Here is a 576,716-nt window from a genome sequence, read left to right as displayed (position 1 = left end):
TTCAATAATATAAGTTAATTATAATAGATACTAATGTTACAGGGTAGGGAGAGGGGCAGCCCAGACCCCGCAAACCTGCCTACTCTAAATGGGTTCTGCCATCCGCTGTATCAACGCAAAACATATGAGACTTTAATGGGAAGGAACTTTAATACAATTAGGAAACAATACAGGAATAGGCAAAGAATCTAGTTTCTAAATCAAGCACCCAAAGTAACCCGTCCCCTCGTGGGTAAAAACTCCATCCAAATGGGATTGGCCCAGAGCAAGGCCCCAAAGCCTGCCACAAGCCTAAAGCGTCTTAGAGTGGGGACCCACAGAAAAGGGTCAAAAACAACAAGTTTGGAGGGAAAAGAGCAAAATCAAAATCAAGACAAAAACTGCCATTGTTACCTCCCCACCGGTCTCTCACCCACATCTGTGTCAACCAGTCCACGACCAAAAGGCAAGCGCAGTTTCTTCATGTGTCTCTTGTCTCCATGTGCCTCCTCCAGGGCTCCTTCTTGCTCTCCATTCTGCTTCCTTCCTTCCTCTGTCCCTTCTGCAGCTTCTCTCTCTGCTCAGCTTCACCCTCCTTTTGGGTGGGGCAGGAAACCTGGAACCTCCCTCTTTCCTGGGGTCCACCCTGTTACATTAAGAAATTTGTTCCTGAGTTTAACTAAAATGATTCTACCTAAGTCTTCGAGGGCAGGCTGGTCAATCTCAATTCATTGTCAGAGTTGTTCTAGGTGATTGATTTGCCCTAGATGGCAGATTCTGAACCAACCCAAGTACATGCAGCCATATTGGATTTCTGACCAACTAGAAAGGTCAAATCAGAGCCTTAAGGAGAAAATCACTGGCTTTCCAAGATAGACTGATGGTTTGTGGGCTTTCAGGATGGGGGAATCAGGGAGTATGATTGATGTCAAGGCTACAGATTGGCTTCATCCTGCTTTTGGCTATTCAGACAGTGCCCTAATTAAATGCCATATGAGACTAATCGAATGAAGCCTCCATCAGTCAAATAATCAGAGTGGCGAAGAGAGTCATATAGCCACATGACAATTTGTGTTCTGCTGGAAGCATATAGGGATGGATTATTAGAAAAGGTAAGTCTGTTGTGGCCCTGATTATCCGTGTACACTCTTGCCAGACCACAAGGTTTTTCTCACTCCTGAGACAAAGTAGTTTCCGTAGTTTTATAGACATCTTAAGTGGTTAAGGTAACTATTGAGTAACTGCTGGCTCTCAGGGTAAAAGAAACTAACTTGTTCACTGCTTGCTCAAAAAGTCTGGGCCCTTGGTCAAGAGTTTCTCCTTGCAAAGAAACCCACTCTGCAGGTATCTCTTCCCTGTGGGACTAGGGGGCAAGAGGAATGGACACAAATATGTTGGACACACATATGAACATACTGCTTGCTGTGCTGGGAGCAATAAAATATGTACTTTGTCTCTGACCCAGGAGTTCCAGTCTTCAGACAGCATCCAGGAAACAATCATAAGACAAGTTATTCATTTGCAAGTAGCAAAACAAATTTCAAATGTTTACACTTCATGACCATATAATGCCAAAGTATAGTTATCAACGAGAAATTTGTCCTTCAACTATGAACCCACAGAAATTTTATATCCCATTCAGGGTTAATCCTAGATTCTTCCTAATCATAAGGGGAAAATGCAAAAATTCCTAAGAACTGCATATTAGCTTTGTGTTTTCGGAGGCACACATCCCATCAAATGGGTGATCAGTGCTAAGGTTAATACCCAAAGTGGAGGTGTGAATCAGAAGCACTTGAATAGAATCACAAATTATCAAAGATTCACTATCTCTTTCATATGAACTGCACAGAGAATGTTGCTAATCCAGAGCAGATACTACTCTGCAGCTGTGGAGGTTAGGTTATGCAAACTGACCTTTTATTACCTTCCTTTTCTCTTTTCTGACAGACCTTGTTTTCTTTCCTCCAGTTGCACTTAGATAGAACTGAATATGACCTTTTTTTTTTTTCTTTTTTTTTTCTCTTTTATTTTCCTCCCCTTCTATATGACCTTTTTTTTTAACCTAACCTTTTTTTTAAACCCAAATTTTCCATTATTTTGCCCATAGAGATTACCATACTTCCTTTATATAACAAGAACTTCCACCTGTGTGTGCTCCATCCTGGAAGAAAGTGACAAGAACCAGGACACTTCTCAGGCATCTGTCTTTATACTTACTCCTTGTTATTCAGCCTGCAATCCCCTCCCCAATTCTTTCTCTTTAATAGGCAACAAAATGGAGGGTTATTTAATGTCGACTTGATCATACAGCTTGGTCAATATATTTGGAGCAGATTCCCATGAACTTCCCTCAAATTCGGAAAGTTGATTGAAAAGATTCTCTTCTTTTTCAGGAAGCTATGTCTCTCTCAGCAGCCTATTCTCACCAATAAAAACTGTCAAGAAATGCTCCAGAGGGCCTCCCCGGTGGCGCAGCGGTTAGAGCGCTGGGTTGCGAAGCTGCCCGCGATCTCTGCGGTGCCGGTTCAATCCCCGGCTGCTCCCCAGCCACCGAAGGAGGATCCCACATGGCGCGCAGACCTCTCCTGCCGCCCGCTGCTCCCCTCAGCAGTGTACTTTGGTCCTTCTGCCTGCTCTGCACCCCGCTCTGGCTCTGGTGAATTCTCTCACCCTCCCGCGCTTCTGACTGTACCCAGTGCATGTATAAACAAACAAACAAACAAACAAATAAATAACATGCCTCTATTAAAAAAAAAAAAAAAAAAAAAAAGAAATGCTCCAGAGAGAGTCATTTTCCCCTTCTTCCAAAGCTGTTCACAAACATCTTTTAATAGGTTGTCTGGAACAAAACTATTCAGTACTTTCACACTCAAGATGTTCAAAATCCCTTGTAAAGTTGACTCCCAATAGAAACCTATAATTTCTTAGTAGAAACTGCTAGAAGCATTAACTTCTAATTCATATTTTGCACAAATTAGGATGGTATCCAACTGCATATTAAAAAAAAAATCCTGACTGCAGTAGTTTAAATAAATGAGCTATTTTATTTTCCTGCATGTAACCACAAGTCAAGAGATAGGCAGTCTAGGATGGGAGCAGGTGTAAATGAAACCATCAAGTTTCCAGGTCTCCATCCTCCTGTTCTACCATCGTTATCATTTGAGTTTCTACCTAGTAGTTCCCACATGCACACTCCACACACCACCTGTTCTGGTGCTTGGTGGAGAGGAGCAATTTTCAGACTTGAAGGGAAAAGTCTAAACAATTGAAATAGGAAAGAGGAAGTATTAAAAAAACACATGTAGAGTGATTAGGATACACTAGGTATTTTCTCTGACATAGTGTGGGTGTAGAATTTACTAGAAAATTTGTGCAAATAGAGGTAATAGATCAAAGTACTACTCTTTTTCAGGGTCATAGGCAAAGCATTAATCAAGTAACCAGCTCATAAGGGTGATTTGAAAAGTTTAATAGAACTGAGTTGTTTAGTACATATATTATGATTCAAAAATACGTTTTAAAAGAAAATGGGTATTTTTAACTTTTATTACACAAATGCATGGTTCAAATAGCACTATGATCTTTCATTGTTTGGTGCTACTGTTCAGATTTATGAGTTACAGCTTCTAGTACTGTGTGAAAATAGGCACCACGGATTCACGGATATCAGAATTCAGTTTGAGACTGTTTTAATTTGTGAAAACATGTCAGTGTTAGACACTGATTTTCTCTACTTCTGTAGTACATTGTGCAATTGCTACTTAGAATTTAACACCAAGTGGGGCCTCTCTTGTGGTTCAAGGGGTTAAGAAGCAACCTATGAAGCTGTCCGCAGCCATTGCAGCACAGGTTTGATCCCCGGCCACAGGGCGAGGGTCCCACATGGCTCGATAGACCTCTCCTGTCTGGCCCGCTGCTCCCCTCAGCAGTGTACCTCGGTCCTTCTGCCTGTTCTGCTCCCCCCTCTGGCTCTGGTGAATTCTCTCATCCTCCCATGCTTCTGACTGTACCCAGTGCTTGTATAAATAAATAAATAAATAAATCTTAAAAAAAAAAAGAAAAATAAGCACATAGACAGTGTAGAAGTTAAAGAAAAAGAGTTTATAAATAAAGATAATTTTCAATTATATATACAATGAATTAAACATGCTCTCAATTTGTTTTCTCCTACTATGTATTATCTAAACATCCCATTTTTTTCTATGGTAAAGAGGTTTGCTAGAAATGAATATGAAAATGGTAAATGAGGTTTGGAGCTTCTTAATAGTTTTCAATAATTGATTCTACGTTTAACTCTGATGACCTAAAGTTCATTATAGTTATTTAGGAACATAATTTTTATAGCCTCTCATCACTGGTGAAAAGTGCTTGTTTCTTTTTCTTTCCTTTTTTTTTTTTTAAATTGAGGTAATATTGTTTTACAATATTGTTTTACAATATTGTTTATGTTTTAGGAATACAGGTCCAAACCTCTTCAACTGTCTGTTACAACACAGCAATAACCCTTTACCACAGTCCTCCAATGCCAGTGTCTAAGGCTAAAAGATTTTGCTTCTATTGGTTTAAAATCAAAATACATGTTTAGGCTTTTCTCACAAGTTAGGTGCTATGAATGCAAAGAATATAAATTATTACTATTGTAATCCTTTATATTCATGTAGTTCTTCATTGCTTAAAAATTATTCCATATTAATTTTTCTATTTGAACTGTTCAATAGTCATATGAGGAGTTACTCTCCAAGGAATACTACCCTCTTTTACAAATAAGGCAATTCATGCAAAAAAAAAAAAAAAATTCAGTGACTTGCCCCAAGTCATAGAAACTAGAGATACAATTGCATGCAAGTCAGTCAGACATGGTTCCTGCTCTCAGGAAACACTTCTAATGAGAATGTTCAGAGAAGTTGTCGGCAACTGTAACATGGTAAATTGTGTGAGAAGGGTACAAGTCAACCACCGTGAGAGGTGGAGGAAACAGAGGAGGGTAAAGTCTAGGAAGTATTCCTAAAGGAAATGAAGTCTCATTTCAGACTTCACAGTGCTGACTCTGAGAACATTAGCTTCTACTAAACTAACTTATTTTGTTCTCAGAATCTATCAAGTTGATTTTGAACTTGATAGAACAAATCTTTGAAGTCGATGTCATGTAATTAACTTTACCTCTAAGCCAATGTTACATGTTCTTTTTTCAACTACATTAGTTACCCTGGGTTTGTGGAGAGGGATTACTTTTTCAAAGTAATCTTGGGGGTGAGGTTAAGGAAAGTATCAATAGCTGCTTCAAGCATGAACACCTTGGGGTTTTTTAATTCAAACAGCAAAATAAAGAGGCTATTTTGGTAGTGGCTCCAGCTTCAATAGGCCACCCCACCCCCTTTTTTGATGGGACTGTGGGAGAGACTATACATTGGGGGAAGGGGCTTTAAATGATATAGTTGGGATGAAAGTACAACGTCCCAGGCTGTCAGTCTTTCACCCCTCAAATGTAAGGTAGCTGGTTTAGAGTAGGTGCTTGATAAATGTTGAGGTGTTTAGCAAGTGACACAGGTATTTATTTCCAACTTCCATGAGTTTTTAAAGTTTCTCTTAGTTTACGGATCCAATTTTCCAGTGTCTCGTCAGCCAGCAGCAGCGTAATGGAGCAGCTAGAGAGTATGATTTAGGAAACTGAATTCACACCCCAGATCATCAACTGTTGAGAGGACCAAGTTTTTTAATTTGCGCCCATTTATCAAGAAGGAATAGAAACAATTCTTACATCCGGCTGTTGGGAGTCTCAAAGGAGTTATTACAAATAGGTATCAATGAACCCTATTACAAGTAAAAATGACTGGAATCGAGCTTTACAGTCCAACGTGTTCCACAAACGTTCATTCAAACCCAGGCGGTCTGTTTTACAACAATGTTGGTTAATAGGTCCGCCCAGCGGGTACGGAGGGGGGGCTTAAAGAATGAATAAACGCTAAAACCGAAGCAACCCGACAGAGGGGTAGGTGTGCTGCAGACTGATGGGTTCGTGCGAGCCGGATGGGGTTCAAGACCGGCATCTCCCCAGCCCGCGGCACGCGGTCGGGCTTGGGCGGGAGCTTCGCGACAGTGGGGGAGGGGAGCAGCGTAGGACAAGGCGGAGGGGGTCTAGGCGGCCAAGGCTACGGTTGGCGAGGCACCTCCTGCGCATGCTCGGGGTAGGTGCAACCATTATGCCAGGATTCGAAGGGGGAAACGTCCCCCTGAGTCCACGGTCCCTCAATTTAACTACGGAACGAAAGCTCACCCTGTTTGAGAACCACACGAATTCTTTAGTGATCTTCATTACAACCTGTCGGCCACCAAGATACTTCCTGCTCCGGGAAGTGAAGAGCGCTCTTTCTCGCACCGTACACCTTCCCCCCCCCGTGAGGCCAGAGTGGAAGCGCCCCACCTCCCCCCGGCCTCCGGAGGTGGTTTGGCTGCCCCCTCCCCCTCCCCAGTGTCGCGAGTTGGCGCCGCTGCCACCCCCCGCTCCGCGCTCTCGGCCCCTCGGCCGGGCGGTACCGAGCCTTCCCGGCGCCCCCTCCTGTCCTCCCTCCGGCCGGCTCTTCCCCGCGGGACTGCCAGCCGCACCTTCGCCCCAGCCCTTCTCTCCCCGTGCCGAGCCGCGGCGGCAGCTTCAGCAGGAGGAGGAGCCGCAGCCGGGAGGCGGCGGTGGCCGGGGAGCCCATGGCGTACAGTCAGGGAGGCGGCAAGAAGAAAGTCTGCTACTACTACGACGGTGAGGGCCGGGCGGGCGGGCGGGCCGGGCGCGGGGCTCCGCGGCGGCGGGCGCGAGTGGGCGCCGGGGCTGAGGGGTGGGAAGTAGGAGGGACCGACGTTTGGCGGCGTCTTAACCCGTTCCCGACCCGACGCCGTCAGGGAGCGACCCTCCGCCGCGGCCGCCCCTGCGACGGGCCCCCGGGGGCGCCCCGCTGTCCCTCCTGTCCCCCTCTCGCGGTGCGGTCCGCCGCCCCGAAGGTGGCCGCCTCTGGGACGGCGCCGGCCTACCCTGGCTTCCTACCAGCGGCGAGGGGGACGGCCCCCTCTGGGGGTTCTCTCGCCCGCCACTCGTAGGAGCTGAGATTTGGGGGGGCCCCCTCCCGGGTGCCCCGCATCGGACCCCTTCCCCCCCCCACGGGTCAAAATATCTACCCCGGCCCGGGCTGCACACAAAGCCCGGCGGCCGCGGAAGCTCCGCCCCTCCGGCTCCCTGCCCGCCCCCTCCCTCCCCCTGCGACTCTGCCGGCCGGGGCGGCTTCCCTCGCCTCCGCCGCCGCCAGCCTCACCTCGGACCCCCCGGCCTCGGCGGGTGCTGGAGGGGCGGCCGCTGGGGGCTGCCGCGGCCGGCGGGGTGCGCGTGCTCGCCGCGGTTCTGCGTGGGCTCCATCCCGCCCCTTTGTTCGTTGGCTGGGTTCTCGGGGCGCCACTGGCTCAGGATTCAAATGAAAAAGCTTCACTTCCTCCCTAAAAATGAGGGTTTTCCAGTTTGAGGTGCAGCCTTTGCGGGAATTGAGGCGGCGGTGGCGAAGTGCGGAGCTGTTAGTGCCCGGGCTGTGCCTCTGACTCGATGGGTCCTGGCTTGCCTCGGAGCGGTGGTTACCACCCACTTCTTTGTTGCTCTTTGTTCGGTCAGGAAATACACCCTGCTTTGGAGGTTTAGGGGAGAGTGTTAGGCATCTTGCTTGCGAAGGTGGTTTCTAGGTGCTGGAGTGCTAGCTAGTGTAGGAAAACTTTGGAGGAGTGGTGCAGAGGGGCTCAATGAACTTGCGCTGATGGAACAGTGAATTCAGATACTTCATCTTGGAGATTTAATTAGCAGTTTGAGCAGTAACATTAAATCGCTGCATCCTGGTTTCCTGTGCCAGTCTAAATTAACTAGGTTAGAAACCTGCTTTGCAGATTTCACAACGACGTTAACTTGGTAGTTTCTAGCAGAGTACTCCCCTCCCCGCATACGGAATTTTAACTTGTAACCAAGACTCAATGTATCTGAAAGTCCTCTCTGATTTGTTTGAAGCAATCCAAATTTTGGAAATTGTTCCTTCCAATCGGTATATTATAAATCAGAAAATCTTAGAAGTGGAAAGGCCTTAGAGGACTAGGTCAGAATATATCTAACTTTAATTTGAAAATGGCCATACCATGTCTTTTCAGTTAGCAAGGATAAATCGTTTAATGCCTGTTTATATAAAATAACTGTCATTTGTGAAAAATCTAATTATCTTAGAGAAAAAATTTAAATTGTTTGATAGCAGTACTAAGTCCTAGTTTTTCCGATTTTTTTGAGGGGACCACATACGTGTCATACTGGAGATCAGAGTTACCATTTTTAAAGTTTATTCTTAAGATTCATGCACATTTTGGGTCACAGCAAACCCTTACCCCTCACTCCTTGATAAAATTGGAAATTAAATAACTGTTAGTTTTTTGAGCTAAACTTTTTAAGATTTAGAGATTTGTTCTTGTCAGGGTTTGGGATAAAGGAGAAAGGTTTTTCAAAGGCTGGGGAAACTGGTGCTGAAGCTCTATTGCAGCTGTTAGTTGACAATGGTAGGCTCTGATGAATTAAGCAGTTTGTGACTTGTCACCAGATTGAACTCTGTAGATCCAAAAGGTACACTTAAGTAGCAGTTTTATGAACAGCTATTTGTTCCTGGGCTCATTTACGATGAGCCTGTGTTGCGGGAATGGGAGCAAGCATTGTGTTCCAAGAGCAGGAAGCAGGTTTGATAGAGTGGAAAAGTGGAATTGTTCAAATGTCATGGTTGTGACTTAATACTTTTTTGTAGGCCATTCACTACTTTACCTGATAGCCAACAACAGGTACATAATTGAATGTTGGAAATCTCTGGTTAGGTTATCTGTATTTTGTTTATTACTCTTTTAGAGTAGAATTTTTATTTACTGACATGGGAATATTCTTTGGGTTTGGGGGTGGGTAATAAAATACTTCGCAGAAATTTTTTCAATTGGGTTAGTATTGAACTAATAATAATATATGATAGTATGCTGAGCTCTGTATAATTAATTCCAAAAGCTTGGTTCCATTATCCCCAAAAACCCTATTTTGTAAACTTACAAAGGAGGCAATAGTATTTTTTTCTTTGTGAAAAAAAAGGTTGCAACTAAAGCAGCTTTTGCATCAAAGAATTTCATACATGGATTGGATTGGGAGTTGGTATTATCAATAGTAATAGAGCCTGAATGATCTGCCCACCTAAATTAAATTAACTGATCTTGTTAAGGGATGTAGAAGGAAGAAGGATAAAGAGTCAAGTAGGAAGTATTTATAACCATAAGAATATGCTAACTTTTAGGTTTATTGGAGCCATTAGGCAAAATCTGAGCCTCTTGGGCGTAACACAGAGAGACTGTCTCCTAAATGGAAAGGATTTCTAAAAGACATAGGTATTTCTCTAAAAGACATGGGTATTTCTCTGTGTATCTGTGTATACTTTACAGTCTATTATCACACCCTTTAGATCACTGGAATGCTGGTAACAAGTGAGTCTTCAAGACACTATTGGATGAGGTATCCTTAATCCTTTGAGGGAAAGTCAAAGTTCTTTTTACTGTACCTATTGACTAATGCTTCAAAGTTTTCAACTTGTTCCTAAATCTTGTTAATTTTGTGTATATTCTGCAAGATTATCAATAAACAATAAAAATGATTTAGCTAGTCACTGAGCTCCCTTCTGCCTTTAAAATATCATTTCTGTACTTCGGTGTAATTAGCAAACCAGGCTATTGGATCTGTTTACAATACACACATTTTTTATGCTTTATCTAGAAAGATTTTAGTTACATCTTTATCTCCACCATTTAAACAAAGGGCTTTAAAAATGTTGACATTTAATGATTAACACCATGTATTTTTATGGATATAAATAACATTTTTCCGAATTCTTATAGTCACTCTTGAGTTACAGATGGGTAGGATAAGTGGCATTTTGTCTATTTTACAGATGAAATAGATTTGTATCCCTTTTTTGACTCAGTCTAGCACTTAACCTTTTCCACATTGATTCTATAGTTTTAATGTCTAAGGCGATGACAACACCTGGTCCTTAAAAGAGGTTCTCCCCCCTCACCCCTTTGGTGACAAAAGAGTGGAACTATTTCCTTTGTTACAGAGAAAAGGTAGTAGTAATTATTTCTTTTAATAAGAACTTTAAATGATTTTGTTGACAAATCCTTAAAGGAAACAATTTGAATGGGGGAAAGGGACTTAATTTCCTAGCGAGTGATGATACCATTAGCACATGGATGAGACTAGGTTTAAAGGTTTGTGTATAAGGATGTTTATACTGATTAATAAGTGTTAATCCTCTATTTCAGTAGCAGCTGGCTAATTCTTATTTAAGAAGGCAGCTTTGGATTCAAAAACATCAAATGGGCTTTAAGTCCCTAGTGTGTGCCAGATAGGTGGGAGAGTATTTAGGTCCTCAGAAGGAAATACAAGACTTAGACTAGCGAGGTTTATTTGTAAAGTAATCAAACAAGGAAGGGTCTGAAGGAAGAGAATGGACCAGCCTTAAAAATAGTTTTCCTGGGCCTCCCCAGTGGCGCAGCGGTTGAGAGCTGGGTTGCGAAACTGCCAGCAGCCTCTGCAGCGCCGGTTCAATCCCCGGCTGCTCCCCGGCCACCAGAGGAGGGTCCCACATGGCGCGCAGACCTCTCCTGCCGCCCTCTGCTCCCCTCAGCAGTGTGCTTCATCATTCTGCCTGCTCTGCTCCCCGCTCTGGCTCTGGTGAATTCTCTCACCCTCCCGCGCTTCTGACTGTACCCAGTGCTTGTATAAATAAATTAAATAGATAAGTAAATAAAAATAAAAAATAAATCTGAAAAAAAAAAAGTAGTTTTCCTACTAAAGGCATTGTAACCTGCAAAAGCCAGGTATTAGAAAGGACTAGGTATACTTAACAAAAAAAGACATGGATGGAAGACAAGGGAACTGTGGGGTGCCAGGCCAGATAATAGAGGGCCATACCATACAAAGCTTTGTGGCAATAGATTTGGGCTCTTCAAGGAGTGGAAATCCATTGATGGTTTTTAAGTAAAACTCTGGTAAGTGGAAGAAATGGAGGTTAAAAAGTGGTAGCATGTAAGACTGAAAGCAAGAATAAAATTTTTATTAGTCCACATAAAATGAAATAGTTGTGGCTGATAGAAATGGGCACACTTAAGAAAAGTTTGGGGAATGAAACCAGTAGAATTCATTGATGGGTTGGAAATGAAATTGGTACTGGGTGATGGCTACAGAATAAAGGATGAATTCTAAATTTCTGGATTGAGCAGTCAGATAAAAAACATTGCTGAGAGTAGAGGGCAGCATTCTTTCCTCATTGACTTATCCAAGACCTCATACAGTGCCTGCACATGGTAGGTTTTTCTCTTTGTTAAATTTGAAGAGCAAGTGAACTTATGAGGCTCAAAGGTTGTTTGAAGAATGATTATGGCGTAGAAGTAAAATCCAGGAAACTGCTGTTATGGAAGCCGAGAATCATCGTGTTTTATCAAGGATGGCTATTGGGTATTGGGTTGGTATTTATGATTCACTTATTGTGAATATTCACACGTTTTTTTTGTTTTGTTTTGTTTTTGCTGCAGAAATAGTATTGTTTGATAAAATACTGCTCCAGACTACAGGATATCACATATATATAAATGGTTGATGTAATATGTTACATTTATAGAATGTGAAATACCTCTAGTCACAAGAACTTTGGATAAACGATTGTAGACCTTAGTAGGCAATTATATTCTGAAAAGCTTCTTGACATCAATTTCTAAAATTTTGTAGATTACTTAATTCTTTTTGGTAATTTCTTCACATTGACATCGTTTGTTATATTCAAATAACTACTTTGAGGGCCTCCCTGGTGGTGCAGGGGTTAGTTTCAGCGCTATCAAGCTATCACTAGCCACTGCAGCATGTCATGACTTCAAACCCGACAAGGGAACTAACCCACAAGGCACAGCAGACTTATCCTGTCTCACCTGCTGCTCCCCTCAGCAGTGTATTTCAGTAGATCTGCCTGTTCTGCTCTCCACTCTGTCTCTGGTGAATTCTCTGTCTGGCCTACACCACAGATTTTATATGCATAAATAAAAATCTTTAAGAACAAAACAAGTAACTACCTTGAGCTGACTTTTCTGATGCTTACTTCATTGTTAAAAGCATTTTTAGGGCCTCCCTGGTGGCACAGCGGTTGAGCGCTGGGTTGCGAAGCTGCCCGCGACCTCTGGGGTGCCTGTTCGATCCCCGGCTGCTCCCAGGCCACTGGAGGAGGGTCCCACGTGGCGCGCAGACCTCTCCTGCCGCCCGCTGCTCCCCTCAGCAGTGTACTTCGGTCCTTCTGCCTGCTCTGCTCCCCGCTCTGGCTCTGGTGAATTCTCTCACCCTCCCGCGCTTCTGACTGTACCCAGTGCATGTATAAACAAAATAAATGAACAAGTAAATAAATAAATAAATAAAAACATGCCTCTAAAAAAAATTTAAAAAAAAAAAGCATTTTTAAGCATTTTTTAAAAAGATTTATTTATTTATTTATTTATTTATACAAGCACTGGGTACAGTCAGAAGCGCGGGAGGGTGAGAGAATTCACCAGAGCCAGAGTGGGGAACGGAACAGGCAGACTGACGAAACACTCTGCTGAGGGGAGTAGCAGGCACGGCAGGAGAGGTCTGCACGCCATATGGGACCCTCTGGAGGCTAGGGATCGAACTGGCGCTGCAGAGGCTGCAGGCAGCCCAGCGCTCAACTGCTGCGCCACCGGGGAGGCCCCATTTTAAGCATTTTGATGAAAACCAGAGTAATAATTTAGAATGCCCAAATCATATTACTGCCCATTTAAGTAAGGTGAATTAATAAATCCATATTCTTAAAACCAAGAAAAGACAGGCATTCTGTCTTTATTAAAGAATGGGTGATTACAAAGCAGCCATCTAAAGAATTTTGACAAGGGATTAAGCAGGGAAAAGTTGAAGATGTTTTTATACATTTTGGAAGAATTCTTGATAAACCTAATTAGCAATTTACCTGTAGATTGACTCCCTTTGTGGACATGAGTCATTTGGGTTGCATTCATATTCTTGGTGGACTGGACTCTTTAGTTAGAAATTATTTGTAAACTGTATATATTCATATGAAACTTGACTGCCTAATGGGTTAAAATACTGGTTACTTAGATGGATAAGATAGGTGTTTTTATGTTTTGTATATCATATTAACAATGATGTCTTGTCAGCCCCCTTTGCCGTTTCCTTCTGTGGCTGTAAGTGCCATTGCTCTCCCAGTAGCTTTTACTTAAGAATATTGTCTGACTTCCCCTGCCCGAATTTGAATTTGGCAATTAGCTGACTTGTTTGCATTTTGTTCTTTTTCACTGTTATAAAATAGGAATAATGAGAAGACTATATCATAGGGTTGAGAAGATTAATAGGTAATACGTGAGAAGTTCTTATAATAGTGCCTCCTGGTAAGCCCTCAATAAACACTAGCTAGCTACGAGACTTATTTATTTTTAATAATCTTTGCTGAGAAATGACAACTGAACTCTCTTTTGTAGTGGGGTCTTCCCCATTATTAAGTTATTGGTGACTTTCTCTTGGGTACTTAGTATGTCCATAACTAGAGTATTGGATATAATAGATGGTAGAGACATTTCGTCTTGGCAATTCTTATACAGAGGCAGATAGAAGCTATATGGAGATTAATTTATTATTATTATTTCATGATGTCCTTTGATAGTGATAACATAGAAATAATGTTCCTTATGTAAACTTGGGTACATGATGCTTTGTCAGGGCTTTCGGTATCTAAGAAATACTGAGACCTCGCTGCGGAACTGTATGTTCTACCACCATTTAGGGAGAACTTTATGGCAGGTGGTTTATATCCCCATAACCTGTTTGTATTGTCTGAGAAAGGTGGTTTTTCCATTGAGTGATCTTGTGTATGTGAACAGTTTTGCAGAAGAAAGCTTATATTGAAAACAATGAGTTAAGGAATTCAGACATGAGATACCAACAAAACCAAATAGAAGTGGTAGTAGTATAGTAGAAGACAGGAATGTTACAAAATTGAACATTGATCCTAGATTATGATTGAGTATGTGTAAGAGAGACATAGAAGTTTTTGAGTTCTCAGTTTCCATTAAATAAGTATGTATTTAAGCAGAATTTTTAAATATTTGATATTGAAGGGTGGGTACATGACACTCTTTTACCCTATCTTGTATTATATAAACCCATGTTGAAATGATTGCCTTCAAGCCAGAAGGATTAGCTTACTGTCTTTAAAGATTTGGAAAACGCTTGTTTTAAAGTTTAGAATAGTACTATAAGTAATTTCTAATATAATAAAGACTTACAAAAAGTGTCCATTACATTGTATTAGAGAAGCAGTATATATATTTAAGAGACTTATTTAATATCACTTTCTATTATAGATACACTGGAGCATTACCTACTTAAATTATTGAAATTTTGGTAGATGAAGATCTATGATTTGGATGCTATGTGTTTGTTTAAAAATAAATCTTAGGTATACTTTCTAAGATGATCGGGTATAAGGTGTTAATGAAAAAATAGGAATAGTGAGACAAAATGACCTTCTTACCTTGAAAAATGGAATCATCGGTGTGTAAAATTGCATAGTGTGTTGATTTCCTAATGTCGGAAGTTGCAAAACGAAATCCGTATTTTAAATATTGTTTAGGTAAATGTCTTCTAATGGTGAAACCCATAAATAAATTTAGATAATAAATGAAGATCCTCTTGTCTGTTGTTCACTTTGTCTCTTTTCTACTTTAGGTGATATTGGAAATTATTATTATGGACAAGGTCATCCCATGAAACCGCATAGAATCCGCATGACTCATAACTTGCTGCTAAATTATGGCTTATATAGAAAAATGGAAATATATGTAAGTATACCTTTTGGTAAATATTCAGCATTGATTTTTTTTTAATTAATTTTTTTTAAGATTTATTTATTTATTTATACAAGCACTGGGTACACGGGAGGGTGAGAGAATTCACCAGAGCCAGAGTGGAGAGCAGAACAGGCAGAGTGACGAAATACACTGCTGAGGGGAGCAGTGGACGGCACAAGAGGTCTGTGCACCATGTGGGACCCTCACCTGGTGGCTGGGTTTCAAACCGCGCTGCAGAGGCTGCGGGCAGCTTCGCAACCCAGCGCTCAACCGCTGCGCCCTGTGGAGGCCCTGATTTTTTTTTTTTTAAAACTACTACTTTGAAACTTTTTTTATTCTACTTGGAGGGCATTAAGCAGATGAAAATATCTGGAAGAAAATGGGAGTGTCTTGTTTTGTAGCTTCTTTAACTCTTCAGTCATTTTAAAAAGTTCCCCCTGTAACAGGTATTCACATTTTACTCTAGGTGAGCAAACTAAATATTTTTGTTACAATAATTGTTGACATGTCACTGCTGCTGAAGAGTTGACCTGGGACTGTTACTGAGGATTTATGTAGAAAACAATATAGATACATGGAATACTGGTAGTGGTTAGAGTATAAATAAGATACAACATAAACATACTGTATACAACTGCCTTAAATGTTTCTGTAGATAAAGATGGGAGTATATACAAACAAATACAAGATACAGTAACTCCCACCCATCAGGGGTACTAGAAAGATTTGAAGCAATCAACAATGTTTGGCAATATATACCAGTCATTTTCTCACAAATAAATACAGACAATTAGAGATGTTGGGTAAGACTTTCAGTCAGGAAGGCTGGAATAAGTATTTCATAAGTGAAATGGAGCTTTTTGAAGCAAAAATGGTTAAGGGTGGCAAAAGAAGAGGAAGAGATTATGGACAAAGACTTATGTGAATAACTGGTAGGTCACTGATGAATTCTCTGGAGGGTAGAGCTGAAGATTTATGTTGGAAAATGAGAGAAGAGTTTTAGAACGTGTGTTTGACTTTATGAAAGTATTTCCAATAAAATCAGTGTGTGAAATTGTAGTGTGTTGATTTTCTAATGTAGAAAGTTGCAAAATGAAATCATTAAGATTTTAAATCTTGTTTAGGTAAATGTCTTCTAATGGTGAAACCCATAAATAAATTTGGATAATTCATGAAGATTAATTATCTAGTTTGTTTTAAAAGCTTGTCTGCCTGATGCCTTTTTTTTTTTTTTTTTTTTAAATGGAGGCATGTTTTTATTTATTTATTTGTTTGTTTGTTTTGTTTATACATGCACTGGGTACAGTCAGAAGCGCGGGAGGGTGAGAGAATTCACCAGAGCCAGAGTGGGGAGCAGAGCAGGCAGAAGGACCGAAGGACAATGCTGAGGGGAGCAGCGGGCGGCAGGAGAGGTCTGCGCGCCATGTGGGACCCTCCTCTGGTGGCCGGGGAGCAGCCGGGGATCGAACCGGCGCTGCAGAGGCTGCGGGCAGCTTCGCAACCCAGTGCTCAACCGCTGCGCCACCAGGGAGGCCCTGTCTGATGCTTTTAAAGGAATGGAATTAACTTTGGACTTTGCCATTAATAGCTATTTCCTAAAACACATAAATTTGGATTAGTTTGGAAATTTACCTATTTTGTTCCTGCAAACCTAGTTCTTTTGAGAAAACTGTTTATGGTAAATTGTATGCTTTGTATTTGATTACTCTGATATAATTGGTTGTAATTCCACAATTCTGACATTTATTTTTCTTTACAGAGGCCCCATAAAGCCACTGCTGAAGAAATGACAAAATACCACAGTGATGAATACATCAAATTTCTGCGTTCAATAAGACCAGATAACATGTCTGAGTATAGTAAGCAGATGCAGAGATGTACGTTTATATATTAAATATATATATAGGTTTGATAAGTATAAATTTGTATTTTTAGAAGCATATGATTAGGGTTATCCAAATCTAGTATTCCTTATATAAAATAATACTTTAATTATTTATTGATTTAGAAATTCAGTGTAACAGTACTAAAGCTACTTAAAAAAAAAAATCCTTCCTGGAGGCTATTGGTCTGCCAAAGAGAGGCTATTGGTCTGCCATTGTTTTGGTCCCATGTTAACTTTGGAATAAATGAAGATTGGCAGGGATACCTCACTCCCTGCTTTAGAAAAAAATGATTATTCTTTGATCTTAGCTTAGTGTACTTTCCTCTTGTATTTGTGTATTTTAGTTAATCTGGACTATAATAGATATAATCTATTCTCCTTTTTTGTTGTGATTACTGAAGGTTTTGATTCTCTTCTACATAGTGTTCTCGTTTATAGATAAAAAGTATTTTATTAGAGATTGGTTGAATACAAAATGTCATCCTAAGATGATTGGAACACAGTGTCTTTTGCAGCTTAATACTGGAGTTTATATCTGTGTTCTTATTGGAGTTCAGTGATGATCTTTAAAAAGGACAGTTTCAGTGATAATAAATACAGTTGCTAGGCTTCTCATATTCATAGAACTTTACATGTGTTTCTATCATAGTTTATCACATTTGATATAATAAAATGCAGTAATATAGATAGGCTAAATATTACCCAGTTTCTTTTGTTGGGGAAAATCAAGCTTAGACTAAGAAGACAAGGGTGGCCCTAGGGCAAATGAATTAACACAATTGTTTTAAAATTTACATAATCCTGAATTGTATTAAGATTTTTATCGTACCTGAGCAGGAGGAAACTAAAATTTAGTCTCCATAGTGCTAATAAATTAATAAGATTGTGAGAAGTTGTATAAATTAATGACCCTTATTTTGGAAGAGGGTATTAATATATGGGGTAGGGAGGGGCTGAGAACGGGTATAGACATGTATATCCCCTTCATTCTCTCAATACTGAGGAACGACATAAAAATTTATATGTTCAGTGATGTGTCATGTATCTGTGTACTGTAACTGCCTCTTCTGTCTGTATCTTAACTATTATACATCTAGTTAATTCTTACCATCTTTCAGGCTGCTGATTAAACATGGGCACAGACACAACTAGCTGTTGGTGTTTTAATTTCCTTTAAAATACATTTCAAAAGTATGGATGTTCTGTGTACCTTGAGGTTTTAAGTAAGTGAATCATAAAGCACTTGTAATTACTCAAATATTTTAGTCTTGACTAATTTATTTTTGTATGTTTGAGGAGAGATACCTAGGAAATTTTTTTATTTTTATTTTTTAAAGATTGATTTATTTATGCATACAAGAGCTGGGGTGGGGGGTGAGAGGATTCACCAGAGACAGAGTGGGGGGCAGAACAGGCAGGTCCACTGAAATACACTTCTGAGGGCAGCAGCGGGCAAGGCAGGAGAGGTCTGCTGCGCCGTGTGGGTTGCTCCATGGCAGGTCAGGGATCATGCTGCAGTGGCCGGTGACAGCTTGATAGCGCTGTCTTTAACCCCTGCACCACCAAGGAGGCCCCTATATAGGAAATTTAAAATCCATTTTAAAATAAAAGCAAATTCATTTTATTTTTTGTCAGCTATCAATGTTGATAGAGCAGAAATATCCCACAAATAATCCTGGTAAGATTTGATAGTTGTATTTCACATGTAACACTTTCTTAGATAAAATGATAAATTATAGGTTTAAGTTGCAAACTTTGTGTTGCTGCTATGAGGTGTATATTTTATGATTGTATCGGACCAAAAAATTATTTGTAGTAAATACGTTTTGTTAAGAAACTGCCTTTATTCACAGAATGGATTGAAATTAATGAAATCCATTTTCTGCAGTTAATGTTGGAGAGGATTGTCCAGTATTTGATGGACTCTTTGAGTTTTGTCAGCTCTCAACTGGTGGTTCAGTTGGTAAGTGTCATGACTGAGTCAAATTTAAACATTGATTTAAGCTTGATAGTATCTTTTGGATTATTTGTTCAAATAAAAATTTTAATGGTTGTGGATTTTGACAAAAAAAAGTAATCGCTTGTCTTATGATAATCATTCCAGTATTTTTTAAAAATTTATATTTTAGTTTGTTGTATTTTCACTTTTGCTCGCAGTATGTGTGTGCACACACAGACACACACACAGACACTCCTGGCTACCATTGTTACTGCCTCCATCAGATCACGACTATAGAAAAACATTTTTCTGGGGAGAAGCTACTGTTAATGACTTGGACAGTGTTCCTTTCCTTTAAATGATTTTAAATTATTGGCTACTGTATGGCATGCCCTTTCCTTTAGGACATTTGTTTGGTTTGACACATTTTTTATTTTAAAACATTTTAATAGTCTGCTATCTTTCTTAGCTGGGGCTGTGAAGTTAAACCGACAACAAACTGATATGGCTGTTAACTGGGCTGGAGGATTACATCATGCTAAGAAATCAGAAGCATCAGGATTCTGTTATGTTAATGATATTGTGCTTGCCATCCTTGAATTACTAAAGTAAGTTAATTTGTACTGATATTTTTGTTAATGAAAGGTATTTTAAAAATTTATTTTTATTTATTTATGCATACAAGAACTGGGGTATATGCCAGGGGTGTAGGGGTGAGAGGATTCACCACAGTGGGGGGCAGAACAGGCAAATACAATGAAGAACACTGCTACAGGGAGTAGTGGGTGAGAGAGGAGACATGGGAGTTTCAGACAATTTCAATTAATGAAAAATGGCATGAATCCTGAACGTTTTATGTTGTGATATTTTGTAAGTTTTACTTTTTAAAGGCAAAAAATTGAACTATTGAGACTTTTTTTTTTTTAACTATTTAATAAGTATAACTCCCTAGGTTCCACACAGAACGATGGCTTGTTAAAGTTACTGGAAGAGTTTTAAATATATCCTTGACTGCATTTTGAATCTAAAACAATTTAACTTAAGTGTTCGTAAATGATTTGGGATTACACTCAGAAACTTAAGTGTGTTCACAGCTTTATTTTTACTTTTGTGAATAAATTATGATTTTGCTATGATGAGATATTTCTGCTTTTTGTTTCCTAAGTTTACTGAATGTTGCTTTCATGTGAATTGCGACTATTCTTATGTATGCTTAGTCTGATGTCAGCTTTTATTTGAACACAAATGTTGGTTCGGTATATTAGAAACACAGTACTCTGCTACAAAATCCAGTAATATAATCTCCATTTCATTGTGCCTTAAAGGCATGACATTTGAAGTTCACTTTGTTCTTGTTTTTCTTTTGACATGGGTATGTACTGATAACAAGATGAAGATGTCAGTGGTGTGGTGATGTGACTCTTAAGATGTTCATTCCAGTTATAGCTGTGTCACTGCAATTTATAGTGTTCCAAGTAACACTAAACAGATGAGAATGTCATTTCTGTCAAAACTACTCACCTTTGCATTATGGAGCCTTAGAGGAAGAAAAAACAGACCAAACAAATGATGTTTCAATAGTACTTTATTGCACTGATATTTGAATTTTACATATTGCAACATTCTTACTTTGATTTCATTTTCAGCTACTTAAAAATTTGAAAATGATTCTTATCTCAAAGAATATAGAAAAAGAGGCCATTGGCCAAATTTGGAGTATGGATCATAGACTGTCAACTGAAGGTATACAAGAGGGATGTTTTACAGTAAAATCCTAAAGCATGGTGTAATCTTCAGTTGTATTAATATATAGAAATATGTAAAAGCATGAAGAATAGGACTGATTTCATACTAAATGAATTCTTATCTAGATTATGCGTAAAGGGAGGATGTAAAGACCTAAGGTTCAAGCTGTATCTTCAGATATTCTCTTAGACTGAAAGTAAAAGAAAAAAAGTGTGTGTGGGGGTGGGTGGGTGGGAGGGGGGGATTAAACTTGCAAAAGCTCAAAAATGGGTTTCCTGACTCTATTGCAGTTCTTCCATCTTAAAACCTTTACCAGAAAATTATGGCTTCATTTTCAGGTATCATCAGAGAGTCTTATATATTGATATTGATATCCATCATGGTGATGGTGTTGAAGAAGCATTTTATACAACAGATCGTGTAATGACTGTATCATTCCATAAATATGGAGAATACTTTCCTGGTACGGGAGACTTGAGGGTAAGTGAATAAATATTATGAGATTTACCCAGGATGCTAGTAATCTTGTACCTGAACTAGTAATTTTCCTGAATCATTTATTTGAAACTTTTATGCAGAATTGAGTCATTTTATATGCCATAACATCTGTTATAATTCACTTTTGCTGACTGTAATATAAAATTTAATGAGACCTTGAAGGGCATTCTTTTGCTCAGCTAAATAATATATTTACATGAACAAATATTTTTGAACATCCATGAAACAGTGAAACAATTTTCTTGATGTTCCGTTTGAATTTTCAAATCCACTTAATGATAACCTACACTGCTGTTAAATTAAGAATATTGGTGGAATAAAATAATTGACTAAAGGTATTTTTTAGCATTCCTATATTACCTATCTTTTATGTTTGATCTTATTTGATAGGTGTAATTTTAATCTCTTTTTCTTAGACTTTTGAAATTTGTCTATACCTTTGGGAGGTAGAGAGAAAATACCATAGCTTAAGCCTGTCTGCTTATTTTACCCAGGAGGGAAAAGTGCATTTATTTGCATTTTATTTGTTATCTTTTGCTTGTTGCTCTTGTAGTTTATGGACTTTAAAACACTGGTCAAATCCTTACTGTACAGACTTCATGAAAGGGGTTTTTTGTTTGTTTGTTTTGCTTCATTGGACTTTTTTGAACCAAACGACATGCATGTTGAAGTTTATTCAGATTATTTAAGTAGCCATTTTTAATTCAGCCTGGATTATGTGGAATGTTTCTCTTTCAAGATTAATCTATTTTACTAAAGTTATTTTTCAATTCTGTGGCATATTTTAGCAACCAAAAGTTCAGAATGGCCATATTCTTTAAATTCTTTAAATAAATGACTTTATTTAACCACTAGGTGGTACCCTTTCAGTAAGAATTGTAAGTAGGTAGGGAGTAAGTTGCTTGATTTATTTCCTTGTAAATTATGTTACCTTTGAAGTGGCAAAATTACGTTGTCATTTTTTTTTTTTTTTTTTTTTTTTTTTGTGGGACCCTCGCCCGCGGCCGGGGAACGAACCGGCGCTGCAGATGCTATAGGCAGCCTCGCAGCCCAGTGCTCAACTGCTGCGGCAGGGGAGGCCCATGTTTTCATTTCTTTACCAGTTAATTCCTTCAGTACCTTTCCCCACTTGGTTGTTTTTCTTCTAGTTAAGTGGTTTTCAAAGTCTGATCCTTAAAATAGTAGGATTTGTACTACTGGCCAGCCAGGAATTGTACTCGTGCTGCAGAGGCTGCGGGCTACTTTACAGCACGGCGCTCAACCTGCTGCGCCACCAGGGAGGCCCCTAATTTGACTTTTTTTTCTTTCTTTATTGTAACTTGGATCATAGTAACTATCAAAGAGTAAACTGAAGATGGATTTAAGCAAAGATCACTCAAGAGATAAAGGAAGAACTACTGCAAGGGTTAATAATCCTAAAGATTCATTTATAGTGATACATTATGATTTGAAATATGTAAGAATCAGCCCCCAGCCCCCAATTCTTCAGTGTTAAAGCACTGTTTTATAGAATTGTCTCTACTGTATTCTCTTCTGGGGATATGCATACATACATACATAATATAGATATACGTGTGTGTGCATATATATGTATTTAAGGTCTGTGTATGTAGCTGGAATCCGGGTTTCACTTTCTCTTTGTGTGGAACAACACAACAAACAGCAATTACATACAATTACAATAAGTAGAAACCAAATTTGTTTCAAACCCAACTAAAGAACAGATTGCAGTGCTTTGGTCTGTTACTGTTAAAAATTTAGGGAACTCTGAATATTTTACCACAAGTAAACTAACGAGTTATGAACTACAAGATAAATTCTACTTTATAAAGTTAATTGTTCTGCAGGATTCTTTGTCTCAGAGTATGTATTTTCTGTAGTTTTTCTTATAAAGATTTTTATATATTCTAGTCTTCATTTCTTGTGTTAATATAATATGTAACTTCATACTGCCTTTGTTAAATTTTTTTCCTCCCCAAAATAATTATTACAGAATAAGTGGAATTAATTCTTTGCAGTTTTATAAGCAACCCATAAATATTATTATATGCACTTATTCTGTATTCTTTCTCAGCCTGCAAGATAAACTCAACTGGATTGTTACAAGTCTTTTAACTTTCATTTTTTTTTTTTTTTAAGATTTATGTATTTATGTATACAAGAGCTGGGGTATAGGCCAGAGGTATGGAGTGGTGGTGAGAGGATTCACCAGAGAAAAGAGTGGGGAGCAGAACAGGCATATCTACTGAAATAATACTGCTGAGGGTAGCAGTGGGGTGAGACAGGAGACATCTGCTGCACCACATGGATAGCTCCCTGGCCGGGGATCAAACTCATGCTGCAGTGGCTGATGCTAGCTGAGACTTAAGCCCTTGCACCACCAGGGAGTCCCTCTTTTAACTTTAAAAAATATTTTTAAATATGTCAAACATTATTATGAAATATTCGCTAAGATCTTCTTAACTATTTTAGGATATTGGTGCAGGAAAAGGCAAATACTATGCTGTCAATTTTCCAATGAGAGATGGTATAGACGATGAATCATATGGGCAGATATTTAAGCCTGTAAGTATTATTTACAAAATCAAAATTGAATTAAAAAAAATTTTTTTAGAGACATTAACATTTGCTGTCTTCAACATAGATCATCTCAAAGGTGATGGAGATGTATCAACCTAGTGCTGTGGTGTTACAGTGTGGTGCAGACTCGCTATCTGGTGATAGACTTGGTTGCTTCAATCTGACAGTCAAAGGTAAGCAATGTAAATGTTGATCTTTCCCATAAAATGTTTCTTATTAAACCCTATGAACTTAGCATAAACATTTTCATTGTAATGTTTTTTTGCCTGCAGGCAAAAAACCAGAACCATGTGTTTTGTATTTTACAAGTGCAGTTAATCTTGTTACATTAAATTAGGGTTTTGTTTTTTTTTTTTTTTTTTTTGGCAAATATTTGTACGAATAGTTTTATAAAACTTATTGTAATCCCAAACAAGACGTTGTCAGTGTTTTTTGTAATTCTTTTAGTGTTTATTCTATATCCAAATGACATGCAGACTATGTTTATTTTAATTTTACTTTAGCCTTGCATATTAATTTCCCTGCTATGGAAGAAGAGGGATTTAGCCTTTTTTTTTTTTTTTTTTTTTTTGGGATTTAGCTTTCTTTGACCACTTTGCCCCCAATATAGGCACACCCTTCCAATAGCTCCCCATTTGCTCCTACTTGAATTTGTTGTTTATACCAGAAATTTTGTTGTGGTATTCATGGTGTACAAGTTATCCCACAACATTAAAGCACATTTTTCGCTTACCTGATTTTTTTATTAACGTAACTTAATTTTGCTAATTTTTCTCGTTTTTTTCTTGACTCATTGTCAGTGTATGTAGCTTTGTCTATTCAGATGCATCGAGTTTTCTATCTGTTTAACCTTGACAAACAGCCTTCTCTCCTGTTACTGTTTGGAAGTATCAGGAGGTAATAAAGCTGTTTCTTTGTTGTATTGACTCCCCTCTGGTTGTTTTGCCTCTATTGTCTTTTTAATTTTGTATCTCATTTTGGTGTGGTGTACATTGTCAAGGGAATTTCTGAGAAAAGGAATGCTCACAAAATAAATGTGATGAATTGTGAAATCACCATATGATGGAAGTCCAGACTAAAGTAAAATATCACCATTATGGCTTTAAGAATAAATTTAATATTTCATTATTAAGTTCTTATAATTTGTTAATATGTGGACCAGTAATGAGTATTTTGGATATTATACATGATTACTTTATGAACTTAAAGAAATAGGTTGGTGTTCTACTTTGAATTCTCTTAAGATGAGAAGAATTCTGAAACAGAACTTTTTTCAGAACATCTGTTGGCCTAAATAGAATTAGGTAATTAAATACAAAATATTAAGAGCTATTATAGTGTTATTGCTAATGTACCAGCCAACTTCAGAATTATGGCAAAATTGAGTAATTGCTTTATTAGATTGAACCATATAGAATTAATTGCTCCCTGTCTTAATAGGTCAATAATTGCCCAAAAAGCAGTAGCTTCATATTATTGAACTTATTATGTTGATAACAATCAAAATGGATATGATCTTCCAAACATGGTCCTATTTAATGTACTCTTAAAATATATATTTATATGTCACTTTTTCTGTCTTAACCTAGAAAGTTTTTAATGCTTTTGTACTTAAAAGCAATAGCTTTCATAATCATAAACTGCAGCATTTTTTGCTCTTAAGAAATGTGCTTTGTATTTCAGCTGCATAGTAGACTTTCAGTTTTATAAAGCATGAAGAATATATATATTTTTAAAAGATTTATTTATTTATGCATACAAGAACGGGGGTATAGGCTAGAGGTGCAGGGGGGGTAAGAGGATTCACCAGTGACAGAGTGGGGAATAGAACAGGCAGACTGACTGAAATACACTGCTGGGAGGAGTAGTGGGTGAGTCAGGAGAGGTCTGCTGCGCCATGTGGGTTGCTCCCTGGCCTGCCAGGGATCACACTCTGAACTCGTGCTGCAGAGGCTGCAGACAGCTATTCATAGGTTGTGTCTTAACCCCTTGTGCCACCAGGAAGGCCCCTGAAGAATATTTATAATTCCAAATATTAAACGACTCTAGACTTTGTCCTGGATTTCCCAGGTGTGCAAATGTTAGTTGCTTTTTCAGTTAAAATGTTGAGTTTTCTCATGTTCTGAATCTTTTTTTTTTTTTTTTTTAAGAGGCATGTGTTTTTATTTATTTATTCGTTTGTTTGTTTATACATGCACTGGGTACAGTCAGAAGTGCAGGAGGGTGAGAGAATTCACCAGAGCGGGGAGCAGAGCAGGTAGAAGGACCAAAGTACACTGCTGAGGGGAGCAGTGGGCGGCAGGGGAGGTCTGCGCACCATGTGGGACCCTCATCCGGTGGCTGGGGAGCAGCCGGGGATCGAACCGGCGCCTCAGAGGCTGCGGGCAGCTTCGCAACCCAGCGCTCAACCGCTGTGCCACCGGGGAGGCCCATGTTCTGAATCTTTTAAAAACTTCTTTAATACACATTTTTATCAGGTTTTTGATGAAGGAAAAGTAACATCTTTTTTTAGCCAGTTATTTTTACTTGGAAGTCTCTAAGTTAACATTTTGTTTATTTCATTTTTGAAAATAATCAGACGTATTTCATCTATTATAAGAAGCCCATGTTTTTGTTACAGAAGTAAGACCAATGGGGCTGTAAATCATAGGACTCTTGAAGAACACTAAATGAGAATGCTCACAATATACAATTACATGGGGAAAATCCCCCAATTATTAAACTTTGCAAAATTCACTCAGAATGAATTAGAAGGGAATACTGAAGAACTATCTTTGAATGATGGAGTTTTAGGTTGTTCTTTCTTTGTGCTCTTAATTTTTTCCAAATAATCTCCAGGTATGGATTTTTTATAATGGAAGGGTCAATTTATGTGATTATATACTCATCCATAATTTTCTCCATTTGTAGGGAAAAGTCATAACAAAAAAATAATTTGGATTGTGCCTGATTTCCCCCTCTGTGTAACCTCACATGAGCATACCATCTTTATTACATAACATCTTCATGTTAATAAAAATGTTATATTAATATTTTTATCTTTAATATAGTTGTATAATTGACTTTTCTATCAGAGACACTTACTGAAATGGCCAGTTACGTCTCATGTTTTTGAGAGGTGTTTGACAAAAAATTTAGACTGACTAGGAAGTCATGACATTTTTTAAATATTAAGAAAAGTTGGGTAATTGTATTATTAAAGAGTTTTTCAAACTGCTATAACGTGCCTGTAAATTTAGTTGTTCCTAACACTTTGTCTTAGGTCATGCTAAGTGTGTAGAAGTTGTGAAGACTTTCAATTTACCTTTGCTGATGCTTGGGGGAGGTGGATACACAATCCGCAATGTTGCTCGATGTTGGACGTATGAGACTGCAGTTGCCCTTGATTGTGAGATCCCGAATGGTAGGTGTTCTTATGATCTCTATATTGGATGAACTGTCAGTATATGGAAATAAATGATGGCTGAATGATTAGATTCCAGAACCTTATAAATAGAGTAGTCAGTTGATGAATTCATTTGTGTTTACTTTTAAACATTTTCTTTAGGAATATATTTCTTGTCTTAAATCTGGATTTTGTGCATGAATTTGTGTGAATGAACTTTTAATATGCAATTTTATTTCATTATTTTTAATAGAATTGCCATATAATGATTACTTTGAGTATTTTGGACCAGACTTCAAACTGCACATTAGTCCTTCAAATATGACAAACCAGAACACTCCAGAATATATGGAAAAGATAAAGTAAGACATCATTGAATTGATTTGATAAACATTTCATACCTATGAAATTTAGGAGCCTTTAGAGGTCATTTTTCACTTTATACATCAGATATTTTGTGTTTTTCAAACATTTCAAACCTTTAGATTGATTTCCTTAATTTTTTTTAAGATAATGGTAATATATGAGTTTCATGTATTCATGAATATTCCCTTTTTCTGTTGCTTAAAATGGATTTTTAAATTGCAAAGGGGCACTATAAATTTTGTACTTTGTTTCTTTACATGAAAGTAGGGAACATTATCTCCAGGGAGCATTTAAGATAGACATTGTAGTGCAAAGGCCTGGGTTTGTGTCCCCTCTTTTCCCATACCCTAGTTCTGTGACATCTGACAGGTTATTTTGCCTTTGTGCTTATAGTTCCTCGTCATTGAAATGGAGGATGAAAAAGTACCCACCTTGTAAATTTTGAAGATTAAATGGGTTAATAACCTATATAGTATCAGTGTTCAACAAATGTTATTTTAATTCATAGGTTAAGCTAGAAGAGATGAAATATTTTCCTTGTTTGTTATTACATTTAAGAAGAACATGAAAGAAAATTAGTTTTGTCTGACAACTTTGCTATGTAATTTAGACAGCGTCTGTTTGAAAACTTACGCATGTTACCTCATGCACCTGGGGTCCAAATGCAAGCTATTCCAGAAGATGCTGTTCATGAAGACAGTGGAGATGAAGATGGAGAAGATCCAGACAAGAGAATTTCTAGTAAGATAATGCCTTGATGCATATACTGTTATATTTTTCTGGCTTGTTAAAAGAACACTACAAATGTGAAGGTTTTAGTGAACCAAGAACAGCACTGGATCATTTCTCGTGAATACACTGTTATTCTTTTTTCGTTTTTTTAATCTTACTAGATTTACCTTCCTAATGTCTCAAAGTTTGATTGGAATGTCTTTAATTTCAATTTACATGACTCCCTGTATCATCAGATTTCCATACTTAAGTATATTTAAGAATAAATTGGGGAAATAATCCCATTTATCCAAAGTATAGTGAATGGGTAACATTAAACATTAAACATTACTGCCAAAAATATTTAAATTAAACTGGTTAGCAGTTTTACTATTATATGTCTATATAAACAGGTAGACAAGAGATTGACCTAGAACTCAGTTATGCAATTTCAGCCAACTTCAAAGTAATACACCCAAGGCCCCTGGGCCTGGGACAGGACTCTGACATGTCTCATGTGATTTTATAACCTATGATCCCACTTAATATAATTGCTAGATCTTTACCATAGTGGCATGCTGCAATTCTATAGACTTTCAGACTAACATATTTAGTATTATCAGTATTTGTCTATTCCCACTCTCATCTCTAAAATACAAAGTTATTTTAAGATAAAGACATTATCCCAACTCCTATTAGAAAAACACAATTTCTCACTAGGTTTATTTTTCCAAGGAGATCCCCAAATGTTTCCCATGTTTCTTTGTATTGTTTCTGCCTAAATTAAAGCTAAATCTTAAGTATTTAGTAAAGCATGCATTCATTTCTAACCTTAAAATCATTAAGCATCTGTTATTGTCTACATCATGTAGCCAGTTAATTCATTTGTGCGTGAATGCACTAACGGTTGTAAGACTTGTGACTATTTTTGTCAGACCTTCATTAACATCTTTATATCAATCAGTTCGAGCATCAGACAAACGGATAGCTTGTGATGAAGAATTCTCAGATTCTGAGGATGAAGGAGAAGGAGGGCGTAGAAATGTGGCTGATCATAAGAAAGGAGCGAAGAAAGCTAGAATTGAAGAAGACAAGAAGGAAACAGAGGACAAAAAAGCAGGTCAGATTTATCTTTTGGTAAATTTGTTTTAATTATAAGTTTGAAAAATGAGCAGTGTTGGAATTATCTTGATCTTGAAATCAAATATTGGAGAGAGATGGGTGTGCTAGGTAAATGACCCCCCCCCCATGTATGTAGTGCTTTGCTCCTAGTTTTTTTTTTATTTCTATCGCTAGATGCTAGTAACATTTGCTTTTATAACGTAGGAGATCTTACTGCCTTGTCTTTGTGACATAGATTTAGAGTAGTGACCTTTGCACTGTGGTATAAATTGTATAATGGGGGAAAAATGGTTATAAATCCGTATGTGGTTTGTAATCAGTGCTAAACGTTTAAGAAATTTTTAGCTACTTAAGGTTTATCTGATCAGAATAAATTATCTTTAGACTTATTTCCACCATTTTGAAAAAGCTTAGAAAATAGATTTTGTTTAAAAATTATTTGGTCAAATCTGATAAAAGATAGAAAGGGATTTGGTGGCTGTCTTAGGGAAGAGATAATACTTAAGGTATCTTAAAGTGCTATGTCAGCCTCTATTGAGAAAATACATGCTTTTAGGCTATTGCATTTACCACCAAAATCTTACTGTTGAGTTCCCCAGAGCATTTACCCATGCCTTGATCATTTTGCTTAACACATTGTATTGTACCACCACATTATGGCATTTTATGTAACTGTCTGCTAGACTGAGCTAGCTGCTCGCAGCTGGAGAACACAGTGTATTAAATACCTATATTCTCAGCACTTGGTGCATCCTCTTATGGATACTGGATATAAGCATGCAAGTAATAGAGATGAGCACAAATTTTGGTTGATCTGTTCATTTCGACCCTGTAGCATATAGAAAACTGATAGAAAGATAATGGTCCAGCATCCTTTTCCTCTATACTTTGAAGTTATGAGAGTTGGTTATCCTGTGTTCTTTTTGAGAAAATTAAGAATCAGCAGCATGTCTGAAACATCAAATTCTGTTCTTTTACTCATGTATTCACTCTCTGTAGGTTACCATTTGTAGATACCATTTTATAATTCTTAACTTCCAGTGTATTACAATGATAACTCCCATTTGCCCTTGTGTACTGATTGACATTCAGAAATTCCAGTTATGATGCAGGTTAAAAAGACTTCAGCTATTACTATAGGATTTTTCTATTTTTGTGTCCTTTCACTGTTGTTATTCTCGTCTGTCTTTTTTGGTGATGCCTTTTTTTTTTTTTTTTTTTAAAGACTTATTCATTTATTTATTTATTTATACATACATACATACATACATACAAGCACTGGGTACAGTCAGAAGCGCAGGAGGGTGAGAGAATTCACCAGAGCCAGAGCGGGGAACAGAACAGGCAGACTGATGAAGAAATACATTGCTGAGGAGAGCAGCGGGCATGGCAGGAGAGGCTGTGTTGCACCATGTGGGAACCTCACCCAGCAGCCGTGGATCGAGGCTGTGGGCAGCTTCGCAGCCCAGCACTCAACCGCTGCGCCACCAGGGGAGGCCCACCTGGTTTGTTTTTTTTTTTTTTTTTTTTTTTTAAAGATTTATTTATGCATACAAGAGCTGGAGTATAGGCGAGAGGTGTGGGGTGTGAGAAGATTCACCAGAGACAGAGTGGGGAACAGAACAGGCAGACTGAATTACATTGCTGAGGGGAGCAGCGGGCAAGTCAGGAGAGGTCTGCTGCGCCAAGTGGGTTTCTCCCTGGTGGCTGGGGATCGAGCTTGTGCTGCAGAGGCCGTGGATTGCTTCATAGTGCGGTGCTTAACCCCTTGCGCCACCAGGGAGGCCCTGGGCCATTCATTTTCTTTCTTCCTTATTGACCATGTTTTGGCACTTTGAGTTACTAGGTATACATATCCAAAATTAAGCCAGAAGTTCAAACAAATGTCCTGTGTGTTCATATTGTCAACATTTATATGTTTTAGAGGTCAGGTCAGTCCCCTATAGTGTATGTAGAATGCTCAGCAACAATATAATTCATTGTATCTTGCCTCTCAGCTTTGGTTAATTTGCTTATTTAAACAAAAATTTCAGCACATGTAGGCCAGTTTTTTATAGCAATTTAGAGTTTATAGTATTAATACTGTTCTGTTAGTTTTTATTAAAATGTAAAGTACTTGCAGTACTTTTAAGTACTTTTAGTACTTATAAAATGCAGGATAAAACTTAATGATACATAAGCAATAGGGTTTAGCCTCCGCTGTGTCTTTGGACTCCTTTGCTTCACTGTATTCTCCAGCCACTGTAGTCTTTCATTTCTTCCTTTCAAACTGCTTGTTCCTTATAGCTTCAAAGTCCTTTTAAATTTTCCCTTGTTAAAGATAACGGCATCTTGCCTTTCCACCTGAAAGCTATTCACTCATCAGAATGTTTCTCAAATGTTACTTCTTGTGGTAGTCTTTTTGGAGCTTCCCACACTGCTTTACTTACATCCATATTCTTCACCATGCTTATCCCAGTGCAATTCTGGTCCAACAGGAAGCAAAATTTCCAAAAGGAAGTTGTTGTCAACTCAGTGATACCTTGAACTTCTTGTCATTGAACACATAACACAAAACTCAACTTAGCTATTAAATTCATGAATAGATCATATATAAGATCTTTGAATAAGCACAGTATATTTTGATATATAATTCAATATATATTTTATATCTCAAGTTAGGTTTTAAGTAACTTCTCAATTTTTGTTTTTAGATGTTAAGGAAGAAGATAAATCCAAGGACAATAGTGGTGAAAAAACAGATACCAAAGGGTAAATCATATTCATTATCTAGAAATTTTTATATAGTGTAAAAATAAAAACACATTTACTTGGGGGGTGTGTTGGGAAGTACTAGACTGACTCTTAAGAGCATCAGTAAATATATGAGATCTCTTAATTTTAATCTTGATGAGTATATATGACAATGTGTCATTCCTAATCATTAGCTTGACTTAAAAAAATTGCAGACCAGTAATCAGTGTTGTAATTGAATATAAATCATTTTGCTTTCTGCATAATTTGAGATCTTTTTGCTATTACCTTTTTTATATGTGGACACTTAATGACCACTACCACAATTTTAAAGTAAAGGCACAATTGAGATGTCATTAACAGAAAACTTGTTGGTGTTTAGCTATACATATTTTTGTGCTAGCCTTTGTAGGATAATTTGGAGTAGATTAAAAAGTCACTTGAAAGATAAGTAGTCAGTGCTCAAAAAACTTACTCAGGGCATTATAAACTTACGTGTTTTTTGGCGTAAACCTATGGGACCTGATTGATAGGTCTGCCTTTAAACTGAAATTGAACCATTCTTAATAATTCATGTTGCTTCTTTTAACAGAGCCAAATCAGAACAGCTCAGCAACCCTTGAATTTGAGAGTCTCACCAATTTCAGAAACCATTTAAAAGTGAGAAAAATTGGGAAGAAAAATGTTTTCTTTTTTGAAGACTTCTGGCTTCATTTTATACTATGGCATGGACTGTATTTATTTTCAAAATGGCTCTTTTTGTTTTTGTTTACTTGGCAAGTTTTATTGTGAGTTTTCTAATTATGAAGCAAATTTTCTTTCTCCACCATGCTTTATGTGATAGTATTTAAAACTGATGTGAGTTATTATGTCAAAAAAAACTGATCTATTAAAGAAGTAATTGGCCTTTCTGAGCTGATTTTTCCATCTTTTGTAATTATCTTTATTAAAAAATTGTACTTGGCTTGTCTTTTGTCTGTTTATTCCCAAATGAAATTATTTTTGGGGGCTAATGATAGGACAGTTTCTGTAGAATTAAAATACACTAGTAGTCACTGGTTACAACTGGTTACACTGGTTACAACTTTAAAGATGTCCATTTATTGTTTCTTCAAGAATTAGTAATTTTAATAATTATTATTGTGGTAGGAATTTTACCATCTTTTCCTATACAGTTTTACCAGTCAATATCAGTGAAGGTTGACATCTCCTTTTAGTAATTTATCTCTAAAATTAGTAATGGGAGCTATGCTATTGAGATAGAGGGCTTATCAATTGAACTAAACCAGATTCCCAAAACTTGGAAATTCCAAATTGAAAAAGAAAACTAAAATTAAGATAAGGAAACTAACTTCCATACAAATTTATATGTGACTTTTTTGCCAACCCCAAAATATGAAGTAGACAAGGAATTGTATGGTGGTTTTGGCCAGAACTATCCCATATTTATATTAAACCCATCTAAAATAAAACTTATTTAGACAAAACCTTTTAACTGCATATATAATGGCATCTAGGTTTCCATTATTACACGCAGGTTTCCAAACCAAGGAACCACTGGGTATGCAGTTGACAATTATCTTTGCTTCCAGAGCATATATTCTAGTGGTAGAAAGCAAATGGGGTAATTTCTGTTTAGGTATAAAGAACAAAGACTCTAGGAAATTGTCCAAGTCAGATCATTTTTTCCAGGCCCTAGTTCTTTTGAGAGAGGGAAAAACGATGGAATGCTAGAAGATTGAAGCTGTTATGCACTATGCCACTTAAACTCCCTCCCTTTAGAAGTAACCACTATTCTGAAGTTTGTGGATATCTGTGTTTTTACTTTTGCTACATAGCTATCAGCATATAAATCTTTGTCATAAGGATTGAAGGACCCCAGTCCTTCATTACAGGTACAGCAAAATACTTTTAGTGTTGGTGAAACAAATGACAGAACATGTATACTGTAATTTAATTTTAACACTGTGATTTACTTTTTTAAAAAATATTTATGTACACAAGAGCTAGGGTACTGACCAGAGGTATGGGGGGGTGAGAGGATTCGCCAGAGACAGACAGAAACAACAGGCAGATTTAACTGAAATACACTGCTGAGTAGAGCAGCGGGCGAGATGGGAGAGGTCTTCTGCACCATGTGGGTCACCTCCCTGGCCAGGGATCGAACTCCCAGCTGCAGAGGCTGTGGATAGCTTCACAGTGATGTGCTTAATGTCTTGCGCTACCAGGGAGGCCCTGTGATTTACTCTTTTTGATTAGTTTACTGTGTGTAATGTTCCATTGTAAGGACGTAGTAGAAATCCATTTCAGTACTGTAGTGAGCCATCTTAAGTTTTGTTATTTACAAATAGAAGCCTTTGTGTAAAATTAAAGACATAATTACATAAGACAAGCAAGTTCAGGTGACTTGGGTACATTCATAGAAACCAGTAACAGCCAAACTGATCTGTTGGAAGAATGAGGACCCTAGTACAATAGCAGTAACAAAATTTTCTACAAATAAAAGCTATGACTAGTGTGTAATAACAAAGATCAATGTAACTGTCAAATACAGTTGGAAAATAATGGATAAAAAGTTGAAGTGGTATTGGGTTAATGGGTAGTCAAATGGGGAAAAGAAATTGTCTTCCACTAGAATTTAAATCTGAGGGAAAATGAAATGAGCTTTTTAGAAAGTAATTTGAAGAAGGCTGCTAAGTTCTACACCAACTAAAAAAGAAATTAATAGAAGTTTGTAGGCTAACAACTTGTAAGTTGAGGAAAATGACGGGGTGGAGGCAAGTACAGAATTGTGATACGTCGATTTGAAAAGCTGTAAGTTAGGCTGATTTGAAAAGCATGACAACTGGGAAAGACAAATTTTAAGATCTTAAATGCAAATTACAGGCCATGATACATTTTAAAAACCTTGTTTTTTAAACCAGCAATGTTAAATATTTTAACAATGTTAGCAAGAGCTTGAGAAAATGGTGTAGGGCATGTAAATATAACCTCAAGCTTAATTTAAAATTCATATCAGAATTACAGATGCAAGCAATGGGATTCAAAATTCCATGTTGAAATAATTAACATACATGTGGGAACTGACTTCCAAAAAACTGATGCAACTGTTTAAAATAAAACCTTAAAGTGATCTAAGTGTTCAAAAAAGAGGGCAGAGAAAGCTATACACTGCCGTAACAAATACGGAAATTGCCATGTATGTAAATATCTGCAGAGAAGAGCATCAAATGAAAACAAGATGGGTATGCATTTTACCTTTGTGTTAAAAGATAACTAGCAGAAATGGAACATTGGCTGTTTTCATGGGAAATCTATTAGACTATAAGTACACAAAGATTTTAAATACAAGGTGATAATTTTGGTTAAAGTAATAGGAATTTACATAGAACATCCTTTTCCTGGTCTCAAATTGCCTCTTTTTTTTTTTTTTTTTTCTAGAGGCATGTCTTATTTATTTATTTATTATTTGTTTGTTTGTTTGGTTTATACATGCACTGGGTACAGTCAGAAGCGCGGGAGGGTGAGAGAATTCACCAGAGCCAGAGCGGGGAGCAGAGCAGGCAGAAGGACCAAAGGACACTGCCGAGGGGAGCAGCGGGCGGCAGGAGAGGTCTGCGCGCCATGTGGGACCCTCCTCTGGTGGCCGGGGAGCAGCCGGGGATTGAACCGGCTGCAGAGGTTGCAGGCAGCTTCGCAACCCAGCGCTCAACCGCTGCGCCACCGGGGAGGCCCTCAAATTGCCTCTTGAGATGACTTGCAGATTCATGCATTTCAGTGTGTTAGAAGTTTTTATTTCTTCCTAGGAGAAGGAAGAATTCCTTGTGTCTAAAAGCCCCAATGCCAAAATAAGTCTTCTGGAAGAATCGTGTAAAGTAGCCATCATTTTTTAAAATAACACTTTATAATGAAGACTTCAGAAGGATTAAAAAGGCCCTTTAATTTTCTGAAGACATTGCTGTGTCATCCTTAAGTTTTTCATTTGCTGAATGGCTTATTCTAACCAGCCTACTTATTCTAATTGTCTACTATTAAAGTAGTAACTGATCTTTGCCCTTTTACCCAAGCTGCTGACATTCTGTCTAGATTTGAGTTCTTAGTTTGAAGTATAATTTACATGCATTTTTCTGGTTTCCACGGTGTCAGGAATACTGCAAATTTCTCTGATACCTAGGATTGATGACATATTGTGATACAGGCAACATGGGTTTCAAGGTTTTAAAAGCTTTGATTTATATGCTCTCACAAGTTTCAGTATTTTAGAGCCCCCTTTCCTGACATAATCTGCAAGTTACTTATGTCTCAGTGTCTTGGTTGCTTTTTTAACTTAAAATGAGAAAGATAATTCTTCATGGGGTTGTGAGGATTGAGTTGATGCATACTTAATGTTTAGTAACTGTTAGCTATTATTGTTTGTTTTTTAAAGATTTATTTATTTATTTATTTATACAAGCACTGGGTGCAGTCAGAAGCGCGGGAGGGTGAGAGGATTCAGCAGGACAGAGCGGGGAACAGAACAGGCAGAATGAAGAAATACACTGCTGAAGGGAGCGGCTGGCCAGACAGGAGAGGTCTGCGCACCATGTGGGACCCTTGCTGGCGTCCGGGGATCGAACCGGCGCTGCAGAGGCTTGGGGCAGCTTTGCAGCCCAGTGCTCAACCAATGCACCACCATGGGAAGCCCTAGCTATTATTGTTTTATTAAAAAGGGAGGTAGATGGGACCAAAATGGTGCAAGGACAAAGTCTTAAGTTTCAAGTGTTCTTCAACATCAAATGGGTTGCAATGGATGCATAATAATCTCAAACTGCAAGATCATATTGAATCAATCCTTTGCTGATCTTAGCAAGAAAACTAGCAGTATTTGGCAAACTTAGGAAAATCTTAATGTCCCTATAATTTCCTTCAGTATAATATGTCAATTAAAATGGTTGTGAATGGATTATGGAAAAATACAATAATATTGCTAACTGGCTCTTCACATGAAAAGCAATGTTAATATGAAATGCACAGGGGCCTCCCCGGTGGCGCAGTGGTTGAGCGCTGGGTTGCGAAGCTGCCTGCAGCCTCTGCGGCGCCAGCTCGATCCCCGGCTGCTCCCCAGCCACCGAAGGAGGATCCCACATAGCGCGCAGACCTCTCCTGCCGCCCGCTGCTCCCCTCAGCAGTGTACTTCGGTCCTTCTGCCTGCTCTGCTCCCTGCTCTGGCTCTGGTGAATTCTCTCACCCTCCTGCGCTTCTGACTGTACCCAGTGCATGTATAAACAAAACAAACAAACAAATAAAATAAATAAATAAAACATGCCTCTATTTAAAAAAAAAAAAAAATATATATATGAAATGCACAGGAGGAGAATCCTATACCTTCAAAATAAACAACGATGTAAACCTACATTACCTCAAAATTTCTTAAAAAGATCTATTAAACAATTATTTTAATGCTCAGGAGGATTATAACATTTCGAAGCTACTCAACAATTGTTGCATTTCCCCACTTCACCACAAGATGGCGAATGCTCCATAGTTAAAAATTTTTTTCTGGTAGTTTACTACAGTTGTCCATTTAAAAAGCAGAGTGACATAAATTAGCAGATACTTTTGAATGCAATATTGGATTCAATATAATTTGAATTAAACTAAAATGTGGTATACTAATTTGAATTTTTCTTTCAGTAGAATAATTCTAATACCAATTCCTGATCTTTACAGCAATAAAACAGTAGAGTGTATCTAGTAGTAAATTACTTGTGACTTTTCTAGTCAAAATTAGAAGGAAATAAATATTAGATACAGAATAATACTCTATCTTGGCTGGGGTTGGAATCATTTAATATACACAATAGTAAAGAAGGAGTTGAAATTTATTTCTATGAAATGTAGTTTAGTGAAGTTACTAAACAGAGTCATTGGACTCTTGTTTCACTTTTTTTTATATTCAATAGGGTAGGTTTATTATAAAAAGGGAAGGAAGTAAAGGATGCATGTGTTCAGACACAAGTGGGCAGAAAGAGCTGCCCCTGAAAGGAACAGGTTTGTTAAAAGAGACTCCTGCAGTCACAGGCGAGCAGCCTTGGGAGCAGAGCTGCCTCTGCTGCTTTGGAAAGCAAGGAGGTTGGTGAAGAGAAACACCTGCATAGTAACAGGCAGGAAGAAGAGCTGCTGCTTGTTTCACAATTTGGCTAGTGTATCAGTACGTAAACTATTTGATCTTTGAAAACATGATGCTTTACAGAATTGTGATTAGGATTAGTAATAAATTACTTTCTGTTGGTGTAAATAAATTATAAGGAAGAACACATTCCTTGATTAAATTCTGTTATTTGCTTTTCATTTCACAATTTAAGGTTTGCTCCTAAAGTTGAAGAAATATGTACAAATTAATTTTTCTAAATTAAAATTAATAGAATTCTGAATAGGAATTTTTTTTGCTAAACCTACCTTGTGACTGTGGTATGTATTTAGAAGTGAGATGAACAAAGTTATGATTAAATTCTAAGACTAATCTATTTTGGGACATGAATTTTTTGTTGTTCCTATTGATAAACCAGAAGCTTCCAGCTCCTCTAAATGTATCACCTAATTATTTCTTTTTTTGCTTCTTCAGAAATCAACATTTCAAGGGTGGCCTCCTGTCACATGGCATATACTTAACAGACTGATGTGCAGGTAAAACTTATTAAGTATAGCGAATTGGGCCTCCCCTAGTGGTACAGGCCGCACTGTGAAGCTGTCCGCGGCCTCTGCAGGGCCAGTTCGATCCCGGTCAACCTGCGAGGGTCCCACATGGCGTGGCAGACCTCTCCTGTCTCGCCTGCTGCTCCTCTCAGCAGTGTATTTCGTCTGTCTGCCTGTTCTGTTCCCAGCTCTGTGTCTGGTGAATCCTCTCACTCTCCCACACATCTGGCCTGTTCCCCTGTTCTTGTATAAATTAATAAATAAATAAATCTTAAAAAAAAAAAAAGTGTAGAGAGTTGAAAAATAAAGCATTAAAAATGCTTCTGTTTAACAATTACCAAAAAAGGATCCCTCTTCCCCCAATCAGCTATTCCCCAGAGGACACTACTATAGTCCATTGCACTTCTTTCCCTCTTTGTTCTGACCCTTCGCCTCTATCCTTCTCTCTCTGGACAATTCAGTTCTATAGTAAACTTTCAAGAGTTAGTTTTTAAGCTTGTTTTTATGTGACCTTTAGTTTTGGTTTCTCTGTATTCTACATATTAGTGATACCATCGGTATTTCTCTTTCTCCTTCTGACCTATTGCACTTAGCATTATTCCTTCCAGCTCCATCCACGTTGCTGCAAATGGCATGAGTTTATCTTTTCTGATTGCTGAGTAATATTCCGTTGTGTTTATACACCACACTTCTTGATCCACTAGTCTGTTTTTGAGTAGTCAGGTTGTTTCCATCATTTGGCTATTGTAAACAGCACTGCAATAAACATGGGAGTTTAAATCTTCTAAATTAGTATTTTTGAATTTTCCAGGTAGATGTCTAGGAGTGGAATTATTGGGTCATATAGCAGATCATTTTTAATCATTTGTGAGACCTCCATGAAGGCTGGATCAGTCTCCATTCCCACCAGCAATGTAGAATTCCTTTTTCTCCATATCCCAGCACTTCTTGTTTCTGGTCTTTTCATGTGGGTCATTCTCACTGGTATGAGATGCTGTCTCATTGTAGTTTCAATATGCCTTTCCCTGATAATAAGTGATAATGAAGATTTTTTTCATGCACCCGCTGGACATCTGAATGTCTTCTGCCCATTTTTGATTGAATTAGTTGTTTTCTTTTCATTGAGTTGTAAGAGTTCTTTGTAGATTTTCAGTGTCAGTCCCTTGTCAGATACATGGTGTGTAGATATTTTCTCCATTATGTAGGGTGTCTTCATTTTCATTATGGTTCCTTTCACTGTGCAGAAGGTTTTTAGTTAGATGTAGTCCATTTATTTGTGTTCTCATTTTCCTTGCTCTGGGACCAATCCCAGAGACAACACTGAAGCTTATGTCATGAATTGTTTTGCCTAAGTTTTCTTTTCTTTTTTTTTTTAAATGACAAGGGTGTCCTTACGAGCATCATCAGTGGGATAGTCTTTTTTTTTTTTTTTAATAGAGGCATGTTTTATTTATTTATTTATTTGTTTGTTTGTTTGTTTTGTTTTTGTTTATACAAGCACTGGGTACAGTCAGAAGCGCAGGAGGGTGAGAGAATTCACCAGAGCCAGAGCGGGGAGCAGAACAGGCAGAAGGACCGAAGTACACTGCTGAGGGGAGCAGCGGGCGGCAGGAGAGGTCTGCGCGCCATGTGGGACCCTCTCCGGTGGCCGGGAAGCAGCCGGGGATCGAACCGTTGCTGCAGAGGCCTCGGGCAGCTTCGCAACCCAGCGCTCAACTGCTGTGCCACTGGGGAGGCCCTAAGTTTTCTACTATGTATTTTATGATTCCATTTCTTACATTTTAGTCTTTTATCCATTTTGAATGGATTTTTGTGGATGGTGAGTAATAGTTGTCTAGTTTCACTCTTTTGCATGCAGTGGTTTTTCCAGCACCATGTATTGAAGAGGCTTTCCTTGTTCCAGTGTATGTTCTTGCCCCCTTTGTCATAGGGCAACTGCCCACTTAGGTGTGGGTTAATTTATAGGCTTTCAGTTCTATTCTATTGGCCTGTGTATCTATTTTTGCTCCAGTAGCAGACTGTTTTTTTTTTTTTTTTTTAAAGATTTATTTAATTTATTTATTTATACAAGCACTGGGTACAGTCAGAAGCGCGGGAGGGTGAGAGAATTCACCAGAGCCAGAGCGGGGAGCAGAGCAGGCAGAAGGACCGAAGTACACTGCTGAGGGGAGCAGCGGGCGGCAGGAGAGGTCTGCGCGCCATGCGGGACCCTCCTCCGGTGGCCGGGGTGCAGCCGGGGATCGAACCTGCGCTGCAGAGGCTGCGGGCAGCCTCACAACCCAGCGCTCAACCGCTGCGCCACCAGGGAGGCCCAGACTGTTTTAATTATTGTTATAGCTTTATAATGTAGCTTGAAGTCTGGAAGTATTATATTGCCATTCTTCCTCTTTTGTGTCCAGATTGCTTTGGCCACTAGGGATATTTTGGGATTCCATATGAATTTCAGTAGTATTTGTTCCAGTTCTTTGAAGAATGCCATTGATATTTTTTATGGGGATTGCATTGAATCTGTATATTGGTGCAATAATTTACAAAGAATCCATTTCAGAATTATGTGTGGCCTTCAGTTGCCTTGTGTCTGGAGTCCCATTTAGTCTGGAAAATTTCTTTAGCCTTTTTTTTTTTTAACTTTCATAACTTTGACACTTTGGAAGAGTACAGGCCACTTGTTTTGTAGGCTGTCTCTTAATTTGAGCCTGCCTGATATTTCCTCATGCTTAGAATGATGTTCTGTTGATAGGAACAGCACGGGAATGAATACTGATGTCCTCAGCACCCCCTATCAGTTCCTGATTACCCAAACCTGTGCTGAACAGGCCTGATGCGGGCCCCCCTGGTGGCGCAATAGGTTAAGATGCAACCTATGAAGCTATCCACAGCCACTGCAGTACAAGTTTGATCCCCAGCCAGGGAGCTACCCACATGGGGCAGCAGACCTCTCCTGTTTTGCCTGCTGCTCCCCTCAGCAGTGTATTTCAGTAGATCTGCCTGTTCTGCTCCCCACTCTGTTTCTGGTGAATCCTCTCACTCCCCACACCTCTGGCTTGTACCACAGTTCTTGTATGCATAAATAAATAAATCTTAAAAAAAAAACAGAACACGCCTGATGGAGGCCTATCCCTGGAACAATGGTAAACTTGGGTTGCTGACTTGCTCCTTGGAGAGACTCCAGCAGAGTTCTCAGGGATCACACTGCCCATTAATTGATCTGAATTTCAGATAGGAAAAGTTGAAAATCCACAAAAAGCACTAGATCAACCTGAAAAACATCGCTTCCATGGTCTGCTCTGCCCACACTAATTCCTTGGTATAGTCATAGTTCATAAAACAAGAAAAAGTTACCATGTTCCCTACCTACTAGATTAGGTATTGACATATTTCTGGAGTATCTTCATAAATTCTCAAATGGACAGGTGTGGTTGGTGATCCTCCAAAGACAGCAATCATATTCACATTTTTCTAACTGGAGTCTCCTGAGATGTGTCCTTTGGTTAATAAATTAGAGAAATATGTATCACTGAGTTAGATACCTTTTTAATCTTTGAAATTCTTCATCGTTTTCTGTTTTTGATCCATCGAAATGTGTCTATTTAAAATAATATGTTAATACTGAGATAGACATTAAGTATTTTAATAACTTTGTAGTTTAGTCTTTATAGGAATCACTTATGCTAATTTCACATCTGTTTTCTAAGTAAAGAAGGTGCGGTTAGAGAGACTGGGCACCTTGCTTGATATTGGTGAGCTTGTCAGTGACTGAGCTTTGATTTGAACCCAGCACTTTCTGACTCTGAAGTCCATGATTTTTCCAGTAGCATCTGCTGTCTTCTTTTAATTCTATTGCAATGACCCATTTCTTCTTCAATTCACCCTGGTCCACTCTGCTCAGTTAATTTTCTTCACTCACATCTATCTCAAAGTACAGGACTCCCAAAAATCTTCCATTAAATCTGTGGGGGAGGGGTATGAAGAGGGGTGGCTGCGCAAACTTCACTTGGGAAAAATTTGTTTGAACCCATTAAGATTTTCAAAGAAAAAGAAGATGATAAATTATCAGACGGCGAGACAGTTAAAACCTACAAGAGTACTTGAATATAAACCCTCAAGACAAAGAGGAGAGGTTTGGAGGAGCGAAGAGTCACTGATGCAGATATTGCTGCTTTTCCTGCTGTTCCCTCTACACACCAAGGGGGGATGGGTCTTCTCTGCTACAAAGAGACCAGGTCTGGGAAACCTACCAACAACCCACAATGGAAACTAGAAAAGGAAACTAATGTTATGATTAAGTGAATATTTGAAATTATTTCATTCCAAAGAAAAATATTCCAATTAAAGAGCCAAGCACTCAGTATTCACAAACAGAAAACAGATGCAACATTTGTTCAGTTTGAAACTGAGTTGTGAATAATTCTCCTGAAACTGAGTGTGGACATGTTTAAACAATATAATTCATAACAGAGCTCCAGAGGGGTTTCTAAGAGGAGACAAAGGAGTACTATACACACATTTAGCTATCCCTAGAGTATGGGTATGTACCAAATATAATAAATATATGTCTGCTATTTAGCTCTACAATTTCCACATGCTTTTTAAATGACTGCATTACTGATTACATAAGACACTAAAATCTTTTTTAGAAATATATATAGTGGTAATGCTTTTAGAATCAAAATATAAATGTAATTAACTAGTGGAAAATTTTTTTTTTCTGCTTCTAAAATTCAATGCGTTTCTGAAAAAATTTTGCTTCCTGATATGGAAAATGAACTCAGCCAAGAATTACTTTCTCGTAGAAAGGAAACATCAGTAGAGTTTTCTCTTCCTTTGATCCTCCTAGAAAAATGAGGCTTATCACTCTTCAGAAAACAAAATTCTTTGATAATTTCTTTCATTTTCTTTTGTATAAGTGTAAGGATGGTTTGGGAATGCAAAAATAGGATAGTGGTTTTAAAGAAATTGCTGTCAGGGTGGCAAAATTTTAACCCATCTTCCATCCAAGTGGACCAAAAGTTTTAGCTGGTTGATAAAGTGCTTCTACATGTTTCTAACTGGAAAGGTAGTGGTGGATATCAAATTGTGACATTTTATAGTTAATATTGCCCTCAGTATTTTTTGTATGTATCTTTGTTCTTTTTCTTTTTTCAAACAGATTAGATTTCTTATATTTTGTTTTGGTTTTTTGAAATGCACTGCTGAGGGGATCAGCAGGTGAGACAAAAGATGTCTGCTGCGCCATGTGGGTGTCTCCCTGGCTGGGGATGGAAATCATGTTCCAGTAGCTGCTGATAGCCTCATGGGTTGCATCTTAACCCCTTGCGCCACCAGGGAGGCCCTTCTTATATTTAGAGTGTGCTATTTTAACAATTCTCTCATTCAAATTAAAATGACATAGGATCTATTCAACAAACATATACCAAGTGTTTGCTTTGTACAAAACATTATTCTGTGCTGTTACAGACTTCCTGTTTGAATTAAACTTTTATATTGGTTCATTTATGTGCTAATTTTATTGAACAATTTTTAGAAGCAAATTTTTAATTTGATTTTTTAAATTCTAATTCTTCATTACCTTACTGTGCAATTGACTGTCCCTCTGTAGTTCTAATGAGTAAAAAGTGTGGGTTTACTGTGTTATGTCAATCCTATTAAAAATGTGGAACAAGATAAAATGTTGAGTAAAATTAGAAATATATAGAATAGTATGTGGTCTAAGATTGCTTCAATATAATTATCTGTGTAAACAGCTAAGATATCCTAATAGATAACATTGGCTCCAGTGAGGCCCTCCTCACTTTCCCTCCTCCATGTCCATATTCTGTCATGCCACTTCACAGTGCTCTCCCAAAGCAGGGATTGTTCACATTGCCTTCATTGTCTGTTTTGGGTTTCCTTGTAAATTGCTCTGGCCAATAGACACAATTGAATCCAACTCAGAAATCAGCCAAACATGATCTAAATAAGGTAGTCAGATGTCCAACAGGCTCATGGTTATAATAATAATGTTGTAGGGAACTATAGTTGGAGTACTTTGTTGCAAAACATTTGTTGCAAAAAATTTTATCAATTGTATTTTTTTTACTATATTCTTATTGATCGTTTTTTAGATTATACTTATTTTGCATAACATTTTCCCCACTAAAAAAAATAAATGCAAAAGTATTTCTTTATAAAATGCTTTGAGATCTAGAGTTGGAAACATAAACTTCATGTAGCGACTATTACTAAATCTTGTTAACTGCAAGATTTTAGTTTTTGCCAACTTTATGTAGATGACATAGTGTAATGTATTTGACCTGTGTAAAAGTCAGTGAATTGAAAGAAGGATGATAATAATAGCATAGTTGATGCTTTCCTTTTATTAAACATTAATTCAATCAGTATCTATTGAGTTACCTACAAAGTATGTGATACTGGCCTATATGCATGGTGGAAATAATACAATTTTTAAAGTTTAAGTACTAGCCTCATGGCAAAGAAAATGCAATACTAAATAAAAATATGTTCAAACATTAATTTTAAAATGTCTATTTCTTTAAAAAATGGAAAAGAAGCATAGTGGAGAAAATGTTAAGAATACAATAATTAAAAAAAGACAGAAAAAACTGGTATCCAGAATATTAAATGCTAGTATAGATAAATCAATAAGTAAAATGGTGGCCAGAAGATCTGAATGGGCACTTTATAAAAGAACTCAAATATATACAAGGTGTTTATTATTAAATCTTATTAGTAGTCAGTGAATTGCAATTACAGCCATATCATTAAATGCATTTTTAAAAAACACTTTACTGGTGTAATACTGATTTATAACATTAAATAGATTTCAGGTGTTCAGCCTTTTAAATCAACATCTTTAAATACTACATTGTAATCACAATTAGCATCTTAGTTTCCATCAATCACCATACAGGTGATCTCTTTTGCTCAATTTACCCACCCCTTTTTCCTCTTCTGGTAACCATTGTTTTGTTCTTATTGAACAAAAGTTTCAATTTATTACACAAATCTATGATTTGTGTAAAGAGAGGAAATATTACTTTTTAATGCTTTTCTATTCAATAAAAACTGATTCTTGTTTTTCTCCCTGATACAGTGATAACAATGTATTGAAATGATTGAAGTGTTCATATGAAAATGCTTGGTGAGTTGTCAGATGTTCTTAATTATAACAGATAAATTAGAACATCAAGTAAATTAGATTATCTTAGCTTTTATTACTAATGTTAGCAATCATGAGAGAATTCTACCACTGAACCACCCATGCACAGATGAAGCTAGAATATTGAAAGGAATATTCTTAATCTGTCACTAGATTCAAAAGAATTGTAGAATTTTTTTTCAGCTAATGAATCTGCTGAAAAGAGAGAGGGAGACTGTAGTTTCACTCTATGAGTGCACCTTAAAAAATAACTGGTTTTATGTTTGAAAGGGGGAAATGGAAAAATTTTTCTCCATTAGGATAAGGACCACATATTAATGTATTATTCATCTTTGTTCCCTGATGTGTTTCAGGGAGCGGTAGGGGCATAAATTATCATAAATGTTTCTTAGATAGAATTTTGTTGTGCCATGTTTTTAGTTATTTTAAGAAGTAGGACTTTCCCTTACGTCATCTGATGTGTTTTTCTCGGCATTTATCAAATTATATAATAAAAAAGATTGTCCTCAACATTCAAAGAAAAATCGAGCTATAATTAAAGTCCATCATGTGTCTGACTTTGGAAGCCCCAAACACATTCAACACTACTTAGGAAGATGACCAGTGTTGTAGGTTAGAAGGTTGAGTGCTCTATAGGAAATGTCAGCTAGGAAGACAGAAAGGTGGCCAAGTTCTTTACTACACTTTTCTTTCTTTTTTTCAAAAGATTTTATTTATTTATTTTTGCACAGAAGAACTGGGGTTAGGCCAGACTTGCGGGGAGAGGGGTTAGGATTCACCAGAGACAGAGTGGGGAGCAGAACAGACAGACTGACTGAAATATACTGCTAAGGGGAGCAGTGAGAGAAACAGGAAAGGTCTGCTGAGCCACATGGGTTAGCTCCCCGACCGGTGATCGAACTCGTGCCATTGTTGTGGGCCTTTGTGGTGGTAGTGCTGAGGCTTAACCCCCTAAGCCACCAGGGAGGCCCTTTACTACAACTTTTCAAAGCAAATGTAGATATAGACCTAAAGACAAGATTCAGATTCAAATCCAGCAAATATTTATTGAGCATCTACTATAGTTAGAGTGTAAGTATGGTCCTATAAATACCCAGCTTAGCCCTTCTAATAGCTACAGAGCATCTGTCTTGAATGAGAAGTGTTGAATGAGAACACTGAATAAAGAAATAATGCTAAATTAAAGAGAGTTCATGTTAATAAAAAATGGCATAAAGTACGCATGTTAGCAGGAATATTTAGAATTCTCCACTAAATGACCCTTTAACTCATAGGGATTTCACAACTATCTTCAAGGCAGAATGGACTGAATATTCAGATATCCACATATAGGTTCTAATTTATGCTTCTTACACTTTTGCTCAGGGGTGTTCACCTTTCAGGATCTGTAGGATTCACAGCACTAGCTGTATATATAAAACCATACTTACATGCATCATTTTATGAATAAATAGATTTTTCAAGGGTAATTTTGGCTATGCATGATTTTAATTTTCCTGTTCATGTTAGGTCCTACTTGCCTATATGATGCGTATAAAATGCAATTACATTGAGCAATAGTGCCAGGACCCGGGAGCTGCTTAAGATCATGAGGTCAGGCTCTAAGACTGGACAACCTTGTGGTGTGAAAGCTGCTCATCCTGCCACTGTCAAAGCTAGCTATATTATTTTCACCATAACTGGCTCCCAAAACCCTTGTAGTATTTAAACTTATGCTTGAGAGAAATGACTGACCGTTTTTAGTTTTAAAGATGATAGTATTTTTAGAATTGGGCTCATAGTTCCTTACATTGGTGTCAACTACTCCTCACTTTATCCTTGATCAGGGCTGTCATTTTCCTCCTCTAATTACAGCAGAGATAGCACCTTAATTAAATTCGCTGAATGTTAACTAGGTCTTCTGGAAAATGGGCGTATTAATCATTTACCCCTCTCCCTAAGTGCCAGACAACCTGAACTAATCCTCTCTTTGACTACAAGCCTATGCCCATACTGTCACTTTACTCATTAAGATGATTTAATATTGATTCAAATACTTAAATAAAATTCATGGGGATTCGATCAAGCGGTAAAGACCATTTTGGCCACTAGAGGGAGCTCATACTTTAAAAAAATGTTTGGAGCAACACTGCCACAGGAGAGAATAAAATTGAAAGGACGTTGCTCTGAAAAAAAAAATTTTTTGAAGACTTCTTACACTATTAACATTTCAGAGGGAAGGATAGCTGACAAAAATTGTTAATCAATATGAATGCATTATAACTGATTATACATGTTCAAAAAGTTAATCTCTGATTGCACATATTTAGCTACGGATTTAATTTACTACACCCCACCCCCACAGCACGAAGTATCTAGCAAAGGTACCTTTAAAAAAAAAAAAAAATTCATTCAAAAATTAAAATTATAGAATTATTAATCTTTTCTCCACTTATTCAAGGAATGGGAGAACTAGTGTCATGATTTGATCAATCAGTAAAATTTCACTGTTATGTCAACATCTGGAATGTCCTTCAAATCTACCCCCTTTTCTCCATTCTCATGGCCACTGGTCTTGTCCAAGGGTAGGCTGTTCTGTCCTTGACTGTCATCATAGTTTCTTTATTGATCTCCCCACCTTCACTGACTCCACTAGTGTCTCCCAAATGTAACTGAATTTATATATTGCTTTCAGGCTGATTTTCAGAAAATCTATTTTGATCACACACCTATCTGCTAAGAAACTAGAAGTTCCCTGTTTCTACAAAATGACAATTTGGCACTCAAGATCTAATTCAAGATTACCTTCTCTTCAGGCACACCAGCTCTGGGATAGAATCAATTTCCCCCTCTCTTTTCTGTGGGTTCAGGGTGCTTTTTTCTATATTGACCTTATTTTATGAAAGCTTGTGACCATGGCTTATATCATGTCTAAGACCAACTTCTTTAAAGGCATGAGTCCTTGCTCATAAACTGGAGACAAAAGCTTTGATTCAGCAAGTATATCTTGAAGTTCTGCCTAAGAAACAAGATTTAGGAGTTACTTTGAGGCAGAATTGACAGACTATGGCGTTCTGGTTATCTATTGATACAAAACAGGCCACCTCAAAAGTTAATGACATGAAATAACAATTTTAAGATTCAGAGCGTTGTGTAAACTCAGTTGGGTGGTTCTTGTTTGGGGTCTCAAATGTAACTGCAGTCAGATGTGTGACTGAGCTGTAGTCTTTTGAATGCTCAAACCAAGCAGGTCATCCAAGATGGTTTCTTCACTGACATGTCTGTTCCCCTAGGCAAGGCCTGCTGAAATCTCTGGCACTGGTCAACGATTTGCTCTCTTCCTGATAGCTCCTCCAGGTGACTGCTTGGACTTCTTCAAAACATGATGTTCTCAGGTAAGACTTCCTAACTGGTGGCTGAAAGTCAGCCACCCTAGACCAAGCATTTCAAAAGCCCCATTAGAGACAGCAAGGCTTATGAGCTAAACTTGGAAGTCACTGAGGATCACCTCCTCCACGGTGTCAGCCTGGATTCAGTGTGGGAGGGGACCACAATGGAGCACAATATCCAGAAGTGTGGTTTCTCAGGGGGCTAGATTTGAAACCCAGTGACCTCACCAGCTAACATTTTCAATGTAGAAAACATCTTTAGGGCATCTCTGGTGGCACAAGGGGTTAAGTCTCAGCACTATGAAGTTTTTGGCAACCAGGAAGTTAACCCACATGGCGCAGTAGACCTCTCCTGTCTGGCCCGCTGCTCCCCTCAGCAGTGTATTTCAGCCATTCCACCTGTTCTCTTCCCCACTATGTCTCTGGTGAATCCTTTCACTCCCCATACCTCTGGCCTATACCCCACTCCGGTATGCACAAATAAATAAAATAAATATTTTTTAAAAAAGAAAGCATCTTTATTTGAGGTATGGAAGCTGAAGATATCAAGAGGTGGGGTCTACGTTCCCTACCCTTAAACTAGGCAGGCTTTTCTGATTGTTAAGTTCGATAAAGTATAGCAGAAGTGACTATGTAACTTCCAAGGCAGGATCCCAAATGGCCATGATATGATATTGGGACTGGCCTGTTGGATCCCACGCTCTTGAAACCTCCCCTTTCTGTATAAAGAGTGTGACTTGCACAGGCCACCACACTTCCAGGAAATCCAAGCTAGTCCATGTGGGTTATTGACTATCCTGTCATTCATTTCTTGTCGTCATTTAGATGTGATGTGGAGGAGGGCAGGGTGGAAATTCCTAATCTCCCAGCTCTGGAGAGATGTCTAAATTTTCACATGCTTAACAGAGGACCAAGGAGATGCTGGCTCTGCTGAGTTTTGTAATCCTAAAGACCATTGAAAATGAAAACGGCTACTGAATTAAGACTTGGGTGTCAACATGTTGGATACAGAGTATCCATCAACTAACTTCAGGCCTCTGCCTTTTCCCATTCCTCCTTTAGGCCAAGTACTCAGTGCCCAGTTCTTTAGTTTGGCTTTTGAAGTTTTTCTTTCTTAAAAAAAAAAAAAAAAAACACCTAAGGAATTAAAGATTTGAGACAGGTCATTTAGGTAAGGCTAAGATGGCAAGGACAGAAGTGCCAAGGAGGTGCATTAATTCCTTTTGTCCTTCTGCCCTTCTAAATGTGTCTCCCTAGCACAGTAGAACATTCTTAGGGAAAACAACGTGCAGTGACCGCATTCCAAGAAAATCAGTATAGGGCCTCCCTGGTGGTGCAAGTTTATGAAACTACCCAGCAGCCACTGCAGCATGAGTTCAATCCCTGGCCAGGGAGCTACCCACATGGCACAGCAGACCTCTCCTGACTTGCCCGCTGCTCCCCTCAGCAGTGTATTTCAGTCAATCTACCTTTTCTGTTCCCCACTCTGTCTCTGGTGAATCCTCTCACCCCCACACCTCTGGCCTGTACCCCAGTTCTTGTATGCATAAATAAATAAATCTTTAAGAAAAAAAAGAAAGAAAATCAGTTTAATGACATCCAGTTGTCTTTGACAAGGAAAGACCAAGGACATTAAGAGACGGGACAGTTAGAGAAAAAGCACTAGCGCCACCAGTCCTTCTCAGACCTCCGCGTGGGAAGAAACAAAGTGCCTGGCAGGAGGGGCTGCGGGGAACCAGGGAGAGGGCTGGAGGCGCAGCCAGAGCACGGGCCTTGGGAAGAGGAAGCCTGGGCAGGGGGCTCCTGCTTCTCTTCTCCAACAACCTTCGGGTCCCTCTTCCTAAAGCAGGGCAGGCGAGGAAGTCCTTTTCCCCCGGGGGGTCGTGGGCGCACCCGAGCCAGCCGCAGAGCAGTGAAAGCAAGTTTTGCCCTTGCGCCTGGGTCTGGGAGGAAGCCCTTGGCCTCGGAAGTGATAGAGGTGGAGGGTACAAGAGACCTTGCCAAACCCATTCCCAGGCTTTCTGGCTCTCTAGGAACGAGAGAGAGAATGCCTTGGCGGGTTTCCTGCTATTCAGTCGGTGGAGCCAGGGCCCCGGCGAGGGCTCGCTCTGAGCAAACAAATGCACAAGCGTAAAGGAGCAGGAGGAGGAAACGCCAGCTAGGAAACTCCAAGGGGATCCGCCGCGAAGCTCACGGGCAAACCGCTTCTCACAGGAAGCAAGTTAAGCGCAAACAGGATCTGAGCGAGGTCATTTGTTTTGGGGAAGGGCGGGGAGGTGGGGGAGAGGCTGCGACGTGAATGTGCAGAAATGACGGAGCCGCCCCAGGCCCCCGGGCCGCAGCCTGCGGGGACGGAACGCGCCCTCCCTGCTCGCGGGCGCGCACAGCCCCTGCTGAATTACGTCAGCCAAGTTGAAAAATGAATATCCCTCCAAGTGCTAGATTCACTGCAAGAGTTACCTTCCTGGGGAGCTGCCTGGGGGAGGGGGCTGGTGAGTGTGGATTCCCGAGAGAGCTTTTGTGATCCGTGTCCGGAATGTTTTTGCAAATTCTTAAATGTGGTCGTTAAGTTTGCTTTTTATGAAAATGCCACTCTCTGAACAGATTGTACTGACTTGGAGTAACTTCTTTTTTTTTTTTTAAGATCTATTCACCTATGCATACAAGAACTGGGGTACAGGCCAGAGGCATGGGGACTGGGGGGTGAGAGGATCCACCAGAGACAAAATGGGGAACAGAACAGGCAGATTGATGAAATACACTGCTGAGGGCAAGTCAGGAGAGGTCTGCTGCGCCTTGTGGGCAGCTCCATGGCCGGGGATCGAACTCTTGCTACAGTGGCTGCAGATTGCCTCATAGGTTGCGTCTTAACCCCTTGCGCCACCAGGGAGGCCCGGAGTAACTTCTTTAGTACATTTCTCCTCTAGCAACTTTAACAGTCAACTTTCTGGGTGATGGTATTTGCACTGAACTTTCTTGAGGATTGTCTTTGCTCAACACCTGGCTTTTCTGAAGACAATTTTAGGAGCCTATGGTGTGAAAGAATTTCAGGGTAGGCTTAGCACCCGGTATGCAGTACCAAAAGGTGAGTGAGTTCAGGTATCAGAAAGAAAGGAAGAAATAGTGTGGATGAAGAATCTAAAAAGGTATACAGCTCACAGTCTTGCAAGAAATGGGTCTTCCTTTTGTTCACGTGTATAATTTCCCAGTTTCATGACAGAGAGTACCTTTCTTTTGGCTTAACTTATCCTGTTCATATTTTCCAGGACCTCAATTATGCAGAATTCTTTAACCAAAATGTGTTGAGGAGGGGGAGGGGGTTCAAATGCACAATAAAATAGCTTTTCCTAAGGACTTCTAAAGTGAGTCAGCTGCTTTCAGCATCTCTGGCACTTTATGCAATGTGGGCTATGACAAGCGACACCAGCTCATTTCAGAATAAGTGTCTCCTAAGTCTTCCAAGAAGGGACTGTATGAACCTCTTTATACGATAAAAATGGGGCTGGAATGGGGGAGCTAAGGAATGGGCAGCTGACCAGGTTACACAGATCGTTTTGTATCCCAAGGAATTTATAGGCTGCTTTGGGTCTAAATAGGATGCAACAAAATTTCTCTGCAGGCCCCCTGCACATTCCACAGAGAGGACCCTGACTTGGACCAGCCCCCCTTGACATTCTCCTTCACACTTTTTTCCCCACTTGATACTCTAACTTGAATTCCTTTTCTGGAAAGATCACCTGGCAAGGATTAGGGCTGGCTGTCACTGGGGAGTCACTAGACACAGCTGAATTCCTACACTGGTAGAAATCTTTTAAATGGAGTGTCTTGAAATGATTCATGGGGACTTTGGTGAACTATTTGTGGTAGAAGTCTTTGTAGCTTAGCTGTTGGTCAAGGTAGTGCTTTTATAAAAGTCGAAGTTATAATTTAAATTTAAGACATTTCTGGGCCTCCCCGGTGGCGCAGCGGTTGAGTGCTGGGTTGCAAAGCTGCCTGCAGCCTCTGCAGCGCCAGTTCAATCCCCGGCCACCGGGCGAGGGTCCCATATGGCGCGCAGACCTCTCCTGCCACCCGCGGCTCCCCTCAGCAGTGTACTTCATCAGTCTGCCTGCTCTGCTCTCCCCTCTGGCTCTGGTGAATTCTCTCACCCTCCCCTGCTTCTGACTGTATCCAGTGCTTGTATAAATAAATAAATAAATATAAAAAAAATTTAAGACATTTCTAAAAGAAATTTCCATTTCTAAAAATGGAAATTTTAAAAATCACCAAAAGCCCTGAATTGAGATTTCTACAAAGAAGATACATGAAAGATGCTCAACATCACTAGTCATTGGAAAAATGCAAATTAAAATCACAATTGATATTTACCTTATACCTGTTAGAATAGTCAACATCAAAAAGATAAGAGATAATTATTGGTAGGCATGTGGAGAAAAGGGAACTCTTGTGCACAGTTGATAGGATTGTAAATAGTTACAGCTATTATGGAAAACAGTATGGGGAAATCACAGAAAATTAAAACTGTAACTACCATATGACCCAACAACTCCACTTGTGGGATTATATCTAAAGGAAGTGAAAACACTAACTGAAAAAGCTACCTGCATCCTCATAGCAACTTCGTTGACAATTGCCAAGACATGGAACCAACCTAAATGTCCATTAATGGGTGAATGGATAAAGAAGTTGTGATTCATATCCATTTATCCATCTGTGCATACATAGGTTGTTTCCATGTCTTGGCAATGTAAATATATATAAGGTGAGATATTATCCCATGCTATTCTACTCCATTATAGGCAGTGTATATATAAATATATATAATGGACTATTATGTATAATGGAAAATATTCGATATATAGAATAGAATATTATTCAGCCATAAAGAAGGAAAAAAAACAAATAAATCCTGCCATTTATGACAACATGGATGGACCCTGAAGACATTATGCTAATTGAAAAAAGTCAGAGAAAGACAGTTACTGTATGGTTTCCCTTATATGTGGAATCTTAAAAATATAATCAAACTTATGGTTACACTGCTGACAGCTTCTATGATTGTCTCACTGTGAACCAACAATCAACTTGTAGGGACTCTCAGAAGGTTATACTTGTGAGCGTTGACGTCAAAGAATTTGAATTATCCCAACAAACTCATATTATTGTAGGAAAACCTAAGCACAGAGTTTTGTTATCAAAATCAATGAATTGTTTTAGAAGGCAAATGTTTTCCTGCTCTCTTATATCAAGTAGAAAATTAATATTAAAACTAAGATCCTCTGATGGCCTCCCCGGTGGCGTGGGGGGTTAAGCACAACCTATGAAGATGCCCGCAGCCTCTGCAGCACAAGTTCTATCCCCCATCCCACCCCCCCTCCCCAAGCCGGCCAGGGAGCTACCCACTGCAGCACGAGTTCGATCCCCCGGCCGGCCAGGGAGCAACACACATGGCACAGCAGACCTCTCCTGACTCGCCCGCTGCTCCCCTCAGCAGAGTACTTCAGTCAGTCTCTCTGTTCTGCTCCCCACTCTGTCTCTGGTGAATCCTCTCACCACCACCCCCACACCTCTGGCCTGTACTCCCGTTCTTGTATGCATAAATGAATGAATCTTTTTTTTTTAATAAATTTTATTTTTTTTAAAGATTTTTATTTATTTATACAAGCACTGGGTACAGTCAGAAGCGCGGGAGGGTGAGAGAATTCACCAGAGCTGGAGAGGACAACAGAACAGGCAGACTGACTGAAGCACACTGCTGAGGGGAGCAGCGGGTGGCAGGAGAGGTCTGCACGCCATGTGGGACCCTCGCCTGGCGGGGATTGAACCGTCACTGCAAAGGCTGCGGGCAGCTTCACAACCCAGCGCTCAACCGCTGCGCCACCGGGGTAGCCCCTAAATGAATGAATCTTAAAAAAAAAAAAAAAAGATCCTCTGTAGGTACCTTGCAGGATTCATATCTGAGAAGGGTTTTCACTCTTAATTCGAACTCTCCACAGTCCACCACTAATTCTCTTCCCTCTTCTTTCTGAAAGCTAAGTGACTCAGCTCAGTTTGGCTTTAAATTATAGATGCTATTGGCCTTTCTGTGAGGGGGATGTTTGAGCATGGACTCGACCTAAGCTTGCTTGGCTCACGGGACCTGATGTTTTTCCTGACTGAGGTGCCATGATTGAATTTATGTGTTTTTATGACTGCAGGCTTATTTCCTGGTTTTCCAGATTTAAAGAAACTATTTGAAATAATAAACTTTCTTCTCCTCTTGTGATTGAATCTATGGTGGTAATAAAAAAAAAATAAAGAACAGCTGTGTGGAGAGGCAAGCAAGACTCCATAACTTGTAGCCAACTTTGGATAATAACAAAGGCCTGAAATTCAAGAAAATAAAAATCTTCCTTGGAGCAAACATACTGGTCTAACCCTGACCCTTGCAGTATCCATGATGTTCTGGAATTGGGAAAGAGAAGTGATCCACAGAGTTTTAAGCCTGGAGACCCAAGAGCTGAGAGAAAAAGTTTGATAGAATTTCCTCTCCGCTACTTCATCTTATTAACTGATAAATCAGAACCCCACTTCTGCCCTCCTCTCTCTCCTTCCAAGTTGACCCTTCTGCCTTCTTCATGAAATAACTTTCTCAACGGCTAGCCTCCCCTCAGACCAAAAGCAGGAGGGCGCTGAACACTGATGTGAGAATAGTGTTCAGACTCCTTATCTTGCATAGGAAGATGTAATTGCATAAATACAAACATGTTTATTATTTGATCTGATACACTTCATTTGAGCTGTATCTGATAGTATGTCTTATTATTATAATGGTAACTGTGTCTTAAAAATAAGGTTCTAGAATGCTATTCTTGCCTGCATGTTTGATTCTGTGAAAGGTGTTTGAGAACTGAAAATCTGTCTCGTTTCCTTACTAAACTCACACTGGTTGTACATGATTTTCTGAAAATGAGCAAGGCAAATTTCTGATGTTCAGCAAAGGGTTCTTATTTACACAAGGACTGAGAAGATTGCTGAAATGTTTGTACTCTGAGAAAGCTTTATGTGAAAGATGAGTTATGAGAAATGTGTAATGAAGGAAAAGGACAGACAGGTGGAGGGGAGGTGGGGAGTGTGGGGACTTGGTGTGGGGTTGGGGGTGTCTGGAGGGGAGTAGAGGGCTTTGCACTGCAAGAATAGGTGTCAAGTGACAAGGGTGGGTGGAATTTACTTGCCTGAACAGAGGCATCTAATCTAGGTTGTTAGACAAAAGGGATGCCTTGGAAGTAACAGATGGTAATTAACCTTAAACTCATAAATTAGGAGCTCTAATTTAAAGCAGTAGAAAAAATGGCAACTTGGATCTGTTGAATGATTGAGTGGTGGCTGGTGGCTATTGTTTCTAAGTAAGGACTGATGTCATTTTTTTTTTTAAAGATTTATTTATTTATGCATAGAAGAACTGGGGTACAGGCCAGAAGTGTGGGCTAGGGGTGTGTGTGTGTGTGTGTGTGTGTGTGTGAGAGAGAGAGAGAGAGAGAGAGAGGATTCACCAGAGACAGAGTGGGGGACAGAACAGGCAGATTGACTGAAATACACTGCTGAGGGGAGCAGCTGGGAGTCGGGAGAGGTTCCTTGCACCATGTGTATAGCACCCTGGCTGGCTGGGGATGGAACTCCTGCTGCAGAGTCTGTGGATAGCTTCACAGTGCTGTGCTTAACCCCTTGTGCCACCAGGGAGGCCCAGGCCTGATGTCATTTTAAAAAGACAAGAGAGGGCCTCCATGATGGCCCAAGGGTTAAAGTCAGCACTATCGAGCAATCGCCAACCACTGCTGCAAGAATTTGATCAGCCAGGGAGCAACCCACATGCTCAGCAGACCTCTCTTGACTCGCCCACTGCTTCCCTCAGCAGTGTATTTCAGTCAGTCTGCCTGTTCTATTCCCCACTCTGTCTCTGGTGAATCCTCTCACCGCCCCCTATCCCCGTATCTCTGGCCTGTACCCCAGCTCTTGTATACATAAATAAATAAATCTGGTTTTTTTTTTTTTTTTTAAAGACAGGAGAAAGATCATTCTTAATCTCTATAAGAGAATCTAAGGGCTGGGGAGTTTGAGGAATCTGCAGTGAGGCTTACAGGGCCATGACTTGGTCAGGTCAGTAGCAAGGGGAGAGTTCAAAATATTGTGTGGGGAAAAGACTCATTATGAGCAAGCAACTCCAGGGTAAGAGAACAGGACCAGGAAATATTTTGGTTGAAAACCTAAGGTTACCAAGTTAGGAAAGTAATGTCACCCATGAAAATGGGAGGAAAGTAATGCTACCAGTGCAGCAAAAATGGTCGCTGGGTGTAAAATATGGCATGTAACAACTTCCTGAGAGGTGAGAGTTAGCGGGAAGTTGCTGTGCATAAAGCATTTTGTGGATGTCTAGAAACCACATCTAAGTTTTATATAGATTATATAAAAGACTTCTCGGAAGCACATTTATTTTGGTGTGTACCTGTTGATGGCAGTTTAATTCTCAATCATATCTTTTAGCAGCTGACAGTTTCTTCCAGAGAATCAATTCTTGGCCTGGGGAAGGCACACTTGGAGAATTGCAAGGACTGCAATATGAGGGGCAAAAAAAAATAGATGAAACTAGGAAAGCAGGAAGATACAAACAGAGGATGTATATAGCAAGTCAGGAGGTTTAGATTTTACTCAGTGAGAAATGGAGAATCATTAATACTTTTTCAAAGCCATGGAATGACATGGTCAAATGTACAAGTTAGAAAACCGAGCTGACAGCAGGAAGGACAATAGATGAAGAGGAGCCCCTGTTAGCACTTAGAAGGGAATTATTTAATGTAGGGCTAGAAATCACATTTGCTAGAAAATATTGGTTATGAAGATGCCAAATTTGAGACAACTAAATAACACCGGCTAAATTTCTATGATATTTAGAATTAACAATGCAAAATGGCATTACTGCACACTAAAATGCTGAGGGTTGAAAGACAATTAAGGGTTAATTTGCTCCGGTGATTGCAAAGAAGAAAGTGAAAAGAAGTATTTGAATGAACAGAAGCTTAAGGGCAGAAGGAATAAATTGTATTCTGGAAGACATAAGTTGTGGAAACTGCATATAATGGGGGTTCAGCCAACGAGGCTTGAAGAGTAGGATATGTACGTATGTACATAAAAGAGAGTTGGCTTACACAGCTGTGGGAGCTGGCTAACAAGCCCAAAGTCTCTAGGACAGGCAGACAGGAAAGGAAGGGAACAAGCCAGCTGGAAATTCATGAACATGAACTTGAGCTAAAGCTTGGAAAGTCTGAACTTAAGGGATGGTCTAGTCGCTTTTTAAAGAGATTCCATTTGGGCAAATCTGACCAAACAAAATGGTGTCTCTTTTGATTAACTCAAAATCAAAGGGATGCATGTGAGGCTTTATACATAATCTCTTCATAGCATCACTTAGGCTAGTATTTGAATAACTGAAGGATGGTATGTGTATGCTTTAGAATGGTCACTGTCTCCTTCCAGCTCTCATGAGAGAATCTTTCTAGTCCTCCTTATCCAGAAAAGGAATTCTAGGAATATGGTTCGAACCGGCCATGTTGACAGATCACAGAGTCCTCACACTGCCAATGTAATGTAATTTTTCAGTTACAGAACATAATTCTTATGACTTTGAAAGCTGGGAATGCAAATTATATTCCCTCTGATTTTAATTGTCCAGGGGCTTAACTTTCTGCATGCAATATTGTGGACTTTATTGTTATTAAGTGAGAATGTCTCTTTTCAGAAAGCATAAAAAATTTTTGCTATAATTTCTTTTGTATTAAATAATGTAGACATTGACTTTAGTAAAGTAGGTAAGCACTTATAATTCAAATAAGGATATTCTTATTATAGAACCAAACTTAAAATGAGGATACAACTTTTTCAAGGAAAAATTAAAAGACCTGTATTTTCTTCCGTGGCTTACCCACTGATTAGATTAACCATCTTAGCCAATTTGTTTGTCCCAAAACCTATATTTGAATTTTCTCATGAGTAATATGAGGTGACTGGCCAGATGTACTTCAAGTTCTTTCAAGATCTATAAGTATATTGGTAACATTTATTGCTTTAAAACGGCTTATTTGATACTACTAAACTACTTACATAGAAATCCACTCAGATGATCCAGTATCCCTTATTACATTAGCAATATTCTTGATTGCTTTTTTTATATCCATGACTTTCTAGATATTCATGTTTTATTATGGACCCATCACCTTCAAGTTAATCATTTTAGGGCAGTTTCAGAATGCTTCGGACTACACAGCATTGGAAATTTGAACTGCAGTGAATATCTACACCCAGACTAAGCTCATAGTCACTTTGCACTGTGTAACACCTCCAGAATAAGAAACACAGCGGCTGTGCCTAAATTTTAAACTAATGCATATCACAGGTTCGGTCACTGTTTCCCAGCCAGACTTGAAGAACATATACTCTGTTTATTGTAGTCAAGTTCTGGGCTGACCCTTTTCTGATTCACTTCAGGATTTCAGCAACACAAATTAGTCAGTGTTATTTCCCTAGAGAGAATGGAGTTGCATAGAAGGAACTTCATGTAAGCTTTTGGTTTACATGAATCAATGTCCTTTCTTCTAGGGGTCTGTCTAACCATGGGGTATGATTGTTATCACCCCCAGCACAGACTTTGGGGAAAACAATTTAAGGATCTGACTAGTCTGAAAAAACACTATATCAAATTGTCTTCCCTTTTGATGGAAAAGGACATGGACGAGACCAAAATGGTCTCTCCTGTCTTGCCTCCTGTTCCCCTTAGCAATGTATTTCAGCAGCTCTACCTGTTCTGCTCCCCACCTTGTCTCTGGTGAATCCTCTCAACCCCCACACCTCTGGCCTACACCCCAGTTCTTGTATGCATAAATAAATAAAAATAAATCTTTTAAAAAAAACCCAAAACTCTCTCTCCCAGAACCCACCTGCCTTTTAAGTTATAATGCATCATGGGGCCACTCAGCTCCACCCATTATTAAGTGGGATGGGGAGCATGGTAGTTCCCTCTTTCGTGGAGATGTCTCTTAATAATTCTCCTGCAGTGCCTTTTCTCCAGTCTGTGTATGATCTAGATAGAAATAAATATTTGAAATTTCTGTCTTGATGCTTCTGTGTCTTTATTTTTTTTTTTTAAAGATTTATTTATTTACTTATACAAGCACTGGGTACAGTCAGAAGCGCGGGAGGGTGAGAGAATTCACCAGAGCCAGAGCGGGGAGCAGAGCAGGCAGAAGGACTGAAGTACACTGCTGAGGGGAGCAGCGTGCGGCAGGAGAGGTCTGCGCGCCATGTGGGACCCTCCCTCGGTGGCCGGGGAGCAGCGGGGATTGAACCGGCGCTGCAGAGGCTGCGGGCAGCTTCGCAACCCAGCGCTCAACCGCTGCGCCACCGGGGAGGCCCTGTGTCTTTATTTTTATAGAAGGAAGTCATGGTTATTATTCCTTTCCAGATATCTCCAGTTAGACATGATATGGTTTGTTCAAAATTATGTTTGTCCAAAAATAAAAGAAGGAATAAATATTTTAATATAGGTGTAAATAAACAAAAAACCAGTAATGCTCTAATTTTCCCAATGTCAAAATTTGAGCATTAATAATCTCCTTTTGGCCTTTCGGAATTTGTTTGAAGCTTGTAAGAGGAGTTGTCTTTTAAATACATAGATGTAAATATTTACAGATGAAATAATATGTTATCTAGAGTTTTCTTCATAACAATGTAAAGAACAGAAACATACGAGGATATAGGTGAAATAGGATTAGACAGAAGTTGATAAATATGAAAGCTGTGTGATGGGTCTATGACATTCCCTATCTACTCTGCTTATATCATATATATTTGAAAACGTTCATAATAAAATACCCTTTAAACTTCCATTTATTATATAATATGTAGAATGTGACATCACTTTGTTGATTTCTTAGAATGGGAATAGGAATGACAGACAAATGTAATCTATGGGCTAAGAGCCCTTCCTGCCACAATAGTGCTTCAACCTTCTGAATAAACATGCCAATGTGAATTTTAAGAATCAAATCTATGGTTGTTATAACATTTTATGTGTGATAATATCGATGTTCTTTTAAAAAAAGTAAATAACTGAAAAAGTAGAGAGAGGAAGAAAAGAAAAACCTGTAACATCTCAGCTGTTTAACTAATTTGGGAAGAAAATAAACAAAAACGTTTTAAGAGCCAGCTCGAACATTTGGTGTCCATGAAGAAATGAAAACACTCCGTGAATTGAGATTGTAGATAGAAGGCAAACAATATCACTAACCTAATGGAAAATCAGGACTGTGAGTTGTCACCCTGCATGTTTTGTAAGTGCTCTCACTGGTGCACGCACAGACCATATGTTTAATAAAAGTATTATGTCAAGGGGTTCCATAAACACAGTATATGAAAACATGTGGCTTATGAGAGTTTCCATACAATGATGAATACCTGAATGGAAAGCATAAATAACAATCAATTTTCATGTTTTAGAACATCTGGACTCTGGTACTTTACATTAATTCAACAAACATTATTGCCTGTTTTCTGTGCTCCATATTCTATTTGGGGAACTGGAAAAACTAGAAACAAAACAAAGTTCCTGTCCTTTTGAAGCTTATATTCTAATGGAAAAATTCAGACAATAAACATAATAAAAGGTAGAGACATAAGTGTTCGGGAACAAAATAAATGAAGGTTAAGCAAAAGGGAATTTAGAGGTTGGGTGGTGGGAGAAGGATGTTGTCTTTTTAAAGGTAGACAGAAAAGAGTTTAGTAAAGAAGAGTCATAAGAGGAAGCAAGTCGTGTAGGGGGAAAGGATTCAGGGTACAGAAAGCAAGAGCAAATGCCCTGAGGTGGGGGCATGCCTGTATGCAAAAACAAGTGGACACCAGGGAATCTGGATGGGGATGGGGTGGGAGATGAGAGACTGTTGGATCATGGCATAGATGAGACGAAGTCTCTCCACCCTCCTGGGGGTCTCTGGAGCAAAGAAGGCCTATTAGGGTCATCCTGCATTGGTCAAAAATGTTGAAGCCTGCACAAAAATGACACAAAAATGTGTCACTGCCTCAGTCCCTGCTGAGCCACTGGGGAAAGACTATGAGCTCACTGGAAAGCTGCAGTGCATGCTGATGAAGGGGCGGTGGGGCCTTCAGTGCAGCCCATCCTCCACATCTGAGCAGTGAGGTCTTTCTCGAAGAGGGATCTGAGCAGCACACATACATTCAGATGCATACTTTCATCTCAGTAAATGAAACATCCACGCTAACACAAGTATCTCCAAACTCGATTCACCTTGGAACTTTGCTCCTGTTTGTGCTAGGTTTGCCTTAGGCTAGGATGTCTGCAAAGGACTAGATCAGCTGGTTGGCTTTTCTATTCAGTGTTCCTCTCTTCCCCTTTAATGAATTTAGCCAAGGGGGAGAAGAGATTAGAGGAAAGAAGTCTCCATCCTTGTGGAGTTGGGACCCCATGGACCTTGAAATATTTGGCTGTCTCTGAGGTAAGGTCGGAACTGGGGAGGAGAGTGAGGCACTTGCTTTAGAAGCATAATGCAGGGCCTCCCTGATGGCGCAAGGGGTTAGGCACCGCACTATGAAGCAATCTGCAGCCTCTGCAGCACAGTTCTATCCCCTGCCAGCCAGGGAACAACCCACGTGGCGCAGCAGACCTCTCCTGCCTCGCCCACTGCTCCCCTCAGCAGTGTGTTTCAGTAGATCTGTTTGTTCTGTTCCCCACTGTCTCTGGCGAATGCTGTCACCCCCTGCATCTCTGGCCTGCACCCCAGCTCTTGCATGCATAAATAAATAAATCTTAAAAACAATTCTAATAATTAAAAAAAGAAGCACAATGCAAAGGGGCACCAAAAATCTCAGTAACAATGAGTAACAGTGTAATATCCAGAAAGGGGCGATTCCAGGTTTTCCGCCCCACCCAAGGAAGGGTGGGGCTGAGCAGTGAGGTGAAGCAAGAAAAGAGATTAGGGAAAGGACTTGGGAAGAAAAGAAGGGAAAAAGGAAGGTTGTAAAGAAGACTGGAGGAGGCACAGGGAACAGAGAGACAGCTGAGGAAGAAGCCATGCTTGCTTCTCGTCCTTGGACATGTGCCAGGAACTTGGAGACATGGGAAGAAACTTGAAAGAGACAGAGACGTGGGTGAGAGACCTGAGGGGAGGCTGACAATGGCAGCCTTTATCTTGACTTGGATTTTGATTTTGCTCTTTTCCTTCCAGACTCTCTGGTCCCTTCTGCTCCTTTCCGATGGGTTCCCACTAGAAGGTGCCTTAGGCTTGTGGCAGGCTTTCGGGCCCCAGCAGCCCAGCTTTGGGCCAACGCTCTTTGGTGGGGGGAGGGAATGGGTAGCTTTGGGTGTTTTCATTGGAAATTATTTTAGCGATATTCTCTCTTGACTATCTATCGCACACTAATTCTATTAACGTACTTTTCTATTGAAAGTCTTATTCAGGGGGGCCTCCCCGGTGGCACAGTGGTTGAGCACTGGGTTGCGAAGCTGCCCGCAGCCTCTGCGGCGCCGGTTCGATCCCCAGCTGCTCCCCGGCCACTGGAGGAGGGTCCCACTTGGTGCGCGCAGACCTCTCCTGCCGCCCGCTGCTCCCCTCAGCAGTGTACTTCGGTCCTTCTGCCTGCTCTGCTCCCCGCTCTGGCTCTGGTGAATTCTCTCACCCTCCCGCGCTTCTGACTGTACCCAGTGCCTGTATAAATAAATAAATATATATTTAAAAAAAAAAATAAAGTCTTATGCAGGGACCTCCCTGGTGGCTCAGGGGTTAGGTTCAGCACTATCACGGACATGGCCTGAGTTCCATCCCCAGCCAGGGAGCTACCCACATGATGCAGCAGACCTCATGATGCAGCAGACCTCTACTCTCTTGCCTGCTGCTCCCCTCAGCAGTGTATTTCAGGAGATCTTCCTATTCTGTTCCCCACTCTGTCTCTGGTGAATCCTCTCACCCCCTGCACCTCTGGTCTACACCCTATTTCTTGTATGCATAAGTAAAAATAAATCTTTAAAAAAAAAAAGAGAAAGTCTTATGCACTTAGATTATGTTTTGCCTTTATGTGATGGATGGCAGAACCCATATAGAGTAGGCAGGTTTGGGGGTCTTGGGGTACCTCACCCTACCCACTAACAATACTAGTTTGATGGAATATTTTCTTAGAATACTTATGTGTAAAGTGTGGGAAACTTAGAAATTGGTGAAACTGGTAAAGGTTAATGGGAATTGGCTGTACTATTACAATTTCCAGTTGGTGTAAGATTATTTTTTTAAAATTTTAAAAAGTTTTAAGATAAATCTAAAGGGATTAAAAATGTGTCCTTTACAAATTGAATATTAATATTTAAAATAATCAGAAGTTCACAGCCAAATAAAACAAAGCGAAGCAGGTGAGGCAGCCTGGCTGGCTGAAGTACCCTCTTCCAACACTGTCCATCCTCACCCTGTCCCCTTGCTGCCTGAGCTCTTCCGCTTGCTTTGATTCGCCCTTGTCTAAAGGTGATCTTCCTGGCAGGACTCCAGCTTGGAACGGGTGCTGCTCAACACCTCCCTTGCCCTTCCACCTTCTTTAGTGTTGGCCTATTTCTCCCCAGTGTTATATTCTGCTCTGCCAGGGAGGGCACACAACAAGGTTAGCCCCACCTGACCCATAAAGACATGCCAGTCACTCACACACCAGCTTCAGTTGGGGCGCTTGGCCTCCATAACAGACTGTCCCCTCCGTAGGCTGGTGCATACTGTGTGCTCCCTTCTGGCGGTCAGAACTGGCCTCCTTAGGCACCACACTCTTTCTCAAGGGTAAGGAAGGTGACTTTTGCTGCCAAAGCAGGAATCAAATTCTTGGAATAAAGATATATGCCATACAGAAGATTTTTAGGGCAGTGAAAGTACTCTGGAGGCCATAATAGCGGACACGTGCCTTTACTCATCTGTCCAAACCCATCGAATGTATGCTACCAAAAATGAACCCTAAGATAAACTCTGAACTGTGAGTGATAATGATTTATCAGTGCAAGCATAGATTGGGACAATGTACCATTCTGGTGAGGATGTTGTTAATGTTGGTGAGGGGGGGATGCATGTTTGGGGGTAGGCGGGGTGTGGGGAAATTCTATACTTTCTTGATTTTGCTGTGAACCTAAAACTGCTTTAAAAATGTTTTTATTTTTTTTTTATTTTTTTTTTTTTTTATAGAGGCATGCTTTATTTATTTATTTATTTGTTTGTTTGTTTTGTTTATACATGCACTGGGTACAGTCAGAAGCGCGGGAGGGTGAGAGAATTCACCAGAGCCAGAGCGGGGAGCAGAGCAGGCAGAAGGACCGAAGTACACTGCTGAGGGGAGCAGCGGGTGGCAGGAGAGGTCTGCGCGCCATGTGGGACCCTCCTCCAGTGGCCGGGGAGCAGCCGGGGATCGAACCGGCGCCACAGAGGCTGCGGGCAGCTTCGCAACCCAGTGCTCAACCGCTGCGCCACCGGGGAGGCCCTAAAAATGTTTTTAAATGGAGAAAATTAAGAGGAAAAAAGTGCCATAGAAATAGAAAAACAGTCAATTCATAGCAATGAGGTGCCAAAGAGACATAAAGGACAAAAAAGAAAGCAATTAAACTTGCAGAAATGCCATTATTCTCCATCGTCACTTAGAAACATTTTCTGATCTGAGGTCTAGCTTTCACACTGACTCTATACCCAATCCTCCCTGTAATCCTCTCTAACACTCTGTTCTATCTTTTTATTAATTAACATTAATTTATTACTAATGTTTTTATCTTCACTTTATCCCTCACTTTGAAATTCAGGTGGGGAGAAAGAAAAAGAAAAATACCGGATGGTCTCACTCATAGCAGGAATCTAGAAAACTTAAATAAGGGACCAGGATAAAGAATAACTATAAGAAAGAAAATATTAAAATCAACAAATAACTATGAACAAGAGACACTCTATGGGGGGTGAGGGGCGGGGAAAGGAGGGCTTGGGGTAAAAATAAGGGGGTTGTAATTGTATGGGGAATATAAAAATAAAATTTAAATTAAAAAATAAATAAATAAAGTTATAGGAATTGAAAAAAAAAAAGAAATTCAGGTGGGGACACCCTCCTTACTTTGCCAATTCCCAACTTAGGGCTCCCTACCTCAGCCATATGGACATCACCACCTCAATCATTTAATAGCCAGACCTCCAAGTCCAAACTTCCCCTTTGCCATTGCTACCAGTTCCTTTTTGCCTTGTCCCTCTGCCCAAAGCCCCCACCCCAACACACACACACACACACACACACACACACACAGTGCAGGGAGAGATTTGGCCCCCAACTCCCCTGATAAAATTGAAGTCACACTTCAGTTCTCTCCACATCAAAATAAGTGTCCTCACCCATTTCCTTTTCTTCCTGTTTTAAAGATAAAAGTGTATCTAAGTCTTCTCATCACCCATTTTATTCCCCTATAATTTTACCACAATATGGCTCCCGGTATTTATACTCTCTAGCCACTCCTTTCATTGGGTCTAAGTATATTAAACATTCTTCTTTCCTTCCACACAGAAATAGCATTCCTGTAACCACACTGTCCCCTCCAGCATCTGCTCTATTCCTCTTGTTTCCACCAAACTTGCTGAGTTCACTTCCTTCCACTCACTCCCGCCTTTCAAACCAGTCTCCACCTCTGGGCCGCAGCTTTCTGTCCTGACAGCTGGCTGAATTCTCTGTGTATATTCAGTGACTTCTCGCCTTCCTGTATCCAAAAGTTTTACACTGATCTCCTTTATTATCTTTCATCATCTTTCTTAATTATTTCATCTTTCCTAAGGCTTCTACTAGTAACACTATTTGTATAATTGCTTAATTATATCCCCATCCAAAAATTCTCTTCACAGGATATAGGCATGCCTAACAAATAAAAAATGCAAATATGTATAAATTCCCTGAAGTGAGGACAGACACAGATGGTCCCAGATAGCAGGTGTGATTAAGGCCCTCAGGGTGACAAAGGTGTGCAGGGATCCCGACCCCTTTCCCTTCCCCATCTTGACTTCCTCCTGCCTCAGATTCCCTGTGAATCCTCTTAGGTTATATTCTCACATTCTTTCCTCATCAAGATGGTCCTTTTCTCCATTCTGTGACTTTCACCCATGATTCTGTGTTTAGAAACAGTTTCAGATGCCTCTTGTGCAACATCCCGGATCTTCTTGGTCTTCTTATTCCAGTCCCTATTACAACACCCAGTGCCACACAGACTTGGACTAACTTCAGGGAGGTGCAGTGAAACCTGGTGCCACCACCTGAGAACTGCCAATACTGTGCTAAGACAATTTGGGAGTGACAAGGCAGTGCCCCGTGGAGAGGGTCATCACCCAGAGGATGGGAGCAGGTAGACAAATGTTCTCCTGTTTCTTCCCCTGCATGGACAACCGTGAACCTCTTTTAGCAGACTTCTGAGAAAGTCCTTCTAGGATTGAGCATCAGTATTCCACAATGGTGGCCGATTGGTAAGAATCAATTTGTGTTGATTCCCACCCTACTCATGGTCATTGCTCCTGTTCTTCATTCTTACTACCTAAAATCATATTCCAAAGTCAATTGTTGTATATGCATAATAGTATAAAGCAATGCCTCTTAAAACGGCATCATTTCAATTCTGCATGCTGCCTCCATTCAATGTGAATACAAATCTCTTGAAGAAAATGTTTTTTACTTGCTTGTAAAGCACTTTAAAGTTTACAAGTTCTCTGCACTGGCAAGAGGCAGCTCTCCTGCACTCCTGTGACTATGCAGGTGTTTCTTTTCACAAGCTTTTTCCCTTTGCAAGGCAGCAGTGGCAGCTCTCCTGCCTGCCTGTGACTATGCAGGTGCCTTTTTCTTTCTCCTTTTCCTAGCAAACCTGTCCTTTTAAAGGGTAAAATAAATAAATAAAAGTAAAGTTTACAAAGTCTTTTAGGTGCTCTAATTATTACATTCCACCCAGGGAAGCAATCAAGCGGGCACAGTTCCTTACTTGCTGTAGGGTAAGTAAAGAATCAGGTTTTTCTGCCCTCCCGCCAATGGGATTGGTGGTGGATCCTTGTGGTCCTGAATTCATGCTTGATGGTGGGAACCTGGAGTGGGGTTTGGGCTAGCGAAAGTGGGTACACCTGGGCTGAGAGACTGAGCTTATAAGGTTGGCCAACAGAAACAGAACCATGAGAGGAGCAGAGAACAAGAAGCGAGAGAACGCCAGAGAGCCCAGAAAGAGTGAAGACTTGCTGGGAGGCTGGCAGGCTGGAGGTTCCCAGCCCCCTGGCACGCCTTGCCAGCTGTGTACCTGGTAAATCCCAATAAAAGCCTGAAGCCACTGAGGGCTCCAGGACTCCTCCTTTACCCCATCTGCTCGAATCATAGAGAACCTGCTCCGTGCCCTTCCTGCTAACTGAGGAGATGAGTTTTGGAATACTTAATGGAGAGGACTGGCTTAAACTCTGACCTGGTACTTCCTACCTGTGGGACTTTGGGCAACAAACTCAGTCTTTCTAAACCACACTTTCTACCTTAAATTCAAGATACTGAATGTAAGTAAAAACACATATCTTGAAAAGTATTGGTCATTTACTCATGCATCCATTCAACTAATACTGATTATGTGTGAGGCTTGAACCTGTATTGGAGATACAGCAGTGAAAAAAACAGCAATACTGGTCCCAGGGAGACAGACACTATCATAAGATGAGATTTTATAGTAATTATAAGTGCTATTGAAAAAAATAATAGTGGGAGAATAGAGTTGGACTTGGGTGGTGAGCTTAATGTATATCTACATAGGTTAATTTACAATGATTCACACCTAAACTTATTTAACATGATGCAACGTTAATTCAATATAATAGGTTTTTTAAGTTTTAATAATCCAGGAAAAGAAAGGAAAAATGGGGATAGAGGAGAGAATGTTAGGAGGGCAATTTTAAGTAGATTAATAAAGGAAGGATGTGTTATTAAAGAAGAGATTAGTAAATACTAGTTACAATTATTACAGTTGTAACTACTCTTTTACATTTTTGCATTCACATCTTATGTTTGTAAGTCTTTGTGAATAAACTAATGACTAACAGAAGATAATCAGAGACATTCACAACGGCCATGCCCATCTGACTTCTTCGCAAATAATTTAATGTGCTAGAATTATTCTGTGGCCCCTTATTATTAAGCACTTATTTTATATATGCATCTGGTGTAAACATTATAAAATATTATAGTTAAAACCTAAATTTGTCAAAATAAATGCAAAAAGTAGATCTACCCCTTTAAAAATCTGCAGGGTGGAATGCTTCTGCAAGGTTTGCATTTCCTTGACCTGACAAAGTCTCTGCTCTTGTTCTGAAGCTCCCTTTCAAGCAGTTGTCAAATCTGGAGAAATCAGGCTGTTTTTAGGGTCATGACATGGGAAAAGACATTTTATTCTCATAAAAAAAAAAAGTCTTTATCCGGTTCCCTTTAATTATAATAACCCTACTTAGTTCTTTTATTTCTTCCCTTTTAATTTTTTTTCTTTTTCCTTTTCAGTTTTTCTTTACCCTCTTCTCTCACATGTCTCCTTTTCTCCCTCTTTTTCTTTCTTGTTTTATCCCTTTCTCACTGCAAGCTATATAAAGACTAAGAAGTACTTTTGCCATCAAGAGAACATCCCAGACTATGTAGAATATAGGAAGTGCCCCAAGTCTAGGTAGCCCAGAGTCCCAAGTCACCTAGAGCCTTGCCCACATCTCTAATAACAGAGGAGAAAAGGTACCATGTGCCAACGGCCAGGTCCCAAGTAACTCTATCTCTCAAAGTCTCAGTTCCCTCAATAGAACATAACTATACTTTCCAGCTAAACCTTGTTTGCTAAATTAAAAATCATAAATGAAAAGTGCTTGGCCCCCTGACATTGCAACACAGCAACTACTGAGGGATGTAAATGAATCACCGGTTAACTCACTTCATCTTCAAATATATAAATAACTTTTTAACAAGAGTGCTTGTCACACTGTAGGCACAATAGGAGAGTTATTACCTCACTTGGCTCCATTCTCAGCAGGTTTTTCATTGGACCTGAACTTATTTTCTGTCCTTCCTGATAGGTCTGTTCTCTAAGAGGAATTTTATTTTTCTCATTTTCTTTGGGTTATGGAAGCATCAGGTCCTTCTTTCTGAGTCTAAAGCCCCTTGCTTCTGCCTGGGCACGTGCCCGCTGAACATTGTTTTTCACAGCTAGATGTTGGCAGTGCCAGAGCTGGAACCTGGCTCCCTGACTCTGGGTGAGGGGCCCTTCCCTCACTGCACCAGATGGTCTCTGAGGGCTGGCATGTGATTTTCATTTAATTGAAATTCTTGTAGAAGATCATTGACAATAGCATTAGCAGTAACCAGCTCTTTTAATTGTTTGGATAATCCTGGTCCGCTTTATGTAGATATTGTCTTGCTCCCAGGCAGCTGTGAGTGTGTGAACTCATCAGGCATGTGGACACTGCCCAAATAGTAATCAACACGGAAACCTTATAGAATTACCAACAGATTACTGCTTCTCTCTGCCAGTACTTTCAATGCCAGCCAGCCTCTCTCAGTTTTTTCGTTTCGTTTTGTTTTCTTTTATTTCTACTGAAATAGCTTGCAATTTAGGGTAAGCCTTTGTGGATTGTGAATGAAAACATAAGGTCACACCCAACTAATGAGCTTTGACAAATCAGAAGTCTCATACATGGAATGTTCGCAAGAAGGAACAGCAACCTAAAAAACTAAGAAGCACCCTTTACCTCTTTTCCCTTACTTTAATAATCCAGGATAAATTTAATAAAACTCTGTCTTACTGCTGTCATCATGTTCCATGTTGTAAGAAACGCCAAAGAAGTGTCACTTCTGCTCTTCAAGGGCAAATGAAGAAGGTTGGATAACAGTGATCTTGAATGAGTCATTTACCAGGACAGATAGAAAAACATAAAGCTGAATGTTGCTGTTCATGAAGGCTTCTATCTATTTTCAAGTCCAAAGGATATGAGTAATGTAACATCTGTGTTAGATGCACTTTTCCTAAATGTGAAAGTAAACATATCAGTCTTACCGCCGTTTGCTGCTACACACTTTCTATTTTCCCCTGTCAGGAGCCCCTCAGTGACATATCTACCTTTGATTTGATAGATTTGCTAAAGAAATTCTGCTGTGAGGCCACCTAAACCATAATCCCATAAAATTAAAATGATGGACTGAAAAGGTATTGAGAGCACTGCTGAGGGTGATGGCAGCTGGCAAATCCCTCCAACTTCACACTGCCAGAGTGTTCCCAGCCTGTGCTTCTTCCATGAAATCCATCTTCCTTCCTAGGGGACTGCTAGATTTTTGAAATAGGTTTAACACCATTGCTATTCAGACAGCTATAGTTTTCTCTAGTCTGTTCTAAGTCTTTCCTTTGGATGCATTTTTAAATAGTTTCCTAAAAAATTTCAGTCTCCCATAAAACATGAATTTTTAAAGATTTAGATTAGATGTGTGTTATTGTTATTCATTTTCATCAAACAATGTATCCTGTGTGTTATGTGGATTTATATTTAGTAGGTCAGATTTATTTCAACTTTACGGAGTTTGGAAAGAGCCTTAGAAACCAATATGAATCCAAACCTCTCAGGAAGCCTGGAGCCAGTCTCATTACCTTTATTTTCTCATCTGTCACCAGGGCATCATATATGGCCACACAGGTTCTGCATGGCACAACTTCAAGAAGCATCACTGTGACTGAGCAACAAGGCAACTTACCTGTAACAACTAATCTGTAAGGTTGTGGTGTATGTGTGTGTGTGTGGGGACATGACACGATCTTCAAATTTCCTTTGAGCTAAAATGTAATCATTATGCAATGTGGTACTCCAGTGTCTCTAAATTTCCCCCACATTTCCTTCTTAAATTACCATTTTTCTACCAAATTTTTAAACATATGTTCTGGACTAAACTTGGTTTAAAAATCGGTTTTAGCTTGTGTGAAATCGTAACTGTGAAAAATGTTTAATGATTCAAAATGTTACAACCCTACAACAATCAAAACCCTATAAATCAGTTAGCGTGATATAGAGATCATGACACAATATTTAAAATGAGATTGCTAACAGATTATTAAATGTCAAATACTATTGATTTCCATTGTTATTCAAATGGAATGTTTATGGGGCTTATGCTTTACCAAAAACAGTGTTCTGGATTCAAACTTCCTGAAGATCATTGGTCTTGGAACCTGACTGAAAGAGCTCAGTTACTGAATTGCTAACAAGAGACCATCGATGAAATGATTCTCCGTGTAAAGTGGTCTTAATAGTGTTAGAATTCAGCTCTTTTCTGTAGATAGTAGCATATTTATGTCAAATCACTACTTCATATCCAATCAAAAGAACAGAGGTAAGCTTTCAAGTTTATTAATGTCATGTTGACTGGCATCGAGTAGTTTTTCCTTTGTTTGCAATTTCCGCTCAACCCTATCTGATAGTGCAATGTACTGGGAAGTCTACAAACTCAAAACATAACCTTTCCCACTATAAATTAAGCCCATTTCTTTATTGGTATAAACAAAATGTTTAATTATTACTCTCTTCTTTCACAATCCCGACACAAAACTCAAGACTCTTTTGTCTTTGTATTATTTTCCACTTCTAGAGAATTCTAGAACATTACTTTAAAATTGGCTCAACTAGAATCTTTACCTAACTTAAAAACCAGATCGAATATTGCTGTAATGCCTCAGGCACTGTTTATAATACTGTGTTTTACATATATCATTACCTCATTTAATCCCCACAACAACCCTAAGAGGTAGTTCTGTTATTCTCATTTTACAGGTGAGGCAGAAAGAGATTAGGTGAATAGCCCAAAGTCACACAATTAGAATAGCAGGGCAGAATCCATGACCACTGCTTTGCACTTTTTATCAGTGGGTTGAGTTTACCTGTTTGGTAGCTAAATATCTAGACTCTGATGGTGCACATATGTGTAAATTGCCTTTAGAATACTCCTCTGGTAAGTAATTTTTTTTTTAAAGATTTATTTATTTATGTATGCGAGAGCTGGGGTACAGGCCAGAGATATGGGGGGGTGGGGGGTGGTAAGAGGATTCACCAGAGACAGCAGGGAACAGAACAGGCAGACTGAAATACACTGCTGAGGAGAGCAGCGGGAGAGACAGGAGAGGTCTGCTTTGCCATGTGGGTTGCTCTCTGGCCAGTCTGGGATCAAACTCATGCTGCAGAGGCTGCAAATTGCTTCATGGTGCAGTGCTTAACCCCTTGTGCCATCAGAGAGGCCCTGGTCAGTAATATGTTTGCAAGTCTAAAAGCAAGCTTGCTAATGGAACTTTCTTACTCAATCAGAGAAAGAAATTATGCTCCAGATATGCTAGCTCCGAGTCATCTCATCACTTTGTCTGGCTCTGTTTTTGTTTGCTTTGTAATTGATAGCTTTAATGTTCAACTACTTTTTCATGTGGAATACACTGAATTTCACTTAAACTATCAGGTAGTACCTATGTAGCATTTTAAAATCAACTAAAATATGGAAATTATATTGAACACCAGAGAAAACTTTAGATTAGAATTGTAATTGAAAAGTAAAATTACAATTGATACAATAACAAAAATAAAAATGATGTATTATTCTGAAGTTTCATAAAGGATTTTAGGAATAATTTTCTACATGCCATACTGACCTTAACCACTACCTCGTAAAATGTGTATTTTCAGACAATTCATGCAAAGCAAATAGAAACAAAAACAAACTGTGATTATAGTTTGAAGGATAAAATCATATTTTCAATATATCTAAAGTTTAGTGCTAAATCCTTGGTCTTTGAATTAAGGTACAGTGCTTACTGGTGACATCTTCTTGTCACTGGCAAACTTCACTCGGCTCTTTTCTACCCCATCTCTTGAGTGGATTTCCACTCAAGTATCAGATGTTGTCGTAAAGCCTACTAAAAATAAAGGCTTTTATCACAGCTAGTCTTTTCTCAAGACAAATAGTATTCAGGGTGAAAAGAAAGTTCCTAACTAAATTATGCTGCTTAGAAAACTGAAATGGATTAAAAAAAAAAAACAACACTTAAAAATCATCAGCACGCTGCCATATAATCAGGCACTGGGCTAATTCAACAATAGCAGGAAGTCAAATAGGCTGACCTTTCCCAAGTTGTTTTAAAACTGACATGTGAGTGGGTGTTACTGGTGTAGATTTGTTGCAGCTTCTATTTTCCTAAGCAATTTGGAATCTGAGCAGGGAAGTATCCTATTCTTTAAACCAGGAGTACACCTAGGAATACACCATATTTCTTGGGATAGAGGCAAGGGATTAGTCTAGCTGGGGTCCATCTCTCCCAGAGATACAAGTAAAATCATCAACCAGTAACTTAAACAAGAAACGTCTTTTAATCTCTTGCTATTTGACTGGCACTGCCCTAAACATTGGTAGAACTTGAGGTGAACAATGGTGCAAAAAAAGATTGGCATGCCATGGGTTAATAAATGGTCTCTCCTCTCAAGAAGTTTACAGTTCAACTAAAATTGTTGCATTTGAAAGAATTTTTTTTTTGCATCATCATCTGTCATTGTTAAAGTTATTTCTGTAGTGTCTACAAAATCTGTGCTACCCGAGTGTTCTCACATGGTACGAAACAGCATATACCAAATACCAAAATACATGGTACCAGAATAATTTTCATATAAATACATTAACATATTATCCAAAATATGGGTCATAGTGTAAGTTGGGTGTGTAAAATATGGTCACTAGAACCATGCCCTGTAGTGGAAGTACACATCCAATTTACACTCCAGTCAGAAAGTAAGACCCCAAATAAAACAGTGGCAATGCATTTCTAACAACCAATATTAGAAGTCATTCCTTGATTGGTCATTCCTTGGATTTGTCTCTTCATTCAGAATTGTTCCATGTCTGAAATATTCAGTTTCAACCAATAATCAAATTGTCTTCTATTTGTCTAATTCCACCACCCTTACTTCCATTACCACCTCTTCCTCATAAACACTGTGGACTCCCCACTGTCCATCTCTTCTGGGTTCCCTTCCAGAACTCCATGGCCTATGGCTCTAACACCTCTCATACCAATCTCCTTCCACATTGGTTTTCCTCCTCCCGCACTTGTACATTCTCAGTAAAGTTTAGCTCATTTTCTGCATTTTTGTTATTTTTCAGATATGTGTTTCTATAATCTGAGTTTGGAGGGAAAAATGACATCACTGCATTGTAACCGCCTATACTTTTTTACCTAGCTAGTCCACCTGTTTTTGCCTTTCTTATTCATTTCCTGTAGAACAGCTGCCAAAATTTTCATTCTTTTTAAGTGTCCCTTTTTATCCTCAAAAACTCATTTAAAGGATGACCTTGCTTCCTCTTTCACATAAAAAATAGAAGCCATCAGGCTTGACCCCTCTCAAATTCTTTTTACTACAATCTGCCAATACCTGCAACTATCTTTTCAATCTTTAAGCCCTGGTTTAAAAGCAATTTCTTTATATGTCTACCCTGGATCGTTGTCCCCTGATGTAGGTAGTCAGCCCTCTGAGATCTAATCACATTATGATTAAATACAATCACTATCAAGATGATAGATTGGAGGGTGACAGATTTCAAATTTCCTGGTCTCTATATATCTTGATTTTTAGTTCAGGACATGTGACTTGTAATGCTTTTCATGTTGGTAAGTTTTATAGTTTAACTTCTTATAGGTGATAAATTCATACTGCACAAAATTCAAAATGTGCAAAGAGAGATCAGTGAACATTGGATCACTCTTGGACCTAGCTACCCAGTTACTTACGTATTCTCTAAAGATATTTTGGCACATGTAAACACCCATACTTTTTGTGTACATAGATACTACGATAAGTACAGTCATATACCCATCATTTAGCATGAAAGCAGAAATTATTTCCAATCAGGAGGGCTCCTTGGTGGCCTAGGGGTTAAGTCTCAGTGCTGTCACCACTATGGCCTGAGTTCCATCCCTGGCCAGGTTGCTAATCCACATATGGTGCAGCAGACCTCCCCTGTTTCATCTACTGTTCCCCTTAGCAGTATATTTTGGTAGGTCTGCCTGTTCTGCTCCCCGCTCTGTCTCTGATGAATCCTCTCACCCTTGCACCTCTGGCCTACATCCCAGTTCTTCTATGCATAAATAAATCTTTAAAAGAAAAAGAAATTGTTTCAAATAAGTATATAAAGTATGACCTTTCTGTTTCACAGATTGATCTATTAGTAGGTTAAAAATGGTCACAAATTTTTAGTCACTCTTCTACTTAGGAGATAGAATTGATTTCCTTCTCCTGGTATTTTGGCCCGGTCTTGTAAATTATTTTGCTCAATAGAATGAAATAGAAGTGATTCTGGATGACTTCCAAGGCTGGCCCTTAAGAGACCTACAGTTTTATGTCCCGGGAATACTCCCTCTTGGAAGCTAGCCATCATGCTGGAAGAAGCCCAAGCCATGAGCAGAGGCACATGGAGGAGAGGTAATGCTAATACACTCCACTCAACAACTCCACCTGCCTTCCCATCCAACAGCCAACACCAGCTGCCAACCACATGAGCCAGCCACTTCGGACATCCCACCTGGCTGGGCCTTCAGATGACTGCAACTCCAGACAGCATCATATGTTACAGAAGATCCCCATAGAACTGTGAGTGAAAATGTTAATAATTATTATTCTTTCAAGTCACTTTCTCTGTGGTGTTTTGTAAATAACAACAAATAACAAAAATCTCACAATAGTCCATTACATGTGTATACCTGAATATATTTAACCCAACTTCTATTTGTGGACATTCAAGTTGTTTCTACTTTTTTTTTTATTAATAGCAACAATGCTGCAATGAATAATCACAATTACATATATATCTAATATATATTTTGCATGTGTGGATATATCTTGGGATGAGTTCCTAAAAGTAGAATTAATTGTTAATAGAATTGCTGGATATGAATATACATTTTTGATAGACAATACAAAATTATAATTCACTAATTTACACTTATCCAAATAATAGATGAAAGTCACCATTTTTCCACATCCTCATTAACACTGTGTGTGCTTTGAAGGTCCTCAAATCAGACTACCCCAAGATTCTTATAATTGGTCTCCTCAAGATGCTCTTCTCTGGCCTGCAGAGCATTTTGAGGTAAGAACAATGAAATCCCTTGAGGCTGAGAGCAAACTTGTCCTTGCTTAAATCCTTCATTCACCCTTCCTTCATCAAAGAATGATCATGTCCTAAGCTTTTTCCCTTGTCCTAATCAGAGAAATAATCACTCCACCCCCTTTCATGCCTAAAAGAATGTAGTTTGGGTCGTCATCCAATTGTAGGTTTATCAGGAACATATCCTGCCTGAGAATCTCATCTTTACTCTGCATAGTGAAGATGTGGCAACTCTTTCTAGTGGGTCATGTAAAATGCTTTCCCTCCCTCTTCCCTCAACCCTCATAGTCAGTTTTCCTAAATTCAGGATAAATATCCCCAATCCTTTCCTCCTACTAATTTTTCTGAAGTTAATTTGCAAGTGGGGAAATACCCCCCTGCTTTCTAACAGTTCTCAAACTTTTTGATTTTTGCTAATCTAATAAGTAAAAATTATACAATTTCAATTTGTAGTTCTAACTTTATAAATGAAGTTGAGCTTATTTTGATATATTTAAGAGTCATTTGTATTTCCTCTTAAGTAAATGGTCAATATTGTTTGCTTAGATTCTATTAAGATGTTGGGTTTTTAAATAAGTTTGGAAAAACTCTTCAGGGAATTTATTAAAAAATTGTAAATATTTTTCTCAGTTTGCTGTTTTCCTTTTGAGTTTTCTTAGAGTGATTTTAACATGAATAACTTTTTTCATGTGTTCACATTGATGAGAGGGATGTAGTCCCCATTCTGATAGAAATTCTGCCTTTGGGCTTCTTTTTCATGTTTTGATTTTAATTGGTGTTCTCTAAGATATGGGTCCTTTTTTTTTAAAGAAGGCTTTTTGTTGTATTTTATGATCTAGTTACAAGTCTTGCTTATTCCACTAGTATTTCTCAAATCAGGAAACCAGTCTCCCTACTGGCTGTATTATGAAACCTGGCACAAAAGCTCCTATATAAAACTTTGAATAAATATTGACAACCATTGAAAACCCTGTAGTACTGCACTGAGTTCCACAGATAAACTTACTCTTTCTGACATCATCTGGGAGGAATTTGTTGAGAAAGAACAAAGAAGCTACATTTTGAATAAGCATATGAAACACTAAGACTTAAGACTCAGTGATACAGGAATACTTTAGTTACATACACTTTCTACAAGGTATGACTTTTCTTTCCTCTATGCTAATTAATTAAGTTCACACCACAAATGCCAAGCTCTTATTTATCACCTTAGACACAGAGACATCTATTAGATGTCTGGAATGCTGCTCGGTGGCTAAGTTCTTGAACCTCATTTAACCTCTATCCCAATAATTAATTTTAATTGTTTTTCACTCTGGTTACATGATCTCCCCACTCCTTGGTAGCTATATAATTTTGTAAAGAACCTAATTAAGAAAAGAAAAACAAGCTTGATATGAATCACTTAGAAAACGGATGTGGAATGCATTTTAAACATTCCATACGCAAATACATAATATATTCAAAACAAAGGAAATGTGTTGCTTTCATTGCTTGTTTTGGGTGCTGCCTCTTGTAAAAAGATTTCAATCTAAAGTGGAACTGGAGGATTTCATGTATGTTCCCTCAGAAGAAAGGAACTTAAGAACTAAGACTGAATTTCTGTGAATACCTCATTAGAAGATACAGATACTTATCTCCTGATTAATTTCTATTAAGAACTTCTCCCCATCTTCATGTCAATGAACGTATTGGCTGGACTCTGCTGGGCTTTCTTCCTTATGCTCCTTGTCCATGTGCAAATTAACATGTAGAAACCCACTTAAAAGAGGGTGGGAAGTTAGTAGAGAGTGCCTACACACCACAAGCAGCAAACTACAGAATGCAACCGGCTTCGCATCTCCTGCTGGAAAATGTTCCTTCCTGGAGCCCAGTGGAAGGAGACATCTTCACCTAGCAGCACCTCCAAAGAGATGCCTTTGATTAGGTGAAGTTCACATGTGTCTCCATGGGCCTGCATTTCCAAAGTGCCGCCTTCTTGTTGTTTCCAACTAAATCCATTTTGCCGGGGGGATAACTGATCGCTTGTGTTTGAGGTCCACCCCATAAATACAACGTCTCCCAATTCTCAGTGTATTCTTCTGTAGCTTGCTACAACATGTGTTTTTCAAATTGTAATTCTTCTACTAAACTGAATTTCTGATCATTTGAGCTTGCTTCAGTTTACTTCTATATCTAGGTTGCTTTTTTTATTCTCCCAAAGAATGTCAATGCCTTAAACTCTATTCTTCAATAGACAGACACTGCCTGCTCCTATAAAGCACCGTCATATTTACTTAATAATCAAAACTCATTACCATCTGTTCACCTTTCCAACTCTAGTATTCCAAGTGGCTAACATTTTTAATGGTTCTTTGTCGTATCTCTGATATGGAAATAATTGTATGCATGCACATGTGCAACTGAAATAATTGTTTCTTTCCATTTTCGTGTGCTTTAGTCAGAAGAGGAAATGTGTTAGGAATGAAGGTAGAATGAGAAACTTGATTGCTATTGCTTAAGATGAACTGTGATTGAGTGGAGGCCAAAAGGATGACATATGGTAGTTCTTTCTTTCCAAGTCCTACTCTCTAGTCTTGAAAAAAAATAATGACTGATATTTTCATTTAATTCTCCTTAAATGAATCAGGTACCTCTTTCCCATGTAATTTTATTGATGCATTGCCTTTCCCTTATAATCTCAAAAGGTTATAATGAAAATATTCTCCTGAGAGTATTACTAGGTATAATTCATTAAGTTAAATTTTCTCTGTTTTTCATTAACTATTTTTTTATGCCAGATATATACATCTCACATGGTGTTTGAACATACAAGAAAGATATTTTTACCATGTCTTGAATACAGTTTTTCAATATGCTATCCTCACAGTAGATTATATTTATTCAGAAAATATGAAGCCATTTATTTGAAATTATCTCTTGTAAAGTTTGTTAATAGACAATGATTTTATGTGTAGTGTTGTAATTCTCTTTGTGTCTATGCCCCAGACAACTTTTTTATTTTTATTTTTAAATTTATTTTTATTTTTTAAAGATTTATTTATTTATATAAGAACCGTGGTACAGGCCAGATGTGCGGGAGGGTGAGAGGATTTACCAGAGACAGAGCAGGGAACAGAACAGGCAGACTGACAAAAAACACTGCTGAGGGGAGCAGTGGGCAAGACAGGAGATGTCTGCTATGCCATGTGGGATTCTCATGGGCCGGCAGGGATCAAACTCGTGCTGCAGAGGCTGTAGACAGCTTTACAGTGTGGCGCTCAAGCACCTGCGCCACCAGGGAGGCCCCAGACAACTTTTTTAAAAATGGAATTCTTATAATGGTAAAGCTCTGCATTCCCGATATGGTAATATAGGAAGATAACATTAGTAGAAAGGCTTTACTGAATTGATTATGCATTGATGATTTTGGAATCTTGATAATTTATATGGCTAAAATATATCACTAAATGATAGAATATTCTAAAATAACCAATAAACCAGCAATGTTATCTAACATATGAACTTGATCATGTGTATTTGTATCAAAATTACACCTATTTATAACATATCAGGATATCACAACTTTAGGTTATTTAAAGAATGTTGCTTGATAAAAAAACAATGAAAACAGGGCCTCCCCGGTGGCACAGTGGTTGAGCGCTGGCGTGCTAAGCTGCCCACGGCCTCTGTGGCGCCGGTTCGATCCCCGGCTGCTCCCCGGCCACCGGAGGAGGGTCCCACATGGCACGCAGACCTCTCCTGCCGCCCGCTGCTCCCCTCAGCAGTGTACCTCGGCCCTTCTGCCTGCTCTGCTCCCCGCTCTGGCTCTGGTGAATTCTCTCACCCTCCCACGCTTCTGACTATACCCAGTGCATATATAAACAAAACAAAACAAACAAATAAATAAAAACAAACAAACAAAAAACAATGAAAACAGAAGAGTTGAAGGAAATTCTGATATTAACTTTTACCCCCTCCCCCTAACACTGCCCTTGTAATCCACAGGAAATAGTTCGTTTATGTCCTCAATTTGAAGTCTTTCAATCAGGAATATTGCATATCCAGTATAAAATCATAATGATTTAAAGATGGTGAAAATTTTGTTTTGACAGTTCTCTCACTGATATCCATGTCCTTTTTTTCCTATAGAATCTGGATGGCTTCTGTGATTATTTTGACCAGTGCAGAAGTGAGCTGTGCCAATTCCTGAGACCAGGCTCTAAGAGACTGGCAGCTTCCATTTCCTGTTTCTTGGGACTCTTTCTGGAAGGCTCTGGGAACCATCAGCTGCCACATAAGAAGTCTGATTATCCTAACACAGCCATATGTGCACAGGGTACCTGCTAGGTCTCTGCTATTCCAATCACTCCAGCCAAGGCATCAGTACCAATGATGAAGGAATCATCTTGGAACTTCTAGCCCCGACACGAAGAAAAACAAAGACCACAGACATATAACCCCAGTATTGCTATCCCAACAACCCACAGCTATTCAAGCAACCCCAGCTGGGGCTATAAACATCATGTATCAAAGACTGCTGTCCCTACTGTAACTTCTCAAAGCTCTGACCCACACAATCCTGAGCATCACAGATGTGGTCATTATCTTGATTTTGGTGATGGTTCACAGGTATATATTTTTGTGTGCTTATGAAATTGTGCCCTTTAAATATATACAGTTAATTGTATGTCAATTCTATCAATAAAGCTGTTCTCAAAGAGGAAATGTTTCAAGATTATCACTTTTATACCACTGAGTTTTCAGATGGTTTGTAATTTGACAATAGATAATCTGAACATGCACTTCTATATTTTGTTTATTAAAATAAAAATATTAAAATATAAACTTAAAAATTGGAGGGATACACCAAGTATTGATTTTTATAATATCTGATTTCATCTATTTTTTATATTTCATCTGTTTTCATCTAATATCCATGGAACCAATACTATAAGGTAATTAAATGCATTTGGCTTAAAAAAAGCATTGCGGATTGTTATTAGTAGTATTGTTTTATTTTTAACTTTAGTGATGTTTTTCCTCCCACAAAGGATTCTAGGCATGTAGTATATTCACTCTTATGTTCCTAGGTCTCAGTCCATTTCAAGAACATATTAGGTGTTCAACAATTATTGCTAAACAAAGAATAAATGAAGTATGGAATAGATTCTTAACTATAAACTTGTTCTTTATTTTAATAACTTTTTCTTGGGTATCTTAATGAAGCAAATGAGGATGGTGACAAGATTGAAAATTCTAGAAAATAGAGAGCACACATTCATATTTATGGCTGGTTTTATAATATATAAAAATGTACATATGATATATATGTTTATATCACATATTTATGTATAACATATACATATTTACACAAACTATATAAATATGTATTTTATACATCATATAATATATATAATATATAACTATATATTATATTTTTATATATTAAGCATATTAATATAAATCTAAAACTACATATATATAAAATGAGGCATATATATTATCAAGTTGTTCTTCGCCTACTAAGCATTAATAAAATGAAATATTTGTGTTCTGTGTAAGAATGCTGAAAATTGTAAATTTTCTCAGGAGATATGAGTAACAACTTTTGCTATAGTTTAGAAAAGAAACTAGAATTTTTTTTGGCTTAAATAAATGCGTGATTGGTGTTCTCATAAATTTCACTTCTATCCACATGAACTTTTTTATTTAGAAGCTATGTAAAACAACTAATAAAAAATTAAATTTTTATTTTAAAAATTACAAAATTCTTAGCAATACTTTATGATTCTAAAATATCAGGAAACACATGTAATCTAATCCTTGAATTTAATAGATAATACATCAGAAGTCAGAGGAAAATGAATTGTCAAGATAATTCATTTTTATAGTTAATATCTTATACTATGACCTGAACAAGTCCATAAGTAAAAAATAATTTCCAAGTGTCCTCAAATCTATTCAAATATTATGTATTTTAGCTTATTGCCTCATGCATGACTTGCCAATTTTTCAAAAACACTAAAAGTAAGTAGCTCTAGTTGGTAGTTTGCTTAGAAAATGATGTTATCTTGTGGTCATTTAAATTCAGCTTTCTCAAAACTTCTTTGAAAAAGTTGTCAGTCTTGCCATTAGGAGCGTCTGGGTTCTACATCAATATAAATTCTTTTAATTGCCAATTTTATTGGCCCACACTCCATGATGGAAATTTTAGTATTTTCCTAGGAAAACTAGTAATGACAGTTGATCAACTTGATCTCCTTATCATATTGCAGCACCAGGTGCCAGCAGGACTGTCTCCATGATAGGTGATTGGTGAGACTCCTCATGCTCATAAGTTTACAGACATTTCTTCTTGTTGCAAGGAGTAAGATGTTGTGGTGGGATTGATTTTGATAATATTAAATATGATTATACACCAGTAGTTAGAGGGTAAACCAAAAAATTGCAATGCCTACCATTTCTTTAAAATTGTATAAATAGAAGCTTTCTTGGCATGACACCCCAACTCAAGTTTAGGTGTGTGCCAACATGGACACATATAAATTCATTTCATTTGAGTAAATACTGAATTCCATTTATCTTTCAGCACATGTCCAAGTAGCATCTTAATAAAATTAAAACTGATTTCCTTTATTGAATTCTATAACTTCTGTAACTGTGTCATTACTAATTTTCAAAAGAAAATCAACTGTGAGTTAACTTGAACATCATTATATTGCTTACATCAAAATTATTACATTAAAATCTATGTATGGGCTTCCCTGGTGGCGCAGCGGTTGAGCGCTGGGTTGCGAAGCTGCCCGCAGCCTCTGCAGCGCCGGTTCGATCCCCGGTTGCTCCCCGGTCACCGGAGGAGGGTCCCACATGGCGCGCAGACCTCTCCTGCTGCCCGCTGCTCCCCTCAGCAGTGTACTTTGGTCCTTCTGCCTGCTCTACTCCCCGCTCTGACTCTGGTGAATTCTCTCACCCTTCCCCGCTTCTGACTATACCCAGTGCTTGTATAAATAAATAAATAAATAAATCTTTAAAAAAAAAAAAAAACTATGTATAATGATAGTAAACAGCAACAAATACAGTCTTTGGTCACCATTGGAGAATATTAGAAAATCAATTAGTTATTCTGTGAATCAGTAAATAAAGGGAAAAATTTCATACATTTATTCCTTTTTTTCATTAAAAAATATACTTCAGGACAACCAAAGGGCTCGTGAGGGAAAGTTTCTTTTCAAAGTACTACCTGAATAAGCAAATGAAAAATTTGAATAAACCCATTTGGCAAGCCTAAATTAATTAATAGATTTAAGCAAAGGTCAATGGCTTCATACATGACAAAAAGAGAAGCAACCAGACAGTATTACCTGGTGACAGAAATATATACCATCACTTATGATAAAGTTCTTTGACCTCAATCAAGTCTCTAGATCTACTGATTAATTCACAGAAAATTCAAGAAATACAGAAAAGACAAAAGATGTATTTAATGACAGCATGAGGTGTAATCAGCAAAATTCATACTGTAAAACTCTGGGACAAACAACTCAAGTTTCTCACAAATTGCAAGGAAAAAATTGAGGTGGATATGTTCAGACATAACATTATATAGCATTTTTTATCTTTTATTTATGTATTTTAAGATTTATTTTTTATTTATGCATACAAGAACTGGGGTGTAGGCCAGAGGTACAGGGGTTGGGGGTGAGAGGATTCACCAGAGATGGAGTGGGGAGCAGAACAGGCAGATCTACTGAAATACACTGCTGAGGGGAGCAGTGGGCAAGACAGAAGAGGTCTGCTGCACCATGTGGGTAGCTCCCTGGCTGGGGATGGAACTCAGGCTCTGGTGGTGATAGCGCTGAGTCTTAACTCCTACACCACCAAGGAGGCCCTACATATTATTTTTAGACAATATATTTGTACTATTTGTATTCTAGAGGTTTTTCCTATCTACTCATCAATGAAGAATTAAGTAATTTACTTTTCTAATTGTTTACCCTTTCTCTTTTCTAAGATAGAAAAAACAAGATTCTCAAGCTACAAAGTTGTCTCATTTACCTAAGGTATGAGAAAAGTAAGTATGTAAAATTCTAGATTCTCATTCTGAAGATACTTACATTCTTAAGTATAGATAATTTTTTTCCATTCCTACTCTGGAGTCCCGTATTAGTTTGCTATGCTGCCATAAAAATATACCACAGACTGTGGCTTAAACAACAGAAACTTTTTTCCCCCTCCTCTGTGTTCTGGAAGTTAGAAGTTCAAAATCAAGGTGCTGACAGGTAGGGTGTTTTCTGAGGTTTCTCTTCCTTGACTGCAGATGGTCACCTTCTTGTTTGTGTCCTCACAGTATCTTTTCTCTTTATATGCAGGTATTCATGGTGTCTTTCAATGATTCCATTTTTTTTCTCATGTAAGGACACCAGTCACATTGCATTAGAGCTCACTCTAACGACCTTATTTGAACTTCAGTCACCTCTGTAATGATCCAAATAGTCAACATTCTAAGGTTAGGACTGGGGTTAGGTCTTCAACATATGAGCATTGGTGGTATATAAACTAGCCCCAGACAAAGCCATTGAGAATCTCACGCTCACTGTGCTTATTAATAACGTCAATGTCATATTAACTGTTTAAAATGGTTTGAAATTTTGAAAAGAGCTTCAATGTTGGTTTCAAAGCTAAACTTTTGAAGCTTGTGTAATTAATTACACAAGTTACATTTTGCAAATAGTCTGTAGAACAACATTCCTAATCAGTCCTTGACTCTCAGGCTTTAATTCTCTAGACTCTTCAAAGTGGTAGCCACATGTAACTGGTGAACGCTTGAAATGTGGGTATTTCAAACTGAGATGTTATACGTATAAAATACACTGGATTTTATTTTACACTGGATTTTAAAGGCTTAATAAGAAAAAAATTTAAAATGTTACAAAAGTTAATTCATCTGTTCCTTCTTACTTAATAAAATATGGTCACTAAAAACAATTTGTAGATTTCCTTGGATGGTGCTTCCTTGGATGGTGCTTCCAAAATGCAGGTATGTACCACTTGACCTACATTTGCCATGAGGACTTTCTTAGACTTCTAATTTATAACTCTCTACAAGTGTGCTCGCTTCGGCAGCACATATACTAAAATATATAACTCTCTACAAGAATCCCTTGCCTTCCATTCCCCTTTTTTGTTCACCTAACAATCTAGTACAGAATTCTAGTACTATAATAAATAGCTCTTAATGCACATTTTAAACGTAAAGACCAATTACCCACTTGTTAGAAAGAACCTGTAATGCTAAATTGCTATATTCACTGAAATCCTCAGTAGTCCCACAGGTTTTACTTTTCCCCTGAAAAGAGAGCAGCAGCAGTAACAGCAACTGATAAATTTTCTCTCATTTTCCAAGAACTAGTAATACTAGAAGTCTTCTGCTTTAATTTTATCAAAACACTAGAACTTGGTTTTATCAGAATTTTAAAAAATTTTGTAATAATTCTTTTCTATACTTGTACCTGATTACTCATGTCAGGGGTAGATTTTTTTTGTTTAAAAAATTGATTTCGAGCCATTGAAAGGAAGAACTCTAGACAGGAATATTTCAGATTCAGTAATTTATCTGAACTAAGATATGCCTATCATTCATACCTTTTAAATGTACTTATTTCCATTTTTAAGGAGAACTTGAACTCCCTAGCAGTGAGTGGGTCAATTACATTATTGCAAAAATTAAAAAAAAAAAAAATCTGTATGTTGCTACATCCTGCTTTAAGCACTTTTGTATAGTTGAGAAGCAGAGAGAAAAAAATTGCTCCGCTTGTTCAGTGAACGATTAAAGGAAAAAATACAAGCTAATAATCCTGTTACTTAACCAGTTTTTAAGGTGGTTTTTTTTTTTTTTTAGAGTTTTTCAAGCTGACTTGAGCTATGCTAAACTACGCCCCTCTCCCAGCTGCTATTCTAAGATCTACCTAAAATATAGGAGAGTAATAAGCATCCTTCTCCCAAGCTATAACTGCAAAATTTTATGAAGTTTATATTCATGAGGGAAAAATATAAATGAATTGTTTCTCAAATATCAAGTTCTATCATGAAATTTTTAATTGACTTGTGAGCATAACTCATTTTCAATGGATAATTTTATAACCTAAGTATAAGATCACGCATACCTTCTAAATCCCTTAAACTGAGTAATACTTACCTTAATGGTGTAAAGGCTTAAAATTAAATTTGTAAAAAATCCTATTTTAGCAAGCTTGATTATATCAACTGGTAAAACTTTATTTTACAAGCAATAGGAATTGGATCAAATGATTATTATAATCCAGAGGAAGTATTTTATAACCATAGCAAATGCCATTATACATACTGCCAATACAGATTTAATAGACAATACTGAACTGTACAAGAGTTATTTATTTTTCCTTAATCTCAAAGCTATTTTTAGTAATACAAAAAGCCATATTAACATTTTTCCATTAGAAAACAATGCGATGTACAAAACTTTGGATGAAAAGATAAATGTCAAACTTCATTAAATCACTTGGTGGAAAGTCCACCACTCCGTCAATACCACCCAAAGTGTTTTAAGCAATGATTAAAATCAAAATAATGCATCTTAATAAATTCCAGCTGTTAAAAAGAACAAATCTAGCAATATCGTTGGATACACAGTATTTGACTATGCAGGAGTTACTTTTTAATTTTTTTTTTTTTTTTTTTGAGTCCAACCACATACCAGGGGCTATACTTGGCCAAGGAAATAAATGAGGAAAAGTTGGTAAGGTGGGAAAGACCCCTTATTAGAGTAGTGCTTTGGTTACCAGATTTTATCTTTAACATACAAACATCCTCCATGATCAAGAAACCTCAGCTGAAAAGGACACACTCTTCCAAGTGTTATTTGAGTTTATTAGTGAGGAGGGTGTTTGGTAAGAAGTCATGAACTATTATTTGTGATCCACTATTCCTATTAAAAGCACAATTGAAAAGCTAATTTGTTATTTTTTTGAGTTAAGATTTGGCATTCAGTTGTTACAAACATGGTCCACTGATTTATTGGGAACCCTACCGAGCAGAGCACACTGCTACAAAACAACAAAGCAGGTATGCATAAACAATTTTTCTTTGCATTCAATGAAGTAATGGTATTATGATACATAAGTTATCTTAAAATTCAATTCAGTTTAGGGTCCAGTGGAGAGAATAAAAAAAATCCAGTTATGAGGTGATAAAAAAGCAAAGGAAGTAAACTAGTAAGGATTATTACTATATAAGGAAGTAGTATTGTCTATCCTCTGAGTAACAAGATGCTAAAAAGCACTACTTTCACTTAAAAGAAAAACTGCTTACAACTATTGAATTGAGACAAACATTAAAGGCCCATAAACTGACAATGTCATCCATTTATCACCATTACTTCTTTAACATGTCTGTTTTAGTAAGGGGTAATACATAGCCTAAACAGTAATTTGGAAATTAGCCAAAGACTAAGCAATTACAATGGCAGGTAATACACCATCAATTTTTGCAACACATTTGGTCACTTTTCATGACCCATCTGCAGCTTAAATAGACTCTAGGTATAAATTTAAGTTCTGGACCTGCATGAGGAAAAAAAAAATACTTTTATGAAATTTTCCGTAAGACATTTAAATAGTCTTTGGGCAACACCACTTTTGCATTAAGCCATTTATTCTGACATGTGATATAACTACAACAAAAATAATTGCTCAATTTGTAAATGAAAACTAAATGCGATAAATGGTAACAGATTTGACATGGAATGTTGTAAAATTTTCCTGTATGTAATCTGACACTGCTGATTATGAATTTCAGACTTTGAAAACTCCAGATTAAAAACCACAAGAAAATTTACACTGGATGGCATGCAAGATCTTCCTCAAAATTGACCTAAGACTTACAAGTCTCAGTATTATCAGAACATAAAGAAACACAACAAATTTGTACATTTTATTCACATTTATTTTTCGCTTTTAGTGTGCTCACAGAAAATTAGAACACCTTAAGCAGGAGTTTAATAGCAATTTTTGTAAGCAAAGTTACATTCCATCTCTAAGTCAAATTGGTCAAAGCTTCTCCAGTATTTACAAAACATGATAGACAAGATGCTACACAAAACCATTGCATCTGAAGATTTTTTTCCTTTATTCTCAAAGACGACTGGAAAAGAAAGCATTGTCTGCTGTAATCAAAAACATACCACAGTATAAACAGTAACCATTCCACTTATCACAGCTTGGTTGAGTTTAAAATTTGTGTTTAAAAGGTCCAAGATGACTGCAGTTTTACAAAAATGGGCAGGGTGGAAAGTTGCAAACTTCATGTGCTTCTGGATATCAAGATTTGTTTTTTTTATACAATAGTCACAGTTAAAAACACCCTGCTGGTAATACATAATTATACTTTATTAAGGTCATAAACCAGCAATAAACAATAAAGCCTATACAACTTGTAGTTCTACTTAATCACTGACTGGTACAGCTAACATGAGATAAGTGAAAAGTTCCTATGGTTTAAATGAACTCCTAAGACTATGATCTTTTTTAAAATCTGGGTATTGGTGTTTTTTTTCTCTTTCCTTCTTAGTCAAGACTTGTAGTGTTGTAAACCTGCCTCACAAAATACATCGTAATAACTTTTTTTTTTTTTTTAAAAAAAAGACTAAGCCTTTACACCATTTCTAGTGGTACATTATCTTGGCAATGTTATGCACCACTTAAATTTCCCCATCGTGGCCCCTATCACTTCATCTGCTATCCCTTTTTGACCCACCCATCTCCTTCATATATGGGCATGTCCATAGATTGACAAAGAAAGTTTACATTTTTGAATAAAGATGCAAAGTATGCAAAAAACATTAATACTGATGCAAAAAATAAAAATAAGAGAAACAAGGCAGAGGAAGGTGTTTAAGCTCTCCTCAACCTGTTGGAATGGTGGTAACAGAATGATCTGAGATGGGATCTGTGGGAGGGGGGGAAAAACAGAATTTGCTGCTTAAAAAAAAGGAAAATAAAAAAGACATCTTTAAAATCAATCCCTGGTTGTAGACAAGTTCTCCAAAACCAGTACCTGGCACCACTCCAACAAACAAACGGGGGGGAGAAAAGTTCTTCGATTATCTCAAAAACTCTTGCCCTTTTACTCTGCCACCTCCGCTGGGGGGGCCTCTGGACTGCACTCGGGCTGGGCCTCCTGTGAGGGGGCTGCGTTGGCTGACGAGGCTGAAGCCGCCTCCTCCGCGGGGGCGGCCTCCTGCTCCGGGGGCGCGCCGGGCCCGGCGGCTGAGGGCGCCTCGCAGGCGGCGGCACTGGCCCCGGCCTCCTCAGCCTTCTCCTCGGCCTTGGTGGGCTCCTCGGCGGCCTTGGCCTCGTCGCTGCTGGGCGGCTTCTCGGGCGCGACGGCTGCCTCCTCGGGCTTGGCCTCCTGCGGGTCGCCACCCGCTGCCCCCTCCTCGCCCGCGGCGGCCTCCTCGCCCGGCGCTGCCGCCTGCTCCCCGGAGGCCGCGCCCGCCTCAGAGGCGGCCGCGGCTGCGCCCCCAGCGGCCTCGTCCTTGCCGCCTTCGGTGGAGGCGCCCGCTGCGCCCTCGGCCTCACCGCCCTCTCCGGCCTCCTTCTTGTTCTTCTTGAAGGAGAAGCCGCTCAGCTTGAAAGACTTCTTGAAGGAAAAGCGCTTCTTTTTTTTTTTCGGGGTCTCGTTGCTGGGCGAGGGCGTGGCCCCGTCCTCGGCCTTGGGCGAAGACGTCGAGGAGGCGGCCGACGCGGCCTCCCCCTCCGCGGCCGTGGGCGAGCCGGGCTCGGCGGCCTCGCCCTCCGCGGGGGTCTCCTTCTCCGCGGCGCTGGCCGCGGCCTCGGGGGCGGCGGCGGCCGGCTCTTCTTTTTCGGGGGCAGCGGTCGACGCCGCCCCGCTCCCGGGGGCCGCGGGCTCCTCCTTGTCGGCGGCCGGGGCGCTGCCGTTGGCCTGCAGCTCCTCCTTGGCGCCCGGCTCGGCGGCCGCGGGAGAGGCGTCGCCGTTTACCTTCACGTGGCCGTTTTCCTGCGGGACACAGAAAACGGAGCGTCACTGAAGCGGCCCGGACGCCGCCACCCCGCCCCCGCCTCGGGGTCGCCGTCGGGGGCGGGCCTCTCGCCCTCCACCCGGGGGTGCAGGAGGCGGGGCCGAAGCCCAAGCTAGAGCGCCGCGAAGAAACGGGGGCCGGGCCGTTTGGGGCGCCCCAGTCACAGCGGTACCTCGACCGCTCCACAGATGCTCTCGGCTCAGCTTTTAAAAGGGCGGAGACCGAAACACCGAGAGCAAAGGATAAACCATTCCCGCCTGCGCCTTTGGGAAAACGCAAGCGTGTGGCACGGGCGACACCAAACGCCCTTTGCAAGAGGGCGGCACAGGGCCAGCCAGGGCCGGTGGTCGGCACCGCGTCGCGCAGGCCCCTTTCCCCCTAGCCCCTAAAACCCTCTTCCAAACAACCGCAACTCCCAGGGGATCCCAGCGCTCGCGCCCCGAGCGCCCGCCCTGAGAGCGCAAAGGCCTCGCGCGCGCCTCGGGCCGGGGGTCAGCAGGGGGCGCTGCTCCTCCACCGCGCGGAGCTGGGCGCGGGCGGGCGCGGAGGGGCGGGGCCGCCGGGCCACCCCGCCCTGCCCTAGCCAGGCCCTGCCCGCCGGCCGTGGCGCCCCCGAGCCTGGATCGCGCAGCGCAGAGTCCGCAAACAAAGCTCCGGCGGCTTCCCGGCATCCAGGTTGGGGTAAAACCAACAAGGCCGGGGGAAACCCAGTATTTCTGCTTCTGCTCCCACGCCCACCTCTGCCTGAGATTCGGTGAAGCCGGGGCGCGCCCCGGCGGCGCATTTTGCATTTTTAACGGGTGCAAAGCCTCTTGGTACAGCTCGTCTTCCCCATTAGGTTAGAGCCGGCGAAGCACAGCACCACCTCTGCCTCTAGGAAAAGAGGCGTGGTGGGTGCTCCGGGCTGGCGACCTCTCGCACCCACCCAAGGCCGCCCTCTCGCGCCCGCCCCACCACAGCCAGCGCCTGGGTCGCGGCGGCGTCCGGGCGGCCCCCGCAGGAGTGGGGGCGCCGCGCACCCTCACAGTCCGGACGGAAAGGCGCTAACTGCCTCGGTGCCATCTGGACGGGTTCTTCAAGGACCCAGTCTTCCCACCCACCCCAGGGATACTATTTAAAAGTAGATGGGTGTGTAAGTGCACAAGACAGCTATGCCTAAGGATCCGGAGCTGTGGGCAAGCCCCGTGGAAGGGCGCTGAAACCCTCCTGCCCAGCTGCAGCCAGCCAGCACCTCTCCAAGCACCCACGCCGCCTCGGCATACAAAAAGACAGCCCTTCCCTCGCCTTTCTCCACCGCCATGCCCATCGCGCCCCCCCATCCCCTCTCCCTAACCACACGCACAATCACACCAGTCTAGAAACCGTGAAGGCAGCCCCGTCTCCACGACCAACACAAGAGCCACCCCCCAAACACCTTTGTGCCCCCCCAGACACAAATGCATCCTGGCCGGGAGTAGGGGTGGGGGGTTGCACCCATCCAGTCACGTTCTGCCAAGCTCCAAACACGCCATTTTAGACCATTTATCATTTCTTTTCCCCCGTCTATACACAAGAATTCGCCAGGATCCTCCGGAACCACTCTTTTTTGGGGGTGAGGGTGGGGGGAGGCCACCCCCACCCCACCCCCGCGAGAAATTGACAATTTAGGGCATTACTTTTCCATTCAACTTTCAGATCGGAACCCGGCCGCGCTCCGCCACTCCGCCGTGTGCTCCTCGGGCGCGACCCGAAGCCTGGGGAGGCGAGGAGACCGGAGGAGGACACCCCGGGAACGACCAGAACCACAGGTAGCATTTACCTGCCCATTCGCTTTGGAAGGCGACGAGGCCACAGCCGCCTCCCCGGGCCTCTCCGCGGCGGCTTCTCCCTTCGCAGCGGTCTTGGAGAACTGGGCACCCATGCTGGCTCCTTCAACAAAGAAACTCAACAGATCCGCGGGGGGAACAAAGAGCCTCGGGTCGGTGTCGCGACGGGGCGAGCAGCAGCAGCAGCAGCAGCAGCAGCGGCGCCGGCGGCTGCACACACACCGGAGGGCGGGGGTGTGGGGGCGGCGGAGAGGACGGAACAGAGCCGATTAAATACACTCCGGAGAAAAAAATTTCGGTCGAAGAGATCAAAAAGCAGCAGCGCAGGCGGGAGGGAAAAAAAGGGTTGGAAAAGTCGAGCACGAAAAAAGGACCCCAAGTGTAGATTTTTTTTTTTTTTCGAAAAAGAAGTAATAAAAAAATCCCAGATTTGTAGCCGCACTGTAGACAAGAGGAAAATGGAGAAATCTCCCTGGTTGCTAATAAGATGCGGGGTCCAACGCCCAAGTGCACAGATGAATGGGCTCGCGGGCGCTGACGCGGCCCCCGCGCGCGCCGGCCAATCCGCGCGCCGCACTCGGGGCCCGGGGCGGGGCCTGCGCGCGCGGCGAACAATGGAGCCGCGCTCTGCAAGCGGTTTGAAAATCAGCCCCGCACGGAGAATTAATGCCTTCCCGATCAATAAATCCATTAAAAAATACATGCCTCTCGCCTCCCTCCGCTTGCAAATAATAATGCATCACGCGATTGGCTTGCTTTGTTTGTAATTAATTAACGCGGGAGGGGGCGACCCGTGCATGGGGGCGGAGAAAGCGTTAACTTGACTCGCTGGGGCTGGCGTCTGTCTGGACCCGTGTGTGTCTCTCCCCACTCGCTCCCCTCCCCCATGTCCCCGTGTGTGTGTGTGTGTGTGTGTGTGTGTGTGTGTGAAAGACAATGGTTGGGAATTGTGTCCTGCATGTTTTCCTTCTCCGTGTTCCATGTTGGTTTCACAGATACTGCACAGGGTTTTGTTTTGGGGTGTGTGTGTGTGTTTTAACGGTTGCAAATGTTAAATCGCCTCAAATTGAAAGGTATTTAAACCAGGAAGATCGAATTTCATCCAACGCGATCGTGAGTTGGAATTAGGTCTGTAGGCCAGATGTGGAAAATGCAAAGGCGGCAAGCAGCCCTAGCCACACTCCCTTTTCTAGCCCACACTGGCATGAAATAAAATATTTTGAGATTAGCCTGCGGCGCTCAACAGCCCCCGCCCCCCCTCCCCCAGCACTATTCCCAATTCCCAATTGGTGCTTTTTTTGCCCCCCACAATATAAAGTGAGGACCTTTTACAAAAAGGTCGAGACGGCTCGCATTTTATCATTGTGTGAAATGACAGTTTTCCTCTACGGAGAAATGAAACAGGGCTTGGAGTGTTCGAATCCATATTTGCAGTTGGGATGCAGAGCGCCACAATATGGATCCGCTTTCAGGCTGCTGCCGGGATCGGACGCTCTCTGAACGGGTGGGAGATGCACGCATTCGAGTGTGCTCCTGCAAGGGAGGCAGGCAGGCAGCGCCGAGGAAATGCTCAACAACCGGACTGACGCTTACAGCTCTGAGGAGAAATTGTTTGCATGTTGAGAGATAGCAAGAAGGTCCTTGAACGCTCCAAGTGTAACTTGGGTTAGAGAAAAGGCTTCGCTAAGGGGGTCGGGCCTCCGCCACCAGCCACTGTATCCCTTGCCATCCAAGCACCGGACGCTATTTGTGTTTGAAAGACAAGGCACTGATTAAAGCAACTAGGGGACAAAATTTAAAGATGCAGCCTAGTAAACATTCGCCTACACCTACATTTCTCCTTGCAAAGTTCTGACTCTTGTCCAAATCAGACCACCTTTTCTGGTTTACATGCAGTGATCCTGAAATGAATAATCTCTCGCTTATGGAGGTGAGAAGCAGTCGAGGGAAACGTTCATTTCTCCTGGCACTGGCTCTAAATTCTGTTTTATTTTCTGCTCATTGTAGGGACATGGGCCACCCTCTGAGTGAGAAAGATGGTTGCTTCAAGCCAATAACTCTTTGTTCAAGTATTGCTTTGAAAATCAAGTTGCACATCATTACGCGCAGCGTCGTCTTTCCACCGTCCACTTCTTCGAGGACCATCACTCAGTCACGAAGTCAATATTCCCCAGAGCGGATGGAAAGACGTTTCCGCAGAAGTTTATTTTGCCAAAAGCATGATCACCCTTGGGGGGAGCCGGATGGCCTGGCCCACGACCCCGGCCGCCGCGGTGGACAGAATCCCTTGCATTCGCGGAGCTCCAACTTCAACAGCCAGCTGGGCTCCTCCAACACCGTCGTCCAGGCGATTCCAGCTCATTGAAGGCTGTTAATTCCCCCCACCCTCAACGTGAACATGCCCCTTCCTCTGCAGCCCTCTCCCGGTTTTAATTTGGGATGACTGCTAGCTCGCTTTCGGATTTTCTCGCAGACGCGTCCTTAGCCTTCCATTTGGGGGTTGCTTTTATTGCTCCTTTGTTACCAGCCTGCCGTGTAGCTTTCCCCCCTTTTCTTTCTCGAATGCCTATTTGCCTGGTATCGGCTGGTATCCCTGGCAACGGCCAGGGAGGACTCGAGCCCCGGGCGGGGGCAGGGGAGAGGGGCGGAGCCGGCGGGGGGGCGGGCAGGGCGGCGGCGAGGCGAGCGGGCCCGGCGAGAGGCTGCGAGGCCCACGGCCCAGCGCAGGGCCCGGCGAGGGGCGGGGTCCGGGCGGGGCGTGGAGGGAGGGGATCCCCAGCGTCGGGGGCGCGAGGGAACCAATCAAGTCCTGCGGCACCGACGGGGCTGGAAAACAAGTGTAAACACTGGGATTACTCCCCACCGGCGGGCCTTAATTTACGGAGAAAAGATGATTTCCTTCCAACATGAAGGCGCGTTTCTAGCGTGGTTTGGAAGGCTGGCAGGTCCCAGGACCCGGCAGGGAAGGTGCTTTGCTTGCTCGGCGCTGCCGGGAGGCGCAGAGCGCAGCTCCAGCATCTCCTCAAGCTTTCCCAACGTTGTAGCAGCTTAGAGAGACCCCGGGGTAGGAGAGGGAGGGAGGTGAAGTCGGGTGAGAACAGGGTCTGGGGAATGGAGAGAGGTCGTCCTGCCTCTGAAACTACATTAATGGCAGGGAAGGCACGCTAACGACACTGCAAACAGTAAGCAATTGTGCAATGTAAGTATATAGTTCCTTAGCAGGTTAGTATTCTCATACCCAGCCCTGAAGGTTTCAAATCAAGAGCTAAATATAGAAGTGATTCTATAAATATGACTAAAGAACCCAAGAGGCCAGGGTGAAAATGTATAACTGGTAACCAACTCACCAATAGGAAACAGGTGTTTTTTTTTTTTTTTTTTTAATTTGTACTCTTCATGTTCTAGGGGATTTCAAAGAGGACCATAATCTGTATATGGCTTTATCTAGAGAATGAATGATTAATTTAGGTTACCTCAAAGTTATTTTTCCTTCAAATGCTAGCATTGGAACGAATTTTTAGAAATCTTTTCACAGATTCTGGAGGGTCTGTTGTGTGCCAGACTCTGAAAAGTGACATACTACAGCCATATTAAAAGTAGGGCCAGGGAAACACTACAGAAAAGGTCTCTTTACTGGCCCTCTCTAAGCTGGATTTCACCTTGGATTGGGCCACATGACCAACATCCAAGAAGCCAACAAGAGTGAGAATATCCTGTTTGAAAGAACTGAGTAAGAGGAACTTTTACCTACTTTTCCTTGTGACCATTTCACCTGACCTTTTTACCTATGACTCTTGTATCTGACAATTACCTCATCCTTCAGTGCCTCATTCTTTTTTTCTTTGTAACTCCCTGCCCCCCTACACACACACACACACACACACACACACACACACACACAGGCACACCCTCTTTGTCGCTCCTCAAGAGGTTTGGGTTTCTTTGTCTCTCCTCAAGAGGTTTGGGTTTCTAACTTGGCCCTGTGCTGTCCGGCTTGCAATTCTCTACTATTCCCAAATAAATCCATTTGGCTTATCACTAACCTTACTGTTCTCTTATTAAAGGTTAACAAGACATACTGATCTAGGCTTTGTTTTCACATCAGTGACAAGGCCGAGGCATTCCCTTATCTCATGGAGTACATCATCTAGTTAAAGTGAACTGGATCATCTAGTTTCATTGCCTTACTTACCAGATAAAGATATGGGCCCAGGGAAGTTGTCACATTTTGCCAGATGGTAGAACCAGGAATGGGGCTCACCCCCTTAATGATTCAAGTTCTGCCTTCTTCCACTACAGCGTGGTACTGACTAACCTTCCCTTGACAGCAGAGGGTCACTGGGTAGGTCATTCGTTCATTCCTAAAGTATTTATTCAGCACCTGCTAAATACTAGGAAGAGGGCTAGCCGTTAGCTGACACCAGGTTAAACACAGACATGGTCTTTTCTCTGATGCAGCTCCTACTGCCTATTATTAGCTCTTAAAAATCTTTTTCAGTAAAAAGAAAGAAAACAAGATTAACTGTATATTTAAAAAACTATAATATGTGATTACCAGAACGAGCAAGGGAAATGGGTAAATCAGGTAAAAGAGATCGAATGTATGGTGAAAGACAGAATTAGCATAAGGCAGAATATACAGATATTGATTTATAAAGATGTACACGTTTAACCTCTATAATGTATAAGCCAAAGTTACTTCAATGGAAGTTTTAAAAGAAACAATAATAAAAATGATGAGAAGCACTTTTTTGATTCCAAATTAAATATGGCCTTTTAAAAAAAATCTGAAAGCATTCATTCAACATTCTTTCAAAAAATATGAGATCCTGGGCCTCCCCGGTGGCACAGCGGTTGAGCGCTGGGTTGTGAAGCTGCCCGCAGCCTCTGCAGCGCCGGTTCGATCCCCAGCTACCGGAGGAGGGTCCCACATGGCGCGCAGACCTCTCCTGACGCCCGCTGCTCCCCTCAGCAGTGTACTTCGGTCCTTGTGCCTGCTCTGCTCCCTGCTCTGGCTCTGGTGAATTCTCTCACCCTCCCGCACTTCTGACTGTACCCAGTGCTTGTATAAATAAATAAATAAATCTTTAAAAAAAAAAAAAAATATGAGATCCTACTTGGTTTATGGTGCTCCATTCTTCATCTTAGATTTTATATGATCTAAACTGTAATTCCACAGAAATTGATTAGTTTGGAATATACTGGGGAAAACCCAGACGGAGCTTTTCGTTCATTCAGCAGATATTTATTGAATTCCTCCTCTCATGTGCTAGACATTTGGAACATGTCGAAAAGAAACAAGAGAAAAAGACAAGAAATCTTTATGGAGTTTACATTCTAGAGTGGGAAGTAAAATAAAAATTAAATATAAATAAGCAAATTGTATGGATATTAGAAGTCTGTGGGGGAGGGCAGGGGAGTAGAGCAAAATAAGGGAGATAGGAATGCAGGATTTAAATTTTTTATAGGTCAGGAAAGGTCTTATTGAGAAGATAAATTTTGAGCAGACTTGAAGAGGTGAGGGAGTTGATAATGAGAATAAACCACTTAAATGCTTCTAACCTAGCAAGAGACAGAGAAATCAGATATGAACAAAAAGATACGTAGTCGTTGTAATTACATATCATGAATTTCAAATAGATATGTATTGTAAATTGCCTTATGTGCTCTGAACGGAAATATAGGGTGCTATAAGAGAGTCTAATTCCGTTAGTTAAAAGGGCTTTTTGAAGGACTGTCATTTAAGTGGAGTAGGAGTAGACCAGGTAAAGAGTTGGAGAGTTGTGTTCAGAGGAAGGAAATAGCAAAGCCTCCCAAGGAGAGTTGAGATCAACATGTGTTTGGAAGGAAGTCTGAGAGATTAATTTTGACATATATGAGGTGTCTTGAAGATATCCTAGTGGAAAAGTTAAATATGCAGATGTGAGAGTCTGGAGCTCAAAGACTGGTTTGGAATGTAAATAGATTCATGCTCATTCCAAAGGTAGTGTTTTCAAAAACGAAGTCTTAAGAATATGCAAGAGACAAAAATGTTCAGTGTCACATCTTTTTTTTTTTTTTTAAAGAGCAAGCTTTATTTATTTATTAATATTTATTTATACACACAAGCACTGGGTACTGTCAGAAGCGCGGGAGGTTGAGAGAATTCACAGAGCCAGAGTGGGGAGCAGAGCAGGCAGAGTGACGAAGTACACTGCTGAGGGGAGCAGTGGGCAGCAGGAGAGGTCTGCAAGCCATGTGGGACCCTCCTCTGGTGGCCGGGGAGCAGCCGGGGATCGAACTGGCGCTGCAGAGGCTGCGGGCAGCTTCGCATCCCTGCGCTCAACCGCTGCGCCGCCAGGGAGGCCCCAGTGTCACATCTTGAGTACCTTTTGGTTTAAGAGGTTGGGCAGGTATTTGCCAATTATATCTCAATAAAGCTGAAAAATGTTAATACAAATAAATAGATAAATAACTAACTAGGGAATAAAAATGGTTGAGTAGAAAGGGATCCTAGTCAGCAGAGAAGATTGAGAAAGAACCTTTGCAGACTAGACAGAAAATGAGGTGAGTGTGGTATTGGGAAAATAAATGAAAATAGTATTTCAAGGAGGGGTGGTTATTTTTACCACATGCCTTTGAGAAGTCAAAAAAATAAAGTCTCAAAAGTTTCCATTGGATGTTACAGGGTACAATATTCTGGATACAGAATACAGAAGTCACCCCAGAATATACAAGTTACCTGTACAGGCTCCAGGGCAGTATTGTTAAGAATGGAATCCACATTTAGTGTGTTGAATAAATGGGAACCGAAGAAAATAAATAATAGTATAAATAGTTTCTTTATGAAAGTTGACTTGGTTAAAGATGTAGAGACAGTGCAGTAGCTGGAAAGGGATGGTGTTTTGTTCAGGCTTGTGTTGTTTTGGGTGGGACATATTAAAGTTGACTGCTCTGGAAAATTAATCCAATAGAAAAGAAAATGTTGCAGATATTAGAGAGAAAAGGCATAAAGCAGGTTAAGAGGATGAAATTATAGGACATAAGCTGGGAAATTTGCTTTTGAAGAGATAAATGGACACTCATTATAACAGGAGGAAGTGGGCGACTACAGATTTGCTGGTGGAAAAATGAGAAAATTCCCTTCTGATGGTTCCTATTTGCCCTTAAACTCGTCAGCTGATTGAGGAAGAGAAGGAAGTGTTGGAGTTTGATTATATTACAGAAGGTGTAGAATAATGACTAGGAGGGATAGGATTGAGACTTTGGCTCATGGGAAAAATTTAGAGCAATAATGAGTGTCCATTTGTGGTTGAGAAGTCCCAAAGATGCTGGGTCAGCATATCAGTTTCTCTCCTATGAGCTTTTAACTGATTACAATCTTCCTTAAAATTGCTAGATACTCATTCTCCTAATCTATACCTAATTGGATTACACCTCTGAATGGTCAATTCAGGCCTTGACCTTACCTCATCCTTTTCTGGGGCACAAAAATGTGAGTACTGTTTAGGGCAGAGTAAAACCACTTGGAATGGAGGTAAAACAGGACATTATAGATTAGGGAGAGGATGTTATAGTTGGGACGGAAGTCCAGACTAAGGTGTACCTGGAGGTGAGATCAGAGATAAGACACTGACATTCACAGTACTATTGTGAGAAGACTGTAAGGCTTACATGGAAGGAGGTGGATCATAACTGAAAATGTGGAGGTGATGGCAATGGGGACATACTTCTATTAAGGCTCTAGATGGAATTTGGTTTACATTTTGGTTGTAGATGTAAATACTTTGCAGCTTTAAAATTTAAAGCACTTTTGCATATTTTATTTTATTTCATACCCAGAGTAAATTCAGTCATCAATTAAGTTAATTTTCAGTTACAACATAAATTTAAGTAATTTGCTTAAAGTCCAAATGATAGCTGCTCAGACTAGCCAGTATCTTGTGGTCTGCTGGGACAGGGAAAACTTTCTCTCTTTCCCATCCTGCTGTCCCTGCTCTTATGTGGCATATGTCTTGCTTCTATTGCACTTTGCTATAATGACAATGTATAGTTATGGCACATTTCTAATTGATTTTGATTTTTGTTCTCGTTGCTTAACATACTGCTTCCATGCTGATGACATTAAATTAGAAGTTTCTGTTCTAAATGCTAACCCAAATTCCAGATCTGTTGTTTCTGCTCCCTCTTGGGCATCGTTGCATGTGCTTTTCTCATCACTCCCTCCAACTCAGGTTATTTTCCAATTCAAACCAGCATCACCTTCTGAAATAATTTCTTTAACTTTATTGGAGACATGTTTGACTAATTCCTTTCCCTCATTTTCCAGGCTAAGTATAGAACTAGGGCTAAGATCTCTTTAAGGTTCAGTGTGGCAAAATTTTGCTACTATTTAGAATGAAAAGCTAAAACAGCTATAGCAACGCTAACTAATGAACTAAAACAAAGTCTGAAGCTTTTGCCCATTTGGTCAGCCCATAAACCTAAACCTCTCTTTCCACCTCTTCCACCTTTCTTTTACATCATGGACACATGTCCCCTTATGTTACCTTTCTCTCCTTTAAAATACCACTGATTAGGGCCTCCCCGGTGGCTCTGCAGTGCTGGTTCTATCCCCGGATGCCGGGCGAGGGTCCCACATGGCGTGCAGACCTCTCCTGCCGCCCACTGCTCCCCTCAGCAGTGTACCTCGTCAGTCTGCCTGTTCTGCTCTCCCCTCTGGCTCTGGTGAATTCTCTCACCCTCCTGCGCTTCTGACTGTACCCAGTGCTTGTATAAATAAATAAATAAATAAATAAATCTTAAAAAAAAAAAAGAAATAAAATGCCACTGATTAGACTTTACCAAATATAAAAATAACTGAGCAGCAAGGAGAGGTCTGAGATTCTCACTGTATGATTTATTACATCTCAGAGCACTCCATGCATCATCCTTGTCATGTTGTGTTATTTTCTTTTTCCTTTTAAACATCTTTGGTCTTTTCTCCCTTCCCAGTGCTAAAACTGAAATCAAGGTTCTTGATGTTTTCTGTCTGAATTACCTAGGTAGTCTCTCTCCTTTCCAGGGCATTCTGTGCCACAAACATCTTCCTGGAAACTTCCGTGGTCACAAATTGACTTTCAGCTGCCTGACATCCAAGATTCCTAATAATCTGTCCTCATACTCTATTGGCAGAAGACTAGTTTGGATAATTTATTAAAACCTACCCTATATAATTGTTTGTCTCCTGGCACAAAAAAAAGGGGGGGGGAGTTTAGCATATATAGTATAGTGCCCTTTAAATGTACTTTATAGAGAGAAGATATTGAAGAACTTCTTCAAGATATTCCATAACTGAAAGCAAATTAAGAAGCTAATTCTCTATCAGCTTCTCTTCTTCAGGGGTAAAAAAAGGGAATATGTACCAGATTTCCCTTTTGCCTGAGGGGAGAACCCCGACTTTGAACTTCTCTTGTCATTTTTCAGTCTGTATGTTTGTCTGACTTAACCATAAGAGGCAAAATGTCCCTCTTGAACAGAAAGAAGAGAAAACAGCAGTTTGTAAATAATAGGCATTTCCTTTTTTTTTTTTTTTTTTTTTTTTATTTATTTGTTTGCTGGTTTGTTTGTTTGTTTGTTTGTTTTTTTTTTGTTTTTTTATACATGCACTGGGTACAGTCAGAAGCGCGGGAGGGTGAGAGAATTCACCAGAGCCAGAGCGGGGAGCAGAGCATGCAGAAGGACCGAAGTACACTGCTGAGGGGAGCAGCGGGCGGCAGGAGAGGTCTGCACGCCATGTGGGACCCTCCTCCGGTGGCCGGGGAGCAGCCGGGGATCGAACCGGCGCCGCAGAGGCCGCGGGCAGCTTCGCAACCCAGCGCTCAACCGCTGCGCCACCGGGGAGGCCCAATAGGCATTTCCTTTTGATTATGTAAACAAGACCATTTTTTCTTCTTGACCAAAATATTTTTTTCATTTTTCTCAACATTTTATTTTTTCACACTGTCACTTAATTTCCCTGGCTGGATCTGCTGTTATTGCTTTTTCCCCACTGTAATTTACATGTCCGAAGTACTTTTAGTGAATTTAAACTTTTCAGTGTTCATTCATTGACTAAAACAGGTCATAATTTCCCTTACTTTTGTTTTATATTCTCTTCACTTGGTAGCAAGAAACATCTGCAACTTTTGAATTTATAAAATCCATGTTACTATAGTTCAGTGTTTGGAGAGTCTCAAAACAAGGAAACATCATCACTAATATTTTGAAAATAATTGAGTTTCATTTCATTTTATTTTTATTAAGATAATCAAAATATTCATTCCAACTAATGGGAGAAAATGGTAAAAAATTATTTGACACTTTATAGGCAAACTTCTTATGTTGTTTTGTCCATGTCTTTTCATTTAAAGATTTTTAAGTATTTAAAATTATCATTAATGAGTCATTAATGCTACTCATGATATATATTAAAATGTGGCTTATGTCATTGTATAAATATATATAATATATAAATGCACACTAAATTACTTTACAGATACTATATTGTTTATGTTATATTACATATCACAAATGTAATAATTACAGTGTTTATGTATAGACAGGGTAAAATATGAAATCAAGAACATTGATTTCCATTGTTATTATATCAGAACGCATGGAAATAATCAACTGTCCTTTGAAAGGATCACTTTATCTAAACACCCATCAGAATACTGTCAATCTTCAAATCAGCTTGGGAACATTTCTCTTTAGGATGGCCTATAATGTACATTATGATGGTGATATTTATTGCTATAAATTACATTATCCTCTTTGATCACTTTAATGATACTGACACCCTCCGAATATGTTAAACGTTTCAATATTCGATAAGCTTTCAAATATAATTTCGTTTACTATGCTTTTGTCAGTTTCTAGAATTACTGCTTGTCTATGGAGAATCAACTATGTGGGGGAGAAGCAACTGTGGTATAGTGGGACCGTATTTTTTGAAGACCCAGGTTCAATTTCAAATGCAAACACTTGGTAGCTATTTGGTGACCTTTCACGGAATCTCTGTGTCAGTGTGAATAAGAGTTCCTATCTTAGCATTGTTAAGATGAGGCATTGCTGCTATTGTTGCTTTAAGGTGTGCTTTGTAAGAAGTTTTCTGTTGGGGTTTGAATGAATCTAGGCAGGATATTTGTTCAATGTTCTGAGCTAGCATAGCCCAGGAACCCAAAGCTAGTAGGTTCTAGATTTCCTTTTCCTCTTGTAATAAGGGTCATTTGGTGAAAACTTCAGAATAGATTTGCAAGGGAAAGGGAAATAAGCAAAACATACAATAGCTGAATTGTCATTAAGTACTTATTTGTGAAATAATACAAGGCAAGAAATGCAAACCATTTTTTGACTTCTTCCTTAAGGCAGATTCCTGAAGAAATTCTGAGAGAAGCTGAGTAAAAGCTACAGAAGGCCCTAGAAGGCCTACAGTAGAAGTGGTAATTCCAAATGAGTACTTGTCTTCCAGCAAGTCAGCAGCTCTCAAGAGGGAGGTGGGATTACATTTCTTAATTAATCTCAATTTCAATTAACGTTTAAACTTTTACATGATTAAGCAGATACTATATTCTCACATTTTGCTTTTCTTATTACCATCTTTTCTTAATCTTTGCTTTTCTCAAATACCCTGCAAACCAGAGCTGTTTAATTTATGTAGGCATTTTGCCCTACTCCATTGGACATCTCATCTGAGGTTTAGTTGGGGGAACCAGCAGAGACATGTCAGGGTAAACAGCAATTTGAAAAATTTGCATTAGATTTTTAAAAATCCCATCCTTCTTTTAGAAAGTCCAGATAGAGTAATGAGCTTTCTTTAGGTTCTTTTCCTTTTTTCTTGAGTGCTAATTAAAAATCTGTTAGCAGCAATCTATTCATTTATTTATGCTCTGAATTTCTTTGGGCAATATTTTTTATCCATATGCAAATTTTATTTTTGCAATTTTTTTCTTTTTCCTCCAACTTTGAAAAAAATAATTAAAAAGATAATTATCACAATGATTATCATCGTCTTCATAATGACAAGATGTGAAACATATGAATCCACCATGAGGGAGGACTGGCTGGCATAGCAATTAAGAGCTGTGGAATCAAATAACTTTACCTTTGGGTCCAGGTTCTGTGAGTTAAGTATTAGAATCATGTTAGTGATGGAAAAGTTACCAAGACCTGAAAAGGTAAAGGATTTACTTAAATCACATTGCAAAATAGTAGCAAAAACTGAGCCTAAATGCCTAGGTACTGAAAGTGACTTTCCCTTACAGCGCAAGAACCTTAGACTTTTGTAAATTATTAAGCATCAGATTTTTATAAATGATTAGGCATCTCACTTAGCAGAGCTACCAATGTCACGTGATTCATGGTTACTGCCTAGTTCTTAAAAGGTTAAAATGTCGCAAATTTGATTCACATTCAAAATGAGTAATACTTATATTGATGAATTTAATGATTCCATTTTAATCTATTATTACTTTAAGGATTTCACATAAGTGAAACTTCAATCATCTTAAATATTAATTTCAAATTTCACCTACAAAATGAAGCTAGAAAGCACCTTCTCATAGATTGAAGCCATAATTATAATTAAGATAGAATTTGTCTTTTATTTAGTAAGGTTATAAGACAGAGTTGTTTGATCTCTGTCAAGACTTCACAAAATGATGGTAGTTTCAGCAGTTATCAGTACACGGTGATGCTATCATCAAGTACTTTGATGCCAGGATAAATCCTCAAGTTTCAATAAATAGATATAGAACTAAAGTTACTTATCAACACTTAAATCTAGGGCAGTACATGAAGAAATTCTGGCTTAGTGATACAGCTGAGCAATTTCTACAGGTGGATAAAATTAGGAGGGAGCCCAGTGTGTGCGTCCCTTTAAGGTAAGTGGTATGTGTGCTAATTACACGTCCTAGAGAGAACCCTGTATCACTCTTCCCCATTTTTAAGCACAAACCTCAAATAAAAGCCAGTCAGACCAGATCAAATGTAACAAAAAAATTGAAATGTGTAGTACAGTAAGCCCACTAAAACATTGATCTAATTAAAACAAGTTTAAAAAAAGTCAAACAGATTTAGTAAATGATAAAACATGATTTTTCCTACATATCAAAGCTTTAGAAAAAGCCCTGATTGAAAGGATCAACGATGGCGGCCAGCTGATGAGGTAGATAACGAAATGAAATAAAGGCATAGTTTGTCTGGACTCAAGAGGTATCTGAATCTCCAGCACTTGTGGAGATGGTCATCAAGTGCTGAGAAGGTCTCTGTGCCTTGTGGAAGTAGTGAGTGAGTATGAAGATGCTGCTTTTAGGAGCTGCTCCTCCCTAGTGATGAGGCTGTAATAAGCCCTCCTTGACATCTGTTGGTATCCAGAAATCAAAATGGCATTTCCCACAAGTGAACAGTGGGACTTGGATAAATCTTGGATCCAAGACTTTATGTCACTATTCACAGCAGTTTCACAGAATTTCTTTGACTCTTACTTTTGGTATCTGGCTCTTTTCTGGTAAAATGGACCTTAGGAAGACCTGGTGTAGAAGGTGATTTAAGACATTGAATGTCATTCGTATTCTTTATTTTTTCTGTCCTCCATACATATATAATTAACATTTTTTAACAAAATGTTTCCATTTTAAAAATGAAAAAGTTTAAAATTAGTACATGGACACATTAATATTTCTACTATTTGTCCTTTGTTCTTCTTACTGCATACGCAGAACCCCCAAGCTCAGACAAGTCTCCTTCTCTTTTTTTGTAGTAAAGAAGCCAGCCACACCTGGAATGAGAGCAGTTGGGATCTGGCACCCAGACAGGAGCTGGAAGTAGCTCTCTCAGGATACCAGCATCCCAGCTTTTCACTGAGGAATTGAATATTCTTTGGCTGACCCATATCTTCTCGCTGAAGAACATTTGGAATGGAGTTTGGCATCGTAACGTGCCTGGTTGGTGATTTTGTTTCTTTCTTAGCCAAAAAGAAGCAAGGGGCTCATCAAATCAAATATGAACCTTCAGTTCCACTTTGAAAATCATGGTGGTTGATACAAGAATCATGTAAGTCTTTGATGTTCTGTGGCATATAAAGCACATTATAATTTGGTTCTTAACTGAAATGTGAGTTTTCTTTTGAGTTGTTTGGTGTCCTGGGCACAGAGTCACCAGGCTTCCATAACCAGCATCCTGGGTATTTTTGTATTAATATTATATATTATGTTTCATTTTTCTTTCCCTTATGTTTTATCTTTAATTTGAATAATTAAGCCAAGAGGACAAAAATTTAGTCTTAAGTAAAATAAATTCAAGTTACACAAAAATTAACTGAGAATGAAAAATTTCATTACCCTCATATTATGTTTTTATACCCAGTAAAATAATTGAATATAAGTTCACCCCAAACCTGAATCTTCTTTAAATGTTTCCAATTAATAGAAATGACATTCAATTAACATAATTTTTTGAGAGATTCTGAGTTTAATAGTGTGTAAAATATTGCTGTTAGATTCTGTAGTGATGGCAATAGAAACTGAAAGGGAGAGACTTTCTTATTCAAACAGATTTGTGTGTAATTAAAGTGGATCATTTCTTAATGAGAGGCAGCTATTGATCTCCATACCCTGCCCAATCCTTGATCATTGGTCTTACTAAGATATTGACTTCTTATTAACTCATGGAAAATAGGATAGTGTGGTGTTCATAATCTACTTTTAAATTTGAATTGCCATTGGTAAAGTTCATGCAATGCAACATTAGCAATGTGTGATCAACAACTAAAATAAGTTATTAGTATTTTTTACTTTTGTGGGATTAAGAAACTTTAGGTTAAATGAGAGCATATGTGTTAAGAACTGCCCTCTCTTCTAATTGTTCTATGATCTGTTATTGCTTTTGTGTTTTTAGTAGGCTTGAAGTGATTTGGAGAAACTTGTGTGAGTTTTCTTCCAGGAACAGTCCCCTCCATGCCATGAATCAGTAACATTTTTAAGGAAAGGGATAGGTATTTTAGATTAATTTCCTAGGCTGCTGTAATAAAATACACAAAACAACAGAAATTTATTTGGAGAATCTGAGAGAGAAATCGTCCCATGATTCATTTCTGGTTTCTGGCTGTTGCTGGCAATCTTTGGTGTTCCTTTCTAGTTGATGCCTCAGTCCTGTCTCATCCTTATCTTCATACCATTCCTTCCTTCTCTGTATCTCTGTTTCCTCTTCTTTTCTTACAGGGATATCAATCATTAGATTTAGGGTCCACCCTCATCTTAACGTCACCTACAAAGACCTCATCTTCACCTACAAGGATCCTACTTCCTGGTTCTTGGTGGATATGAACTTTGGGGAGATATTATTCAACGCATTACAGTGCACCGTATGTTCACTGTTGCAATTACTCAAAAGCAGCCATAGTCCAAAAGCAGCCATAGACAATATATAAATGACATAGCCATAGTCCAAAAGCAGCCATAGACAATATATAAATGCATTGGCTGTGCTCCAATAAATTTTATTTATGGACACTGAAGTTAGAATCTTTCACATATTATAAAACATTACTCTTCTTTAGATTTTTATCTAATAATTTAAAAGACTATATTAAATTTGTGAGCCATGCAAAACCAAGAGGTGGGTACCGGATAGTCAGATATAACCCACAAAACATTGTTTGCCAACATCTGATAGTGCTTGTGGGCAGACTACGATAACCAGGGTGATTTTTCTTCCTTACGATTTAAACAAAGAGCCAAAATCTGAGAAAGCTTGTTTGTGATTTGCATTAAGCAATTTTTGTTGGATTAACTCATGTTTCAACGGAGAAGAAATCAGACTGATCGGTAATGATGTCTGTTTGGCAGCATAATTTCTGGTGTGCTTGCCAAAATTTTGGTAAGGCTTTTGCTGTCAAGATCAAGAGGTGCAGGCTTAAATGAAGAACATGACCTGGAGTCCTTGTGTTCAAGGATTAGAACATTTCCCTCATAGGCTCATAGTATTATTCTCTGTGCCAAATATTTGAGTATACTTTTTAGGTGATTTTAAATTAAAGGCATTTTGTGACTCAATACTAAATGGCATTCTGGTGAGATATTGTCAATCCCTGGATACTTATTCAAGCCAGATATTAGATAATAAATATTCAGCACATCTGAACATACTTTATCTTTTAGTGCTAAGAGTTTCTAACTCATTGGGGACAAAATTCTGATTTATCATGAATATTGTTTCTAATGAGATTCATGTAATATTAGTGTTATAAAGTTATTGTTAAAGACAGTGATTGTATTTTTTTAAATTATACAACCAATACATGATCATTGTAGCATATTTAAATAATGCCAGAATTAGAAGGATAAAGAGTCTGGGATGATGCTGTTATTTATTTTTGTCCCCCATATAATTGTAAAAGCAAATGAAAAAGCACACTGAACAGGTATTTTACATGCTTTAAAGAGATTTTGGGACAAGGTTCATGAACATAAATTCTGATGAGTTCTAACTGTGCACTAAACATAGTAAGCTGATAATAAGGTATGAAAAAGTCATTTCTGGACATTAAGGAATATATCTTTTGTTTTGATTTTGTTTCCAATGAGCAGAGAATCAGCCAGTATAAGTAGCAATTTACATATGTATAAAGTAAATTCCTGTTATTCAAAACTCACTGTGCCTTGGGTTTGGAAGTGCATCTTTTCTCTCTACTGCAGACTCAGATAACCACCTTCTTCAGTGGTATCAACATTAGAATGGAGTTTCACCAGCAATAACATATGTTATTATTAGAGGCTTTATCTGACTGAGAATTGAGAAAATCCTGTGAGTCTCAGTTTGATTTAGGGAAGAGTTGATTGCCAGGCTCTCGAGTGGATTTCAGTAATGACTGGTGTGGTTTATGCACTTTGCAGCCCAGAGTGGGATGACTGAATTATGACCATCCTTAGAAGACATGGGACTCTTGTACACAAAAGTGGGTCACTAATCTTCCACTTGTACACAGGAGTGGGTAGATAATCTTAACACTTATGATATACCTAAAAGATGCCAACATACTCTATTACTAGCGTCTTAGGGAATAATTTTGACTTTGGCACCAGAGAGACCTGGGCATGAATCCTAAGTTTATCATTATCTATGGGGCCTTAGTTTACTTAAAGTAAGTTTTGGTGTCCTTATCTGAAAAATGAGAATAAATAGTAACAATTTTGTACCGGTATTGAAAAGAGTGTTATTAATGTATGTGCGAAGCACTGAGCCAGGGTCTCAGTTTTAGGAGAAGCTCAATATTTTTTTCAGTTGCCGCTTTTGAGAGAGCTTTAGATGAATTAATCCAACTCTTATTTAACAGAAGAAATTGGATTCAGGCTTATTGCTATTAGGTTACTAAGGTAGCTGGTGGCAGACTAGGCAGGATAAAATTTTGACATGCTGATCCTCATTCCTTCTGTTCTTTTCTTTTTTTTTTTTTTTTTTTTTTTTTTAAGATTTATTTATTTATTTGTTTGTTTGTTTGTTTATTTATTTATTTATACAAGCACTGGGTACAGTCAGAAGCGTGGGAGGGTGAGAGAATTCACCAGAGCCAGAGCAGGGAGCAGAGCAGGCACAAGGACCGAAGTACACTGCTGAGGGGAGCAGCGGGCGGCAGGAGAGGTCTGCGCGCCATGTGGGACCCTCCTCCAGTGGCCGGGGAGCAGCCTGGGATCGAACCGGTGCTGCAGAGGCTGCGGGCAGCTTCGCAACCCAGCGCTCAACCGCTGCGCCACCGGGGAGGACCTCTTTTCTTTTTTTTTTAAAGATTTATTTATTTATTTATACAAGCACTGGGTACAGTCAGAAGTGCGGGAGGGTGAGAGAATTCACCAGAGCCAGAGCGGGGAGCAGAGCAGGCAGAAGGACCGAAGTACACTGCTGAGGGGAGCAGCGGGCGGCAGGAGAGGTCTGCGCGCCATGCGGGACCCTCCTCCAGTGGCCGGGGAGCAGCCGGGGATCGAACCAGCGCTGCAGTGGCTGCGGGCAGCTTCACAGCCCAGCGCTCAACTGCTGCGCCACCGGGGAGGCCCCATTCCTTCTTTTCAGTCATTCATTCTTCACTCAGTATTTATTCACTGTTTGCTGTGTACCCATTACCTTCCAAGTACTATGCTAAACCATGAGAATATAGAGGAGAATAAAATATAGCTCCCTTAAGAAACTTATACTCCCATGGAAAATGTGCATAAATTGATCAATTATTGTTTCTATATTGAAATCACTTTACTCTAAAAAAATGGTTGAACTGGTTATGGGCAATCAGTAGGATTCACAGTGACATGGTATTTGAGGCTGGACTTAAGGTATCTGATAAAGATTTTAAGGTAATTAAGCATGTGTATGTGTGTGGGGGTATGGGTTTTGGGGGGGACAGTCATTGGAGGGTGGCATTTTAGGTAGATCAACTAGTCTGTGCAAGAGCTAAGGAAATGTTAAGAAGGTGACACATGCAAGGGTATTTGGATGGTTTGATGCGGCTTAGGTAGTGGAAGAGGTGAAACCACAAGAAGCCATACAAAAAGATCTGAAGTAGCGCATGATTTTTTCTCTTGAAATGCCGTCATGGGTAGTGTGGTAGCTAGAGTATTAAAGAGAGTTAAATGTGCATGAGGAGAAAAATGAGTTTTTTTGCGAACTGATTTGGGAAACTGCCTACATTTATAGTACTATTTTAGGATTAAAATATAGCTCAACTTCAAAATAACAGGACCGAAATAACCATTTGGAGCCCAAACTGTAGAAAGAAATTCTGTATATGGTTGACTTACACATAGTAAGCATTGAGTAAATAGTGATTAAATATTTTTATACAGTGGTCCCCTTATCTAGGGTTACCTTTGATAAAAAACCTTAGGGAAACACAATAATTTATATAATTCTGTCATAATAATTTATATAATTCCATAGAGTATAATACTTTTTGGTCCTATATTGTAATTATGGGTCTCTGGTTATTAATTTAGCATTATATTCTGATTAGCATTACTTGGTTCATTTTCTTTTGATTTAATTCCGATTAGTTTGATTTTGAATATTGTTAATTGGGCAAGAGCAATAGTTCATATTGCCATAATTATATATACTTATTAATTGTATCTTATTTCCACATCTACTTGAAATTATGTCTTATGTGTTCACTGCTTTACTAACCTTATGTATGTTCTATGTGAATAAATATTTCATGGTTTTTATTATAGAGATTTATAGAAGTTCTTTTCTGATATGTAAGTATTTCAAAAATCTTGCCATGTGCTCTTCTTAGTGTAATATAATGTTATTACCTTTAGAAAACAATATGTTTTTAGTCTATTACTCTAGGTATAATATTCTAACATCACCATAATTGCCTATTCCTTCATATTTTGTTGATTCAGTGATTTGTTATTATTAATTTTTGTGGGGTTATCAATAGGGCATGATTATTGTGTTAAGTTTATTTAGAAAATCTTATTATATTCTTTACAGTATATGACTCAGAATCATGAAACCAGCAATTTCAGAACCAACAATTTGGAAATAAAAAAAAATTTGATACACTACAGGTTGCTGCTCAGAACTTTGCTGTACTAGGGGCAAAGGGAACGGATGGTGGTTGAGGAGGGCAGAGAAAAATACCGATTCGCATGTTTAGAGCAGCTCTGATAAAATTTCTGCTTTTACAAGATTTTAAAAAAGAGTCTAAAATGGCTACCTTTTTTTAAAAAAAAGATTTATTTTTATTTATGCATACAAGAACTGGGGTGTAGGCCAGAAGTGTAGGGGGTGAGAGGATTCACCAGAAACAGAGTGCGGAGCAGAACAGGCAGATCCAATGAAATACACTGCTGAGGGGTGCAGCAGGTAAGACGGGAGAGGTCTGCTGTGCCATGTGGGTCAGCTCCCTGGCAGAGGATCCAACTCAGGCTGCAGTGAGTGGCAATAGCTTGATAGTGCCCAGACTTCTCCCCTTGTGCCACCAGGGAGGCTCTAAAATGGCTTTCTTTTAAAAACTCAACCAAAATGCTATTTCCTTCCAGCCTCATCTTTAAGAATTGTCTTACAGGATTTGCTTGGTCTCTTTGTTCCAGATAGAATGATACTGAGGCACAAATACAGCATTTTGGGGCCTCCCCAGTGTGCAGTGGCTGAGCGCTGGGTTGCAAAGCTTCCTGCAGCCTCTGCAGCGCCGGTTCAATCCCTAGCCACCGGGTGAGGGTCCCACATGGCGCGCAGACCTCTCCCGCCGCCCGCTGCTCCCCTCAGCAGTGTACTTCGTCAGTCTGCCTGTTCTGCTCTCTGCTCTGGCTCTGGCGAATTCTCTCACCCTCCCGCACTTCTGACTGTACCCAGTGCTTGTATAAGTAAATAAATAAAACTTTAAAAAAAAAAAACCAAATACAGCATTTTGAAGTCTTAGAGGCCTTGTGAACGGAGTAGCTTATTTCCTGAACAAGTCACTGAAGAGATGTTTCTGGAAATTTCTGTAGCTATGGCAACTGCATTGGTCCAATGTATCAGTGTTAGCTATACAATAAGCCATTCTGAAACTTAGAAGGTTCAAAGAAAACATGTATCATGGCTCATGTTTCTGTGAATAGATTTGGTTGAAGTTGGAGGGTTGAGGAGTGCTGTACCCATCATGACTCGGACCTCGTCTGGGTGGCTCAGGTGACTGAGCTGTCAAGGGTCTTACTCCATGTAGCATCATCCAGCAGGCTAGTCTGGGCTTATTCACAAGGTCCTAGTAGCACCGGAGGGCAAGTCCCAAAGTGCAAGTCTTTTTTGAGTGTTTGCTTGTGTCCTGTTTTCTAATGTCCTGTTGGATAAAACAGACCATACAGCAAAACCCAGATTCAAGGGTAAACATTCAAACTCTACTTTTTGGTGAGAGAAGGAACAAAGAAGCTTGCAGACTGGGCTTAGAGACATTTAGGGTCCTTTTGAAATTGATCCTTCCCAGTCCCTGTGGAAATTATTCTATATATTCAACAAGAGGTTATAGAGTGAGCTCAGTTATAAATGGCTTCCAAAAATACCAGAATTACTTATAATGTTTTCTACAACTGCTCAGGAACCAGGAACTCATTCTAGCAGTGAAATTTTTGTGATTAACCTCTAGTTCCCATCACTGGATCTCATCCCAAGAAAGAATGGAGGGTTGGCAGAACCTCCTTAGGGGTATATTCAGGAGGCAGTTGACATTCCTCTCTGACCATTCCCTTTCACTCTACCCAGTGCTTAGACCCCTCCTCACCCTTGGTCTTGATTCTTTCAGTGTGTCCTAATTATATTCATGGCCTCAACTTGTAGGCTTGAGGTAATCTTTATGGCCAATTTATGGGCTATTTTCAGAGAAATTTCCTAGTGTTTTACAAGGACTTTATTTGCCTTCATGAGACCTCATCAATGTATTCATTACAAAGAATTATATCAGTTTGCTTTTCTATCCTTTCCTTTCCTTCATGCTGCCGCCTCTACAGGAAATTACATTGCAGCAGAGGCTTCATGCAGAGAAAAGATGTCTCCTTATTCAGTGGAAGCAATTTCTGACTTATGTGTTACTTCCACTGTCATAACATTCTCAGGCATGAACTTCACTCTCTTGATTAATATTTATAACCTCTTCTTTAGGCAACTGTAATGTCAGTGTCTGTGGGGGTGGGAAGCTTAATATGTGGCAGGCAAGAGAGTTGATACAGTCTAATACATGAAGAGACTGTGGTGGTGGAAAGGTCCTGCTGTCAAAGGAAGACCTGGCTACTCCAGCTATGTCTACTTGGAACCAGTTTGACCCACTGGACTTGGGGCAGGAGATCCCCACCCCTTGTTGCCGAGTCTACTTGTCACTGGTTTGCTTTGTGACTTGGAGCAAATCCCTGATGTTTGATAGTTTTATTTCTCCAACTATAACATGAATAGGGTGACTACTACATGGGGTTTGTTATAAATAAAACAAAGTACAGGTCTGTGGAGCTATCTTTAATATATTTTCCTGTTCTCAGAAGAGTTAAAAAAACAAGATGTTTTCCTCCCCACAAAAAGAGATTTCCAGGAAAAGACAGGGTCTGTGCCCATCACTCTGTTGACTCTTGGCTACCGCCCACCTCTAGCATGACACAGCAGTGTCAATGTCAATCCCTCTAGTAGATCATGACACAAGATCATGTGTCAAGGTTGAATGTTCATTTGGGTTGAGAATGGCTCATGGGTCATTTGTTTAAACTTTTCTAATCTTTGTTATTAAGTCAAATCGCCTTGTACTCTGTGTCCATTTTCATTCATTCACGGTTATTTATTCAATCAAAGCACATTTTGGGGAGATTTTTAGTATGTCTAAGACACCACAGAAACTGCATAAACTGCATAAATTTTAGGGTTCAAGTTTAGTGCTGCCTTGTCTATGAATATTTTTTTCCTGCTATTGGAATACTTATATGCTGATGTATATTAATGTTATTTGTGTACATGTCTATTTTCTATACTATAATTCTTATTTACCATCAATTACCAAAACTACTTAGTGGTTCCCTTGTAATTTAAAGATACTCAATAAATATATAATAGAAGACAGACAAAAATAACAGCAGAAGAAGGCAATATGTGATTTTATGGGTTGCACATATAGTAAAGACTGTGAGAATCAAGAGAAGATGAATTACTGATCAGGAAAAGTCACTTGGAAGTGTCAGGATGATAAGGGGAAGATGTGAAAAAGCCATTCCAGGTAGAGGAAAAGCATTAGCAACTAGCACAGGTGGAAAAAAAACCGTATCTTTGGAGAGTGAGGGGCAAACAGCCACAAAAGGATGTTGGAAATGCCAAGCTAAAGCAATTAGGTTCATTAAAAAGCAAAGACTAGGGCCTCCCCTGTGGCGTAGCGGGTGAGCGCTGGGTTGCAAAGCTGCCCGCAGCCTCTGCAGCGCCGGTTCGATCCCCGGCTGCTCCCCGGCCACCAGAGGAGGGTCCCACATGGCGCGCAGACCTCTCCTGCTGCCCGCTGCTCCCCTCAGCAGTGTACTTCGGTCCTTCTGCCTTCTCTGCTCCCCGCTCTGGCTCTGGTGAATTCTCTCACCCTCCTGCGCTTCTGACTGTACCCAGTGCATGTATAAAAACAAACAAACAAACAAATAAATAAATTAAAAAAAAAAAAAGCAAAGACTAGGGGCCTCCCTGGTGGCGCAAGGGGTTAAGCACCGCACTATGAAGCAATCCACAGCCTCTGTAGCAGTTCGATCCTGGGTCAGCCAGGGAGAAACCCTCATCGTGCAGCAGACCTCTCCTGTCTCACCCGCTGTGCCCCTCAGCAGTGTATTTCAGTCAATCTGCCTGTTCTGTTCCCCACTCTGTCTCTGGTGGATCCTCACCCCCCCTCATCTCTGGCCTGTACCCCAGCTCTTATATGCATAAACAAATAAATCTTTAAAAAGAAAAAGCAAAGACTAGCTACTCAAAAAATTTTGAGTGAGTCACAGGATCAGATATTTGAGGAAGATTTTTCAGGTAATGATAAGCAAGGTAATAAAATAGTCTGGAGGCAAGGGAAATTAGAAGAATTAGTTACTAGTGCAAAGTTTGTGGGCACCTTGGTGTAGACATAAAGGCATGAAGAGTTAGTTTTGAAGATTGTGATGCAAAGAACAATAAAATGATGTGATGTAGTTTGAGAATAAGAAAAAGGATGGGATAAAAAAACTGAGTCCATGTCCTTGGATTTGGATGACTTTGAAAATAGTGACATTGTAAAAATAGGACTATCAGTTTTGGAGGGAAAATGATGCATTCAGCTTTAGACATTTCAATTTGAGAATGCAATGGAATAAATGGGTGCAGATGAAGCAGGTGTTAAACAATTTGTTAGAAGTTCAGAAGTTTAGGAAGGAGGTCAATGTTGGAAAGTCCAGGTAAAATAGAAATGTTTTACACTTGCTTTTGTTGTAAGTTCCTTGATGGGCAGGACCAAGTCTTACTTGTTTTGTTCTCTGTCATTGTTTACACGGTATCTGGCATATAGTAGGTATTTTGTGAATTATTTTTTTGGAAAACTACTGAGAATCATAAGCAGCTCTATGTTACCTGTGCCAGTGATTGAAGTACAAAGCAAACACTTAGATGTGAAATTCACAGACATGTGAAATATTTAGATAACAGTCTTTTCTCTCCTGGGAAAGATTTTATTAGAACAAGATACCAAATTAAAATTTATATTTTATTTCCATCTCCTGATGAGGAGTTGAAAAGCTTTAATTAAGCCTGTTACAGATAAGGTGTCTCAGTTAATTGGGATTTTGTATTTGCTGACTTCTCCAGTCCTTCAAAATTCTAACAAATCTCTGTTTCCTTAAGTTGGGTGGGAAAAACAAAAAACCAGATGAAGTTGCTAATCCTTGAAATATTGAGAGTGTACATTACACCAAATACTTCTCTCCTCTCTCCTCATGTGTCCGTAAATTAATCCTGCACTGAGAAACGATGGCTGAATCTTGTGAAAGAGACTTTTGGTCCAACTTCTGTAGCTTCTTAATCTGCTCCTCCCCTCCCTGCCTGGGAGAGCTCAAGCAATGCGTCTTTCCAAGTGTGGAGGGAAAAAGTCAGCTCCCCTCAGCCCCGCCAGTTTGCGGAGGCGCTGGACCCATGCCTGGTTGCTCCTGGAGAATTGTGCAGCCGCCAGTGCAGCTGCGCTCCTAGTTACACGGTGACCAAGAAAAGTCCCTTTCTGTGCACTGATTTTTTAGCCCATAGACTTTGAGGCACCAGGATGTTGTAGGGATTTGGTAGGCACTTTGCCCTATAAATATGACCTCCCCAAAGCTGCCCCCTCCTCCACCTCTAGCCTAGCCCACAGTTTACACTGTAACACAGCAGGGAGACTGCACAGCTAAAGCTTTTCTTTTTTCAAGAGAGAGACACTCACTCCTGCCAAGGTGCCAAGAGGGAGGAGGGTAGAAAGATAGCAAAGGGGCTTCTTGAACTTTTCCTCAGTGGCTGGAGGAGGCCTGGTGGAGCTGCAGAGCTTGTAGTAGGAGACAAGAGGCATGCTGCTTCCCAGCTGTGTGATACTTTCCCAGTTACTCTACCTTGCTGCGCCTCCATATCCTCTTTGCAAAGGAGGGGCTCTAATTAAACAATCTCTCAATTCTCTTTGCTCTCCTAAAAATATATATATATTCATTTCATGGAATGAAAGGATAAACACTACAAGCTAGGCTTGTCATAATCCTGCTGGCTTACTAGGCAATATCAAGTTCACTGATACACACTCCTTCAATCTTTCTAAAGTACTTTGGGAAGAGTAAAGAAAACTGAGGATGAAACTGATTATGACATTTCTAGTAAGTTCAGGAACTGACAACCTTGAACTAGAGTTCATCAAATGACAAGGACCTGAGTTTTGAGGACATAACTTCTAGATTGATCTTGTGATTTATGCTGGCTTTGAATAAGCAGGAGCTGCCAGCCTGAAGGACTTGGAGACAGCATGGAGAGAAACTGGCTTTTGAGTAAATGGTTCCATCTAGCTGTGCTCCTAGCTATCAGGGGTGTGCTGTCAGTTACCACTGTGAGTGAGAAGTGGAGACCTTGTAGATACTTGGCAAGGGTTGGCATCTATATGGTGATATGCGTTGTTTGTGCTGAAATCCCATAATACCCTCAGGCAGTTTAATTCTGTGGTGGAACCAACTTGAATAATTAAACAAAGCAAAGATTTGACAACACTGTACTTGTGGTACAACACAGCTGTGATTCCATGAGCTCAGCGGGGAGAAGGAGTTGGGGGCATCTGTCATAGCAAAAGCATGCTTTGTAACAAATAACAACTTAGCAGACATCCAAAGTGCTGCAGAACAGAGGTTATAAAGAGTATGGGCTGCCAGGAGTGAATGGGTCATAGTGTCTGTCTGGGGGTGTTGAAAGGGTCATGGGCATCTAATGAAGTGAAACTCCATGCCAGGGATGGGTTGCCACATGCTAGTTTCCTTCTATAAGCATTTTTGCTAACTGGCTACTAAGTAAACAGCTGGGGGATGGGAAGAAAAGATGACTCTAACAGCTAAAAATCTGCTGCCTTTTTTGCATGTCTGTGCTAACCCTAAGATTGAAAAAGACTAAAGACTCTGATAGATATAACAGAAGTTAGCATATTTAAAAGGATTTCTCCCTGCTGTTCTTTTTTATTGGGTAAAGGTTTAAAACAATAAAAGATTCTCAAGAAGTAACTAATTTTATGATCCTAAACTCTGAGATCTCTTGAGCAAGAGGATTCTCTTTTATTTAATCCTGAATGTGTCGGCTCTTTGTGTTCCAGCATGGTACAGGGGATGCTTTCCAATTACTGTTTCCTCCCTGGTCACATTCAGTCCGGCAGAAGCCATTTGTATAGCGAGCATGATCTGCTCAGCAAGGGAGAGCCAGGCATGTTAAGCATGGGAATAATTCCACTGCTCTGTATTTCTGTGGAGCAGAAACTACCTTGGATCTTAATAGTAAATGCCTATGAGCTGCAGGATTCAGCTATGTAAATAGATCAACATGTGATTCTAAAAAGCAGAAATGTACTATGTGAGTTGCCTGCTTTGACTTCGGAAATCTCCAAGAAAACAGATATCATGTTTTTTTTGTGATTTTAACTTAACAGTAATTATTGTTTTTTTCTCAAAAAAAAAAAAAATCAGTGTCAGTGTTCCATTTTTTCTCATTTTTAATATGACAATGTATGTAACTTAAGATCACTATTAACTTCTGAAACTTGACATATTTCAGATTTTATGGAAGATGTGTGAAAACAAAATATTCATTTTTTAAAAAGCTTTTTAAAATCTTACTTTCACCCTGGAGTGTTTAGACCTTGATTTTTTTTTTTCCCCCTCTGTCCATTTATTTTTCCCTCCTTGGATCTGGACCTCTCTTTTGGAGACTTGCCCTGTCTTGTCAACTGAATCAGGTTCTGCTGTGATCACACCTCTTCATGATGTACAGTTTTTTCTCCATACAGTGTCTTCCTCTGGTTTAATAACCATGGTGCCATCACTATCTGCCATCATCTGGTTCCTCTGACTTCTGTTGTTTCTGCTGCTCAGTAACTACCTGATGGGTCAGTCAATATAGCCCAAGTCATTTTCTGCGGGAAGTTCTTTTCTTCATTCAGTTTCTACTGGCAGCTTCCCTGCTGAAGTCACTGCTGTGTTCTCACTTGGTGGGTTCTATTACCTTGGCATTTCTCTGCCCCTGACAGCTCATTCTCCCATTCTTAGTTACCTCTTGTGTATATTTTTACTTGGTCTTCTTGTCTGAAATTTCTCAAACTTGACCATTAAGCAATACCTCAGAACAAACATTACTTTCTGGTGTTTTTGCAACCTACTTTACTACAAATTCCTTCATTAGTTTTTTTTTTTTTTTAAAGATTTATTTATTTATGCATACAAGAGCTGGGGTAAGGCCAGAGATGGAGGGGGTAAGAGGATTCACCAGAGACAGAGCAGGGAACAGAACAGGCAGATGGACCGAAGTACACTGCTCGGGGGAGCAGTGGGCGAGACAGGAAAGGTCTGCTGCGCCATATGGGTAGCTGCCTGGCTGGCTGGGGATCGAACTCTTGCTGCAGAGGCTGCAGATTGCTTCACAGTGCTGTGCTTAACCCCTTACGCCACTAGGGAGGTCCCATTAGTTTTCTTCTTTTCATCTTTAGATGTACCTTTAACTTATCCATATGTATATTTTAGGGGAAATCTCCCAGGTACCCATTACTTAAGTTTCTTCATTGTGGGTGACTATTCCTTTTCCAGAAAGTCTTGGCCATGGTCACTTTCCTCTCAGAAGCTTATTTCCAAATGTGCTTAATATCTTTTCCCCTGTTCTGGAATATATACCTTCCTCTTTATTTGGCCAAACCTATTCCCCTGTGGCCAGTGTTCAGAACATAAGAGCTGGGACTAGATTGCCTCTGAGTAGCTGACTGATATTGTGAGAGATACTTAAACTCTCTGAGTCTCCATTTCTTCATCTAGAACATGGGAATGATAATGCTAGACCTTATATAATAATGCTGTTGTGCATCACTTATAATCAGGGAAATGCAAATCAAAACTACCATGAGATACCATCTTACACCAGTGAGAATGGCACATGTTAAAAAAACTAGCAACAACAAATGTTGGCGAGGATGTGGAGAAAAAGGAACTCTCCTGCACTGCTGGTGGGAGTGCAAACTGGTCCAACCACTATGGAGAGCTGTGTGGAGATTTCTGGACCTACTAAACATAGAGCTTCCATATGATCCAGCAATTCCACTCCTAGGTATTTACCCAAAGGACACAGAAACATCAATTCCAAAGAGCACCTGCACCCCTATGTTTATAGCGGCACTGTTTACTATAGCTAAGCTTTGGAAACAACCCAAATGCCCAAAAATAGATGACTGGATCAAGAAGATGTGGTACATATGCACCATGGAATATTACTCAGCATTCAAAAAAGATAAACACATGCCATTTGCAGCAACATGGATGGTGCTGGAAGGGATCATGCTCAGTGAAATAAGCCAGAAAGAAAAAGAAAAATACCAGATGGTCTCACTCATAGCAGGAATCTAGAAAACTTAAATAAGGGACCAGGAAAATGAATAACTATAAGAAAGTGAAAATCAAAATTAACAAACAACTATGAACCAGAGACACTTTATGGGGGGTAGGGGGCGGGGAGGGGAGGGATTGGGGTCAAAATAAGGGGTTGCAATTGTATGGGGAATATAAAAATAAAATTTATTTAAAAAATAAAATAAAATAAAATAAAATGTTTGTAATTTCCTTCCAAAAAAAAAAAATAATGCTGTTGTGAAGATTGAATGACTCAGTATGCATAAAGTGCTTAGACTGGGTTGAAAGTGAGCAGTAATTGAGTGTTAGCTCTTGTTCACGCATAGTCACGATTTCACTGACCTTTACAGTATAAGATCCTGTCCCTTTTAATTTCTCTGAGGATCTAACACAAGACATTACATATTTGTTGAAATAATCTAGACAGCGTTGGAAGAGAAATGAATCCATGGATGTGGAACTTCACTCTTAAGTTTCCTAGGAACAGAACAAGGCACTGTCCCTTGTATGTCTAATACGGTGACCTTGGCCCTATAAGAGGAACTGACGTGACAAATGCTTAGTAATATTTATTGAATAGATTAATGAATGATGTGAATTGTTAAAGTTCTCAAAGTTTAACTTAGGCTATTTGAATCACAACGAAATAATATAATTTCTTTTCCAATTTATATATATATATAATATTTATTTATTTATGCATACAAGAACGGGGGTACAGGCAAGAGTTGCAGAGGATGAGAGGATTCACCAGAGACAGAGCAGGGAACAGAACAGGCAGACTGACTGAAATACACTGCTGAGGGGAGCAGCAGGCGAGTCAGGAGAGGTCTGCTGCGCCATGTGGGTTGCTCCCTGGCTGGGTATCAAACTCGTATTGTAGTGCTGTGGATAGCTTCATAGGTTGCATCTTAACCCCTTGAACTACCAGGGAGGCCCTCCGATTTATATTTTTTGATGTAAAGTAGGTTTACATCTTTGAATCTACTCCCAGGATTATAAGTTCAAACCTCTACAATTGTATACTTTTACATACTGCCCACCACCAGTGCCAGACAATCTTCAACCATGTTCCATTGGGCCCTTTCCACCCCCCACTCTACCTTGCCACCCTCCTGTTCTGGTTGCCTAAGTTTTGCAGTCAGATGTTAAGAATATTTTTGCTTTAAAAAGATAAACACATGCAATTTGCAGCAACATGGATGGCACTGAAAGGGATCATGCTCAGCGAAATAAGCCAAAAAGAAAAAGAAAAATACCGGATGGTCTCACTCATAGCAGGAATCTAGAAAACTTAAATAAGGGACCAGGAAAATGAATATAAGAAAGTGAAAATCAAAATCAACAAAAAACTATGAACCAGAGACACTTTTTGGGGGGTGGGGGGCGGGAGGGGAAGGATTGGGGTCAGAATGGGGCGTTTGCAATTGTATGGGGGAATATAAAAATAAAATTTAATATTTAAAAAAAAAAAAAAAAAGTTATAAAAAAAAAAAAAGAATATTTTTGCTTTGATGTTGACTGACACTCTGTTATGTTTCTCTATATTCCACTAATAATTGAGACCATTGTCTATCTTTCTCCTTTTGACTTATTTTACTTAACATTATCCTTTCCAGTTCTGTTCATGTTATTAAAAATGGCAGAAATTCATTCTTTTTTATAGCAGAGTAGCATTCCTCTGTGAGTGTGTATAGTACATTTTTCTGATTCATTCCTCTGTCCTTGGGCACTTAGGCTATTTCTATAACTTAACTGTTGTTAATGGGCAAATAGGCTGCAATGATCGTAGGAATACATATATTCCTTCAAACTAATATTTTTGCATTCTTTGGGTAGATACTGAGGAGTGGAATTATTAGAACATACGGTAGATCCTTTTTCAGTATCATGAGGAACCTCCATACTGTTTTCCACAGTGCTGGAGCAGTCTCCATTCTCACCAAGATCGTTTGGAGGGCCTCCCCTGGTGGCGAAGGTCGTTGAGTGCCGCGCTACAAAGCTGTCCACAGCCTCTGCAGCGCCAGTTCAATCCCCGCCGGCCAGCGAGGGTCTCACATGGTACGGCAGACCTCTCTTGTCTCGCCCGCTGCCCCCCTCAGCAGTGTATTTCCTCAGTCTGCCTGTTCTGATCCCTGCTCTGTCTTTGGTGAATCCTCTCACCCTCACACGAATCTGGCCTGTACCCCAATTCTTATATAAATAAATAAAAATAAATCTTAAAAAAAAAAAGAGCGTATGGAGGTTCCTTCCTACATCCTTGCAGAAACTTGATTAAAAATATTTTTTTAATTAGTAAAACTATATAATGTATATTTGCATACAAAGTATGTATACATGCAAAGTATACATATCTGATAAGTATATATATATTTTAAAAATATAAAAATATATATACTTTTTTTTTTTTTTTTTTATAGAGGCATGCTTTATTTATTTGTTTGCTGGTTTGTTTGTTTGTTTTGTTTATACATGCACTGGGTACAGTCAGAAGCGCGGGAGGGCGAGAGAATTCACCAGAGCCAGAGCGGGGAGCAGAGCAGGCAGAAGGACCGAAGCACACTGCTGAGGGGAGCAGCGGGCGGCAGGAGAGGTCTGCGCGCCATGTGGGACCCTCCTCTGGTGGCCGGGGAGCAGCCGGGGATCGAACCGGCGCCGCAGAGGCCGCGCGCAGCTTCGCAACCCAGCGCTCAACCGCTGCGCCACCGGGGAGGCCCAAAAATATATATACTTTTGAAGATTAAAAAAATACATAATTCCATAACCAAAAAGATACATTTGAGGGGTGTGTGTGTGTGTGTGTGTATTAGATATTTTTCTGTACACGTATATGTAGTCTTTTTTAAAATAAAAATTAGATTATACCATACCTAATATTTTATGAACTCTACCGTATTGTTTATTTAAAACTTTAATAAGAACTAGAATTGTATTTTATAATTTATACACCAAAACTTGGTTAAAAGGCCATTGATTTGGTGGTGGGAGAACTATGGTGACCACACCTGAGGGGAGAAATCCTATACTGTCAAAATATTAATGAGGATATAAAATAATGGTTCTTTATTTTAAAAAGTAAATAAAAAGCCATCAGGTTATTATAGTATTTTTTCTTTTTCTGAGACATCTACTCTTTTGGTTCTACTTCTTTGTTACTACAGGGTTTACTTTAAAATATTACAACTTAAGGGCCTCCCCGGTGGTGCACCGGTTGAGCGCTGGGTTGCAAAGCTGCCCGCGGCCTCTGCGGCCCCGGTTCGATCCCCGGCTGCTCCCTGGCCGCCGGAGGAGGGTCCCACATGGCGCGCAGACCTCTCCTGCCGCCCGCTGCTCCCCTCAGCAGTGTACTTTGGTCCTTCTGCCTGCTCTGCTCCCCGCTCTGGCTCTGGTGAATTCTCTCACCCTCCCGCGCTTCTGACTATACGCAGTGCATGTATAAACAAAACAAACAAACAAATAAATAAATAAAAAACATGCCTCTATTAAAAAAATTTTTTTTTTAAATATTACAACTTAAAATGTGTTTTCTCCAAGAGGGGGAGAGTAATTTAGAGTAAAGCATATTAGCATTCCACAAAATATATCGAAAAATTTTGCCATACTCTACTACTCTCATTTTATTTTTAAATTGATTTTTGCTTTATTTTACAAGAATTTATACTGAAATCTTCCCGTTGACTTAAAAACAAACACTGAAATTAAAGATTTCATTAGAAGCAGAAATGTGATGCACTTTGGTAGGTATGTTCAAGAAGATCAATCACATTTTTTTTCCTAGTCAGCAACTATGCAGTTCGACTGTTTTGGGGGGGCCTCAACCATTCACTCTCTCCTTTAATAGGTGTCAAAAGAGAGTAAGGACACTTGTTTCTTCCAAATTCTGTTTAGTTGACAGAGAACTCTCAGTTTTAAAGATCAGTCTAATGTCAAAACAACTGAGTAAAAGAGCACAACAATTGACCGAAAAATGAGGATGAGAAGCCATCCATTTAAATTGTAAATGGGATAAAAGGAATAGAAAATATGTTCAATCACAAAAATATTTTGGGGCTCATTGATTAAATCCTGTGGCGGTGACTCCTTCACTGAGCACACACCTTTGCCCAGCATAGGGCCTTCTGGGAGAGCCCTGCACCTGCTCTGTGAACCAGGAAGTCTCCGGCTGTCAGTAAGCTCTCTTGCTTCCACAAATATTTGCAATCCACCACCCTCATCTTCCCACTGCCATAGAAAAGAAAAGCAAGGGGAAAAACAAGTTAAATAGAAACATGAATTTCAGTTTCTATTTTATGAGATATTATGGGTAAGTATATTAAAGGGTTTTTTTGTTTCTTTTTTTCCTAAAGCAGCAAGATTTTTGACTTAAGTCTCTGAAACAATAGAGTAAGTTAATGTTTAACAAATTTTCAGAGTATAAGAAATATATTTCAGCTAGAACTTATGAGTGAAATTTATACAAGAATCCAATTTATTTTACAAGTTTAGCTAAACTTTGAGTATGAGAATAAGGGGATAGGAGGAGGGGAGTAAGTAATAATAATGACATATTAAGGGTTATTGGAGAAATTTAATTATATTGGTGATAAATAATATTGTTTAATAAAATGGCAAAGATAACTAATCCTGCAGAAGTGGACAATTTCTGTAGGCTCCCTACACTAAACTACATCTTTAAACAAAAAATTACTCTCTATGTATATTAACACATACACATACCAGTCTGAGTGCTTAGTGAGAGTTTTGAATAAGTGTGCTATGTTTTCTTGGTTCACACGTTAATATCATGTTCACATAAGCAATATTTCATTATTCTAAAGGTTCTGTAAAAAGAGTTTTTAGATAAAGTTAATCTGTTGCTATTAGTGTTCTAATAATGTCTCTGTAGCTACTGGTAGAAAAGTCCATTTTTATGACACTAAATTTTGTTTGCTTAGAGCTTGTCTTCTAAATGTATAATGTCTAACTAAAGAAAATCCCAATCTGAAAGAATAGTGAGGTTTCAGCTGATCAATTTCCTTTCTCTCTTTAAATTTGCCTTTGGCTTCTGTGATGGGAACAGATTGGAATGACCGCTAAACTATTTACTTTGTAAAGATACTGCTTTTCCAACAGACTTTTCATATATCAGAAAGTCCTTGGGAATCAAGCCTTATCTCTCTCTCTTTTTCTTTTCTTCCCACCCTCCAGTCCCTTGTTTGGTAAAACTTGTAAATTGTTTCATTGACCTTGAACATTATGTTCCAATTCTTTTAAGAAAGGCAGGGGGACAAAATAGTATTGCATTACAAAAGAAAAAGAATGCCTATTAGTGTTCAAGATAATAGTACTTCTCAGGCTTTCAATTTGGGAGTGCACAGATAACTAGAATACTGAAGTTAGATGGTAAGACTTAATGAAAACATCAAAATTGTTTGCTTTAACTATATAACAAAAGAGATGTAAGTGATCTTAGTTCAGTGCTAAACCTGACTTATGTAACCTGTCTTTCTGTTTGGAAACTTAGAGTCTTCTCTTTTTTCTTGGTATTCTAGTATTTTCAAACCCTTTATCCTTTGGTGCTACTTTCTTTGATATTTTCTCAACTTTATCTTTCACCCTTTCTCTTATTTTGCTTTGGTTTCTTACACATTTAAACATTTCTAGAGCTTCTTCCCATTCTCTGAATGTTGTCTTCCTGCCCTCCCTCCTTCTCTTTCTTTTTCTTTCCGTTTTTCTTCCCTCTGTAGTTTTCTTTTTAAAAAATATATTTGTTTGTTCTGCATCCTGCATTTCCCTCTATGTGCTTTTTTATTTTGACTTTATTGGAGGTTTTAACCAAATGTCTAAGGATCCTGCATGTTCATTCATATTGTGAGCAAGACACTAAAAATTTAAATGGAAGCTCTATAACATGGGGACATAGGTTTCATGATTATGATTTTTGCTTGAGGATTCTGGTAAGTCCTCTACAACAAGTTTGCGGAAATTTCATTTCATTATTATTATGCTAAGAGGTGTTAAAAAAAGAGGAAGGGATTTTGTGTTTCAATAAATACTTTCTTGACAGCTATTGAAATCATATACATTTTACCCTTAAATCTGTTAATGTGTTTGCTAGTAGTAGACTTTGCTGGTAGCAATATTTCAGAATGCCTTTGTGTCTTATCTGAGGAGAAGTTCAAATTTTCTGCTTTTTAAAAGGGGAAATTTTGGGGCTGGAAGTTTGACAATTTTGTTCACGGTGCCTATGTTTGGGGCTGGTGTTATGTTTTCGTTGCTCTATGCCTTGCAGAAATGAAGACTTTCCTTTTTGTAATAAGGATTGATCAGGAAAGACTATATATTTGAAGGTATTAACTAAAGTTTGTTGTTATTGTTTATTTTTTGTGTTTAATATGATTTTTGCTTAATAAATTAAGGATTTAAATCTCATTATCAGGACATCTAAGGCAGTTTAGTTAGCATATTTTACAAATAAGAAAGGGTGTTTACAAAATGTTTTTTCAGTGAACCCCTCAGAAGTAGTGGTTTAGCTACTTTCCTTACCACAGCATAGTTTTCCTCCTACTCTTTATTGTCACATGCTATCAAAAGACCAAGACTTTTTTTTCCTCCTGCAGTGTCTTGCTCTTCTACGTACTTCCCCAAAGAAAAAGGAAGAATTAGAGTCCTGTTCTGATTATTAACATTAGCTGTGAAAAAGTGTCTGAATTGCCTGGTATGCTAAAGGATATTTATCTGTGATTCTTCTAAGCATTAAGAAATTTTACACAGAAGCCTCAGGAATTGTTGGTAGATTGAAAAAATGAGAGGTAGCTTAAAGGCATAATGGAAGAACCTAAACCTGAGAATCCAAGCAGAAGGTTTTAGGTTCTTCTGTCACTAACAACTACGAAATAAGGAGACTGGACTTCACTTTTCTTTATGGTCTCTAACATTCTTGTGTATTCAAAGCGTTATCAACTCTAGAAAATATTCCACAAATGGGAATATATACTTCAGTTTAAATATGGGCTTCATTAATATTATAACCTCATAATTATTTTAAAATTCATGCAATATTTTATGATTTAATGTTTCATTTTTCTTGTTACATTAAAAATATATATATATATGAAATAGAAAGCTTCCTGGAGAACCCTAAAATATCCTCATAGCAGATGAAATAGTGGCTCCCTAAGATGGTCAGATCCCCAAAACCTGTTAATGTTTTACATTACATGGCAAAAGAATTTTGCAGGTGTGATTAAATGCAAGATCTTAAGATGGGATCCTTATCTTGGATTATCCAGATGTGCTCATTCTAATCACAAGGGTTCTTATGTGAGGAACGAGGTCATAGAAAAATTCAGGATGATGTTATATGAGGGAAGAACCTGCCAGTTCTGGCTTTGAAAGTGGAAGAAGGAGGCCATCAGTTAAGGAATACTGGCAGCCTCCAGGTGCTGGAAAGTCAAGGAAGTGGATTCTCCCCTGGAACCTCCAGACGGAACACAGTTCTGTTGAAAACTTAAATTTAGCTCCTTGAGACACATTTAGATTTTCAACCTTCAGAACTATAAGATAGTATATTTGTTTTGTTTTAAGTCACTAAGTTTGTGATAGTTTGGTACAACATCAATAAGAAACTAACAATCCTCACCTTTGGTTGAGTACTTTAATCTTTTATGTCTATGCATTTTGTTCATATAGTGACAAACACTGTTTGCCTTAATAACTACAAATTATGTCATATTGAATTATTTGTATTAGCTATAATATAGAATGATTAGAAAATTGATTAATTATGCTTCTGCATAGCATTATATTCTTAAATTTAATTTTTCTCTGGGACTATGCTTTATGCATGGACATCTCTCCAGATCCAACATTCTATGAAGTCCAAGAATATGATCTAATAAAGTCTAACATCTCTTTTTTTAAGAGAAAGAAATTGTGACCTACTAAGAGCAAACCCACGAGTTTCCCTATAATCTACCACGTGTTGCTTATAACATAAGGATTAAGATTGAGGACTTATGCTTCCTAGTTCCCACCATACCATACTCTTTCCAACTGAAAGTGTTAGGACATGAAAATATTTAATGAATCTGACTTCTTAGTGTGAAATATGAAGGAATGTGAAATTCAAAGATGCCTTGTTTAATTCAACTAATTCTCACTTGAGAAGCTGTGTGTAACACGGCTAGTTTTGATCTAGATTGTCAAATATGCAAATTTCATTTCTAGTATTTTTCACCCAAGTGACCCTCTACAGGTACCTTAACCTTCCGTTGCCTTCATTTCCTGGTTTGCAAAATGGAAATGGTGATATCACTGAACTCATAAAGTGTGGGAAATTTAAATACCATAAAACTCCTAGACAAAGTTCTGGAGTATATTCAGCACCAAAAATCATGGACAATTACTATTATTCACAGTAGCCTGTATAATAAAGGTAGACTTTCAGTTGAACAGAAACCACTAATGTTAAAAATATTAACATTATTAACATTTGTTACTGCTTGGTTATTAGCTACCTCCTATGCTAATATGAGTGCTTAATCCTAAAAATGGGTACACATGGTCAGATAAATTGTATACAGACAAAAAATCTTGCAATCTTCCATGCCATTAGATATTCTGTGGGCACTCAGCACAAGACTATCATGAGCACTCCTGCTAATTAAAGTCACATTATTATCAAAGAACTGTACAATGACTGCTTCTATACTGTTGCTTCTGCAAGCCGCATCCTTCAAGGACAGAGTAGCTGATATATGTTTCGTTTCCCTCATAATGCTGAGCTTGGGTATCTGATAGACTTGCTTAGGCTGGCAAACTTTTGAGCAGAAGTGCTAGATTTGTATGCATCTTCTCGAATGGAACAGTGCTAAGCTAAAGTGAGCTAGGAGAGAAAAAGGAAGTGAAAAAGTGGAACGGAAAGACATAGGTAGCTAGGGGAAGAAAAAAGAGGAAGAAGCAAAGGAGACCAGAAAGGACATGAAAGATTATGAAGACACTCAACTGTTGAAAAGAGTTGAAGATGAATAAGGAGAATGGGAGACCATGCAGCCATCGTAGTTCCTAGGAAGAGTATTTGAGCCCTAAACCCGAGTTTATCAAATGTCAATGTCTATCAATTTCCTCTGGAGGATGTGTTAGTCACATGTTAATCATTCACAGAAACCCCTAGCCAAGAAGTCAGAGTGGAGCCCGATAATGCAAATTCTAGCAAGTTTATATGTGATGCTGGTGGTGCTGGTCTGAGGAAATTTTGAGAACATGTGGGCTAAATTATATTTGCCCAAAATAAATATAACTATTCTCAGTTTCTTTTTATTGAGCTGTATTTTACATATAGTAAGTTGCACTTTATGTTCTTGATTTTCTAACATTAGCAGTTCCCCCCAGGTTGTTGTGCTAGATCTATATGTAGATTAAAGGTCTGGCTGTTCCCATATACTGTTTCTGTCAAGTATACAAAGAGATATTTTTGAATAAAGTCCTAGTGCCTGATACTATCTTCTGTTAGAATGATATAATGAACTTCAGTTATTTTTTTAGCTTTTCAAAGACAAAAGTTTCTGTAGCCTGGAATCTAAAGTCAAAAACTGCCATTTCATTTGGAATATTCCCAGTCTCTTCTAAGCATTAGCCCACTTGCTGTCTCTTATTTATTATCTCATTTGAAAGGAGGAAGATTTGGTGAGTTATACTGAATTTGTTCTCCGTCTTTGAATTAACAATTTATTGTATTTATACACCAAGTAATCTGAAATGCTGGACAAGGAAGCAATTGAGATGGAAATCCTTCAACAATGCTTCTCAACTTTAATGTGTGCTAGAACCCCTATGGAACCTGTTAAAATGAAGATTCTAATTTAGTGAGTAGGGTGTGGGGTTCAAAATTCTGTATTTGTAACAAGCTCCCAGATATAAGTTGCACTGCAGGTAACATTGATGCTTCCAGTCCGTGGATTTCATTTTTGTAGGAAGGCCCTGTTTGGTGTTGATTGGTGGGTCTCAAACTTCAATGAGCAGCAGAATCAATGGAGGGCTTGTAAGAACACAGATTGTTGCCTCTATCCCAGAGTGTATGATTCAGTAGGAGTGGAGCCTGACAGTTTGCATTTCCAAATTCTCAGGTGTTGGGGAAAGTGCAGGGAGCACACTTTGACAACTACTGATCCATTGGCCAACCCACCCCTTTCATTTGGCTGATTGACTTGACAGCAATGTATACTGCTAGTTGACAAGTTACCCCCAAATGTCCTTGACAAAGTCATCATTATTCTTTAGGTGACAAACCCAATGTATTCCTCTCAGTCCTCACATTACTTGGCTTTCAGTGGTTTCTGGCAGTTGTTGCTCCCTTCTTGATATCCTCTTCTCTCTTGGTACTGTAGTAGAAATTTTTTTTTGCTTGCTTCTTACTTCTCTAACTCAGTCTATTTTATCTCACTTATATCTTGGACTCCTTTGTAAAATTTTCCTTTTTCCATTCCTGTGCTTTAACCTTGCAATTGTGCCTTAGTTGAGTCTCTCATCAACTACCACCTAGACCACATCAGTCCTTTTCCACAAGCTATCTCTGTCTTAGGTCTTCTGTTTCAGAGCCTCACTTCCCACCTCTGCCAGAGTGATCTTTCTAAATCACAAGAGTGATCATGCTCTCATTCTGCTTAAAACCCCCAGAAGTGGTTTCCCATTCATTCTGGGATGCATTCCAAACTCTAGCTTGGCTAATGTGACTCTCTATAATCTGGCCCTTATCTTCTCTTTTCTACTTTGAATTCTGACCAGACATACTTAAAAACATCCGATTCCCATAGAGGTTACATCATTTCTTGTCTCCATACCTCTTTATGTTCCTTTCTCTTTGAAGAATTCCCTCATTTTTTCTTTCAACCCATTTAGCCAGCAAACATTTTTCAACTTTCAAATGTCCTTCAGCTCTGAACCCTTTTGTGAGCATCCCAGGAAGCAATGATCACTTTCTTCTTGTACCCTCACATTATGATGATATCTGGAATACTTTATTTGTGATTCTTCGTTTACATGATTGATTCTCTTGACTGGATTATAAAGATCTTGAGAATATTTTTTCCCCTTTACTTTGGTGTCCCTTGTGCATTGTTCAGTGCCTGATATTATTGTTTGTTTTTTGAGTAAATGAATGAATAACAGAGGTTGAGGAAACAAATGATAAAGGTGAGGTGACTGTGTTAGTTTCTTGTTATTGCCACACATTTGGTGATTTAGAGCAACAGAAATTTCTCTCCCTACAGCCCTGGAGTTGAGAAGCCTAAAACCAAGATGTTGGCAGGGTCATGCACATGCTGGCGGCTCTGGGAGAGATTCCTACTTTTCCTTTCCCAGACACTGCAGGTTCCAGTTGTTCCTTGGCTTGTGGCTGCATCACTCCAATCTCTGTCTCTACTGCCCTTCTGTTCTGTATAAAGACATTTGTAACACAAAGGGTTCACACCTGGATAACTTAGGATATTCTCATTTTGAGATACCTAATTACATATGCAAAAACCCTTCCTGCAAGTAAGACCACATTCACAGGTTCTGGTTGTTATATCTTGTTGGTGGCCATCATTCAACCCACCTCAGTGACTATGAGAAAAATGAAAGTGGTATCTATAAGTGGAAATAAGAAGGAGGCAGAAATTCCTCCTTCTTCCTCTAGATCTCATAACAAGAAGAGAAAAGGCAGACAAGTACTCTATGCTCCAGGTCTCTTCAAAAATGTTAGTTTCTCTGACAAAAAATTAGTTCCTGTGTGTGTGGGGGGGGGTGGGGAAGGGGGGAGGGCATGGGTCAAGGACTAAGAATATTCTCTTTCCTGCCTACATTATGCCCAATCCTTCTTGAGCTTAAACATACACATCTCATCTAATGATCTGTAAAAAGCAATACTTTCTGAGCTCTTATCTGCCATCTCGACCACATCAGTTCTCTTCTACTGAGTCTCTCTGCCTGGGTCTTGCTTCTCCTAGCTACCCGTCCCACCTTGACCAGAGTGATCTTTCTAAAACACCAGAGTGATCATGTTCTCACTCTACTTAAAACCCTTAAGTGGCTTCCCATTCATCCTGGGATGCATTCCAAACTCTAACTTGGCTAATGTGGTTCTCTATAATTTGATCCTTATCTATCCTTTCTCTCTTTTGATTTTTTTTCTTTGTTTCACTTTTTCATATAGTTACCTTGCCTTCTTCACCAATTAGGCATTTAACAAATACATTTGGGTGAAAGTATTAATTTATATTGTGTCAGAACAAATAGAGAAGTAGGGTTGTAATAAGTAATTATGGAAACCGTGGGGACAGGAGACTGGGCAAAGGCATGGGAAAGCTGTTCCAGACTCTAGCCCAACCACTCATTCCATCGTTTTCACATGATCCCCCAACACCGAAGCCAGGGTTTCCAGAGTGTACAGCTTTCATTTCCATTAGTGACTGACTTAACAACCACCAAGATCAAACTTTTCCCTCTGACTTTATAATTGAAGTTTGAAGTCTTTCTCATCTAGTCTCCAGCTATGAGAGAACTCAGGAGAATTGGGGAAAATGTACAAGTACAGGATGAAGAATCTATAGAGTTACATTTCCTTTTATTTTTCCTCAAGACAGGAGAACAGCACAGGATACTGTAATTTGTCAACCCCCCAAACAAAACAAAACAGGTCTGTTGTTAATACAGACAAATGGTCACAGCTGCAGAAAAGTTTCCACTTGAAATCTTTGAGTCCTAAATAGTCATTTTGCACTTTTGTGATCTCTTTTCCAGTATTCATTTTCCCTTAGTATTTATTCATGTTAACTATTTGTTTCTTGTTGCAAACTCCTTTCTGTTAGATATAGGTCCAACAGTGTTACTTTCCACAGTGTACTTTCCTAATATTCTACTCAGTTTACCCATCCGTATGTGTGATTTCAGTCAGCACAATAGCTTCAGCAGTGAAAGTAAATGTTTTGCTTTCATACTCTAGTAGAGCTGCTGTTAGCCTCCTCTCTCTAGAGAGAACTGCTTTAGACCTCTCATTCTCAACATTTGAGAGTTATAGTGCACCCCTGTCCCTGCCCCCCAAGATGCTGCTAACTGTTGTGCTGCAAATTAATGCAATGAAGCCTGAAAGTCAGGTTGTCACACAGCTCATATATAGGCCAGGTGTGTTGAAACTTTTCCAAATGTTTGACTATGTTTTGGTTAAGTTGGGTTTTCTAAATTGGCTTGATTTGCTGTAAAAGTTAGAAAGCCAGGTTGAGAAAACTGGTATTTGATCATTTACGGATCAAACTTTAACCTCAAAATGAAACTCAGGGAATCTAAAACCAATGCAAAACAGAAAAAGAAAGTTTTAAGTGACATTCCTGTTATTGAAACTGATGAGTTATACATTTTTACTGTTGATTCTTAGCCCATCTTCCTCTTTTGACAGTATGTATTTATCTCTTCAGGCATAATACCATGTTACAGTAAAACTGCCTTCATTTTGACTGCATCTGTGATATTTAGATACACAGCGGTTGATGTTTACTTTTGCACTTACAATAAAGAGTTTCTAAAGAATAGTGCACAAGATTCTGAGATACATGTTTAATCCATGCAAGAGTAAAGGAATCTCTAGGTCTTTGGAAAAAAAATTACCAGTACAGAAATAATTTCAACATAAATAATTACAAAATTGAAATGACACAGTATGCATACATGAAAGAGGTATCCAAAGGTTTCTACATTGCAAATGTTACGAACTTTCAGAATATTCACTGTAAATCAAAATAATAAAAGAACTTAAATATATGCTCATTTTATAGTACTTTTTACAATGTGTCCATTTATTCAGGTGTACTATTATTTGAATTCATAATATATTACTGCATTTGTGTATGTACAGTCACACACATAATTTTTTAAAGTTACATTTATATGTATCGTAAACTCTAATTTTATAGATTTTTTATAATTAAAGGAAAAGAGAAAAATAAATAAAAAAATTAAATGCTTTATGTAACTTTAGATTATAAACTGTTCTAGGTTCATTTTCACAATTAAGGAAATGTAGAAAAATCTAAAGAAGACAAAAGTTGTACTCCTGCTACTTAATAATAATTGCTAACATTTCTAACATTACTTTTTACCTGTATGTTATCTTTTCAAATAATGAATGAACATCAGCTAAAGTGCTAAGTCAATTGAATGGATTTAGCAATGCTACTAAACCACCTGAATATCCACATGGAAGAGAACAAATGAACATGGATCCAAAGCTCATCACACACTGAGAAAATTAATTTGAGCTAGATCATAGACATAAACTTAAAACCAGAAACATAAAGCTTCAAGAAAAATAAGAAGAGAGGACTTTACTGCTCTTGAAGTAAGCAAAGACTATGTAGAAATAACACAAAAGTATTAACCTTAAGAGAAAAAAAAAGCTGTTAAATTAGATTGCACAAAAATTTTCTGCTCAAGGCAAATTGAAGATATGAGACAAGATTCTGCACAACCTTCCCACAGCAGAGTGGGGGAGGGTGTCAAAACAGAAGAGGGAAGAGCTTAAGGGGGTGTGGTGATGGTTCACAGTGAGGTGGTGATGGGAGATTTAGGGGGATTACACTTGGGAGAAATCAGACATTGTACAAAAATGAATGATCTAAGAAAATAAATAAATAAATAAATATTCACACATTGATAACACTCAAAAAAATTTTTTCCCTTGCTTGTTAGAAGGCACCATTCAGAAATTATTAGACAAATCATAAACTGAAAAAAAAATTTTCAGCGTATCTCTATGACAAAAGCCTTGTATCTAGGGTATAAAAAGAGCCTCTAAAAATCAATAATAAAAGGATAACCCAATTTAAAATGAATATGTTTGCTATATTATATGGCTTCATAAAAGTTAATCTAAAATGGCTTAAAACAATAAACATTATCTCATTCTTTCTGAGGATCAGAAATTCAGAGCAAATTAGGTGATTGTTTCGGTTTAGTGTCACTCTTGAGACTTCAGTTAAGAAATCAGCTGGGGTTGCAGTCAGCTGAAAGTATGACTGGAGCTGGAGGATTTTCTTCCAAGGTGACTCATATGGCTGTTGGCAGGAGGCCTCAGTCCTTGCCACATGGGTTTGTACGTAAGCTACTTGAATGTCCTCATGATATGGCAGCTGTCTGCTCTGAGTGAGCAATCTAAGAGAGGAAGTCACAGTGTCTTTATGTTCTGATTGAGACATCCACACCATCTTCTACTAATCTATTTATAGTATTAGAAGCAAGTCAATAAGTACAGCCCAGATCAAAGGAAAAGGAAACTAGGCTCCAATTTTTGAATAATTTATGGGCATAGTTTAAAAACTACCACAGGCACTTTACTATAAAATATATGCATGAATGGGCAAAAAATATAAGAACAAAAGTGGTCAGTTTTATTAGTCATTATATTTAAGTCACTAAAAAATACTATTTCAACCCTCTAGGCTGGTTAAAATGAAAAAGATTGACAGCACTAAATGTTGGAGAAGATGTGGAGCAACTGGAACGCTCATACATTACTGTTCAGAATAAAAATAGTACTTGCACTTCGATGAATTACTTAATGGTGTCTTATAAAATTAAATTTACATTCATTCTACTACTGTTAATTTCACAAGAAAAGTGAAAACATGTTCACAAAAACCATTGAATATGATTTATTATATTAGCTTTATTCATTTACACTTAAACTGGAAACAGTTTAATATATAACCCAATGTCTATTAACTGAGAGAAGGAAAAATAAACTTATATATGTAAAATAGTATATGTAATCACATATATCTGAACAATAGATAAGAATGAGTTACGTTTAATGTAAGTGAATTTCAAAATTTGATGATCCAATATAATTAATAAGCAAAAGTAGTAGGCACAAAAGAGGAAATATTGTATGATTCCATTCCTATGAAGTCTGAGAACAGGAAAAACTAATATAAGAGATAGAAATAAGAAAGTTGTTGTCCAGTGATAACAGGGGAAGATAATCAGTTGGAAAAAGGCAAAAGGGAATTCTGTAGGGATAATAAAAATGTTCTATTCAATTTTTTTGGTTTGGTTTCCAAAAATCATAAAACTGAATATCTAAGATCTGTGCACTTTGTTGAGTGTTAATTAAAATTTAAAGTTCATATATATATATATATATATATATATATATATATATATTTACTTATTAGTATTGCTATTTTTAAACAATAGGATGACTACCCAAAGATTATTGAGACAATTTTGAAAGGAATTCAAGAAATCCCATGCATGTATATATTGGATTCTTATACCTTCAAGCAAAATCAGTGTTTCCAAATTCCCTTATATATTTGAAAACACTCTGATTTATTCAGAAAATTCTAGAAAGTGAAATTGGGAGATTCAAGTGGTTGGAGGGGAAGTCTTTGAATTAATAGACAAATTAAGAGGAAAAGTGTTTATTATGCATGCATGCAGGAGCATGTTGTAATGAGTAAATCTCTGAGCCACCAGGAGTAAGGTTTTAAATGGCAACTAAATGGGATGGGGAAGGGAGTGCTAAGACTTTAGTGGGAAAGTAAGGATGGTTCTCATAGGACTATTCACACAATTCCTTGGGAAGTCCTGCTGCCAAGTCAGCCTCCTCCCTTACAAACCTCTCCCTGGGAGAGAGTAGTTAATGGCAGCTGAGTTCTCAGAAAGGCTTGCTTTATTCATCAAAACAAAGTTTAGAGAAGTATTATTTTTTCTGTAGCTGCTTTATATATACGTTCTCAGTTTAAAGTAGTTATATGTCATTCTGGTGGGGTTAGTTCCTTCATTTTCCTGCTTGAAACTTGATAAATTTCATAGTCCAGGAGCTTTGCCAATTACTGTGGAAAGAAGACTTGGGTTAGACGTTGGGGGGTAAGAGATCTGGACAAGGAAACTACACCACTTATTAGAACAAGGAAGAATGAACAGAAAACAAATCTAAACATGTGGTCCTATTTTCCATTGGACCAGTCTCCCTGAGAATAAGCCAGTCCAATTAAATTGTGCTCACTTATTTGATATTGAATGTTGACCTGTTGTTTTAAATAGTTCAGATGAAACAGTAATTCTGATGTATTCATTTGGAAGTGGTGGTGTTCCCAATGATTGCACAGATTCCTTATTGGGTAGCTGGTATAACCAGGTCACAGATATTGGAGGATAGAGGCTAAATTGCTAACTCATTGGTGTGTTTCCAACGTCTGTAAAGTGGCAGTCAGTACTTGTTCTGTTTCTCTGGAAATGTTTAGAACTGCTGCTTCTCGAACTTGAAGAAAGAAACCTTTCAGAATTGGTCTTGAGATACATGGCTAGGTTGTCTGTGATGTCTTCTTGGCTGAGTCTATGTGGTGTTATTTTATGTAGGAGGAGTCTAGGCTTATATTTTGGTTAGCATTTGAAGTAGAATACCTGGTGAGGAGAGGTGCCAGGTATCTAAATCCACATCACCTTGCCCATTTAGGTAGGAATCATTTATATATCTTATTGTCACATAAAGAAAAAGAAGAGTTATAGAAGAGTTATTCATGGACAAGGTCAGAATGGAAACTTTGTTCCACTGGTTTGGAATCTCGTGTCCATCTTGACCTTTGTCATTAGTTATGTTAACATTGGCACATTTATTTCCTAAGTTTCTCTGTCAAGTTATATGAGCAGGTTGTGAAATATTTGGTAAGGAAGACTGTGAATTTGACTTTGGCAGATATAGAGATAGGTGACATTACCTGACAGGTCATTCCAGAATTTTGGTCTACCCATTTGTAATCATGGGTAGATGAACCACTGGGATCGCTGAGTTGTTCCACATCCCATTTGTGTGGTCTGAAAACCAGGAATATTGTCCAGTGACCAGATAAACATTTGTATCATAGCAATCAGTCTTGAGCTCATTGATAACATCGATAGAAGTTTGAAGCTGTCACCTGTGAAATCAAACCAGAGTGTTTGATTACAGTATTGTGTTGGTGTGTTACCTAGGAAGGGCCCAGTGCTAATTTTACTTTTCATGCAATGAGGAAAATGTCCCCTCAAATATTTTCAACTTAGTAAAGGGTAGACCTTGAACTTTCATGGAGGTTTCCCAGTGTCAAATCACTCTACCATAGGGGGAGATACAGTGTTTTTCATGTAATCATTATCCAGAATGGGTATACCAGGTATTTGCCTTGGCAGGAACAAAAACTGGTTCAGGTCCTGCTGTTATCTAGATGTTGGCATAAGCAGGAATCAGATTGATTAGTTAAGATGTCCAGGATTTGGAAGACTGGTGTGAGTGAGTATTAAGTTGTACCAGAATTGTTGAAAAAGCAGAAAATGTTAGTTGAAGCAAGAAAACTTGAAAGGGACCCCATGGTGGAGTAACAGAGGAAGAACAGATTAAGATAAGCAATCACCAGCCAATCTTTCCATAAATGAAAGGGGGAGTGTTTAGTTTAAATTTTCAGGTCAGAGACTTTTTCAGGTAAGCAAGGGGAGAATTTTGAAGGAAAGATAAATTAAGATGAATTCTTTTTTTTTTTTTTTTTTTTTTAAATATTAAATTTTATTTTTATATTCCCCCATACAATTGCAAATGCCCCATTCTGACCCCAATCCTTCCCCTCCCGCCCCCCACCCCCCAAAAAGTGTCTCTGGTTCATAGTTTTTTGTTGATTTTGATTTTCACTTTACTTTCTTATATTCATTTTCCTGGTCCCTTATTTAAGTTTTCTAGATTCCTGCTATGAGTGAGACCATCCGGTATTTTTCTTTTTCTTTTTGGCTTATTTCGCTGAGCATGATCCCTTCCAGTGCCATCCATGTTGCTGCAAATTGCATGTGTTTATCTTTTTTGAATGCTGAGTAATATTCCATGGTATATATGTACCACATCTTCTTGATCCAGTCATCTATTTTTGGGCATTTGGGTTGTTTCCAAAGCTTAGCTATTGTAAACAGTGCTGCTATAAACATAGGAGTGCAGGTGCTCTTTGGAATTGATGTTTCTGTGTCCTTTGGGTAAATACCTAGGAGTGGAATTGCTGGATCATATGGAAGCTCTATGTTTAGTAGGTCCAGAAATCTCCACACAGCTCTCCATAGTGGTTGGACCAGTTTGCACTCCCACCAACAGTGCACAAGAGTTCCTTTTTCTCCACATCCTCGCCAACATTTGTTGTTGCTAGTTTTTTTAATATGTGCCATTCTCACTGGTGTGAGATGGTATCTCATGGTAGTTTTGATTTGCATTTCCCTGATTACAAGTGATGTTGAACATTTTTTCATATATCTGTTGGCCATTTGCATTTCCTCTTCAGAGAAGTTTCTTTTTAGCTCTTCTGCCCATTTTTTGACTGGATTATTTTCTTTGTTGTTGCTGAGTCTCATCAGCTCTTTGCAGATTTTTGTGATCAGTCCTTTATCATTAGTGTTGGGTGCAAAAATGTTCTCCCAGTTGGTGGGGTTTCTCTTTGTTTTTGTTATTGTCTCTTTTGCTGTGCAGAAGCTCTTTAATTTGATGTAGTCCCAGCTGTTTATCTTTGTCTTCACTATCACTGCTTTGGGTGATGTGTCTGTAAAGATGTCTTTGATGTGCAAATCCCGTAGTGTTTCGCCTATATTTCCTTCTATGTATTTTATGGTTTCAGGTCTTATGTCTAGTTCTTTAATCCATTTTGAGTTGATTTTTGTGTATGGTGTGAGGTAGTGGTCAAGCTTCATTCTTTTGCATGTAGCGACCCAGTTTTCCCAGCACCATTTATTGAACAAACTTTCTTTGCTCCAATGCATAGTCTTTGCTCCTTTGTCAAAGATTAGTTGACCATAAATCTGTGGGTTTATTTCTGGATTTTCTATTCGATTCCATTGGTCTGTATGTCTGTTCTTGTTCCAATACCATGCAGTTTTGATGATTATGGCTTTGTAGTATAGTTTGAAGTCTGGGAGTGTGATGCCTCCATTTCCTTCTTTTTTTTTCAGTAGAGCTTTGGCTATTTGGGGTTTTTGGTGATTCCATATGAATTTCATCAATAATTGTTCTATATCTTTGAAGAATGCCATTGAGATTTTGATTGGAATAGCATTGAATCTGTATATTGCTTTTGGTAGGATGGCCATTTTAATAATGTTTATTCTTCCAATCCATGAGCAGGGGATGTCTTTCCATTTCTTTGTGTCTTCTTCTATTTCTTTTAACAGTGTTTTATAGTTTTCTTTGTATAGGTCCTTTACCTCTTTTGTTAGATTTATTCCCAAATATTTGATTTTTTTTGTTTCGATAATAAAAGGGGTGGTTTTTTTGATTTCTTCTTCTTCAGATTTATTGTTTGTGTATAGGAAGGCTACTGACTTTTGCGTGTTGATTTTGTATCCTGCCACTTTACTGAATTGATTGATGAGTTGAATTAGTTTTTCTGTGGAGATAAGATGAATTCTTGATCCAAGAACTTGGATAAAACTGTTTACTCTGTGGTATTGTCTGCTTCTGGAACCTGAGTAGGTTCTGGAAATCTTCAATTTGAAGTTACTTATAGGGATGATCTTCTCTTCTAATTGTGCTGGAGGTGACCATTTAGATCTAGCATGTTGTGTTGCATGTGAGTCCAGGAGGACTTTTATTATGATGACATGTAGATGGTTAGTCTTACTTCCAAAGGCCTCTCCAGTGAGGTTGCAATTGCATGCTTTCTTCTAAACCTTTGATATATACTCCATCTCCTGTGTTTAGAAATCAGGCCCCTGCAGTACTGCAGATGTTGTAAACCCCTGAGCTCCAAGATTGATCGGATGAGTCTTAGCTCCAAACCCACCACAAAGTATTTGCAGCTGTGTCCATCGATTTCCGTAGGACAAAGAGATCTGTGATCTGCAGAGGTGGAGACTAGGCAAATATACCAGGACAAAAAAGGCACTTGTATATCATCCTGATTAGATCTTCTGTAGGGGGACATATTGCTTTTCTGCCCAGCTTCTTTTTTTTTTTTAAGATTAACTCCCCTTTTCCTGGTAAAGGTCTTTTCCCATATCAGCTATGTACCTTTCTCTCATCCCATAATTTGTTCCTTGACAATTTTTGAATTGGATTTGGGAAAAGAGATTCAGTCCTTTTCTGAAGGAGAAAGTGTGATGTAAAATTTGGGAGGTACTGGCAGGGGAGATTGGGTGACCAGATTTCCTCTCCTGGGCTCAGTGCTCTTCCAATACTGCAAGGTGCAACTTCAGTGCTCTTGTCACTACCGGTCTGAGATGCTCCTACTTAAAGTAAGATGGAGAATTGGGATTGAGCAGACAATTACATGGCTCTGAACACTGATTTTAGAAACAAGAAAGCAGGCATAATTGGGTTTAGCTCAGTTCAACTTTTATTTGTCTGTGTGCAACAGTGGAATATGCCGGTGGAAAAGCTTGAGAGTCACATCTGTGTCTTAAAGGATCTAGTCTAGTAGGAGAGAGGTGCATGCAGTCAAATACTGCAAATATATAGTAGTCTTACAGCATATCAATATGATGAACACTCAGCAGTGGTTAAAATGATAGCCTGTATGTACATTTGTAAAATACTATGCAGCTACTAAAATCATATCACTGAAGATTATTTTCAAATAGCAGGAAGTATTATTATAAGGTCATTATACATACATACATATATATGTAAATACATGTGTACTTTGCACATATATATAATACATACACATACAGAGTAAATGTATATATATTCTGAAAATCATAAAATATAAATAATGGGAAAATCCTAATTTTACTATTTGAAAGTATAGATAGAAAAGAGCAAAGGAAATACTGTTAAATGAAGAATATGTGGTGGGCTATAAATGATTTTGTTTCTTTTATGATTTTCATAATTTTCAGTGTTTTTCAGATAGGGACTAATTTGGTTGACATCGGTACTCAAAATATTTCAGTGTTTCATATATTATTGTTACCGTAAGGCTTATTTTATGCAGTGTATTAATTTTCTAAAATACTAGAGCATGGACTGCATAAACACAGAAATTGACTTCTCACAGTTCTGGAAGCTGAAAGCCCAAGATCTAGGTGTCAGCACATTTGATTTCTCTAACATGTTTCTCCTTGGCTTGCAGGTGACCACCTTCTTGTTAGCGCACATGGCTTTTTCTCTGTGTGCACACACTCCAGCTCTCTCTCTTCTGGAAAAGACAGCAGTTCTCTTTGGTTAGGATCTCATGTTTATGAACTGGTTTAAGTTTAATTAACTCCATAAAAGCCTTATCCACAAATATAGTCACATTGAGGATTAGAAGTTCAACCAATGAATTTGGGGGGGACACAATTCAGTGTATAACATACAGCATATAAAATGAGCTTTAACTAAAAGCCCGATTCAGGATAAAACAATAATAATGCTGATTATTTGTGTTTGGTAATTTTTTGTGATATCTTTGCAGATTTGAAATTCAGTGTCTAGCCTCTAAATGTTACTGTCTCCATTTCACACATTTGGTATCCAAATATCTACTTAATTATTGTCATTTTATTATGTGAGTATGGATGATATTATTTTTGAAAATTATCTGCACTATAAAGTCTGAATTTTTTTTAAATTGCAAAGTATTAATCTCCTTTCTAAAGTGAAGTCAGGTATACCCTCTTAGAAATCACTTTATTTATATTATAATGAATGAAATTTTATGTTCAGGCTTGTATTCAGTTCTAAATATAAGAAGAATTAAAAAGCTTTGTATGCTGAGTCTATCAATATAGACTGAGTTTCCCCAAGATAAATGTGTCTATACATAAATGTGAAAATCCATATATGTGTAAATACATGGATGGATATGCATATTTTTCTCTGCTTTAAAAAATAATATATATAAATTCACTGTTGAGATTTTAGAAAGGACAGAAAGCACAAAGGGAGAAAGCACACCTATCATTCCAATATCCGGAGATAGCTAGTGTTAGTGTTTTACTGTGCATTTGTGACTTGTCTCCAAGATGGCATCCAGTGCTCCTCATTTCTTGACATTGATTCGTGCCCTCGGTTGTTCCTTCCTTACAGAATCAGGGTCATCTATGTGAGCATTGACAGAATTTGAAAATGACTGTGTGATTACTGAGGCTATGTTGTTAAAGGAATGATACCTTCTGTTCTGGTCTTGGATTAGTGCCTCTGAGGGAATCTAGAAACTGTATTATGATGATATTTAAGCATCCTTGGAAAGGTCCACTGGAAGAGGAATTGACACCTCACACCAACAGCCAAAATCAACTTGCCAGCTATGTGAACAAGCTGACTTGGAAATTGGTCCTCTAGCCCTGGTCACACCTGCAGCTCACTAGAATCCAACTAACATCTGATTACAACCGTATGAGACAATCTAAGTAAGAACTGCCAAGCTGTTACTCCCAGATTCCTGACTTATAAAACCATGAGAGATAATACATCATTATTATTGTTTTAGCCACTAAGTTTTGGGGTAATTTTTTATATAGTAGGTAAATCATAGAACATTCTTCCAGCTTTCCTATTTATTTTTTCACTCAACAAATGTTTTTGAATACACTTTTAAACCTTGATACCAGTCAAGGTTGAGCCAGAGAAACAGAACCAGAAGAGAATATTTGTGTGTTCTCTGTGTGTGTGTATGTTTGTTACAAGCAACTGACCTGTGCCGTTGTGGGGGTTCACTAAGCAGCTTGAAGTCCAAGTGACAGGTGGTCAGGAAGGAAAGTGCAGAAGCTAGATAGATTCCCACCAGCACAGGCTGAAATTTATCCACAGCAGCCATCACTGAGGAACAGCAAGAGTGAAGGGAAAACAACTGCACACTCAGCTACCTGTTTTGAAGTCTTTGAGTGCAAGGGAGGCCTACACTTTCTTTTAAAGACCTTGCAACTGATTAAGCCAGACCCACCAAAGATATTCTCTCTTTGGATTAATTTTATGTCAGCCGATTTGGGACTTTAATTACATTTGTGACAACTCTTTGTAGCAGCAGCTAGGTTAGTGTTTGATAGAAAAACTGGGAGAAGGTGTGCATTCCACAAAGTGCCTACTACCTCTCTTCTCTTCTCCAAAGGCCGACCCTCTCTGAAAACATAATAGAAAAGGATTTCTGGAGACTGTTCTTACTCCAGCCATATCATACTTGGTATGCTCTAGACTCAGTTCTAGGTCCTTTGGATAAATTAATAAATACAAAGACAAGGCCTCTGTCCTGGGAGAGCTCATTATTTCCATGGGGAAATAAGAAATTAACAGAAAAGAAATCACCCTCACAACAAACATTTCAACAAATAGGCAAGATGAGAAGTTACTGTCTAGCCATTTGAAGAACATAGAAGAACCTCCAAAATTAGGGAGTAGCAAGACTCTAAGAGAACACAGTATAAATGGAGCATTATGTATGAATAAGAGGGGGAGCTCAATAGAGGTAATACAGGGTCAGGACTTTCATTGAGAACAATCTGAGAAACCACTAAGGGTTTACAGTGGAGAAGTGATCTGACCTACATTCTGAAAGGAGCATAAGCTGAAGCAAGGAGGCCAGTTTGGAGGACATTGCTGGCATCCAGCTCAGAGTTGATGGTGTCTTGGAAGTGACGACAGTAATGAGTGAGAACTGATGTGATTTTGAACATATGCTGAAGAGGAAGCCAAAAAGATATGCTGATGGTTTGAATTTTGTGTGTTAGAGAAGGAGAAGAATCAAGGATGACTTCATTTAGAGTTTCTGAAGCTCAGAAATTTTGACTGTATTTTATAGTCAAGCAGGCTTTATTTATATTTATTTTTTTTTATAGAGGCATGTTTTATTTATTTATTTGTTTGTTTCTTTGTTTGTTTTGTTTATACATGCACTGGGTACAGTCAGAAGTGCGGGAGGGTGAGAGAATTCACCAGAGCCAGAGCGGGGAGCAGAGCAGGCAGAAGAACCGAAGTACACTGCTGAGGGGAGCAGCGGGCGGCAGGAGAGGTCTGCGCACCAAGTGGGACCCTCCTCCTGTGGCCGGGGAGCAGCCGGGGATCGAACTGGAGCTGCAGAGGCTGCGGGCAGCTTCGCAAGCCAATGCTCAACCGCTGTGCCACTGGGGAGGCCCACCGCTGCGCCACCGGGGAGGCCCTCAAGCAGGTTTTAAATGGTCAGTACATTGTGAAGCCAGAAATCTTCTTTCCTGAAACTTTCTTACCTCAAATGCTAATTAGTCAAGTTTCTCCAGAGAAACAGAGACAATCTCTCTCTCTCTCTCTCTCTCTCTCTCTCTCTCTCTTTCTCTATCACTCATCTATCTATTGATTACAAGGAAGGAGCTCTTGTAATTACAGTTGCTGAGAAATCTCACAATTTGCAGTCTACAAGAAGGAGACCCAGGAAAGCCAGTGGGGTAAGCTAGTCTGAGTTTGAAGATGAGGTAATATGTCCAGATCAAGGAGAAAAGGAATAAATCCTTCCTCTGCTTTTCATTCTGTTCAGACCCTCATTAGATTGGATGATGCCCACCCACATTGGAAGCTTCATCTTCTTTGCTGAGTCAGCTGACTGAAATGCTAATCTCATGCAGAAACTACCCTCGTGGGTAGTTTTAGCTGGGCACTTTGTGGCCAGTCAGGTTGACACAGAACATTAATCAACACAGCTAGTTCCCTGGTGTTAGCACCCATCTGTTACCGGTTACCATGCTATTTTTCTACTCATTTTGTTTAATTCAGATTTCCTTAACATGAGGCATGCATGTACTATTATGCTATATATCAGTTCTGCATCTTGGGGCTAGGTATTGCCACTTCTAAAATGAATTTCAGCAATTAAGAGCATAACATATTTAGAAATTACTAGAGCCAGTACTTGAAATTCTAAAAATAGATAATAAATAAATAATTCAAAATAAGCATTTTATGGAATTTGGACTAATCAGCGTTTTTCTCAAATTAATTATATATGTAGTCATGATCAAATAATCATATGCTTTTATTTATTTTACTACTGTCAGTGCTAATTTACTCAACAAGGAAAATCTTAAGTACCTGGAAAAATATCCTCTGTCTGATTTTGTAACATTTATAACAAAGGAAATTTAGCCAAGCATCCTATTCAAGATTTAGTGCAAATGACAGGTTTGGCAGAAAGAAGAATATGATGTACAGATTGAAGAACAGAAAAAGTGAGTAGACTTTTTTAAAACATTTAAAATAGATCTCTAATTTTATAGAGAAAGCTGGTGAAAATATTGTGTTCAAAATAGAGCTATCGCTAGAAATGGATTTATGTGGTCTGTATTAATATTTAATATATCAATAGTTTATAAGCTTTATGTACTTTGTTAATCTATTTTCACAGATGAGCTCAGTGTATAAATTGTACTTATTGGCAGTAAACAGGGCTTATTTAAAACTAAACAAACATATTATTGATTTTAGGAAATACCTAGTGTTTTCTTCCCCACAAATGATTACTTTTGTAAAGATTCTGTAAGGATTCTTTCTTATAAGCTAGATTCCAATTGCAAATATTAAGAAAGTATGCGTGGAGTCAGGGGTCATCTGCCTAAGGAAGATCGTTTGCTTCCAGTGACTAATTCAACATCACTTCTTTGCGTCTAGTTTCCCTATGAAATGGCTTGCAATGGTTAATTGGTAAAGGACCTCTTTATTCTAAAACAATTACCTTTGACATTTCCTTAAAAATAAGGTATGGGGATATTTGAGATATGCTAGTATACGAATTTAAGGAAATATGAATCGGAAAGCTATAAATGAACACAAACCAAAGATATACACACTTTCAACAAAGAAATTCTCATACAGAGCCAGGTACAATGAGAATCTCAGCACGGTATGTGCATGTGCTAAACTTTTTTGGTTTCACATTGCTGCAAATGGCATGATTTTATCTTTTTTGATTGCTGAATAATATTCCATTGTGTATATACGGAGCTAGAAGGAATTAGGCTCTGAAATAAGCCAGAAGGAAAAAGAAAAAATCAGATGGTTTCACTTATAGCAGGAATATAGGGGAACCAAATAAGACACCAGTGTAAAAAAATAACAGTACAAAACACAACAAAGCAAAAACACAATTATAAATCAGAGACATACTGCAGGGGCGGGGGAGGGAGAGGGATCAGAGGGAGGGAGGGAGGAGCACAGGGGACTGAGGTGATGGTGCACGGGTGCATTGGTGAAGGAAACTCTATGGGGACTACACCTGAGGAGGTGGGGGGAAGCAAATATTGTTTAAAAATGAACAATGATGTAAAAAAATTAAAAAATTAATAAAAAATAAAAAATAAACTTTTTTGGTTTCAATCCGCTTTTCTATGCTGTTGTTCCAGTCCTAACACAATGAGTTTTCAAGCAATAATGTTTTCCCTAAGGAAAAAATTAAATGCCAGTGTTTGTCTGTGTAGGAAGTATGTAGGCAGGACTCAATTTTCAGGAAAATCTTGTCTATAAAGACAAATCTCTATAAGAGAGATTTTCCAGCTACCCCTTGAATTACTTTCCTGAAACCAATGAAATGCTATGAAAATGGAATTGTTACAATGACTGTGTTGGCAGAAGTGACCTGTGGCTGCTTCCTCTTTTACAGGAGTTGAGAGCAAATTGGAGAGGAAAGAGAGAGGCGGTATATACAGTGTCACTGGGGAGACAGTGGACCCAAAGCTGCTTTTTTTTTTTTAAATAGAGGCATGCTTTATTTATTTATTTTACTTGTTTGTTTATACATGCACTGGGTACAGTCAGAAGCACGGGAGGGTGAGAGAATTCACCAGAGCCAGAGCGGGGTGCAGAGCAGGCAGAGGGACCGAAGTACACTGCTGAGGGGAGCAGCGGGCGGCAGGAGAGGTCTGCGCGCCATGTGGGACCCTCCTCCGGTGGCCGGGGAGCAGCCGGGGATCGAACCGGCGCCGCAGAGGTCACGGGCAGCTTCGCAACCCAGCGCTCAACCGCTGCGCCACCGGGGAGGCCCCAAAGCTGCTTTTGAAAATGGTCTGATTAACCAGTTCTCCATAAGTGTCATAGATTGTTGACACCTGGTGTGGGTTGAGTTTCGTCCCATTCAAATTCATATGTGGAAGGCCTAACCTTCAGTGCTTCAGGGTATGGCTTTATGTGTAACTAAAAGTCTTTACAGTCTTTAAAAAGAGATCAGTAGGGTGGACATTAATCCAATGTGACTAGTGTTCTTTCATAAAGAGGAAACTTGGAGACAGACATACATGTCAGGAGAATGCCATGTGAACATGAGCCATGTGAACATGAAGAGGGCCATATGAAGTTAAGGAGAAGGGTCTGGAACAGATCCTTCCCTCAAAGTCCCCAGAAAGAACAAATTCTGCTCACATTTTGATTTTGGGTGTCTGCCTCCAGAAATGTGAAACAATAAATTTATGTTCTTTAAGTCACCCAGTTTGTGATACCTTGTTCAGCAGTCCTAACAAATTAATTCAACATCTAATTAAAATAAGTTTAAAGAATATGTAAGCAGTAATGATTTTGATTGTATTTGAGTCATCCCACAGGGTAAAGTGGAATTTTGTTTATTTGTTTGAAATGGAATTGGAATTTTTTGTGGTCTTATTTGTAATCAAATATAATTTTTAACTGAAAAGCAATTTTACTTATGTATATATGCACATACATATATCCATTGTAAAATAGTTAATCTATATAAAATAAAAATTTTTCTTTACTCCTCTTCCCATAGTTTTAATGATCTTCCCAGTGTTCAGTTGTTTGAAACCTGGCACTGTATTTTTACCATGTTGGATTCTTAATTTGTACTGTAAAAATTTGAGTAGGATTTCAATCAGGAGTTTCACTAAACATCACACTTAGAGTTCATGCTGTATCACTATGTTATCAGTGACAGCTTACCTCAATATGTGGATAGGCTATAAAATAGGCATGCTATTTAGTATACTACCAGCTATGGGGGAATTTTCTGAAAATTCATTATCAAGTGTGTCTTCCTAGTTTTGTTTACTATTTAGGATATTTTTTATAGATAAGAAAAGAACAACAACTGCATCTTATTAAAGCTTTTTTCTAGGAACCAATAACAAATTACCTGCCTTCTATGAAATTTGAGCCACATTTGGAGCAGAGTGACAACTCTTTTTACAAAGAATTCTGGATTAGGATCTCAGCTATAAAGATCTCTTAATAGACTAAATAAACTTTAGAAAATTCACACAAGAAAGTTCATAGCTTTATCAAAGACAGGTCCCCTTTAATCTTATTTTTTAAAATTGAGATAACATTGATTTACAACATTGTATATGATTTCCCTTCACTCCTGTGTAGTCATAGTAAGTATATACACACATTCCTCAAATTACATCCCTATAAACCCACTGGAAATTGAAAATATTGTAAGTCGAAAATGCATTCAATACACTTAGCCTATGGAACATTACAACACTGCCTAGGCAGCCTTAAATATGCTCTGGACATTTATGTCAGCCTACAATTGGGAAAAATCATTTAACACAAAGTCTGTTTTATAATAAAGTGTTGGATATCTCAGACACAGATGGGCGTTTTGTAAACAAGATGGGATGTGAAAACCCAAAAACACAATAGCCAAAACAAACAAACACAACCCACTGGCAACAGCGTGCACACAGTAGAATAGGGGTGTTTGTCTTAGCAATGGTGGGACAACTGGGAGCTGCGGCTCCCGGCTGCCACCCAGCATCACGGGGCAATCGTCCCACATATTTCTAGCCTGGGGAAAGGTCAGAATTCAAAATTCAACATTTGATGTACAATTTCTACTGAATGTGTATTGCTTTCACACATTGTAGAGTATAAAAAAAAATCACTAGTTGAACCATTGTGAATTGGGGGCCTTCTGTAGTTAGAACTTTTGTTCTTTGCTTTTAAAAAATCATTTTTAATTGTGATAACATAGATTTACATACTTTATATGATTTAGAGGTATAGGTGCACCCCTCTTAAGGTGTAGGCTACCAACCATGCCTTTTCACCATTACTGGTGAAAGCACCAGTAATTCTCCACCAGATCCCACTGAGTCCTCCTCCTTTCTTCTTCCTTCCCCATCTCCCATTCTGGTAGGTTCAGTTCTGCAGTCAGATTTCTAGGTTTCATTTTGGCTTAGTTTTGTCCCTTCATTTGTTTTATTTCTTTATATTCTACATATGGGTGAAATCATCTGGTTTTTGTCTTTCTCTTTCTGACTTCCAACAACTTTTTTTTTAAAATAAATTTTATTTTTGTATTCCCCATACAATTACAACCCCCTTATTTTGACCCCAATTCCTCCTTTCCCCGCCCCCCAACCCCCATAGAGTGTCTCTGGTTCATAGTTTTTTGTCCAACAACTTTTCTTGATGTAGTTCTTAAGTCCAAAGTAGAGTAAGACATGGGCCTCCCGGTTGCACAGTGGGTTGAGCGCAGCACTGTGAAGCTGTTTGCAGCTTCTTCAGCACATGTTCGATTCCCAGCTGGCCAGGGAGAAGCCCATATGGCCAGGCAGACCTCTCCTGACTCACTCACTGTTCCCCTCAGCAGTGTATTTCAGTCAGTCTGCCTATTCTGTTCCCCCCTCTGTATCTGGTGAATTCCCTCACCCTCCTGCATCTCTGGCCTGTACCCCAGTTCTTGTATAAAAAATTAAATAAATCTTTAAAAAAACAAACAAATAAATCTTAAAAAAAAAACAACAAAGCCGAGTAAGACATAAAAAGGAGGCAACATTTGACTTATGCACACTGACAAGAGTAAGGAGTGAAATTTATCTCTCAGTGACTAGAATGGATCCAAAGCTATAAAATGCTATATAGTTAGTTGAAAATAGTTGCCTAGAGTCATTTAGTAACAGGGAAAACTGTCCTTTAAATCTTGAAGTCAGTCTTATTTAGGGTACTAGTAATAACTGCTGCTCAAAAGTGTCTGAGTCATTTTTGAAAAAAGGTTGATCATGATCGATATACTTTAAGTAGAAAATTGTGCAAAAGATTTAAGGTTGACTTCACCTAAAATTGTTCAACTATGAAATGGATTTTTGCACTTACAGAGGGAAAGATTTAATTATCTGAAAAATTTTGCTCTCTAGATTGTTGAGATTTTGTTAGTATCCCAATTTAAAAAACACCTCATTTGGTAAAATGTCTGCATTCATGATTGTACCTTCATTTATTGAACCTTAGTAAGGTTATGTACTTAGTCCATTGATTGAAAATAAATTATGATACAATTTGTAAATGTAGTACTCTTATTTATGTAGGCAGATTAAAACTTAAGTGTATTAGCGTACTATTAGCACGCAGAAGTTCCTAAAATGAATGAATTTCACTAACACAGGAGAGCTCTTGTTTTTGGAGCTCTCCAAATAAGTGACAAACAAGAGACCATAAAACAGAATGGTATATTTTCAGCAATTCTACAGATATATTTTCCTTTGCATCCTATCAGTTAGTACATTGTTATTCAAATTATATTCAAATAATCCACTAATGCTGGTTTAGGATTGAAAAGCAAAGACTGAGAACAGATGCAGATTTCAGTATTATAATTAAATGAAGACAATATTTATCATATTGAACAAAGACATTGTTTAGTAAAATTGACACTAAGTTGTGAACAATGGGCTTCTGCTTGCATACCATTTGGTGATTCCTAGATAACATGTCTGGGTGTGAAGTAGCTGCCAGGTGCTAACAAAGGAGAACAACTTATTTATAACCACCTTGTAGGCAGAGGTCTTTCAGAGGTCAAAGACACCATCTTTCCTTCCTGAGGAGCAATTGCTTTCCACATATGCTCTACAAATACCAAGCACAGGGAACCTGGTTTTTAATTACAAGTAAAATATCATTCCAAAATTGCATAATTTGTGGTTGCCTTTTGCAATGCAATGAACATAAGGAAATCTGACATTAAATGTTTGATGTGTTGCCATGACATTTTCTGAAATTTTATTTTATGCTGCTTTTAAGCTGCAAAATATGTTAAATTTGAATTCCTTGGGGGTAATAGAGTGATGCAGAATTAAAGAACTTCACTCTGATGTTGTAATGCCTATACTCACAGATTGTACAGTTGAGATCTTAGAAAAATAAAAGCAATACTGAATAGAGACATACTGGGGTCTTTATTCTCTCCTTACAGTAGTTATAGTTTTTCTGGATATAGAGGCCATTTAGTCAGGGAGGGATGTCTCTAGCATTCCCTTTGAGTATAGGGTAAGATAATAGAGTGGAGGGGAATGCAGTGGCAGTCAGTGCCCATCACATTTGAATGTGCAGGCCACTGAAATGGAGAGAGAGCGTCACAGACCTGTGTAGTGTGCTCCTGCCTGCACGTTACAGGGTTGCTGGAAGGAGCAGTAGCAGGACCGATATTACTCTGGTTCTCATTGTTCCGGAAAGTGTTTTCTTGAGTTTAGACAGTTTGCTCACAGGGTTCAACATTACTGCAAATGATGGCACCATCCCCCAAAACTGGAAGATAATGAACATTATTTTACCCCATTTTTAAACTTGCATTTCCTGCACTAGGAACTCCTTTTGTTGCTTTCTCCATTCATCTCACTGACAGTTTGAAGAAGGAAGAACCCCAAATCTTAAACCTGGAAGGGACTTGAAGAGGTTATCTATTCTGTCATCATAAGAGCAAAGAGCCATTATGTGTAGAATTTTTTGTCTCATGATAGTGTAATGGGGGAAAAGAAATTCTCAATGGTGAAAATAAAACATTTTGACCTGTTAAGTTATATATTCTCTTAAAGTACCTACTGAGTAGCATGAAAAAAAAAAAAAAAAAAAACTTGGATGGATCAAATATAACTCAAATACTTTGTTAGTTCTGAATAGTTTATTTTCATATCAAAATAAATATTGTCAGGAATGCTGAGGATAAAAATCATCCCAAGGGTGGTTCACAGCCCTGCCCGATCAATTCTTTCCCATTTTCCTGAATATTAGCTCTTTTCACTAAGTCACATTTAATAAGAGCTGAATATTCTGGGGTTGAAATTGAAAATTTTAGGAGACTGCATAATCCTTGTTGTCTTTGTTTCAGATATCAAAATACAGAAATGGGATCTGTTTTACCAAAGGAAAAATATAGCCTTCAATAGAGAGTAAATATATATCTTTGCAATCATGATTGAAAATATTCCTTTCAGTAAAGGATTGGTGGCTTAATATTCTTTGAAAGGCTAAATGTAGCATTAGATAAACACAATAACTTTTACTTAATGTACACTGATGTAATTTTTTCAATAATGATAATTTATTGTGCCAGGGTACTGAAAAAATTAAGTAGAGAATCTCATTTTTTAGAAATAAAACAAAGCAAAACAAAACCTATCTAAGGAGAAAGACCAAATTGGGAAAGACCACATATCAGCTCAAATGGAGTGAAAATGACAGACATGGCAGATTTTGGTATTCTTAGTATATGGGAATTATGAGCCAAATTTATTTCCTATTGTTTATAGTAGATTGACATTACAAAAAAAGCCTATAATCTTGGTAATTTTTAGTTCTTTATTCATGATTTTTTGGTACATATTCCAAAATTTATTTTTATATATAAGGAAAAGATTGACACAATTGGAGAACAAATCAAATAATTTTATTGGCATGATTTCAGAGCATATATGATTTTCTACACCATGCACAATGTTTTGCAATTTATCAGCAGTAATAAGGCAGAATATAGAAAGTGGTATAAGAAAGGTAAATAGATAATATTGGAAGTCAATGAAGAGTATGCAACTACTAAATAGAGTTCTATTTCTTATAAGCTATCTGTCAACTTTTACTTATTTTTATTTTGTACTTTATTTGTACTTTATCTTGTACTTATTTTTATTTTGTACTGTGCTTAGCAGAATGTGTTGCAGATAGCAATTACTTAATAAATATTTGTTGACCTAAGTCAAAACTGCCTTCCTGCCAACCTAAAAATACAATTTTGAATTTTCTTAGGGTCAGGAGCTAAGTCATCTGCTTGTTGATCTCCATCTATTCCACAATGCTATAACTTATTCTACAGTAGAGAGACTGAGTTCATTTTAGAGCTTTGCAAAGAACTTTAAAAATTTTTATACAATAGTTGACATAATTTATTCAGATTTTGCTATGTATCAGACACAAAAAGGTCACTGTGCTAAGACTTTTATAATTACGGTCTCATTTTTGTCTTATACTAGTTTTGTGAAATAGGTTATAGTGCTACCTTCACTGAGTCCTAGATTCATTAAGTAATTGGCTGAATGCTACTCGTTTCATTTATGGCAAAGCAAAGTCTTGAATGTATACACTTAACTGATAGTTCTATTGTACCTATTCAATGCCCAAAGCAAGTAAATAGGTAAGAAGAATTAAGTTCTAAAGTACTTAGTGCATGGCTGAACAATCAGGTCATTTTGATTCTTTGATACTTTTTTCCTAATTCAATATTATAAATCTAGTAATGCATCTAACACTAGGTATGTGGAAGTTTTGTGTAAGCATTAAGCCAGCTTCTAGATAGAACCTTTTGGAAATGTGATACTTTAAGTCAAATTTTAGTCCAAGGATTATGTTTCATTCATATCAAGTGCTGTTATTTACAAAGAATTTTCATATATATTGTCTCATTGGAGTCTTATAATCATTGACTTCATAGGCTCTCTATTATCTGACTTTACTGCAAAGGATTTGGATTTGAGAAAGTTTAGGTAATCTCCATCAAGCCACACAGCAAGTAAATATATGAGTTATTTTTGTTATACTATTCTGATTCTAGAATATCTCAATAAATATTCATATCTCAACACATCTGTGCATTCAAAAGTATGATTCTCTAAATTTCTAGAAATATTGTTTACAATATATTAATAACAACAATAATATCTTTACCATTTTGACATTGTTTGAGCACATGAATTATTATCTAAACTAGGGCCTTTTGAGAATGATAGATGCCAAACTAATTGGGAAGCTGGAAAAACAGCATAAATCGTTACTAGCCCAGACAAACTGGAATGTGTGATGCCCCAATTTAAACAACACCTATCTTGTGCTAGCTACTATTCTAAATCCTTTACATGAATTAACTCAGTTAATTTTCATGCCTTATAAGGCAGGGACTACACTCCCTCTTCAGATGAGCATTTTTTGATGTGCCCCAGATCATACAGCATTTGTGGATTTTTTTTCAGTCCTCTGTGCTCTGCTGATCTCTTTGCTTGCCTAATATAGGGGAAAGGAGGGCAAAGGCCAAGAAGATAAGGACCTGGTAAAGGTTATCAGAATTTAGTGGTTGGAAGAGATAGCTAGCTGTTTTCTAATGCTAACACCAGTTGGGTGACTAGACATTTGTAGGAAGCAATGGCAATTAATTGAGGAAATGTAGATCTTGCTGGCTGCCCTTTTTTTTTTTTATTGCATATTTAGACATTTAGGTGTACATGATACTCTTGGAGAATTATTTGAAGAGCAGTGAACAATTAACTAGAGGAGCCTTTAGCATATGGCTTTGTATGTGTCCAAATGATAAGAGTAATTCATGTGCTTAACTTATGTGAAAGTGGTAAAGCTGCTATTATAATTATTAATAAATTGTAAACATTGTTTCTATGTATAAGAAAGTATAAATCATTCCAAATTTAGGAATTTGGGGTAGGTGGGTAAAACATCATAGTATGATAAATCCCACTTCTGAGGTTAACCAAGAAGTGAAGTTGAAAGATCAATCCATTAATCAGAATTAATTCATTAACAATTTTTGAATCCAACCTGGGATAGAGCCCACTTTTACACTGTAGATTGATCAGTTTTGTTCTGCCTCTGCTAAGGGTACAGTGGGTTATGAAGTCCTGAACTATTTCTCTAAGTGTGCTTATTTTCTTTCTCTGCTTTAGGCCCCTTGTTTTTTGAAAAAAGCTTTTGGCATTTCATTTGTCAGGCTGCATATAAAAGCAAAGATTGGAGATCCACCAGTGAAAAGAAATATTTCAACAAACAATGCCTGCTACTTTCAATCAGATTACTTTACAAACAAGTGGATGCTTTCTCTATTGTACAAATGACCTCATCAAGGAAAGTAGATTAAGCTCTGGCCCATTCTGCTCAGTCGTTTTCCAGCACTTACAATCAAAAGCCTGTTCTGAGCCAACTCCTCCCTTAAAAAAAACAAGGACAACTCTAAGTAACATTAATTTCACTATTTTTAAAAATGGGCAAATATTCATACCTCAAATAGTTAATTGTAAATAATGTTTTCCTTTTTTTTGCTTAAAAGAATGTATATTGAAGAAAATGCTGCTTTATAATTTATATATACCTCTTTTTAGAGAAAATCTTGTGACACTGTAATTTCCTTAAAAATTAGTCAATTGAAGAAAGGATTTCTATAAAATCTTATATTCAAATCTGATGCTATTGAAATGTTGTTAAGTATATAACTATATAAAATTCAGAATATTAACCAAAAATGAAATGCTGATTCTTTATACCAAATTAGTAGGTATTTGATATATTTTCAATATATGAAGTGGAAATCATTTTGATTTTGTCTGTGTTTGGAAATAATAGCCTCTTACAACCAGTAAGTCCTAATGTATTCTAGGAGGTTCCCAAAGTAAGAGAGAATTTTTTTCTTTAGGATTGATTTTTTTTTAGGTAGATATTTCCTTTAGGCTGGATGATCTGTAGATCAGAGCTACCTCATTAATCTCTACTGCCAATTAATCTACCTGATTAATATGAACTCTATGGGTGAAGAATCTAGTCTTAAAATAGATTAGTGAGTTTTAAAATCAGTCAAACAAACAACAACCCAGTTAAAGATGGGCAGGAGATATGGGTAGATGCTTTTCTGGAGAAGATATGTATATGACTTGGAGATATTTGAAAAGTTCTTCATTATTATTCCTTATTGGGGAAATGAAAATCAAGACTATGGTGGGATGGGCCTCCCCTGGTGGTGCAGGTGGTTGAGCGCCTCACTGTGAGGCTGTCCGCAGCCTTTGCAACATTGGTTTGATCCTGGCCAGCAGGCGAGGGTCCCACATGGCGTGGCAGACCTCTCCTGTCTCGTCCACTGCTCCCCTCAGCAGTGTATTTCATCAGTCTGCCTGTTTTGTTTCCCACTCTGTCTCTGGTGAATCCTCTCACCCTCCTGCACATCTGGCCTGTACCCTGGTTCTTGTATAAATAAATAAATAAATCTTAAAAAAAAAAAAAGACTATGGTGGGATGTCATCTCATGCTTGTGAGAATGGTTTATAGCAAAAAGACTGCTAAAAACATGTGGAAAGGAGGAACCCTTATTCACTATTGGGAATTATACTTTTGGGCAGCCTTTTTGGAAAGTGTGTGAACCTTCCCCAAGAACCACTTCTTTAGGAAGTGGCTCATTGTGTGAACCACAATGTTTGTTGCAGTATTAGTTGCAGTGGTTATGTAGGGGTCATTGGTGGATGAGCAAAAGGGGAGATAGGCTGTGTATTTACAATGGAATATTATTCAGTTGTAGAAAAGATGAAAAATTTGCCATTTGCAGCAAAATGGAAGGGGCTTGAAGGTTTATGAGAAGCAAAATTTGTCTGGGAGATAAAGACATACATTGGGTGATTTCATTTATGTACAATAAAGAAACTAAGTGGATAAATTGGGGGAAAATGAAGTAAAAATGAATCAGTGGATATTGGAAATAAGTTCACAAGAGTTGAAGAGGTGGGGAATGGGAGCAAGTGCAGAGGGAGTATAATGGTTGGTGGTGAGTGTATCTTTATTTGTTTTCTTTTAAGACATATGCATTTTCCCCATAATAAAAAAATAAAAGGAAATAAAGTAAAAGTTGTAAATATGACTATAATTTTCTAAAATTACCTTCCTTGGTGAAAACTTGTTACTGTGGAAATCCAAGAAAAGTAGCATTCAGTATCCCAGAAATTTGAAAGCAAGTATTGCTATTAAAAATAATTTTTGAGATAATTTAAAAATTATTTAATAAAGAAAGATCATTACCTGTCATTTCCAAGTCCCTTAAATAATCAGTTAAGTGAAAAAGTAACTGAAGATGCTGACTGCTGAGAATCTTGTTCTGATAATGAGGAAACTAGATTTGGAAATTCAAAATGATCTCAAGCTATTTGGGGCAAAGGTGGCAATGGGAATATGTAGAATATGAAAATATAGCATATAGTTCCTGTAAGATATTTGGTCAATAAATCTCAACACTTAAATGTCAGTCCCGACCCAGAAGAAATATCCAATGAAGCATGCCAAGGTAATTTATCGTTGAGAAGTATCATCAGGTCACACACAGTTCAGAAGGAAATTGGTGGAAAGCTACTAAGTTCGTTTTAGCAAGGATTCCAAAGAGATTTAATTAAAATGAATTCTGGTCTGTCTGGTCAACACTGATAACTTGTGAAAAGGAAAAGCTATCCATCCTGTTATTATTCAATGTTGAAGATCTGAAAAAAGAACATGTACACATGAGGGCATAGATGTTTATTTTGGGCATAATATGCTTGAGCTAACTGTAGAATTACACATAAAGTGGCATATTTAATTGAGCATTTTACATCTTCAGTGTATTTAAATTAAACATAGATGCCTGCAGTAAGATAGTCCCCAAATGTGGGAACCAGGTCAAGAGAAGTTCACATATTCCTTGATTTAATATAGCAAAAATCCACTTGAAATGGTTGAGAATATTCATGGGGAGGGAAACCCACCTTGCTGGTAAATAGAAAGCATTTCCCAAATTTTATTTGGAGAATAGGTGTGTTCTCAAAGAATTTAGGACTGGAATGCGATAATGTGGAGAAACTGACTCTCAATGGTGCTATAATCTGTCTGCCCAAGATAAGGATGATTAGAAGCAGAGTTGCTTGGAATCCAGACCTACCTCCTAGTTTCTCTTGATAGTGAACAGGATAACTGTCCCTACATGAAACAATTGATTTCTTTGGACCAAATTTATTCTGAAGAAAATTCTATATGACTACCCTTTTAGTTGAATTTTCCTTAGGAATCTTTCCAACTTTTTTGTTCCATCTAAATAATATTCCAACCTAAATGGGAAGGGAATCTTAGGATACAGTATAAAATCTATTTTTTTGGATTATTTAGTGTTAAATAAATTGATTGTATAAACCATTTTGGCAATTAATTTCTTAAGAGTTTGGTAAATGTGAGTCAATGATGATAGAAATAACTTCAATCTATTGCTATTTATCTTCAATAGGTTATAGTACTGAATTATGTTAAGTAAAGATTCTTTGCAAGAATTATGTTACAATGCAGGAACATTGGTCATTTGTTTAGTGTTTCTAGATAGTCTTACTAATAGAGGATTACGTGCAGTTTTTTTTTTAAATGTATTTAAACATATAAAAACTATGTGGGGAGAGGGGAGAGAAATCAATTGCAGGAATCCTTCTTGGAAACAAGATGAGAGTCACTGTTGTCTGAACACGTGATTGTTAATGATAAAAGTCTATTCACAGCTAATCAGTTGGCTTTCACTGATGCAAACAATGCAGGTTCTTATACTACAAATGAGTTAAAGATGTCAAATGACTTACAATTGTGTTTTATTATCAGTCAGTAGTTTCACCCTTTTCTAGATTATTTTGCAAAATATGTCATTTAAAGGACTGGAGGCATACTGCTCCAGGCTGAACTCCCTCAATATTTTCTTCTTATGGATCACTTAACACCATGACAGAGGAAATGTATCTTGCACCACAATTTTTTTTTTTTCTTTTTTTTTTTTAAAAAAAAGATTTATTTATTTATGCAAGCATTGGGTACAGTCAGAAGCGTGGGAGAGTGAGAGAATTCACTAGAGCCAGAGCGGGGAGCAGAGCAGGCAGAAGGACAGAGGTACACTGCTGAGGGGAGCAGCTGGCGGCAGGAGAGGTCTGCGCGCCATGTGGGACCCTCCCCTGGGGGCCGGGGATCGAACGGCGCTGCAGAGGCTGCGGGCAGCTTCCCAACCCAGCGCTCAACCGCTGCGCCACCGGGGAGGCCCGCACCACAATTTATTTTAAAGCACTATCTAGCACAAGTGGTTTTCCAACTTATTTTTTTATAGCTCTTTTCTTCCTTAAACATTTGCTTCCATCAGTATACAAAATAGCTTTTTAAAAAAAGTTTCCTAACAATATATTTGTGTGTAAGATCAAATTTATAGCATTTACTTCCTATAAAGTTCATCATGTTAACAGATTATTCCTATGAATATCAGCACTCAAAATTAAGAGATATGAAAGAAAGTTGTAGGATTATATCAGTTTTGTCATCTAATTTATTTCTGTTTTTTTATTTGAAAAATAAAATTAATTCAAGAAACGTTATAGTTCATTCTGCTAGGAATCAGTGTCCTTACTTAGAATTTTAGCTATGCACACAGAAGCTATCTTTCATTGAAAGAAAAAAATTCAGAGCTGCCTTATAATGACACATTTATAGTAAATTCATATATCTATATAGAGATGGTGAGAGAAAGTAGCTCAAGTTAATGTAGTGATGGCCTCCTATTTGCTATAGAACATATTGTAATGTAATATAGATTTTCTTTTTACATAATTCACATATGTTGTTGAACATATTTTTTAATTTATTATTTGTTTGATAGTATCATTTTACAATGAAATTTTTTTAATAAATTTTATTTTTATATTTCCCATACAATTGCAACCCCCTTATTTTGACCCCAATCCCTCCCCTACCCCCCATAGAGTGTCATAGTGTTCATAGTTGTTTGCTGATTTTGATTTTCACTTTCTTACAGTTATTCATGTTCCTGGTCCCTTATTTAAGTTTTCTAGATTCCTGCTATGAGTGAGACCATCCTGTACTTTTCTTTTTCTTTCTGGCTTATTTCACTGAGCATGATCCCTTCCAGCGCCATCCATGTTGCTGCAAATGGCATGTGTTTATCTTTTTTGAATGCTGAGTAATATTCCATGGTGCATATGTACCACATCTTCTTGATCCAGTCATCTATTTTTGGGCATTTGGGTTGTTTCCAAAGCTTAGCTATTGTAAACAGTGCTGCTATAAACATAGGGGTGCAGGTGTTCTTTGGAATTGATGTTTCTGTGTCCTTTGGGTAAATACCTAGGAGTGGAATCGCTGGATCATATGGAAGCTCTATGTTTAGTAGGTCCAGAAATCTCCACACAGCTCTCCATAGTGGTTGGACCAGTTTGCACTCCCACCAGCAGTGCAGGAGAGTTCCTTTTTCTCCACATCCTCGCCAACATTTGTTGTTGCTAGTTTTTTTAATATGTGCCATTCTCACTGGTGTAAGATGGTATCTCATGGTAGTTTTGATTTGCATTTCCCTGATTACAAGTGATGTTGAACATTTTTTCATATGTCTGTTGGCCATTTGCATTTCCTCTTCAGAGAAGTTTCTTTTTAGCTCTTCTGCCCATTTACAATGAAATTTGAACCAAATATTTATGAAACACTTGAATTGGCTCCCAGAAATTCTGGGAAAGAAAGTTTGAAAACCATGACTTTACTTTCTTTTTATTTTTTTATTTCTTCAAATGCCAATGATATCCATGAATCAAAACTGCAAAGCATTTGATCAGAAGTTCTTGATAGTTTTCATAGAATCTGATACATATGAAAATGATTCTTAACATTTTTTTTAAATCATGATTTAAAACCCTTATATATAGCCCATTGGGAAGGAGCCTCCTGGCACCCACACTTTCTTTATTTTTATTTTTTATTTTAATGTTTCTTTAATGACTTTTTAAAAATTAGTTCAGCCTTACAGAAAAGTTGCAAGAACTTAGAACAGCTCAAAGTACTTTTATAGCTCACATAGACATAATTCCTAAAATTCCCGTATGTATATCCCCCAAAACTTGCTTCTAAATCCCAAACAACCCTTTAAATCAGGAAATTTGATGTAATCCTACCTTCCAATCCACAGAGTCCATTAAAAAGTCGATAGCTATCCTAATAGTGTTTTTTCCTTTTATGGGCCGGAATCACACATTGCACTTATTTCTACCACTCTTTAGTAATCTTTAAGCTGGAGTATTTCCTTAGTCTTTCCTTTTGATTCATGACTTTGACAGATAAAAGAATATGGACATTTAATTTGGTAGGATGTCCATTAATGTGGGCCCTGTAAAATGGAAGCACTAGAAGTGTGGTTAATTGAGCTATTATATAAAAAGTGATTGATTCATGGTACATGGTTAATAATATGAAATATTATTGTTTTTCAGTGACATTTCAGTTGGATTTCAGTTACCCTTCCTCATTGTCTCCTGAAGATGTAGACAGACCTTTTCCAGCAACTTCTCTTACTCTTTGAGCTTAAGTTCTCTCACCTCTACAGTGCTTTAGAAATAACTGAGTTTGTCTCACAGACTAGTCTAGGGAAGGACAATATAGAACCTCTAACATACACAATAGTGTCAGGCACATAGTACATGTTTAATAAATGCTTCACAAATGAATGCCTTTATTCTTTTCAATTGATTTTTATTGAGGTAACATTGGTTTACAATACTGTATATGATCAGAAGTATAGAATCACACCTCTTGAGATGTATGTTATTACATCACACCCACCACCAGGGCATTCATAGAACACCTTTATTCTTAGAAGACAGAGTCCCAAGACCTTGAGGTAGGATAATCATATGTCTCAATTTATTGGGACATTCTCCATTTATGGCTGCTATAATATTATAATTATTAATAGCATTACATCTTATTCTCCAAAGTTTCCTGTTTGAATATTAAATTATGGTCCATCTACTCAAAGAACTCTTTAGAATATCAATAATTTTGATAGACTACTCTCAATATTGTGACATTCTCTGTCATTATAACCGGTGTGTTTATGGGTCACTCTGGAGTCTGGGAAACTCACCTCTCACCAACGTGGTGAAGGAAACATCCCTATGACATTCCAATGAGCCAGACTGTAGGGCTGAATCACTGACAGCATTTCCCAAAAGTGAGTTAAGAAACTATTTTCCATTAACTCAAAGGGTGTGGGGCTGTCACTGGTCCATAGTGACTAGAAAGGTAACCTTTGGTCAGTGTTGACTTATGTTGAAAATGTAACTTATGCCCAATCTAGAACTCCATTTCCTATTGTTGTCCAGGGGTCTTTGGTTATTGCCCCGAACATATTTTTCAATACCTATTGAAGTGCTCTTGGGCTGTGCTACTGAATTTGAAATGGAGCAAATTTGGCTCAGGGAAGTAAAATGCAGTGGAGTAAATTGCAATAAGTTAATGCTCTGATGTTCACTCTTACCTGGAAAAACAGGTTTAGAAGATATGGGAAATCAGGTCATAAGATCATTCAAGAAAAGAGGTTGAAAGAATGAGTCATCCCCTTGAATAGTCCTGCCAACCCCATTTTTGAAAGTGAGCAGATACCTTTTGCATTTTGGTTGTTCTTCCTCATTTTTCAAAGCTCTATCCAAGAAACTTTTCTGGGTTGCCACAGACACTACATCACCTCTCCTTAACCTCTGCTTCTCCCAACTTCTGAACTCTCTTTTATTTTAAAATTTTAATTATCGGGCCTCCCTGGTGGCGCAGCGGTTGAGCACTGGGTTGCGAAGCTGCCCGCAGCTTCGCAGTGCCAGTTCAATCCCCGGCTCCTCCCCGGCCACCGGAGGAGGGTCCCGCATGGCGCGCAGACCTCTCCTGCCGCCCGCTGCTCCCCTCAGCAGTGTACTTCGGTCCTTCTGCCTGCTCTGCTCCCCGCTCTGGCTCTGGTGAATTCTCTCACCCTCCTGCACTTCTGACTGTACCCAGTGCTTGTATAAATAAATAAATAAACAAATCTTTAAAAAAAAATTTAATTATCTGGCAATTTTTCTATAATGACAATAACTTTTCATACAGCTCTGGTGTGTGTCAAGCACTGTGATGAGTGCTTTGTAATAAGCATGTTACCTACATTGTGTGGGTAAGGAAAGCCAGATAATGGTGTGTGTTATTTATGCTATTTGCATTATCATCCTTCCCCACCTGACCTGTAAGTCTCTGGAATTACTGCAAAAAGTTCTTAGCTTTCCCCACATATAGTAGGAATTCAAAGGAGCAGATGTTAATGACTGATATTACTGTCTTTTTATTCCATGAAGGTAGGATTTTAAACATAAATATGTAAAGTGCTATAGAGGCTATGTTTAAAGCCATGGGTACCTCATATAAAGTCAGGGAAATTAAGTGTGAAGAGAAGGAATAATAAATATGTGGGATTGCCATTTTGAGAGCCCATTGATGTTGCTTGTGAAACACAGGAAGCTTTGCTCAGCATTTGTTTAAAAGAGGAGGAAAATGTTTAAAAAGTTGGGCACATTGTGACTATTTGAATATTCTCTCCTTGATTTCCTGCATTACATCTTTGAAAGTGTCCTGATTTTTATATGTATTCCAGTGCTGAGTGGTATTTCCTGTTTCAGTCTAAAAAATGGAATTTCACTCTTAATGGGAAGCATCAGTATCAGCTTCAGCTGCAGAGGCAGAGATACTGATATGGTGGCTAATATATGGAAACACATTTGAATTCTGATCTTAAAATAAGTCCAGATTGAATAAGTGTATAAATGTGTATGAAATAAGTATGAGTACCTTCTAATACATTTGTCTGATTTTTATAGTCAAGAAAGTTTTCTCTTAAGTCTTTTAACTCTTCCCTTGAAAACCTGGCCGAATATCATTTTGTGTTTTTAGGCTCATATACCCAAATTGTCAAGTATTAGGTGTAAAGGGGCCATCTGAGGTAGAATCATGAAAATTACAGGTGGAAAATTAGGTCATTTTCTCTCTCCTTTTCTAATATAGGCTGTTTTCTTATAGAATACTCTCAAATATTTTTTCCATCTTGGTTTAGGATTATATGAGTGATGGGGCCATTATTGGTTCCCCTTGGAGATTATCCACAGAATAATGGGCCTTGGGCAGCTATATTTTTTTCCCTAATTTTCAACCTAAAATTTCTTTCGCTCAATTTCACTCCATTACCCTTTGGACCACCTGTATAGTTCTTCACAGTGAGATGCAAGATATTATATTTAATGGGAAATGGAACCTCCTGCCAATGTCCATTAAACAAAAAAGAGCCAGTGGAATCTTAGGTTGATCATAGCTAAGGAAGATTATTCTGAAGAGAGAATTCTTAGCTCTTCATTGCCCAGTAATTATCAACTTTACCTGTATTTTACATCCAATTGAATAATCATTTTTTTTCCCTAAGAAATTGAGGAAATTCTGGTTTCCTATGGAATAAGGTGTGTGTGTGTGTGAGTGTGTGTTGCTTGGAATAAATAAAAATATATTGAAAGTTTCCGCTATGCTTTGGTCCTGTATTTTTTTTTCTTCATTTTGAGCTTGTTATCTCTTTCATCCTTTCCTACCACTGGGATAGCAAGAACAACAGGAAGTTTTCCACATATACCTTTCCACACAGCATACTCAAAACAATTATCGGGAACTGGGTTCACGTACATTGGATGTGTATCTGCCTTCTTTACTTATTGTGGATTTATTGAAATGGAATAAGGAGTCATTATGATAGTGGGCATTTCTTAATCACAGCACAGGATTAGAAAATGTTTAAAACCATCTTTTTAAGTAGAAGTAAAAAACATCAGGCATAAATATCAGGTCTCCCATTTGAGGGAAAGTGAATGAATAAGTGACCTGAAAAAAATTGGTTCTGGATTGTCCATAGTTCACTCCCCAGAAAGTCAGATTTGTATCAATATGTTCAGTTTGACTGCATCGTCTAGCCATTACCTGGGCCTTTTAGATATGCCATCCCCCACAGCCACTGACCTCAAGCCTTGCTCTGTTCTGTATTCATTTCTGGATGCCCAGGGTAGAGTCCAGTGGCAGGCAGACTTCAGGTGCTTTGTTGGATAATTGAGTAATGAATCATGCACAATTTAGAAAACACCAGCTTAAGAACAGTCATGTTCTTAGTATATCTGACACACAGTGTTGTTTTTAACACCTCCAGATGCAAAATGTGTTTCAGTATAATTGTGATATGAATAATGATAATAGAAACATTGGTGATAAAATTGCATTGTTTTTAATATGCACAATCATGCAAGTAAAGAAATTAAAAATAAAATGTTACAGAGCAAAAATACTGTATATATGTAAGTGTGTGTTTATACTCTGTTCCATTACTTCCAGAGGCAGAATCGAAGTAGTTCAAGTTTTCTTTCTTTGTCCTCACAAACATTGTTTAGAATCTGTTGTTTTAAATATATGCAGTTAGAGTCCTGGGGCTTAGAGACATTAACTGCCCTCCAGAAAGGCTCAAAAGATTCCCAACCATTATGAACACTGTAGCTGAGTCTCTGGGTGAACAAATGGAGAGTTCTTTGACTTAACTTCCATGTGGAATACAATGTTTGTTAAAGAACAATATAGTCTTTATGTATGTGAAGATTACATATGTATTTTAAAACTTTACCATAACCACAGCAATTGTTTAGAACTTGGATCAAGAAAAAGACATTTGGGTGGGAGGAGTATTTTATCATTGACATTGTTTAGAATTGACAGAGCATGGAGAAAATAAAAATCAATGTGCCTTTGAATTTATTGTTAATTTTAGTTTATTATTATTTAAAAGCTCTTCTTCTTCTTATTTTAAAGTCTTGAAAGTCTCTACAATGATGAATTGCTTGCACCTGGAGCAGACCACTCCCAAGATCCTGTCCTAGGTGTGTCACTGTGGAAGGGATTTGTTTTGCTTTGAACTTAAGTTTAGACAAAAGAAATGTTAAAGATACCAAGTTATCCATACAGGTGGACTTCCATGGCTTGCAAGTGTTCAATAAATATTTTTTTGATGCCTAACTGCAAAGGAGAGTGGGGGATGGGTGAAATCCCACAGAAAGGGCTTGGGCACATAGCCATATTAGGCTCTGAGGCAGAAGATCTGGGGCATCAGCACTTTAGAAGGGGAAGTGGACAGTAGACCAAAGATCTGATGTCGTGTTCTGTTGCTGATTTTCTTGGGCTGGTGATGGGAAGAGCAGAACCAAATCAGATTTTCTAGGCTTAACTTCCCATCTCATTCTTCTAATTTCTACCTTTGACCAGGGTTAACCTAGCATGTTTTCCCCATTCTGTTGCCCAGTTCCTGAGACCATCCCTCCTATTCTTCCTTCTGTATCTTATCTGCTTCTGTCAGGCAATTCCATAGTGCAACTGTGTGAATTAATGAAACAGTGAAGTACATCTCAGGGTCACCAGGAATATTGTACCCCAAATGCATGGTGCAAGGGGGGAGTACTTTGCATTAAATTCTTTCTGAACACTTTTTGAACACTTGCTTTCCAGTCAGAGCAATGGCAACCAGGAAGTACACTGCATCCAGATGGATCTTAGCCATGCTGGTTTAGCTTCACCCTGTACAAGAAAAATCTCATATACGAGCTTGTTCTGTAATCTGTTAAATCTTAGATCATCTATCTGTTATTCATTTATTAAAACTAACATTTCAACATGCATATTAGGATGGTTATTAATGAAAAGAACATGTGTGGGTATGGATGTGGAGAACTTGGAACCCTTGTGCACCAGTGAATGTAAGTTAACACAGCCACTATGGAAAACACTATGGTAGTTCCTCAAAAAAATTAAAAACCATATGACTAGCAGTTCCATTCCTGAGCATATACCCAAAAAGATTAAAAGCAGGGTCATGAGGAGATATTTGCATAATTATAGTCAAAGCAGCATTATTCATAATATCCAAGAAGTGGAAGCAACCAGGTATCCATCAGTGGATGGACAAAAGGATAAATGATACGTTTTATATATGGACAATGAATATTATGTAGCCTTAAAAAGGAAAGAAATTCTGACATGTGCTATTATAACATGGATAAGCCTCGAAGATAGGACACCAAGCTACTAAAAGAGGAAGTGGACAGTAGGCCAAAGATGTTGTGTTCTGCCACTTGACAAAACGCAAATATGCAATTTCATTTATACAAGGTACCTAAAGTAGTCACATTCATAGAGACAGAAGGTTGCTGGGGACTAGAGGAAAGGTGAAATTGGAGTTGTTTAATGGGGTTGTAGAATTTAAATTTGGGAAGATATAATCATTCTGGAGATGAAGGGTGGTGATGGTTGTACAACAATGTGAATGTATTTAATACCATGGACATTAAAAATGGTTAAAACAAGTCTGTTGCATATCCATGTGAATATACTGAACACTACGGAATGGTACGTTTAAAAATGGTTAAGATGATAAATCTAATGTTTTGTATCTTTTTAAAGATTTATTTATTTATACATACAAGAACTGGGGTACGGGCCAGAGGTGCAGGGGGTGAGAGGATTCACCAGAGACAGTGGGGAACAGAACAGGCAGACTGACTGAAATACACTGCTGAGGGGAGCAGTGGGCGAGACAGGAGAGGTCTGTTGCGCCAAGTGGGTCGCCTCCCTGGCCAGCCGGGGATTGAACTCTTGCTGCAGTGACCGGGGTAGTTTCATAGTGCTGCATATTAACCCCTTGCGCCACCAGGGAGGCTCCTAATGCTTTGTATTTTTTACCACAATAATAAAATAATCTGACAATAGTTATGCACCTTAATCTCAGAAAACTGCATGTGTGGGGACTCCCTGGTGGTGCAGGGGTTAAAGACAGTGCTATCAAGCTATCGTCAGTCACTCTAGCTTGAGTCCGATCCCTGGCTGGCCAGAAAACTACCCACATAGTGCAGCAGACCTCTTCTGACTCACCCGCTGCTCTCCTTAGCAGTGTATTTCAGTCAGTCTGCCTGTTCTGTTCCCCACTCTGTCTCTGGTGAATCCTCTCACCCCCCACACCTCTGGCTTACAACCCAGTTCTTGTATGCATAAATAAATAAATCTTTTAAAAAAGAAAACTACATGTTTGTATCTTACTATAATAAAAGATAATTGAAAAAATAAATTTCAAGTTTATTACATAACACTCTTCACATGGACCAGCATATGTTGGGGGAATTAGAATATGGTGGCTTGGACCATGTAATCTTGCTCATGCCAGGCAATGTTTGAAATAATGTTTGGTAGTAATTGAGGTTCCAGTGAGATATATTTCACCTTATCCTTTCCAGGTCAAAGAGAGCTGTAGATGAATTAAAAAAAAAAAAAAAAAAGGTCAACACTAATTAGATGGTACATTTTGAGATCAAGAGTTGGTATCTGTAACTTGTTTAATGGATCTGAATGTTCATTGTAGCTTCTGTTACATCTTAGTTGAGGTCACTCAGTAAAATGACTTTTGGGTAAAACTGTATCAGTGGCTCAGCAAAATTAGATGTTATGTGAATTAAAAGCAAAGTTTTAAAGAACAGAAATCTTCAGAAGTTGTAATCCTAGATCCATCTTTTGACATTTAGGTTACCAGGCCAGAGGTGGCCTGGTTATTAGTAACAGAAAGCTATGATTACCATGGAGACTATTTGGCAATAAGAAATAGTAATAATGAAGCTTTGATTTAAGTCTTTCTTCCCTAAGGCTCACATGTACAATCATTTCTTTTCACAATATATGGAGAAAGTAGGTAGGAATGGGTATTATTATCTCCACTTTATAGAAGGTGAAACTGAGGCACAGGGGAATAATTTGAGTTTGAGGCAGTGACTCATTGGCACCTCTAGTTCCCTGATCTCCGATCTCCTGGCTATGAATAACTTGCCCTCTATTCTGTTGATTCTGCTCAAAGGGTCACCCCAAATATCAGAACAATGTGACAGCTAATTCCCCACTTAAGTTTTTGTACAGAAATGCCACACAAGGAGATTTGTACTTCTAGGACCCCCACAGGTGAGAGAGTAGGTGGGAGATGGTGGTGTAACTTCAGGGACCCTGGTGAACTGCAGGATCCTTGACAGTCGTATTTCATTGTTTCTAACTTCATTTGAGCAGGAAAAAAAAAAAAAGTAAGAAAATTGGAATTTGAATGAGCTCCATTTTCTTGGCTTAGGAGTCACAAGCCCTAGTTAAGTGCTGCCCTGAATCAGTGTATCCTCTGTGCTCGGGCAGAGACCACCCCCTGACCCAGGGATGCGGTTTCGCAACATGCAGACAGGGTTTTCAGAAGTCCTTGGCTGAAGCAGCTAAATATGACTGAGACAACACAATCCCATAGACAAAGGTCAGACCTATTTTAATCTCTGAGGGAGTCTATTACTCTGGGACAAGGCTCTTCTTGTCTGATTTCCTGCTATTTTCAGTGATTCACAAGTCTAACTCTCTTTCATCTGGGAATGCAGAGCCACATCCCCTTTCAGATTTGTTTGTGAGTTAAAATAGTTCCCATCCTCAATCTTCTTGGAGTGTCTTCTACAGTCGTAGAATTCCTCAGGCTGTGAACCTCCAGGATCCCTGGGAGGGAGCTTCAGGGCGGGCTTGGAATGCAGGCCCCTGGAGAGGAACTGGGTTGCAGTGGGAAGCAGGGCTGCTGCTGGCTCTGACGGGTCCCCTGAGTCTCTGAGCCACAGGTCAGGGAGAGGGCTGTCTTCTCCAAGCGTGCCTTGTCCTGGTGTTTGGTCCACATCCCATCACCTTAGTATACAATGGGGTCAGAATGAAAGTGGCATCCGTGGTTTCCTGATAACACTGACCTCGTATTTAGTAGTTACTGTTCCAATTGGCTGGATTGCCCTCATATTTATGGGCTCTTTCTCCAAAGGGAAGCCTTCATTATAAAAGCCTGCTTATCCAGTTTTTATTTATCCTGTGGTTTTTGAGTTTGCTAATTCTCTCTCTTTTTTCTTACAACTTCATCTACTGTGGCGACCTCTCAGATCACTGTTTCTTACTTTGTATCTTAGTTTGGTGTGGACAGAAGAGTTTGAGAAATGTCATCTCAGCGATGCTTCAGGGAATCTTCTTAGAGGTAGAATGATGATGAGTTACCATTTATTGGCTCTGGACTCCTTGCCAGGCGCTATGCAAATGTTTTATGCATCTTATCTAATTTAATCCACATATGAAGACTATGAGGTCATTTAGAGGAGACAAAAGCAAGATTTAGGGAAGTTTGGTAATTTTCCCCAAGTCACAAAATTTGTTTATACATGGAATTAAGATCCCATCTAAGATCTTCATGCTGCTCTACCCAATGCAACAATTTTGCTGAAACTTTGAAAATAAATGTTGGATGTTTCCCAATGTCATGGTTGTCGTGGATAGCACGACAATAAATATTTTCCAAATTTCTTTTTCTCTCTTTTTCTTTTAAGCAAAGTCCCCTGAAGTCAGTGAGAAACTCTGGTAAGTTGCCCTTTCCATTTGTTTATAAAAGGAAATGTGAACTTCATGACTGTACCACATTCTTGCCACTTTCCTCTATCAAAGGGGGAAAAGCCACAAAAAGCTCCAATGTAGTTTTCATATCAAAAGGTCGAAAACCAAAGATCTTTAGCATGCTTTGAGGAAAGAGTGGGAAGAGAGCATTTATTTAAAAATACCAGGCGTTGCAAAAGTAAATAAACAAAAAAGTTAATAAATAAGAGGAATTTTGAGATGGGAGGGAGGAAGGAATTCACATTTTGTTTCCAAATTCTGATCCAAAGCTACTGCCTCCCCGAGTCATAGTCCAGAAGACTGAAGGCCTTTGGATCTGCTTGTGTCAACACTTCGCTCTCAAAGTAACGAATTGATCATGACCCTTCCCTCTTGTCTCTGAAGGTCAAGCCTAGGCCTGATTGCGCTATTTTTACTCTGGGTTATGTCTACACCCCAGAGTAAGGTGAAGAGTAAAGTCAACTATTCAAAATTATTCAATTTAATTATTTTGTGAAAGTGTTTGGAAACTGAATTTATTGACACAAATTCTTATGTTTTTTTGGTATAAAGTGACTTTGTGTTTAGGCCATTTCCATTGTTAGTAACGTCTCCAGATTTGTTGGTTACTAGACTTCTCTCTGTTCTTGTAGAAGTGGTAACTTCATGATCCCAGGGAGAGAAGGGCTGAGGTGTGAGGTTTGATTTTTGGCCGCTGTCGGTGCAGAGGAAGTGTGCAGGTAGGGGGTTCTCGACACCAGCTGTACCTGAAACTCAGTGAGGGAGCTTTTAAAAGCAGACCAGTGGCCCTGGTCCCACCTTAGGCCAATGAAATTAGGATCTCTAGGGATAGAGAGTAGAACAGGATATTTTCAAAAAGTACCCTCGTGATTTGAGAGCATCCACAGTTGGGAATCATTGGAATCGTCATACAACTGGTGGGAAATATAAAAATCCTTCAGCTCAGTGGCCTAAATAGTGTATGGACATTTGACTTAAAAGAATACGGAAAAGAGAAAAGGAAAAATGAAGTAGGATTATCTTCTTGACTTTTTTTTCATTAGCAATGTGGTCTCATATCAGTGTAAAAATAAAATATACCTACAGGTCTCAATGCTAGTTATGAAAGCAAATTCTAAAATTCAAATGTTCCTTCAGAAAGATGAAAAAGAAAACATCTCTATGATCTGATAAGTACTTTTTTTTTTTTTTTAAGATTTATTTATACATATAAGCACTGGGTACAGTCAGAAGCGCGGGAGGGTGAGAGAATTCACCAGAGCCAGAGCGGGGAGCAGAGCAGGCAGAAGGACCGAAGTACACTGCTGAGGGGAGCAGCGGGCGGCAGGAGAGGTCTACGTGCCATGTGGGACCCTCCTCGGGTGGCCGGGGAGCAGCCGGGGATCGAACCGGCGCTGCAGAGGCCGCGGGCAGCTTTGCAACCCAGCGCTCAACTGCTGCGCCACCGGGGAGGCCCCTGATAAATAGTTCTGAATAGAGAAGAACAACATTGACTGAAAAATCTTTTTAAAACTACTCAGGAATCACTTTTACAAAGTTCATTGGTTTTATGCTTTGCTCTGCTTACTTGTACATGCACAATTATTGAATATATCTGTTTGATGACTTAAAGGAGTGGTTGTTAAATTTTATCAAGTATCCAAGTCATCCAGAAGACTTGGTGAAATTGTTGGATTGGCCTGGGGCAGCTAAGCTTTGCACCCCTCTGGCTCTCTAGGAGGCCAGCGGGCCTCCTGCATTGGGAAACAACTACTGTGAGGGGTCAAACTTTGCCCCTGACATCCTCTGCTGGGAACGGGTAGAGCTGGGAGGCCTTTCTTGGGAATCTTTAATAAGGAGCGATACACATGGGCTCACCCTCTTTTTTTCACTGGAGCTGCTGTGGAAGGCAGCCACCCTACTGGTCTAGTCAGGCAGTGGGCTTTCACCCGCCTTTCCCCAGTGTGGGGGAGCCCCTGACACAATGGCAGCAGGCCTGTGCTGCACCCTGACAGTTCCTGTAGCTGCAGTCCCACCTTGTACCATTGATCTGTTACTCTCCCCTGCTAGGTCACCCTCTCCCTCTGCCCTGTTGGTTAGAATAAAAAACATGTTTTTCTTCTTTTGTTGAACCAAATGCCCTTTGTTTGTACTTGTGGTGATGGGTGGCAGGACTCAGAACTGGTCAGAGAGACTCTGAACTAGTGACAGTTTTGAAGCCCCTTTGCCTGGTAACAAAATCCAGGTTGCTGGGGCCTATTCCCAGAGTTTCTTCCTAGGTGGGTCTGGGGTGGAATCCAGTAATTTGCATTTCTAAGAAGTTCCCAGGTGCTGCTGATCCTGGGACTAAGATAGAACTTGAACATCTCTCCCAAAAGAGCTCATTATAAGTGTGTGAAGAACAAATGTGAATATTTAATTTAACATTATTATATCTCATTCCAAAACAGATTTGAAAAATTCTCTAAAAGTACACACAGAAAGTCAAATTTTTAAGTTAAAAAAGTAAGGAAGTTTAGGTGAAAACTCAAGCCATCTATAGTAACTGATTACTTAAGAAGTAAAATAGGGGCCTCCCCGGTGATGCAGCGGTTGAGCGCTGGGTTGCGAAGCTGCCCGTAGCCTCTGCAGCACCGGTTCAAGCCAGAAAGAAAAAGAAAAATACCGGATGGTCTCACTCATAGCAGGAATCTAGAAAACTTAAATAAAGGACCAGGAAAATGAATAACTATAAGAAAGTGAAAATCAAAATCAACAAACAACTATGAACAAGAAACACTCTATGGGGGGAGGGGGGTGGGGAGGGGAGGGATTGGGGTCAAAATAAGGGGATCACAATTGAATGGGGAATATAAAAATAAAAAAAAATATACAAAATAAAAAAAGTAAAATAAAGAAAAGAAATGCATTTCATTATTGATTGAAATATACATTTGAGCGTATCACTGTTATGTAGCAAATCATATTTTTCAGCTTTTTCTTACTTCTGAGTTGCTTTGAAACTCAAAAAAATATAGTACTTGGTTGTCGTGAAATGAAATAAAATTAGAAAACTGCCTGGCCAGTGCAAGGATATCCGTCAATCATGTCCGATTATGTTTTCTCCTTCCTTATGTACATAGACTGTTTTTAAACAGAATGTAGTAAACTGGAATGAGTGGTGACATGCCTGGCTTATTTAATAAAGCTATGTATAGTAGATAAGTAAGCTGAAAAAATATTTATTTGGAGACTTGAAATTTAGATTTATTATCTACATGGGAACACAAAGTCAAAAGCAGGAGGCAATCTAAACAAATGGAGCTAGTCGGGTGGAGACTGTGTCCCTGCCCTGGCACCCCATTTAATGGGGGCATTCATGGTCCTGTGCTGTCAGGTAGTTGATATATTGAGAAAAGTCAGGACTTGGATGTTTATACAAAATATCATGAATCTTAAGTGTTGACAACAAATTCAATTTAAAAAATAATACTTCATGGGTTTAACAAAACATTTGGGAAGCAGATTTGGCCTTGCTAGCTTGAAAACGCCAGTCTTCAGGGATTCACTTTACCTGGTTAAATACCAACTCCTTTTTGTACTTTGGGCAGGTCTCTCTCTACCCAGGCAGCTAATCAGAGCAGAATCAATTTATTGACTCTTATTGGCATGATATCTTTACCCATTGGTTCTCTAAGTGTGTTCTGACATCATATTTGTACCAGCTGGGATCTTGCTAAAAATGCAGATTGAGCTTGTGTACCTGAAATAGGTAAATTTCAGATGGCCATATCCAGCCCTACTGAATCAGAAACTCTGGGAATGGAGCCAGAGTTCTGTTTTTACAAGCTCCTCCTTGTGATTCTGACACCCACTAAGAGTTTGAGGGCCTCTATTTACTTGAAGAGAAATTAAGGCAGCCTCATTAAACCAGAAGGCATATGTTGGGTTGGTAATAAGGTGAACTCCTTACCAGCATCCCAGAGTCAGAGCTCTCTGGTTATGTGGCATTCCATCTGGTGCTGGGTATCATTACCCTGTTAATAGATACTTTGACATGTCTCTTTAAAAAAGATCTAATTCCAGAGTAGGGCAGAGTCTCAGTTGAGAAGCTAAAGAATGACTTTCAGCTTGGGGATTGGTGTCAATGGCCATTAACTCATCTTGCCAACTTCTCCAACTATTGTGCTCTGCGTCTTCTGAAAAAAACATTTATTTCTTCTCTCAACTGAGTTTACCTATTTTGCAAAGAAGCCCTTGCCTATTTTTGGAGAATCAGTGAAAAATGAGTATAAATATAAACCCATGCAACTATTCTTCTAATGGAGAAATAACTTCAAGTATACAAATGAAAGTCAATTATGTGTCTATAGAAGGACAGATTCTGAATGGAAAAGAATTTAGATTTAAATCAGTATATCTGCCAATATCCATATTGCAGCAACAAACACCAACATTTCAAGTGAACATGCCATTTCTTTCTTTTATTTGATATCTTGTATTAGTATAGAGTGGTGTAGGAAGCTCGGTGGGCACTAAGAAGTCTTAGTTTGTTGTCCCACATCTGTTGCTGTCCATCTGTATGCCTTCAACTGGTCATTTGTGACTTCCTTTCTCAGTTTGTAAAATGGAGGACTTGCATTAAATGATCTCTGGGAGCCTTTTAGCTCTGAAAACAGTCTATAATATTAAAGGCTTACTGTCATGTGGGTTATGAGTCTTAGCTGAAGATTCTTTAGTTGTTTGGCTATCTGTGGATTGTGTATTAACATGCATTCCATTTAAATCACATGTTATGAGCTCATTTACTTGAACTTTTATAGTAATACTTAAGCATTTATATATTGCTTTTCATCTTCAAAGCACTTAACATACTTATGAATCCTTTCAGCAACACTTTGAGGTAGCTAAGTATTATTAAAACAAAGAGAAAGAGGGAGAGGGTGAGAAAGAAAAAGAGAGATTTTAAGTCATTTAGTGATTTGCCTCTGGCTAAAGGAACAGATTATACCAGGGCATCAAAATAAAAAATTAAAATCAAATTTGAAAATTAAAGGGAAGACACACACACACACACACACACACACACACAGAGAGAGAGAGAGAGAGAGAGACCAGGTCCAGAATAATTACAAATGATTGTTTCATAGTAAGCCTCTAAACCTCGATATCAAGTCTTCCTTCCTCTAAACTTTCCTAAGTGTTTAGAATCCTCCTAGCACTACTCTAGAATTTCTTCTAATCTTTATGGGATGAAGGCATTTTGAGGTTATCTACTCTTTGGAGAGCAGAGGTCACTTCTTGCACAAGTACAAGGCTTAGTTTGTAAAAGAAGTATGCCGTTGGTGATGGTGTGATGGTTTACTATTTTGAGTCAATCTAACCCAAATCGGGAACAAATATACAGAGTAAGAAAGTGAAGGTTTCTATTACAAGAAAGCAGCCAATCTGTGGAGCGTGAGCTTTTTCGGCTGTAGCTTGCAGGCTCATTGTCTCTAGTTTTTCTGTAGCTTACCAGAGAGCAATACCTTTTAAAATAATGCCAAACACATGTTGAACTTTGGTAACCTTTACTCTTTAATGAAAATGTAACTCTGAACAGGGTGTATAATCAGAGACCAAATAATGACGCTATTGCTTAAAAAGTTAAAGTTTAGTTTGAGGATTCATAAAACTGACTGACACTGAAAGAGCAGTGTGGAAGGAGAGACTGTGGAGAAGGGTGGTAGGAGGACAGGCGAAGGGGGGAGGGGACGGAGCATGAATCTCTAGAGGAGACTTGGGTAACTGGAGAAGAGTTACACCCAGTGTCCAGACATGTTCAAAGATAGGAAGATTTGTACTGAGCAATGAATGTCAAAAGTCCCTGTATGAATAATTCTCTTTTATGAAATTAGATCACTTTTAGCATAATGTTATACATATTGCTTAAAAAATTAGTTTGATTAGATATTTTTTATTACCTGCATTAATCCAAGAAGTAAATAGCCAATTCATTTATTACCATTTTAGAGGTCCTTCATGGTCATAGAAAATGTGAAATGGCTGCTTAAGTTTTCTTTGTATTTAAGATTATATGTTCTGATTTTAAACAAAAAATGAAAAACGTTACCTGAAGCTAGCTCATCAATATTTAATGATTGCTTATGAAAATGCAGTTTTGCCTAACCATGTTTTTAAGTTGGAAGTCTCCTGGCAAATATTTTTGATTCTCTGTCCTGGGACTTGTTAAAACTACCTCGCTCACAGTGTTGTAAAAACAGGCATCTTGCTCAGAAAATACTTTTCTGTTTTTATATTTATTGGCTCACCGAATTTTATTTTCCAAAAGTACTAAAATGCACTATCAGCTGAAAGACATAGAGGAGGTTGCTGACAGTGACCACTGTCCCTTCACTGCTGAGATGCTTCTGGTGCGGCTTATCCCTGAGACCCAGTAGGCCTCCATGCTGGCATTCATCTTGGGTTCTGAAATTTGATGATATCTGTTGACACAGGATTCATAGGGCTTTGATGTGATTAACTCTCTCATGCTAATCTATTCATGAGAGACTTGTTCATAGAGACTTAGTAATTTGTAGTGTGAAACAGAGTGAAATCATTTTTAAAATTGGAGTGCTCTAGAAATTTCCTGGTACTCAAGACATCCTTGGTCACTAATCAAAAATTTTTCAAGGAGAACAAGCTGGCAAATCTTAAGGGCTGTTTTGTCCAGGTATTGGGACAGCCAGAGAAATTGTCTTGTCTTTATTAGTGATTGGAAGTCACTGCAGCCCTAAGTAGGTCTTTCTTTCTTACACAATGCTGAAGGAATGCTTGTAAATTTTGGTTTTGCAGTTCTTGTTTTTCTTGACATTGCAAGTAGTCATGTGGAAGAGATTTCCCTGTGCTCTGCAGATCTGCTCTTTAATACTTTTCTACATTCTGCTTTCTATTTTGATGAACTGTTTATGTATCTGATTTACTGTATTAAATTTAAGCTCTTTTAGGCAGGAATCATATTGTTAATTTCTGTATCTCTTTGTGCCTATAATTTTGCCTTGGGTATTACAGAGATAAATATGTATGCTCTGTATTTATTGCCTTTATTAATTTATTCAATTAACAATTATTTCTGTGTCCTCTTTTTTTTTCCTGTTTCAAACAATAGTAGTTTCTGTGAGGTACCTGGATAGTCATTCTTACTAGAAAGAAATCCCTATCCCTAGTGCTTAAAATATTTATATCATGTATCCATAATAATTTTGAAAGAAATATTGTATTGTCCTCTTTCACTTTAGTCATCAAGTGTGAAGCCATATGGCTGGAAATAGACTAACCAATATGGCTTTTCCAAAAAAGAAGAAATGCAAAATGCCATTATTTCTTCAGACACTGTAAGAAATGTATCAGAATACCAAAATATAAATTTTATATCTCAAAATTCTTCTCACCTACTTACTCTTAAAATGATGCCAGAAAGTTGTGTTCGGCACCCATATATTTAAAAGTGTTAGAACATGCTTTATTGGGATTTTGCTTAGCAATATAAGCAGTATTGTGAGATGTAATATCGATTTAGCCCACACTATTTCTCTAGAGTTTTTAAAAGGAAAAGGAATAAAAATGTTTAAGTTTCTACTTATGTTAATGTCAAGTAGATCTGAAAACTAACCAAACTATCCTGCTTTCCTATTTTTTAACTTGACTATGATTTAAATTTTCTTTTCTTTTTGTACTAAAATGTCTTGAATAGGAAATACAGTTCCATGATTCAAAAACTGAAAGGTGTAAAAGGATTCAGAAATAGGTATCCTATCCTTATCCTTTGTCTACATACCCCCACATCCCTATCATTTCATCAAAGAATACTCCTTAGAATTTTTTCAAAATTATACATAAAAAGTTTTCTCATTTTCTTTTTTAGCCAGAGTATTTGGTTTGTTATATGCCATAATTAATATTCTTCTATTCCTATACATTTAAGTTTTTAATGTTTTGCTGTTATAAAGAATGATTTAAAAATACATTTGTATAAATGTCATTTTGCAATTGGTCAGTTAAATCTTCAAAAATAGAACTACTCTAACAATTTCTGGGTGCAATTATTAATTTGATAATATTGACAAATTGTTGTCATAGGAGTTGTTCAAATTCTTATTCCTAATAGCAGAATAGCTGTTTCCCCAGAGGTATATTTTCAAATCTTTGAATTTTTGCCAATATCCTAGATGAAAAATAATATCTGGGTGTAATTTACCTTTTCTTTAATATTTATTTTTTTATTTATGCATACAAGAACTGGGGTGTAGGCCGGAGGTATCGGGGGGTAAGAGAATTCACTGGATACAGAGTATGGAACAGAACATGTGGAATAACTGAAATACACTGCTGAGGGGAGCAGTGGGAGAGACAGGAGAGGATGGCTGCACCATGTGGGTTAGCTCCTTGGTCAGGGATTGAACTCATGCTGCAGTGGCTGCTGATATCTTGATAGCACTGACTTTAGCCCCTACTCCATCGGGGAGGCCTAATTTTACTTTTTTAACTCTCTGAAGATGACTGTAGTAATGTCTATTCATATGTTTCAGAGTTATTTATATTTCCACTTTTGAGTTGTCATTCTTTATATTATTGATTTTCAGGTGCTCTTTATATATTAACAAAGTTTGTAATTTAAAACTTAAGTTTAACATATATTTTGGCAGTTTGTTGTATATTTCTTGATTGTGTGTATGTTTATGCATTTTTTTTTTTTTATAGAGGCATGTTTTTATTTATTTATTTATTATATTTGTTTGTTTGTTTTGTTTATACATGCACTGGGTACAGTCAGAAGCGCGGGAGGGTGAGAGAATTCACCAGAGCCAGAGCGGGGAGCAGAGCAGGCAGAAGGACCGAAGCACACTGCTGAGGGGAGCAGCGGGTGGCAGGAGAGGTCTGCGCACCATGTGGGATCCTCTTCCGGGGCCGGGGAGCAGCCGGGGATCGAACCGGCGCCACGGAGGCTGTGGGCAGCTTCGCAACCCAGCGCTCAACCGCTGCGCCACCGGGGAGGCCCCTGTTTATGCATATTTTTCAGAAAGTTTTTTTAAATGTTGAATTCAAATTATGAATTGAGTCATATTTAGAAAAGTCTTCTGTACTTCAAAGTTAAAAAGAACTCTATATTATTCTATTTTATTTTCTCCTAAATTGTCTGTGGTTTCAAGTTAACATCTCTGATCCCTTTGGAATTTATCTTATGTATTATATCAGATAAAGATTGGTAAATTATCTTTTGACATAGTCAGGAAAACAGATAAAATCTTATAGTTGGAAACTCGACTTTTGAATTAACAAAGAGGATTAACTCCTTACAAGGCAAACTTAATTAATCACCACTTAGTATAACTTAGCATGTACTGAGTGCCTTTAAAGGTTTATAGCACTAGACTCAATAACTATTTTGTTGGAGTTCCATGTGCAAATTTTTGATAGTCTAGTATGATGACAATATCAAGAACCACCACAAAATGAAACAATGCAAATACTGAGCTGGATATAGAAAAATCCATGCTTTATAGTTGAAATGGGATATAAAGTTCAAAAGGAAGATAAGCTCAGTAAATAGAAGGTTCTAATTTTAACTGGCAGGATGTGGGGTAAATAAAGTATCAGGTTTTTCTGCCCTCCTACCATTAGGATTGATGATGGATCCTTGTGGTCCTTAATGCATGCCTGATGGCGGGCACCTGGAATAGGGTGTGGGCATATGTAGATGGGATTCACCTGGGCTAAGACTGGTCTTACAAGGGTGGTGTCATGGAGATGCCAGCAGGAGAGAGCAGAACCACCAGAGCATCAGAGATCACCAGAGAACGCCGGAGAGCCCAGAAAGAGTGAAGACTTACGGGGGCTGGGAGGCCTGCCAGCCTCCCGGCCCCCCAGTACCCCTGCCTGCTGTGTACCTGGTAAATCCCAATAAAAGCCTGCAAAAGCCACCACGGGCTCCAGGACTCTCCTCCTTCACCCATCTGCTGGAATCATAGAGATCCTGCTCCGTGGCCATCCTGCCACCTACACAGGACTTACTGAGAACATCAATTTTGACAGTACTTCTGCAGGGAAATGTCTACAAGAGCAAGTGAAAACAGGAGTATGAACTGGTAGTAGAATGAGTTTTTTGAACTCCTGGACAGATTTTCACTGAAGAGGATACAAAACAGGTGTGAGATGTTGACAGAATTTGCCATCACTTTTAAAAGCTTACTTAAGGAGACTTAAGTGTGAAAGAACACATGTGCTCCCAAGATAAGACTTACAATGGAGCTATCGCTAGAATCCTGTCTCATTCCAGATAATAGGCACTTGAAGATGACCAGGCCAACAAGAGTAGAAGACAAAGGGAAAACCTTACTAAACCTAACTCCACACCACATCAGCAACGATGGCTACCGGTTAGTATGGTTAGTAATGATCCCAATAAATCAAAGAGTTTTGTGGATTATTAGTAGCTTGTTTGTTGCTCTCAGTATATAAGGAAAGATTAACTAGACAAAGCAGTAGGAATGGAGATAGTTGTTTTTGGGCATGTTCTAAATATCTCACTAATATATACTCTGTAGCTGTTTGCCTTGGTCATTGATGGAACTGTGAAATATGGAGAAAATACTGGGCTGGATGTCAAAAGGACTGAGATGCCATTTTGGTCTGCCATTTAGTCACTGAGTATGTAAACTTAAGCAAATAACTTTGACTTTTTAGTTTTGTGTTCTAAATTATTCAACTTTGCTCTCGTAATGGACAAGTACAAAATCTCAGTGACTTACAACAATTTTGTTTTTCATGCTCTTCACATGTGAGTAGATGGATCAGATGTATGTCAGCTTCAAATGTCCTCTTTGTTCTAGGCTGAAGGCGTTATCCCCTCCAGGACAAATTAGCTTGTGGTAGAGAGGAAAAAATAGGGAGCTAGAGAAACCACCTAACTATCAAAGCTTCTGCTTGGCTGTGGCATATGCAATGTGCCCCTCACATGCTGATGGACAAAGCACGTGGCAAGCCCAGTGCATATGGAAGTACATACTCCTGTTGTAAGAGGCACTGCCTCTTCCATGGCAATGCGTGGAATTCATTAATCCTTTCATAAGAAAGGGAAGTGAATATTTAATAACAGTGATGCAATCTATCCCAAGTTAATAATAATTTCATCATGGCTTTCTGAATATGCAACACAATACTCTCTGATCTTCAACAATTAAAAGGGAGGATTTAAATATTCTTTTGTTCTGAGGTTCTGTGATTCTGGGAAATAGTCATTTCTTTTGTTAGAAAGTGATGGGAAGAAAGGCAGGCTGCTTTGGCCTATGATTGCCTGCAGGCAGGGCTCTATCTCTAGACTCTGTCTCTGTTCCTCTGAGTACCTAGGATTGATGAATGGCAAATATAATTGGTTATCATTACTAGGATTTTGCCTGGTGGTGAATGATGAAGTTTGGATTAAAACCTAAACTTCATATGTTCTCAGCACCAATGTTCTTTTTTGTTTAGGTCTGAATTTCCCAAATTCAATTTGGTGATATAGCATTTGAAAAAGTTTAACATAGTGATGGGACAGCAACTGGAGCTTATTAGAAATAGATTTGGATTAACAGAAATCACAACAGGAACTCATGAAAAAAGTCATTGCCCTTGGAAATGATCAACACTTGTTTTGTGTACAAATATGCAGTTGACATTTGGTAATATTACAAATATATGCTGAAATTATTAGATACTTAATATAAACTAGCAATCACAACAAAAGACAGTGTGGCACCAGTTGCTGTGTTGGTGTAGCTGAGGTAGCAATGGCAGACCTGAAATCACATGGTCTGTGTTATATCGTCCTGAGCATGACTACCTACCTGGCATTTGTGCCATGCTCTTATAAAGGAAAATCATCACAAAACCTGAATACAACTATACCTATGTGTTTGATATTCTTTCATATTTGTTCTAGAGTAATTTGAAAGTAACTACTGCTAATGCTAGCAGATTTTTTTTTTTTTTTGCTCTGTAGAACCACCACTAATATCTCACATCACCACCAGGGTTTAGCTTTGTTGACAGCTCAACTGAGGCATAATAAAAAAGTAAGACCTGTTTTAAATAACATCAATTCAAACTGTTCCTTACCAAGCTGAAAGTAGAACAGTTTTTAGGGTCAAGACTTTTAGAGTGAAGACACAGAAGCAAAGAAAGGAAAATACTTGAATGACTATAGCTTAAGGAGTTGCCTTATTGGGAAAGCCTAGTTAGTGTTTGTGTTTGATTATCTCATAGGTTTTACTTTCTTAACGTTGAGTTATTTGAAATGTTGAGGTAGTTTATGTTGAGACAACTTGAAAATCACTAGTCTAAAGTATTTTTTAAAAAAGTTTTTATTGGAGTAACACTGCATTATATTAAGCAAGTTTCAGATATGCATCATTGAAAATCAGCATGTTTACATACTACATTAAGTTCACAACTACAAGTCTAATTCCATCTTTCACCATGTAATTGTTTCTTTTATATGAATTAATCAACCAACAACAGGTAGATTAAAATAATAATTGATTAAAACCTTAAACCAGTGATTTTTGAAACCTGTGTGTCTAGTCCTGTGTACAGGATTGGAAGAGTAAAAAGAATCACCCAGAATCCAGTACAATTTACTATTCTTGTATTTGGCACATTCTGCAGAATATATTTATGTTTATCTCTGTCTTCCACTCTGAAATTGGTAAGGGGACCGTGATTCCTTGCACCTAGTTGGTGCCCAATAGAAGTTGATATGACCTGAATTGAATTCTGCTCACCACAAAAGGGAGTACAATCTGGTTGGTTAAAAAAGATTTGTGTACTTAAGACATTCAAAGAGATGCTTTTAACAAAGTACTCACATGGGAGGGGTAATAGGCATTTATTGTGTTAATGACTAAATGATGCTTTAGGGAAACTTATCCGTAGAGAATAGAACCTACTTAAAGTCACGAAGAGAAAGAAAGTCAATTTCAGATAGGCAAAACAGTAATGCTAACACTTTTATGAGATTTATACCAATTCACCTAATTTTGTATCTTTAATTCCACACAAAGATACTTTTATGCTCAGAAGAAAGCACTTGACCTTCACCAACAATTGGATTTTTCTAGTGGGTCTCTATTTTTCAAATCTCATACTAAGGTGAAGTGATGGCCCCTCTTCATTTTCATCTGGTATTATCATTTTGTGTCTTCTCCTCCCACATTAACTAGAGCTAGATACAAAATAGATGACACATCATATAAACAATGGAATATTGACAAAAGTGGGAGCAGCCCCTTTTGTGCTTATGGTGGCTGGAATAAGATTCACTGAAAAACCATTACACCAGTTCTGGACCTAATGCTGTTGTGCTTTTCACCAATTATCAAATAAGTATTTCTCATCATTGGCCTGTGTGGATAAGCCTGGAAAGAACTGAGTCTCTGTGAATCCTAGCTCTGTACCTCTATCTGATGAACAGGCTTTGGGGGATATGGAATGAACTGTAAGTTATCATTTTCCATTTCTTCTTAGGAGATAAATTTTAAGTTAACTTTAGAGCTCACAGCTAGGAGTCTCACAATATGTAGCTAGAATCAAAAGTCCAACACATTTATCCTTTTTTTTAAGTTAGCATTGCTTAGTTTAGAAATCTACACTTAATCCTGAGTAATATAGACTTACCCTCTAACCCCAATGAAGTAAAAAATTTGACTATTGTGACTCCCCCAAACTTATGAATAGCTTGCTGTTGACCAGAAGCCTGTTACAGACATATCTCTATGAAAGGGGAGGAGCATTAAGTGGGTGTCATTTTCCCCACTAATGCTTACATATAGTTGCTTTGAATTATAAGTCCCAGTAAGTCCCAGTATAACATAAATGAGACTTTCTGAATCGGGGCAGCTGGGAAAGAGCAAGATGGATGTATAAAAGGAAATGCAACAGAGTGGGGGAGGAGACATGTGAGGAGAGACATGCAGAGACACATGGAAGAGATATTTGGGAGAGGAGGGTGGGTGAGAGACATGTGGGGAGGCTTCTGGTTCTTGGCAGAGATGATGACAATCATTATCTCGACTTCATGGTGGATTATGTGATATATTTTGAATTTCAAAATATATTCTGTTACAGCTCTCTGGGACCTACCTAATCCCTTTCTTATGGTTACTTGCCAAGTGGTGACTTAAATGTGTGGCAAACTTTTAGGCATGTACATATGTGGCATGTGTACACACATATGTGCATACATGTGCATATTTACACACTTATGTATATATATTATATGCATGGCTATATATGGCATATATGTATGTAAATCTAGACACAATTTTGGGTCAAAATGATAAGAATTGTTTCCTTCCTTTTATTCAAATCATGGGGTTTATACGTCATATTTGAGAACAATTTAAAGAATGACTAGCCTGAGACCTACATTTTGTTTGACATTATTCTAAAAGTTGATTGGATTTTAGAATTCTTACAAGAATTGAGCAGTTGGTTGCCTGAAGGCAGGTAGATGACCTCTCAAAATGTTCTCTTTTTCTCTGATATGACATGACACTCAGAGAAGGGAAATGTTGTTCACAGGAGATATAGTTGCATAAGTATGACTTTTTTTTTTAAGATTTATTTATGCATACAAGAACGGGGGTACAGGCCAGAGGTGGGGGGGCAGTGAGAAGATTCACCAGAGACAGAGTGGGGAACAGAACAGGCACATTGACTGAAATACACTGCTGAGGGGAGCAGCGGGCGAGTCAGGAGAGGTCTGCTGTGCCCATGTGGGTAGCTCTCTGGCCGGGGATCTACCGCAGCTGCAGTGGCTGCGGTTAGCTTCATAGGTTGCATCTTAACCTCTTGTGCTACCAGGGAGGTCCCGCATAGTATGACCTTTTAATAACAGCTTTATTCAGCTGTAATTTAGATACTTGAAATCCACGTCTTATTAAGTATACAATTCAGTGAATTTCAGCATATTTACAGTGTTGCACAGTCATTATCACTATGTAATTTAAAAGAAATCCCATGACTATAAGTGGTTGCTCTCCATTCTTCCTCAGTCCCATCCCTGGTAATCACTTAATCAACTTTCTCTGGAGCAGCTATGGGTTGTGTGAACACTGGCATAGACACTGGATTAATTGCATACACACATACAAACACGTTCAATCTCTCAATCTACATATCTGCAGACATACATACATGTGCACACATACATATATGTATATTTGTATGTCTGTATAAAGACTTAGTGTAAGAGACACTCAGATTGCAAAAACAGAAATGCACTTAGGTGCTCATATGTCTTCAGATGTTAGAAATTTATTATAGAAGTTAAGTATGGCAGTTTCAATGATAGATGTTTTATAAAGAAACAAAACAAAGGGTCAATCAAAACCTATCCAATAACACACACTAGAAATTTTTCTGTAAAATTAAGGCTACCAAAGAGGTAGGGGGAGGGTGGAGAGAAAAGTGTAGAGGGGGGTCCAATGGACTATCGTGTAGGACTATGGTTATCTTGGTAATAGGTATGATGTAGAGAGATGCATCTGAATTAGTGTGATTTTATACCTCTCAATATATACAGCGTTGTAAACCAATTGTTACCTCAATAAAACAAGAAAATAATGAATTAAAAAAAAAGTTAAGTATGGAAGTAAGAAAGGATAGAAAATCATCTTTGTAGATCACATAGAGAACTAAAAGTCATTGGAAAGCATGTGTGAGTAGTTAAGTTGTGGACATAATATTCCAATTTGTGTATTTTCCAACACCACCAAGCAGTTCTCAGACAAAGGCCAAGTGTCCTATAATTGAAACTAAATTCTGACACTATCAGCCTAAAGAGAGTATCAGATTCCAAAGAGTAAGGACTCAGTCATGCAAGCTGTTCCATTCTCCTCTACTTTGAATGCCAATTGCAGGTCCAGATGTCACCTGTGCTTCTGATCAATTGACTAGGAATTAGAGGTTCCAGTGATCCATCCCTTGGGTTCAATTTCTTTGCTAGGGCAACTTAAGAGAACTCACAGAGACATTTTCTTACTATGTAACTGGCTTATTATAAAAGGATAAATCAGGAACAGGCAGACATAAGAGATACATAAGGCAAGTTATGAGGGAAGGGACACTGAACGACCATGCACTCTCTGGGTGTTCCACTCGCTTAGAAAATTCATATCATTACCAACTTGGGACTTCTCGAATCCCCATTCATTTTGGTTTTTATAGAGGCTTCATTACATAGGTTGATTGAATCATTGGTAATTGGTAACTGAACTCAATCTCCAACCTCTGTCTCCTTCCTGAAGGGGGAGAATGGGTACTGAAATTTTCCACCCTTCAGTTTCATGGTTGACTCCACTGACTACCTGTCTCCAACATTAAGTGCTTTAATAAGTCACCTCATTAGCATAAACTCAGGTGTGGTTAAAATTTTGCTGTGAAAATCAAGACAGCTTTATTGTTTTCATCTCTTAGGAAATTCTAAGGGTTTTAGTTCTGTGCCAGAAAAGGGGATGAAGACCAAATACGTATTTCTTATTATAAAATCAATATCACATTCATGGAACCAGCCCATCTGACTTTGAATCTTTGGCAACTCAGACAACAGCTTTGCTCCTGTGTTTTCCCATTTTAAAAATGGGAACGATAACAGAACTTACATCATAGTATTGATGGGAAGGTTAGATGAAAGGACACACGTAGGGAAGTAGAGAACAGGAAACAATGTCTGACCCGGAATAAGTGCTATTTACTGAAGATCGAATATAACTATTGACTTAATTATCTGGTTGTAGGGGCAGGAAGGGCACAGAGCAGAAACTCTATGGTCCTATGCAGACGGGAAAAGGAGAGTCCCAGAGCCCTCAGTGGCTTTTTCAGGCTTTTGTTGAGTTTACCAGGTACACAGCAGGCAGGGGTGCCTGGGGGCCCTGGGGCTGGCAGGCTTCCCAGCCCCCGGTGAATCTTCACTCTTCCTCTTTGCTTCTCTTTCTCTCTCATTCTCTTCTGCTTGTTTCTTCCACCACTGCTACTGTCTCTCTGTCTCTCTCTCTGTCTCTGTCTCTGTCTCTCTATCTGTCTCTGTCTCTCTCTCTTTCTCTCATACACTGCCTTACCCTACACTGGTCTTTATTTTTTTTTTTTAGACTAACTGGTTGTGGGCTGACTCTATTAGTGGTTTATGTGTTTGAGTGACTCAACATAATCTCAATGAGCCAAAGTTTCTTTCTACTCCACTCTCATGCCTCATCGTTCCTGTTTTATTGCATTTTCTGTAGTTTTTTGGATTTCTTCATAACTCCACCAACCAACTGTTACATTCTATAACTGGTGACAGAAAATCTGATAGACTGACAAGTCCTAACAGAATGGAGTGACTGTACTGAGTACAATAACAACCCTGGTTCTGAATCTACCTATTGTAGGAGGGCATAGTGTAGGAGCCAGGCATCCTACACAGAATATAGGGAAGGGGCAAGGGAAGATAATTGCAATATTCAGTGAGAAAAGTACAATACAAATTTACACAGCATAATTAAATGATGGAAGAAAGTAAAATATGTAACTTTTAAAGAATGTCATATTTTGATTTAGATATGAGTTGATGCTGCCTTTCTAAGCTCTTGTGTTATATAACCAAATTATTTCTAATGTCAGATAATACTTTAAACATTGAACTTTATATTTTACTAAGTCTAAATAAAAGCATTCTTTAAAATGTGGCCATTTCTCTGTCTATAAACTCTGTACAAGAAAAACAGAGAGTGGCAGTAATTACTTAGATACTTTAGATTGGGCATTTTGTCATTGAGAAATGAAAATGCAGTTGAGATCAGGTTTCTTGTGTTGTCCAGGTCTCCTAACAGATACAATGATATAGTCTTCACCATATTTATTTTCATGAGCACACAGATCATATAAAGTCCTTGGTTCACCCTGCTTGTTCTGAACATGCTGACTCTTCAAAATAGAATGAAAAAAATCTATCTACTTGGAGAAATCGATGACATATGGCTCTCAGTTTATTTTCCAGCTGTTTTCTGTTAACCTTGACTCTGAGAATTTTTCCCCCAAATAGTTTATATATCAAGGCAGGATGCAGGTCAGTGGGGGTTTGCACTTTGGATGTGAGGATATTGAAGAACAGAGCCTGAAAAGAGAACAGATTATATTAGCAAATTATAGATGGTGATTGTGCACAATTTTCGATTCTCACTATTCCATAGCTTTCCTTCTCTCTTTTTCCCTTTTGCCTTTATCTCACTCTCACATGCACTCTATCTTGCCCCCACCTGAATGACTTGTGTTTCTGAAGTAATTTGAAACCTCTATGGGCAAGACCAGCACCCCTGTTAAAGTCACAGGATTATGGAAACAATTAATTAAAAACAGCAGGCTCTTACCTGATGTCTTCAGGATGACTTTTAATTATGCTAAATGCCCTATTTGTCCTAATGAGGATATTCTGTAAACCTGCACATGGCTTTCCCGCACTGCCCTTGCAGACGAATCCTGGGTCCAGCAGGATTGCTGCTGCCTGGCAGACCAAATCCCCTCTCTGTGACAAAGCCTGCCATTGTGTCCACCATGCGGCCCCACTGATCCTTCCCAAAGGGCCTCTGAGAACATGTGCACACTTATTTCCATTCCCTGATGTGCTGGGCACAATGATAGCCAGAGAGCCATGGTAACTTGCCTGGACTCAACACTGTCTAGTGTTCTCTGAAAGCCATATCTGGCAGCTGGACTCGTGTGTGTGTGTGTGTTTGTGTGTGTGGTTGTTGAGCACAATCTCTGGTGTTTTTGTTGGAGAATGAGGGAAGAATAAAGAACTTGAAGTGACAAGGTGTCAGTGTCCTCCTGACTCAGCTGTTGAGGGGCCTAATCCCAGCCCACAACTGGATGTCCAAGGGATTGAAGGCGAACGTTCCTCCTGGCTAATTTCCAACTGTTTTCGAATGCACTTGAGAAAGTTTCATGTGATTTTTTTTTCATGTAGCACCTGCTCTGACAATCCCAAAGCAACTTTTTTCTCCTCCATTATGCTGTACATCTGTTATTTTGCTGACATGGAAGCTAGCATAACAATTAGATTCATTATTTGCCCAATAAATTGATTCCAGCTAAGCTTGAAAGACCTCAGTGTATTCTTAGAGCATTTATCCAGTGAGAGAACAAATTTAAAAATCTTGCCTATAAAGGCTTTTTTGGGGTTAGACCAGTGACATGTCATTCATATAAGCTTGTTTCATTTAAGGTGGTGATGAGATGAAATTAGAAGCCTGAATGATGGGTAAGACAATGAGAGGTGGCTGGGAGTCACTTTACTTTTTCTTAAACAAAAGCAATTTGGGGAAGGTACTTAAAAAAATCCTAAATTTTCTCTCTGCAGAACAATTTTATCAAATGGAGACCTTGATGGTATGACAGTTGCTTTCTCCCCCTCCCCTTCTCAATAACGAATATAGAAATAGACTCTTCTCTAGAGTTAATTTTTTCTTAAAAGAAAAGTCTACTTAACTGTATTTGAGTAGGGTGGGAATGGGTAAGGAAGGAAGGCAATTTGAAAACATTCTTTCATTTTGAAACACACATCTTGGTTCTGCCCTAGACATTGTCTTTGTGTGAACCTGTGATGTTTCACCAAACAGAACATCTGAGAGAAAGAGAGCAAATAAAATGGTTAAAGGGGTGCAGTGGCTACAGATGCCCCCCCACCCCCAGTGATGCTGATAGTAGAGAGGAAGAAAGTTCTTATTTTTGAAGAAAGTTCATGTTTGTGTATACCAAGACAGGTCAACTTGTATAGTGCAGACTGTATCTAAACTGGAAATGACTCTTGTTTTAAAAATTTATTTCAAAACTTGGTCAAAAAACTGGTGAAATTATTTTTCATCGGAGAAATGTTGTTATATTTAAATTCTATAAAATATAAGTGAGTTCCTGTTATGTACAAAGAATTATGGTAATGGATGCAGAAGAGAATGATGAATAGTTACCTCTTCCAAGGTGTTTATAAGCCAATTGCAAAAAAAATAGGTAGTGAAGAATAGGGCCATACCTTAAACCTCTGTTGCAAAATAAGCCAAGTCCATACAATTAACATATTGATATTTTCAAAAGTATCTGAGGCTTCAAAATGTAAAAAATGTACTAGTAGACCAAGAGTTAGATATTTCACTGGAGATGTGTTTGTGTGTTTCCTGAAAGAGAGGATAAGATTCCATCTTATGGAAGGGATTTGTACCCCAATTAATAGGGTGCGTTATCTTTTCCATCTAATCCACAAAGTTCTAATATATAATTATAATTTTAATAAACTAGTTAGAATTTATTTGTGTGTATGTATAAATTGTGACTTGATTGCTATCATAAATATTGCTTCTTTGTGAAATAATTTATCAGATCATCAGATGGGAGCTGGGGTGGGGGAGGGTATTAAAAGGAATGGTTTACTTTCTAAGTGAAAATCAAAATCAACAAAAAACTATGAACCAGAGACACTTTTGGGGGGGTGGGTGGCGGGAGGGGAGGGATTGGGGTCAGAATGAGGGGGTTGCAATTGTATGGGGAATATAAAAATAAATTTATTATTTAAAAAAAACAACAAGGGGTGTGGGAATTGTATGGGGATTATAACCTAGATGAAAATGCATACACTGTGCAAAAATGAAAACTGATGTAAAAAATATATAAAATAAAATAATTTAAAAAAATAAATAAAAGGAATGGTTTACTTTCTAGTATTACTGGAAGATTTCTGGTGTGCTTTGTGAATTATAGATATGAATATTTAAAAATTTGAGATGTAAGAATTATTTACAAAACTTTGAAATATTTATTTCATGCGTTCTTTCAATGAATATCCCTTGAGCACCTGTGATATAGATATATAGGCACAGGAGATAAAAGAAAGAACAAAGTGAAGTCCTTACTATGTTGGAGCTTAAGTTCTGATGGTAAGAAATGATAAATGAATGAAGAAGTAAATGTATGGTGTGTCAGATATTGATAAGATCTATGGGAAAATTAGGTAGGTAAGGGTATTTTGTATAGGAGATCAAAGTACATATGGTATCCTAACAGATACTTGAAGAATGGGAAGAAAGAAGTTCTGCAGAGCTAGAACATTCCAACCAACAGGAAGAGGAAGGCTTGAACAAAGGATCGATCCTGTGTGAGTGTGTGTGTGTGTTTGTGTGTGTGCACTCTCATTTGCTAGTATGTTTGTTTATGTGCCTCTGTGTTCTCTGAAAGATGGATGGCCTTGTTTCATGAAGTCATAATGCCATGTAGTTATCAGTTAAATTCCTGTCCCTAGGACATAGCAGAGCTTCTTGACTGCCATTCCAATGTTGAGACATCAGAATAATTATGATAAATAAAAGCTATCATGCATTCCTAAAGCATATGGGTAAATAGTTCCTCTGAAGGAAATGACTCTTGAAGCTCTATAACTATAATCACTACTTATACAAATTATTTGTGACTAAGAAAACTTTTTTTTTTTTGGCCATGGGATAATTAATGCAATGTAATTGTTAGCTTTAAAACTTGTAATCATTAGTTTGAGAAGGGAATGCAGGATCTAGGAAAGTGGCTGGAGTGAGTGGAAAGGAAATATCTAAATGGGAAAAGATGTTCAGAGAGGGAAGTGAAAGAACACAAAAGGCAACTTTGCCCAACTTTGCTAGATCAATGCTACCCCAGACAAGTGCATTCCCCCCCCCCCAGGGAATGCTGTGATTTGTCCATAGACAACTCCCTCCCAGTAGAGAAGACAGGGTAGCTGAGTAGGAGGGAGCTTTGAGCTAAGCTTATTTCTTACATATTCTGTTACAGATACAGCTTCATGACAGGGAAGGAGCATTGGCTGGGACCATTTCCTCTGCCACCATATACATGCAGTCACTCTAGACTGCAGCACTCGACAGGCCATGAGCCATACTTCCTGAAGGAGAAGAAGCAAAGTAGATATATACAGGTAGACTAAAGGTGCTTGGAAGGAAGGCACACAGCAGGAGATGTATGGAGGGGAGACATGTAGAGACACTTGGAGGCGACAAATGGGTGAGACATACATGGGAAGGCTGTTTCTGGCCCTTTGCAGAGATAATAGCAACCATTATCTTGACTTCATGGTGGATTATATGGCATATATTGAATTTTGAGTTTCTTCTGTCCTAGCTTTCTAGTGGTTCCTTGACATAAAGTACCTAGACTTGTGGCAAGCTTTGGGACCCCAGTGGCCCCACTGCAGACTAAGCTTGTTTGGACGGGCACAAGGAGTTAGTTAATTTTTAGAGTTTGCTAAAAATTATCTTTTCTCTATCTATGCACATCATTTCCATTAAAATCCTTTAAAAATCTTTCATACTAAGAGTGTTTCATTTGCCTTTGTGCATGTGGATGGCTGAACTCCCTTTCAGAGTGTAGACTCCTTAACAGTTTGGGGTTCCTGGGTGCCCCTCAGCTGCACACTAGCTATTCCACCAAGTAGATAGTCACTGAGTTATGAACATCATTTTAGAACAGAAATGTTACAGTGAAGCTTATGAGTCTTTTAATAGGTAATCAAACTGCTTGAAGAAGGGGAGTAAACATTTATAAACATCTATACAAGGGGCTTTCTATATGTTATCTCAATGAATCATTTCTCTTTTTTAATTCTTTTTTTATTTTTTTTACATCATTGTTCATTTTTAAACAATATTTGCTTCCCCCCCACTCAGGTGTAGTCTCCATAGAGTTTCCTTACCCAATGCACTCATGCACCATCACCTCAGTCCCCTGCTCTCCTTCTTCCCTCCCTCCCTCCCTCTGATCCCTCTCCTACAGTATCTCTCTGTGGGAGACATACTCCCCTGCAGTATGTCTCTGATTTATAATTGTCTGTTTTTGCTTTATTGCGTTTTGTACTGTTATTTTTTTTTACACTGATGTCATATTTGGTTCCCCTATAGTCCTGTGATAAGTGAAACCATCCAAATTTTTCTTTTTCCTTCTAGTTTATTTCACTGAGCATAATTCCTTCTAGCTCCATCCACGTTGCTGCGAATGGCAAGAGTTTATCTTTTTTTGATTGCTGAATAATATTCCATTGTGTATAAATATACCACATCTTTTTGATCCAGTCATCTGTTTTTGGGCATTTGGGTTGTTTCCGGTTTTACCTATTGTAAATAGTGCTGCAATAAACATAGAGGTGCAGGTGGTCTTTTGAATCAATGTGTTTGTGTCCTTTGGGTAGATCCCTAGGAGTGGAATTGCCAGGTCATATGGTAGCTCCATTTTTAGTAGACTGAGGAACATCCAGACAGCTTTCCATAGTGGTTGGACCAGTTTGCACTCCCACCAGCATTGTAGGAGAGTTCCTTTTCACCACATCCTCGCCAACATTTGTTGTTGTTTGTTTTTTTGATATGTGCCATTCTTACTGGTGTAAGGTGGTATCTCAATGTGGTTTTTTGATTTGCATTTCCCTGATTATAAGGGATGTTGAAAATTTTTTCATATGCCTGTTGGCCATTTGCATTTCCTCTTTGGAGAAATGTCTTTTAAGTTCTTCTGCCCATTTCTTGACTGTGTTGTTTATTTAGTTTTTGTTGAGTTGTGTGAGTTTGATCCGTCCCTTATCAGTTGAATGGAGTGCAAAGATTTTTTCCCAATCAGTGGGGTGTCTCTCTGTATTGGTTAATGTCTCTTCTGCTGTACAGAAGCTTTTCAATTTGATGTAATCCCAGGTATTTATCTTTGCTTTCACTATCACTGCTTTGGGTGATGAGTCTTTAAAGACATTATTGCGATGTATGTCTTGTAGTGTTTTACTTGTATTTTCTTCTATATATTTTTTATGGTTTCAGGTCTTATGTCCAGTTCTTTTATCCATTTTGAGTTGATTTTTGTGCACAGTGAGAGGTAGTGGCCTAGTTTCAATTTTTTGCACGTGGTGGTCCAGTTTTCCCAGCACCATTCATTGAACCAACTGTCCATGTTCCATTGCATGTTCTTTGCTCCTTTGTCAAAGATCAGTTGTCCATATAAGTGTGGTTTTATTTCTGGGCTTTCTGTTTGGTTCCATTGGTCTGTGTGTCTGTTTTTGTTCCAATACCAAACTGTTTTAATTATTATGGCTTTGTAGTATAGCTTGCAGTTTGGAAGTGTGATACCTCCTTTCTCCTTTGTTTTCATCAGTAGGGCTTTGGCTATTAGTGGTTTTTTGTGGTTCCATATGAATTTCATCAGTATTTGTTCTATTTCTTTGAAGAATGTCATTGAGATTTTTATTGGAATAGCATTGAATCTGTATATTGCTTTTGGCAGGATGGGCATTTTAATAATGTTAATTCTTCTAATCCATGAGCAGGGGATGTCTTTCCATTTCTTTGTGTCTTCTTCTCTTTCTTTTAACAGTGTTTTATAATTTTCCTTTGTATAGGTCTTTTACTTCTTTTGTTAGGTTTATTCCCAAGTATTTGATTTTATTTTGTTTCAATTATAAAAGGGATGGTTTTCTTGATTTCTTCTTCTTCAGATTGATTGTGTATAGGAAGGCTACTGATTTTTGTATGTTGATTTTGTATCCTGCTACTTTACTGAAATGGTTGATTATTTCAAGTAGTTTTTCTATGTCAACTAATCATTTCTTATTGATATTCTTAAAAATATTTTTACTTTCTATGATGAGAATGAATACATGCTCATTGTAACAAAAAGTTATATATGTTTTGGTGGTGGGTGTGGTGCACTAACACATATCTGAAGAGGTGTGAACCTGGCTCCCTAATTCATGTACAGTGCAGAAAATCAATGTCATCTCAATGAAAAACTTACAGAAAAAATATTATATGTGAACCCAATTTACAGATGGGATCACTCAGATTCAGGGAAGTTGAGCTATGTGGTATATATTAGGGATTGGATTTGAAGCAAGGGGCTATTTCCTTATTGTCAGAGCCTCAAGAATAGAATGACTTAGATCAACTATATATACTTTAAAGTGCAGGGAAAGAAGGATGTGCAATGAGTCACTTTTGTAGAATGGGGCAAAGGGCCACAGGAGAATGGAATACCATTGCCACCTAATAAATGTGCTAATGGTCAGGTCAGATGTTTCAAGCTCCTTTGTGTGTGTGTCCAGATAACAATTCTTGCTTCCTCTATGGATGCAAGGAGATAATAGAAAAGGACCTTTCAAACTGTAAAGTAGAATTGCTGTAGTGGTTGGTACAGATGAGGTGTCACAATGTGCCCCCTGACATCCTCTGGACACCAGCCAAGCAGGAGGGGAGGATGTCTGCACTCCGCCCATGAGTGGGAGGGCCTTGGAAGAGTGAGCAATCTTTTTGGGATCTTTTAGTAGGGACTCACTCTTTTTTCTGTTGAAGCTGCTGTGCAAGGCAGCTGTCTTTTCAGGGCTAGGCAGCAGGCCTTTGCCACCACCTCCCCAGGGTGAGGGGCAGGAGAACCCCAGTCTCAGCAGTGGTAGAGTTCTGCAGCTCCCTGCAGGCTCCTGTAACTGTCACTCCCCTTGTACCATCCATTGGTAACTGGACCTTCTCCTTCTCCCTCTACCTTATTGATTAGAATAAATTGTTTTTTTTTTTTTTTTTTTTTTCTCTGCACCAAAGGCCCTTTTGTTTGCATTTGTGGTGGTGGGGCCAGATACGGAATGGGTGAGAGACTTCTGACCCAGTGATAGATTTTTAGAACCTTTGCTTGGTAACAGTACATGTTAATACTGCTAATAACATATAATGTAAGAGTGAAGAGCAAAAAGTAGAGACTTCAGACAGCTATTGAGTAGCAAGTCATTGATTTTTTAGGGAGAGGGAGAAAGAAAATACATCCCCTCAAAGAGAGTGGTATAGCAAAGGAAGTTGGGAGTTGCCTAGCATAGGCACGTCCAATTTCTTTTTTTTTTTTTTTTTTTTTAGAATAAATAGAAAATAATTTATTTTTATTCATTCAAATTTATTTATTTATTTATTTTTTTTAAATATTAAATTTTATTTTTATATTCCCCCATACAATTGCAAACGCCCCATTCTGACCCCAATCCTTCCCCTCCCGCCCCCCACCCCCCAAAAAGTGTCTCTGGTTCATAGTTTTTTGTTGATTTTGATTTTCACTTTCTTATATTCATTTTCCTGGTCCCTTATTTAAGTTTTCTAGATTCCTGCTATGAGTGAGACCATCCGGTATTTTTCTTTTTCTTTTTGGCTTATTTCGCTGAGCATGATCCCTTCCAGTGCCATCCATGTTGCTGCAAATTGCATGTGTTTATCTTTTTTGAATGCTGAGTAATATTCCATGGTATATATGTACCACATCTTCTTGATCCAGTCATCTATTTTTGGGCATTTGGGTTGTTTCCAAAGCTTAGCTATTGTAAACAGTGCTGCTATAAACATAGGGGTGCAGGTGTTCTTTGGAATTGATGTTTCTGTGTCCTTTGGGTAAATACCTAGGAGTGGAATTGCTGGATCATATGGAAGCTCTATGTTTAGTAGGTCCAGAAATCTCCACACAGCTCTCCATAGTGGTTGGACCAGTTTGCACTCCCACCAACAGTGCACAAGAGTTCCTTTTTCTCCACATCCTCGCCAACATTTGTTGTTGCTAGTTTTTTTAATATATGCCATTCTCACTGGTGTGAGATGGTATCTCATGGTAGTTTTGATTTGCATTTCCCTGATTACAAGTGATGTTGAACATTTTTTCATATGTCTGTTGGCCATTTGCATTTCCTCTTCAGAGAAGTTTCTTTTTAGCTCTTCTGCCCATTTTTTGACTGGATTATTTTCTTTGTTGTTGCTGAGTCTCATCAGCTCTTTGCAGATTTTTGTGATCAGTCCTTTATCATTAGTGTTGGGTGCAAAAATGTTCTCCCAGTTGGTGGGGTTTCTCTTTGTTTTTGTTATTGTCTCTTTTGCTGTGCAGAAGCTCTTTAATTTGATGTAGTCCCAGCTGTTTATCTTTGTCTTCACTATCACTGCTTTGGGTGATGTGTCTGTAAAGATGTCTTTGATGTGCAAATCCCGTAGTGTTTCGCCTATATTTCCTTCTATGTATTTTATGGTTTCAGGTCTTATGTCTAGTTCTTTAATCCATTTTGAGTTGATTTTTGTGTATGGTGTGAGGTAGTGGTCAAGCTTCATTCTTTTGCATGTAGCGACCCAGTTTTCCCAGCACCATTTATTGAACAAACTTTCTTTGCTCCAATGCATAGTCTTTGCTCCTTTGTCAAAGATTAGTTGACCATAAATCTGTGGGTTTATTTCTGGATTTTCTATTCGATTCCATTGGTCTGTATGTCTGTTCTTGTTCCAATACCATGCAGTTTTGATGATTATGGCTTTGTAGTATAGTTTGAAGTCTGGGAGTGTGATGCCTCCATTTCCTTCTTTTTTTTTCAGTAGAGCTTTGGCTATTCGGGGTTTTTGGTGATTCCATATGAATTTCATCAATAATTGTTCTATTTCATTGAAGAATGCCATTGAGATTTTGATTGGAATAGCATTGAATCTGTATATTGCTTTTGGTAGGATGGCCATTTTAATAATGTTTATTCTTCCAATCCATGAGCAGGGGATGTCTTTCCATTTCTTTGTGTCTTCTTCTATTTCTTTTAACAGTGTTTTATAGTTTTCTTTGTATAGGTCCTTTACCTCTTTTGTTAGATTTATTCCCAAATATTTGATTTTTTTTGTTTCGATAATAAAAGGGGTGGTTTTTTTTATTTCTTCTTCTTCAGATTTATTGTTTGTGTATAGGAAGGCTACTGACTTTTGCGTGTTGATTTTGTATCCTGCCACTTTACTGAATTGATTGATGAGTTGAATTAGTTTTTCTGTGGAGATTTTGGGGTTCTCTATGTATATTATCATATCATCTGCAAATAGTGATAGTTTGACTTCTTCTTTTCCTATTTGGATTCCTTGGATGTCTTTCTCTTGTCTTATTGCTCTGGCTAGGACTTCCAGTATTATATTGAAAAGCAGTGGTGAGAGTGGACATCCTTGTCTTGTTCCAGATCTTAATGGAATTGCTTTCAGCTTTTCACCATTGAGAATGATACTGGCTGTTGGCTTGTCATAGATGGCCTTTATGATGTTGAGGTATGTTCCTTGTATCCCAAGAATTTCAAGGGCTTTTATCATGAATGGGTGTTGCACTTTGTCGAAAGCTTTCTCAGCATCTATTGATATTATCATATGGTTTTTATATTTCTTTTTGTTGATGTGTTGGATAACGTTGATTGATTTTCGGATGTTAAACCATCCTTGGGCACGTCCAATTTCTTGATTGTTTATTCTTCAATTTGTTCACGAGCTTTTCACTGAGTGCTTCTCCAGTCAGACGTTAAGTTGGCATTGGTGGTACCAAAATAAAAAACCATGATCCCTGATGATCTGGAATTAAAAAGCCAGCCCTCTAACGAGGGAGGGCTTTTGAGCCACTGTGTGAGAAGTTCCTATGAGAAGCAGGGTCTGGGTCTGTCTGGTGAAAGTCCAGTAAAATCTAAATCACTGGCCCTACCACAGCTCACAAAAGTGAGTTCATGCAAATTGATCACATGGAGAAATCTAGTAAACTTTTGAAAAGAAACAGGTGATCCCATTAAAAAACACGCACTCAATATCATGCAGAATATGTAAACAGAACTTCCAAAGGAGTACAATGGGAAGTAATTATTTTTGCTTTCCTTAAAGATTTCACCAGAGTTTCTTTGAAAATGGCACTGTCTCAATGTTCTTAAACATATGTTCATACATGACAAATGACTTGATTTGGAGCCAGATGGAAAGAGCCCCAACGAGGTGTTAGGATTCACTGCTAAATGATCATTAATCAGCCAAGAGGATAAAACATTTCTGGAAAGACAATTTAAACCAACGGGGCAATGGCAGTACAATGTCTGAAAATAAAACATTTAAAGTTTCAGTTAGTTGTTCTTTACTGAAAATAAGTATTTGTTGAATAGGATACCCATGGATGTGAGGATACATTTATAGCAAAGTGGAAGAATTTTGAAAAAATGTAATTACAGTTTCTTCTACTTTCAAATATGCGAACTCTATAGAATTCTCCATGTATTTAATAATCTCTCAAATATTACAGCAGATATTTCTGATCCATGGAATTTAAAATTTTTCCTTCTATTTTAAGCTAGTTTTCCTGTTTCCTGTGTCACTCCTTTATTTGTGAAAAAACAGATCAGAAAACCTGTCACTGGTCAAGTAGAAAGACACTCAAAAGGAAGAAAAGCTTTGGTCTTGTTCCAGCTTTACCATTATCCAGCTATTTTGAAAAATTACTTATGCAACTTTTCCTCTTAATGGGACTTTGTATTTTATAATGATCAACCACAGTTCTTAAATTCTATTAGTTCACTGTTTCAGATGCTATTTTTAAATGATGGTGGATTGCTCAATTGCTTATATCCAAGTATAGAATCCTTGCCTTTCCAGTGGGTTCCTCAGGAAATTCAAATTGTAATGGACAAATACTAACAGAGGTGGGGTTTTAGAGTTTTTACTCTCTCTGGCATTTTGCCTGATTTCTTAGCTTCTCTCTGACTTCTTAGAAGCTGTGTTTATTTTTCTTGCTGCCTTAGAACACGTATCATGAACTCCTCCATTATCTCATGGAAAAAAATGTATCAAGCACTTGTATGATTTTCATCACCTTTCCGATGACTCTAGAACATTTGACCACATTTTCCAGACAACAGAGCTCTTCAAGTCTCCAAACCTCTGTGCTCGTCCCTTTTCTAGTTATTCTCTACAACCTTCTCCATTCTTTAAAACCAATCTGAAATATCACTTCCTCTGCAAAGCCTGATGGAGAACTTCCACCTTTGCATTCATGACATTGCACTGTAATTGTTTGTTTACACATCTGTTTCCTCAACTAGATTCAGAGCTCCCTGAGGTCGGAAATCTTGTTCAACATTGCAGCTTCCTGTTGGCTGTGGGGAAGTCCAGAGCCAGAGAGGTGGCCCACCCTAAGCAAGTATGTGACCCTTCAGGGAAGGAGTTTTCCGGTCTCTACATTTGCTTCTTTTTCTTCCTCCCTTGGCTTTATCTAGCTTATCTAGTTCTAATTCCTGTTATCTGGCAGCATTGTTTACAGCTTTGTTAGACATCTGAAAAAAAAAAAAATCTTAAGCAACTTGGAGAGTTTAAGAAGGAAAATATTCATTCCTTTGGCTAAAGACAGCACAGGTACCTAGAAGATACCAAGAACAAAATAAATCTGTGTTTAATGAATGACAGAGTAACAGAAATGTTTGAATGTTACTATGGACTGGGCACTGTTCTATGAATTTGAATGTATTGACTTTATTTAGTTTTCAAATGTTTAGATATGAATATTACCTTCAGTGTATCTATAAGAAGACTTGTAAGAGGAGACGCGGTCAAACTGAGACTTAGAACGCTTAAGTAATCAGCACAGGTTAAACAGTTTGAAAGTGGCAGAGTCAGTATTTAAACAAAGATAAGACAGGAAGAAACTAATTCATTTCCCAGTTGAATCATTTCTAGGATTTCATAGATGAAAGTTATTCATGTAATGACATGGATTAGGGGCAATTTTGGCTTCAGATACAAGTTGGTATGTGGAATGCCTTTCCTTGAATTTATAAATCTGTATTTTACAGGAATTTGTTTAGGAAACTATCACCCAAGTTCTGCTGGGTCCCACATATTTTCAGAAATTGACTTCAGAGTTCTGTGACCACACTATACATAGAATGTGGATCTGTCTCCCTTGTTATATGTGCCCATAGCAGTATCCAGTATCTTAAACCCTTGAATAATGAAAAAAAAAATGAAATTCCCTAATCCTTATTTTAGTATGGGCTGTGCACCATAAAAGATGTTCCTCCAATGATTTCTTAATTCACTGAGTCTTTTTAAGGATGCTGGCTTCAGGTCCCAGGGTAAAGTCAGCCTTGCTGTGGAGGAAAGCCAAGAAGAAAATTTTCTTCTTTCTTGCCTTCTGGATCGGCTTCCTTGAGTAGTTCTTGCTTTTCATCTCTCTTTTTTTCCATTTCTGAATTTGCACTCCTATTTCAAGTTATCATCACTTAACAGACCTGTGCCTCAGTTTTCTGCTCTGTAAAATGATAATAATGGTAACTACATTGAAGAGAAAAACTGGGAGTACAAGGTACCATGGGAGGGGTGCAGGGAGTGGAGGAGGACAAAGGAAGTCATAGGATGAATGGAGGCACTGGTAGGGAAACTTGAAAGATAAATATGAGTTAACCAAGTGATGGTTGGGTAAGTTGGGATATTTCAAGTAAAGATCATGACTTAAAGTAAACAAACACCATCTGATTTCAAAATCCATATATTCCAAATAGCAAATGGAAAAAGTGACTTCTGTTCTGATGCAGGCAGACTCACCAGGTCAGGGACTGCTGAAGTACACCTAGGGAGGGGGAAGACAGGCTGGCCATCCAGCCCATTCTCAGCTAACAAGGAGATTGTTGCCTCTACTGCATAGACATTCTGAATGTGCTACTGGTACATGATTACATTATGCAAAGTTGAGTCATTCTGTAGGTATTTTCTATGATGATCATAGATTCTAATCTATATTTGTATATCTAATACTGTACTCAAACAAGAATGGTTGACTGTTATAGGGCAGCCCCAATACAAAACAGGGTGCCTGACTGTGCGTCCTCACCTGCACGCTTAAAAGGACTTATCAAAACTCTACTGCAGGCACACACAAAAGGTTAATAAAAGGTTTATTGACAAGGGAAGGGCAAATGAGGAAATGTACAACTCAGGGAGAAAAGTGGGAGACAAAGTTTTAAATGCGTCATACCCGATCCGCCCATCTGGAATCCCAAATGGCACTTTGACTGCTGGCTGCAAGCCAGGAGCCCTGAAGCCAGGAGGTGAGCGAGAAAGCGAGCCTTCCAAGGCCCACGTGTTTTTACACCCAACTTGGCTGCTTAACTCCACCCTCAGGTCCCAGCCACTTTCCCTTTGGTGGTGACGGGATTTGTCTTTTCCAATGTCTGGATGGCTTTGGTCTGGAGTGGGGGTGCAGTCCACAAAGCCTGCATGGAATTAGCTCAGGACATCCTTTCCCCCTAACAACTCCACCACCCCATATAAAAAAGCAGAATGATCTCAGTCACCCTTAGGTAGGGCAATATTGGCTAATTGTTACTATACTGGGGAGACTTTCCTTGCTGTCAAATTGCAGTCATAGATTTAGAAATGATCTTAAGAGTCTTAGAATCCCTTTCTTGGTTTCTCAGCCATTACAGACAGAGGAGATTAAAGCCTAGGTAGTGAGTACTTAAATGATGGTGCGTTTCTAGTTCCAGTTCATCATTTGCCATTAGTTGACCAGTTCACCATGGGTGAATTGCTTAACCTTTCAAACACTAAGGTGGTGCTTTCTGAGTGCAGCAAATTTTACAAACTTAATCTTCCCTAATTTGTTAAGAGTGAAGTACGTAGACACATACTTTACAAATGGCTTTTCTATTTCTCTAGTGAGAAGAATGTTTTAAAAGATCATCTTCAGGTCAAGAAGTTTGAGTTTAAAGACAAGGTCTACTACGTCATTCATCTCAGTGACGTATCCCAGGAATGGAGAACTGTAACTGGAAAGAACAGTTAGATGGTGATGGCCTCAGGCAATGACATTGCACTGTAGTTTCATTTGAGATGGATGGAGAAGTCCATCTGACCAAAATTACTTGGCTATAGCCAACACCCAGAAATTCATTCCTTTTAGTTAATAAACTAAACTTTTCAAATAGAAGCATCTGTGGAAATGTTAACTCACTGTAGTTCTATCAACTCCTCACATCTTAATCACATCATCTTGAATGTAGATAATGAGAACAAACTGAGGAAAGGACAAGCTGCTCTGAGTGAGGAGTTGATACAAACTCTTCCCCAAAGCATGCCAAAAGGATACACTTATTGTTCTAAGGAAGAGAAAGCAAGGTTTAAGGGTGAAAGAATATTGGAAAACAATGGCAAAATCAAGGTATTTCACTATTTTTAAAAGATAAATGTAGGGTTATTGAACTAGGCAAGAAGAAACACCTTATAATTTCATTTTAATTTTTATTTCCCCTTTGCTTCCTCCCACTATCCTCCTTAAGTTCATATTTTCTTTTTTTTTTAAAGATTTATTTATTTATTCACAGAAGCACTGGGTACAGTCAGAAGCACGGGAGGGTGAGAGAATTCACCAGAGAGGGGAGCAGAACAGGCAGACTGACGAAATACACTGCTGAGGGGAGCAGCTGGCAGGGCAGGAGAGGCCTGCGCACCATGTGGGACTCTCTCCGGCAGCCTGGGATTGAACCGGTGCTGCAGAGGCTACGGGCAGCTTCGCAGCCCAGTGCTCAACCGCTGTGCCACTGGGGAGGCCCAAGTTCGTATTTTCTAAGTAAAGTTTCTAAGTGCCAAATGATCAAAGTGCTTTGGGTGAAAACATGTATAGAGAAAGTTTTGAGTTCTATCTACTCAGAATAAAGAAAATTTTACCTATTGTGAATAGAGATATAGTATAAATATTATACAAGATACCCATTTAAAGTATACTTCATGCTATATTATGTTAATTTTTAAAAACTGTGGTCCTATGTATGTGCATATATATATTATATAAAATTGACATTTTAAGTGTACATTTAATGCAGGGTTTTAAACTCATTTTATAAGGAAAACTCCATGGTTTACCTCTTGCTCATAAATATAAACCTGAAAAGAAAATAAATATATGGGAATATAACAAATCAATTGAAAAGACCTGCTGAAAATGAACTCTTCTGTAAAAGACCAGCAAAGTCATTAACTGTTCTTAAGAAACTCCATTAGTACCCAGGAACTCTGTGGTTCCCAGGGGCCTTAGAGATCTCAGACTCTCTCAGCACCACTTTCCCAGAAATACCTATCCTGGGTTGTTAGTACAAAGAGATAAGGTGATGGTTTCTCAGAGGTTTCCCTCAGGCACATTGCCTAGCAAAGTTGACTGTGAAGCATGTGTCCTCTTAGAGGTAAGAGTGGAGATAAGGAGCCAGCGCAGGAAGGACCTAATCTGAGCTAGAAGCCCATTGTGGGATGGTGGGGGCAAACATGTGTTGGGAGGGGAGAGAAAGCAATATTCCTTCCAGAGACCTGGAGTTTAAAGAAGGTGACCTGGTCAAGGTTTGAGAGAGAGCTGCATGTTTAAAATTATAGCATGAAAATGACACTGCAATTATTTAAAAATAATTATAAATATTATATTATTAATTAAAAATTATAATTTAAAATAATTACAAATAATTTCAAATAAAGGGCTGTTGTTTCCAGCCTCCAAAGACACCCCTGTCCCTTTCCACTACCTGAACTGCTTCTCCAGACTCCCCAGCTTTTTCTGCACTGGCCCGTCTATGACGAGACCTGGCCCTTTTTTCCCTTTCTCTCATAGGTGGCCTTGTTCTTGACTTCATTTATTTGCTGGGGTAGAGCTGTTTGCTTCGTTCACTTTCATGTCACCAGTGTCTGGATTCCCCTGGTGGGATCATAGACTTTTCAATAGGTGGCTCCTCTGGCCTTATCTTGCCTCCTCCCTGTTCTGGCGTGGTGCCATGTCCGTAATACCTGTGTTCTTCCTGACTGGCAGCTTACATCAGAGTCACCTGGTGAGTTTCTTCAAAATATTTGTACCCGGTCCACATCACAGGAACTCTGGCTTATTGGAATCTTAAGGCAGCTCTCTGGGCGCTTCTGATGTGTGTGAACCCAGCAAAGAGCTGTTCTGTTACCTGCTTCTGTTACTCAAATTGCTGATGGCCACTGGCAACTATTACCAGAGGCATCCATGGTTAAGATTTACAGTAGTATAATTCTGAAGTTTTGGGCTGAAAATAATAATAGCTAACAATTCCTGAGTACTTTCTTTTTCTATTATTGGTATTGGTATTGCAGGTGTTGTCTGAAATGTTTAACATGTCATCTCCTGTAAATCCCACAACAAACCTTAGAGGAAGGCGCCCTTATTATCTCCTTTCTACAGCAAAGGAAGTTGAAGTTTGGAAATATCCAGTAACTTACTGGCCCAATGTCATGTATTATAGTTGGTAAGTGGCAGAACTAGCCCTCCTGGCTAGGTCCAGCCCTCCTCCTGAGTAAGGAAATGGGCCTGGGAGGACAGATCCCAACTGAGATCATTAGCATGAGCACCAGCTTGGCATGGCCCATAATATCTCAAGTGTATCAGGAAGGTTCTTAGCCACGCCGGCCCTGATATGTTAACCTGTACCTGCAGTGGCTTTCAATCCAGGGAGGGAGGAAGGGTGAGAGGAAAACAGAAAGGCGGGGGTACAGGGGTAGGGAGTAAGGAGAGAGAGAATGAACTATACTACAAGGTAGATTGCAACAAGTGCTGTAATATAGCTGGTTAGGAGAAATTTTTAGATTAAATTTCTGAGGATGAGTTTTTGTCCTGATAAGCTGCTAAAACAGATGTACAAAAGGATACATACTATGAAAGTCTTTTTATTTTAAAAATAAGTTTGTTTTGTAAGGTCTGATAGGTCATACTGTGTAATAGCACTGTATTGAGGGCTTCAGGTTCCAGGAGGTTTCAGGAAACAGTGCTTACCTCATACCCTATAGCAAACAACTGAGTCCTCCCAGTGCTATTGTAATTAGTCTGTTTACTCAGAACACTTGAAGAGGAGTTGACATGGCTTCTAACTAAAGCCTTATTCACTTAAGGGCTGTGTGCCTCTCTAAGAGAGATGTCAATCACTGCTTTGCAGATTGTATCAGCTGCTTGCAAAATGGCCATCAGCTGTCTATAAACACACACCACGAATCACATACCTCAAGAAGTTTGAGATATTTGCAAAAGCAAACCTGCGAAATGACGAATGGGCCTGAAAGCATTATAGCCTCTGGTTCCTTCACATTTCATAGCAGCAAAGTACGTGATGCTCAAGAAAAATATTAACCACCTTTCTAAATTTTCCCTTTTTTTGGCGTTTTTTTTTTTTTCCCTACATTTAAAAAGTGCTGATGCCTAATACTATTCCAAACTGTTACTAGTGAAAATACTTTAAAATTATTTTTGCTACCAAAAGCGAGAAAAATTATTCTGGTTATGTTATTTAATCATGGATTTAGCAGTTGGGGTGGAAAAGAAATAATTCGGGATCTGTATTAAGTGTTCACCTACCAGCGACAGGGGAGTAGAAAATCAACATCAGTGTTTTTCAAAGTATGGACCTCACACTATCAGGTTCAAAATCTCCTTAAACAAAGAAACAAAACTCCAGTGGAGACCACCTGGAAACAAGTCTGAGAGTGAGTGACTATCTCCATTTCTAGTCAGTTTCCCATGAGTCAGTAGTGTTTGTAGATTTTTCTGTTCTTTTCTGACTGTACATCTGTAATTCTGGGCAGCCACAGTTTTCCCCAGTGACTGTGTTACCACAGAGAGGGTTCCTGTGTATCATGCACCCCACTGGGCTTCTGCTAAGTCTATGGTTCCTTTCTTGGAATAACACTTGAAAATACATATATAAAACACTGGATTACTTGGATTACCAAGGAAAGGAATTATATTGAAATGCAGGTATCAAGGAAAAAGATGTAATATACTAATGCCTGCTTTATTAAAGGAATATATAATATATATGATATATCATGTATGTTAAATGAATATATAATATATTAATATATAATGTATAGTAATTACTATTAGTAGATATAAGTTACCAAAATTTCAAAGCCTTGATGAGCATGAATAAAATTTTGATCTCTAACAATTGATATATCTATGATTCTAGTAATGCTTTCTTTTTCTATTATTGGTATTGCTATTACCACTGGTTTATTGCCTACATTTAGAATAGAGGGAAATCTAAATGTTTGTTTAGCGAAAAGAAAGATAAGATCTTTTTTCTCATCTAAGTTCATGGACTTTCTGAATTCTAACCCATTTTATGTATTTCCTGAACTCAACCTCCAGGTTAAGGTGCTCCTTCTGGAAAGAGGGAGATAGTAATAACATGAAAACTGTTGCTTTTTCAGCTCCTGTATGTCATTCATAAAAATAAAATACTTTTGATAAACTAGAGAAAAGGAATCTACTGACTATAACATGTAGCAGGGCAGATGACACATAAAGATGTTATTCTTTTTTTTTTTTTTAAATATTTATTTATGCATACAAGAACTGGGGCACAGGCCAGAGATGTGGAGGGTGAGAGAATTCACCAGAGACAGTGGGGAACAGAACAGGCAGAGCAACTGAAATACACTTCTGAGGTGAGCAGTAAGGAGACAGGAGAGGTCTGCTGCACCATGTGGGTAGCTCCCTGGCTGGGGATCGAACTTGTGCTGCAGTGGCTGCGGATAGCTTCATAGGTTGCGTCTTAACCCCTTGCGCCACCAGGGAGGCCCAAAGATGTTATTCTTATTTTCATTGAAATTGTGTTGGATGCTTCAATTCTTAGGGACCACTTAATTGCCTACCTTAGAGACTAAGTGAAGTGACAAATAAAGGGAGAAGGTTCAGAATGTCTTCTGGTTTGATGTGGAGTTTGTAGCTGCAGGAGCCAGTAGGTTGTGACAGACCTTTGCTCCATTTGTGTGCTCCCCCCACCCCCCGCCCTTGGTGTGGGGCTGGCAGGTGGCTGCCTTCTACAGCAGTTCTCACAAAAATGAGTGAGCTCACATGACTTGCTCCCTTTTAGAAGCTTCTGCCAAAATGGAAGCTCTGTGTCATCCCTTCCCAGCAGCCCCCTTGCTCAGGATGTCAGGCACTGTGCCCAGTGTCCCCACAGGATGCTGAGGGGTGTTCATCCCTAGCTGTATTGGACTGTAGTAGCTGCTGAGCTAGGAGGCAGGCCTTCAGGGTCCACTCCTGCAATGCCTGAGCTAGAACCAAGAATTAGAGAAGGTGATCTTCATATTTAGTGGTTATGTCAGTGTGCCAAGTTTGCTGTAACAATATACCACAGTTGTGGGGAGTGGACATTCAAAATCCAGGCAGGCTACGTTCCCTCCTTGGGAATGAGGGAGAATCTGCCCCAGGCCTCTTTTCTTGGTTGGTATGTGGTCTTCTTCATTTTATGTATATCTGTCTCTGTGTTTGAACTTATTTTTATGAGGACACCAGTCAAAATAGATTAGGGCCCACCCAGTGGCCCTGCTTTAACCTGCTGCCTCTGTGAAGATCCTGTCTCCATTTAATATCACATTCCAGGGAACTGGGGGTGAGGACTCAATAGATAAGTTTTGGAGGAGCCGTGGTGATAACACTGGTGATTGTTCAGATCTTTATCTTAGTGATCTTAGATATTAGATAAGCCCCCAGATCTCCTGTAGGTATAAACAGTAATTCTGAGGCTTTCCTGTAAGGAAGAGTTAAGTCAGGGCCCTGGTCCTGTCCCTGATGTGCTGAGGGGGCCAGGCTGTCCTTAGCAGCTCTCCATAGCCGGCAGAGGAGACCTGCTGGGAGACTCACATTCCTCACTCAGTAGGGAAGAGGCCAGAAGAATAAGACTTCCTCCTTTGGGAAATTTCGGTGGCCTGGAGTGAGGCGGGCCACACCATTGCCAAAGGCAAACAATCTTCCCTGTGACAAAGCCAAGTCTAGCTGAAGTCAGACGCTGTGGCAGGAGAGTCAGAAAGCAAACTAAACTAATGAGCCATTTTCCCTGCCCTGGAGAGGGTCAGGGTCCAGTCCCACCTACCTCTGCCCTTTCAGCTCCACCTTAAACACACAGAACCAAGTAACTCTTCCCTTGAGCAAAGCCTGGTCCAGGAGACACCGCCAGCTTTCACATGCTTACCCTGGATTTTAGCAGTAAATCACGGGTGTTCTCAGTATGTTATTTACTCTACAGGCCTTTATCTGTGTTTAGAAACCATCTACTTGGTTTTCCTGCCAATTTCAGTGTGGGATAATTGAAATGTAAAATAAAAAGAAAGAAGCCAAGTGCCAAATCTGAAATTCTCATCTATAAAACAAAAAAAAAAAAAGAGGAAAAACAGCAGAATTTCTAAACTGAAATACTTTCTGTCTGATGTAGAAGAATCCTAAGATAGTTTTAAAAACAAAGTGCAAGGGAGGAAGTACCTTAATTACCAAGGAATTTTGTATAGTTGGTAGACTCTAACTGTATAAAATCTTATGGTAACTTTGATTTCATAATGCTTGTTTATTTATTGCATTACATTAGAAACACGCTATGAAATATGGAAATTAATAAACATATAACTTAAATTACAATGAAGAGCAGTTTTAAATCTATTTGAACTGTGACTTTTCAATTCCAAATTTTTACATTAAAGTTTATCTAAAACTCCATCAAACAGGCCATTTCCCCCCTCAAATAAGTCCATACCACTTTTCTCCATTACGTTCTTCTTGAACTTCTTTTTCTAAATTGAGTCGGTGATTTTGTTCTCAACCAGCTTCTGCACTGTCTGGGATCCAGCTTGATCTACTATTTCATTTCTTAGTTTTTACCCTTGTGTTGACACTAGGATTTTTTTACATTTTTTTTTTTTTCTTCATGCCTTGTTGTTATATTACTCATAGAAAGGGCACCTGAAATGTACACTTCCAGTAGTCCTTTTTTGAACATCATTCCAATTACTCTCTTCCAATAATATTCCATGACTTTGGTTTGCTTGTTGGATTCTCTAGTTTCTATACCCAGACTGGGAATTCCTGAGGGTGGGGATCTTGTCATTTTGTGTTTTATAATGTATTATAGACCCTTTTTATCGAACTCTGTTTATTCATAATATGTGAGCTTGGTATAATTATAATATGAGTCTGTGAATGACTATATCATGTAGAGAATTATAACATTCTGCAGCTAGGTTAGGTTGTGTATTGATAGCCAGAGGTAGGGAAGTAAATTAAGCAAAGGGAAAGTTGGAAATAAATTTATTAAAAGAGCACAGGAACCCAAACCTCTTGCATTGTGGCTCTTAGTGCCAAAGAGAAGTTGCGGAGCAATTCTTAAGCCCTAAAGAAGTCTTGTCCTTTAAGAGGTATGTGAAAAGACTAAATGTTCCCAGCAAGAAAGCCCCTGGCTGCTCATTGGAGCTTGTTGGAAACTGGAAAAGAAAAACAATTCTTGGATAGAAAAGTCAATGAATGTTTGAAAACCATGGTGGCAATACACTGCCTTGCTTGGAAACTAATCTGAACCTGTGACCCAAATGAACTTCATTTCTGTCTAAATTGTTCTGAATTTAATTACCATTTCTCTAAGACCTTGGAAAGTAACCAGCTAGAAAGAAATTTGGAGAAACTCCTTTAGTGCTAGGTCACTTTTTTTCACTTTCTCATGTACTTCATTTATTAAATCAACTGAACAGCTAGCCTCAATTTCCCTATTTAGTACCTGGGGACCAATATTTATAAATATTAAAAGATGCTGTCTCCATTCTTTATTCAACACATAAAACAAGACACATGAATAGAAAATTCTCAGAAAATTGTAAGAATACAGAATTAAGAAATTTTAAAAAATAATGTTTATGAAAATAAAGAGTCTTCCCCATGAGGTTGCCTATGGGGACTGCAACTTTTGGGGAATCACTGTCTGATTACTGCCTCTGGTCTCCTTCTAAGTCATCACCTGGGAGCCTTGGTGTGGAGCGTGGATCTCTACCAAATCCCCATTGCACGATGGAGCAAGTATAGCAGAATTGTTCAGACACTGTGGCTGGGACGCCAGGGCAATGTTATGCAGCATGTCATTTGGCTATGTATGATCTCCTGAATCTCATACTCTCATTAACTCTCAAGCTCACAAGGAATTTAAGGAACATCACCTGGGTAGATTCAGCAACAGAGGAGTTTTAGTGACCTATGGCAGGCAATGTGGACTCGATGAGAGAAAAGTTGGCAGCTTTTGATGAGATGCAAGCATAGTCTCTTTCTTTCTGAAGGAACAAACACATATAAGAGGACATCAAGGTGACAAAATAAAGGACTTGAACTTTCCATTTTTCCTGGCACGCTTTCTGAGGTGACAGGGTTGGATGAGAGTCACTAAGCAGGTCTGGCAAGTCTCCATGAAGCTAGGCCCTTAGGGAGTTTTAAGTCACTTTTTAAGGTAGCCTAAAATTAAAATAATGTGTAGTGTTATGGAGGGAATGCTTGTATCCCTCTGAGATTAATATGTTGAAAACCAAGTCCCCAATATGATGGTATTAGGGGCTGGAGCTTTGGTAGGGAATTAGATCACAAGGGTGGAACCCTCTTGAATGGATTTAGTGTCCTTTTTTTTTTTTAAATAAATTTTATTTTTATATTCCCCATACAATTGCAACCCCCTTATTTTGACCCCAATCCCTCCCCTCCCCACCCCCCACCCCCTATAGAGGGTCTCTGGTTCATAGTTGTTGATTTTGATTTTCACTTTCTTATAGTTATTCATTTTCCTGGTCCCTTATTTAAGTTTTCTAGATTCCTGCTATGAGTGAGACCATCCGGTATTTTTCTTTTTCTTTCTGGCTTATTTTGCTGAGCATGATCCCTTCCAGCTCCATCCATGTTGCTGCAAATGACATGTGTTTATCTTTTTTGAATGCTGAGTAATATTCCATGGTGCATATGTACCACATCTTCTTGATCCAGTCATCTATTTTTGGGCATTTGGGTTGTTTCCAAAGCTTAGCCATTGTAAACAGTGCTGCTATAAACATAGGGGTGCAGGTGCTCTTTGGAATTGATGTTTCTGTGTCCTTTGGGTAAATACCTAGGAGTGGAATTGCTGGATCATATGGAAGCTCTATGTTTAGTAGGTCCAGAAATCTCCACACAGCTCTCCATAGTGGTTGGACCAGTTTGCACTCCCACCAACAGTGCAGGAGAGTTCCTTTTTCTCCACAACCTTGCCAACATTTGTTGTTGCTAGTTTTTTTAATATGTGCCATTCTCACTGGTGTAAGATGGTATCTCATGGTAGTTTTGATTTGCATTTCCCTGATTACAAGTGATGTTGAACATTTTTTCATATGCCTGTTGGCCATTTGCATTTCCTCTTCAGAGAAGTTTCTTTTTAGCTCTTCTGCCCTTGAATGGATTTAGTGTCCTTTTAAGAAGAGAGCTTGTTTCCTCTCTTTGTTCTTTGCCATATGAGGCTACCTTTGAGATGAGAGCCATCAACAAGCCAGGAATATCGCACTTACCAAATTCTGGATCTGCTACATTTTGCTCTTGAACTTCCCAATCCTGAGGACAGTGAGCAATAAAGTTTTGTTGTTTAAAGCCTCATGGTCTATGTTATTTTTGCTACAGCAGCTTGAACTGACTTGGACATAAGGTTTTCCCAGAACCTTGTGGGAGAATGTTATTATACTTTTGTGTTTTTTCAAGAGAGGAAGAAAAACTACCTTAATATCATTGAGGACAAAATGAGCATGAGTTAGTACTAAAGTTGGAATAAAGAATAAAACCAAGGAAACCCTGATTTAAAATCTGTCATGCTTATTGTCTTTGTATGACCCTTTTTACCTTTCAAAAAGGTCCTATGTTAAGCCACCAGGAAAGTTACACTCTGAAAACCTTACAATGGATTAGTAGTTTTGTTACTGTTTCTGAGTTAATGATATATATGCACTACAGAGTTCACACCTTCTCTCTATATTATATATAAACTATCACACCAAGAATGCCAGAAAAATGTATTATAAAATGAGTTGCAAGACTCAGTTATTATTACTTTATGGTATTTTTTTATGTCCTTGAAGTGAATTCTAAACAATTATAGTTTAAAATTCTCACAACTATTAAAATTGAGATTAAAGCCATTGACATTAGGTGAATAAACAGAATTATTAAAATTAGAGATATTTCAAAACATTACTGAGAGCAATTTTAAGATAAAACTGTTAGTTTCTATAGCTCTTAATTTCTGAACAAAATGTTTTAAATTTTTTTACAATTATATTCTTCATAATTTTAGGAGGCCTCAGTGGATGGGATTGTTATTTGTAAATCTATTTGAAATTTATGTGATTAAAGATAAGCCTTTTTGTATTTTTTTACTTAAAACTGTGCCTTCATAGATGTTTTTTAAAAACTAAAAGGGATACTCTTTATCACACAACTTTCTTATTTTCTTTGTATGAGTCAGGTTTTATATTGGGCAGAGTTTAGCAAAAGGCAAAAGATTATGTGATTTGAAGAGAAACCACAGTATTATATTGGGCAGAGTTTAGGAAACAAAGCTCGAGCATTTAAATAACACATAAGTTGCAGGAGTTAAATGCTGAAGGCATACTTATTTGCAGAATTGTTTGCTGTGAACTAAATGTATAAGCAGATGTTTTTGTGTGTAAATACAGATATATTTATGCACACAATTGAAATTATGTTATTCCTTTTATAATTATCATTTCTTTCTGATTCTCTCCATACTTGTGTTCTGGACATGATCATAAATTTGTCCTCCCTGGGATTCCATGGAGTATATAGCATGTAAGATTTGAGAAGGAAGAATTTTGGCCCTTCATTTAAGGATGGATGCTTGGGATAAATCCATTGTGTGTGATATATTTGGAATTCCTTATATGCACAAAACCAGTAAACTACCCACATTAATATCAGCACCTTCTTCAGGGGCCATAGTGCTGTCAATCTTTGTTTCTTAGGCATAGTCTCGTAGGAAGCCTTTCCTGACAAGGTTCACCCCTTGGAAAGAGCTCCTTTTTCATCTCCTCAGTGTTTATAAATAGTCTCAAGTTGGATTTTATTTTTCTACATAGTCATTTTTCCATTTTCACAATGTGATTTTGTCTCCACTACCTTTCCCAAATTGTTACAAGCCATCAACATTCTTGTCACCACATCCAATAAACACTTGTCAGTCAGTTTCCTGTCTGTTCACAAGTCACCAGTGTTGTTGATGATTCACTCAACTCCCCCAACTCCTGTATTAGCATTCAGTGTTTGTTTACCTCTTAAGCCCATGGGTAATCACTTTCCTCAAGCCTGCCATGTTGGGTTGCCTCTCAACCTGCTCTGCTCTCAAACCCTGCTGTTTAGCTTAGTGATAGGACCCACACACCCTTGATGATCTTGCCTGAGAGATAAGGCAGTTAGGCACAACTGACTCTAAAACTTGTCTTTGCTACTTGGTGAAAATTAGAGCTAAATTTCTAAGTTTCTTCATCTGAAGTTAAGGTAATAATAAATCATTGGGTTATTATTAGGGTTAAATGGGGTCATGAGGTACAACTAGAATAATAGCTGGTACATAGAAAGCATTTATAAGAGTTAGGTTCTTCTTAATTTTTTCTTAACTGCCTTAGCCAGAAATTTGAATTCATCCTGGACTCTTCTCTATCATCAAACCAAGACATAACCATTCACTAAATGCTATTGACTTAATCTAAAAGTTTCTAAAATTCATTATCTCCATTTATTCTAATGGCTTCATCATTTATTGATTAAATCATCACAACAGTCTCCCTGATCTATTTAAACCGACTTCTATGATACAGCTAAAATAAAGTTTTAAAAATGCAAATCTAATCTTTACAGGGACAAAATTAAGTCCTTCAGGGGCTTCCTGCAGAGTTCACAATCCTCTCTGTGGTATGTTGGGTGGAGTGCCAGTCTCTCCGCTATCCCTGCACAGTTAGCTTCTGGTACTGCTCACCACAAATCTCAGCTGGATTTTTTTGCATCTCTTACTTTCTCTACCCTCTATTTGACATCCTCACTCTGTAGATTCCTCTTTCTAGTTTCCTCCTCTGATTCATCTGGTTAACCATGAGGCTTTCTTCAAAGTCCACTCAGGCTTGATCTACTCTGCCAAATCACCCTGGTGAGGCAGCCTCGTTTAAGTGTTCTTTCTTCCTGTGTGTTTCCCAGCACCAGTGCAGTAACAAGGGGGCTATAGCAAGGATTATATCTTATTTTTTTTCCTTATTGATTTAATATACAGCTTCCCCACTAGACTGAAATTTGTTTGGAAAGATGTTATATTTTCTAGATATAATATATGTCTTATGCATACTGTGTCTCAATATGTGATGCTGAATGAATGGAATTGAGTAATTCATTGGAATGAGATGAATGTTGAGTAAATGAGTAAATGGATGGATAGATTAATGAGTGACCTGAAGGTTTTAGAATGGGTCAGACAGTCAGGCATTAAGATCTTTTCGCAGCTTGGGGGGTGGGGGTCAAAAAAAATCTTTTCACAGCTTGTATTTAATAATGTGCCTCCTCTATTCTATTTACCTTAATTTTGTTTTCTTTTCCTAGATTAAAGACCCAATCTCTGATTCCCTTTAGAAACCCATACATGTGTCTATATGTACACTTAATTGTATGTTTCTGGCATATGATTGAAATAAATTAATACAGTGTCACTCCTCAATAGAGTCTATGGTCTAGACTTGTTAGTAACTTCTAGGACCATGGCCTGATCTGATTTGTCAACTATGTTTTATAGCTATTATTATGAACCCTATTTAAAGATGCAGAAATCTGCTTAGAGAGGTAAAGAGATTTGCTCAAGCTTATTCACTTAAGCAGTGACTGAACTAAAATTCAATTTCCAAATGCCATGTTATTCTACACCCATTCTGAGAGAGGAAAATAAATTAGAAAAATAATCACATTGTAGCCATTTTAAATTTTTATTCATGTAACTGCTGGATCTAAATTAATTATAGCCTAATTTTTTCATCCTTTACTGATACATGCAATTATCATTAGGCATTTTAAACTAATATTATTTCTTTTAATAATGGCAAATCTAGGGCCTCTCCGGTGGCGCAGCGGTTGAGCGCTGGTTGCGAAGCTGCCCACAGCCTCTGCAGTGCCAGTTCGATCCCTGGCTGCTCCCTGGCCACCGGAGGAGGGTCCCACATGGCACGCAGACCTCTCCTGTCGCCCGCTGCTCCCCTCAGCAGTGTACTTCAGTCTGCCTGCTCTGTTGCCCGCTCTGGCTCTGGTGAATTCTCTCACCCTCCCGTGCTTCTGACTGTACCCAGTACTTGTTATAAATAAATAAATAAAAATCTTAAAAAAAAATGGCAAATCTATATGAATCACTTCCTTTTTGCATATGATTATGAAAAAAAAAAGAAAAGAAATAGATTACAAAGTTTTATTTATATTTTGTTGGTTTATAGACTATTTCCCATGATTATCCACAATAATAAGTGAAGTGTTTACTACTATTTCTGAAAAAGTTGTGTTTAAGAACTGTGAGTGGCAATAGAAGAAAAGCACAAATATATTGAGATAAAATTGTTTCACCTCAGTTGATGTTGGGGCTTAGTTGATAGACCAATCATTTCTTTTCCCTTCTTTCTCTACTCTCTCCTCCCGTCCCTCCTGTTCTTCCTTTTTTTAAAGTTTTGTTTCAAATCCCCTTTTCTACCGTATTGAAGGGAGGCTTCTAGGTGAAGGCCTTGTTTGGGTTGGGAATGACCTCACCAGGACAAGTTCCCACCTTCTCTCTCATGTCCTTTGTGTACTCTAGACAAAAAAAAGAAAAAAGAAATAAACCCCAACAAACCCAAAACCAGATGGAGAACAACATTTTTAGCCAAAGAATACAGTGTAGTTGGAAATACTTGCTTTATGTAGCCACAACCTATTTATTATTGTTCTAGATAATAGATGCTAAACACTACAGAATGGAAGATGTAAACCTTCAAACATATTAGGTTTTGTTTTTTTTATCATCATACTATGTTATGCTGAGATCTATACAAGGACAACCCCCTTCTCTGCTTTGTAAATTTCTGTTTATCATTAAACTCTTAACTCCTTTGGGAAATGCTTTCTGATCCATCTCTGCAAAGGGAGTTATCCCATCTTTTTAGCAGCACACTTTGGGTGTAGCTCAGAGGTAACCCCCACCTTGAGAAACAGCTCTCACTTTGCACATCTGTCTTCTCCACTAGAATGTTAACTCCTTGGGAGCAATAGACTGGTATTTTTTACAACCAGATGCTCAGAGCTTAGCTCAAGGTGAGCTTGGCACACAGTAGTCAAATGTTTGTTGAATAAATTAGTCTGAGATGATGTAATATTTGTAGCCATTGAATCAGAGGATAATATCCTAAAGCAAATCAATTAGGTAATGTTATGAAAAATGACCAAGTTACTTTGTATTTACCCAAAATATATTGAAAGCAGTTGTTTTAAAGCCCAGACAAACATTTTGATTGAAATGTGTTAGCTCTTTCCAGCAAGTTGGAGGTATTAAATGGCATAATGTCTACGAAAGTGACCTTTGAAATCAATACGCCTGGGTTGAAATTCTAGTTTGGGTGATTACTAGATTTGTAATATTGAGCCTCTTTTGCCTAAGTGCTAGTATCTATAAAATGAGTACAATGATGCTTTCCTTACAGAGTTAACTAAAACATTAGGAAATGTCAGAAGAACTTGCTACATGGTTCTTAGCACCTAGTAAACAATGAATAAAAGCTTTCAGTTATTAGTTGGCCTGTTTTCCTGAGCTACAGCGTTGTTGTAGAACTGTGTGTTCTTGCTCAAAAGTTTTGTTTGTTTTCTAATTTGCTCTGATACATACCTTGTTTGCAGATACTGGGATCTGACCTTAGCGTCCAGCTCAACTTTACAGATGACACTGAGCCTTATAGAAACCATTTTAAAGTGAGAGTACAGTTAGCATTTTAAGGACAGGATTTTTTGTTCAGTCCTTTCCTTCATTTGCTTCTCTCTCTGGACCTTTCCTATTGTAAGACGTTGATCATAATGATGGAAGATGAAGATAGAAAACTAAATTAATAGCCTTATATATTCATCACATTCACACTCGATTCCACATATTGGATTGGTCTTGTGTCCTAGGGACCTGAACAGGACATAGGACTGAAACTTAAAGGCTCTAAGGTATAGGATGCAAAGTCAAAACTGATACAGAAAACTAAGCAGACAGTTGAACCAGGATATCAATTTAAAGGTAATGGGCCTACAGGCATAATTCTGTGAGGTAACTAGGAAGAGCAGAAATGAGAAATAAAGTTAATGGAGGACAGAATAGTGTACCATAGAGATTCTCTAATCCCTGGAGCAAAACACAGAAAGGTAATATGGAAGAGTGAGGAGAGATCTTGAGACCACACAAGTTGTATGCACTAGGTAATCATCTAACCCCTTTGAGTCCCATTTGTTACATCAGTAAAATGAAGCCACTAGTTTTCATCTTATTGTTTTCTAAAATGATTGGAGGAGGTGTACCTAAAGCATCTGGCATTTTTCAGTTACTGAATCCTCATCCTTGACTATGAGTAAAGAGGGAAATATCAAGCTGCTAAATCCAACAGAGGTCTCAGGATAAAGCAAACGTTCCATTTCCATAGTCTCTGGCTATCTCTTCTTATCTAGGGTTATTTTAAAGGAAATAGAATGGAAAAATAAGATGAAGCATTCTTGATGTATAAGACAAAGGGTGTCTAAAGGTTTGAATTTATATTTGTTATGGCTAACTAGCCAGAGGATTGGTTCTTATTGGGTGCTCATGACCTCAGCCTCTGATCAACATCTGGCTTTAATTTGGGGAGGAAGTATGGCAAATATAGAATCTACTAGACAGCATTATCCCAGGATATACCTGCTGTTCTCTTAGAGAGTCCTTACCTGCTTTCCTAATGGAATGAGAGAACTTTCCTAATGGAATGAGAGACACTAGATTGTCTCAACACTAATTTGGAGGAACCAGGTAGTTTGGTGTGCTCTGATTTCCTCTATGTGCAAGAATGACCATGATGTTTAAATCATGAGTATTTAATCAAGTATATTGCACACATATTGCTTGAGAATGAGTTGGTCCTTTGGCCAAATGGCAATAATTATACAGAATAGCATTGTATGGAGAGCATTGTATGGATGATAATGTGAAATTCAGTTGCTATTGATTTTACTTAGTGGCATTTAATTTCTTTCTTGGGAAGAAATTTAATTTGCTTCAACCTAATTGAGCACACTTGATTGAGGGGCTTGATTCTAGACAGACTTCATGCTTAGCATGGAGCATACTGAAATGGCAAAAGAAAAATTGATAGTAGACAGTAAGTGCAGCAGACATGTGTATGCTTGAGGAAACAGTAGAAAAAAATGTCTTACAGCTTATTCGTTAGCTAGTTATTCTTTCTAACTGCTGTAAATATTAGTGGCTAAGTATAGAAAGAGGAAATGGTAAATTGGTAAATAAGAGATATTCTTGATTTTTGAGAAACAAATGTTTGCTTGATTTCTTGCTTGCATTTCCAGAGCCCCCTGCCAGCCTATTTATTGGGGTCTTCATAGGAAGAATTATATGTGAGAGAAACAGTAAAATGAGAACATTTTATGATGAAAATTCAGAAGAGTTCTAATATACACTTTTGCACTCAGTAGTTGCAGGTACCTTTTCCCTAAACAAACAGGTTCTTTGGCCTATTTTGTACCCTGATTCACTTCCCATTCTCTCTCAATTTCACAGACTGGAAAACTGAATGTTTCTGCTTTTTATTGTTTTTTTTAGCATAATATAACTCTTAAATTAACAATCTTTCATCTAAAAGAATTTACTTACATAAAGAAAGTATCATTAAGGCACAGTTATTAGAATAAGCACTCTTAATACAATCATGGAGAGACTTACGACTTTTAAGATCTTGGCTATTCATTTTGTAATCTTGGGAAATTGAGTTTTCTTCTCTGAACCTCAAGTTTTTCTTCCATGAAATGGGGTAAATTTCACAGTGCTGATAAGGCTAAAGGAGACAATGCCACAGAGACAGAACTGCTTGTAAATTCCAATTGTAAAGCTTTTGAATCTTTTTCTTCCAGTGTGCAGGGACAATTATTCTTTACTCTCAGTGCTTAGGAATGGGCAAATGTATGGTAGGTCCACAGAAATGTGTGTTGAAGGAGTTACTGATATTTTCGCAGGTGCTCGTTTCAGGCAAGACTCATTCATTTTTGACCTCCCCTGGGACAACATTGCCTTTACTCAGATGCTCCTCACAGATCCTGACACTGCCTGCATAGAGCATTTATTTTCTTGGGGTTCCAGAATATAAGTGGGGACCATACCCACAGTATGCTCTGCTTTTGAAGGAAGCAAAGTAATCAACTGTATTATATATATTTGGCCATGCTTTGTAACTACATCAGTGAACAGAGAGGTCTGTAAATGTCTCTAAAGGCATGGAAATCTCCACAAACATTCATAATGAAAGAATCATGCATGACACTGGGAATAATAAATAATCCCAAAGAGATCACAGATGTTCTATCATAAGTACTTCAATAAACTTTATAAAACTGTTTCCAGAATAAAAGCATATCCTCTAACTGCAGTAATTAGAATCTGTAATAAAACCAAACAAAGAATTGGAAGAGATCATTTATTGTGGATAAAAACACCAGCTCCATTTGCCCAGCTGCAGATTCTACAGCTTTGTTAAAGATTTGAGTCAGGGTCCTGGCTCAGGAGAGCACTGTGCTGTGTTCTAAAGCCAGACCCTCCCAGTGCAGCTCGCCTAATCACTTGTTTCTAGAGATGTGGATTCCAATTATCATTCTGCCTCTAATTTATAAGTGCAGAAAACTAACCAGTTAATATCTGTGTGCCTCAATTTTCTAAACTCTACATGGGTATTTTAATCAATTTTCTCTACCTTCCTCTCAGGGTGACTGTGAGAATTAAGTGAAGGGATATAAGAAAATGCTGGGAAAAAAACATAGAAGTCCTTTTATCCAGATGTTTTGCATAAAGTGAGTGAATATAGCAACTGCCAGTTATAAGCCTATGTTATTTCTTTCACAGTCTTCCCTGAAGATAAGCCACTGCCATACCTTACACCATGGTGGCTGGTGGCTGTTTCTCTCCTATCATCCATGTTGTTTAAGTCTTACGATATTTGTAACTCTATCACAAAAATCACCTCTCAGCTGATGGTTCATCCTTATGAAAACTGGAGTTTTGGCTGTTGAAAACAATGGTAATAATGTTTGTTAGGTTCTTTTTAGTAAATTTTTGTTTTAAATTTTCAATCTCCTGTCTTTTTGAAAAAAAATCTGTCTTTATCATTACTATATCTTTGTTTCCTATCATAGGTCTGGGCACACAGTTTGTGCTGTATATTTGTTAAATAAATGAATGAACAAACTCTATTATTGAGTGATCATGTTCTGTAGGAGAATTTTTAAGTATCCTGACAGTTTCTTTGAAAAATTAGCCATTAACTTTGGAAGAAAAAAATGTTTTGAGTGGATGTGATCAGTCATCAGGGAAATACTCCAATCGTTAGGTTCTGCAGGCATGACTAGTTGGGTGGATGCTGTCTGAGTGCAGGCTCCATGGTAGGCAGACCACAATGCCCTGGATGTGAAACCCAGTTAAGTCCCCTGGCATACAGCTCAAAGGTAGAGTTGTTTGGGGACACAAAAGGTGCTTTTTCCTTATAAGTGAGTGACATTTTCACAAACATTTAAGAAATGTAGCTGTGCATTAAATGGAGTGTTTACGTTGTATGGCTTTTCAATTATTAAATATTCAAGTGCCTCTTATTTATTAGGAGTTGGGCTATATGTTCAAGGTTAAAGGTGACATAGAAAGACATGCTTCCTGCTGTTTTGGGTCTTATTGTAAATTGATGATGCAGACAAATGAAGCAAGATACTTAGTGATAAGCACCATAGTAATACATAAGAGGTCCAATTTATAGAAATTAGACTGGGAAAAAAGATCAAAATGGGCTTTCTAAAGAAAGTACAGTCTAAGCAGAAAAAAAGATCTCCAGGTGGCATGAAAGGTGAACAAACAGTAGATTTGGTTCATGGATGGGAGCAGGTGGATGGCACAAGATAATTCACATTAGGGTAGATCATGAAGGGCTTTGAAGGCAATGTGTAAAGGTTTGGACTTCAACATAAGACCAATGACAAGTTTTTGTAGGAATTTAAGCAGGGGAGTGACAAGACCAAATTAATTCTTTATTCTTACTTTCTTGCGATTTCGCTTTCACTTCTAAATTGTCTTTAAAGATTCTTCTGGCAAGCATAATAGATAATGTATTGGAGGGGAAGCTAAAGAGAAGGGGTGGTTGTAGTCATTCGGAAGAAGAAAATGGTGGTTGGAACTGGGTTAGTGTTAGTGGAGAGAAGTAGAGGAATATGAGATTCCTTCAGATTTTTAAGGAGTAAAATCTAAGGGTCATCACAAATTCAGGGCAGGGTTCAAGTCCAGGGATCTGAATATAGTGTAAGAGGAATCCAGGGTCTATGAGGCCATATAAAACCCCCCCCCAAAAAAATAGACAGATTTTGAGGCCAGAACCCATGCAAGGCTGGCTTCATGGTCATTCAATCTGTGCAGTTACACAGACTCCCTTACTTAGAAGGTGCATCATTGAATGCTCTATTGTTTCCATTTTGAAATTCTTCAAAACTTTTGAAAAGGAGCCTGATATTTTCATCTTGCACTGGGCTTGATGATTTATATAACCAGTCTGGAAACTACATGTGGTTAAAATGTAGTAATTGACTCATGAATGCTAATTGAATGAAAGATTTCTATTTGCAATAAATACCAGAAGTTGGCTTGGAACACAGGAAACAAACAGAAGCAGGTTCTCCAAGATAAGCAGCATCTCAACAGCACCTAAGTTTCTTGTTCCCTGTTGGGTGAGGATAGAAGGGTGACTGGCAGTGTGTACTGGCAGCTGAAACCAGGCAGCTGTGGGTTGGGTATTCCTATCCATCCAGCTAATTCAACTTCTTAGGTTGACTTTTCAATTACTTTTAGACCAATCTCCATTTAATAGTCATTTAGATTATGTAGCAGTGACTTCTTTCTGCTATGTTGAATCCAATTTTTTTAAACTTTTTTTTAAAAAGATTTATTTATTTTATTTATGCATACAAGAACCAGGTACAGGCAAGATGTACAGGAGGGTGAGAGGATTCACCAGAGACAGAGCGGGGAACAAAACAGGCAGAGTGACTGAAATACACTGCTGAGGGCGAGACAGGAGAGGTCTGCCGTGCCATGTGAGCATCTTCCCGGCTGGCTGGGATCTAACCTGTGCTGCAGAGGCTGTGGATAGCTTCACAGCACTGCGCTCAACTGCCTGCACCACCCGGGAGGCCTATTCAATCCAATTTTGTTTAGAGGTTACTTAGATCATCCCCGAATCGTTGATTTTCTTTTGTCTTCTTTTCCTTGCTAAGCACTCTTTCACTGCTTTCAGTTGTCATGCTGTATAATTATTTTTAGATCAAGTATATTTTACTGCTTCAATTGCTAAAAGCAAATTATATATTGTATGTTCTGTAAGTCTCTTGTTAGTTTTAGGTGTTATAGAATTATTTTTCGGCAAAATTAAAGAACTCCTTCATTTTAACTCTTGAGTTCTTCTCTCTATATCTTATTCTTATTAGGTCCTTTTTACTTCAAACTGCTGATGGCCAGTCACTGGTTAAACATGGTGTCTCAGTTCCTTTGATTTGTTATAACAGAAACTTCTAAGCAACGGAAATGTGTTTTCCACAGACCTGGAGGCTGGGGAGTCCAAGATCAAGGTGCCAGCAGATATTGGTATCTAGTGAGAACCTGCTTCCTGGTTCTAATTCTTGCTGTGTCCTCACAGGCAGTAGGAGTCAAGGGCACTCTTTGAGGTTCCTTTCATATGGGTACTGATTCCATACATGAGGCAGAACCCTCATGACTAGACCAACTCCACAATAAAATGAAAATCACATTGGGGGTAAGAATTTCAAAATATGAATTTAGGGAGGACACAAGCATGCAGTCCACTGCACATGGCAAATGAAGAAGACAAATAGTGTCCTCATCACACTTTCAGAACCAGGAAGGCAGAGGCCCAAATTGGAAAGAGCAAGGATTTGGGAGTCCCTGAAACCTTGGTTTGAATTCTGTTTCTGACAGAATGAGCTACGTGAATTTGGGCCAGTTATTTAACATCCATGACTCTCAGTCACTTCATTTTCAAAAGCACGGTAATATCTGTCTTGCACGGCGATCAAGAAGAGTAATTAGGTTAATGTATAAAAGATGCCCAATGCACACTACAAACTCATTATATGGCAGCTACTATGCAAGATATATTCTGGATTTTGTTCTGAAAACTTCTATAAGTCAATGAAATATTCTTATTGTATAAATGTAAGTAAACAAGAATATTCTATTTGTATTTATCTATTTACCTACCTATTATCTATACTCTATCTAGTTTTAAAATATTTTCATTATGCGAAAGGGAAGTTCTTTGCCTCTTAGGGTCATCCCCTTTCTCCATATTCTCCTCTTTCACCTGCCATCGGCAATCACTAAGCTGCGTTCTGCCCTAGGGACTTGCCCCTTCTTGACTGATATTCACAGATTCATATACTATGTGGCCCTTTTGTGTCTGTTTCCTTAACATACTGTTGTTAAGTTCATCCATGTTGAAATATGTGTCAGTACTTCACTCTTTTTTATGGCTGAATAAGATCATATTGTATCTCATTTTGTTTATCCATTCATCAGTGAATGGATCTTTGCATTATTTCTATCTTTGGCAATTTTGCATAGTGCTATAATGGACAGATATTTAAGTTTTTGTTTGAATATGTTTTTAATTCTTTTGGATATATGCTGTAGGGGAGGAAAAATTTCTCTTTGTGCTGTTAGGTTCTTTGGCTTCTTTAATGACCAAAATGACACATGACAGATTAACAGGAGAAAAACAAATTTAATTTTGAAAGTACAGACACCAACCATAGACACAAGGAGTTGCAAATACAATCAGGCAAAAACATGTTAATATGCCATCTTGAAACAAGGAATGGGATACAGGACTAGGGCTTCAGAAAGGGGGGACATGATTCATAGGATGATAAGAAGAGCAGATGGTTGGTAATTATATGTTTGCCCCTTCATACAGATGAACTAACTTTTTTCTTTGGTAATAAATCTCATTTTTGGCAAAGCTCCCTAATTCTAGGTAGTGGGAGAGTAAAAGCTTGCTCTTGAATCTGCCAGATCTTAACTGTCTCTAGCTCAACATGATCAATTCAATACATGCCCAAATGTCAAATTTTGAGGAGTCTTGTTCTGAACTCCGTAGTAGCCAAAAATGGAATTGGCACACAAATATTTATTAATTGATGGTTTTATTTATAGTTGTGTGTGTTTCTGAGTAATAATGACTTTGTGCTGAATCAGTGCTTTTTACACAATAGCCTCCAGGCTTTTTCAGTAAAAGAAACATCCTTTCACAACTAACACACTATCAGTTGTACCCATAGTTGCTTTATATTAGTGGCTTGTTTTTGTCAAAGGTATAGATTCATCATGTGAGTCAGTGTCTGCAGAGGCCTCATCAAAGCCACTGGGTGTCAGCTACCATGGCATCGTTCAGATTGCTGTATGATCAGAATGATTCAGATGTTTAAGTAATTGAGATAAATTAATTGTCACATGGTTTGTTTTGTTATTTCAACTGTATTAATGTTTGACTTTTAGATACATTATGCTCCTCCAACTACTTTGTTTGGGAATCCTTATATTAAAAGTATGAGTTGATATTTTAAATGATTCAATTGGTCTATATTATATCGAGTATATAAATTTCCTTAAAATGACAGATTTTTCACACTGAGATATTTGTTTAGTTCAGTTCTTAAACTTTTTAATCAGACTTGTTTCCCTTTTTATGGAAACTAGGATCATTTTAGATAATTTATATTTGTTTCTAAATGCCAAGTAAACTTTCATTCTTTCTAACTAGCACATTTTGTTTAGTAATAAAATGACTCCAAAGTTCTGGTTAAAATAATAGCAGGCAATTCTTTTTCTTTCATTTGGTATGATTGTAAAATGTGCTTTTGAAGGGAAGCTGATGCTATTCTCTAAGCTATGATGTTTCTCTGGTTGATGTATTTCCAGAATTTACAAGTGAATTCATTCCATGTTCTGTGTTGTGATTTTCAGGAAACACCTATCCTGCTGTTCACATATCAGTGTTGTGGCAGGTAGACACCTGAGTCACCAGATAAGTACTGAGGGTCCTCCTTGCTGTAGACTTTACTCCATTCTTGCTTTCTGTATTGAAGAAGTTAGCTATGTGCTCTCACATGAACTTGCTATTTAAGTATATACATTACATTTTTGGCTCTTTCCATATACCCACCAATATTCAAATTCCACCAAATATAGGAGAAGCAAAGCAAAAAAAAAAAATAGCATAAATTGAGGCTGTTGAAATTGGTAAATTTGACATATGTGAAAATCAGTTTGACTTAAGTATTCATTGTTAAAATAATGTTGAGAACACATTTTTATCGACTTAGCCAAAAGTTCAGAAAAGTTAAACTAAAGTGGTCATCTATTATAATATGATTTCTCATTTGCCATTGTTTACACTTATGTATTTTAAACATTGCTTAGATGCCTGCCATCTCAACAATTTAATATTTGATAATTTAAAGAATTGTGTTTTAGAATTAACATAATTGTTTGGTAAGTGTTAGGAATATTTTCCCCTGAATCCTTATCCTGTGTAACTTCATTTTCAGGTTGGTATCAATGCCAGGGCCAGGATGTGATAAATATCCATTTATGTGCCTCTTTGTGGACTTTAGTCTTCATGGTGAAACTGTTCTTCTAACAATTTAAGTACATAAAATGTGGTGAGCAGGTTAAATTATCTGAGCAGTTTTTAGTTTTAAAAAGTTTATTGAAATGCTTTGGTTTTAAACTTAGATTCAAATAAGACTTATTGGGTATAGAGAAAGTGGAAATAATCAAGATTTACTGAACAAATATACTTTAATATATTGTAAAATAACAGAAGAAAGTTAATATTTTCTTTTCTTTGAAGACTCTGAAAATTGTCCATGTCTTCTTTTCCTTTCCCTCCTTTACCATTTCTGGACTTTTCAAAGTCATTTTCATTGGAAAATTACATATTTCTTAAAACAATCTACCACGTATATAGTTTCAGCTAAGTATTGACACATGGTCATTCTTACTGCATCAAAATTGTTCTTTTGTTTTCTTGTTTGTCTGTCTCAGATAGCTGGAAGTTAGGCTCTTCTTTGAACTAGATTCTTAAAATGGTCTATTTGTTTTAAAATCATAAATATTTCCCATAGAATGACTCTTTATTTATTAATTTATTAATTTATTATTTTTTTAAAGATTTATTTATTTATTTACACAAGCACTGGGTACAGTCAGAAGCGTGGGAGGGTGAGAGAATTCACCAGAGCCAGAGTGGGGAACGGAACAGGCAGACTGATGAAATACACTGCTGAGGGGAGCAGTGGGTGGCAGGAGAGGTCCGCACGCCATATGGGACCCTCACCCGGCTGCCGGGGATCGAACTGGCGCTGCAGAGGCTGCGGGCAGCTTCGCAACACAGCTTTCAACCGCTGTGCCACTGGGGAGGCCCGACTCTTTATTTATTGTCTTATCTTGTTTTATACTAGTTGGTGGGAATAAAGATTAAAGGGGTTAAAATTCCTCATTGTCTCTTTATCAAGTAAAAGCATTCTAAATTCTAATTTCAGTTTTCAGAATACAGTCCTGTTTTCTAAGGAGCCTATGGATTGTTATTCTTTTCATATGTTTTTACTCTTATTCAATAATTTTGGATTAGCCTCTCTCCCCATTTGACAAGTCTGTCCATATGGTTTTCTTCATCCCTCTCCTCCCCATAATCTTAACTACTTCTTATCAAGTTCTATGCAGGCATGGTTTTGAGTCTTCTCTATGTAGCACGTGCTTAAAAAACCTAGATGGTTTTCAGATGTGATAACTGTAGCTAGGGTAGTATGGAACGTAGAGCAATGACCCCAAAAGATATTCATAAGCCAATGTACAGACTTGTGAATGTGCTACTTTATATAGTTAAAAGAACTTTGCAGAATGTTTACTTTTCAGATCTTCAGATAGGAGATTATCCTGGATCACCTGGGCTGGTCCAATCTAATCACATGGATTCTTAAATACAAAGAACCTTTTCTGGTTGGATTAGAGAGAAATGTAATTGAGGAGGAAGGTCACTGTCTTTGAAGATGAAGGAACAGGCCATGAGAAAAGAAATGCAGGTAGCTCTAGAAAATGGAAAAGGCACAGAAACAAATTCTTTCCTAGAGCTTCCAGAAAGAACACAGTTCTGCCAATACCTTAGCTTTATCCCAGTCAAGCTTCTGTCCTCCAAAATTGTAAGATAATAAATTTTCAATGTTTAACCTACTAAGTTTATGGCAATTTGTTATAGCAGCAATAGAAAACGAATATGGATCGATTAAGCCACTTGTTTGTGGTCCTACAACTTTTGAAGAGTGGGAACTAAAATGTTACTGCTGTTTGATCTACCTGTGCTGTCTTTATGCTTCACTGTTCTCTTGGGTAGCCAGAGAAATTATCTTTCTCACAGTATGGGATGTTTGAGCAAATTTTTTCCCTTTATCCATTTTTGCAGCTTTTGGGCTATTAATTCATCTTTGTTCATAATTTTCTAGCACTGTGTGCACTTAGTAGAACCCAGTTTACAAATGATAATAAAAAAATTCATATAATCTACATGGCCATTTTACAGTAGTCTATTAACAATTGGTTTGAAAGCAGGAGATTGAAAAGCATAGCAGAAACATTATCTCTCAGACTGTATTGTTAACAGTAAAAAGACTGTTGGCTCAACAATGTTACACAGATAGGTACATTCCATTCTACTACAATACTTTTGAGGTTAAAAATTACCATTTCATTTAGTACCCAGTTTGTGTTACAAGGCTGTAGCTAAATTTCATACTTGCAATCCATTTTCTCACTCTCCATATTTCATTGTCTCTCTATTGTTCTATTTACATAGGAAAAGCAAAGAAGGTAATTTGTAAATATTGACTTAACAAAGAATACTTTAGAATGGATTCCAAGAACTCCCTGTACTTTCATTACCATTACACTGAAGTTACCTTAAAAAAAAAAAAAGGCTAAGATTGTGGTTGAAAACAGTCCAGCAGCATGTATGTCCCTAAACAGAGGATTACTACAAGTTAAAAATGCAAGACAGAGACAGCAGTAGAGTCGGGACCAGGAAAATGAATAACTATAAGAAAGTGAAAATCAAAATCAACAAACAACTATGAACCAGAGACACTCTATGGGGGGTGGGGGATGGGGAGGGGAGGGATTGGGGTCAAAACAAGGGGGTTGCAATTGTATTGGGGAATATAAAAATAAAATTTTATTTTAAAAAATGAAAATAGTAAAGTATTAGATTCAATTATCATATTAAAAAAAATTCTGGTTCCAGTTATTCATCACAGAAGGCCGATTGTGTAGGCATTTCGGATGCTAATCGCTTACTTTATCAAACATAATATTGATACATGAAAAATGAAGCCAAGGAAATGATTTGCCATGGTGTTCCAGGTAAGAATAGTGGTTAGAGTAACGATGTTGTCTGTCTCTTCTTGGTCTTGACAATCTGTGTAAATACTGTAACAAAAGTCAAAACCTGAGTTTGCATAGGAACTCTTTAAGATGAGGAGGTTTGAACTATTTGGAATTTAACATTTTGGGGTTGGAGCAAAGAGAAAATAAAGAAACAGAGAAGTGAATGTCTGGTTTTGTCCATAGTCACCTCTCCTACATAACTCTGAATGAGTTAATTTCCTTTGAATAAATACCTATTTTTAGTATGTATATTAACTTGAGAAGTAATTATTTATTATTTATTTTTAAGTTTATATCTATATATCTTTTCTATGTAACATTGATATTAATATGTATTTGCTTTCTTTCAATCTATGGCAAGTTTTAGTAAATACAATACAGTGTATGTTCAGATGTAAATGTATTCTATTTCTGGGCATTTTGAATAACAGCAACTTCCTCTTTTAAAACAAAGGAATTGACTTTCCCCCAAACATCCCACTATGCCAGTGCTGCTGACCTCCTATATATCCAATGAAACATCTGTATAGACTGGGGCTGGCAAATGTGATCCTTCTTACCTGTTAACTTGGAGGGACTCTAGAGTCCTTATCTATTGTTTTTGCTTGCCTGTATCTATTCTTTCTTCTGCTAACCACATCCAGATTTTAGGAGTCACCTTGTCCCGGACCATGTTATTCAGATAGAATATAGATCTCACTCCCTGCCTTTGTGATTCATCTGCCCAATGGTAGTGATAGTTACAGGGATGGGTGTGAGACCGAAGACATTTTGTATGTCTGCTCTGGATTTTTATTGGTGTAACTGGAGAAGGACATCCTTTCTGCTGGTTGGCAACCTGGTAGCACATAACCCTAAAACCTTTAAAGAAAATCTCATCACCAGGAAGGAGAGTGTGTTGTAACATAAAGCAGTGGATTAGTGGGAACCGAGGATGGAGACAGATTCCTAAAGAAACCATCAGAGAGTGTGAATCCAGCCATGACTTAGCCCTGAACTTCTGAATCGTGTGACACCAAAATTTCTTTTTTTCTCTTATGTCTCTCTGAGGTACATTTCTCTTACCTGTAACTGTTGATAAGAATGGTAATAAATCAAAGAGTCATTCTAATTGTATCCCAAGGACCTTACAGTGAATCAGGAATCAAGCAACTTCCTCACTCATTTTAGGATATAGAGTCTGGTGCATTGTTTGTAACAAATAGGTAGCAACCCAGATGGTGAGCTCTGAGGGTGTGAGGGACCACATCATTGCACTCCAAGAAGGTGGACTAGCACATAGCATGACCCCATCTTGGTTCTAATATCTTCTTGGTCAGGGAAAAAAAGGAGATTCCCCATGGGCATCAAGATGTGCTTCTAAGAACCACCAGGGTGCCACTTGTTATAGGAAGTGGTTGGTGCAGTCTGATCTCAGGGGCCATGGAAAACCCTAGTATTCCTTTCCCAAATCTTTCTCTGCTTCTATCCTGTGCTCCCTGATTCTGGAAACTTTCCACCTGGCCTTCAATCTATGATTTTACGTCTCAATGGTTGTTTATAACATGTGTATGAAGCATTCAATAGAAACTCATTTTAGTGACTTCCTTTGGGGAAACGGTCTGGGGAAAATGAATTTTTGACACTTATTTCTCATTTTGTCATTTCTGCAAGTTGGACTTAAACTTAAAATGGAAACATAATAGACTGAATTTTCTAACTTTATACACAAATGACTTTTTTTTAAAAAGCAAGTGAAATGTTTTCTTGTCTATCTTTGTATTAAAAAAAAAAGAAAGAAAAATGTCATAGTATCTACATGCATATCTTGTGTCCATTCATTCATTCATTGGGTATTTGAGGCTGTACTTTTCTTTTTTCTTTTGCCTTTTTTTAAAGATTTATTTATTTATTTATTTATACAAGCACTGGGTACAGTCAGAAGTGTGGGAGGGTGAGAGAATTCACCAGAGCCAGAGCAGGGAACAGAACAAGGCAGACTGACGTAGTACACTGCTGAGGGGAGCAGCGGGTGGCAGGAGAGGCCTGCACACCATGTGGGGCCCTTGCCCAGTGGCCGGGGATCGAACCAGAGTTGCAGAGGCTGCGGGCAGCTTCGCAACCTAGCGCTCAACCACTTTGCCACCGGGGAGGTTCTGAGGCTGTACTTTTTACTGAGTTCTGTTCTAGAATATAGGCATGGCCATAAGCTGCAGCCGATCTCTGCCTTCACAAAGCTTCTGTTCCAGTGTTCAGAGCTTTTCTTTAATTGTCACTTGGATTTTCTCATTTCACTTTTTGCCACAGAGCTGGAAGGATGGTATAATTTTACAGATGAGGAAGCTATAAATGTAGAGGTGTTAATTCCTTTGCCTCAGGTCACATAGTAGTAAGTAGAAGAGGTGGAATTCAAAGAGAGGCAGTCTTACTCCTGTCTGAAGATGACATCAAGACACATAAAGGACTCCCATTGCCTGGGAGAGAATGTCCAGTTAATATCTGCTAATGCATAAATGTTTTGTGGAAAAATACACCTAAGTCGTTTTTCTATCACTTGTGTTTGTTTGGCCAAAAGATCTGAGAATAGATTTTTCTGCAGCATAAAAATTAAAGCCCAAAAGGACTGGAATCGGGGTGGGAATGCCTGGAGGAAAAGAAAGGGGTGTGTTGGGGGGGCAGCAGGGAAGCAGCAAAGGAAAGAAAGGGAGTAGGAAGAAGCAGAGGAGGTTACCTCATTAATGAGAATGGTGATGTAACCTCTGCCTTGACACATCTTTGGTATGTTGGTGGTTGGCACTTAACACGTGCTATCACTTAATCTTCACCATGGTTCTGTTTGCCTTTACAGCCTGTGCTCTTATAGTTCACACAGTTCTGTCAGGACTCATTTTTGGAGTAAGTCAACCTAATGGGCTCCAAAATGAGGAAATGGAGATTCAGAGGCCAGGCATACAGAGCATGGCAGGGCAGAGCTGGAACTCTTGGGGAAGAGCATCAAATGAAAAGGATATTTGTTTTTGAAGTTTTAGTATTATTTGATAGTGATAATTGTGCACTAAAGTTGTGGTGAGCCCTGACCCTAGATTCAGTCTTTCCTCAATAACTATAACAAATAATTTGGTTTTCTACCTGGGAAAGTGGTTTTTAGTTAGAGAGACTGATGGGGAACAGAGGACTTCTTGGACATGCTCAGTGTCTAGAAAATGAAAGCATAGTCTTTGGTTTGTTCCTGGTTTAATATTGGGCATGAGTGTATTTGTGTGGGCAGGAGAGAAAGTGTCTCTGTGTGTGTGTGTGACCAACGTGACATTTCAGGGAGGTTGTTTCTCAGGGCGGTATTAGTTCCCTCCTGGCTTAGAGTTCTGTTGCCAAGCTATCTTTTAGACAACAGCATGAGGAATAAGGCAGTCTTTATTTAATGAGTTGTTTTATTTATTTAAGTAGTTGTTTTCTCCTGACTCCAGGTTTGCTGTAGAAAAGTTCTTCTATAATCATTTTAGTTACCAAGAGAAAATTCTAAGCATATATAGGTTATCGTTAAAAACCCAAATCTCCTTTAAGGTTCTTATATCAGACATGAGAATAAATGTGATATCACTTAACTATTAATTATGTCAGAAAGGAGTTTAGTGCCTCCAACTATTATTTTCAAATGGTTCTTTTAGAAATTGGGTTTTTATGTATTCTAGCAGGAAATACACATTCTTTAGTCTGAAGCACAAATTATAGCTCTGTATTCATTATCTGGTATTATATAACTAATCATCCCCAAAGCTCAGAGATTTAAAACAGTAAACATTTTATTATCTGAAAATTTCTGTGAGTCAGGAATCCAGGACTGGCTTAGTTGAGTGATCTGACTCAGGGCTCTGAAAGGCTGCAATGTAAGTGCTGGCCATGGCTACAGTCCTCTCCTGCTCAACTAAGGGATAAGCTCCCTTCAGGCCCACTGTTTGGCTACTGACAGACCTTAGCAAATCCTCCTCCAAATTCACTCACTTTGACCTCGCAACTGGGCTGCCTTGCCATGGGCAGCTGGCTTCCCACACAAGTGATCCTAAAGAAGAGAGAGAGGGAGAACCCCCAAGACAGAAGAGACAGATATTCTGTGACCTGATTTCAGAAGTGACATCCCATTACTTCCGCTACCCACTTTCCATTAGGAGCAAGTCCCTAGCTTCAGCTTGCCTCCGAGAGGGGATTGCACAAGGGTTGAAAGCCAGGAGGGATCATCAGGGGCCATCATAGTGGCTGCTTGCCACAAGTCCTTCACAGAAACATTCCTGTCTGGATATTCTTGGTCACCAAATACAAACAGACATTTAGGTTCACTCAATTAAGTTGCGGCTGAGATTGCAGGAATGCTGTAAATGACTCTAAAGAAGAGCTAACAAGTACTTGTACTAAATAGAAGAAGGTAAACAATGGGAGATGTGTGTGCAGACCCATGTTCTGAGAAATTTGTTTCTGAGAACACCAAAGCCAATCAATTAAATCAGCATTTATGAAACTTCTGGTCAGTGTAGGCTCTGCTCTCTGTGAAGTCATTTTCTCATCTCCCCTCATACAAAAAATGCAAGTCTACTTTGGAAGACAAGACAGATAAAAAGGGGAATAATAATATGAATTTGCATTAATATGAAGCTATGGAGAAGCTGTTCTGGAAAAGGGGTCAGCAAACTTTCTGTAAAAGTAAAAGCCACATAGAATATACTTTAGATTCCATGAGCCATATAAAGTTCTCTTTTTTAGGTATAATTGACATATAGTCAATTGTTCTCAGAAACAATTATAGTTACAGAATTTTTTTGTGTGTAATAAGAACTTTTAAGATTCACTCTCAGCAGCTTTCAAATATGCAATACTATATTATTAACTATAGTCACCATGCTCTCCTGGGAAACCCCAAAATTTGTGTGACTCACTTAATTACAATATTTGCTTTATTGCAGTGGTCTGGAATGGAATCAGCAATGTCTGAGGGGTAGCAGTATGTATACATCCTATTGGTTATGATTCTTTGGAGAACCCTGACTCATACAGACAAACAACAGTCAAGTCCCCGTCTTTTATGGTTAGATTCAAAGGCACGCATTCACTTTGTCAAATTGTTATAAAAGTTTCTAAATGTTTTCTTTTTATTTCTGTACTTATTTGCTTGTGGACCAGTGACAGGCTATGGCCTCATATTGTTCATCAGGCCACCCTATAGGTAGAACTACTTTAGGATGTCAGATAGGCAAGGAAATCCCATGTGTTGTTCTGCCAGAGAAACTTAGACTGAGCTGTGCTCTGCAGAAAAGTGGTGCAAGCCCTCTTGTTGGGGTACCCTATCACTATAGGTTCAGGTCCAGGTATGGCATGCACTCAGGGGTGTATGTATGTATGTGTGTGTGTATATGTGTGTGTGTGTGTGTGTAAGATATTTGAAATATAGTGACTGAGATGATAAAGAGAGTTTGAGTTTAGCTCTGTAGACAGTGAAGCATCTCTGTAGGTGTTTCAGTAATGTCACAGGCATGATGAATAAAGTATATCAATATTGGAATATTGATCTGGATCCATTAAAGGGTGGGTTGTTATGTTGTTGGACTGTAGCATTCTTGGACAGTAGGTGTGGAGTTATTGAGAGGTGACATTGGAAATCTAGAGAGGAGGCCATATTATGAATCTAAGAAGTCAGGGAAAGTTTTTAAATTAGGGATTATCTTTGTCCACTAAAGTCAATGAAGAGAACTTTGCATTAATCGGCCATAATGAAAATGATGCTGGCATGGATTAGGTTGTTAGCCAAGGCTCTATTCATGTTGCTTAACTTAGCATTGGCTTAGTAAATATTTTACAGCTCTGAAGTTGATAAATGAATACTCCTTGAGACCTAGTTGATGGTTGAGTATCTGTTCTCAGACTGGATTGTACCCTAGTAATAATGCACACCCCTGTACATGCACTGTATACATAATAGTATTTGGGCATGACAGCTTTTCCTTCTCCTACTAGAAAGGGCTCCCTGGGCAATGGTTTTCTGAGGCTTACATCTATTTCACAGATGCCATTTTATAATTGGACTTTGCTCCTTTGATTAATAGACTGTCTCCTAAATAAGTTAGAATTTATAGGCCTTGAAATATAAGCAATGTGATATAATTTATCAGGAATTTAAATTTATGTGCATGTTTGAAACACAAAATTATGATTGACTTGTAATATAATTTAGAAAATGTGTTATATTACTGGTGCTTGGGAAAACAGCTTCTCACTCATCGGAACCATTATAGGAAGTTTTCCAGGGTTCTATACTCCAGTTCGTTGGAGTAACAAGACATACTCCAGTCTGTGGGTACATATTACACTAGAGTTCATTGGTAGAATTACTCAGACGAGACCTACGGAGTTCCTCTTTTAGGTACTCCATCTTACCTAAAGTGGTGGAACCTGTCATTCTCTATTTTCTCCTGGAAGAGGAAGAGTCTGTAACAGGTACGTTCATAAAAGTGGGAGATGCCATGTTCCCCACTCTCATTTACATGCAGCTGCCTCAGACTAGCTACTGGGAACCAGGGGGCAGAACTGAGTGGCCAGGTGAAGGTATAGAACATGGAAGGCAGTGGGGTGAGAGAGAGACATGGAGAAGAAGGGCTCCCTTGCTTCTCAGCCTCAGGGTTGTATTAGGGACTTGGGGCACTTGGAGAGGGCACATAGAAGAAAGCTATGTAGAGACATGTGGAAGAAACACCTGGGTTAGAGACATATGGGAAGGCTGACAATGGCAGCTATTAACTTGATTTGTATTTTGATTTTGCTCCTTTCATCCCAGATTTGTCTGGCCCTTTTCACCCCTTTTCTATAGTTGACTTCCAGAAGGTGCCTTAGATTTGCCTGCTTTGGACCAACCCTGTTTGGCTGGGCATTTACCTACAGAGGGGATGTTTAACTTTGGGCGTTTTATTGGGAAATTATTATCCTTTCTTCTCTTCTGTCTCTTTGCATACTAATTCTATTAAAGTTGTTTTACACTAGTATGAGGCTTTGTCTTTGCACACACAAAGTTTGCAAGTTTGGGAGTCTCTGGTTACCTTCTGTCTGTGTGCTAACAGGTCCATAATCTTTCTCCATTTCTAAGGGTAACTGGACTGATGCATTGAAGTCTTTATCTGTGCACACATGGTAAATTTATTGTCTCACCTAAACAACCAATTTGTTTAGAACAGTCATTATCTTCAAAGCCTGATCTCCAGATCAGCAGCATTGGCCCACCAGGGAACCTAGTAGAGATGCAAATTCCTGGGCCCCAGACCAAACCAGAATCACTAGAAATAGAGACTGTAGAGATCTGTGTTATAATGAGCCTTCCTGATGATTGTAATGCATATGAAGTTTGAGAATCACTGAGCTGGAGGGAAAACCCTCCTTTAACTGGGGATTTAGTTTTAAACCAGATCAATAGATTTTTGCATTTGTTTTGGGAAGAAATAAAACAATACAACCATCATCATGGAGTCAATTACAAACAATGTCAAAGAAAGACAGGACTGGATAATTGGATACAATAAGAAAGGAACCAGCTCTTTGGGAATTCCTGCTCAAAGTTATTTGGGGATATTTCCAATTCAGAATTTTGTAGGCCATACGGGAATATTCCTCACTGTTGAGAAAGAATTCGAGTTTGATAAGCAAAAATGAGATGACTTATCAGCAAACACAATCTGTGCCTCTTAAAGCTCTGTGCAGTCAGCTGTAGCTGGTCAGCTGTGCCTGCTATGGAAGCCAGTGAGTGTTGCCTGTTTGGGGGCAGGAAGTCGAAAGCACTCTGGTGGACTCCAGGTTGTTGTTTTTGGATGGCTGGTGGCACTCCTCTTCCTCTGCCCCGCCCCTTTCCTGTGTTGTAATTCTTTGGAGAACAAGCTCTTTAAAATGAGATAGTAGCCAAATACAAATTGAAGGAGAAAAAGTCTCATCTCTTCCTCCAAAAATTGTTATTAAGGCAGATTTTTCCAGGATCTAAGCTATTCTTTGGCTGCAAATATACCTTTGGAAGTGATACAACAGGGTCTTTCTACACAGGAAGTAAACCAGCTGGCTATATTTCATGCAACAGACAGATTTTGACATCACAGTTTGAAAATCATACTTTTGTAAGTCAAATTACATTTTAAATTCAGCGGAGAAATTGCCATTTAAAAGAATTTCCCAGCAGATCTTTTGCCAAGAATATAATTATTTTATTATTTATTTTGTATTCAGAAAAGACTTCCATATGCAATAAAACCTTAGGCAGAATTTTCAAGGAATTGGGATGTGCATTCTTTCTCTCTCTCTCTCTGACAAAGACTTAACTAAAAGAAAAAATCCTGCCTCCAATTTTTATGGAAAACCTTTCTAAGTGCTTAAAATTGACTTGTTAAAATCAGTGGGTAGTGGATAGTCTCAAACATTTCTTGGTGAGTAAAAATTTTGCAGCATATTTATATCAGTTTAGGTGGTGACAGATTAGACTGAATTTGTGCTGATTCTGTCAGATATGCTAGACATTGATTACTGATTGTTGGAATAAAACAGAGTTTTATTCCTTTTCAGTTGATATTTTATTTAAATCTTTAAGAGAAGAATGTTGACTTACTTGGAGAAGTTCTCTGGTTGGGTCCTGGCTGAAGTTTAACAGTTTACCTAAAGAGAGTATATTAAGATTCAGAAAACTAATAAATAGAAAATGACCAGTGTTAAAATATCTTTGGCTTTAACACACAATCATATTCTCACTGGAAAAAAATAAACCAAGTGCCTTAGTTTAAGCTAGGTGTCTTTATTTCAATGTTTTGTTGCTGAGATTGAACAAGCAGCGGCTCCCTAGCAGGCCAGTTCTGACCTGTGAATTGGGGCAGCCCTCTGTAGGTGCATGGGGTGAGAGGAGAAGCCAAGTTCAGAGTCTCACTCAGTAACCTACATTGGGATTAATTTTTAATTTGGCAATGTTGTTACACACTTACTATGACTATTAATCCCTAACTCTTTTTTTTTTAAAGATTTATTTATTTATGCATACAAGAGCCGGGGTACAGGCCAGAGATGTGGGGGGTGAGAGGATTCATCAGAGAGAGTGGGGAACAGAACAGGAAGACTGACCTAAACACACTGCTGAGGGGAGCAGCAGACAGGAGAGGTCTGCTGCGCCATGTGGGTCACCTCCCTGGCTGGGGATTGAACTCAGACTGCAGTGGCTGCAGGTAGCTTCATAGTGCTGTGTCTTAACCCCTTGCACCACCAGGGAGTCCCCTGTGTTGTTCTCTCAATTTCTTTAGCAGCTTAGACAACTCTGGGGTTCTGTTTGAGAGTGTGAACTTCTGAGCTGAAGCAGAAATGGGCATCTGTCCAGAAGGATTTACTGCCATTCCAGTCCCTACCCTGAAACTTCTCTAGAAAGAAATCCCTCTGCTCCAGGGAATGAGGTGGGACACACGTTCCTAAATGGTAGGGATGAGTTTGTGGGCTTTAATACCTTCCCTTGGCACTGCTAATGCTTCAGAAAGTAGCTGCTCACTGAGTAAACTATGAATGGTGATGTAAGATAGAAACTGGAAAATATTTCCCCATAAACACAATGTTACGATGCTTATTAGATAAATGTGAAATAGTGTTAAATTAATAATAAAAAATACAAATTGGTTATATAAGTTTTGCCAAATGATCATGGAAGTTATTCACCCATTCATGGCACTATTATTGTTATTATTATATACTTTCTTAATTTTTTTAGATTCAATTAGCAAATATTTATTGCAAGACTGTCATGTACCAAGTGCCTTCTGGACTTTCTGGGCCTCTGTTTTCTGTTGTGCTAATTGGGATAAAAAGAGTTCTTAACTATGTAGGCTTGTGATGAAGATTAAATTAATTACAGTATGTAAAATTGCTTTGAAGAATGCCTGTTTTATAGAAGTGCTTAAAAAATATCAGCTGGTCATTCTTTGTGTTATTGTGCTTCAATGTGACACAGACATAGTCTCTTCCCACACGGAAATTCAAACAGTTTTCTAGAACAGAATATCTTAGCAGATGTGACCCCTCGGTATTAGAGTTTCTCAGCTTGCTGGTCTTGAAGGGACCAGCTGTTCTCGTGCAGTTGGGGCTGGACTGCCCGGTGGGTGAGCAGTTGGTATTTGTCTGTGTGGTTTGCTTGGTAAGCAGAGCCTTTTCCACTTTTCCCCTGGGGTTGAAGAATGACAGAGCAGGGAAGTGGCAGAGACCTGCTGGCTGCCTCTGGAAACTCTAACCAGTGTCCTCACCTCCAGGGAATTTGCAGCTCCGCCCCCTGCATGTTTACTGTATGGCAGGGGAAGGGCTGAGGCCAGTTGTGAGGACTGCAGCCTCTTGACCTATTGTGAGAGGCTCTTGGCTTTGTGGACATGTGGACCTCCCACTGCCTGTGTAAATCTGGTAAATTGGAGAGTTTGATGTAAAGACTTTTTGCTCTGATCTAGGCAAGGGGAAAGTACTGACTTCTTTACTTTTTAAAATATGTTAAAGTCTTATAGTTAGCTTCTTCTATTATGAAGTTCTAAAATTGTTTTGGACATCTTAAAGCAAACGCATGAGCTTCTGAAGCTGTCGAAGATTTGCAATAAAATCTTCCTGCTACTAACCCTTGCATAGCTCAAATTATTACCAAGTGAATTGGAGGGTGAAAAGAATTACACTTTCATGCTGTTGAAAATCTTGGTAAAATGACATATATTAATGCACATGTAACACCTCTGTACACAACTCTGGCACTTTAAGATGAATTGTGACTGGTGTAAATAGTAACTGTCCTGAACAACTGATATTTATTTTACCATGTGGAGGCTGCTTATGCTTTTTATGACTGGCCCTTCATAGTTAGCTCCTCAGCTTTCAGGGGACCACTGCTTACCTTAAATGTCCATTCTTTGTCATAATTCATGGTAGAATAATTTCCTTCCATTCAACGACCTCTACATGTTTTACCCTTAAATAATTTAGATATTATTCATAAGGACTTGGTCTTCATGGGGAAAGAAAAGGATTTGATCAAAAGAATTTATTTCAGTCTGGGTAGGGTTTGCAGAATTTCATTTGGTAATTTATGTAAAATTTTCACTTTAAAAGTTTGAACAGGATTTACTAAGAGGAAACATTTGTTTTTTTTTCCTCTGCTCTCAAAGTTTCTTAAAAATTGGGCCTCCCCGGTGGTGCAGCAGTTCAGCGCTGGGTTGCAAAGCTGCCCATAGCCTCTGCAGCGCCAGTTTGATCCCTGGCAGCTCCTTGGCCACCGGCGGGGGGGTCCCACATGGCGTGCAGACCTCTCCTGCCGCCCGCTGCTCCCCTCAGCAGTGTACTTCGGTCCTTCTGCCTGCTCTGCTCCCCACTCTGGCTCTGGTGAATTCTCTCACCCTCCCGTGCTTCTGACTGTACCCAGTGCATGTATAAATAAATAAAATAAATAAAAATAAAAAATCTTAAAAAAAAGTTTCTTAAAAATTAACTGTCCAGGGGAAAGTTCGTGAAAGTTCCATCTATCAATATTTACTATGGGGAATATGGGGCATTATGACAACTATTATGTTTTACTTTGGTACCATCATCAGTTTTTAAGCTCAGGTTTAAACTGACTCTGCAGTTAAAGATGAGATATAGGGCCTCCCCGGTGGCTCAGTGGTTGAGCGCTGGGTTGCGAAGCTGCCCGCGGCCTCTGCGGCACCAGTTCGATCCCCGGCTGCTCCCCGGCCACTGGAGGAGGGTCCCGCATGGCGCGCAGACCTCTCCTGCCGCCCGCTGCTCCCCTCAGCAGTGTACTTCGGTCCTTCTGCCTGCTCTGCTCCCGGCTCTGGCTCTGGTGAATTCTCTCACCCTCCCGCGCTTCTGACTGTACCTAGTGCTTGTATAAACAAAACAAACAAACAAATAAATAAAAAAAAAAAAAACATGCCTCTATTTAAAAAAAAAAAAAAAAAGATGAGATATAAAACTCATTTCCTCAGCACAGAGAACCTGTTAGTAACAGCAACCCAAAAACTGCCTGTATCTTTTGAGTGATGAATAAAATAGTAGCCCCAAAAGGCATGGAGCTGATCTTCAAAGAAGCCTCAGGAATATATAATGATGCTTCAGATTCCATATAGGATTGATGCTTCGATTTGCAAACAGGGAGTTCCAAAACAGAATGTTTAGCTGATAATCTTTTCTGTATTGGTTCCGTATCACCGTCAAACATCTCAACAGATTGTAAAACTACAGTCAAACCCTGATACCACGATGGCAGCAGAGTGTTCTTTGGGTCCAGCAGCAAAGGTCTCAGTAGAAAGAGAAGCAGAAACAAGAGGCACATTTCAGTGCAATCACATTTCTGGGTAGACCCAGACCATGGGACAGGGACACCTGCCTGTCAAAGTAACTTTTGGCATATTTGGGAAGTGTTTCAGTTGTGTGAGTCACTCAACCAAGATAGCCCAGATATAAGTTTCTTCATTGATTTTACCTGCCTTAGGGTGGAAAATTTGAGAAAAAAAGACTGAGAAGCTGAACTGGGCCATGAATCATGGTTTGCCATGAAAGGTCTGCCCCATTCTAGTTACAGCTGTGTGACCTGAGCAAGTTGCTTAATATGTCTCTGCCCTGATTTTCTTCGTTGGAGAGTGAGGATATGTATATGAGGTTATTTAGAATGAAATAATAAACATGTAAAGGGCTCAGCCCAGTGCCTGAAACATAAACACTGATCAATTGTTGATAGATCTTTTATAGTTTCACTGGTGTTTTAAGAGTAAGGAGAAATTCAGAAAAGCAACTATAAGAATAGAAAAGAAACTGTGTATGTTGTTAAGTGGCAAAATTCAGATGACTAACAATATGTATTTGGAATTCACTGAAGATTTTGATTAGTACTTAAAGGGAAAATGCCTGCTAGCTTTATTTTATTAAAATATGTTTTTATACATCAAAGTCATTTTATTTTCAAAAGACTAGGGAAATAAGAAAATTAGAATGGAAATAGCATATGAGTTGTTTGTTCCAAAACAAGTAGAAGTCATGAATGTGGGAAAGTATTTTACCTTTTAAACTTCTCTGAGTGGATGAAAAATTTATGAGTACAAAGTGGAAAACTCAATATCCTTACTATGTAATTCTTTGCTATAAAGAAAGATATTGTTATACTTAAGCTATAATTTTCTTTTTTTTTTTTTTTTTTTTTTTTTTAATAGAGGCATGCTTTATTTATTTGTTTTGCTGGTTTGTTTGTTTTGTTTATACAAGCACTGGGTACAGTCAGAAGCGCGGGAGGGTGAGAGAATTCACCAGAGCCAGAGCGGGGAGCAGAGCAGGCAGAAGGACCGAAGTACACTGCTGAGGGGAGCAGCGGGCGGCAGGAGAGGTCTGCGCGCCATACGGGACCCTCCTCCGGTGGCCGGGGAGCAGCCGGGGAGCAGCCGGGGATCGAACCGGCGCCGCAGAGGCCGCTGGCAGCTTCGCAACCCAGCGCTCAACCGCTGCGCCACCGGGGAGGCCCTTAAGCTATAATTTTCAATGATACTATACTCCTTTTTAAATTACAAAGTTAGGCGGCCAATTATGCCATATTATTTGTTTTTTTAACCTTAGAATTTGCAAAGTGCCTTTAAAATTTTTTGAGCATGTTTATGCTCTTTTAGTAATTCAATCTCCAGAACAATCTTAGAGCAAGTATGGTGGCATTTTTCACCCTCTGCAAATAGGACTCAAGTATCAAGTTTGAATGACACAGCCAGTGGCAACTGAACTTGGCATTCAATAATCTTTACATTCAGAATTTAGATTTGTTGAGATTTTTGCAGTTTGAAACAGATAATTTAGATTGATCTATCCAATAATCCTTGACAGGAGGCAGAATATCTTTCAAATCTCCATTTTACTGTTTAATTTCAACCAATGGGTCTTTCCACATGATCATGCAATTTCATCATCAGAGTAATGTATAAATCGCATTACATTTTCATGGGAAGAATGATATTCTAATCTCTTATTTGATTATATGTAGCATCTCTATTTCTAATGAACAATTCTTACTGTCATATTAAAGTCAGACCACCAAAAGTGTCAAATTTACTAACTAGGTGGGTAGACATAAATTCTCCCCTCACATTTGGGTGAAAAACAAAAATTTCAGTCATCCAGATACCTGTAAGCAGTAAATGATTGAACCATATTAATTGTAATGATTCATATAGATATATGGTTTCCTATAGATATGACTGGAAAAGGAAAGTTTGAGAAATGTTTCTGAGTGCTGCATAAAATGTCTGTTGGTTTGGATGTTTTATATGCTTCCTTTTGAGGACACTTTCTTCACTTCCCAGTTTGACCAGGCTTGGGAACTCTTGGAGGACAAATGTTGAACTGCTAGAGCCTAGTGGATTCCCAGTGTTATAGGAACAGTAAGGGGGAAACTCTGAGCCAACAAATGACTTCCTGAATGAACTCCAGCCACTGATGACTTTGGGGACTCTGCCCAAGTCTCCACTCCAAGGAGGTCTGGGGCACTGAGGATTACTACTCCTAGGGTGTTATGAACTTCCATTATTTCCTGAAAGGGGTTGGGGTTGGGATTGGGATTGGGGGAGCTCTTTATGAACTTGAGGCAATGTTAAGCAGCCATGCTTGGCTTAAAAACTAAACATATGTGTGCTCTCACTCTCTTGCTTTTCTGGCTTCAACTTGCACCCTGGGGCCTCAGCTTAGACAGTGTTGCTGGTATGAAGTGTGGCCAGCTAATCTCTCTTCTCCCTCTTCTCATTCTGCGTAAATAAGACTTTTTAAAAATTCTTTCTGCTGTGTCTGCTTTTGGGTCTTGTTGAAGTTCTTAAGTGCGAGGGCAAGAACTCACATGCAGGTCATCCCACTTCCCCTAGGGTTGCCTTGTAACACAACAATTGGTGTGATTTGTACTGACCATCATTTGACAGCATAGTCTGAAAACTGAAGTGGGAGGAAAAAAGGAACAGCAAGGCAGCTGCCTTCTTGACCAAGGTAGATTGGAGAAAATCCCTTTAAAAAATAATCCAGTGAGTAAATTTGAGATGCCATTCAGAAATAAAGGGTGATTACTTCAGATCTTTATGCTGCTTAGGAATGCATACCTCCCCTTTTGACCCCCACCAGCCTGAATCAGTTGAGTCATTTAAATGATGGGAATAAAATGCTGGAAACTGGAACAAATGTTTAGAAGAGTTTTGGGAAACCTCACTCAGGACTTGCCTGATTAAAAGTAAATAAGGAAATAGTCACCTCTTTTAGTCCTTGGTAATGTCTGATTTTTTTCTTGGTGAACACCTGCAGCTTTTACAGCTTATTACACTATCTTTGAGGTTAATAACCTTGAATCGTGTTACTTTTGTTCTTATCATTTTTATGACCAGGCCTTGCTCCTAACTAAGCTAACAGAACGTATTTTAGTAGTATGTCTCTTTGGGTTCTTAGGGTTTTACCCTGTTAATCTACACAGAGAAGATACTCAACACAGTCATTGCTGGGAATAGTAACTACAGATTCCCTCTTGGACTTGCTGATGCTTCCATGCTCCAAGGTGGGAATGAAGAATATATCATTTTCCTATAAAGATATTTGTGATATTCACAAGTTATACACTAAACTGACTGAATTTGGAAAAAAAGTTTCAGGAATTATTTACAGAAATAAATTTAAGTTAAATATCAAAGTTATACCAGTCCCCTCTTAAAGAATTCTTGTTAGATTGATCAATAATGTAAGAGCCTAAGTTGAGTTCAACCACATGGGGAGAGTTTAATTTTTTTTCTTTCTTTGTAGTTAACACAGTATTTTAAAAATGAAAAACAGACTTAGAAAGTTAGTAGGAAAAAATATATATTGTATAACCATAATATGTATTTTTTCATCTGAAAGAAAACATCCACTTATTCAAAGGACCAAGAAGCACTGACACCCAGAGCCACACAAACCCCAGTCAGTAGCCTAAGAGAATCTTCATCACCTCTCAAAACAAACCACACTTGAGTTGATAATTCCATATGAGAAACTGCTTTAGCAGCAGCACTAAATACAGTAACTTCAATAGCATTAGATCTCCACTTCTCCAACTCCCTCCCTTTGTGCCCCTTTCCGAACTTTGGATTTATCTCCATTTTAATGGAAGGGGTATCTTTGCTTATGTCAGTAAACAGCACAATGGGAAGAAGCAAATGAGAAGCTCTTGTTGGAAAAGTTTTACCCCTTCATGGATTTGTTGGAGTGGGCCTGGACTCCCCACCCCCCACAGGATGGGTGCAAACCTCCCTCTATCCACTCTTAGGACCTGAGGATGAACCATGCAGCTCTGATCTCTACCCCTGACATCTGGACAGGATGCTGTGTACAGCACAGTGGTCTAAACTCCACCCCTGACACATGGAGTCAGAGGCTTCTGGGAAGGAGATGGAGCAGAGAGGCCATTTATTTGAGCCTTTAAAAGGGAGGGAGACACATTATCTCATTCTTTTTCTACCAAGCACTGCTGAAAGCAGTTGCCCCTCCAGCAGGCCCATCATCAGGCCTTCTCTACCTGTAACCCAGGGGAAGGAGGAGTCCTCTTCCTTAGCAGCAAGCAGGCCTCGGCCACACCCCGCAGCTCTGGTCACTGCAGCTCCACCTTGTATGGGTAGTGAGCAACTGGACTCTGCCTTGCTACTGTTTCCCTCTTCGCTGCTATTTCTCTCTCTCCCCTGTTGGTTAGAATAATTTTTTTTTCTCTTTTGCTGCACCGAAGGCTCTTTTGTTTACATTTATGGTGGTGGGTGGCTGGACACAGTACTCCAAGAACTTATGAGAGAGGTATTGACCCAGTGAATTTTTTTAGACCCTTTGCCAACGTAACATGTTAACAATTGAATTAGAGATTTCAGATTTCTTCTCTTTCCTTATTGTTCAGGTAGAGAGAGAGTTCGTTTCACTAAGGCTGTGTGTGTATGCACATACAAATCATCAAAACAGCAGCATAAATTATTCCAGGGATTTTAAAATAATTGGCAACAAAGTGGAAATGGAGGACATTACTACATTCAGATAGCTTGGGTTAACTCTCTGAGACCGTACAGATAGTATATGGTTTTTCAGTCGATTGCTTTACTTTTTGCCAAGGCAGTTTGTCTATGTAGCACAAATAACCTAAGCAAACTTAAGGGGTGTTATGAATGGGAATACTATCCCTCCCTAGTTTATGTTCATAATGGCATTTAAAATTGGCTTTATGGATTTTGAATTCTAAGATATATTTGTATGCTGTGTATGCCTCTAAAAACAACTTCACTGTTGTGTATAAACATGGCTTGTTTTGAAGGACACAGAAATTTCTGCCTGCCCAAAATACTTCTGCTAGACCTCACATAACCTTGGTTGAAAATTCCTTTCATTAGTGACCAGTCTGATCCCTAGATACTAATTTGCTGAGTGAACTTCTGTATCATTTAAACTGGCTAAGACTCAATTTCCTCATTGAAAGTGTTGCCAAAACTGCTTTCTCCAGTCTGTTTTCCATGGTCCCTCCCTTTTCTCACTCAATGACTTAGTTTTGTGTTTAATTTTTTCCTGTATTCAACTTGCAAAGCATTGTAGATAATTGTAATTATGTCAACTTCTAATCTTAAGAAAACAGATTTTAATTGACTAGGATTGCCTTTCAGCACTTTCTTACAATGGAATTATTCCTTATGCAAATCTCTGATAACCTTTCTCTACCGGCATCAAAGAAATTCTTAACCTGCACTTGAATTTCCTTTCTTCCTTCAGACCTTTACATCTTCATCACCTTCTATGCTTCTACTAGGTGGACTAAAGGCTACCAACGGCTGATACAGAGATAACCTTAGTTTTATCAAGGCATTTTATTTGAAGTTCAGGCAGTATAAGTACAGAACTGTTAAACACTATCTCATCATCTTGAATTGGGGGTCACATCTATACCATAAGTGATGCAGTCATGTGTCACTTGATTACACTTTCGTCAGTGAAGGGCTACATATATGATAGTGGTCCCACAGGCTAGAACATGTAGACTGGGTGGTAGTAGGTTCTATCTAGGTTTGTGTGATATACTCTATGACATTTGCATGATGATCAAATAGCCTAGCAATGCATTTCTTTTAAGGCTTCCCTGTCATTGATAAAGCCTGATGTTTTGGGCCCACTGTTATAGGCCTTTTGACCTTAATCTCAGAAGTTCTCAGCTGGCCCCCTTAGTTTGTTTCTAGCAACAGCAGTCATACAGCGAAGGAAACACACATATATAGTTACACAGAGTTCGTGCAATTTCTCTAGTGTAAGTGAAATAGCGCTTAATGGATGCATTGGCAAGAAGAGGGGATTAAGAAGCAACTTTTTCACTCTAGAAGAGTGAAAGTATGTCCTGTGGTTTATTCAATTTTATTTCCACCTGGTACACAGGCATTTATTGAGCACGTGCTGTGTGTTAGGGGGGAGTGGTTCCAGGGGTGTGTGTGTGTGTGTGTAGCAAGGAGTATACAAAGCTAAATTGTGAGCTTGTTGAGATCAATTTCTAGCAATGGAGCATCCCCACTCTTAAATTGCATCATAATTCAAGTACCATTAAAGGTACAACCCAGGCAAAACTTGCCAAGTGTAGTCACGATCCTCACCTGAAACTGTAAAGAGCCTCAGGTTTACTTAGAACTTGACTTTCATACAGACACAAATTTCAGGCACAGTGAAAGGTGAGAAAACATAAGGACGCTCTCAGCAGTTCAAGCTAATGAAATGGACACTCAGATAAGGACTGTTGATTGAGAAAGCTCCATATCACTCTCCAAATTGAAAATCACTGCAAAGAAAAGAACATTTCCACCCTTGCTGCTCCCCACTCATTCCTCTTTTCCTTTATTTTTCCTTCCCTCCCTCCTTTCTCTCTTTCCATATAAAGGCTATAAATATTTGTATAATATGTTGGAATTTCCAGAAGAGTAAGTGCCCCTTCCCCAGTTATGTGTTCTTTTTTTTTAATTAATCAGTGTGAGAAAGTGAAGCATGAAGCATATCTTAGAGACAGCCCAAGAAATAGCTCAAAATTTCTATGCTTTGCAATTCACTTTTACAATTATAGAAGCAGACAATTCTGGGCTACTCTAAAATAAGGTACCATCCACAATTTAGCAGTTATGTCCAACAGAGCCTCAATATTCTCTTTACAGCTATCAGTTGAGCACTTGTACAAACTCTGTAATTGCTTTCCAAGCTTTTAAGTCAAGTTTCTGCTGCCAGTAGCTGTTGAAGATTTTATTAAAACTCTATTTAAGATATTGTATGTTTTCCCTCTGATGAGTGATTTAGTTTGATTTATTAGGGAAAATAATATTAGAGAATTATTTACCATCTTAACAGTAATCTTTTGTCATTTTTAACCTGCTTTATAAATAGAAGAATTTTACCTTTATTGTCATTTCCCCTTTATTGTTTCAATTTAATATTTATTCTAAACTTAATTCACAGACAAAAGTCTAATTGTCTGTTTATTTGAACATTTGGGAAATGGTGGATGTAGTTAAAGTGGAAAAGTTTCATAAAACATGAGCATAGACAGGAAAACATTCCTAAGGAAAGTAAAAATGACCCATTTCGAAGTTCCATTTAAATCATCTCAAATTTACTTTCTTTGGGGAACCTCCCCCAATTATAAGAGATTAGGAGTTAGGAGAAATAATAAAATAATCTTTCTAAAATTACCTTTGAGAGTTTTCTTGTTTCAGTAAAGACATTTATATATATTTAAATATATTAGTGGGCAAATGGAGGGGTACCCTGAAACCCCCAAACTTGCACACTCTAAAGGGATTGAGCCATCTGCTGCACCAAGACAAAGCATATTCAGCATATAAGATCTTTAATAGAAAATGATTGTGCACAGAGACAGAAGAAAGAAAGGATACAGTTTCTCAATGAAACACCTGAAACTACCCGTCCCCTCTTGGGTAAATGCCCAGCCAAACAGAGTTGGCCTGAGTAGGGCTGCTGAGGCTCAATAGCTTGCCACAAGCCTAAGGCACCTTCTGGCAGAGAAACATAGGAAAGGAGCAGAAAGGACCAGGCAAGTCTGGGATGAAAGGAGCAATATCAAAGTACAAACAAAGACAAAGACTGCAATTGTTAGACCCTCACCCATGTGTCTCTTCTAAGTGACTCTACAAGTGTCTCCTCCATATGTCGCCTCTAATTCCCCCTGGTCCCTGGTGCAAGTCCTAAGGTAAGAAGCAAGTTGTCCTTTTTCTTCACATCTCTTTGCTGTCCATGTCTCCCCTCCTTGTGTCTCAAGCTTCCCTTTCCTCTTAGCTCTGTCCCTCATTAGGTAGGGGAAGGGACATGGAACCTCCCTTTTTTATGGAGATACTTCTGTTACATTTTTATTTTTATATATATTAACGTTTTATCATAGTGTTTAAACTTTTGGAATACAAATATGTTTTGATCTAGAATACAGACTCCAACCCAATTAGTTTTTTATGCCCAAAGTAATCAAAGGTCCTAATTGTTCTTATGTTATAAGAACTCAATGTCTTACACTGATTTTTGTGACCCAGTTTAACAATCAGACTCTCCATAAACAAATAACTAAGCAGATAGAACAAATACCTCTTGAGGACCAGCAGTAAAGTGCGCAATAATGTTAACTGTTAGTCCGTGCCAAGTATATGAATGTTTACAAGGGAAATCCATTTCCTTGTTCATTCACTCATCCAGTCATTTAAAAAAAACAAAATCTCTTTTGCAAGCCTACTACATATAGCAGTAGATATTCTAGATGAGCACTTGGCAAACAGTGGGCCTGCTGGTCAAGTTTGGATAATTGCCAGTTTTTGTATAGTTTTTGTATGAAATAAAGATGATTTTACATTTTTTAAAAAGATTTATTTATTTATTTATACAAGCACTGGGTACAGTCAGAAGCACGGGGGTTGAGAGAATTCAGCAGAGCCAGAGCGGAGAGCAGAGCAGGCAGACTGACGAAGTACACTGCTGAGGGAAGCAGCGGGCGGCAGGAGAGGTCTGCGCTGCATATGGGACCCTCACCCGGCTGCCGGGGATCGAACCGGCACTGCAGAGGCTGCGGGGCAGCTTCGCAAGCCAGCACTCAACTGCTGCGCCACCGGGGAGGCCCTGATTTTACATTTTTAAGCAGTTGGAAAAAAATCTAAAGAAGAATATTTTGTTAACTCTAGAACTACATAAAATTCAAATTTCAATGTTCATCAGTATAATGGAACACAGTCATATCTCAATTACCTATTGTTTGTCACTGCTTTCATGCTATCAAACCAAAGCTGGGTAGTTGCAGACTGTATCACATGCATAGCCTAAAATATTTACTATCTGACACTGCACAGAAAAAGCTTGCTGATCTGTGTTCTAAATACTGAGAACTCCAGAGTGAGCAAAATAGGATAACTGTCTGTACATGTGCACTTAAATTCTAATGGGACTACAGAAAAACAGTGAAGAAGACAATTTCAGACCTTTGAATGTATTAAAAAGAAAATTAAACAAGATGATATGATAAAGAATGAAGGTGGTTAATTTAGAGTGGGTGGCCAGAGGAGGCCTCACTGGCAATGAGGTTGAGAGTTGAATGACAGAGTCAGTCATGAATCTAGAAACAGGAAGTTCTACTCAGTGGTAATGAAAGGTCTGAGGAACAAGGAACCTAGTAGCATCACAGAGGGGGAGAACAGTAGGAGGTGAGATCAGGGAGGGAGCAGGCGGGGGCCAAATCATACAAGACATCTTAGAAGTGGGAAAGTTTGCATTTTTCTCTATGAACCAAGAGAATTTCTGAAAGAATTTCTGACAAGATCTGAATTACATTTTACAAAGATCAGTTGATGACTGTATGGAAAAGACTCTTGTGGAAATCATAGTGGAAGCAGGCAGCTAGAGGCTGTTGCAAATGACACAGTGAAAGATGGTAATGTCTTGAGTTAAAGACATAGCTATGGAGAGAGAGTGGAATTAGATGGATTCAAATTTTATTTATTTTATTTTATTTATTTATTTATTTATTTTTAATAGAGGCATGCTTTATTTATTTATTTGTTCGTTCGTTTTTGTTTATACATGCACTGGGTACAGTCAGAAGCGCGGGAGGGCGAGAGAATTCACCAGAGCCAGAGCGGGGAGCAGAACAGGTAGAAGGACCGAAGTACACTGCTGAGGGGAGCAGCGGGCGGCAGGAGAGGTCTGCGCGCCATGTGGGACCCTCCTCTGGTGGCTGGGGAGCAGCCGGGGATCGAACCGGCGCTGCAGAGGCCGCGGGCAGCTTCGCAACCCAGAGCTCAACCGCTGCGCCACCGGGGAGGCCCTGGATTCAAATTTTAGATGTGAGCTGTCAAAACTTGCCTCGGGGTAAGGTGAAGGAAAAGAAAAACTTGGATTTGGGGCCAAACTTATGCCATTCCCTAAAGTAAACTGTACTTCAAATTATTAAAATATATGAACTAAAGTACCCCTAAATCTCAAACATATCAATTCTATCTATTGGGTGTTTCTCACTTTTTTTCACTGGGAATGTAGTTGAGCATCTAACTCTTCATATTTTGTTATTTTTTTGTTTGTGGGCTATCCTGATATAGAAAGTAATTGACATCATCCACAACATCATATTTACTGTAAGAACAGAGAACTTTAAATTGGAAATCCACATTTGATTCTTCACTACTGAGATGGGGGGAAGTGTGAGCAACATAGAAGACCAACTTACCTCTGTGATCTTTGACTTACATAGGTGATCGGCTGTTGACATTCTCAATATTACACTCAATCTCAACAGATTATTTGTAACATTGATTCAGTTGTTTCAGTTCACCCTGTTACAGGTATATAGTTGATATAACTAACCAAGCAGCAGTAGCCTATATTTTCCCAGGCTGCAAAGATATTATGTTTACAGAAAGAAAATTAGTTCCATCTAGTTTTGTCAGTATGATCAAACACTGATTATGTGTATCTATACAAAATTGTGAGAAAATTGGGGATTTCATATTACTGACACTATTATTTTATTTTTTTTATAACTTTTTTTTTTAAATTTTTTTATAGAGGCATGTTTTATTTATTTATTTATTTGTTTGTTTGTTTTGTTTATACATGCACTGGGTACAGTCAGAAGCGCGGGAGGGTGAGAGCATTCACCAGAGCCAGAGCGGGGAGCAGAGCAGGCAGAAGGACCAAAGTACACTGCTGAGGGGAGCAGCGGGCGGCAGGAGAGGTCTGCGCGCCATGTGGGACCCTCCTCTGGTGGCCGGGGAGCAGCCGGGGATCGAACCGGCGCCGCAGAGGCTGTGGGCAGCTTCGCAACCCAGCGCTCAACCACTGCGCCACTGGGGAGGCCCACTGACACTATTATTAAGTCAGTAAGAAGAAACAAAAATCTTTCCTAGTTATGTCTTCAATCTTCTATAGGAAGATGACTTAGGAAGAAAATTCCTGACTTTGTAGTTTCATTCACAGATGATTTGAAAGATAAAGTGAACTGGGTTACAGTAATCAGTAACAAATTCAGTAGGCATTTGTGGTTGGTTTTGTGTGATGGCGTGTGTGTGTGTGTGTGTGTGTGTGTGTGTGCGTGAGAGAGAGAGAGAGAGAGAGAGAGAGAGATTGAGAGAGAGGGAGAGAGGTCTTGAAGTCTTGAGTTCAGACTTGAGCTATTGACTGGATGATGGCATCCTTTACTGAGGGAGGAAATCTCCAGAGAGAAGCCGGGAAATGATGGGGTTAACTTCAGATTGGGGTCTAAGTTGAATTTGATGGATATTCATATGGAGTAATTAGTTGGAGATGAAGTTCATAAAAGAGACTGAGGTAGATTTGGGGAACTTGGAAATAAATAAGATTGTCCAGAGGAAGTGTCCAAAGCAAGAGAGGCTAATATTTATTCTATTAGGGTGAGGGATAAGAAGAAAAATTCTAAAGGAGTCTGCAAAGGAGGTATCAGAAAGATAAATAGTGTGGGAAACCACTGAAGCTACAAGGCTGTTTTAAAGAATGATCTGCAGTGTTGAATACTGAAGAAAAAGCAATTTAGAGAAAGCTGAAAATATCATAATTTTCATGCATAGACTTTGGTGATCTTGGTGAAAGCAATTCTGGCAGAATCATAGCAGTGAAAACTGGATTACAGAGGATTAAGGAGTGTGAATTGGCAGTTAGGGAACAAGGAATGGTCAAGTTTTTTTTTTAAAGAAGTTTCACTCTAAGAATACAAGGACAATAGGGCATTGGATAAAAGTGATATTAAAAGATGGAGATTCCCCCCCTTCCATACCAAAACATTTGAACTTGTTTAAATACTGATATGAAGGAGTAAGAAAGAGAAGGTTGAACATATAAGAAAGAGAGATTGATTATAGACTGGTGTCCCTATAAACATTGGGATAGAATTCATAGTACAGGTCAAGGGTATCACTTTATATTAAATTTGGGACACTGATATTTTTGCAGTAGGAGAAAAGGGAGGTTAAAAACAAAAGTAGATTTGTTAATCAGAAGTTGGGAAATTCCTTAATGATGACTTGTATTTTCTCAGTGAAACAGAAAGCAAGATTACCTGATGGAATGCAAGGTAAAATAGAGATTTGAAGTAGGGAGGGGAGAAAGCTTAAAGCAGCACAACTAAGGAATCATGGAAGGATCCTTGACAGCTAGATTTAAGAACCTGCTCAAGTGTGGTGGTCACAGACTTATGATAGCAAATTGCTCAATTGTTACTTCTCACCAGCACCTTGCACCACAGAGACAAACCTAGTACGTGACATGGAAAGAGTAAATGATGAGTTTACCCAGTTGTGGGGTTTTGCCAGGGGCAAGAGGGTGGGGCAGGGGAATTTAGCATCTTGGTAAGAGAGGAGTCAGAATGTTCAACCCTGAAATCTAAGGAGGGTAAGTGAAGATGGGAGGAAGCTGTTGCACAAGGGACCAGTAGAAGAGGACTGGAGGGTCTAATGAAGTCTGAACACTCATTCTAGATCTGGTATGTATTTGGTAGACATTCATTGATAGTGTGGTTATATGAATGCCTACTTCCCAGGTCCAAACATCAAAGGTCACTCAAATCCCACCCATGGATCCCATCCCTTAATTACCAAGGACTCTGTTGATTAATTCAGAATATGTTGCCCTGCTCCTGTGCCTTTTGTCGTAACAATAATCTTGTGTTAATTACCATTTCACTTGCTTTTGCATATTGTACCCATTGAGTACAATTTGAGTACTCAATTGTACTCAAATTGTACCTATCTTTTAAGACTTAGCTCTCTATTTATAAAATTTCCAACTGAGTGAAAAAAAGGAGGAAAAAAAACAAACCAACAAACCCTGGCATTTATTGTGCACCTATTATGTTTCAGGAAATATGCGTTTTACTTGTAGTTGTAACTGAGTTTGGGTATTGGGGCACTCATCTTCCTTCTGAGTGAGTTATCTTTATTGTGTTTAATACTCTAGGGCATTCCCTTCTGTTTACTTGTATTGAGAGATTTTTGTGTCTATACCTTAACCCCATATTTCCTAGTAATTTTTGATGACTTAATTATGTGATACTTTCCATAGCACCTTTCAGAATGCATTGGACATGGTGGGTGCAAATACTTAGTTGATTAAGAATATATTGGTGGTGGGAATTTCACTGAGATGAGAAAGCATACATTGTAAAAAAAAAAGAACAATATAAAAAATAAATAAATAAATAAAATTATTTGAAAAAGAATATGAAAATATAGATATAGACTAAAAGAATATGAAAAATAGGAAAATAAATGTGAATACCAACTATCATCTCTTATATTCACTGATCTTGTTGGGGATTGGGAAACATTAAGAAATAATGCTCTAGTGTTGCAAAATAATGAATACACTTTGAACATGAGTAATTTACTATCTTTCAGTGGATTCCCACCTGATATATTTATGATGGAATGTTTTATAGCCAATTGTACATGACTATTTCATCTGAAAAGCAGTTAAATGTGATACATTGTAATGTATCTGGTAGAATCTGTCAGTTGTGTTTCCATGTATTAATATGAGTTGATAATTCAATAAAACATAATTCAGTATTTGACTTATTTTGAAAATTGAATACTATATGATTTAGGTTGTTTGACATTAAAAGTATGTATTAATTAGTGAAAATGTATTAAACTTCGGTTAGCTAAAAATTTCTTTAGAAGAATTGAACCATTAAAAAAAGTGGTCTTTATGTGACATGTATGAATTATCAGTAACTCAAATTTTAGCAGTAACAGAGTAAATTTTTTTTTGGAGTTAAGTCACTGGAATCAGTTAATTAAAGAAATTTTGTAGCATCTCATTGAAAAATGACTAAAATTTCCTTTAATGAAACATTAGAATTTTTTTCCCTTCCTTTTCCAAATTCTCCTCCTACTTTATTTTTAAATTGTTTATAATTATGTTTAAATTCAAAAGTTAAGCTTCATTTAAAAGCTTTGCCAACATGATGTTCACTTCATAGACATATTAATTCAAGCACAGACATGTTGTATGAGTCTGAGTTTCTGTAGAAAGTTTTTATCAGAACCAACAATAGGACTGGAGTTTCCTATTTGCAAATGAGGTAACTATTTTAGCAGATGAGATGCCATATATTTTGTGGGTAAAGACTGTCAAACTTGTTATACAAAGGATGGAACAGTTTTCTTCCCCTTTTATAGTATTAACCATCAACTTCTGTGTGGAGACATCACTTTCTTCATTAACTTCAATTACATTTACTAAAGAAATTTTTTTATTATGAATGAATAATTGGTTCTTTTTGTTTCCCACAAATTGTATTTAAGCATATATTCAATTTATATCATGATACTTGAGAACTTGTGATATCTGTCCAAACTCAGAAAGGAATGTTCATTTTAATGAAAATTTACAAAGTATTGTAGTATTTTCTAACAGTCTCTTGCCATTGAAAGGGAGAAGCTTTTTCAGTGCCAAATTTATGGTGAGAGATATATCATTGAGATGACAAAGCCTAGGCCATTTTATAACTTTGTTGTATGTTTAATGTTCTCAACTCTGGATATATAGGAGTAGGGTTTGTAGAAACTACTAGAACGTAATGATACCCTGTGTTTGTAAAGTAAGTGTTCCAAAGTGTTTTTATATATTTTATTTTAATTTTTAAATGCAATGTTATATTTTATTATTATACTAGCAATAGATACACATTATAGAAAGATTAGAAAACACATATAAATAGAGGAAAAAGAAAAAAATTGTTAAATAACATTACTCTGAGTTAAAATCCTTTGGAGAGTATCGTTCTAAACTCCTACATTTTCTCTTTGTATGTCTGTGTTGTTTTAAATAGAAAATTATAGGAATATTGTGTTTATTTTTTGTATCATTTGACTTAGTAAATCTAACTCAAGGATAAAGAAAATTTAGGGGAAAAATAATACAATACATGTAATTATATAGGTTTTTATATATTATATATATACACACACATATATATTTATATCCTTATTAATATTTGACAGTATAAGATTTCTCCCCTCACACAACATAATTTTTAATAGTTCTCTAGTACTCTATTATACAGATATATCCTAATTTGTTTACCAGTTCCCCAGTTTCTATTATAGGACATTTGATTATTTCTAACATTTTGTTGTTATAATCAGCACACTGCTAAATATTCTTTTACACACATTTTTATGAAATTCCTTAATTATTTCCTGAGGCTCAATTTCCAGAAGAGGAATGAGTAGGTTAAAGGTCTGGTATTTTGAAGTCTGATAATTGCTGTCAAATTGTTCTCCAGAAAGTCTTATAATTTACATACTAACCAAATATGAAAGTTTCTTTTTTCTCACTAACAGAAATTAAACCATTAGTTTTCATTGTCTCATTTTAATTCTTATAATACCTGAGAGCTAGATAAAACAGATTAGGAGAAATGCTAATGGTCACACATGGGAAAAGTACAGGCGAGTAGACAAGTTTTCTGACTTGCCATACCACATATTTCTTTTCTGTCAGATCACACTGCTGATGACAGCAACTCCAAGAGAAGTGTCAGGAAAGAACCTGGAGCATGAACCCTCCCTGCCAGGGTCTGACTCATGCCTGTGATGCTGGCAGAGCCCTGGCCTCCAGCCATTGGGCTGTGGGTGGCACGATTCTAGGATTCTGAGGAATCCTGTCACATTGCTTGTGCAGGCCAGCACTGAAGTCAAGGGAAAATGAGGAAGAAAGAAATTTGGAGGGTGACCATTACAGACTTTTTTACATGTGTCTGAAAACTTTTGATCCTTGCCTGTCTTAGGAGTGAAATAACTCAGGCCATCGATTGGAGCTGAAGATTTTTAATTAATGGATTTAATTTTATTATTTTCTTATTGTAAAATTCATACAAATGGGATTCTGTTTTTGTTTCAGTCATTTATGACATTCAAGGAGCCAAGTTCTCTTAATGGAAACAAAAGAGGTTCTGAAGGGAAAAATTCTGCCTTTGAATAGAAAAACATGAGGGTGTTGGGTTTTTTGTTTGTTTTTTGGTATCAAATGATTTAGTAAATTTAGCTCGTGTAAAGGAAATTGAGAAAAAAAAGAATACGAGTGTAATACTGTAGGTGTATATAAAGTTCTAAAAACTATTTGATTGTATAATTGTGTAAGAAAATTGCTATGCAGAAATGCAAGCATTATTTGTTGAGATCTATTAAATTAGGTTTACTACTAGGGGCTTAGGGTTACAGACTCTGTGTTCAGGAATGTCTGTCTCGTAATGGGAAGCAGATTGACCCAGGAAGCTCTTCTGACCTCTAGTCTTAGATCAGCATTTCTCATTTATACTTGCCCTGTTCTCTGATCATTAAACCTGCATAATAAACAAAATTCATCTCCTTACCTGTCTGCAGTACTTGCTAGGCTATCTTCCCCTTGAGGGCAGGATTGTGCCCTGATGCTTATTGTGTCCATCTCTGTTAAGAGGAACTTAACAGAAAGAACGAAGTTATACCTTAGGAAGCATAAGATCATGTTTCACTATTTTGGTGTAGAAATTATTTTTGAATTATTATATTTACTATGTGTCAAATATTGGACTATTCTTTTAAAAATGATTATGGTAAAATTTACATAATATGATTTATAAATTTCAGTTTTATTAATTTTGTGAGCATGGGCAAATCATTTAGTGTATTATAAAATCCATTAATCTGCAAAGTAAGGATGTTAGCGAGAAGAATATTTCTCAACTGCTCTTAGGGAGACCTGTCCTGATATTCAGAGGTGGGGTTAGGATACATTAGAGTCTTATCAGGATTTTTGTAGTTTGGAAAAACATATAGCCCATATATAATATTACATTTGGAAAATAAAACAAAGTACTATTTCTGTAATATTGAACAATAGACAAGAGTCCTGGAAAATAAGATCCTTTGGTTTCTCAGAGGTTGGGGGCCAGCTCTTCCCAGGAGGTTGTCTAGGAATCTAGGATAGATGGGGAAGGAACCATAATTTATATTCCCTTCTTTTTTACTGAATTAAAGGTAAGACACTTCACTAACCCCAAGAAACTCTAGTCCCCTAGGCTTTCATCATGGTTAACATAAACTATTTTTATTTTGGATATGTAGGGAAGTTGTCATCTTTTAAACGATTACCTTATTTTGAAGAAGGACAAAACTATAGATCACAATTCTAGTTTCAGAAAGGTAAAGAAGATAAGAAAACCAACCAGACCGAGTTCCTGAAACATAGACTTGTAAAATTGTCATTACTTCATCAAGCGGCCACAAGCTCCCAGACACTTGGCCCACTGACTGACCGACTGACTGTTTATATGTAGCTCAGAAGATCCTATGAGAGAACTGAAACACAGGGTAGTCTCTTTGAATGACTGGGTACTGTCTATTTTAGGGACTAGAGACTGTGTCATGGTTTTTAGGGTCTTTATTTGAAGAACTCTTTTATTTCCAGTTTTATTGAGATATAATGACATGCAACAGTGTTTAAGGTACATAACATGATGATTTGACTTATGTATATTGTGAAATGATTACCAGAGTAGTTTAGTTGACATCCATCAGTCACATAGATACAAAAGAAAAAAAATGAAAATGTATTTTATAAGTGTGGCAGAGGATTTGGGTGGGCAAGACTAGAAAGTAATAGGAAGTCATTGACTATTGAATATTCACTGACATGTAAGAGAACTGCGGCCCTGGGAGATGATTGCCTGATTTACATTAAAAAGACTTGGATTCTCATTTCAGCATCAGGACATACCATAGTCTAGGCCAGTCACACAATTCAAGAAAGAGAAATTCCACTATTTAGAAACTGAAAATAATGATACTTGCCCTGGCCCCCTATTCAGCTGTTATGAGGATCAAATGGAATGAGACAGGACTTTCTGAAGGCACTTGACAAAGTTTCAGCACTGTAAAAATTAAGGGACTGTTACTATGCACTACTCAGGAAATAACAGACACCTGGGAAAACCCGCAGAGTATGGTTTTGTAAGAAGTTGCTCAGCCTCTAAGGGAAAAATGCCTAGTTCAACCATGGCCAAGAGGAACCAGTTTGGGGAATTACGACATGAGGTAAAGCAAATGGGGCTTTCTGTTTTGTTTCTGGAGATCAGAGTTTTTTGAATGTCATTCTCCTTAGTTATCCCTCTTTACCAAGGGTGGTTCTGAAATGAAATTATGTTGTGTCAGAGTATTAATAAGGCAAAGGAGATAGTTAAAATCAACTTGAAGTAACAAATAGAAACTGAACTGCTTTGTTGTGGGGAAGACAGTTTATGTGGGTGGGCATGTGTGTAAGGAGGGGAAACAAATTCAGATTTATCATAAACTTTCTGGATTTCTAGGAGCATTATGGGATTCCCAACCTCTCATATCATGAGGGAGAAGTAGCAGTGTATTACCTGATAAATAATATTTGACCTAACACTTCTCTTCTGAAATTAAGAAAAAAAAGTCCTTGTCTTGTTAGCTTTGTTTTGTTGACTTTTGTTTGATTCTCAATGAGAAAATCACTAAGAATATCATCAATTTACTTGACATTGATGAGACACAGAGGCCAATATGTATCCTTATCAATATTTGGATAAGGATATGGAAGATCTTCATATTAACAATCACACTATAGAGACAATTTCTGGAAAAGCATTGATCTCCTAAAAATGTTGTCTATTCTATAAAGAAAATTTTATTTTAATAGGTGAATCAGTAGGACTATTGAAGTGTGAGTTCAGAAAGTTTGTTGATTCTTATTAGGGACATGGTGTAGAAATATTAATTACTTTTTCTTGAAAACTCATGGAAAGTTGATCTTTGCTGTCTTCAAAAATTAATTAAGAGATTAAAAAAAAACCTTATCATGTGACTTATAAAATATGTTTTAGAAAAGAATTCCCAAAAGAAGGGGGTGATGGATATTAGAAACTGATTCACTCCATACTACCACCAGCTACTTCTGTCTTCTCTTACAATTTTAAAGGGTGGAAAGCTAAAAATACCATTCTCCAAAGTCCTTGATGTTTGACTTTGAGGAACAACCTGGGCTCTGTCATGCATATAAAAGTATTAATTTTCTATTTCCTGTGTAACATATTACACAGATTTAGTAAAATAGCATCATTTACTGGCTCAATACTTTTGCATATCAGAAGCATGGGCTGGCTCCTCTGATTAGGGTTTCAGACTGAAATCCAGATGTTGGCCAGAACTATACGTCCATCAGGGTTCTCTCTCAGGATTCTCAAGCCCAATTGTTGGCAGAATCCAGTTTCCCTGCAGTGGCAGGCCTACAGCCATTCTTTCTCGCTCACAATCAATCAGGAGCCATTTGCAACTCCTGGAGGCTTCTTGCCATTCTCTGCCACGTTTTGCTCCCCACAACACAGCAGTTTGGTGCTTCAAGGCCAACAGGAAAGTGTTTGTGGCTTTGTACTTCTAACTTCTCTTAAGGGCTCAGTTAATTAGGTCAAGACCAGTGGGCTAATCTCTCTCTTGGTTAATTCACAGTCCATGGACTGGACCTTAATTACAAAATTCCCCTTTCCCATAGAACATAATCATGGAATTGATTCTCATGATAATCACAAATCCTGCTTACATTCCAGGAGAGGCCATTTTACAGGAATATTTCAGGGATGAAGAATCTCAAAGACTCAGAATTCTGCCAGCTGTAATGTACTATGTAAAGGGATAAGTGAGCATAGCAAAGTGGTGTTCACATGCAGGGGGACTGTACGTCTCAGGAAGCACAGTCACAGTGATGATGCTTCCCAGGCAGCTTTACAGAGCTTTCACTTCCGCTTTCCAGTGTTGCAAGTGCCACGCAGTGGGCCACAGCAGTGGTGGTGTTTGTGTTAGACCAGCTGCTGTGGCTGAACATTCCTTTGGACAAGTGTGTGTTGGGTTTTCCTTGGTAGCATTCAAGACTGGTTCTTTGGTCCTCCCATAAATGGTATAAAGTAATCATTACTTTATAACAAATCCCTTTCTGTTAAATCAGCTAGAGAGAAGGCTTTTATCTTTAACATAAAGCCTTGACAGGCCTTCTACAGGGTCATAAGCTGTGCCTCTTTTTATATTTCTATTAAGTGTGTATAGTTCTACATTGTTTTTAGATGTTCATAAAACTTTAAAGCAAAAATATTTCTGCTTCTAGAACTTTTTCAAACTATATAGAACACTTATAAGAGAGTCCGGGATATGAGAATAGTTTTGTGGGAAAAAGAGTTCAATAGTTTTGTCAGTTAAGGATACACTACACACTCTTGGAGCTTATAATACTCAATATATCAAAAAGACTTCGAGAGATCTTCCAGGAAAAAAAAGTCCAAGCTGCAAAACTGTTAGACTTCACTTATTAGCAAACCAAGACTCAGAAAAGTTAAATAAAATTATCAAAGTCTACTTGTGGGTTAGTGGTAGACCCAAGGTTTAAAACTAATCTAACTAGTCTTTTTGATTCCAGAAGCATTAAGCTTACTCCTTAGTCTTTATATCTGCCTGAGAAGTAAGTGTCCATGAATACAAACACAACCTCATGATGCAATAAAAGACATTTCTATAGTTTCTGGAAATACATAAATGATGTTTTCATGAGACATGTTATATCTCTTTGAGAGGCTTGGAATTCCAGATATGTTTACCCATACCCTACTCAGCAACAAGTGACTGCCAGAGAGTAGAGCTAGGCCGATGTTGCCCTGCCTCTCTGTTAGTCACACCATAGCCTTACCTGGATGCCAAGATCAAGGACTGCTGGACCACAGGGAGAAAGGGATGTGTGAAATTAGGCTCCGGAACATTTGATAACTGTAGTGCAATTATCTTCTAGGAAGACATGTTGGGCTTAGGGTTTGACAAAAAAGGAATCATTTAAAAATAAGTCCAAAATTAAAATATAAAAAAAAAAGAAGTGGTAAGGTCATCATAAAAGGCAGTAGAGGTAATTTACATAACAGAAACCTGATTGCTGGATCAGAACACATGTAAGCACAAGCCTCCTGCATTCCATAATGTAAACCACATCATACCCATTTGACCAAGACAGAAAAGGTTCCAGGAGGTACATATTTTCAGCATGAAAACAAGGAGCCATTAGTGTTATGAGCACAGATTACGGTCAGCTGGCGGGCCTGGCATACTTTGGCATTTATTGCCCCTCAGGGCCACATAGTTGCATCTTGCAGAGGCCGGGGAGGCTGTGGATGTGCTTAAGCAGCTTCAGATGCTTGAGCCCCCAGCATCCTGCACCCCCCCACAACCTCCCACATCTTGCTGTTCTTGAGGAACTTAGACTAAAGAATCTAGCCTCTACCACATTTTTATCATTGGAAAAATGATTTCCCTTGCAGGGCAGAGAGGCAGAATCACAAATTAGACTAGCATTCTCTCTTGCTGCCACCTTCCCTGCTCCCCAACTCTTCTTCCCAGCCTCCATGGTTTTTCTTTCCTTCCTCTGGCAACTGGTGCACTGGTTAAAAACCCAAACCAAAACCCAGCAAAACTCTCCTCAAGGCAATGTTTCATAGCCACGTAGAGCCTTCAAAGAAATGAAGTGGTAACTGAATCAGCCATTACATGTAGTCATAAAGGGATTCAAACCACAACAGACAACCACCACAACTCTATGGGAAAAGTTTCTTCATCCACGTATCTTCTGCAGGCTTTGTGGTGTTCCCAGAAGCCTGGTGGAGCCATGCCTGGCAGTAGCCTGGGAGATGCTCCAGGCTTCGTGGGGTTGCATTGATTGTGCTTGAGGAGTTAGGGAAAGGTAACTTAGAAGTTTTAGTTATAGTATAAGCATCTTCAGTCATTTTACCTTGTGTTCAATAGATATTCTCTGGCCCTTTGGTTCAGCAGGCAAGTCCCCACCCAGATTGTTCGAGCTATAACCAGTTGGTGGTGAGAATACTTGTGAAGAATACAGGGACGATCTTATGTCTTTTAAAACCCAGCAAAGCAAGCACCCAAGGAATGAGATGGATTTTAGTTTTTACCTATTATGCTGGGACATGCTTATGGAAGAGAAAAATAATATTCAAGCCCCAAATGTTAGTATGTTTATTAATTAAGAAGTAAAATCACATTCTAAATCCTATTTTCCTCTGTCATTAATTTCCAACCTGGACTCAAACAAAATTTAGATTTTAAGACTTTTTTTTTAAACATTTATTTATTTATATAAGCACTGGGTACAGTCAGAAGCGCGGGAGGGTGAGAGGATTCACCAGAGCCAGAGCAGGGAACAGAACAGGCAGAAGGACAAAATACACTGCTGAGGGGAGCAGCGGGCGAGACAGGAGAGGTCTGCCACGCCATGTGGGACCCTCGCCCGGTGGCTGGGGATAGAACCGGCGCTGTTGCGCGGCAGCTTCACAGCCCAGAGCTCAACCACTGCGCCACCAAGGGAGGTCCCAAAATTTAGTTTTTAACTGATGAGAAGCTAAGAGAACTTTAAGCAGAAAGATTTAAAATGTGACTGACCCTGGGTCTGTGTTAGACATGCACAATCAGGACACAACTAAATGGTGCAGATGGACATATAGACATCTTTTTTCTGTTCTGGCAATGGAAAAAGATATTTACATCAAGAATTTCCAGAAAGCTCTGCAGGTACAAGTTCCTGCTATTGTCTAATACTTTATTCTTTTAGTCTTATATCAAGCGTCGGTGGAACTTACTCCCATCCAGCATGCCATGAGACTTCACTGTGTTTGGAATATTCTCTCTCTTTTTTTTTAAAAGAGTTCTCGCTCCCTGGGGAATTATTTATGCTAATTTTGTATTAAAACTAATTCTATGAAAAAGGAAAGTTTCTAGGTTTAAGATATATAATGAATATATTTCCATACCCTTATTTATTTATTATTTTTTGTCTAATGGTCTGAATTTTTTTCAACCTACCAAAACTAAAATGAAATTGCTTCCTTTAAAACCTGTGTTTATCATAACTACTCAATGAACAAAAGGAAGCTAGAGATATTCCCAGTAGAGTGGACTGTTCTGTTCCCCACTCTGTCTCTGGTGAATCCTCTTATCCCCCACACCTCTGGCCAGTACCCCAGTTCTTATATGCATAAATAAATAAATCTTTTAAAAAACAACAGAAATATCTTGTATATCATTTGAATTTGGCCTATATTTTGGTGTTTACATATGTATTCAAAGTTTTTTTTTCAATTTAAAGTTTAATCCATCATTATATAATTGCTTCCTTTTCTGCATCACCATAGCATATAGTGTAAAAACACAGTTTAGGTCTTAGTTATTTATTATATTTCATGAGTTTTTTCTAAATTTTAAATTACATCTTAAGTTATTTCAGGAAAAGAATAACATTGTACCTTCTTTTAATCCTACACATTGCCCAGGAGTTAATAACTTGGTAAATATTGGTTGACTGACAAACAGTGGCTTCTACTTATTAAATTCACACTAGACTCTGTCTGTCTGTCAACCTATCTATCTATAAACATATATACATATATATTGTGTTGTTATGATGTTTGTTTTATGCTTGTATTTAATATATAACATTTTATATATGTAGACATCTAAACATATATGATATAGTTTAATCTTAATATAATTTAATCATTGTAATAAGCAGATGAAGGAAGTGATCCTTATTTTCATTTTATAGATTAGGAAAACAAGGCTGCTGGAGAAATTTAGCAAATTCTATATTTCAGAAGCAGAATTCAAACTATGTCTATTGTGGTTCAAAGCATTAATTTTTGACTTGGGGAGAGGGCAGAGGTGGTGCTTATTAAACTCCTATCTCTTTTCCTCTGCAGGTGAAATTGAGCAAATAATTTGTTCAAAATTTAAAAATTAAAAAAATTACTTAAACTGCAGAAATGCAAGTGTAAGGTATAAATCTGGAGATTTACATTGAAAGACAGTTAAGGCCTCTGCCCCTAACTCTGCTCTCTAAATCAGGAGCATTTCCAGATAGTACTTGTACCTGGATTAGCCTGATGGTCTACCCAACCTGGTTCTGCAGGGAGGGGGGGTGTCAACATTCACTGTTGACCAATAAAGCATCTTTTTTCCCCAGGAAATGGATTTTGATATGTGATATAAACAAGTCTTCCTTATTTTTCGGTGAATGCATAGGCACAAAGAGCAAATAGCAAGTGAATATTTATAGACCTGACAACTTGTCTTGACTATTTTAAGACCAGACATTAAGAACCAGTAACCCCCTTTCCGGGGTGTTCAATGAGCTAAAATATAAAGAAAAAGAAGATATAAATTTTTATAGCAACTTCAGAAATAAAATTAAAACATGAAATCCATTCCTAAGGTTCATGGTTGTTTTTTGTCTTGTGTCTTTTTTATCTTTCATCTAATACATGACTAAATAGGTTTGTCCAGAGGCAATGACAAAGGGGGGTAGGTAAGAAAAGGAAGTGTAGCAAAAGTTGATGTGAATATTGAAGAAGGCAATGAAATCAAAGCTACAGGGTTAACTTGTTTACTTAAGTCTGGAAACCAGTGCACTGTTAGTTAAGATGTAAATGATCTGACTCACTCTCTGACCTCTAGCAGAATTCTTAACTTTATTTCAGTTTTTGTTTTAGATTAGTTTCATAAATATTAAATAAATGCTGTGTTGCAGATACAGGCAGATACCAATTACCTCATGTAAGTAATGAAAGAATGCCAGTATATTTAGGAAGATGACAAGTAAGAGATACTTGTACTATAATAAAACAGGATGCTGTTAAAATAAAAAGAGGTAACAGAAATTGTTGTGAATTAAAAAAAAATCTTGTTTAAATCAAATTTACAGATGTAAATGGCCAGATGTAGGATAATCTAAGATTCCCAAAACAGTTAAACATATTTTTGAATCCTAGAGGACTCTGTGACTGAGCAAATGACTTTATTTGTAACATACTCATTATATATAAATTACAGGCACTAAATATACATTCATAATATAGCTGTTTTGAAGCTCAACTACCACTACATATTAATTAGCATTATTATATTCAGTCAATAGTTATTAAACTATTTTTTTCCCTGCTTACATAAAACTATAGAAAATAATTGGATCCAAGTAGAAGATCATAGAGTGCTTTAACTTTACATGCTGTAGTTTTATAAAATATACGTTTGTTCTTCCAAAATAGCCAGACGTTTGACTTTTGCGGGAAAAACGATTGTGTTTTCTCTTTTCATTTAGATTCTGTGACATCACATAGATATTAGTGCTTTGTTATCAAGATGTGAGTAGAAACTTCTAAATTACCGTGTATGGTATTCAGCATTATTTATATCTACCCACTTGAGATCTGACATCACACATTTAATAGTCACTTTAGAGTCCTTAAGCTTATTGTGTCATACAGAATTTGATGCCTCAGCCTTTATGGCAGATATGTTTAAAAAGAAAAATCGTTACAAGAAATTTAAATTCATATATAGTCATCGTTCATCAATGTGCTTCTTTCTGATACACTTAATCTGTACACAGTGTTCACTATCTAAGTGTCTGTGGCAAGGTCATCACCATGCTGATTCCATTAAAAATTAGCTGTTACAGAGTCTGGCCCCTACCTCAGGCTTACTTGTCACCTCTTCTTAACGACGCTGAGTTGCCTTTGTCTCTCCCCAATACCTGCAACTGACCAGACTCAAGATCTGGTCTTGAGCTCCTACCACCCTCAATGCCAGGTCTCAATTTCTCTTCTCTCTTCCAACCAAGCATTTTTTTTTCCTTATCACATTTTATTTCCAAGGGTTTAGCATTCAGTGCTCTTTCTTAGACTGTGTGGGAAGCAAACCCCTGTTATCCAAATTAGTTGACTTGATTTTATCCTATGAAATTTCTTTTTTTTTTTTTTTAATAGAGGCATGTTTTATTTATTTGTTTGTTTGTTTGTTTGTTTGTTTTGTTTATACATGCACTGGGTACAGTCAGAAGCGCGGGAGGGTGAGAGAATTCACCAGAGCCAGAGCAGGGAGCAGAGCAGGCAGAAGGACCGAAGTACACTGCTGAGGGGAGCAGCGGGCGGCAGGAGAGGTCTGCGCGCCATGTGGGACCCTCGTCCGCTGGCCGGGGAGCAGCCGGGGATTGAACCAGCGCCGCAGAGGCCACGGGCAGCTTCGCAACCCAGCGCTCAACCGCTGCGCCACCAGGGAGGCCCCCTATGAAATTTCTTAAAGACTCATTTTGTCTGAGGACAACTTCTGTAGTCTCCCTTGTCCGTTTGGTATGATTCATCAATGGAATCTCCCTGTTTTTCCTTGTGTAAGTGCTAGAATCTATCAGAAGCACACTAGGAATTTTCATAATTTCTTGTCAACTCCGAGGGAGACAAAAATGTTGAGTTCACTTCCTCATCCCAGGGATGCTGTTGTTAGAATTTCTAAACAAAAGTCCAAATGACACTAACTTTGTCCTTCTAGATCTTACTGTTTTCCCCTCAATATTTCCCCCTTTTTGATCAACAGGTCTTCCAAACATGTTGACCCCTACTCATCTTTCCTTCTCTACCATGTGCTCCATCAGTAACATTTCAGATTCTCGTAGCAGAGTCCATGGGACTCTTCCTGAAGGTTACACTAAGATGTTAGTAGCAGCAGTATAGTATGTTTACCTGACAAGGAGTCTTAAAACACACACACACAAACACATTTTCAAATGGGAAGTGGGATGAACACACTTAAATGGGAAGTGAAGGACCAAAGCTCCCATTCTAAGCAGGGGAATTTTGTATATAGAAGCATGTAGGAGAGTTAGTGTGAGAGGTTTAATGCTTTCCTATACTTATCAAATGCCTGGTACTCAGTCCATATTTTTTAAAGCTGGTTGTACCAGATTTTTTTATTTCTGCTTCCAACAACACTCCTAATGAGAAAATTTGAGTAATCTCCATGCCCAAGTAGGGGAAACATCGTATCTATTCAGCCAGAACTCTCCCCAACACTCCCTAAAAATCCCAGCTTAGTCTTTATAGAAAGAGCCTTTGACCCTTTATTGCATAACTAAACTGGAGGAGAGAGATGTCCTCTCTCCTTCACATCACCATGTTCTGCAAGATTAAATACACTGAGGGGAGAAAGACATATAGGCAGTGATCCAAAAACATTTGGGGAAATAGAAGTAACTCCTTATGGCCTAGTCTATCAGTGGCCTCAACCTTTTACTTGGTGATTTCTTATAATGCTCAATTCAGTTGCCTTAAGATTGATCTTGGTATTGATAGTTCATTTATAATTTTAGCAAGATTATTTAGAGACTCAAAACCTTTCTGAGCCTAATTGATAGATGAATTCAATCAAGATGCAAAAACTGTAAGGTCTGTGGTCCCAAAGTGAGGTGCATATAACCCTTGATTTATTGAAGCACAGGAGAGTATCTGTAAGTATGTAATTCATAAATAAAATCAGAGATATAGTGGAGGGGCATGATAATTTTTTTTAAAACTGGTAAAGAAGTGGGAAGGAAGCACCTTTTCTGTAATTTCCAGCCTCCTCCAATCCCTGCCTGATAATGAAGGTATGTTTAGAAGCACGAGATGCTCTGTTTCATTAAGCAGATTACACAAGAAAATTAAAAGGTAATACTTAGTCAGAACCTGAATTTTTTCTTTGAATTCCAGCCAGCTCCAGAGATGGAAGCTGGGTACAGTAACCTTGAGGGTCCAGTATTAGTTTAGATAAAGCTGTTTAGATAAAACATGATGTTTCCATCATGTTTCTTGATGGAAAGTGTTTATTTTTTTTAGGTCAGGGCACTTAGCATTTTGTATAATCCCTTTGTAGCAAGACAGTCATTCATCCCTACTGGATACAGCTACAAGTGCTGGTAAAGTAGGGATGTGAGGAGTAGGGGCATTTATGATTCTACATGGTCTGTCTTCTCTGGGGGAGGAAAATTGGAGCCTTTGTTCCTCTGGAAATCATCAGAAAAGACTCCCTGTGAAAGAGGAGGTTGCCTGTTTTGAATTCACATAGAAGACATTATGGTCATAATTACTATCTGTCAGTTTCTTCAGGTGTTTAGTAGCCAAGGGATTCAAGATGGAGGGAAAGAAAGAATGGAAGGTTTTTTTTTGTGTTTTGTTGTTTGTTTGTTTTCCTGCTGTATCAGCCTGCTTCAGCCTGTAGGGAAAAGAACACATGCTGGCAGCGAGGGCTACAGATCTGCTTTCAAATCCTATCCAGGCTGTCACTGCACCACTCCAGGTGTGCCCTGCCCATCCCAACTAGGTGACTGCAGCTCTGGAGCAGTGCTGTCTAGCTGTCTGACTGTCTGTTTGTCCTGTCTGAGTTCCAGCGCTTTTATTACTTTGTGTGTGCTCTTGAGTGAGCTCCTTATTCTCCTCACTGGTAAATGGGATAATAAATCTGCCTCAAAATAGCTGTTATATTTTATGCCATGCAATTTACGCATTGTATATTCTGGCTCTCTTTGCCAGCCTTTCTTTCCCAGCGCCCATCTGTTGAATCCGTCACCTGAAAGTGTCTCTTGACCAGCTTTCTTTACCTGAGATCTTATCTTTTGGGGCATTACTGATCCAGAGCCTTCTGGAACTTTTTAAGTTCTTTTTAATTTTTTCCCTCACCCATGTTTTACCAAGAATTGGTCATGAAACACAAGCTGTGCAAAATTAATAGTGATCATATGAAGAATCAGAAGAGAAGGAGGGCTCAGTTTTGAGGTCTTCAGTAAGTTTGCATGTGCTTAGTCTGACAATGGTGCCCTGGGATACAGGGGACATCTGTCTGCAGGTTTTTCTTTTTCTTTTTAAGATTCATTTAATTAATTAATTTATTTATTCATTCATTCATTCATGCATGCATTCATTCATTCATTCATTTATACAAGCACTGGGTACAGTCAGAAGTGCGGGAGGGTGAGAGAATTCACCAGAACCAGAGCAGGGAGCAGAGCAGGCAGAAGGACCGAAGCCACGGGCGGCAGGAGAGGTCTGGGCGCCATGCGGGACCCTCCTCTGTGGCCAGGGAGCAGCTGGGGATCGAACTGCCACTGCAGAGGCTGCAGGCAGCTTCGCAACCCTGCGCTCAACTGCTGCGCCACCAGGGAGGCCCTGTCTGCAGGTTTTTCAATCTGTTTACTTTGGGATGAAAAATCTTCTTTATGCAGAGTAGCTCATGGGCCTGGCCTTCTGTGGAACAAACTGTAAGAAATATTGTTCTATACTTACCCTAGTAACACTAGAAAGCAACTTTCATTCTCTTAGTGTTTTACATCAGAGAGAGTGGGGTGGGGAAAAAAAGATTGGTTGATGACTCAGTCAACTCTGGTTTCATTTCATTGTTCTAAGCAACATCACTCTACTTCCTTGATCAAAAACTACCAATGGAAAACCTTGTCTGGTGTCTCCTCTCAGGACTGGGGGAATTTTAAATACCCTCTCTTTTACATCATCACAATATTGTCCTCCCACCTTCACTACCTTTCAGACAGTAAAGAAAGCAGAGAGCAATACTCAGAGCAGAAAAGAGATGGATTTTGTAGACAGACTATGTCTAAGTGGATTTGTTTGTTTTAATTATCCCTACTTGGCACTTTTCGAGCCCTTTCCTTCCACTTACACAAAAGTATATTACATATTTTTATTAGTCCTTTTCCTTCTATTTATTCTATTCTTTCCTCATGAAATTCCTATTATTCACATATTGGTTCTTCTGGATGCATACTTTATTCTTATCACTTTCCCTCTTATTTATTGAGTCAATTTTCAATTAAATTATAAGTCAGTGTGTCCAAGTGTTTGCTTTTTTTGTGAGAGGGATGTCCATTTGTGTTGTGTTTTCCATCCTTTAAAACAATTGTGTAATATTCATACAATACAGTACACCATTTTATTATTTAAATAATGATCACTTCGGGGCCTCCCCTGGTGACACAGCAGTTGAGTGCTGGGCTATGAAGCTGCCTGCTACCTCTGCAGCGTCGGTTCTATCCCCAGCCACTGGCAAGGGTCCCACATGGCACGCAGACCTCTCCTGCCGCGTCTGTCTGCCTGTTCTGTTCCCCACTCTGGCTCTGGTGAATTCTCTCACCCTCCCACACTTCTGACTGTACCCAGTGCTTGTATAAATAAATAAATAAATCTTTAAAAAAATCATTTAAAAAAAAGATCACTTCTTATCAACTTAGATAAATTCCTATGATTTTGACTATGAAGTGTGTAGTTTTAACTTTCTACAGCTTTGATCAAAAATAGCTTTTTGTTCAAATCAAACATTTTCTTCAGATGTCAAAGTACATGTGGAAAAACAAAATAAAAAAGGTATTTGCATTAGATATGCTGTCGCTTACAGCAACAAAAGAGAAATTGTAGCACAATATTTGCTGAAACCACAAAGGAAAGTGTGTTTGTGGTGTCTATCTCTCATGCATTTCTTTTCTAGAACATGATCACTGAGGTTGAACAATTTAACCCTTTCTTTGTAGTATTTGCTGGTGTTTCCAGATGAGGAGGATGCTCCTTACACAAGCATTAGTTGACAAGCACATTGCCTGTCAGGACAAGCCAAGGGTGGTATTATTTGCATTTGCTGATCAAGACTTCTGTGAGGCTGCAAAGACTCAGACTCAAGGAGTGACTCAGGAAGACTGGGCTCATGTCAATCTGCAGGCCTGCGCTATGTTTTGATGTGGCCTATGGCTCACTTAGCTTTCGGTTTTCATTCCTTAGGTGCCATGAGCAAAACTGTTGGTAATTCAGAGTTCACACCCAACTTCTTAGCTTTTCCTCCTTTAGTTCTTGCTTGACAGAGGCCCAAGAGAACAGAATAATGATTCATCAGCCCTACTTCCTGGCGAATAATCATTTTCCCACAGTAAGTGATGATTTATGCTGGGAGAGGGCTAAAGAATGTTGATTTGCCTTGCTTTTTTCCTGCTCAGCCTTTTTGCTAACCAAGGTTGGGTGGGAATACTAGGTCTCCATTTGCAAGGTCATCTAAAAAAATGTTTAAAATAATTTTTTTTTTTAAAGCATGGTACCTTGAGTGTATATTATCTGAAGAGAACTGGAATATAATAACCTCACTGCATACTTTGTTAAAAGCAAACAGCAATTTTGAAATTTCCTTCCTTGTTTTAGCCTATGACGACTAGGTATGCTCATAGAAGTTGCTCCTACCACATCCCTATTTTATTGATGAGAAAACTGAGATGCAGGGAAGCTACATGAATTCAGTTTTCATAGAACAGGTTAGTGACAGAGACAGATCAAGGTTAAAAACAGGTCATTTCAGGTGACTGTCTTATCTAACCAATTGGTTTACTTGGACCATGTCATAAGGGAAAATCTAGGTATGAAAAAGTTTGTGGCTTTTACAGCGAGTCATGAATTAGTGGCAGAGGGTCAAGGGAAAAGCATGTAATTGCTAATAGTGGACCTCGGTTTGAATCTTCACCCTGGAACTGGGTGGTGTTAGCTAATTTTTTTACTGAATTTTTCTAAGTGTGCTTTTTCCTCTTTATAGATGGAGATAATAATGTCTACTTCCTATTATCTGCTGGAAAGATAAGGGTTAATGTATGCAACTCTTCTGGCACATAGTAGGTTCTTAATAACTAGAAATTCTAATTATTACCTAAGACTAGCAACATTTGCCCTTCTTTTTTGCTCTTGTATTTCAGACAACACTTGCTATGCTTTGCTCTAGCTCAGAGTTGTGCCTCGCCACACTCGGCATGATTCAGTTCATTTTCTCAAGCCATTGCTGCATTTTTTTCCCCTTTGTAATTTGCATCTGAGTTGTCTCATTTCCCTGAAACCCTGTCACAAGCCAGGAGATTGTTGCAGAACATGATCTGAAACCTCACAAGCAAGGGAAAGTCCCCTCCAAAAGAGGCTTTTTGTTTCTTGAATTTACACTTCTCTTTCAAATTGTGCAGGCAGCTCCCCAGCCTGGCGGCTGACCAGATGTGGCAGAAGGACATGCCTCCAATATCCTACAGGCAGTTTGAGTGCAGTGGGGCGGGGGGAGGGGGTGTTGGTGGTGTTGGTGGTGGGGAGGTGAGGGAATGGCGACCTTTGCTCCTGGTGCCACCAATTCTTCCTGCCACTGCTCCTCCACGTTCTTTCAGTTTTGTTATTGTTTCTCTTTCTTTTGTCATCTGTGCCACCTTTCCCCACCTACCAGGGCCAGTTGGTGAAAACTTCAATGGAAATTTAGAGGCTTCTGTGGTTGTTAGGGGATTATTGGGGCTTTTGCATTTTCTGTGTCCTCACTTCCTTTATAGCTCACAGGGATTTCCTAAGAAGCCTCTTCTGTGTCTCGTAGCTCAGGCCAAGGCTACTTCCTGCTAAGATGGGGAATTGCCACTTAGGTACATACGTTCCTGTAGCCTCCCCCCTTCTCCTTTCCCCCTCCTCTGCCTCCTCTTCTAACCTAGCTCTTCCTCCTCTTTCTCTTCCTTCTTGTTCACATAACTTCAAAAAAATATACATCTGCTGTTCAGGTCTTGCGAAGAAAAACATTCTTCAGTTGTTTTTGTGACATTTATCTCTAAATCAAATACTATGCACATACTCTAAGAAAATATAGCCCATTTAATTACATAAATTGATCCTGTTCAGCCAAATATGTGTATGTGTGTATGTATGTAGGTGTGTTTCAGTGCCCTACTTCTAGATATTGTCACCAAGGGCAAATTGCTATTTTGGACATGTTGTAATATAAGTGAAATTTCTGTATACCTAAAGAAGAGGCTTGTGCCAATGCTTTGAAATATTTTAAATAACATTAAACATCATCAAGGAATTTCTTCCAAAAGAGAATTGTAGTCCCAATCCTACCCTTTTCTTGTAATGAATAATTTCATTTTCCATTCAGAGACTACTCATGTGTGATGGCTTCATTAGGGTAGGCTTTAAAATTTTGTGCCATAAAAATGAAAATAGACATTGCTTTATATTTATTGTCATAGACCCACCCATTTTTTATTTGTGCTGTCCTCTCTAACCTGTAATGCACCAAGTGAAGATTAAGCCAACATTCTGTTCTCCATAAGAGAACCATCCACTCGCCAATGAGTTCCCCAGATCAAGATACATTACTGGTAGCTTATCTTCCTTTTAAGAATGACAGAGAAAGGTCCTAGCATCTTTAAGTTATTTCACTAACACATGTTGAATGCCAGTAAGTAGTCAGTATCATTATGTTCATTGTGCAAAGTGTGGAGAGCGATGTTGGCATGTTGAAGATTATGGGGAAAACCTATCAGTTTGCTTTGTGATTCTGCAAGCAGCTCAAGGCCAATCAGAGTGGGAAAATAATCTCTATTATTCTCATATTTCATAACATGAGAAACAGTGGCTACAGAGGTAACAAAATAAAATGAGAGGGCATTTGTAAGTCATGGGCTAGTGATAAGACTAAATTTAGATTTGAGGATGATAGTTAATGTAACAGAACCCAAGAATAATAAGGTTAAGCTAAATCAATCACCATCAATTGGAGAGCTTAGTTTCTGGGAACAATAAACTAGTGGCTTTGTTTGTTTGTTTGTGTGTATGTTTGTGGGGGTGTTTGAATTAGCCAGATTTATTTTCACTGAAAAGAACAGAGAGAAAATTCTAACAGATTTACACAAAGAACTGAAATGTATTCCTTATGTAACTAGAACGTCCCAAGTTGAATTTGCTCTAGCTTTCAATGAAATCATGTCTTCCAACAAAAGTTGTAATTTTGTCTTTCTCCAGATTTCCACCTGGCTTTCTTTCTTTCTGGCTTCCATTTTAGTCTTCTCTACATGGCAGCAAAGATGATCAGCGGTGTGTGGCTAATGTTCTACAAGTTTTGAAGTCTTGATGGAAAGTCACATGCTGACTTAACTTTGATTGACTCACATTGGGTCACCGGCTCATCCCTGGAGCCAGGTGGTGAGATTACCTCCACCCAATCCACTTGGACTGAAGAAGGTAAAGTGGTGCTTCTCCAAAGAGCAGCAATGTATTCTGCTACCAGAAAAGGGATGTTGGACACTCCAACTTCAAGGATGGCTGTTACACAAACCTTTTTGTCTGTCTTATAAAGAGGATAAACCTTTTATTTCTAGAAAAGTGCTCATAAGCACATTTGAGCATAATACAATTCTGCTTATAATTTCAGAAGCTCATAGAACTTCTGAATTTACAGTTTCATAGACCCCAGTTTAAAGAATCTATAGTCTGAAATAATTGAGAGCAAACACTGTAACTTTTTGGATACAACTTCCACATCTATTGTATAGGTTGAACCTTAATATAGTGAATGAATAAATGAGTGAATCAGTCAAATAACTTTTGGTAATCTAGGTGCTTGTTTTTTTTTTTTCTTCTATTGGTCCCAAGATGATTATCAACAAAAATGCAAATACAGGCATGAAATCATCAAGGTAGCTGTCTGGGTAGTCCAGAATATGCTTGTTTAATTTCTCTTAGTTTGTCATAACACAAATTAAAAAACATAAATTTAAAGCATTTTCTAGAGAAGTTTGCATCAATTTGATACATTTATGCTTAAGAAATTCAGGTGCAAACAGCCAATATTTATATAATTTGGGGTACATTATTTATACATATTTATACACTTCACATATTTATATAATTATATACATATTTATATAATTTGGGATACATTATGTATTATTTTACTTCATTCTTCTAGCATTATTTTATTGATAAAGAAACTGGTGCTAAGGTAGGAATCAAGTGAGTTGAAAACTTAGAATTGACTCGCTGGAAAGGAGATGACAGCAGATCTGATATCCCAGGAAAAAAGTCTACATAGTTGGGTGCTAGTCTGGGTATCAGTGAATATTGTGGGATTCACATCGTGGCTCAGCTGGTCCTAGTGCTCAGTGCAGCCACGGTGTGGGCCAACACCTCTGAGGTCCTTCTTAAGTCCCCATGTAGCTGCTCACCCCTGTGTAGAACTTCTTGTCTGTGGCAAAAAGGTACTTACCATTTTCTCTTTGTAATAGGCCCTCAAAGTAATATTTGAGTCTTGTGTAGTGTAATTTTAGCTTCAATCTTAGAACTGAGAATCAAACTGAACCACTTTTTTGTTGTGGTTGAGTTTTATTTTCAATCAATTAGTGCACTTACTCATTGGGTACTTAGAAGTCCCATGGATAATTGCTCAAATGAGTTTAAACTCATCATTGGAAGATCCCAGAATTGTCAATGTTGCCCTTCTGGGAGAATGATGAAAACTAGAGGTCGGTTAGGAGAGTGTGGCAAATTGAGAATATCCTCAGTCTGTGGAATGTAAGTGTTGAGTCAGTGGAGGAAGTGGTTGGAGCAATTACCAAGGGCTCAGAGCCTGACAGGTTGGGAAATTGCATATTTGTTTTTTTAAAAAAATATTTATTGGGCCTCCCCAGTGGCGCAGCAGTTGAGCGCTGGGTTGCGAAGCTGCCCGCGGCCTCTGCAGTGCCGGTTCGATCCCCGGCTGCTCCCTGGCCACCGGAGGAGGGTCCCACATGGCGCGCAGACCTCTCCTGCTGCCCGCTGCTCCCCTCAGCAGTGTACTTCGGTCCTTCTGCCTGCTCTGCTCCCTGCTCTGGCTCTGGTGAATTCTCTTACCCTCCCGCACTTCTGACTGTACCCAGTGCATATACAAACAAACAAACAAATAAATAAATAAAAATACATGCCTCTTTAAAAAAATATTTTTATTTACATATATTTTACATCATTGTTCATTTTTGTACAATGTTTGGTTTGCTTTTTCTCTGTTGTAGTCCTCATAGAATTCCCACCACTAATTCACCTGGTGTGCTCCATCACTATAGTCCCTTGTGCTCTGCCCACCCTGTTTTGTCCCTTTCCCTCCCCCTGTCCTATAGAATGTCTCTGATTTATAGTTGCCTGTTTATTTTTGGTTTATTATTATTATTATTTTTCCCCCTGATCCCTTATTTGATTCCCCTATATTCCTCTTTTAAGTGAAACAATCCAATATTTTTATTTTTCCTTCTGACTTATTTCACTGACAATATTCCTTTCCAGTTCCATCCAACTGGTCCAATCACTATGGAAGCCTGTGAGGAGGTTCCTTAGACTACTAAAAAATGGGCTACCATATGACCCCAAAATTGCATATTCGAAGGGAGCTTTTTGTTCTGTGTTCTTACCTTAAGGTCTACATGAATTGATGAATATAAAGACACCAAGAGAGCAGAAATAAGAGTTATACTGCTCAGGGTGAGATAACCAACTCTCTCTTTCAGCAATTAATCTCATACGATAAGAGCAAAAGACAACTAATAAGCAACTTTCAACAAGAAAACACATGGTTTATCTTCTGATTAATGACTATCTGAATCCATTTATATATGTCAACTACTAATGTGTGTATGTACAACATGTGTCAGTATAAATGTTAGATGAAACATTGTATTCACATCTCTCTCTCTCTTTTTTTTAAAGATTTATTTATACATACAAGAGCTGAGGTATAGGCCAGAGGTCTGGGAGGTGAGAGGATTCACCAGAGACAGAGTGGGGAGCAGAACAGGCAGACTGACTGAAACACACTGCTGAGGGGAGCGTGGGCGAGACAAGAGAGGTCTGCCGCGCCATGTGGGTTGCTCTCTGGTCGGCCGGGGATCGAACTCATGCTGCAGAGGCTGCGGATTGCTTCATAGTGAGGTGCTTAACTCCTTGCGCCACCAGGGAGGCCCTGTATTCACATCTCTTAAGGATTTGGTACTGAGATGTATAGGAAGATATTTTACTATAGTCTCATTAATACTCAGCTTGAATCAAAGTGAATCAAATCATTTCCCCTTATTCCTGCTTTTGTGAAGGGTAGTAAAATTTTTTCTGTGTGCATATTTGGGTATATGTAGCTTTATTAACCATGTTTTTAGGCTCTTAATAAAAGAGCTATGATGCAGTGTACATTTGAACTAAACATCCACTTATTCAGCAAAGATTTTTGTTTAAGACACTGTGTTACACAAGGGTGAGAAGGAGTGCAGAGTGATAGGTAAACAGATAGGCCCAATGATTAAAAAATACCTGTTTTAAAGGTTACCTGATATGATAAAAAGAGTTTCTGCAGATGTGTTTAAGTTGAGGATCTTCAGGTGGGGAGATTATCCTGGCTTATTCTGGTAGGCCCAATGTAATCATAAGGGTCCTTAGAAAAGGGAGCCAGGAGATCAGAGTGAACAGTAGAAAATATGATAATGGAAAAGAGATTGGAGTGATGCTCTTTGAAGAAGGGACCAAGGAATACAGGCATTCAGTAGACGTTCAAAAGACAAGGAAACAGATTTCCCCTGAAATCTCCAGAAGGAACATGACCCTGCCAACACTTTGATAGAGACTTACATTCTGAGAACTGTAAAAGAAAAATTTTATTGTTTCAAGTCACCATGTTTGCTAAAACAGTAACAAGAAACTTATACCTCTTAGACTCAAGAGGAGAAAATCCACTAGTCATTTAATCTAGTGTATTAATGTGTATATTTTTCCAAGTCATATACTTATGACCAATCCAATCAACCATTTTTCCAGGTGCTAGCTTGGAATATTATCTTATCAGTTTCTCCTAAAAAATAAGTGTGATTTTAATTTTAGCAGTAAGTTAAAGTAGAGAGGGGGCAGAACTTAAAGACAAGCTAGGGGATCAAACTTGCTGTGTTAGGACCTAGTGGTCTCTGTATAGGTTAGAAAGGCTAGGCCTTGCTGTGGTAACAAACACCCCAAATTATGAAGGGACAGATGTCTCTTTCTTGCTCATAAAATGCCTGAGGTGTGACTGGGTGACTCCGCAGGGAAGCCCCTTTCATATGAGGGCTTAGAGTCAAATCTCAAAATAAACAGGTGTTTTGTGGTAGCCAATGCAGGCAGGGTAAGGCTATAGGTCTCATATTAACAGTAAATGCTTTTGCCTAGAAGTGATACATGTCATTGGCCCAAGGGAGTCCCATACCTCTAATTTTAAGGAAATGTGAGAGTGTCATATACACTCCATTCCCAAAGGAGGAAGGCTGCAAGCACACGTAAGCAGCATATGTGTCCACTTGATGATTCCAGCTCTGTAGAGAAGTATTTGAAATAGGGCCTCCCTGGTGGTGCAAGGGGTTAAACACAACACTGTGAAGCAGTCCGCAGCCTCTCCAGCATGAGTTCAGGGAGCTAACCCACATGGAGCACCCCCCTCATCTCTGGCCTGTTCCCCAGTTCTTGTATGCATAAATAAATCTTTAAAAAATTTAAAAAAGAAGTATTTGAAATAATCTTGATGTAGATTACCTATTAAAAAATCACATACTAATTTATAGACATTAAGTCACATACTAATTTACATAGCTCTTTCAAATACATAGTGAAAACTCCATGTTCCAATCCAAGTCAGCAACCTTCTTCCTTAAAAAATATTTGTAAATCTTTAATTCCTTCAGTATTTGTCACAATCTAGGTTTCAGTTTAATAGGAAATGCTGAAAAACTATTGTGATTAACAAAGTAAATTGATTATTAATACTATGTTCTTTTTATTTTAGAGGGCTTAAAAAAGAACACAACTGAACAAAATGAATATAAATGAGCTAACAGTAAAGAAAGCGAGGCCCTCTAATGCTACTGAATGAAGTATTTAGCAATATTTGTATGGAAATGGAAAATCATATCATTATTTCATTGTGCTAATTATTTCATTCTGTACCCCTTCTCACTCTTGTCTACCTTTCCTCAGTCAGAAAACCCTTGGCATGTAGTATATTTCTATAGGCATTCTGTCATTTAATATCAATTAATACCTAATTTCAGCAAAGCGTTGACAGAAAGTTTCTAAATTCATATATTTGACGTTTTCCAGTGTAACTGAGCATAAGTGAAGAGCTTTCCAGGATGCTGCTAGAACCAGTGAGAGAGATATAAGGTAGATTTTAACCCTTTGCCCTGGAGGCCAGTCGAATATATTCACCTCCATACTAGCCATTGCTAGGAGAGAAGTCAGGAGAGTGATCGACTCAGTTTTCTAATCTACATGTTGTACTGAGGTTTCCATGACTCTGGAAAGAAATTTACTTGCCACTTTCTATGGATGAGGCAGGAAACCAATCATGACCCCAGTGGGTACTTTCTGGAATCTCTTCTGATAGTCGTCACTGTCCACCTGTTTCTCAGCAGGAGTCAGAAAAATATCTCCCAGAGATGCTGGAGTTAGGATTAATTAGGCAGATCTGGGGGAGCTCCAGGGACATTGCTGGGTTTTTAAAAGAGTGATCATAATTCTTTTAGAATAGCAAAATTATTGTGTATGAATTTTGGAGCTAAAAAAGTTAACTAAGGACTATGTATTTATTTTATAAGATATGACATCTATGGATCTGTATGTCTATGAGAGATGCTATCATTGCATGGAATGCTTCTAGTTGTCAGGGACATTCTGGGATCTTTGCATACATCATTTTGTTTAAATTCCATACCAAGTCTATGGTATTAGTATTCTTCTTGTTTTACAGTAGAGAAACTGAAATCTAGAAAAATCAAGTGATTTGATTGAGGGTATGGTTTTTCTCTTACCATAATATTTCCTGCATACATGGGCCTCCCTGGTGGTGCAAGGGGGTAAGCACAACACTGGGAAGCTCTCTGCAGCATGGGTTCGATTCCTGGCCAGGGAGCTACCCCATGGCACAGCGGACCTATCCTGACTCGCCTGCTATTCCCCTCAGCAGTGTACTTCAGTCTATCTGCCTGTTCTGTTTCCCACTCTGTCTCTGTGAATCCTTTCACCTCCCGTACCTCTAACCTGTACCCCAGTTCTTGTATGCATAAATAAATAAATCTTTAAAAAAATATTTCCTGCATACATACTATATATGGGTCTCTTAAGTAGCATTTTAAATACATTATCTTATTTAAGAATCACAACAACCTGGTGTTAGAGAAATTGCTACATTCCAATTGAAAAGGAAAATCCTTCAGTTCTGAGACATTCAGTGACAAGTTCGAGTTTACGTAACTGGTATGTTTAAAGGCTTGGATTTAAATTTGAGTATCCTGACTTGAGTTCTCTGACCACACCACATCTGTGGTGGAACAGATGTTGCAAGCCTAGATAACTCTAAATAAGGCTCCATCTGAACTCAGAAACTAAAGTATCAGGGTTAGGTTTGCAAGTTCAGTGCTTAAAAGACTGACTACCTGTTTTCTTCCAGCTCCATTGGCTATATTTAAGATACGTTGCACCCACAAATATGGCAAAAGAATTGTGCTTGTTCATTTCTTTCTTTTTTTTTTCTTTTTACAAGTTAACTAGTGTCCTCAGAACACAGTAACCATTCTGCTTCAAGTGTCCCTTAAATACCTGTTGGTAGAGTTACTATTTAATTTAGGCAGTTTATTTCCTCACAAAGGAGTCAACAGTTTCTATACACTTTGCAAGATTTAAAAGCCTTTATTCTTAATCACCTCCTTTCAAACAGTCTCCCTAATCCACTCAGGGCAAGATGGTGGGTTCCTTTGTACTGTGGACTTTAACTTTGACATGTGGTTACTAACGATGAATCATTGAGCATATTATTTCTTTTCTTATCTTGCGCTGTGTCTACTTGGAAAGGAGTCAAACCCAGAGTCCCTCTGAAATTACTGCAAGTGCCAGGTGGGCTGAGTGGGCAAATAAAAAGCAGGCCTTCTTTAGGGTATAATCTGCCAAGTATAAGGTCTGAATTGCCAGCAATATATGTATTTAATTTGCGAAGAAAAACTGATCTACCACCTTCCAGAGTACGCCAGAAGTCTGGAATGTACTTATTATTGGCTCCATTTCAGATCAGTCAATAACTCAAAGAACATAACAATCATGGGGGAATTAACTTAGAGGCTTCTAGAACTCCACTGTGTATGGATCTTCTGATCAGGGAAATCTACTTTCAGTAAACTCTAGATCCATTCAAACTCTATGTACACTATCCCACTTCATAAAAATGCTTCTCTTGGTAATTCAAATAACCAATAAGTTTGGGGAAGGAGAAACACAATAAGGTAAAAAATACTTTACTTTTCAGTGTATGTCACATTGGGAAAGTGATCATATGATTTATGATTCAAAATGTTTTCTGGGTGCCAACTACATGCCAGCCATTGGGCCAGGTGCTGGGGATTAAGCTTCAAACAAATTAGATAGAATCTTTGTTCTCATGAGGGTAGCTAGTGGGAGACTGAGAATTAAAAAAAGCCAAAGATAACATAGTCAGGACTCAGAAATGAGAGGGAGCATTTGAGGTAGTAAAGACATTTAGGTAGATTAGAAAAAGAGTTAGTGTGGGTGCTTACATGGCAGGAATAGTGTCACACAGGAGCTTGTGAGATAAGAGAAGGAATTTTGCTTTATTTTTTTTTAAGAACAGTGGAGTTTATTGAAAGGTTTTTAGGCACTTTTTTTTTTAAAAAGATTTATTTATTTATTTATTTATTTATTTATTTATTTATTTATTTATTTATTTATTTATACAAGCACTGGGTACAGTCAGAAGCGCAGGAGGGTGAGAGAATTCACCAGAGCCAGAGCAGGGAGCAGAACAGGTAGAAGAACCGAAGTACACTGCTGAGAGGAGCAGTGGGCACGGCAGGAGAGGTCTGTCGTGTCATGTGGGACCCTCACCCAGCAGCCGGGGATCGAACCAGCGCTGTAGAGGCTGCAGGCAGCTTCGCAACCCAGCACTCAACCACTGCGCCACCGGGGAGGCCCTTTAGGCACATTTTTGAGGAGAGTGACATGGTCAAATTTATATTTTAGATAGATCACTCTGTGTTTTCACTTACAGCAGGAATGTAGAGGATCCAAATAAGGGAACAGGAAAAAAACCTAATTATAATAAAGTGAAAATCAAAATCAACAGGCAACTATAAACCAGAGACATATTACAGAGGGGTGAAGGGAGTAGGATCAAAACAAGTTGGGAAGCGCACAAGGGTCCATGGTGATAGTTTTCGGCGAATGGATGGAGGGAAGTTTAAAGGGACTATAGTCAAGATGAAAATGCATACATTGTATAAAAATAAAAAATGATGTAAAAATTAAAAAAATAGATCACTCTGGATTCAGCATTAACTGACTTAGAGAGATTAAATCCATATATCTGTAGAGAGAAACCAGTGAGAACAGGACTTCAATGCTATGATGAGAGGTGCCAGCTCCTAGCCTAGGGACTGGGGAGATATATATGTAGATATGGAGGGGTGAGGCTAACAACCATCAGTGATTGGTGAACAGCCAGGTTAGGAGAAGGGTTTCTGATTTAAGTAATTGGGTAGATGATGGTGCTTATTTTCAGATATAAGGAACAAGAGTAATAGCAGGTTTCAAGTGGAAAGATGATGATTCTGGTTTGGGTCATATAGGGTTTGAGGTGCATGTGAGACATCCATATGGAGATGTCCAGTTGGTTATAGGGGCTTTACACTCAAGGAGAGAGCTGGTCTGCAGATAGTCACTGGCCATCACCAGTGTGTAGATAGTAACAGAGTGACTGCTGAGAGAGGAATACTGGGTATGATACCAAGGAATGCCAGTGACCAAGGGATGGGCCATGGGAGGAAACCCACACAGGAGATGGACAAGGAGAAGAAATAGGGCAAAAGTCATGCTATAAAATCTTAGAAAGCCAAGATAAAGCTAAGAACAAGCACAATTATTAATATATTTTACCAAAAGAAATCAATATGAGTCAAGGGAAGTTAGGAGTTGGGATTAAAAGAAGTGAGTAATAGACTTTCCTTTTAGTATCTGTAAGTAAGTATGCATGATTTTTTAGGATTTAGGAGAGGAACAAGGAACTTGGGAAATATTGTCAGTAGATATTATTTATTCTCCCTTAGCTCAGGCATATATAGAATGTTTAGTCACTCAGCATTTTTATTTAGAATTTATGTAGAGAGCATATTTCCTAGGGCAATGGAAAATATATAGGAGATAATTGCTCCCTGGAAGCTGTGATCTAGTAAGGTTAGCAATAAATGAACAATAGCACCAATATTAGGGACAGCATATGATGAGTACCAAGAGCTATTATAGAAAAACAGGTGACAGGAACTTAAAGGAGGGAAATTAATAATTTTCAGCAAGAATGTGGAACAGAAAGACAAGACACAGTCCAGGGCATCTAGTCCTGTGTGCTGACTAAAATTGTGCAGTTTTGTTAGAAAACTACCCGAAAGTAAGATAGAACTTTTGTCTTGCTCTCCAAAACTCTCTCTGAAAACACCAAGTTGATAGTCCATTTTTTCAAAAGTGCCTTTGGCTTCTCAAAGCAACATTGATGATAGGGAGGAACAATTAGCCTTTGTCTTTCATTAGCAACAGAACCAATAGCTCAGAAAGGAAAAGCCAGCAGTGACTTCTCAATCACCCCTTCAACCCCCCAGGTTGTTCTGAGAAATCCCTAAATTTCTTTTGGGAAGAGAATACTATATATTTATCAACAAGTTCCTCCTTGCCCTGAAATATGCCCGAAACATAAACTTTGAAAGCTCATGGAAAATACAGAGAACTTGTGGGTTCTGTTACTTGGCAACTGAGATCTGAGCTGTTAAAATAAGAAGTTTGCATTATTTTATAATTTTAAAATACAGTAGATGCTATTTTCTTTTTTAAGAGGGGGAATATACTGTAGCTTTATTATAAGAAATCCACACTTGTGTATTTCCTAGTGTTGTCAAAAGTGGATCCCTAATGGGCTGTTGGTCTCCAGCTAAAGCAGCAAGTCTAGTTAGGGTTCCCAGGAAAGCCGAGGAAATATTCAGAGAATGGGAAAATTTTGTCAGGGAGCTAGGAAGCCTCCCTTGCATGTGGTGGTGGTAGGCGAGCACACTAGAGAGACAGGTCAGAACAGTGATATCATCCTCAGCTATAGGAGAGATTGTTGCATCTATTCCACCTCTGGGGCATGTGCCTTTCTCCTTGCTACCCAGCATTTTGCCCCTCTCAGCTGCCCCTGCTCCTGTAAGAGTGCTTCTGACTCCATGTCCATTTTAGAAGAAAGTATCAGTGTGGCACCACGGTTCTAAACCACATCTTAGAACTAGTGCTCTCAAAGCATTAATGAATGGCAGGAAAACAGAATAACTGATATAACTTTTGGGAGGAAATGGATGGAGGATGCCTTTCTGGATGAGTGAAACTTGGTTGAATGACCAAATTTGTTTAGGTTACCTGAAACACAGAGGTGTATTAGGTCAGTAGGTCTGATTCAAGGCTACATCTTACTCTGTTTCTGCTCCCATTCCAGTGTTACCAAAAGCTTAGGATTACTGAAGAAGAGAATTCACAGTCACATTGCATATTGGTGAGTTAATAACAGAGGGAGCTCCTGGGATAGAATATTCTCTTTAACTCTGGGCTATTAGCTAAGGCTCTAACAGAGGCTAATTCTTCAAAATTCAGGAAAGGGAGATGTTAAATAATGGCATGGGAGTTTTCCTATCATATACCTTATTAGAGGATTTCTATTCTGTCTTTATTGAGAGAATAATAAAAAGCATGTTCTTTTATATTACTTTTTGATGATCCTATGGTGAATTCAGGATAATATACTATTTCAAAATTGACACATGGGCTAAAACATGTTTTCTTGTTATGTTCACTGATATATCCTCAACTACCCAGAAGAATTTCTGGTACAGAATGTGTGTGAAATAAAATATTTGTTGAATAAATAACTTAACTGAATATTCTATGTAGTGATAGTATATGATAGAATAATTTTTCTAAAATTTCATGAGGTTAAATCCTCAAATTACTGGAGTTTATTTTGAGGAAAATGTCTAAAATTATGGTCATTTGTAAATCACAAGTTCTGTAGCATTAGCTATGGGCCCTATCTCTTCTTATTTGTTATCTGAGAGAGATGTTGAATCGTGTTCAACAAAATGTTATCTGAGGGTTCTTGTCATTCTAAAAGCCAACAAATCCATTAATGAAAGTAGATTATTGCTCAAGCTGCTTCCACTTATAACATTCCATGGTTCTTAAAAAAACATACAAAAGAAGAAATACACTCATTCGCTCTACTTGGTATGTACTTTATATCTTAGAAGAAGGCTATGAGAAATTCTATAAAAGCAATAAAACTCATGTTTGGTGATCATTCACAGTACCACCACATATAGAAGAAATGTTGATTAGTAATCTCAAAGAAGCAGTAGCTGATTACCTTGTCAGATATTTTACTGACAATGAGAACCTATGAGGTAAATTTGTTTATCACCTTCCAGGCATTGTGTTGTAATGCTATCCTCCTGGCATTTTGAGTATAATTGAGAAAACAGACAAAAACCAGTAACTAATAATTATAAATTGTGAAAAACCACTAGGGCAATAAAATAGCAGAACCAAAATAGAACTGAAAATAGGAGGTCAGGGAAATTCTTTCTGAAAAATTCTTACATGATAGAAAATTATGGTATATTTATACCATAATTTGTTATGAACACTGATTTTTTTAAAATTAATTTTCACTTATAAGCAGCATTGAATGAACATTGAATTTTTATGTACATATATGTTTTCATTTCTCTTGAGTAGATATAGACCGGTGAAATTACTGGGTCATATGATAAGTATCTTTCTAACTTTGCATAAAACTTCCAAACTGTTTTTCAAGTTACTTGCACACTTTATACTCTTAATATACGAGTATATGAGAATTCCAGTTGCTTCCTGTCTTCAACAATGCTTGATATTGCAGGTCTTTTTAATTTTAGTCATTCTACTGGGTATGGAGAAATACCACATGGTGGTTTTAATTTACATTTCCCAAATGACTAATGTTGAATATCTCTTCACCGTTATTCGATACTTAAGTATCTTTGTGAAGAGTCTACTGAAGTCTCTTGCCCTTTTAATAAGTTGCATTATTGTCTTATCAACTTGAAAATTGCTTTATATATTCGGGATATACTCCTTTGTCAGCTATATGTATTACAAATGTTTTGTCCCAGTTTGTCTTTTCATTTACTTGATGTTTTCTTTTGAGGAGAACAGAAGGATTTAACTTTGATGCTATCTAATTTAATCAATTTTATTTTATATTTAGTGTTTTTTCTGTCTTAGCCTAAAAATCTTCGTCTATGACAAGACTGTCATACTTGTTTGGGTCTATTTCTGAACTCTTCATTCTGTTCCACCATCTTGCTTGCTGTAACTTTCTAGTCAGTCTTAAAATCAACTAGTATAAGTTCTTCTATTCTGCTTGCCTTTTCAAAATTATTTTTCCCTTATATACTTGCCTTTCCATATACATTTTAGAGTCAGTTTGTCAATTTCTTAAACAGAATAATAAGACCTGATGACATTTTGGTAAGGATTGTGTTAAATCTATAGATTAATTTGGCAATTATCAATGAGTATTCCAGGCCATGAAGATGGTATGTATTTCTATTATTCAAATCTTAAAATTTTTTCCTAGTAATATTTTATCTTTTTTTGCATAAAGATCTTACATAGCACATGCTAAATTCATTCCTAAATATATCTTTTGGTCCTATTATGCATGGTATTCTTTTTGGAGCTTTGTTTTCCAATGATTTTATTCCTCAATATAGTGTTTAGAAGGTAATTTCTAGCTTCATTATATTGGGATTACTGAATACATTTGCCAATTTAACAACTATATCTCTAGCATTTTCATGTATTATTTCTCACAAAACACAGTCAAATTGATTCTCTTTTATAGCTAAAAACTGAGGAACCAAAAAGTGAAATAATTTGAATCCAACTATGGATTGTACACAGTTCTTCCCAGCCTTTTCACTCACTGTGCCTCTCTTAGATGAAAGACAAGTGGATAAATGTCAGCATGTTCTTATAGGAGTGGGATTGGAAAGCAGATCATTTTCTCCTTTTTACTGAAAATGCCCCTGGATGGGAGCATAACCTGAGGATGATTGGAGGACAAGGAAGGAGAGCTCTTTGTCATGATTGTGCAGAGAGCGTGTTGCATCATGTTTTTTGGAACAGTCATTGCTCTATAACAATTTTGCCTAGAGCCCAGTCTGGGAGTCACTGTGCTTTCCCAGAAAGATCTTGGTTCGCTGGGTGTAAAATTGAGCTGTGACTCCCCAGTTGAATTTGAATAATTTGTCCCATAAGTGATTTAAAGTGGTCTTTATTTTTACCTCTAACATTAAGATGATTGTAATACTTGCTTTGATTCCTACAAGAACTTTCCTAAGGTTCACATGTTAAGGTTCATAAATTCATTTTTTATAAAGCAAACCTTTCGTCAAATATTAAATATCAGTATGGCTGAACCCCTTTTTTGAATGGCTATGCTGAGAAAGGTAATTACTACTGACAGGTTATTTATTTATTTATTTATTTATTTAAATTTAGCACAGAAAGAAGTGAGAGAAGAGGAGGGTAACATCCACTGAAAGTCTATAGTGTGCCTGGCATCTTACAGGCATTGCTTCTTTAATATTTACTACATCTCCATGTGGCAGTGCTAGGAAGTATGAGGTAAGGATTCTTATCATCCCTTTGCATATAAGAAGCTGAGGTTCAGTGAGATTAAATAACTTGCTCAAGATTGCTCAGCTATTAACTGACTTTAAAATTTTCTGTTACCGATAGAACAAATTGTCCAGCTAAGAAACTAGTGAAGGCTGGAAATGAAAATGCAAGGGGATGTAGAGATGCCCCAGTAGGGAATGCAAGACAGAGCACAGCCCAGGGCCACTTAATTTGCTTTCCACTTTTCCTTGTACGACCATCCTTGAGTACCACACCCACATACAGTGTGCAAGGGCATGGCAGGTCAAACTCAAAACAATTGAAATCAGATATCTCAGATTATTGCTGAGGTGTTTCCATAGATTGTAAGCTAATTTACAGTGTTTAAACTGAAATTTCTTTTTGGAATTTGCTGACATGTAATGTTTCTGAACTATCACATATGCTAGACTGGTAATAGGTGCTGGGGAGGAAATCCATGCTACAGGCCCTGCCCTCAAGCAGCTTTTCCACTATATGAACACAGTACATGTCTCTAAGGAGATGATTCATGATCATTTCCAACAATATGTAGGCAGCTTTATATAGGAATGCATAGAAAGAACACTATTCCCATGATACCAAGGAAGCTGAGAGCATAAGGAATGGATTTCTGTGAGTAGCTGGTTGGTAGGTGAGACTCAAGGAGGAAGCAGGGAGCGTGTATCTCCTGACAGGGAGTGAGAGCAGTGGGAAGATATATTCTCTGCTCAAAGGATCTAAGGGAGACTGCACAGTTGGAGAAATGCCTATGGTGTGTGGTTAAGCATGAGGTATGGAGGAAGATTCCTCTCTGACTGACTGATTATGTGTTTCTGATCAATTTATTCATCCCCTCCATGCCTCGTGTACATACATCCATTCTCATCTGTGAAGTGGGGAATAATAGTGTTCCTTTCTAGTGTAATAGGATTCAGTGAGACAATAAGTGCATGAAAACACTTAGCATACTGCCTGACAGATATTAAATAGTGACTAAATTGATGGCTGTTTTCATTACTAATGATTTTAGATGTCTGGCTAAGGCAAAAAAATTCTCTTGATGTCCTGTCCATTGCCTAACAAAGTTATTTGTGTTTGTAACTATCAGTTTGCTAGGGAAGAGCAAGGCTTTTGCACTGGCATTTTGCCTGAAATTTGGAAATCCTAACTCATATTTGAACAACTTAAAATGATTGCACTTCAATTAAAAATATAAAAAAAAGAGAGAACCAACAATAAAAAGAATCATAAAATATAAATTCTAAGGAAGATGCTTAAATGCAGATCACTGCTGTTAATAGACTAGGGAAAGGTAATGAATATTTAAATAGTATTGTCAAAAAAATGGGCACAAATATATAATTACAGCTCTGATGTGGAAGGCCAAATTGAAGTTTTCTGAGCAACAGGACCTCTGTTAAACAGTCAAGTGTGCATTGATGCTTGAGCCGGCTGCTCTCAGCTCCCCTCCAAACTCACTGAATTCCTGCCATTTCAGACAAACTGTAGACATGGTGTTAACTTAAATGGTACTCAGGAAAAAAAATGCACATGCTGTGTGTGGATAAAAGCCCAAGTTCTTCCTCTTTTTATGAGCCGCCAAATCTGTCTGCTGGTGTTTACATTAACAGAGGAATGTGATATTAATATTTAGCTCACTCTGCAGAAATATGCATTTATATGGGGGTAATTTCAGTGTTCAGGCTCCAGACAAGATCTCTGTCTCTGTGTATTTCTTGCACACGTGCACACACACACACACACACACGAAGAATGTTTTTAGTTCACATGGCTGGGAAATTTAATTCGAAGAGTAACACATGGCCTGCAGAAGGAGGGATCTGCAGAATGGCGATGTTTACAGCTCCAGGGAAGGCCCAGTGTGTGAGAGAGATTTGTGAGCCCTGTTGGAGATGGAAGTCCCACATGGACAGCTGCAGCATCAAAGAATCCCGGTGACCTAGATTCAGCTATAGATTGGGAACTTCTCTGGCCTGCCTCACCACCACTATGCCAGTGGCCTGCCTGCCGTTTTGTGGGCTGCCTGGCGAGCAGAGCTGACCCATTTCACCATGACAACCTGGGCTGTTCTACTAAAGACTGTGCACAAGAGAATGCTCACTGCTGGCATTTAAAGGTTTCAAAATTAAGTTTACTCAGAGTTTTTAAAAAACACATTTAGAAGACTGCTAAAGCTGACATTCTTTGACAGTGGTGGAAGAGATGGAAAAAAGTAGAAAAGTTGCTATTGGACTTTTCCATTTTCTATCCTATCAGCAAAAGTATGCATTTTATGTTTTGCTCAGTCAATAGCATTGTAATAAATATGTTTCTAATAAAGTGAACAGATAAGCAGCGAATAAGTAGGTGAAAGGCTAAGGGATTAACGTCAACATCTATGTACATATGTATTCTGGTCTATGAAAACAAAATATATCGAATCAAATAATTTAAAATCTCCTGATAAATGAATGGAAGTGTTTAAAAGTGGATTGATTGCAGCCTTGGCTCAACCTTGAACTGTACAGAATGGTGTTTCATTGGAGAACTAAAATAGTATGCCCCTTGGGGAGAAAATGGGTCTGTGTGGTGGTAAAGGCGTTTCATTTAGTAAATGCAATTTAGGAAAATCAGGGCCTGGAATGTGTGTGTGATCACATTTAAATGCAACCTCTGCCTTTTGGGCAAAAACCATAGCACCAAATTGAAAGTACTTGCAGGTATTTGCATTGATTCATGCACCATCCTCAGCCCTGCTTCTGTTGTTGCTGTTAAATTTGCTCAGGAGGTTAAAGCTTAAAAGTTCCTAAATAATCCTCTTTATTTCCTACACAGAGAGACAAAGTAAAGCCAGGCTAGAGAACTGCTCCATGGGAGGCAGAGCCTGTTCCCAGGGGCAGATCCTATTCCTGAACCATGAAGAGCTTTCCCTGGGGATATTGGAATCACATACCATCTTGAAGTAGAAGAGTCAGAATAGGATTCAACACTTGGTATCAGAGGAAGCAGTCAAATGACATTTAGAAAAACATGGAAATAACACTACAGCATATATATGCATATATGTATATGCACATACATATATACATATATACAAATACATGTATATAAACATATGTGTATATATACACATGTATATATATATATACACATATGTATACACATACATATATATAGTAAAAAATTGCCCATTCATTCCCATTGTCATAGATAGTTTAAAACTCTATTTTATAGTCTCTCTTACTGAAGCATTTTTCTTTAATGCCTAAAAAGGCTTCCTTTCCTCCTGCAAGGGCTCAGCTTCCTATCCAGATCCTTCCTGTCTCAAAGTTTTCCAGGAGCAATGTCAACTCTTTGTGAAAGAACTGACTTCCTTTTGACAAAGCATCAGACTATTTGCAACTGTGTGTGCCTGTCACTCTTCACCCCAAGGTCAACTGTCAGTGAAGGTTTATTAGGTTAATTAAGCACCTCATTCATTGCTGCAGACTATATCAGTTATTAGAAAACAATTTTCATTTGTAAACAATAGAAGCGATGGAAACAATCATTCAATTCTCAAGGACAAATAAGATGAAAATTAATTATTTAATACACCAGGAAGTTAGCAATAGTTTTTCATGGCTCAAAAAAGAACCATACCTACTAGCTTGACTGTCTGCTTGCCATTCAAATTTTAAATAATTTAAAATTAAGTGTGTCCTCATTTGAATGATAAATTACGTGGTCTTCCTGCTAATATTTTCAGGGCTCAAAATATCTTACTTCAGGGTCTTTCTATTAATTAGTTAGCTGTATATGACTCTGGTTTAATCAGCAAGTTGGTTTTCTTTAAGAGTCCAAGGTCACCACTCTTAGCAGAAGTTGCACCACGTTCCCTTGTACAGATCACGGATGGATTTGGATTAATCATGAGTATCCAGGAATGACCATAGTCAAAAGTTTACATTGGTGTCTCATCTCTATCTCTCCTGAATAACTTTCTCTGCTCATCTCTCCTCAGTCATGTGCTTTCTTCTAAATGTATCTTCCCCAACCCCACTACTCTCTTGGTCCCTCCTGTTCCTTTTTCAAAACTTTAATCTCCCAGCACTGAAAATACACATGGTGAAGAGCTTTCAAAGCTTATTTTTCTGGAGGGTTATTTGCAATTTTAAAAGAAGCAAAGACTTGAAAGAGAGAAAAAGTTTCCTTGGTGGAATTTCTGGCATTCACCCTTAAAATCACAACATGCAGACAGCCTTTTCACTGACTCTCATATCTAAGTCATCAAAGTCAGTGAAGCCAAGAGACACCAGGTGATCAACAGGACTCTCCAGTATAAATGATCTGAAACATACGGTAATAAAACAGCATTTGATTTCAAATGATTTTCATTCCTTGGGCTATGAAGCTATGTTATATGCTCCAAAAAAATGACATTTATGAGAAAGCACACATAGATCCAGAATGCTCTATCATTTCATATTTGGAAGACAGAAAATATTTGAGATCTTGTTAATTTTAGGTCTTTTGATATAAAGGAGCAATATATGCATGGCATATTTAAGTCACTTCCTTAATTACCTTGCCATACCACTGGCAATGTAATTGCATGGTGGTTACTTTTTATCATGTGAGAAATAGAGCCTTATGCTATCGATAAATTCTGGTAGAGTATTTTTCATAGAAAATTAGAAAAAGTATAGTAGAGTGTATTTTGTTTTATCAGTCAAAGTCTTATGGTTGTGACCTTACCTCCTTCCCTTTTCACTCATGGATTTATTAACTTTCATGATTTACTTTGCCATGCTATTTAAGAACGAGTGTAAACATTATCTTTGTAAATGCTTTCAGAATATCTGCACAGTACTCATGGAATTCATTATCCAGACATGCACTAGCTTGTGGACTGAATCATCTCTGTGGATTGACCTTGGGCTCATCATTGCTTTAACTGCAGGGCATTTGATGATGCAAATGGCCAGCTCATCACTGAAATACTGGAGCATCTGTCAATGGTAAAGATTCATTTGTCTTAAGCTTATAAATATATGAAATAAAACAAAGTAAAAATTACTACAAATTGGAGGAATTACAATATTCTTAGAAATTATTTTAGAAAAGTTGAACTTTTAACATTAAAAATGATTAAAGTGTGAATTTTTTAAAAAAGGAAAAACAGATTCATTTGTCTTACTGCAAAATCATGGCATTTGGTTCAAATATTTAGTGGAATTAGGTTGAAATATTTAGTCCAGTGCAGGTAGGAGACTTATGACTCTCTGGCCCTCATACAGTGTTGTCATCTTCTACCTGGAATTTCCTAAGAAATATTTCATAGCACGTACATTCATATTTCATGTTAGTCTTATTCATATGGTATTTATTTACTTATGAGTTTCTACTCTTTTTTTTTTTTTAAAGATTTATTTACTAATTTATACAAGACTGGAGTACAGGCCAGATGTGCGGGAGGGTGAGAGGATCTACCAGAGACAGAGCAGGGAACAGAACAGGCAGACTGACGAAATACACTGCTGAGGGAAGCAGCAGGCAAGACAGGAGAGGTCTGCTGCACCATGTGGGATTCTTGCCAGCCGGCTGGGATTGAACCTGCACTGCAGAGGCTGTGGACAGTTTCACAGTGTGGTACTCAACCACCTGCGCCACCAGGGAGGTCCCTCTACTCTTTTAAAAGTATGATTCTGCTTCTGTTTTTATCTTCTAGCTCTGTTTTAATTTTTTTTTTTTTTTTTTTTTTTATAGAGGCATGCTTTATTTATTTGTTTGCTGGTTTGTTTGTTTTGTTTATACATGCACTGGGTACAGTCAGAAGCGCGGGAGGGTGAGAGAATTCACCAGAGCCAGAGCGGGGAGCAAAGCAGGCAGAAGGACCGAAGTACACTGCTGAGGGGAGCAGCGGGCGGCAGGAGAGGTCTGCGCGCCATGTGGGACCCTCCTCCGGTGGCCGGGGAGCAGCCGGGGATCGAACCGGCGCCGCAGAGGCCGCGGGCAGCTTCGCAACCCAGCGCTCAACCGCTGCGCCACCGGGGAGGCCCTCTGTTTTAATTTTTATTCATTTTATTAGTTAATTCAGTCAGTGACTATTCAATCAATAGCATCTTCCATCTCCAAAAAGGCATTGTGCTAGATACTGTGTGTGTGTGTGAGAATGAATTCTTGTAAACTTACATAGAATATTCCAGGCAATGATGACAGACCACATGATGCATGTGCTCCAGAAATCTAATTGGAAAGTATTCTGGGAATATTGTTTGGATCTGAAGGGTAGACTTCCTTTTGATAAAAGATTGGAGGTCAGTGCTGGACTATGAAGTTACTGCAGAAGCAATAGCTTGGAGGCAGGAGCTTATGAACAGAAAATAATCTAACACAAGTTCCATTTAAAATTCAACCTTGAAGAGGAGTAGGGCTGGGGACAAGAAGAATAACTAGGAGCCAGATTTTTAGGCTCCATGCTTTGGTCTAAATTCCACAGACGGTGAAGAGACAAAGATTCTAAGTAGGAGCTTGGAACTTTGATGTGCTTTAAGAAAATGATTAAGGGCGATCTATGAGATGAATCACAAGAAGGAGGAAGGTCATTTGGGAAATTACTGAAACACTAGGTGTGGTTTGATAAGTGTTGGAATGGAAATGGAAGAAGTGTGAACAAAAGGGAGAGACGATATGCAATGTGGGTGTATTATTTCATTTCCCCAGAGAATTGAGTTTGTGTTGATTAGTGAAGCAATAAAAACAGTTTTGCTTCTGCTAAGCCTTCCAAAAAGGTAGCAATGTATTCTGCAGAGATTGTGCCTGTGATTTTATCAATATTATGAAATGGATTCAGTCAGACTTATATCAAAAGATAGTGATTTTCCTCTTCTTAAGTCCAGCATGCTTCTTTTTCCAGCCCTCCATGCCCTGTACTCTGTAGGTACAGGGGCCTTGTGGAAATTCCCTCACTTGTCCCCTGAGACTGATACAACATTTCTGATCTTTAGATGTGAAAACTGTAACACAGAAAGTTTTGGTGTACAAGGTGACAAAAGCAGCATTCCCATTAGAGCAATTTTCTTTAGCAAGAGACAGGTCAAGATAGCTTTAGGTGACAGTTCTTTACCAGTGAAGTAATTTGATGAGGCCAAACTTTTGATGAAATAGGCTAATGGGAAATAATTAAGACTGAATATGTGTTTCTGGCTGGGGTTTGTCATCTAACAAGGAACTAACGTTAATTGCTGAAATGGGCATGGACAATTTAGGAAACTTAGGGACAACATTAGATAATTCTTGTGAATTATTTAGAATAATTTCTGTGTTCTTGTTCAAATTAAAAGGAAAAAAAACTAATCCTGTACTTTGTGTTGAGCATGTTAAGTCAGTTTGGTGGCCACTTAGCACTATCTATTTAAGGATAATCTCTGATTCATCAATGTGAAGAGAAAAAATTAAAAAAAAAATCACATAGAACATAAAGTTCAGTTGAATACAAATTTTAGTGCGATCACTGAATATATATCCCAGCAGATGACACCAGTAAGCAATAATTTAATTGAAGTAATTACTTTGAATATATACTGGCTATGCATTATGTACTTGTGTATCTATTTTGGAATATGGAACTTCTAATTTTGTGTATATGTATGTTATATTATGAGATAGGAACAGGGAGAGCAAAGAAAAATAAGAGTTTTATCTGAACACAGAGTTTTCTGAGTATTTGTACTAAAACCATTTTTCCTCAAATTACTTAAAAGACCACTCTTTAAAGATCTGCTCTTTAGGTGTTTAAAAGAAATCATCCTTTAAAGGATCTGATTTTATCACTCAGTTTTGTTTGTACAGATTTGCCCAAGAAACCCGGACTCATGTGCCATGATTTACTCTCCTATCACAAACAACAGAATTACTGGACTTTGAAAGCTGACATGGGGGAAGGAGGAAAAAAAGGAAATGCTTATACCTTCTCATTTTGACATGGCTCCTTCAGAAATCTGATACTAAATATCTTCCTGCATCTGGAGGAGTGAAGAAAGAGAACATACAGGCATTATGTACATAATGTTGAAATAAAACCCTCTATTGTCCACCAAGACAATAGAACTAGTCTATAATAATGCAGTAGAAGTAGAGCATAAACTACACACGCCAGCAATGCAATCTTTGTTCCAGTGTAATCTTCCATATCAACTATTGACAAGCCAAGAGGTAAGAGAAAGGCCTTTCTCCAGTTTCCCATAACTTGCCACCACTTCTCTCTCTCTCTGTGCTGTGTAGGAAGCCGTGTAATAAGGTTCCCCTTTGAGATGGCTAAACATGTTTGACAACATCAGAGCTGTCCTAAATCTTGGCCAAAGTCTGAAACTAGGCTCAAATTGTTCGTATGAGTAAAGAAAACAAGTTAGCTTCATTGTCTGCTTCAAAGTTCACAGGAAGTGTTTATTTTGGTGGGAAGAGGAATAGAACTGCAAAGTAAGATGTGGGTTGCTCACAATCAAAACGCTATTTGAGAAGATATCATTTTCACTTCTATCTAAAAAAGATAATATCTTTTTATGAGAGTAGGAGGTGAATACACAAGCCATTAATAAAACAAAGGACAATATTTAAGAACACTGGGACAGAGATGGAGGACTCTGAAAGCACCCAGAACCAACTGTCACTGGCAGGCACACTCCCTGGGCCTCCTCATGGTGTCCTGACAGTGTGGGGACAACTGTGGTCGGCAGGCTGTCGTCTACAAGGAGCTTACTGTCACAGCCACTGTTCTTCCCAAACTCACAGGTAGGATAAAACCCTCAGCTTGGGTTTTTTTCCTGAGTCTCGTCAGATCTGAGTCTCTAAGATTGCTCGAGTTTGTCTGTAATTCATCTTGTTGAACCTTATGACTTTGGGTTATACACAAGAGTCAAAAACAATTAACTCACCAAACATGTCATGCCTTCTGCCACCATAAAATTAATCTTTTGTTTGTGAGAAAATTCAGTCTGGTTAAAATATTTTATGAATTGGAGAAATTAGTCTGTAATGATAAAGAGAAGGCTGTTAAGAATTGCAGAAGCCATCACAACAGCACAATTACATAGTTTTAAAAATTGAAAGAGTTCCTGGAGGAGAATTTTTATGCTGCCATCTTTGCTTTATTAGAGAGCAGAAGAGAAAGAACAGCTCACAGAGTTCATAGCTCCTGATACCTTACCCTTCTCACACTGGGAAAGGCCAGTTCCACATCTTTTTGATGATTTTGGTACATAGAGATGTTCAGTCATACTTAAGACCTGTATTTGGTGTAGGAGATATGCAAGTGAACAAAAACAAAGACCCTGAGCTCACAAAAGCTATAACCTATACAGGAGGTACACAATAGGTGCATAAATATTTGCGGGCAGAAAATGTTAGGAAGGGGGAGTGAGACCCTGGTGAAATAGAGAAAAAATTGTAGAGTAGCTTTTTAATATAGCACTATCAGGAAGACCTCTTTATTCAGGAATTGTTTAGCAGAAACTTGAATGCTATGAGGGAATATAATAGGTAGATTAACTGGGAACAATTGACTATAGGCAGAATAAACAAGTGCAAAGGCTCTGGGGCAGCTGTGTGTCTAGTATTTTTATAGCTTTGAGGCTAGTGTGTCTAAATGAGAGAAAGAAGAGACAGGGAAGAGACGATGGTGTCATAGAGGTCAAGAGGGTGGTGAGTAGATAGATCATGGATCTTTCAGGCGTTGTTAAAGAGCTTTAATTTTATTCTGAATGAGATATGTGATATTTTCAGTGTTGGAAAGGGAGCTGCAAGGAAAGCGATCAAAGAGAAAATAGTCTTATATTGCACCAAGAAAGTTTAGGTGAATATGCAAATAAATGCTTGGTGAGTGAATTAGAGGTGCAAAATAATGTTTGAATTTTGAGGTATTTAATCATTGGAAAAGTTTATCAAAGAGTAATAATAAGCCTCATTCCCTAGAGATACTTAGGAAATATAAAGTTATTTGATAAAAATTACCACCTAGGTAAAAAGGATCAATGCACTTTTCTCCCCCACCATTTAAACTAATCCAATTTGATTAATCTTGTAATCAAACTGATTCAGTAATTCAAATCACCAGGAAAACTGGAATATATTTAGTTCTTCAGCCTATTGTCTTCCACCAGTAGTTCCCTTCAGAAGAAGTCTTCATTTGACAGTGGTTTTAGAAATGTAGTCCATGAAAAATTTTACTAGAACTTTAGTTTTTTTTTTTTTTTAAGATTTATTTATTCATGCATACAAGAACTGGGGTACAGGCCAGATGTGCAGGAGGGGAGAGGCTTCACCAGAGACAGAGAGAGGAACAGAACAGACAGACTGACTGAAATACACTGCTGAGGGGAGCAGTGGGCAAGACAGGAGAGGTCTGCCATACCATGTGGGTATCCCTGCGGCTGGCTGGGATCGAACCCATGCTGCAGAGGCTGCAGACAGCTTCACAGTGCTGCGCTCAACTGCCTGAGGAACCAGGGAGGCCCTGTTTTTTTTTTTTTTTTAAAGATTTATTTATGCATACAAGAACCAGGGTACAGGCCAGAGGTAAGGGTGGTGAGAGGATCACCAGAGACAGAGTGGGGAACAGAACAGGCAGACTGACTTAAAAACATTGCTAAGAGGAGCTGCTGGGCAAAGCAGGAGAGGTCTGCTGTGCCATGTGGGTAGCTCTCTGGCCAGGGATCGAACTTTTGCTGCAGTGGCTGCAGATAGCTTCATAGTGCTGAGACGCAACCCCTTGCACCACCAGGGAGGCCCTTTTCAGTTTTTCTGTAAAAAAAAAAATATTGATAGGACACCACCAGTGGCTAATAAGCCATGAAAGCAACTTGGGACAATGTTTATTTTCAAACTGATATTTAAAAAATATTAGCCCAATATTCAGTGAGAATGCCAAGAAATGGGCTGTCTTTTTAAAAAGATTATATGCAGGCCAAGTTCTTATTATCTCGTAGCACCCAATAAAAACATTCTGTTGGAAAAATTTAGTGAAACTTCTATTCTTTCATAGTTCTTTTTTTGCTGCTTTTTTCTGGGCTTTTCCAATGTCTCAATTTGTTGATGTTTAAAATTTAGATAATAAAACAAAGCATTGTTAAGAAGAGTATTGTCTAAACACTGTCAGAATTCATCTAGTGACATGCGTTTCCTCGATGACCACCATGCTATTTTCACAAAATTCTTAATCGCATAGGTTTGTCCTAGTACATTCCTTCTCCCTTCTCAAGGTCACTGGAAAGGGAGCAATCATTCTGATTCCTGTAACACTTTTGTGACTTTTATTGATTAAAGACAGCTAGTTGCCAAGCTGACTGGCCCCACCTTAATGTGACTCTGTGGTCATATGAATATCTTTGAACAATAAGGCCACATCACACTTGCCTGCAAACCATGTTGGGGACCTCTCAGGCCAGCTGAGACAGAGGGCGGGGTGGGCAGGGTGAAGGTATGGATCTCCTTCTCACACTCCTGCTCTTGCCCTTATCCCAGGCAGCGGTGAGAATACCCGGCACTTGACTTCCTGCTCCCGTGAATCATTGCTGGAGAGGCGTCTTTGATCCCTTGCAGAGCACCGTGTGTGCAAAAGTAAGGGATTACTACTTGTTTGTTGGTTTTGGTTTCTGTTAGCTTTAAATAACGATGATGGATGCTCTCGTGTGTTTTGAGAAACTGGATGAATTAGTTAGATGGTGTTTGCATTACCAACCAAGACTTTACAAAAGCTGTGTCCTCAGTCTCAGGACACTCACCCGTTTCTGTCACTGCAGGCAGAAGAATCATGTAGTCGTGCCAGTGCTGCTCTTCCTCTGCCTTCCCAGGACCCTCTGACAGCTGTCTTGTAAGCTTAAGTCTGCAAGAGTAGGGTCATTAGCACATATTTCTGCCAACGGCAAATCAAAGAATGAAGTCAGTCCTGGAAAGGGAAAGTGAAGAATGCCATTATTCTCCCCCACCCCCAACCCCCAGGAATTTCTGGTGGATCCCTAATCTAAATGAGACAAAGAACAGAACAGATAGAAATTCTCTGTTGTGATGCGATCTGGGGTGCTTGTGCAATCTTAAACTCTTCTTTTCCAGTTCTAAGCATTCTTTTTTATATGAACCATCCCAAGCCTCCTGCTCCCCAAGTCTGCTGTTACACACTCAGTTCACACAAACAGAACTGAATAGAATTTATACTACCCATACAGCTTATTTTTGGTGTCTGTGAAGTTTTGGATAAGATGAGGTGGAAGAGCAATGCCAAGACATAATACCAGTTTTTGTAGTATTAAGATGTTAAAAAATGCCAGTCCACATATCAGTGGTCATTGGGGCTAAAGATAATAGACATTTGGGAGCAGAGATATAATATCTGATATGCAGAAAAGAATTTACAAAGAGGATGGGGAGAGGCTGTATACATCTCCAGTGGAGACACACTGGTGGAGGGTAGTCCACTTGTGTAGTTAAAAGTAGGGTTGCTGGTTTCATTCATACTTGAACTTGGATGTGAAAAGTGCTCCTTTAGGGTCTGCCTTCAGGAAAGCCTTCACGCCTGTAAGAACACAGTAAACACAGACTCTGATGGGACTCTGACTGATTGGTAACTCTTCTGCAACATGCCCCTGACTCTGTAAATGCAGACACGCAGCCGAGTCCCCAGCCCCCATAATCCATGCCACCAGGGGAGATGGCCCACTCTGGAACTGGAATCCCACCTTCCTAAGAGCAGTACCTGAGAAGTAAATTAGCACAGCGTATTCTCAGCCTCACCAGCATAGGTTCCCTATGGGTGCACCAGCCATTCTTTCCCAAGCAGATGAAACTGGAGCCTTTCATTTCATAATACTAATCACCGAACCAACAGGCTCTCTTATGCTAACATCTGTGTGAGGCTACAGCTCACATCAGACTCCTGCCTGTCTGCCTGTTCTCACTGATTACAGCTGCATCTCAGTACTCCCAGGCTGCCCTGGGGCCTATGCCATGTTCCACAGAGGCTTGGACTCAGAGCTTTCCTTTCCCGCCAGGGTCCAGCCACCCCCATGGTGCGCAGTCCATGAGCTGCTTTGGCAGCTGCAGAGACCCTTTCAGTGGTCTCCATAGCATTTGCCTGGATTCCGGAGCTTTCCACCCCTGAGGGTGCCTCTTTAATCCTCTGGGAGAAACGACTGCCTGAGAATAACTCAGTGTGCCTTAAGTTTCTTCTTGCCTGGTATGGCCAGCTCATGAAGCAGTTCACACACACTGGTGCCAGATTTATAAAGTGCGAATTGCATTCTGCTCTTGGTTTTCTCTGCCCAACTCCTACCATTTCCCTACTGTAGCTTCTCTTAAAACACAACCACGTTTCCCTTCTAAAACCCCTAGTAAATCCTGCCAGATTAACAAATGGAGGGAAAACACCCATTCCTCATACATTTTCATATATAGGCTATAAACACTCCCTATTCTCTGGGCTCCTCCTCACAGTGCTCCTATGGGGCCAAAGTAGTGAGTTTACTTCAGGTTTTACAAGAGGAAAAACAGAGATCATTCTTTTTCATCCCCACTGCCAAAAATCCAAACCAATCCAAAACAAACCAAAACAAAGCAAAAAATCCAAAATGGAGTTGAAAATGAAGTCAAAGGGGGCAGAGACCTTCTGTCTTTCAGCTCAACACTTAGTGATTTACTTGATTCCTCTTCCTTGAGTCCATCCCTCAAATCTCATAGGCACAGACTTATTACCCCATTAGGATTTGACTGGGAGGCTGAAGCAACAATGAGAACATAGAAGAATCTGGTTAAGCTGCCAGAGTTAACAACTTCATATGTGCAACAAAACCAGACAACATTTCTGATGGACTATATTTTTACTGCATTTAAATGGCCTTGGAAAGCTTCTGTGGCTGCTGATTTCAAATAAGAATACTTCTGGAGAGAAGTGGGGCAAAGATGTGTTTTTTGGGCTCATCGTTGATATTTGTGGGGCTTAGTGTAATCGTACAAATGGAGAGCCACACATCATATGCTGAATACTTAAAAATTGTGATTCAAGCTTAAAAACACTTACATAAAATATGTTCTATCCTACCTCCCTAACAAACATTTTTGTTTATAATTCATTGCTGGGTTCAAATTTAGTGTTCTCTGCCTTTCCTAGTTCCATTTTGGATAATGATGGCTGGAGAGAGCTGGCCTTTCCCTGCCCTTAGTTCTAGGCCCACCCCCTTCTCATATCCCAACTTTGTCCTGCAATGTATGAGGCCCCCCTCACATTCATGTGTCTAAGCTCTATGGACACTCCTTCCAACTGCCAGCCCCTATACCCTGAGGCTCGACTAGAAGTATACCCAGGAAAGTCCCAGGAAAAAGTCTCGAAAGTCCTGGAAATAGACTTTGACTGGTTGGAAAGGGAATTTCAGGATCCTGAGAATCCAAAACATGGTTGAAGGTGTATGTGTGGAAACATTCCTCTGCACCCATAAAGTCATCTTTCCCTGAAGAGACACATACTGAAAGAAGATGAGGCTGGGCCTCGAAGACGAAGGATACAGAGCAGTGGGTCTTCTTGCTCTGATTTATGGACAGTGTATAAAGTTGGTCCTTTAGAAGAACTTATCTCACTTGGAAAATGGACACTTACTACAGTGTTTGCAGATGGAGTTTCAATGGGGCAAGATACTTTGTTTCATATGCAAAATGAGACTAGATGTTTAGCTGTAGTAGTTCTCAATTCCAGGTTGTAGTGACATTACTTGGGGAAGACACTTCATGACCCCATACAAGGAGACTCTAATTTATTAATTTAAGGTGAGGACAATACACAGATTTGCTTGCAAAACTCCCCATGTGTTGGGAGTTTTGAGCCAGAATTGAGACCCTTTTGGTTCTGCCTAACACTTTTGTTTTTTGTACCCCCGGACATTAGCTCCTGTGCCTATCCCCAAGAATCCCAAACCAACATGACCCAAGAGAGTTTCAGCTCCAGAATGACAGGACCTGTACAATAAGCCAATACTGACTCTGTTTTGGGAGCAGTAAGATTGGTCTGAATAGATTATACCAGTGATAGGCAAGACTCTTATCAGTTATCTCCACACAGAGTGAAATTTAAAGTACTGAACATTTAATAACCACTGCAGCAATAAATCCAAATAAACTTTGGCATACTGGTCAGCCTTACCATTGTTTGAGGGATGAATCTAGTTAGTTCTCCCAGAAATCCCTTAGGATGGATATTACTGTGTATATTTTATTAGGTGACTCTCAAGATGGTGGTGAATCTGGGTGTCAAATTTTGTTTTTAGATTTTAAATCCTCAATTCTGTCAACTACACCAGACAGCTTTTCATAGCACTTCTGGTTAGCACAAAAACACATTCTTTACCCTCTAATATTGGTGTAAGCCAGAGAACTTAAAGGAAGATATATTACCAGCCTCATAAAAAAAAAATGCTACTTTCAAAATAGATCACCTAGTTTAAATCTAAGAAACACAGAAGGGAAATTTGACAGTTCAAAGTCTATTTGAATGGCTTTTTTTTTTTCTGAGACTAAGAATCAGCTTTTTAATTCTGAGTTTTAGGCATAATTCTGACACATACTCAGAACTGTGCTTCTCTTTAATGACTGATCACATTCAAGTCCTGCAAATGTGAGATCTATTATCTTAAGGTTGTAGCTATCATATGACCAACGCAAGTATAAGAATTTACAACTTAAACTATGATGGTACATGATACTTCAGAATCAGGAAATCACAATATCTAGATGCCCATTTACTTTACCTCTGTTTCTGGGAAAGTTTAAACCATTCCAGAGACAAAACTCCTGTACTTGGAATACATTTTTTCAGTCTGTTTAGCAGACAAAGCCCAAGGCCTATCTTGTGGTAAAGTGATTCAATACAAATTTCTCTCCTAAGCAGGACAGATACAGGTCTGAGGAATAGGATTTTATACAGTTTGGGAGGTTCTCTTCAAGACAAAGAATACGAAATTAGTTATAAAAGCAAATATTTGGAATGAGAGAAATCAATCACAACAAGCTAGTGGAAACTTGGAGATACAAGTCTCTTTCCTCTAAGACCCTAGTGGGCAGTTTTCCAGACCTGTGTGCATAGAATGCTTTCTGGTTACAGCCTGTCTTTCTCACCACCTCAGAAGCTCCACAGAACCCAGAAGATTCCAGCGTACTCTGAGCCCCGTAAATAGGTCTCTGCTCTTCTGAAAATATATATGGATATTATTTATTTGCTGGTTTATCTATTTATGTGCCTCATTATTCCAGAAGGATTGAATCAGAGAATCTTACTCTTTATACTCTAGAAGTTCTGCACATTCTGTTCCTTTGCCTTACCTTCACTGTTTCTTACTTTTCCTGTCCCAACTGCACTTGTGACTTGAAAAAAATCTTTTTTGTCTTTATTATGTTTCTGGAGGCTACTAGATCAGTAATTCTCAACTAGGGGCAATTTTATTCCTTACGGGACATTTGGTAATGTCTGGAGACACTGATTTTTACAGCTGGGGTGGGAATGGATATTTGTGGGTCTGCTAGACTTTGTTTGGCCACCATTCTTTGCTACCTGCAGTTCTGCATTCCTATACAAAGTTAGAACTGCCCCAGTCAATGTGTCATAGCCAAACCTTATGAGGTGCCTTTCAAATCAACCAAGAGCAGAAGCTTGATCACTCTGGGAAGGGTATGCATTGTGAGGTATGACAGGGAATGCCCCAGGGGGTGGGGGCTGAGGACTGATTCATAAAACATACTCACAACTTATACATCACGTGGTGTGACTGGGAATGCCTGTGCCACCCCCCCCACCCCCGCCGCCAGGACAGATGTATGACAAGGGACCCCAGAAGCTGATCAGTGGAATGCCTTGTTGATAAGATTAGAACCATGACTGGGGGTATGGGGTATGGTTTGATTACAACACTTGTTCATTAAGCAGATAAGAATTATCTGGTCAGCAGACTCGTGTCCCCCTGAAGCCCTAGGCGACAAAAACACATTCTTTAGTTTCACCCATCTTTTTCTCCTACCCCAAGTAACTGATACTATATGATTATTCTATCAATAAAAAGCCCAGGATCTTGCTTGTTCAGCAGCATCCTGCATTGTGCAGCCTGCTCCATGACTCCTCTTTATCAGTGTGGTGTTGCCAATGCAACAGATATTGGGCGGTGGTGTCAAGGGGTGGTGCTCTAGTATTTAGTGAGCAGGGAAAAGGGATGCTACTAACCACCTTCCAATGCTCAGGACAGCCCCTCACAACTAACAAAAGTCCAAATATCAGTGATGCTGAGTTGAGAAACACTGCTTTTGCTAGAGCGTAGTGCCTTTCCTCTGCTTCGGAGACCATATATGGATTCGGTACTTACACTCAACAGATTGATTATCATCATATCATTGGTGCTATTTCCCCCACTGAATGGTAAGTCCTGCCTAGACCACTTTTTAGTGTTCTAGTCACCTTAATACCCTCAGAATCATGGTCTCTTGTGATCCACAAAATGATGGAATAATTCAGGTGGACCCAAATCATTCAGTTTAGCAGTTTATGTTTTGTTTTAAAATATTTCCCAAGTGTAATTCTTATCTCTTCAGCAAGACTGGAAGCTTCTTGGGGGAAAAGATGTTGACATGCCTTTTCTCTATTTCTCTGAATTTTTTTTCTTTTTAAAACATATATTAATTTTTGCATAGAAGTGGGGTGTAGGCCAGAAGGACAGGGGGTGAGAGGATTCACCAGAGACAGAATGGGGAGCAGAACAGGTGGACTGACTGAAATACACTGCTGTGAGGAGCAGAGAGCAAGACAAGAGAGTCTGCTGTGCCATGTTGGTTAGCTCCCTGGCTGAGAATCAAACTCAGGCTGCTTGCAGGAGGGCAGTCTCAGTGGTAGCACTGAGACTAAACCACTAGGCCACTAGGGAAACCCCTTCTCTGCATACTTTTTCAATGCTAATGTCTAACAGACATTAGATATTATGATTTGTAGACTGATTGATGCTCTACTAATTATTACAAATCTCTATAGAGCTTAAAATAATTGATCAAGTTTAGGTGGCTTTAATAAGAGAAGCTTCCTCACAGAGGTGTGCTAAAAATAATTTTGAAGAAGAAAAGGAAATATTTGGGAGAGAGGAAATTAGAGATAGGTGTTTAATGGTGATTTTTAATTTATTAAGAGAAATGTAAATTTATAATGGATAGCTTGAATGAAATTTAACTCTCTTTAGGTTGGTTGAATGAACTATTTTTGGCAAGACTTTCAAAGCCAGTCTTGTGATTTTAAAAGTAATTAGAATGTAAGGATATTTGATTAATAGTTGTTCACTCTCCCAACTGTTTCAATATAGAGAGCAAAAATCTGGATGGATAAGAGACCAGTTAACCAAAATCACAGAAACTCCTTTAGACCTTGACAATCATTATTGTCATTCATTTCTATTTGTGTGGTACCTAGGAAGATGATGAGATGCCAAGAAGTGAGAATGAGCTCCATTGAACACAGCATCTATTTTCCAGATGCTTACTAGGTGAAAACCACAAGAACATGCAGGCTGCAAAGAAATCCTGATAGTTTACAAACAGGTTTGCCAGATATCACAGAATCCAGGGACACTGGAGGACAATGGGGGAGCTTAAGGCTTCCTTTATTTAGATACATGTTAGCTCAGTCTCTTATCTCTTTATTACAGATTTATTTCTGATCCACAAGAACCAATTTTGTTTCTCCAGTTTACCCTCCAGGCTCTGTGGAATGTTACTTCTACCATCTGATAGCCTAGAGGGCTCTCATTTTTTCCTCTCCTAGCTCACAAAGCATTGTGTGAATATGATGGTAGGAAATTAATGAATACATCTTGATTGATTTTTATTTTTTTAAATAAATTTGAACCTCTACTTTGTCTCCCCATCACTGATCTATTCCAACTTGTCCAGGACTTTCCACTGTATAGGTGCTAGATAAATTTTCACTGAAAGGGATTTTAATATTACTCATTTTCACGGTAATGAATACACTTTTACTATCTTCATTGGTTTAGATTATTAAGGAGACTGGTTACTAGAATGTGTTATTAAATTTGGATTAGATTTTATTTCAAACCTTTGTGGATTACAGTTTTCCCCTACTATTTGAAAGTAGAATGCTCCTATGAAAATTTTCATAAGGCAAAATAACATAAAGTGAAGAAACAATTACCATTAATCCATACGGAAAAAAAAAATTGAGTGTTCCCAGAACCAAATATAGCCTACCAAATCATAACAAATAAAACCTAAAGCCACATAATGACACTTGTAACTAGTAAAAGGAGGAAGGATATGATAAATACACAACCTGTATAAAGTCCTTCCTGGAGGAGTTTGGCAGCACTGCTCCTACCATTCAGGGCCTGCACTGCCTCTGTAATGACTGCCACAAAACAAATGCTGAAGGCTACTTTTGCTTTTACTTTTTGTTATAAAAGTAAACATCTTAGGATTTCTTTCAGTTAATGAAAACTCATGGAGATCTTTCACAGAAGTGAAGAGTTGTAATGTAAACTTTTGAAAAGCAGGGATATATATACAGATAGCTATTGATTTTATTTTTTTCCAGGTAGTTTATTTAGGTAATCCTATTGTATAACATACATTGCACCACCAGTCACAGGAGTAGGCAGTATAAAGACGGGCAAAATAATCCCTTGGTAATAGAGATACAGGTAAAATTTGGCCGATGAGACAAGCAAGACTAGTCAGAATCTTTCCCTGGTTTTCTTACAAGGAAACTAGAAGCAAAGAATGACTGATTTCTTACTGTTGTCGTTATTGAACAAATAGATATAAATCTGGAACTTTATTTAGACATTTTCTTGAGCTGCTCAGAGGAAGTCTTCATTGTGAAAGAGGCATATGACAGCACTTTCAAGGAAACTGTGGCCAAGAGATGAAAAGAGGGAGGGAGGGAGTAGAAGTGTCAGATAAATATTTCAGGTTTATTTATCATCAGATTTATTTAGTCATGCTTGGTGTCAGTGCCTCCCTTGGATTTTCTTGTATGAGAGTCAATAATTATTCCTCCCCTTTATTTTCATACTTTACTCCTTTGAATTTGTTGTTTGCAACTGACAACACAAGGAATTATGCTTAACATTGTCTATGGAATATCCAGGTGGATTATTATAACCAACTTGGTCTTTTAGAAACAGTGTATTTTATCAAAATTTTAGAAAAACATAACAAAAGGTCAGTCAAAACTGAACAATAATAAACTCTTCACATCTGACTGCAAAACTGAGGCAACCAGAGGAGGAGGGTGATGGGGTAGGAGTAGGGACTGGAAGGAGCCCATGGTGGAGAATTATTGGGGTACTGGTGGTAGGCAGGGTATGAATGTATACATTTGTAGAATTTCAAACATGTAACCCCCAAAGCAGACACAAAGATGTAAAACTACTTCACATCAATAAACATGATGTGAAAAAAAACACAGAACTTTCCCAGTAAATGTAATACATCCACAAATTAAAGAAGCAGCCAGTTTCTGTTCCCATGATTGTTATGGTTTAAGTCAGACAGTCATAAAAAGCTTTCAGCCCTTAGCACATGATTCTATCTATTTGTTAACATCTATCATTTTCATCATAGGTATTTACTGAAAGTTATTGAGATGGGGACTACATTGAGAAATAGCTGGCAACTTAGGAGCTGGTAAGAATATTTTGTAGGTGGTACTTGGGGTTCAGTCTATGTGACTGTGGTATGCAGAGTATAATGTGCCTCATGAGATTTTTGTTCTGTTGTTTCATTTTAATAAATTTCCTATCTGTTAGTGTTCTCAGAGGCTTTCCAAGTCAATGCTACAAGTCTATCTGGGAGGAATTGGCAAGGTATCTTTTAACATAGAAAAACAATATATCCTTTTGATTTCATACACCAGGGGAGACAAAAGGTAGTTTATTGAGATGGTTTAATATAACTCCAAAATGCAAACGTAATCTTACTAATTTTCATGAGCTGCAATTCAGACAACCAATAAGGTACTTTAAATATTTAAGAAAGTAAAGTTTTTCTAAAGTAAAATTTTTTAGAGAAATTTAAACATTATTTTTAGGAATACATGAGAATTAGCCATTGAAATTCACCCTAAATTAAGAAGACACTGTTGACGTATTGTGTAGTGAAACTTGCATCTCTATCCTCTGACTCACAAGGTAATTAAAATTAATTCTGGTGAATAAGTTGGTTTTAAGGAAGGGAGACTACAGTTGCCATAATCTGAAGAAGGTTCAGTAAAAAGACAGAAATTGAGAAAATTGTAACAAAAAATCAACCATTTTTGTACTAGTGGACGCCAGTTGAAAACGTCTTTGTTTTTTCACCCACAATTTTATTTCTGTTCTCACACCCCGCCCTCCTTTACATGAATATTAAGGACTAAGGCTTTAGCAACAGGCTTTTGGTTGTGGGGGAGGTAAGGGTGAAGGGAAAAGTGTTGTGTATGGCTTTTCATATGTTAATAAGTTGATTCCATGACAACCATTGAAAAAGAAGGACTGGAAACAAAAGCTGCAGCCAGAGAGAGGATCAGTGCCCTTTCATGGGCGCTGTAAGAATAACAGCCGAGACCCCCCCTCTGAAAGGTATCTGATGGCCGCTTGTCAAAGGGCTTTGTTTTAATAGTGCAGAGTCAGTATATAATTAATGCAGAGTTTTATGAGTCCAAATTTCACCCTCAATGATGCTTCCCTTGTAAATGGTTGTGAATAAGAATCTGAAACCGAGAAGATGTGTCACTGCTCCCAGCAGGGACCTGGAATGTACTTAGACTATCAGTTCCTGCGATCACGCACTTCAGTTTTAAGTAAAAAGGTCAAGGGCTTTTATCTTTGAGTATAAGAAGGCGTTTAAAGCTGGGCCACTGGGGGAACTGCAATGGGAATGGCTTGTTCTCCTCCCCAGGCAGCCTTTGATTGTGCTGCAGCCAGTTATTTCCAGTGACACGTTGAAACTGTACAGGACACTGGTAGAAGCAGGCTCTAGCACACTGGTGGCGTTCCCGGGCTTCCCTGACCAATGAAAAATTTAGGCTGGCGTTTATCATATGAAGCCATATCTTCATGCAGATATCCTAATGTCCAGTACAGCCACATTTTTACTTTAACTCAGTAGTCACACACATTAATCAGCTGTTGTAGGATGTTAGCACAATACTTTCCTTCTAGTCAGTTCTGAGACACTGTAAAGTGTTGCATTCAGTAATAATGCTGATTTTACTAATTTTCTGTCCAGCCTTATTTTTCTCTCATGTGTATTACCCAGTCTTTGATTGAATTATATTAAATTCCTCTTATTTGTCCCCTTTAAATAGTTGCCAAAAACTTGCCATGAGTGACTTGCGATACAGTGTTTTCTCTGTTTGGACAGACACAAGAGCTTTCATCACAATGGAATGCTTATGGAATTACATGTTTCAAAGGACACTAACACAAAATACAACTTCACTCAGTCAGGTCACAATGGTGAATAGTAATGCCAAAATGATTACTAAAAGAATTTGCAATTTGCTTTTCAAGTATTGACTATGGTCTTGACTGTAATTCATCTTCTTTTTCTCATAAACTTCATGAACTTATATGAATCACACTTTCATGTCATTAATGACTACAGTAGTGTTGTTTGAGGAAATGAAAAGACATATTGTAGCTATGATGAATCAGAATTTGAGATCTGACAATATTGCTATCAAGATTGTATCATAAAATACTCTTTCCTCAAAATAATCGTATTTCCAAGTGCATATTTAACTCAATATATGCAGCAAGTAATTTATCATTGTCCAATATTATGGTAAAAATCATTGAGCCACTCATTCATTCCATAAACTTTTAATAAGTGAATATTGTAGGTCAGAACTGAGCTAAATTCTATAGATACAAAGATATGATTGCTTTTTTTGGGAAAATCACAGTTTGCACACTGCATAGTTGTGTTAATAAATAATTAGTTTATCATTTTTATATATCTTATCTTTTTTTTTTAAAGATTTATTTTTTATTTATACAAGAACTAGGGTATAGGCCAGATGCGTGGGAGGGTAAGAGGATTCACCAGAGAGACACAGTAGGGAACAGAACAGGCAGACTGATGAAATACACTGCTGAGGGGAGCAGCGGGCAAGACAGGAGAGGTCTGCTTGCCATGTGGATTGCTCCGAGGCCAGCGGGGATCGAACTGGCACTGCAGAGGCTGCGGACAGCTTCACAGTGCTGCGCTCAACCACCTGCGCCACCAGGGAGGCCCATAGCTATCTTATCTTCTGAAATTAAGATTTGATGTGCCTTAAGTAGAGACACATGATAAAAAATAAAAATAAAATAAACAAAGAGAGCAGATGAAATAAAATCAAGGAAGAAAAAGAAACTAAGATGAAAACATGGGTATGTGCTCTAAAGAGACATAAAATCCTCCATTATAGCCCATGTGACACATTTAACCTTGAATATTTTAGAGACCAGTCCAAAAAATAGTGTTTATGAAATTCATGGTGTACAGAAGAGCAAAGCCAACAGAAACTAACGATCCATTAGCATATAGTGAGATGTAAATTTCCCTTATTGATTTGTGGAAAGTGTAAATGGGTTGTATTGTAGTATATTTTCATCAACAGTCCTAAAATAAATGCAATATCAGTCTCATGAATATTTTGTCTTCTAGTCCTCAGTGTGAAACAGGACAGACTGAGATTTAAAATGTTTACAGTGACCACAGATCTCTGAGGAAAGGAAAGTAGCCATAGTTGACTTGACCACAAATAGTTGTGCTGTGTACCATATAGCCTTCCTTTCAATACACACACACACACACACACACACAGAGTAATTCAAACCATCTAATTATTACAAACATTATGGTCACAGCTAATTAGGTTGGGGATGGGAGGTGCTTTTGACTCAAGGGTAACAAATGTTTATAGACTAGCCAGTGGCCTACAAGGCCATCTCTCAAAAAAGCTTTGCTCAGAAAGGGTAATGAATTTGAGAGGAAACAATTGGATGTTTTCTTTTGGAGTGTTTGAAGATAAAAGATACACAGAGGGAGGCAATTATTTAGAAGTGTGAGCAGGAACCAAAGGGCACCAAAGTTAGGCTGCAAAGGCCAAGAGGCAGCTGAGACAATAAATAGGCATCAAGTGAACAGGACACACAGAGCAAAAGATGAGGTGATGATTTTGTAGGGACAGAAATGGTGTAATCAATAGGCCCCTGCTGCTGAGCTGATGGTTGAGAGCTGATCACTGGAACTCTGGTGGTTTCTTAATGACCTATTATTAGGTTTCCCTGGGGCCTGACTCTACTGTGTTTCAGCTCTTCCTGCAAGTCATGGGTTTGTGCTGTTACTCAAAGTGACTGATTTTTGTCTTTGTCAGATGTAACCAAGATGGCACAACCTGATGTGCAACTCAGTAAGAGAAATCCTACAAGGGAAAAAAATCAGTGTAGTGCAAACACACTCCCTGAATGTCTGACTTGATCCAAGGAAAACCATTGTGTAAATAGATACATAGATAGATATCTATATATTTTTCAAGAGTATATATATGTATATTTATATAAGTGCTTTTACTCTGATTCATAAATGAGTTCTTCATAAGAATTAAATGGCAGACTATTTAGTTGCACTCTGGAAAGAATATGGAGTGCAAATGTCTCCTGTAATTGATTGCCAGTCTGAATGTTTTACTTGTCATCAGATTGATTGATGTCTTCTTGTGGAAATTGAAATAATGTGGGTAGTTTTCCTCTATGTATTGGTGGACTGATCTATATTTAGTGGTCTAGGGCTGTATTTCCCAACAAAACAAACTCACAATTCTAATGTCACACATAGAAACTAGCTAGTGGCCTACAAGTCCTTCCATGAGGCAGACTACAATCTTTCTGCATAATTATTTTAAGGTATGATGGGCAATAATTATTTCTCATGGCCATAGTAAAATCTCTATTATATTTTCACAGAATATAATATGGCAGTATTAGGAAGAACCAATTAAGTCATAGGGTCCGATTCCACCCAAATGGTGATTTTAGTTTTTATAATAACATACATATCAAAGTGTATTACATATTGGAATCCCTCCTGCTCATCACAGGGTCAGTATAGAAGAGGCATTAATGGAGAATTGGGAAGACATGTGAAGGGCAAAAATAACTCAATAGTGGTAGAAGGGTTTAGGGAATGACCTTAACATGGGTCCCATAGAACTGTAGGCTCTGAACCCCAAGGGTGGAAGTCTAACTTAAATGTGTCCTGAAGCAAGCTTTCTACACTTCCCTTCCACTATGCACGTGGGGTACTTGGAGTGCTGGTGTAATCATATGTAGAAGGGCAAAGACAGATTGAGGGACTGATTAGAACTAGTGTAAGAAGATCAGCACACATGTGATCAAAATTTAGGAGTGTCTAGATCAAAATTCTGAAAGATCATGACTGCTCTGGCAATTGATACAGCAATTAATAGTTTTTAATGAAGATGAACATCAAATCACATATAGAAAATTTTCAAAATACATATATCTAAACCCTATCCTTGTGGAACAGGATCTAAAATAGGATCTGAGCAGTGTAACTGGAAAATGAGTTTCAGGACATTCTGATATGTTACTCTAACCCAATAAGATCACAAAATCAACTCCTGGTCAGGGATCAAATCCTCAATGTGAATGTCAGAACCAATTTGGGACCTTACTCTCAGTAACTTGGAATTTGCTTTTATGTACCCATACTTAATTGTTTAGACAACTATATATAGTACATTTCAAAGTAAGAATTAGGTCTTTAATAAGTTCCCAATTCAAAAGGCCCATTTACTAACTATGCTTATTCTACTACATGATGATATTATTTGTGTATAGCATGAAAATGGGAACAACAGCCTATTGAATTTAATGATTTGTTGAGGTATAATGTTTCTCAATATGATCTTATTATCCTTTCTTATTTTTTGCCTGTTAACTTTCCTTTGGTATGCTGAGCCAAACCAATTGACTTTCAGAAATAATTAAAGCTTCTAATTTACTAGCAAGATAGAATTCAATTAAAAAATTTCCAAATATTTTTGATATTAGAGGATTTTATGCTAAAAAGGGAAAACCATCAAAAGTTCCCTCTATTTAGCTCTCTGATTAGATTTTTTTTCTTATCTGTGTCTTTATAGGGGATAGAATATTGCACTTAATAGCAGAAAATGATCTGCTTCTTAATGTATTAAAAGTTTGCTGTTGGGCAAATTTCTCTCTTTTAAAATCTTGACTATCTATAAAATAGATGGAATGGCATCTGACAGGATTTTTAAAAGAAACAATAAAATAAATTCTACCAAACATACTGCCATCCATAGTCCTTGACCTAGCTGGTATTAAATAATGATTTCTATTTGTGTAAATTTGGAAAGTTGGATGGAGACAGAACACGGAATACTAATTAGGGTGGACTATGTTCTTTTAAAGAATACAGTGAGTGGACTTCGGTTTGGTCATTGTAGAATGAGCTCCCTCTTGAGATGATTTCTCCAGTCCAACAATTTTCATATTTTGAATAAAATATGGAACAGTACATTTAAAATTCCAAACATAATTTTCTTTTTACTTTGAATTGTCTCAAGAGATGGAATGTGATGGGAAAAATGGAGGCAGCTGTGAATAATTCCAGTTAAACCAAAAAGAGACTATAATTGTATGGATTATTATCAGTGAAAGTGGTCCTTAACCTAAATTATCTAGATAATTGCTGCTATCTTTGTTTCATTGTTTACGAGTACATAACCTTAGTATTGAAAAGAGATGAGGGATAGTGTTCTAGCAAAATTTTAATGAACTTCCTTGCATTAATGATTTTACAACCTCCTGAAGTTACCCTACACCTTCTTCTATGGTTGATGATCTAACTTTGGAAAGTTGCATAAAGACAGGGTGTTATGTGTGCTAATTAGGATCAACTGAGTTATTCTTTAGAGGATCCTGGATGGATTTGGCTTTAGTTGTTATAGATGAACACTCTCTTGAGATGACTTCTTTAACCTAACAAGTTTCATGATTTGGAGAAATTCTGTTGGAAAGGAGGTGATATATATTTTATGCTGTTTAAAAATAAAAGGTGACTAGTACTTTAGGAATATTTTCTGAGTGACTAGCTAAATTTTCTTGAGGAGTTAAGGATTCTCTAGATGATCTTGATCTCCGTGTGTCATGAATCTCAACATAGTACCTCATTGTTTTTTAAAGTTACTTATTATATATTAAAAATTCAGATAAATAGAAGCCTATATAGTTTTATTTAAAAGATTTATTTATTTATGCATACAAGAGCTGGGGTGCGGGCCAGAGATGCGGGGGTGGGGTGGTGGTGAGAGGATTCATCAGAGTGGGGAGCAGAACAGGCAGATCTACTGAAATACACTGCTGAGGGGAGCAGCGGGTGAGATGAGAGAGGTCTGCTGCACCATGTGGGTTAGCTCCCCGGCCAGCTGGGGATTGAATTTATGCTGCAGTGATAGGCAATAGCTTGATAGCGCTGTGTCTTTAACCCCTGCGCCACTGGGGAGACCCCTATACAGTTTTTTAAATAAAAATGCTTAAGATTATCTGTGTAACAACAAAAACTAATATATGATATGTAAAATACTATCGAATATTTGGATACTGCATATATAAATACTAGACATGCAGTATTTTTCAGTATTCAGGAATTTGGAACTATTATAGCTAAAACACCCAAATGTTAGATGTAGATGTCAATATATTTATAGGAGATGTCTGCCAAAAATGAGGATATTTCAAGACAGAAGTTTCTGTGGAAGATTCTAATTAGAAATATTTTAATGTTTTGTCAGACATGGGTACCTAGCATAGAAAAGTAGTTGGTAATAACAGAAAATTAGTTTGGTTTATTGGCACAGATCTTGCACTGTGACTGCAAGACCTAGGGGTCTCTGTTAGTGGCAAGACTTTGGAAAAGACATTCCTTTTGTGGCATAGGATTATCCCTGAGTGTGGTATGCTTATCAGAATAGGGTTCTAGAGTCAGAATGGAACCAGCCAGTCTGGTTTCAAATTCTAGCTATCTATCTTAATAGTCACTAACTTTCAGAAACTTACCTAAGTACTTTTCACTTCAGTTTCTCCATCTGAAAAATGGGATAAAAATAATAATAACAATTTTTTGTGAGTCTTATATAGAATCATAATATGCAGGGGCCTCCCCTGGTGGCGTAGTGGTTGAGCGCTGGGCTGTGAAGCTGCCCGCAGCCTCTGCAGCACCGGTTGAATCCCCGGCCGCTGGTGAGGGTCCCACATGGCGCGCAGACCTCTCCTGCCGCCCGCTGTTTCCCTCAGCAGTGTATTTCGTCCCTCTGCCTGTTCTGTTCCCTGCTCTGGCTCTGGTGAATTCTCTCACCCTCCTGCGCTTCTGACTGTACCCAATGCTTGGATAAATAAATAAATCTTTAGAATCATAATATGCAAAGCATTTACAATGATTCCTGATGCATCTCAAGTGCTTCCATAGTATTGTAACAAATGTGCCGATTCAGCTAGACTGGCACCTTTTGCAGAGAACTACCTTTAAAAATCTATTGTAAAAATTACCACTTCATGTTGCCCACTTGTCAAAAAAAGACTTTCTAGCAATGCAAATTAATACATGAGGAAAATAGGAATGAGGAAGAGAGATAAGACCTTGGACAACTGTCAGCATATGAATATTATTATCTCATGTCTCTCTCAACATTGCTACACTCCAATTTCCATTGTGATTAGAAAACTTTCTCTACCATCCCCATTTACTTTAAATTATTTATTAAGGTTGAGGTGTGTGAGGATGTATATATGTTATAAAAATGAAATGAAAAAATACATTTTTTTGCATTTGCATGAGAAAGTTTCCAAAAAAGGAAAGCTAAAGAAAAAGCTGTAAATGAAAGCTAGACTATGGCAGAATAAAGGACGATAACAAAGATATAATGGAGGAGGGTAAAGTGAAAAAAAGGAAATTTTATCATCTTTATTTCTCCTTACTACTCACATTCTTTTGCTCCAATCCCAGTTATAATTAGGACCAAGTGATCTATAACGATCTTACTAGGTTGACTTGTTTCTGGTCACATGGCCTCTCATCTCTTAATAATCTAGCCCAGGCTCCTTTTTAGAGATATCTCAGAGGTCCATAAAGCACCAAACGTGCAAGCTCCAAACACATAAGTCATTTTCAAGTCTCTGCTTCTACACATTTGTGAAACTTTCATTGTGAAGGCAAATCACATTCCCATCCACAGATGGAAGCCGAGGAAAAATGGGCACTATCTCAAGAGGGAAGAGGCAGCCATGTCACATTGCAGAGAAGAATACCTGTAGGGAAGGGAGGAATTTGTGATCATTTTTGTAATCTAATACAACTAAAAAGTAATCTACTAACTTTGAAGGAACAAGAACAATATTTTATAGAGAAAATAGGATGTTGGGTATTAGGTAGTTTGTTAAGTGAAAATCAGCACATGAGCTTCTGTCTGTAACATGTATCTCAAAAGGGAAATAATTGCTTATATTTATTACTAGTAGAAATAGGAAAGCTTTTTTTAAGGTAATAACCCAAAAATACAAAGTGCAACAAAAAATTTGATAAGTAAAAATACATTGAGATTAAAAACTACTTTCATTGAAGACGTAAACAACACAGAAGGTGAGAGACAGATTGATTATGCATTTGGTTTACCAAAATGGGTTATGTAACCAAAACTCCTGAAAATCTATAAGAAAACAACTCAATAGAGACATGGAAAAACAGCCTATCTGAATAGTCATTTCACAGAAGAGAAAATTCAGAGGTTAATAAACATATGAGAGAAAGCTTACACCTTGCTAGACATTGAAGTTCTAGTTGAACTCTTCTTCAGATATATTACGTTCAACTCTAAAGATTGGCAAGAATTAAAAAGTCAGACAATAATTAATGTTATTAGGGATATGAAACAATAGGGATGCATGTATTTTGGATAGGAAATAGTATCATAGTTTGGAAAATAATTTGGCACTGTTTTAGAGATTAAATGTGTGTATATCCTGTGACCCAGAAAATTACTTCTAGATAAATACAATAATTTCTACCCATATATGCCAGTGAGAATTCTTGAAGTATACTCTGATAAGAAGGAAAGGCAAAAGAAAACTGAGAAATGAAAACATAAGAAGTTGAAAAAGCAAGCAAACCAATTTTTGGAAAAGTACTATTGATCAAATGACTTTTGTTGCCTACTTTTTGAACCCAATGGGGTGTGCCAACCTTCGGATGTGCCTATTTTTTGAAACCTAATGAAACAACACTGCAAATGGGAGAAAGATATTTTAGGCATGCCAGTTTGGATGCTTTTCAAGTCTGATGTGTGTACATTTATTTTAGAAGTCCGATACATGACCAATTTAGAGGACCCTCCACAGATTGGGCTTGCTCAAGTCAAATGAGAACTGAAATGGGCATATCACTTATTTTTTAAATAGGAGGTGGTAAACTACAGAAAATATGGGTCAAATAATCACTTATTCACCCTACAATCACATATTGCTCATTTCTACATGAACACTCTGCTAGGTTGTAAGGACACACACATTATTTAGATACATTCCTAGTAACTTAGCATCTAATGGAGATGAAAAGTAATAATATGTAGGTTAGCAAAATCACTAAAGACCTCAAAAGGGTTACAAAACTACACAAACAAACAAAAACCATAGGAATGTGCTAAGTACAAGCTATCAAATCTGAATAGCAATTGTGAGACAGAAATTGATGTGCTTGGAGGTTGGAGTATTATAATGATTGGCAATTGTCTAGTAAGAGATCTGAGAATTAGTGCAAAACACATGTCAGGGATTAGCCTACATAAAAACTCCTGATTAAAACTATGTAGAATTCTATGGTTGTAGAGACAGTTGCTTCTTAGAGGGTAGTAGGAGGAAGGATGATAGCAGTCAATCTTCTGAATGTACCTTTTGAAGGCAGCATCTAGAAGACAAAGACAATTGAAGAGAGAAAGAGAAGGAAGAAAGGGTAGTCTGCAAAGGAACAGTCTGTGGACACATTTGTTTTGCTGTTGCAATGACTGTACTCATTTAAAATTAACATAAAGAAATGCCTTTTACAATTCAACTTTTTGGAAGTTAAAATTGGAATGTCAAGAGTACTGGGAGTTAAATGTTATTCACATATAAGGGATGATTATTGTATTACTCTTTTTAGGGTTTCCCCCATCACCATCCATATTTGAAGTAGAAAAAAAATCCCCAAAATTAATCTTATGAAAGTGGTTAAAATATACTAATTCACATTTATTAAATGCCTGTTATGTATAAAGTCTTGTTCTTTATTAGAAAATGACTCTGTTATGTTACTTCAATTCTTCTTAAGCATTTTGAGGGCTTTCATTTGTTTTTACTTTATAGCTAATGCTTTTTATGAAGTTAAGGCTATGCTATGTATTTGTTAATGTAAAACATCAGAAAATATTTTCCAGAGAAATCTGTTTGATTTCCAATAAAACCCTACTCACCTACATTAGACAAAATAATCAAAATGCTTATCTCATACTTTTATTTATTTATTTTTATTTATTTTTTTTTTAAAGATTTATTCATTTATACAAGCACTGGGTACAGTCAGAAGCACGGGAGTGTGAGAGAATTCACCAGAGCCAGAGTGGGGAGCAGAACAGACAGAGTGACGAAGTACACTGCTGAGGGGAGCAGCGGGCGGCAGGAGAGGTCTGCACGCCATGTGGGACCCTCGCCTGGTGGCCGGGGAGAGAACCGGTGCTGCAGAGCTTCGCAGCCCAGCGCTTAACTGCTGCGCCACCTGGGGAGGCCTACTATCTATCTCATACTTTTAAAGCTTTAGAACCAGAGAGGGTAGCAGATACAGCTAGTTTCCTATCAATAGTCTTCTTCCTCTTCCTGGATGAGAGAATCCTAATATAATCGTAGGAGCAATGGCCTAAATAGTTAAAAAAAATATTGTTTTCATTAGATTGTTTTGAAATTAGGGTTGGTCATATAACCCCAAGTTTGCCAGTGAGATGCAAGAAGAAATCTATTGATGATAAAGGACTGATACCTCCATGACAGCTGTCACCTTTGTCTCCTCATGATTCCTCTTTGGAATGTGGCCATGACCCATCCACCATCATGCAGCCATGTGATTACAATGGAGTCTAAACCATAACAGAGAGGCAGCAGCGTGGGCCTTTGGTGGCATCGTGCTGCCCCATGCTTGCTCTAGCTCTTCTACATTGTGGGTTCCTTGTTATATGAGAAAAATGCATTTCTGTTAGGCTTGGCCACTGTGCCCAGGTTTTTATTTTGTGGAATTTATAAAAGTCATGGACAAAACAATAGTTATAGAGAAAGAAAAAAAAAAAAACTATCTTCTCATCCTCTAAAATTGGTATCAACTTCTATGTAATGAAATGCTCCCACTTAACACACTCTAGCCCATCCAGTTAAGCACTGCATTTCATCAATTCAAAGATGTGCCTTTTCCCCCACATTTTTATGTCTGAAACTGAGTATTTCATAATTGTGGGGGTCACTCATTGTGGATACTGTTGTTAGTACATGTGCTTAAGAGCTAGCAGAACTGCCTTAGTAAATTCTGGGCACAATGAAGGAATTCTCTTGTAAGAAATGCTGCATCACCAATGCTGTGGAAAGCACAGATGCTTCTATTGTGTGGAATAACACAGATGTTTGCAATTCTTACACAATCCTTATATGAAATAAGATTAAGTAAAGTTGAACTCAATGTATGAAACAAAAATTTCAAATGTCCTAACCTATCTATTTTCCTTGTGGTTTCCTCTCTCTATATATGCATGAGTAATTCATGAACTCAAATAAATCTAAATGGGCTTTTTTAGTATGCATACATTTAAAATTCTAAAAGAAAAAAAGATGGGTTAAATTTAATCACTGACTAGTCTTTCTTAGAAGGATGTACAATAATGTGTTGTGTTTTTTTTTTTTTTATAATATACACTATTCTAGATTTGATAAATTATCATACAGCTTTGCTCTGCCAGGAGCATAAAGTCAGCCTATTTTTTTTATAGCACTATGTTATAAAGAACATAACCTTGGAGAAAAAGAAGTTAAGGATTGTTCCCAAAGTAATGGTTTGTGGGTTATGTGATAGTGTCTGGTAGAGGCCTGGCAGTGACACTGACTTAGGTACACAGTCTGTGAACTGCTCACATGGAAACCTCTGAACTCTGATGTAAATCTGCACAGGCAAGTCGGACCCCAAACCTGACCGACACATGAAATATATATTTGTAGGATGAATTAATTTCTAAAGAGCCGTATCAACTTCATGCATGTTAGTCTGATATTTTTAACTTTTCTTCAAGTATAAAGTTTTCATGTAATATATTTATACTTTTGCCTGCCAATATTTTTGTAATTCAGCTACATTTGAGAAACTGTGTTGACTTTTCCCATTTAGAGACTTTTTTAATAGGCATATTGAAAAATGGAAGAATCTGAGGTTTCATAAGATTAAATGACTTCCTTAAAACCATACAACTAATTAAGTGTCATAATTAGGATTAGAATTCACATTTATCTGTTTCAAAAGTCTACATTTTTATACTATAAGTAAATTAAATAAGTCCCCTATCTCCAAATCATAGCTAACAAATACTAGAACTGTAGAGTGAGTTGCTAACAGAAGAAGCCAATATCATAATCAAATTATGCAAAGCTCAACTGTAAAATTTCATACAAACAAAAAACCCTAACTAGTTTGTAACAAATTGGCATTACTCGGGAAAAAGAAAAAAAATAAGAAAGGGATATAATTTCCTATATACTTAAGAGGATAAAAAAGTTGTAGTTATGAGTGGCAAAATATTCTGAGCCCACTTTTTAAAAATGTATGAGGGTAAACGCGGTCATTTGAATGCCAAGATGTTTTTAATAAAATGATCTTTATGAAGGAATTCAACAGGGCAACATACATTTTGGACAATTATAAAATTTATTCTTTGTGAGTCTAATTTTGCAGATAGTATCAACTAAATATGAAGATTTGGAAGCACTGGTTATACCCCTACTGTAAATAGACTTGCGTTTGACAAAGACTTGTTTAGTCTGATTGACTAGAAGTTATTAAGATGACTGTGCAATTTATGATGTGTGATTGTCATAGCTACATGCCTAATTGAACACTGATGTGCCACTGAGTACAGTATAAACCATGTATTTGATGAGAATAAGAATGTGAAAACTAGGGAATATCTTAGAAAAATATCCACATTTGCATAAATTAAATTTCATTTAGCATTACCTATAGCACTGGATATGCATTGTTGGCTATGATTTTTAAACCTCTAATATATATCTTAAAAAAAGGCTAGTCTATTTATTTCTTGATATTTAACTCAGAAAACTATTTTTAATATAAATTATGTGACATAAGATACTTTTCTTTGGTACTTTAACATGAGAAGGAGCCTCTTTCCCAAAACAAATTAACCCTAAAAGCTATAGTCCACTTCTGTTAGATACATTATTAGGGTTTTTAAGAATTTTCTAATTACACACTATTAATTTAAGCAAGCAAATTTTTCCTTCTATCATCCTTCTCTATAGGATCAAGCAGGATGTAATTTGAAGCTGGGGAAACCAACTAAACTCTATGGACTGAGAAATAAACTGTAAGTAATTATGTGACAATTATAATCAGGAGCCATTTTGTTTGAAAAGGAAAAAAATATTAAAAAAAGTTTCCCTTGGCAAAGTGTAATATTAGGTTAGGCAATCTGAAATTTCAGTTTTAAAGCTCAAATTTGAATGACTAGTAAAAATTTCATATAGTTTAACACAATCCTTTGAGATACTGAGTTAGAGATACGGTGGTTATTGGCTCAAGATACAAAATGTTGGAACTGGAAAAAAAATAAATTGCGTGGGAGAAGATCAGTATTAAATGAAAGTTAACTATGTTATGGATTGTCAAAGTAACTTGCTGGACCAGTGACATCAACACCACCTGGAACCTGTTAGAAATGCAGACACTATACCTACCTACCCTCCTTCCCAAGTCAACTGAATCTGACACTCTGGGGAGAGGCCCAGAAATCTGTGCTTTAATAAGCCCTCGGGTGATTTTTGATGCATGTGACATTTAAGAACCACTAGATTATATACTTTCCAGCATAAGCTATGTTATGTTCTTGCTATCACCGGAATTGAACTGAATTGAATTCTATTTGTATTTATTAAGTATGTATTTAACTGGTAGAGAAAATACAATAGCAGCACCATCTTTACTTTACAAACTTGAATACTATATTTATTATATTATATTAAATTACTATATTTATTATATCCTTTCATTATCTTATTTGGGAAATCTTTGGAAGATGTAGGAAACCATTTGAAGAAAAGAATAAAACCATTTGGTACTACATTATCCCAAGTATGAGGAAAAAATTAAATCAAAACTAAATTTATAAGAGATTTAACTAATTGGAAAAGTGAAGAAAAGTGATAAAGAGAGAAAAACTAAGGAATATAGATTTGAATATGTTACAGTATTTTGAGGAGTTACAGAAAAAATATAGTAGGAACACTGGACTAGCACCAGAAATTCCACTGTTAGACAAGCTGAGGTTGGGTATGCGAGCTCCCTTAGTTTAAGATTAGAGGAGAGCAAAAAGTTCTTGTGTTTTGAAGCCTTTTATTTTTTTCAAGTGAGAAGCAAATGAAATAATGGCTAGAAAACACCCTCAAAAAGATGATTGACTTCATATTTGATAAAATGAGTTTCAACAAGATGATGGAAAGTTTTTTAACACTCTTTGATTGCTAGTATACTGAGATGAATTTATTGTTTTGCAGTGGTCTACTTGAAAGTGTAAGATTTTATGGTTTTGAAGTGTCACCATATAATTTGCTTCCTTTAGATTTACAAGAACTATTAGGAATGATAAAACAATGTGACAAAAACCTACACAAGTATCAGCCTTAATGGAGACATTTGTAAGCCAGTCATTTGTAGTTGGGGAAAAACTGATGTTATGGCATGATTGGCACTTCCAGACAATGAAATAAAGAAAAAACAGAAGGGTAAAGACAAAATTGGTCTTATTTATATATAGGAAAAACTTCCAGACACTCCATACGCTATTAACATAATGAAAAGACAAAAGACTTAAATAAGAGGAAAATATTAACATCATACATCTATTTCAGATTTGTGCGACTTAATCCATAAATTCTATCTAATTCTGTCCAAGTAAAGAATGATTCTCTTTCTTACTTGGCTCTTGAACAAATTGAGGAATAAAAGCAAAAATTGGTGGAGGCCTAAATATTACTTTTTTGATAGCACAGTACTGGAAGATGTAGTTTTGTCTCAGAGATGGGGGCCAGTGTTTGGAAAACAGTATTAGCAGAGGCTCCCCCCCTGAGCAAAAGAGAAAGTGGATTTCCTGTAGGCTGCCAGGAGCTGTGAGGGTGTTTGGCAGAACAGAGCAGCAGAGCATAATAACATGCCAGCCATTCTCAAATTTACCAATCAAGAAGTTACCACCTCCCAAAGGCAGGGTGAAAAATGAATAGAATGAGCTATCTTATGGGAAAATAACAACCCACATGAAGATTAGCAATAGGGGCAGATCTAAAATATAATATTAGTGAAAAAATGTTGGGAATGATAAAATTTACAGTTCAATATTATATATATATATATATATATATAAAGCACAAGTAGAAAACAAATAGCATAATTTTCAGTAATGATCATCAGGACATATAAAGAAGGTTGGTTAGAAAGGTGAGATTGCACATTATGGATGTCTATTTCTATGGGAAATTAATAGTAAAAGTTTTAAAAATATAAAGGAGGAAATTTACACTGATAGAGGAATATAGTATGTCCTGAATTTAGGGACATGAACAACTCACTGATACCTCTCTGGGGTTAAAAAGAAGATATTAGGGATGCAAAACCTGATATGGCAAACATGATTATGCAAGCACAATAATAATATTGATGTTATGCTTTCATTTGCATTCATACATCTGACAAAAAAAAAAAAATCCAACCACAGAAAGAAAACACACTTATTGAATGACTGCACAGGTCGCAGGACTCAAAGATGGACCAGGTATTGAACTTTCTTTAGAGCTTGGGATCTTTTGAGGGACAGCTTTCATCTGTACATAAAACTTTTATGTCAAAGAAGAGTGTATTATCAGTAGTTTTGATATCTGTGAGAGAAGGGAAGCAAACAGGAAATCATTCTAATGTTTACCTACCCCACTTCAAGACTATTCTTTAGTTGCTCTTTCACCAGTATCTTCTGCTCCTACATCTCTCACTGGTGATGGAAACATGTTGCTAGATCAGTTCGTCTTGTTCCTGTCCCAGAATCTGAGGGATAAACAAAACCAGTTTTGTTATTTCTGTTACATAAATATCTTATGAGAAATCTGCTAGCACACTGCTCCTGCGCAGAGCTAGGTTGGGGGCCAGGGCCGGGAGGAGGGCAGGAGGAGCGTCGCCAGCTGGGGTGGGCCTCCCTGGCTCAGGGCTTCTCCAGACTGGATGCCATCTTGAGGCAACTCATGTTTGGGCTGCGTGTACAGCGCAGGGCTGCTAAGCGGCACTGATTACGGGACTTGGAAAGTACCACTCAGTCCCACAGTCGACAGATGGTATTTCTTCTGCGTTTGTGTGGAGGGGGTGGGGAGTGGTGGTAACAATAAGCAGCAGTAGCCACTTGACAGGCTCCCTGCTGCCAAGAATTTGCATGACGAGCGCTTGCTGCCATCTGGAGAACTTCAGCTCATTGAGGAAGAATCAGCATCTCAGCTTCACAGCTCACTTTGCCCCAGTCAGTGCTGAGTATCGCCTTTCCCAAGGGAAATAGAGAGCAAAAGGCAAATCAATCAGATGAACCTGGCCCGGGGAGGCTGGCTGTGGCTCCCCTTAGGGCAAGTCACGGGGAGTTGACATGCTGGTCTAATCCAGAGGATGTGTGGACAGGCCTGGCACTTGGGAGTGGATTAGGTCAGTGGATCCACACCTTTTGAACATGAGTTTGTTTATGTGCCAGTAGTTGGTGGGGGAAATGTAGAACAGGGAAGGAGAAAACTCAAACAAGTACCCCTTTCCCATGACCTCCAGGATAGAGTTCAGTGAAGTGAAAGGCTGACCATACACCCCAGGGATCCGTTCACAGGCCACACTCTGTGTATTGTGAACACATGTGTGGGCTATTTAATTAAGCACATAACAGGTTTCCAGCTGCTAAGATTTTGCATGTTTAAAGCAAAATGTATTTTCAAAGTGTGAAAAAAATTCCACCTACCTTATTAATTTTATATTTAAAATATTCCTTACTCATTAATTATCTGGGAAATGCAAGGTATTTTTTTTTTCTCAAAGCTTTTTTTCTCTAAAATACTTTTTCCAAAATTGTCTCTAATTGATATCCTACAACTGAGAAAAAAAAAAAAAGACGTTATTAGCATCAGTTGAGGGCTATATTTAAGACACATAAACACATAGCTTATATATGTGCTCTCTTCCCAGAATTTCCAATATCAAACAGCACCAGGGGAGCTCCTCGCAGGAAAAAAAAAACGTGGGCCAATACCATATAGATTAAATATGGACTAATCGAATCAGCAAGAGTAATAACACATTTACCATTGATGCTTTGTGAGGCTCGCAAAGGTGGAAACTGTGTTATGTCTGTCCTCATTAACCTAGCACCTACCATAATCGCTGCCACTGGGAGTCTGTGTTCTTCTGCTTTGGGAATTGCAAGGATACAAGTTAATGGCAAACTTCAACATGAAAGGGAGATTTATTAGGAAGGTCCTGAGTTAGCATAATATCACTGGCACTTCGGAGTAGATATAACTGGTGAGCGCTCACAAGCAGAAAGGAGGACCAGCAGCCCAGCTGCCCTTATGGACTTATTCTCTGATACTAGGCAGTCATTGTGTCCACTGTCAGGTCATCTCCAGGCTTGCATCTAAATTTCAGATTCTCTGAAGGTGGATTTTGATTGGCCCAGCTTGGCCTGTGTCAGGTGACCACTCTGGACCAATCTGAAAGAAGAGGGAAGTAGAGGCACTGGCAAGTAGAACAGCAACTGCTTTTGAAGTCTAACCCTGGGTATCACAGGTAGTTTCCAGACAAGGGGAAAGACTTTTCCACAAACAATATCTCAAAAATTATGCCAAAACTGAAAATTTAAATTACTTAGAAATTTTACCCTTATTTCCTCACTTTATTGGCTAGAACTATTGAAGTAATTTAGTATTTCAATGGTTCAGAATAATAATTATGCACATTAATTATTACAATACAATGTTATAACAATTCTCTCCAGAACCACTGAGGAGTATGAGAGGCCCTCCCAGCACTGGTGAGGCACTCAGGGTATAATGTTGAAGGGGACTTCAGTCCAACATTAGAGTGGATTAAGAGTATACCTTTCATGTTACATCCTAGGAGCCTTCCTAGCTGTTTGCTACTCCAGTGTCTGATGAGAGGACTATTTATCATTATGCAAAAATGACTCCATATTATTCACCTGGATAGTTCCGTCAGCTGTTACTTCTCAAGAAACCCAGTTTTGTTATTGTTGTTGTTATTGTTTTGGTAGGGTCCTCATTATAGCATTCTCTTTTCCTTACCCATTCAGACTTTTAAAATATTTTGTTTGCCATAACCATAGTTTTCTTTTTTTTTTTTTTTTGAAATTTAGAATTTTATTTTGAGATCAATTTGCTATGCAAAAAATTATTTTATAGGTGCTTTGATGGTGGATTTAGTGTGGTAACATGCATCTAAAGGGGTGTCATCCTATACATTTGAGTCATACATTGTTTTAAACCAATACCTCGACAATTGACAAAAACAAACTTTACTAGATCTAATATGTCAATTCCAATGGTAATAATACCCTTTACATTTTTTTCCTCGATGGCATTTTTTGTCAGATATAGTGTATTGCTTGTATACAAATGTCAGTGTTTTATGCTAAACAGGTTTTTTCCCTCTAGATACAGCAGAACTCTATTTACACTGTGACCTTTCAGAATAAATTGGCAAGCATGTCAGATGCTAAAAAGCTAAAAAGGAATGGAAAACTGTAGTTTTTTGCAGGTGAATCTTTGGATGCTCCATTTGCCTGAAATTTTTTTTTTTTTTTTTATAAATTTTATTGTTATATTCCCCATACAATTGCAGCCCCCCCATTCTGACCCCAATCCCTCCCCTCCCGCCCCCGCCCCCCTAAAAGTGTCTCTGGTTCATAGTTTTTTGTTGATTTTGATTTTCACTTTCTTATAGTTATTCATTTTCCTGGTCCCTTATTTAAGTTTTCTAGATTCCTGCTATGAGTGAGACCATCCGGTATTTTTCTTTTTCTTTTTGGCTTATTTCGCTGAGCATGATCCCTTCCAGCGCCATCCATGTTGCTGCAAATTGCATGTGTTTATCTTTTTTGAATGCTGAGTAATATTCCATGGTATATATGTACCACATCTTCTTGATCCAGTCATCTATTTTTGGGCATTTGGGTTGTTTCCAAAGCTTAGCTATTGTAAACAGTGCTGCTATAAACATAGGGGTGCAGGTGTTCTTTGGAATTGATGTTTCTGTGTCCTTTGGGTAAATACCTAGGAGTGGAATTGCTGGATCATATGGAAGCTCTATGTTTAGTAGGTCCAGAAATCTCCACACAGCTCTCCACAGTGGTTGGACCAGTTTGCACTCCCACCAACAGTGCAGAAGAGTTCCTTTTTCTCCACACCCTCGCCAGCATTTGTTGTTGCTAGTTTTTTTAATATGTGCCATTCTCACTGGTGTGAGATGGTATCTCATGGTAGTTTTGATTTGCATTTCCCTGATGGCAAGTGATGTTGAACATTTTTTCATATGCCTGTTGGCCATTTGCATTTCCTCTTCAGAGAAGTTTCTTTTTAGCTCTTCTGCCCATTTTTTGACTGGATTATTTTCTTTGTTGTTGCTGAGTCTCATCAGCTCTTTGCAGATTTTTGTGATCAGTCCTTTATCATTAGTGTTGGGTGCAAAAATGTTCTCCCAGTTGGTGGGGTTTCTCTTTGTTTTTGTTATTGTCTCTTTTGCTGTGCAGAAGCTCTTTAATTTGATGTAGTCCCAGCTGTTTATCTTTGCCTTCACTATCACTGCTTTGGGTGATGTGTCTGTAAAGATGTCTTTGATGTGCAGATCACGTAGTGTTTCGCCTATATTTCCTTCTATATATTTTATGGTTTCAGGTCTTATGTCTAGTTCTTTAATCCATTTTGAGTTGATTTTTGTGTATGGTGTGAGGTAGTGGTCAAGCTTCATTCTTTTGCATGTAGCGACCCAGTTTTCCCAGCACCATTTATTGAACAAACTTTCTTTGCTCCAATGCATAGTCTTTGCTCCTTTGTCAAAGATTAGTTGACCATAAATCTGTGGATTTATTTCTGGATTTTCTATTCGATTCCATTGGTCTGTATGTCTGTTCTTGTTCCAATACCATGCAGTTTTGATGATTATGGCTTTGTAGTATAGTTTGAAGTCTGGGAGTGTAATGCCTCCATTCCCTTCTTTTTTTTTCAGGAGAGCTTTGGCTATTCGGGGTTTTTTGTGATTCCATATGAATTTCATCAATAATTGTTCTATTTCTTTGAAGAATGACATTGAAATTTTGATTGGAATAGCATTGAATCTGTATATTGCTTTTGGAAGGATGGCCATTTTAATAATGTTTATTCTTCCAATCCACGAGCAGGGGATGTCTCTCCATTTCTTTGTGTCTTCTTCTATTTCTTTTAACAGTGTTTTATAGTTTTCTTTGTATAGGTCCTTTACCTCTTTTGTTAGATTTATTCCCAAATATTTGATTTTTTTGTTTCGATAATAAAAGGGGTGGTTTTTTTGATTTCTTCTTCTTCAGATTTATTGTTTGTGTATAGGAAGGCTACTGACTTTTGCGTGTTGATTTTGTATCCTGCCACTTTACTGAACTGATTGATGAGTTGAATTAGCTTTTCTGTGGAGTTTTTGGGGTTCTCTATGTATAATATCATATCGTCTGCAAATAGTGATAGTTTGACTTCTTCTTTTCCTATTTGGATTCCTTGGATGTCTTTCTCTTGTCTTATTGCCCTGGCTAGGACTTCCAGTATTATATTGAAAAGCAGTGGTGAGAGTGGACATCCTTGTCTTGTTCCAGATCTTAATGGAATTGCTTTCAGCTTTTCACCATTGAGAATGATGCTGGCTGTTGGCTTGTCATAGATGGCCTTTATGATGTTGAGGTATGTTCCTTGTATCCCAAGAATTTCAAGGGATTTTATCATGAATGGGTGTTGCACTTTGTCGAAAGCTTTCTCAGCATCTATTGATATTATCATATGGCATAACCATAGTTTTCTAATAGTCTTTTACCCCTACCTCATCACCAACTTAGAACAATCCTGATTCCAAATATTCCATCCTATGAGTCCATTGCCCACATCACGGGGAATGTCAACGTAATTCTCATATGTACATAGGTGTTCAAACCAATCTGAGACTTTCAGAAAAGGGTCATTGTGAAACAAATACGAAATGAGTAATCATTATGTATAAACATACTGGTATAAACACAGTTCCTATTAAAGCATGTCCTGATTCTTATATTAGAAAATATAGCCGTTACAACCATATTCTAGGCAGATCTAAAGATTTAAAGGAGAAAGCAGACAACTACACTGTTAAACTATCTACTAAATTTTAAATTCTTTTTTTTTTTAATGATTTATTTTATTTATACAAGAACTGGGGTACCGGCCAAATGTGCGGGAGGGTGAGAGGATTCACCAGAGACAGAGACAGAGCAGGGAACAGAACAGGCAGACTGAAGACACTGCTGCGGGGAGCAGCAGGCGAGACAGGAGAGGTCTGCTGCGCCATGTGGGTTCTGAGGCCATTGGGGATCAAACAGGCACTGCAGAGGCTGCGGACAGCTTCACAGCGCTGCGCTCAACCGCCTGCGCCACCAGGGAGGCGCTCTACTAAATTTTAAATAAAGCTCTAAGACAGGCAGCTTTTCTGGGCGTCCTTGTGGATGATTATAGTTCTGGTCTCTGGAAACACAGTATATGACTTTTGTGACCGACCTTACTGCTAGGCTGTGTGTGGTCACTGAGGGCCATTTTGAATATAAGAGGTGATGCCCAGACAAGGGTGATATGATGGTGGCACTGGCAGCAGAATCACCAACTTACAGGGGAGCCAAGTCTCACATTGTTTTTCTGCACTACTCAAATTAGCTACATTGTTTTGGACATGTGAAGTACTCTCTTAGAAACAAAGTTTTTAGGGCTATAATTTTAAATTTCAGTTGTAATGTTTTGTATTCTCAGTGTATCAAAATAAATTGATGGCCTTAATATAAAATTTTCTAATATTTTAGGAAGTGCCTGAGGCAATCTGCACATATCAGACCGCAAAACTATTAATTTTAAGGGTTTTCTTTGTATGTTTTGATACTTGTCACAATAACAAAAATGTGCATGTTACCTGGGACTAAGTGTTTGCATCATTCCACTGGCATGGCAGTTTTAGTTTATGCAGTAACTAAACAATGTTCAACTTTCCAAAAACTGAATTAAAAAGAAATTAACCAATGGGTAGTTTGCATGTAAGATACTAGTCAATGAAAGAACTAAGTCTGAGGACATAATTAGAATGTTAAAAGTTATAGAGAACTAGACTTTGTAAAAGAGATAAAGAACTTAGATACGAAGTCTGTTAGATATGCTGCTCTATCATTGTAATTGATATTTTGGGGCATATGTTACTGGTTCAGTTGTATCCCCCAAGAAAGATATATTGGTATTCTAACTCCCATTACCTCAGAATGTGACCTTATTTGGAGATACAATCCTTGCAAAGGTCTTTAGAGTGGATTTTGGTTGATTGATGTCTTGCAAAAAGGGAAAATTTGAATACAAATGTGCACGTGGAGGAAAAGTCACTTGAAGATGACAGCATAGATCTAGATTTGGAGGATGCTTTTCCAAGCCAAGGAATGCCAAAGATTGCCAGCAAACTATCAGAAACTAGTCAAGAGTCATGGTTGGTTGCACAGCCCTCAGAATGAACAACCCTGCCAATACCTTGATCTTAGATGTCTATCCTCCAGAATTGTGTAACATGAATTCCCATTGTTTAAGCCTCCCTATCTGTGGTGCTTTATTAAGGCAGTCTTAGCAAACCGATACAGTTACTTGGTGAAAGGGTGTTTAGGTCAAATCCTTTTTAAATTGCAATACTGGTTTTGGACACACAGACTCACATGCACACATATTCCCAAATTACACATTTTTTAAAAATATAGTGAAACAAAAAGTATGCTAAAAGGGGTGCCCATAGAATCAGTATTTCATACATATGTTGACCAGTAAAGCGGAAACCTAAGTGCTTTTGGAATCTTGTTTTACTAGCTGAATGTTTACCAGTGTAATAATTTTGGAATCAACTTGCTATTTAAAGAAACACAGAGAATCAGGAATTTAGTTTAGAGCATATATGCACCATTACTAGGCAAATATTTTGTGTAACAGAGTGATTTCCCCCCTGCTCTGGTGTAAGGAAAAATATAGTGTCATGTCATCAGTGAGTTTACAGGATATAAGAGCATTCATCTTTCTTTCCTTAGGAAATGTTATCGATAGACTATTTTTAAAAATTGTTACTTCCTTCTTTCTGTTCTCATAAAAAAAGAAAATTCCATTACTTGCTGGTTTCCTCTTCCAGCATTTCAGAGTCCCCTAAAGGAAGATCATTCCTTCTAAGTTTTAAGTAACCTCCCTCCCCACCCCATTTTAGGATTTATGCTTGAACATTTTTGTATTGGGTAGGAATAAAGAACTGATTACTGCAACTACCACATGTTACATGCTTTCACATGGAGGTAATGAGTGCAGAAGTAAAGGATATAATATTTTTAGTCACTTGTATTTGCTTTGCCAGTTTTAAAGTAAAATTATATGCTTATTGAAATGTTGTTTTCCTTTCTGGCTCACTAGGCTGCATTTTTTCCCCTCTTTGATATACAGGGAGTAGAAGTAGAGCAATTTAAATATATCTTTTGAACCATGGAAGCTAGAAGAAATAATCACAATTTTAAGGAGAAATAAGAAATGGTGACAGTGTTTGAGCAGATTATATTGTGTTTGGATTCTGTTAATTACTGCTACCAGTCTGCAAGCTGTTGCAAAGGTCCCCTGGAGATTATTTCCAATCTATTTATGGAATCTTCAGCAGAGAAGCTATGAGAATGTCTTTTTATGATATTCTCTTTAGACTTTCAGTTTCAATAGCCTCACAATTAGCTCCTTGGAATGAGGATGTATATTAGGCTAAATATGCAGGGGTCATAGTTTTCTGACCCACTTCCTTCTTCATGTCCAAATACATTTGGAAAAAATTCTTTCCAGATTCTGTTTGCCTGTTGTATTAACTTACAATGACATCTTTTCAACTGTCTTGGCTTTACAAGTGTCCTGTAGCTTTAAAGGAGCAATTTCCTATTTCAAGGGATCCATTACCATGCCTACAAGAATGTGGGTGGTTTGAAAAAGCTGCTTCACAATACTAAGTAACTTGTGGAGAAAGCGAAATAGTGAGATGAGCGGACAGAATAAACATGGGAGAAAATTAAGCAATGCTGGGGAAAAGAGATGTGTGGTGAAGGGTAGGCATCTTGCAGAATGGGTTCATTTTGGCAGTTTTCTCTTTCTTCAGGTTCCAGGGGAAGTTTTTGTCTTCTTTATTAGACAATCATAACTGATAATTCCATGTATTGATAGGTTGTCTTTAAGTAAGAAAGAAATGTTTTGATTTTATTCATCAGTTTCCACAGAGTAGAATTTTACACCTTCCTCTTCAGTACCATATGTCCCTTTGAGAAGTACAGGGCTTCCTTAATTCCCTCAAATGGCTCTGTGTATGCCAGAGGGCAGCGTGTGACACTCTCCCATCTGGTTTGCAGGTTGTGACTTGGCTGCCACCTGTGCTGCCACCCAGGACCCTTGCCATTCCTCCCCCATTCAGTGCTATCGACTGTAATACCCACAACCTCCTCCTGGCTGCTGTCTCTTCACTGTGGCAGGTGTTGGGGTGGGAAACACTTTGGTGGCCAAGGATTTGCTAGTACTGGCCTGGCGAAGATTCAGATCTTCCTCCACTGGCAAAATATAAAATATTAACTATGATTGCCTCCAGGTATAAGGTCACTTCTCTCCTTTCCCTCAAACCCCAACTCCACCATGTTAGTGCATGTTTCTTAATTTGATTCCTTGCTCTAACTATGATGGCATTGCCTACTGTGCTTCTCATCCCTTTGCTCACTGGAACTCCACATCATTTGTGAGCCCTCCTTTGGGTAAAGAGGAGGATTGATTCATGCTGTCTTTAATTAGCTGAGCTTAACTTCCCGAAGTGCTTCTGATCCTTGGATATGCAAGTCCCAGACATTATATTTCTGCAGAATGAATATGATTACTTAGCCAGCAAAAATGCTACAGTTTACCCAGAAGAGCAGACTGAAGGTGTGAATAGATTATATCGTTTTGATGATAAAAGAGCAGTTCTACGATCATAAAGTCATATGGTCTTTAGAACTGAAAGCAATCTTAGTACAATTTATTTATCTTATTTTACAAATGACAGAACCAAAGTGTCCTATACCTTGGTTACATTGTTTATGTATTGCTGTTCTGTCTCTTAATTGATGTTCTACAAAACATGTCATGAAATGTATTGTTGTGGATTTATATTTGTTATTTATACTCTTGGAACCTGTAACATTTAAAAAATATCATTGGAAATAGACTATAATATGCCAAGATCCCTTCCTAGGCATAGTACATTTTACACACTGAGAAAATGTTTTTCTCTCAGAAACATTACTTAAAAAAATCTATGGGAAGGAACATCTTTAGGAAAGAAACCTTATTAAAATCCATAACTATTTACTCATTCAACATGTACTTATTGAATATTTGTTGAAAATGCCAGGTGCTAGACTAAGTGCTGGGGAAAACAAGAGGAACAAAACAAGTAAGACTCCAGATGCTAAAAATGAGAGGCTTCTATTTTTATTTAATGGGCCAGTAAATATGGTCTTAAGAACATAAACCTACTTTTTGTTTTCTTTTCTTTAATATCACCACTGTTACAAAGTGTTTGCTAACTACTCAAGCATATTAGTTAGAATGCATTAGGCTGTGAATGAAAGAAAAGTCAATTAAATTCGAAGTGGCTTAAATAATAAAGAGAACATTTGGCTCAGCAACTTCAAAGTCCAGCTGGAAGGTAGGCTTCCAGCATAGGTTTCTCAGGGCACCAGGTCAATTGCTCAGTCACTATTCTAGCTCTGTCCAGCTCCCTATGTGTCTTGTCTGTCCCTCTCTCATGATGTAAAATGAATACCAGGAGAAAACAAGAGTTTGATGTTATGTTAGCATTTTAAATAAGACCTTGAGATTACACTTACTGAATTTGATTAGATCATATATACACCTGATCCAATTACTGTTGTCTGGGGAATGAAAAATGTCATTTTATTTAAACCAATCTTGGGCTTAAAATTGGAAATGGGGGTGGGATCAATTTCCCTCTAAGTAATATGGTTGGAAAGGTAATAGCAGAAACTGGAATGTAAATAATGAATAGCAGATTAAAAATGATGAAGTATTTACTGGAAAATTTTTGAGATATCACATCAGATTCTGTGTTCTTGCTGGTCAACACTAACTTGTTTAACAAGTTCAAAATGAATATTACAGTAAAGACCATGTTTAAAACAATAAAGGAAAGTAAGCAGATTAAATATTCAACTCAGAAAGAAAAACTGTAATAAAACAAACCATAGAAAAGTACACTAAAACAATTAGTCAAAATAAAAGCAGACATTATTTAGTAAGAAAACAGAAAGGAATATTATCTTTTATGACCATGGGACTCATTTGACAGGAAAATAGAGGGAATTTGAGGGAATTATGGGTAGGAAAGTGTAGTGCCAGGCAGGGCACCCAGCAGGTTTTCTATGATTCCGCAGACCAGGTAAAGGAGGGTCCTGGAGCCCTTGATGGCTTTCTCAGGCTTTTATGGAGATTTTACATGTAGTGCAGCAACAAGGTACGCTCCAGGCAGGAAAGAGGGTGGCAGGCAGGCCTTCTTTCTCCCATTCTTTCTCCTGTTCTTTTTCCTGCCTCTGCTTCTCTCTGCAAATCTCTCAATACTGAGCCAGGACCCACAGAAGTAAACGACACAGCTTACAACAATGTAACAACTGCAGGTTCCCCATCAGGCAGGGCAATTCTAATGATGGGAGGGCAGAAACGCCTGAAAAACCATTTATCCTACAAAAAGCAAGTTAGAATTACAAAGACAAATATTGGACACTTACATAGCAGATGATTTGACAAAGTAAATCACTTAACAAAAACTAACTTGAAGGAAAGCAGTGAGGTCTCAGAGGAGGGGAGAGAGGATGGGGGAAGAACGGGAGCAGGGAATATAAGGAATGGTGGTGTGGAAAATCAATCAATTACTTGATTGAATGATTAATGGAGTGTTCTGTGAGTTCTATTAATAGCATGATCTTTGATGGGAAAAATTCATCAGAGCAAATATGCTCATTTTCTTGAATGAATTTATGATTTGAATGAACTTCTAGGTAAAAATCCAAGTAGATTTTTTACAAATTCAGCAAACAATTCATAAAAAATTATATAAAAGAAGCAAATGAAGTAGATAAGATTATAAAACAAGTAAAATAAGAGAGAGGCATTTGGATTGTGAGATATGAAAATATATCAAAAAGTGAAAGTAATTCTGATTGTAGTACATGTGCAAAAAACTAGAAATTCTGTAACAGAGTTTTAAAGTATGTATAAATGCTTAATATAAAAATAAGAGCATTTTAATTCGGGAGGAAGATGAATTGATCAAAAATGGTGTTGGACTAATTGCTTACAATTTGAATATAATAAAGCTGGAGTCCGACTTTAAACAAAATTGTTGTATCAGCTGTGGTCAGATTACTTAAATGTGAACAAAGAGGCACCTACTCCTCTCCATAAAAAAGAATTTGAAAATTACTGTAAATGGAATGACATCATCTTTTAAAGTAATAAAGCAGAGAAAAACATCTTAAAAGCAGCATTGTGATGTTTGATTATTGATATAAAAATTAAGACTATTTTCAGGTCCACAACAAACTAACAAATACTATCAACCAAACCTAAAGATATATGACTGGTTGGATATCACTTTTCAAATCAAATATGACAAGTTTTTATATTCTGAATTTGTAAATAGCATTTATTCTATAAAATAATTTAATGTATTTTAATAATTTTTCAGGCAAAGGAGCCCTTCAACACATTATTGTAGGTCAAATAACAATAGAGGTCAAGGGGCCTCCCTGGTGGTGCAAGGGGTTAAGTCTCAGCACTAAGAAGCTATCTGTAGCCACTGCGGCACAAGTTCGATCCCCAGTCAGGGAGCTAATCCACATGGCACAGCAGACCTCTCCTGTCTCGCCTGCTGCTCTCCTCAGCAGTGTATTTCAGTCAATCTGCCTGTTCCGTTCCCTATTCTGTCTCTGGTGAATTCTCTCCCCACCGCCCCCTCCCACACCTCTGGCCTGTACCCCAGTTTTCGTATGCATAAATAAATAAATCTTTAAAAATAATAAAGGTCAATAAGGCTGGATGTATCCATAGTTTTTAAAATATTAATTCCCTGTTCGTTATCAATTCTACTTCCAGGTATTTATGTCAAGGTAATGATGAAAGTATATAAAATGATTTATGTACCATTTTCATTATTATCATTTTCATTATTATGATAATGAACAATTAAAAGCCACCTAATGTCAACAAGAGATTGATTAAGTGGCTTATGATGATTGGATACTTTGCCTTAAAACATTAAAAAATCATGGTAATATTAGTTATACATTGGAAATCGGGTCACAGCTTTGTAAACATCTAAAAATATATATTATACACATCTAGACAGAAAGGAAATAAACCAAACTGATAACAGAGTAGTTCTGAGTTTAGACACAGGTGATTTTCATTTCTTTCTTTGGACTTTCTGTTATTTCACATTTCCAAATTTCCACGATAAACATGTTTTTCTGTTATTGGAGAAATATTATTTTAAAAATTGTGTAAGTTGAAGTAAGGCAAAAAGCTGAGGTTATGTCTTTTTTGAGAGAACTGGGAAAAACACTCTGATTGGGAAAAACATTTTTTTTTCCCTCCTGACTTAAGCACTGATCACTTTTTTCTTTATGATATTTACCATTTGAAGGTTATTGTTAGTATTCTTGTTCAGTGTTATACTTCCTGATAAATTTTCAAAATAGAATGACCCTTTGAGAATGTATCTGCCACAAGACAGTGGTGAATGAAATTTCCGAGATGATGGATGGCTAAACAGCTATGCAGTGGCTTGGAAGAGCAAAACTGTCTGAATGGGGAGGGGCTGATAGAGGCTCAGAGGGAGAGGTTTCCAGGAAGGAAATATAGAAATGAGACTGTCTGGTGCATTTGAACATGTGGAGAATTATGTTTTAAAATATTTATATTTGTGTTATATTTACACATGAGAAACCAGGCATAGGTATATAGTTCCTAAACAAATGAAAAGTCAAAATAATTATTTACTTCAAGGATAATAAAGATACTACAGAAATGAAAATGCAATCATGTTATACTACTTAGCTCAGCAATAAATGGTAATTACGTAGTTATATGAAACTACCTCTAAATAGAAATCAAACAAATAAAGAGCATGGAGGGAATGGGAAGTAATTATTAGTGTATGAGAGTTATATAGGAGGCAGAAAATATATGCCATTAAGTCCAAGTAAATAGGTGAAGCATAAGTGTATAGATTAAGAAATGTAGAGTCAGACGACAGTCAACAACACTGCAAAAATCTGTAACTATTTGCCTGTGGGAAGAAGGACTTGGTGTGATGTGTTGGGGCAGTGGATGGTGGGTTTCATTTTAAGGTTTCTGGTATGATTTGAGTTTTTAAAACCGTCTACTTGAATTGCTTTGATAACATTTAAAATCAGTGGCTTTTAAGAGATCATTTAACTAGTGAGGGGCAAAACTAACACTGCCAAAGAAAACTAAAATTATCCACTTGTATTTCTAGGCTTATTCTCCAGAAGTAAAAGAACTTCATTTGCCCTAATATCTTTTAACATCAGAATCTTTGTGGTCTGCATTGAACTTGGACTGTGGTCTTCAAATTCTACACACCTATCACTCTACCATATCCCCTCAAAATCATTTGGTTCATTGGTTGATATAAAAACAACTTTCCAATTATTCCATTAAAAGGATTTTTCCTTTTTGCATCTCTGAGCAATGAAGATTTTTCTTCTGAGTTCTCTACGTACTAGTTTGGTGCTAAACATCACACCCAACCAATGAAATGGAAAATAAAATATCTTTCTGTCCATCTTGCTCAAGACCTAGTCTTTGCTTTGCATGATACTGCATTATTGTGCAAATGGAGCCCACCATTGAACTCCATTAAATTAATTAAATAAGGAGGCCACTAGACTAATATAACCTTGGTGGCCTGTATAAACCAACTAAAACCTAAGCCTATAAATGCCTCAAGATTATGAAATCAAATGCTAATTCATAGGCAACTAGGTTTTAAGCTATAGTCAGTGAAGAATTTCCTCACTTTGCTTTGCCTTTTCTCTATGAAGTTTCTCCACCAGCTCTTATTCGTGGAGTGCTTCTAACTACTTCTAGTTTGGTGGTGTTCCATTCTATTGATTTTTAAGCCAATTAACTTCAAATTTTTAATATGCCTCAGTTATTTTTTACCTGTTATGATTTTGATTATGGGAAAATGCAAAGAGTCATAGAAACTATTAAAAGATTTTAGATGTTTGAATAAAGATTCAAAAGGAAGACAGGGAGGATGTTTATGTGCAGGGTCAGTTTGGAAGACACAGTGGGAGGAAAAGTATTTCAGGGAAGACAGTAGAGAGAGGAATTAGAGCATAAACATACAAGTTTGCAGCCTCTGATGTTTTCCCTGATAGCCCTAAACTTGGAGCAGGACTCTCGGGAATTTCTTTACCCTTGTGATAATGGGGAAAATAAAAAGAAAAGCATATCATTGTTTTTAATTTAGATTCTTATCCACAATGGAGAACATGATAGCTGGCTTGCAATTCACTTGTTCTCAAGAAAGGGACTCCCATTGTTAATGGCTTCTGAGCTGAAACTGAATACTCTGGGATTTTACTGAAGATCATTTGCCCCCAGAGAGAGAGGCAGTGGGTTAGCTTCAGACCTCAACTTGAACATTACAGGGGAGACTATTTTGGTGCATTTAAAACAACCTCTTACTTGTCACTTGTATTTACTCTCAGCCCTTCATGATGGAATGCACAACAGTTTGGGGCTTTGCTCCATTTCATGCCAGGTTAATTACTGAACGTTAAGGTGCAGCTAAAGGCAAAATGACTAGGGACATACTTGTCACAGTCAAATTCTCCCTAATTTGGCAGCAAAGAAAAAAATGGGAAGATACACAAACAGCTGAGTAGTGTACATTTGTTCAGGTGAACTTCAGGTGGGAATGAGCTATTTCAGACAGACCTCCTGGCCACTAAAAACGGAGGAAAGAAGATAATCATTGGATATTACTTAATTCATCATCATCTTGAAATTATTCCCTATCTACATTGTATCTGATCACTTGCCAATTTGATTTCAAAGATTTAACATCAACAAATTCAAATTTTTTGACCTCTTATTTTAATACTCATGTCAAGCAATGAAACAGATACACTTAGTCAGGGAAAATTAAAATATTTGTGTGATTACGTGTTTATCTCTTGGGTTGATGACATAACACTTCTAGCATCTTCTAAGATTACTTCATCTAAGAAGAACTAATAACATGTTCCAGTCTCCATTCATTTTCTTAACAGGCACAGACTATATCAACCACTCAGATTTCTGCTCCTAGTAATGACCACATTTGCTACCTAATGATCTGTGACACTAGAACTGAACTAATAACCACAAGATGACTGACATTTGTCATATTATGAAATTATGTGTCCTTTATTTCAAACTTATTTTTCAATAACTTAGAATTTACATGTCTGCTTCAAGTTCAAAAATGATGTATATTCTTATAATGGTATATAAGCCTTGAGGTTACAAATAGCATTTTTCGCAACTCCTTTTGCTATTTTTATAAATATCATACCCAAGCGTTGTAATGCACTTCTATGCGTTCCTTAAAATAAATACATGTATATATACATTGATGGTGGAGGTAGGGTGGGAGAAGAGTTAGTTTCAGCCCTGAAAGAACAGGGAGAAAGATATTTTCAACAGGTGGAGTGATGCTTCATTTCCCCACTTTATTTTCTCAATCTCTTCCTTCTGTCTCTCTCTCTAAATGCATGCATGTGCACATATATGCATGTGAGTTTATGTACATGTACTTAGACATACATGGAATGTCCATTCCCCCATTGCGTCTTACACTATGTATGTCTCATAAAATGTATGTCTCATAAAAGAGAAACAATTGCATCAAAAACAAGAATTGCAAACTATCATTTTTTATCTGAAATTGATTACCTTTTTTTTCTTCTAAGGCAAATTCATTTTGGCTCTTGTTAAATAAAGCAAAAAATGAATGGTATCTATAATTCTTTTCATATTAGACTCAAAGTTCCTCCCTCCTTGGCCTTACTAGTTTCAACTGCTCTTCAGAATGAACACTGTATATTTTCTTAAGCCCACAAATACAAAGCTCCTACTCTTCTGATTTGCCCAAGGGCGATTCAGTCTGAGTCTCAGAGCAGTTCTGTAATGTATTTGTATGAATAAGAGCATCCTTGGGTGAGTCACCCCACCTCCCACAGACCCCTGTGCAAGCACATGTAGTTTTGAAGTCCTGGTCAAAGGAGAAGGGCCAAATTCGGCCCTGTCTGAGCACTGCGAGCCCTGCAAACAACATTCGTGCCTGGGGTTATTTTAAACTGCAGCATTTTAGAGTCCGACTATTCTTTTTTCATTGCTATGAGTAATTTAATGAGGGTTAGTTTTAACAGGCTAAGATATTAAAGAGTCTTTTGTATTTATGAATGAGTTATTTAAAATATGCTCCATCTTTAACACAAGCTATTATCTTTTTTCTAAAGATAATTTCCAGGATAGGGATTTTAATGTGCATTCTAATTTTTTGAACTCTGCAATGAGTACCATTTTGGAAACAAATAATTATTTCCAAAAGGGCAAAATAATAATAAAACAACAGTCTATTTCTAGATATTTTTTATTGAATCATTTGAGTCCCTTCCACAGAATATTTATATCCTTTATAAATAGAATATTAAAGCCAATTTCATGTTGTTTGTTGTCCTGAAATATATATATATGCGTATATATGTGTGTGTGTGTATATATATGTGTGTGTATAAATATATATATATATATATATATATATATTTGGTGTGAGGGACTATTAACACTTATTTCCAACTGTAAGTGTTTTCACTAAAAATTTTGCATCACTTTCTCATCATTACAAATTGGAACTGCAATAGGTTTCCCTCTATTAACTTAATGATAACTGTTTTTGAGTTCCTGTTATATTTGATACTGTATTATTCATTTAGGTTTCAAAAATGAAGTGATAATATCCCTGAAAAGAACATTATAAAAATAAACAGTGTTCTAGATCTTAAAGGGCTCATGGGCTAACTTGGTACAATAAGACCCCACAGAGGTAAACACCGGTTGTATTTGGCCTTGAAAAATTGAAAGAATTTAGGTAAAAAAGAGGAAAGGTGTTTCAGAAAGTAGTAATAGAGTGGACAAAAGAATAAAGGCAAGAAATAGGAAGAGAAGTGTTATGGAATGAATGTGTTCCCACCAAATTCACATGGTGAAGCCCTAATGTTGAATGGAGTGATCTTAGGAGGTGGGGTCCCTTGGAAGATTACTAGGTTTCGATGAAGTCATGAGGGTGGGTCCCCCAGGATGTGATAAATGGCTTTATAGGGAGAGGAAGGGTTACCAGAGATTCCTTTCACCACCTTGGGGGGTACAGAAGAAGAGGCTTTCTAAAAGTCAGGAGGAGGAATCTTGCCAAGAATTCCATGGATCTACACTGTGAACTTGAACCTCCCATATTCCAAGTTGTCTGCTGTTTAAGTCACATAGTTTTAGTAGTCCCAACTGACAAAGACAAGAGGAAGAAACAAATCTGACTCAAATATGGGCAGATTAAGTTGAGGATTGAATTACTTACCTATTGCTGTGTAACAATATTAACACAAACATAATGTGTAAAAATAATACACATTCATCCTCTCAGTTTCTGTGAATCAAGGTATTGCTTAGCCTACCTCTGTTGCAGTGTCTTATAGGGCTACAATTGGTGTTGGCTGGGGCTGGAGGTGCCATCTGAGTCTTGACTGGGAAAGGATCTGACTTAACCTCGGGTAGTTAATGATATCTCCTTGTCACGTGGACTTTCCAAACTTGCTTACTTGCTTCCTGAAGGCAGAAAAAAAAGTGAGAGTCTCCTAGTAAGAAGGACACTATAATTTTTTTAAAAAAGATTTATTTATGCATATAAGAACTGGGGTATAGGCCAGAGGTATGTGGGGTAAGAGGATTCACCAGAAACAGAGTGGGGAACAGAGCAGGTAGACTGACTGAAATACACTGCTGTGGGGAGCAGTGGGCAAGTCAGGAGAGGTCTGCTGCACCATGTGGGCAACTCCCTGGCTGGGGATCGAACTCGTGCTGCAGTGGCTGCAGATATCTTCATAGGTTGCATCTCAACCCTCTGTGCCTCCAGGGAGGCCCTGGACACTACAATTTTACATAATGAAACCACATATGTGTAATCATGTTCATCCCGTCACTTTTGCTGTCTTCTCTTGGTAAGATACAAGTCATGGATCCCACCTACACTCAAAGGCAGGGGATTACACAGAAGCATGAACACCACGGGACAATGATCAGGTCACGATCTACTTCCTACAAGAATCCAGAAAAAAAAATCAGGATATAAATAAAAGGCCTTTTTTAATGAAGACATTGGTAAATGTAAATGATTATCTTCATTATGAGTGAAAAAAACATTCAATTTCTTAGCTCTTTCTGATTTCCAACTTCACCTTTCCTCTGTGATATATATATATATATATATATATATATATATATATATATATATATAGGATAATGATAATACCTACATTTGTGAACAGATTTTGTCCAACTCTATAGAGGCAATTTGACAAGCAGAGGTCCAGTATTTCAGACTTCCCCTGTATGTGCTTCAGGTAGGGGAAGTTGGGCGGGATGGAGAGGAAGTATAGTGAACTTTTTTGGAGAGAATGTGGTGACTGCAGGGAAGAAGGACCATTTGGGAAAGGTGTCACTCCACATGCCTGGGAGCAGAGTTTGATAGATATGAGGGTCATCTTTAGGGAGAGAATGAAGAACAAATTATAGACATTATGGCAAGGAAATGGGGAAGTTGAGTCAAAAGCAAGCAGTTAGCCTCAGAACTTAAATTCTTAACCATCACCCTGTGACCCGGAAGTGCCTGGGATCTCAGTGATGGTGACAGGGAGGTCGTAGTGATCATTCTGTTCTACCTAATGATCTTTCAGATGAGGAAGCTGAAGGGCTTGCAGGGGGGTAACTGTCACCTCCAAATCATGAAACAGTCTTCTATAGTAAATCAGTACCAAAAGTGAAAACAAAACTCAAAGTACTGCTTTAAAACTTCCTTGGATTATAGTTCTTATTTCACAAGAGGAGTCTTCAGAAATGGCATTGATTTTCTCCTATGATTTCAAAAGAGGCATCCCACATACTTGAAAGGAACTGGGGGTCTGAAGAACACCTTCAGGCTTCTTCTGCTTGGGGGATTAAGATATAAAGTAATTCTGTTAGAGCAATATTTGAATAGCAACAGAATCTTTCTTCTGGAAAGAAGGGATATGTATCTATATTTATCCATCTAAATACATTATATATTTATGTGTATGTACGATTATGTATGCACATTATTTTTCAGCCTTTTTCTGCTTCATTCTTCTACCTCTGCAGTACAAACTAATGTGAGAGTTTTGAGAACAATAGGAGATGAGGGTCAGAAGAGAAGTTTAAATAATTCTACTGAAGCACACTTTTCTGTTCGCTTCAAAGGGAAGCCAAGCTTGAGAGGCATTTGTGAGGATTCAGCAGACAGGAAACTAAGATATCCTATGACAGTTTGCTTGGTTATTTAAGTGTTACGAATCCTGGAAGTAGGAGAAGCCTTGGGAGAAACAGGTACTACTTGAATCTAATCAAGCATGTTAGTGGTAATCAAATCAGGTGGATAGATTATCTGAAAACTCTGTAAAGTGTTTGATATCTAAAACGATGATCTGATTATGTAATTGGTTTGAATCAGTCAATCACCATCTCATCAACCTTTCACTTCCAGCAGTTCCACAGGTTGACAGATTTGGTGGCAAAGACCAGATACATAACAGATGAAAGGCTTATAGGAGAATAAACATTTAAACTGAAGTGCAAGTGTTTACTATTTAATCTCACTTTTAGTTGAAATCAGTTCAGATTGACCTCCTTAGAGGTGACCAAACCATTAACACCAGTGACCTCAGTCCCTTTACATGTGCACAATCCGTGGCCCAGGAAGGCGGAGTGGATTACTTTGGCTATAGGTCCAGGGGGCTGGAGCCAGAGCTTGGGCCCAAGTAGTTAAGTTTTTCCCCCATGTTAAGACTGTTACTTTCCAATCCAGTTCATGTATATTGGCTTCACAAAGAGAGAAGTTCCAATGAAAAGATCACAAGGCCCTGAGAATGATATTTCATTTCCATTTAGGCATTGATATTTAGTCTAAAAGTTCTGCAACTTCTTTATGCCATAAGACTTAATTATTGACTAAAATAATTTTAGAAATCCTTAGATGAAAGGTGCTGTATAACATTAAAGTGTTTTTATTACAGAGTAGCTGCATGGAGCCTGGGATGTGTGGATTATATGTGGGTCACTTGGTTAGCCGGCAGCCAGGTTGTTTTGGGAGATCATGTATACCTGTTGCAATAGCAGGCACTACGTCTTCATAGAACAAGTCCCAGGGAAGCCCTACCCAAACCACTCCTCCCACTAATTTTAAGTAGGTTTTACTCTTTTGGCCTTTTATCAAATTCTTTATACTTCATGATTGATAACATCTTACTCAGGCAGTTAACAAAATATTCATCTAGATGATTTCTTCTGAGAATCTCAAACTGCGGGTAGGTAGAGGGTACTACCACCCTCCTTGTATGAAGATGTACAAACAATTATTAGAATTACAATGTCAGAAAATGAAATTACAGTACAAGATTTCTTCCCTAAGTAAGGTTCAGCCGTGAGCAGAGATAACAGTGATGTCATCCTTCCCAGGGCGTGCTGGGGCATCACCATTGAGTGGGAGGCTAGCACCTCTGAGATGATTACTGAGAGGGAATCAGGTTAACCTGGTCATAAGTGCCAGGAAGTTAGATATCTCCCTTTGGTTTTATCACAATGTGTCATGAAGTTTTATGGAAGAATTGCCTCACTTTCTAGGTCTCAGATCCATGTCTTACCTCATCTAGGTGATTCTATAAACTGAGGGAGAAAGCACCAGGGACAGCTTCCCAGGGCTGCTGTGCACCACCCAACCCCAAGGGCAGCATTCACATCAAAGATGTTGTAGATGTTCATATTTGTTATGGCATTATTCCAACAGATTGAAAACAGCATTAAGAGATACATTTTTCTAATTTATGCAAAAGTTCAAGGAAAGTAGTAGCCTTGAATCAGGACTATTACATGAAAAAAGGTGAAAATTTAGTTAAAATGAGGGTTATTAGAACCCTCATTTCATGGTCTTTATTTCGTGGTCCATTCATTCAGAAGCAAAACATTATGCAACTTATGTTTAAGGGCAAAAAGACAATCAGTAAATTCTGCTGTATTATATATCTCATCAGACAACACTGAATACAGAAATTCCAGGTGTCAGACTTAATTTTCTTTTCTTTTTTAGGCTAATTAAAAAAAAATTAGAAAAACAAGTCTGCATAGCTTTAGATAGAATATAAAAAAAACTAATTCTTTACAACAAAATCTAACAGGTGACTGTAAGACTTCATTCTAAATTTCCTAGGTCATTGAATGAACTGTTCAAAGGATATCTTCATTTTATCCCATCTCTGTAATCTCATTAAGATTGGCTTCTCTCATACTCAATACTTCCCCATATTATGTCACAGTAAAAAATGAATCTGCTCATAAAGGGGTAATGGTTTAAAATATTTTAATTAGCTTGGGTGATATTTGAACTGAACCTGGAGGAGTTTGGAATCAAAGTTGAGTGTAAAGTTAGAAATCAATAAACCCAGGAGATCCCAGAGATATAAAGAGTGAGAGCATTAAAAGAGGTGAAATGAAATAAATTTTGCATGTTGAAAACAGACAATTATAAATCATAGATATCCTGCAGGGGAGGAGGAGGGAGAGGAATTAGAGGGAGGGAGGAGGTGCATAGGGGACTGAGGTGATGGTGCACGGGTACATTGCTGAAGGAAATTCTATGGGGACTACACCTGGGTGGGGGGGAAGCAAACATTGTTTAAAAATGAACAATGATGTAAAAAATGTATAAAAAAATAAATTTAAAAAAATTTGCCTGTTATACACAACAACAAATAAATGCAAGAGGAGTCATCAAACAGTTTTCACCAATATTCTATAAAATTACCACATCCAATTATTTTTTTCAAATTCCTTATATCATATGCAAGGTATTGCAGGTATTTTTCAGAGGATGCAATGTCTCTGGTTTTTCATAGCTATATTTATAAAATGTTTATCTCTGGATTCACTTGCTCAATGGAATCTTTCGGTGATGTTCCATAAGCCAAGTTTGCTGCTGTCTTCCTCCTTCTTCTCGGTCTTGACCCTGTTCTAACGGAACTGACCACCTTTTCATTGGGGATGCTTTTCATTTCATTGTGTCCTTTTTGCCTTCCTCACATCTCTCTTATTTCTCCTTTCATTTACACTTTCTTGTACTATTTTAACTCCCCATCTTTTATTCTACTTACATACCTCTACTTTTCACTTGCACTCTTGTACTTCCCCAACATCTTTACTGTGTTGACATTTCTCCAGATTTCTTTTGTTTTAAAGATTTATTTATTTATACATGTAAGAACTGGAGTGTAGGCCAGAAGTGCAGGGGGTAAGAGAATTCACCAGAGACGGAGCTGGGAACAGAACAGGTGGATCTACTGAAATACACTGCTGAGGGGAGTAGTGGGTGAGACAAGAGAGGTCTGCTGCATCATGTGGGTCAACTCCCTGGCCAGGAATTTGAACTCAAGCCTCAGCTGTGATAGCATAAAAGTGCTGAGACTTAGCCCCTAGGCCATCAGGGAGGTGCTAGATTTCTTTTTTTAAAACTCATTCCCCATCCCTGAATTGTTGATATATCACTATATTGTTTGCTTCACTAACCGGCAGCCAGTTTACCATCCATCCTGTATTTCTCTCCCTCAGACATTTCCCAAGTTCATTCTTAGCATCTTTTATTTCACAATCACAGTCTTGAACTTGCTATTTTCAGCAATTTCCTGGCTAGTATGTCTTCCTTGAGTCTCTCTTCATCTCATCAGCTGCCTTTGTGCAACAAAGATCATTTTCTTCAACTTATGTGACCTTTTTTATAGTAACTTCCAGTAGCTTATCATAGCAAATTTAAGTATCTTCTGAAGAGATGTGGCTTTTCCTATTGCCCTCTTCCTTTTAATTTTGTTACCGTCTGCTCTGCAAGGAATTATATGTCCTGGTTCATCCCAGGTAATCCTGGATTATATCTGCTGTTCCAACACAATTATGAATTGTGCCCTTTACTCTTTTTTTTTTTTTTTTTAAAGTTTAGGTTAGTACTTTTTTTTTTTTTTTTTTTAAAGATTTATTTATTTATTTATACAAGCACTGGGTACAGTCAGAAGCACGGGAGGGTGAGAGAATTCACCAGAGCCAGAGGGGAGAGCAGAGCAGGCAGACGGACGAAGTACACTGCTGAGGGGAGCAGCGGGCGGCAGGAGAGGTCTGCGCGCCATGTGGGACCCTCGCCTGGCAGCCGGGGTTCGAACCGGCGCTGCAGAGGCCGCGGGCAGCTTCGCAGCCCCGTGCTCAACCGCTGTGCCACCAGGGGAGGCCCTGTGCCCTTTACTCTTAAATGTGTCCTGTTCAGATATTAAATGATATAGGTTCATCCTACTTATGTGGATCCTTGGTCATGAGTGTACCTGTTATGCAAACCTATTTTGCAATTCTCTGTATTTGATTTGCCTTTATACTTGTCAGTAATGATACACAGCATTTTGGGTGAATTTTTTTTCTCATGCTCAACATATGTGACCCTCATATCTATCAAACTGTACTCAAGTTCACATGTGGTAAAACTTTTCATTCACTCCTCTACTTACCAGATTCTTTCTAGAAATCCTGGTATATTTCTTCTCCTATAGCCCAATTCATTAAGACTGCAGACTGCACTCCACAGAGCAGTAAGGGACTGGAAGTTCCACTTTCTCTTATTAATGTGATGATACAGAACCAGGGTCCATTTTTAAAATTTGGAGCTATAATCATTACTTGTTTGTGACTTACTATTAAGTCACTCCTTTTGACTTAAATCCTTAAAAAATTAAAAATCCCGAGTAGAAATAACTTGAAAACAAAAACAAAAAATATGATTTTAATCTGATTTAGTCCCTTGTGATTTTGTTATAGAAACATTCAACAGTCATTTTTGATCCAGGTCTTAATCAGTTTGAAATGTTTGCTGGTGTCTGTGTCAAATAAGGTAGATCTGAACTCTGTGATTTCACTTCTTCTGGAAAAGAGTGCTAGGCCTCTTACAGTTAGATAGTACCCCAGCTATAAAGAATTATAAAACCAAACTGCATTTTTATCATTTCTAATAAAGTTGGAATTTTGCCTTAAAACAAAACTTGGAGAATTTAGTACCTTTAGTTTTTGCACTTCGGTTGAGAGTCGAACACAAAGTGCTCATGCTTCTTGGCTTCATGCCTTCATAAAACATTAAGGTTGGCAAGTACTCAGGAGGATCATACAGATTTATCATCTATACATGTTTCAGTGGAATTCAGGACAAATGTTAGTCAGTGTTAGGGAGGGACAGATGACTGAAATCAACAATTTCTGTCTCTTTTCTTGTTCCTCAGGGAATTCTGCTGGACCTTATCAGAGTTGCTAGAAGAAAACAGCTGAGCTTTGAGCACAGTGAACTAATTTCCTCACATCCTTCAATAAGTGGTAGTTGGCAAAAAGGAATGTAAACATTCTTAGGCAAATGGAGTTCAACAAAAGCCCTAAATCCTTAAAATTAATAAACCAATAAACCCAAACCTAAAACTGCAGTTATTTTCATGGTTAATAAGAAGAAGGAAAAGAATTTCAGTTATCTTTTTGAAGGAAGAAACAATAAAATAAGCATATAAAAACACAGAACATTAAATGCTGTAAGTAGAGAAAATATAGAAGGCTCCAAATAAAAGAAAACAAACAATTGCTAGCAACAGAAAGTACCCTAAGTGCAATGATTTAAGTTATTCAACTTCCTTTATTCCTGATCCATTGCCCAGAGCTTTGGAAATTCCTTCCTTCCTTCCTTCCTTCCTTCCTTCCTTCCTTCCTTCCTTCCTTCCTTCCTTCCTTCCTTCCTTCCTTCCTTCCTTCCTTCCTTCCTTCCTTCCTTCTTTCCTTCTCATATGGCTACATGTTTTTCAGTAACTAGCACATGAACTGAACTCTCAGAAGTCCATTTTTAATTTTTTTATGGTATAATCTTTCATATTACTAAGATAATACTCTGATTAACCACCACTATTAGGAGCTTCAGGTTGATTTTTGGAAGTGGTAATGGATTTACATTGTCCACTCATATTTTTCCAATATGGGTCCTCTGCACCTTTGGTCATTAATTTAAATGAGATTTTTCCAGGGATGGATTGCAGTTCAGGGTCATGGAATAGAATAGGGCTTCTTAAATTTTGCTGTATATTAGATCACTCAGAGAAATTTTATAAAGATCTTAATACTTAGGTCAATCCACTTACCCATTAAATCTAAATTTCTGGGTAAGGAATCCAGACATCAAGTTTATTGTTATTTTTGTTTAATGTCTGTTATTGAGGGTGGGTGTGGTTTTGTTTCCTTGTAATGTCTCTCTTTTTTAAAACAGCTTTTCGGGGTATAATTAATATGTAACAAGTTTTAGCATGTCTATTCTCCTGTGAAACCATCACCACAATCAAGATAATGAACACATCCAGTTATTTCCTTAAGCTCCTTTGTATACTCTGCCTCCTGCCCCTCTCTGGCATCCCATGCAACCCCAACCTGCTTTCTGTCACTACAACTCGCCTGCACTTTCTAATTTGTGTATAAATATATGCTTGAGATATGTACTCTGTTTGGTCTGATTTCTTTTGCCCCAAAGATTTTGTTAGTGTCAATGACCTTTTTTATTTTTTGATTGTTGAGTAGTAGCCATTATGTAGAATGACCCTAATTTGCTTATTATTTCTTATATCTATGGCATTTGAGTTGTGACTATTGCAAGTAAAACTACTATAAACATTCATGTACAAGATTTTGTTTGTATAGGTATAATGCTTTAATTTTTCTTTTTTTCTTTTTTTTTTCAACAATTTATTTATTTATGCATATAAGAGCTGGGGTGTAGGCCAGAAATGTGGTAGGTGAGAGAATTCACCAGAGACAGAGTGGGGAGCAGAACAGGCAGATCTACTGAAATACACTGCTGAGGGGAGCAGAGGGTGAGTCAGGAGAGGTCTGCTGTGCCATGTTGGTAGCTCCCTGGCCAGGGATGGAACGCGTGCTGTGGTGGCTGCGGATAGCTTCATAGTGCTGAGACTTAACTCCTTAAGTCATCAGGGAGGCCCCTGCATAAATATTTAAAGATATTTAAGAAAAGAATGGGTCATCTAGTTAAGAGTACGTTTAGGTTTTAAGAATCTGGCAAGCTGCTTTCCAGTGTTGGTACCATTTTGCATTTTTTCTATCAGCAATGTGTAAGAGTTACAATTCTTCTACAGTTTACCAAGATTTGGTATGGTCTTGCTTCTTAACTTTCTGTCTTAACTTTCTGTCTTTGAGGCTTTCTGTCTTTTTATACCTTATTACACTGATGAGAATTTTGGAAGTGATGAAAATAGATATCTTTGTCTTGATCCTAATTGTAGAAGGAAGACTATCTTTTATTTTTTAGATGTGCTTATCACGTTGAAGAAATTCCCATCTATTTTGAGTTTTCTGAGATTTTTGTTAGGATTGTGTTGTATTTTATTAAATGATTTCTGCATCTATTGAGGTGAGATGATTTTATCCTTAATATGATGAATTCCATTAATTGATTTTAAAATGTTGAGCCAACCTTGCATTTCTGAGCTAAAACTTACTTGGCTATGTTGCAGTATACTTTTTACATATTTTGATTTGATTTGTCAAAAGCTTGCTAAAATTAAATTTATTAAATTTTATATATTGTTGGATTCAATTAGCTAAAATTTGTTAACTCTTTGTATTTATGTTCATGACAGACCTTGATCTACACTTTTCTTATAATTTCCTTGTCTGATTGGGCTTTCAGAATCACCTTAGGGGATTGTTAAAACACAGAAAATGGAGAGACAATGTGCCTTCAGGACTGAGAATCACTGATTCAAGTTACTAAAAGAGTAGTCCTTGGAAGGCTTGGAAGTATATGGTATTTAATATTCTTTTAAATAAATAATATGTACTTATATATTTTTATAACTAAAAAAAATGCTTTATAAGAACAAGAAAGAATAGAATCATCAAACATCTAATATGTTCTAGCCATTAAGGATGAAAAGATGATTAAAACTTCATTCCTATCACTAAACAAGCTTAGAGTTTAGCAGGAGAGAGAGACACAAGCAAACAAAGATGTTTACAATGTTTTATATCTGAGGTACGCAGAAAAGAGTGGTCAGGAAAGATGGAATATATGTTTCCTTCTGAAAAGAAGTAAGTTTTAGAAATGTCTTGACTCTTACACTTTGCTCTGTTAAGGTCATTATTTCACCTTACGAAGTGTTGTTACTCATGTACTTCTGGCTGGCTGGGGAAAAAGCAATGCAAAGCAAGGTAATTTTAGAACAATGGAGAAATAATGCCAATTAAGTACTTTAAGCATTGCAAAAGGAGTAGAGATGCTTTTAAAACACCTTTGTATTGTTAGGAACCTAGAGATTAATTATTTTGTTGTTAATAGAATTATGCTTTTTTGAAAATTTCTTTGAGTGGGTGGTATTGGAATGATAATCAAACCATGGTTTAGAAGTTAAGAGACATCTCAGTCTCTTAAATTCTATCCACACCTTCCAGGTGAAAATAGTCAAAATATCCTTGGACTTTTCTTTTTCTCATAAAAACAAAAATATTTACTTTAAATTATTGAATCTTGAAATTTTAAATGTTTTGTAGTTCAGTCACAATTTTTACAGGGTAACACAATTCTAGAAGTTTTCTTTTATGGCGGAGGCAGATTTAGGGCACAAGGGAGGAGAAGTATTATTTCATTATAATAGATAAATAAAATGTGGAAATTTGAAAACATGTCCTCACATTCCTTGACATTCCTCTCATGGAGAGGTAAGACTTATGTCTTCATCTATGGAATCTGGGTTAATGATGGTAACCAGCTCTTAAGCAACAATGCAGTGAAGAAACACTTGGTAACTTGATGCTTGTTCAAAAATGGCAATGCAAGTTCCAAGTTTTTCTTGGGAAACTTTCTCTGGAGAAAGTAGCTACCATGAAATTTCAATCTGTAACAACCATGCTTCAGAGGACATGTATAGGTGAGCTCTTCAGTCCCATCTGAATGCTAGAAATAGCCAGCTTCAACTGCCATGCCTTTGAGGAAGACATCTTGAATGGTCAGTCCAGTAGAGTCTCCCTTTGACCTCAACCCCACACCACATTTCATTGACAGGCGCCAGTTGAGAACTTTCTGGCCAAGCCTTGCCTATATTCTTTTTTTAAATTTTTTTTAAAAGATTTATTTATACATACAAGAACTGGTACAGGCTAGAGGTATGGGAGGTAAGAGGATTCACTAGAGACAGAGTGGAGAACAGAACAGGCAGACTGACTGAAATATACTGCTGAGGGGAGCAGCAGGCGAGTCAGGAGAGGTCTGCTGCACCATGTAGGTTGCTTGCTGCCCAGGGATGGAACTCGTGCTGCAGTGGCTGTGGATAGCTTCATAGATTGTGTCTTAACCCCTTGCACCACCAGGGAGGCCCTTGACTATATTCTTGATCCACAAAATATTGTACAAAATAAAGGTTACCTTAAAGCACTAAGTTTTGTGATAATTTGTGGTGTGACAAATCTACTTTGAATCAAGCAAACTCCATTCATCTCTAAATGCCATATTGAGAATTGTGGGTGAATCGCTGAGTGTAGTCTGCCTTCGTAATTCCTTGTTTTCTCCTAATCCATGACTATGAAAGAAACAGGAGACCATCACAACAAAAGACCCCACACTGCAGCCTTCTGTCTGAAGATTCTTATCAACCAGTTATAAAAAGACAAATGAACTTAAGAAGCAATCCTCAAGTTTCAAAACAAGTAACCCAAGCTCAAACTACTTTCCTCTTAACCCTTTAAAAATTCCCCAAGCCCTATCCCTTGTGGACTACACCTTGGGACTCCCTCTTGGTTGTGGACCCAAATAATAATCCCTATTCTCAAATAAGTATTTTCTTGATTGTATTACAGTTTCATTATTTCTCAGTCTTTGGATGTAGCAAGTGTAAGTAGAAGAGCATTAGAAAATGCACATGATCTATTTATCCATTCATTATATATTTCTGGGACAATATATAGGTTCATGGATCTTCACTAGTTAGGATCACATATAGTCCACAAAACTTGTTTTACTGTACCGACGACAGTGTGTCTGATTTTAATTGTGTAGTCTAGAATTTACATTGCATTTCTCTAAAAGCAGTCACTGATTAGTTATATTGTTAGTGGGGAGGATTCACAGTTCAAACATGCTCAGAAGGGCAGCTGCTGCCAGGAGGAAATTGTATTTCAATGGACTGGAAATTTAGTCCTAGTTTTTCTGACTCCAGCCACCTGTTTCAATGAAACTAAAATAGCCTGTATGTGGAGATTTTTGGAAGTAGTCATTAGGAAAGAAAATAAACTATACTCATTTTGAAAATTCAATTTTCTGGAGAGAAAAAAATTGAACGTCCAATTTAGAATATAGTTATGAAGGAAATTTGCAAATAATTTAGGATATGTTAGTGGGCAATTTTTTACCCAAATGATGAAACATTCAGCACTTCTGATTATGGCAAGAATATAGGGCAACATTGAGAAAGAAGCTTGGCAAGGGTTGATTTCACAAAACTCCGTTGTTGACAGTGATGAAGTCTGAGCAAGTCACCGCAATATAGGGTAGATGAAGTTTCTGTTCTCAGAGATTATGTCCTGAAAGCAAGGCAGGGGATACAGTCACATACAAAATTGAATGAATTCATTGCTTTATGAAAATATCTCCATATAGGAATTGGCTACTCTACCTATGAATTGAAATTATATTAACTATACTAATTTTCTGAAACTTACAAACTCTTGCCTTTATTCATTTTTTCCTCAATTAATTAAAATAATTAGAAAATAGTAAATTAAAACTAGGGGAATCTTGAAAATGAGAAGAAAAAGGGAAGGTCAGCTATTTTCGTGAAAAAGAAAAATTAAGATATGAGATAATATTTCGATGTTTAATTAACACATCTTATAAGTGTTATGAGGAAAATATTGATGGTTTATATTGCTTCATATCCCAATTTTCCTTTTTTGTTAAAAAATGCTTCATTGTTTTGGTCTTCCATTTCAAATCAGAATTCTTAAAGTTATGCAAATGATTTATTGACTAGGTTGAACCTGAGAAAAAAATTTCCCCTCTTCCTTGGTTCTTCCCAGGAATCAGAGATGTCATTGCTTTTGTAGTTACTTTTAAGTATTAGAACAGCATTGGTTTTTTTCCATCTATGAAAAAGCTTCATTAAAATAAAAAAAATGAAGTTGGCATTCAATTCAGAGGGGTATCCCTTCTTCCTAGTAAAAGCCTAAGCCAGGCATGGCTTCTGCTCTTTCAGGCATCAAAGATAAAGGAGAAGCTCCCCCCAACCCCGCTTACTGAATGTGGCACGTTAGTCCAGTTCTTAGCACCCTTGGCAGGTGCCTGATGCTTGCTCTTTTACCAGGTGCCTTGGTGAATTCTTTAGGGAGGCCTCTCTGGAGAGATCCACATAGAAATTCCCTCAAAGTCAAGTCTTCCTCTGGCTTACCTCTCTGAACCTCTCTATCTCCTGCTACAGAGGCACACACCTGGGATTTCCTTCTCCCAGTGGTTAGCACACTCCATGGAAAGTCCCATTACCTTCTGCAACTCCCACTTGACCTGAAAGAAATCCCTGGAAGTTAGGTTACTCCCACCACAGCCCTTTTTTCTCACCCACTATTATAGTTTCTTCCAGCCAACCTCTCATCCTTTGATTTCTCTAAAGAGAGGGAGCTATATTGTCTGTTTAGCCCCAAACTCGTCAATATGTCAGATTCTCCCAAGTCTTCCTTAAGGGGGCAGAACACAAGATTCTGCAGCTTACCAACTGTCCAGCTAGAGGCTGAGGTATCAATCTCTTCTTAAAGGTTATTGCAAGCTCTATTCTAATTTCCCTCAGGGTCTTCCTCTTTTGTGTGTGTGTGTGTGTAGAAGAGGAGGAGTCTCATGAAAAAGAAAGAAAAAACATCAATTTTTCTCCACTTCTACTAATGCCTTTCAAATAAAATTTATAATGCATCTTCAGCCCCTCTGGTTTGGAGTTGGTTGATGGACGTGGTAGTGGAAGAAAGCAATTCAGCTACTTCTTAGCAAGTTTTGTGAGGATGTAGCTAGAACATCTTTTTAGAACCGGGAAAGGGTTAAGAGACAACTTTGGCTCTTAGATTTGAAGTTTTTGCTAAACGTCTGAAATGCTAAGATAATTTGAGCAATCAAATAGCAGTAGATAATGAACAATGCAGTTTCAATATTCAATTTTTTAGTTTTGAAATGATTTTTGTATAATTCCTGCCTGTAGTAAACTATACTTCCTTTTCTATGGACCTTTCCATATTTGAATTTATATCAGTTTATTACCACAAGAAAACAACTTCCTTCCTTCCTTCCCCCTCCCCTGATCAGTGTCCCATCTCTTCTTTCTCGTATCTCTTTATCTTATGTTTTCTTCCCATAGCAACAGAGGAATTTTACGATGACAAATAACATAAATTATAACTAGTTGAGAAGAAAGAAAGGAAACCAGAAGGGGATATAACAAGTTGCTAAGAACAAATTGAACATAAAAATGAATCCCATAAAAGCCTACACAGTTGGTACAAACGGACTGAGAATTTAGTACTAATTGACACCCTAGCAGCCAAGAAGAAAGAGAAAGCTGCTTGATCCTTTGTACAACTTACAGTGTCCATGACATGAAAAGAAACTAATTGGACAGGAAAAAATCAACTATTGCCTGTAATAAGGGTAGATAGGAAGTTCTTCCTGGGGTGTTATGTTATGAACAACAAACCCACCAAAGTATCCTTTAGTGGCACAGGAATGGGTTTATGGGGCTGTTTCAGAGAGCAGCTCCTGGCCTAGGTGATGGCATCTTACCAAAGCTCAGTTCAGTATCAACAATTTGATGAGCCCTGGCTCCTCTTCTTTCCCTTCTCTGCTAGGTAGACAAGAGTGTAATTCCAAAAGCTCAGGGGAAGAAGTGAAAACAAACAATTTAGGCATCCTAGCTTGACCACAGCAAACAAACACCCAGTTCCCTGCTCACATGAAGTGTAAGTTAAACAGCAGCCATACCACCCCCAGAGAGGAAGCAAACCCAGCCTATTAGATCCATGGAGCTGCAGAGAAGATGAATGGTGTTAGCACATCAGTGTGTGCATGTTAATCAGCTCCAGCGCACAGGGTGGGAGTGAGTCCCTGAGCATAACTGGGCGTCCTGAAAAGTGAGGGGAGGCCAGGCCCAGCCCAGAGCACTCCACTTGCTCACATTTCATTCCGGAAATCGTAGGAAATAGAAAATGGCTGTAGTCTTACATATGAGGCCAAACAATACCTTTGTAGTTTAATAGCATTGAGGTTTTCCAAAGAATCAAACATGCTTTCTGTGGTGGCTGACAGGAGAATTTCTAAAATGTCTTATTTTGTTAATCTCCTTAGAATGTCCCATGTCCTGGAGTCCTAAATTCCTAAGGCAGCACTTAATCACCTTGCACTTGTAGTCCCTCTTTTCAAGGACCCTGGTGTGCTTGACTTATTTCTCTGTCTTGGCTGAAAAGTGATTCTGAATCTTGGGCTGTGTTTTTTAATTCTCACAAAGACCAGAGTATGTCTCCCTCCTTATCTGTCATGGACTCGTATTTTCCTAAAATCTAATAAAAATGAATAAGCTGGAAAAATGATGGTTTTTGGATAATGTGGCAATGTCAAATGCTAAATATTTTTTGATTGCTCACTTTCAGTTGTTGTATTTGTCCCTTTGAGGATTGGTAGCAGTTTGGAAATGAACTTGTAGTATCTGGGCCATGCAGAATGGAACACAGCTTTAGGTATCCAGTGCCTTTCAGATTCTAGCTGGTGCATGATCTTGCAGAGATGCTCTTTGGCTTAATATCTCCTGACAGTTTTAACTTACCTGGTTGTTCATTTAGAAGACAAAATGCCGACTAGTGGATAAGAAAGATTCTGGGCAGACATTGGGTCCAGGCCTCACTACTTAATTTGCCAGGCTCTATGAAAAATGAAAATACTGAGATTCCATATCAAACATTATTAAGAATTGCAAGGTAGTGACAGAAGGTCTTTCTGAGATCAGGGCCTATTTGGCTACCCAGGTCAGGCATTTATGATGCTATCCCCTTACTGGGCTGCATGAATTGCTCCTGCTGACTGAATGCTTTACAAGATGACTTGTGCTTGTGTTGACCTCCCTCAATGCAAGATGCAATAAGAAGTGTTTCCTTGAAATTTGTTCTGATGACCATTCAAACCTGTGTGGTATATGAGTTCAAAGATGCCGCTGCTGCTTGTGACAGGGTTGCCCCTTGACATGTGAGCATGACCTTAAAAAATGTGAACAGGGCCTCCCTGGTGGCAGTGTTGAGATGCAACACTATGTAGCTCTCCCCAGCCACTGCAGCACCAGTTTGATCCCTGGACAGGGAGTTGACCCACATGGCGCAGCAGACCTCTCCTGTCTTTCCTGCTGCTCCCCTCAGCAGTGTATTTCAGTAGATCTGCCTGTTCTGCTCCCCACTCTGTCTCTGGTGAATCCTCTCACCCCCCTCCTACCCCCACATCTCTGGTCCGCTCCCCAGGTCTTGTATGCATAAAAAAAAAAACTTTAAAAAAAATGTGAGCAGCAGCCCTTTCCGTTACATTCTGGTGAAGCCAGATATATGTTAGAGATTATTTTTAATGTAAGTTCAGCTTTTCAGGCCTTTAGAGGGCATTTATTTAAAACCGGTTTTTGGCTGTCCTTGATTTCTGAATGCCAGGGCGACAAGCATGAGTAAAAATGTTCATTTTGGTGGTAAGTGCCATAATTATTATTAGGGAACAAATTTTTCTTTCCTTTTTAACCATTAAGGATAAATGGACCAATAGAGTCTGAAATAAGAGCCCCTGAGTTCTCTTGGAAAGTTCAATCTGGAAGGTGAGGACAGAAAAAGAGTAAGGCCCTTTGGGTGCACTAGTCTTTATAATTTGATATTGAGTTGTTTCAATTGTTATAAGGCAGACTTGCTCTATCCATCTTCTCAAATCTTTAATAAGGTCTTCTACACACATAAAAACTTTACAAGGCATTTTCTCTCCTCTTCCTTTTCTTGGGAAATCAAATAAAGGGATGATTCAATTTTAAGGCCCATGAGGTACAGAACAGAAACTGCACACACAGGCTAGGATGATTTTAAGCCAATGCTTGGTGACAAAAACTTGGGTCCTGGGACTGAAGGGCCTGGTCTTGAATCCTAGAGTCTGTGCTTCCCAGCTCTGTTAGCTTGCAAAGGTGTTATCTTCTGTGTGTTTCACCTTCCTTTGGTAATAGCAATATCCCCCTCTAAGGTTGTCATGAATTTTTTTTTTCAAAGGTTGTTATGAATGTTAAAAGTGTTATCTGTGAAACTCAGCAAACTGCCCAAATCATAATAAATAATATGTAAGTTATTATTAAGCCATAAACCACATTAATTTAATGAAGGTGCTAAGAACATGCATCTCTGGGAAAGGCACAGAAACCTGGGGTAGGCATTAAGCCACAGAGTTTCCATCAATCTCATCTGTATCCTGGGAGTCCAGGTGAGAGCAGTGGACACTATGATTGTTCTATGATGGATTTTTCCTTGCTCTGGTATTGTAAAGAATCCAAGCCTGCCTCAGGGTCCAGAGGTAACTATTTATGTAACAAACACTTCCCCATGAGAAAGAATTTAAGAATAATTGACAGAATCAAAAAGTTCAGATTTTTAATTATGCTCATGAATCATTTCAAAAAGCTAGATAGATAACTATGACAATAGCAGTGGTAACGATAATAAGCTAATCTTTATTGGACATGAATTATACCAGGCTTTGTTCTCAATATTTTATAGCTACTAAATTATTAATTATCACAGCAATTGTGTGAATTAGATATTGTTCTTCCATTTCCACAGATAATTGAACTCTTGATCCCTGAATTGGGTTCCATGTTTGTGAAATGAAAGCGTTGAATTTCTTTGGTTCTCTCAACTCTGAGAGTAAGAATGATCTAGCTAGGGATGTTGGGGTGTTAGATTCTAAACTAGTGGTTTTCAAACCAAGGATCCAAAGCACTCAGAATCACCCTGAGGACTGGCTAAAAACCAAATTGTCAGGCCCCTCAATTAGAGTTTCTGAGACAGATCTAGATTAGTGTCTGCAAATTTGCATTTCTTTCAAATTCCCAGGTAATACTGCTGCTGTATTGGCCTTAGCCTGAACTTTGATCCTGAACTTTAATTCTGTCAATTCCTCTTAAATTCTTTCTTGTGGAAGGTTGTGATACCATTCAGGACTGGGGAGAAGTATATAGTTATGGAACCACCTCTCATATAAATATAGAAGCTTTAGGCTAATGATAGATCTGCATCTATAACTAATCTCTATATTTAATCTAATCTCTATGCCTATGCCTATACTTATATCTACATTGTATCTAATTGCCATACCTATACCTACATCTATATCATCTAGTCCATCTACTATCTATCTATCTATCTATCTATCTATCTATCTATCTATCTATCTATCTATGTACCTATCTACCTACCATTTATCTATTTACCTAACTACACATTTATTCTTCACTGGAATGAGAAAAACATTTCTTACTTCTTTTAAAACCTAGAAAGTCATTTATTTTTGTCATGCCGATCTGCTAATTTTTTAAAAAAGACTTATTTTAGGTTCATAGCAACACTGAGTAGAAAGCGCTGAGTCCCCATATACCCTTTGCCTCTAACGTGCACAGCCTCTCCCACTGTCAAAATCCTCCATCAGAGAGTTTACACTTGTTACAATCAATGAACCTACACAGACACCTCATGATGCCCTGCAGTCCATGGGGTATGTCAAGCTTCACTCTTGGTTGTGTACATTCTATTGGTTTTGACAAATGTATAATGGCATATATAAAAAAATCATACTTATAAAAAATAATTTTTAAGTAATGTTAAGTAATTATATTTTCATAGTTTTTCTATCTTTATGGAATTTGTTATAGTTTTCCTCAGAGATAAAATAGCATTCATTTTGTTGAGGGCTTCCCTGGTGGTGCAGGGGTTAAAGACAATGCTATCACCAGCCACCAGTTCGATCCCTTGCCGTCCAGGAGCAACCCACATGGCGCAGCAGACCTCTCCTGCCTCACCTACTGCTCCCCTCAGCAGTGTATTTCAGTAGATCCACCTGTTCTGCTCCCCACTCTGTCACTGGTGAATCCTCTCACCCCTATACCTCTGATCTGCACCCCAGTTCTTGCATGCATAAATAATAAATCTTTAACAAAAAATATTCATTTTGTTGAAAGGACCCATCTGCTCCCCATCTTCTGCCTCCCTTGTTAACCACACACCCTTTTTTTTTTTTTGAAACTTAGGAAGAAGTAATAAGAAGATCTTATTGGCTTGTTTAAATTTTTTTTTTTTTAGTTAGGAAATTCCCAGTAAAAAAACGCTCTGCTTCAGATTTCAATGGCAAATCAGCCACAGGATTAAGCGGATTAATGTAAAAAGCTTTTTCAAAAAGAAAAAGAAAATCCACTTTTATTCTCCTCTGAGTGAATGTGTCTGTGATTTCATTGACCCTGATGGTACCAGTATGAAACCGCCACCACACAAATGGATGGTAACAGCTGGACCCAACTCCAGGGTGGACAGTGATTATACTAACAGTGCCTAGCTCTGAAAGGCTTCTTGTCTCTGTGGGATTCTCTTTATTGTAGGTGGTGGGGATGTCCTTTCAACAAAGCAGCACTTCAGTCACTATATTAGCAATATTTGAAAGCGGTGTATTATGGGTTGAATCCTAGTTCTAAAACATGGACAAGGCTTTCATTCTCTCAGAGATTATCGAAATGACAGAGATTGATAACAAAATGTACCTTCTCTGGTTACTATGTTGTTTAGCCATAGTAAATAAAAGGCCAGTAAGTGAATACTGTTATCATTTTTGCCCAAAGTACTTCATTTATGCAACCATTCAACTTTCCACAAAAATAATTATTTATAAAGACATTCATTCATTCATTTGTTCATTCATTGATAAATTTGTTCCTTTTTATTGAGTGCTTGTATAAAGATTCCATGTGTGAGACCAGAGATTATCAATAACTCCTTTGTTCTACTTCTTCCTTCATCATAATTATCTCAGCAAGCAAGATAATAACGTGAAATATTTTATTTTATTATTTTTTAAATTTTTTATTTTTTAACATGAAATATTTTAGGTGGTTATAAAAATATCAGTACAGTGTAATTTATTTTTAATTTTAAAAAATTGGGTATATAGCGATTAGACTATCTCTGAATGTTAATAGTGATTTTCTAGGCAAATGGGATTACATGTACTTTGCATTTTCTTTGTATTTACTTATATTTTCTAAAAAATTTCTAAAATGAATTTTTATGATTTTAAAATTAGAAAAATGACACATTTTTTAAAAAAAGGATTTATTTTATTTGTTTATACATACAAGACTGGGGTGCAGGCCAGAGATGAGGGGGAATGAGAGGATTCACTAGAGTCAGAGTTGGAAGCAAAACTGGTGGATCTACTGATATACATGGCTGAGGGGAGCAGCAGGTGAGACAGGAGAGGTCTGCTTCACCATATGGGTTAGCGCCCTGGCTGGGGATCAAACTCATGCCTAAGTTGCTGGGGATAGCTTGATAGCACTGAGACTTTAATCCCTGCAGCACCAGGGAGGCCCAGGACAAAATATTTCAGAAAAAACTAAGATGTGCTTGACTAATTCTGATTATCATCATTAACAATAATCATTCACGGGGTCTTCCTCTGTATAGGACTTTGTGTCATACATTAGGGAAAGAGAAGGGAATAAGAAATATAACCTATGTTTAAGAATCATTTAACAAAGTTAAGGAGGGAGATGTTTTTTATATATTTTAATATGGTTATAAAGCCTGACATTATGTCAATGAAACTATTGTATTCGTTCTTCCCTTTTTTTTTTTTTAAAGATTTATTTATTTATTTATACATGCACTGGGTACAATCAGAAGCGCGGGAGAGTGAGAGAATTCACCAGAGCCAGAGTGGGGAACAGAACAGGCAGATGGACCAAAATATACTGCTGAGGGGAGCAGTAGGTGTGGCAGGAGAGGTCTGCGCACCATGTGGGACCCTCGCCAGTGTCCAGGGAACGAACCGGCTCTGCAGAGGCTGTGGGCAGCTTTGTAACCCAGCGCTCAACTGCTACGCCACCAGGGAAGGCCCACCATTGTATTATTTCTGTTGGCTGTTATATCAAATTTGATCAATGATATTTCCCTATCTTTTCAATTTTCAAAAAGACAAAAAACAAAGCTTAAAAAGTTTAGAAATAAAAGACTATCAAAAAGGAAAATAACAAGTATCTTGCTCATAAAAAATGATTTTAGAAACATTTCTCATATGCTAAAGTTAAATATTACATGTTTGGGGGCCTCCCTGCTGGTGCAAAGGGTTAAGTCTCAGCACTATGAAGCTATCATCAGCCACTGCAGCAAGAGTTCGATCCCCGGCCACGGAGCTGACCCACATGGGTCAGCAGACCTTTCCTGACTCACCTGCTGCTCCCCTCAGCAGTGTATTTCAGTAGATCTGCCTGTTTTGCTTCCCACTCTGACTCTAGTGAATCCTCTCATCCCCCCCACCTCTGGCCTGCACCCCAGTTCTAGTATGCATAAATAAATTAAAATAATCTTTAAAAAACTATTACATGTTTGTTCTCTCAGAGTAAGGACTTTTAAAAATATAGTTTCATTTCAGTTCTTTCTAAGCATAACTAACTACACTGAACACTGGCTCTAACTACACAGATTAATGTGAGCACTGATAGCCTTGTTCATTCCAAAAATATTTACCATGTCACTGGTAATGTCATTTACTACATCTGAATGATTATGGGGGAAAATATTGAAAATAAAGAGAAGATGAAATCTTGTCAGAACTGTCCACTGTTATTAAATCTGTGACAAATGGGAGGCTATATTTTTATAAAATATCTTTGTTGTTTCTTATGAGGTGTCAAATGACAGTTGTTCTGAAATTACAAATGTACAAACAATCCAATTTTGATGTAAACATTTTCTTTGCTATAAACAAATGCAGGAGTCCGATAATATAATATTTCAAAATGTTGAGGTGCATCTTGGGATTGGGGAACCTTGGCAATATTGTGGATTCTGGAGACAAAATATGATTGCATTGTTTACCAATATCGAGGCTATTTCTACCTATTCATGACATTGGGGGGCCTGAATCACCTGCTTGTCAGTACTACAAAGGCCTCAGGATTTTTATTTGTTGTTTAAGACCTGAGGAGACCCGATAACAGGTCTTACTTTTTTCCCAGCATGAAACCCAATTATACTTCAAGGACTTATACCAGCAAAAAATAATTATTTCTGTTTCAAACTTTTTTCAAATTATTATCACAGCTGTCAGAATGGAAATGAAAAAAAATTACTTATGATAGTATTTTCTTAAAGGAAAACAAAATATAACAAATATTATCCATTCCCAAATTCACTCTTTAAAGAAATGCTTTCTATAACAAGTTTGATTCATTTCAACTTCAAGTGGCTATATAACATGGATTTGATGAGTCAATTTAAAAAATGTGCTCCACTTAATGCATATATAAGCATATATGCATATATGCTTGTGCATATATGCTTAATGCATATAATGAATATATGCTCCACTTAATGCATATATGCTTAATGCATAATGCATAAATGTCTCCACTTAATGCATAAATGCAGCTTTTCAGAAAATGGTCAGTGTGTTATCCCTTAAGGTGTTCATGGTGATAATTCTTTTTTTTTTAAGATTTATTTATTCATACAAGATCCAGACTACAGGCCAGATGTGCGGGAGGGTGAGAGGAATCACCAGAGACAGAGTGGGGAACAGAACAGAAAGACTGACTGAAATACACTGCTGAAGGGAGCAGTGGGCGAGACAGGAGACGACTGCCTCTCCATGTGGGCATCTCTGTGGCCAGCGGGGATCAAACCAGCACTACAGAGGCTGCTGACAGCTTCATGGCGCTGTGCTTAACCGCCTGCGCCACCAGGGAGGCCTGAGCAGTGATAATTCTAATTTTGGTTGCAGAGAAAATTTAAGGCACACCTATCACAATGCCCAGTTTTAGCACTGAAATTCCTTTCTCCTGGACAAACAGGAATGGTCAGTCAAGCTATCTTGCTTGAATCCATATGAGGCCACTTGCTTGAATCCATAGAGCCACCCAGGTAAACAGCTCTCAGCTCTCTGAATTTCTAGAAACTTAGTGAGAAACTAAATGTTTTGGTTTAGTTTTGTTTTTTCAGTAATTGGGGAAGAATCAGCAATAATAACTATCACATAGCATTCTGTTTCTACTAAAAGTATTTTGGAGGAGACTACGAGTGATTAAGGTTTATCTTTTTTTTTTTTTTTTTTCCTGGCATTTTAATTTTTGTTTCAACTGCTGTGGAGAAAGTTTAGCTTCACTGCAGTATAGGAATGATCTTCATGAAAAGTAATACAATTATTCTCCGTAAATAACCACAAACGACAAAGAAATTCTTCAGCCAAATTAAATATAAAGTACTGATACCTGTTCTATCTTTTTTCCTGCTTCACTGTAGCTAGGAGAATAGTTTGGAGTAATGGTTTCATATTAGAATTAACTTTAGGCATCAATAGACATATTTATAATAATTACAGGTGTCTATATAGTTTAGAAATGAAAAAAAATCACTCAGTTTTTGCTTTGTATGTAGATAAATATAGGGTTCCACAAAGTAGTAACAAATTTGACTATACATGCCATTTTACATTTTTTGACTAGGCTTAAAATGGTTTTGGATTGCACATTGTTTTATGTGGGACTTTGATTTCCAGTATACAAATGTACTGGGGGTACTAAACTTTAAAGACTCTGTCTAAATATTATGAAGATACAGCTTTTGTATTGGTGATGCTAATGTATTTGTTCCTGGAAAATATTAATCAAACCCCATATAACTGACTTTGCAAACTCATACCAGGCACACTTTCGTTTAACCTAAAATAATGTGTGGATATATTTTTCTAGTATTTCATTTTACTGAAGGGTCAAAACTACCTGTAACTGTCTACTTGTATGAGCTTTATTTCATTATGAATCCTGAATCTTTGGAGACTGTTAATTAAGAAACCATTATTTTACTCTTGATGACTGGGCTTGGAGTCAAATACCTTTGAAAAAAGAGCATGGGAAATAAAGAGCAAGGCTGAGTTCTTCTAGCAACTGAAAGGACATAGGAGCCTTTCATGAGGATGCTTTGAAAGTAGGATGCCTACTGGGTAAGAATAGAATGTAAATCTCCAAATGCTAATGTTACATATCAGAAAATAAAGCACAGGTGGAACAATCTAATGGGGTGTCTTACAGACAATAAAATATTAAAGAAAATTTGTTTAATTTAATTAATTTAAAGTTTTAATGAAAATGATTGATTTTTATGGAAGTACCACTGCATTATAACAGTGTGTTTCATTGAAATCATTGAACATGAAATCATTGAAAATCAACATGTGTATAGATTACATTAAGTTTATCACTAAAAGTCTAATTCTAACCTTCACTATTTAATCATCCCCTTTGTCTTGATCTATTCACCTTCCTTTTTCCATGCCTTTCTGGTACTTGCTAATTGCTTTTATAGTCTAAAAGTTTATTTTTGTTTTACATGGTTAACCTCTTTGTTTGTTTTCTCTATATATCACATACCAGTGAACTCATATGTTGTATTGTTTTACTCTGTCTGGTTTATTTCAGTATGCACAATGCCCTCTAGGGTCATCCATGTTGTTGCAAGTGGCAGGATTTCATCTTTTTTTATAATTGCATAATATTCCACTGTGTATATATATACCACATCTTCTTGAGCTATTCATTAGTTGATGGACATTTAGGTTGTTTCCAGTTCTTGGCTATCATTGTAATAAACCTGATGTGCATCTATTTCTTCAAATTCATGTTTTTGTTTAAAAATGTGATTTTTAACATAAGATTTAACAGAAAAAACATTGGGCAAGTAAAGAACTAAATACTTTTTTTGCCTATAAATCTAGACAACTCTCTGATAAGGTTTACTCTTCCTCCTTGCAGTATTTCCTTGTTCCCCATCATCTCCTAAGCAAAGGATATTAGCTCTAACCAGATGTTTTTGCATTTCTTTTGTTGTTTTTTTGAGTTAAAAATTCAGTCTTTCAATTTTTCCATTTCTGTCATTTCTTACACAGTTGGTAGTAACTATTCGATGTGTTTTAACTCTTGAAGTCTCTTAGTTTCTTTGTCAAAGCTTTTCCAGTAGTTTTCTGTTGTCTTGCTTCTTTGCTCTTGTCTTAAAAATCGTTCACATCCTATTCCCTGAAACCTCCAACTTCCATACACTTAATTACTCTCTGTGAAACCAGCCCATTGTAACATCCCTCGCCTCTGACCTACAGCATTCAGATGCTTCCTGTGAGACAAATCCCAGGCACTGCCTTGTGAGTTACAGGAAACACTGTTCTTTTCTTCTAGAGTTGAAAATGCTATGATATTGTAAAAATGCATCATATTATCTCTTAATTATTGGGAGGGTGATTCCCAGACTTTCAGAGTTTCCTTTTCTTCTCTGTGGTGCTTAAATTCACACCAAGTGCCATCCTTGTACAGGGCTGCATAGGACTAGACACACAGGTGAAGCTTTGTCCTACTTGTTGAAATTTCCAGTGAAAAATTTGGAATGGAATGGTGTGAAAACTATAGGAAACCTTTGATTGTGTCTGCTCTAGAAGGAAAAAATGTCACTCATTTCCCACAATTATTACTTTTGAGATAAACTTTGATGGCCATATTTAGATCTGAACGTGTCTAATATTCTGTAAGCCTATAATACTTCATTCAAAATCATGAGACTGAACATTTAAAAGGCAATTCAGTGGGAAGTGGTGATGAAATTATTTGTCACACTCCCCTGCTCAGTCCCCTCTACAGTGGGGAGAAATGACATCACACACTTTGGACTGGTACAATACTAAAAGCCCAGTCAGCAGAAAGTTAACCTGCGGTTCCACTTTCATTCATTCAACAAATATCCATGAGAGCCATAAGCTGAAGACAGGAATGCAGGAGAAAGATATGTAAGACATTCTGAGATATTTGACTTAGTTTTGGTTGGGAAGGAAGAGGTGTTGCTGTCAGAAAAGCTTTAGGAGATTATATTTAGGCCATTCTCAAAGAATGAGTATGAGTGGAGGTGAAGGGAGGATAAAAATAAAGGAGTGGACTATAGGGGAACCAAATAAGGGATCAGAAAAAATAAATAAATACACAAAATTAACAGGCAACCATAAATTAAGGATACTTTTCTGGGGAGGAGGAGGGAGAGGGATCAAAACAGGGGAGGGAAGAGCATAAGGGAATATGGTGATGGAACGCGGGTGACGTGGGGGTGGGATTTTACTGGGACTACACCTGAGAGGAGAAAGCATACATTGTACAAAAATGAATAATGATGTAAAATGTAAATTAATTAATTAATTAATTAATTAAAGAATAGAGGAGTGGAGACAGTCTGAGCAAGTTATGAAGGCAAGGCACTGAATGCTACATAGGAAACCACAGACATTTCAAACTTTCTGAAATGTGAAGTGAGAAATTGAGTGGTGAAAAATTGAAAGTATGAAATTGAGTGGAAAAAAATGACGGCATAGAGGTGTATTAAGAGCTGTGTTCTATGTCAAGGAGCTTGGACTTCATGGTGAGGATATAAGGAACCATTAAAAAGATTCAGACTTTAATAACTAGTGGAAGTTAAAAGGAATGTAAATAAGACTACTAAGGAGTTTGTCACAGTGTTTAAAAGGAGACAAGAGTTATAAAAATAGCACTGGGGGTAATAAAAAAGATATATTTTAAAATTATTTAGTGGTAAATCATTAGAATTTTGTGATTTTATTGATTACATGCAAGGTTGCAGAGTCAGGAATGGTACTCATGTTTCTAGTTTAGATATTTGTTTGAATGGCAGTATCATAACCTAAATAGAGGACATAGGAATAGGAACAAATAATAGGGAGGGAAAAATAGATGGTTTAAATTTTGAACATGTTGAATTTGTTGTTTATTCTGGTGGAGTTATATAGCATATGAATTGATGAGAGATCTGGACCAAAGATTTGAACTTGGAAGCTATTAACAAACATGTGGTCCTTGAACTACAGGTGGAGATGAAACCACAGAGGGAGAGAAGGCAGATAGAGAATGGTGAGATAAAGCTCTTTGTCTGGACAATATTGGATGATTATGCAGAGAAAAGAGACATAAGGAGGACACAGAAATAGAATGGACCTCAGGAAGATTGGGTGGCCTGGATATTAAGGGAGTAGTTTTTAAGCAGCAGGTGATCATCAGTCTTAAAACCAAGTTGCCTTCCTCAGGGAAAGACTGAAAAATATCTTCTGACTGGAAATTTAGAAGTTGCTTGTGGCTTTAGAAGAAACAATAAGAGCCATTTCAGTCAATCAATGGAAAAGATGTCATATTTCACTGAGTACTTAAGCAAATGGGAGTGTAGGTTGTACTTCTGAGAAATTTGGAGAGGAATAACAAGTTCGAATTGTGGACCAGACCGTAGAAAAGAAGAGATTTCTTCCTGCACCCCACACCACCCCAATTATCAGAGAGACTTGTACCTTTTTAAAGACTTGGAAGATTTATTCCCAAATATTTGATTTTTTTTGTTTCGATAATAAAAGGGGTGGTTTTTTTGATTTCTTCTTCTTCAGATTTATTGTTTGTGTATAGGAAGGCTACTGACTTTTGCGTGTTGATTTTGTATCCTGCCACTTTACTGAATTGATTGATGAGTTGAATTAGTTTTTCTGTGGAGATTTTGGGGTTCTCTATGTATATTATCATATCATCTGCAAATAGTGATAGTTTGACTTCTTCTTTTCCTATTTGGATTCCTTGGATGTCTTTCTCTTGTCTTATTGCTCTGGCTAGGATTTCCAGTATTATATTGAAAAGCAGTGGTGAGAGTGGACATCCTTGTCTTGTTCCAGATCTTAATGGAATTGCTTTCAGCTTTTCACCATTGAGAATGATACTGGCTGTTGGCTTGTCATAGATGGCCTTTATGATGTTGAGGTATGTTCCTTGTATCCCAAGAATTTCAAGGGCTTTTATCATGAATGGGTGTTGCACTTTGTCGAAAGCTTTCTCAGCATCTATTGATATTATCATATGGTTTTTATATTTCTTTTTGTTGATGTGTTGGATAACGTTGATTGATTTTCGGATGTTAAACCATCCTTGTGCCCCTGGAATGAATCCAACTTGGTCGTGGTGAATTATCTTATGAATACATTGAGAAAACTATAAAACACTGTTAAAAGAAATAGAAGAAGACACAAAGAAATGGAAAGACATCCCCTGCTCATGGATTGGAAGAATAAACATTATTAAAATGGCCATCCTACCAAAAGCAATATACAGATTCAATGCTATTCCAATCAAAATCTCAATGGCATTCTTCAAAGAAATAGAACAATTATTGATGAAATTCATATGGAATCACCAAAACCCCGAATAGCCAAAGCTCTCCTGAAAAAAAAAGAAGGAAATGGAGGCATCACACTCCCAGACTTCAAACTATACTACAAAGCCATAATCATCAAAACTGCATGGTATTGGAACAAGAACAGACATACAGACCAATGGAATCGAATAGAAAATCCAGAAATAAACCCACAGATTTATGGTCAACTAATCTTTGACAAAGGAGCAAAGACTATGCATTGGAGCAAAGAAAGTTTGTTCAATAAATGGTGCTGGGAAAACTGGGTCGCTACATGCAAAAGAATGAAGCTTGACCACTACCTCACACCATACACAAAAATCAACTCAAAATGGATTAAAGAACTAGACATAAGACCTGAAACCATAAAATACATAGAAGGAAATATAGGCGAAACACTACGTGATTTGCACATCAAAGACATCTTTACAGACACATCACCCAAAGCAGTGATAGTGAAGACAAAGATAAACAGCTGGGACTACATCAAATTAAAGAGCTTCTGCACAGCAAAAGAGACAATAACAAAAACAAAGAGAAACCCCACCAACTGGGAGAACATTTTTGCACCCAACACTAATGATAAAGGACTGATCACAAAAATCTGCAAAGAGCTGATGAGACTCAGCAACAACAAAGAAAATAATCCAGTCAAAAAATGGGCAGAAGAGCTAAAAAGAAACTTCTCTGAAGAGGAAATGCAAATGGCCAACAGACATATGAAAAAATGTTCAACATCACTTGTAATCAGGGAAATGCAAATCAAAACTACCATGAGATACCATCTCACACCAGTGAGAATGGCACATATTAAAAAAACTAGCAACAACAAATGTTGGCGAGGATGTGGAGAAAAAGGAACTCTTGTGCACTGTTGGTGGGAGTGCAAACTGGTCCAACCACTATGGAGAGCTGTGTGGAGATTTCTGGACCTACTAAACATAGAGCTTCCATATGATCCAGCAATTCCACTCCTAGGTATTTACCCAAAGGACACAGAAACATCAATTCCAAAGAGCACCTGCACTCCTATGTTTATAGCAGCACTGTTTACAATAGCTAAGCTTTGGAAACAACCCAAATGCCAAAAATAGATGACTGGATCAAGAAGATGTGGTACATATATACCATGGAATATTACTCAGCATTCAAAAAAGATAAACACATGCAATTTGCAGCAACATGGATGGCGCTGGAAGGGATCATGCTCAGCGAAATAAGCCAAAAAGAAAAAGAAAAATACCGGATGGTCTCACTCATAGCAGGAATCTAGAAAACTTAAATAAGGGACCAGGAAAATGAATATAAGAAAGTGAAAATCAAAATCAACAAAAAACTATGAACCAGAGACACTTTTTGGGGGTGGGGGGCGGGAGGGGAAGGATTGGGGTCAGAATGGGGCATTTGCAATTGTATGGGGGAATATAAAAATAAAATTTAATATTTAAAAAAAAATAAATAAATAAAAAAAAAAAAAAAAAAAAAAAAAAAGAGATTTCAGACTTAAATTTTAAAAATTCAAATAAAATTATTTGTTCCTGGAAAAAAAAAAAAAAAAAAAAAAAAAAAAAATAAAGACTTGGAAGAGAACGCACAGCTGAAGATATCAGAAGCTAATCCAATGCTTCAGTGCCTACAATATACTGCCTTATCCTAGCACTTCATGGAGGCCAGAAATTCAGAAACCTTTATCTTGAGAATAGAATCTAGCTCTTCCAGTTTTGCCAACCACAGATACTCACCAGTGAAATATGTTGTCTTTCTGGTTATTGCTGAGGGGTATTGCTGAGGGGTGAGTTGGGTAATTAAATGGATTAGTTGAAGAGGTGTGATCTAACTCCTTCATGCTTGTAGAATACTGCTGAGATCTTAGGGAACAAAATTTGGATGGAGATTTAGGAAGGAGAATAGCTGAGGATTAATTAAAAAATTATAAACAGTGTTCATTATGAATGAATTAAAAATTGAATGTATTGTCTATAATAAATGTTTCTGAATTAAGTGAACTAATCCTGTCCCATGTTAACATGCAAAATTGAGGGCTACTTGCTTCTACTCTATATTATCACTGTTTTCATAAGAAATGTTCAGTCTTATAATTCCCTATAAGTACTACTTTTATATATAAGAAATGGCATTTATATACTAAAAAAAAAGCCACTGTTAAAAAATAATGATTCCATGCAATTTAGACATTGAAATTGGCAATCCTTGTTTAAATAGTGCCTTTACCCACCTTGGGAAAAAATGAGGCCTTTTTCTTGTGAACCATACTAATAATATGATGTCATTATGATGTTTAGGTTTAGGCTAACTTTAGGCTATAAAGGATATTCTTCCTGTGCTATTATTATTACTTTGTGATAGATGTGTTCCTGAAAAGTGTTAAATGTAAAATATTAAATGTACAAGTAAAATGTTATTTAAATGTGGTAAAAAGTTATATAAAGAAACCAATAGCAAACCTATTCATGAACTTGAGGGACATTTTTTAATGAATCTGTTTAGATTGGAGGCCTATTTGTGAGTCAGGCTTTGACAGAAGGAAAGGGAAAACATCTAGAGGAGGGAAAGTTCTACCACAGACAGAATCAGAGAACTTTACTTAGGGTCACCTCCAAGTTCACCACCAAGGGTCAAGTTCTTACTAACAATAATAGGTTCTGGAGATCAGGCTTGAGGTCTCCTTTATACAAGTGCAGTTATACTGACTTGTTGGAGGATAATGAAAAAAAGATGTCCCGGAATGTTTGTAAGGGGAGCTGAACTAGGGCAAAAATAGTCGGGTGTAGAGAAGCATTTCAACCTGAATGTGGCTGAAAAAACTGTTAGCACTAGAGCACCATCACTAGAATGGCTCTTGGGCCAAAAGTTCACGGTGATCCCATAACATAAAGGGGCAGGTTTTGTATCAGGTTTACCTGTAAAGAGAATTGCCTTAGTTTTTTGATTTATACAGTCTCTGAATGTCACTTTTAATATGTATACTAGTGAAGTTAGTTAGCATATATTCTAATGGCTTTATTGACAAATTTCATGAGTACAACTACATTTCATTTGTTTGTATTATCACTGCTGTACCAACTCCTTTTCTTTCTCAATTTTTCTAGTTGTCTTCTTTTAATCTACTCTTGTCCTTAGGTTTAATATCACCTTCTGTCAGATATCATCTTGACATGCCTTCTGTCACTACATTCTTTTAGACCTGATTTATCTTATTTCCCTCTTCTGCTATGATATATAAAATACTTTGAGAGAAATACTGCACATCTTATTGATACCATTGGATACAAGCTTTCAATGATACCTCATACTAGGTACTCATTTTGGTTTTCTGTTTTCAAAGAATGACAAATTTGAGACAAATTTTTTTTTCAAAATAAAAAAATAGCTTTCACATTCACTAATCCATTTGTTTTTCCTAACAATTCCAAGAGAAAGTATTATGAATTTTGTTTTTCAGAGCAGGAAAGTGATACTCTAGAAGACCATGTACCTTTAAGGAGGTAGACAAAGAACCTCCATGTCCACTGAATACACTCTCAGGGAATCGTAGAGGCTGTTGCCTCAGGTAGAGTTAGTGAATTTCCATAGTTAGTTTGAGATAACTAGAAGCAGTGTTGGAAAACAAATGACTTAAGAATAAAGGATAAAAAGCAGCTGCAGTAGTTATAACCGTATCTTGGGCCACCAAACATTTCCCTGCAAATGCCTTTTAACTGCAAGGTATGATAGACCCAATTTCCAACCATTTCTCAGTTTTACAGGAGCTCTGTTTAAATAAAAGCAGGATTGGAAAGAGAAAAATGAATATCCTGTGCCTATTTAGACTTCTGCAGGGCAAAGACAGTTGGACTTGACTTTTGGCATCTGGTACATCTAGAGCTCCGTATGTAATTGTAAAGCTTTCATGTGTTCATAGATATGCAAATTGATGTAGCAAAAATAAAAATCAGAGATAATGTTGGTTAATTTTAGTCCGTTCGTTATTTAGATAACCAGTTGAAGTTTTCAAATAATTATGTGTACCTTCCAAATAATTTCTTACTTAAAAAATGTATTACTTTACAGTGGATTAATCCAGAGAAAATATTGATCAAATCATGTATTAATTAACTGTGAATGTAACCAACATAAAAGAAGAGAGCAAAAGGAAACCTAAGATTTATTTTACTGAAAGTAGCTATATTTCAGTATCTGGTATATGGAGATTTTCACTATAAAAGTATGGTGTCTTTTTTTTTTTTTTTTAAAGATTTATTTATTTATTTATACAAGAACCGGGTACAGGCCAGATGCGTGGGAGGGTGAGAGGATTTACCAGAACAGGAAGACTGACGAAATGCACTGCTGAGGGGAACAGCAGGCACGACAGGAGAGGTCTGCTTCATCATGTAGGATTCTCGCTGGCCGGCCGGGATTGAACCCGCGCTGCAGAGGCTGCGGACAACTTCACAGCGCTGCGCGCTACCGCCTGCGCCACCAGGGGAGGCCCAAAGTGTGGTATCTTAATTATGAAATAAACTCTCAGGAAATTTATTATCTCTTTGAATTCCTCCAACTTAAAACTGTTGATTTAAGCCTCAATTGAGTTTATTATGAAATACCTAGCCCAGAAGTAAATAGCACATGAGAGTTGCAGGCTCATTAGTCGACACTATTGCATATTTGAGGTGTGTTGCAGGTCAAGGAGATCAAGTGACTACATCTCCAGGTGTGGAATCTCTTTCACTCTTTCTATTCTAGTACTGATATGGGACATAGTTTCGGTTCAGGCAAAATAGTGAATTTCATGTCTAGACACCTCCTCTGGGAAACCTCATTATCATGGCTGTTGTTTTAGCTTGGTACTCACTGCCAACCATGGAGCTCCAGGCAGGGTGATAACACATATCTCTCTAACTTATGAAGGTTGCAATGAGAGCACCAAAGAATGTGTGAAATCATAAAATAACCTCCAAGGATGAAGGTTTCTGAAAATGAGCAATCAGGTAAATGATTTACCTTCAGGCATGGACAATAGTAGCAACCTACCTAGAAAAATTCCTTGTGATGAAGGTTTCTATGCATTTATTGTTACTTTTCTCTCCTGATTTCTGAAAAGGGAACTCTTATCTTGGATTTCTGGTATTCAGTTACCTATGAACATGTAAGAGTCATCAGTGTTTAACCTGACACAGGAACTATGTTATATTTACCATAAAACTAGTTCAGATTGACTCATACACTTGCAGGAACTCATCAGAAAGATAATGAAATAGTACTACATACTCTCCTTTTTATGAGCAACTGGATTTCCCATCTGTTATTGGTGGGAATATCAAATGGTACACTGCTTTCTAAAGCTATTTAGCAGTTTCTAATAAAAAGATATTAATCTTATGACTAATCCATTCCACTTTTATATATATATCCATAAGAAGATTTTTACAAGAATATTTGTGGTGGCTTTGCTTATAATAGGCAATTGAATGGAAACAACCCAAATGTTCATCAACAGAAGAATGGCTAAATCAACTGTGGCATATTCATGTATATATATATGACTATCACTAAACAATTAAAAAATTACTTACTAATTAGTGCATTCAAAAAATTTTGAGCAAAAGAATCCTGACACAAAATGTAGGTATATTATTAATCTACATAAAATTGAAGAGTAGGTTGAACTCATCAATGCTCATGTGTTGATGGTAGCATATTAAGGAATATTAATTCAATCCTTAGCACATGATGTGAGCACAGCCATATTTCAGTACTTTGAAGCCATATAATTTGAATATATCTGGAGAGAGCATCTTTAGTAAGGTGGTGTCCTCTAGAAGTAATATAAATAATGGTGAGCATGCTGTCTAGTGTAAAACTGGGAAAAGTTATACTATGTCCATGTCCAGTCGATCAGAACAAAACTCTTCAATTATATTTTTAGAGGCAAGGATGTTATTTTATTAAAGGCTAAATTTTTTCATAAAAAAGTAAGACATGAGTCAGAGACAGTGGGTATAAAAATTAGTGACTAGTGAACTGAGAGGCTATGGGTTACATTAAGAAGGAGATGATATGTATGTATCTGTACTCATGTGTGTGCTTTAGACTGCAAGGTCAAAACTTAATGCATTTGACTAGGTTTGATCATCAATTTTGTTGTTATAATCTGTAAGCAGTAAGAATCTTTTAGTTTCCCGACTTTCAAAATAGTACAAGTGAATTTGCCAAGAATTTTGTAGAATCCTATAGTAGATCCAGGGGAGCTGCCAAGAGATTCAGTCTCCATGGTAGCAAATGGCTCTGCTTAGTAGGACTGAATCCCTAAGTAGAGGAAGTCATTTCTTTTGGAAAGACTTCCTGATAGTCTCTGAGCCACCTCTAATGGTAGGGCTCAAGGTTTTACCCCTTGGGTGGCCTAATAGTATCTTGCCAAATACAAGCAGAAGCCTTAAGAAATTCTATTTCCTCAGTCATAGGAATGATTCACAAGTAAAAGGTGACATGCACCTATAAGCTCAATTAATCTTTCCAGGGCCTCCCCTGGTGGCACAGGCGGTTGAGCACTGCGCTGTGAAGCTCTCCGCAGCCTCTGCAGTGCTGGTTTGATCCCGGCTGGCTGGCGAGGGTCCCACATGGCACGGCATACCTGTCCTGTCGCACCCGCTGCTCCCCTCAGCAGTGTATTTTGTCAGTCTGCCTGTTCTGTTCCCTGCTCTGTCTCTGGTGAATCCTCTCACCCTCCCTGTTGCACCCCTGTTCTTGTATAAATAAATAAAATACATCTTAAAAAAAAATCTTTCTAAAACAAAAGGGAGGGGGATTTGTCTGAATACAGCACTCTGAAAACAAAGCCAACCCAACACATGAGATCTTAACTAGGTACCACTTTGCAGTCATGAGTGACAATTTCCAGGGTGTTAAAGTGACTCTTAAAATCATATAATAATATTTTTAGGAGTCACAGGGAAACAAAGTACTATTTATTTCAGTTTTACATTTAGAAGACATCCCCGATCCAGGAAAGCTATTCTTTTATAATATATTCTTTCTCAGCATAAAAATAAATGTCAACAAAAAATTGAAAATGTAAGCTAAGACAGGGTGATGTAATGGGAAGTCCATGGACATTGGAGCCGACAGACCTAGCTTTGAACTGTAGCCTCAGCAGTTAATAGAGACATTTAATGGGTGTAGGTAAGGTTAGGATATACAGCTGTCACGTCTCAGCAGCCGATGGTGGCTAAGGTTTATTTCTCCCTCACATTACTTGTTTTTATTGACTTGACTATGTCTCTGCTTCATGTTTTCTTAATTCCAGAACTCAAAATGAAACAGCAGTCCATGTCTTGTTGCTAGTGAGGACACTGTTGGACTCTCCGGAAAGGGAGGAAAAAAAAGGGCCTATGGCAGACAGCGTGAGATTTCAGCTCACTGGCTCAAACAGGACCCAAGGTCAAGTGTTATTTGTCAGGCAGAATTGTTTAACCTTCATATAGTGGAAGCAGCAGAGGATAATCTGAACATAATCTATCTCAGCTTTCTCAGTGACATTACTTCTCCAAATCTCACCCTCCTCAAATTATAAAACAAGGCTCATAGTCCCTGCCTCAGCAATAAATTATCTGATGTTCATTATGCTTTAAGATATTTAGCTCTCTGTTTTTCTTTTGTAATATCTGTAGGTGAGCACTGATATGCATTAGAGAGTTCAAAAATTGGGGGGCAGATAACAGACTAGTTAATGGCGTTCAGCATGTATGTGTTTTCTCCACATTTCCAGAGCTACTTGGTGATCTGAGACCATCATAGTCTGATCCCATAGTCAATGCCCTTTATTCTACACCACATGCCTCTCATGACAAGGCATACGCACACATGCTAACGAGTCACATGACCACATCAGGCATGGTGAAATTAAAAAATTAATTAAAAATTAAAGTAACTAAATTTCAGAAATCATAATTCCTTAACCATTTGTTGACCACATTTTATAATGTGCTCTGAAAGTCATTAATCTGAAAGAAATACAAGATACTGTTAATTTTTCTTTAAAATTTTATTCACCTATGGAGGAACTATTTAATAACAATTTGAATGCAGAGTATAATAGTGTGCTATTGAGCTCCCCATATGAGAATATGGGAAGGCGAGTGGTATTATTAGTTTGATTTTATACTTAAAAACTACTTCAATAAATCTCTTAATCCATCAATTCAGCAAATGTTTTAAGAATTTCCCTTCTGATTATTAAATACTAATGCATGTCCATTAAAGAAAACTGAAATACAGAAAAAGGTTTAGAAATAAAGAATCAAGCATAGTCTCAGTGAATATTCTTCTCTAACATTTTGCTGCATTTCCATAGTCATTGTTCTTTGCATGTGTGTGTATGAATTTTTCTATTATTGCACAACCAGAATCATAATGCACATACAGTTGATTTCTTCACTGTCCTGTCCATAGTGTGTCATATAGTGTATATCAATATAAGAAGTTTCTATCATTGAATATTTCATGATTTACTTGGTTTTTGGCTCTCGATTATTATTTGTCTTTTTCCATTGTTTTTGCTTTTCATTTTATTTTTATAATTAATACAACACTGGATTGGATTGAACATCTTTGTGTATATCTATTTTTTTGTGTATATCTCTTCTTTATATACATTTGGAATGACTTATTAAGACAAGGGTTCTAAACAAATGCTTGAATCAAAAAGTATATTTCTTTTTATAGCACATGAAATATATTGCTCCATTGTTGTCTGGAAAGTTTTGACAGACATTTAAACAAACATTTTTGTTTTCTTAAGGCATGCATAATATTGAATATGGTTGGGAGTAGGTATCAATGCAATATGATGAAACATACCTAAAAGAAGGTCTGACCTAGATTGAAGCATAATATAATATTATATATATATATATATATAAAATTGGCATATGGAAAGAACTTAGAGTGAGCTAAATCTAAGAGCAACCAAGATCATGTTATTAAACAGGGGCAGTAGAATTTTAAAATTCTAATACAAAAGAATGATGAATGGTTTTGTGTTCTAGCTGATTTGGAGGATAGGGAACAGACTAGTCAGTGGGACTGGGCATATATGTATCTTCCTCAAGGTCACAGAGCTAGTTGATGACATTTGACCTGGGTCTTCTGATCCTATAGTTTGTGCAATTTGTACCACACCACACTGCCTCTCAAGACAAGACATACATGTATGATAAGAAGTCACATTACCATACCAGGGTGGTGCAATAAAGTGATGAAATGCAAAATATAGACACATGCTTCCTGAGGTCATGGCTTATTACCCAGAGACTCAAGAGTTGGGCCATGTAGATTTCAAAGCAATTGCTGAAAATTTGCTCTCTTTAGCCCCATGACTTCCTGCAAGTTTGCTCACTGTTTTCTGATAACTCTACCTCTGACCCAAGTCATCTATGGGAAGATTCTAGCAGACAATTATAATCTCAAGACTGGTATTTCTGTTAATATTCTAATTTCCCTGCTTTTAACCAATGTTTTCAATTGTGGACAGTTTAATGGACAAGATTAGCGGACAGTTTAATGTTATTTTTAATTTTTAAAAACGAGTGAGCATTGCTCTCCCAATACTATGCTTCATAGGGTGTTCACATTTTAGCGAGCGAGACAAAAAACAAAGCAACTGGTCAAAATAATTGTAGAAAGTTATATATGTTATGAAAAAAATACAACAGGATGTTGTGATGGAGTGTGGGCCTTATTTAGGCTTATGAAGAAGTAAGGCCCCTTTAAGGTAATGTTTTTGAGTTAACTGAATATAGGAAATGTATTTCTTCATGTCACCCAAGGAAGACATTGCAACAGTGGGCCTTCTAGATAGCTGCCCCACCTCATCCCAAGATGAGTCAGAAAAGTTCATTCACAGAAAAAAATGGTGATGCAGGAAGGAGGCCCTCAACTTCCTGTCCCTCACCTAAACATACGTTTGCATTTGCATTTACTCAATGCTTTCCCTCCTCTCAGGAAAAGGGATGTCTCTCTCTGTTTAAGGTCAAATCCTTTCCTTACATCCTTGTAGTCCACTCTATGCTAACTTCTCAGAGACCTCATTCTTCAGTTATTTCCTCTTACTTATAGTTGCCAATTTTTATTTCAATGCCCCTTTCCTTTTAGAAGATAAACATATTCTATCATAAAACAATATAATCAAACCATCTATTTGGAGCTTCATTCCTCTTCAAGTGACTTCTCTTGTCTCTCCTTCCTCCATGAACACATGGTCTTTCCTTCTTCCTTTTCATGTCTCTTTCCATGTGCCTGACACCATGAGTGATGGTGCTAGCTACCCTCCCTGGTCCCCTGGCACTCTGCACTTGAATTATTGGCGCTCCTGTTGCATGTGTAGGATTTACTACATGCCCTTCTCCCTCACTAGTGTGGAAGCTCCAGGAGGCAGGATATGGGTCTGATTTGCCTTATCAGACCCAGCTTCCCAGAATTTGGATGAGGGCTGTCCTAGGCAAAGAGCAGCTCTCCATAAATGTAGGAAAGAGCTCCACATCAATTATGGGTTCTGACATTTGATCATTTGCATTTGATCACAATGAGCCTTGAGATGCTTCTGAGTCCTCTTCTGACTCAAGGATTGTGGCAACTATGGTATCAGGAAAACAACTCAAAAAACTGTTGTTGTATTGGTCTTGGTTTATACAGAAGATACTAAAAATCTCTCTAGTACAAAGTGCTTTGTCTAAACATAATAATGACTAAATATATATTTAATAAACCAATAAATGAACAATTTAGTGACTTGAAATATTTATTCTTTCTATTTCAAAATAGCCCCAACAAAGATAATACCCTATTAAAGAATGAAATGTTAGTTATTCTGTAGTACAAGGGAGGATTATATTTCTTCAGTTTTTTTTATTTCTTACAGTAAAACCAGAATTTATTTCATGTTAAGAGATTATTCCCATTGTATCTAAAACAATCATTGGCCTAAACTTTTTTCAGGACATTTCACATGCTGATCCTAAACATATTTTGTGTGTTTTTGTGTGCCTCTTGTTTATTTTCATATGTCTGTGGAAAGGAAATATTTTATTTTCATCTTGCTTTAGCTTTCTCAGAATTCCCTTCCTACAGTCCCGAGCACATGGATCACACAGAAGTTAACTGTTTCCTGACAAACCCACAGCATATGTTCACACAGACAAGAAGGAAGTTTGAATCACAAAACTATTTAAGATAAACATGTCTGTGTTGAATGTCATTTCCTTGGGAGTTGGGCTTTTTGTGTGGCTAATTTGATCACATCAATATGTATGGACTTAAAACTTATAAATTGGTTAAACTAATCTAAGAAAAATATTTTGAGAAAAATTAAGATAAAAACTGAATATTCATTCATAATCTTAAGTATGTGATAAAATATAATGTAATCTGTTCAAAAATTCATCATAAAGAGAAGCAGATGTTTTAGATATGATTTATGTTGAATCACCATCAACATGTTTTTTAAAATTCTGGAGATGGATTTAAAAAAAATCAAAGACTAGGGCCTCCCCAGTGTTGCAGCAGGTTGAGTGCAGCGCTGTGAAGCTGTCTGCAGCCTCTGCAGTGTGGGTTTGATTCCCAGCCAGCCAGGGAGATACCCACATGGCATGGCAGACCTCTCCTGTCTTGCCTGCTGCTCCGTTCAGCAGTGTATTTCAGTCAGTCTGCCTGTTCTGCTCCCCGCTCTGTCTCTGGTGAATTCTCTCACCCTCCTGTGCGTCTGGTCTGTACCCCAATTCTTGTATAAATAAATAAATCTAAAAAAAATATCAAAGACTAAAGATATGTGAAAGATGCCTTCATTCTTATAATGACTTGGATGTCACGGAAAAATGCAGAGTTATGATTAGTTCTCTAAAACCGGTAAAGGTGATACATCTTGTGTACATTATGAAACCATAATTCTTGTTAAATGAAATACCACATTTATATTAGTGAGTGTGCTGTTTCTTGTTCCCTTCCATATTTGAATGTCAAGCAACATAGACTCTGTGTTTTCAACAGGTATTCCTGATCCTGAACTCTTGGCACGTAGAGATGAGATATTTTTATTAAATAGTTAAAAAAATTAAGCTATTTCATTCACAGTTGACCAAGAGAAAATGGCCACATCTAAGATAAGAGCAGGACGAGTAAAATCAAGGGGGAGCCTATCAATAAAAATTCCTGAACCCTGGGCTTCCCCTGGTGGCGTAGGTGGTTGAGCGCAGTGCTGTGCTGTCCACAGCCTCTGCAGCACAGGTTTGATCCCTGCCGGCTGCTGAGGGTCCCACATGGTGCGGCAGAGCCCTCCTGTCTCACCCACTGCTCCCCTCAGCAGTGTATTTAGTCACTCTGCCTGTTCTGTTCCCTGCTCTGTCTCTGGTGAATCCTCTCACCCCCACACACATCTGGCCTGTACCCCAGTTCTTGTATAAACAAATAAATAAATCTTTAAAAAAAAAATTCACGAACCCAATTCAACACCAGAGGGTAGAGCCCAGGAATCTATATTTTTCATGAGCTCTCCAGGAAATGCTGAAGCAAAACCAGGTTTGGAAATCACTAGAAAGAACCCAGTTCTCCTCCTGGAATTAATTTTCACATCTTTAGAATTATCTACTATGCTAGGTAGTTATGGGTGCTACACAGTACCCCTCATCAGGGGCAAGGGAGAGGAGAGCAGGCTTATCCTTTTTCCTTCCCTCATATGACAACAAGTATCACTATGCTAGGAGGACATTAGTTGACTGCCACCCCTAGTTTACACTCCACTGGACTTGTCAGATGACAGAATCAGTGGAGAACATGGAGATTATTTTAGTGTGATTTATCATTTTACAGTAGAGGACAACTTTATATAAAAATTGAGTTACTTGGAAGGTCACACAGTTCTGAAAATATTTAGGAATAGAACTCATGTCTCCAGAGACTTTGTTCAATGCTTTTCTCATTATTTATTTATTTATTTATTTATTTATTTATTTATTTATTTATTTATTTATTTATTTATTTATACAAGCACTGGGTACAGTCAGAAGCACGGGAGGGTGAGAGAATTCACCAGAGCCAGATCAGGGAGCAGAACAGGCAGAAGGACCGAAGTACACTGCTGAGGGGAGCAGCGGGCGGCAGGAGAGGTCTCTGCGCGCCATGTGGGATCCTCGCCCGCGGCTGGGGATCGAACCAGCGCTGCAGAGGCTGTGGGCAGCTTCGCAACCCAGCGCTCAACCACTGCGCCACCGGAGAGGCCCCCAATTTTTTTTTAAGGGAATGGCCCTTCACAATTGGACTTCAACTTTATTTTCCAACCTCAATTTATATGTAGACAAGCTAATAACTTTCCTCAGAATCCCTGACATTGCATACCATCGTAGATATCAGTTGTCACGTCAGGTCTCAGTCCCTCCCCTCTTCTTTTGGTAAAAGCCCTTGGTTTTTTCACTGTGAAACCATTGTTCCGTCACTCTCGTCTGGTTGGGTGAGTTCACTGTAGCCTCTGGTCTGAGAAACAAAATATGACCGAAACAGGAAGACTGAAGACTGACTGATGGGTTTCAGGAGGAGGGCACACATTGTAGTTGGGGAGAGTCAGATACTTTGTAGGAGCCACGGGGAAGGATCCCCTCTCTCCACATGGACCCAATGGGAAGAAAGTTACCTGGTGCTGTAGCCAAATATGGCAGCAGTCAGGGAGACCATCCCTGAAGGTAGAATTAACATAGAAAAAAAAGGTCTTGTTGAGAAGAGAAACTGATTCCTGGTGTTACAAATAGACTATCTAGATCATGTCATGTCATTTCCACCATGTAAGCATCCTGGATTTTTCACTTTTGCAGTCAGTAATTTGACTGTTGGCATAAGCCAGTTTGGCTGTGTTTTTGGCTACATGAAGATGATGGGAGATCCTACTAAAATACCTGGTACTGTCACCGTGTAGGTAATGCCATCATTTCACTGTAATATACACTTCCTGTTTTTCTTCCTGAAAAGCAACTTACTAGATAAAGCAGGAAAAACTTAACTAAATAGTTGTCATTCATGTAAACTAATTGCAGGCTTATCAACAGCCCTGCCTTGCTTGATAGCCATTAAATTAAGCATGTGGATTAATAGTTAAACTTCACAACTATTAGAAGACTGACTTATGCCTCTGATATTCATTGAACAAATAAAGATCCTTGCTTTTATGGAGTTTAATTTTTTTATGCAGGGAGAGATAATCAAAAATAAAACATGAAAAACTAAACAAATTATTCTGTGGGTTAGAAGGTGGATAGACTTGTTAAAAACACCACCACCAATGAAGCCTAAGTAAGGGGAATTAGCAGTGCTGGGGGAAGAAGATGGCAAAGTAGAATATGTTAAATTAGAAAAGTAACAACTGAGAAATGACTCAGTGGTAAGGGAATTAGGTAGGTGGTCACCTGGGAAGAGTAGTTAAGATTTTCAGAACAGTTTGAGTGCAAACTGGTCCAACCACTATGGAGAGCTGTGTGGAGATTTCTGGACCTACTAAACATAGAGCTTCCACAGGATTCAGCAATTCCACTCCTAGGTATTTACCCAAAGAACACAGAAACATCAATTCCAAAGAACCCCTATGTTTATAGCAGCACTGTTTACAATAGCTAAGCTTTGGAAACAGCCCAAATGCCCAAAAATAGATGACTGGATCAAGAAGATGTGGTACATATATACCATGGAATATTACTCAGCATTCAAAAACGATAAACACATGCAATTTGCAGCAACATGGATGACGCTGGAAGGGATCATGCTCAGTGAAATAAGCCAAAAAGAAAAAGAAAAATACCGGATGGTCTCACTCATAGCAGGGATCTAGAAAACTTAAATAAGGGACCAGGAAAATGAATAACTATAAGAAAGTGAAAATCAAAATCAACAAAAACTATGAACCAGAGACACTTTTTGGGGGTGGGGGGCGGGAGGGGAGGGATTGGGGTCAGAATGGGGGGATTGCAATTGTATGGGGAATATAAAAATAAAATTTATTAATTAAAAAAAAATAAAAAAAATAAAAAGTTAAAAAAAAAAAAAAAAAGATTTTCAGAACATCCAGTGCCAAGGGCAAAAGGGAGTGTACCTGTATTCCAGGAACAGCAAGGGGCCAGTACAGCAGCCCCAGAGAGATGAAATGGAAAGATTAAAGTCAGAAAGATCACAGAGGTTAGATCACATTCCATTTGTAGCCATCTGTGAACACTTTGTCTTTTACTTAGTGAAATGGAGAGCAAGTAAAGTTTACTCTATTCTGTTCATTTCCATTTCATTTAACAGAGGAATGATCCGATTTACATTAATAAAAAAGAAACTACTGTGGGTGCTGTTGGAGAATAGACTAGGGAATCAGGGTGGACGCAGAGAGACCAGTTAGGAGAATGTGGCAGGTAATGTCTACAGATGCTCGCTCAGCTCACACTCAGCTTCTCAACTGTCCTCTGCACCATGAGAGTGGAAGATTTACAAACTATTATCCTTAGGCTCCCTTGCCAGGTGGTGGGAGAATGCTCCTCAGAGGAAGAGAGAAGGCATTTGTTTATGCTTCTGTGGGTATCTCCAGCCATGTTGGCAGTAGTAGCAATGGCAACTGAGCACTTGGAGAGCAGAAAAGTCATCAAATGATAAGGAGATGGAAGCAAATGGAGCACGTTTGGGGCAAAAGGTGGTGGGGGTGGATGGGAAAAAATGCAGGAGTTTGATTTTGGTTATGTGAAGGTGGAAATGCCTATGAGGTCTCCAGGTGGGGATGTCAGTAAGTGCCTGGTGAGCCTGGAATTAAGGCAGGCGTTCCAGACTGCAGTGGCCAAATATGGCAGCAGTCAAGGAGACCTTCCCTGAGGGTAGAATTAACATAGAAGAAAAGGTCTTATTGAGAAGAGAAACTGATTCCTGGTGTTACAAATAGACTATCTAGATCAAATAGACTATCTAGTTAGTGATATTATTTCAAATCATGAGATTGGGAGTGATCATTGAAGAGCAGAGGAGAAGAATACCACCACTTGAATCCTGAGACCCTCTGACATTCAAAGTTCAGGGGGATGAAGAGAAACCAGCAAAAGAGTGGGAAAAAAAGTGTCCACTTATATAGGAGGAAGCCCCTCAGAGAAGCAGTGGTGACCAGCCTTATCCAAATGACTGATGAGTCAAAAAGAAGACTGGAAGTAGCAATGTGTAGGTGATTGGTGACTGACAAAAGTAGTTTTTATAGAGTGAGGCGGTGAAAATCTTGGCCCAGACTTATTCATTCACTAAATCATTCAAAAATACTTTCTTTGTGCCAATCTCTAGGAATTTGAGGTGAGCAACAAGACATTACCCCCATCCCCTCAAAGTTTAGAATATTCTAATGCAATAACAGATTTTATGCAGACGTAAATTTTAAAATGGACCTTTATTCAGAGTGCGTGGGTACATGCTTATACACACACTTCAAGAAATGAAGAGGGCATGAAAGACACAAGCTAAGGGGTGTTAACTGTGAAGGTCATAGAGCATACTGAACAGGCACTGCCTCGATGGGTTAGGACTTGTTAAATACTATTTACCTTATGAGTTGAAGCATCTGGCATCTTTAAAAAGGGATTATTGACTCTTTGTTTTTATTTGGGAAAATATTTGACCAGGTGCCATAATTTGATTTTAATCTGATTTTATCTCTGCAGTGCTTAGATAGTTTAATTGCTGGTTTGATCAGGCACCTAGAATATGAATTGTTGGAAAAATAATGCGTTGCATTCTTACATTGTTTCCATGGATTCTCTCTTGAATACAAGTGGTTATTCATGACTCTCCATGGACTAGAACTTGCAAAGTAGTATTTTGTTCATCTAAATATTGTTGGATAGAAATCATGTAAAGCAATATCTGAAACCCTAATATTTTCTTGGGTAAATTTTGGCATGAAGTCCTGTGCAAATTACAATAATAGAAATTGAAATAAAACTTAAATAGTTGCTACTCTATTGTGAATTTCATTATAAATTGGCTCCTAAATATTAGATTCCTGTAATTCTCCATAATAAAATAATCACTGTCAGATAAAATTGTTAATATAGTTCTGAAATTATTTCAGGATGAATGAAACCTGTTATAAAATACAGAGAAACTTTACTCTTGCTAATATATTTAAGGTGCCTCAATATTTTGAGTTTCCCATTTGAATTTTGTAACACTACTAGTGACCTATAAATAAATGCTCCTAGTTCATCATAAAGTCACGCTTTGGTAAAAGATGTATGTTAACTCAGTAAATGAGATGTCTGCAAGGAACTTCCCTTCACAGGCATTGGTTTGATCCATTTTGAACTCATCCTAGGAGTATTATTAACAAGGGGCTGAATATTACTTACACCCACATTCAGAAATCTGGAGAGTGATTGGTTTCCCAAACATGAGATTCTCTCCCTTGGAACTTTCATCAGGAATGGATAATAAATGAGAAACTGTGGCACTCTTCTTAAAAAATGAAAGCTCTGAAATACTTGAAAAGCTGTCTGTAATCAAAGGATTTATTCCATTTCATAGCATATCTAAAATAAAATATAAGCTCCCGGTGGTTATAGCACAATCATCACTTAATGAAATCAGAAAGCCCCGACGAGCTTCATGGCCTACTCTCAGCTCAGAGGACTTAAAATACCCGGACATGGCTTTATGTGGTTAAGGCGTTTGCAGGTGCTCTTAGATTTTAGTAACAGAGCCCATGGAATTAGTGGCTAAAATGAAAATGTCTTCTTTTGTTGTCGGTTTTAGTGCTGTTGATTTGTCTGTTGGGATTTATTTTTTCTCTCCATGCTTCTTAAAATGAAGAAGATAAATAAATGAAGTCATTAGTTAATGAGACATAATGTTTTTCCATTTGTCAGTATTAGATTTGTGGGGAAAAATCACGGACAAATCTCCCTCTCTCCCCTTTGTGTCAACATGATTACTAATTCATGTGTGGCAGGGTGTTTGCAAGGTCAGAAGTGCTGTCAGATGCACTGGGAAATAGTCCTGCTCTCACTTTCGTGGGTATTCACTTAGCTGACAAGATGGATGTAAGTCAGGATTTGAAGAAGGCTTTTCATTATTTAAATGGTAAAGATATTTTCACTGGTTGTGTTTTACTGCTTAGGGTGTGCACCATATTCTCTTTTTGATAATAAACACTGTGAGATCAATTTCCAAATTTTATTTCTCAGAACCAAGGGGCTGTACAAAGTGGGCTGGGGAAGGGAAAAGAGGAGGTTCAGGTGCTCGTTTTGGTCCTTCACTTCCTTATTTCAATAAAAAATAATCCTTCATATCATTTAAATAGTAATGTGTACATTATAAAACAATATATATATACATATATTGCTTTAAAATTAGTTTGGGGCCTCCCTGGTGGTGCAAGGGGTTAATCACAGCACTATGAATCTATACGCAGCCTCTGCAGTGCGAGTTTGATCCCTGGCCAGGGAGCTACCCATATGGTACAGTAGACCTCTCCTGTTTTGCCCGCTTCTACCCTCAGTAGATCCTCCTGTTCTGTTCCCCACTCTGTCTCTAGTGAATCCTCTCACCCTCCGCACCCCAGTTCTTGTATGCATAAATAAATAAATCTTTTTTTAATGTAAGTTTATATAATTTAATTTTTTTCAATGTTGCAAACATTTATTTATTTTTATTTAAATATTTTATTTTATTTTATGTAATTTTTACATCTTTTTTCATCTTTGCACAATGTATGCATTTTCATTTTGGTTATATTCCCCATACAATTGCACACCCCCCCCCTTATTTTGACTCTAGTCCTTCCTTTCCCCGCCGCCCCCCCCCCCCCCCGTAGTGTGTCTCTGGTTTATAGTTGCTTGTTGATTTTGATTTTTACTTTGTATTGATTAGTTTTTTTCCTGGTCTCTTATTTAGGTTTTCTAAATTCCTGCTATGAGTGAGATCATCCGGTATTTTTCCTTTTCTTTCTGACTTATTTCACTGAGCATGATCCCTTCTAGCTCCATCCATGTTGCTGCAAACTGCATGTGTTTATCTTTTTTGATTGCTGAGTAATATTCCATTGTGTGTCTGTACCACATCTTGATCCAGTCATCTATTTTTGGGCATTTGGGTTGTTTCCAAAGCTTAGCTATTGTAAATAGTGCTGCTATAAACATAGGGGTGCAGGTGCCCTTTGGAATTACTGTTTATGTGTCATTTGGGTAAATACCTAGGAGTGGAATCGCTGGATCATATGGAAGCTCTATGTTTAGTAGGTCAAGAAATCTCCACACAGCTCTCCATAGTGGTTGGACCAGTTTGCACTCCCACCAACAGTGCAGCAGAGTTCCTTTTTCTCCACAACCTCGCCAACATTTGTTGTTGCTAGTTTTTTAATATGCGCCATTCTCACTGGTGTGAGATGGTATCTCATTGTAGTTTTGATTTGCATTTCCCTGATTACAAGTGATGCTGAACATTTTTTCATATGCCTGTTGGCCATTTGCATTTCTTCTTCAGAGAAGTTTCTTTTTCTCTTCTGCCCATTTTTTGACTGGATTATTTTCTTTGTTTGTGTTGAGTCTCATCAGTCTGATCAGTCCTTTATCGTTAGTGTTGTGTGCAAAAATGTTCTCCCAGTCGGTGGGGTTTCTCTTTGTTTTGATTATTGTCTCTTTTGTTGTGAAGAAGCTCTTTAATTTGATGTAATCCCAGCTGTTTATCTTTGCCTTCACTATCACTGCTTTGGGTGATGTGTCTGTAAAGATGTCTTTGAGGTCATGTCTTGTAGTGTTTCACCTTAAATAAATAAATCTTTAAAAAAAATAAAATTAGTTTGACACCTCTAGAGAAAAATCTTATTCAATGAAGAGAGCAGTATGGTGAGGATTGGAGCCAAAATGTGGGAGAATCTGCCCATTGTTCCTTCAAATTCGTTCTCCTTTATCCCTTTATAATAATGAAACCCTGATTCCCTGTCTGCCTCCGAGTTTAGCTGGGCACAAAGGGACCCAGATTGTAACCATATTTGCCTCTGTTGGGCCACCCTGAGTCATACAACTCAATCCAGACCAACAAGGTGTGAGCAGAAATGATGTGTGCCCATTCTGTGTCAATTCTTTAAAAAGGAAACTGGCACCTTCCATTACCTCTTTTCCTCTTTCAAACAACTGGTACAGCCACCTTAGTCTTTAAGAGGGAAGTCATGAGTTGAGAATACCAGAGCTATCCAAACAGCTATCCAAACTTAACTGCTCCTTTAGAACTAAGATGTGAGTGAAAAGTAAAGTTCCATGTTGTTGAGCTCCTGTATTTTGAGTTTGTTTTTAATGGTAGCTCAATCTTCACCCAAAGTAAGGCAACAAAGTTCAAATAAAGAGAATTGTGAGGTCAGTTTCATCAGAAAGACTGACTTTACAGAATTTAATCTTTAGTATAATTGAGTTTAATCTCGTGTTTACCATGAAATAACATGGTATGGAGTATATCACACCAATCAGTGCTGCATAGGCCAAAGTAGACAGGTTTGGGTTATTAATGTCTTTATTGTTTGACACAGCACAAAAGTACAACAGGATTAAAGACCTAGACATATTTAAACAAACAAACATGGGCAGTTAGCCAGTGAGGCAGTATTATGCATGCCTTGCATTTACTGCATACTACTGAGAGGAAGCATGAAGAAGATAAATTTAGGCAAAATGGCAGGTGGAGGGGGGAATTCTCATTTTTTTACTTATTCTGTATCCTTCCTATAAGAGGTCTCTGACTCTTTACAATATAACAACATTAATATCACTGCCACCCTGGTGAGTCACACTTTCTACTTTACAGGCATCTTACTGTAGACCCTATCCAAAAGTTTCTCAATGTTCATGATAAACCCATCCTCAGATGTCCTGCCATTGCCCCAAACTGAACACATTGAAACTGAACTCTCATCTCCTAGAGATGGCTTCCTTTGTCTATTGTCTACTTGCCAGTGTTCTATTTTTTGGGCCAGCTTTCTGAGATTCTAACTGACTTCTTTCTGTATGTGTCTAGCCAATTGTTGAGATGTCCTTATTTCTTCCTTCAGTTGCTCTGTGTTCCCATGTCTATCCACATAATCCAAAACCAGAACACATTAAACCCTGGATAAAGCTCATAATCTTCTATTTGATCCAGTTGATTTGGTAATTATTCAGTACCTTGTTATCTCCTTGATGTTTTAAAAAATTATTATTATTTGTATTTTATTATTATTATTATAAATATTTTGTTCAGCTTTTTTGCTTGTTTCAATAAGAGTTTGGGTCTGAATTATATCGATTATAATTATTAGAAGGAAGCTTGTCATTGCATTTTATTAATGTAAGAAGTTTAAAGAGAGATTTCTATCTGGTGGAACCATAATTTGAATTCAGTTTGGTTCTATTTTAAGCTTCTTATTCATTTTGCTTTGACTTATAGACTGACAAATGTATTTGGTGAAATTTGGTTATAAGCTCAATGCTTTAGATAAATATTATAGGGATCTATTTCTTATTTATATCTTAATTGTTTACCTTCATTCTATTTTTGATCTTATTTCATAACACTCTCTCCTCTAACAATGTTTGTTACTAAAGAGATAAAAGAAATAAGATTAATAAAAGCTGCTGGTTGTTGCTGACTCTATACATGTACATCAAAGGAAACTGGATTTTTTTTTTTTTATCTTGCACCCAGGTGGTAAAACGATGGAATCTCTCTCCAAAGAGTTTAGAGCCCTTAACCAATGTGATCTCATTAATTCTCTCAACACGATCTTGCTGTCTCTGCTTTATAAAGTGTGCAATTTACCAGTAGGAAGTAAATAACTTCACTAGAATCTCGACTTTAAAAACTCTTCTTTTTTGGATCTTCTGACATAAACATCTCAGAGTTACCTTTCCATTTTGACTACTTTGTGGTTTATCTAGTGTGACATTCAAAAGACTTTAAGACTTTATATAAATGTAAGACCCAAGGCAAATAATGTTAAAGGTAAGGTGTTAAAGAAAAGTGCTACAGAGATGGTGTTAGGGAGGTGGTTATAGGACTGGAATACAAATTTCACAGGGTATGATATGAAGTATAGAATTGTAGAATTGGAGGCATGACACCCATAAATTCAAGCCGACCCCACAATATTATCATTTGATAAATGTAGAAAATTGTCATGAGGATCTTCTATTTCAATTTTGTGGATAATCGTCTCAATTCTACACCCTCCCCTTTCTATAATAAGCAAATGGTTAGTTCGCAAACTGCTATGTGCTTGTGTGTATTATGCTTTCAAACTGATGAAACAGACACTGTAAAACTGTTTCTCATAACTGCGCTAAGGAGAATAGACACCCAATCAAAGATTGATGAAATTCACCTGAGGCTGGGGAGTTTTTCACATGAGAAAGGTCAGTAGAAATATTTTTTCCCCAAAGCTTAACAATCCCATACTTTCTGTTCAAAGCTTGCTGACATGCCTGGTTTCTACACACCAGAAACAACTTATAACAGAATCTGAACTTTTTCCCCTACCCCGCTTCACCCCCTACCTCAACCCCTTGAACTTTTGACAGGAAAGTTCACATATCTAAAGCATAAGAAGCAGGAAGCTCAAATTGCCTTCTTGCCATATCCTGGTAGTTGAGGTATGATTTTTTTTTTTTGTTAGAAAATCTGGAAGATCACAACAGGGCCACACGTAGTTAACTTCATCCTGCTTATACAGCAAGAAATAGCAACTGCTGGGCTAGTTAAGGGCAGCTCTACAAAGTCGAGTTGACTTAATGAAAGGAAATCAAATGGAGAGCATGAAATGCATTAGCCAATGTTTTCTACGGCCAGAGTTCCAGAGGCCATACATTCTTCAAGTGTCTCTGAGACTATACCCAAGCACGGCCTCATGGCGAGATATGGCTTAAAAGCAGATGGTCCGGATTCATGGTTACACTGTCATTTTCCTAGCAATTATCCCTTTGTTTCTGCTGTCAGAGTTATGAGAGATTTCTATTTCTCTGAAATGTATATGTTGCTATAGAACCTTTCAAGAGACAAGATAACTTCATGTCAAGAGGTGGCTTTGAGAATAAGCTGACACCACTACCTATTTGCATGTTAATGAGGGGGAGCAGGTGAACTTTAATAACTGGAAGCAAGGAAGGTGATTGGCGAGATGGTTAGGGGTTATGCGGCCCCAAGCAATTTGCTATCAAGTACAAGGTAACAGAGTGAAGCTTTAGCTGTAGATTCTACCCAGCACAAAGATCCATGGGTAGCTAAGAGCAAGAATTGCCTGTTTCCTTTTGTCTTTATAACATATGTTTCAACTGACTAATAATAGTAATTAGTGATGGGATTATTAAACAAAAATATGTTAATTTCAGTATCAAGCACTGTAATATAAAAAGCTATAAAGATGCTAAGAAGTATTTTCATTTTAATGCAGTTTTGTGTCAGAATAATATCAGTAAGAACACATGTTCAAGCAGGCTGTGGAGTCAAGAGCCCGGGCTCTTGTTGGTCTTGACTACTTACTAGTCCTGCGACTTTGGGCAAGTTACACACTCATCTTTTTGAGGCTCAGTTTTCTCAGTTTAAAAAATGGGAGTAATATAGTGTTATTCTCACTGTTACAGTGTAATATTATGTAGGTAATTTAATATTATAAGCCAAGGGGATAGGTGATAATCTGGGTTTTTTTTTTTTTTTTGTACAATTAAAATATTCTCTGATTTTTACAAATCTTCACTTAGTCACATTCCAGAAACCTGGGTGTTCACGTGTTCTTCATTTCGTCCTCTATCATTTTATCCCAAGTCTCCACTCAAGAAAGCCTTTGCTCAGTGCTAAGACTCCCTCTAGGGAGACTCTGACCATAGTAGATTGGTAGAATGAGGCAGGGAAAATTCTTCAGTGCCTTTTTGTTGGCTCCCTGCAACTCTACAAGGAAAAATTGTGGCTGTCAGGAAGTGTAGTGTCAGAAGGAGCAGATGAAACTATATGACAGACGTAGGTAGAAGCAGGAATTTTAGTAATAATTGCAGAAATTTAACCAATCAGCCTTTCTCCATTCTTCGATATGTTATATTAAAGAGATGTTATAGAGTATATTAAAGGGTAGAATTCAAAATTCATGTAAAGACTTGAAAGTAATTTGGCGCTTGAAGTGGGCATGGTGTAAAATGTATAATTTAAAATGTTCTTCTCTGACATTTAGTTAATGAAAGGAAATGGTACAGAAAGTTGGTTGGCTCTATATTTCTGAGGTCAGTGGTCACCCCTCCCCACTATGCAGGACTAGTCTTAGCTTCCTTGAGCTTTTTATAAGACTCGGTTTAAGGAAGTACACAGTCTACTTGGTTAATTTTTTTTTGATTGAAAAGAGATAATTTTTTTGCCCTCAGTTGTGCTTTTTCAGTTAGCTTGTTTAGCTGAAGTGTTATTAATTACTAGTATTTATGCTTGCTAATTTAATGGTTTTAGTACTGTATAATTTATCTCATCTTCCATTTTTTTTAACACAACCAAACCAAGAGTTAATATTATCTTGGTGTTACGAGCAATAAATGGTCATCTGGTTATACCAGGAAGTGATTAATCTTATATATTTCATAGACTTTAGGCAAATAGGTAAGCAGAGAAGAAAAATTTGCTACTTTTGAAATGACACAATTTTAATTAGACTTTACAATCTTTTTCTTAAGTTTAATTTTATTTTACCTGGGGTAATCAAATAAAAACTGACACTAAATCAATCCTTTTGATGTGACATCTTGGATTGTAATTTAACAATATAAAGGTTTTATTACATTTGAACCATTTATTGAGTTATTTTAAACAATTAGGAGTCAATTTCTGAATCTATATAAGACAGGGTTGGGTTTAATGGCTGTGTATAAACTAAGGCAGAGTTTGGCCAACTACAACCTGGGGGCCAGATAGGTATACGGTTTGTTTGTGTGCTGCCCAAGAACTGAAAATGACACAATTCAAAGCACTGTAAGCAAAACTGACAAAAAAGGACAATGTGCTACAAGACTGTAAAGATTAAAATATTTATTATCTGACTTTTTTCCAGGAAGTTTGCTGACCCCTAATCTAAAGGATTAAGCGATATATTTTCTTGTAATTACTATTAATGTTTTCTCTTCTCCCTGTTTTTATTTTTTCCTAGAACTTATTACATTTACTATTTGTCCAGACTCTTAACAAACACACAATATGTCATTACTTATAGAAAAACCTATGACTTGTCCTAGCTTTTTTTTTTTGGTAATAACTTATTATGTAACATTTCAAATCCAATCTCTGATCTTATTCTAACTGGAATTTAATTGGTTCCTTTTCTCTGGAGTCATAATTAACCCATAATGATAGTCAAGAATAATTCTCATTAGCAAGTAATAAAGAAAAGCAAAATCACTGACATTTAGAATACTGGTTAGTTCTCAAAATATATAAACACATGATATAAAGAAATTCTTTTTCATAGAGAGAAAGAGAAGCTCAGCAGTTAATCAGTTAAAGAAATAGTATTTTTTTTTTTTAATATAGAAAAAGAAGGGCAATCTAGTGTTTTGGGAAATTGTAATCTGTTACTTTTCTTCTATTGCTTTTTTTTTTAATGTGGAAATGAACTTGTGAAAAACACAATCCTCTTCCTGCAGGAAAACAGAAAACCAATTTTCAATTTTCTATCTGTTTCTGTCTCTCTCTCTCTCTCTGACCAGTGATTTACTCTGACAATACAGAATGAGAGTTCCTACTGGCATTCTGACCCGATATAGCTGACTTTGTACCATTTTATGCAGAGAATTCCTTCCATTAACTAAAAAAAGGCAAACAGCCCAGGCAAAGCAAAAGCAGAAACTAAAGAAAAAGTGATCAAAAGCAATGTGATTTTGAAACAATAGTATTTTAAAAAATTAATACTACAAACTGTTATGAGACCCCTTTAGGTCTGTGGGTTTTCTGAGAATTTTCTTAGTTTTCAAAACATGTGCATTACTAGATAATAAATCTTATTCGGGAATTAATTAAATCTAAGTTCATTCCACTTGCAATTTTCCTAACTGCCCATTTTTATTTTGACATTGGTCTTAGTGTGGAAATAAAGAAACAAAAGATTCAATGAACAGTTTTCACATAGATAGCCAGAGTTTGGGCAGGTTCTTTACAGATTCCCTTGCACTTTGTGGGAATGGTGCAACCAACCACAAAGTCATTCCAGGAATATTTTCTCTTTTCCTCCTCTGGAGGATTCTTGGTTGTCACATGGCCTTGGAGAAATGCATGGTCTTGTTTCCCTCTAAGGGTTCCCTTCCCAAGGCGCTGGCGGCAGCTCCAGGCTGACCTTTGAAGGAGGTTGACACCCACTTCCTGGCTGCCAGCTAACAACATCCTGGATCTTTCTTCTAAGAAAGAAAGTCTCAGAGAATGGATAACCAGTCAAAGGAAGTCAGGAAGAAAGGCAGAGATTGTAACAAAATGAAAAAAATGAAGTGATTTTGTTAACTACACAAGATACAGATTTGAATTTGCCTGGTTTACTATCAGATAAACTTTCCAATGTGGATAATATTAGAGAATGTCTGACTAGCAGAGCGGCCATTTATTTTGCTTAACACACAATGCCACATCACAGCTGGTAAAGCATTGGGCCAGAGACCTGGATCTGAATCATTTAGTATTTGTTTAAAATCTAGTATGTAAATCTGAAGATGGGTGGGATAGTCTGTTCTCTCTCAGTTTCAAGTGTTTTATCCCCTTTTGAATTTATACTGTATCTTCTAGGCTTCTTTGCTGTAGGCATTGATGGGAAATTTGAAGTTTGGAAGAGGGGGATAGAAGAGGGAGAAGCTGTATACCTCATATTTTATACCCAACCACACTTATAATCATATTTGTTTACACACACATGCACACACACACACACACACACACCTCTACTTCTGGCAGCCCTTCCAACATGACTGTCTCAAGATGGTGTTTAGAATAATGCTGCAGCATAGAATGTGCTCAATTGTTTTTAGATATTGTAAATATTATTATTGTTGTTTTATGTATAAAAATATTCTAGCATTAATCTCTCCCTCTCTCTTTCCTATGAGATTTACAATAAAAATGCTATGCTCTTTATTAAAGGAACATGCTTATCTTTAGTTTTCCAGTATTCTTTTTGAACACTAAACTTCCCTCCACGCCCACCAAATTGTATCCAGTAATATCTTGTAGAAGTGGGGTTCTCCAGAAGATATCTTAGAAAATGCTGACCTGGTGGGTCATATGTGGAGTTTGCAGGCAGAACTGGATTTAACTGTGGAACTAACTCTTCTCTTGTTGTGTAGCTGAGTGAGTTCTTAAGATTTCCTGAATCCCCTTTTTTATAATTTTATTTTTATTACACTGTCAGTTGCCGTGGCCGATTCACCTTATGGTGATACCCAACGATTCATGCCTTTTGATGATCTCCCTCCTCTCTTTGGAGTGATTTATATCTCAGCCACAGATAGGTTGTCATTCCTGAGGTGATGTTTCATTATATGAGACCCCATCTTGGCAGATCAGAGACAGAAGGGAGCCCCTCCTGCTGACCTTAGGGGAGCAAGCTGCTGTGACATGAACAGTAAGGAGACTGTCCCATGGTGGGACACTGTGGGCTTCAAGGAACCTCTTACCTGAGCACACCACTATTTTGGTCTCTAGTTCATTTCTACCTTATATAACAATAATTGACAATGGCAAGTACAGTAGTGGAATTCATTATTTTTATTAAAATATATTTCTGTGTCCTTAAATATTCAGTTTTTATTCAGTTTTTATGTATACTTAACCACTCTTTACAGGAAGATTTACCCTTTCTCAGACCACAGGTCAGTTGAAGACAGGGTGTGTCTGAGGCAGTTTACAGCATGGTGGTGATGGAGGCTGTCCAAAGCCTCTCACTAAACTAAACTAAACTACAATAAAATAAAATATTTAAACAGAAGCAAACCCAAAAGGACATAAAATTTGATAAATATAATTTCCAGTTTGTTTCAGGTGAACTTAAGATGGCATATTTGCATGGTCTAACCTTGATGGTTCTGAGAACAAACAGGAAATGGTAACTGTGGCATACTGACTGCGTAACATAAGACTTCATAGTGAGGAGGAAAATGTGCAGGAGTCCCTGTGTTCTGTGTTAGGATGTTAGAAGAACTAGTCCCAATCACTCATTTTCCTGCCTAAGTGCAGGATCCATTGAGATGAACACAAGATCACAATAGTCAGGCAGTTGTGGAGTAAAAGATTCCTGACCCTTGGCCTGATGGGGGTGGCTTTGTTGGTACTTCAGAGTCCCTAGAAGCTCTGACCAACTGCAGGTCCTCTCTGGTGCATACCCGCCCAGGTGACACAGCAGAGAGAGGCAGGCAGGCTGGAGAACCTGAAAGGAAGCACACCCTCCATTCCTCCTCTCAGACTCCCCAACAGAGCATCAGTCTTCCCAAGGCAAGAGGTTGAATAGGACCAGCAACGGGGTGAAGCAAGTGAAGAGAATTGGGCTCATGTGGGCTCTGGGGCTGTTTTTATATGTAAAATTTTGATGTTCTGTTCATAAGAAATAATTTTTTGTATTCATTTTGATTTAAAAAATATTGTGCTGAAATGTTATTTTTTTTTCTTGATTATTGAGTTTTGGGTGTCTCCTAAAATGTGTACCCAAAGGAATGTTTCTCTAGCCTCCTCCTGGTTCTTGTCTTGCATGTAGATGAACGAGTAAGATTAATGAAGTCTATTTCAGATAGAAATATCAGGAGCAGGGGATATATTCCACACCACTGAGTGTGTGGTAGCTTTATCAATCATACCCTATTGCAATTATGCCAAGATTCTCAAGTATCTGGGAAACTTTTCTTTCTTAGTCAGTAGGTTGGATCTCAGTTGTTTAAAAAGAAAGAAAAAATCAAGACAGGTGTCAACAGACACTGAAAGTGATTGTTGTAATATTCTATGAAGCTACCAAATAAGGTTGGTTCTAATGGTCCTCAGAACCAAGTTGTCTGAAACAAATACTTGCTGTGCCTTGCTTTTTGCTCAATTAAGATTCAGCAAATATCTGAATATATACAAAACCATTATGAAAAATGTAAACACATATTTGGATTTGTGGAATTTAATGCATGACTGTATCCAACTAAGTCTTCAGGCTATGTCCGTCAGAAGGACAGCCTGTTCTTTGACAAGTGTGTGCCTGTCTTTGGAATTCACAACACATTCCAGGCAAATCATATCCTAACTGGCTTGGTTGTTTACTCTGAAGAGAGCATTTTTGCACCTCATTTTTCAACTTTAGTTTGTTTACATTAAAGCAAAACATTCTCACACAGGAAGAGACTAGATATTCCTTCTCAATGAGGGAGACTTTTCAGGGTCAGGAACTTCATGTCTGCAGAGTTAATTATCACGAGATTGTATACCAGTCCTTCAGGCTCCATGTCTGTGTCTCTGACCTTTGCCAAGGGCACAGTGCCACAGACATACCACAAGATATTCAAAGGATGTAGTCTAACTTGAATAGCCTTGTTAACTTGTTTTCTGATGCTGTTATAGAGATTCTCATCAGAAAACATTTTGGTGCATTTTAGAGAGCTTTGTTCAAAAGGGGGAAGAGTCCAGTATCAAAATTCCTGTGCAAATTACTATGACATCTTAAATTCTTCCAGCCATACCTGTAATGGAAAACCTTTCATATATATACAAGCAAAACACTAGACCAGGTTCCTCAATTTTGTTATTTTGTAAGTTTTGGCTTATCTTTAAGCAAGATTTAATATCAAGGTCATTGGATAAGGTCTAGTAAATTGAAAAAGTTTAACCATTCAAATAATTAAAGAAATGATGAAGACAAGGTAATCTCACTTACATACTGAGAATTTTATTTTTTTTATTTTTATTTATGTATACAAGAACTGGGTGCAGGCCAGAGGTGCAGGGGATGAGAGGATTCACCAGAGACAGAGTGGGGAGCAGAATAGGCAGATTGACTGAAATACACTGCTGAGGGGAGCGGAGGGTGAGGCAGGAGTGGTCTGTTGCACCATGTGGGTAGCTCCCTGGCCAGAGATGGAACTCATGCCACAGTGGCTGGCAATAGCTTGATATCACTGTCTTTAACCCCTGCGCCATGAGGGAGGCCCCCTATATTGAGAATTTTAAATAAACAAACAAAAAACTGAATTCACAGGCACAGAGAGTAGACTGGTAGTTGTCAGAAGAGGGGTAGAGAATGGGTGAAGGGGGTCAAAAAGTAAAAACTGCCAATTATAAACAACTAAATCCTGGGGATGTGATGTGCAGCACAGGAACTATGGTTAAAAATACTATAATGCATGCCTGAGCGTCACTAGGAGAGTAAATCTCATTTACTCATTACAAGGGAAATTTTTTTTTAATATGCAAAGTGGCAATTTTATTTTATTTTATTTATTTTTTTTGGCAGAACAAACATCAAAAATTTTTTTTCAGCATTTTATTATTCTTTATTTTTTTATAATAAATTTTATTTTTATATTCCCCATACAATTGCAACCCCCTTATTTTGACCCCAATCCCTCCCCTCCCGCCCCCTACCCCCCATAGAGTGTCTCTGGTTCATAGTTTTTTGTTGATTTTGATTTTCACTTTCTTATAGTTATTCATTTTCCTGGTCCCTTATTTAAGTTTTCTAGATTCCTGCTATGAGTGAGACCATCCGGTATTTTTCTTTTTCTTTCTGGCTTATTTCGCTGAGCATAATCCCTTCCAGTGCCATCCATGTTGCTGCAAATTGCATGTGTTTATCTTTTTTGAATGCTGAGTAATATTCCATGGTGTATATGTACCACATCTTCTTGATCCAGTCATCTATTTTTGGGCAGTTGGGTTGTTTCCAAAGCTTAGCTATTGTAAATAGTGCTGCTATAAATATAGGGGTGCAGGTGCTCTTTGGAAGTGATGTTTCTGTGTCCTTTGGGTAAATACCTAGGAGTGGACTTTCTGGATCATATGGAAGCTCTATGTTTAGTAGGTCCAGAAATCTCCACACAGCTCTCCATCGTGGTTGGACCAGTTTGCACTCCCACCAACAGTACAGAAGAGTTCCTTTGCTCCTTTGTCAAAGATTAGTTGACCATGAAGAACATTTTTGCACCCAACACTAATGATAAAGGACTGATCACAAAAATCTGCAAAGAGCTGATGAGACTCAGCAACAACAAAGAAAATAATCCAGTCAAAAAATGGGCAGAAGAGCTAAAAAGAAACTTCTCTGAAGAGGAAATGCAAATGGCCAACAGGCATATGAAAAAATGTTCAACATCACTTGCCATCAGGGAAATGCAAATCAAAACTACCATGAGATACCATCTTACACCAGTGAGAATGGCACATATTAAAAAAACTAGCAACAACAAATGCTGGCGAGGGTGTGGAGAAAAAGGAACTCTTCTGCACTGTTGGTGGGAGTGCAAACTGGTCCAACCACTGTGGAGAGCTGTGTGGAGATTTCTGGACCTACTAAACATAGAGCTTCCATATGATCCAGCAATTCCACTCCTAGGTATTTACCCAAAGAACACAGAAACATCAATTCCAAAGAACACCTGCACCCCTATGTTTATAGCAGCACTGTTTACAATAGCTAAGCTTTGGAAACAACCCAAATGCCCAAAAATAGATGACTGGATCAAGAAGATGTGGTACATATATACCATGGAATATTACTCAGCATTCAAAAAAGATAAACACATGCAATTTGCAGCAACATGGATGGCGCTGGAAGGGATCATGCTCAGCGAAATAAGCCAAAAAGAAAAAGAAAAATACCGGATGGTCTCACTCATAGCAGGAATCTAGAAAACTTAAATAAGGGACCAGGAAAATGAATAACTATAAGAAAGTGAAAATCAAAATCAACAAAAAACTATGAACCAGAGACACTTTTAGGGGGGCGGGGGCGGGAGGGGAGGGATTGGGGTCAGAATGGGGGGGCTGCAATTGTATGGGGAATATAACAATAAAATTTATAAAAAAAAAAAAAAAAGAAAAGAAAAACCATTTCACAATATTAAGTAAAGGAGCAAATGCAATTAACCCTGGCCAGGATCTCCTGTCCACTAAGACCTACTAGGCAATGTCGTGTACATGAGCACAAGAATGTCACCTGTGGCTTTTTCCAAATTCTTTAAATAACAGCCATTTTTAAAGCATTTGATTCATAAAAAAATTAATAAAACTAAGTGTTTTATATGTATTTCAACTATTAAATTCATGGGGATATTTTTACTCAACAAAAAAAAAAAAAAAAAAAAAGATTAGTTGACCATGAATCTGTGGGTTTATATCTGGATTTTCTATTCAATTCCATTGGTCTGTGTGTCTGTTCTTGTTCCAATACCATGCAGTTTTGATGATTGTGGCTTTGTAGTATAGTTTGAAGTCTGGGAATGTGATGCCTCCATTCCCTACAAGGGAAATTTTTTATAGTTATATATGGTGACAGATACCAACTAGGCTTATTATGATGATCATTTTGATCATTCATTTTGATATATATACAAATAATAACTCATTATGTTGTATACCTAAAATAAATCTAATGCTATTTGGCAATTATATCAGAACTGGAAAAAAAAGTTATTCTAATTCTGTAGCTTTGTTCTGGATGGCTTTCACTAAGTGCACACCTAGACCTGGGTGTCTAATGTTGCAGTCACAAACCTTACATGACCACTAAACACTTGAAATATGATTCAGCTGCACTGAGATGCACTTTAAGTATAAAACACAAGGATTTTAAAGCCTTGGCATTTAGTATTTTGGACTTATGATATAAAAAGTTATCAAAACTTTTTGATAACTTATTAAATAAAAAGTTATCAAAATGTATTTCACTTGTTTCTTCTTCTTTTTTTAATAGAGGCATGTTTTATTTATTTATTTGCTTGTTTGTTTGTTTGTTTTGTTTATACATGCACTGGGTACAGTCAGAAGCGCGGGAGGGTGAGAGAATTCACCAGAGCCAGAGCGGGAAGCAGAGCAGGCAGAAGGACCAAAGTACACTGCTGAGGGGAGCAGCGGGCGGCAGGAGAGGTCTGCGCGCCATGTGGGACCCTCCTCTGGTGGCTGGGGAGCAGCCGGGGATCGAAGCGGCGCCGCAGAGGCCGCGGGCCGCTTTGCAACCCAGCGCTCAACCTCTGTGCCACCGGGGAGGCCCTTCACTTGTTTCTTCTTTGTTAACTGGTGCTACTGGAAAATAAAAATTGCACATGTAGTTCATATTCTCTTCCTACTGGATTCTGTTGAACAGGATTGGTCTACATGCCTTGGAAGTAAACATCATGGAGGGACCAATACGCTGTGTGCATTTATACTTCCTTTGAAGTGCTCCAGAAGCAGCATTAATTTACACAAAACCCCTGTGAGGAGGATAGGAAATGCTCTTACTAGCATTTCAAGGAAAATAACTTCAAAGGATGTTGTCATCTTGACTATGATTCATAAGTCAGAGAAAACTTTGGGTTCACGCTTCAGAGAGTAAAACATTCACCATCAGCTGTTTCTCTTCTTTTTAATTCTTCCTCGTGTCCAGCTTGAAACCAGAAAAATTTGGGGTAAGGGTGAGGAGTGATGTCAGTTTGGGCAATTAGGTATATGTAGTAATTTTCACAGAGCACCTACCAGATAGTAGAATCATAACAAAAATATGTTAAGTTGAGGAAAAAAAGATTAATGAACTTAGATTAAATGACTTTTCTTGACAAGTTACAACTGATATTATGCGGGCCAGCATGCCATATGACAATTCAATGTCTCTGGGACAGTGAAATGTCACAGGGACAGTGGTTTCTGTTACACCAGGTCTAGTGTGAGCCACAGAATGTGGGGTCACTCACCAAATACCAGGCATGAGGAATCAGGGATATAGTATAGGATGTAGAGTTCTGGGAGACAGGAAGAGGTGAGAGGTCAAAGGTACAAACACATTGGAAACACATGCTGTGCCAAGAATTCAGAAGTGTTGGGAGGTAAAAATTTAAGCAGAAGAGCTTCAGTTTAGTGGAAGAGCTGCTCCCAGAGGTCACTGTGGTACACTAAAATTGAACCTGAGAGAAGAGCAGGTATTGGTTCAGGTATTGGGGTAACCCTTTGCCCCAGTCACTAGCAGTGACTGGTTCTGTGGTCATTTGTTGGTTTGAGTCTCTTGGTACAAAAAAGGAGCTGATTTCACTTGACAGCAGATGGGATAAGAGCAGCTGAACTTGGGTCCTGACAAACTCTCTATGGGTTTGGGGTTTTGCCATGTAGAATGTGAGCCAGGCTTCATCAGTGGCTCAGCTGTGGTTCTGCATTGAAGGAAAAGGATCAGAAATAAGGGGCTTGATCCTCTCATGGTCCATCTTACTACCAATTAAGAAAGCAAATTTCTTTTCCCAACATGACCACAGATAGTAAGCACAAGATACTAGGGGATCTGAATGTGTAACTAAACATTTCTCTTTTCTTTTTTCTTTTTGCCTATTTTGAGGGACAGAAACAAAACAAAATTTTTGCATATAAGAAGTGATACTGTGTAAGAACTATCTGCTTTCATTATGACAATCTATCAAATATGCTTAACTGAAATGATCTTGTCTCAAATGACTGTAGGATATCAAACTTAAAACAAGGTCTTTTTAACCTTCATATTTTAATATATAAATGAAGTCCAACCGAGTAAATGTCTTTATGTTCCTGATCTTGAGAGTTTAATCTGGGTTGAAATAATGGCTTTTCTGCCTTGCTGATTTTGAGTAGTTACAAAATTAATAGTTTAAGCAACTGCTGCTTAAGAGATGTGACACTGTTGTTTGGTGAGAATATGTGGGGTCTTTTTGCTACCATTATTAGTTTGAGATCAAACTGGTGACCCATAAGTGATCTATCAGCTGATCTGCATCCATTATTAATGATTTAGTAGTAGAGACCAAATCATAAGTGTAACTTTGATGTTTCCTCTAAGAATATGAATCATAACTTTTTCTTAAAAACTGGAGGTCAGGGTGGAGGTTTGAGATCAAACTGGTGACCCATAAGTGATCTATCAGCTGATGTGGGGCCATTATTAGTGATTTAGTAGTGGAGTTCAAATCATAAGTGTAACTTTGATGTTTCCTCTAAGAATCTGAATCATAACTTTTTCTGAAAAACTGGTGGTCAGGGTGGAGGTTTACCTAAAAGACTCCCAGAAGCCATCAGATGCAATGCAGGATGCTGGAAACATATATTTAATCAGCAGTAGCTAACTAGCCTGGATTTTTAGTAAAGATTAGCTGCATACTTGAAGAGACAATGTGTGCACTGGTTAGCAGGCATAGTGTTACAGGAAGAAGTAAGTTCAAAGGAAGATCAACAGGGAAAAAAACCACAACTCTGGACAAGACTCAGTCTCTCTTAAAAGATGGGCTTTTCTTTACCTCACTACTAGAGATGTGGTGAATCATAAAAATAGATAGAGCTCTCAGATTTGACAATTTAACACTTTTCCTCAGAACTGAATTTATTTAGAAGACGGACCTCTTCAAATTCTTGGTTATGGAACATCTGAACAAGCATAAATGCTTTCACAACCCATAATTGCCAGTTTGGATCATAAAAAAGAAGCATGGCTTTTTGTGGATTAAAGACTTAGATTTTAAGCACTGACTCCCTCAGTCCCCACTACCAAATTCAACAGTCTTATAAATACAGCAAAAATTCTCATGCACTATAATTATTGTGGTCAATTATGCTAAACCAAGCACATAGTTTTTCCTCAAACATTTTCAGAAGCAAGGAAAAAGTTGCCTTCACAACTCAGTTTTAGAGATGGGCTAACAAGTTTGGGTCATGTGAGAGCTGCTTCACTTTTGGTCTTTTTTTTTTTTTTTTTTGGTTTTCCACTTAAGATGTTCATGTGTAGGGGAACCTAACTAAATTAACTTCCTATTACCTTGATTGGGACCAGATGAAAAGAAACTTAAAAACTGTTCAGCATTTTTAATATCCTGAGGATAACTTTATAATACACAGACCTTAGCTTAGCAACTAGGTATGACCAGATACCTTCTAATATAATACAATGACTTAAAAAAAAAAAAACCACAACACAGTTGCTTTTTTTCCCCTTTTTTAAAAACTTTTTTTATTTTAACATTTATCATTTAAAAAAAAATTTAGACAGTATTTGCTTCCCCCCAACCCCTCAGATTGAGTCCCCATAGAATTTCCTTCCCCAAGGCACCCATGCACCATCACCAAAGTCCCCTGTGCTCCTCCCTCCCTCCCTCCTCCTCCCCTGCAGGATGTCTCTGGTTTATAATTGTCTGTTTTTGCTTTGTTGCACAACACAACACAGTTTTATGGAGGTAGAATTTACATACCAAAAATTTCCCCCATTGTGTGTTCACAATTAAAAAATATTAGTGAATTTATACAGCAATGTAACTGGCACCATATTTGTTTTAGGACATTTCCATTACCCATAAGAGTTCCCTTGCACCCATTTTTACTCCTCATTCGAGGCAATTGATGAATTGTCCCTTTGCTCCATCACTCTGCCTTCTGGACATTCTGAATTATACAGTTGTTATGCCTTTATGGCTGACTTCATGATTTTGGATTCCTAAATGTTGCAGCATATATCATTTGTGCTATCTTTTTATTGCTAAATGATATTCAATTTTATGGCTATACAACATTTAAAGTCCATTTACCAACAGATGGACGTAAAGTTCCATCAGTTAACTTGCTTCTGGTTTTTGGCAGTTGTAAGTAACATGAACAGTGCTTTGAACATTCACCTACATATGTTAGTATGGTCATGTGTTTTCATTCCTCTTGCATAGATTCTTTATGTGTAAATGATTAAGAAAATAAAATGTTTTTCAAAGTATCTGTGTGCCATTTTACATTCCCACCAACAAGATATGAAGTTTTCCATTTCTTCACATTCTTGTCAATACATGGTATTGTCTGTTTTGATTATAGAGAGTCTATTAGCTGCAGGGTGACATGTTGTGGCTTTAATTTGTGTTTTCCTAATGACAGAAGATGTTTAGCAACTTTTCATGTGCTTTAGCAACCATTTGTGTATCTTCTTGGTGACATGACTTAAGATTTTTGACTCATTTTAAATTGGAGTGTTTGTCCTTAGATGATTGAGTTGAGAGTGCTCTATAATATTCTGGGTACTATTCTTTCACCAAATATAAGATCTGCAAATAATTTCTTCCAATCTGTGGCTTGCCCTTTGATTTTTATATATAATACCATATATTTCATATGTTTTATGCATAATATATATCTCATATATGTTCATATATAAACAAAATCCTATAGAACTAAAAGAAAAAATAAACAAAAATGACAATCATAAGGATATTAATTAATTAATTTTTAAAGATTTATTTATTCATGCATACAAGAACCAGGGTACAGGCCAGATGCATTTATTTCATGCATACAAGAGCCAGGGTACAGGCCAGATGTATTCATGCATACAAGAACCAGGGTATAGATCCAGAGAGGATTCACCAGAGACAGAGCAGGGAACAGAATAGGCAGATGAACAGTGGGCGAGACAGGAGAGGTCTGCTGTGCCATGTGTGATTCTCCCCGGCTGGCCAGGATTGAACCCCTGCTGCAGAAGCTGCAGACAGCCTCACAGTGCAGCGTTCAACCGCCTGTGCCACCAGGGGAAGACCAAGACATATTTTTAAACATAGCTTTCTCAATCACAAATTAAAAAGATAAAAATTGATTAGGATATAAAAAAATGAAGTTTGTTGGACCTCCCTGGTGGCATAGGTGGTTGAGCGCCGCACTGTGAAGCTATCCACAGCCTCTGCAGCGTGGGTTCGATCACTGCCGGCCGGCGAGAATCCCACATGGCGTGGTGGCAGGCTGCTCCTGCCTTTCCCGCTGCTCCCCTTAGCAGTGTATTTCAGTCAGTCTGCCTGTTCTGTTCTCTGCTCTGTCTCTGGTGAATCTTCTCACCCTCCCGCACATGTGGTCTGTACCCTGGTTCTTGTATAAAAATAAATAAATCTTAAAAAAAAAATGAAGTTTTTTGATCTGTCTACTACTGAAGTAAAATGTGAACCATGTAATAAAACATATTAGCAACATCTTACCCCATATCCTAGTCACTTCTTCACTGGGAGACAAATTCTAATATAATCCCTAGAAAACCTGTATAAACTAGTGTTTTCCATGTCTTGGATAATTGCTCTGTGGTAGGCAGAATAATGCCTGCAACTCTTCACCCCATCCCTGATAAGTTCATGTCAAAATCCCTGGAACATGAATGCATGTTAATTTACATGATGGGGGGAATTAAATTCACTTATCACTTGACCTTAAAATAGAGAGTTATCCTGGTTGAGCTGGTTGCAGCCAATGTAATCACAAAGGTCCCTAAAAGTGGAAGAGTGAAACAGAAGAGTAGGTCAAAGTGATGCAATGGAGGAAGAAGTCAGCTGGACATTGCTGGTTTGCAATGGAAGAAGAGGATCAAGAGTCAGAGATTGTGGGTGACCCCTAGATGCTGGAAGAGGCAAAAAACCAGATTCTCCTCTGAAGTCTCTAGAAAGGAACATTGCCATGCTAACATGCTGGTTTTGGTCCAGTGAGAACATGTTGGACTATTGACCTCCAGAGAGTAAGATTATAAATTTGTATCAGCTAAGCCACTGAGTTTGAGATAATTTGTTATGGCAACAATAGGAACTAATACATATTTATAACTTGTTACTTCCTATTCTACATTCTCTTTACTAAGACTTTCATTTTGCACATCTCCCAGGAGAGGAATGTACCAAGAATGCCTTCTTGTACCCACTACACAGGTCTCCACAAGTTCCTATTGTATATTAGTAGAGAACACTTTTCCCTGCTTCTTCTGATGTTTCTTCATAGTTGAAGGATCTCCCATTAGAACACCACCCTTGACCTTTCTTGTCCCCTTTACATACTACTTTCCCTGGGTGGAAAGTTGACCTATCTGGTGAATTTGGGGGCAAGGAAATGGACTCTCCCAGGGCAGTATCTTCTCTTTGGATCCATCTGTCTACAGGAAGCTCTGCCATTTGTGACTTAGCCTCCTCTGGCTAAGTTCTCTCTCTGTCTAACTCCTTTGTAACTAACATCCTCAAGAAAACCTCCTCTAGCCTCCACCCCTCTCAGGCTGTGTTGGATGCTCTATTTAAATATCCCCTTTGCCTTACTCAGTCTTCGTATACCACATTGTTCTGTAATTTTCCATTATACTCTCTTTTTTCCTTATCCAATTGTAAAGCTCTTTAGATAAGTGATTGCATTTTCTTTATATTTTCTAATACCTAGCACAATAACTGCTCATTATAAGTATTTAATATATACTTATTCAATAACCTATATTTCAAAAGGTCATCAAAAGCTTGATTTTAAAGAAAGACAGTCTAATTTATGATGGACAATCAGAGGTATTTTTCGAATTTTCATATTGAAAGAAAAAATACTAAGCAGATGGAATTTGAACTCATCATGAAAACTTTTATTCACTTGTGTTCTGGAGAGACACTGGATTACATGCTTTACATGGATTTTCTTTAGTACCTGTACAAGAGAGGCAAATACTGAAGTCCCTCCTGTAGAGGAAAGGAAACACAGATTAAATCTCTTAACTGAGGTCCCATTACCATTTATTATACAATGGGAGAGAAAATAAGTCATTTCTATACTTAGCATGAAAAAAACTAGTAGCTTTGAAGAATGCATTTAACACGTGTTTAATGAACATATGCTATTCACCAGACAACATTCTAGGAGATATGAACATAGAAGGAAAAGAAGAGACAAAATTCCCTGCTATCACGAAGTTCATTTTCTAGGTAGTTAAATAATCTCCATCTCCACTACCATTCTAAAAAACATTTCAAAAGAAAACATTGATTTCAACTCAACAGTAAAGCCGGAAAAACAAAAATTTTGTGCAATAAAGACATGAAGTATTTATTTGATCATTCAATTTCTAAGTAATAAGTGAGAAACTGAAATAGACATCCATATACATGTGGTTTTACAGGCAATATAAAGATGATTACATAGACAAGGAACTGGAACAACACATTGTTTGGCCATGTTTTTTTATCAGAGAATCTTAACAATACTGTTGGTGCAACAGCATTCTGAGAGAAGAGTCAGGGGGCGGGGGATTGGAAAGAGACAAGAAGGAAGGACAACAGACAATGCAGTGGGGAAAAGAGGGAATGAGGACACAGTCATTTGGAAAAGTGCCATCAGACGATCCTCTCCCTGCCTCTAAGGACAAACACTCGCCTATACTATTTCTCTATTCATGAGACCAACCTCCCAGAATGACTATCAACCAGGCAAATGTGATAGTGTAGTGTTGTTCACTAAATGTATCAGAAAAAATGACTTATTGTAAGAAATCTATTCTTTAATTAAAAAAATGACTTCTATAGATTATGCTGATATTTTAGTCATAGTATGAAGTCCTTGTCCCCATCCTCAAGGAGTACACAGAATATTTGGGTAGAGGAAAATAATCAAATATTGAAAGGAAATATTGAGAAATGCTGTAGTGGAGAGATTACTAAAATGCTATGGAATTGCTTGCAAGTAGAAGGAGCTACTTGCATTCTTTTATAATTTGGGGAAGGCTTCATGGAGACTGTGGGATTTAAACTGGAAAAGCATGGTGTGGAGGGAGCTTACCTGAAAATAATTAGAATGTCATAGTATAGATACAACATGTGTACAGTAGGGGCTAGGATCACATGTGAGGCTTGTAGGCCCTGCTAGATGTTTGTATTATAACCTGAGGCACCTGGGAGGCAATAGGATGCCACTTAAGTTCACTCCTTACGCTAACATCAAAACTATTTCCTTAAAAATATGTTTTGTGATGTTAATTCCCTTCTTCAAGGCCACAAAGTTATTCAGCCACCACATACTATTATGAAATATGGGTTTCCAAATGCTGATGAGGTATCTAGCTAGACACAGAATGAAAGTCCTTTTTCTGAGGCACTTGGTCACATAGACTTATTCACATCGACTTCTAAGATGGTCTCAGATTCATCTTCCAGTATCCCTGTTCCGGTGTAGCCCACACCCACATGTATCAGGGGTGGTCTGTGTGACCAATGGAATGTAGAAATAGGTAAGGCATATCACTTCCAAGAAGAGGTCCTGAAATACAGCTGTCTTGCTCTCTCTCTTGGATTATTTACTCTGGGGGGACCCAATCACCATGTTTTAAGGTCACTTACGTAGCCTATAGACTCTCCCACTGACCTCTTGCCAATAGCCAGTGATTAAACCACCTTGGAGGCAGATTCCCAGACCCATAAAGCCTTCAGGTGAGCAGCATCAGCCGACACCTTCACTGTGTTCTAGTGAGGGTCTTTGGGTCAGAGCCACTAGCAAAGTCTTTCCCAAATTCAGACCCACAGAAATTTTGAGATAATGCTTATTATCTTATGCCACTACATTTTAGGGTAATTTGTTGTGCAGCAAGTGATAATTAATACCATCACTGATAATATATAAAACCAGTTAAAGGGACTCTGGGGACTAAGTAAGGAGGCTTTGATATTGGAGTCAACATTATCCTTGTAGCTGAAAGAGACTGTGAAGTCCTTTCTCCATTTACTGATCTGAGTGGGCAATAGGTGGAGATGTTTTTACTACCCATGATTCCTAGAGATTCAGGGCCTGATCCAAACTTGTCATCTAATTAATGATAAGAGCTCCATTTGCTGACTGAAAATACAGAGCTCTATCACTATTTTGTGTTACTTTCCATGTAAAATGACTAAATTTAACCTCTATGAGTCACACCCACTTGCTGAAGATCAGTCATTCAGCTTGCTAAGAATTACTCATCTAGAAAGAAGATGCGATACTGCTTAAGAAACTGGCAGACAGTTTGAATGCTAATTGTTTTAGGCTAAATAATGGCCCCCAAAGATATCCAGGTCCTAATCCCTGGAATCTGTGAATGCTACCGTATATGGCAAAAGCAACTCTGTAGATGCAATTAAGTTAAGGATGTTGCGATGGGAGATTGTCCTGGATTATCTAGGTAGAACTGAAATGTAATCACAAGTGTCCTCATAAGAGGGAGGGAGAGAGAGATTTGATAAAGAAGAGGTGACGTGATGCTGAATGGGGAGAGGAGATGAGGTGATGCAGTTGTGAGCCAAGACATGAGGGAAGCACCATCCTGGGAAAGATAAGGAAACAGATTCTTCCCTAGAAGCTCCAAAGGAACCAGCCCTACCAGTCCTTTCATTTTAGCCCACCAAGGCTGCTGTCAGATTTTTGATCTCCAGAACCATAAAAGGAAGAATGTGCGTTGAATTAAGCCATTAAGTTTGTTGTAATTTGTATGGCTGCTGTGGGAAATCAATACAGTGATCTCAGTTACAATACATTTTAGTTCTGTGAGTGTAAAACTGTCAAACTAAGTCTCTGTTTTCTCATCTGTAAAATGGATATAATAAAAATGCATCTTTTATAGGGTTTTGAAATTAAGATCACTAATATGGAATACTCAGTAGAGGACTTGACACATAGTTCTTCAGAAACATGGCTATTGATTTAGTCTAGATAGGAAGATTGCTACTTTTTTGCCTCATTTTGAAAATTCAAGTCGAATACTAAGTAGATCTTGGAATTTAGAATGGGTTGGAAACACTTTTAGAAAACCTGAAGTCTATTTGCTTTATCTTTTCTGCGTGTCCTTTCTTAAAGGTGTTTACTGAAAGATGGGAAAAAAAAAGAATTTCTGGAAAATAACCCATAAATGAGAGAACCAAAAAGGAGTTTTAAAAGATTTCTTTGCTCAATATCTGTTTTCAGAGAATGTTAGACAGTGTAGGTGGAAAGTTATCCTATTTGTAAAAATCTCCAGGGAAGGAATGTCCACAAGTTTTTCTAGTAAATTCCCTTACTACTTTTGAAGACTGTCTGAACTCTCTCATCCAATTACTAACCAAGCCCAATCCTATTTAACTTACAGTATCAGATGAGATTGGGCTTAATCAGGGTAGTGTGGCTATAGATGGTTCTGAATTGTTAGAGAAGACTGCTGATAGCTAATCCACTCTTCTTTACAAAAAATGGAATGACTTTGTTTTTGAAAGGTGATTTATACACAATGTTGCCTAAAATAGCATATTGCTTAAAAGAGTCTACAAAGGGAGAATTGCATGGGTTAGCTGGATGTTTTCTAGTACAACTTTAAGACCAATGAAGGTATTAAATAGCATTGTTATGTAAATCTTGTCTTTTCTTATTTTGAACTAAATATCAAAATTTTCTAATTGAAAAGAACTGTTATAATCAAATTTACCTGTGATATTCGTCCCTACAACTCAGTTGTCTGTATATGCTTGTGTTTTCTACTTTTATGCGTTTAGCATTTATATTCTGTTTTTTTTTTTAATATCTTCTGACCACATTTACATAGATTGAGTGTTCTGTGGCTTCCATCATGAATCTGGTGGGCAGGAATAACATCTACATTATCTCTTGTACAGAGTCAGGTGGAATTTCTTATGACTTGTAATTGTTTTAGGATGACAGAGATGAGACTTTAAAATGAAACCACAAGACATTTTAAAAATAGGGTATGATACTGCTGGGTCTTTATAAGATGTCTCTCCATTTACAAAGTAAAGAATTGAGAAATAATTGTGTCATTGTGACCAACAACTGACAAAGTCAAGACAACTGATCTTTTTTCAAAGCCCAGCAAAATACTGATCCTGTTAGTCAGACGTGACTGTAGAAATAAATGAATCAATCTTGCCCTTTGTATTGGTTCCTAATGCTAGAATAAGGTTTATCAAAAGGGCTACACATGGAGTTCTCTTCTACTTCTGAACTTGCCTGAACGCTTACTATTGGTCTTCAGTTACTGAATGCCAGGTTTGCCCACCACTGTGGTATGCAGTGTGCTAGAGAGGGAATTGCATTTTTCCAGGAATGCCAAGATTGGAAACTAGAAAGGTGTGATAACTACAGAAACGAAGTCAGCTGAGCAGGGTGCCATTCTTACTAATGAGTGATTCAAGTACCTAAACTGGAAATGGTGATAGACATTTCCAAACTGAAGTGACCTTGGTTAACCACCAGAGATGGACCTCTGAAGTAGAGATCATCTGTCCCTTTAGGAAGCTTATTGCCTCTCACTGGTGCCACCTAATGTTAGCAGTTTAACTAATCTTAGTAGGTCTTTCACCACAGCTTTAGAACCAATGTACGTAAAAGCCCTGCAAGAATTATTTTCCCTCATTTGGATGCACTTGTTGTCCATAGTAGGTGAGGAACTACAAAGGCATAACTAGAAGGCGATGTTCAGTCTTTCTCGCCAGATAAGAAGTTCACACCAGCCCTTCACTTTTGTGCAGTCTAATACATAACAAATCCCCTCAAGTTGTTGAATTCAGAGCAGTTTCTAGCAGAAACTAAGAAATTTTCATTTATCCCCATTCTACACATGGATAAATACTGTGTATAATTTCTGTAGCCATAAGCTGGTGGATTTTGATGCATTGTATCTGTTTACACAAGATCAATAATGCTTCCCTCCTCCCACAGTAAACATTGAATGCTGTTTATAACACAAGGGCAGTCTTGGGGTAGCACAGGCAGAGTGAGTGCCCCAGGCTCCTTGCTCCTTTTTCTCAGAGACTCCAGAGGAATGTGCTTTTGCACTGTTTTACCAGTATCCTTAAATCATGATTAATTTAAAATCCTTTCTGTCCTTGGTTAGACTTGACACAAGCAACTGCTTTTCTGTCACATTGATTTTTCTGTCCTTGTGGATTCAAAGCCAGAGTTGAGTCCTTCTAACAGGGTGAGTTCTCTGACAAGGGAGTTTTGCAACCTAATTTACAGCTCGAGCTGAGCTTGTCAGTGAATGCCAGAGGGGAGCTGTTGCAATCCACTGGTTAAGTATGCATTTAATAGTGTTTATCCAAGCAAGTTTGTGATTTCTTCACTCTTTCTAACAAATATGTTATTTGTAATACCTATCTTCTCTAATCTAGGTGTTTGAAAAAAAGTCTCTAACGTGTGTGGGCTAGAATACATTTTGTTTTTCTTTGAGTATATTCATTTAACAAGGGTAGCCTCTGAGGTACTATCAAAAACTGCTTGCCATCTTTCCAAATCATCTCTCTCTGCAGTGACCATGACTTAATCCTGAAGGAAAACAAGGTAATCTTTTCAAATAAACATTCTCAAGGATGTTTAGAGGGAACCCAATTGCTAACATGCAGAACCGTCCCTGTGACTAAAAATCGTTATATTGGGGAGTCCAATTACATAAGTTGAAGTGTTTGTATTTGGTATCTCCAGATGATTAATAATAATAAGCTGCATTGCAAACAAAGATTTGTGCATGTGTGTTCAAAGAGTCACTCAGAATTTTGCTTCTCAGCTATTGGTGGCAAATGAGGCACAAAGGAGTTAAAAACAGTAGGTGAGAGAGTTGATAAGAGACATTGGCAATATTTGAAGCTAAGCCCATTAGGTTTCACTGAGCTGACCTGCTTCCTGTGAGAGTAAATAAGAGATGAAGAAACATTTGACCATTAAGTAAAAAGGGAGCCCTGAAACAAAATGCAATGGGTTGTATGAAACTATTAGTATGATAACACAAGTCTTGGGAATCTTGGCATGAGATAGAAAGAACAAATGCAGAGTATGGATTGAATAAACAAAAGATTACTTGAATGCTATAATCTAATCAATACAGATCATGTGTGTTAGAATCAATTATGACTTATGATATTTTGTTATTTAATTAAAAAATATTTTAACCTATCTTCCCCTCTCTTTGAAGGATGGAATTTTTTCTTATTTGGGTCTGAAATCCCAGTATTTCATATTGATTCTGGCACAAGCAAGGGCAGGAATGATTAAGTAGATGGATTTGGTCTTGAGGTTGATAATTTTGTCTGCCATTGTTTGTGGGTCTAATGCGCTCTAATTTATCTACAATTTGCTATTAGAGGCACTTATACATCTAAGGCATCTTTTTGATATGCCTCCATCTACATATGTCATAAATACTTCTTTACCTTGTTAACAAACCTTACAGCAATACTGTCCAATAGAAATACAATCTGAGATATGTGTGCAATTTTAAATTTTCTTATAGTAAAAAGAAGCATGGATTTTATTTAATGCAGCCTATCAAGAACATTACTACCTCAACATGTAGATACTAAATTGTAAATAGGTATCTTACATTCTTTTTTTTAAAGATTATTATTTTTTTATTTATGCATACAAGACCTGGGCTGTAGGCCAGAGGTATGGGGGGATGAGAGGATTCACCAGAGACAGGGGAGTGGGGAGCAGAACAGGCAGATCTACTGAAATCACTGCTGAGGGGAGTGAGACAGGAGAGGTCTGCTGTGGGTTAGGACACTGGCCGGGGATCAGACTCAGGCCACAGATCAAATTCAGGCTATAGATCCGAGCTCAGGCCCCAGACTGAACTCAGGAGGCAGTGACTGGTGATAGCTTGATAGCACAGAGACTTAACCCATGCACCACCAGGGAGGCCCACATTCTTTTTTTTGTATGCTAAGTGTATACTTAATGGGCATTTCTATTCTAACCGCAGGGCAGTCCACCACCTTGCAAATGATAAAGTGACATGTGGGGCTTCTGTATTGCTCAGCATGGTTCTGGAGTTCATAGGAGGACATGGTGGAAATTCCCTGTCTAGCACTGAATCTCTGTTATTAGACCCACTCTTGGTCCCTCTAGTTTGGAAGCAACCCCATCCTCCTCAGTGGTTCACATGAAAGCTGGGGTGATTTACCATCTTGACTTGGCCAGGGTTTCCTGGGACATAGGACTGTACTGCTAAAACTAGGCTCATCCTGAGCAAATCATGTAGCAAATCATGCAGCAAATCATGTAACCCATGCCCATCCAGACAATGTATTTTATCATCTTGGTCACAGCGAAGCCATCATAACTATCATATTAAACCTGGTTGTCAATCATTGGATTCTGTGGGCGCACTGGGGAAAAGAACCTCACATTCTGCTGCAGGCATGATGTAAAGCTTTATCTGACATTTTTTACATCATGAGAGGAGGTACTGGTGGACAGTAATTCCTTGTTTGAGAAAAACAGAAATAGGGAGAAACTGAATCTCAATGAATTTTTCTTGTTCGAGTTACTGGACCCAGACTTGACTGAGTCTGTCATAACTTTGGGCTTTTCAGCAAGCCAATAAATTCTTTATACCTACTTCCATTTTTTTTTCTTCCTTATTTGTTTATACATTTCAGGTTGGGTTTCTAGTACTTGAAACTAGGACCTTACTAACTAATGAAATAAGTTAAAAGGGGGGGGGAGAAGTTAATTAGAATTGAATTATTTGCACTCAGAAGGAACATAATCAGAGGTTATTTTTCTTTCACATCGGCTTGTCAAGATACTATATTGTGTATGCATGGGTGTGTGTGTGAGCATGTGTGACTGTGTGGTATGTACGTGCGTGTGCATTTTCACTTATGCTGCCTTGGCACTGTGGGAACCTTCATGGCAAAGGGGATTAAAAGCAACGAAGTAGCTGAATTTTGACAATAACCTCTTAAATTGCTGGGGATTTTAGAAAGTGGGAAGCAATGGGAGACCTGCTATTTTTTTTTTCTTCTCCTGTGTCTCTTGCTCTCAGACCTTTGTGCTTTGCTCATGTTATGTGTGTTTTGCTTCATTACTGTAACTCTCATGATGAATCAAAAGCCTCATTTTAGGTATTGGCGCATGTAAAGTTCATAAGATTCTATCCTATTGGCAAGGGGCCCTTGGGAGGCTGTAGAATTGCAAAGTCAGGCTTCTAAAACTCCATTCATCAGGGCCTCCCTGGTGGTGCAAGGGGTTAAGATGCAATCTATGAAGCTATCTGCAGCCACTGCAGCGTGAGTTTGATCCCTGGCCAAGGAGCTACCCACATAGCTCAGCAGACCTCTCCTGGCTTGCCTGCTGCTCGCCTGTCTCTCACCATCCAGAAACAGGTATATGCTTAAGGCTTGACTTCCTTTCCACAGTTTCTATCATTTCCTTCTGCCCCCTCTAACCTCCCTTTACCCCCACAATTTTGGCTCATTTTGCTCAGGAGAGCTCTTGCCAGGGGCTCATTTTTATCTGGCTGTAAAACTGAGTAAATTAATCTTGCAAAACTATTGTGCCATTTATTCACTCTCTTTGTTGGAAATTAATCTATACATTAACAACCTGCAAAGATTTGCAGCTCAACTTTTGCACAAAGCTGTACTCAGGCTATGGTTCTGGGCATCACAGCAGTGTCACCAGCCCTGTCACCAAACCAATAAGGCAATGAGTAAGCTGCAGTTAGAAATTAAGTCTTCTTTCTTCTGCCATCCTATTTGGTATACAAAAATATGTAGCTTGTAGATACGGTAGTAGGAGCCATAGGGTTATTGACTGGATATCCCACTGAAAATCCTTTAAGGCATTTACCTTTTGTATCTTTGGGAGTACTCTCATGAATCCTTTCTACCCTCAACACACCCTCTCTATATAACAGGAGAAGGGATGATATTTGACTCAATGAAATGTCATGCTCTTTCCTTTACTCATCTGGATGGAGGCTGGAACACTGGAAGAGTTGGTCAGTTTGCCTTGAGTACTGCTTGATCAGTCCCTGTCCACTCCACCTGCTGTTCAACAATTTATCCTGAATTACTCCTTAAGGAACTCAGCAAGAGACAGCCCTCCTTTGTCTTTCATTTATTCATTAAAGAGAAACTGCTACCCTACTGCCTGCAAAGCACTGAATTTTACAATGAAGGTCAAACATCTGGTCCCTGTTCTCAGAAGGTCACTTCATTCATGCATTTCCTGTCCTCCAGACTCACAATAGGAATGCTGCAGAAGGGACTTCCTCCTTCTGAAAATTTCCACTAAATTATAAATGCTGGGGAAAGTGGAATTTAGCAGCCTTTCCAGATTTACTTCCCTTTACTCTTCTAAGAATGGAGCAGCCAAACTGTTCTGCTTAGCACCCCATCAATTCAACCTGCTCCCAAAACTTATGGAAGGGCCACCCTCTACAACCCAGCTCTGCATGTGTCAGTGGGAAATATGTTTCTTGGAATTCAAAGGTCTATTTCAATATATTTTCCTTTCATCTAGAAAAATTTCTCTTTTGCCTGGGGACTCAGAGATAGTGACAGAAAAAAAAATTCTACATTTTGGAATCTGAAGGATCTAATTCTGCACTTGAACTCTACTTCTTTCTCATCATGTCCCATTGGAAAGGCTACTTGGGCTCTCTAAACCTCAGTTTTCTCATCTGCAAAATGGAGATGATGATACTGCCAAAGAATCATGTTATTTTGATGAGATAATTTTCATAATTGACCTAGCGCAGGGATTGACATTCAGGTTGTTATTCTCTAAATGCCAGAGAAACCTCCACTATTAAATTCTGTCTCACAGAGATGTCTGCAGGCTTGTCTCCTGGGTCAGCATATTCACTTTGGATTCCCTGCAGCCTTGCATAGTGTTTGTATGAAGCAGTTGCTCAAGATACATCAATGAGTTACTGGAAAAATGCAAGTGACCATAGGTCTGTGGGGAGCCTGGAGAAGTGGACTCGGGTACACAGCCCAGGTCTTTAAAGCCTTTGCCAAGGTTCTTGAGGGTAAGGTAGTGGCAGGGAGAAAGTGGCCACTCCGTGTGCAGGCTCACGTAATATAGGGCCACAGGGTGTCCTCTCTGTGGGGGTTACACCAAGATGAATCAGGAAAAGAAAGAACAGAGATAGGACCAGCTGCTCTCAGATCCTTAGACATTCCAAAAAAGGGGAGAGACTCAGCCATTACTGATTAATCTTTGGTGATTTATTTTTGGACATCATTTAAAGGGAACATTTTAAAGTAAATTAATTGAACTCACATGACCTTTTACCCTACTTATATCATCAAAAGGAACTAGATTTTGAATTTTAAAAAAATACTTGATTTATTTTCTGTGACTTACAAACTACCAAGGAATCTCAGTTTTTTAAATTATAAATAAAAGCTCCAGTCTTTTCAGTAGTAAGTTGAAACATCCTAAGTTTGAAACATCTTGGTTTCAGTAAATGAGTGTTGAGTGAGGGGTGCCATAGGCACATATAAATGATAATTGATGAATCTAGGGCGCATAAAAAAGGTGGAAAGTAGTGGTTGTCTTCAAGGCAGTCATTTCTCCTCCTACTATCTAGCTTGGTAATTTTTCTGAATTTACCTCTCTCCAATGTGACTTGGGTAAATTCTCATTAGTGTAAGTTAGTGTTTCTCAAATTTCAGGTAGCAGTCTACTAGTGAGTTGTAATTTAGTGGTTGGAGACTACTCCTTTTTTGGCCAATGGAATAGAGTAGTATAGAAAAAAATTAGAATAGAAAGTATGTAAAATGCCTTGCACAACAAAGATGGAATTTATTTTATGAAATTTCCATTTGTGTTTTATATACACATTATACAATATATTGTATGTGTACTAAATTCGGTGTATACAATCTATCTTTCACTATGGTTACAAATCAAAAACTTTGGAAACTGCTGAATCTGTCTGATTTCCTGATACTCTGTTTACAAATTATCCAGTGATGACAATATAACTGACCAATAAGATGTCAAGTCTGGTGGGATAGGTCAGATACAGGTGAAGATATGGGAAGATTATCCACCCAAAAGTATAATGCACAGCAGAGCTGCTGCCATTTTTTTCATTGGTTGTCATATCTGTACATACTTCCTGGAACTGTGGCACCATCTGACAACCACAAAAGGAACTCATGTGAGAGCATGTTGAACAAATCAGAGTAGGAAGATAAAGGCATCTGGATGCTAGGTTTGGTGTTAAGCTGTGGCATTAAATATCTCTGGAACTATCTTACCTCTGGGCTTGCTATATGAGATAATAAATCCCCTTACTATTTAAGATGTTTGAGTTTCTATTACTCACAGCTGAAAGAACTGCAAAGGATAAAGAAAGCTTACTTTAGCAAGTACAAGTAAATCAACCTCTGGTGTGTAGATCAATGTGGAAAAGTACTATGGGTCAGATCATGAAGAATGCTGAAGTCAGGACTGAGCACTGACACTGTGACACTTCAGGTTCACAAGTATGAGTATGGATCAGGAGCAGATGATTTGGGCTCAACTCTGTTTTCTACTTGTTAGCTGGGTTACCTTGAGAAAATATTTTAAGTAGTGTGTTGGAATATTAATTTCGTTTACCTGTTCAGGGTACATTGAAGTTGGGAGAAACTGTAGGTGGTAAGACTATGGGAAAGAGTGTTGTGCCAAAGCATCTAAGAGTAATAAGGATCAATTCTCTGCAGATGCAAAGTAAAAGCACAGGGAAGGAAGGAGGCAGGAGCTACTGATGGTGGATTGGTGATAGAATGAATGTTGGAGATGGGGTTGAGGAAGGACTCAAATGTAGCTGATTTCAGGGCTAGAAGTCTACAGCGGGGAAGGGGTGATGTATGTGGTGCAGTGGTAATAGGGGGGACAGGTAGGGAAAAGAACTTCCCATAACTCCTAGGAGATGGCACTGCATTTGTTTATAATTTCCTCAACCAAAAGCCCCCTTTTATGACTGGTGAGCTAAAGTTCAGAGAGGTTAAGGAAACTCTCCTGAGTGATATAGTAAATTACAAAGTCAAGATTTAACTCCAGGCTATTTTTACTTTATCACTCGTGGTATATCAGAGAGCTACCATGATAGGGACAAGAAATAAAGCAGATCAACAGTGAAAGAGGGACAGTGTATAGGGTTCAAAGATGGGTCTTCATGATAAGGAAAAATTGGGGTGAGATTACAAAGGAAAGCATTAGTATGAAGGATGTATGAAGAATGGCTGAGAGGAAAATTAAGCTGATCCAGATACAGTAAATTCCAAAGGGAAAGTGTGCAGCAAGAGATGGCTGGTTCATAGTGCTACTGCTTGAGAGATGAAGGAAGTTATGGGCTCAGAAAAGGGCACAAATACAATTGACTTTCAAGCTAGAAATCCCCAGAAGCTTGACAAACACAAGCACTAGATTATAGGATATAAGAGTGAATGGGGGAGAGCTGTGAACCATAAGTAAAAAGTCACAATGAAAAGTAAGGATTTGACAAGAAAGGAAAGCTCTTTTTTTATTTAAAGTATGAATAAAGAAAATGATTTGAAGCTGCTTTAGAACAAGAGAGTGATTGGGGGAACAAGAAACTAGAGAGAGCTAGAGTTGAAGTTTGAGAGAGAGAGAGAACCCAGAAGATAGGGAGGGATTTACGTTGCAAAAGAAGAGTCATGTCATCTACCTAGAGTCGGACAGGCATGGGGAGGTAATGTGTGTGTAAACTGTTTTATAATTCAAATGAGGAGTAAAATGAGTAATGAGTAGCTTCTAGGTAGAGGCCTAGGGAAATTTTAGGCTGTCACTTCTTGCAATACTCAATGCCTTCAGGAGAAGGTGAGAAGAAAATAGATTTCGGGAGGATAGGGAGTTGGCATCAGTCACTCAAGGTAAAAAAAAAAAATATATATATATATATATATATATATATATATATATATATATATATATAAAAGGCTATTAGTGAGAGCAGCACTGAAGATATTGTGGCCCATTCTCCTGCAGTCAGTTCAGAAATGTAGAGAGAGCTGAGAATTCTAGCCATGAGGTTCTGTTCTAATTAGCTGGAAAGTATAAAGTTTTTTGTACCATCAGACCTTCTACCACAAGGCCTTAGTTTCTTTTATCTAATATTGAATGGGACCCATTTTCCATGGTTTCTTATAATTTTGTTGTTGAAATTCAATGTTATCCAGATGATGATAATGAAGATGCTATTGCTGCTAATAATGATAAATAACAGTAACAGTATATAAAAATTATTTGGCTTTTTCTAAGGTGGGCCAGATCTTCTATGTGTATTAACTCATTTAAGCTTCTCATCAGTTCCATGAGTTTCCTAAAGTGTCCAGTCTCCAAAAGAAACTATGTCATAGTAAATTTAATTGCCTAAGCTTAACAGCTAATAAGCAACAGAGCCAAGATTAAACCTAAGTAGCCTGGGATTTAAAAAATATAGCCTTATATTTTGCAAAGTTTTAAAAGAGAAATAAAGTATTATATTCTTAAGACATGATTGAAAACGTTTTCAACAGAGGATGTTTTTTAAGTTGGTTTATTTTGATGACTTAAGGTATCTGGTTTTCTAACCCCACTAGTTCTTGTCAGCATTGTTTCCAGAGTTTTTAATTTTCCACACTAAGGAGACCCACCTCTGATGTTGCTTCAGGGCATGGGTTTCTGTGCGCTGCAATCTCCTGCCACTTTTCTCCCATAAGGACCACCTCCTCCAATGGTCTGCTCCTAAGAAGCAGGGATAATAGCTTCTGCCTCCAGCTTCCTGCCTGACCCTGAGCCATCTGTTGCATCAGGCAAAGATGATTGCAACAAAATACAGCTATTTAAAAGCTAGAGAAAATTCTTCACCATATCACAAAAAAGTGAAATCAAATTTTGAATGTGTTCCTTCAGAGTGTCACTTTAAAGGCATCTGCCTCAGGTAGTTGTTGAGCGAGGTTCCAAGCAAATTGCATTGGGTAGGTGCTATTTCACACCAAGAGCTGTACAGCACCAACATGGGATTCCACACTGTTAATCAAAGGCTTATAAGGTTGTTCCAAACAGCCTGCCGTGCCTGGTAGGAAATCATTGCTTTCAGTGCAGCAACAGCTGTAGAAGCTTATTTGTAATATCTTCAAATTCAATTGGCTGCAGTTTGGTGTTGCTCTAGCTCCCTGGGAATTTGATCAAAGGAGAGGTGAAAGAAATTAAGTCGGGGTGACATCCTCAGTTAGTATTGTGGAAAAAAGCAGCCCAACACAGCTTTATCAGTGCCTTGTATCTGCCTCTCTGGGGACAGTGCTGGGCCTGCTATAGGGATGCAAGGCAGATTTGAACTGGCCACAATAGAGTCAACAAATGATAAGCTTGTGCTCTGGATTGGTGGGCTTGGTAACTTAGGAAGTTTCCTCATGTCCCATAGTACACAGCCATCTCCCCAGATCAGTGTTCTACAGGGTGAACAAGAGTGTTTTGAGACTTGGAAAAGTGTACTTTCTTCTTTTCACCTTGCTCATGTGTTTTTAAGAAAAGCTTCAGTACAAAAAGCAGTTATTGATTCAGAACCACAGTAGCAAGAGGGTAAACAGTAAAAGTCATGGAATCTAGGCAGCAAAGGCCAGCAGTGTCAACATCAGCCCACGCGGCAGTGTCAGACACCGGCAGGTACCTCGTGCTGTGTCTGCCGTGATGTGACAATTCAGGCCCAACTGCAAGCAAGTCAATAGCAGCCTCAAAGGGCATTGTGGTCTGAAAACAGTCTGACTCTTCATGTGGCAATACTGACTCCTGCTTAGGTTTTACCTTGCTTCTGAATTATGTTTGTTTAAGATCTATTTCCACACAAGTTTCCTAAGGGTTATTCTACCTTTTTGACAAAAAAAAAAAAAAAAAAAAGCAATATTTCATCAGCCTTGAAAAAAAGGACACCACCAATATCAGAGAAGGCGTAAACATGTAGAACACTTGACTTTTAGCTGATCTTACTCTAAGCTGGTGGGAGTAAAATGGACTCATTCTTTTTGATATTTTAGGGACTCTGCTGACTTTTCTTAATGTGAGCTCACTTTAATTTAGAATTTACTTAGAAATACCAGGTGTGCTCATGTTCCAAAATTCAGGTTAAGCTTACTTTAAAATGTGTTCTAAACTCTTTATTCTATTTCTGCCCCCTCACCCCAAACTCTATAATAGATTAGGGTCAAAAGGGTTGAAGTTGTAAAAACAAAGTAAACAATCTAGTTAAAAAATGGGCAGAAGAACTTAAAATAACTTCTACAAAGAGGAAATGCAATTGGCCAAAAGGCATATGAAAAAATGTTCAACAACTCTCATAATCAGGAAAATAAAAATTAAAACCACAATGAGATACCACCTTACATCAGTAAGAATGGCACATATTAAAAAAACTAGCAACTACAAACGTTGGCAAGGATGTGGTGAAAAAGGAACTCTCCTACACTTCTGGTGGGAATGCAAACTAGTCCAACTTCTATTGAGCGCTGTATGGACGTTCCTCAGTCTACTGAAAATGGAACTACCACATGACCCAGCAATTCCACTTCTAGGGATCTACCCAAAGGACACAAAAACATTAATACAAAAGAATACATGCACCTGTATGTTTATTGCAGCACTGTTTAGAATAGGTAAGGCTTGGAATCAACCCAAATGCCCAAAAATAGACAACTGGATCAAGAAGATATGGTATATATACACAATAGAATACTATCCAGCAATCAAAAAGATAAAACTTTCCTTTACCTTTTAAACCCTAAAATGTACCATCCAGAATTTTCTAGATTTTTTTAGGTAGTAAAAAATCTGAAATAAATATATATTTAAGCCTCATATTATATTTTCTTCTCAACATTGCTTATTACTATTGTATTTGAAGTTCCCTGTGAAGGCAGAGTCTTATCATGGTTATCAATGTCTCTTTAATTTTTCAAAATATATTTATGAGATTGTAGCATTTTCCTACTTAAAATTCTTTACTGGCTTCCTGTTACATTGGGTAAACCAATTCTCTCCATGGCCTCTAAGGAACTGCATGGTGTGGACTCCGCCTCTTTGGGGGCAATGTCCTGGTGCCTTGCTCTGTTCAAACAGACCTCTTTCCATTTCTGCAAGCTCTTTCCCACCTTGGCCCTTTACACTTGCTTGTGCCTCAATTTGTGATTTTTTTTTTTTTTTTTTGAGAGGATGACTTCTTATTTAAGTGTTGCTTTCTCAACTGTGCTTTCCCCAACCATCCTTTTTAACTGGAGCCTTTCCTTCTTCCCACAAATGCCGTGATTATTTTTAATATCTCAGCAGCCACTTTGTGTCCTTGGGGATACTTCCTATGGCTTATTTATCCTTTTGTTTAGTATCTGTTTTCTCCACTTACCCTGTGTACCAAGAGACCAGGGTGACCAGGGACCACATGCCTGAGATATTCCTAGAGCTTAGCAGAGTTCATGGCATATGATCATTATCAACAGCTATTTGTTGAATGATTACATCAGCTTAGGAGGGACAGGAGGATAAATGTGACACATAATTTTCATCCTCAATATAAAGGAATTAGAAAGACATGGCTTGAAGAGGTACAAGAATCCATATTATAGAAGGCTTCAAGGATACCTCAAGGTCAATAAAGTGTTTTTTGAATTGGGCACTATGCATCTGGTTTATATTTTGAAAGATTGACCTAGCAAAAATAGAACATGCTTGCTTGTGGTGGGAATGTAGCCTTAGGGAGCCTCCTCACAGTACTAGATGGAGCAGATGGAAACTAAAGGGGAAGTGTTTTAGATCAGGAGCAGCATTGATTAGAAAGTGAGAAGGGAATATGGTGATGGTTCATGAGTAATATAGTGGCTGGAGAACTATGGGGACTACATCTGAGGGGAGAAACCAATGATTGTACAAAAATGAATACCAGTGTAAGAAGATAAAAACAATTAAAATAGAAAAAAAAGGCCTCCCTGGTGGTGCAAGAGATTGGGACACAGCCTGTGAAGCTGTCCACAGCCACTGCAGCATGAGTTCCATCCCCCAGCCAGCCAGGGAGCAACCCACATGGTGCAGCAGACCTCTCCTCTCTCACCTGCTACTCCCCTCAGCAGTGTACTTCAGTCACCTGTTCTGTTCCCCACTCTGTCTCTGGTGAATCCTCTCACCCCCCCCACCTCTGACTTGCACCCCAGTTCTTGTATGCATAAATGGATGAATCTTTAAAAAATAAAATAAATAAAATAGAAAAAATAGGAAAGTAGATAGACAAAAGACAACTCCTTTGGGTTGTAAATTTATTCAAAATACATGTTTTGTGAAGGTTGTTAGGGAAATCCATAAAAAAGTACACCCCTTCCAGACTTTCCATTCTGAGGCTTTCAAAGACATAGCTTGATGCAGTACAGCATGATTTTGGTAATTTTATTCTGTGGAGGGTCTTAGGACATGTGTGGGATAAGAAAGTTACACAGTGGTTTTGTTGTCTTGTTTTAAGATCCTCTACTATCTCCCAGTAGTCACATTAATAGAGAAATACCTGGTTTGGACCTCCTTTTCACAGATTACTGCAGGAGAGGATGGCCAGGTGGTATTCTTTTAGCAGAGCTAAATTCAGTTTGGAGAAACATAGACTTATTTTATTTTATTATTTTTTTTTAGTTTTTGGTATCATAGAAACATTTTATTTATTTATTATTTACTTTTTTTAAAGATTTATTTATGCATACAAGAGCTGGGGTACAGGCCAGAGGTGCAGGGTGTGAGAGGATTCACTGGAGACAGAATGGGGAACAGAACAGGCAGGTTGACCAAGGTACACTTCTGAGGGGAACAGCGGGCAAGTCAGGAGAAGTCTGCTGCACCATGTTGGTTGCTCCCTGACTGGCTGGGAGTCGAACTCGTGCTTCAATGGCTGCAGATAGCTTCATAGGTTGCATCTTAACCTTTGTGCCACCAAGGAGGCACCCACCCCATAGAAACATTTTAGAATGGGTAGCATTAAAAGCAGATTCTGAAAGCAAAGTAAAAGTTGGGGGCTGAAAAAATTAGACAGATTTAAAGTTTTAAGGTGCAAGTAGATATTCATAATCCATTCTATATTAACTTGGAGAAGGCCCTTTCCTCACTGTGGGGGAAGCCTGGCATTTTAACCTTTCTGAGAAAGTGAATGGGGACTCTGGACTAGGGCATAAGATCCAGTGGAAGCAAAATGTACCATACCAGGAGACAGGCGTGTCTTATTTTATTTTTTAAGAGCATTTAGAAACATCTTCATGACAAGGGTTCTGAAACATACACATGCATTGCAGAATGGACACAAACTCAATTCACTGATGGAACATAGAACTTTATTCAGATCAGTCCTGACTCTGCCCAGTAATTACTCTCCTACTCAGAACCCTGTTTGCTGAGCCACAGCATGGATGTAAATCACAAGGGTGTGATTTATTTAAATCGACAAGCTGCTCCATCATCCTTAGTGACCAGGATAAACAGAGGCTTTGCATCTCCATCTAGCCCAACCTAGTTAGCTACATACCAACATTTAAATTTCTACTTACCTAGAGATTAATGGAGGAGTATTAACAGATATTAAATTTGGAGGAGGAAAAAAAGGAGAAGTAGAACATCAGCCAGCTAGTGTGTTTAGGGGGTGGGGGATTAGTAGTACAGGACTCGTGGGCAGCAAACTTTCCTTTACATTTTAAAAATCCAGGGAAAGATTAGCACCAGACACTGAAATGCCAAATATTGTAATTATTTTTTGACAAGTTTTGAGAGAATTTTCCTGTCATGTCATCATTGATATTGCCAACACTACTATCACTTAAACTCAGTCAGTCAGCAACTTTTTTTTGAATCTCTAAAGAGAAGAATGTGCTCTAGAAATTTTAAACTTCCATATACATCTTCACTCCAAATTTGCTTACAAGTCACCTAAAACCTGTCCAGAGAAGGAGCAATCCATGGACCCCAGGTTAAAAGAACTGGTCATCAGGTCACAATTGAATGTACTCTGTTGACAGTTTTATCTGTTTTCTTTTAATTTTCAATGGGATTATTTCTAAAGATTATTTCTTTAAATTGTTTAGACTATTATTTAGATTATTTTTTAATTCTTTCTTTAGATTGATTTATTTATACAAGAACTGGGGTACAGGCCAGATGTGCAGGAGGATGAGAGGACTCACCGGAGACAGAAAGGGGAACAGAACAGGCAGACTGACTGAAACAAATTGCTGAGGGGAGCAGCGGGCGAGACAGGAGAGATCTGCTGTGCCATGTGGGCTTCTCTCTGGCCAGCTGGGATCGAACCGGCACTTCAGAGGCTGTGGACAGCCTCACAGTGCAGTGCTCAACTGCCTGCGGCGCTCAACCACCTGAGCCACCAGGGAGGCCCTAGATTATTTTTAAACTAAAGGATTATTTTTTAGTTTTCTTTGGAATTATTCTTACTGTCATAAACAGTCATGAAAGGTCCAGCATTGTGCTAGGAATTTCCTCAACCCTTAATCCTTCTAGTCTTTTCAGTAACCCTGCTGAGTATAGGGTTTGTTGCCATTGCTTAGGTAGTTCACTAAATGATTAAATTATATGCTGAGTAGTAATTGGGAAGCCTGAGTATCAGCTTCTATCAGGAGACATTTAGCTACTTTATACCTTTCACCACAGAACACTATGTATCCTTTAGCAAGACTGCCCTTCTCCATAAAAGGCACCCCTCAACACCACCCCTGAAGGGACTGTACAGCACAGAGGAGGCAAAATCACATCTAGAGTGTGCTTTTATGTCTGGACCACTTTACAATATGTCAGACTGTTGGTGGCAGGAATTTTGTTGCCTCTTTGCCTTGGGAATGTGATTAGGGACACAACAGTTGTGGAGCAGGTTTGTAATGCAAGACTCTGGTATTTGAGCAGAAGTTCTTGTGCCATTTATTGCAAAGCATATAGGCTAGTAAAAGCTGATCATGCAGCAATGGTATGAGGAATAAAGTTCCGAGGGCTAGGAGGACAAAGTTTTACAAGGGACAGAGAAGGGGACGCTGTGATCATACATCAAGAGACCTTTGTGTTAGCAAAGTATATGTGTTGATGTTATCACAGGCAGAGTTATCCGGAGACCACCATGGAGACAGTCACGTAATCAGGCCTTGGCATTCCCAGGGCTACTCTGTGATACAGGCTATTCTCCGTAGGTAGTCAAGGAATGTTTTGCTGTGATTTGCAGAGAGCAAATAGGTCACAGTTGCCCATGAATGCTCAGCTCATAGGAATCCACATCAGACCACTATTAAATTCATGGAGTATGTGTACATACATTCTAGAAAATACAAAGGTTTTCTAGTCCAGTATTCAAATTGGGTGAATAACAAAATAATGTCTGTTTTAGTAAAGTCAGACAAATTTACCAAAAATGTGCTTGTCTAGGTCATTAGAACTTCCTTCTTGACTTAGAAAGAATTGCATATATCTGTATTTATTCTGGTAACTGTTACAATAATTGATTTCAACATTGATAATACTTGTAATCCATTTGTAGGAAATAAGCTGTTTCTACATCAACAAGTCCACAGATATTCTTTAAATCAGCTAAGTGTGTAAATGATTGGAATGCTAAAAATGGAGGGATTCTATGTGTATCATTAATGCTGACATTTGAAGCAACTTTGCAAAACTTTACAAAATGCCTACAGTTGAAAAGCAGAATTATTTGGGTAAAAAATCAAAGTATTATCAGCAAAATCTTTTGAGACTATTATTATTATCATCTTTAATAGCTGTTCTAGTACTCTAATGATCTCTTTGAGTTGCTTTACTGCAATTACTGGTATTATTGGCACTAATTCATTGGTTTTGATTGCACTTAGGGCATTACAAACCGCTGATTAGTCTTAACTCTGGGAGTAAAAAGAAAACAAACCAAGGAGGCATCACCAAACCAAATCACTATTTAAGAGGAGCAAATTTTCCATGCCTCAAGGATGTTTTCATATTTATTTATAAGTATAATATTTCATATGAATTAACATCCCAGAAAGGGAGGTTGGTCATATCAGAGAAAAATGGAAATTATGCTAGATCTCACAATGCAAGATAACTCTAGGTATTTATGGGTAATAGCCATATTTCACATTGCATTAAATTTGAATTCAGCCAAATCATGTCAAAAAATGACATTATCTTGTCCCAAGTTAAGGGACCCACTGACTTTGAAATTGGTTCTTGGAACAGGTCTATATGATTAGTTAATGTGATTTGATGCTATCTGGGTGTTGTTAGGGAAGGCAAACTTGCTTTTTCTGCAAAGAAAAACCAGCTTCCAAATACCTACATAATTCTGTCATTGCACATTGGTATTTTGCTCTCCTTTCAATCATTTATGGGCATAGACCTTTTGAATGATGACACGTTCAGATAAAGTGACAGATTTCCTGAAAGAATGATTGTCCCTGCAAATGAAAAATCCAACTTGGATAGAAGCAAAATAAAGTGGGGAATATGACCTTTTTTTTTTTTTAAAGATTTATTTATCATGCATACAAGAACCGGTGTACAGGCCAGATGTGCAGGAGGGTGAGAGAATTCACCAGAGGCAGAGTGGGGAACAGAGTAGGCAGACTGACTGAAATACACTGCTGAGGGGAGCAGCGGGTGAGACACAAGAGGTCTGCTGCACCATGTGGGTATCTCCCGGCTGGCCAGGATCAAACCCGGGCTGCTGAGGCTGCGGAGAGCTTCTCAGCACTGTGCTCAACCCCCTGCGTCACTAGGGAGGCCCTGGGGTATATGACTTTTTAAGGAAAATATTTTTAACTATTGAAAGAAGAAAAAAGAAATTCTGTGTTACAAACTGAAAGAAAATAACTTTGTTATAAGTACAAAGTAATTGTAAAAAATTGTCTTATCTCTCTTTCATGAGCTTTCTTATTATCAAGTCTTGGATGGGTAACTTTACTACTCAGAAACCAAATTACAAGTTTTAGCAACTAAAACCTAATGGAATAACAGATGAACTCTTGGTGAGTAGAGTGAATTGACAAACTAAAATTTCAAAATAAGCAGTGTTTCAAGAAAAAAAATAATGCTTTGATTAAATATTGGCTTTATAAAAAAATTTCAAAAATAAATCTTTTCTTACCTTAGAAAACAGTCTAGTCAACAGTTTCTTTGACAGTTGAAGTGTTCAAAAGTACCTAAGTATCATTATTTAAAAAATAAACAATGTTCAAAACTATAGCTGTATAATGGTACATGTTCCAAATTTGTATTTTCTGATGTATTCCTCAGTGTGTGCAAGTATTTTCTTATTTTGTGCTTTCATTTCACTGACTAAAACAATGTGTAAGTATTGTATGCATGGAGATTGCTGTAGAGACCAAGGTTCTCTGTTTGTGCTACTGTCATATCAACACTGAAACATCATCCAAAGAATTAATATTTGATTCTTAATGTCCTTGGTCCAGTCTAATTTCAGAACAGGTAGTCCCCACTCAGTGCAGTCATTGTGATCAATTCCTTTTGTCAGGTATAACATCAGAACATTTCTTTTGCAATGATAATTTATAGTAGAAAAAAACTGTTTATTGATTGACTTCAATTTTGTAGCTTATTTCAGAAATTGAGATTCTGATTTGACACATGAAAATGCAAGTGAGTATTATTGATATAGAGTAATGAAAATATAGGAGTGGACTTTCTACATAAATAAACTATATTATTGTTCTGTGAAGGCCAAATAATACCATGGAGTGTTATCTAAAAGACATTTTCACTATAATGGTTAGAGGGAGTTAGGTGGGAGTTTCCAGTTTTCCCACAGCACGTAGAAGAGCAGATGTGTCCAACTGGAAAGAACCTGAGCAGAGCACTCAGCACCACACTTAAGATATTCAGGTTGTGAGCCAATGTCAGGGGTGGATTTTTCTTGCTTTTGTATGACAAGGGAAATGCCTTGTAATAGTTCAGTAATACTATATGCACAGGAAAATATAAGAAAAAGATTTTATAAAATTCAGTGATGTTCGTTTTTGACATTATCTTTTGGGCTTCTTCATAAATTTTGTTAAAAACGGTTTCATGATAAAGTCATTATAAAAATTTTCCCTCTTTTTCAAAATTTTCCCTTTTGAAGGTAACTGTGCAACACAGAACATTAAGAAAAACTAATACAGAGGAATTCAACTAAATTTAGATTCATTCATGGTAAACTGTCTGAGATATTTGAAATAAGTAAGCAAGGACGACTTGTTGACAATATCTTGTTCCCTCACTCACCCCTCTCTTCTTCTCTCCACACTTTTCCCTTTTTTCCTCTTCCTTCTTTCTCTACATTTCCCCTGTTTCCTCCACTCCTCTTTCTCTTTCTCCTAAGCCTTTCTTGGGGAAATTTGAGTACTGCAAGGTAACAACACCCAATTGCTAATTCTGGATAGACAAGACATTATTTATCAAACAAAGAGGATTTCTTTTTTTTTTTTAAAGAGGCATGTATTTTTATTTATGTATTTGTTTATTTATTTGTTTGTTTGTTTATACAAGCACTGGGTACAGTCAGAAGCGCGGGAGGGTGAGAGAATTCACCAGAGCCAGAGCGGGGAGCAGAGCAGGCAGAAGGACCGAAGTACACTGCTGAGGGGAGCAGCGGGCGGCAGGAGAGGTCTGCGCGCCATGTGGGACCCTCCTCTGGTGGCCGGGGAGCAGCCGGGGATCGATCTGGCGCTGCAGAGGCTGCGGGCAGCTTCGCAACCCAGCGCTCAACCGCTGCGCCACCGGGGAGGCCCCCCAAGAGGATTTCTAACACATATATAAAACACATTTTATTTTTCCTTGGCTGTTTAAGTATTAAGAATGGTTTGAGTTGACATTGGGGCCACATCTTTTTATACTGATTTACTCAGATCCTTTTCGTGGGAAGACTCAGCCAGGTGATATACAATTAGAGTTCATTAGTCTTCAAGGATCCAGGTGTTCCTAGAAACAACTCCCGCTGGAAAGCTTAGCTCTTTAAAAAGATAAATCCAGTTTAATTCAATAAATAATATTTCAAAGTGCACTATGTACAAGACACTATATTAAGATTAGGGTAAAAAAGGAAATTCATATTCCTTCAACTGCTGAGAAACTTAGAATTTGATATGGGACACTAACATAATGAAGGTGCCAAAAATCTTTACTGAAGCTTTTCAACAGGTATACTCTATATTGGGCTACTAGTATTTTTAAAATATTTTTTAAGAGATGCTTTCTGGCACTTTTTAGTAGAGTTCTGAGCTTATGAAAAAATATTTCTAGTTTCCAAAATACCCTTCTAGTTTTTAAATCTGAGAGGAGAGGCATCATTTCACATACAGTATTTTTTGTAAGATGAAAATATCCTCAGGCTGGGACTAATGGATAATAGTGAAATTAAAATAAGTGAAAAGTGAAACTGTGATGAAAGAGGGATGAATCCCACATAGACACATTAGCCAGTGTTGATTGACAAATGATAACAATGTTGGGTTGTTTTCATGCCAGTTAGCAGGGGGTAGGAATAAGGAGCCCAGATAGCCATGGGTGGTGTAAGTCATTAAAGAGATTTTCCTGAAACTTTTTTTATCTCCACATTAAAAATAAATTAATAAGTCTAAGTAGTACAGATTTTTAGAAATGATAAAACTATAAAATAAACCTTAAAATAACATGGCCTTTAATTATTTTCTTTGATTTTTAAAAATGCTCAATATTAATGGAAAGAGTAGTATTTAATTCACATTTATGATACTAGGACTCATGACTTAGTAAAAACTATTCAGAGTCAGGAAATGAAACAAAACAAAATCATAAAAAAATTAACTTTCTGCCATATCTACTTAATTAAGATGAAAATAGGATCAAGAATATTTGTGTGGTGGGTACAGAATGAAAATGATGAACCAGAAGCTCCTCCTTAGATTTGAGTTTATAAAGTATGTCTCAATGGGTGCTAGAATCATGGCGGTGGGGGGGGGGTGTGAGGTGGGTAGGCAAAGTCATCTGAATTACATTGGAGTAAATGAAACTAAAAGATATGTTTGCAGTAGTAAACACATAATTCGAACCTGTAATATGCTGATGTGTCCTGTAACTTACAGGAGTTGGGGGACAGAGGCGGTGGGGGGGAGTGGAGGGGGCCTGGTGTATGGCATTACCCAAATGTATTAAACTATGGAACGTTGTTGGAAGAGCTCACTGGGGATATAGGTCCTGCTGCCACCTTTTTAGAAATTGCTGTATTAGTATGATGCATATGGAAAACACAGTTATTGTTCTTTAAGAAAAAAAGAAATGAGCCAAATTATCTCCTAAGGATCCTCTATGGGGTTAGGTGCTTGAAATGAGTAGTATTATTTTATCTGATCTCTGTGATATAAATATCACTCTTCCCCTGCCATGTCTCCCCCCGGCCCCTTCCCAGGTTTGAATTTATAGAAAAGGAAACTGAAGATCTAAAAGGCAAATATATTGTCCTGGTAAATTATTACGATTTAGGCTGGGAGTAAAAGTACTTATAATTTCTAAAATCCTGGATTTTAGAAAAATTGATTTGTGACTATAATAAGTCACATGATGGATTCACTGCTAAATTCAAGGGACACCTACATGTGAAATTCATCAGTGAAAATGTGGCCCCATCTTAGGCAATTAAGTACCTAAGGTACTTTTTAAGAAAGAAGTAAGTAATTTCCGTGCAGTATGATAAGTGATTAAAATATATACACACTTTTCTTTGCCTTTGTCATATTTTCTCTCCTTCAAATACAGTAAATCTGAGTCTTCATTACCCATATGCCTTCATTACCCATATGCGTATCCTTTAAGACTGATTTCCAATGCATGCTCCTTGTGAAGTATTTTCCAGGCACCCTGCCTTCTTTCCTCGTTTGGAATTAATTGTGCTCTATACTATGCTCCCACAGCACTTCACTTTTCTGATATCAAAAACCTTTATTTTCAAAGTGTGATTCGCATTTTGATTTGAAGTATGTCTTTTTGTCTTCCCCCTAGATTGGGAATCTGATGTTGTTTCAGACAAAACAGTGCTTTGCTTGAATATAGCAGACCCTCCATAAATGTTTTTGTTTGGTTGCTCGGTCGTTTTTGAAATAACATAAATCTTTTTTTTTTAAAATGAAGTTTTTTTTCCCTCCCTCCCTCCCTTCCTCCCTTCCTCCCTTCCTCCCTTCCTCCCTTCCTTCCTTCCTTCCGGAACCGGGGTACAGGCCAGATACGGGGTAGGGTGAGAGGATTCACCAGAGACAGAGCCGGGAACAGAACTGGCAGACTTACTGAAATACGCTGCTAAGGGGAGCAGTGGGCGTGACAGGAGAGGTTTGCCTTACCATGTGGGATTCTCGCTGTCTGGCTGGATTGAACTGGCTCTGCAGAGCCTGTGGACAGCTTCACAGCCCTGCGCTCAACCGCCTGCCCCACCAGGGGAGGCCCATAAATCTTTTTTAAAGTTATTTTTTTACTAAATGTTATCATTGTTAAAAAATCATGAATAATCTGCACAGTAGCATCAAGAAATTCTTAAAGGCAATAATGTTCTTTGCATTTTATTTTATTACATTTCATTCTTCTGTTTTGTCATTAAATCACAGAACGTGAGGAAAAATCAGAGGAAATAAGGTGTGGACTAGTTAGCTCATTAGTAAGTCCACTGAAGTCTTTTCATGAACTAACAATCTAGTTCTATTACCAGGCAATTTTAGCAATTACAGAGAGAAAATTAAGACTAGAAGTGCCTTACAGAGCCTCCATCACCAGGCCTTTTTTAAATTTTGAATTGTAAACAAGTCCCAGGAGTCTCTACGTCAAGCCTGGAGAAAAGATGATTATTTTATTGATGATAACTAGGTCATCAAGAGCACAGGTATTTACTTTTTTGAAATGTTGTACAGACATTGTAGACTTTGCAAGAGAAAAAAATGTATGAAATGATCCTTCTTATCTGTTTATAATTTGGGATTAGTTGAGTCTTTACAAAAAATAGTTAAAGTAGGGAATCATAACCATAAAACATGTGTGATTCATGAACATTTACGATCAGGGAAATCCTAGTTACTTATTAATAAATTACCAAACTTACATAATGCAAGACAAGTTAAACATGTTAATATATTATCTCAAATGTTTTAGCTTTTAAAAAGGGAGAGTTATAAACAACTAAATGTCTCAGAGTAAGCACAGGAATAAATACACAACCAATGTTCTTTTAACAAAAACATTCAGGGACTGAAAAGTCAGATTAAGTCAGATTTTAAATCTAGATATTCCCTGAGAAAATTATTTAAAGCAGGATCAGCACACCCTTTTTCTGTAAAGAGCCAGGTAGTTGATACAGGTTTTGCAGGACCCACAATCATTGTAGCAACTATTTAACTCTGCCATTGCAGGGGAAGAGCCATTAAGGATTATCTGACTTTATCCAATAAAAACTTTATTTATGAAAGCCGGCAGTGCTCTGATTTAAACCATTGATACTACTATACATCAAGATTATCTGTGGGAAGTGACTGAAGGTAAGAGCAGGCAACTACAGTTTTTCATGCCCAGATTGGCAGCTCCTTCTGAGAAATGCTCACCCTAGCTTCATTCTGTGATGTAGGTGTTTAAACTTGCACTCTTTTCTTTGATTGAGGGCCTTCTTTTCCAGAGACAATGCTTCCTTTCATTCAGACAATAAATTTGTTTTTGACCTAAGCTGGTTGATTTATATTTCTTTTTTTGCTTCTGGGAGGGTCTTGTCACTAGAAAGCAATAAACACCAATGAGTGGAGATAAGCCTGGAGGAGAGGTGGGAATTGTTGTCACCATTTTTTGAGCTGGTTAGGCCATGCTGAAGACCCCAGATTTGCTCCTCAGGTGAGGGCTCTCTGAAGTTGCACAGCTGCTGGAGGGAGAGATTCTCCCAAGTGGAGGTGATTGGAGAGGAGCAATCATCTTCCCCTTTGGTATTCTCCAAAGTTTTTCTATAACACAACACTTGGGGAGCTGCTAAGCATGCTTTCCCTATGTACATACAAACCGTAGGTTGAAAGCTTAATCACTAGTTGGTGCTATACTGAAATTCACTCCAGCTCGGTCATTTTCCAAGTGTTGTAAACATCTTAATCCATCTGGGAAGCTTTTTAAAGAAGAAAATTTTCTTTCCCATAGACATCTTTGGTCCTGTTTTACAATTCTAAGCCTCAAGGACTTTGGAAAATTTTCAGTAGAAAAGAGCAGATGATACCCCAGATGGGCCTGTTTCTTCTTGTCACTTGAATCTGCCTGCTATGAGAGTCCTTCCCAACCTCTTTCTGATGGGTGTATGTCTGTCTCAAATGAAACTCCAAACAACCTAAATTCCTCCATGATTTCAGGGGAACACTTTGCTGAGTGGCTGCGATGATATCCACAATAGGATATTCTTGGTCAACATTCACCCATTCCTGAATGCACACAGCTCAGCATGTTATGTGTTTATTGAAACAACTCTGTGGTTTGTCAAATTGAAGTTAAGTTGATGTTGACAATTTTACCGGGCACTCCCACTAAAAAACAAAATCTGTGGGCTGATGGCACAGAAACAAGTGACTAATGTGCATCCAACATGAGGGTCACCAAAGGCAAGTAAAATAAAAGCTGTAGAAGGCTGTAATTATTGGTAGGTCCTAATGCATGATTGTTTACCTTGTTCTAGTTAATGAGCTCTGTTAGTCTTGATTGGGCTAGTGGTTAAAAATAAGGGATGATACACCTGCTTCATTGAACCTGAATGTGAATTATGCCTTGTAATAACAAAGGATGATTTCCAAGTGTGGTTATTAAGACATGCTATTTATTTGATCCTTGCAGCAACCTCCTAGGTAGGTCTTGATTCCAATTTGTGATGAGGAAAACTGAGATTTAGAGAGGTCAGATAACAAACTCTTGGTCACACTAGTATCAAGTGATGGAGCCAGAATTAAAATCTGTGGCAGTAAAAGAAACAGTGCAGTGCTTTTTTACCTGAGCAAAATAGAGGATTATCAACTTAATGGCTATATATAAATATATATATATATTTTTTTACATAATTTTTCATTTTTGTAGGAGGTTCATCTAAAACCAAGGTTGCTTTGTCCTGGCCCCATGAAGTTTGCATCTCAGCTGAACATATTTGTAAATATGCAACATACAGTTTAACTGAGAGTCCAAAAATCAAGGTTTTACCCTTTAAAGCAGTGGATTTCAGTCAAGGACATGTCTGAAGACAATTTGGGTCATCACAACCAGGAGGGAGCTGCTACCACATTTTGTATGTAGAGGCCAGGATGTCACTGAACATCCATCCTACAATGTACAGCATAGCCTTCTCCCAAAAATGAACTAGACCCTCAAAACATTTGAGCAATTCAGCTCTAGGATGCTCTGTAAATGAGTGACAAAACCTTAAAAAGATTGAGAATCTAGGCAAACAGAGTTATACATCTCAGTTCCACAGAGTTTTGTCCTGTCACTAGCGCTCACACCTCAGCTCTTTTAGCATGTGTCTCCAGCAGTGTGTGATGTCACCAAATGTTATAAAAAAGCTAAACTGCTATAGAAGTCGAGCTTTAACTTTTCAGAGAAGACAGATTTGGCACTCACGTTCCTTGCTTCTTGATTCATGTTCCTTGGGAGCCATATTTTGGTGTTTTTTTCCCACTCTTACACTGAACATTTTCTTTCCCCCAAAAATGGCAACTTCTTTTGAAGCACAGCATATGCTTGTTTAAACGCTCCATGTGGCCAGAGTTCCAAACAGGGCTTTTCACATTTGTTTCTCATCATTTTTGACAATTAGCCTCCCTTATTTCAATAAACATCTCACTCTTAAAGAGTAGTCCTTAAGTACCATTTATCTATTCCTGGGTGGAGTAAAGATTTCCCACGAACAAGCATTTCACATTTTCTTTGCAAAATGTTTTTCCAACTGTTTAATTCTGTGGCCAAACCTACAGCACTCACATTAAAAAAAAAAAGTGTTTTGAGAGTTGAAATTCTCCTCTAAGTTTCTAATACTAATTCCTTAATTTCCACATTACAAAAAGCCCCGTGCCTTTGAAAACAGTCATGAGGTAACACTGGGGATATGGTTTCACTTCAGTGCAGGCAAATAACATTCTGGTTGGATAATTATTGAGGGAATAAAATGATATTTCAACTTGACATAGCTTTTTGAATATTTGAATTCAATAATCTTCTTTGTATCAACAATTTCATAAATTAATGATAAAGTAAGAGAAAGGTAAAATAATCTATAAATTGTGTTCGGAACAGTGAGTGGTATACTGTTTCTTTTAGCAACCAATTTAACTAAATAACATCATATTTTTAAGTCCTGGAAACAAAAGGAAATGGCTTATAATTGCAATTGAGTTTTAAGTTATATTTAGGATCACCCTAAGATTTTAAAATTACCATTTTAGGGCCACGCCTATGTTGGTATTTGGAGACTGCTTATACAGCACAAGGAAATTGGTTTACTAAGAAACATTTAAAATACTTGAGACCACGTATAAAAGATGAAGCCATAGTCTCCTTACTTCATCTTAACTTCATCAAAACCAGACAAAACCATGAAATTGAGTTTCTATGCTTCTACTTCTTCACTGTCCCTATGTTAGAGGAATCCTTTGTGATTATATTCCTTTTCAAGGAATTCCAAAGAGAAAGGAATTCCAAAGTTCAAAAAAATTATATTAACTTGACCTCTTTATGAATGGGCATATAGAAAAATAGTTGCCTAGGGCTTTGCTCCCCGAGTTGGTCCCAACAATATGAGATGAAGGAAATGCAGTTCAGCTTAAGAATTTAGGAGGTGGTTTAAACTGAGCAGTAATCTTTTTGCATTATTTATGCATACAAGAGCAGCGTACAGGCCAGAGGTGTGGAGGGTGAGAGGATTCACCAGAGACAGAGTGGGGAGCAGAACAGGCAGATTGACTGAAATACACTGCTGAGGGGAGCAGCAGGCGAGGCAGGAGAGGTCTGTTGCACCATGTGGGTAGCTCCCTGGTCAGGGATTGAACTTGTGACTGCGGATAGCTTCATAGGTTGCAGCTTAACCCCTTTAGCCACCAGGGGGGCCCAGCAGTAGTCTTTTTTGAAACTATTATCCTGAGAGCTGAGCAAGAGGATTGTTAATTAATACTATCTTCCTCACTAAATCAAAGTTGTGTGTGTCTATAAAGTGTGTAATCAATTATGTGGCATATAGGTAAACTCAAATAAGAGGTAATCTGCACCAGGGCAGGACATATCATTTGTTTATTCCCCAAGGAACTTCTCAGTTGAAAAGTGATGATTAACGTTGCCAGTCTACTGAATAACGCTCTGTTCTTCCTCTTCCTCATAACCCCTTCTTCCTTCTCAGCTCTCTCTCCTCTTGCCCCTGTTCTACTTTCTCCTCCCTGCCTCCTGCTGCTCCTCTCCTTCTTTCCCTCCTCACTTCCTCTCTCTCCTTCTTCTTTACTCTCATCTCCCTCTTCTTCTGTTCATCTGCAGTCAAAACCCTGGCGGTGCAAGGGGTTAAGCCACAACATATGAAGCTATCGGCAGCCACTGCAGCACAAGTGAGCCTCTGCATGGCGCAGGGAGCTACCTGCATGGCGCAGCAGACCTTTCCTGTCTTGCCCACTGCTCCCCTCAGCAGTGTATTTCAGTAGATCCACCTGTTCTGTTCCCGGCTCTGCCTCTGGTGAGTCCTCTCACCCCCCACTCTCTGGCTGGCACCCCAGTTCTTGTATGCATAAATAAATAAATCTTAAAAAAAATGAGATTTAGGGACAGCTCCAGTCCTTTATTCCTTTATTTTCACCACTGTGCTAATTTTACAAAGAGGTATTATATGGTCTGGATTTCTTGGTTTGTGATTTTATTGGTTTGCATAGTAACTTGCTTCTCTCCAGAGAAATTAAGTCTTCAGACCTCTAGTTGGCAAAGTCTTTGAGTCCCTCTGCTGTGCTCCCCCTGGAGGGATGGAAGTATCACAGGTTGGTCTATAGCGACTCTGCTCACTGAGCAGTGTATGGCTGTTCCAGGGGAAACTGCCAATTGGCAGTCAAACATGAGTGATCTGGACAATTAGCAGGTTTCTGTTTAGTCTTTGGTCTTATTAACTACTGGGACTGCAGAGCAAGCATGTCACTGGAATGAGGTGGCAATTCAGGCATGTGAAGTAACTAAGATCCAGTGGCAATACCAAAGTTAGTTGGGAGCCAATGCTTAGCTTCCTACCCCAGTCTTCATAAAGCCTCCAAATATACTAAATACATAAAAATACATATACTAAATACATACTAAATATGTCAAAATAAACAGTGGACTTGCTATGAATGTAAATTCAAGACAAATACAATGTCTTCCTCTTCTAAAATAGAGTTTTACCCGAAAGCCCTTTTTATGTAGGAATGTTAAAACTATCCATGCCAATAGTTTAGGAGGGAAAATACTTCAGCTTAAAACAAGTAAGTTATGGCTGGTATTAAAATTGTCATCAATATTGCCATAGTTACATTGAGCCTCTTTAGTTATATAGCTCCTGAGGGAAAAAAAAAAGTTTACGAAAGTGAAAAAGCTACAGAGGTCTTACTGTCTTTGGGATTATAAAAAGCTGAGCAAGCACTCTGATTGGAGTCATCTTAGATAACCAGATGAGACATTTAAGGTTAATCTAGATTATTAACAGATGACCAGTAAGCAAGAGAGAAAGGCTGTGAGTGCCTAGAAATTCCATGGATTCATTGAAAATAAATCATATGAAAGAAACATTCCTATTTAAATGAGCTATGCTGAGTGGCAGATAGAAGAACGCTAATGGTACACAGTATTTCATTTTAGTAGAACACTTGATATGATCTCGTGTAGGGAGTTGTTGTATAATGAAACAATCATTGGACTTCAGAAAACCCACCCTTACCAGTTCCATTGTGTTTTGTAAGTCATGTGGCTTTACTCAAACTAAATTTTTTCATCTTTAAATGGGAAGATTTTTACATGTCTCTTCAATCTCATCTCAAAATTACTGAATTCTTGAAAACAAGGTTAAGAATTGTGGCTTGATGAAACTCCAGTTAGATGAACTCACAGTGAGATAAAGAAACAGGCTCAAAGGCTATTGGCTAATGGATCAATGTCACCTTGATATAAGGATCTTAATGGGTGTTCCACACAACTAAATTTTATCTTGTTCAACAGGTGATTAATACATTTTGTAGCCATGTATAGGAGTGATAATTAAAATTACACAAAAGTGTGGGGAATAACTTCCAATTACAGAATCAAGTTACTGAAATATTTTACAGTGGCAAAGCTAGGCTAAAACACAATTCCAGGTTTATTACAGAGACAGAAATTTCTACCTTTCTACTTTTAAATTATAAAATCTCAGAAACATTGTTACAGGAGGGGAGCTGGCTTGAACAGCCATTCAGGAGAAAAGTAGTGAGGAATTTAAATGATTATCGGTCAAATGGGAGAAAAATTCAGATGATTTTTCGAAATTTCTATGTCCATCCAGTTGTGTAAATATCTCACATATTCCAAGTAAAACAATTATTGAATTCTCTCAATTTCTGCTCTTTTCAGACTCTTACTTAGCTTGGAGTAATTATACTGCTATGTGATACTGTGGTAAATGTATATGAAAGAGACTATTGGGACTGGGAAAAGCAAATGAGTGGGACTTCTGCAAGTGTGTAAAGATACAAGTATAAAGGCCACCTGTACAGCTCAGTGGAGGCTATAGAGGCAGATGGTGCTGAGTTGTGTCCTGAGTAATTGTTTGGAATATCTGGTTGGACCAATGAGGATAGGTTTTGAAGATAAAGGAAATCATGGCATGGAAGTGAGTGACATGTTTTATGAATATGGAAAGTTTTACATGACCAAAGCATAAATTTGCGTATGGTATTTGTGTGAAGCTATGCATATTTGTTAATAAAAGAAATTGTTTTTACTTCATCTTGCAGGCGAGGAGGAAAAACTTACAGATCTTAAATTGGTGGCATCACTACATTTTTATTTATGAAAAACAACTCAAAGGACCCAGAGTTGCATTGACTGAAGTGGGAGGAGGCCAGAAGCAGGGAAACACATTAAGAAATAGTCAGGAGTCTTTTGTTACAAGGTATAGAAATCCTCATTGATCTTGTTTAAACATGATGAAAATGGATTGGATTCTATAACCAAGGTAAAACTGGCTTTGACAATGATTCTACTAAGAATCAGTGACCTGAGTTCCATTAATTATTCTATCTCTTGTCTTTATTTCTTCCTATGTCAGCTTCCTTCTCTCATACAAGATCATTTATTAAGCTTAATCAGTGATTTTAGGCTGCTGAATCTCCAGAGAGTTTCCAGAGTCTTGTGTAAAGGCTCTATGGACCAGGCTTGGGTCATGTGCTCATCTGCAGGAAATCACTGACATTATAAGTTGGGGTGTTTTGACATGTTGGCACTCACCTGCCTATATGATGCTGCATTGACAACACCACACTGACAAATGGGAGTTGTGGAGCAAGCTGTAGGAGGCAGGATACAGGATGCTGCCAAGAGCAAGATCCTGTCTTTTTTATTGATAGAATAATCATATAGCATCAGTTGTGAGGGGATGGAGGACAAAAAGAAAAGGGAGGGGCAAAACTAGAAAATGTGCTCTGTCATCTGCAGCATTAGGGGTTGTGAGTCTGCCCTCCAGGCACTTCTTATCTGCTTGATGACTCAGTATTGTAATTGAGATAAGGCCCTAGCTCCCCAGCCTTGGTTTCAATCCTATCAACAAGGCATTTCACTGATCAGTTTCTGGGGTCCTTGTCATCCATCAGTCAACGGCCAGCACCCTGGGCATTCCTGGTCATACCTCCTGATATGTAAGCTGGGAGTAAGTTTATGCATTGGTCAATGGCCCCCTGGGCATTCCCAGTCATACCTCACAATGCATACACTCCCCTGGGTGATTAAGCTTTCTGCTCTTGATTGATTTGAAAGGTACCCTGCAGGGTTGGGCTCCTATAACTGATTGACCAGGCAGTTATAACCTTGTATAGGAATACAGAACTGTAGGTAACAAAAACTGTGGCTGAACAGGCTGCTTAGGATTAGCAGACCCACAATCTGATACCTATTTCCAGGTTCTTAATAGCAAAACCTTGAGTTTGTTAGTGTGCCACATCCGACGTAATTGATCATTAGTTTAAGCTAAACATTTTACAAGTTCATTCTCTATTTTTTAAAGCTTTTTCATTTTTCTACTGGAGGTATCCTTAAAACCTATTTCATCCTAAGTGAGATTCCAAGGAAAGTGTGCTGCCAAAGTTTCTAAAAAACAATTTTCTCTTTTGATAAAAACATTTGAACTCAATTGGGACCTCTTTCTTCCTCAGGTTTTGCTACGTGCACTTAGAACAGATACAATGCTTTGATCTGTAGTAGCCAACATATGACCAGAAAGTAGTATATACATGGGAAATGCTGAGGCCATTGCAAAGACATAGGGCCTAATTTTTTGAGCCACCATAACTAATTTGAGCAACTACCTACCTACAGCATTCTTTTTATATGAGAAAAACAAACCCTTATTTGCTTAAGCTACTGTTAAACAGTTTTGGTACTTGCAGCCAAAAACCTTTGTAAGTGTTAACAGTACTTTTAATCAAATATGTGGTCATGGAGGGAAGGTCAAGCAAGAAATTGGCAGCTACTATTTGGAACACATGTCTAATAGGATGAGGGAGGAGGGAATAGTGTTTTCCAAAGGGGGAAGACATGTCATTGTGGGAATCACTTATATGGGGGCAGAAACCCCAATTTGAATTTGCTGCCAGAATATTTGGGAGAGTGACTGTCTTAACCCAGTCATGGGATCCGGACAAGGATAATAGAAATGGGTCTGTGGGGGAAAAGACAACTAATGAGAAGCATGCAGGAGGGAAAAATCAAATGGATTTCATTTTACTTCTATGGTGGCTTTGTATTAAAGATCTCACAAGTAAAAGATAGTAATGACTAACACTATCAAGGTGACATTTTAATCAGCAGTAATAGAAGCAGAGTATCAAATTCAAGAAATTTTATTTTTTATTTATTTATGTTTTTAAAGATTTATTTATTTTCAAGCACTGGGTATAGTCAGAAGCGCGGGAGGGTGAGAGAATTCACCAGAGCCAGAGCAGGGAGCAGAACAGGCAGAGGGACCGAAGTACACTGCTGAGGGGAGCAGCGGGCGGCAGGAGAGGTCTGCGCACCATGTGGGACCCTCCTGCGGTGGCCTGGGAGCAGCCGGGGATCGAACCAGTGCTGCAGAGGCTGTGGGCATCTTTGCAACCCAGAGCTCAACCGCTGCACCACCAGGGAGGCCCTCAAGAAATTTTAAAGGGCTAATTATCTGCCTGCAGTCTCTCTCGCTCTCTCTTTCCATCTATCTATATCTATGTATCATCTATTACTATCCATCTGTGAACCTGTTATCTATCTATCATCTATCATTTGCTTTCTAGATATTGAGTTGATTATTTCTCCTCAAATCTTGCTTTTAACGAGATAATTCATGAAAATATATACACATAATATATGTTGTGGTAAGATAAAAATGTGCAAAATAAATAAAAAGGAAAGGAAAAAGAAGTCAACACTGAGCAATAACAGGATCTATACACAACAAATATTTGACGGAATAAGGTGAAAACATAAGGTGACTAAAGTTTTCAGGAAGGATGTTATCACTGAGCAATGATCAGGGAGAGAAGCACAAGGAATTTGTGCTTATTTTTGTGGAATGCAGAACTGTGCTCTTTCAGGTTTGGTAAAGAGAACTTAGCAATCTATGTTCTTTCATTATCTTTAATACTATTATTAGGAAAATTGAAGTTTCCCTCTATATCTTTTTGCTGTGTAGAGGATACTAGTCCTGTGTCCTAGCCAGAGAGAAATAAATTTAATAAATTCCTTTCCCACTTTTGATCCACCAGATAGAAAATTTTATAAGATAAAGGAAAGAAGCCCCTAAAAGACTGCATTTTCTGAGCCTTTCAACTTTTTCTCCACCTTTGCAGACACTATATGTTTGTAGTTTAAAATTTAGAGTCCAAAGCTAGATGACCTGAGTTCAAATTATGACTTCACTGGGTATTTTGTGGCCCTGGGTCAGTCATTTTACATCGTATGCCTCTGTCTTTTAATCAGTAAAGGGGAAATAATAATTCCTATATCATAGAATTGTGAAGATCAAATAAATTAATTCATACATCATTCCAAAGTGACTGGCACATCGCTAAAATTATTGCTCATGGATGCTTTCCTTTTGAGTGTGTGTGAGCACAATGGGTCTTTAAAACAAATGTTTACTAAATCAATATGTGAGAAAAGTTGTAAAAATTAGGAGTGTTGATTTTGATATTTTATTATATACGCCGGGAAAGGGGCTGACTTAAAAGAGAAGGCAGATGTGAAAAGCAGAAGAGGCAGAGATTAAGCTAGACCTAAAGTCTCCAAAGGTATGAAAAATTACAGATTATGTGGGTCATTAATAAATGAGTAAAACATAAAGCAGACTCCCAGCATTTGTGAGGAATTACTCTTGGAAACAGATAGCATGAAAATGTGGTATGAGTTTATGAGGAGTTTATGTATGTATGTGATCCTAGGCCAGGAACAGATTCCAAGCATATCCACAGAGTTGGTCGCACATGTGAATGGCCTGGAAAATCCAGCCATAATTCTATTTTTCCAAGTTGCTCAGCCCCTGACTGAAATGTTCTTGGAAACATAAATATGCAGAACACTGTGGAAATCATAACGATTTAAATGATTGTTTTTCTACAAAGAAATATTTTTATCTTTGTAGCAAATGGGGTTAAGATTTCCACAGATGTGTTCACCATATTCTGATTAAAATTCTAATATCATTCAAGATCATTTACTTTCCCTCGAAAACATTTTAATATCTCCACCCTATCCAAAACTACAATTTATTTTACTTTCAAAGGATACAAAGAAAATGGGAAGAGCCAGGCACGAAGAGAATTAAACTGGTCCAAGCAGCCACAGAATTCCAAGTATTTTCATGGACTTGATTTTCCCTGAGTTTTAAGAAAAGGATTGCTACCTTTGCAGACTGAAGTCACATTAGTTCATAAAAGTTGTTCTATTTAGTTTCACAGGTTCCACAAAGCCTTTAGGTGAGAGGAAGTTTTGAAAGCCCAGAGTCCTTTTAGTAACTAATTACTGTTTAAGAAGGCCCATTTCATTGTTTATATAAGCAACAAAATTTTCCTTATGTAATTCATATCCCATTGGCTTCTCAGCCTTTGAATATTTATAAGCTCGTATCTTTGTTAAAATTCAAATTATTGTGCTTTTGAGTCCCTTTGGACCCTACGAATTGCATCTTTTCCTAACAACTCTCAGGCATTTTTCATACCCCTTCTGCTAAGCTATTGTTTCATACATGCTTTCATGGATGTATTACCCAATTCTTCCCTCTCTCCCTCCCTTCCTTCCTTCCCTTCATGTTCTCTCTCTTTCAGTAACATTGGTTTAGATAATTATATATGTTTTAGGCGTACAGGTTCATACCTCCTCAAATATCCGTTATCACATCACCAAAGTACCCATAACCTCCAACCACAGTCTGCTGGACCTCCTCCACCCTTTGGTCTTACACCCGCCCCACTCTTCGCAAGAGGTAACTTCAGTTCTACATTCAGATATCAAAGAGTTTTTGTTTGGCTTTATGGGTTCCTTTGCTTTGTTTCTTTATGCGCCACACATGAGTGAAATGATACAGTTTTTGTATTTCTCCTTCTGATTTATTTTGCTCAGTATAATCGTGTCCATCCATGTAGTCACAAATGGCAAAATTTCATCTTTTTAAATAGCTGTACATTACATAGATGTACCACATCTTCATTTTATCCCGTCATCCACTGATGCACTCATAGGTTGTTTTCTGTTCTAAATAACACCACAATGAACCTAGGAATGCATATGTCTTTTTAAATTAGTGTTTTTATATTATTCAGATAGATACCTAGAAGTGGAATTGTTGGATCATATGGTAGATCTATTTTTAATTTTTTGAAGACTCTTGTAATACTCTTTTCTATAGATATCCCAGTTCTTCACTGTGGTCCCTTTCTCAATCTGCCATGATACTGACTTGAGCCCAGATAGTCCTCAAAAGGCAGCCAGCCTGAAGGAACAGCTCACTTCCTGATGGTCACTACTCTGGGGCTATCTTCTCCTTTTCACCATCCATCGTAAATATAGAGCAAAATCCTCATGTAACTCTCTATAGCATAGGCTTTAATTTTCATTAAGATTTACAAAAGATTGGGGATTATTTGCATTAGGTATGGTTGCTGTGAAAACTTGCAGGCCACGGGAAATTCATAAGCACACCCTGAGGGCCTCTGCTTTTCTCCCTCATCACAGGATCAATTCACTTCCACCAGACCAAGTGTCCATGGGCCCACAAGTCAGTAGGCCAATCAGTAGGGATTAAAAAATATTTACCTTTCACTTCAATCTCTATACAACTTTATCCCCAAACGTATTGTTTTCTAGGTAATTTTCCCATGAGATTCAGGAACAAATATGTTAATATACATCAATCAAACATCAATAATTTTCTAAACTATGGGTTTTGCAGTTTTAGGATAAGCTAACTAAAGCATCACAAAAGATTCTTGTTGGAACTGCAGAAAATAACTTTGGCAAATTTAGGAAAGAAATTTTTTAGAAGGAAATTAGATGACTCTCTCAATCAAGCTTAGAAGAAAGTGATCTGGGAGATTATGCTGGAGGAGGCTCAGGGCTAGGAAGTGTCCCTTGACTCAGCTACCCTGGACATTGTCCACTGTCACTGTCACCATCAGATTTTGTTTCTTTTCCCCTTAGACCTTAAACTAGTGTTGTCTAATATAAATTTCCAAGATGATGAAAGTGTTCCTTTGCTGTCCAACAAGAAGCCACTATCTATATATGGTTATTAAACATTTGAAATGTGACTAATGTGCCCAATGAATTGAATTTCCAATTGTATTTAAAATGATTTAAATAACTACATATACACTAGTTACTGTATCAGACAACACAGCTCTAATCTATCAACAGATCTTATCTTGGAATGGTCAGTCAAAATTTTTACAAGAACCGCTTTTCTAGGTGTGAAAAGTGCCACTTGTATTTGTAGCCTTGACATCCAGATTTCTCTGCTTGGTTTATGTGAGAAACAGCACCATCAAGGTCACCAGGTCAGTGGAGAGAGCACCCTTATAATAAATATTGTCCATTAACCATGGAACCAGGGCGATTTCAACAGGCCCTGCCATTGCTTGACAAGGCCAGGAGCTCCTGAGTGATGAGATAATGAAAAGATCAGTGAGTCTATCCATTTCATAGATTCTTAGTGCTATGCTTCTGAAGTCAGATTTTCTAGATTAAAATGATGGTTCTGTCATTCTGTCTGACCTAAACTTACTTAGCTAAGTCATTTGTGCCTCGGTTTCCTGATGGATATGATGGAATTGAGCATAGCTAACTCAAACAGTAGATAAATTCATTTAAGTCACAGTAGGCATCTGGTACCTCATAAATGCTCAATAAATGTTGGCTTTTATTGTTGTCGATGTTACAAACACTCAAATGATTTGCAATAAAAGATCCAGGAGACTGTAATAAGTTTTTTTACAAAAATATGAATAGATTGTTTACCGAAATACACTGGTCATCACATAAGCTGAAGGAGTTAGAGATGCCAAGACACTGTGTTCTTTAATGGTCTGATCTGGAGAAGGGTAACTCACCTTAGAGCGCTGAGCATCTGCCTGTGGTATAAAATAGTGTTTTCTAGAAACAAGTTGTAAATTATTTGCTGATGAAGCTTCTCTGTATGTCAAAAGATTATAAAACCAATTCAAAGGCCGCAGATTCAAGGTAGAAAATGTGGAAACCCACACAATGAAGAAAATAGTCCTAATGAGACTGATCTGTGCTGCCGCCAAAAAACACATTAGTGGCTTCAGAAGTGAGTCCTGTCATTACATTGAGGGTTTTTATTTTTATAAAACAGAAACCAAATTGCAGAAAAGAGCTCCATCACTCATGTAAATACATTAAACACAGCAGTGGAGGAAGCCACACCTGCCTTGAATTGAGACATTTATTTCAGTCTTGAACTCTGCTTAGACCTCACCTTGGGTCTGCAGCAGTCAGCAGGCAGCACCAAGCAGCCCCATCTTAGGCCAGCCTTTTCATTTTCCTTTGCAAAAAGGAAGAAAGAGAAAAAAATCCACAATACCAATCTCTCAAAAAAGAATTTCCTTTCTTTTCTAAAAAGATTTCTAAAAAAATAGAAGGTAGGATCTTGCTATACTTTTTGTGTAGCCCAGAAGACATCATATTTTCCAGCCAGCACATTTTTTTATATGCTTTTCAAAGCAAAGGTAACGTTTTAGATCTCTACTATGTATTAGGGAGCAAATAAAAAAAAAATATAATGACTTACTCCATAGGAAAAAAAAAAAACAGAATGAAGAGGAATTTCTATTTGTTTGAAGGTGACAGGTTCATATGACAATGAACCAACAAAATGTTCACACTAGTGTCATGTTTTACCTGATCATAGAAATAAATCTTTTTAAGTGAAAAATCTACCTTTACACACAGATTTTCTGCTCTGAAGTAGTAACTACTAACCTACTAGTGTCAACAAAGAGTACTCTAGTTAGGAATCAATTTGTCCTTGTCCAGGAGAACAAAGAATCAAAGGAGTCTTAGAGAAGAAGCTAAGGACCCTCCTTTTCTCTATCTTTTTTCCACTGAGAGGCAATGAGGTAGCTTCCTTTTCCACTTTGTTGTTAGAGACAAGGTTGTTGATCTCATTAGATTATCTTTAAGAGACAATGGGCAGTGCAGTGGGAATGTACCAACTCCTTCTAGATTTCTCTAGAAATAAACCCCAAACATGAAACTTCTAAAGAAAAACAATCCTCTGTGCAACTGCCACTTAAATCTATTTACAAATGTCTTCCTCCCAGATATGGCATATATACACAATAGCATATTATTCAGCAATCAAAAAAGATAAACTCATGCCATTCGCAGCAATGTGGATGGAGCTAGAAGGAATTATGCTCAGTGAAATAAGCCAGAAGGAAAAAGAAAAATATTGGATGGTTTCACTTATAGCAGGAATATAGGGGAACCAAATAAGACATCAGTGTAAAAAAATAATAACAGTACAAAAACAACAAAGCAAAAACAGACAATTATAAATCAGAGACATCCTGCAGGGGAGGAGGAGGGAGAGGGATCAGAGGGAGGGAGGGAGGAGCACAGGGGACTGAGGTGATGGTGCATGTGTGCATTGGTGAAGAAACTCTATGGGGACTATACCTGAGGGGGTTGGGGGAAGCAAACCTTGTTTAAAAATGAACAATGATGTAAAAAATTTAAAAAAATAATATAAAAAGCCCCAAATTTCTTCTTCCCTTTCCTGTCCCATTTCTCACAAACACCACATTCTAGAAAATCTTTTGTTAGTGAAAAAAGCGTATTAGACTGCCACTCATATGAGTTGATAAATGAAAAAGAAAATCTAAGCAATAAAGACAGACCTCAGAGCCATTTCCATTGTTTTGAAAATAAATTAATAAGGACATATTATCAAGGAGAATCATAAAAGCTTGTAGTCTATTCACACACCAGAGACCTGTTGGAAATCCAAACAACAGCAAAACTTCTGAGTGACCAGCAAGCTTGGGGACTGGGAGGACCAAGTCCTTGAAAGTACACAATCATACTCTGTTCTCCAGCTATGTTTATACAATACTTTGCTAATTATTTAGAGAGTAAAAAGTTTTAACTGGTCAGGTGGCTATTTTCTTTATAAAACCACAAATAGATTGTTTTTCTTCAAAGTATAGTTGACTAATTCTTTCATAACTTGTGTTTTTACACATATATGCAAACATGAACAGAAGTACACACACAGTTTGGTATGATGTGGATGTAACACTTGAATGTGAACAGCTGATTTTCACCAATTTTTCCTTTCATTTTTAAAGTTTGACCATTTTTTATAATCTCACCAAAAGCGACATCATTCGTTTTTTGTTTTTTAAACATGACCATTTAATCTCTGGTTTAACCTTTACCTACTCTTTGGATAGGAATAAAGTACAATGTAGTTCTACATTCCTGAACTACCTAGAAATATCTTCCTACTCCAAAGAAAACTCTGGTCAACATATTAAATTCATTCTTTAGAATGTCACTTGACACTTTCTCACTCTCTATCTCTTCCCCTGTTGAAAATGCCTGGAGCCTGCTGCCCCATGCTGAGGGCCAGTAGACAGAAAGCATGGTGGTGAATCAAAGTTGCAGTTCAAGCCCTGAAAGAGAATTTCTATTAAAATGGACAACAGATGTGAACAAAGAAAAGAAATAGATCAAAGATGTGAACTCCATTTGTGAAATTATTTGCAAATACAAAGCATGTATGTTTTTGTTATTTTTAACTTTCATCAATGCAATCTTCTGGGTGGAGGAGGAAATAACACCAAAAATAAAATAAAGAAGGGAATAGTAGTGATGGAATAGAAAGAGTCCTATCTGTGGAATGGAATAGGATTTAAAAGAAAGCAATTTCACACACATTTTGAGCACTGGCAGGAATGCTGAAGGGCTATGCAGTACAACATGCCATATTCTTCACCTTGAGCTGTCAAGAGTCCAGTGGAAAAAAATCCAAATTACAACGTAAGTGTAATGTAGGAGAAATGTGAGAATTCCAGAGGATGCAAAGTCAAATTATTTTATTTATATATATGTATTTATAAAAATCATTGATATCCTTCTCAAGAATTTGAATAGTTTTCATTATTGAATGAAATAATGATCTAAGCAATGATTACCTGTTACCTAAGAATAGATACACTTTGGAAACAACACAAGTAACTGTTAGCACTTGTGATTTACTATGCCCTGTGTCAGTAAAGTCTGAGAAGTTCTGTAGAAGCAGCAGCAGAGACCCCAAATAGTGAATTTGGAAGCTGTGATTTTCAGCACTTTGATGGCTTGCTACTTACAGGTAGTTGTTTCCTTGACCTTTGATCTTCACCACCTCTTTCAGTCCTTACTGATCAATTAACATTCACACCATAAGTTATAATACCTTTATCTGCTATGAGGCGCTTTGCCCCAAGTAAATACTCACAGATTTGTAGTACATATTCGAGCCTTCACAATTATTTAGGAGCAATTTGGAGATTTCTTTTGAAAAAAATGAGTTATTAGATACTTGCTAATTTAATTTTCATTTTTCTAATGAAGTTAAGACCAGTGACAACTGTCAACTGAATCTCTAAATTACCCTATAGAAATGATGAAAAGGAGAACAGTACTTACTGTTTTCTGAGCTGCTTAGCAGAAATTTCAGGTGAGAATCTTTACCTGGGCGAGCAGGAGAAAATGGCAAAAAGTATTACTTTTGTTCTTCACAAGCTTTATTTTCATTTTAAGAAACATCAATAAAGATACTAGCTACTTATTTTATGATTTTGAAATGTTCTAAATTCTATGGCATAATCTTGAAAGTCTCTTTTGATAGGACTTTTGTGAAGAAAAGGGAAGACATTCTTGGACCATTTGGGGAACTTGGAAAAACTTTCTTGGACAATGATCTCAAGTAGGCTAGAAGACCCAAATCAAGTTCAAATGCTGTTCCAAATTCTAAATTTTATAACAAATGAATTATTATTAGATGTTTAGATCACATGTAAATTAGCCTACTGTATGAGTCAATAAATTTGCAACTTTATTCACTAATAACTTTTTACTATTTATTTAGTTACCATTGAGCATTCACACAAATTTTATTCAGTGAAGAATATGTTCTTAGTCAGCTAAATGATTGTAAAGGTTGTAAAGGTTATATTTGCTCAAAGTTAGACCATGAAATAAAAGATAAATTTAATTTTGCTTTCTCTTCTGAGTAGGTAGAGCTAGTAAAAGCGGAGGTACCTAAATAAGTGTGAGGAAACAAAAAAGAAAATAATACTTTCTGATTTCAATTTATTTCTATGAAAAAGCAGGTTCCATTTTGAAATGATCTGTTTTGTGAGTTTCCAGAAATAAATTGTAGTAAAAGATTTGCCTGTGCCTTTAAGTAATTTTACTTCATGGATAAACACGTTAATTAATTGGAAAGCATAACATCTCATTTCCTATCCTGATGAAATTAAAAAGGACATAAAGTAAGAACAAATCAATAGCACTTCAGAGTGATCAAATTATTTTCTCAGTGAGTTAATGGATTCACGGACAAAGTGAATTTTAAAAGGAAAGTCAGAACATAATAAACAGGCAGCTACTTAAGGTACGTAGATTTATGAAAGGAAATTAGAATTGGAATTTAACAACAGTGATTTTGATTGTTTATCATAATGATGAGGGATGAATTGAAGAAAAGCATACATATATAAATAAGAATGTGGAAAAAAGCCATCTTTTTCCCTACTAACTTTGAAATTAATTTTCACATCATATTACATGAATTTCTATTGGCCTATGGATGTTCTTTTCATCCTCTTGGTCTGATGATTATAGAGAGAGGGATATCAATATATCAGAGAGAAGGACATAGTTTAAGGGAGAGAAACCACATTCTGAAATAGTACCTAACTGCATGATCAGTTCTTGAAAAACTAAGGACTAATTATACATAGTTATAAAGGAGAATGGCAAGACGGATTATACATAGAGTGGCAGGACTAATAGAAGACTTTAAAGACCCTGGGAAAAGGTTGGTACACAGTAGCTTAGTGTCTATAGTAGATTGGAGATTAATGAAATGAAGTGGTTTTGTGCCTGACTTCCAAATGCTCATAAATGAAGCAAAGCTCATAAAAGGAAGTAAACTGTTCTCCTTCTTAGGGAATATGGTTCCAATTCTTGGGTTGCATACAGTAGACCTTCTTTCTCGCCAGTCCCATTTCTGTCATGTTCAACCTTGCAATGTACCCTTCAGAAGTACCAGAGTGGGCTACCCTGGTGGCCTAGGGGTTAAGTCTCAGTGCTATCACCGCTACTGCCCACAACGCCTGCCTGAGTTCCATCCCTGGCCACATGTGGTGCAGCAGACCTCTCCTGTCTCTCCTCCTGCTCCCCTCAGCAGTGCATTTCAGTCAGTCTGCCTGTTCTCCCCACTCTGTCTCTGGTGAATCCTCTCACCCGCACACCTCTGGCCTACATCCCAGCTCTTCTACATGAAAATAAATAAAATTTTAAAAAGAAAAAAAGAAGTACCAGAGTGTTCATTGTGTCCTCATGCCCTTCATCCTTTTCCAACCCACACACATGCAGTGTTTTTCTTAAGAAATTCTGTGTGCTAAAAGTTCCCGTATTTCACTGCCACTGACTCATCTTTTTTTTTTTTTTTAAGATTTATTTATTTATGCATACAAGACCTGCGGTGTAGGCCAGAGGTGCAGGGGTGACAAGAGTCACCAGAGACAGAGTGGTGAGCAGAACAGGTGGCTCTACTTAAATACAATGCTGAGGGGAGCACCGGGCAAGACAGAAGAAGTCTGCTGTGCCATGTGGGTCAGCTCCCTGGCCAGGGATCAAACTCTTTGCTACAGTGGCTGCAAATTGCTTAATAGTGCTGAGACTTAACCCCTTGCACCACTAGGGAGGCCCCTGACTCATCTTTTAATATATGTAATCCACATTACTCTCTTTGGGTGAGTTTTTCTGATCCTTTATTTGAATTTAGTGGCATCTCTGAGAACGCATACTAAAAATTCTGGGCAAGCATATATGTATATAAAGAAATTCATTTCCTTATTTGTCTCCTTAAGTAGATTTCTAGTATCTGTAGGTATGGGCTTTAATCACCACTCCCTGACGCATGGTACACTGCTCAATGAATATCTTAGTGAAATAAATACAGCAAAATCAAAAGCCAGACTTGATCAGTGCTAGTCAAATTGTGGTCCACCAATATTCACAGGCTGAATATTATGGGTCCGAAGCTCTGCAATGAGATATGTAACCAAATTGCAACTAGGCACTAGAAATATTTATTGCATGCTAATATTGTTTTGGTATTCCAGCTCATGACTCGTCTCAGTGAACAAGGTATGGAGTATTTGACTGCTGTCAAACAGGATGGTGATATGAAGGAAGAATGTATATATAATTTACCTTCACTGCTAGTAATGAATGCTCACTCTGTACTGTAAAAAAGCAAGAAAACTATGAAGGATTACATTATCCACAAATTAGATTTGAGGTTTAAGTTTTGTGCAGGAGCATGTTCTGATGGCATGACAGATATGCCAGAAAAATGGAGCACTTATCTAGATTGAGAAGCTTGGGCTCAAATGCAGGCAATGCCCTGCTTCCTTTATCAGGGAAGTCGTGCTATTAAAGTTAAAAAACAGAGTCACCAAGCAGTGCTCCTCACAATGTAGTAAAAATTGTGAATTATGCAAAGGCTAATGCATTAAATTCAAGGTTATTCTCTTTATTATGAGGTAACCTGGAGACTGACTATACACTACTGCTAGTGCTGACTGACTTAGGGGGGTGAAAGGGGGGAAAGTTCTGTCAAGAAGGTTTAAAACTATGAAATACATTCTCTGTGCCTCCACAAGATGAGAAACAGTTTGGTTCTGTTTAAAGATGAGAATTGGTCAGCTAACTCTTTTGTCTCTACGCTTATTTTTGTTTCTCTATCTTTATACTTGTATGCACACAAGGAAGGCAGGCAACCTGTTCTTTCAGTGGCAGATAAAATTGAAGAGAAAATAAAAATTAGTAACTTGGCAAAATAGAGCTCCCATAGATTATGATAGATTTCCTAACAACATAACGATTGTCAACAAAGTGATGACAGTCTTGATAATACAGTTGTGAAAAATCATTACCAAACATTTTATAAATTTGATAGAATATTGTTTTTCCTGTGATTCTAATAATAGAACAACCAAAGGTATAATCTGGTTTACTTGCTTTCTTTCATTTCCTTATTCCAGTGCTTTATTTTGCTTGCCCAAGTATAGGCAATAAATAAACAGCTCATTCACCATATATAATTTCAGAAAAACAGCTCTACATCTCTGCTTCTTGAAGGTTAATGTGCTTGTGAATTGCCTGAGGAGCTTGTCAAAGTCTGGATTCTGATTCATAGATTAGGTTTCTAACAGCTCCTGGGTGATGCTGATGTTGCTGGTCTAGGGACTACACTGTGAATAACAAAATTTTAGGCAGCAACTCCTGTTGTTCTATAGATAACAATTTTAACTATTAAGGTCACCACATACTCTTGTTTACTGGGGAAATGATCTTTGATTTTTGAGTTCAAAAAGTGCAGAGAATAGGAACCACCTAAGGAGAGGGCAATTTCCTTGCAGAGACCCCTGAGCTTTGCTCCAAACACACATAGGCGTGCCTTCTGGTGAGTTTTCAACCTTTGGGAGTGATTCCTGGTCTGACGGATGAGCGAGCCTTCTGCAAAATGTTTAAAAGGACAAGGAGGCCAGTGGTACTTTACAATTTGTCCATAATCATTATTGGAGACTTAAGCCAGATTGCTTTTATATGGAGATATGCAAAGATCTTTAAGAGAACACTTTCCCTGATTTTTTTTATGCGACTTGAGTTAATTGCACGGGAGTCCTGCTACACTGCATTTCTACTACAAGATGACCTGGATTAGGGTTTTCCTACGGTATCATCAGTATAAAAACTATAAGTGTTGGTGTAAAATATGAAATTTAAGACCCTGTTGTTACTACTGTTTGAAGTTAATATGTGATAATTGCCAGAAATCTAATAATTTCTTCATGAAGAGTAATATCTTCTAATATTTGTGGATGAGGTTATGTGTTTTTGAACTGATAAATATATCCCTTTTGTTCTAGTTTCATGCTAGGATGTGCAGTGTCCATATTAGATGTTTGGTTAAAAACAGAAATAACCACAAGCCTTTGAAATGAAAAAATTGATAGTGCAAATTGATAGTTTAATGGATACTGTTTAATAATTGTAGACATAGTAGATCATGCACATAAGCAGAAAGTTATGTGGATAGCTGACTGCTTTGATTATGAGCAAATAAATAAATGCAATTATAAAAATTATCCTAACACAACAGTTTTCTGATTCTTCCAAATAAGTATAATTTCTCAGTGTTTTATCTCAGTTATATTATCTCAACTGACTATATTTTGTCATTTACTGTTTTTTCCATAGTGCTTATTATGGAAAGAAAACAGCAAAATTCAAACAAATATTACATATAGAGAACAAAATCAAATTTTTAAAATCTCATTTAGAATATTTGAAGAAAAATGTTTTTTATTTCCAAAGACATATTTTTTCACTTTTGTATATATCATAAAGCTAAACTTAAATGGTCATATGAATAAATTTTGGTATATGATAGTAATTTCCACTCTAAAGGCAAATTTAAGAGTAAGTTATGGCATGCAAAGTCATATAAGTATTGAAAACTTATATGACATAGATATTACATACTGTCATTTGAAGAGTACTTTTAAAATGACGATAGTGATAAAGAGCTTTCATTTCCTTTATTTGTTCACTATAAAGTATACCAAAAATCCATTCAACAATGTAAAAATTAAGATCGACACATGGTATTATTTTTCTAGTTGTTTCAAAATGCCATTTGAAATTTTTTTTCTTTGATATGTATAAGATAAGATCCCTTTTCAAGTCCACATCATTTTCTATCTTTCCATGAAGTAAAATCTCACTATTACCGAAATGATAGAGAGCTTTCTGGAAACCACTTGTCAAGAATTAATGTTAGAAATTAGAGAAAAGAACAAGTTAGCAAATAAAGGAACTAAAACAACCAACCTGTGAACTAGTTCTAGATCTAAATTTTGGATCTGGAGTGATAACAGCATTCATGTCTTTAATGAATTTTGCTTATTTATTGATGGTATAAAAGGCTCAACACAGGGGCCCTTCCTGCCTAGATTTCAGGGAGGAGATTTAAAAAAATTTTTTTTAAAACATATGATACAGAGGGCTTAAGGAATTAGTTGGGGATTCAACATACAATCAAATTCAATCCAAAATAAGACATTTTCATGGTAGAAAAGGTCAAACTAACTTAAACTTGGATTTATTTAAAGTAATAAAGAAATATTGACTTGCTTTATAGATAAACATAATATATTTTGCATTTATGTAAGTATAATATACATGTTTTAGAGGTAAATGGGGTTTATGCAGAGAATATAGACATTTACAATTAATATTTGTACATCAGTATCAGTCATCTCCCTATTAAAGTGTAACAATGTAATCTTCAGAAAATTGTCCTGAAAGATTCCATGGATTTAGTAAAATATTTTGTAAAGTCATACTTTAATGTAATGGTTGATACTTAATATGCCAATTATATGCATGAATAAAAATATGCTTAAAAACTTTTATATAAAAGATGAAAATAAAGGGAAGGGGAAAAAAAGAGAAATATGCTAGCAAGCCAAATGGCAAAATCTGGCAACTTATAAATCTGCCAAATATGCCCCACTGCTTTACAGTGTGGCCACCTGCCAAATAACTCTGCATTGCATCCTCAATAGGTCTGACCAGAGGAAGTGGATATCGATCCCACTGTAATGCTATGGCTCAATTAATAAACACTCATTCAGAAAACCTTTAATTGTTTAAATTGAATATCCTGTCTGAAAGTGCAGGCTTGTAGATTAACCAAAACAAAGGTAATTCTAATTTGGCATTTAAAAAAAATCTGCTTGAAGAACATCTCATTTATTTATTACCTACATAGAAACCATATTTTAGATAAAGGACAATTAAAGTGCAATCCTGTAGGTTTAGTTAGTAGTAAATAGAGAATCTGCATAAACTCTTTCTCTGTTCCACATTTAAAAATCTAAGATTTGGGATTTAAATCAAATGAATTTCTCAGGACTAATGCTTCTATCAGAGTCTAGCGCTCCTGTTGTTTCTTAAATTAGTTACATGTATAGTTACCTAAATGTCCAAAGTATATCATCCTATTTTTTTCATATAATAAATTAATAGAAATCCTAAGTGAGGGGGAATAAAAGTTTGATAGAATTAGGCATTGGAGAAAGAAAAATACTAGACATATAATACAAAGTATTCAAAAGGATACATAGGATAATAGAAATGATTAAACTAGAATCATGGAATATTTGTGATGATGTTACTTTATAGATAATCTAATCCAATCCTTAATTTTAGATATGAGGTAAATGAGAATTTAATGATTCCAGTTTAGTGCTCTTTTCAGTGTAGTTTTTAAACTCTGCTGTCCATTAGAAATATCTGAAAAATACGCTGAGGTGCTGGGCTAAGGCCGCAGGGAGTCATGTATTTGGAATGAGGTAGCAGAAAGTGATATTTTCAACATATATCCCAGGTGATACTCAGGCTGGGGGTCCTGACCTCACTTTTAGAAACTCTTTAGGACCTGATGTAACTCCTTTGGGTAGAAGAGAGGACCAAAAGTTGTAAAGGTTAGGGAAGATGGCTGATTAGTAAAATCATAGGAATGCAAGAAAATAAGCATATTAGAGTTTCAGCATGAGTTCGACCCCCGGCCAGCCAGGGAGAAACCCACACAATGAAGCAAACCTCTCCTGTCTTGCTTGCTGCTCCCTTCAGCAGTGTATTTTGGTCAGTCTGCCTGTTTTGTTCCCCACTCTGTCTCTGGTGTATCCTCTCACCCCCCACATCTCTGACCTGTACCCCAGCTCTTGTATGAATAAATAAATAAATCTTTAAAAAAAAATAGTGATTCCAAATATGACACCAGTGTCTCCATATTGGCCTCTGAGTGGGACACTCCCATTCCCAACTTGCTTCCAGGATTTTTCTTTCTATGCTGCTTTACTTACCATTTGTATGTATATTTGGAAGTGGGCATTCATTCATTTCTTTCTCCCTCAACTCCATGAATTCCCTTGAAGGAAGGAATTGTCTTTCTCACCTGCTCTCCAGTTCTCTTCTCTCATTTCTAAAACTGTCAACATAAATGTATTGCATAAATGAAGTATCATGGAGAAAAAAGGATCCCAGAATTCATCTCTGAGAATGTTTCATTATCAACAAATCTTAACATATTTGAGAATCAGGAAACTTAAATGTTGGGAGTCAGCAGAACTAAATATTCACTCATTCTGGTGATCTGGAAAAATAGTTCTAAAGCAAGATTCGTACTTGAGAAACAGCACTGAGTGCTGTAGTGGACAATCAAAGCTGGAGTTACAGTCGGCCTTTGTATAACATGGGAGCATCAAAGAATTAGGGAGTCTGACACCTGCCCATGCAGTTGGAAACTTTTGACTCTGCTCAACTTTACTACTAATAGCCTTCTGTTATGTGGAAACCTTCATGATAACATAAAGTTAACTAACACACTGGGCCTCCTGGTGGCACAAGGGGTTGAGACGCAGCACTATCAAACAATCCACAGCCTCTCTGCAGCACGAGTTAGATCCCCGGCCAGGGGAGCAACCCACATGGTGAGGCAGGCCTCTCCTGTCTCACCTGCTGCTCGCCTTAGCTGTGTATTTCAGTTAATCTGACTGTTCTATTCCCTGCTATGTCTCTGGTGAAACATCTCTGATCTGTACCCCAGCTCTTGTACACATAAATAAATAAATCTTTAAAAAAAAAAAAGTTAACTAACACTCAATTAACTTGCCAATTAACATTTCCATGTTATATGTCATATATACTTTATTATTATAATAATGTAAGAAAAAAGAAAATGTCATTAAGAAAATTATAAGGAAGAGAAAATGCATTTACTGTTCTGTACTGTATTGATAATGCAAATTTACATCATTGTTTACAAGAAAACCCATGTATATAAGGATATTTACACAGTTCAAGCTCAGATAGTTCTAGGGCCAGCAACTGTGAGATAGAAGGAATGCTCCTAGGTAGTAATCAAAGGCAACTAGTAAAGTTTGCATTCCAAAGTGTACCCTCTAGCATATTTGTTAATGTGTTATTCATTAATTTGAATTAAGGCAGTTCCTTTATTAAAAGCCAAGTAATCTTGGAGTGAGGACATAGTAAGTCATTGTTAGTATCAACAGTGAGAGTAAGATGCTTGTTATTTAATCAATTAAGTAACAGTTAAGTAAGATTAATAAATATACATCAAACAAATAAACAAATGAACAAGTGTTTGTTTGCTGAGAGCAATTGAATTTAACTAATTGATAGAGGACTAAGGATTAATTCCAAGAGCCTTATAAATTTTTCTGATGCCAAGCTGTAGATGGAGTAGACATTTCCAAAAGGGGATGAGGTAGAGGAGGGGGTATGCTCATCACTTTTTCTGCTGGCATAGAATTATTAAAATTATGGCATTTACTCAGTTAAGGACATAGATAAAAGAATGAAGTCACTTAAAGTAAGTCTCATCCATGTACATTACCTCTAATACAATGTCCTTCCATATAAGGCACCTGTTTGTTGCTTATATGCTATAAAATAGTAGCCACAGATGAGTGTAATTAATGAAGGGGGTGGTATTGAAAACAAGTCTGCAGTCATTTCAATATCTGCTGCTGTGATTTTGTTATTACCTTACATCCCTATGTGAGCAGGCAGAAAGAACTAATTTTTTATATATATATATATATATATATATATATATATTTTTTTTTTTTTTTTAGGGCAGCAGAAAGAGGTAACAAAAGCTGTTATCTTATATTTTCTATTTCCCGTATACATTTAAAAATGTTTCATAGACAGATTTTTCTCTTCCCATAATATTAAATAATTTGATTCAATCCAAAATTTCCCATTTGTATTTATTACAAAATAAATGTACATTTTCTCTTTTTTTAATTATTCCAGTGATTGAATCACCATAATAAATGGTATTTCTATACATGTTACTGCCAGAAATCAACACTTTATGTTCAAAATGTGGGTAGTGACACTCCCTTTATAGAGTTCTTGAGAGAAATAAATGAAGTAGTATCTGTAATATTAGCACAGATCCTAGTTCAAGGTTAATGTTAACCATATTCTATGCTTAGAAAGTAGTATCATCATGTTCAGAAGAAGCAAAAGCAATAGTGGTTGCCTACAACCCATGATGCTTTTTGAATTCTTTTTTTTTTAAAAGATTTTATTTATTCATGGATACAAGAACCAGGGTATGGGCCAGATATGTGGGAGGGTGAGAGGATTCACCAGAGACAGAGCGGGAAACAGAGCAGGCAGACTGACTGAAATACACTGCTAAGGGGAGGAGCGGGCGAGACAGGAGAGGTCTGCCATGCCATGTGGGTATCTCACTGGCCTGCCAGGATCTAACTGGCACTGCAGAGGCTGTGGACAGCTCCACAGTGCTGTGCTCAACTGCCTGTGCCACCAGGGGAGACCCTGCTTTTTGAATTCTTTAGACAACCAAAGGAAACAAACTTAGAATTTTCGATATGAACAACAGTCTCAGAATTTTCGAATGTGTGGGTAATTGAAATGTTTGCATTTTAAACAAAGAACAAACAGATATCTGTGATTTCAAAGAAGTGTTATTTAATTATAGCCATACTGGGAAAGTTAAAGGCTAGGTAAGGAATTAAAAAAACCTTCAGGTGGAATTGTATCTTAACAAATAGTCAAGAACTGAACATAAACTCTGCTTTTGTAGGCAATGAAAGCAATTTTTGGTCCTCTTTAGGACTTATAATATATGAATATGCATAGATAAACTAGATATTTGAAATTAAGATTAATTTTAAAAGTTCTTAAATATATAGCTAAAATAATTATTATACACAAGCCAAAGAAGTTACATAAGACTTATTTGAGCTGATTAGTAATTAGAAATTTTATGCCTAGATCTCATAAATGCACTTTTTTTTTTTAATTTTGTGGAACATATCCATAGAAAACCATTGCTGTATAATTCTCAGAAGTGGGAAATTTTTTATTGGATTTTCTATAGTAGGAAGTTCTCTAACCTTAGGATTACAATGTCGGTGTTTTCATTGTCATTCTACATCTAATATCACAAGTTACTGAGTAAGTTGCTTACATCAAGATTCAACTTATTTCTAAAACGAAATACATGGTTTCTATCTACATTGTAGATTCAGCTAAGTCATAAATGTCTAAGTTTGAAAAATCTTATAAAGTAGGGAACTAAAGGAAAGTTGACATGAGTGTTGTTATACTCTTGCTCAATCCCTGCTGTTCCAACTATTGTTCCAACAAATCCAAAGTAGGCAGAGCTGATTCCTCCAAGTCTAACAAATGTGACACAAAGCACAAAACGTATCGTGACCGTCTTCCTCTGCATTCCTCTGAACAGGACATAATTTGATCCATGAACTAATTACTGTTTTCCTCTTTCAATATCCAAATCTGACCTAGCCCATGAAGTCTCCCCTGTGTGTTCCAGTCTACATGATCTCATTTTTTCTTTGAATTCTCTTCACATTAGTTAGTGCAACTTGAGAACTAACTTGTTTATTCACTGCCTGTTTTCAAACTGACTTGGGATCCTGAGGGCAAAGCCTGTATCTGATGTATGATTTATACCTAACAGGAGCTAGCAGGGCACTTGGCATAGGGCAGAGTTTACAGTGCTGAGCAGGCACTTACTGATTGATGAGGGTGTGTTACTGGGTTTGAAATCATACAACTTTTGGCAGCAGCCAGAGAATAGAGGGAAGGATGGGGCAATTAGGAAGACAGGAGATGAGCAAGAGGCAAATTGAGACAACTAGATGCAGACGTGATGAAGGAGAGAGAACTGAAACAAAGGATTATCTCAAATCAAAAGGCCAAATTGGAGGAAATATAATCAACAGGAGATTTTTAAAAAGAAATAACATATAATTTGTTAAATTACAATTTTAATTATTTTTACTTATTTTATTTTTACTGCGGTAACATTGGCCTAAGACGCTATGATTCAGAGGTATAGAATCACAACTTTCACATGTATGTTACCATGCCACACTCACCACCAAGGCAGCCATATTCCTTCACCATAATCCACTTGACCCTCTCCCCACGTTGCTCTTTCTCTTCCCTCCCCATTTGTTTGCTTCAGTTATACAGTCAGATTTCTAGGGTTTGTTATTGGCTTCATTTTGTCTGACTCTTTGTTTTGTTTCTCTGTATTCCACATATATGTGAAACCCAACCAGTATTTGTCTTTCTCCTGTTTTATTTCTTTTATTTTTTAAAGAGTTATTTATCTATGCATACAAGAACTGGGGTATAGACCAGAGGTGCAGAGGGTGAGAAGATTCACCAGAGACAGAGTAGGGAGCAGAACAGTCAGATCTACTGAAATACACTGCTGAAGAGAGCAGCAGACGAGTCAGGAGAGGTCTGCTGCGCCATGTGGGTCACCTAAGTGGCCGGGGATTGAACTCGTGCTTTGGTGGCTGCAGATACCTTCATAATGCTGTCTCTTAACCCTTTGTGCAACCAGAGAGTCCCCTCCTGTTTTATTTCACTTGATATTTTCTCTCATTCTGTCCATGATGCTGCATATGGCAAGCATTTCTCTTTTTTTTTTTTTTTTTTTTTTATAACCAAGTAGTAATCCCTTGTGTATATACCACACCATCCTAATCCTCTCATCTGTCCTTGGGCACTTAGGTTGTTTCCATAACTTGACTATCATAAATAGTGCTTCAATGTACACAGGCATGCATATATCCTTTTAAATTAGTGTTTTTACATTCTCTGGGTATTTCCCTAGCAATGAAATTACTGGATCATGTAGTAGATACAGTTTAAATCAGTTGTCTAGCAATAATGCATCAAAGCTATAGCAAGATATATGTAAATGATGACAGGAACTTTTATTTCACATGCCTATAATGTATCAGGGTCTGGAAAATAAATTCCAAATTAAGAAAAACTGTGGTTTTCTGTTAAGTTATATAGCTGGTGCAAGATTGGAAACTTTCTTATGATCATTCTCAGATTAAGAAAGATGCAGCAATTCTGGGATTTAAGTTTTGTGGGGTTTTTTTAATGCCCCAAATATTAGTTGTTATAATGGAGGACATATATATTTGCCAACACTTAGTAGAAAGAAAAGCTTTAGAGTGCTGAAGCTAAAATGATTAGGTAGTGACAGAGACCAGGAAATATTTTCCATGATAATGTTGTAAAATTTGCAAGGCATGTGCATGATCTCTGCAATTCATAAATAAACAGGGAAATCATACTGGATTTTTAAATTTTCTATCAAGCTCAGCTCATAAAAATTCAAATGAAGTGAATTGCAAAGATATATTTTGAGTAGATGTGTCAACAATTTTGTGCAAGAATAGAACAAATATGAAGTTAATAGACAACATTTGTGTGTGGGGGGTACGGGGGTGTCAAATAGTCTTTTGTCTTTCTTCTAAGAAAAACTTGAATTCTAGTGGATCCTAGAGTACATATTACCTTTGGGGCTGTTATTTTTTGTGTGGAGTGACTGATAGAATGAGATTTTCCTATTGAATATAGATAAGAATAAGCCAAAAACTGTAATTAGTTTTAGAAGTTTAAAGTCACCAAAAACATATTTCAATAGAGAATGTAAAAGAAAAAAATTATGTAAGCCAGGGAAATATGATACAGACGTGACATATTTAAAGAGAATGGGATGTCATTAAAAGATGTTCCATGAGTAGACGTGTAGAAAATTCCATTGGCGTTGATTCTTATAGCAGATTCTCTTTCTTACCAAAGTCAGTGTTATATCCTTAGGTTAAATAATATGCAGGAAAAAAATTCTTGCTCTTTTCATACTTCAGTTCCAACCAATATCAGGATTTGTTTTTACATGTACTATAAATCAGTAGAGTAAAAGACACATATTAATAAATAACTTAAACTTTCTTCTACTCTTGGAGATTTGAGAATTGAGCCAGCTTAAAAAAATGCACAAGCCAGCCCAAACTTGGTGGATATCTCTTTTATTTCCTTAAGTAAATTTCTGTCAACTGCTAAATAGAAAAAGTCTAATTTATTAATGCTTGAATGAATAATTCACTCTGTGACACTCAATGATCTAAAATAAATAAGCCAGTTTGTAGATTAGTTACATGAACTTTTGAACATACTGCATCATAAATACAATACTTTGCTAAATCAAAAAAAATAGGTGTCGACCTCTATGAGTCCCACCATTAATCATGTCTCACTGCAGACATCAAGTCTTCACTTTATTCTTTAGGATTTGTTTCCTCCTTAGGCACAGTCAATACTTCATGTATATTTTCCCTGTTATGCCTGTGGTGCTCTCAGTAGGCATTTTACTGCCCTTTGTGTGGTCTCAGTAATTTTCCTGGGATATGCACTGTCTCTGTAAAAATGTTAGTTGTTACTTACCTTCTAATATAAAACCCTGATAGGTAATAACATAATCAATTCAATTAGTAAATGGGAAGATTGAGCTTCCAGCAGATTGATACATGGACAAGATCATTTTAACCCTTTGTCAGAGGGGTTGTCAGGCTTGTCCCTTTTCCTGATCACTCCTTTGTTCCTGATGACCCAGCAGGCCTGATGATATTTTCTCTAGCCTGTGCTTTCCAGATGACTTGCCTGATCCCCCAATCTAAACTGGCACCTCCTTGTACTCTCTTTGTCACCTTATACTTTCCCTTTAGTGCTCATGACAATTTGAGATTTACATTTGTGTGATTACTTACACACTTGTCATAGATTACCCTATAAGCTCCATGAGGGAAGGGGTGGTTTTGCTCACTCTCATGTCTGCATCAGCAGTGCCCACCAAACAAACTGATGTAGACTAGGCACTGGGTAAACAGTGGCATGGTCAGACACAAAACCAAGTCTGTGCAACTCTGGAGCCTTGGATTCTCCACTGTAGGAGTGGTTCAGGTTCCCAGGACCAAATCCTGTACATGAATTTTCAAGTCTTGGTAGCTCCATATGCACCTGCCTATACCCTACACTGTCATATCAAAATCAGATTGGAAGTCCATTGAGAGCAGTTCCCATTGTTTTCATTTATACAAAGTGAAGTCTTTCATTGGCTGGTCAATGAGGAACTCCTTTCTCATTGATCAGGAACAGATCTTAAAGTCCAATCTGTTTCAGAGCAGTCTCTCTTGCTAACACCAAATTTCGATCATTGTGCCTTGTCATGCTTTGCTCTTCTGTTATAATGACTGACAGTTATAATGCGATTGTGTCACCGGCTATGCTTGTTGTTGATGCTTCATTTTTTCTCCTTTATTCCCAGACAGTTGGAGTGATCCAGCTTTCAAACCCTTGAAAAGGTGAACTGCATTATGTCTGTGGCAGATTCTATATTTTTATTAAGTATCACACAATCCTAAAAGCAATACAGAAATTGGGAGCCCTCAGATTGAAAAATGAACACTTTCCTCACTCAAAAGAGTTACATACTTTTGGAATTACACAATTCTTCATCCCATTTATAAGATCCAGAACCTATGGCTGGGCACAGAGCAAGAGATTTCAGACTATTCAGCTTGTAGGTCCTTTGTTGCTTTTCCTTCCCGCCGCCATCCCTCCCCTCTGCTACTTTCATTCTTCACAGTTTTGTGTTAACTTCAGAGCAGCAGACATATCATAGATCAGAGATTTATATAGATGAGCTAAGAGCAGGAATGCTAAAATAATTTCTTTTTCAGGCCTCAAAGATAGATGGTAGGTCAAGACACTTGAGTTCATAACCAAACATACTAAAGCACAGAGCAACATGGCAGTAATTTGAGTTGTGTGTGCCAAAAGTGCTTGTTCAGCGCTAACAAGAAATAGGAGAACAGGATCAGTATAATCTCATATTCTTATTAAATTAAAAAAAAAAAAGGAGTAATGCCAAGGTTATGACATGAGCTGACAAGACCAAACACACACACACACACACACACACACACACACACACACAGAGTCAGTTTTTTTTTTTTTCCTGGTGCTTCATCTTCTGTGTGCAGGCATATGAAAGAATAAAAATAAGCCCCATGGCATGAGTTATAGATGAAGTATCTGCCTTTAGCTTGGAATTTCCTGGCATTTTTCAGCTTGTGACAGACTTGATGTGATTAAACAAAGGCTTTCCTCCAAATTTAAAGTTCTTTTTTTCAAAGTTGAATCTAATACGATCTTTTTTTTTTTTTTTTTTTTTTTTTTTTTTTTTTTTTTAAATGGGAGCAGATGCCTCTGTTCTGTGAGCTGGCTACCAGACCCTGAGAAATAAATGAAGAGAGGAGGCCTGGTTTAGACTAAGAAAACAGTTGCTCATATTTGCCCTTCAGAATGCACATATCTCCCAGCTCCCCAGAGGCAGAGCCCATATTTCTCTACAGGATGGAGCTGGGGCAAAGGATGGCTCCCTGAGGTTAGATTTGCCCTGAACTCATTTGGAAGCATCCCCTGAGGACGCTGTGGAGCCAATCTTACCTAGTAAGCCACAGGGACGACTCCCTCCAAGAGCAGAATGAAAGAGGTTTGGAGAAAACTTTAGTAAGAAATACCGGTTTGTCAACAGTTACTACTGTTATTTTCTTTTTCCTAAAGGATGAGGTGAATAGGGAGATGGGGAGAGGGTGAAGTGACCATAGTAAACTGTGCTCAGGGGCCTCCTCGCTATACCTGGATCTGACTCCTAGGGAAGAGCAGCCAACACTCTCTGCAGCTATCACATTTTTCTGTGGGATGCATCAGGCAGTGGGATGGATCAGCAGGGACAGGAGATAGGGTTAACCCCCAGTAAACAGACTCCCATGCTAAGGTAATGGTGGTCCCCATGATAGAGGGGCTAGGACAGGAGACCAGGGCCCAAGCAACAAACAACAAACAGTGAATGCGGGAGAACATGATCTGAGAAAAACCTTACCCCATCCTCCTTCCTCTGTACAGAGCTAGGGAATTTTCCTTGATTTCCATCCAACTGGAGTGGTCTTGAACATAGGCCATGAAGGTAACTCAAGGGGTCTAAATGTCCCTAGATAAAAACCCTATCCTTAAACTCTCCCATTGCTGAAATATCACCCCTTAGAGATATATTTTAAATAGTACATTATTCTTACTGATGAGCTTTGGAGAAAAGGGATTCATATCTCAGTATAGATTTGTTCAACACAATTATTTTTCCTACCTGTAGATCAGCTTTTCAAAGAAAAATAAATTATTTTAAAAAAAGATTTATTTATTTATGCATACAAGAATGGGGGTACAGGCCAGAGGTGCGGGGGTGAGAATATTCACCAAAGACAGAGGGTAACAGAAGAGGCAGATTGACCGAAGTACACTGCTGAGGGGAGCAGCAGGTGAGTCAGGAGATATCTGTTGAGCCATGTGGGTTGTTCCCTGGCCAGGGATCGAACTCATGTTGCAGTGGCTGTGGTCAGCTTTATAGGTGGCATCTTAACCCCTTGTTCCACCAGGGAGGCCCCAGGAAAGAAAATTATTAACTGACGGAAGGGTTAAGGATTTGTTACAGTGGCCAGTGGCTGGAAACAGCAAGAATTCTTGTTCCAGTGATATGACCGGTTGAACATCCCCAGTTTTCTAGGCTTCAGGTTTTCATTTGTGCAAAATGAGTGTGTATACATAAGTAAATGTATTAGATAAATTGAATAATTGCTAAGATTCCTTCCAGGCCCAACATAGTATGATATTATAATGGTGAGGTACGCCTAGAAAGAAGGCAAAACACAGGACATTGGTGTCAACAAGGAACTTGGAAGTATCACTAAGTATTTAAAATAATATCATCTATTGATAAATACCATGTTTGCCTAAAATATAGTTCTGATTGGACTCTATCAGACATGTTCCTTTAGATTTATTATTTATAAAAAAACACATGTGCGGTGGCATGGATATAAATTGTGTGTGTGTGATTTAGTCATTTACTTGCTTTTTCCCTTTTAAAGTCTATCCTGCTCTTAATGCAAATTTTTATATTTTAGTTAATTCACAGATTCTTGGCTTCATAGGCTATAATGACTACAATTAAATACATATTAAGGCACATTAAAATCTTATGCTAAGAAAAGCACAAGGAATTGAAATTGAAAATTGCTTTGCACTAAAATAAACTTTTTCTTTGTTTTGGTTTCACCATCCACTAAATTTTCTGAATACTTAAAAACTATGTACTCAATAAAGAAATTATATAGAAAAATTTTAAACAGGAACTGCAGGGTGTTTTGAGGATTTAAGTCACAAAGATCATATGGTCCTTGATACTTAGGAATAGTATAAATGTTGTGCTTAAAAGTGCTAAAATTGATTTAATACTGTGTTCTAGTATTTGAACTGTAAGAACATTTGAACCCTACCATATGAAACCTGAAAATCCACAGAAGCAGCCCAATCTAACAGTGTCATATTGTCACTGACAATATTTAACTCCATAAAATGTTAATGACATTAATGATTAGCCATGGAATAATAATTGCAAATTCCCCTGGTAGATTCATAGAATGATGGGCTTGGAACCCAAAGGAATTGAAGTTTTACAGAAGAGAACAATGTAGCAGTGAGATTCCAAGGTGACAGGAGTCAGAATTAGTCACTGCCTTTTAATGTCCTTAAAATGTTTTTCAGGGTGGCCTGTAACAGCCAAAGATCTCACCTACCATACATTAAGCTGTAGACATGACTTTCTCTACAATGCTTTGTTGGCGCCTCAAAAGAAGGGATCATTGTCATTTATTTCTGTCCCCTCCCTAACTATTGTTCCAAAGATGAAAATGCTGATCATTGAGACCATTTGTGTCTGTTAGTCTTTGAACTATCTTGACTGACTACTTGAAATTTTCACTAAAAAGTGTAAAACTCATCTCAAACTTGACATCCATAGCAAGACAGAACTCCTATTTTCCACCAGTAGCTCTCCCAATCTGTCTCTTCCCCCTTTCAGTAGTTGGCATAAAAGTCTACCCAGTTTATCAGTTCCAATCCCACAAGTTATCTTTGAATCATTTTGTCATTTACTTCCCATGTTCTAATTGCTCAGCACCACCTGTACAACGTAACATGAAACCACCCACTCCTGCTCATTTCCAGTTGTCACTTTAATTCAAGCCAGCTTAACTACTGAGATAGCATGTGTCAGTCCCTGTTCCAGCCCAAACAGTTCTCCACACAGAGCAGCCATAGCCATAGTGATCTTTGGAAAAGTTAGATCTGCGCATGTTATATCTGTGATATTTCCTCCACTGGATTTCCATGGTACTTTGAGTAAAACCCCAGGTTATGCCCAAGGTACAAAACCCTACATGTCCTTTGCCTTTGACTTCCTTTTGCATCTTTTGCCCATCATTTACCATGCTTCAGTTGCACAGGCCTCTGCTTTTGACAAACACAAGGCTTAGTGATGCACATATTCTTTCTTTAGTAGTAAATGCTCTGTTCTTTGAACCCCAGAGAACTGGCTCCTTCATGTCAGTTCATTTGGGGTCCATCCAAACATTTATTTCTCAGTGAGGTTTTACCTGATTACCCTGTATAAATCAGTACCCATCACAACCACCCTTATTACTATATCACACTGTTTTATTTCACTTGGAGCATTTGTCACTAGCTGACACTATTATTTGTTTGCTTTTCATGTACTTGTCTATTGTTTGCTTCCAGTTGGAATGGGAAGTCCATGTTAGTAGGACTCTTGTTTTGTTCTTTATTGCAGTCCTAGTCTTAGAGCAGTGCCCAGGATATAATAGGATGCCACGAATGATCGATAACTGAATAAATGAATTCACTTTCACATTTCTACTTCCATTCCTGAACTCTGCCTTTAGTGAGAAGGATATAAGAACCCTTATGGAAATTGATGAGGGTGGTCAAGGAAGATAAGAAGGCATAAAATGACCTCAGTTCTACCGCATGCCTTCATCAACCCACCACCAGGCACTAGCGCATGCAGGAAGTCTAAATGTGATACTGGGAGGTTGGAATACCCCTTCTTCACTCCACATTACTTAGTATCATGGCCCCGATAAATGATATCAAAATTGACAGGTTAGAAAATGAAACAGCAAGTTTAAGATCCATGTCCAGTGCTAGTAAGGAGTTGCCACATTAGGCTCACTATTCTCAGTGATCCAGAACAAACAGAGGTTGTTTTAGTAGTTTCACCTTGTTCCAGGGGCTCTGGGTATGCTCAGATGATACGTTCAGATGAATGTCTCTGACCAAGATATTCTGACACACACACACACATACACACACAAAAACACAGCTCTGACCTTCAGAGGCTACTTGGATCAACAAATGTGCTTTGTTGTGAGACAAATGTGGTGAGACACACCAAGACTCTCTCTTATCTCAAGGAATTTGAAATATATTTGGGGAGGGATGACAGATACACAAGGAAAATTAGATAATATTAAAAGAAAGGACAAGGTTTAAAATATGCAACAAAGTAACAATGTATACAAGTGTCAGGTAAGGCATAAAACCACTGATGACTACAGAAGCAAAGAGAGATGACTGAGTAAAATTGATTAACGAGGCCCTCATTTCCTTATTCACATTTCATCAAACTATGTAAAACTAGTGGTGTGGTGAGACTGGGAGAAGATTTTTTCAATCAATTGCAAATAAACAGTCACCAACTTTTTTTTTTTTGTAAATTACTGAGAATTAAAATTGAATATCACATTTAATCAGCAATTAATGTGTGTGTGGGGGGGCATGGTTAGAGAAACTCATCTTAACATATCAGTGCTGTTTCCCATTATTCAGAGACCCTGGAATAAGGTGAACCATTGACATATCATTTAAATTTCAAAATAATAGACTGAAAAGTAAAATGTTTTTGCATTACTAAGTAAGATACTCATAAGAGAAAAAAATGACTATTTGTCTGTTTGCAGATTTATATTCATGTCTTTACTCTTCAGAGCCAATTTCCCTAGATACAGGTTATATGGTTGTTTTATTCTCTTCTGCTCTCATATTGCCTTCTTTTTATTTAGCAACTCAGAAAGAAAGAGCCCAACCTAGTCACATTTATTTTCCTTTAAGTTCAGCAGCTCTAATGAAAATCTTGGAAAGAGAGAAATTTGAAACCATTTGTTTAAATGACGTGGCAGGGTGGGTTAGTGGTGATTTTCATTGTTTATACTCTTGGTATCACCTGAGATCAGAGTGTGATAAAAGTACACAATTATGGGTGCATAATTGTGAATGAGATCCTGACTTGCCCCAGGCAGCAGGAAAATTTTGGGAATGTGCTGTGGGCTGTTTTCCACAGTTCTTTTGAGAGGTGGCTGACCCTCTTTAAGAGCTCCCTTTCAAAGGTGCATGAGCTCTGTGGAATCATTAGAGAAAATGGCTGGATTGGTAAAGTGCCTTGAACAGCATACTTCAGGACTCCACCGCTTAAACTTACATAATTTCCAAAAGGGAAATCCTTGTGACTCAAAACACAAAGTAAATGCAGGACAAAGTTACTTATTTGATATAAGTTCTCCTTGGGGGGAAAAAAATGAAAACCAGCACTTTGGTTATTTAGACAAATTTGATGTTTCAGTTTACACTCATTTGCAGTTCTTCAGTAGAGAAATTTTTATCAAGGATTAGTAGGGTGAGATTTCCTAGGGTTGTCCCTGAATAAGACATTTGCTGGTTGAGTAGCACTTATAGTTGAATTCTTTATCAGAAAAGCTTCACAGCTGAATATTTTATTGCCTTTTTCTCAGTCTAGTTAACAAGGGAGAATAATCCATGGAGAAAAGCATAAATACACATTCAACTTATACTATAGCAATTTAAAAAGTGTTTCTGGAAATGTTATATGAGCATTTTATGGATTGAGAATGCTTTCAATTTTCAAAATTAAAATTTATGTCATAACCATGAAGGTTTTGAAGACCATTAGAAATAACACGCTCACTTCTACCTTAAAACTTATGTCTGAAACTCATTAGTCTCATGAAACTCCCCTTTATGTAGGGAAAAAAATTATAAAATCTAGGGTTTACAGTTGACTCAAGACTATTCATATCTTAAGTCATATTTATTTTTGCCTGCCAGCACATCCTGGCTTAGATAGCTCTTCTGTGGTCCCCAACTTGCAGATGGTAAGCCGATAGAGGGTACCTGGATGTGTTCCTCTTGGCAGCTGATTCTCTCAGGGTAAGAAGGAGAAGAAACTGAGGCCTCTCCTGGATATAAAACTCATTTATTCTGACAGCAGGCAGTCTCTTACAGCAGCCACTAACATCCTGTTAACTATTACCACAGCTCAGAACAATTTGCTGGCTTCTGATTTTATTTGTTCCATGTAATTGATTTGATTTGTTTACACAAAACACAGTGATAATCCTATTTATTACTATTTCCTGGAGATACATCAATAAAAACTTTATTCATATAATAAGAATAGTTTTTCTTTGTGGGAATTTCTTTTCCTTGTGTGGTTCTTCATATACAAAGTCTGTCTTGCAAGTCAAAACAACCCTTGGTACTACAAAGTCATTTACTTTAAACAGAAGCTTAAGAAAAATTTGATTAGCTAATAGGAAATCTTCATATTTTACTTTGTATTATGGCTATTGAGAGATATATACATATATACACACATACATACATATATAATTTATTTATTTATTCATCTATACCATAGCAGTGAAAATAAGGTTGACTTCAACTCAACCTTATATATGTTGAGGAATATAGAAAGGCATGCTTGTTAATTTAAAACCTGCTAATCTTGGGCCTCCCCAAATGGTACAGGTGGTTGAGCGCAGCGTTGTGAAGCTGTCTGCAGCCTCTGCAGCGCCGGTTTGATCCTGGCCTGCCAGTGAGGGTCCCACATGGCGCAGCAGACCTCTCCTGTCTCACCCACTGCTCCCCTTAGCAGTGTATTTTGTCAGTCTGCCTGTTCTGCGCCCCACTGTCTCTGGTGAATCCTCTCACCCTCCCACACATCTGGCCTGTACCCTGGTTCTTATATAAATAAATAAATCAATCTTAAAAAACAACAACATGCTAATCTTAAATTGAATTTGCTTGGAAGTCTTTTTTTTTTTAAAATATTGATTTATTTATGCATACAAGAGCTGGGGTACATGCCAGAGGTGTGTGTGTGGGGGGTGAGAGGATCCACCAGAGACAGAGTGGGGAACAGAACAGGCCGACTGACTGAATACACTGCTGAGTGGAGCAGTGGGCGAGTCAGGAGAGATCTGCTGCACCATGTGGGTAGCTCCCTGCCTGGGAATTGAACTTGTGCTGCAGTGGCTGCAGATAGCTTCATAGGTTGTGTCTTAATCCCTTGCGCCACCAGGGAGGCCCCTTGCTTGCTAGTCTTAAATTGACATCTATTACCTTAAAATTCAGGATCATTATTTACACTCAGTCCACAAAAAATATGAATTCATGGGCCTCCCCAGTGGCGCAGTGGGTTGAGCTCAGCACTAAGAAGCTGTCTGCAGCCTCTGCAGTGCGGGTTTGATTCCTGGCCGGCCAGGGAGATTCCCACATGGCGTGGCAGACCTCTCCTGTCACTCCATTGCTCCCCTCAGCAGCGTATTTCGGTCCGTCTGCCTGTTCTGCTCCCTGCTCTGTCTCTGGTGAATCCTCTCACCCTCCCACGCCTCTGGCCTGTACTCCAGCTCTTGTATAAAAATAAATAAATCTTTAAAAAAAATATGAATTCACACCATGAAATAGTTGGAAGGTAGAAGAAACAACTCTATGATGTAGGATATTTGACATCACCAATGTATTTTAATACCCTAAGAGATCTTTGGTTTCAAGGGTTCCTATGTAGTGGCAGCCTCATAGTTGAGTAGGATGAAGGCTGAAGGGTCTGTGTGAGATCATGAGAGGAATGGCAAAGGGATTCACAGTGACTAAGTGTGACTTGGTGTGAGGCCAGGGTGGTGTTCCTACCTCTGTGGGATGAACTGTGTGTTCTGGCACATGCAGTTGCCAATAATAAGTGCTCAGTGCCTGTTGATGGTGCACCAAAGGCACAAAGACGGTGGTGGTGAAGCAACATATAGGTGAGGGCTATGAGCACAAAGGTGGTGTGTCCCTACAGATCACACACAAGAGGATATCTGTGACAGCTTCTTAGATTTCCAGAAATATCCAGGATAGACTTTGTAGGAATTCATTGGTGAGTGTAAAGGGTCAGATTTGGATGGTACTTTTAACTAATAATCTGACCACCTATGCATCCATGATACAGTGAATCAGGGGATGATTTGAATCAAAATTTATGAAGACGGTTAATCTTCTGAAAGCAAAACTTTAGTTTTGCAAAAATTACTGCCTGGAGAATTAGGAAGTTGGTTAAAAATTCGAGCAAACCAGTGGATTAGGAGTCTCTGCACTGCAGAGGAAGGGCCCACTACTTTCTGGTCGCAGGTTGATATTGGTGATACAATAAAATTGTGGGTCAGGAAATGCTAGTACTCTATTCTAAAAGCATTACTCAGCTTCCCCTTCCTTCTGTGTTCCATACTTTCTTCAGTGGAGAAAGAGTTTCCACCTCTTATTCACTATATTTAAGATGCTGAGACTAATAGTCTTGTTTGCTTTCTCTTCTGTATCTTATAAGACTGGAAGTTATTACTGTGTCAAAATGCAGTAATGAAGAAACAACTTTTAAGTCCACAGTTCTCACTTTTGATTGCTCTGTGTATATGTGTGTGTGTTATTTGTTTAATATTCTACCTGTGCAGTTTCTGTGTAGAAGAGTTATTTTCTAATCATCTATGTTGGACATTAACTATTGAAGAGTGTAGCTATAGTAATTTCATTAGAAATTCTGTTGATTATTTAAGAAGTTTATCCAGCCTGTGTCCTATTGACCCATCATCAGTATACCTACCACATCTACATATGATCCAGTATAATTATAGAATCAAGAGAAAATCTAAATGAGGAAGAGAAAAAGTTGGAATGGGTCAGACTATGTGTGTGAAAACGCAAGTTGTGTGTCTCACTTCTCAGTTCCAGACTGGAATGTAATCTCTAGTCACATTTTTAATTACACATCTCTCCAATCTGGAATAAAATGAATGGTGTGTACTTAGAATATCTGAGATCAGTTTTTAGAAGTATGGGTGAGAAACCATGGTCATACAGTAGATAAAAATATTATAGCTGTTTCAGTTATACTTCATGCTGAAAAAAAAAAATTAAGGCTTTCTCTTTTTTTAAGGCATGATAAATAACCCAACATTTTCTCAAAGAGCATTATGAAAAGTATCACTTCTGCCAGATGCTAACTAGAAACCAATTTTTTAGTTTCATGGGCAAATAAGTTTGAGAAGCACTGTTACACAAGGTCAATCACACTTCTGCACTGCTGAAATTCTTGAGGCTTTATTTAATAAAGAAATTGATTCTCTGATACCCTTAGTGGGGTAGCTAGCTCACACACAGAGTGAAACCACTCTGAGAAATGTGGGTTAGTTCACTGGAGAGCCACTTAGTAAGACTAACTCATCCACGCAGATTACAGGATTAAGACAACTAACAGAAGAGCCACATTTTACCCCTCAGATCACTGGAGACTTAAACATTGATGGGATTTTCCACGAGGCTAAGTCAAGAAGTAATTTACAGGGCCTCCCTGGTGGCGCAGGCAGTTGAGCGCCGTACTGTGAAGCTGTCCGCAGCCTCTACAGTACAGGTTCGATCCCGGCCAGCTGGTAAGAATCCCACATGGTGCTGCAGTCCTCTCCTGTCTTGCCTGCTCCCCTCAGCAGTGTGTTTCGTCCTTCTGCCTGTTCTGTTCCCCACTCTGTCTCTGGTGAACTCTCTCACCCTCCAGCACATCTGGCCTGTACCCTGGTGCTTGTATAAATAAATAAATCTAAAAAAAAAAAAAAAAAGAAGTAATTTACAGGGTCTCCCTTGTGGTGCAGGAGGTTAAGATGCAGCACTATGAAGCAGTCCACAGCCAACACAGCACGAGTTCGATCCCTGGTCAGGGAGTTACCCACAAGGCACAGTAGACCTCTCCTGACTCACCTGCTGCTCCCCTCAGCAGTTTATTTCAGTACATCTGCCTGTTCTGTTCCCCTCTCTGTCTCTGGTAAATTCTCTCACTCCCACCCCACACCTCTGACCTGCACCCCAGTTCTTGCATGCATAAATAAACCTTTAAAGAAAAGAAGTAATTTACATTTAAGTTAGTTTCTAGAATGTTACTTAGAACAAATCCCTCTTAAATTTGAGATACTGCTTTTTCATTCATAACAATTTCCTAAAAATAGCAAGTTTTTCCAAACAAAACTTATACAAATGGCTTAAAGGACTTATTGCTGCCTCCTTAGGAGATTCAGGGAAAAGAGGATGACTGAAAATTTTTCCAGACAGTGATAGCAGCAAAGAGAGAGGACTTGGTATGATATTAAACAACCATGATTCAGGAATTTTTAAGACTCAGTCCCTCTGCTTCAAAGTTACCAACGTTTTCAGACCTCCATATTGGGGCCTATCCATCCAGGTGGAGCTGTGGAATTTCTAAAATCTTCTTGTGTCTTAGCTAGATGGACTTTGCCACTGGTGCCGTTTGTCAGGTTGAACTTGAGACTCACCTGCTGAAGAATGTGTCAGCGTTGCCTAACATACCAAAGAAATAGAATTGATGGTATACAGACAGAGCTGAAGGAAAACGGATTTAAAAATACATCCTTTATGAAGTGCTGTTGTGCCATGATGGGCACAGAGCAGGTTTTCTATGATCCGAGCAGACAGGGTAAAGGAGAGTCCTGGAACCCTCGGTGGCTTTCTCAGGCTTTTATTGAATTTTACATGTAGAACAGCAACCAGGTACACGGCAGTCAGAGGTGCCAGTGGGGCCAGGAGGCCGATAGGCCTCTAAGCCCCCTGCCAAGTCTTCACTCTGGCTTCTCTGGTGTTCTTACTTCCCTTCTTTCTCCTGCCTCTCTCCTGCCTCTGCTTCCCTTCACCAATATCTCAATACTGCTGCCATGGCCCACAGAAGTAAATAACATAACTCATAACAATGTAACTAAATGCAGGCGCCCCATCAGGCAGGGCAATCCTAATGGCAGGAGGGCAGAAAAGCCACTTACCCTACAAATGCTAACTCCAAAGTAATGATAATTTTGAAGTATTCAGGAAACCAAGCAAATGAGCTTAAAAACAAAAAAAACAAAACAAAACAAAACAAAAAAACCCTCAACAAGGAGAATACCACAGGCACCTTTGCCTTGCTTTAACCATGGGACTTTGAGAAACATCAACTGCCAAGTGTGGTGAAGTGTGACAGTCCAAATGGGGAGCATGAAGGGAGGCCATGGCGCCTCTTACTGGACTTTCAGCATTAAGCTGCAGAGAAGGACAATGGTCCCCGTTAGTTTTAAAGACTTGGGTACACCACCAGAAATTCACAGGAAGGAAAGCCAGGAAAATCGCCTACATCTTCACCCTCTCTACTTTCTCATTATAACTCTATTTTTTTCCCTGCCAGGTCATAAAATCTAATGTAGAAACAAGATGGATTTTAGCAAAGCATGATCCAGGTATATAACTAATACCTACAAATAAATCTTTTAGACTTCCTAGAAATGTCTTTTATTTTAATATATGAAAAATTAAGATAATATAAAAACTAAAGTGTAAATCACAATTAGCTAAAATTGTGACCATTTCCAATCCTCACATTTGAATAATATTATTCTTAAAATCACTTAGGTTTTGTCTTATGGTTTTCCAAAGATTGGTGGTATAAAAAAATTAAAGGTCACATGGAATTTTAATTTTGAATCACAAGGAAGAATATTTTAGCTATGACAGAATCATTGCTTTTTTATTTTGAACACCAGTTCAAAAGGGAACAATGGAAGCAAAAGATGTTCAAATTTTTGGTACTGGAAACAGTTGTGATAAACATTATGGATGAAGATTAGAATTCTATATTATAGCTGTAATAGAAAGTAAGAGAACACTTTTCATTTTCCATTGATTTTTTTTTCCAAATGTGAGGCCTTGGGCCTCCCTGGTGGCGGAAAGGTTTAAGACACAACCTATGAAGCTATCCACAGCCACCGAAGCATGAGCTCTATCCCCGGCTGGCCAGGGAGCAACCCACATGGCATGGCAGACCTCTCCTGACACCCACTGGTCTCCTCAGCAGTATATTTAAGTCAATCTGCCCGTACTGTTCCCCACTCTGTCTCTGGTGAATCCTCTTACCCCCACACATCTGGCCTGTACCCCAGTTCTTGTGTGCATACATAAGTAGATCTTTAAAAAAAAATGTGAGGCCTTAAAAGACTGTTAACATCTAAAAATAAGTAATGTAAGTACGTTTGATTTTTGTAATGGCTCACACTATCAAATGAGTATACTTCATGCTATGACAGTGCTGGTCTGGGAATAAGGAATACTCATATCAATATAATTTAATTTTAAATGTAAGCATGTCAGCAAGGAACAGGGACTTTTTTATAATTGCTTTTATATCACTCAAAAAATCCTGAACCAAGCATTGAATAAATGTGCAGGAGACAACAAAAACAGAATTTAGGGTCTATTCTTCAAACATATGATAGCTCAATTGGAAGAATTAACATGAGTTCATGGAAAACAAAACTATTAGCAAAAAGAGAAAATGTAAAAGCCAAGATAAATAAGTAATTCACAATTTATTAAGGAGTTCAGATGGGAGAGAAAGGGAACTTTAGAAGAGTGGTAGAATTCGCCCTGACATTTATGGGTGGGTAAGAGTGTGTTAGCAGGAGAGGACCTTGTCATTCCATTGCACATGCATGAGCATGACAATGGTTTGGAAAAGATAGCAGCAACAGGACACTATAGCTTAAATTTAATGGCTCCTGAATAATATAGCTTGGAGCCAAGAATTGCTGTAGGTCAAGGAATAGAGAGCCCCAGAACTGAAAAGGAAAATTCATCCTGAATTAAAAAGTGTCTTCAGTGCCAGACCAAATTCACACTTCATAACAGTAAGATTTGGGAGTATAGGGATATGATGACATCAATTGTGAGAGAGAGGCAAACAAGGAAGTAATGCATATAGCTATAAGTAGACAATAAACCTGGTTAGTGTGCAAGATAGCGGCAGTGATAGAAGGGGATGGGAGAGGCTAGAGGGCTGGGAGAAGGGAGAGAGAAGAATCAGAGATAACTCTTTCTGAGGGTGTCATAAGTTGGCTCCTCTTTTATTATTATTTTTGTTGTTGCTATTATTATTAGATTTTCAGTAACTTACACATGAAATCGTCAGTGCATTTGAGTCTTGAGTTAACACATTCACTGGGTCTTTGAACTGGAAGTATGATCTTCTGTTTTTAGTGAAGATTATTTATCCTTCTTTTGTAGATTATAATTAGACCAAGGAGGAGTCATTGCTCTAACACATAAGAAGCCATTTCTCTGGGTTCTTAAAGCACAGCCCTGCCACATTCCCTTTTCTCAGAAGAGGAGTTATTACCGATGTGAGAGAAGGCCTTAGGTTCATTTTTTAAATGCATGAGTATCAGTGTCTGGTATTTTATTACAATAACTTAAAAAACATAAAGTTAAAATCACAGCATGTTCTGTTACACATTTCCATTCCAATGTAATGCTTTTGCATACCAAAAGGATGAGGATTGTTTTCTATTTCAAACATATTTCTTTAGAAATTTTATGAAAACTTAACTTAGTGATTGTCAACCTACCTACCTACCTACCTATTCCTCATCTCTTTCTCTAAATAGAAAATGTCTTAATTATCTCTAAGAGAATTCTTTCTTAAAAAAAAAAATAAATAAAAACCCCATCTAACTCCATCTTATTTAAGAAAGGAATGTGTGAAATAACTTCTGAATTTCTCCCAGGGTTCTTTGTAATGCAGTCATATTATTACAACCTCAATATCCTGTGTTAGCAACACTTATTTAACTAGTTGCATTTTAGTTTTATGGGAGAGCAATGAATGTAAAAGGCACATAAAAACCGCAGCCAAATGGTTGACATCTGATCTTTAATCATGCTTCGAGCTTTCCTACCACTTCCCCTCACACACACACACACACACACACACACACACACACACAGTGGGAGTGTCGACTACTTCTTAGTTGCTGTGTAAGAAAAGAAATTGTTTACTTTCTTGACCCTGGTTGCCTTCCCTGGCCCATTTGAAAAAATTATCTTCAGATGTTTGACCTTACAAATTGCCACATCTTTTGCGATTAAAATTAAGGTTGGAAACTCAAGAAAGGGTGTTAAAATTCATTCTAACTTATGAAAGTGTCATAAGACCAAGAAGGAACAAAGAACTTCATTTTGATGTATACTACAAATAAGATAGTTTTTTTTTTTTTAAGATTTTTATTTATTTATTTATACCAGAACCAGGGTACAGGCCAGATGTGCAGGAGGGTGAGAGGATTCACCAGAGACAGAGCGGGGAACAGAACAGGCAGACTGATGAAATACACTGCTGAGGGGTGCAGCAGGCGAGACAGGAGAGTCCTGCCGCGCCATGTGGGAATCTCACCCATTGGTCGGGGTTGAACCTGCGCTGGGGAGGCTGCGGACAGCTTCACAGCATGGCACTCAACCACCTGCGCCACCAGGGGAGGCCCAGATAAGATAGTTCTTAATTTTTACTAACATGTAACTATCTGAACTGTACTAAAAAAATGTCAAGAAATAAGAGAATATAGATGGAATTTATAAGGGATATCAGAAGAGAGGCTTGTCAACCCATCATTTGGCAGCAATGATGTTTGAGGATTTTGGGGCCTGTGATTAATGTCACAAGGCTATTTAAAGCTGAATTGGGACCAGAATAAGCCTGGGCCCCAACACTGCTCACTCCTATGACCCCAAACATGATGTTCCAGTCAGAAAGACAAAACTGTGTCTTAACCTTACAAAGACTGAACAAGAATGCCACCTGTTCATAGTAAACCTGGGACTAGATCTCATCTTTGAAGCAAATTTCTTGATTGCTGTCTCTATTTCAAAAACTTGCACTTATAATGTATGCCCACCAAACACTCCTACTCTACCTTGTTTTGTCTTTGTAGGATGAGAACGGATAGGAGAAGTCTGGAAACCTGACCTACCTCAGCCTATACAAAGGCTTTTGTCTGTGAACCTTACCACAAATGATTCATTAATAGCTAATTGAAAGATTTTCACAGGAACAACATTTTCCACTTTATAGAAATAAACAATTTGAAACAAAATTGAAATATAAGATGGACTCAATTCCCACTTCAAAACAATGGTGTCCACTACAGGCAAAGGTGTTTATTTCCTTATGACAAAATGTGTCAATGCTTCCATAAGTATTCCTTTAATTAAATCCACTGTTTGTTATTTCAAAAGTGCAGTAGGAAAAATTCTTTAAAAAATGTCTGCATTGTGTAGCCTAAATTAATATAGTTCAATTAACTAAAATACAAAAAAAAATTACTTTTGTGTTTCTAATAGATGAAGACTTACACCCTATTAATTTCAGACAGTGTTGTATTTTCATTTATCATATTAAATTTCAAAATATAGAAATTAGTAATTCAACTTTGGATTTTTAACCTCTATTTAATGCTAACTAAAACTATGCACTAAGTTTTTTTTAAAAAGTGCTTAGTATGTGTTCAATGCATTTCTTTTTCGTAGTATTCCTCCCTATGAATCATTCGTAATGTTTGACCTTTTAATAACTGACTTTAATTCAAATAAGAAAAAAGTAGTGGCATTAAACTCTATTCAACATTTATTAGTATAGCATTTAAACTCAATGAAAATGCCAGACTCCAACATTCTGACAATGCAAATTCCTCCTAACTTGACTTTGTCTTTGCCCTTTGTAAGAATTGCAAGAAACTGGGACATCGATGCAATATATGTCTCATCCACCTGTTAAATTAAAAACACTTTTGACATATTTTTCTTTTTGTGAAAGTAAGGCTCCTCTGCCTCTCCAGCTCGAGGTGTGGGAGGATCAACGTGTGTCACCATTAAGGGATTGGGATTCTAGGGACATTCTCATGAAGACAGAAATCAAATATAAGTCATGTGGAGGTGGTGGGGTGATGTTTATAATTGACTCCTCTACACACACACACACCCCCTCATTAACGTTTCAGTAATAATCTTCAACTACTCATATAACAGCATATATTCCTTTAAAATTCGATTTCACTTGGTAAACACAGACGGTAAAAACAAGACCAAAGCCCTCAGCCTTCCAAGAGCAGCGTGGGCAAGCGCTTCAGATGAAGGGCTTGATTAACACACTCTCTTCCCTGTTCTGCACTAACAAGTAAAGCATTTCCTGGAAACCCGCCCACTGATTGTGGAACTATTTTTAGTAGCTCACCTCCCAGTAAACGCAGCTATTAGATATCCAGATATCCCTGCCCCTTTCAGGTGCAGTAAAATAGAACATAAAAGGGTGTAATTGAATGATTACAGCTAAGGGCTGTAACTAGGAGCCATAAGCTCGCTCTCTCTCCTTCCCCCGAGAGTTCTGGAACATGCCCCAGAGGGATCTTTTCCCTCTTCTGAGCTGCCAGGCAAAACCGGTGCAAGGAGAGGCTGAACTGCGCAGATGCAGAGTAACAACAGAAAAGGGCACTGCTGGGATTGTCTGCTGTTCACACAGGAGAGTTAGACAAGAGGGCGAGAGGGAATTTACATCTTTGCACAGATCTGTGTGCCAGGTCCTGTGTGCCCTTGCAGTTATCCCACAGCCTTGGAGCCGGTAGGTTTCATTGTTCCTGTCTTAGTAGTCAGTCTAGCTTATCCGTAGGCCTGGTTCACAGGCTGTCCAAGGACATGCAGCTAGTGAGCAGCAAAGCCGGTTTAAATGCAGCCGTGCTTTCCTCCTTATCCACCACTCTTTGAGGGGAAACTGAAAAGCAGGCTCAATGACTAGGTTGGTGGAATAATTTACTGAACAAACCAGAACATGTCTAAGAGAAAAAAGGAGATGCTCTTAATAAAAACACTGAGACAACAGGGCAGCCTGTAGGTCTTGGGCAAGCCAGGTAGTCTGCCTCTAGCCCTCCTTGCTTACAGATCCCTGATGAAAGCTCCGTGCCCACAGATGGGTGTGGATGGCCTACATCCGAAGCCTGCGTTGGGAGCCGCAGGCAGTGAGAAATAAGGTTTTAAAAATATTCTTTTCAACACTAGGTTTTATAGGTTTTAAGTATAAACCTTTTTTTCCCCCCTTTAACTACAGGGGAACCAATCATGGGGGTGTCTTCACGGTTGTGAATTCCTAAGAGCCACAGAAAGTTACCCTTTGGTACAGGGCACTTGTATCCTGGTTATATGAAGGTCACACAAACTTGGTTGACTTCGCCCTTCGTGCCAGGCAATGTGCAGTGCCTCACACCCACCATCTCATCTAACTTCCTCCAAACCTCTGTAATTATTGTTATTACATTGTCATTATCTCCACTGCACAGATGAGGTAGCTCAGGCCCAGAAAAATCTGCTCAAGAACAACAACTAGGATGTGGTTGAGCTGTCATTACAGACTAACGCCTTCTGCCCCCCACCCTGAGTCTGCCCGTTTTACTCTATGACATCTGCTGTATCGATCTTGGAAAAGTAGGGCCACAAAGCAGTGGGATAAGGACTACTGAGATATACTGCTGAGGGGAGCAGCGGGCAAGTCAGGAGAGGTCTGCTGCACCATGTGGGTAACTCCCTGGCAGGGGATCGAACTTGTGCTGCAGTGGCTGCTGATTAGCTTCACAGTGCTGAGATTTAACCACTTGCTCCACCAGGAAGACCCCAAGAACTTTGTAATTTCTGATGGCTGGTTTTTATCTGATTAGAGAGGAAACAAAGTCCTCGGGATTTTAAGAAGAAAAGAATATTGTTAAAGTTAAATCTGATGAGGTGATCAAATAAAACTGTGTAGGAAGTATTTTTTCTTAAATGTAAGTCTCATCATCTAGTAGGAAGAGAGAAAAGGTGAGGTTTAGGAGATAAGGTCCTTGGGATTATAAGGAAGAGAGTGTTCAAAGCTGTTCAGGGGAACTTGATGGTTTCCTTCTCCCTTCATGTATGCACTGGAGCAGAGAATAATGATGAAAAGAAATTTTCAAGGTGTGTTTACCTCACTAAACAATTTTTATTCTGCCTTTCCTCATATTCTAGAAATGTTAACATTTTTGAAGAGAATTGTTTAAATTGATGCTGAAAAAATTGAAACTTGCAAAATTTACATATTTATGAAGGGCAAAGATAAATTCTTTACTCTCTATAGCATGTAGCATAAGAATAGTTAGCCAAGTATGAGGTGATCTCCCTACAACTGAGCAGGAAATGACACCTAATAACTAGTCAACCTTAGTGGTTTAGCAAGGTAGTAGTTAATGTGCAGTGTGAAGGTAAGTGCAAAAGTACCTGCAGTCAGTCTGATTGAGGTACTCATATCCCAGGCTTTTAGAAGTTCATGAGAAGGGACAGTCTGGGATTTTAAACCATTCTAGAAACAAAGCTTTGTTGAACCTTTTACATATAATATATGTGTGTGTGCACACACACGGACACACTGAGATAACCCAACTCATGTGTTGTTGTGATTAGCTGTTGTTTCACCCATTTAGGAGACAGCCTACTGCTTCATCCATGAACTATGACCATGTTTCTGAAAGCAAATGAATATAATCTGTAAGCAGAAAATTGTTACAAAATCTATGCCTATTTTTGTTTTAGACAGATTGCTTTAGACATTCTAAACTTGGCACTGTGTATGAAATAAGGGGATAGTTTAAAAGAATCTATTCTTAAAAAGTATACATTTAGAGATGCTAAGACATGGAAGAATCAATATGTGTATCAGTCTATGAGATAGTATTAAGGGAAAATGGATATCCTCTTCTTAATCACCCTCGAGGGCATGAGTTGGCATTATTAAAGTTGATAACAGTTAATATGGACTAATTCATGCCACAGCACTGAAATGCTCTAATATCTCAATTCCCTGGACAGCAGAAGTATACTGCTTGTTCATATTACATACCAGCTGTGCACTGACAGGAACCTGGCTATGTGCCTTTATATTCCTTCTCTGAGAAGACCCTACCTGGAAATGTGCTAGTGACCACATCAGGGAGAAAAAAGGGGTACTGATGCACAAAATGACTCTTAAGGCTTCTGCATGGAAGTGACCATATTGCTTCTGCTTCCTATTGACCACTATAAATCACATGGCTAGCCTCATCTCTCAGGAGGAGTCAAGTATAGCCCAAAGAAAGAAAGCAGGCGTTGGGAACTACTATACAATCCGTACTAGGCCTGGTAAAGAATTGATGCTTTATATGTTGAATAAACTGAGTAATGAAGAATAAGTTAAATGATTCCGTATATTCTTCAACCAAAAAATATTTATTAGATCTTTTAAATATTAGGCAGTGTACTAAATACTATTTAAAAGGCAAAAAGATGGGGCCTCCCCGGTGGCGCAGCGGTTGAGCGCTGGGTTGCAAAGCTGCCCGCAGGCTCTGCAGCACTGGTTCAATCCCTGGCCACCGGGCGAGGGTCCCACATGGCGCAGCAGACCTCTCCTGTGTCGCCCGCTGCTCCCCTCAGCAGTGTACTTCCTCAGTCTGCCTGTTCTCTTCTCTGCTCTGCCTCTGGTGAATTCTCTTACCCTCCCGCGCTTCTGACTGTACCCAGTGCTTGTATAAATAAATAAATAAATCTTAAAAAAAAAAAAGGCAGAAAGATGGATAATATATATTCATCAAGTGTTTACATTTAAAAGAATACATTTTATCTGAGAAAAACACTTGTATGAGTTAGCTCGTTTAAAACAAAACAAGGGTGCAATATGGACTGTTCTAGTTACCTGTTGTTGCATTACAAATTACCATGAGCTTAGTGGGCTTAAAAAAACCCTCAAGTTTATTATTTCACAGTTTCTATAAGTCAGTCTTTGCTTGGTGAGACTGGAATCTCAGAATTCACCACACTGAAATCGAGGTGTCAGCCTAGTCCAGCTGTGGTTCTCATCTGACGTTCCTTTTTCAGCCTCATTGGTTGTTGGCAGAAGCCATTTCCTTGTGGTTGTAGAATTCAAGTTCTTATTTTCCTGCTAGTTGCTGGCCAGGAGTCACTTTCAGCTCCTAGAGGCTGCCTTCAGCTCCTTGCCATAGGCGTTCACAGCCTATATGCATTCTGGAAAGCCAGTTGAAGCCTCAGTTCCCTGACTTCTGCCAACTGGAGAAATGATCTGCTTTTAAAGTGCGCATGTGATTAGGTCAGGCCCACCCAGATCATCTCTATTTTATTGAGAAGTGATTTGGGAGCTTAATCATGTCTGCCAAAACCTTTCACATCAGTAACAATTTGTGTTTGATTGATTGGGGTCATATGATGGGTGAATACCAGGGTCTGGTGTTCTAAGGGCCTCCTTAAAATCCTGCCTACCATGTGGTCCCGCTGCAGAATGGTGGGTGTTATTCTGGCTTGCTGATGGCAGAACTGATGAGATGGGGCCTGTTATAATAGTGTCGTGGTTCTTGTAAGAACTAGAACTATTTGGAGGGGTATCTATTTGAGGCATTCAGTGACTACTAGAACCTTTGTTCTGTTTCTGAGATGATTCTCTAAAGAGCAGAACTAAACTTAATTTCTTCAATGTTAAGAGGTTTACTGGAGTTGTCAAAGTTTAAAGAGATGTTTTGGGTAATTAAAGAGAGTTTAATAAAGGGGCTCTTCTCTCTCTCTCTCTCTCTCTCTCTCTCTCTCTCTCTCTCTTTTTCCAAAGGTGTGGATAGCTGTTAGGGAATTGACTAAAGAATAGTGCAGCACTTCTCCCAAGGACAAAGGAGGAGGGGAGGGTGGGGCTGGAAACCCAGAGTGGGGAGGTGATAGGAACTGTAGCCTTTGGAAGAAATATGCAACCAAAGCCAACCCCTGAAAACTGAGCAAGAAAGTGGTGGTGGGGAATAAATATCTTGACCTCATTCTCCTTCCATCCTCTTATCTTTAGCCAAGAAAGCAAAAGAGCCTGTTTGTCCAGTCCTCAGAGGTCAGCTGCCTGGGGCAAGAAGAGGGTGGAGAAAGGTAGAGAGGAGATCTAGAATGGTAAACAAGAGCTATGCAGCACAATTACCAAAGACGTATTTCTTGGCTGTGGTCAAGGTCGCTGAACTCTGTTTTAACTTGCAGAGGAAATGTTTCTTTATGCATCATAGAATGCTTTGACTAATTTAGTTATAACTCTTATTCCATTAAGCATAATCATTAATATGTATGTTTATCTTTTCTGCTATTTTGTAGCCTTTCTGAGAGCAAAGATCATTTCTTACTCATCTTTATATGTATACCTATATACTTAGCCTATAGTATTCTTGTGTTATAAGCATATGAAGTCAATGGTAAACTAGTATTGAAGTTCTATACATAAATTTGGCCTTTAAAAGAGGCATAAACAAATGCACAATACTCTAATAGTTCTCTAAGATGTTCCATTGCATGTGGACTGAGAGAGGATGATTTATTTACCATTGCTACAAGTCTCCTTACACTATGCAAATTTGATGTTCCACTTGCATTTACTACTTTAAAGTTCATCAGTTTCAGGTAATCCTATATATTCCATTCAATAAACCCTAAAATCTGTCAACAAAACAGCAGCAGCAGCAAATACAGGGTAAACAAGACAGCTCAAAGCTAAAGGTAATCAATCAGCACTTGTTTCCACAGGGGTGGATGGGCTTCTGATGAGGGGACAGCACTCTGTCTTCCTGCTTGTGTCTTGTGTGGTTCTTGCTGCCAACAGGAAGTGGTGTGTGCTATGAAAAAACTGTTTGTTTGTTTTGTTTTTCTATTTCACTTTTTGACATTTTCAAAGCGCTAGGTAAGGGTAAATGTGGTCAGCTTGATTATGATAATTGTTTTGGTTCGCATAGAATCACATGCTGAATAATCCCAGGGACTCATGGTGGGGAGAAAAATGTAAATGTCATAATTTTGTTAATTGTTTTAGCATGTGTTTCTTCCACATGTCTGAAAGCAACTGTAATTGAGGGTTGTGGTTTTTGGGGCATGGCCAAAAATACAATGTGACTAACAACTGAGGAAAATATCATGGGATAGCATGTGGGAGAGGATCTTTTATCTTTTTGTCTCCCCCTGCCATTGTGAAGTTTTTCTCAGTATGTATGTTACTGGAATACGAAAAGAAGAATGACACAAATCAAACCCTTGGATTTGTGTTTTTTATCAGCTAAAAAAAAAAAAACCAGCATAAAATGCACCTTAAAATTCTGTAGTTATTCCATTCCACTCTGGAGTTTTCTGTTTCAAAAATTGGATTTGTAAAAAAGAAAACAGCTCTTTCAATTCTTTAAACATTTCAATGATGATAAGGGTCTTTCTCAAGTAAACAAATCTCAGGAAATTCAAATACTGCTATGAAACCATAATCTCTCTTCACCTTGTTGCTCCAAAGCATAATAACTCTATTGAGAAATCCTGAAACCAGTGGGTGATCTGACCCCATGGCTTCATATACAATTTCTTATTTTTATGACAGGAATTTCATGATTTCAAGGCAAGGTTGAAAAACAGTCTATTTCCCCCCCTTAAGCAAGTGATCAGGTTGCTGCATGAACAAAGCAGAAGGTTGAGCTCACATGGGCTGGCAAGGAGCTCTCCTGCAAGCCTCTTGGTCTGGGATGAGCTGCAAATGCTATTAGTGTATTTCCCGATATTTTAGTCTTCTGCGAGTTACGCAGTAACTAGATCTTTGAACAGAGAATATTTGGTAGAAGAGTTTTCCATACCATACAGAAACCTCTGCTCATTTTGAGGAAGCCGTTTTCTCATTGCTTTATACTGCTCCTTCTGGTTTCCTCCCTACATAGGATTCATAATATTTTTGTTGTATTTAAGAACTGACTCTACATAAGTGATTAAACTGATCATTCATGGGACCGGCAGGTCATTCGGGACTGCTGCTCATGTGTATCCTCTCCACCTTCCCGCCCACTCATCACCCTCTCCCCTTTCCCTGTTGCACAGCCCCACAGCTGATAATTGTGAACTGCAGGAACAAATGGAAAATCCATCCTACTAGTGGCTGGGGAAAGTTTCCAAAGTGTCAAAGAAGAAAGTCAAATTACAGATTGCAAAGGAAGAAAAGAAAGCCAGAATAGGGTTTCTAGCTTCTTTGAGAAACTGTGTAAGGGCTGTGAATAACCCAAATATTATGTAAATAACTGCTTATGTGAGCCTCTGTTCAATTTTTTCTTGAAAATGTTTTTCTGAAAAGGAAATCTAAATATTACATTATATGCTCAAAGGGTTTGGGCAACAAAAGATATTTAAAAGTAATCATTGTAAGAAAGTAGGATTAGGTAAATAACATTTTAAAAATAGAGGACAGTAAGAAGTAATAAAGGATAAATAATAATAAAATAGTAGCAAGAGAGAATAGTACTTTATCCACTCCATCAATTACTTCAGGCTTGTCCTGGTAATGGTATATAAGGATGCAAAGTGATATATACCTGTTTTAGATTTGAGAAAATGTAGGTTGAGAAAAGTCAAGCTCTATGTACAAGGTCATTTAGCTAGTAAGTATTAAAAACATTGGAAGGCCACTCTTAATCACTATTTTAAACCACCATGCTCTTTTTCTTTCTTGATATGTTTTATAAAATATATTTTTTATAACATGGAGAGAAAGTTACACTTCAAAATGTTACTTCTGGATACTTCTGTTACTTCTGTGATTATGGGTAACTAAATTTTTTATTCTGTTTTTATTCAATATTTATTATAAACATGCCTTAATTATATAATAAAAGGAATAATACCTTTAAATTATTTTCCCATTTCTACAAAATCAGCAATCAGATTGTTAAATCCCTCTGGAATAACCTATTTTCTTTCTTTTTTTTTTTGAAGATTTATTAATTTATTCATATAAAAACTGGATTACAGGCTAGGGGTGTGGGGGTGGGGGTTGCAGAGAGAGCATTCACCAGAGACAGAGTGGGGAACAGAACAGGCAGATTGGCTGAAATACACTGTTGAGGGGAGCAGTGGGTGAGTCAGGAGAGGTCTGCTGCGCCATGTGAGTAGCTCCCTGGCTGGCCAGGCATGGAACTCATGCTGCAGTGGCTACAGATAGCGTCATAGGTTGTGTCCTAACCCCTTGTGCCACCAGGAAGGCCCTGGAATAATCTATTTTCTACTGAACAAAAGGTGTCCAAGATGGGAAGCAATACACATGGAAGAATTTTATAGTAATTTATAATGGCCATCATCATCATAGTGAAATGTGACTTGCTTATAGTAACTAGCAACTAGCTTGATGAAATCAGCTATGAAAACTAAATCCTAACAGAGTACTTTTAATATAAAATCATAAAATCTGCTCACCAACTCCCTTATATTGCTCTAAAATGTACTTTGATTCCTTGTTACCATGATTCTTGGCAGTGTCTCCTTAGGTGCAATGAAAGGGAGGCCCTGGGTCATTTGTGTGTTAACTTGTGCTTGAAAAGCTTCCAGATAAAATTCATCTTAGTGGAGAACTTCAGGAACTGAATAAGTCATTTGCTTATTTGCTGGAACAGACTAAAAACAGTTGCTGAGAGAAATGCTTATTTTCCCATCAATCATTTTTTTAGTCACACTCTGTGTGGAAGCTGAACAGTTCTCCTTTGAGGCAGGGGTCTAGGTTAGGCTTCATTATTCCTCCAAAAGGATCTGAAACTGAAAAATTGCCCTTTCTCCCAAATCCTATGGGTAGAATGTTTCCTGAGCCAATAAACCCGGGATAAAGATTGTAGACTGTCCCACGTACTCTAAATTCTTATACCAGACTCCAGACTCTCCAGAGGGAACACAGCTTGGGTTGATGCCAGTCCCTCTCCCCAAAACCCTGCTGAGAAAGTGACCATTTGAAGGGTTATTGGAAGGCGATTCTCTGGGCACTCAACGTTCCATATGTGCATCAAGCCAGATTACTGAAAAATGCTCCTATCGGGACCATGTTTTTTTGACCCCATTCAGAATTATTTTTCCTCAAGTTCTAATGGCACATCGTTGGTTTTTTATCAAAAAATACCACAAAACTACCCACCTTTTCTGTTTCTAGACATTATCTACCACTAGTGCCAGAATACACACTGTGTAAACTTACCTGAGACCTGTTTCAGATTTTGCACTAGGAATTATGTGTTTTGCTTTTAGATGGGATGAATTGTTTCTCCCTTTCTAATAAAAATATATGTGGGGGCCTCCCTGGTGGTGCAGCGGTTGAGCGCTGGGTTGCGAAGCTGCCCGCAGCCTCAGCGGCACTGGTTCTATCCCTGGCTGCTCCCCGGCCACCGGAGGAGGGTCCCACATGGTGCGCAGACCTCTCCTGCCACCCGCTGCTCCCCTCAGCAGTGTACTTCGGTCCTTCTGCCTGCTCTGTTCTCCGCTCTGGCTCTGGTGAATTCTCTCACCCTCCCGTGCTTCTGACTGTACCCAGTGCATGTATAAACAAAACAAACAAACAAATAAATAAATAAACATGCCTCTATAAAAAAAAAATTTAAAAATATATGTGGAAGATGAAAATGAGATGGGGTCACTCTAGGAGTAGACAAGGTATCTTTCTACTGACATTTCCACAGAGTTGTCAGTTCCAGAGCTGATCAAACTTAGTGAAACCAATTCACTCTGATCAAACTCCTATAAGTCTGATTCCTCATCTGGAATGCCCATGTCTTCCACTTCAGGTCTGTTCTTCCTGAAATCTTTAAGTTTGTTTAGGAAACATAAGAAGCAGAATCAGGAGAGATAAATAATTATAAGAGAAAGTCCTTAAAGGTCTTAGGATTAGTTCATTGTCTTGGTTAAAAAAAATTCATTTCTCTTTTTTATTCAAGACCAATTTTTTATGTCTTTCTAGAACAGTGCCATATAAAACTGTGACAAGTTCTGTGACTTTGGCTTTCTTTGAACTTGACATAGGAGGAACCTCCCCTTTCTTGTCATATAGTTATTTTCCAAGGTGAATAAAATGTAATTTTTTAGTATTCCTCTTAATATGCACAATAAAATCATAGTTAAATTTCAGTTAATCTTAACTTGAGTTTTACATATTCTTATGTCTTATGTGCAGGTATATTTAGGTGTTTGTGTGTATCTGTGCATATATACAATTATATGTACACATACACATATTATTATATATACTTATGTAAATATATACATATACATACTGATTGTTATGAATTTTAGCAACTTCATATTCAAAGAGTAAACTTTTTTCAAAACTAGAGTATTAAAAAATGTGAATCAATATTTTCTTCATTACAACAAAAAAGATTATACAACTATAACTCTTGTTGCTTCCACTACCAAAAAGGAAACCAAAAATACCCTATAAGGAATTCAGTTTAGGTTGTGAAAGTACCTAAGCTCTTAGGACTTCTATATTTGTGAGATTTATCCCAATTTGGCCTTCAATAGCTACTCTTAGTTAAATTTCTAAAACTACAATCTCATTTTTACTTTCAACGTTTTTTTTAAAGTCATTTCAAATCCCCTGTGAACAGAGATGAGGCAAAGTAACTAACAGACAAACAAGCAAACGAACCAGCCATTTTCCCAGCCCCTTTGTTTAGTACGTGAGAGTTTTCCATATGCTATTGCGTAAAATCAGAAATGTTCACTTCAACACTTTTCCACTGGTGAAATGAGAGATACCACAAGCTTCTTAGTAAAATATAATTTACACATAAATTATTAGAAGTCAAGTTCTGCTCGTTAGAATGGTCAGTAAATGGAGTAGTCTAGTAAATAAGTATTTTGAGAGATACATTTGATTTTAGGCATAAATCCTACCTATACATATACATAAATAAGGGATATGTATGTATAATTTATGTCTATGTTTATATGTAACATAAGAAGATCCTATGCTGAACTCTGCATTTACTCTAGATAATCAAGTATCATTGGTGAGAGCTGCAGCGGAACAAATCCTCTGTACTTCTACATTCTGGTTTCAATTCTAGATAATCAGAAGTTTAAAATATTAAACACAGATGCATATGATACACTGTAAGCAAATAAAGCAGTTATTGTGTGTATACATAGATATAAATTCTTACGTTGTCTGTTTTCTTGTCAATTAAACATGAAACAGGGTCGTTTGCTTATGACACATGCATATAAATGTCAAGGACTCTTACTATTGCTGTTTCCCTCAGAGTTTCACCTTTCTGACTATTTCTAGAAGCTACTTGAAGAAGAGGCATCACCTCCTTTCCAAATTATGAATCTATGAAAGAGAAAGGACTGCGAAACTAATACTGTTAATAGGAACATCGCCACACATTTGATCTTATTTCTCCACTCTGTCAAGACTGTGGGAAGAAATATCTTTCCAATAGTGAAGGACAAAGCCAGTTTTGTGGGGAGTTGCCATTCTCTACTCTGCGTAAAGTATTCTTTTGGGGAGAAGACTAATCAAGATACAAGGAGTAGGTGATACATGGAGTAGGTGAATAAATGTGTCATTAATTATATCTTTCAATGCAGTTCAGTTTTAGAAATAGTTTTATGGATGTCATAAATAAATTACTGAAATAAATTACATTGAAGATGCAAAGGACTTAGAATAATATAGGTGTGATCAACCATTTGAAAAAGGAATGGATCCAATTAGAAACAAATGATAAATCATCCAGTGTCAGGGCCTCCATGGTGGCACAAGGGGTTGAGTTACAGCGCTATGAAGCTATCCGCAGCCAGTGCAGAATCAGTTCAATCCCCAGCCAGGAAGGAGACCCACATGGCATAGCAGACCTCTCCTGTCTTGCCCACAGCTCCCCTCAGCATTGTATTTCAGTCAATCTGCCTGTTCTGCTCCCCACTCTGTCTCTAGTGAATCCTCTCATCCCCAATCTCTGGCTTTTTTGATTCTTCAAAAAAAAATCATCCAGAGCGTGCATCTTGATGTGCAATTTGAAGTCTATTCACCGCTAGGACCAGTAAACTCTGGTTCAGCATGTATGGGTGATAAATGACCCAGTTTTCCAAGAAATTTAATTCATAATTTGACAACTTGGATTAATATAATAGTAATATCAAGAAAGAATATTACATTTGTTTATTTTCTCATAGTCAGAACTAATGTGTCAATTTCAAGGATTTCTAGGCTGATAACTTTCCTTAGAATTCATATTCCTTTTTATTTTCCCCAGTGACAGAACACATACTTTTACCATTTAACCACTAAGGGAAGGCTTCTGGGGGAAAGTGACAGAATGGTGAGAATGCTGGTAAGAATTATATGTGGACAACATGCCAGAGTTGTCCACACATCTCTAAAATCAGATAGATGTAGGTTCATATTCCAACTTTGCCACTTACAAAATGTATGGTTTTGACAAGGCTTTTTTTTTTTAAATGCTATATACCTATAAGCTTTAGACTTCTTAAACAGTGTGAGTCAGAATTATGTCTTTCTCTTGAGTCATTGACCAGTTACTCCAAACTAACTTAGAGTGTAGGAAATTATTTGGATGACTGAGAGGGCATGGATTAGTTCAGGTACACACAATCCTTCCCAGCTTCCTGAGACAGTTGTATATTACTTTATATGTCCATAATGACATAACTAATAATTAATATTAATTAAAAAGTTGGGGGAAATTTGGGGGGAAGAATACCTTGAAGAGAGATCTGGTGGGTTCCCCCAAACTGATAGTTTGTGAACATCACATTCATGAAGATGCAAGAGTTCAGAGAGCACCCAGACTCACCCCCATGTTGACCTAGGTTTAGATTATGACAAAAAAACATATTTTTAAATAAGGATAATTTTCTTTCAGTTGATAAAATCAATATGCTTAAAGTACTGTATTAGAACACATGGATGATAAGGAGTGTGTAAAGCTAAATCCTTTTCCTCAAGGAACTTACACTTAACTGGTGGATGAAAAAGGTCCCAAATATCTTTAATTCTACATAAAATGGGGGTGAATATTAGTGATTGGTTATAAGTTCAATGGGGAGAATGACCTCTTAAGTTACTCTTAAAAATATGCAGGAACTTGAAGATATACATAGCATTTGAATTAAGTCTTGAAGAATGATAAAATTTGGAGACAGGTATGGAAGAGAGAAAAATGGTAAGCGTATTCTCAGATGAAGGGAGCAATATAAACAAAGACACAGAGGTAAGGAGATGTGGGGTGTGATGAAGAAATGATGAGTTTAGATTTCTTGAATGGGAGAATTATAATATGGGCCTGAGAGAGAAAACTAGAAAAGTAGATTGTTTTAAGAAAATGGAAAGACTTAGATGTTAGCTTAATGAGTTTGTTCTTTAATTTTGTAAGAAATAGCCTGCATTAGGGAAGCATTATAGGTTCTTGAACTGGAAAATAATGACCAGTGCTATTGTAGTAGTTATAATTTGGGGGTGTATGGCAGCATTCCTCAATCTTTTCTTGGGGCCTTTTTGGTCACATCTGCCTGATTGTTCCCATATACAGGCTTTCCATATAGTCATGGTCATTGAAAGGTGGTTTATTACATCTTGTTTCCTTCATTGGCTGTGTGATATTTTTTTGTCTTAAGTCTTCTTAAACTTCCTTTGGTGTGTTGCATCTTGAGTAGCTATGGAGACCAAATAACATCATTAAGTACTTGGTGAGTATTTATCATAGTAGTAACATTGCAGAAAGGTGACTTTCCTAGTTTTGAACCCAGTGAAAAGCTGTACTATGGTTGAATGTGATTTTTTTTTAAAGAAGTTACTATCATCACAAAAAAAATCACAAATAATAGATTACAAGCATATTTAAATCATTCTTACCAAAGAGAATAAACATTTATTGCCAACTGTTAAAAGACAGATTTGATGACTGATGGAAAAATCACACTGCTTTGTCAGTTCATATAAATAATAATTCATCAAAGAAACATGTGTTGATGAGTGCAGCCTGGGTTGAATTTCAACCACAATACATTCTTGGGAAACAGCTGAAGTACCGGAGCCCCATTAAAAAATCTCCAGCACATTGTCTGAGCATATAAACAATTCTTCCCAGGTCATATCCTTAATCTTATCAAAAACAGCGAGAATATTCATGCTCAGGTATGAGTAGAGGCTGCCTGTATCTGTCAGAGAAGAGCACATCTGGGTGCCCCTGAAAGTCTGATTGGTACTTAAGAAATATGATTTGAGTTCATTTTTGCAATAGATGCTCAACAAAGTAGTTTGGGATCAGATGAGTGTTTACCAAACACTAAGAAAAATAGCATGGGTTGACTGATCAACTTTCTCTGATAATTATTGTTCAGTGAGAAAGAATAGGATGTGATATTTTCTCTGGTAAACATCTCACCCTTGGGCCACCATAACCCAAAGACTCTCTGTACTGTTGATGAACTGACAAGATTTGACAAGTTGGTGTGTGAATCTGGTGACCAGGTGTCTTGGTGTGGGTGAGACAGGAGCTAACAGATTTGACATGTGGGAATATTATTCCCAGATGCTTCCCAAAGGGAAAGAACAACTTTCTTTCAGTGACCTGTCTTTTCAAGATAAGTCTTGTGGCATATGCACTGCAGTTAGTTAGCTCTAGGAGAGGAAGCAATGCATCATGGGTGCCACTCTGCCAGAAAAAATAAGCATTTCTAATGGGTTCTGTCTGATTCCTTAGTAAAAACCAGTGGTCTGTATCTGGAGGTCATCCAAGGAAAATAAAAAAAGAAATCTTCAGATGTTGGAGAGATAAGGTAGAAGGTATACACTAAGGATGTATAGTGTTTATTTTAAAATGGAGAGAAACCTAACCAGATTAAGCCATGCCACAGATAGTTGTGGTTCTGCTGCAGAAGTCTGCATGGAAGAATATAAACAAAAATTGATATTTTTTATGCCAATGCTAGTATCCACAGCCTCATAGACTGTCAAGTCTCTAAAGCTATCATCATGGCTATAAGAAGCACATATCAGTCTGACAATATTTTTACATGTACATTTAAGAAACTTTGGTACTCAATGTAAGTTGCAAGAAGTCTTTCTTAGTTTGTTAGTTCAATAGATTTTTCATTGTTCTTCACATTTTCAAATTCTAGAATGCAATATTTGTTTTCTTAATTGAGTTTGTGTTTCTACTGTAGATTATACATTCTGCAAATGAAATACAAAATACATAACTGTACTAGCAATATATGATACCATGTTTGTAATGGAACAATTTAGGAAAAGGACCACAGATACTGGACAGTATGGGTTAGTATGATTTCGGAGGAATCATATGAGCCCATGTTGTGGCTCTATAGTCCTTTGTTCTGTACCCAACATCTAATAGTCTTATGACATATTTTTAGTTTATTCCTTCAATGTGTTATTATTTTTTAGTATTATTATTTTTAATAGTATTTATTATTATTTTTTTAGTAAAGATTTTTATTTTTTATTTATACAAGAGCTGGGGTACAGTCCAGATGTGTGGGAGGGTGAGAGGATTCACCAGAGACAGAATGGGGAACAGAACAGGCAGACTGATGAAATATACTGCTGAGGGGAGCAGCAGGCGAGACAGGAGAGGTCTGCTCACCATGTCAGTTGCTCCGAGGCTGATGGGGATCGAACTGGCACTGCAGAGGCTGCGGACAGCTTCATAGAGCTGTGCTCAACTGCCTGCACCACCAGGGAGGCCCCAAATGAAATTATTTTTGATTATCTGCCAGAAATTAAACAGATTGATATGTTTTCTATTTCTCATTATTGCCTTTCAGCCTTCCATCTTGTACTATGCCAAAGCAGAGGGAAAAAGTAATTCTATTCTATGAAAAATATTTTCTGTTGCAGATTCTGGGAAAGGTAATCTGGGGCAATTCTGATAATATTTCAAATACTCCAGACTCAATAATTTCAGGTTACATAAACCTGCCCATTTATTAAACTTAAAAAGAGAACTTAGAAAAGAATGTTTTAACTCCTGAGACTTAAAAACCTATAATCAATTGAACCCAAACAGTACTACTTTTGTATGGTGCTATATTAAAATTTTTGTTGGTTTATTAAAAAGATCAGGAAAGCATTTATAATTTTAGGAATGAAATATCATGAGCTAATGTCTTACAATGCTTCTTTAATATTAATTTTATATTATATTTAAAATTATTTCTCCTTATTTAATTTTGCTTTGAAGCTTATGTTAGTTATCAGTTTATTGTCTTTCAGTTCCAAATCACCTTTCCCTGCCCTAGTTTGTGAAAATGAAACTGGACCCTATAAGCATTTTAATTTTGCCAGCTGGGATAATGTTATGATTTGCCAATAGAGAATACTAAAGGGACACTGCAAGGTGATGCTTTCCTTCTGATTCTGATCCTCCATTTATTGGTTCAGTGGAGAGTCCAGCACTTGCAACCACATTCTCAGGCCATAACTTCTTCAAGCAAAGCCTGCTTCCAGGAACTTCTTATAAGATGAGGGTGATATGTGTGGTAGTTTTGGTTGAACCCTCACACCATACACTTCTGAGGAAATATAAATCTCAATCTTGGGTAGGTTTCTCCTAAGTCTGGTGTCCCTTTATTATCTATTTTTCCTCAGTCTTGAAGAATTAGTTGCTTTTATGCATCTGCAAATTCTAAAATGCTTAAGAGTTCTCTTTTAATTAGTAACTGACCTCCTTTTGTAAATTAATGAGGCTTTATATTACTTTATTCATACTCAAAGTAGTGATGTGGTTACTATTTCCTGGTGAGACCCTGACTGATATAAATTTGCTTATACACGCTCTTAAACATATGCAAACCTAACCCACCTAAATAATTTTTAGATACCCCAAAGTGGGGCACCCTTGCTCCTGCAGTTAAATTTTTGAAATTCCTGTTAGGATTTCAGTCAATGCTTTACAAATATTAAGTGCTCCTATCAATCATGATGAATAGGATAAGGCCATCAAGTATGGTGTTATCTAGTATGAAGGATGGATATACAGACAAGGAACTTTTATTATCATAGTATGATAGAAACAGCAATCAAGAATGATGAGATATGTGGCGGCCCCTCCATGTGGGTGGGGCCAGCAGTGGGGATCAACTAGACTTCACAGAGTGGTTGTTGCTGAGCTGACTTTTCAAGGATGGAGAGACAGATGGTCCTCATAATTAGGGAGGAAAGAACAAGGCAGACAAAGGGGGCAACATTACGAAATGTAAAGAAGATAGGAAACAAACAAGGCAAGATTGAAGAATGTCCAGCAGTTCACCACTGTTGTAACTTAATGGATGTGTGTGTGTGTGTGTGTGTGTGTGTGTGTGTGTGTGTGATGGTAATGGCAGTAGAGAAGCAGCATTAAGAATAGTGCAAAGTGGTATTGGAGTGGTAGCCTGAACTCTCAATCAGAAAGGACTTTGTATATCAGGATAAGAAGTCTGTATCTTGCATGATGTACAACTATAAATCCAAAGAACTCAAAGGATATGTAAAGAAAAGTCAATCATTTTAATGCACCAACTATATTTAATTCTTTACTATATTAATGTGTTATTGAAGGATTCAAATAAATTCAATCCTTAACCTTGCTGTGGAGTTGAAAGAGGGACTATTGTAATATGTGAAATATTTAAGTAATAGGAAACATTAAATTGAATGGTAAAGACCAAAGCATGCAGGGAAGTTTGCAGACAGGAAAGGCTGGCATAATTACAAAGAGGGAAGGATTCCCATAGAGCACTAGAGTGTCTCTTTTTAGGAAAGACCACAAAGAACAACTTTAGAAAAGGGAAGCATGACTCCAGAATGTTTTAGGCATCAGGAGGAAACCTGCTGAGGTGATGAGACAGAGGGGCAAAAATATAGGAGAGAGCTTCTGACATGAAAAACCTATGACATTGTGCCTCTACTTACCCCTCCATGACCAAATCACCTGTCTTATTCCTTGGAGCTCAGAGAAGTTCTAAATTCTTTCTTAGTCCTGAGCTCAGTGAGCTGTTTCCAACTGGGAGTTCATTCTTTAGGGAACCATTAAAAATTTCTGATTAGTGGCTTGTTATTATAAAGACTTTTCTAATTCTGTTGTTATAAGATAGTGAATGCAAGGGAAAATCCTGAAGATCGAAACCAGAAGCTATTGAAATTTTCTTTTATATGTAAAATACATTTCAGGTGTTAAGAGACTACAAGTTTCAGTTGTTAGTTTGGGAGATAGAGAGCATTTGTGTTAAATTTACATTGATGCTATCTCCAAAAGAAACAAAGCCGTAGCACACCAAATGTCATAAATCAGAATGTCATGATGAAAAAAGCTTTGCTTCATATTTCCATTTCTCCCTTAGGATACGATTGACCTCCAACATAGGAATTCAGAAATCTCCCTGCCTCTTTCTTTGCCACTAAGAAAACAGACATTGGTTCCCCAAGCCCCTGATTAAGAAAAAGCTGGAAGAACATTCAGAAGACTTTTCAAGACCGTGAATGCCCTTGCCAAAGCCCAGTGGGAAAGTCTCTGGAGAAACAGAGGTCAGGGGAGTTTAAAAGTTTGATTATTTTTTAAAGTTTTTACTACCTTCCCAGTAAATATTGCCCTAATTCTTCATCCTTACTGGCAAATTGTCATTTAGCACCCAATAATTCTCATATTAAAGCTTAAAGAATTATTGTTTTCAGGGGTGCGTAGATTTAACTGTCGTGCTTTCTCCCACTTCGCAAAATATTTCAGGGGACAAAGTTCTTCTCATTTCTCCCCCAAAATATATTCTCCTTTTATTGTGAAACATAAAATCTTAACTATTGAGAATTGGATAAACAAGGAGAAAATAATGCCTCAGGAAAAAATGATTTCTTCATGGAGACAACCTTTCACCTCAGTTCTAGGATTCACTCCGTGAGGGACTCACTAATTCTCTAACCCTCAGAAAGTTATTTAACCTCTTTGTCTTGTCTTTTTAATTAGCAAATGTGGATAATAAAAATTTTTCCCACTCCTCGAATGACTGTTGTCAAGATGAAATAATAGATACTGAGAGTGATTATAAAATACATGGCGTTACAGAAACATTACGAAGTTTTTCTGTTATTCTAATTATAGCTACCCTCATGATCAAGAAATTTCCCCTGATGGTGGCTTGGGAAATATTTGCCCAGAGTAATGAGGTGGGGTGTCACAGCATGTACTGTGTACTGAATATTTTAATTTTCTTTGTGCATTTGCAGTGACATTGCCAGTGGAACAGTGATTTCCTACATTGCTGCATTCTCATCTTCCCTCGTTCATTCATTCAGCAAATAAAAATTGAATGGCTTCTAAACACCAGGACTTTTTAGGTACTGGAGATACTGCATAAAGAAAAGAGACAATGTACCTGTCCTTGTGTAGTTTATATTCTAATTAGAGAAACATAAAATAAACAAGTAAATAAACAGAACATAAGATGATGTTAAGTGCTATAGAGATTATAAAGAAGAAAAGGGGACTATTACACAGAGGGAGGTAAACTATGGCTAAGTAGCCAAATTATGCCCACTGCCTGGTTTGTAAACAAAGTTTTATTGTAACACAACAGCAACCATTCATTTACATTCATTTACATGCTGGAGATCATTTGGCCCACAAAGTGTAAAATATTTACTTTCTTGCCTTTTCCAAACAAAGGCAAGCTTTTGTGGATCATTTTAAAGACTTGGGCTTTTATCCTGTGTGAAATGGGATACCATTGATGGTTTCTGGAGAAACATATCTGTTTTGTGTTTTAAAAATATTATTCTGGTGATTCTGATGAGATTAGACTCTGGGTGCAAGAGTAGAAGCTCAGAGATCAGTAAGATAAAAATTGCAGTGATATAAAGGAGAGGATCACCCTAGAGTATGTCAAGGCAAAGAGGAAATTAACCCCTGGCCCTATGGGTTCTTCTCTGGTTGGTTAAGCAATCAAACTATCTTCAACTAGAGTAGTAGGAGAAAAAGAACAAAATTAATTACATGTGAATGGAGAATCTCCATAACTGTAATACCTGGAGTAAACGGGACAAACCAATGGTTTATGTTTTGAGATATGGACTGAAATAGGGGTTTGGGGCATTAAAAAGAGAAGAGAAGGTCTCACGTGACAAAAAACAGATTTCTGTAACTGGATGTTTGCCCTGCCATATAGATCAGTTTCTCCAATAGAAAGGTTATTTTGGGAGATAACCCTAAGTCTGGATCATGTCCCCAATCTTCATTCTTGTGGGTAGTGAAGTCTGCAGGGTGTCAGTTAACCTTAGCTTAAAGAAATCCATATACCACGGTAATATATCTTGTAAGGCCTATCCTGGACATCTTGGAAGATGCTTAGCTGAACAACTGGGTGTGACCTATCCTTTAGGTAGAAAGGATAAGAATGAGGTGATAAGAAGAAAGTTGTTTTCTGGATATATTTTTTTTACGGTAACACAGTAAAATATTTTATTTAACTTGAACAACTGGAAGAACGGAATCTCCATCCACTGAAATTTGATGCTATCAGAGGAGCAGGTTTGCGGATGGAAATGAAGAGTTTGGTTTGTGCATAGTGAACTTGAGCTATTGTGTCGTCACTGAAGTAGACTTCCCAGTGAGGTAATTGACTGTATGAGAGAGGTCTGGCTGGGGATAAAATCTTATAGTTATTGATGTATAGTTTAGGTTTAATGCCACAAAACAGAATAATACCACAAGACATCACTTTCCTCTGCTTTATGACTCCATTTCGTTTTGTCCACTAGTGTCCAGGTGGCCTCTACTCGCTGGAAATAAGGAGTTCTAGATTGTGGTGTATAGTACGATCTTTGTGTATTTTTTGATAACTACACATGCAATTATCCTTCTACTACTTTTTAGCGTGAATGAAGTGGGAGAATTTAGAAATTTAAAAACAATACATTGGCTTAGTTTGGGAAAGCAAATATTCTGCAGGATGTGGGTCTGCTTTGATAGGATAGGATAATTTGCTCCAGGCACACCTTTTTTGAGAATAGCCTAATAGAAGAGAGGTTACATTTAATCTACTATGTTCCAGGATTCTTTCTTTCTTTCTTTCTTTCTTTCTTTCTTTCTTTCTTTCTTTCTTTCTTTCTTTCTTTTCTTTCTTTCTTTCTTTCTTTCTTTCTTTCTTTCTTTCTTTCTTTCTCTTTCTTTCTTTCTTTCTTTCTTTCTTTCTTTCTTTCTTTCTTTCTTTCTTTCTTTCTTTCTTTCTTTCTTTCTTTCTTTCTTTCTTTCTTTCTTTCTTTCTTTCTTTCTTTCTTCTCTCTTTCTTTCTTTCTTTCTTTCTTTCTTCTTTTCTTTCTTCTTTCTTTCTTTCTTTCTTTCTTTCTTCTCTCTTTCTTTCTTTCTTCTCTCTTTCTCTCTTTCTCTCTTTCTCTCTTTCTCTCTTTCTCTCTTTCCCTCTTTCCTTCCTTCCTTCCTTCCTTCCTTCCTTCCTTCCTTCCTTCCTTCCTTCCTTCCCCCTCCCTCCTCCCTCCCTCCCTCCCTCCCTCCCTCCCTCCCTCCTTCCTTCCTTCCCTTCCTTCCTTCCTTCCTTCCTTCCTTCCTTCCTTCCTTCCTTCCTTCCTTCCTTCCTTCCTTCCTTCCTTCCTTTCTCTCTCTCTCTCTCTTTCTCTCTCTCTCTCTTTCTTTCTTTTTTACAAACTATAATTCATTCCACAGCTTCACTCTTGAATTTGCAAAATTGGTTTGGAGTTACTCCAATATTTCTATCATTTTAGTCTTCCAGATGGAAATTCAATGAAGACAGTGTCTGGCTCTAACTGTTTCGACATCTCTTGTATCAGAGAGAAATTGAAAATAAAATCCCAAATTAGTGCAAACACATTCCTGACTTTCAAAAGGGTTCAGTTCTAGGTCACGTCAAAATTAACATTCTGTTTAATCAGAACAGGTTAGTCCATCCCGCTAATTGCTGTTTTCTTTCCAAGGCTAAGTAAAATTAGGTAAGGCATTAACTCAAAGAATATCATACATGCAAATTTCCTGTTACTGTAATGATTATTTTTATTTAAAATAGGCATGTTTATAACCATAGGCTATGCAAGATTGGGGAACAGAGTGTAAATTGTTCAGCTCTCTAGATTAAAGTGCACAGATATTACACAGAGCTGAAACTAGAAAGAGAGCCAACCCACTGACCGAGTCATCAATCTGGCATCGCTCCCTATTCCCTGGAGCCAAGTTTCTCAACTGTGGCATTATTGACACTTTGGGCCAGATAATTCTTGCTTTGGGGGAGTTGTGCACTGTAGGATATTTAGCAGCATTTCTGGCCTCTACTCCTTAGCTACCACAAGCAAACCCTTCCTTCCTTAGTTGTGACAACCAAAAATGACTCCAGAGATTGCCAAACCACCAAGCTAGAGGGTAAGTTTTCTTTCTTTACCCTGGCATTGGAAATTCTTTATGGTTTACCTCCATACTTTTTCAAACTTTCTCTCCAAAAATCTGTCTTAAAATGCCTACTCCATTTATTATTCCATGAAAAGTTTGACTCATGTTGGAGTTGGTGCCTTTGAAAATACCCACTTACTCCCTTATGGAATTCCATCTCTTTTTAAAGCCAAATGCTATCAATGCTTATAAACCTAATGAAGACCTTCTTCATGTTTCATAAAATTTTAGCCACAATTCATAGAGATTAGATGGTACTTCTCAGGTCCTTATTTTGCGGTTAAGGACAATGAGATCACAGAGGTCACTGTTTACTAACAGCATTGGGGTTACTCAGAGGGGAGGCAGAAGAACCCTGGAGCTCTGCCTCTAAATCCGCTGTGCTTTCTATCCCTCTCACCTGCTTCCCAGATGTCTCTGCTCTGATCTTATGTAATCTCTTTTCTGAAACACTTAGAGATTTTGTTCGTATGATTCACTTTAGTAATCAGAGTCCTTTCGCAAAGTAACATAAACATGCTGTCATTTAATATGTATATGAGGTATGAGTTTACTTACAAAGACATACAGAAGGAGATATAATCAACCTCATAGATTTTTTTTTTTATAGTTCAGTAATAGAAATTATGTTTTCAAGGAGAATGTTTTCACTCAAAATATTATTAAAGAAAATTTCTTTAATTCTGTCCAGTAGAAATATGAGACACCTATGTAAATTTATAATAGACTTTATAACTACATTAGAAAATAAAAAGAAGCAGGTAAATTTATTTTTAACAAAATATTTATTTAGTCTATTATATCCAAAATATTATCATTTTAACCTGTAATCTTCATAAAAATTATTAATGAAGTATTTTGTATTAAGACTTCGAAATCTGGTGTATAATTATACTCACACACTGCAGCACCGAGTGTCTTCATTTCAATGTGTAACATGCTGGTGGTACCTGTCCGGTACAGGTCTTGTTGTATGTATTTCCTCATCTCATAGATACCATTGTATAGAAACTACTTGATCATCACACTAAGTTCAGCCTTCTCCCCAGACAGCTCCTCCTTGCAGCTCCCCATGCAAATACTGCAGGCTCCATCCAGCCACATGCTTCGGCACCATTTTGGTTCAGTCCCCATTTTGGGTTTCCTCACATGACCACAACTGATACATCTTCATGCACTGTCAGTGTTGACAGAAATGTTCTTAAATCTTTTTCTCTTCTGTAATCCCACAGTAACTTTCCCTTTCAGTTTCCAAATAGCTTTCCACTCCATTTCTCTATAGGTGGCCTCTCACCCTGTGGACCCTGCTCTATGCTTCTGTCTATGTGACACGAAAACAAAGATCTGACAATATCATTCCCCAGATGCCCCCAGAGATTTCAGGATTCAATCCCAATTCCCTGTCCAGGATACCATGAAGCAACTAAGCACCATGCAGTCTTCTCCTCCCACATCTGGACATTCTTTTTTTTTAAGTTCTTATGCATATAAGAACTGGGGTACAGACCAGAAGTGTGGAGGGGATGAGAGGGTTCACCAGCGACAGAGCAGGGAACAGAACAGGAGGATCTACTGAAATACACTGCTGAGGGGAGCAGCAGGTAGTGAGGAGAGGTCTGCTGCGCCATGTGGGTTTCTCCCTGGCTGGCCGGGGATAGAACTCGTGCTGCAGAGGCTGCGTATTGCTTCATAGTGTGGTGCTTAATGCCTTGCACCACCAGGGAGGCCCCAGATCTGGACAGTCTTTCCAGAGCCCAGATCTATCTTTGTTCTCTGAGGACACGGACACCATGGACTTATTTTTACTATGAGTTTGTCCTCAGTCCAGATACCCTTTACCTTCTTGCACTTTTCCTCTTTGTTAAGATCTTCTTTGACTTGTATAACTCAGGTGACCTTCAAGGTCCTTTTCACTCACTGCCCTCTCTGCAACTTGAATGGCTGCAACTGGCTTGCAGACATCTTGGCAGTGGAAGGTGCTGATGGCATCTAGTTGGTTATATTGATGAGAGTAAAAACAAAACCCATAGGTAAAATTGTCAACTACCAAGGATATTTACATTCTTGAAACACATTCCAGCAGTTAAAACTAAAATACACCCATGTAAGGTTTTCTTTAAATAGAAAATCTTAGTAAGATTTAAATAGCTGGTGCAATAAATATCAATGTGTAATATCATAACTTCATATTACTTCTAAGGGACTAAAGTAAGATTTTGATGAAATAGAACAGGGCCTAATATTCAAATAATAGTCATTTTTATATACTTGTTGCATAAATTTACATTTTTTCTTTAATAGTAATATCTATACATCAAATGTCATCTTCTTGTTTTATTCTGTAACTTAGCACAAATCAGGAACATATTAATAAAGGATGTTCTCAGTTTGACTGAATTCTCTTGACATGTTAGTAGATTCAAGATTCTTTTTTTCCCCATACATACCTGTACCTCAAACACAACATTCCTTTTGATCCAAATGCAAGGCCTAGTCTTTTAAAAAGATTCAGAAACAGTTGTCTTTTGATGTAAGGGCTCCTTCACTTACATAGTAATTCTTCATGATGTGGCACCAATTCTAGGTAACTCTAGTTACCTGCTTTTGTCTGGAGGACAAAGATACAGGAAAAACACATTAAGACACAATCTGAGTGAAGTTACTTAATTCAAGGACTTTTTATTTATGAGGCCCCAAGGGGTACTATTTAGTTCCTTGGTTAATTTGCTTTTTCTCTAGACATTGTCAAGATCAAAAAGGATGAAGAAGCGCTCAGGAAGCTGGTGCTAACATTATTGAGTTCATATGTTGTCTTGGGCATCATGTCAAGTTGTTTATTTTGATTTATAAAAATTTTATGAGTTAGGTATTATTTTTACTCCCAACCCTCAATTGGAAAGATGAAGATATTGAGGCTTGGATAGGAGAAAGTCATGTCTAAGGTACCAGAGCTAACACATCTTGGTGCTAGGATTCGGTTCATTTTCCTGACTGTTGCAGCAGACCCTGCACCCTGGTAAGATTGAGTCTTACATAATGGAAGAAACTATTTGCTGTTTACTAAAAGTTAACTTAAGGACCCTTAAGCAGACTCATCCAGTGTTTAATGGACCTGACTTATATCAGCTTACAAGAAATAATTATTAAATTTTCAAGGGTTGCTTGTTATTAACATATATTTAACAACTATTAACTTAATTTAAATGCCATAAACTTAAAGTTTAATAAATTATATTCAGAATAAAGGCAATAAAAACTCAAAGTTCATCACATTTTATTTATTCTTCTAGTTATAAACAATTTGCACACTTCAATTCTTTTGTGCTTTCAATTTGTATGAATTCGCGAACATTTAATACTTATTTAGCATTCACTGTGTGCCAGATATCCACCATTCTCATCTCTTTTGCATCTCTTGCAATAGCTATAAGGTTGATATCATTGCACCCATTTTGTAAATAAAAAAGTTGAGGAAAGTAACTATCCTAAAATCACACAGCTGGTAAGAAGTGGAGCACAAATTTATTTTTTTCCCTTTAAAAAAATTTTTTTTTAATTTTAAAAAATTATTTTTTACATCATTTTTCATTTTTAAACAATATTTGCTTCTCCCCTCCCCCAGGTGTAGTCCCCACAGAATTTCCTTCACCACACCCATAAACCATCACCTCAGTCCCCTGTGCTCCTCCCTCTGATCCCTCTCCTTCCTCCTGTCCTACAGGATGTCTCTGGGTTAGAATTGTCTGTTTTTGTTTTATTGTTTTGTATTGTTATTGTTTTTTTTTTTTTTACACTGATGTCTTAATTTGGTTCCCCTATATTCCTGCTATAAGTGGGATCATCTGATATTTTTCTTTTTCCTTCTGACTTATTTCACTGAGCATAATTCCTTCTAGATCCATCCATGAATTTAATCCTGTTTTGTAAATCTACATTTTACAACATCAGAGCTGCAGTGATGTATTGAGGATATAACCCATGATAGAGTTATAATCAAGGAAAAACATTTTATTAAAGTCCTGTTCTTTGTTTTACTACTACTATTTTCTTTTGAATGAATAATCAGTGCATTCATTTGAATGCAGCATGGTAGCCTGTAATACAGAACAGAAACATGAAGGTTAGAATAGATGATGAGTTTAGGGAAAAATGGACAAAAGAAGTGGCTATTCCTAACTCTCTGTCTCACACAAGGATAGTATTTGCACTACAAGGTGGAAAACGCTTTCTGACCATTTTGAGCACATAGTGTTTCAAACAATAGCTTTAAGGAGAAAAGCAGTTGAAGGACCTATTCTTGAATTGATTATGTTATGAGATGCCCCACATGATACTCTGTAATATAGAGAATCAAGGTTTCTTTCAAAGAGGAAATTTTAGAGTGACTTAATAGAGAACCTTTGTTTTCAACATTTTCTACAAGTAATTGTACAGGTCAGTAGCACAAACCCCAGTGTCTCAGTGGCTTTACACAACAGCACTGAGTGAGCACGCTGTGCTTCCTGCTCACACCATCACCTGAAGCAAGGCAGGTGTGGGTGACTCAGGGGTTCTCCAGCAAGGTCTCAGGGAGCCAGTTACTTCAATTTGCAATTTGCTTCAATTTGCAATTTGCCTCTGTCTCAGTCCTTCAGTGGAGAATTTGCATCTTTCTTAGCTGCCTGAAGCAGGGTTTCTATTCATACTCTTATCAGTGAGCCCTCAGGTCCATGACCTCACTGAACCACATAGGACATCCCAGACTGTGGGGGAGCACCTTGGTATGTGGTGCCAGGGACAGTCTCCTCCATGTTGCCCATAGTCCTCAAAAGCTTGCTTTTATTCCACCCACTTCTACTATGCTGTCTAGTCAAAGTAGAATTATGTCTGCCAAACACACTAAGAAATGCAGCATGAGTCATAAAGAATATATCGGTTCTTTTTCCTAATAACAAGATTTAGATAATACAATGTGAAGTCATGTTGACAGAGAAGAGTTGTATAGCTGTTGAGTTACATTACTAGCAGATTATATTCTGACAAAAAGGCTATCAGAGATCTCATTATATTTGCCCCTTAGCATTTAAAAGCAGGAACGCTAGGGGAACAGTGGAAACTTTTATCATGGTATTTTTATATTTTAGCCAAAAAGCCAGTAAGTTGCTAAAGCTGGACTTCCTTCTTTGTGTATTTTATGAAAATGTCTTCTTTATAATGTTAAAAATATTTTGACATAGCAAATTGTCTCTCACATTTGAGAGACACATGCATTGCTGTGCTCTTAGGAGCTTTCAAGATTTAGTGTAAATTTTGCCCTACAGTGTGCAGTCTTCAACAATTACTCCCTCAGAATAGCTAAGTAATCATGAAGTATTCATGTGAGGTTTATGTGATGTACTTCTAGTTTCTGCCTATAATCGCTACCCAGTTAAAGAATAAGGAATTGTTAGCTGCAAATTAAGGGGTTTTGTGGGGAACAAGGCCCTCCAAGCTCAAACTGGGAAAGTTCCCAGCAAAGTGCAAGGACTTTGTCCCCCTGAGCGCTACTCCACGAAATACAGATTTGGATATTTCTAACTGACTTTGTATGTTTGCCTTAGGCTATTCTCGCTGTCCTGGATATGGGAAAGAGACACTTTGCTGATGTAGTATGCTAATCACACACACGGGAAGAAAATGAAAAAAAAATCATAGAAATGAATTCATGATCAATGTGTTGGAGCAATGGAGTTCTCATTTCAAGAGAGAAGATTCACTATGATCTCGATGAAGGAATTATCCAGGTTTCACTATCCAATCTTAATACCTAAATAGTTTCTCTCTTCATTTTGTTACAGGGGCACCCAGAACCCCCAAACCTGCCTGGTCTAAATAGGTTCTGCCATCTACCGCATCAAGACAAAACATAAAAACCTTTAATGGAAAGGAACTTTAATAAAATTAGCACGCAATAGAGAAAAGACAAAGAATATAGTTTCTAAATCAAGCACCCGAAGTTACCCATTCACTTCTGGGGAAAAGTCCATCCAAATAGGATTGGTCCCAAAGCAAGACCCTAAAGGAAGGCCCTAAAGCCACAAGTCTAAATCACCTTCTAGCAGGGACCCATGGAAAAGGGTGAGAAACAATAAGACAAGTCTGGGATAAAAGAGCAAAATCAAAATCAAGATAAAATCTGCCATTGTTAACCTCCCCACGGGGTCTCTCACCCACATCTGTTCCAACCAGTCCAGGACAAAGAAGCAAGTGCAGTTTCTTCACGTATCTCTCTGCTCCATGTGACTCCTCCAGGTCTTCTTGTTGCTCTCCATCCTGCCTTCTTCTCCAGTTTCCTATCCAGCTTCTTCTCCCTGCTCAGCTCCACTGTCACCCTCCTTTGGATGGGGCAGAGAACCTGCAGCCTCCCCCTTTTCCTGGGCACCACCCTGTTATAATTTTAAATTAAGATAATGGAAGGAATTATTTATCCCCTCTTATTCAGATTTGTTTTTCAAATTAGTACTTATTTTTTTTCATAACAAAAAAGAAAAACAACAGAGATAAATTTTTGATCTAGTAACCAAAGCCTACATCATTGAAGACAGAAATTTCTCTTCCATCTTTAATAGTAGCTGACATATTTCAATTTCCTTTTTCAGTGGCCTCAGCAGATGAAATGAAGTAGGGAGACTGCTGGTATGACATTTAAAAATTATGACTTCAGCAAATTTGCTTAAGAAAAACAGGCTTTACTTTAAAAATGGCCTCTTTTCCCCCTTGTTTTAGTGAAAACTTGCATTACACTAAGATAGCCTATTCCTTAAATGGAACATCAACTTTTGTTGTTTTATCTGCCTTTCCTGGCACTGCTCTATAGAAATTAACTGACATATTACTTTCCCCCTGCAAACATGTGACTGCAAGTTATAAAGAGAAAATAAAATGCCTTATGAAGCCATGAGAAAATCTAGTTCACCTCTAATGAACTGAGGAAAGAAAAGTTAGATTTTATTGAGTGGCTTGTGGTCTCTTAGGTATAGTTAAATCAGACTGAAAATAAAGTCAGCATAGGAAAAAATAGAGTTGAGGCAGATGGAAATAGAGAGAATATAAAACCGGGGGCAGTCTGTGGGGAAGAGTAAGACATGGAGTCCTGATGACCTCATTTGTGACCCCTAGATCTGGTTATGTCTAACCTGCCCTGGAACTCTTTAGAGAATGTGAACCCATATTTCTCTGTTGTTCTTAACCCAGTTTGCTTTTTGACAAAAGATTTCTGACAGACCAACCCTCTCAGGAAAGGTTGCATTTTAATTGCTTACATTTGCCTTCCCAGGACTGAGAACTCTGAAGTGACACCATCTTAAACTTGTTCCATTGCAATGCAAACTCTTTATTCATGTACTTTGGCAACAAATACACATTTCTTGAGAACTTAGAAGAGATAAGAATGAAGGTAGTAAGGATAAAGGACGGTGTCTGCGGTAAGTCTACAGCCAAATCTGCAATGTTAATCCATTTTTCTGACCCACTCTTCAGTCCCCTTACACATAAGAAGACTGTTTTAAGGATTAAATAGAGTTCCATGTAACGCATGTGAACAAAAATATTGAGAATAACAAGGACTTTATAATTTTAGCTATCTTTAAAATTATATTATATTTAGTGATACTATTTTTTAAATGGACTTATTTTGATATGAAACTGGGCAATGATCAATGATATAAGCAGAAAAAGATAGGAGTTACATAAGGTTACAACAAGGAGCTGCCAGGGTGGGTAGCATAGCAAATACATGTGATTCATAGAGCACATTAATATTTAAAATACATTAAAAATATTCAGGATAATTTTTTTACAAAGCAGCATTTTCCAAAATGTATTCATGTGTGAGCTATATAAAATGGTAAATTAAAAATGATAAAACAGGCAACACATGCTGCTCATATGACCTTATTTCCCTCTTATTTACATGAAAGGGAGCACATGATATATATTGTTGTACAACTTCATTTGTCACTCAATATGATAGGAGGGGGCCTTGATTTGTGTTTTACAGTTGCATTGTATTTAGTTGATTGGAAATGATCTAATATGATCTGTGCTTATGGATGAACTTAGACTGTTATAGACATCTCTGTAATAAGTAACTTTCTATGTATAGCATTTGCACATATACAAATGTGGCTCTTCAAAGTCATATTGCTGTGTTGAAGAATATATGGATTTGCAAGATGGATAATTATTATCTGCTTGTCCTCTGAAGGGCATTCACCTATAATGTATAAGTTGTTTGTTTGCTGATAACACCTCCAAAATTGCTAGTCGAAATTTTAAATATTTTCCTTTTCAATAGGTGAGAAATGGTAATATGTTATACATTTTATGTTCATTTCTCTCTGTGCAGGTTAAGTTGAGCAACTTTTGATGCTTTAGCGCTATAATAGTTACTTTACTGTAAACTTAACTGCAAACTTTAAGACTTTTTTTTCTATTTCTTTTTTAATACTGCCTGGCACATATTAAGTGCTCACTAAATATGTGTTTCTTAATGAGTGAATGTTGTGCCAATGCTCTCCTAAGAAATTACACGAATTATTTGGATATAGAGCTGTAGTTCCTGAACTTTAGTGTATAAAAAAATTCTCTGAGTCAATTTAGTCTTAGTGAAGTACAGATTCTAAAGCTTAGCTTCCAGAATTCAAAATTAAAGTGATATGAGGTCTTATGAGACTGTATTTTTAAATAAGTATATTCTATGATATTTATGCAGAAAGTCCTTGATCCACACCCACACTTAAAGGAAAGCCCATATAGAAATATAACTGCATTATTTAATATACTTCACTTTAATCTACTGACCTCACCTAGCAGTTTTTAACCTACCTTTCATTACTGGGGGGAGACTGGTCATGGTCACTCAGCTTACTCTATTTGTCATTCAAGATTCAGCTCAAAATGATGGTGTCAAGTACATTTTTGTGGACATTGTTTTCCCTGCTTCCCTCAGTTACTCTTCCTCTCCAATCTGGTCACTTTATGGTTATCCATTTTTCATTAGGCTGCTCAGCTTTTGTTCTCCCTTCTGCTTGTTGAACCTTAAATTTCATCTTGGCACAACCTCATTTCCCTCCTATAGTCCCTGTATGTCAGGTAAAGTTGATTGCTTTCCTGCATCAGGGCAGGAGCACTGCTCATATTTGGTCAATCAGAGAATCACATTCCCTTCGCCTGGGCAGTTTGCTTAGTGATAAGTGGATATAATGTAATAACATTTCACTGGGAATTCTTAAAAGAATGTACTTGCAGTTTCATTAGAAATAAAACCGGAAAAAAAATGCAAGCCATCTTGGTTCCTTATGAAGCTAGAAAGCACAATCAACCCTTGTAAGGAAGCAGAGATGAAAAGAAAGGGTCTTTTGATATTATTTGAGTCCTACATCCAGCTATGCTAGTTGCACCCATGAGCTCTGCACTTACGAGTCTATAAATTTTCACTTTCCCCAATCTATTTTGAGTTCTCTATCATTTATAACACAAATAATCCTAATATACATAGATAGAGTAAGCAATAGATACTCTAGCCTTTTCCCTCATTATAATTAGAAGCCTCTTTACCATGTTGATATTACTCCATATGTATCACACTCTAACCTTATTGTTCTGTGAACAACACTAAAGCAAGGAGTGTTACTTAAATTAATATTCCCAGAAATGATTATCAAATTTGATCATAAATGTCAGACACACAAATAATATGTTGAATGAAAAAAAAAAAGAGTTAAATGTTCTATTTGCTCAGTGAATTTTTTTTTAAACTTGGCAAATAATTAGTTCAACAATTATTTCCATGCTTGCTTGGTGTTTTTTCCCTTCTCTTTGGTTATATTTACTTTTTAGTGTCTTTTATCATTTTCATTGGTAAGAAAGTTCCTGATACATGCCCTTTTATTATACATTAGAAGCTAGCCCTTTTCTCTTTAATTTATGCCACACAACCACCTGTGCTATTAACTTATTCAGCTTTTTAGCCTGATTGCATTATGTATTTTGTTTTCTTTTTTGATAGCAAATTCAGCATCATTCAGGTGTTTTCTATAAGCATTTCCAGCCACTTGCAGAATCTCATACTGAATTTACTTCCTGACACCTGGGAATAGATGTTTATCATCTATCCTTTAATACACATCTAATACTGTTTCTCTGCCAAGCTCAGATGACAAATGAGTAAAGATATTCCCTGTGAATCTTTCTAAAAAGATGAGAGAAATAAGCTGACTGTTTTATTCTGTAATTGTAAAGTCATTGAAAATATGTCAAATGGGTATTATGTGTCTGGTTCTAAGTTCAGTGCTATAACGAATAAGGAGTTGAAAAAAACAAAAATAAAACCCAAGACCATGCCCTTTGGTAGTGGAGAGGGGCAAAATAAATACCACATAAGGCAAAGTAAATTGCTACAACAATGTGTAAAATCTCAATGAGAGAAGAGGACTGATTACATTTGGCTTTGGATGTGGAGATGATTCAGCTTGGTTCCTGAATGATTGGTGAGAACTTTAAAGGTGGAAACATGCTATCCAATAAAGGAAGAAATGTGAGTTAAGGTATGGAAGTCTCAGTTCTTGAAACTTCACTTTCGTAAGAGTGAGTATATAGTTTTAGAATAAAATGCATAGAAGGATGTAGTGGAAACTGAGGCCAAAATGGGTGACATATTAGTTTTCTATGGCTTTTGCTTTTATAATAAATAAAAACAACCTTAGTGGCTTGAAACAACAAAGTTTATTATTTTACAGTTCTGCAGGACAGAAGCCTGACATGAGTCTTACTGAGCAAAAATCAAGTGCAAGGATTGTGCTTCTGTCTAGGGTACAAGTCCTTCCCTTCCCTCTTCTAACTTCTTGGGGTCCCTCCCTCTACCTTCAAGTCTCTTACGGTGTCATTTCTCTCCAAAACAGCTAAGAAAAGTCTCCACTTCTAAAAAACCATGCAATTAGATTGGACTAATCTAGATAATCCAGAATAAATCCAGATAATCCTGATTCCCCACCCCCATCTTTTAATCACATCTGCAAGGTCTTTTTTGTTTTTTCAGGCAAGGCGACATTCATGGGTCTCAATGATTAGAACCATGAACATTTTAGAGGGATATTAAGGTGGCTTACACCAGAACATGAAGGGACTTTGCCAAACAGGCTTCAAAAACATATTCCAGGATTGATAATATGAATTATTTATCCACTGACTGCAGATATAGTGAAATCAGTGGAGAGTGCAGAGTTTGAAATAATAAACATAAATATCATAAGAAACTGTGATCTCACAATCAAGTTGTACTCAAACTGCTGTTTGCAAACAGATCAACAGGTGAGATTTACAGTTTAGACATTCATTTTGAGTATTTGTTTTCCTTTATTCTCTACAATGCCATTGGTGACATAAAAACCATTTCGTATTGTTGAACTAGGAAAATATGTTTTTGCTTTGTGCTTTATTTTATTATTATTATTATTATTATTATTATTTTTTTTTTTTAATAGAGGCATGTTTTTATTTATTTATTTGTTTGTTTGTTCGTTCGTTTTGTTTATACATGCACTGGGTACAGTCAGAAGCGCGGGAGGGTGAGAGAATTCACCAGAGCCAGAGTGGGGAGCAGAGCAGGCAGAAGGACCGAAGTACACTGCTGAGGGGAGCAGCGGGCGGCAGGAGAGGTCTGCGCGCCATGTGGGACCCTCCTCCGGTGGCCGGGGAGCAGCCGGGGATCGAACCGGCGCTATTTTTTAAGATTTGTTTATTTTTTTAAAGATTTATTTATTTATTTATACAAGCACTGGGTACAGTCAGAAGTGCGGGAGGACGAGAGAATTCATCAGAGCCAGAGTGGGGAGAAGAACAGTCAGAAGGACCAAAGTACACTGCTGAGGGGAGCAGCGGGCGGCAGGAGAGGTCTGCGTGCCATGTGGGACCCTCGCCAGCGGCAGGGGATCACAGCCCAGCGCTCAACCGCTGTGCCACCAGGGGAGGCGTTGCTTTGTGCTTTAGATATCAGTGTTAAACCCTTAGTAGAAATGTTGTAACTTTCAATTTATCAAGGAACTTTTCACAAATACATAGAAACTTGTTGAATTTAATTTATTTATTTTTTTCATTCAATAAATTCACTTTCAAGTAAATCATTTGTAGGTACCTAGTAGGTACAAAAGATGTTCATATCTTTATTCTTTAGTTAATAAATTAAACTGATGTTTAGTGTGCCAGACTCTGCTTAGTCACTAGGAACAAAATAGTAAACAAACAACCATAAATCCCTGCCATCTTGGCACCCCTGTTTTAATAGGGGTGATGGGCACTATTCAAAAATAACTAAGTGGACTAAGTAGTATTTAGGTGGTGAAATGTGTTAAAGAATAAAGTGAGAAAGGACAATTCCTGATAGTAAAAGTGACTGAAAAGATGACTTTCAAATAATAACCTGATGGAAATGAGGTAAACCTAATCTGCCCAACTTTCACAGTTAAATCTGAAGCTTGGTAGGCTCCAGTTGACTGGTGCCAGTTCTTCTGGGTTTTAGATTCTTCTTCCTCTGTTGTGACTCCCAATTACTTTAGAGAATGCTGCAAAGGGCTGTGGGTGAGGCTAGCATGGATTATCCTACACTTTGTCCTCGAGAAGCTTACAAGTAGGAAAGAAAGTGCTCAGATAATTGTAATCTAAGATTAAAAATGACTTTAAAAGCGTCATGAGGGATTTGAACAACTGAGAAGTGCTTAAATAGGAGTCTGTTTATCACCAAAAATGGCGAAGAGCCAGAAAAGCATTCAGTGCCACAGAATTCTAAAAACACTCCCTCTGAGGACAAGTTTCCAGGTAGTATCTTGTAGTGCAATATCTGGAGCGAGTAAGTAAAGACGGTGTGGTTTTTCACTACTTTTTAGAAGTGCGCCCTCCTTCCTCTCCACCCCCCTCCCATGCACAGCAGGCTGCACATGCACAGAGCACACTTGCAGTCAGAAGTTGCTGCTTGGAAACACAGGAGTCTTGTCTGGAGACTTATTCCTGAAGTCCTTGCCTGTCAGTCAACTTCTATTATGTTTTTGTTCCTTGCAATAAAGTGGATTTTCTTTCTTTGCAAATGAGCAGAAAGATTTCCAGAAAATAAAACCAGGTGTTTTTTTGCAAGACTCCACAAAGAAAGAATGCAGATGAGGCATCTGGGTCGCTCCTGCAGTTTTCCCAGGAGGAAAATGCTGCTGCTGACATGAATGGCAGAGGCCAAACAATGATTCTTAGGGAAGATAAACAGGCCTGTGATTCCCTCCTGATGGTGACCTTGCAGCTCCTCTCCTCAATGACTGATCCTGAAGCAAAAGGTCACAAGGATAATTCTGCACCTGCAGCCTGGGTCAGACTCAGTCCTAGCAAAGAGATCTTCTATAATTAATGCTAATTATTATTGAGCCACATGCATCCTTTCATTGTAAGACAGGTGGGAGGCTCTGTTACTCTCAGGGTGAATCTACTAAGAACAAGTTTAAAATTCTTTGCACATATGTACATATGTCCAGGAAGCCCCAAGTGTTGCATACAAGCTATTCATAAAAAATATATTATCAGAAATTTCTGCATCTTTATAATGAGATATTCAAGACACGGGTGAATGACAAATTCTACCCTGTTCTCACGACCAGCACGTTGCGTGGAGGAGCAAGATTTATTCATAAAGACTTGAACTCCACTGCTGGGACACTAGTGGCTTGTGAGATTTTTGTACTCTGCCATCTGTACTCAGAGAGAGGTTAACGACAACTTTGGAGACCTGGGAAGCCTCTGAGAATTGGCTTCCGTGGATGTCCATCTGTTTTCTGGTGATTTTAATGGGAGAATGAGCCCAGTGAGGAAAATAAGGAACAGTAAGAGAATGAAAAGAAACTCACCCAGCTTAGGTGAGCACACAATTTAGCTGAATTCCAGAATAGACTTGAGGGCCTTCCCTTGATATTAACCACCCTTTGTTCTAAAAAGAGTTTAAAAGAATGTTATACTTTCTTGCTTCAATACATCATTTCCACTTTTCCCCCCTTGAATTATAACCTAATTGTTTTTAAAGGTTACTCTTAAATATCAAAATAACAAGACAAAATTGTACATGGTGATAAATTATGCTCAAATTTATAGTTTTGTTTCCAGTTCTGATTGTTTTATATATAAAAGCATAATATAACCCTTAAGTCAACCAGTGATTGGAAGATAGTTTACATGGTAACTCATTCACCAAAGGAATTCTTGCATCCAGCCTATGTTCTAGGCATTTAGTATGTGTTCTGACCAAAATGAAGAAAAAATTTTATTATTATTTTTCTTTACATATTTTAAACATGTTACTCCAGTGTCCCTTGTCTCATCTTATGAGACATCTTCTGCCATTCTAACCTTTGTTCTTTTAAATGAACTGTGTCATCCCCCCACACCCCCACCACCTTGCCCTGGCTGTTTTGAAGATTTTCTCTTTATTAAGTTTAGAAGCAATTTAATTAGCTTAGGTCTTGCTGTGATTTTCTTCAGATTTATTTGTAAAAACCTGTACTTAGATTCATTGAACTTTTTGGATCTGTGAGTTTATTGTTTTCATCAAAGTTGGAAAATTTTTGTCTACTAATTAAATTTGGAATTAGAAAGATAACTTGGGTTTAGGTTAGTCTGAGTGCAATAATTCTCTGATGAATGAATGCACATGTAGACCACTTTCCTCTAGTCAGTGGTTGGTTTGTATTGTATAGTGTTTCTACAAAATATTCATCCATTAATTCTTAAAATATATTTTTGCCCCAATCCCCAACCCTGGGAAGGGACTTCAACTATGCATATATTCTCAGAGATGTTCCTACAGTTTGCTGGTATTCTATTAATGTTTTCAGAATTCTTTCCCCTTTATTTTTTTTCCAATTTTTGATGGTTTCTATTGGTGTTTTTTTTTTTTAATTTTTTTAAAAGATTTATTTATTTATTTATACAAGCACTGGGTACAGTCAGAATTGTGGGAGGGCGAGAGAATTCACCAGAAACAGAGCGGGGAGCAGAACAGGCAGACTGATGAAGTACACTGCTGAGGGGAGCAGCGGGTGGCAGGAGAGGTCTGTGCACCATGTGGGACCCTCAGCCGGCACTATATGGGACCCTCAGCCTGCGGCCGGGGATCCAACCGGCGCTGCAGAGGCTGAGGGCAGCGTCGCAATCCAGCGCTAAACTGCTGCGCCACCGGGGAGGCCCCCTGTTGGTGGGTTTTTAAGCCCACTATTTCCTTTCTACAACTTCTAGTCCATTATTGATTCTGCCCTTCAGACATTGTATTTTTCATCTCTAGAAGTTCTATTTGTCTTTTTAAAAAAAATCATCCATTATCTTTTAGCATGACCATGCTTTCCTCTACTTTTTGAATATGTGGAATAGAGCTACAATGACTGGTTTTAGTCCTTGTCTGTCAAATTTATAATCTGTCTAATTTCGGACTGTTTCCTTTAATGAATTTTTCCCCTAAGTATAGGTTTGCTTTCTTGCAAGTCCGGTATTTTCTTCAATTAGATGCAGACTTTAGGGGTTCAGCTTTTTGAGAAAGGTAATTTTATTTCTTCAAATATTATTGCATTCTGTTTTGGGATGCAGCTAAGGTACTTGGAAACACTTTGATCCAAGATTTTCTTTTTGCTTTGTTAAATGAGATAAGACAATCATTTGACCTACGGTTCACTTATCTCAACTACTGAGGCAATGCCCTTCTGAGTACTGTACTTAATACCCTAATTATGATGAAAATTCTCCACCCTACTAGAGAGAACGTTAACTATTCAACTATTCTTGATCTTGTGATCTTGTGTGATTAACAGAAATTCTTCCAACATTTTTGGTTTTCCAACTTGGAGCAGTTTCCTCAAGGCATGTACATATTCAGTTCTTAACTGAAAAATAGAAGAGAAGCTTCCATAGGTCTCTAAAGCTCTCTCCAGTCTAATATTTTGCCTTGGGGATTCTAGCTACTTTGGTCTCTATCCTTAATTCTGTCCTTTTAATTTTGAATCACCTGTGGTGTCTGTTAAAATGTAGATTCTGAAGCCTCCTACACCAACTGAATCACAGTTTCTAAAGAAGAGGCCCAGAATTATGCAGCTTCATAAGCTCCCTTAGTAATTATATAATGCTATTAATTCTGAGAACCACAGTGCTGATTAAACCTTTTTTGAGGTTTATCAGCTGCCATATCCAACAGTTTCTCTTAGGTCATCAGTCTCCTTGACTTTGAGATATAGATGTGCTTATATTCACCTCTTGGATATCTTCAGTATTGTAATGTATTATAACAGGTTTTGCCTAGTTATCCCAGCTCAGCTGTCACCCTGCTTGAGGCTAGGGAGAGGAAGAACTTGGCCTGTGACTAAAGAGGCGTATGTTCTATACTAGGCAGTGCCATTATACCATGTCTACTGTGTTCCTCTCTGCTAACAGAATGCTAATAATGAAATCTACAGTATCTAATGAAATCTTGTCATGTGACTATAGTCATCAAATTTAAATAGTTATAATGCTATACATAGACTAAAGTCTTTCATGTCTTTGTACTTCCCTTCTACATCCCAAAAGGATCTCACAGGGGGATATTCCATGTTCTTTATTCTAATTTCTGTGATGTCCAGTATTCATTTAGCACTTTTATTGAGTTTTTTTTTTTAAGATTTATTTATTTATGCATACAAGAGCTAGGGTATAGGCCAGAGATGGGGGGGGGTGGGGGGTGGGGTGAGAGCATTCACCAGAGACAGAGCAGGAAACAGAACAGGCAGACTGACTGAAACACACTGCTGAGGGGAGCAGCAGGCGAGACAGGAGAGGTCTGCCTTACTATGTGGGTTTCTCCCTGGCCTGCTGGGGATTGAACTTGTGCTGTGGAGGCTGCGGGATTGCTTCATAGGGCGGTGCTTAACCCCGTGCGCCACCAGGGAGGCCCACTGTTATTGAGTTTTTATTTTCCTATGCTCTCTAGTTGTTTCTTTTTCTGTTATTTCTTATGACTGTGATATCAAGTGAAACGGCTTTTATATTGTACTAATATAAGTTGTCCTGTTGATTCTTTTAACTTGGTTGCCTTGGTTGTTCTTTTATTTAATGGAAATGCTGCTCTTTTCCACGGTGTTGTTTTTCCTCCAATCTTCAGTGAATATTCGTTGTTCGTATTTGCACAGGATAATCAAAGCTTAATCAATGTTTGTAAGTATGTGTTCCGATTAAATAGCCTTCTCTGGGATTTGCAAGGAGGACAGATACATAGACTGCCACATTGTGAGACTCTCTTCAGAGTATGGGTGATCCCTCTTCATCCCATATTCTTAAATGAGCTGACAGTACTGCTCTACTTCTAAAGTCCCAAAGTTTATTTTGGGAGTATTTTATAGGAAAAAACAAACACTACAGAAAGTCTTTTATTTATGGATTTAGCACAGGAAACTGAAGTCTATTGTTCTTCGTGGTTGTTTCTTTCTCTGATTTCTTGTGAAAGTAACATTTCTTTAGGTTTTTCTCTATATACCCATCACAGTGCAAAAAACTCATTCCTGTGAGATCACTCACTTTTTTAAGGACACTAATTTTCTTTGGTAGGAGCTAAGGAGAGTATATTTGAAAGAATTATAGTTATTTAGTACAAGTTACTTAGTCCAAGTGGGCATACATAGGGTCAAACTGGCCTAGTTTTTCGGACTCTGGTACTTGAATCACTGTTTACTTTCTAAGGCCCTCTTGTTTATTGACTCTGAGCTTGATTATGTATGGAATTACTTTTAACAGTAATTTCCCCATGCCTGTGTTTTGGACTGCTGTTTTCTCTGATTTTGTTTCTCTGACATTCTAAGTCCATCTGCTTCCTATCTTTTAGGAATTCATCAAAATTTCCCAGGAGCTGGTGGCATTCTTTCTGTTTATCACTATTATGTATTTAGTCCTTTAAAACGACTTACAAATATATGTGCTCAGTTCCCATCTTGGAATAATCCTTACCATAGTAGCTCTAATTTTAACAACCTAAGAAAAATAAGGTCAGTAATTGAAATACATTCTTAGAGAATAGTTTTTCTAGGTATGTCCCCAAATTTTGAATGTACAGCTTATTTGCAATTTATAATTATCTTTTACATGCTGACTTTGAAGACAACCTCTTCTATGGTCTTAGAATTGACTGTAAATTGAAAAGTTGCTTGAAACAGGGAATTATCAAAATGATGTATTGATGCATTTTACTTTGACATAAATATATATAATGTGTACATTCTTGTGCCAATCTTTTGAATAAAGATCATTTTTTTGAGTATAGATACCCCCTTTATAATTTCAGTTCATCTATTTTGCATAGACTATATGCATATGTTCATAAGGCATTGTCTGTATTTTTCAATTTGGGTTTCTCTACAATAGAAGAGAACTGAAAGCCGTACAGTGTGTTCCATTATATAATTCATATCCCCTTGTTCCTATCATTCATAGTTGCTCAGATCACACCTATTTTGTAATAGTTATTTGGACAATTTTTCTCATTGCTACTCTTCAAAATAGTTTTTATTGACACACTATTCTTTGCACTCCCATTTTAATAGACAATGTAATATTTAAATTATACAATTGCAAGTATAATTGTAGTAAACATAAGCAGTTTTTTTTTTTTAAAAGATTTATTTATCTGTTTATACAAGAACCAGGGTACAGACCAGATGTGCGGGAGGGTGAGAGGATTCACCAGAGACAGAGAGGGGAACAGAATAGGCAGACTGAAATACACTGCTGAGGGGAGCAGTGGGCGAGGCAGGAGAGGTCTCCCGTGCCATGTGGGATTCTCACCGGCCAGCCGGGATGGCACTGGCGCTGCAGAGGCTGCAGACATCTTCACAGTGTGGCGCTCAACTGCCTGCGCCACCAGGGGAGGCCCAGCATAAGCAGTTTTGGAACTAAGATATTTAATTGTTATAATCATACAATTTGATTGGTGAGTACAAAAGTTCAGGGGCACATGTGAGATTTCAGTGTGTATGTTCAGAGACTGTGCACATCAGGCTATCTTTAAAATGGTTGATCTGAGGGGCCTCCCTGATGGTCTAGGTGTTAAGTCTCAGTGTTATCACCACCAAGGCCTGAGTTTGATCCCCATCCCTGCCCAGCTAAACCACATACAGTACAGCAGACCTCTCCGGTCTCGCCCACTGCTGTCCTTAGCAGTGTATTTCAATAAGTCTGCCTGCTCTGCTCCCCACTCTGTCTCTGGTAAATCTTTGAATTGTAGAGATACAATGTGTTGATCTCGGAGTCTGATTCCTTTTCCCCATTTTGACTATTTCTTGTATGAATTAGTATAAAATATGAATTCTAAACAAATGCTGTTGAATGTCTTACAGACATCAATTTTATATTTAAGTTAATAAATTATTATAGAAGAATCCTTTGTAAACTGCAGATAAAGTTTTATCAGACAGATAAGATTATAAATATGCAAGTGTGTATACACACACACACACATATATATATAACTCAAAACTTCTAAATTGTTCTACCATGTTTCAGTAAAGGCATATTTTAAGTTTAAACATTACTTTGTTGGTCTTATGTTGTTTTTAATTTACTGCAAAAATTTTTTCTTTATGGAAAGTAAGAGCTAAATTACAATCTGAGCTCTAAGTAATTATAAAATTTTAACAGGATGAATGCTATTTCATAGAAATTTTACCTGAATAGATATCCTACTCCCAACCTTAAAACATAAAAATACATATATTTCATACATTTTAAATTTGTCTGTGCTTTCAGTATTAATTGGTGATTCATTATGTCAAATATTTAATGCTTTTAGTTTCTTTCTTTTTTCTTTTTAGGCTTTTCAGAGCAGGGCTGAATAGCAGAGTTCTTGGCTTAACCATGCATATCCTTAACATTCTATGTTCAGAGAAGAGGTGGGCTAATATAGTCATTCCCCTGTCATGTTGATGTATTAGAAGTCAGTTATACCGAAAACACACACTCATAGGCACACACATACACAGAGCACTCATTGGGATTAGGTTAAAGCAAAAATGATCAAACTAAGTAGCTCACTCATGGAAAAGAAAAAATTCACCGAATCCCTGAAGAAATGACACTTTATGATTTTGAAAGAGGTCATAGGTGGGCTACCTCCGCTCCTCCCTTATGAGAGCTCTCCCCAATCTGTGCCACTGTTGCTGGTGTTGCAGGTTCCAATAAAAGGGACTCCAGGACAATAAACACCCCCTAGCAACAGGCAGAAAAAAACAAAAATAAAAACAAAAGACTCCATCCTGGTCTGCCAAAGAATTTTGCCAAGAATGAGCACTCCAGCACTTCTGCATGTACTGCCTCTCAGTCAAGAAGGTGTTCATCCAACCACATGGTTCCCCTCTGCCTGGGGTCACTCAGTGGTGGTTTGTATGGCAGCCTTCTGCCCCTGGACCTCCAAGTGTCTCTCTTCATCCACTTCTTATTCAAGTAAGAATCCCTGTGTCCCTTCTGACACAGTCTGCCTAGTCTCTGATGCCCAAGAGTGTTCCATTTTGACCCAGGCCTTAGGATCTGGGTGAACTTCACTGGTTAACCTAGATAAGCCTCTGCGGAGTGAAGCAAGGAACTGCCTCTGGTGCCATCTTGGATCCGTAGTCTGAGATCATGAAAGTTTGTATGGTAACAACTACCTTGTGTTTTCTTTTACCATTTGGTCCAGAATTCTGTAAATAAAATATCAAAAAATTGAACTTCCTAAGTAAGTTTTATTAAACTTTGGGGCAGAGCCTCCCCTGGTGGCACAGATGGTTGAGCACAGTGCTGAGAAGCTGTCCGCAGCCTCTGCAACGCCGGTTTGATCCCCACCAGCTAGTAAGGGTCCCACATGGCACTGCAGACCTCTCCTGTAGCGCCCGCTCCCCTCAGCACTGTATTTCAGTCAGTCAGCCTATTTTGTTCCACCCTCTGTCTCTGGTGAATCCTCTCACCCGTGCATCTGTCCTGTACCCCGGTTCTTGTATAAATAAATAAATCTTAAAAAAAAATTTAAATAAATAAATAAATAAACTTTGAGGCAAAAATTCAAGCAAGAACTTTCTAATATTTTTCTTTTCATGAGAAAGTAATATATTTCAAAATCCAGTTCTTACAGTATTATTTTAGCAAAGAAGGACAAAATTTAGTGCTGCTTCTGAGATTCAAGTTACACAAGTGTGTACTCAAGTGGATTCTAGACAGACTACAAAGGGAAGCTGAAACATGTTTTGCGAAATAATATCCCTAGTGTTGAATTTTTAAACTGCACTTTTCTTAATGTCTTTTTTATTGGTCATCAATAACTTGTATTTGCTTAGTCACCTGAGCAATCCGGACCTAAGAATTAACCTTCAAATATTTATCTTTTAGCCAATTGCTCAAATAGCTGTGTTAAAGAATCACTACTTACCCTGACTTGATAAGCAAATTTTTCTGGATATTTGTCATCCAATTAAAGTCAAATCCAAATACAACAGTAACTCTATCCAAACTGGGGTGCTAAAGATCTCTAGCACTGCCCTCTGCTGGCAAATTTTGCTCACCCAGTCTTACAGGTGAGATTGGTTGCTCCTTTGTCATGGTCAGGTGAGCTAACTCCTATCCATAGCCATTACAATGTCTTCTTCAAATTGGCATCTTCCATCAATAACTCTTTTCTTCTTGATCAGTGGACCTCAATCTGTGATGCCCAGATCAGAAGAGCAACAGCACCTGGAACTTTTTACAAGTGCATAGTTTTGGAGTTCCATCCTGTACCCCTAGAATCAGAAATTCTAGAGGCAGCAAACGATGATATGGATCTTGTTTCAACAAACCCGTTAGGTGATTCTGATGCCCATTAAAATTTGAAAACTACAGTCTTCCTGTCCTGGCTGGTGGGAGAACTCTTCAGAAACACACCTGTGCTGTGCTAGAACTCTAGCTTCCTTCTCTTGGTATAGCCTCACTTCTTAACCCCCACAAACATCAGCATCACTGAATTTTATTTAAAAGTGAAATCACTGTTCACTTTTATGTTGCAGTCATTTAACACTCAAATCAAGCTATCTATTCTTCTATTGCTAAAATGTAAAATACAAAAATAAAAAAAATCCTTATAAAAAGAAGAATAAACATAACACAAAACCTGTAGTACAGGAAGTAAATTTTTTTTCTTTTCTCAGTCTCATGTAAATGAAAGTATCATGGACATCTAAATCTTTTGTAGTAAGGGTAATGAATTAAGCTAATATCAGTAATTAACATCACATTATTAATTAAAAAGACAAATATTAATTTATTTCCTTTCTTCTCTATTCAAATATTTTCGATGAATTCCATCATCTATAAGATGATATATATTATTTAGTATTCATTAGAAGAATCTTAGTTTTCTAATAATTCTTTAGTCCAAGTTCTTACCCTTTCTTTTCTGTTGTTGCTAGATGTTTTTATATTAAATATTGCTAATATTGAAAATATGAGCTCTATTCTCCCAAAACTCCATATCCTGGTACTCAGTTGAATCTTCTATTAGAAAAGCCCCTTGCCTTCAGTTTTGTTAGCTTGGTGAAGTGTCTACCAATTCTGTGTTTGATTTGGGTGTCTCTTTGATCTTTCCTTGACTCACAAAATGGGCTAACACCCTGAAGAATTCTGTATGACCTTCTTGATTAGTACAAAGTGATTGTGTATACAATGTCCTCCTGATTAAGGGGAAAAAAAGTTTGCAGAGAGGAAAATTGTTTCTTATTGACAATTCCTAAAAAGGGTTCTTTGCTGACTGAATAAAGTAATAGGTTTGTGAAAACAAATTGGAATAGGTGGTATTAAATTCTTTGTGTTAGAAAATGATGTAGGAAAGAATATATTAGACATGTGGGTAGATGAGACTGGAGCCAAATAGTCCAAATTACTAGGGTATGTGTACTTATGGGATTGGAAGCTTGTGGGAAAGTTGGATGCCAAGAGATAAATACTCAGCCCCTGGCAACTAAATAGAAATTTGGCAGAAAGACCAACATGTTAAAGGTGATTTTAGCACATGGGTAAATCAGTTATTAAGCTTTTAATTCATGTACTTAGTTCCATTTAAGTGAAAAGATCCTGTGATTGCTTATAAAGGAGTAATATGCTAAGTGGAGGAATTGGTGGAGAACCCCCATCCTGGTGTGCGTGAGAAACTGTGGCAACAGCATGAGGCAGGGATCAGGAGCAAGACCTCAGAGGAAATGGCTGTACAGGGGACCGATAAGGTTGGACCTGGGACTCCCAGGATTAGCAAAGATTTCTGTGCCTCAAGCATGGTGTGGAAGCAACAAAGCCACAGACTTAAAAGGGACTCTCTGATATGGGACATGGAAAGTATTGTGAGCGGTAACTGGTATGGACCTGTAATTGTTGACCAATGGGGCCTCCCTGACTTTTTGCTGATGGATAAAAACCTGGGCCATGGGCATAACCTTGAATGTGAGAGTATTGAGGACAATGACCTATAATGGCTAAAGTAGAATTTCCCACATGTCAGATTTAAGTCAATTTGAAGAAAATAAGGAAATTCAAGCAGACTTGTCAGTATCTGCTAATAATATATTTGTCTTTAAAAAATTTAGTTAACTGAGAGAAAAATTGCTAAAATTAATAATTGCTCAATACAATTAATCATTAATATTTATAAATCATTTGTTTTTCTATATATCACCAAGAAACAATGAGAAGTATTTTTGAGTATTATGGCAACCAAAATGCATATGATGCCTAGGAATAAATGTAATAAAAAATACGCAAAACATCACTGATAAAGTGATCAAATTTTGTAGAAAGATTAAAGATGAAGTATGAAAACATAGAAATTCACTATGTCATTTATAAGAAGACAAAATATTGTCAACATATATGCTTCTAATTATCTTGTGTACATATTCAATGCTATTGCAGTTGAAATTGCAAATGTTTTTGTGAAACCTTTAAAAACTGATTTTAAATTAAAATAATTTTGTGGAAGAACATGATGTTGAGGACACACCACGCTTCAAGATCCAAGATTTTAGTAATTAATTCAAGCTTTAAATTACAGCTGTAATAATTAGTAGATATACTATTGGTAGAAGAATAGACATAAAAATTAATGGATGAGAATAGATAATTAAAAAATAGAAGAAAGCATGTATTCATGGAAATTTGGTCTGTAATGAAGGAAACATTAGAAATAGGGTGGGGAGAGGCAATATATTGCTTATACAAAATTGTTATGGGAAAAGTTGATTATACATATGGAGAAAATAAAATGTTTTCTATTTGTAACATGCATAGAAATAAACTCAGAGAGAGAAAATATCTAAATGTAAAAAAGCAAAAATCTAAAGCACTTAGGAGAATATATAGGAGGCTATCTTTATGACACTAAACTATGGAAAAAACACCTTAAATAAGATGCAATAAGATGCATTTTTATGCAATAAAAACATAAATCATAAAGAAAAAATAATAAATTTTACTACAATTGAATCTCCAAAGTTTTGTATAGCAAATTTCTATAAACAAAGTAAGAGATAATCACTGGAATATGTAATTGTCATAACCATGAAATAATTCCAAATATGTAAACAACTTTGAACTTCTAGAAATAATAGAAAAAAGATAACATTATAGAAAAGTGCAATGATATGAATAGACAATTTACAGGAAAGAAAACCTCAAATCACACAGAAAGCTGCTCAGTTTCACTAATCATCAAGGAAATGCAAAATTTAAAAAATTACATACAAACTTACAAAATTAGATTTCCAAAATCTAAAATGTCTGACAATAACAGTGTTGGTGAAAATAGGATGGGAACTAAGATTAGTTGGTGACATTGTAAAATAGTATGGCTACTTTGGAGAACAATTTGCAATTTCAGATTATAATTTGTTTAACTCAGGAAGTTGACTCACACATGTGCAAAATGTGCAGATGTTTTTCATAAGCATTGTGTGCAATACAAGAATTCAGTAACAGTATCAATGGATTGGAGGGTGTATGTATTTAAAGTCCCAAGACTACCTTCAGTTTCAGTGATTTGCTAGAAGCACTCACAGAATGAAGCAAAATCATTACACTCCTGTTTATGGTTAATTACAGTGAAAGGATACAGATTAAAATCAGCAACAAAAAAAGAAACATAGAGCAGAGTTTAGGAGACAATAAGCATGAGATTCCAACTCTCCTCTCTGAGAGTAGTTCAGATAATACTTATTTCTCGCACCAACAATGTGTGAAAAATCAGATATTATCAACTAGGGATACTCACCTGAAGCTTGATGTCCATTGTTTTTTTTTTTTAAGATTTATTTATTTATGCATTCAAGAACTGGGGTACTGGCCAGAGGTGTGGGGGGTGAGAGGATTCACCAGAGACAGAGTGGGAAACAGAACAGGCAGACTGACTGAAATACACTGCTGAGGAGAGCCGCGGGCGAGACAGGAGAGGTCTGCCACGCCATGTGGGTTTCTCACGGGCTGGCCAGGGGATCAAACTCATGCTGCAGAGGCTGCAGATTGCTTCATAGTGCTGTGCTTAATCCCTTGTGCCTCCAGGGAGGCCCTGTCCATTGTTTTTATTGGGGTTAATCATCCATGCTTGACTGACTGACTGTGTGGCTGATCTTAGATTGACTTTATTCTCTAGACCCTTCAGATATCAAGATGATAGCTGCATAGCTCATGTCCTCCAGCATAAATCTCATTTTGGTAGAGATTTCCTGGCACAACTCACGACCACGAGGTAAACAATGTCAGTCTAATAAGAAGGAATTCTCCAAGGGTGTAGACATTCCTTCACAGGAGCTTGGCAAAGGCCAAATCTTTCTTTGGATTTTCAAAGAATGAACAGTTCATACCGACTGCCTTAATTCTTTACTGTACAATTTATAAATAAATAACATTATGTCCCTACAAAGGATGAACTATATCTGCAAGTATCAGTATGAACAAATTTACTAATCTAGTATTAAAAGACAAAGCAAGCTGGAGGAGAATAGGCACAGTGAAGACCCATTTATATGAAGAAATCCATATTGTTTTATATTATAAATGAAATGTAGAAAATATTAATATGTTAATGAGAATAATAAACACTAACTATAAATTAGATTTTAACCTTGGAGGGCTGAAACTGGGAAGATCTTCTAGGCACATCAATTAAATCTAAAATGTTTTATTTCTTGGGCTGGATGGTGGGTCCATGGGTATTTTTTAAATTATTATCTAAAGATTGAATATTTCTAGAATATTTCAAACTTTTAAAAATCAGGTAGCAAACTTTTCACATGATTGAGTTTGTTTACTAAGTGTGTCCTTACTATAGTTATTTGCTGCAATTTTTTAAAATATATTATAATTTATTGTGATGTTCTGAGGAGTTGGATCTATTTTGGTTTATCATAGTACTGAAACCACCTGTTTTAAGATAAAAATAGGGCAACAGAGAAGTTTCCATGTTAATAGTCACCTGCTTTCATGTATCTTCTGAAGGACAGACTATGAGTCACATCTTTCCTCCTGGCACATTCTAAGTACCCAATAAATGGATGTTGAGGGAATAAATGCATTAATGAAAAATTAATAAGTGATTTTCTCTGAGAATAACTATTTAAGAGTCAGGTCCTAAGGGAAAGGTCATTTTAAGAGAAATTAGTGATGGATTGATTTGAAGGGATATTGTCTGAGTCTTAATGTTGCAAATAAAGCAACATAAACAGGGTTTGTCTATGAAGCCAGAAGTATGTGCCAGAATGAAGGTATAGAGAGAGGTTTTAGAGACAAATATTATCAATTTCACGATTATTACGGAGTTAGGCCCGGCCTATGCCAAAAATGAAAGGACTAATGAGACACATTGGTGCTGCCAAATCATAAACATTAAAGTAGTATGATATGGTAATAATTGTCCTAGGATTAAATTTAAAATCCACTTAAAACTGTCTATACTGGAACCCCAGTGAATTCCAACTGGCCGAGAGCCTAATTAGCTGATGCACACAGAGAAAGAAACTTCCACTTTGCCACGGAGCATTGGGAATGTCTCTTTATAGCTTTAAGTCCTGGAAAAGACATAATTTCATTTCTACTAATACTTAAATAGGGAATTATGAGGTATAATTTTGGGGTTGATGGAAAAGCAGAGATACATAGTACCCATAAACCATGCCAGAAAAAAAAAAAAAAAAGCAGCAGACATTGCCCTGAAAGCTGAAACCAGAGAGACATGTTCCTGCCAACCACACGAGCAGAGTGTAAACAAATAATAGTCTGTCCTACCCATTAAGAGTGGTGTTCTTTCCTCTATCAATGGATGACATACTGTAGTTTTATCTAAATTGTCTGATAAAAGATGCTAGATTATAAAATCATATACATAGTGGCATCAGGGATACCTAAATTAAATTTTATTCCTAAAGCTGTGATAGTGTGTGTGTGTGTGTATTTCTGTGTACTTGATCTCAATTTTACCTTTCCTATAACTAAAGGTGTAATTACATGCTCCAGAAAAAGGTAGGTCAAATTCTATACGTGACAGTTTTCTTAGTATCCTAATTGGGAAAAAAATTAGGTTGCTGACTGGTAATACTGATAAAAAGAAAGACATATTGAATACTTCGTACCAGGCAATCTGAAAACCACTTTAGGTGCATTTTGTGGTGGGCTACTCATAACTGTCTTGTGAGGAAACACAGAGAAGTTGAGCAATATAAGCAAGATAACAAAGGTTGTACAGCTTTGAACCCATCTCTGTCTGGCTGCAAAGCTCAGACTGTTCTGAATCACAATGCCAGTGATGACATTTTCTCTTCTTAGCTTTTCCATCAGCATACAGGGAAATAAATGTGCTAAATGTGCCTACTGGAAAATCAGAGCATTGACACTGGCCTCCCTACTTTCACATAAATTTTGTGAAAATTAATTATATTGGGACATACTTGAAGTTTTTCTGAAAACACATAAAGAAAATAATAGAAATAATATGACTATTATCATTAGACTCCCTGTGGAGTGCCCACCCTTATCAGTATGTGATATAAATGGCTAATGTATAAAATTTCTAAAATTTTGCATTAGGATGAGGATAAAGAAGATTAATGATGCTAACCTGCAAGAATTATCATTAATTTATCATTTATAAGGGCCAAGCTCTCTGCTAAGTGTTATTCATGGTTCTCACATTTAATCCTCACTATAATAGTACAGGGTAGTACTATTATATTAATTTTACCACTTATTTAACCAGAGACACAGAGAAGAAAAGTGATTTACCCTAGGTCATATCCCTGCTAGAAGACTTGTGGGGACAGGCTCCTTCCTACCCATGGACTCACAGTCTCTGCCTAATTATGATGGTCAAACTAAGAAATGCTTGTCTGATAGGAATGAAACTTAGCTGTTGGGGTGAAGATGAGAGCTGGAGAACACTCCTTCTATAATGATATAAATATAATCCTTCAAAAAGACCTTTATGAAAAAAAAAAAACAACTAATGAATTCATTGGTGATACTTTGAACTCATCTCTTCATAATCTAAATTAATGAGTTATTTCAGGAGCTAGGGAGGCAGACAAAGACTGCCATTTTTGCAAGGAAGTCCAGGGAAGCAATACCTAACAGAAAGCAGTGAGCAGAGATTAAGCCCTTGGGTCACTTGGGCAGTGATCAGGGGAGACCCCAGGCTCAATTCACTTAGTTAAGTAAAGAGGCACAACTCTTTTCAAAGGGACCCTGTGTCCCTTCCTAACTGATCTGTCCAACAGATTCTCAATGTTGCTTTTTGTCATCCACAAGACTGTTTTGCCATCATGATAGTGAGATGGGTTTGATAGAGAAACGATAGTGTAAAAAAAGAAAAAAACTCATTTTTTTGACATAATTGTGGCCAACATTTATCAATTCACTCAGCAACTATTTTTAACTGTATGCCTGGAAATCCTCTGAGAAATAGTAGTATCAAGGGAAATAAACTCCTGCCCACTTTGGAGACATGTCTGATGCAGAAGATAGAAAATGAATCAAAGAAAGAGCTCCAGATAGTGACAAGAGTTATCAAGGACATAAAACACGTCTCCATGAGGGAGAAATCTGATCAGAGACTGGGTGTTGCTGAATGTGCACTGGGGAAAGGTGTTTCAGATGGGACATGCAAACCCAGCTAAAATGCCAGGCAGGAATGAACTTAGTGACTATACCATGCAGCAGGAGCATGGCGTTTATCACATTATATTGTGATTACTTACTTACTGACTGTCTGCCTAAGTGGAATGTCAGAACATTCTTTTTTTTTTTTTTTTTGTTCTTAATGGTTAGCATAGAGTTTATGTCTGACATCCAGCATATATAACAAATGAATTTGTGTATGGAAATGCTTTTTCTAGAAGCTGTCAGTGTGAAGGCTTGTTAGCTATTTAAAGGTGAAATGAACATTTTTTTTTAATCTAGCAATCAGTGTGTTTATTTTTATTGCGATTATATATATATATGTATGTATGTATATAAAATTTGGCCTTTTTGTTTAACATCTAAAAGTGATAATGAATCTGTCTGTACTCACTGAGGCAAAATTCTAACAAAAAAATGTTGTCATATATTGTATTAGGTAGGTGTAAGTTATTATGTCTGTTTCATTTAGCGTTATTATTAAATACCATATTAGGATCATTTGGTTTTCTAATTTTAAAAATATGGAGTTTAGATCTTAGGATTAGTTTGAATAAAATGATACTATGGAAATGAATCTTTATAGCTTATTCTATTTTTATTGTGGTATTTTAAAATTAAATATTCATTACTTTAGGTATTAAATATTACTAGATAAATTATAGCATCAAATATCTATATTTTGAAAGTGTGCATTTTTAAATTTCAATGATCAGTTTTGACATTATTAGCATTTTTGTGAATACCAGTATCTCCAGAATGATGATAAAATAAGTTTAGAAGATCTGAAACCTTAGAAGTTTTCACAGTGTAATATTTGGGATTTTGAAGGTAGCTGGGTTTGATCTGACTACCTTGTGTGCTGATAGTTTCCACAGGGAAACACAAATATTAATGGTTCCAGAGCAGCAACAACATATTGCTACATCAGCAAAAACCAAAAATGGAAATTTTATAAGAGTTGAGCAGAGGTCCATGAGAGATCCTTTCTTGATCATTGGCAGAATGATATTTTTGTTTCCTTCTAGTCTTTGCTGTTGTGATACTAAGACTCACTACTGTGTCAAATACCCAGCATATATGTACAAGGCTGAGGTTTTGGTTTTAAATAGACGTTATTATTTTCCATCTGCTTTTAGGTTGGCTTTGCTAATCACATACTACTTTATTAGTTTCCCATATTTCAGAAAGCCTGATAGCATGGCCTTCTAGAACCATTCCCATAATGAGCTATTTCTCCTAGAACAAGGATACAAGAGATGGGTCTGCTTCAGCTTTCCCTCCTTTTCCTCTTCTCACTTTCTTAGGAGAGATTCACAATAAGGAGAGGTCCAGTTTCTGGGATGACATTTCTACTCTGAACAAATTCAAGTCTTAAAACAGATTGATTCTATTTTTTGCTGATATAACATAATTTTATTGCATCTTTTATTTATCTGCTTTTATTTATACACTAGCATCCCCTCCTATCATTCTATTTTTTCTTGTTTTTTTTTTAAATATTTCTGTTTCCCATCTAGAAATATATGAATAGATATCAAAAAGACTGAATTTTAGTGAAGAGTTGTTCTTGTAGAATACCAGTCAGATGACCAAGATTCAGATGATTTTTAGAAACCTTTTGGACAGATCTGTAGTAATAAGCTCCGGAGGGAACATTCTCAGTGGAGGTAAGTTCTGTTTCTGTGCTTAAGTCCCGACGTGTTTCCATGCATCCACATGCGGAACTTCATTCGCCCCAATTCCTCTGGGTCCTGGACTCTATTTTTATCTTTTCTACAATATGATACATGGAAAACTCATTATTTTTTTGCAGACCTCCACTGCTAGTAATTATTTTAGTGGTTCAATAGACAAGGATGCAAGAGTACAATTATCTTTATAGATACAAACTACCTTTTATATTCCCACATTTCCAGAGGGATAGATTTGTATTATTCATTTTTTGGTATATGTTTGTAGTCTTAATGCTCAGGATTCATGAAAAGAAAATAATACCTTATCTTCACTGACAATAATTTGTAAAGAAATTTTCATGTTTATGTTATACTTTTGCCAAATGAATAAACAAGTCATAATATAAGCTTAATAAACCTTCATATTGATGTGAAGTTAATATTGGTCACTTGGCAATTGGATATAAATTCAGCTCACAAAACAGCATTTTGGCTGCAATCAATGCTTATGAAAACCACGCGCAGTTTGTGCAAACCCTGCTGGATTTGGCAACGCTGGGAGTCAGCTGTGATTTCTGAGCATAATAAATGCATTGGTTTGAATTCTCCTGTCTGTTGTATGTGAGGTTTGTCTGGAGCTCATTCAGATTCAAGATGCACTTTAAGATAGAATTAAGAGAGGAACTAAAGGAAAGAAGAAACTTTCATTTGAAATTCTTTCATTGAAGTGTGGACCTACTAGGTGATTGCTGCACTAGATAGAATTTACAGAAATGAAAATAACATCGCTTGCATTAGTTCAAATTTCACCCGCAGAAAACACAAAATTCTTATCAGATTCAGCTTCAGCACTGGATGAAATCCTAGTCCTTTATGGAAAGGCAATCATCTGGCCTCCTATTTCTAAAATAGACTAGAGATTACTCATTCACTTCTCTGCAATTATTGCCATCTGATCCTTTGAAATTGTGGAAGGGTGAGATGATGACATGACTGTAACACAAATCCATATTGAACAGCCCAGTATTTAAAAATTCCCCATGTTCACCCACCAAAGGGTTACTTATGAGCTGATGCATATCACTGATAACCATCAAATATGGTTATTAACTTGGTGTCTGGGTAGAGTGAAAACAGGAAATGCATTCTATTGTTAGCTTCTAGGCTTTGAATATAGGGGACACCATTAATAAAACAGCCCTTAGTAATCTTTTCAATAGAACAAATGCAACTTTAATGGAGCACCCCCTCTGGAGACCTTTCTAGTCAGATGAAAAGGTCATCATATTTTCCAGATGAGAAACTGGAAAATTTAAGGCAAAGCTGCCAGATTTTAACCTGAAGCTCTAAAGACAAAGAATGACCCTGTTCCCCCTGTTTCATTCCATCCCTAGACTCCCTGCTGACCCCTTTTGCCTTTTAGCAGTAATGCTCCAGCATTAGAGGTGGAGGATGATGCAGTATATCCAGTTGTCACTATTGAATTTGACTGCTTCTCTTCTAGAGAGGTCTAAATTGTAATTGCAAACACCGTCATATTTTCTTTTTTTTAATTTAAAAATTTCTTTTTATTTACATAAAATAATTTATATAAAATATTTATTTACATATTTTTCACATCGTTCATTTTTTAAATTTTTAAATTTTTTGACTTTGTGGCTCATTTTATTTATTGGTGAATAATGAATGCTCCATTTTGTAGCTGTATATACAATCTGTTTTCTCAGTCACCTATGAAAAGTCATCTTGGTTGCTTCTACTTTTTAAAATTTTTAAAAAATTTTTTACATCATCGTTCATTTTTAAACAATGTTTGCTTACTCCCCTCCTCAGGTGTAGTCCCCATAGGGTTTCCTTCACCAGTACACCCGTGCACCATCACCTCAGTCCCCTGTGCTCCTCTCTCCCTCTGATCCCTCTCCCTCCTCCTTCCCTGCAGAATGTGCTATATGATTCAGCAGTATTAACCTTCATTTGTGCTTTTATTCTCTATTTCCTGAAATACCCTTACAGATTTTCTCCCTTTTCATGTCAGTTTTATTCATGCATGTGATTTTCTTCTCAATCGCTTTACCTATACAGATCATATAACTTAAAAAATATTGTTTCACCCTACATTGATCACTCCTGCCTTTTTGTCTGTATTTTTTTAGCATTTTATTCAATTTTTTTTTAGTCATACATGTAGTTTCTCCAATAAATTTTTAAACTAGTTTATTTCTATTCTGCAGGTATGTAAAAATGGACTTAAAATAGGACTGGGTAAATTTAATGTCTTTATAAGGATGGTTTCCTGTAAGTGTGGCTACTGTGAGCTAGACCCCTATGTATTGGTGCTGTATTGACACTGTGATCTAGAACCTTATGTGCTAACCTCTCCCTGCTTTGCATCATATGCTACTGTTGGGACAGAGGAAAAAAAACCCCTTCCCCTTTTGTTTTTTTCTTGGGCTAGTTTAGCAAGCAAATCAGCATCAGACAGATTAATAAGTGAAAAAGAATAGATATAACTACATACACATGGAGAATTTATATGGCTATAAAATTTGGTGAAAATGGGATAAGAAACTAGGCATTCGAGGAAAGGGGAGGGGAACTCACACGAGGAGATGACTTGTATGACACAACCATAGCTTTAGATGTTTGTCCTGCTATAAAATAAGATTTTCTGACAGAAAGATTATTTCTGGAGATGACCTTAAATCACAGTAAACTTTTTTTCTTTAAGGTAACGGCATTGGTTCCTCTTAAAGCCCACAGGGTCTCGATTGATCTTAGCTCCATACAACAAGGTGAAAAAGCCTTTAGACATTTGGGCAAAGCCTGTTTGAACCTTTTTGGGGAGTCCTGTCCCCATCTGAGGTTCACCATTACCTGATATCCTTCCTTCTTGGCAAACTATTCACTTTGTCACCTTGCTTCTTCCTCTAGGATCTTGACTCTTTCTTAATTCAAATGGACTTCAATAAGCATTAACTCTTTTACGGTATGTAAATAAAATAAACTGAAATAAAAGGAAAGGAATAAATAAGGAGTAGCTTATATCAACAGACAAGAAAGCCTGTCCTTATTAATTCTCATTCAAATGTGTGTTATTAAATTGGATTGAAGGGAGAGATTGTCTTTAATGATACATTGTCAAAGTATAAGTAAATAAATAAATAGACCAATAAATAAGAGTCCCATATCCATTAGGCAGCAAAACACTGTGTATAAAACAGATGATTTTTGTTTCATTTGTATGTGATACAATCATGTCTTTTTCCAGTGAGTGTGGTTGTGGTTGCCCAGAGGTCTGTATTCAAATAGGTCCCTAGAAATTAAAAAATATTAAACTGAAATTACCATTTTCTAGCAGGATCCCCAGGTGCAAATTCTGCTGTTATCTTGCAGCCGGTGTCCCACTTCAAGCTTTTGTGTAAATTTGCAAACATCATACAGTTGCCTTCCTTGGTAATTATAGAGCCTCAAAGTGCTCAAAAGAGGTGGCACTTAATAACAAACATTACAAAAGCACGGTAACTTAGGGAATAAAAACACTGCTGAATGGACACCATTGTAATGGGAGCTGCACAGTGGGATACCCATAATAATCAGCATATATTTAATGTCCGCATTTGTGTCAACTGTAAAAAGGTTGCAAACAGCAGGAGAAGCAATATGTTACACAGGGTGAAACACTGAAATAGGGAACAAAATATGTTCTTAACATATTCAGCCACAATTTTGTCTCTTAAAGGATGATTTAACACCACAACTCTATCAACAGAATCATCTCTTTGTATTCAATTTTAGTGTGTTTTGGTTATGATCCATGAAAGAGTTATCCTTATTCAAACTAAATTTTAATTGAGTTTCTAAACATCGATATAATTGAATATATAAAACCCCATCCTAACTATTTAGTTTTCTTGACCAAATATATTAAATTTATAAGCTTTTAAAAATAATTTTTGTTCTTCTTATTCCAAGAATTTTTCAAGGCAATAATTCTGCCACCTAAGTAAAATTCATCTAGTCTTTGACCTTTCTCATTGCGTGTACTGGATGTAAATTTTGTTGGCAGGGAATTTCTTAATAATTTACTATCACCAAACAAGCAGCCAGAATATTCAAATGCTTTTCAAAAAGTCACAAGCTGATTTTATGAGTTTTGAGAAGTGGTTCAGTAACTTCAAGCTATATAAGCAGGGATTTGAAACAATCTCACAAATGTATACCAAGAAAAGATTTTTGTAAATAGAGCCTTAATATTCATTTAATAGTCAAGTTTTTAAGTGTTCTCCAAAATTAGCTAAGTTATAAATGGTTTCTAAGTGTCTTTAAAAAAAAAAGAAAACTTTCTCTTATTATAGCTATAAGAACTATAGCTTCTGAATGTACTGGGATCTATTTTGCAAATTACTAAGTCAGCAGGTTGAGGGAAGGTCTTGTAATGGTCCAGACATTAGTATGGATGAGTTGGCATGGACTGGCTCCTGTTTATGGCACCCCTGATTTCCTTCCTCTCTGGGGTTTAGGGTGAGAGATTCAGTAGACCCTGTGCTCACAGGGTGCCTTTACGGTAAGCACCAGGGCTGTGAAGGCGGAGTCTAGATCAGAATGCTTCCTCTGCAATTACCTCTACTGGAAGCCAGTCTTCGTGGAGCTCACGGACATTCTCCTCTGCAAGGATATCTGCTTCTATGCAATCTGCTCTGCCCTCCCTAGGTCCTCTGCCTGAGTTGACAGCCCTGACATCTGTGTCTGCCACACCAGACTACAACATTCAGGTTCCTTCCTTTCCCTCTTCCTTTTGATATAACATGAATCTCCTAAATGTCAACCTTGTTGAAGTCTGCAGTGGTCTCTGTTGTCCAAATGATAATCAATCCAGCTCTAATTCATGGATTTTTCACTCAAGCCTGTGTGCCTTTATCTTGCTCTTCTAGAAGTTAGGCCAATGTGGACACAGACCTGTCATTGGTTCTTTCGGCAGGCAGCAGGTTCCTACAGCTGGTAACTGGAGGCCTGGAGTAACCAGGCTTTTGCAACTAGATCCTCAGATCTAGTGGCTGAGGCTGGGCTTGCACGACCAGTAGCTGGCAGCCAGTCTTTTGTGGTTAGCGGTCATGGTGTGTGGCTAGTGACAGGGCTGGATCCCCTCTCAATCAGTGTTGCTCCCAGTGTCCACTGCAGTGATTGGTCTTACCTTCAGGAGTTGTTGACTTTGCTCTGCTACCGTATCGTTGGGAGCCAAAGGAAGTGAGCCTGCGTCTTCACTCTGCTGCCATTTTGCAGTCTCGCAGATAAAAGCTCAAGAAACCCACTTTAAATATAAAGATGTAGATAAGATAAAAGTGAAAGGATGAGAAAAGCTATATTTCATCACATTAATAAAAAAGAAAAGTGGAATGACCTTATTAATACCAGACAAAGAAGACTTCAGAACAAGGAATATTTCTGATAATAAAGGGGAAAATGGTAAAAGTTAGTTCATCCAAAAGCATAACTATTCTAAGTGTGTATGCTCTTAATAACAGGGTATCAAAATCCATGCACTAAAATTAACTTAACTGAAAGGAGAAATAGACAAGGCCATTATTATAGCTGGAGCCTTCCATATTCCTGTCTCAGCAATTAACAAAATATAACACTGAAAATCAGTAAGGATATAGTGAACAATACTATCAACCAAGTTAACCAAAATGACCATCCTAGAATACAAAAGAGCATAGTACACCTTCTTGTCAGTACTCAGGAAAATTTACTGAAAATATCCTGGATCATGAAACAAGTTTCAATAAATTCAAATTATCTGAAAACATAGAAAATATGTTTTCTCTTAATAGTGGAGATAAATTGGAAATATATATCAGAAAAATATCCAAAATATTGAGGATAGAAATTAGTCAACTTTTCCACATAATTCATAGGTCAAAGAGAAGATAACAAAGGAAATTTAAAATATTTTGATATTCATCATTATGAAAACATGATATCAAAAACAGGGAACAAAGCTAAAGTAATACTTAAAAGAAAATTTTTAGATTTACATGCTTGCCATGCTAATGTTAGAAAAGAAGGTGGATCAAAAATTATGTAACTTAAGATTCTACCTGAATCTTAAAGTTAATAAACCAAAAAAAGAGGAGAAAATTAAATGCAAATTTAATTTAAATTAAAAAGTGAAATAAAAGCAGAAATCAATGAAATTGAAAGTGTAAAATAATAATATCAACAAAATGAAAAATTGTTTGAAAAGATCAATAACATTAATAAACATTGAGAAAGAGAGAATAAATTTCAAATATCAAGCATGAAACATGGGATGTACCTATTGATTCTGAATACAAGGATAATAAAGAAATATTATGAATAACTTTATACTAGCACACTTGAAAGCTTACAAAAAATAATAAATGCTTTTAAAGACACACATTATAAAAACAAACTCAAGAAATTGAAAATGTAAATAGTGTTTAATCAATTAAAAAATTTTAATTTATTTTAAAAATCCATAAAGAGTCCAGTATTGGTGACTTTACAATTGAATTTTGTGAAATGTTAAGGAAAAAAACTTTATAAAAACTTTTTTTCAAGGTAATAGAAGTCATAATATGTCTTCCTATTTGAAACTAGTCTTTCTCCAATCCCAGAATCAGACCTCTACATTAAAAGAAAAACTATAAGCTAATATTTCTCAGGAACATAGAAGACAATGTCTTTGATAGTAATAAATTAAAGTCAGCAACATACAATGATAATTAATCATGACAAGATATGCTTTGTCTCTAGATTATGAGGTTGGTTTAATATTTGAAAATTACTCTGTTTAAACTATTAGAATTAAGATGAAAAATCATATCTCAGTAGATGCAAGGCAGAACATTTGACAAAATTTGATATCCACCCAGGTTATAAAAAAAAAAAAATCTGAACAAGCTTAGAATAAGATTAAACTTCTTCATTCTATAGTGGGTACTTAAAAGAAATGTCAGCTGACAACTTAATGATGAAAGCTTGAACATGTTCCTCTAAAACTGGGATGAAGGCAAGGATGTCTGCTCTCACAACTCCTATACAACAGTATATTTTTATTCCTAGACAGGATAATAGGTGAGAAAAATAGAAGACATTCAAATTGGAAAGGAAAAAAATAATGTTTTACTTATTTGTTTTCCTTATAAAATCATGTAATAGAGAACCTCCTAAAGAATATGCAGGAAAACTACTAGAATTAATAAGATCTCAGCATACAAGGTCAATACACCAATTACAAAAGCAGTTGCATTTCTATATATTAGCAATGAACAATTGGCAAATAAAATTTTCAATGTTTTATTTATAATGCATCAAAACATGAAATATTTAAAGATAAGTTTAATAAATCAAGTGATAAACTTATACATTGAAAATTACGTATCATTGCTGAGAGAAATTAATGAGAAAAATCATGGAAAGATCATGCTTGTGGGTTGACAATCTTAACATTAGCAAAATGTTAATTCTCTCAAAACTCATCTACAGAATTTTTAAAAATTCAATAAAAACTCGAACTGAATTTTTTTTTTATTAGAACTTAGCAAACTGACTCTAAATTTATTTGCAACTACATTGTTGATCACTTTGTTACATGCTCTTCCTGATGTTTCTTTAAGTCTGAGCCCTGCCTAAGACCTACCGAGTCAAAGGAGATCTCTTTGCCTTTTGTGCAGACACCCTCAATTAAGCAGTAACTGGGCATCAATTCTCTGGTGGAATTAATCCAGATGAATAGTGAAAGAGATTCATAAGGATGCCAGGGACATTTATTTACATTTCATAATGAGATAAATTGGTGGAATTTTAAGAATGTAACAGATTAACTTAAAAATTTGGGTAGCATGCATATGATCTGCAACCTCAAGGAGGTCCAGCACTATTGAGGACATTATAGGTTGAGAATATGACACAAGGGCAACTTCTCTTCCTATATTTTACAACTTTGCTTTCTCCTGAGGCTACAAATGCTCCAAAAACTTTAAAAAAATTTTTTTTCACAATTCTTTCCTTAGCAATGGTGACAGTTTCTGAGGATTATAAGAGGGATGTTTGTAAGAGGAAGAAATGTTTACATTACAAACATTTCTCTACAATATTTCATCATTAATAACTGGTTTCTATAGCAAGAACTGCTTGTAAAAAGGCAGACTTCATTAACATTCCTCAGTCCTACTGAATCTCCCCTACAGCTCTCCGCAGTCATCCACATTTCCAAAAGCTTGAAGGTCAAAATTCTGCATCTCCGTGTGTCAGAATCACTTTCTGACTTCAACTTGCATTCACAGCACATGGGTCTCCATTCCTGCTTTAGGAACAGAAACCCAGCAAGGACTCACTCTCTGGTTAGACCAGCCATGTTGGTGGAACAATGACTCCTAAGTCTTGAGTCAAATGAAAAGGGTTTGTAATGAACTAACAATGTACCTGGATGTGATTATGGTCACAACTTATTCAATTTTATTATAATTTATATTCAATCTAATTTTTAAAGGGATTCTAGGTAAAATGTGTTAGGAGACTTCTTTTTTTTTTAAAGATTTATTTATTTATTTATGCAGACAAGCACTGGGCTGTAAGCCAGAGGTGTGGGGGGTTGAGAGGATTTATCAGAGAGGGCGGGATGCATAACAGGCAGACTGACTGAAATACATTGCTGAGGGGAGCAGCAGGAGAGTCAGGAGAGGTCTGCTGCGCCATGTGTGTTGCTCCCTAGCTGGCCAGGGATCTAACTCATGCTGCAGTGTCTGGCATAGCTTGATAGTGCTGTCTTTAACCTCTGCTTCACCAGGGAGACCCTAGGAAACTTCTTAAGGACTTCAAAATGAATGATAAATTAGAGGCTAATGCTCAAAACAACGTAATAGTTTTAAATAAAATTTTTATTTTAGAAGTTTTAGGTTTACAGAAAAATTATGAGGCTAGTACTGACTTTCCATGTGTCCTGCACCCAGGTTCTCTTGTTATTACCATCTCACCCTAGGTTGATACATTCGTTAAAATCAATGAAACTTATTATTACTAAAGTGTATACTTTATTCAGGTTTCCTTTGTTTTTATCTAATGACCTTTTTTGTTGTTGTTCCAGGATCTTACTGAGGACACTACATTACATCTAGGTGTCTTATCTGCTTAAGTTCCTCTAGAGTGAGATAATTCTTTAGACTTTCTTTTTAATTGACAACCTTGACAGTTTTGAAAAGTACTGGTGAGGTATTTTTTTGATTCTCTCTCAATTGGAATTGCTCTCATTTATTTTCATGATTAGATTGGGATCATGGATTCAGAATAAAATGTCATTTTGTTACAGGGCAGGGAGAGGGGCACCCCAGACCCCGCAAACCAGCCTGCTTTGCATAGGTTCTGCCACTCGCCGCATCAACACAGAACATATGAGACTTTAATGAAAAGGAACTTTAATACAAATAGGAAACAATACAGGAAAGGCAAAGAATCTAGTTTCTAAATCAAGCACCGGAGTCACCCATCCCCTCGTGGGTAAAAGTCCACCCAAGCAGGATTGGCCCAGAGCAAGGCCCCAAAGCCTGCCAAAAGTCCAAAACACATTTCAGTGGGGACCCACAGAAAAGGATCAGAAACAACCAGACAAGCTTGGGAGAAAAAGAGCAAAATCAAAATCAAGACAAAAACTGCCACTGTCACCTCCCCACGGGTCTCTCACCCACATCTGTGTAACCCAGTCCACGACCAAAAGCAAGCGTAGTTTCTTCACATGTCTCTGCTCCATGTGCCTCCTCCAGGTCTCCTTCTGGCTCTCCATCCTGCTTCCTTCCTTCTCAGGCTTCTCCTTTGCAGCTTCTTCTCTTCTCTTTAGCTCAGCTCCACCCTCCCTTGGGTAGGGCAGGAAACCTGGAACCTACCCCTTCCTGGGGATCATCCTGTTACAATTTCGCCACGTTGTTTCAAGGACAGGAGCTATCAGCTTGACCTGTCAGGGCAGTGGGCCCTCCACCCTCAGGCACAGGCAATATTCATGAGATTTGCCTGTTTTACATTGCTGCATATAGTAACTTTTGAAAAGACTACACCTTTCCAAATTGTCTTTATAAGGAAATGACTTGCACAATCCATACTTAAGGGCTGGGAAGTTATGCTTGCTTTCTTAAAAGCTATATATAATTATATATATATATATGTGTGTGTGTGTGTGTGTGTGTGTGTGTGTGTTTAGAATTTTCCTTTACAAGATCCTTTTTTTTTATTTCATTTCATTTATGTATTTGTTCACTGTATTTGTATGTATTCATGTATTGCATTATGGACTAATGGATACTTATTTTATACTTTGAGTTATATACTCTTGCTGCAGTGGCTGCAGATAGCTTCATAGGTTGCTTCATAGGTTGAGCCACCAGGGAGACCCTTGAGTTATACTCTAAAATTACAATACCAACTACCATGTCTGGCCCCTGGGAACTCTCTCAGTTGTCCTCTGTGTGTCCCTGCGACATGTCCCCACTGTTTTGTGTCTGGTCATGTCCTTTTTGCCTGGTGCTGTAAGGTGCTTCAAACTTGTCTTGTATGTTGACCGTCACAGACCTAGAATTTGTACATTCACACCAGATTGCCGCTTTGTTACACTGGAAAATGCTATTAGAAATCAAGATTAGAGTGCTGGGAAGACCACCAACTTTCGTAATGTTAATTGTCTCCACGTGACTTAGAGGACCCTCCCAATTCTAATTCACCAGTGGATTTCCAGGTGATGTAGAAATGTTTTGAATGTGACACTTAAAGGAAAGTATGAAACTAATGTCTGGTCAAATGTTCTCTGTGAAAATTTTGCCTTTGTGATATTATGGACAACATGAAAAAAAATGAACATAAATGTGTTCCAATAAAACTATTTATTAACACTGAAATATACAAAATTCAAATTTCATATGATTTTCACATTTTACAAAATATTAAAGCCATTCTTAGCTCCAAGACCACACACACAATATGTGGCAGGATAGTTTGCTGACTCTGAATTAGCACAATGGCTCCCACGCTTGGTTATGTATCTGAATCTTCAATAAAGATATTTATTTAAGGAAACTTATCCAGATTCATAAAAAATGTGTGCCATGGCATGTGTGTGTTACAAAGCTCCATAGACAAATCTGTTGCAGTCAGGACAGTTCCCACTTGCAGAGGACCTAGCCACCTGATCTCTGATCACACTCTACTTAGAGGACATCCACTGTCTGGCAAGCAGACCTACCGTTTATGAACACTTTCAATAACCATGAGGGTTATTTTATTCCTATAACTGTGTCTAAATTTTATTTCCTGTAGCTTCAACTTTTAAGCATCCTTCCAAAGGCATGAGAAGTACATCTAATCCTATTTCTATGTAATATTGCTTTTAAAGCATCTGAAGAACATTATCAAATTTAAATTTAAATTTTCTCTTTTGTATATTGAGCCTCCTCAGATCCTTTAAAGGATTTGCACACAATGTACTTCCAGCTTCCCATCACTCAGGTTGCAGGCTCCGCAGCACTTTGTTTTCCACTTTCTCTTGTCAATTTCTATTCCCAGAACCGATGAGGCATGACCACTGCAAAATACCAGGAGACTATTGGCTCCATTGGTTTGACATCTCTGCTTCTAGTAATGCCACTTAAGATTACATTAACTGTGTTCTTTCTTTTGACAGTCAGTCCACATTGCTGGTTTATTTTGAGCTTGTTACCAACTAAAATTCCTAAAATTGTTTCAATGAAACTAACATTAAACTACATATGCTTCATTCTTTACTTATATAGTGGTATTCTGAATCCAATAATTCTATATTTATCCCTATGAAATGCCTGCTTACAATTTTGGCCCACCGCTCAAGCCATTAAAAATAAATTGTCATTATCTTCTGTGTTAGATTTTTGCAGTGATGGCTCCAAATGCACTTTTACTGTCCTTTATGTCTGGACATTGCTGGCCCCTCCTGTGCTAACTCTGGGCTTAGCCATGTGACTCATTATAGCCAAAATAGCAAATATGATGCAGCACAGACCAGAGAATTGATTGCAATAAAAGCATGTCTTCTTTTTTGCAGCACTTGAAGTCATGAAACCACAAAGTACACAAACCCAAGCTAATCTGGTGGAAGATGAGAGGTCATGTGGAGAACAGTCACTCTCTATCCTGCAATCAGCCAGCCCAACCCAATCTGCAGTAGATTGTAGACACACAATGGAACCTCAGCCAGGACATATTAAGCTCAATGCAGGTCAGCAGAACTTCCCAGCTAAACCCAGCCCCAACTATTAAATCACAGAACTAAGAGCTAATTAATGTCTGTCATCTTAAACTGCAAAGGTTGGGTAATTTTGTTTTATAAAACAAAAGCTAATTTATACAATCTTTAATATGAAACTTATCCTTTCCACTTGCATATCACTCACAAATGTAATGTTCCCAAATCTAAATTATTGAATAGATTTTGAACAAAGAGTTCTGAGATGCAACTCTAATGTTTACATTGGTCATGCTTCTCCATTCAGAGTTTTGCTTGCTCTCTAAATGCAAAGAGATAGGTTTTTTCCTCTCTCTCTCCCTCTCTCTTTTTTTTTTTTAATTTATATTTTTGTTTCCCTCCTGATGTCCCTAACTATTGCCCTTAGTTTGAAGTGGAAGTGCTGAAATCTTGAGTGTAAGGGTTGGGAAAAGAATGAAAAAGACATTTCCTGCTTGATTTGTAGCAGGAAATACCAGTAATCTCATCCAAAATACTCTTTCACTATGCATTTCATTTTACCTCATTTAATGTTTCGATTTTAAAAGCAACACATCTGCATCAGTGCATTTGTTCCTATGAATCAGCACTATTACTGAATCTAAAAGAGAAATACAAGCTTAGAATGATTTTGGGATAGTAAGAGACAGAAAACCAGTGGTCTTGTAATGAGACTTGGTAGGGGATCTGTCAGTCCTGACAGCCTTTTTTTCTTATGCCAATTACTAGCTCTATGATTGGGCAGTTTACCTTTCTGAGCCTTTGTTTCCTTATATAATAACATAAGTATGGCAATAATACCTAACTCATTGGATTCTTATGAGAGCTAGACATGTAAGATGTCTAGTTTGTTGTGGTTAGCCAGTAATAGCTATTATAAAATTGATAAGAATAGAAAATATTAAATGAACACTTATTTTGTGTCAGACACTATGCTAAGAGGTTGGGTTGAATGGTGTGGTAAGACAGGACATCAGGTACTTATTAGTCTTGTTCTTACAGTCCATCTATCTGTAGTCTATAAAATTTTGGTAGCCTCCATATGCAGTATCTGTTCTTGGTGAAGATGTCTGCTGGGAATTAAAGTATATATCTGTTCATAGTAACTACTAACGAGGGTGATATTATTATCCCCCTTTTAAAAACACTTGCATCTTCCTCATGTGGCCTTGTATAACAATAAAAGAGGCTGAAAAATGTAGTCTTTATTTTGAAAGTTGTGTTCCTTGCTAAAAATTGAGGATTCCATTCTGAAGAGATAAATGGACATTGGGGGGATAAACTAGAATTCTCTGTTGCAAATGTTTAATATATTGATTCTTCCATGTATTGGTGTAAATGGGTTTTTCAAACATAGTCTTTTAGTGGGTGAGATGAAACAAAAGTAAGGAGGGATATCACTAAAAATTTTTACCCAATTCCAAATCTTACTTAGGATTATCCCAGAGGAGATATGATTAGAAAATGATTTTTTAGCAATCTAAATGCTAACAAATTAGCTGTAGTTTTTATTTTCCCTCCCTACCCTCAACATATTCCTTTCCTTTTTTCCTACCTTACCTCCTTTTTTCTTCTAAATCAAGACAAAAATTTACTTCTAAAGACACTAATGCTTAGATGAAGTTCAAATATTCAAATATAAATTTACCTTTCTATTTTAGAGTCTACACAAAATTTGACTTTTTCAATAAAAACATGTCCTCCATCTGTATACAGCAAAATTAAATTAAAATTCCTTTTATAATGGATCCGGTAAATATATTTAAAAAGTGGTCTCAGGGAAGACTGGAAGAAATGACATGACAACTAATATTTACTTTCTTTAAGAACCATGCTTAAAATATCTTATTTCATTTTTACATATTTTTCTTCCCAGATCTTCATATTTTGTCCCCTACAATTTTCTAATTTCTTCATCGTAGTACTCAATTTTCCCTTTCTAGTTTATTTCTTTTGTAATACAATGTAGTAAATCTTACAGACATAGTTTTCTACTGATAAAACCTTATACATTTCATTTGTAAGAATAATGACTATCTTAAGAATTCATAATATGTGCTGTAAATATCTATTTCAGCTTCCTGTGGCTGCTATAATTGCCATTATTATTGGCATAAAACATGAGATATTTCTTCTCTTCAAGTTTTGGAGGCCAGAAGTTTAAAATCAAGGTGTTGGCAGGGTTAGTATATTTATATGAAGGAGAATTCCATTGCTCTCTCCTGGCTTAGAGAGGCTGCTGGTAATCAAGCCTTGATTGGTGATTATATCACTGCAATCTCTGCCTCCCTTTTCCCAGTGACTTCCCTGTGTGTTTCTAATCTCCCTTCTCTCTTTTATAAGGAAATTTGTGTGTCACTGTACTCTGTACAATCCAGAGTAATTTCTTCATCTCAGATTCTTAATGACATTTGCAAAGATCCTTTTTCAAAATAAGGTAATAATTATAAGTGTCAGAATTTGATGTATTGTGTGGCCATTAGTCAATCTACTACAATACTATATAAATGTTATTTAACTTATGTTTTGTAATGATAAAATACTCAATAGTAACAAATATAAACTCTTTACAGTAGATGTAACAAGGTAAAACATTCCTTAAAATTTATTATTTTTTGAAATTTTGAATAAAATGTGTTTTTCATAGAGCATGCAAAATTCTTTCTGAGAGGGTAATTTATATGTTTATCATCTAGCAACTACTTCCAGAAGTAGAAAAAGACTCAAGTAACTGATCTGTAAGACCAAAAAGCCCCCTTCTCCAACTGCTTTTTACTTCCTCTTGCAAGTAGTTTAACAGAGCTTATTATTATTCTAAATAATAGACGGTAGGAAAGATTATATTGCAAGATAGTTTCACTAGGCGTTCATCAACCCTGGACAGAATACTCAGCCTCTGCCTTTTACTAAAAGGGTTAAAGTCCCTCTGTTGAATTAAAGGACACTTTTATTTTGCTGGGAGAAGCTAGTATTTACTATCATCATATATGTCATCAATGTGCAAACAGGAATCAGTTCCTGGGGTGGAGGATGGTAAGCCTGATGTATAACTTACAGTGTCCATATATTTTAACACAAAATAAACAAATAAAGATTGAGCTCAATTATAATTGTTTTAAAAGTATGCTATTTGATTACATTTGCTTCTGTTTTCTCTCATTAGTTCTTATGTGGAGTCTAGGCCAAAGCAAAATTCTATAATGGTGAATATTTTGACTGCAAAAGCTCTGAGAGGTAGCAGAGAAGATTCTTCACAAGCATGATGTCTTCAATTGTGCTGATTTTTATCCAAGTATTTATTGATTTTCCTAGAACTCATCTTTCAAAATGTTTCTATTCCTATTCAAAGATGAAAATTAAACAAGTTTAAAAAAATTATCTTTTTGGTAACAACAATTTAGATTGGCTAGACAAAAAAAAAAAATAAGGAGGAGAAGGAAAGAATTCAATGAGAAAGATGTGATAATTCAGGAAAGAGATAACCCAGGGTGAACCAGTCTTTTTACTACAGATTGAAGAGAAAGGGCATGCTTCAGAGAGACAGTGGGAGGAGGAGAAATAACTACAGTGAACACCTGTGATAAACATAAAGTGAAATTACATGGAGGGATAAATTAGTTTGCAGGGTTTTTGTTTTTTTGGTTTGGTTTTTTTTTTTTTAGTTCATTTGTCTTTGTTACTGATCAAATATTTGGCTTTCTTCTGCCAAGAATTTGAACCAAATTAAGCTGTCAGGGTTGGAACACTCACACCTAATGATTGTTCACTGTACTACTTTTCCTTCCAAAATATGTGGTCGAAATAACTCACTTTGATAAGAGTGGTAATTAATAGTAATATCACTGAGATTCAATCCAGCATTATTTACTACTTCAATGACATTCAAGAAATAGATTTCGTTAAAGACCTCAAAAGAACAATGATGGATGTTGATGTGGATAAGAGATTGCTGGTTATTACTTTGAAGTATGATTTTCTGTATCTCAGGTTTAAAATGAAACCAGTGCTATTAGTTGTAAAGAGTTTGGGGCATCTGCTTGGCACTGGGACCAATGTCTCACAGACCTTTCCTAAGGAGAGATAGCAAGATTTAAAGTCTGAGCTAGCACATAAATAATTTATTGACACAATATTTCCTCTCATGATCTATTTATTTTCACAATTCCACATTTCTCATGAAACAATAAGAGATTCTCATTTTCTGGTTTACCTTCTTATTAAAGGAAGTTTTGGGGAATTGATTTAGCTGTATTGTTAAAACGTACTTTCACAAGCCCTATTTTTTTTAATTTTATTTTTATATTCCCCATACAATTGCAACCTTTCTTATTTTGACCCCATCCCTCCTTTCCCTGCCCCACCTCCCATAGTGTGTCTCTGGTTCATAGTTGTTTGTTGATTTTGATTTTTTCTTTCTTATAGTTATTCTTTTTCCTGGTCCCTTATTTAGGTTTTCTAGATTCCTGCTATGAGTGAGACCATCCGGTATTTTTCTTTTTCTTCCTGGCTTATTTTGCTGAGCATGATTCCTTCCAGCTCCATCCATGTTGCTGCAAATTGCATGTGTTTATCTTTGTTTTGAATGCTGAGTAATATTCCATTGTGTATATGTACCACATCTTCTTGATCCAGTCCTCTATTTTTGGGCATTTGGGCACAAGCCCTATTTGAAAATGGAATTCCCATAGAGAGCACTTTATCATACTGGCCTGATCACTGATGCTATGTCCTTACTTCACAGAACAGGTATACGAACTAGAAGAAAGATATCATGTTTTACATGCTATAAACTTTGGTAATCAGTATGTCATTAGATTAAGAGAAATATTGTAGCATCTGTAAGGATAAAACTCTTCCAAATTGTAGGGCCCAGAGTATTAAAAAGAGAGTATGGAATATTAATTAGCCATGATTCTAGGCAAATTATTTTCTCTCACACTTACAAAATGGAGAAAATGGTTAAGGTGTCTTAATTACTTTATAGAGTAGAAGGGAAGAATGTGTATGTTTCTGTGTGTGTATAAACACTTAGAAAGGCATAAATAATTATACAAATGTGTGACTTTTAAATATTAATGAGTATTTGGATAGAAACGTTTATGTGTATATAGGTGTCTTGCTATACAGTCATCTATCAAGACACACATAGATGGGAACAGAAGTGTTTATTTTTCTTTCTCCTGGCCTCTGTTCCATGCACATCAGGCTATGACTTCATTTAAGTAGTTCCATCTGGAACCAAAAGTAAAGAAAAGTTGAGGAAGTAATATCATGCTTTCCCAATCTTCCAGACCACATCTCCCTGGAGTTCAGGGTCTGGTATGCCTGGGAAACGTTTACAACATTCTATACTTAAAAAAATATTCCTTCAACAATACAAATTCCTCTGGAAAAGGCATCCAGAGCCAATATTCAGCATGTTTGGAGAAACACCTAATGCATGTCTCTGTCAGTGGAATGGCCTGGCAGGAACTCTGCTCTGCTAGAGCATTCATGGGAAACACATGCAAAGAAGATGCTAATTACAGAGCACTGACAGTGTGGTGAAACTCTGAATTCATTTCCCCTAGATTAGACATTGAAAAACACTAGAATAAATTTAACTCATCGACCCCCCCCCCCCAGGAAGCAATCTTACCTAGTTGGGGGCAGGGTAAGTTTCCAGAGGAAAGGCCCTCCCTCCTTTGCTGATGAGCTCTAAAGAGTGAGTTCTGGTATTTTCTCTCTGGGCAGTGGTAGAGTCCATTCTGAATGCTCTTTTCTGAACATTAGTCATGTGCCTACCATACTTTAAAAAAATTTTAATTGAAAATGAGAATTTTTTCAATCTTTCAGATAGGTGACCTGCATGAGGCATTATTTCTTAGTTTGTAGATGTAAAATACACCCTGAAAGTCATCAGGAAAGTAAATAAGACATGTACATGAACACATATAGTGCATGACAGAGGGGAGAGAAAGCCAACCAGAAAAGAAGAAGGAGAATGAGAGAAAGGAAAGCAGAAAATTGCAAGTCATCATCAAGTGCCTCCAGATGTCTCTGTGGAGTCCCTGCCATGAGCAGTCTCTGTCTGGTGCTGACAGGGCCTCACACTGATCTGTGGAAATGACCCTGGTTCTAGAATAGGCTACTCTGCGTGGTTCTACCCACTTAGAATTTATGAACTGAGTTTACAACTTAGTAACTGAATGGAGGATAAAATTAATATTCTGATTATAGGCAACATTTCTTCACCTGTTAACTCATGCCAGGACTATCTCTATCTCATAACTGAAAATGTGTACATCAAATAAAAATTAGGGAACTCAGGCAGTAGAAAATTATACTAGCCAAGCAAGAAATTCTAATGTGAATATTGCTAAGCTTAATTAACTGATTAAAAATAAAAAGAAGATGATGAATATTCTCTCAAAGTTCTAACATTTCCCTTAATAATTATGTCTTCAATATAAAATTTCTCTGGAATACCATTCTTTAGCAACAGGCTATATGTATATTATTAAAATTCCATTCTGATCTGTTTCATAGCTTAGAATGATTATAATTTTCATCTGATATATCTTCTGACAAAGCATAAATTTTAGACCATGGTTGAATTTTTCGTGAGTAATTGCAGGTCCTAAAGTGTGATCATATATAACCTTCTGTGGAATACCGTTTGCTTAATTATACTACTCCAAATGCCTGGAGTTGTATAAGAGAGCGAGTTCTAATAATACATACTTTAATTTTTATCTTGAAGGCTGTACATTTTTTTATTTCATCAACCTCTAATAACTGTTAAAACAAGTAATAATTTTAGGCTACAAATTCTTGATTTTTCTTAATTGAACTTAATCTTTGTTTTGAGCTCTCATTCTGACAAGTAATAGACACTTCCCCTAAAGTTGTACCTACATTATAAGTGACTTAGAAGGTGCCACCCTAATATAAATTGATTTAAACCATTTTTTGTGGATAATTATAATCTCACAAGAAATTTAATTCAAAGATTAAAAATTATAACATATACTCCCCTCCCCACACACACACTCTCACACTCACTTCTTATTAAACAAAACTTTACTGGGTAACCAGTACAAACAATACATAAATGGTTTTGCGAGAGTTCTAGTTCTTTAACATGTTCCAGCCATGAGCTTATGTGAAAAATATCTTAAAGCACATGAGATAGTCTTCTAGAGACAGGATTCCACATTTGTTTCTGTAGGCAACAGGTACCAAGAATTATGAAGGTTCTGAGATGATCCTATTGTCAAGTTTCCATGTTAATCTTCTATAGTTTGTGGATACTGGAAAGACATGAAAATCTTGAATCAGAGGCAAAAGATAATTATTACTTTTAATAGCAGAAGCCAGAGTATCAGCATTTACACTGGTTCTCTGAGCTCTAATTCCCACAAAAAAACACCAAGAGGGCCAGATTATAATTACACACTCAATTAGGTACATTATGGGAGAGTAAAACCTCAGTTTATAGAGTTCTCAATCGTTTAGACTTAATAGTAAATATGACTACATTATTCTGTTGAGAGTGGTATTATCTTTATTTTTCAAAGTTGTAAGCTATAGGTTAGCAACCTTTTTTTGCTAAGGGTCAGATAGAAAGTATTTTAAGACTTATTGGCCCAACATAGTCTCTATTGAATATGTTTCTAGATTTTTTTTTGTTTTAGAACTCTTTCACAATTGAAATATCATTATTAATTCACTCTACCAAAAAAAAAAAAAAGACTCCATGTTGAATTAGAGACACTGGCTATTGTTTGTCAGTCACCACTATAAAAACAAAGCAAAGCAAAACAAAAAGACCCTGCATACTACTGCTGAATTCAGAAGCCCATCTCTATCTTCCTAGGCTGTTCACAAAAACAAAAAGTCTTAAAGAAGTGCTTTTTAAAGGAGACACACAAATGGCTATCAGGCCCATGAAAAATGTTTATCATTACTTATATGCAAATCAAAACCACCATGAGATACTACCTCACACCTGTGAGGATGGCCCATGCGAAAAGGGACAAAAACAGCAACAATTGGTGAGGATGTTGGTGGGATAGTAGACTGTTTCAGCCTCAATGGAAAACAGTATGTAGGTTTCTCAAAAGATTACAAATGGATTTGCCATGTGACCCAGCAATTTCACTCCCATGTAGCTACTTGAAAAACAAACAAACAAAAAACTGATTCAAAGGGAAACTTGCACTTTCATTGCAGCATTATGTACACTAACCAATATATGGAAACAACCTAATTGTCAAAAAACAGATGAGTAGATCAAGAAGATGGGGTATTTATACAAAATGGAATACTAGTCTGCTATTAAAAAGATAGATTCTAGCTATTTGGTAACACATGGATGGAGCTGAATGGGATTATGCAAAACAAAATAAGTAAGAAGGAGAAAAACAATTATCAGATGGTGTCACTTATAATTGGAGAGTAGAGAAAACAAACAAAGGGTCATAAAAAAAATTAAAGAGTGGGGAGTGGAGGTTGGGAACAAAGAAAATTGGGGAGAGAGCACAATGGATAATGGTGTTGGACCAGGGGTGTTATATTGGTGGGTGGACTATGACAACAACACTTGAGTGAAGTGAGCTATCTTATACTCCTAAAACACAGCAGAGAAGCTACTGATGGCAATGGGGCCCGGCCTGAGTCCAGGGGCTGTGTTCTCTGTTCTTGGGGACCAGGAAAGTATCAGGAAGATAACCCAAATGCCCAAAAATAGATGACTGGATCAAGAAGATGTGGTACATATACACCATGGAATATTACTCAGCAATCAAAAAAGATAAACTCATGCAATTTGCAGTAACATGGATGGAGCTGGAAGGGATCATGCTCAGCGAAATAAGCCAAAAAGAAAAAGAAAAATACCAGATGGTCTCACTCATAGCAGGAATTTAGAAAACCTAAATAAGGGACCAGGAAAAGACTAATTATAATAAAGTAAAAATCAAAATCAACAAGCAACTATAAATCAGAGACACACTGAGGGGCGGGGGAGGAGGGATTAGGGTCAAAACAAGGGGGGGAGTGGGAATTGTATGGGGACTATAACCAAGATGAAAATGCAGACATTGTGCAAAAATGAAAAATGATGTAAAAAATATATAAAATTAAAATAATAATAAAAATAAATTAAATAAATTTAAAAAAAAAGAGTGTAGGAAAAAAAAAGAATCAAGAAGATAAAAACACCCATAACAGGTTTCAACAGCTTCTTCGGCCAGAGGAAACTAGCTGCAGAGAACATCAGGCCAGCCAAGGAAGACCTGTCCCACCCTTCCTTCCCTGCCCCCTCGCAGCCCCTCCCCCCTTTCCTTCCGCAGTACAGGGAGTGGAAGGAAGAAAGATCATGAAGTCAAGATAGGGATTTAAAGAAGATGACCAACCACACACATCTTTCTATCTGCAGGTATCCAGCTTCCTATGGGCCCAAACTATAGGTAAAAAGAAAATTCAATCTTAAATAAATTTTGGAGATTACATTTTTTCCTCCCTTGTCTTAGATTTATTAATTACTGAAATGACACTTTTTGTACTAGATTTGACTGGAGACATTTTAATTATCTGAACGTAAGTAACAAACTACAAAACTTGCACAGCATTTTATTTTAATTTTAATTTTTTTTAAAGATTTACTTTTATTTATCTACGCATACAAGAACTGGGGCACAGGCCCAACGTGGGGGCGGGGGGCGGTGAAAGGACTCACCAGAGACAGAGCAGGGAGCAGAACATTGCCCAAGATTTTAGATGAAAGGTGGGAAAACTAGCCCCACAGGGACAGACTGAAAGGGCAGTGTGGGGAGAATAGGTCATTTCTGACTCTCTTTCAGAGGTGCCCGTGCTCAGCTCACAGGTTACACACAGGTGCCAGACTGAGAGCCAGCAAAACAGCTGTGGGGGCCCTGCTGGGGCAAGAGTAAGATGAGTCTCTACTTCAGAACCTGAGGTGAGGTCAAGCAGTCCTACTGAGGTAATAGACTCAAAAGGGTAATAGACTCAACAGGAGCTGAAGGGAGACAGACTCCTCAGAGTAAGGCCTCTGGGTTAAGGGAAAGGAAATCGCAGATGAAAGGAAGCTGAAATCATGTGCAGTCAGGGATGTGGCAGGGTCAGTCACACTGCGACAGACCAAGCACTCTAACTGGAACATGGACAAGGCTGCCTAGATCAGCAGACTCTTCCTACACCTATAAGGTCGCCCTCACCTCACTGCAAGTACCCTACATCCCCAGACTCCAACTTAGAGAAAGGAGTACAGAGCTAAGAGTGCCTGAGCACGGGTCCCCAAACTTTTAGGTCATGACCAAAAGGGACTGTTTATTTTATCACACTAATTTATAAGTCAGATTGGACATTTGTTATTTTTTTTTCCTTCCATCTGGCAGTGGGATTGCCTGAGGAAACTCAGAGCTGTTTTAGGCAAAATAAATATACATTGCCCTTGCCTTTGGGATTGCAATTAAATATGTGCTGGGATTCCTTCCTTACACATTTAGCCTGTGGCACATGGTTGTGATTCTTCTTTATTTGCTGTCCTCTTTTACCAGGGATCAGTGCATTTTCTACCATCCAAGAGGAGAAGTCCAGATAGTCCTGGCCCCAGTTCTCATGTTTAATGTGGTCTATTCCATGATGGTCATGGTTTTCTTCACAATGCTTGATATGCAGAGGTAGTCAATGTGTGCCGAATGAACAAACGTAGTATCTCCTATTAAAATAATGTGCTTACAACATGATAGTTGCAGGCCTCGCTACAGATGTATTTGCACTTACTGAAGGCTAGTTCACAGTGCATGAAGCTGAACATCCTAACTCAGCATCTGTTTTCACTCTTTCTGAAACCCTTGTTTATTTCATCTATCTTTGTCTCTGCACATTCGTACTCTTGTGTATTGCATTTGGCTTCCGGATGGGAGATATTTCTCTTTTGACTTACAAATCTTTCATACATTGTTTTTAGATCTCTGCATTCATCTTCTAGATTGGTTCTTGTAAGTGTCACTAACTTGTGAGCTTTCATCTTAAGTTGCTATTTCCCTCTTCTTTTTTTTTAAAGATTTATTTATTTATGCATATAAGAACTGGGGTACAAGCCAGAGGTGTGGAGGGTGAAAGGATTCACCAGAGACAGAGTGGGGAACAGAACAGGCAAATTGACCGAAGTACACTGCTGAGGGGAGCAGTGGGCGAGTGAGGAGAGGTCTGTTGTGCCATGTGGATTGCTCCCTGGCTGGCTGGTGATCGAACTCATGCTGCAGAGGCTGCAGATTGCTTCATAGTGCGGTGGTTAACCCCTTACACCACCAGGGAGGCCCTGCTTCTTACTTCTTTAGAAAGTCTTCTGAAAAAAGCCTCCATAGATGGTATGACCACAGATCCATTGGCTCAGATTTTACATCTTTCTGACACAATGACCACATACTGTACTTACCTGCGAGAGCCCAATAAAGGTCACATCTTTCTGATCTGGTAGGATGCTCAGACTCCAGTTGTTCCCACTATTGACCATTAGTTTTGGTCCTTTGCAATTACTGTAAATGTCTCTCCAGGATTTTGCACATGAATAACTTCTGGTCAGTGGGTGGCTATGGAAACAATCTTTTTGGAAATTGTATTTCTTGTCCTTATCCCTTGTATTTGTGCCTTTGTTTACTGCCCTTCCACACTGAGGAAGGCTGACCTGTGCAACCAACAGGATATTACAGAAATTATGATATATTATTTCCAAGGAAGGTCATAAATGATATGTTGACTCCACCCAGCCCAGTATTATATCACTTGCTCTAGGTGAAGTCAACTACTGTGTCATGAGAACACTCAACCTATTCTATACACGGGTTCGTGTTGTGAGGACTTGTGGTCTCCTGCTAACAGACACACCAACTTGATAACCAGGTGGATAAACCATCTAGGAAGTGGATCCTTCAGTCTCCCTCAAGACTTCATATGATGCAAGTCCAGTTGGCTTCTTGAGTATACATCATGACCAACTCTGAGCCAGAACCACTTAGGTAAGCTGTTTCAGATTCCTGACCTACATAGATTATGTAAGATAATAAATGTATATTATAGTTTTAAACACTATGTTTTAGAATAATTTTTTCTGCAACAATAGGTAACTCTCACCTTAGAAAGATCTGTATTGAATTTGATGTCAGCCATTATAGAAAGAGTGCTGAATTGAGAAAGAATAATTTGGGAAGGAACAGTAGGTTATGTTTTAAAAATCCAGCAAGAGAAAAGATTATAATTCTAGGACCTCCCTGGTGGTGCAAGGGGTAAAGATGTAACCTATGAAGCTAACTGCAGCCACTGCAGCACTAGTTTGATCCCCAGCCAGGGAGAAACCCATTTGGCACAGCAGACCTCTCCTGACTCACCCCCTGCTCCCCTCAGCAGTGTATTGCAGTCAATCTTCCTGTTCTGTTCCCCACTCTGTCTCTGGTGAATCCTCTCACCCTCAACCCCGCACCTCTGGCCTGTACCCCAGCTCTTACATGCATAAAAATAAAATAAATCTTAAAAAAAAGATTATAATTCTAGAATACAAAGGACAATGGTGGTGACAACATGGTCATACTATGACTGAAAAGAAACTGCTACAGGTAAGGTTGCCAGAATATATAATTAAGTGAAATAAGAGAGTTCTCTTGGTCTTCAAAGAGAAAGACTAACTTCCTAATATTTTGCACATGGAAAGCAAAAGATTTTGAAGGGGCTAGAAAGGGACTCATCATCAAATGAAATTGTGTTTGCCATTACTAGAGTTACTAATGATTTTTTTAATTTTAATTCTCTTACAGCAATCATGAAACACAGAACATAATGTGGTAAAAATAAACATGTTACTTTTGTCTAGAAAAAAAGAAAGACATATGTCTCATTGAAAAGATTTATTAATTGATAAACCATTTGTTTACAAATGAAGGCATACATTTTGGCAGATATTTTGTGATGATTAGCTTGGTCATCATTACAGACTCTAAGACAAATCTCTTGCCATGTTGACCCAGCAATGTTGGAGTGCATCAAAAAATATTTGAGGGCCTCCCTGGGTGGCGCAGCGGTTGAGCGCTGGGTTGCGAGGCTGCCCGCAGCCTCTGCAGCACCAGTTTGATCCCCTGCCACCGGCAAGGGTCCCACAAAAAACAAAAAACAAACAAACAAAAAACCTTGAAAGCAGTTGTTATAACATATATCTGATCCCCTACAAATCTCTTTCCACTCGAAAAACCATATGTTATCTATGAACCAGAATTTCACTGAAGGTGTTCTAGAAATATATGTAATTAGTTCATACACCAAAGAATATAGACAAATATATTTCATCCCTTTCATCCCAAGGGCTAACAATCAGTTGAATTAAATCTTGAACTTTATACCAGTCAATATGGGACAAATTAATATTTAAAATCTAAAGATACAGTCACAACGTACCCTGTTCTGATTGCCAAAAACATGCACACTTCTCTCTACACAGATATTGGTAAGGCCCCAGGAGGCTAGTGTATGAATGAACCAACATGTTACCATAGGACTCAATTAAAAATGGTTTCTTTGCAAGGAATCTTGACAACAGCATTGTTAAAAGCAACAACTCCTCTGGAGTCATTTCATATCCACAATTTTGTTCACATATGTAACCCCTTAGAGTGATAATAATGAAAAGAAGGTTTTTCCCCTTACCAGTATAAATCTGAAGTAAACTTTCCTGATATATCTGTAGCCAATACTATATAACCAAGACAGCCTCAGTGCCTGTTTCTTTTGCTTTTGGCTAAGGGCTTGAGGGCTGTGACCAATGTAATTCATATTTGCACTGGGTTTTCTGAAGTCTTTTCAGTGCTTTGTACTCCTTTGTCTTCTTGCCATTGTTCACTGTTACAGTACTTAAAGGTGGCCTTTACCTGGAGCAGAGTTTGTATCTCATGAAAAGACTTGTTCATTTCCAATCCATTCCTCATTATGATTCCAAGAAAACATCCATTCATGGGGAAAACAGTTTGATGAAGGGACACTTGAATATCCACTTGAGGGGATCTGAGGAAGTGGGGGTCTAGACTGGTTGTTCTAGCTTTAGTGAGCCTTGACTCATGTGTGCTCTTGCAAAAATACAGATGCTCAAGATCTCCATAGGTTTATGCAGTGAGGCTTGCTACTTGTTCCTGGAATGGAGAATGTCCTGGCATGTACATATTTTTAATGAATCCCTGTGTATTTCTGAAATGCACCAACCTTTGAGACTAAAGCCAGCATGAAAAGAAGGGCAACCAGGGGACATTGATCAGTGTCTTTCACTTCCAACTTCATTTCCCAAGAAAGGGCTTCTCTACTTCCTGGACTCCTTGTTTGTCTTTGCTGTTCAATACTAGAACCACGCTTGTCCTATATCAGAAAGTAAAATAAATCAACCCCCAGAGAACAGTACTTTTAAAAATAATTTTGTCTTAAGTAACTAATCACCAGATGACAGAGGGCGGTATCTACTCTGCATTTTTCAAAAAAGGAATGAGACTGTTAATGACATTCATAAAATTTCATAGAATTAAAAGTGGAACTATCTGACCAGTAAGCCTCCTGGCCTTCCAAAAATATCATCCACCCTTTCTGATGTCAAATTCTTCTGCACATATTCTACAGTAGAACAGGTGGTAATAGACCTTGTACAACATGAGAGGAACAGGTTTCCTTACTCAGTCCTGCAGATGTTTCACTCTCATAGTTATTTTGGTGATTTCTATCAGATAAGCTAATATCTTTCAGATTGTGAGGGAGGCTGAAGATAAATCATTTTGTAAAATGGAAGAAATTAATTCATTCTACTTTTTATATAACTTGATAACTTTGCTTTCTAGTGTATGCTTGAATAAAGTATAATCCCTCACATCTAGAAACACATAGAAGATTTTGTTGAAGGTGGCAACTGAAAGCCACCCCAGCACCTCCATTCTCTTCTGCCAGCATTGGCTGGGTGGCATCAAGATGCTTCTGAAGATGACAAACCAAATGCAGGGGAGTGATTACAGAGCTCAGATCTGACATTAGCTCTCTGCATAAGTAGTGACTGTAAATGTGTTCTGCTTTAGTGTTTCCTTTACCTTATCATATAAAAGCCTAACTTCAAGCTGGCTGCTTCATTAATATCCTAGCTCACAGATGAAAAAAAAAAAACAAATGCTGCAGGGAATGAGCATAGGAACTTCTCTTCAAGTGGGCTTTTGAGAACAAGACTTTTTTTTTTTGAGCAAATGCTGCCACTAGAGATATAAAAGGTATGGAGACAGCATCAAGAAAGGCATTTCTAGATATTTCTGCAAGTGCCTAGATATACTGATTAGGTTTTATTCTTTGTCTCTTGAGTTTTTCACAGGAGCCTGCTATCTCCAACAAATGAATGAAAGGCATATTTGCATTTTTCCAATTAAAACTTTGTCAATAATAGCTTTTGCTAGATATTGACACAAAAGGACTAGTCAGATGTCAAATCCAGGTGGGCAAGTATGCCAGCTTAGTAATAAGAACATGAAACCAACACTTGTTTCCAAAACCCTCCAATACATCAAGGAGAAAGCATAAAGAATAGCCCGGGCCAGCAATGTATAAAGTGGCAAGTCATTTCAAAAGTCTATACAACTTAAAGACTTATAGTTCAGACTACACTGGGTCACATGCTACAAGAGGTAGCTGGATAGCAAACATAAGAGTCAAGGGTCAGGAGGGTAAGATAAGACATATTTGAGAAAATGATTTGCTTGCTACCTCCCCTAGGTTTCCTTTAACCAGCTGTGAATGATGAGAGTCTTGTTTTGATGAAACCTTAAAGGTAACATGTGATGCTCCTTTAACATGTCACCAAGAGATATGGAGACTAAAACATTGAGTGTGGATTTAAACAACTCTCATTTTAAAGCCTTATAACTGGGCTTCCCTGGTGACGCAGGGCTTAAAGTCTCAGTGCAATCAAGCTATTGGCAGCCACTGCAGCCTGAGTTCTGTCCCTGGCCAGGTAACTAACCCACATGGCACAGCAGACCTCTCCTGTCTCACCCACTGCTCCCCTCAGCAGTGTATTTCAGCCATCCGCCTGTTCTGCGCCCCACTCTATCTCTGGTGAATCCCCTCACCCCCTGCACCTCTGGCCTGTGCCCCAGTTCTTTGTATGCATAAACAAACAAAATGAATCTTTAAAAAATAAAAAAATAGAGTCTTAAAACTGACTTTTCTCTTGGTATATGGCAGGTGGATAATTTAAGTTATTCAAAGCTCTAGAGAAGATAAACTCTAGATAAAACTCTACTTAGCCTTAATCATTATGGAAACTAGTTTTATATTAAAAAAACCACTATCATATAAATGAAAGATTTTATTGCAACTTTTTTTATTAAAATGTTAAGTCAACGTGATAAGATGGGAAGATCATCAGAATAAGAGTTAGGAGACTGGAATTCTAATTCTGGCGAAACAGGTATAAATTTAGACAAGTATTTAACCTTGCAAACCTCATTTACTAAAAGAAGCTACTTATTTATTGCCTATTTGATTTTGAGAAGCAAATATAATAATTGATAATGCACATGAATAACTTCACATTTTCCAAAATTATTAGAGTGGATCCTAATTTTAAGTTGTGTGACCATTAAGAAATTAGGAATGGTCTTCACATCATCATTCAGAAAATACTCCAGTATCATCATTTTATCAATGAAGAACCTGGGGTTGGCACTTGAATGGCTGATTGAGAGGATATCCCTGCCCTCCAGTAACTTGCCTTCTAGTAGGGAAAATAATCACATGTAGTGATCTCTCCCAATTGCTTCCCCAGCATCCATTTCCTCTTCTCCTTAACATGATTCTAAGTGGCTTTTAGGAGAGTATATCTCCAGTAGATTTACTTAGGTCTGTCATTACTCCAGAGTTGGTTTTGGGAGGATGGGTTTGGTCACTAAATTGAGGTTGGTCTAATCAGAGTGAATCCAAACATTTTGCTTAGACTGTTGGTACATAGTCCCTTGTCTATTTGATTTCCTGCCATAAGGATAAGAGGAATGGTGTAGGCACAATCACAAAGAGAGAGTCAGTGCTATTTGCAAACACCCAAAGGAAAGCAGATCTTAGACATGGGATCCCAGCAACATAAATTAGGCACCCCTTACCCTCCATTCTCTCTAGATTCCTCAGATTTTGATATAGTAAGTCTGTGTTCTGGGCCTCCAAGAGACTTTTATTTTTTTATTTTTTTTTAAAGATTTATTTATTTATGCATACAGGAACTCAGGTAGAGACCAGAGGTGCAGGGGGTGAGAGGATTCACCAGAGACAGAATGGGGCTCAGAACAGGCGGATGGCTGAAATACACTGCTGAGGGGAGCAGTGGGCGAGGACAGGAGAGGTCTGTGGCACCTTGTGGGTAGCTCCTTGGCTGACTGGGGATCAAACTTGTGCTGCAGAAGCTGCAGATAGCATCACAGTTCTGTGCTTAACCCCTTGTGCCACCACGGAGGCCCTCTAAGACATTTTTGAAAGCTCTTCAGAAGACCCTCACTTGCAGGAGTTTTTGAGCATTCCTGTCCTATAGATGATTAATGGATAGACTGAGAGTACTAGAGTAGTGTTACAGAGGGAAGGGTTTCATCTGAGCATGCAATTCTGCAAACTTCATTTATTCATGTCTTTATTCAGAATTAATTTGCCCATTTGATATACTATATTTGCATATTATCTATAATCCATCCATTCACTTATTCTATTATTAATCTAATATTGATGGAGTGGCTACTCGGTGCTTCATGTGGCTGCTGGTAATGGCATAATAGGGGGTGGGGTAGGGAGGAAGGAGGAAGGGCTGTATTGTCTTTTCCATTCTGAAAGAGCAGGCAACTCACAATGCAGTGCTCTAAGACTCTATCAGCAACATTGTAACTGATAAAATGCACTTTTACGTCACAAAAATGATTCCTAATAATACAGGGAGTGACCTTTTATGTGGTGAAAAGATTTTCTTAGTAGAAAGAAGTGGTCCCTTCCAACTGGGGAGGAAACTGGGAAGACTTCAGGGAGGAAGAGGAACTCCAATTCACATTGAAAACAGTGAAAATTTGTGTAAGAAGGGAAGTGAAAAAAAAAATGAAAAAACAAACGGATGGGGAAAAACATGTTTTACGGATAGTCAGTAGAATGGATAAGCTGTTTCAAGTGAAGTTGTAAATTTAGGAGCGTAAGTGCTTATTTTCCCAGCATAGAACACTGATACACAGCAGTGTACACTTGTCCATTTGTGAAAATGAATTCTGTAAAAAAGATTTTGATATGCTTTGACACCTCCTTTGTTCACCAGGTAGCAGGCTTCTATATGAATGTAGTGGGCTGGAGTGTAACAATGTAGGTGCCCTGTTAACTTTGTTGAGAAGGGGCTCTACCTGTCACTGTAGTCTGTCTGTTTCAGCCAGCTCATACATCAGTATTTAATCAAGAAAATCAGGATACTCAAGTAACAGAAAGTCCTTGCCACCATGTGTATCTAAGAATTTCCCTGAAGAGATTTGAAAAAAAAAATTAAAAAGAAGTATTGAAAGCTTAGGAGGCTTTGAGAAGTGCAAAGTGCTTGCTGTTTTTTGCATGCTGCTCTTGGATTCAGGCCATTTTCATAGTACCCACTGGTGTTTTATGTGTTCTCTAATTTATTGGTGATTTTATTTCATGACCCTTAATCCAGGAAATGCCACATAAGTAAAATGCCCAGGAAACATTCCTATCATAAATTTTAAATATACAAAAAATAATCATCTCTGGGCACTTGCAAAACTTGTTCTTGAGTCGATGCCAGAAAATCACTAAACTCTAAGAAGGCATAGGAGACATTTTTTTCTTTATCTGACCTGAGAACAACTGTTATAATGAGGTTTAATTAGAGCCCATTACAAGGCATTCATCATTTACATAGTGGCTTAGCAACTCCTTAGCTACACTAGGAACAAATGCTAATTTAATAAGACCAGGTGGGATGCTTATTTCTGCAACCCTTCCACAAATGCAATCTTTTGGTTAGTACATTAAGCACAATGTGCTGATGATTTCTTGATACCCGGTGCTGCTTTGAACTGCTCTGAGCCTGTTTT

The 576,716-nt window shown here is 37.9% G+C and overlaps 2 protein-coding genes and 2 long non-coding RNA genes across 8 annotated transcripts; 3 read left to right on the top strand and 1 right to left on the bottom strand.

The window, feature by feature from the left end:
* Positions 1 to 6,393: 6,393 nt before the first annotated feature.
* Positions 6,394 to 32,818, top strand: HDAC2 (histone deacetylase 2). Its single transcript, XM_037520259.1, has 14 exons — positions 6,394 to 6,733; positions 14,813 to 14,925; positions 16,694 to 16,811; positions 18,708 to 18,782; positions 19,228 to 19,366; positions 20,843 to 20,984; positions 23,475 to 23,567; positions 23,647 to 23,755; positions 26,845 to 26,985; positions 27,221 to 27,329; positions 27,944 to 28,074; positions 29,009 to 29,164; positions 31,860 to 31,917; positions 32,492 to 32,818. The coding sequence occupies exons 1-14, from the start codon at positions 6,682 to 6,684 to the stop codon at positions 32,520 to 32,522; spliced, it is 1,467 nt and encodes a 488-aa protein (XP_037376156.1). The 5' UTR covers positions 6,394 to 6,681; the 3' UTR covers positions 32,523 to 32,818.
* Positions 32,819 to 63,138: 30,320 nt separating this feature from the next.
* Positions 63,139 to 81,982, top strand: LOC119253421 (uncharacterized). Of its 3 annotated transcripts, none has more exons than XR_005127078.2 (4): positions 63,139 to 63,291; positions 71,828 to 71,923; positions 76,711 to 76,826; positions 81,475 to 81,982. It is a non-coding gene; the product is annotated as an uncharacterized LOC119253421 (long non-coding RNA). The 3 variants fall into 3 exon arrangements; XR_005127079.2 differs by having other exon boundaries at positions 71,828 to 71,928; XR_008552910.1 differs by lacking the exon at positions 63,139 to 63,291 and adding an exon at positions 68,479 to 68,696 and having other exon boundaries at positions 71,828 to 71,928.
* A 7,304-nt stretch (positions 81,983 to 89,286) lies between these two features.
* MARCKS (myristoylated alanine rich protein kinase C substrate) lies at positions 89,287 to 93,751 on the bottom strand. The gene is made up of 2 exons (XM_037520258.2): positions 93,198 to 93,751; positions 89,287 to 91,377 (listed from the first exon to the last, which is right to left on the bottom strand). Exons 1-2 carry the CDS (start codon positions 93,297 to 93,299, stop codon positions 90,484 to 90,486), a joined length of 996 nt encoding a protein of 331 aa, XP_037376155.1. The 5' UTR covers positions 93,300 to 93,751; the 3' UTR covers positions 89,287 to 90,483.
* Positions 93,752 to 127,083: 33,332 nt separating this feature from the next.
* On the top strand, positions 127,084 to 522,017 carry LOC119253419 (uncharacterized). 3 transcript variants are annotated; one of them, XR_008553318.1, is made up of 10 exons: positions 127,084 to 127,175; positions 278,757 to 278,975; positions 297,369 to 297,532; positions 300,366 to 300,728; positions 304,032 to 304,127; positions 327,203 to 327,267; positions 510,383 to 510,566; positions 511,260 to 511,370; positions 520,023 to 520,205; positions 521,738 to 522,017. It is a non-coding gene; the product is annotated as an uncharacterized LOC119253419 (long non-coding RNA). The 3 variants fall into 3 exon arrangements; XR_008553317.1 differs by lacking the exon at positions 278,757 to 278,975; XR_008553319.1 differs by lacking the exons at positions 127,084 to 127,175; positions 278,757 to 278,975 and adding an exon at positions 292,414 to 292,517.
* The last annotated feature ends 54,699 nt before the right edge of the window (positions 522,018 to 576,716 follow it).

This window comes from Talpa occidentalis, unplaced genomic scaffold, assembly GCF_014898055.3.
Source record: "Talpa occidentalis isolate TD23 unplaced genomic scaffold, MPIMG_talOcc4v2.1 talOcc4.2, whole genome shotgun sequence".
Taxonomy (NCBI): Eukaryota; Metazoa; Chordata; class Mammalia; order Eulipotyphla; family Talpidae; genus Talpa; species Talpa occidentalis.
This window is presented reverse-complemented; position numbering and strand designations above follow the sequence as displayed.

Coding starts and splice junctions, on each gene's coding strand:
- MARCKS (XM_037520258.2), bottom strand. CDS start 93,299: ATGGGTGCCCAGTTCTCCAAGACCGCTGCGAAGGGAGAAGCCGCCGCG. Junction 91,378..93,197: donor CTTCCAAAGCGAATGGGCAG/GTAAATGCTACC, acceptor TGTGTCCCGCAG/GAAAACGGCCACGTGAAGGT.
- HDAC2 (XM_037520259.1), top strand. CDS start 6,682: ATGGCGTACAGTCAGGGAGGCGGCAAGAAGAAAGTCTGCTACTACTAC. Junction 6,734..14,812: donor AGTCTGCTACTACTACGACG/GTGAGGGCCGGG, acceptor TTTCTACTTTAG/GTGATATTGGAAATTATTAT. Junction 19,367..20,842: donor GCCATCCTTGAATTACTAAA/GTAAGTTAATTT, acceptor CTTCATTTTCAG/GTATCATCAGAGAGTCTTAT.